The following is a 474,111-nucleotide window of genomic DNA, read 5'->3' on the forward strand; positions in this document are numbered from 1 at the left end:
TGCATCACAGGTTAACAGTCGCCAGGAGCTGAGCTCCTTTTGAGAGGTGAAGATGCCTCACTGGAAATCACTCCCTTTGGTCAGCAGCTCCGTGGAAGCTGGGACCAGGAAAAATAGTGCACAAGTCAGAAAGCAGAATTCTCCAGAATCTGAGTATGGGCTGGAGGTAACGGCAAGGTCAGGGTGAGGACCTGGTAGGGTCATGAACCCCTGAGCTACAGTCACCTCCTTACTGAGGGGGCTCGTGCCAGCCCATCTTAGGGGGCAGGGCCGTCTTGGGCTCCAGGGCCACCAAGTGAGCCTTCTCTGGCTGGAGTGGGGCATATGTCAGGACAGTAATTTACCCACCTGCTCGTCTTGGGTCACCACTGAGGTATCAGAGCCCTGGTGACTTCTAGCCTGAGGGATACAAGCCTCCCCCCACCCCTGCCCTTTCCCCATCTCATTCCCTTTTCTTCCTCAGTTCGTGTTTTCTCTCTTTTCTCACCTTTTCTGCTTTCTCTCTCCTCCCTTCTCCCCTCCCCTCTCTCCACCTTACCCTCCCTCACGCCTGCCTTCTCCCCCTCCATAACCTTTAAGACGTTTCTCCCACTCCTCCCTCCCCACCGCCTTTCTTGTCAGACAGTAGGAGCCTCGGAGGTGGTTGCCAGGATACTAGACTAAAACAGCGACAGAAATGCAAACCAGGACTTGTTTGAGTAGAAATAAGAAGGAAACACAAATTCAGATCAATAGATGTCAAGGCACTGATCTGCCAGGTACAGCCAGCCTTTCTGATCTGGGAAGGAAGGACCAACAGCTCTTTAAGGGAACTTAATGAACATGGTTCTCCCCTTGGGACAGAGAAGGGGATTGTAGCTGTACTTCTGCTGCTGTGCCAAGAAATCAGGAAAGAAGAAATAAATTGGGAGAGTCACTACCCCGAATTAAAGGGAAAAAGGCAAATGTCCTTCCAGAGCCAGGGATTCCACTTCAAAATCGATGTCCCAGACATGTGATAAAGATACCAGAGGCCTGTGACTTTGAACCTTTGGAGCATTTGGTACTCACGTTCCCTCGTAGCCTGAGACAAACAATAGACCAAGAAATCATTGTAAAATCAAACTCACTGCCTTTGCCAAGGAGCCATGCAAAGACACAGGCCGGCAGTTATGGATATGGCCACTAGGGGCGGTAGTGATTTCTGCAGATTTTCAGCAATGGACCAACATTCTCTCTCTCTCTCTCTCTCTCTCTCTCTCTCTCTCTCTCTCTCTCTCTCTCTCTCTATCTATCTATCTCTCTATCTCTCTATCTCTCTCTCTCTCTCTCTCTCTCTCTCTCTCTCTCTCTCTCATTCTCTCTCTCCCTCTCTCCCTCCCTCCCCCTCCCCCTTCTCTCATAGAGACAACACAGAGTCTAGGTCTTTATCAGAACAATAAAAATATTATTCAACTGCGATAAAATGTAAGATCTTCTTACCACACTTAGAATAAGATAGGGAAAATTACAAATATCTAGATCCAAGTTGTGTCTTTTCTCATATTAAGCTTCAGTCGGTTTCCAGGTTTCCAGTGTTGAGGTTGGTCCTTGGTGTGACATTAGGAAGACACAATGGCTTTCTGAGCCTCCTGGGTCCCCAGCTCAACATCTTACTTTTCTGTGTGGGGACTTCAAATTGATTATTTTAAAAGCCTCTAAACTATTCATTTGCTCTTTCAGACAGAATGAAGTAATTGCCCTTTTCAAACTCTTTCTGCTTGAGAACTTCCTATGCTAACTGTCTCTCTGGCTTCATTCCCCCACTCCCATTCAAAGACAAGAACTTTTCTTTCCACTTGAGGGCAAAACAGAATTCTTTTTTTTTTAATTGAAGTATAGTTGATTTACAGTGTGTTAATTTCTGGGGTACAGTGTAGTGATTCAGTTATACATATACATTCTTTTTATATTCTTTTTGATTATAGGTCATTAAGCTATTGAATATAGTCTCTGTGCTATATAGTAGGACCATGTTGTTTATTTATTTGTATGTCATGGTTTGTATCTGCTATTCCCAAACTCCAGTTTATCCCTTCCCCACTTACTCCCCTGGCAACCGTAAGTTTGTTTTCTATATCTGAATCTGTTTCTGTTTTGTAAATAAGTTCATTTGTATCATTTTTTTAGATTCCACATATAAGTGATATCATATGATATTTGTCTTTCTCTGTCTGACTTACTTCACTGAGTATGATAATCTCGAGGTCCATCCATGTTGCTGCAAATGGCATTATGGCTGAGTCATATTCCATTGTGTGTATTATATACACCACAGCTTCTTTATCCAGTCATCTGTTGGTGGACATTTAGGTTGCATCCATGTCTTGGCTATTGTACATAGTGCTGCTATGAACATTGAGGTGCATGTATCTTTTCGAATTAAGAGTTTTCTCCGGATATATGCCCCAAAGCTGAATTCTTGTATGCCATAATCCAAGAAAGGTTTTTTAAAATCTGGGTTTATATACCTGATTTCCTCATGCCAAATCCTTTGTGATTCTTCTAATTTTTTAATCAGGAGAGGGATCCCAGGCATTTAAATCCTTTCCTCTACCTTCCTCCCACTTTTCAAGTTCAGGATCACCATAGTGGAATGCAAAAATAAATTACTTATTAAAACTCTATTAGGCCCCTGTCCCTCAGGCCTGACATTTTGCATTTTTCTTCCTCTGACTGTTTAAAAGCTCATTTTCAAAACATTTGAATAAATGAGTTTTTAACCACAGCTTGAACAGTGAGTCTTCTTACAGGATTACAGTTTCTTGAGAACAGAATTGCTTAGAAGCCGATGGACAGTGCAAAAGGGCTCCTCTTCTGAGCCAGCTCATTTATTTGCTTGGGACAGTGAATGCTCTAATCACAACATATTTGGTTTCCTTTGTGATACTGGAATTCCTTGAGTGTCCTTGAACACATTCCAACCCCCCAAATATTAGTCATGCTGCTTGGTGCTCAAACAAATCCTGAAGTCGACACTCTAGAACACATCCTTTCCTATTTGCATGGAAATTAGATTTTTAAAACTTGAAAATTAAAACAAGTTTCATAGCCCGTGTCCACAAAGTGCCTCTCCCTCAGTCAGTGGACTGTAAACTTTGCTTCCAGGCTGTGGTTTTCAGTTCCATCAGCTTGAGGAGCTGAGCTGGCGCGCTTCCCTGTCGGTGGGGAACTTCTCCCTTGGTGCCAGCTTTGCTGTCTTTGGCTTTGCTTGGATCTGAACTGAAGCACCTCCATGTCTTTTACTTTGGTGCTTTTATTATATAGTAAAAAATTAAATCAACATTGATCTCAAGTCTGTAGATACCACATTGATTTTTTAAAATCAGAAGGTAGAAAAAAGCCCTCACTGTCTTTGGCAATGGATAGAAAAACTCATTGTCTCCAGGGTGGGCGCTAAGAAGATCATATCTCACAAGTCTGTCCTGTCTTATTAACTACTGAACATTTGGTTGATCAATTAATAGGTACCAGATGCTGAGGTTGGGGAGAAAAATATGATAGTGCTCTCGCTAGTGGGGAGAGAGACAGATGTGAAGAGATTTGAATAGAGAGCAAGTCCTGATATAATAAAAGCAGAGAATAAATGAGGTCTAGGAGGATGTGGGTGACTTGTTGAGGAAGTGAGGGAAGGCTTCCTGGAAGAGGTGGCATTTGAGAAGCACCTTGAATAAGGAGCAGTGTCCCCGCTGGAAGTCAAGCATACAGCATGTGGAAAGGGAGTTTGGGTCAGATTTATGAAGGTCTCCAAAGGCCTGGCCAAGAAGTCCAGCCTCCAGCCTCCTCATGTGCATTTGGAAGCGTTTACTGATTGGTTGGTTTATTCAGCTGTCTGAGTGGTTGGTCTCTGGATGCCAGTGGTGCCAGTGGTGCTCTGGGATCTTCCGTCGGCTCCTTCAGACCCACTAGGTACCTTTCTCTGTGCTTCCCTGGAGGCTGACCTGGGCAGACTGCATGAGTGGGCACCCATGCCCTCTGGGTGCTGGTTAGAGGTGGCAAATTAGAGGCAACAGCAAGAGACCAGAGGGTGAAGGGAGAGAGGGGTAAGGTTATTTATCACCCAGTCCCCTGCCTGTGGGGTTGCAGTGCTGAACCTCCCAGGCCACAGCTGCTGTCCGTCTGCCGTCTCCAGAGAGCTCCCAGGGTCAAGGAAACTGCTCCCTCTCCTTGGCCTCAGGCCTCGGCTGGCACTGACGCCCTGCTGGTACTCGTCCTGGGCACCACATCATCTTTGTTGCTCTCCTTACACTCTGCCCACACCTTTCTAAGTAGTCCTTTCATTAAGCTGACCTCAGTTACCCAGCTTGGTGTGGGTGCTGTCTGATTCCTCCCAGGACCGTGACTCCTAAAAATGGCAAATGAGGTCCCAGCTCCCATGCAGCTTATCATCCAGTCCTCTTGAACTTGTGTAAGTGGGAGAATGGCTGGACTGCATATTTATGTTTTTGAAAAATCACCTGGATGGCAGTGAGAAGAGAGATTGCAGTAGAGGAGAGGACCATGAGGGAAGGGGCTGTTGCTGTTGTCCTGGCCACAGGTGCAGGTGGCCCACCTCAGGGAGGGACAGACAGGGAGTGCCGGGGACGAAAGAGGGAGAAGGAAGAGTCAAGGGTGTGCTCACGTCCTGGCTGGGGCAACTGGGTAGATGTTCCAACCCTGAGCTGGGGAACCCAGGAGAAAGGGTTGATTGGCAAGGAGAAAAAAAATGAAGACTTGGGCTTTGAACATATTAAATGTATCTTGCCGGTGGGACATTACAGGGAGATGTGTCCAGCTGGCTCTTGGAATTGTGGGTTTGAGCTTGTGGGAGAGGTCAGGGTGGGATATACGGATCTGGGTGTCCTTGCAGTTGAGGGTTAGGTAAGAGCCAAGAGGGAACATGTTGAGTGAGCACACAGTAGGCCTGCAAGGGGCCTGTGGGGCTGCGGTACGTACAGAGCAGCTCAGCACTGACATAGGTGCCTGAAACGCCCCACCCCTCATCTCAGCCGGGGCACAGTTGGGGCCTTACACCACCCCCGCGTCTGGCAGTGCCATCGGATCTGTCCTTGCTGCCTCTGGTTTGCCAGGAATCCCAGGCTCTTCATTCTGCTGAAGGCGGAGCTGGGTAAGGAAGAGGCAAGATATTTAATGTGAGTCTGAATTAACTCCAGATGAATTTTGAAAATGGGATTAAAAAATAAAATCCCTGGTGTGCTTTGCTAACGCGGCTGAGATCACCCAGCTGATCTTTGACGGCCTTGCGGTCGGAGCTGACGTCCACTCCCCGCTGCCCCCCTCGCCCTGTCCCAGCGCTAAAGGAGCAAAGAACAGGGTGGGGCTGCCAGGACAGGCCAAGGGGAAGGGCAGGGGGCAGCCGGACGGGAGGTGGAAGGGTGAGGCCCTCCCTCTGCCTTTGTGCCCTGACGTCTTCAAATAAATGAATGAATCATTCAAGAAAAGCAATCAGTAAATCTACAAGGAAGAAGTGCCCGGGGGTAGTTACCAGGTGCAGCCCAGGAGCCCTGGGCTTTACGTATAATCCCGTTCCCCATCCCAGCAGCCCTTGACGGTGCACCTGTGAACCCCCCAGGGTGCAGACCAGGAGCGTCACTGGCCCTAAGTCACAGCCTACGTCACAGAGCTGGTGCAGACCTGCCCCAACCAGCTCTGGAGGCACAGTTATGTCCACTGCCCTCTGTACCCAGCTTCCTGAGGGGATTAAAAACAGACAGGACCCTGCAACCCCTCTACCAATCTTACGGTCTGGCTCACAAGACAAGACTGTAGAAAAGTGACAGGCCATCCAAGCCAGTAGGCCTACTTGCCATGTGGATGGAACTCTCGGACTCTCCTCTCAGGGGGCACCCATGACTGCCTGGTGGGGCTGGGCTTCACAGAGGGGCCCACGGGGTGGTGGCCTGGGGCTCTGCTCTCAGACGTCGCCCTGAGACTTGTGCAGTTGTCTTGAATCTCACCCTTCCAGCTCGGTCCCTCGACCTTGCCGCTGACGTCCCCGTCTGTCCTGGCTGCAACCATGGACTCCTTTCCCTTCTGACTCTGGTGCCTGTCATGGTGCTGCAGCTGGCTCACCGCCTCCTGGATCTGATTCTGGGTAGTGATAAGAGGCAGAAATCCTGGGCGGGTACTGATCAAGTATAAGGGGAAGGAGCACCCACGGGGAACAGAGAGCCAGAAGCACTGAACAAGGGCCTTTTACACACAGAGTGAAAAGACTTGCCACCTTGGACACTCTCAGTAATGGCTTTGGCATTCTGGTCTGTACCGTTCTCTCCTTCCTGAAAATCCGTGCGCACGCTCAGCCCGACTCACTGACACCGCCTGTAAGAACGCATCAGCATGCACCTCATCAGCCACAGTGCACACAAAACACAGAGAGCGGAGGGGTTTAAGTTACAGTCATACAGCTCTGAGCAGAGGAAGTGCGGGTGAATGGAGCAAAGACGTGGAAAAGAAAGAGGAGCGAGGGAGAAGAGACAGGCAGGGAGGGCAGGGGCCTGGGTGAAGCACAGCATGGATGGAGTGCTGGTCCTTGCAGGGTGGGAGTTTCTGGTCCATCCTACATTGTGCTAAAGATGGCACAGAGGAGGTGGCACCTGCTGGCCGCTTAATTGAGTGATGGCACCGGGAAAACAAAATGGACAGTTCACGCTTGGAGGAGACTAGAGAACATGGGAGGCGCTGAGAAATGCCACAGCACGCCTGATAGGGCTTGGCTTTTGTCAGTTTCAGAAGATCCTAGTGTTGGCTCTTCACCCTCAGTTCTTCCGGGGGAAGCTCCTTGGGGCCAGGTTCAAGTTTGTGCTTTTTGCCACAAGTATCGTCTTCTCTTTGGAGACATCCCTGCAGCAGGGGTGGCCAGCTTGGTTTTAGGAAAGTGTAGGCTGTTGGGAGAGCTTGTTTACTCCATCTGATGCATTTTCCAGACTGGGGACTTGCGGTCCTATTAGGGTCAGGGGCTGTCAGTGGCCTCTCCCACCCCCAGCCTTTGCTCAGCTGTAGTCCTGGTGCCCTTGAACTTAGAGACTCAGCTCATGCTGCCTTCCTTAGTCAGTCCAGGCCCTCAGCAGTGTGTATAGGGGAGGGAGGCGTTAGGAGGTCCCTCCCCACTGGTACGATGAAGCTGCTCTTCATCTAAGACGGGGGTCCGAGGGCAGCACCCCCAGTATCAGGTGAAGGACCCTCATTTCTCACACCCACCCCTTCTCTGTGGGCTCATCTATAAATACAAAGACAGCAAGTTGATTTAACTTCGTTTGGCAACTCTCATTGAGAAGGACTGAGAGACTTCCAGGGACCACTCTGTGATGGATTACTTACATCTGCCAGAGACACAGTCTGCAGAGGGGTGGCCTGCAGGCCACGGATTTGGCATCCCACTTAAGCCACATCCATTGCCTGCTAGACTCCAAGCATCACCGCAACCTGGGTTCACCTGCCCCAACAACAAAGGTGGCCCCCTCTGACACAGATGCCTGCTGTACCCAGCACCAAGTGTGGTCTGCCCACTGTCCCCTGCTGACCACCCACCTGGTCCCTCCCTTATGGCTGGGTTACTTTGCTCAGTCTCTGCTTCTGCCTGAGCCCAGCTTCCTGCTTGAGAGGAGTAAATCAGCAGATGTCCACAGAGCACTTGGCAGTGTCCACGCATAGTAGCTACTCCATAAGGTACTAATACATGTATTATATCACAACTGTCTGTCTTCCTTAATAAATGATAACTGAGTGTCTGCTACATTCAGGTGTTTTCTGTAGTTTATCCTACTTAATCCTCCTGACCTGGAAGGAAGGTACTACTATCATAGTTCCCATTTTACAGATAAAGAAACTGAGGCTAAAGAGATGAAATCGCCTGTTCAAGGTCAGATAACGTGTGATCTATGAACCTTTGGATGTTTGATCCAAAGCTCTGTCTCTTTTTAGTGTTTGCCGTGCGGGCTCTCTCCAAGTTGAACCCCCACCCCCACCCCCACCCCCACCCCAGTCAGAGAGTTTTTCCCTCTCAGCCCCCTACACAAAGGCTAAGGAGCTTCAGTACTGACACTGCTGGCTGTCAGCCTGCATTTCTCTATAGAACGTTGAGATGCCTCCTGGGTGTCCTTGTGCCGTTCTGGTAGGACAAAGTCATGGGCTCGTGCCCAGCAACCCTTTCCACTCCCTCAAACTCCCCAGTGTGTCCTGCTGATGGTGGAGCCTCGAGACAGTGGCTGGGGTGCCACAGGCATCCTCCATGCCTTCATCCTCCACCTTCCCTCCCTCACATCTCAGAGTCATACCTGGCCCTTTGCTGCCTGCATGCAGCCGCAGTTTCATGCCAATTTCTAAGCCAGTCCTAGCCAAGGCGAGAAATATACCAGCCGCCCTGGTACCAGTATCTAGCCCCTCCCCATAATTCTAAGCCCCAGGATAATCCCTGGGGGACAGGTGCTGTCGGTTCCCTTCTGGTACCCCGTCTGTGTGCTGATGGCCCCACTGTGGGGAACTGGTAGATAAAACCCCTGCTGGGATAGCACTGAGGCACGTTCTACATGTGCCCCCAGATGTCCCCAGCAGAACAGAGCTCTGGTTGCCTACGGTGGGGCACGTGCTTAATAACAGCTTTAGCCTCCCTCGTGCCCCACCTCCCTTACTGAAATTTCCTAGAATAACCTTCTAAACATACTGTTTGTGCTTGAACACTTGCCTCAAATCTGTTTCTGGGAAAACCAAACCAAGACACCCTCCACACCATTCCTAGAGTCTCCTGGCTGCCCCCCAGCTCAGGGGCCAGCTCCCCAGAAGACGTGCTGGGTCAGCCTCCTCTCCCTGCACTTCCTTTCTCACTTGTACCCACACCACCTTCAGGCCAGGGCTCTGGCTCTCAGCAGCATCCTGCCTATTGGGGCCTTAAATGTTGAGCATCGTCTGGGTTCCCTCCATTCTGCTCCATCTGTCCCAGTGGCGGCCATCTCCAGTGTCAACTAAGACCCTTGAATCTGCTCATACCATGTGGCCGGTGCAGCCACAATTTCAGAGTCAAGTCCTCACCCTTTCTCTCAGATGGGCCCTGCATAGTGCCCAGGGCAGAGGCACGACTGCTCGGTGGAAGGACAAATTTAGGAGGCAGAGAGACCTAAGCTCAGATCTCAGCACTGCCATTTAAAATTTCTCTACTTGAGCAAGTTCATCTTCTGAGGATCAGCATGTTTATCCTGAAATGACAGGTGCAGAGAAGGCTAACTGTCCTCCATGGTTTGTGCTTCCTCCTCCGTAGTGTAGAGCTGGAGTGGCTGCCCCACCAGGGACAGCATTTCTCAGGGCTCCTTGCACTTAGATGATGAGTTCTCACCAATGGAATATGAGTGGAAGGGATGTGTGTCACTTCCAGGCCAGTGTGGTTAAGAAGCAGCTGTATTTTCTCTACTGTCTCTTTCAGCTTCCTCCTAGATGCAGACATCTCAGCTTGGATCCCTGAATCATTATGTGGAACAAAGCTGCCTGCCCACAAGGAACACCAGCATTGGAGCATGTGAGCAAAAAAATATTTGTTAAGCTACTGAATTATGGGGTTCATTTGTTACAGCAGCTGGCATTGCACTAACCAATACATGATCATATCTCCATGTTGTAATGACCTAAAGACAGAATGCAGAGAACCTCTACTGTAATGAGCACTTACTCTGTGCTGGGCACTGTCCTTTACATGCGTGGTCTTATTGAATCCTCAGAACAGCCAGGTTATCCACATCTTGTCAGCAGAGAAACTCTAGAACAGAGAGGTGAATTGATGCAGCCAAGGTCACACAGCTAGGAAATGCTAGCTCTGACTCTAAAGCTGTTTCTTAACCATCTGGCTAAGCTGCCTCCATCCAGTGCCTGCCTCAAAGGAATGCTTCCTAAATGGGCACCATCTTTGTTAATCAGGCCAAGCAAAGTTTGGCCAGGGCCCCTGCCACCTGGAGGGAGGCTTTGTGTAAATGGGACAAAACACCGCCCCTCTAGTGGGGGACACAAGGCTGGGCTTGCAGCCTTACCAGAGCCCTCCTGGGACACAGCCTCACCCCGAACACTGACTCCCCAGAGTCACCACTACCCAGAGATGCCCTGCATGATTCCTCAATGGGACCCCTGGCATGTGAGGAGCCTGAAAGAAAACCAATGTCCCAGGTTTCCTGAGGTGAAGTCGTCCCCTCAGAGCCCTTCCCTGCAGCCATCAGTCCCCAGGAGACCCAGCAAGTGGCTTCCCCAATCCCCCTCCCCTTGCAGAGACCTCCCTAGGTCCCCGGGGACCGTGTCTCGGCCATTGGCCTCAGCCCAGCCTCCAGCGGGACTGTTTCTGGCCAGGCGGGTAATAGATTTCTGTCTCCTTTTTGAGGGCCTTTTGTGTGCCCTCAAACCCAGAGCCAAATGCTCCCCCTCCAAAAAAAAAAAAAAAAAAAAAAAAAAAAGGCGTGTTTCCAGCCTCCGTGTGAGGACACTTACAGGGCAAGGTTTTATTTATGTTAATTGCCCACCCCTCTTCCCGGCCCTGGTCTCACAAAGCTCCCTTGTGGGACACCAGTGAAGCATCTAATGTGTGGTATATATCGAGGCAAGGGTGCTGCCCTGCGTTTCCTGGCTTGTGATTTATGAGGTGGGGCTGGGCTCGCCTCCCTCCTTCCCACCCCGACCCTGCCTTGTCCAGAAGATACAGCCTAGAATTCTCTCTGATGGGGGTCCGGGATCTGGTGCCCTGCCACGCCAATCCAGGAACTTACTGAACCTCTGTTGGCCCCTGTTTCCACTTTATGACAGGGAAACTGAGGCACGGTTAGATAGCGTGATGTGGGCGCCAATTAGCAGAGCTTGGGCCAGCAGACATTGTCTTAACCAGGCCCAGTGTTTCTCACACCTCTACTCAGGGAGTTCTCTGGGAGCTGTGTAAAGATCCTGATTCAGTTATGTTTGGGGCCTGTGGTCCCTGAAGATCAACTTTAAAAGTCATCAGATTGTTGCTCAGGGATCACGTTGAAACATACAAAATCCCAGCTGACCTGAACCTGGACGCTGTCTTGAGTCTTCAAGGAATGGGGGCTGGGTGTCTTGCTTTCAATGAGGTCTGAGAAACTCCCAAATATGAAGGCCGAAAGGGACTATGAAATTCATATCATCCAGATTTCCAATTTTCCAAATGAGGAGATTGAGGCTTAGAGAGATGGGATCTTGGCCAAGGTGACACATTGGGGTGGTTGGGTCTCCTTCCGAGGACCAGAGGGGAGAGGGTGTGGGGGTCCTAGGTACCTGGAGGAGGTAGGAAGGAGCAGAAAGAGCACTTCATCAGCTTGGAAGCAGGTGGACTCGAAGACTCCAGACCCCGGGAGACGGGAGCTGGTGCCTGATCCCAGGCATTTCAGTCTCTGAAAACCCTTTCCCACTTTCTCCAGGTGGGGCAGAGTCCTGCTCTCTGGCTTGGTCAGCACTCGGCATCCACAGAGTTCTTTTGAAGGTTGTCTCAGGCCTCTGGGCAAGGGGACTGGGCTGTTCCAGAGGAAAAAGCCACAGCCTCCCTTCAACTGTGTAGACATAGCCTTGGTCTGCCTTTCCTCATGACCCATCCTGACAGCCTGGGGACCCCTGGGGCACCCGGTCTCTGAGCCCCCGTGCAGACTGCTTTGATGGTGGCTGCATGTGTATTTGTGTGCATTAAACAGGAACAAACCGTTGGAAGGGAAACAATTTACAATTAATGAAAGATGGTGTTTGATTTAGAATTTCCTTTCAAGTTTCAGAACTTTTGGTCCAATGTGAGCAGGCAGCTGTGACCTGACAGAGTAATGCTGGACTCAGAGCCAGACATCCAGGGGCTCACATCCCAGTCTGGCACATGGCCATGTGGTCCTGGGAATGCCATCCACCCTCCCCGGGCCTTGGCTTCTTTGTCTGTAAAATGTGGGTCACCATCTTGCTGTCACAGGTGGTTGGGAGCATGACATGAGATGCTGTGGGTCAAAGTTTTAGCACACCCTGAGTGCTGGGTAAATGATCGTTAAATATGAGACTTAAAGGCGGACACACAAACAATTTGCAGAGTGAGCCCTCTCACCCATCCACACAGAGATTCTGCAGACTGAGCACAGTCTTTTTGTAGAGGCGTACTTTAGCAGGCGTGGTTGTTCTTTCATTGTTGCCTAAAGGGGCAGGAATGTAGTTAGGTAAATATTTTTCAGGAAATAGATTTCTCTTAATGCTCTTTCTGGCCTCAGACATCTGTGAAAATGGAAGGAATGAACATAGAAATACCTTCTTGAAGGTTTTCCCCTTAATTTTTACTAAAATATTATAGGCTTACAGAAAAATGCACAGATCATACATGACCAGTTCCACAGATTTCTCTGGCTAATGACATCCATGAAGCCAGCACCAGCTCAAGAAGCTGCCAGAACCAGAGCCAGCATCCCAGAAGCCCCTGTTGCATCCTTCCCAGTTACTTCCCGTCCTCAGCAAGCATCACCCATCTCCTGAGTCCTGCTTTGGAACTTTGTAAGAACACAATCCTAGATTATGTAGTGTTTGTGTCTGGCTTCTTTCCTTCAGTGTTAAGTTGGTGAGATCCATCCAAACACTTCCAGCATGCATCCATCCCCAATCCTTGCAAACCCTTGTATTGTCTGGCATTGTAGCCGTTCTGGTGGGTGTGTAGAGGTGTCTCATTAATTTACCTTTCCATGTTCAGAAATGAGGTTGAGCCTCCTTACATATACTTGTTTGCCATTTGTACATTATCTCTGTAAAGCACCTAGTCAAGTCTCTTACCAAGGTGTCTAGCAGGCTAGCTGTCATCTTATTGGTTTGCAGGAGCTCTTTACATATTTTGGATACTCTCTAGGTTTTTAGGGCTATAGAAGACTTCCTACCTCTCACCCAGATGTTTCATCTTGAGTACTTTGAGACCTCTGGACTTGATGAAACCCATCAAAGTATGAGCATTGAAGAGACGTACCCCTCCCAGCTTGATGCCACCACATTCCCCTTCAGAGTGCAGGGTGCTCCTCTGCACATAGAGAAGCTGGAGAACTGAGTCTCTGGCCCATCTCACCTCCACCTCCCTCTGTGCCTCTTTTTCACTTTTTGGTACTCACCACCTAGGTTCCCTTCCCACAGGGCTTGTGTTCAGCTGGCAAGAAACAAATCACTGTTAGGGTGTCTTTTGACCAGGAGGCTCCATTTCCTTCAGTTGATAGATGGAGAGGAGGGTGGAGGGGGTGGACCTTGCACAGTGGCTAGGGTTTTCCCAACACCTGTCACTGTGCCTGAGATTCCACCATTAAAGCTTTTCCACCATTTAACCCCCAAAGACAGAAGCTAGTTACAACATGAGGAGACTATTTCAGGGTTTTAGCAGCAGGTTAAGGTGCCCCGGCAGATACCAGCTGAATACCAGCCATGCTCGTTGCTGAGCCCTGAGCAGGTGTGTGGTGCCAGGCTTATTCTTGTCTTAGCCTCACCCTGGCCTGGTTCAGGAAGGAACAGGCCCAGGTGACTCCTGCAGCTCACTTCCACCCCATAACACTACCCGTTAGATCCTCAGACCTGATGCCCAACACACGTCTGTGTTCTAAAGTCAGCAGGCTCACTATCCCACTCTGCTACGCTCCATCACAGGGTACTGCGGGAGGCCAGAAGGAATAACGCTTCAATGGAGGAATGACAGGCTTCATGACAGGTGACTGAGGAAGATGTTCTCACAGGGGGTCCAACCTAGGGGATCCAGATGCCTTAAGTGAACCAGTGAAAGGATGAGCTCCATGCTGTTCTTGGACATCTTTCCAGAGGGTGGATATACATTACTCTCTGTTGCCTAATTGTCCCCAGAGCAGGAAGCTGAAAGGTCTTGTGGAAGTTATTGCCTTGACATTTTGACTGAGCTATTTACCCTCCAGGTGGGTGACCCAGAGCCCATGTGTGTTGGGCAGAGACCAAAAATAACATCCACTGGTTTTAAAGCCATGTCCCCCAAAGCGTTTCCTTCTACACATCTAAGTTACAAAAGGATATTTTTAAAAGGTTAGGCATCTCCTCCAGCAAAGGCATTTTGTTGTCTTGCTTGAGCAAAAATGTCCTTAAAAAGCTTCCAATTGACCCTGCCAGCCTGAGCAGAAGAAAGGTTTCATCTACAAAGGTCTACATGAAGGTAAGACTTGAAACACTTTTAAATCAATTTTTAAATGAAATACGTGCTCAAGAGAAAAAAATTCAAACAATACTGGAGATCTGAATACTCAGCCTAATTTTTAGCACTTTATGGCAAGAACAAACATATGACCAGCATCATTTCCATGGGTGCATCAGTCAGCATTAGCTAAGTTATGTTGTGGTAACAAGTAGCCCAAAGATCTCAGCAGCTTATAATCACCAAGGTTTATGTCTTTCTTAAACTGCTTATGCCCTGGGAACTGGGTCTGTGTCATCTCTTCTTCACTCCAGGACCCAGGCTGACAGAGCAGCCCCTATCTGAGATGTTGCTCTCACAGTAAAAGGAAAAGAGAGAACTCCGTGGCACCAGGCAATGGCTCTTCAGCCTTCTGCCTATAAGAGGGATGTGTTACTTCCGCTCATGTTTCACCAGCCAGAGCAAGTCACATGGCCAAGCCAGAGGTCTGTGGAGAGAGATCAAGTATTTTGACTGATCACAGGCAAAGGTCGTAATGATCATCTTCTGATCCTGTAGACCCTTTGGCCTGTATAACGCTCTGTCCCCAGCACATCGGGACGCGTGTTCCGCAGAAGGCTGTTTTACTGATGTCAGTAGGTGTTGGGAGACAAAAGGGTTCCATGGCTAAATAAGTCTGGGAAACAGTGGGTTAAACAGGGGTCTTCCCCACAGGGACTCTCAGAACCTGCGGTAGAATGTGAATTGTTGGTTTTAAAGGAGAGTCATTTGCGCCTACCGCCTGCTCCCTCCTGGCCAGGGTTCCTAGCTTTGGCTGCACGTCAGAATCACCTGGGAAGCTTTAGAAGAAATCCTAATACCGAGGCCACACCCTAAACCATTGACCTAAGCATCTCTTAGGGTAAGATCCATCGTGGGTGCTTCTTAAAGCTCCCGTGGTGATTGCAAAGTCGGCCAAGTTTGGGGACCACTCCCGAGGTATAACAGATCTGGGAACTGGCCTTCCGTCAGCTTGATCCAGTATCCATCACTCAAGAGGGGCTAGCATTGGTTGGTAGCAGTTTCTTGCATCTGTGGAGCAGACAAGCTCTAGGCAGAACATTCAGGATGGTCCAGAGGGACCAGAGGAATCCGACAACCCCAAAGAGCCTGGTAATTTAATGCTGTGATGCTGGCAGACGCCTTCTACCATATAAGTGGTAGCGCAGGTGACTTGGTCTCCCTGGGGGGCACGTAGCAGTGCCAGAGGCCCGAGCGCCCACTGGGGACATGCTGGAGCATCACCAGATTTGTCTCTGAATTCACACAAAACAGGTCCGTTTCTGTGGCCTTTGCCTTTAAGGAAACTTTGAACTCTTTAATGACATCAGTGGCAATTTGGGTCAAATCTCAATCCATCCTGTTGGGACCCCTGCATGGTCCCAGATTTACTGGATCATAAGTAATAAGGCGCCTTTCCCTAGTGTTCCATGGACCCCATTAACCCCATAGAATAAGCTTGTCCAAAAGTGTGTAGGAGAATGGAGGAGCCCACTGAAGGAGACACCCTTCTCCTCTTGAACTGTGTCCCCTTGGTATTCCTCTCCAGCAGGAAGGATGAGGTGTTCGCCCCCAGGGGGATGCTAGTGACTAAATGCCCCCTGGTTTGAATGACCTTTTGGCTGAGCCCTGCTCTTGTTGAACAAGGGAGTATTAAAGATGCCTCAGCTCCCCACTGGGCTGCTCTCCCCAGTGCATGCAGAAACCCCAGGGCCAGTGGGAAGACAGAGAATGAATCTCTGAAGCATTTTGTGCTCAGATTCCTCTCATCAGGAGTCTTTAGAAGTGAGTCTGGAAACAGTGAGGAAGGGGTGAGTGTAGAAACTGCCGCAGCTGGATTCTGCCTCAGGTTCCACCGGGATGTGCCCCGTGGTGGGGCAGCTGAGTGTGTAACAGTTGGATCCCTCAGTAGCTCACGGTGCCTGGGCTGCAGAGTCAGGGTCAGGGTCACAACCATGCACATCCCCCCACCAGTCGTCATGTGCACAGTGTGGTCAGGAAGTCACCCACTGCTCCGTCTCTCTAGCCACCTGGAGGTCCCCAAGTCCAGGTGGGGGCTGGCTCAGCGGTGCATCTCCTGATCCAGCACAGTGCCTGGCACATAGTAGACGCTTAATAATGACAACACAATGCAAAAGCATCTCTAATCTCCAAGGACCCCTAGTGAACTCAAGGCTTCAGTTGCCATGTCTGTTTTGTAGGGCTCAACTCAGATAAACTCCGGGGGGGTAGGATGAGCTTTTAGATTCCTTTGACGTCCACATGAGACCCATCAGTGCAGGTTTAAAGATTAACAGCTTTACTGTGGCTGCAGAGGAAATAGAAAATTAAGGCCTATGTTTTGGGTTACAAAATGGAATTGGGTCCCTTTATGCCTCTCTGTGGAAGAGAGAAACATTTCCATCATCTCAATTTATAAAAAGAAATCGTAAGGCCAAGAAGAGATAAGTGGCATAATTTCAGAAACCCTCAATTTGGACTGTTTCTTAAATCCTCCAAGTCTGAAATTGCTGCACATGAACTTTTCTGCAAGCATTGCGTTTCCTGGGCCGGCTGTTTCTCAGAGAGATAATCGGGCAGGTTGAGGGGGCTGTAGTCTAGGGGGCTGGGACAGGGACAAGGACAGGAAGGCAAGAGTGGGAGCTGAGTGTGGTGGCAACTGTGAATGGCAGGCGAGGATAGAAAGCGTCTCCTAGGCCAAGATTTTAATATATGAGGATTATGTGGAGCCATCTTAAAAATGTAGCTGTCCTGTACCTTTCTCCCTCCCCAGCAAGATTCTTGTTCAGTAGCTGTGGGGTAGGGAGCTAGTCAGCGAGTGAATTTCGCAGGCAAGTGACATCGTAGTGTAGGAAGCCCAGCCACCTGGGTTTCCCAGCGCTGTCATCTGTGTCCTGCTGTAGCCTCCCACTGTGACCCCTTTAGCACACACCCGCCTGCCTTCTACCTGCTGTCTCTGCATCCCTTTCTTGAGGGCTCTCTCTTGCCCCAGAGCCACTCTGCCCTCACCACCAGCAGGCCAGAAGTGGCAGGGGAAAAAAACATCTCCAGGGAGTGGCCCTGAACCAGTGCTATAGGAAGTGGGTATAAATACCCCAGCTCCGTCATCCACCAGGCAGGAGAGCTTGGAGGTGAGTGTTCTACACTGTCTCCCAGAGGGTCTTAGCAGGCCTGAGCTCCAGTTGCCCTTGGGGGTCACTTGCTTAATGATACACCCTCTATTGGCTTTCTTCCCTGTCTCACTTCCTGCTCCCCAGCTGTGTTTCTGGGAATCACCTTCCAGTAAACTACTTGCCCTAAAACCCTTGTCTCAGGCTCTGCTTCTGGGAAGAACTCAAACCACACAGTCAGTGGAAGCTGTATGACCTCTGGCAAGTGGCCTGAACCCTCAGAGCCCAAGTTTCCTCACCTGTGAACTGGGCATAATGTTACCTGAGCCACAGGGCAGGTGTCACAAACAGGAGGCCTGGGGACTAGATGTGGCCTCCAAGTAGGTTTTATCTGGTCTCCAGGTGGTTTTAAAGTCATTTATTACAGAGTTCGTGCCATGCATTCCAGAGAAAATGTGTGATGTTCATATAAGGCACAAGGAATCATGTAAGAAACATCCACGTACCCACCTCCTAGCTTGAGAAACAGACCAACCCCAAACCTGCTGACCTCCTGCCCACTGCCCCCTCCCCCAGTCTGTGCTCCCAGCCCCCAAGGCGTCACAACTCTGATGAATTTTGTGCTTCTCATCCCCATGCTTTATACACAGTTTTACTTTAGGTGTAATTAACATACTGTTTAGTTTTGCATTTTTTACGAACTGGGATATTTCACATCAAAATCCAAATTTCCAACTCCCTGTAAGAACAATCAGAAGATCCAGCCAGGCTGGACCCACATTCCCTGAGTTGTTGGGGACTTACCAGGGTCCCCAACAGTTCCTGCAGCCCCTGCTGTCCACTGGACCCACATTCCCTGAGTTGTTGGGGACCTACCAGGGACCCACAGTTCCTGCAGCCCCTGCTGTCCGCTCCATGGACTGCACATTCTTTCGTTTACCTGCCCGTTGTTCCCTGTGGACATCTGAGCTGGTGAACTCTCATTGTGAGAACCTTTCCATTGGGATAACCCATGGGACGCCTTCTGCAGAGAGCCTGGCACAGAGCAGTGCTAAATGAAGTTGTTTCTTATCACTGTCAGTATCAAGACATCCTAGGAGTCAGCCGGGACCAGCTTCCTTGTCTTGAGGCTGATGGGGTGACGTGATGAGGCCAAGGGCACCTGTGTGGACAGAAGTGGGATCAGGACTCCACCCAGCACTGCGGCATGGGCAGGAGTGCCTGCAAATTCCCTGGGCCTCAAACTCGGGGTTGGGGTGTGGGCCAGGCTGACCTCCCCCTGGCCTCAGGTGTGCACCAGCAGACGTGCTGTGCCAACCCCAGCCCGGGCCCACCTGCCTGGGTTTGAAACAGCCCTCACTTTGAAACAAGAGGCATAGACAGGTCGGGGAGACCTGGGACCAATGGTTCGCATCTCAGCCTCCGAGATGAGTGGGAAAGGGATGCACCAGAGCCCTGCCTCTGGGAGCAGGTCTGCCCGCTCGCGGGCACGGAGGTGGGCGCTGAGGCCTGTGAATCATCGCCAGCGGATGGAGCTTTGTTTGCCTCACTGAGTCCCCAGACCAGGGGCCGGCCAGAGAGAGGGCTCTTTCCTGAGGGGCTGGACTTTCCCACAGGAACAAAGTGGGGCTTGTTAGCTGGGCATGAATCTTGGCGTGGGGCAGCCCGGGCTAGGCTCGGCGCTGCCAGGCGGCGGCTCAGCGATATCAGGCAAATTCCGCCTTCCCCACAGCTGGGGCTGACAGCAGGAAGCCCCAGGGAGGCTCTGAACAAAGGCAGAAAAATGGGCCACGTTTATTCATTCACTGACCAGCCCGGGCCTGGCTGGCCCACAGGGCCCTATCTCCATGGTGACGGGCAGCCTTCGGAGCTCCCGGTTGGCTCGTCCGTGACCACTGCCCCTTGGTTCCCGCACACCCCCAACACACAGGGACACAGCATCCCTTGGCACCCCCCAGTACAGCCTTGCTCCGTGGTGTCTAGGGGAGTGTGGGCCAAGACAAACGAGAATCAAGGGCTTGCAAACAGGAGGGAGCCTGTGTTGAGTTCTGAAAGCCAGACACATGGCCAGTCTTGGGTGAGCGGGGTGAAGGTGATGGCCCAGTTCCATACAATAGCCAAGCACCTCCTGTGTGCCCGGCCAGGGGACACACGCATCAAGCCAGCTCAGCTCGTCCTTGCCAGTCTCATCCTAATACAGTAAAAACAGAGGTCTGTTCGAGCCCAGAGAGCGAGCACTCCTTCTGCCTGGGGGAGGGGCTATCAGACAGGGGGGGCCTCCCAGAACTGTCATTGACATTGGGTCTTGAAGGATGCATAGGAGTTGGCCAAGCAGGGAGGGAAAGGGCACTCCAGGCAGAAGGACAGGTCCTGAGTCCTGAAAGTACGTGGTGTGATAGTAACTGAAAGTCTTTATTAACTGAAGTGAGGAAGGGATGTAGCTGGAAATTAGTCAGGAGTTGGGGTGGGATGGTGGGTGCATGTCTTAGGGCAGCAGGGCAATCTGCTCCCCAGTCACTGCCCAGAAGGGGCCCCTGGACGGACTCAGAGTGTGGATTCTGAGGGACACGCGTTAATGCAGTTCCAGTACTTAGCAGTTTGCAGAGCCCTTTCATAGACACACATCATCCTGTTTAGTCTTACAGCCACCCTGCTGGAGGGGGCCTGCAGATGAGAGGGGCCAGAACCCGAGCCAGGCAGTGGCCCAGCTAGGCTGGAAGCAGGGGCCTGAGTCTGACATCCACACTCTGCCCACTCTTCCTCACCTCCTTCTGAAGGGGAGTTGTCAGGGCACATAACCCAGGGGGGTGTTTGCAGCCCAGTAACGTTGGTGTGGGCCCTGAGATCCTGGGAGAGGGCCAGGACCCCGAGGGACAAGTGAATAATCAAGATCGCCCCCTTGTCTGTGCTCTGAAGTTCTTGAGCAATTGCAAAGAAAAGAACCATGTGTTTCTTTCCCAACACCATTTGGAGCTGGTACCAGAAGGATCTAGAAACCCCTGGGCAGGCATGGATTTCCATCCCAGGAAAACTTGGAGTTGTGGAATATGGTGGACATGCCAGGGAACAGGACAAAGAGCCCGTGTGTGACAGGTGACCAAGGCCACACTCTGCGTCTTTCGCAGGTCCCCTTGCTCTGCGTCTTGGGCCGAGGTCTCAGGTTGAGCCAGTGGGTGGGGACTATAGGGTTTAACTTGGGACCCAAATGCTAGCAGGAGAGGGGATGCCATGAGACACGGGGACACTGCCAGGCCCCATGGCCGGGGTGTCTTTAGGCTTCACACAACCCCGGGGGAGGATTGTGGTCTCCATTTTACAGGTGAGGAACCGGAGGCTCAGAGAGGCGGGGGCTCACCTGGGTGGTGCAGCTCTGGGCCCGCACAGGTGGCACCGAGCCCGCACTCTTCCCACGACCCCAGGCGGCCGTGTTATTGAGGGGTCTGCCCCCTGTGACCACGTCTTCTCACGCTCCCCAGCCCCTCCTGGCCAGACCCCTGGTGTCACTGACCTCCGCTCCGAGAAGGGGCTCCTCTCCTTCCCCATGGTTCCTGGTGTCCACGCCCATTTGCTGTCTTTGTGTCACTCTTTGTGAGTTGCCCTCGGTGCATCTGACTTTTGCCAACTTGACCTTGGCTCCCAGCTCCTTCTGCTCGTCAGGCTTTGGTGTTGATCTGAAATCTGACCTGAGTCTGCATACTGTGGGAAAAGGAGGAGGAATAGAAAAAGGAAGGAAGGAAGGAGGGAGAAAGGAAGAAAAGAGCTTGTGACATGAGCACCAAAAGCCTCCTGAGCCGAGACTGCACATCAGCCTCTTCCCAGAGTGGTGTTGGCTTTGGGCTAAAGAAGAAATGACAATAATGATACCTTACAATCATTTAGGACAAAAATGGCAAATAGAGAGCACAAGAGGGGCACGCCCCCGAATCTGACAGACATAGCTAAGCGATCACGGCACACTTTCTGGTCTGGCTTGGCCCGAGCTTCAGAATCCTTCTCAACACAGTGATCAGGCAGCCATGACCAAGCAGAGCTGACACGCTAGAGACCATGTGTTTGTCGTTCCTGGTCCATCCCTCTGCGCTCTCTGAACAATTGGCTCACATTTGAGCCTCATTTTTGCCCCATTTTCAGAGTAAGTGTAACTATCTTCATTTCACAGATGAGGAGACCGGGGCCCTAGTGACTTCCTCTGCAGCACACAGCAACTTAATGACAGAGCTAAGGATGAGAACCAAGGGATCTGGGCTCTTACTCTATTCAGGACGCATCAAGAAGTCCCAGTGCACGCAAAGCAGTGGCGTTTGAGTAGAATTTTCTTCCTTTTTCTTCCCCCCTGGAAACCCACCCAGTCCCATCTTCCACTGCTTTGGCGAGGGAATGAGTCCCTTGATGTCATCCAGAGATATGAGGCGTCGCTAAATCTGGCCGCTCCCCAAAGCACCCGGCCTTGCAGGCCTCCTGGAGCGTGGATGAACACTGTGGCGGAAAATGTGCTCTGACAGCCGCTGCGGAGGACAGGCAAGCGATGCTTGCACAGCTCCGCTGGACTGGCGGGAGCTGCTCGGGGACGCTCCCCAGGCTGGTGTCTGGGGCACCTTGAGAGCAATGAGAGCAGCTGAGGGTGGGTTCCTGGCCCCTGGCCGACTGCTGATTCTGGGGTGCGGGCACAGATGACCCAGCCTCCCTGACCTCGCACGTTTGTTCAGCTGCTGGACGGAGTGAAGCCTCATTCTTAGAGCCGAGCCCCTGCTGTGTACCCCACTCTCTCCTGTTTCTCTTTGACCCTCCTCTGCACCTCCATGCTCAGTGGGTGCCAGCCGACTATGAGAAGCCTGGATCCCTGCCCATCACCTGCTCCCCGGGGGCTGTGTCTTCCTGCTCACCTGCTGGGACACCCACTGGGCACCTTCTCCATGCTGCCTGCGTCCACCAGGGTGGGACTGTCTCACCTGCCCCCATTCCCCTGTCCAGGCTCGACTTCTTCCCCATCACCTGCAGATGGGTTCTTCCCCAGACACATCTGCCCTGTGCTGCCTGGTTGGCATGGTGATGCTTCTCTCCTGGGTACCTTGAGCTCTCTAGACACAAATCCATCTAAACTTTCCTCCATCTAGCTCTGCCCCAGAAATTGCCACTTTTGCAGTAGCAAACACCTGCAGTAACTGCCGGGTGAAGTGACAAGTGCTTATCTTGCACTGTCTCAGGCACTGACAGGTGTCTTTTTTATTCTGTGTCAGCCTCAGGTGAGCATGTCTGGCTTGTGATTTGAGAGACTTGGTTCATCCTTTCTTTCTTCTATGTTGACACCGTGCTAATGACACAAGTCACCACTTACCGTGTGCCTGCTCTGTGTCAAGCACGTGCTGGGGGACTTGCCTGCGTGGCTCACGGAATCTTTGCGATATTCTTACAAGAGAGGCAGTATGCGCTCCTGCTCTGCAGATGATCAAACTGAGCTTCAAGAGCGGAGGTCGCTTTGCTGCAGGTCACCTAGGCTATGAGTCGTAGAGTTGTGTCTAGAAGTCAGGATCATCTTACTCCAGAGACTGTGCCCGCCTGGGTGCACTGCCTTTCCAGCCAAAGAGGGGTAGCTTAAGGATATCTACCACCCAAAATGCTTGGAACTTTGTCTGAAAATAGAAGGAGGTAATACATGGGCCTGTCCTCAGAGAACTGATACTCTGCTTGGGGAAACAAAACAACTCACATTGCTAGCCAGTATTAACTGACATTTCATATCGGGAAAAACGACAAAGATGTTTCCTTTCACCTGTCATCGTTGGTTATCTGGTGGTGTCTACTTGAGTACTGCGTGGGATAGGCACCTAAAGCAGCCGTGGACTCAGTGGGAACTTTCAGCAATCAATTATTAATGTCTGTTTGGGGCACAGCAGCGGGTAGTAAAAGTACACGTGCCATGAGTTTCAGATCTCTGTATACAGTAGAAAACATGGGAGTTTCTGATAAGCTCCTAATTATGTGAAGTAGACCATAGAGGAAAGAGAGACTGGTGTCTCTGAGGAAGGGCTGCCTGGGGAAGGGAGGAGACGAGCTGTTTGGGGTCACTGTACCCCTGGGGTCCAAGGTGTCATCTGGGCCAGTTTAAATTTACTCAGATGTGATAAGAAGTTTGATTCTTCCCTATGCCTTGGTTCCCCTTCTTTAAAACAGTTACTCTTGTCAGACTAAGATCTAGAAGGCCCCTTCTGGCTCCAGTGTTCTGGAATAATGGTATCTCATAAGGGCAGAACGCTCTACAGCGCCAGCCTCCTCTCATATCCACAGGCTCATCTGTACTCACAATGATGTGAGTACCACGATGCAGCTGTTCTAAAATGGAGAAACTGAGGCCAGAGACCTTGTGTGCTTCTTCCCCCAGGTCTGCCCAGGTCTGCAGAATTGCCTGAACCCCTTTCTCCTAACTCCATTCTTCATCTGAAAGTATATTCATACTTTTCCAAATAAACAGGAAATGTTAGGTTACATTTAAAAGTTCCTCGGGTGATTCTTACGTTCAGCCAGGCTTGAGACCATCACTAAAATGTATTATGCCTGATTTCAGAGGAGGACGTAGAAGCTCGGAGAAGTTAAGCAACTTGCCCGAAGTCACACAGCCAGAAAACAGTGGAGAGTCCCATCCCGGGCATGCCAGGCAGGTGTAACCGTGTGTTTATCGTGGTCCAGGGACTCTCATATATCATCTCACTTCACACTCTCAGTAAGTTTATTCTTTAAAAAAACTGAGGAAACCAACCCAGAATGGTTAAATTACCAGCCCAAACTTGCAAAACAAACAGAAGGCAGCAAGTAATGGCTTCTATCTTGATTAGATTTAGGTGCACAAATGCGTGCATTGGTCAGGACTCATGCAATGGTTCACTTAAGATCTGTGCATTTTACTGTATGTTAATTTTGCCTTTAGAAGGGTGTAAACTCTAGTAGTGATTTAGAGCAGAGAGAGAAGAGAGATGTTTACAACTTACTTTGAAATGCGCAAAAAAGCAGGATGGCTGAATAGAGGGAGAAATAAGTGGATAGAGATGTGGTCAGATTGGTGAGTCTGTGGGTGTTCACTGTATAATTCTTTCAACTTTTCTGCGTGTTTGAAGGTTTTCATAATAAAATATCGTAGGGGCGAAGGCAGCTAGATAACTTGCACTAGACTGTGAGCTCAGTGAGGACAGGGATCTGTGCCTGGCTTGTGTCTGCTGAGTCCCCAGCACGCAGGTTAGTGGCATGAAGCAGGTTTTCAGTAAACACTGGTTGAATGGAAAGTGATAGGAGAATATCTAGCCTGTGTCTTTAACTCTTAAACTAAGCACTTACCTTAAAGAGAGGACTGGGTATCTGTGAAGCTAGAGGCAGGGAGGAGGAACACTGGGCAGAGTAGGGTGGGTGGGCATGATGGGGAGAGCTCTCGCCACTTTCTGTGCGTGAGAGCAGCACCCCATTCCTCTGGGAGCAGGAGTAAGGGCCCCAGCATTGCTGCACCAGGAGCTATGTTGCACGGGTGCATGCTGCCCTCGTGTGGTCAAGGTGAATATTGCACTAGTGTTGGAAGGGGCTCTGCCCCTTGAGCCCCACTGGGCGGTACTCAGGGGGCCACAGACACTGGAAAACCAGCGCTGGGTCCAGAGGGGCTGCATCTCTGGGTCTAGGGCCACTTGTTTGCATGCTCCCTATCAGTGAATGGTTCTCCCAGTGGGGGATGTGGATCTCCCAAGACCTGACTACCAGCCTGAGGTTTGGGAGAAGATGTGTACAGGGACCCCTACCTGATAACACTCTTCCATGGTCTGTCTGATTGGTCATCACACTAGCCCTGACAGTAGGTGGCATATGGCTCGGGGAGATCAAAGCCACACAGCAAGCTGGGGACAGGGAAACTGCCTCTAAGAATTCCAGAATATGACGAAGAGGACACTAGTCTTCCTCTGGTGGGATTTAGAGGACTCCAGCTCTGGAAAGCTGGCAAGGAGTCAGGGCAGTTTGAAAGAGTCCGGAACTCACATACACACCTGCAGCTCTTCAGCCGTCACTGAGGCACCGCAGGTGGGCGCTTCACCTGCCCCTTCCCTGCCCTGCTACGCCCAGCTGTGTGACCCTGGGGAGAGTTACTTAACCTCTCTGAGCCCTACCTCAGGGGATAATGATGTCCTCACCTTTCTGGGCTTTCATATAAGCAATTGACTGAATATAAGCAAAGCGCAGTGTGTGCCCAGGAATTCCACCCTCCCCGCACCCCTAGACTGCACCTTCCACAAGGGCAGGGATTGTGTCTGTTGTATCCACTCCTGCAGTGCCAGCACATGTGGAGTGGGTCCTTCCCAAAGAAGAGCAAGGTCAGAGTTAGGAGGTGGGTCTTTGCAATCAGATACCTGAGTCCGAGTCCTGGCGCTGCCTCTTTGGGCTAGGTGACTTGACAAGATACCTAGCCTAAGACTCAGTTTCTTCCTCTGCAAAATAGGTGTAGCCATTGCTTTATAGAGGGGTGCAATGAATGGGCTGGTGTGCACAAAGCACCTGGAATAGCGCCTGGCCAATTACACATAGTAAATGCCCAAGTAAATGCTGGCTAGTGGTCGAATGGTGCTAGGAGGAGTATTCGACGTTAGCTGTTGCTGCTGCGAGGAGTAATGGTAACAGTGCATCGGTCATACTAATTTCCCCTTCAAGTCTGCATCAGTATCAGCGCTAACCGGGCCCTGTCTGAATTCACATGTTGGGTGGAGGAAGAAGGGCAGTGATGGGAGTGCCCTCCTGGTCCCAGACGACCCTGGGCACCAGCACAAGGTCACCAGCCCTCAGTACTGATGGTTCCCAGGGAAGGGGAGCAGGCTGAGGACTTGCACTCTCCCCAGCCTGGGCCAGCCCACAACGGAGACACCGCCCTGCCTGACCTGGGCTGGGGGCTCAGGGCTGAGACACAGTGAGGGCCACTTTCTTCCTTGGGCAGATCAGTCTGGTCTCAGTGCTGGGTTCAGAGCCAGCCTGCAAGGCAGGAAGAGAGGGTGGTGTGAGCGTGGTCGGCTTTCAGACAGGGCCTCTGACTTCAGTGTCGGACTCACCAGGGGCCTGTGGGATTCAGGTCTGCTTCAGTAGGTCTAGGGGGGCCGGAGGCTCTGCATTTCTAACAAGCTCCCCAGTCTCCCAGATGCTGTTGGGTTAAGGCCACACTCTGAGCATCAAGATTTAAGGCTGACTCACTTTACAGGTATGGTGTGCGGGGGGATTGCAGCAGGGCTGGAATTGCCCTGCACTGTTTTGCTGGAGAAAGAGAGGTGCCAGCCCTGACCCCTGGTCAAAGCACACGGGGCACTGGTTTGTGACTCAGATCGAAGGCGAGTTTCAGGGTAGATTGCGTCAGCTTGTCAGCAGTGTTTGTTGATGACAGTGGCAGGTGGGGGGTGATGTGCACCTGGTCTCAGCGAGCCCCTCTGAGGACTCTGCCATCGGGGCTGGTTCCCTAGCAAGAGCATGCCTGCCCAGCCAGGGAGTGTGAGAAGCCCTGATCTCCACTCCATATTGAGCTTCCTCCTTCTGACATCTTCTGTGTAGACATCAGTGGTCCATGACCTGAGAGAAAAAGCGCATCTTGAACGATGTTACTCTTTCTGCGTGTTACTGGGCGTACTGTGAGGGTATTGGTGTTTGCATCAGTGGACATTGCAAAGCAGAGGGAGACTGCCCTCTGCTGAGGGCCTCAATAGAACAGAAGGTTCAGGAAGGAGGAATTTGTCCCTTTTTCTTTCCTCGCAGCTTGAGCTGGCGTCTCATTTAATCTCTTCTGCCCTCAGACTGGGAGTTACACCCCCGGCTCCCCTGTTCCCAGGCCTTCAGACTCGGACTGAACTGCACCCTGGCTTTCCTGGGGCTCCAGCTTGAGATGGCAGATTGTTAGGGCTTCTCGGCCTTAGTAATTACACCAGCCCATTCCTCGTGATAAATCTGTCTCTCTCTCACTCAGAGATATAGATAGATAGACATCCTAGATTTTATATATGTGTGTGTGCATATACATGCACATGTAGATGTGTGTGTGTGTGTATATATATCCTTTCTGTCTCTCTGTCCCATGGCTCTGTTTCTCTGGAGAATCTGACGAGCATACTACCCTACTCCCCAGGGCGAGACACCAACCTTGGAAGCCTTTCATCTTTTAGTTGCATTTTAAATGAGGGCACACAGAGAAGAGCAACACTCAACCCAAAGGAGAGATTTTCATCCACAAGGGTGGAATTTCTGACCTCGTCATGCCTAGGTGAGGGGACACTTGGGGACAGGAGACCACATTTTTATGCCTTTCATAACATGCACTGGGGATAAATCCCAATGCCAGACACTCAGAAGTGTCCTACAGGCCCCAGGAGAGGAGGAGTGATGGCTTTGCTTTGAGACGTGTCTCTCTCTTCTGGGGTCTGAAGCGGTCCCTGCCCACAGCTCTTGCTGCAGAACTGTGTGCTTGCTGTTTGTTGCCCTTGAGCATTTGCCCTCTCTAAGCTGTCCTGGGATCCTTGCGTCAGAGAGTTGGCGTTGGGATGCGGGTGTCTTGCGTCGCTGTAGTCAACTGGGCTTCAGAGCTTCTCCTGCACTCACTGCACAGGGATGAGGCCCAGAAGGGACTCAGCTTTATCCAGACCAGAACCAAATAAAATTTTGGATGGAGCAGGGGCTAACAAGTTGTCTAACCAATCAGGAGTTGATCCCTTTCCAGTGAGCTAGGAAAAGCACAATGACTGTTACTCATAGAAAGTAAGCCATTTGTGGGTTAAATAGCCTCCACTGTGGGCTTTCTGATGGGAAAAGAGGAAAAGCAAGAGAAAGTATGAAGAACTTCAGAGCGTAGAATCTTTGTGCACCACTGGTCTGGGACCATTAGATGGGGATACCTGCGGGAACCCCAAAGATCCAGTGCAGCCGTCTGAGAAGGAGTCATGGTCTAACAGGCCCCCGAATCTTTTGCACATCTTCTTCTCCTTCAGAATGTGAGGCATCGTCTCAGGGTGACTTTGGGTAGTTCATTTTCATTTCTCTGGGGCCTGATTGTCTCAATATGGGCCGAGTAAGGGACCAATAGTATACAGAATCAAGTACACACAGGATCCAGAAGTCGGCAAAGAGGTGGGGTGATGGGGTGATGTACTCAGATCTGAAGGAGGTCATTAACAGCCAGTTTCAGCTCCAAGGTTCCATTTTTCAGTGTCTGCATTCCTGGTTAGCACAAGGTCTCAGCCAGGGGGAAAAGGCTCCAATCCTCAGTCCTCAGAAGGGGACTGGGGGAAGGAGACTTCCGCTGCCCGGCCAGATTTGCTCAGTGAGAACCTCCCAGGCCCTGGTAGGCTTGGCGCTCTCCAAGGTCCTGACGTAGGTTCCCTGTGCTGGATGCCGGCTCCTCCGCTCAGGTTCCCGATGGCAGGACCCCGGCTCAGGGGCAGCTTTACCTCATCGCTCTGGAGCACATTTAGAAACCTAATTTTAATCGGCTTTAAAAAGGATTTTTAAAACCTGGTTTTACCTTTCCCGGCCATTGTTTTAAAGTGACTTATTAAACAAATGTTTTCAAGGTCTGGACGTTTTAAACTTTTTATTCTTAGATTGCATTTGTCCATCAAGTCACATACTCACCTTTCTTATCTGTCTCTTCCCCTTCTTGTCTTTCTTTTTCCCCCTCTTTCACCTCTCTTTTTCTCTCCCCTTTTCCTCTTTTCTCAGAATGAGTGTCCCCTTCCTCCAAGGGGAGAAAGAAACACATTCTCATTATCTCCTTGAAAAATGATCTTCAGTGACTTCACTTTCTTCACAGTCTGGATTTGAACTTGAATAATCCTGAAGTTCTCCAGACTAGAAAAACCTTATTTCTCCATATGCTGCCATGTTGTTAGAACATTTCCTGGCCTTTTGGGGCTGAAAGCTATGACTTGGGATGGCTTGACCCACTTCCTACACCAGATGTGAACCAACATGGAGGAATGTGGTTGCAACATCCATTCGTTCAACGAACCTGTGCTGAACCCCTGCCGTGTGCCTGGCACTAATCTAGATGCAGGAGCGGCAGCCGTGAACAGGACAGACACAAATCCCTGCCCTGAGGGAGCTGACATGTGTCACTCATGGGGCAGATGATGTGACATGCTGTAGGAGGGAAGCCCTCTCACTGCTTCAGAACCAAGAAGAAGGTACTCCCAAACATCCACAGTGACCTCGAAGGGCACCGGTCTTGGGTGCAGATTTGGATTCCCCTGCTGGTGGGTGAGAGAGGCACCAGGGCTGTGGCCTCCTCGTTAGAGGAAAGTGGGTGAAGTGACAGGTCCACAGGAAAAACCAAGGGGAGAATGTTTCTTTCTCCAAAATCCTTTGCTTGTTCCAGGCATCAGAGAAGTAAGGAGAAGGAGGAGCCAAGATTTGGGTAAAGAGGGAGAGGGTTTGAGGCCCCTGGGGCTTTCAAGGGGTGAGCTCTGAGCCAAATCACATATTTGCTTGAAGGCGAGTCAGTTCTTCCCCTTAAATCCACATCTTCTTAAAGCCCCAGCCTGCTAAAGATGTCTAAAATGGGTTCCAGACAGTCCTGCTGCTAGCTCTTGTGGCCATTCCCAGAGCCCACTCCTCGGCACTGTGTGTGTGGTTGGGAAATGATACGTGACTTTGGGAGGATCACAGGCCAAGAAGGCTTAGACCCACATGCTTTGGTCTAGGAATGCCAATTCTGAACATTTATCCTATGAAATAATTCCAAAATAGGGAAAATGCTATTATGAGGGGGGAAAGCATGTTTATGGCCGTGAGAACCAGAACAGTGAAAGGCCAAAAACACAATGAATGTCCCGTCGTGGGGTGAGGTGAGTTGTGGTGTATTAATTGAGTGGGATATGAAGTTTATGACTAAATGGTAACTATAAGGCCCTGACAGATCATGAATGTCAGAAATCTTCCAGGTCGACTGCTGCTCCTAGTGGTGAGGAAGCTGAGTTCTGTCTGGAGAGAGGAAGTGAGTGCTCTGAGATTGCGGGCAAGTCTGGAGAGGGGCGAGGACTAGCCTCAGGGAAGCTCACAGTCTAGCTCCCTTTCCATTCTTCCAGAATCTCCCAAAGGGAGGCTTACGCCTTGCTCAGAAAATGAGTTTGAATTGGGGGGACACAGGCAGGACATGGTGCCATGAATCCAGGGACATTAAATGCCTTTCAGTGATGCTGGGAGTGTCAGTGCAGCTCCAAGGCCTCCGTCCTGGTGGCTCCACTAGAAGGTGTGGGACTCCTGGGTCCTTTTTACTCCCAGCTTTACTGAGGTGTGATTGACAAGTAAAATTGTATATCTTTAACGTGTACTGCGCTTTAGTTTGATATACATATACATTGTGAAATGATGACAAGTTAATTAACAGATTGCCTGAGATACACTCTCTTAGCAAACTTCCAGGATGCAGAGCAGCACTGTTCACTGTAGCCCCTGGCTCTCTGACATTCCCTGACCTCTCTTTTCAAGAAATGCAAAGGGGGCTGGGGACATTTCAGCCCAGAGCCCCCAGCAGGTGACAGTCTCCGTCTAGAATTTAATCACATTGTTTTTGTTTTTACTTTATTTTTTCAATTGCATTCTAGTTATGGCTAGTCATACTGACTTCCTGTTTCTTGTAGCATTATAAGGTCTTTTTTAAAATAACTTTATTTAAATAAGTAGGTGAGTTTTTTTAAAAGACGGCTACTGAATCGAAGCATGTAAAGGGAATGTAAGGATGTGGCAAAAGCTGGGAGGTGGAACCAGAATTGAGGAAAATTCTAGAGGCCCTTCCCCCAGCCACCTCGCATCTAGAACATTCGTCAGAATATGCAGGGAGCAGCGACGTGAGAAAGAGGAACTCCAAATTGTATGTGCACATTGATAGCAATTATGGAAAAAAGTTCTGTGTCAGGGTGGTTGTGAAAAGAAAAACAAAGATGATTTATTAAAGAGGCCAGGGGAGGTTTTTGTTTTGTTTCATTTGTTTTAAAAGTAAAAGCTTGGACATGTTTGCAGGCTGGGGGTGGGGGGGATTTGGTAGAGAGGGTCACTTACTCATCCCTGCATTCTTTCATTCTGTACTATATACAGAGCACCTGCTGTGTGCCAGGCATCGTGAGAGATGCTGGAGGTACACCAGTGAACAAAAAGAGAAAAAGCCCCTGTTTTCAGGGTTTGTGTCCTAATGGGGGAGACAGCAGCAGATAGATAAACAAATACATTATGTGCCCAGTGATATTTTTTATGAGAAAAAATAAGGCAGGGAAATGAGATAGGGAGGAATGAGAGGTGGGATGACATCCTTTGGTGGTGGTCGGAGAAAGCCTTGCTGATGAGAGATGTTTGAATAAGCTCCCAGTGAAAAGAAAGTGAGCTGTGGGAGATCTGGAAGGAGAGTGCTGTAGGTGGAGGGGAAACCATGTGCAAAGGCCCTGGGGTAGGGTGTGTTTGAGTAACAGCAAAGTGTGGTTGGGGTGGAGTGATGGGGGTGAGCGGCAGGAGAGTCAGAGATCACGTGGGGCTTGGTGGGACGGTGTAAGGACTTTGACTCTGAGTGAAGTGGGATCCACTAATGGATTTGGAGCAGCAAAATGTCTATTTTTGAGTGACATTTTATGTGGAGAACCTTGAATATTGTGTTGAGAAAAGACTGCAGGAAGCAAGAGAGATGAGTGAGGAGGCTACCGCTAAGTCCAGACCAGAGTCTCAGTGGCTCAGACCAGAGAGGTTGTTGATATTTGTACATCAAATAAACAGTAACATGAGTGGTGATTAATAGTAAGGCAGGGGCTGCAGAAGGCAGGAAAGGATGAGACGAAGAGGACTGAAGAGAGGGACGTGAAGAATTCTAGAAAGGGGAGTGCAGTGGGCTCACCCATGGGGAAGGAGGAGATGCGGAGGCACAGAGATGTGGAGGAGGAGGTGAGGGAAAGTGAGGATGGGCAGGGCCTGGGGAACCTCCGGGAAGCTGCACCCAGAGTTTCCTGCAAATGACGGCGGAGGAGAGGAGATGCTCAAGCAGAAGGGGAACCCCTATTTCACTGTAAGCTCCAACAGATCATGTCCTTCCCTGCTAGGTTCAGCACTGACTGCTGAGCCCCCAGTGACGGGCCTGGCTGACAGTGGGCACCCGACCAATTTTTGAGTGAAGGAATGGATGAAATAGACAGAAGAAAGGTTGGATCGATGGGTGGATGGAGGGAAGGATGAATGGAAGATGGATGGAAGGGAGGACAGATGGATGGGGGGAAAGATGGGTGGAAAAGAGATGGAAAGAAGGATATATAGATAGAGAGGTGGAAGGACAATATGCTGGAATCGGAGTTTGAACACCTAGTTCAGTTACTTTAAAATGAAGGAATGGATGAAAGAGTTAAAAAGTTTAGAATTGTGCATTGGGGAATAATTAAAATGGATGAAAACCAATTTATAGGTCAAAGTTTCCTTGGAGGATTGGAATTAGAGCAGAAGGAGTTGGTATTCTGGGGGATGTCTTAACCAAGTTGTCTAGCCTGACAGGGCAGTTCTTTATTCATTATAGGATTGGGAAAATCGCACTATTCTTGGAGTTAAAGAATCTGGGCTCAAGTGAAGCAGTTGCTCCCCTTAGGCAGGTACAGAGCTCAGTGCTCAGTTCCCTGGGCTGGAGAGGCAGGTTGTTAGGCTCCCAGCCAAGAAGAGCTACACTTCAGGCTTGAGTAGAATCAAAGCTTTCAACATAAATTGAGTCATATGACATACAATCTGTTTCTCCCCTACACCTGAACTTATTTCTTCTGTAGCTCGTTGCTTCAAAATGCCCTAGGAAACTACGCTAATCTGATAAGCTAATTTACACTAAAGTGTTAGTGGCTACTGGGGAATCAGCCATTCCGCTATCTTCCACCACTTATAGGCATTGAAACTAGGACCCAAAGAGGGGGGAGTGACTTAGTCAACCTGGATACCAAGGGCATGGAGAGCTGTCTAGAGGTGACACTTGGGCTGAGTCTGAGGTAGAATAGGTGTTAGTGCAGGAGAAGAGAATCCCAGGCAGAGGGAACAGTATGAATGGAGGCATGGGGATATAGAGCTCTTCAAGCAGTGCTGATACATGGGGCAGGGATGAGGCTTGGAGAAAGATGAGACTGGAGAGGTGAGATGTACCCAGTCTCAGATGCCCTTGTGTGCTGAGCTAAGGAATTTGGAGTTGATCCTGTAGGCAGTGGGAAGCTCCTGAAGAATTTGGAGCCAATCCTGTTAGAGACAGTCAATTATAGTGGTTAAGAGCATGGACTCTGGAGCCAGACTGTCTGAGTTCAAGTGTTGCCTCTGACACTCATCAGTTGTGTGACCTTGGGCCAGTTACTTCACCTCTCTGTGTGTCAGTTCTCCATCTGTAAAACTGGCCCTTCCTCATAAAGGTTGTTGTGAAGATAGTAGGTGTTATGTAAGTGCTAAGAAGCATGACTAGCATATACTAAACCCTCTGTGTTTCTATGCTCTAAAAACCCAATGTTTTTAGCAATGTTTTTGTGTGACTAGAAGCAGGATTAGACTGCAAATAGGAAGACCATCTGTGGTAATTCAGTAATTGCCTGAAAGTCTGGTCCAGGCTGCTGCCTGTTTTTATAAATAAAGTTTTATTAGACCATGGCCACACCCACTTATTGACATACTGGCTCCTATTGCTTTCATGTTACAGCAGCAGAACTGAGTAGTTGCAGCAGAGACCACCTGGCTCTCAAAACTGAGGGTGTCCACAACCTGGCCCTTTACAGAGGAAGTTTGCTGACCCCTCAGGCCGGGGTGCAGTGCAGTTCTGGGGCAGTGTCATGCTTTTGTGCACCTCTAGCCACCTTCAAAAGGGACTGCCACCCTCTCTAGGCTCAGGACACCTCTGGCTCTGCATTTCCCAGCAGAGTATCCCAGAACAGATGGGCGAGTTGTTTAGATTCTCCCAACTCAATTTCCTCTCTGATTAGTACACTGCTTTATTGTTCTTTTGCAAATTAATACTTGCATCTTCAAAGCTGTAAAGGAAAAAAATATTGAGAGCAGCCCATGACCTTTCTGGAGGTTTTCAATTTCTTTCCTCTTCATTTTTAGCTTTCATTACCCCCAGGACAGCATCTAATTATTTCGTGAATAATCACGTCTCCCGGGCTCTGAGGAAATTTGAGAAGTTTGCTCCCTATTATGTCTTCCAAATTAGTTTCTCTTCAATTTTGGTGCAGTTTCTTTTGTCTTTTCATCTTGGTTCAGCCAAAAATAGTCTCTCAAATTGAGTGCTAAATTCTTCGGGATTTCATTCACTTCAATTAACTTTCCTCAGGGCTTTCTTTGGTCTTATAAATGAGGTCTTTGTTCGTTGAGATCTCAGTCCTAAGCCGCTGGACTGCCTTTTCATGCCAGCCTCGCCTCCAGTCTTCATCCTTGTGAAGGATGGGGGCCAGGGCTGGGTGAGGCGGGTGGGGAGACTGGAGGGAGGTGTAGAAAGAGGCAGGGAATCTGATGTGTCCAAACTCTGGTGCTTACAGGCTTATGATACTGGGCAAGTCGACCTTAGTTTTCCCATCTCCGAAATGGGGGAAGATGCCTGCTGCATCAACAAGAGGTATCAGTAACGGGAGCTGGGGAGCAGGTGTCGGGGGTTAATGATCCTTCGCTGTTGCTGAGCTCCTTTGGGGGTTACTGAGGTCAAGGCTGCTGTCAGTGATCAAGCCCTTAGCACCAGCTTCACTCACAGGAGAAATTCAGAAAGCAATCAACCATTCTTTATTAAAAGCATCTTATCACCTGTATATTAAAATGCTTTTCAGTTTACAGATTGCTTACATACCGAGCCAAGGCATCAACCCATTTTACAGATGAGGAAACTTAGCCCAGAGTGATTAAATAACTTGCCCAAGGTCACACAGCTAACCAGGGCAAGGTCACTTAAAACATTGAATCTCACTTTTTTTTTTTTTTTTGGCATATGCTCACTCTTTTCTTTGTTAGTTTTTTTAGTATCCAAGTGGGGAACATTGCCTTCTTAAGTATCCTTTTGATGGGTGTCTAATATTCCAGCTGTCAAAAGCCAGGATTGGCCCAGCCTGAGCTAGGCGTCTGGGCTCATGAGCCTCACTGCACATGAGGGTCCAGTCCAGTCCAAGCTGCTGGAGGCCAGGATCTGGGTCATGTTCTTCTGTCCCACGCCTCAGCTCACAGCACATGCTGGGCTTACTCCTAGGGCTCAGAGAACATGCAGTGAACGCCACACAAGAGCCTGGGTGTGAATCTTGGTTCTACCACTTTCTAGCTGGGTGGCCTTGGACAAGTCCTCTCACCCTTCAGAGCCTCAGTCTCTTCATCTTTCAAGTGGGGATAATGCGTATTCTGAAGATCGGCAGCAGGGTTCACATAAGAGAACATGAGAACGTATCTGGACCCGCGTCTGTGCTCAGTGAACCCCAGGGCTCCCCTCCTCTCCCTTTGCCTCTTCTCACTCTCACTTCCTCTCTCTTGTTGTCTGAAATTCCAGCATTAGAGCCTTTTTCCCTATCATTCTTTTTTGATCCATTGATCAGCACTTTTCCCAAGAGCAAGTGTTTAAAAACCAAGAGGAGGGGAGGCTGAGGATGGGGACAGGACCCTATGAAGGGAGAGAAAGGGCATAGGAACGAGCAGAGGTTCCAGAAGTCATGAGTCCCTCCACAAATCCACCGTGGACCAGCCTGGTGGTGGTGGTGGTGGTCGTTTTATCCCCCTTTCTCTTTTAAAAATATATAACTAGTTATAAAGTGCAACTGAAGAGGAGGTGTACACATGAAACTGTTTCCTGGTGGGCCTTTAAGAAAAAGCTTTTTTGAGAAAGCATCTTTTCCGCTAGGATTTGCATTGATGACCCAAAGAAGCCTGTAAGACCGGGAAGCCTCTGCAGCACCGTGGCTTAGAAGCTCAGGCCCCGGGGCCAGGACCTGAGCCCGAATCCCAGCTCTGCCTGGTCCTGGCTCTGTGACCCTGGACCAGTTCCTCCACCTCTCTGTGTCTCAGTTTCCTCATCTGTAAAGTGGGGGAAATGATGGCTCCTAGATCACCAGCCAGCATGAGGATTAACAAGATAATGTGTCTCAGAGTCCTAGGACGGTGCTGGGCAATGTAGTACTAATAATACAATAACAATTAAAATTAATTTAAAAAATAAATCTAATAAAATATAGAATATATGATTATACAGGAATATAGTAGTGAAATATATGTGTATTTCACATATATGTTTATCACTTTATAAACATAATAACATAAATATAAAAGAAGCCACGTAGTGTCCTTCCACCTCACCCAAATGCCCCTGAACAGTGAGGATCGACTCAGCAGAAAGTTGTTTTCAGGCTGTGTCAGTTTCTGTTAGAGCATCATCAGCACCTCCCCCGGGGCCTCCCCATCTCCACAGTGATCATTTTTAACGGGTGCCTGATACTTCATTGAGTCCCCTGCCTGCCGGCTGCTCTGGGTCCTCAGTCATTTCCTGCTGTGACTCACTCCATCCCCACGAGACCTTCTTGGCACCTGCTGGGCTTCCCTTCTGGAGTCTCAGGTCCCTCTGTTGACTTGTGAGCTGATTGAAGAATCAGGTGGGAGGACGATTTCTCAGGTGAGGAGGGCAAGTGGCAACCTTGGGTCACCACAGATCCCTAAAGGCCACTGTGGTCCCCAAATCCAGGCAGACCCAGGCTGGGGGACTCAGGGGAAAGGGCCGGGAGAGGCAGCTGCTCTGCCTGGCTGCTGTGGTGGCACCTCACAGCACTGGGTGGCAGGCTTGTCCTGCTTTTAAGGACACCAGTGTCCCCACAGTGTCCCTATAGTGGAGGAGACTCTGCTGGCCTGAGTACCGCCCCTCCTTCTCCCGTGCTCCTCTCCACTCCCCGAGTCCTTCCCTATCTCTGTGCTCCCCGGGGGTGCTCACGCCTCTCAGCGCCCAGGAGAGGCTGGAAACTGTAACAGCCCTCACCACGGAACAGGCACAGGGCTCACTCGGCTTTCTTGTGATTAATCTCATTTCCTTCTTGCCACCAGGCACATAGGCCAGGTGGGTTACCCATTTCACAGCAGAAGAGACTGAGGCCCAGAGAAGTCAGGGCACTTCCCCAGCCAGAGGGGAGACCCAAGTGTGGTTCCAGAGCCTGTGCCCACGGCCGTCAGAACCTCTCACCTGGGTCACTGCCCTCATTCACCAGCCTTGGCTCCAAGTGACTGAAGGTGGTCTGGGGCTGAATCATTGCCCAAGGGCGAGGTTTGCATGTCTTAAATATATTCAAAGGGACTGGATTTCAGTGTCATCATTTATTTCCCCAAATAACCCTTCCACCAGCATGGGGCCTGAGAGGCAGGATCCCATCCGATTCACAGATCCAGAGCTGACACCTGAGCCCCAGCTCTGCAGGTCGTCTCAGAAAGGGAGTTCTCAAAAGAGCCTCAGCGGCCTCTTGGAGGAAAGCGGATGCTCTCCTCCTGAGGGTCCACTTGGAAGCTGTGGGACCACTGTGGTTCGAGCACCTGCTGTGGGTCAGGGACTGTGATGGCACTTCTCCAACGTCCAGGTTGCCTTCCAGGCTGGGATCACTGCTCCATCTCACAGATGAGGACACTGAGGCAGGCGTGTATGTGCAGGGGCGGGCGGGGAGGACGGTGTCCTTCCAACCCCAGCCAGGCTGCTGTTACGGGTCTTGCTACTTGTGCCCACAGTTGCCTAAGCTTGAATCTGGGGTAAGTCCCAAGCCCTGGTCAAGTCATTCCGAGCTGTTTCACTTTGGTCTTTCTTCTCTGCCTCCCAGGAAGGCGTCCCTGTCCATGTTGTCCTGGCAGACCCTATACTCCTTCCTCTGTGTGCTAATTCCCGTCGTCTCTGTTGGGACCTCTTGGCATCTCCTTCCAACCTCCAATGAGGTTGTCCTGGTGTTACTTGAAGTTCCTGGCCCCACACTTGGCTTGGGGTGGAGAAATCCCACCCACTCTCTCTTGCCTGCCTCTTGGGAGCAGTGCTGGGCCCTGAGCTGCCCTCCTAGTCAAGATGCCCATGAGTTTGCTCTGCATGCCCATCACTCCAGGATGCTTTGGACCAGTGAGTGTCCTTCTGCTCTGAGAGTTCTGCCACCTCCCCTCCTGACCTGGCCGGAAGCTGACAGTTCACTAGCAGGTCTGTGACCTCCAGCCCCAGCCTCTGCTAACACCCCATCTCTTAACACCCATCTCTTGGCACCTCGTCTCTTGCGCTGGCCCTAGCCAAGCCCGTCCCCGCAGGGCAGGATCACAGCACCAGCCCAGCTCCATAAATCATGTGTGTGGGCCGTGAAAAGGTTTGGGGCCAGCCCATCCTGACCAGCCCTAGCCCCCAGACAGTCTCTACAAGCCCCCTCTCCACTCTGGAGGACTAAGGTTTTTCTCCAAGGCCTACCCTGAGGTCCACCTAGGGTCCAGCCTCTGCCCTCTGTCTCCATCTGGGGGGAGCCCCAGGGCCCGTGCAACAGCCATGTCATGCTGCCTGACCCCAAGACTTGACCTCCCACCTGCACTCTATCACCACGGGACTGGTCCTTCCTGGGAGCCACCCTACCTGCACCCAGCCACCCACTCATCCACGAACCTGGAGTCACACAGACTTGGGTTCTTGGCTCAGGTCCCCTGACCACTGTGTGACCCTGGGTAACTCAGCCTCCTCACTTAGCTGAGCCATTATCACATCAAAAAAGGGCCAGTAATTCCCACTTTGCAGCATGGGTGGGAGAACAAGTATAAAATCACCCAGCGTACCCATGGTCTCCTCCACTGGTGCTAGCATTCATGCATTCATTCATTCATCCATCCATCCATTCATTCACTGTTTAAGCATGAGCATCTCCCATGAGCCCAGCACTGGATACAGTGGTGAGCAAAGCCCACACCTGATTCTTGTGCCTCTGTGCTTCTCACACTCTAGGGAGAGAGATGTACAGTAATAGACACATAGCAGGTATGGAGGATGAGGATAATGACTAGTACAGGGTGCGGGCAGAGGGCTGGGAGGTGCTGTCTTAGTTGGGGGTATCTGGGAAGGTGGCATTTGAGCAGAGACCTGAATCACATGAATTGCTATGCAGCAATCTGGGGAAGAGGGAACTACTGTGCGAAGGCCCTGAGACGGGCCATGCCTGGTGCACTTGGGGGGCAGCGAGAGGGAGTCTTGTTTTATTCCAGGTATAGTGGGGGCCAGCGGAGGATGGGAGAGGACCGAGTGCTTGGTCTGTGCTGGAGTCAGCAACAGCTCCACCCACCACCGTGATGGCCTGGGAGGACAAGGGCCTCTGCCAGGCAGGGAGGGGAAGCCAGGCAAGCTCCTGAGGGTCCTAGACCCCCCAGGTCCCTGAGGTCCCCTGCAGCCTCCAGGCAATGCAGATTCCTGGCTGCTGGCCACATGGGAGAGCAAGGAAGAAGGCTGACAACAGGCAGGTCTCCAGCCTCGGATTTGGATCCTGGGGTGACTTGGTTTCAGTGAGGAAGGTGAAAGAGGAGAGGAAGAGGGAGGTAGAGGAGGAGGAGGGGGAGGAGCGGAGGGGAGAAGGCGGAGGAGGGGAGGGAAGCCCCAGCGCATCTGCTTTACTGGAACAAGACTTCAGATTCTATGCACCACTCACATGGCGGGGAAACAATGTCAGAACCCTTCTGGACCTGTCAGTACTAGACGCCCACTGGACCCGTCAGTACTAGACGCCCACAAGTTTAGGAGTTGGAAACCAAGTAGTTTTAGAAGAAAAAAAAAAAACTGTCCTAGTTCTGTAATTGGCTCCCAAGGCTCTGCTCAATGATTATTAAAATACTGACACGAAACCTCCAAGAGAAATTGCTCCGGGCCCTCTATTTATCATTGCGTCTGTGAGACAAGTAGAGGCCTTTCTGTGGCGTGTCAGCTGTGGTACGTTTCAAGGTCAGATAATTAACTTTATTAAGGAAAATTCAGATTTGCAAGGGAGTAGGGACTGAAATTCAAGTGTGGTCCACAGACCCTCCCCCTGCCCAAAGTACATGGAGAGGCTACAGGAGAGCCGTAAACATCCTGGAACTACAGCCGGAATTTTTCCGGGCCAGTGGGTTTCGCCACGTGCGGTCACAGCCACGGCCACACTTATGCAGATCCTCAGGCCTAGACCTGCTGAATCGCACACTCATGGCCTGGGGCCCAGGCACCTGTGTTTTAATGATGCACACCCCGGTTTGCTGCTGGCTAAGGCTCTGCAGCCAAGAGTGGGCCATTGGGAATCACATTGGCCAGGGTTCAAATCCCAGCACTGCCACTCAGTAGCCGTGTTAGCTTGGTCAGGTCTCTAACCTCTCTAAGCTTCTGTGCTCCCATCTATGAAATGAGATCATGAAAACCTTGGGACACTGGGGGAACTTCTAACCCAGCAGTGATGACAGGTTTGCAGTCCTCATCGAGTAAAAATCCTAATGATAATGATGATAATCATGTTTTTGAAGAGGTGAGGTGTGTGAATGGCAGTGTGGATCACAAAGACAACTCTGGAGGAGGGCCTGAACACCTGAGTGGCTTCAGGTAGCATCACCAGTGATGAGGGCTATGGCTCGAGTGGCAGCAGGGGGAGGCACAGCAGGGGGTGTGCAGGGGCCCTCAGAGAGGTCCAGTGGACAGGGCTTGCAAGCAATTCGATTCACACAACAGGTATTTCCTGAGCACCTACGATGTGCCCGGCCCTGTTCTGGACCCTGGGTGTGCAGATGGCAGAGCCTCTGCCTTCGTGGAGTTCATGGGTTTGCAGGAAATAAAGTCGGTGAGCAAGCAAGCAATGAATGCATGAGGATTTCAGAGCATGGTCAGTGCCACAAAGAAGGGTGAATAAGGAGGTGGGGCAGAGGCTGAATAGGGAGGTGGGACAGGCAGGGTGGTCAGAGCAAGTGACAGTGAGCTAGGACCTGAATGATGAGCCAGAGCCAGTCAGGAGAAGGTGCTGGGGGTGAGCAGAGGGCAGAGCCAGTGCACAGGGATGAGTGTGGTGTGTTAGAGGAACAAGAGGAAGGGCGGGAGCCTGGAGAGTGGACCCGAGGGTGTCCAGGGCCCCTCGGCTCTCGCCTCTCTGAGACTACACTCCTTTGTGAAGGGCCATGCTGAGGAACCTCTGATATAATGAATGCAATCAAGCTTGGCATGGGGCGGGCCCTGGGGAGTGTTCACCGCTGCCCCACGACAGCCAGGTCGATACCCACCCACCCTGGCATCGCAGCAGGAGTCCAGCCAGATCGCAAAACCAAAATCAGCTTGAGCATTGGAAAAAAAGTTCTCATGGCTTTAGACCCATATCAGGAGTTAAAACAGGGCAGTTTCCTTCAAGCAACAGCTGTTACTTGAGCCTCCACGGTCCAGTAGGTCCCCAGTGCATGTCCCATGATAAAGCGTGTGGTTCACCCCAGTCTCCTCTGTGAAGGGAGGAGCGGTCCAACGACGGTTTAGCATAACAAAATACAGGAACATGGAGTCAGGCCCCGGAACATGTGAGGTGATGGGATCAGAGCTGACCTTTGAGAAAAGGGGGGACCTTCCGTGGGTGTAGCAGCAGGGAGAGTAGGGAAGATGGGTGCAGACCACGTGGAGCTGGAGAGTCAGTGACTGAAAGGTGATGGGCAAGATTCCTTCCTTAACTTCACTCAGACTTAGTCTCCTTATCTGTAAAGTGGGAATAATCTTGGTCCCTACTGGGTAGTTGTGAGGGTTACATGACGTAATACTGTACAGTTCTGAACACAGTGCCTGAAACAAAGACTCACTAAATGGTAGCTGTTATTATTAGTATTAATATAAATATCACTGTCATTTTTATCAATACTATTACCAGCAGGAGAAGTTATGCCTCAAGGCTGCCTAGAGGGACTCACTGAGCCCTGATTCCTCTATGGCCAGGTGTAGGACGAGGGAGGGTAGCTCTTTGTCACCCAGGCCTAGATGGAGCCAGACGTCCGAGAGGAGAGGATAGTGAGCGTTGGAGAGCTCCCAGCTGGTGACAGTAGGGGGCAGAAGGGAGCTGAATTGTGGTCACTTCCTCCTAGAAGACTTCCCAGATTCTTTTGGGTACTCCCAGAGCCCTTTGTGCTTACCTTTAGCGGGCACAGATCTTGCTGTGGTGGAGTGATCTGTCCCTCCATCATACCGAGAGCTCTTTGATGTTAAGTCCTGGGAATGGCCCACGTTTGTACTTCCAGGGTCAAGGACAGCCACCTAGAGAGCAGTGATTGCCTGAATGAACGAATACATGAACAAACAAACAAAGTAAAGAATTAATGCCTAAACAGATGGGAGTAAATGGGCTGGCTGGTCCAAAGAGGAGTACATTTGGGGTGGCGGTGGTGAGGGCGTTAATCATATGCCTCTCCTTAAAGGATCTTGGCTTGAGGAAACTGCAGTTCTTTTCTTGGACACAAGGGGGCACCATCACTGCAAACCCACATGCGGAGGATGAAGGAATCGAACACTTCCCAGTAAAACTGACCTGATGCTGAAGTCAGGAGGGACCAGTCCTTCTAGGGTGCAGGTCAGCCTCCCTCAGACCTAAGCTGCTGGTTACAAGAGGACAAACTTGCTAATGATGACAGCTTAGCACACAGGTGGTAAGCTCTGCGTTGCTGCAGGTGTGCAAGTGAAGGCTGGCCTCCAGCCTGGGCCTCTGGAGTCAGCCCCAGGCCTTTCCCTGAGACAGCTGCAGCTGCTGGCCTCCCAATCCACCTTTAGCAGCTGCTGGCACTGCCCACTCCTCTGAGGTGGGAGGAATCCAGGAAGCCACCCTCCATGCCTGCCAGAGAGAAGCCTTTCTGCAGCTGTCCTTGGAGAGTGCCCCACCTCCTTCGCACAGGCGAGCACCTTCATTTGATAACAATCGAGGAAGGTTTCCCTGAAGGAGCTCTGTTTCTTTCCTCTTTTTTTCTTTTTTATGGGGGGAATCATTTCAAATTCACAGAAAATTGCAGCAGCAGTACAAAAGAGCTTTTCCCCCTCAAACCCCTTGAAAGTAAATGGCTAACATGATACCCTCTCACCCTCAATTACTTTGTATTTCTTACAAATAAGGACGTCGTCAACCTCACCACAAGCCCCCACGTCAGGAAATGAACATTAGTGCATTATAACACCTCATTCTCAGACCCCATTCGATCCTAACTACCCCAGTGATGTCCTTTATTAAATACCACAGAGGACCCAGCCCTGCCGCATGTGTGTCTGATCTTTAGTCTCCTTCGTTCCAGAACAGCAACTCAGTCTTCCTCGATGCTCTCGGAGATTACCCACCAGGCATGCAGTGGAATGTCCCTCAGTCTCAGTTTGGCTGCGCCTTCTTAGTGCTTGGATTCAGGATGCCCATTTTGGGGAAGGAATATACCAGAAGGGCTGTATTCTCACTGCATCTGTTCGGATAGCACACAATTTCTGTCTGCCCCATCACTGGCCACCTTCACTGCGATCACTTGATGAAGGTGGTGTCTGCCAGGTTTCTCCACAGTAAAGTTCCTTTTTTTCCCATTTGTCACCAAAAAGTGTTTTGTGAAAGAGGTACTTTGGAATTATGTGAATATTTCATTCCCCATCCAAATTTCACCCACTGACTTCAGCCTTTATTTGTGATTCTTGCCTGAATCAAGTACCAGTATGGAGATGGTTGCCAAATGGTGATTGTCTGATTCCACTATTTCTTCTAAATTTATCAGTTGGCAAACCAACCATAAGGAAAAGCTTTCTCCTCTCCTGTTTATTTGCTTATTTATGTGTGGACTCAGTATGGATTCATGGAGCCTCATTTTATTTAACCCATTGCTGTGGTTGTTTATTTTGCTGCTCACATTGCCCCAGATTTGGCCAGTGGGAGCTGCTTCACACTGGCTGCTGTGTCCTTTGGTGGTGCCCGTGGAATTCTTCGGACACTTCCCTACCTTCTGGCACAAGAGATTGCAGGCTCATGTTGTAATCCTGCCCCTGTTTTCCCTGCTTGGGAGGAACGTGAGTTTACTATCCTGCAGAGGGGCATTTTGCAAATTCTGTTGCTGTAACTTGCAAACCCTTACTGTGCAGGAGGTAAGGTACTAGACAGTGAAGTCAGACTGACCTGGGTTCATATCCCATCACTCACTAGCAGCATTTCCTTGGGTAAGTCACTCAACCCCATAGACCTTTCCTCATCTGTAAAATGGGTATAACTGTCCTTTTGCCTCACAGGGGAAGAAACGAGGGAGACCCATCCTAAACACGGGTGGCCACCTCTCGGAGCTCACTTTGCTGCTGCCACAGTTTTAACACACAGAGCACCAGCAGGCAGCCAGGGGCCTGGGAAATTGACAAGGGGATTCCTGGACCCTCTACAGAGGGCAGGGAGCTGAGTTAGAGACCCGAACTCAGCTGGGCTCACCAGTGGGACAACTTTACCTATCTGTGTAGCCTCTTCTTCCCTCCCAATGGGACTCCAACTGTCTTCCAACACCTTATCGCGGGGAAAGATGGACATTTGTAGGAACAAGACACAGGCAGTTGGGGTTTTGTGAGGGGGAGCCCTGTGAACTTAGAGATGCCCTGAGAAGCCCAGCTGCAGGGAACGCGCCTGGCATGCAGCAGGTGCTCAACGGTCGACAATCACTGCTATGCTCCTGCTCTTCAAATGGTTGAACGAGTTAGGCAAATGCTGTGCTCCGAGCGTTCTTGGAGATTCATAATGCAGATCGGGATAATACAGTTGCTGGTAACACAGACTTATATTTTGATTCTGGAAGATGGGGTCTGAGCCTTCCCTAGCTCTGCACTCTTGCCAATGCCAACAGCTCGGGGCTTGTCACAGAATAGAGCAGAGTAAATGCTAAATGGATCAGCATCCTTCCTCCAGCCTGACTCCCCACCCATGAAACATTGCTCCTCCTCATTTTCCCATTTTTACCCTGTGGATCTATCTTCCAGCCCCTCTGGCTCAAATTCCCTCCTTGCTCTATTCTGGCCTCCACCCTCTGCCTTTCGATCCCTCCTCTGTGGTCTCTCAAACACATCATGCCTCTCTTGCTGCCTCACTGTGGTCCAGGCCTCAATCACCCCTTGCCTAACTGGGTCTCTGTCTCCAGGCTGTGCCACCCCCATGTCTTCCAAGCCCAGCAGTGACTCTGTTGCCTGCTCCGTGCCAGCTCCTCGGCATGGCATTCAGCGCCCACGATCTTCCAGCCCGGTTGGGTGTCCTGTCTCCACTTAGAACCCAGGAATCCACATCTTAACCAGCCTGCCTCAGGAAATCCTGGGTCGCCATACAGTATGCATATCACCCCCTCAGTTCTCTTTAGAGTAGTATTTGCTTGGTAGATCCTCTCCTGTCCTTTCCCTTTAAACCAGTTTGTGTCTTTACATTCAAGTGCGCTGTGGTAGACCATGTCGCTGGGTCTTGCTTTTCTGTCTGGTCTGACAGATCTGCCTTCTCACTGGTGTGTTTATTTAAATTTTGTGCGACTGTTGATAATGACTGGGTTTAAATCTACCTCCTTGCTGTTTGCTTTCTATTTGTCATGCCTGATCTCTATTTTTCCCCCCTCTTTTTCTGTTTTTTCTTTCTTTTGGCCAATTGGCTATTTCTTTGGTTCTGTTTTATCTCCCTTGTTGGCTTATTAGCTACCCAGTTGTCGAGCAGGTGATTTAGGGTTTGCATATACATCTGTAACTGGTCACAGTCTACATCCAAGTATGCCTCCTGTCTTGGCGGGGAAGAACCATATGGCAGAAGACTTCATTTCCCACTCTTGGCCTTCGTGCTCCTGCCATCATGCATCTTATTCTCCTTATTTTATTAACCCCACAATAAATTATGATTTTGGCTTTAAACAGTTCATCATCTTTTAAAGAGATTTGAAAAGACTCTTACGACAAGGCTGGGTCCTGGAGCCACTTTGTGTTGGAAATCTTAGTAATAGTTTAGGGCTCCATAGAAGTCTTACCCCAAGAGAAAACTTAATGATTTCTACCTCAGGTCCATGCCCTTCAGATGACAGCATGGAGGCTGACTTGACCAAGACAGAGCAGGGGTGGGAAAAAATACACCCAGGGAACCAGAGGAAGGTGCTGCGGGGCCTGAGTCTGGAGCCTGTAGAGAGAGCTTCTCCTCCAGGGTCTACGGATGAGTCAGACCTAAATCAAGATCTGGGCTTGGAAGCATCACAACAATATGTGCAGATTTTGAAGAAAAATTACATGTACAGATGTTGAAGGAAAATTACCCCCCAAACTTTGAAGATAAATAGTGAAAATGTATCTATGGGGCTGTTTACATAACATTTTGGTTGTTTCCCATTAAACATGTTGTGACAATCTTTAAAAAATATATTTCTTATGAAGATGAAATATCAACCCAGAACTCTATACACAGTGAAAGTGTCTTTCAAAAACGAAAGAGAACAAACGACAAAGGTTGGTGAAGATGTGGGAAAACTGGAACCCTAAGATATTGCTGGTGAGACTGAAATGGTGCATTCTTACTAATATTTCTTACATCATTATAATTATTATATTATATTTCTTAGCCCATCTGTTTCCCATCTCCAGTACTTTCTCATTCCATTGTACGGATTCACATTTTTCCATCCGATTATAATTCCCCTTCTGCCTAAAGGAGTTCCTTTAACATTTCTTGAGGTGCTTGTGATGGAGTCTTGCAGTTTTTGTGTGTCTGAAAAGCTTTGTTTTTTAAAAAGAATAACTGCTCCATTGAAACATAATTTACATATAAAATTCACCCTTTTAAAACGTGCAATTCAGCATACAATCCAACAATCACCGCTATCTAATTTTAGAACATTTTTATCACCCCCAAAAGAAGTGCACACACATTTGCACTCACTCACTCACCCTTCATTCCTATCCTCCCCCTGGGCCTCAGGCAACAACCGATCTGCTTTCTTTCCGCTCTGGGTGCTTCCTATAATTGGAAACACCCAGTGTGTGGCATTTTTCACCTGACTTCTTTCACTTACGATGCCTATGAGGTCCACCCGTGTTATAGCATGAAGCAGCACTTCATTCTTTTTATGGCCAAATAATATTCCATCATGTGGAAATTCCGCATGTTGTTTACCTGTTCATCAACTGGATGAAGATTTGGGTCATTTTCACTCTTGGCTGTTAACAAATAATTCTTCAAGTATAAGTTTTTATGTGGAAATTTGTCTTCAGTTCTCCTGGGTACATACCCAAGAGTGGACTTTCTGGTTCATGTGGTAATGCTGTGTTTACCCTTTTGAGGAACTGCCAGACTGTCCCCAGCAGCTGCACCATTTCACAATCTCACCAGAAATATCTTAGGGTTCCAGTTTTTCCACATCTTCGCCAACTCTCATTGTCTGTTCTCCTTCATTTTTGAAAGACATTTTCACTATGTATAGAGTCCTAGGTTGACACTTTTCCCCCCAGTACTTTAAACACGTTGTTCCACTTTCTTCCAGCTTTTGTTGTCTCCAGGGAAAAGTTGATCTCCCCTTGCCCTGGTGTCTCTGAAAAGCAGTGTGTGCTCCCTCTCCAGCTGCTTGCAGGGTCTTCTCTTTGTCACTAGTTATAAGCAGTCTGATTAGGGTGTCGTTTTCTGTTTCTTGTGCTTGGGATGGATTGAGCTTCTTGAGTCTGTGGATTACGTTTTCATCAACATTTTAAAATGTTTGGCCATGATTTCTTAGAATATATATATATATTTTTTTTTCTGTCCCTCCAGCGACCTCTTTTTTCTCTCCTTTGGGGACTCCAGTTATAGCGAGGTTAGGCCCCTTGTTTCATAGCTCACAGATGCTTTATTCTCCCCCTTGCCCTCCTCTTTCTCTTCATCCTCCTCCTCCTCCTTCTCTCCCTCTGTTTCATTTGGGATAGTTCCTACTGCTGTTTTCCTCTGCTGGGTCTGACTTGCTGTTAATCCTCATCCATTTCCCAGACAGTCTACTTATAATCTCTAAATATTTGACTTGGGAGTTCTTATATCTTCCATCTCTCTCCTTTGCATGCCTACGCTTCGCTTTATCTTCTTGTACGTATAGACCATTTTAAAAATAGCTGTTTTAACGTTATTCTACCAGTTCTCTCACCTGCATCATTTCTGGATCCATTTCAGTTGAATGAGTTTTCTCCTCGTTACGGCACATGTTTTTCTGCTTCTTGGCGTGCCTGGTACTTTTTTTCAAAAAGTGATTGTGGATTTAATGTTGGGTGATGGATTCCTTTGATTTTTCTTTAAATATTTTTGAGCTTTGTTTTAAGATGCATTGAAGTTAGCAGGGAACAGACTGATACCTTTGAGGCTTGCCTTTAAGCTCTGCCATGTGGGAACAGAACATCTTTTAGGCTTACTTTGGCCCCGCCACCAAGGAAATAGCCTTCCGAGGGCTATGCTTGATGCCTTGTGTGTGAGGAGGTCTTCCCACTCTAGCTGGTGTGCAGACGAACTGTTCCAGATCCTGTGTGAGCTTGGGGGTTATTCTGTCCACTCCTTCTCCGTGGTTCCCTCCCAAGACTTGGGTAGCTTCCTCACTTGCATGTGCGGAGCGATACTCCATTTAAGAGTTGAGGGGAGCTTTCTAAACCTCTGCAGGGCCATCTCTTGCAGCATTCTGCTCTCTGGTACTCTGCCTTGGGGATTCTAGCCTCCCTGAGCTCTGCAGATTCTCCCTTCTGCCTCTGCCCCTCAAGGAGGCTCCCAGTCTCTGGACGGGTTCCGTCTCTCATTTCTGTGGCCTGGAAACTCTCACCAGGAAGTAAGCTGGGACGTCCTAGGGCTGTCCTCATCTGTCTCCCTTCCCTTGGGGATCTCTGTACTGCACTCCTGTTGTCCAATAAGTAAAAACTATTATTTCATATAATTTCATCTGTTTTTCTTTTTAGTTGTTTAAGGTGTATGTGTGTGTAAATCTGGTTCCTGTTACTCCATCATGGCCTGAAGCAAAAGTCCCTATTATTTGTTACTAAATCTTTATCAATTTGCTTAATGAAGCTCATCTCTCATTGTTTTAAAATTTTAACTTACTTCATTACTACTGAGGTTGAAGATCTTTTTTTTTCCAAGTTTGGACAAAGTGGCCGGGTTATACATGTTGTCTTTTAAACATGGGGCAGTATTTCCCAAACTTCCCTTATCATAAGAATCAGCTGGATGCTTTTTTAAAATGCAGAATTATGGCCTCCATCACAGGTCTGGGATGAGGCCCAGAAAACTGTAATTTACTGGCCCCATGTTATTTGGGTAACTGGGAGCTACAGCTCTTGTCTTTTAAGACCTGGTCTCCCTCAGTGCAGCCCACTAGCTGAAACCCATCTGGATACCTGTCGTCTTCTCGGGGGCAAGTGACCCTCATTTCTTTCCTCTTTCTCTAGTCACCTGCAGCATCTTCTTTGCCTGCTCTCTACTTTCTCCATGACCTTCAAACACCATCCTGCCATGGATACAGAGGAGCTCTTATGCAGGACCGTGGGGGGCAGGCATCTCACTCGTGGGCAGCGTGAGGTTATGAAACTCACTCAGTATCGAGCTCAGGGGGTGGCCAGAAATGTTCTTCCCTGAAGAAGGACTAGAAAATGAACATAGACAGACAACAATTATAAAAGAGACCCATGTGCTAAGTGCCAGATGAGCAGTAGGGATAGTAAGTGTCATGGGGAGTAATACAGGGAGTGAGGCCAAGAACTGAAGCATTCAAGGAGGTCTGCATGGAGGAGGAGTAACTTAAGCTGGGCATCAAAAAAGACGGTTGAATCCGGTGAAGCCATAACCAAAAGGAGAAAAGAAAAGGAAAGACTATACCATGCAGAAGGAATTGAGTGAGAAAAGCTACACAGGTGAAAATGGCCATGGCAAGTGTCCTGACTGTTACCATGTAATAGATCACCCCAAAATTCAGTGGCTTGAAATAATATCAATTAATTTATTCTCTCTCATGGTTTCTCTGAGTTAGAAAAATCAGGAAAACCTCAGCTAGATGGTTCTGGTTCGGGGGTCTCTCATATGGTTGCAGTGAGCGTGAGCCAGTGGTGCAGCTGGGGCATGAGGGGCTGGAGCAGCTAGAAGCTAGCCTCTCTCTTCACACCCCACCCCCTTCTCCCTCTCTCTCCCCTCTCTCTCCATTTACATAGCCTCAGGGCCTCTCCTGTGGTCTCTGCATGGGCTAGCTTGGCTTCCTCACAGCATGGCTGTCAGCTGGCTTACATAGCAGCTCAGGGCTCCAAAGTGAGCATCTAAAGAAACCCAGGCGGAAGCTGTATTGCCTTTCACAACCTAGCCTCATCTCTGCTGACCTCTGTTGGTCAAAACCATCAGAGAAGCCCATCTAGTTTGAAGGGGAGGGCACAAAACCCCCACCTCTCCATGGGAAGAATGTCTGCGTCACATAAGAAGAGCACATTGGGTGGGAGGTATTGGTGTGGTCCTCTTTGGAAAATGCAGACAGTCCGTCATGGTCAGTTTAAGAAGCATGCAGACCGTCTTGGTTGTAGCACGAGGTCTGTAATGGTTAAATGTTATGTGTCAACTTGACTGGGCTGAGGAATGCCCCGGTCACCCACAAAATGGGATTCTGATTGTGTCTGTGAGGGTGTTGCCAGAAGAGATTAGCATTTGAATTGGTGAACTGAGTAAAGCAGATGGTCTTCCCCAAAGTGGGTGGGCATCTCTTGTCCTTTGAGAGCCCATGAAGAACAAAAAGGCAGAGGAAGGGGGAATTCTCTCCATATATCAATATTCATATCTATTTATCTATCTCTCTGTCTCTCTCTCTATCCATCCATCCATCCATCCATCCATCCATCCATCCATCTGCTATTTCTCAGGAGAACCCTGACAAATATGTGGTCTACATGGCAGCTTGAGGAATGACGCTTGTAGAGATTGGGAGGGGTGAGCTTGTTGGGAGGGATGAATTTGGGCTTGGTCCAAAGGCAGAGGGGAACAGTGAAGGCTTATGAAACAGGAGTCAGCTTTGTGTGGCTTTGGGGGTGTAAAATTTGATGCTGCTTGGGGAAAGGATGAAGGGAAGAGAGCCATTTAGGGATGGCGACAGCATCATATCGTTGACTCAGCTTGTGAGCCTCTATGACCCCTGGATCTTTTTCTTCTGTGTCTGGGCTCATTCCCACTTTGGCATTGCTTTTCTGTCTTTACCAATGTGAAAGTCATTACTTTTCCATCTCCAAGAATTTGGTCCTTTTTTTTTTGGCAGGATCATGATTTTCCACTGGTCAGGAGCCCTCTGAGCATCCCCTTCCTTCCTCCCCGAGTCCTAGCAGCAACTCCTAATGCAGCAGCATCTGCAGTTTTGATGAGCTCACTCTAGGCCCCTTTGTCTGGGGCTAGAGCTGGTGGGTGCTGGCCCTCATCTCAGGAGGCCTCCTGTGCTCTGATGCCAGACTGTGAGCAGTCTCTTCCCTGCTGCTGGACTTGGTAAAATTACTTAACCTGCCTGTGACTCCATTTCTTCATCTGTGAATGGAGATTATAACAGCACCTACCTCAAGAGTTTGAGAAATTTAGCAAGATAAGCCATGAAAAGCACTCAGCTCAGAGCCCAGCCTTAGTGGCATTGTTACTAAGGTCGGGAGAGTGGCATCTCAGGCAAGATCACAAGTCTGAAGGCAGGAGAGAACAGGGCACCTGAGGAACAGCAGCAAGTTCATTGCTCCCGGGACAGGGGGTGGTGGGTGTCTGGGGACAGGTGAGACAGCATGTGTGAAGCACATGCTGCAGGGAGAGTGACCAGGCCTAACTTTCAGGGGCCAGGCCCTGGGCCGAGCACTCCACACAAATTATCTCGCTGATCTTGACAACCCTCTGGAAAGTGTACTGCTATTTTGACCTTCTGCAGATGGTTCAGAGAAGTGACAAGTTGAAAGTCACAATGCTTTTGTTACCACGGAGTCTGGCATCAAACGCATGTTAAGTCCAGGCACCAAGGAGGGGCCCACACTGTGTTTGTTGACTGAGTGAGTGAGTGACTGGACTGAATGAGTAAACCCAGCACAGATCTGGGGATCCTGGGTTAAACAGAAATGACTGTCCCATGGGACTTGCAGAACCGAGGCACAGCTACACATGTCACTGAGACCAGTGAGGCCATGTCCCCGCACCTGCAGGGCCCCGAAAGACCCAGCTACTCTTGTTCCTTCTTACCCCCTCGAAGGAGAACAAGTTTCAAAGGCCACCTCCATCCCCAGCTCCCTGTCCTGTCACCTCGTCATGGAAGGATGTGGAATCGGCTTGGCATGATCTGCTTCTCAAAGGCCACGTCGTGGCTGCAGGGTCACCTGAGGATGCAGTGACCTACATGGTGCCATTTCACAGCCTGGCCTTTGGCATCCACAGCCGCCCAGGGGGAGGCCGCCAAAGTGTAGGTTCCCAGACCCCATCCCAGACTCTGAGGGCGGCGTGCAGCAAGATCTAACAGTCTGTGGGTTGAAGATTGTCACGGTCTCCTCGGATGACTTTTAGGCGGGCTAACGTGTGAGAAACGGCATCACAAACCAGCAAGACAGCCGGCATTTCGGCGTGCAGCCTGCTTCTCACAGAGGCCCCGGCGTGTCGCGGCGATGGCTGCATTTGCTGGGACCCGACTGTGGGCCAGGCTCTGGGCTGAGCCCTCCCTTGGTGGCTGTCTCAGGGATCCACATGACCTGCTGGCACGATTCCCCTCATTTTACAGATAAGGATACTGAAGTACCTCGCCATCCAAGCAGGATATGTGGCTCAAAAATAAGACCTCATTAAACACAGGTGCTGAAGTCTGTTTGTGGCCTGGAGGAGGTAATTTGGTTGAGCTCACCTTTGCTGGGTTGTGAAATAGCCCAGCTTTTTCTTTTTCATCACCCAAGTCATTTACTCAAGAGAAAGGCCCCTGGAGGTTACTGGAATGAGCTGAGGGAGACAGTGTGAATCCCTGCTCCAAGGGAGGAATGTGAAGAATCGGAGAGCAGGTCCGGCAGAAAACTCCAGTGAGGAGCTGGGACAAGAACCCAGCAGGGCTGGCGTCCTGTGTCAGGGGAGGTGATTCTCTGACACCTCCAGGCACAGCCATCCTGCACCCAAGAAACAGAGTAATGCACTAAGCCTGTCTGTAAACACTGGATCTTTGCTTAGCTGCAAAGAATGAGCCCACTGGGTTGGGTCCAAGACCCGGAAACGCCTCCAGAAATCCTTGTCTGGCACCAGACAGTGTGTTAAGAAGGATGCATTGAGGGCTTCGGGCTATGGGTCCAGAGAGCTGAGCGTGACTCCCAGCTTGATCCCTTTGCTATGTGAGCATGCGTCAATGTTTGTCCCTCTCTGAGCCCGTGTTCCCTATATGATGTTGGGTTTGAACTGACTGTTCTCTAAGGCTCTTCTAGTTCTAGACTGAATTGTTAACCTCAGGGCCTGGCACAGAATAGGTGCTCAACAAATCCGCCGTGAATAAGTGAATTTGTCTTTATGCAAGGCTTCTCCTCTTCCTTTGCTGGAACCGAGGTTGGCACGGTGTTCGGCTCCTTCTGCCCACCCCTTCCCTGCAAACACAGACCCCAAGAGGGGTCAAGTGCTTTCTCTAGTGCCTGTGTGCAGCCTGTTTGACCCTCCATCCTCCAGGCCACGCCACCTTACTGCTCCACCCCCCGCCTGCCACCTGCAGCCTGTCCCTTCCAGTGCAGCCAGAGGGGTCTTCCCAGGACACAACCAGAACTAGCACATCCCTCCTCCCAAACCGCAGTCCTGCATTGCCTGCCCTTCGGTGCCTCTCCCCTGTGGCCCTGCATTTGGCCCTAAACCACCTTTCAGCCCAGTACCCACCATTCTCTCCAAAATGCAGTTTCATGGTTCACCTGGAGGAAGCTGGGAAGAGCAGGGTAGGATGAGGACTTGACTGCAGGCCCACAGCCCCAGTAGCTCCTGGCTCCATGGTAGACTGGTCCCCAAATACATGTCATGTGCATCAGCAGCCTTGCCGGTGATGCAGGACACGTCACAACGTTATAACCAACCCATGAACGGGGGGCAACGGGGCCGGTGCAGGGAATGCCATTGTTGAGCTGTTTTATGGCCAACCCAAAGAGGACGGTAGCACAGATTTGTGGGGAGAGCTCACCACTGTTTGTTGCGGCTGCTGCACTGACCAGCTGTGTGGCTGTGTGAGTCACTCAGCCTCTCTGGACCTCAGTGTCCTCATCTGCAAATGGGGCTGGTGCAACTCACCCCTCTCAGGGTTGCTGGGGGGATTGCCCAAGATAGCAAGTATGAAGGGTGCATTGTAAACTCGGAGTGCTTTGTGTGTGCTGGGTACTATTACTGGGCGTTACCACGGGGGACTGGCCCCCGTCCAGAGCCCACAATCTCTGAATCCTTCTACTTTCAGCTGTTCCCAGTAACGGCCTACGTGGTGAGACTAGTGCGTTTACGATTTTGGCTCCGAGGCAAACATTGATCTGGGGTGTGGTTTGTGAGGACGGATAAGTGGACACCCAGCCACTCTCCAAACTGGATCTCGGCCTTTAAATGATTAATGTATTCAGGCTGCAAATAGTACCTTATGTCCCAGGGCCTCCGGGATGCTTGGGAAAATATATGGCCCCCTCAGCACTTTGGAACACAAGGCCGAGGTCAAGATGTGGTTCTATCTGCTAAACTTAGGGTTGGGCGCTCCTTCATGTAAATGGGATGCTGCAGTGTTGGGGGCAGAGCCTGTCCGCTCCTCTCTTCAGAGGGGTTGGAGGTTTTGTTTTGTTCTTGGTAAACTGGAAAGAGGTTTGGGTTAGGAATTAAGAGGCGTGGACTTAGGTCTTCACAGTCTCCCCAACTGGTTGTGTCGAAACTTCTCCACGTATCGACTTCACACTTGCAGAATGGAGATGTCCATCTCGCCGAGGAAAAGCTCTTTGGGAACTAGGAAGCGGACACAGGGCAGGCACTTCTGGGTTTGGTGGTGTACCCTGTGCACTGAATAAAAATTGCTTGGGGCCATTGTATGCTCTGAGGCTCACAGAGGGGCACAGTGGGTTGTCAGTTAGCTCTGAGCTCATCTTTGTCCGTGAGCCCAGGGCAGCTGACTTTGGGCATCTGGGTCTCAAAGATGCTCCCTTTCCTCTCTTCATCACTTGGTACCCAGAATAGGCCTGGCACATAGCAGGTTTTCAGAAAAATGGTCGTTGGATAGATGAAGGCCCCCTGCAGTGTTGAAGACTGGATCAGCATCCACCCAGTCCCACAAGGAAAGTGCACTGGATGGAAACATCCGAAATAAGCTGCATCTTGCCTGGAGGTGACCCCTGCTCTCTGATCCTGGAGGGCAGGGTCATTGGTGTGGAATTACATTTTATTAATTTAAGGTAGATGCCTTGCCCTGGCTCCACCCACAGAAGCCTCCTTTAGAGCAAACAGTGCCTGGAAGGTCTTCACACGAGAACAGAGCTGACCGTTTGCACAGGCAGAAGCGCGTGATCTTCGCCACCTCCAGGGCTGCAACTGTCACCTCAGAATCTGGGAACAACCAGACCCTGCCTATGGGGCTTTCCCTTTTCTCTTCCTCTAGACCTGCTCACTGGCTTGTAAACTTTATAACCAGACCTGGGAGTGACCCGCATGGAGTTCTGCTCCCCAAACCATTGCAACAGTTAGGACTTTCCACAGGAAGTTTGAGCTGCTTTGTGTACCCCCCTGAGGGCCCGTCTCCCCTGCCGCCTCTTAGGTGTGACTCTGCTGTGTGCATACCGTTGACTGCTGCTGTGACCTCGGCACCTGTGCAGTGCTTGGCATGTGTGATATGTGGTCACTGCCCGATGGATTTTTTTTTTAAATTGAAGTACAGTCAGTTTACAATGTTGTGTCAATTTCTGGTGTACAGCATAAAGTTTCAGTCATACCTTTACATACATATATTCCTTTACATTTTTTTTCATTATAGGTTACTACTAGCTATTGAATATAGTTCCCTATGCAGTACAAACTTGTTATTAAGTTATTTTATATGTAGTAATTAGTATCTGCACACCTTGAACTCCCAATTTATCCCTTCCCACCCCTTTTCCCCGCTGGTAACCGTAAGTGTGTTTTCTATGCCTGTGAGTCTGTTTCTGTTTTATAAATAAGTTCATTTGTGTCATTTTTTAAGATTCCACATTTTTTAAGATTAAGTGATATCATGGTATTTTTCTTTCTCTTTCTGGCTTCCCTTACTTAGAATGACCATCTTCAGCTCCATCCATGTTGCTGCAAATGGCATTATTTTATTCTTTTTTATGGCTGAGTAGTACTCCATTTTATAAATATACCACATCTTTATCCAGTCATCTGTGGATGGACATTCAGGTTGTTTCCATGTCTTGGCTATTGTAAATAGTGCTGCTATGAACATTGGGGTGCTTGTGTCTTTTCGAATTAGAGCAACAGTTAGCTTCCTGAGGAAGCTCTAACTCTAATGCCCAGTGAATGTCTGTTACTTGGTTTACTTGGTGTATTAATTGGAGCAGACAAACCTCTGACATTGCAGTGGCTTAGTATTAAAAAGGTGTATTTCTTGCTCATGCAAAGTCTCTTCTCCATTTGGTGTCTCGAGAACCTCCTGGTTCCATCATCCCCACTGTGGCCCCACAAGTCTCCATGGCACAGAGGGAAGAGAATGGCGAGGGGTGCCGACTTTTCTCCATTTCAGCCCAGAAACGCACACATCCTTGTGGCTCAGGATCCATCCGCCAGGGCTGGCCATGCAGCCCAAAGTCAATGGCAGGGGGTGCTGGCAGATGAGGGGAGCCACTGGGTTATCTGGAGCCTCCTTACCCCTGCACCACCGCCAAGCCTACACCAGGAGATGGCCCTTTAGGATCCAACTCGGGCTTCCTGAGCAGCTGAGCGTGACTGGCATCAGCCAAGCTTTGCTGGCTTCTCCCTCTCACTCTCCTCCAGTGCTGTGGGGAGGGAGACATGACCAACTCCACTCAGCAGATGAGGAAACTGGGGCTCAGTGTGGTCAACCACTGGTCCAAGGTCACACAGCCACCAAGTGACAAAGCAGGACCCAAACCCAAGGTTATTTCTTCATTCCAACCCTAGTGCTCTCTCCAGCATGATCCAGATGTGGCCACAAATGGTCCAGGGGCTTCAAGGCAAAGAAAGGGTGAAACTGGAGACTCTGCAGGGACGATGGAGGGAGAGATGGGTGAAGGGTCAGACGCAGCCTGGCAGTGCCCAGCGGAAGACATGTGCTGCCACGTTTGCAGGGAATTGTTCAGGAAGGAAGCTCTGGACTGTGAAAAACAGCCGGTTTTACAATGAGAGGTGAAGAAAGGAGGTGCCTTATAAATGTGACTCAATTTATTGGACTCTCAAGAGAGCCATTTAGATTTTGCCTCGTGTTTGAGAAGTGAGGACCGTCTCTCCTTGCTCTCAGGTTGTTTTTGAAATGAACATTCCTTCTACCCCACAGAAAGCTTGTTAGTCAGAGTTCTCTTTTTTCTGCCAGCTATTTTGGTCTAGTTGGATGCCAGAGGGGATAATAAATACAATAGGAAACAAAAAAAAAAAAAAAAAAAAGAAAGAGAGAAAAGCAAATTTACTTTTGAACAAAGTACCTTCAACAAGTGGGTTCAGGCTTGTTGACAGGTCTTTGTCTGCTCTTGACAAACCTTTCAGAGGCTCTGTTCTGAAGACAGTGGCCACAATTTGGAGGAGTGGAGCCATGGGATTGGGGAAAGGATGCGTCATTGTCTCCTGGGAGAGCCCTGTCCATGGTCCCTATCAAATCCTCTCATCTGCTGCGAGTCCTAGTCGACAGCCACCCAACCCAGGCCTGTCTGAAGCCTGGGGAGACAGCTCTGTTAGGCAGCTCCCCTGCGTGACTCAAGGAAGACCGTTTGGCCACTGGGCAGCTCTGACCACGAGAACATTTGCCTTCCTACTTCCAGACTCCACATCTGCCTGCCTGGCCTACACGCCCCAGTTCTGCCCCATTCGTCTTTCCCGGGACAATCTACAGGGGCACCTGTTTTATCAAATTTCTCACTTCGTATATAAAAAGTAGGTCACTGATTTGTTTCGCAGAACCTGAAGCCTTGAATGTCAAGACTTTTCAGGTTGTGTTATATCAGGTCCTAGGTGGCAGCCATCGACCGGGAAGTGTGGAAACCCGGAAGACAGGACTTTGGTCCTGCGGCCACAAATGTGGCCTCAGCCTTCAAGAGTGTTGGTTGCAGAGGGGTGTGGAGTTGCAGAAGCTCTCCCAGAAGTGCATCTCTGTCACCCTGATCATGTCACAGGCTGCTTAAGCCCACCCTCCGCTCCCTGACACCTTCAGGATAGAATCCAGCCATCCTCATGGGGCTTCTGAGGTCTGTGGTTCTCTGGCCTGTACTGAGGGAAATGCCATTTCATCTCCCGTCACACAAGCTCCCTGCTTCATCCTCCAGATGCTGGGTTTCTTGAGTCACCTCCATGCACCACGATGTTGTCCCACCTCGCTGCCTTTGCTCCTCCTGTGCATACTGCCAGGCACACCCCTCCTCCCCTGTCATTCGAGGGCACATGCCCCGCGTAACTCCTGGTCACCTGAGATCAAACTCCAGCTCGCCTCCTCCCAGATGCCTCTCGGGCCATCCCTGGACTAAAATGAGCGTACTTTGTCCATCCTGCCTGGTTTCTCTCTCACAGGGGCCCCAGAGCTCTGATGGGCAGGAGGGAGGGCCACAGGTGAATGATGCAGTGAAGCCCAAGTGGTCCAGGGCCGTGTGTGTCTGTGGGAAAGGCTTCAGCACCCTCCACGTGACTCACATCTCAGAGTCCGTCATGCAAGTCCACAGAAATACAGGGTTTGGTCCCTGGCCACTGTCACGCTGGGCAGACTACAGTGTTCCATAGTCAACAGAAAGATGCCCGGATTGGGCAGAAAGTACAAGAAGAAAGCCAGCAGGATGGAGGCCCTCGTGATTTATTCTCTTCTGATTTGCTTTTCTGGAAAGAATAAAACAATGTTAGAGGGAAAACATGAAAGCAAGACAAAATACAAAACCGTTTTCATCCTCCGTCTTTTCTTCCTGTTCTCCACTTTTATACGTAGTTCTACGTGGGTAATCAGGGTGCTGGCAGACTTTGCATTTCCCTCCTAATGAGCTTTTCCCCGGGGTGAACGGGGAGGGGAGAGGGAACCGGTGGCAGCCCCTTTCCCAAGCCCTCCCCTCTAGTGCTTGGGCTCTGGCCCCCCTGCCAGGCCTCACCCCAGCTCCTCCTTTCTGTGCCTCACCCCGTCATCCCAATACCCCCACCAGTCTGGCTTTCTCCTGAGCAGGAGGAATTTGGCATGCTCAGTGTTTTACAAGGAAGAGGCCATATTGTGGCCCCACCAGCTAAGCACAATTTCCCTTCACCTACGGGCATTGAAACAGGCTCAAGGGGAGGCAGCTGGCCCACCAACCAGGCCTTCGCGACTCCCATGTTTCTGCTCCAGCCACTTACCTGGGACCTGGTGCCCCGGTTCTCACTCAGCAAACAGGGCTGACCACGTGGCTGACGTGCAGCCCCGTTAGGGCCCGGTTCTCAGGCTTGGTGGGTAGTGATGGGCCCTACACCAGAGTTCCTTCTCCTGAGAGCCAGGAGAGTCTCAGCTGAGAGCACAGATGGGACCCTTCTGCCGCGTACAGGCTGTGACCTGGCGAAGTGTCTCAGGCTCTCCAGGTCTCAGTTTCCCCATCTGTGAAATGGGATCTTGTGGGGATGAAATGAGTTGATAAAAGCAAACCACTTAAAACGGTGCCTGGCACATTACACGTGCTACCTAATTGCCACTTATTATCATCATTATTATTACTGTTTTGTTGTTGTTGTTGCTCTCTCTGACTGTGATGTGTCATTTTTAGGCGGAATATGCTCACCTCGCCCCCGTTGGGTTCTCTGCAACATTTTTTATTAGGGGGTTGGCATCTCACAAGTCACGGGGTTTCCTGATAGGTAACGTTTACTGTAGCCCTCCTGTGTGTCAAGCCCTTTGTATCCAACATAGCTGCTCCTGACAACCACCCTGCAAAACAGATATTTTTGCCTACAGTTTTCAGATGGGAAAACTGAGGATCAGGCTCGCACACTGGCCAGGGTCAGAGCCAGGACTCACACGGGGCGATTTGGTCCTGGGCCTCTCTGTCTGTCTCACCCCTGCGCTTTCACTGGTGGATGCGTCGCTCACTCTGGTCTCTCCTCCCTGGGGGCTCTTTCTGACGGGAGTGCGGTTCTCACTTTGATGGCCTGCCACCCTCTTCAGCAAGGAGCAGCAGCTTTGGGTGGGTCATGTGGACTTGGTTTTCCACATTGTCACTGCTGTTGGCTGTGAGAGGCTGGGAAGACCAGGACCCTGTCCCCGAGTCCTCAGCACTGGTCATTGTGATGGCCACATCACTCCTCGCCAGGTCTCTGGAAAGTTCTCTTGGGGAAGCTGGAGGTGAGAAGCTTTCTCACTTCCTTTTGCCTTCTTTGTTCATCACCAAATATTTTTTTGTGCCCTACTATGTGCCAGGCCCTAAGACAAGTGGTGTAGCAAGTGCAAAGGCCCTGCTGTGGGAGGGAGCTTGAGTGAGAGAGGAGGCCAGTGTGAATGGGGCCAGCTGAGGCTGGGGAAGGGGGAGATGAGCATGGAGAGGTGGGAGGGGCCCAGACCTCGGTGGCCTCCTCTGCCCTGTGAGGAATTGGGGTTATATTCTAAACGTGGAGGCCCTTGGTGATTCTGAGGCTATGAGACCCAGAGTGAGCTTCTCTGTGGCTCCACTCACATCTGCTCCACCCACCCCAGACCCCTCAATTCACATCCTCCCCACCCTCTTTGCTATTCAGGCTAGAACCACTAAGTCACCTTCAACTCTGCCCTCACCCTCACCACCTGTCATCTTATTCACATCCCCTTCTAGAAGTTTCTCAACCCCATTCCTTCTTTATGTTTGTTTGTTTGTTTGTTTTTATTACTGGTACTGCAACAGTAATGTTTTCTATTTGTCATCAAGAATCCAATTTCAAGGTATGTTTGTGGAGCAAGAGACTTTCTCTCCTATATATTTGAGCCCCTCAAGCACAAAGACACTACATGAAAAAGAAGAGGAAGAGAAGAGAACCCCATTCCTTCTTATCCAGCCCTGGGCCCTGCCTTGGGTCAGGGTCCGGGTCCCTCTTCTCTCTATAATCATGCTGTAGCCGTTCCCCTCCGACTGTCTCCAACCTCCATTTGCTCCCCTGGAATCCATCCTTCACAAACACCCCCAAACTAAAATCCACCTGTGTTATCCCCCACCTGCAAAACCTCCCGTGGTTCCCCACAGTTCCTGCTCTGCTGTCCGGCGCGCCAGTCCCCAGCCACAGGTGGCTACTTAGATGCGCCTTAACTAAAGTTAAGTAGCACTGAAAATGCACTTCCTCAGTCACGTGAGCCACACTCAAGTGCTCAGGAGCCCCACGTGGCCACCATATTTGGAACGCAAAGACACAGGAAGTTTCCCTCATCACCGGAAGTTCTGTTGGTCAGTGCTGGGCTTTATGAGATAAAATCCAAACTGCTTAGCATTAAGGCCTTAAACAGCGCAGCCCCAACTGTCCTGTCCCAGTTCATTTCCCACTAGCCCTTCCCGGGCGCACTCAGCACCAGCCCCATCGCACCACGCTACTGTTCCCAGTCACACTTGTGTTAGTGTCTGTGTACCCTTCTAGAGTTATGTGGACACATGCAAGTATGTGTGGTGTACGTGTGTGTGTGTGTGTGCGCGCGTGTGTGTGTGTCTATTTTCATGTTTTCCCTCTTTTATACAAAAGGTAGAAGACTAAGATTTCTTTGGGGGATGATGGAAATGCTGTAAAGTTTAGATTATGGTGATGGTTGCACAAACCTTAAATATACTAAAAGCCATTGAAATACCACTTTGAACAGATGAACCTTATGGTAAGCAAATTATATCTCAGTAAGCCCATTTTAAAAAAAAAAAAGGTAATGTGCTACATTAACTAATACAGACTGTTTTGCATCTTGCTTTTTTCAGTTTGCAGTTTAGCCTGGAGCTCTTTCCAATCACTGTATACAGAGCTCCCTCGTTCTTTAGACAGCTGCAGAACATTGCATTGTGTAAATGTCTCATTGTTATTTACTGTGGCTCTAGCTGGCAGACACCTGAGGTCATTCCAGCCCTTTGCTACTCTGGACAATGCTGTAGGAAGAACATGTTCCCTGTGTGGCCTGGTGTATCTGTAGCACAAATTTCTACATGGGGATTGCTGGGTCAAAGAGTAGCCATATTTGTCATTTTGACAGATATTGCAAATCTCCCTCCATTGTACTGATTTGGACTCCCATTAGCAATGTACCTCCTTCCTCAAACAGCTTATGTCGGACTTCTGAATGGTTTATCAGATCGATTTTAAATTACATTTTTCTTATGAGTGAGGTCCAGCAGCTTTTCATATGTTTAAGAGCCCTTTGGGTTTATTTTTGGGGGAATTTCCTATTCATGTTCTTTGTGCATTTATGTTATGTTGCTGGTCATCTTGATTTCTAGAAGCACTTTATATATTGTGGCAATTAACCCTTTGCCTGTGATATAAGATATACTCCCCCCCCCCAAGTTGTTATTTGCCTTTTGTAAATTTATTTATTTCCCACTTGGAAATGTGAAAGATTGTTTTTTTATCTTGTTAAATTTAACAATCTGATCTTTTCTGGCTTTCAGATTTTCATTGATAGAAAGACCTTACCCACTCCAGTGTTAAAGAAGTTTGCTCAGGGTTTATACTGCTGCTTTCTGGGCTCATGTTTTTGCTACTAAGTTAGAATTTTGATCCTCTCTTCTATTTGGCGTATGGTGTGGTATATTGATCTAATCCTTTTTTTTCCCAAATGACTACCCATTTGTCCCAATGCCATTTATTAATGAGTCTATTTGTACTGAGATGTGCCTTTACTGTACACCAACTTCCTGTATGGATTTGAGCCTATTTCTGGACTTTGTATTCTGTTCCATTGCTATGCCTGTCTCTTTCTGTTCCACTTTCGCACTGGTTTAATGACTGAGGTTTTACAGTACAAATCCAATTTAAATTGACCTCCTCCAAGATTTTTTCCAAGATATCCTTAAACAAATAGGATCTCCCTTCCCCTCTGCTGTGAATGCACGTGTGTCTTTGACCCCTGATAGACTGCAAGCTCCTTATAAACAGGGCCTTGTCCTCTATAACGCCAGTCCAAAGTCTTTGGGGTGGGGCCTGGCACAGGGCGGGCCACTGACACCCACGTTGATCCCTGTCATCATTGTGATAACCTTCAAGTGTACGGGGCTATAGTTTCATGGACATTTTTTTCCTGTTTGAAAATGAAGACACAATTTTTCTGTCTCCAGCCTTCTGGCATTTCTCCCAGAGTCCTCCAGGTGTCTCAGGACCTGCGCTGGTGGCTCTGCAGGGAACTGGGGCGTGTTTTCGGGACTGGATGCTCCTCTTTGGCCTGTGGATGCTCCAGAGCTCCTAGGGACTGGCGTCCCCTCTCCCCTTTTGGACTTCAAGCCTGTAGACCCAGCCTTTCTGTGTCCGATGGGAGGTTCCCTCTGTGGAGAGAGTGGGGCTGGAGTCCTGTTATTCTTTCTTCTGTCAATGTGACAAGAGAGCACTTGGCCCTGCTTTCGGAGTCCACTCCGCACTGAAGACTCTACAGTGGAAAAGCCTAGAGGTTAGAGATCCTTCTGCAAGTCTGGGCCTGTTCATGACTTTCAGCTCTTTTGAAATGTCAGGCCACTGGAAGGGCTGCCCAGCCTTTGGCAAACATTTCTGGAGCTTGTCCTCCATACCAGACCCTGTTCCAGGTATCAGGGACACAGCAATGGCTTCCATCTGTCCTCAGAGAGCTGCATTTTCAGTAGGGTGCCCGGACAGACAGCAAAACCCATAGCGTGGTGCTCAATATGACAGGGTCAGTGTGCCCTGGGGGAGCTTTCCGGGCCCCGGGTCCCTTTCCTGAGGCACAGGTTAGCACAATGTGGCATTTTCTGAAGGCGGGGGGGACTTTGAGCATGTCTAGTGTACCTCATCCCCACATTTTACCTGTGACAACACTGAGCCCCATGGAAGTGTCAGCACCCCAGGTCCCCAGCAAGTCAGCCTCAGACTATTTCTCTGGTCTTCCGCCCGCTTTACAGTTCTCTTCCTCTGCCTCCCTCCCAACCAAACCAGCTCCGCGCCAGTCCCCATAAACCTCCCAAACATCTCTGAATTATGCTTCCCACCACCCCCACTGCCACACAGAAGATCCAACCAGTATCATCTCTCACCAGGATCATATCAGTGCCTCCTCACTGCTTCCCCTCCTGTCCTCAGGGAAGTCAACAGGATCCTATCAAAATGTTGTTCTGATCAGGTCACCTTCTTGTATAGTAACTCTCAGTGTCTCCCTATTGCTTTTTTAAAAATTTCTTTAAATGTTTTATTGTATATTTACATGCAATTGCAAGAGATAGTAGAGGTCCTGAGCACCTTTTGGAACCCCATTTTCCCCCATGGCAGCGTCTTGAACCCCAGTTCCCTGTTGCTTTTAAGATAAAGATGGAGATTGTTATTCTAGTTTGGCCCTACAGTCAGAGAGCTCTTGTTTCAAATTCTGGCTTCACCACTGTCCAGGTGACCTTGGCAAGTTGTTTTGTCTTTCTGAACCTCAAGGTTTGGGGGTTTAAAATTTATAATAAAGGTACTCATCTCAAAAAGTTGCTTGAGGCTAAATGAGATAATACATATAAAGAGCTTAAAACAGAGGATGACATATTGGTTGGTACTCAATAAAAAGTAGAATGGCCTGGAATGATCTGGCCCCTGCCTACTTCTGCCTGCCCACAATCCCTCTTGCTCTCCCTGCTCCAGTCACACGTACCTTCTTTCTGATTCTTCCTCTTGTCCTGCACCTTCCCCACCTCAGGACCTTTGCACATGCTGCTCCCCTTTCCATAATGTTCCTTACCTCTGCACATTGTTAACTCTTTAGTCTTCAGCCCAAGTGTTCCTTCATCAGAGAAGCCTTTGTGGCTACACAAACCTGTTCACATAGCTTTTCTCATAGTGCTGTGTGTGTTTAATTTTCCCTTACAAGTACTGGCTTCAATATGTAAATATCTAATGATATTTGCTTGTACTTGTTATTGTTCTCCACTAGACTGAGTCCACAAAAGTCAAGATCGTGTTTGTATTGCAAACCAAAGTATCCCCGGCCCCTTGCAGAGGGTCTGGCATTGAGGAGGAACAATACATATTTCTTATCTGAGTCAGTGAGAAAATGGCAGGGGTGGGGAGCAGGGAGTGAAGGTGATGATGAGGATTATGGTGATGATTTTATCAGCAAACATTTATTGAATGGTTATTGGGTGCCTCGCAATATGCTCAAATGAATTCTCTCACTTAATTCACCCATAGTTAGATGAGTTCATAGTGTCCCCTTCTTTTTTTTTTAGATCCCACATATAAGTGATCTCATATGGTATTTTTCTTTCTCTTTCTGGCTTACTTCACTTAGAATGATGATCTTTAGGTGGATCCATGTTGCTGCAAATGGCATTATTTTATTCTTTTTATGGCAGAGTACTATTCCATTGTATCAATATACCACAGCTTCTTTTTCCAGTCATCGTTTAAAGTAAACTCCATTATTCTCTACCAGCTTGATTTTTTCCCTTGGCTTTTATCACTACCTGATATAGGTTTATATAGTATCTGACTTCCTCAGTAATGTAAACTTTACATGCTCAGAAATTTAGCTTGTTCCCTTCTGTGTCCCTACAGCCTAGAACAGTAACCACTGTATAGTTGGTGCTCAAAGAATATTTGTGGAATGAATGATCACAAGAAATGCATGAGGTAGATACAATTATTACTCTGCCCTCATCTTAAATATGAAGATTTAGAGGGTGGGAGAAGTTAAGGTGAAGACCAGAGGTGGGGCTTGAACCTGAGTCCTCCGACTGCAGAGCCCAAAACTTTAATTGTGGTGCTTCCCTGCTTTGGGTTCCCCAAAAACGGACCCTGAGACCAGGATTCAAGCTTCAGTAGCTCATTTGGGAGGTGATTCCAGGAAGTACCAGTAGGGGTGAGGGAAGTGAGGCAGGGAAAGGAAGAGGAGGAGGCCAGCAACATTTCATCACCCGGCAGTTTACCACCGGGACAGCCGGAGCTGACTCCCTCCGAGGTGGTCTGGGAGCAAGTGGAGACCAGCAGCTCAGAGTTACCCTGCCCAAGAGGCGCTGGGGCTGAAAAACTCACACCCGAGTTCCCATCAGCCACTAGTTGAGGGCTGCTCCCGGGGGAGTAACTCTCCAGCAGGTCTGCCCTGCCCCGCGCGTGGGCTGAGCTCCCACGGTCAGACAGAAGTTCTCAGCGAAGACTCCTGCATGTTTGCCAGGGGAGTGTAGTGGGGCATTGCCGGCACCTTTTCCCAATGCCACACAGACTCTCACCCTCAAAAGGTTGCTGTGTTTTCTCCAAAGATGACATTTAAAGACCACATATTTATAGGAGAGAAGCCTTCCTCCTCCCTCCCCCAGCTTGGCGGCTCTCCTCACCCACAGCCTCTTGCTCTCACTTCTCGAGGTCCTAATATCCTTCAAGATCTGGTTTAGATCACGTCCTGGGTCCAGGCTAGGGGAGCCTCCAGAGATGACTTGCTGCACCTCCCGACTCTGGAGGGCCTTGGCATAGCTGTGTGGGAAGGTCATCCCTTGTGGGGCCGCAGTCTGATCTGTGGGGGCCCTATTCTACCCCCCTTAGTCCCGCAGAACGATTGCGTCTGGTCCCTCTGCTACATCACAGACCTACACATGACCTGAAACCCCTCTCCCTCCCCAGCTTGCTTTGTGGTCCCTGACATGGCAGGGTTTCCTGCCCCACCTGCATTAGCTTTTCTAGCAGCCTCCCTGGCGTCTATTAAGCCCATCGTTAATCTGAATCCACAGAGCTCTCCATCCAACCCACGACTTCCATCTGAGCTCGGAGGAGTGCATCTTCAGAACCACAGCACAGATCAGGCTCCTGCTCTGTGTCGAATTTCACCTCGCTAAACACAGTCAGTCCCACGGAGGAATCAGACTTGTCCCGTGCTGGTCCATGTTCAGTCCAAGGTCATTCTCCTTCACAGACAGGTGGAGTTGAACGCATTTCCCTTATTTCTATCTTTCCTCCTTCTATCCCAAGGAGGGGCTCTGTGCCTCCCTTCTCGAACTATGGAACCAGCTACAATCACCAGGCTTTGCTTTCCTGAGCGTTTGGGCTTGGGCCTGTCCCCTTTTCTTAACCCCTTTCGCATTCCACCAGCACCTCATGGGGAAAAGGATTCGTACATATTCATCTCTGAATCCTGACACCAGGCAAGGACCTGGCTCACTGTCGGTGCACATGTTCAGATAAATGAGTGGATGAATCCTCAGCTGGGGGCCAAGCCCCTTCTCTGGCTGCCTGGCTGTTGTCCTTCCTGCTGCCACCCTGGCTCACCTGACACACCCACACGCCAGCCACACCAGACCCTAACCCCCATGTGCTCATGCCCCATCTCGCTCATCTGTCTCGGACATGCCCTTGCTCCTGCTCCCTCGACCTCTTAGAGAAATCCTCCTGGGGATGGAGAATACGCAGCCAGACCTCTTTCCAGACCAGTGCCTTCGCTGATCCGTGCCTTTGTTTGCTCAGCTGCAAAGTGGGCATAAGAAAACGACCTGAGGTCTGGCTCCCCAGCAGCAGAGCCTGGGGTTGGCATTCTTGTGCGTGGAGTCTATTAAGGGAGTGCTCTTGGGAGAAACCTGCCAGGGAAGGGCGGGGGGAGGACAGCGAAGGGGAAGGCACATGGCAAGGATGTGATTTCAGGCGAAGTCCACCCTCGGCCTTATCCCCTGGGAAGCCCTGGAGGGTGAATTGCACCATAGAGGTTGTTGCCACCTAGTGGTTCCCATCCGCCAAGGACAATACCCTCCGGAGAAGGTGCAGGTGTGAGAAGCCAGCCTCCAGAGAGCCAGGGGCTGGGCATACCTGCCAGGGAGAGGAAAGGGTGGAGCCTCAGTAGCACCTGCTAACATTACCTCCCTTATGACTTGCTGAGACGGCGAAATCAGTATATTTAACATACTAAGAATGGTAAATTGACACTTAACAGAATTCAGCTATTGTTTTCATCATTTGTCCTCTTGCTTCAAAACCCAGTAAAATTCCACCTCTGAAGTCTTCCTCACTGGCTGTCTTGAGAATTAATCATCCTTCCCCGGCTGCCTCAGCATGGGGTGTTTTTCCTTCTCATTTAAGTTTTAAAGCGGCACAAGTAAAACATGGGGGATTGTTAGTGTAAAAGACTCTAAGGGGGCCTGCGGTAAATGGGGTATCATAGAACGTTCTCCTCTCGGCCCTCCCGGAGGAAATCCCTGTTCAATCTCTTGGTGGCTCTTTGTGCCTCAAGTGTATCGACCTGCGTTGTATTTGGGGAGTTGTTCTCCTGGCTGCATTTAGAGACCCTTAATGGGAGGGATCCGGCTTGCCATTTCCTCTCCCTGCTGAATAAACGTTTGCTCAGCTCAGAGTCAGCCCGACCTTCTAGAGCACAGGACTGGGATGGGGCAGGATGCCTGATCCAGGTCTCCAGCCTCCTCTCCTCGGGGATTCTGACTCTGGAGCTGAGTCAGCCCAGGAATCTTTTTACAGATTCTGGTACCAAGTTTTCCAGGTTTGTGAGATAAAAAATCTGCCTGAGAGGATGTAGTTTTCAAGGTGGCTTCTATCTGAGGAACATCGATTTATTCAAACACCTCCTCCTTCTTGCTTGGTAGGCACTGTCATTTTGTGTGTGCGTCGAATGACTGTTACTGTGACTAAAATAGTGAGACATGGCCATTGTGGGGAATTGGAAAATAAAGTCATCTTTAATCTCATCCCATCAAAATCACTTTTGAGGGACTTCCTCAGGGTCCCGGGATCACACCGGCATGGCCAGTTTAGGGCTCTGCTGTTCCTGGCCCCTGCCTCTCTAACTGGCCAACGGGGACCGAGCTGCTTTCTCTTCTTATTACGGACTCAGAGGTGATGTGCTCACTGGCTCACCGAGCGCCAGTCACTTCCCCGTCTCTTCCTCCTTGTCCGGCAGAGGGAAGCGGCTGTTTCCCTCATGTGCTGCCAGTTCCATCTCTCAAGAAGTCTTCAAGTTGCAAGAGTCTGTCAGGGCCCTATTTTTAGTGGAGTGGGACTTCTCCTGGGTGTCCAGATTGCCGAAGCTCCCCCACTGCCAGATGCTCTTCTGCATTGTCACTGGAACCCCCGTGTCCTCCCTTCTCACATGCCAGTCACCTCACATCAGTTTGGCCACAGCTGAGTAATCCTCACCCCGCCCCTGCCCATCCTCAGAGGAGGAAACTGAGGCTCAGCGAGGAGAGGGGGCTTGCCTAAGTTCCCGGGTGCAGGAGGGGCAGACCCAGGCCTTCGGCTCTGGTTCCAATCCCAGTGCCTCACCTGACCCACCCCTATCCTGTCCACTCCACTCCCATGACCCTTTGTGCCTCTGAGATGGACATGACCACATTCTGCCGGAGAGAGGAGAAGAGGGGTTGTGCGTCTGTGTGTAAATAGATAACATTGATCTTTCTCCTGCTAACCCAGAGCTCATAAGCTGCCGGTCTGCTGGCCAAAAACCTGCCACCCCTACGTTCTGTCTGGTCCTCTCAGAGCCTTACATTTTTTTTAAGCTGTTGATGACATTTAAAGATCAAGAGTGTGCACATAAAAATCCAGATGTCCAGATTCTCTTGAAAAAGTAGAAAACTCACAGTGTAGGCTCATATCCCTGCCTGGCCACGGTCAGGTGGAGCTGAGTAGCAGCTGTACCCATTTAACGGGGCAGATGCCACAGTCCCCGCCCCTCCTTATTACTCCCCCAGTAGAGCCAGTGTCAGCTGCTGTTTGTCACCTCACATACATTGTTGCTTTTTCTTACTGGTAGTTTCCAGAGGTGAGAGCCATAAGTCAGAAGCAGCCCACCTCACTCAGTATTATCTGGCCCTTGTAGGCACTGGAGTTTACAATCTCTGCGGTCCTTCAAATTCCTCCCAAAGCATCCTTGCAAATCCCAGAGCCTTAGCACACAGTAGGTGCTCAAGAATAATGATAGGTACTGTTTGTTGCATGCTGACTTTGTGTGCTGTGGGATTTATAACCCTTTTAAGAGGTAAACTAACAGGCTTAGAGAGGTAGAAGGCATGCCCAAGGTCTCTGAGCTGGTAAGTTTTATCACTAGGACTTTTGTGGTGTCATTCGCTTTTGCAGGGAGTTGCCTCAACTTATTCAGCTTTTACACCTATTCTTTTTGCCTTTTAAATTTGCTGATTTCTGAAGGTTTCATAAAAGAAAGAGTAACTGAAGCTGAGCTTGACACTATGACTGGACAGAGAATGAGAGAGAGAGAAAGGCATTTCCATCAAAGGAGCAGAAGAGAGACACAGACACGGTTTAGTGCTAAATGTGCATCATGGAGGAGCACTGGGAACCAAGGTGTGAAGGGAGTGGAAGGGCACTTGAGGTCAGAGCTGGAAACCCGGAATGGCAGCCGAGGCTGTGGGACTTCTGAGAACACTAGGGAGCTATGGAAGATTTTAGAGCAGGAGCAGACATACTCCGTGTCTGGCTTCATGAAGGCTAGTGTGGTAGCTGGATGGAGGCAGAAAGGATGCAACTGTGAGAATCCGGATCAGAGATGTCAGGACCCTTCACAACACAGGGCAGAGAGCAGATTCCAGGGGGACTCTGGGGGCCCTATCAGTTAGGACTTGGTGATAAGAGAGGCTGGAGCTGGTCGTCTGGAGTCACCACAGTGTCATTAAGTGGGATGGGGAAGGTGGGAGGACATAAGGGTTGGTGGGGCATCCATGGGGAGATGTCCTCTGGGCACCTGAGGGAGAGGACAGGGCCACAGGAGGAGATGCAGTGTTGCCTGCCAAGCCAGGTGTGGAGCAGTGAGAATGGAGTGCTTGGAGCCAAGTAGAGCCTGCAGACACCTCCTCTCACACCTGCTGGACTTCTCTCTGGTCACTGGCCTCCCAGGCCCCCTCGCTTCCCTCTACGCCTGAGCCCCCAAGAGTGACTATCTTCTGCCGCATCCCAGGTAGCAGAGCCCAGGCCATGATGAATTTTGGCCCCAGGACTGGTAGCAAGATCCCAGCCATTCCTTGGAAGCAGGTTTCCAGACACCCAGAGCCCAGGGTCTCCCCATGTGCTACTCCTCATTCAACAAACCAAGGTTTGGGGTGGGGTGACCATGGTCAGGTCCTCCAAGCCCCCTGCCCCAAGGGAGCCCATCTTCTTCTCTCTTCCTGTGAAGAGAGCAGTGCATTTGGCTTTTTATAAAGCTAATAAATAAATAAGCAAGCGGGCATGACTAATTGATGGCATGGAGCAGACCAAGGCGCTGGGAGTCAGGTGGCCTGGCTTCCTGGTGGAGCTTGGCTCTTCAGTGACCTGGGGCCTGCGCCAAGGAGGGGAAGCCTGCTCTGAGGAAGTGCTTTCAGTGTGTGCCTGGGGTTTTCACCTTTCTCCTCAGGCAGGGCCTCTATCCTGGCCAGGCTGAAGGCTGGGGGCCAACAGGTGCCCCCACCCTACCCCTATCCTTTCTCAGTGTCTGAGTGCCCTCCAGTTAAACACCCAAGGATTGGTCCAGCCAGCCCCCTCCCTCAAAGCCAGGTCTCCCCATATACCCACTCCACACCTCAATTCATCCTACACTGTGACCCCAGCCACTGGTTCTAGGTGTGTTGCGAAGCGGGAAGGGGGGCGGTTGGGGAACCCCTACCCAAGGGGAGGGGTGGGGAGCGATGCCTCCAAGGGCCAGGCTGATGGAGGGGGGGTGCGGTGGTAAGGAGCTGGTGCTGGTGAAGGTACCTGAAGATGAAGACGGAGCCCCGGGAGAGGCTGGTGACCCCTCCCTGGGCCACCTAGCACGTGCGCATGGAGGAGGGCCAGGGCTGGATGGCGCGCTCTGGGTCCCGCAGGGCGCTCTCTGTGCGGAGTTTGGGGAGGGCCGAGGGGGGGCGCGCGGGGGAGGAGAGAGCGGGAGGGGAGGAAGGGAGGGAGGCGGGCAGAGCGCAGTGCAGCGGTGGCAGAGGCGACGGCGGAGGGAGGGAGGCAGGCGGGCGGCGGCAGGGCCGCGGGGCGAGGCGAGCGCGGGGCAGCCGCGGCAGAGGAGCCGCAGCCGCAGCGGGGCCGGGCCGTGCCGGGCGCGCATCAGTGGCGGCGGCAGCGGCGGCGGCGGCGGCAGCGGCAGCGGCAGCAGCATCTCGCTCGCGGAGCCGGCGCAGGTGAGGCAGGGGCGGCGGGCCCGGAGCTCTGGGCCTCTTCCCGTCTCCCTCGGTTTCTATCTCCCTCCCGGCCGGCTATCCCTTCCACAGGCGCTCGACCCCGGGGACCCATGCCGGGCCAGAGTCCGAGCCTGAGCGCGTCCTGGGTCCCCTCGCCCCACGGAGGCAGGCGCGTTGTCAGCGGTGACCTTGAGCGGGCACCAGGCGACGGGCGGGGCGGGCCGGGGTGGGCGCCTGCGGACCCGGCGCCTACGGGCGCTGGGAGGGGGCGCGCCGCGCGCCTGCCGCGCGCAAACTTTCCGGGGCTCGGAACACCCCTTAGCTGGGGGGTGTCCATGGCTCTAGAACCCCCAATTTCTTCCTTCCCAACTGGCTCTGACTTCTCCGCCTGGCTTCCCCCCACCCCGTATTGGGGGCCCCCCTTTCTCCAGGCCCTGACTCCTGCAGGCCAGGAAGGTGACCAGAGCTGTGGACATTGACCCAGGGCTGAGGGCTTTTTCCCTCAGGAGAGGCGGTTGCCAAGCTTCTAAGGGCCGAAGCGCTGCAGGACCCTCCGCCAGGTGCTCTCGGCATCTTTGGCCTCATCTTCTCCTGGTGCCCCTCACCCTGCCCACAGCCCTTCCCCAAGGGCAGGGGTCTCCCACCTGGTGACACAGGAACTCCAAAGGCCCACGCTCAGCTGGGATCCACAGCTTGATTTTTTAGCCCAGTGGCAAAGGGTCCTTGAGAAAGTGGGCTCGGTACCCTCTAGGCCCCCAAGGTGGCGCAATATGTTTCTGCACACCTTAACCCACCCAGAGCCTCCTCACCCTGGAGCCCTGTGGTCTCAAGAGGAAACTATGTCCTGGCCATCTGGTGTGTACTTGCATCCCAGAATGTTAGTCTTGGAAAAGGCAAGTGAGGCCCAGAGAGGCTGAGCCAACCTCAAGGTCACACAGCCAACCCACAGATGGAGCAAGAACAGGGCTTTTTTATAATGGTTTGGGGACGGATGGACTCCTGTTTAGTTCCCGTGCCTGGGGGATTTGGGCTCTGTCTCTTACTAGCTGTGTGACCTCTGACAATTCATTTCCCCTCTGACTCACTTTCCCCATGTGTAAAATGTGGGTCGCTACCTCATAGGCTGTTCTGATGGCTTGGTTAATGTTCTTAAAGTTCTTACTATCATGCCTAGTGTGTAGTCTGTTTCCAAAATTTTTTGGCTACCAACATGTGAAATTTCCCTTCGAGCCTGGAAGGGAAGAAATTCCCATCCTCTCCCTTCTGCATCTGGTACCTAGATTTAGGTGGGTTCTCCTTGTGGCCATGTGGGCTGCTGACGGGGGCAGCATCTGTTGGAAGCCTGAGCGCCCCTGCTCTGTATGGAATGTTCGGTGGTGGCAAGGGTCCCAACACCCTTAAACACCCTTTGGACCCACTGGTCCAGCTAACCTAGGCTGTGATTTCTTGCTGCTTCCATGGGGAGGCCAATCCCTAATTTCTAGCTGGGAAATGAAGACAGGGACCTGCTGCAGACCCAGGAAGAGCACCCCCCCCCATCTCATGGGAGAGCATCATTCTAACCTCCTCCATTTGACCAGCTCCTTTCCTTACCTCTGTGAGATGTAGTTCCTACTCTGGGAGGTATTATTGGCAACAGAAGAGTTGAAAGAGGGGACCTTATTCATTCATTCGTTCACTCACTCACTAAACCTTGATTCATGCCTTCTCTGAGTCAAGAGGTGCTTGGAAATACTGAGAAATCAGCCATATCTAGCAGCCATGAAGCTCTTATCAGGTGCCAGGCACCTGCTGGGCAATGGAGACACAGTCATTCATTTGACACATTTTTAATTAAGGACTTAAAATGTGCTAAACACTGTTTGATATGCCAGGGAGATACCGGTAAATAATATAGACCTGGCCCCAACCATCTGGGGTGACCATATAATTTGTCACCCAAACCGAGATACTTTTAAGAATGAGAGAGGACATGCTAAATAATGACACCAGGGCCACAGACATAGACCAGGACCATCCAGCCAAACTAGGATGTGTGGCCATCCTGTGACCTTGTATTCATACACCAGTATTCACAGAGAACTGTTAATATTTTTTGTGCTTGCTTTTTGCCAGGCTCTGTTAAGCACTTTCGAGTTATCATCTGACTTAATCCTCCCAGTGCTGTGGAGCTGGTGTTACCATCTGCCTGCAGCTGGCTAGTAGTGGTGCGGGGACCACCTCTGCTACTTAACTGCTGGGCTGCACTGCCTCCCCAGAGATGGGCAAGACCCAGGGTCTATGGGCACTCACTCTCTCTGAGAGAGGCTCACAGATGCTGTAATAGATGTGCTGTGGGGGCAGATAGAGGCACAGAGTCTGCCTGGAAAGTCAGAGGCAGCTCCCCAGAGGAGAGGACCTTTGAGCTGTACCTTGAAACATACGTTAGGCTTTTGATAGACCGTGTAGTTGTGGGGAGGGCATTCCAGGCCCAGGTGGCTAAGGCTTGGAGGGGTGAGGTATGTGGACTGTTTGGGGAGAGCACCCCAAAATAGATCTGGATCTGTGATGAGACAAGAGTTAGGTCTGAAACAGCAGAGCCAGCGAAAATTAAGTCCAAGTGTGGTGTGCAATGGCATTTTGGAAGGATGCTCTGAAGATGTGACTTTTCTGTGGGCAGGGAGCAGAGGGAGGATTTGCTGTACTGGATTTCCCTTTGACAAGGATTGTCTATACTGTGATCTGTACTATGGATTGCCTACTTGGTCGGGGAAATCATTTTGTTATATAGAATCCTTGCAGGAGAATTTTAGCAGCGTCTAGAGCAGCAAAAAGGTTTCACCAGGCAAGGTGATTGCCGACAAGAGAACTATTAACCTACTTAAGAGGGAGGGCTTTTAGTAGCACCATTGGCAAGTAAGTTAAATCTTTTCTATTTGTTAAACCACCTCCCAAAAACTCTTAACTCCCTCCCCTCCATGTCACCTCCATCACCGTATAAATCTGCGAGTAATAAGACTGTATTTCTGTAGTAATGTCTTATTTCTCAGACTCTTCACTAATTCAGACTGGCCTCCTTTCCTCTCCTCGCCGATGAGGTGGGACTAAGGCTCTATAGTATCTAAACATTTGAATCCATTGATAGAGAACAACAACAAAAAAGGGGGTCAACTACTGGGGCCTTGAGATTGGAAAATCATGCTAGAAAGATTTGAGAAGCCGAAGAGAACCTGATGGAAGGCAGGGAGGGAGGAAGGAGCAGGGCCAGCTTCACGGGAGTGTGACCTGTGTGGTGATGAGAGGGGCCCCACACTTGATTTCATGCTCTGCCGTCACCATATTGAAGTTCTTAATACTGTTTGAACAGGGGACCCCCCATTTTCATTTCACACTGGGTCTCACCAATTACGTAGCCATTCCTGGGATGGGGAGAGGAAGAGAGAGATGGGTGTTAGAAGGAAGTTGGGGAAATGACAGGGATGGGGAGAGAGAAAAAAAAAGGAACGTTTCTAAAACCCTTGCCATATGCCAGATCCTGTGTGACACTGTTTTCCATGTTTATCTGCTTTATTCTTCAGGGCTATCCTATGAAGTCACTGTTTTACCATGTAGATTTTATAGGATTTAGGTATGGTAAGGCCAGCAGATCAGGAGATGACGGCCATTGAAAAGGCTGTTTGTTACTCAGGGTTCTCAAGAGGAGGGGGCGCATCACGCCACAGGAGGCCACCTGGGGAAGCACTAGGGTTGGTCAGGATGCAGAGGGAGCAGGGGAAAACGTGGGCAGCAGCCTTTACTGTGGTTTCCAGAGGAAGGAACAGGTGAGGCAGAGATAACAGGTTCAGGACTGGCAAGTTAGAATAATTTCAGCGGGCTCTGGAGCATAGTGGCTGTCCCTAGTTGTCTGGTATCCCAGCGCTGGAGTGAATCAGGCAGGCCAAGTGCAAGAGCTCCAGAAAGGAGGTGGTAGGGAGGAGTGTGGGAGTATGGGAGTGTGGGAGACTGCCTTTGCTTTTTCTGCCCCTTCCCACCTGCCCTTACCCCAACAGGTCATAGAACTTTAGACCTAGGGTATCTCTTGAAGAGTATCTGAGAGAACGCTTTGATTTTGCAGGAAAAGTGAGAAGATAGGCCCAGAGAGGGAAAGCAACTTCTCCAGGATCACACAGCATTTTAAGGGATCTGAACTAGACCTAGAATTCATATCTCCTGACACTGGAACACTTGTTACTATTTGTTTCCTAGAGCAGAGTTATGACGAAGTCAGATCCACCAAACTGAACATGTTAGGGTCCGAGTTCTTGTCTCATTTAACATCATTTTCCCAGGGTGTCTGTGACATAGTAGGTGCTCCATACACCATGGTACCAGTTTCCTAGGGCTGCTGTAACAAATAAGCACAAACTGGGACACTTAAAGCAATAGAAATTTATTCTCTCACAGTTCTGGAGGCTAGTGGTCTGAAATCAAGGTGCCAGCAGGCCCACACTCCTTCAGAAACCTGTAGGGAAGGATCCTTCCTCACCTCCTCCTGGCTTCTGCCAGCAATCTCTGCTGTTCCTTAGCTTGTAACTGCGTTACTCCAGTTTCCGCCTCTGTCTTCCCACAGCTGCCTTCCCTCTGTGTCTGCATTTCCACATCTCTCTCTCCTTATAAGGACAGCAGTCCTATTAGAATAGGGCCCACCCTCATTGAGCGTGACCTCCTCTAAACTCGATCACATCTGCAAAGACCCTATTTCCAAATAAGGTCGCGTTCCCAGGTGGCTTGGTTAGGACTCCAGCGTATCTTCCAGGAGGACACAACTCAGTGTGCAACAACAATGAACCAGAGGGAGCGAATGTTTACGGTTTGGGTCAGGAAGGAGCTCCCCTCTCCCCCAAGATTAACCCCAGTTCTGAAGGATCGAAAATTCTTTAGAAGGAGCAAACAACAACTACAACTGTTCAATCCACATTAAGAGAGAAAATCAATCCATGTTCTGAGAGAAAACAGTCCAAGTGCACACAGTAGCACGTACCGCGGGAGCCAGCCCGCTTGCCTTAGAGTCCTGGCACCATCATGTTCTAAGTGTGTCTGTGTGATCTGGGTGCGTGAGTGGCTTCAGCTCTCTCCGTTTCCTCGTCTGTAAAGCAGGATACCAAAAGTGCCTGCCCCGTGGGTGCTTCCGTGAGGAATGACACAAATTAAGACGAGTCCTTCTTAGAGCAGTGCCTGGCACACAGCTGTTACTGCTACCACCATCATCATCTCGTAACTTACAGAGCACTTCTCCCATCTCCTTGTATCTTTCAGTCTTCTTCACAGCAAGCCTACGATATGGCTCGATAGATACCAGCTTCCTTTCCCCGTAAGGCGGTTACTGATTGATGAAGCCAGATTTCAAACCCAGTTTTCGGGTTTCCAGTTCCACGCTGGCCTCATTGCAGCTGGAAGCCCACTGGGATGAAGATGTAGCTGATGGATACTTTCTGGTTTCACGGGGCTGGGAGGTTGGAGAGCAGTGATGTGTCAGGCCCTGGTGGCGGAGGGGGATGTGTGGGGAAGGGGGTGATACCCAGAAAGGGGAAACAACCTCAGGAGCTGTGGCCCAGTTGTCACTGTGCTTCTCAGAAGGTGGGACAGACTGGGTCTTTTATTTTTAACTTTGCATCCTCAGGCCCTGGCACATAGTAGGTGCCTCCTAAATGGGTTGGATGAATGGATCTCTTATAAAACACAAAAGAGTCGCTGTCTCCTACCCCAAAACACAACGAGAACAACAACAAAAGCCTGGGATGAGGCCCCCTTGCCCGAGCGGTGTCTGCTGTCCACAGCAACCCACAGATGGGCCATCGACATGTGAGCAACTTCGAAAACCTGCTTTTGATGCTATTAGAGGAAATAAGCTGGGTGAGCAGTGAAGGGTGGGGGTGCAAAGGGTGTTCAGTACGTAGGTGGGATAGAAGAGGTGCAGGGTGTGATGAACTGGCACTGGAGAGAGAGTCCACGTTGAATGAATCTCCCAAACATCATTAGGAGTAGATAAGAACATGAGGCCGGGGGAGTTCTCTCCCAGCAGATCAGCACAAAGGACAACTAGCTGAACTCTGAAGTAAGTGCGTGTTTTTATCGGCACTGATTCACAATAGATTGTTCGGTAATATCACAGTAGTTAGGAGTGCCTAGGAACAAATTCTGGACAGACCTCTTACTAGCTGTGTGACTCTGGGCAAGTGGCTTGACTTCTCTGTGCCTCAGTTTCCTCATTAGTAAGAGAAGGAAAATAAAAGGAAGCATAGATTGTTTTAAGAATTAAGATTTGCAAAGTGTTTAGCAAAGAGCCTGAATCATAAATATCATCTCTCTCCTTTGCCCTCTTCTTCCTCCTCCCCCTCCTCTTCTCTCTTCTTTTTAATGTAGTAATCAGCTTAGTCATTAGAAACATCTCCAGCTCCGTACTTTCTAGGCACATGATAAACTGAACTTCCTTGCCTATTTTGACATTAGTTATAGCTGTGTGTCTTGCTTTGGCCAGTAACCTTTGAGAAGACGTAAGATGTGTTCTCTTTGGGTGGAAACTTTAATAACCAGCATGCTGTTAGACACTGTCCCCTTTTCCTCCCTTGGCAAGTGAGGCAAGGTGGAGATGCAGCCTCCCCCAGTTGGATTCCTGTGTAAGCATAAAACACAGCAGAGCCCTCAGCCAACCCATGATGGACATGTAGCATCAGTGAGAAGTGAGCCTTTGCTGTAAGTCATTGACACTTTGGGCTTATTTTTTACTACAGCATAACCTGGCCTGTCCTGACTGATTTGGGTAGGGAGTAAGTTAAAACAATCACAAGTTGTTTAGAGATCTTTTAAAGTCTTTTAATTCCTTCACTTGTAATGCCAAAAATTTCAGTGTTTGAAGGTACTGTGAATACAAGACAGGTGAGAACCACTGCCCTGTGAGGTGAAGGCCAGTCTGTCTAGCCCAGAACCTGTGGATCTGTGTTTCACCCCAGCCTCCTCTGCTTCTGTCCCAACATGTGCTCAGTGCTCTGCCTGTCAAGTCCACAGCACCCTTGAAATGGGCCACAGGCTTGCACATTTCCAGGCCTTTGCCCATGCTCTGCTAAGAATGGGCCATCCCCCAGGAAACCATGTCACTGGATGAGTGGCTGTGGTGGAGGGTGACAAGGGTGACAAGGGCTGGCAGGGAGAGGGGAGCATTGTGAGGCACAGAGGACCAGAATTAGGACTGAGAGTGAGTTTCCTGTTCAGTGTGAGAGAATTTTCTAGCTATCAGGGCTTGGCCTGCACAGTGGTGAACTCATCACCCTAGAAAGTCCCAGGTAGAGGTGGGATGTCACAGAGGGGGTTCCTGGTCAGCAGAACTAGCACAAACTTTCCAGTCCTGATGCATACAACTTTAGGTGAGATTGTCCAGGGAAGGGGACCTTGGCTGCAATTCTCTATGTCTTTTTCCCTTTTGAAAACAAAAGGAGCTTCTCCCCCACCCCTAGTTACAGACATGTCACGTAATGATTGTAGACCCGTCAAACGGTAACAAAAAGTGTAAACAGGAAAGTCAAACTCAATGAAATGCCATAGAACAGAGCTAATCTCCATTAGCATTTAGTCAAATGTCCTGCCAGACATTTCTCTATGATTGATTGGTAAATAGATAGATACTGTTTTCGCTTGTACCCTTCCCTCACTCAATAATAGAATATGGACATCTTAAATATCAGTAAATATACCTCTGCCTCATCTTTTATCAGTGGCTCTGCTATCATTTACCTAATGGATCCCTTTCTGATGGGCACTTCGGTTGTGTCCTGAGTTGTGCCATTATAGACAACACTGCGATGAACGTTCTTGTTCCTTGGACCCCTGGGCAGGTGTCCAGGCGTCTCCTGAGGACAAATTCCTAGAAGTAGAGTCGCTGAATCAGGCAGCGCTGTTTGGGATGAAAGAAGAGATGAGAGCCGTGGTACGATCAGGTCAAGAAATCATTTCTGGTAGAAGGGCAGCCTGTGGAGGGTCTGAAGGAGGAGAGAGCTGACAGCGAGATGGTGGCTGGGCGGGAAGTTTGGAGGGAGTGGAAGAGGGGGAGGGTGTGGAGGGAGCTGCTCTTAGAGGCCCCCAGCCCCTAGTTAGGGGTGAACCACTCCCCAGGCAAAGGCTAAATGTGATGCCAGTTAAGACTGATGTAGAGCCAGGTAGTTCCAAGCGTTTTTGTATGCACAGTCCCATTAGAGCCTCACCACCACCTTGTGAGGAAGCTCTCTGTCCCCATTTCACAGAGGAACAAAGTGAGGCCTGGAGAGGTTGTGGCAAAAGGAGCCCTGGTCTCCACTGGCAGTGTGTGGGGTCCTTCCCCCTCTAGACCTTTCCTCTGCACGCCCCGGGGTGCCCATGCCTCCCATCTTGGCGGAGGCCGTCTTGCCTGACCAGCCAGCTCATTCTCACTCTTGGAAAGGAAGACTGATTGTAGGTGACTTCTTTGTGAAGCTTTTCCTCACGGCCCCTCACCCACCCCACCCACCCCAGAAAGCAAGGCAGAGCTGCTCAGGGTTCAGAAAGGATGGCCTACAGGCCATCACCAGAGAGTTAACTATTTATGTGCACTGTTGGACCAGGGAGTCTGCTTTTGGCTTCAGTGAACTGGATTCCCCGACTCAGCTGACAAACAGACCCTTTCTAATCTCATGTGATCAAAAGCTCTGGAGTTGGTTAATTTAGCAGCTCATTCCATGCCATCGAAACCCACCATCTTTCTGTCCTTCTTCTCTGCCATCATCATTCTGAAGGTTACCCCTGCCCCAAGCATCCCTGCAGATGTCACAGCACCTGGCAGGACAAAAGGCAGAGGCATCTCTGTGTTTCTTTTATCTGGGAGAAATTCTTTCCCAGAAGCCCCCAGCCAACGTCCCCTTCTGTCTCATTAGCTGGAACTGGGTCACGTGGCCGTGACTAAACCAGTCACTGCCGAGGGAACGTGACTAAGGGCTTTAAAGGACCAGGACTGAGCCTTGCATCAGCTGGGGGCCCAGGTAGATGCCAACACAGTCAGGGCTCTGCCAGCCAGGAAGGGAGTGGCCACTGGGGACGCTGCCCCCAGGGTCTGCCCAACTGTGCACTCATACTGCTGGCTCCCGCGCTAGGCTGGAGCTGTGAGACGGCAGAGGATTGGGACTTACTCTCTCCTGTGTCCTCCAAGGACTAGCACAGGGCTTGGAATATGGTAGATGCTGAGAAAAATATTGGCTGAATGAATGAATGAAATGAATCAGTAGGTGTTTCTGGAGACTCCACCAAACCCCGAGATTTCAGGATTCTCTGTGCACCAGCAATGCCAGTGCTCTGCTGATCGGGGCAGAGGGTAGTTGAGGTATTTCAGAAAATATAGGGATGGCTTTGCCCTCAAAGACATTGCAATTTAGTTGTAGGGAAGACACTAGAACCTAAAAAAGGTGTAGAATTGGGGCCTGGACTCTGGCACTGACTGGACCTACCATGGAAAGTAAATGCCACCGTAGGTGTCAAGAGAAGTAGGACGCAGCCCATTAGGGACCAGATACTGTGCAGGGCAGAGGTGGGTGGTGGAGAAAAACACTCAGAGAGCAGATATGAGTGTGGTGGATCTGCAGCCATGAAAGCACCAACTAGGCCTGAAGGGGACTCATTCTTGAGGGCCTACTATGCGCTGGGTATCATGCTTGTACTTATTTTGTCTCATCTTTCCTGCATCTCTATGGAGTGGATAATTCTTTTTGTTTGTTTGTTTACTTAATTTGTTTATTTCTTTTTTTAAGTTGAGATACAGTCAGTTACAATGTGTTGATTTCTGGTGTACAGCACAGTGTCCCAGTCATGCATATACATACATATATTCATTTTCATATTCTTTTTCATTAAATGTTATTACAAGATATTGAATATAGTTCCCTGTGCTATACAGAAGAAATTTGTTTTAATCTATTTTTATATATAGTGGCTAACAGTTTGCAAATCTAAAACTCCCAAATGTATCCCTTCCCACTCCATTTTGCCTGGTAACCATAAGATTGTTTACTATGTCTGTGAGTCTGTTTCTATTTTGTAGATGAGTTCATTAGTGTCCTCTTTTTTCCTTTTTTTTTGAGATCCCACGTATGAGTTTATCATATGGTATTTTTCTTTCTCTTTCTGGCTTACTTCACTTAGAATGACCATCTCCAGGTCCATACATGTTGCTGCAAATGGCATTATTTTATTCTTTTTTATGGCTGAGTAGTATTCCATTGTATAAATATACCACAAGTTCTTTATCCAGTCATCTGTCGATGGACATTTAGGTTGTTTCCATGTCTTGACTACTGTATATAGTTCTGCTATGAACATTGGGGTGCATGTATCTTTTCGAATTAGTTTGGAGTGAATAATTCTATCCCCATTTTGCAGACAGGGAAGTTGAGGCTCAGAGGGTGAGGTTGCCTGTGCAGCATCAGAGTCAGGAAGTGTTGGAATTTGGCTGAGAAAGCAGATCTGTTCTGAAAAGCTGGCTCTGTTCTGCAAGGAGGCTGTGATGGCCTCTGAGGGCCCACTTAGGACCAGCAGGAGGTGGAGTGGATGGGAAAGAGGAGACTGGGAACTGACAAGAGGGCTTAGAGAAGCGCAGTGCAGTGCGGAGGCAGGCAGAACGTGCCAGTGGAAGAGGTGTTTGCTACAGTGTTTAGGTTGGGCCCGAGGAGCCACGGTCTTCAGCGGTAAGCCTGACTTCACATCCCCGATCTGCCAGTTAGTAGCTGCGACCTTGGCAGGACACTTCCCTTCTCCATAGCTCAGTTTCTCCATCTCTAAAATGATGATAACAGTTAAATGTGTGCCCAGTGCCTGGCATATAATGAGGATTTAATGAATGGTGCTGCTATGATTATCAGTACTATTGTTGCTATTGTTTTAGAATTTGGTGGGTAACCAGATCTAGATGTGATTCCCTTCGTGTGAGGGTCCTGGGTTCCAGTTCCACCTTGGTCACCACCTTCACACTTGACCTTGACTTCCTCCCCCCGAGGCTGGCTCTCCAGGCTTCACCCGCACACTAAGGAGGCTGGGTCAGCTGAATTCTTGCATCCTCCTCGTTCCAAACTCTGCGCTTGTGTGAGCTGGAAGGGGGAGGCTGCAGTGACAAAAGGGATCAGAACAGAGTGAGGGGGCATCGGGGATGCCTTTGGAAGCAGAGGAAGGAAAGGGCAGAGGTTGGAAGGAAGAGCAAAGAGGAGCCAGAGCAGGTGAGCAGCCAGCAAGGACCGAGCAGGTGTGCCCACCAGTTCCGCAATTTGGAGGTGGGCAGAGGGAAAGTGCTGAAACCGGCCGAGGCAGAAGCACGCTGAGAAGAGCTACGTCTGACACCTGCCCGCGTTGTAGGAGAACCAGAGAGAGAGAAAAATCAATCACAGCAATGCATGATGTTTAATACCTGGGGGCAGGGCTTTGAAGAGTGTGTGTTCAAAGACTGAAATTGAATTTCTCCAGAGTTTGCAGTAACACTGCAATTATGCCTGAGAACATGTCTATGAAATCCCCTCGAAATCTATTTTTGGGCACAAGGTTTTATAACCAGAGTCAGAAATTGAGTGGAAGTGTGTGGGAGGCTGACCCTGGCCAGTTTCCATGTTTGAGAGGAGGGGAAAGGGTATTTTTATCTGCAAACACCGTGTCTCCTAGGGTGAGATCAGGAAAGAGGCAGTTTCATCACTTTGGGTTTCTCACCCACTGTCATGTTAAGACAGGGACTGTCTTTGACAGAGCTGTTCAAGTTTCTTACTCAGAGTGGGTGGCCGGGGGCTGGGGATTGAGCGGGGGAACTCGTCTGGGAATTTGTAAATTGGAACAGAGATCCATGCATCTTAATTTGCCAGAGACTCCTTCACATCCATCTTGTGCAGTTGTCACCATGCCCAGGGAGCTTTGTCTGGCTGGAGATTTCTCTTGCACTGCTGTGTCAGTTAGCTGTTGCTATGTAACAAACTGCCCCAAACTCAGTGTCTTGAAGCCATCATTTTGCATTATTGCTGACGAATCGACAGGTCAGATGAATGATTCTTCTGGACCCAGCTGGGTCCCCTTGTATGTCTGTGACCTGCTGCAGGTCAGGTAGGCAGCTCTGCTGATACTTGCTGGCTACCTCATGTGTGTAGGGGTGGCTGGCTCCAGGCTGGCCTGGGACAGTCTCCCTGGGACAGTTCAGCTCTGCTCTATCTCCAGCAGTGTGCCTGGCTCTGTTCATGGCACAGTGGCAGGGCCATGAGGGACCGAGAGCAGAATCATGAAACGGGGCTCGAGACCTAGGCTCAAAATTGGCAGCATCACTTCTGGTGCACTGTGTTGGCCAAAGCAAGTCATGTGATCACCCCAAATTCAAGAATTGGGGAGATATGATGGCACCTCTTTGATGGCAAAGTCACGGTAGAAGACTCTGGGATCCAGGCAAGCCTGTAACTGGGGCTGTCAGTGCCCTCAGTCTGCACATATTCCAGCATCAGCATTGGCCTCTGGGAGAATCGTCCCTCTTTAGAGTCTCCCTGATGCCCAGGAGTCCCTTGCTGTGCAAAGAGTTTTCTGCAAGAGTCTTACCTGTGGAATCAGGAAAATATATACCCCAAATAATGTGAGATCAATTTTCATTCATGAGACTGGCAGAAATTAAAAAGTTTGGTGCTCTCCAGTGTTGGTGAGAATACGGGGGCAATAGGTGCTGTATACACTGCTGGTCAGCGTTTCCACGCCACAGACCATTTGAGGGGGCAATTCTGCTGTATCTCTTAGAATGAGAAGTACATGGAAGAGTTAAACCCAGTGTGGAATGACCATCTCGTGGGTGAACTGTTGATATACACAACCACCAGGGTGAACCTCAAGGAATGAAAAAGGCCAGTCCTGAAAGCTTACATTCCATGTGACCCCATCTAGGTAGCACTGGTGAAATGATGTAAATGGAGAGATGGAGGACAGTTAGTGGTTGTCAGGGGTTAGAGACTCAGAGAGGGGGTTGCGGAGAGGGGCATGTAGCATAAAGGGGAGGTGGGAGAGGGGTTTGCAGTGATGGTTCAGTTGAGTACCTTGGTGGCGGTGGTGTTTACCCGGAGGTACACATGTGATAAACCTGCAGAGAGCTGCACACACACGCACACACACACCTAAGCGATTGGTGCCGTCCAATAAGCCTGGTGGATTGTGGAAAGTCCATTTCCTGGTTTGGACATTGTACTTGATTTATGCAAAACCTTGACTTTGGGGGAAGCTAGGGGAGGGGATCTGGGTCTTCCCTGTGCATTTCCTTGCAACCCCTGGTGAATCTATAATTATATCCAAATAAAAAGGTAAACACAAATACACAAGCCCTCTGGCCTGATAAGTCCACACCGATGCTAGTGTCTGTGGCACAGCTGTGGTCCTGTGGCCCCGGGAGGCTAGTGCAGACAGTCACCAAGCACTGGATATGACCTGGAAACAACTTGAATGCATTCTCTCATCTAATGATCATTTATGGAGTGCCTACTATGTGCTGGGCACTACCCCAGTCTCTGGGGATAAAGCCATGAACAAAACAGTCCAAGCTCCTGCCCATGTGAGGTTCAGGTTCTAGTGATCATCCCAGGGGGCTGACCCAACCACAGAGCAGTCACACTGAGGAATTCCGTGTAACGGGGACAGAGAGGTGAGATCGAGCCAAGTCTCTGTGGGCTAATATGGTTCTATCTCCAGAACACATCACTGTGTGGCAAGAGCAGGAGACAGAATCAGGCAGACATTCGGTGTGATGCTTATTTAGAAAAGAACAAAGAAGCAGAGCCAAATAAAGGAAGGCTGGAGCTTTGACGTGCTCTTTGCCGGCTGTGGAGTGGGTGCCCCTCCCCAGAAGGGAAGGCCCACAGGGCCAGGGAGTCGTGGCTGTTTTGTCCTCGCTCCCCTGCTCTGGAGCAGGCCTGGCACGTAGGAAGCAGTCAGACAGCAGCTGAAGGAAAGAGTGAGTTGTCCCCATTTTACTGATTGGCCAATGGAAGCACCATTAGACTGGCTTGACCCCCCAAAGAGCTATGAAGTGTGGATCGAATACCCCTGGGCTGGAGGATACCACATACTTTTCTTTCACACATTTCCCACCCCAACCCCAAGAGGCTGTGACTGTCAGGTCTTAGGTCTTCCTTGTCTACACTGGCTGTTGGTTGTGGAATGAGGTCACACTTTGTCAGGCACACCTGCCGGCTTTAATCCTCCTCTCAATCCTGTTTTGCGGGGAATGGATAGTCACACATTTTCCACCTGATCTCAGGCCCCAGCCCCTCATGGAAGTTTTGAGGCACACAGTGACGGGTGGCTGGGAGCAGAACAATCAGTTGTGGGACACATGGATGTTCCCTGGAACCCACGTGAGTGCCCTGGGGGGTGGGGGGGTGCTCTTTTCTCTCTACTCCCCCCTCAGCCCATTAGCTAATCCACCACGTGTCCTGGGGCCCACGGGGGAGGCTCCTCTCAGATGAGGGGCCCTCTGCAGCCCGCTGCATCTCTTCGTGAGCCCCGTGTGTGGCTTTGCACAGAACACCAAACAGACTCTTGGGAACGCTTGCTGCATTGATGTGAGTTGAGATTTTTTTTAAAGGCAAGTGCTGAATTTTCAATCACAAGTAACACTTGTGCAGCACTTAGCTATTAAGGTAAGAGAAGAGAGCATGTTCATTTCCTTTAAACCGCATGAGAGCACATGTAGTGGAAAACTGAGCCGGCGAGGGCACGGAGGCTCAAAGCCGCTCGCTCGTCTGTTCATTCACCAAACATACCTGGTGGGCATAGTGTGAGCCATGGCGAGTCCTGAACCTGTGGTGTGACCCAGAGCCATCCACAGGATGAGGAAGCAATTTATCCTGTGTCGCCCGGGAACCTGCATCCTGGGGGTCACAGCACAGAAGTTTCTGGGACACCTTCCTGTCCCCATCATAGGACCACAAACCATCCTTCCAAATGCCGCCCCAGATCATGAAACATGAAGATGCTCTCGGGGTCACTGAGGGAATCATTTCAGACCCAGGGATCCCCCTGTGTGGGGGCATCCGTAGTTGAGATGGTGACCTTAACGTGTCCCCTCCTCCGTTTCCTGCTTGGTCCTCGTGAACATTCATCACCGGCTGCAGAAGAAGACTGTGAAGCCAGATGACTGGTCTGCAGCCGGTGAGCCTCGGCGCCCATAAAGTAGAAATTAATGAATGACGGCCGGGGAGAGAGGCAGGGAAGAGGACAGCAGCTATTTCAGGCTCAGTCTGCCAAAGCAGATCCTAATGCCTGCATCTGTGTATTAACTCTGCACTTTGAGCAGAAATCGAAATCACATTGGCTTGGGTTTCGTTTGCTCACCAACTCCAAACTCCTCAAGTTTGGACATCTTGTAAAAATATGCAGATTTTAAATGAATAAAAAGAAAACAGAGCTACTGTGAAGATCGATTTCCACTCTGTCTTTCTAACTTACTATGATTCACCAAATCTTCTCAGAGCCAGCCAGTAAAATATACTACGGTCAGAATGACCTGAGTTCAAACTTTGACTTTCCTACTTTGTCACATGACCTCTCTGGGCTTTAGTTTTCTCAACTATAAAGTCCGGGTTGAGAGGTAACATTGTTGGAAGATTAAGGGAGATACTCTCTGGGAAAGTTCCCAGCACCTCTAACCCCTACGTTGATGTTAGACCCATTATATATAAAAAAAAACCATCACCGCCCCTCCTCCCCTTTTACCTTGGATGAGTGTGGTCTCAGGGCACTGAGGTTTGGGTGTGAGCTGCTGTGTGATCCTGGGGATTTTAATATCTCTGGGTTCATCCGCTTGAGACATGAGAGGATGGAAAATCTCCATCCTTCTGCCTCAGCGTCCAGGTCTGGGGCAGAGGAATGGAAATATAACTTTCATTGGTTATCAGATGTTTGCTGAGCATCTTGTAAGTGCAGTCACAGGGAGACCGTGGGGACCTCCTGATGACTTCCGGGGCTGGGCCCATGCATCACGAAAATGGACCCCTGTTCGGTGTGGTTGTTCTCTGAAAAGTGGCAGTTCGTTTTCTTGGATAAACCTGGGTACTTCCCCTCCAGGTGTCTGTGTCAGGCTCTGCGTAGAGGACTGGGGTGGAGGACCAGGAGAAATACATATGAGTTGGATGCTAATAGCGCAGGCTGTTGGAGTGAAGCCCGAGGGCCTTACAGAGGTACTGTCTTGGCAGCGGGTCCAGAGAACCACAGCTGGAGCGGCCGAGGGACCCAGGCTTTGTCTGGGCCTCCCGGAGCTGCTGGGGCCCGTGGGGCCTGGGAACCAGCAAGGGGAGAGTGGTTTAACGTGGTGGCTCCAAGGGCCTGCCCCATGTCCTTGAAGCCAAGGATGCTTTCCTCTGTAGCATGACCCATGTGTGGTTATCTATGAATATCATCCTATGAACAGTCCTGTAATGTAGAGATTTCTCTGTCCCCATTTGGCAATTGAAACCTTAAGGCTCCAAGAAGCTAAGGACCCTTCCAGAAACCACACAGCCAGCAAGTGGCTCAGCCAGAATTCTCCTCTCCTCGCCCCAAGGCCTATGCTCTTTCCACTTTATTTTAAAAGAAATATTCCCATTTTCACTTGAAAGTGTCTGGTTAGGAAGAACTGGAGACCCGGAGTAGGCCTTCAGAAAGAGCCTTCCACGTGGGCAAACAATTCAGTAAAGACTCAGCAGACGCTTGTGGAGCCCCTGCTGCGTGTCAGCCACTGTGCTGGGTCCCTGGGACCCACCTGTGAGCAACGAGGTGCTCAGGAGGTGATGATGGATTGAGTTTTAAAAACTTGATTCAAAGGCTTTTCTAAAACGGATTTGGGCATCTTTTAATTCATAACCAGGTGAGAATTCTCAGACCATAACCTTTCCTGTAATTAAGTGAATGATTTTCCTCTAGGAGTCGATTTTGCCTCCCTTCTCTTTGTCTCTAAACCGCATTGCCGTGTGCAGGTGCAAAGCCACTTCCCTGTCTTTAGGGACCGTTCCGAGAAAAGTTTTATGCATCTGCCTCACGCAGTTTAATCATCCAGAGGTAGAGATTTCAGAGTTGCTTAACAGCTTGAGTGAGTGACTAGAGCAAGTGACAAACTTCAGAAGCCTCAGTTTGCTTATCTGTAAAATAGAGAGAGATTGAGATATGGAGATATATAAATAAATATATATATATTTATCTCCATCTATGTATCCATTCATCCATCCATTCACCTACTTTTTCATCCATCCATCTATCTTTCATCCATCCATCCATATATACATCCATTTGTCTATCCATCCATCCATCCGTCCATCCATATATTCATTCATCTGTCTATCTATCCATCATGCATCCATCCATCCACCCATCCATCTATCCATGTATCCATCACTTAGTCATACTGGCACATGTGAGAGCTCAGTAAGTGTCAGCTGTTCAGAGGGTGATGGTACCAGTCTCCACAGGAGTGGTGGCTCACCTTGTGGACTGGGTGTTGTACCTCCTGTGGATCTTAGAGAGGCCTCATTCAAGAAGCAGGGATATGTCCTCTTCTGTGTCAGTCCCCGATGATGAACTGTCACAGCTGTGTCTTGGCTCCCTCCCAGTCCCTTTTCTGCTTTGCCCTTTCAAAATGAAGACTCTCATTCTTTTGACATGAACATTATTTTTGCAGTTTGTCCCCAGAGCCTGTATCTGCTCTGCAGTGAGGACAGAGTCCTCTGTATGTGGGGGATGGGGGGGCTGGATTGGCGTGGATGGGCGGGGGTTCAGCCCCCTGTCTTAGTTTTGAGCTGTGTGATCTCTGGGACTGGCCTCTGCTCTCTCTGGGATGTTCTTCCTTCTCCCATTCACTCCACCCTCACTGAGAGCTCAGCCTACCACCGGGGGAAAGATGTGCAGCAAATACCTTCACAGCACGGCAGAGTGTGACAAGTAAGGCAGGGAACTAACATCCACTAGGCTCCCTCCATGTGCAAAGTACCTCATCTTAGTGATTTCCTGGTCCTTAGCAAGGTTCTCTGGTCCAAGGTAAATTAGACAACCAGGCAGGGGGAAGCTTTCCATAAAGCTAAGAGAAAAGGAGGCCCTTTTGTCTCAGGATTGCGACCTTCCTACTCTTTCTGTGTTAAAATGGACTTTCTTCTAAGATGCTGATGCTATGAGTTTTGGGTTTTTTTTTTTTATGTTTATATATGGCAACACTAGACTGATTTACCTAGTGTCTTTTGTTTGTTTGTTTGGGTGGGTAGGTGGTTGATTTTGTTTTGTTTTAAAATTTTACTGACCCAGGATATCCCTAAGTGTGGGAACCCCTGAGTTATCTTATTTGGGGAGGCGTTTGTTTATCTTATTTAATATTACTAACAATTCTCTGAGACAGACATGACTGTTCCCATTGCCCAGATGAGAAAATTGAGGTGCAAAGAGGGGGTTTCCCCGGGGTTCACAATGGCAAAGGCAAGTCTCAGACACAGTCTGACTCCTGCCAAAGCCCTCATTTGCCCCCCGCTCCCAGCCAGGGCCCCTCCAAGAGAAAATCAGGATGCTGAAGGGTGGCAGACCTACTAGAATCTGTTGAGACCTGCACCACACAAGTCAAGGACCTGCCCCTCATCTGCATCCACAGGGAGGCCCAAGGAGCCCCGTGAGCTGAGCAGTGCTAACTAAGGGGGAGATGGTCTTGGATCTGCAAATCTGATGTTCTCACACGGCTCAAAGTGGATCCCCTCTGCGAGTCGTGGACCTGCGCTCCTTCCCAGCCCCTCACACTAGTCATGGCGGCGGGAGCGTCCGCCTGGGTGGTCTCCACGTCAGGGCAGTGAAGGGAGAGGCCTTCTCGATGCCCTGCTTTGCCTTCTTAAGCTGTGGGCCCCACAAACCCCGTTCTGTGCTGTGTCTTCCTTCTCTCTGAACCACGTGTCCGTCCTCATCCACCCGGGGCCGCCATCTTGCCCATCCCATGTCCAGGAGAGGTTAATGGCCTGCGTTTTGGTGAGTAAGCCCTTTGCAGGTTTTGTGAAATGATGTTGCTGGTTTGGCTGTTCCTTTTGGCTCTCAGTGGCCTCGCCAGGGATCAGTTATGCCAGCATGGAGGTCTGTTTGCCTCAATTTTGCCCCCCTCTGAGAACGAATTTTCTTTCTCTAGTGGCCCTCTTGGTGGGCTCGGGTCATTTAGTGCAAAGCAACAGGGGCAAATCTGAACTAAGACAGACTCGAGCTAATTTCTGAACAAAACTTTTCTCCCTTCTGGTCTTGAACAGTAGGCATTTGAGGCAAAGGACCTACAGAAGAGTGTCGGGAAGTAAGACGTACTCTCAAGAGTAACGCTGTTGAGGACAGGTTCCCTTGAGGCGGGGACCACACCTTGGAATTGGGGTGTCCTTCCCACAGTGGCCACAGGGCCCTCTCTATGGCTGGAGCACCTCAGAGTGACTCTCATCCGGTGTCACTGACCAAACCTCGTCCTTTTCTAGGACTTCATGTCTGAGAAGCAGACACACCTTGTCTTCTGGGTAGACCCATCACCCCCATGGGGTAGACCAGTGTGCCCAGGCCTCTCCCACAGTTGGAGAAACGGTGGCTGGGAGAGGTAAACGGGAAAAACCATTCCTGGGGGGTACCTTCCTCCCAGGGGTGGCGGTGAGAATTTAATGAGTATGAGAAATGAGTAAAGATAGGGAATATATATGTGTGTATATATAAATCAGAACAAGTACTTGGCACAAAGGAAATATTCAATACATATTGGCCACTGATAATTATTAACATTATTCCTAAGGCTGCACAGCTAATGACTGGCCGATGTTTTGAATCCCAGGAACCATTTTGAGTCCCAGGAACCCTTTTCAGTGCCATTATGTTGTCACTTAATTCTTCGTTTTTGCACTGAGACCAAAAAGTCTGATTCGGGCACATTTCCTCTAAACTTATTGCCAGAGGATTCTAACCAGTGTTGGCCTGAAATGCCACCGGAAAGGCATCTTACGTCTGGGCCACTGTGTTACGAAAGCATTCAGAGCGTCTCTCGCCCGCTGAGCTGATGCACGTCAGAGGGCTTGACACTCGCACGTACCACGCGCTGAGCTCAGCATTTCACGTGGATTGTCTTGCTTAATCCTCACAGCAGTACTTTGGGAGAAACTACACTTGTTCCCATTTTATATATGAGGAGACTAGAGTGCACAGGGGTTAATTGTTTACCCAAGGCTGCCAGTAAGAGGCAGAACTGAGAACCCAAAGCCATGGTCTGTTTCCTAAGGGGTGTGTGTATTGGGAGGTTCCACAGAGAACCAACAACATAGGGGATGCCGGCCGTGGCCCGAGATGCTCAGTACTCCGTGTGCTTTCAGAAGACAGGGTTCCAGCCCCTCAGCCGTGCCTTCTCTCTGGGCCTCAGTCTCCCCCTCAGTACCATGCCCCACCCCACCCCAGTATTCCAGAATGAGAGGCTTTCCTGAATCGAGCTGAAGACCTTTTGTTCTCTGTTCAGTTTTTCTGTAGGGCATAGAAACCACTATTGAGGAAATGTTCTCCGTTTTCTTATCTGTGAAGTAGGGTTGGTGTGAAGATTCAGTGAGAATGCATCAAACCCTCAGAACAAAAGTGCCTGAGAACGGCTCACTTTTAAACTTTAAAAGACGGAGGTAGCTCTAGTCCATTGGGCCACGCGTCACAGATCCTCGTGGGGCTCCCAAGACCCAGTCCCTGTCCCCCACAAGCCTAGCATCTATTTGCAGAAACCATGAGTTTGATGTCTTGGTGCTTTTCGGTGGAGAACTGTATAAGCCTGACAGCCTTTTATCAGAGGGGCACCGGCCTCTCTCTGCTTGGACAGACTCAGTCTCCCATCCCGTGTGGCTCACATGGGGGCTACCACAAGGTCCCAAGTTAGTGAGAATCACAAAGGGCGGGGAGGAAGATGAGGGACCCAGGAAGGAGGCCGAGTCGGAATCAGCGTCTCACAGCTCAGCCCTGAGAGGAGAACAGGTAACTCACTAAAACAAAGTCAGCCCGGCTCCAAGGGGACCCATTTGATGGAAGGTAATCCTTTGGTATCTTAAGCTAAAAAATCCAAGATGTCATATTAAAAAGGAATTTTACTTTGGAAATGGGAAGCCTTTGAGTTGGTGCTTAAAGGACAAGTAAGTGAAGAAGGAACTAGAATTCCAAAATGTCAAAGATGTGTCCCTCACCAAGGTCCACACATAGGTCCCTCTAGCTGTCATGTATGTGTGTGCTCACGTGTGTGTGCGCACGTGCGTGCACTTGTGCACACGCCTACGGGAGGCTTCTGTCTGCATTAGGAAGAGGCGCCCCCTCGGGGCAGAAGCAGCCCCAGGGCAAGCAGACAGTGGGCTGGATGTAACCCCTGCTTGTCTTCTTAGCCAGCACTGCACAGAGGAGAGCGTGGCCACGCACCCACACTCTCAGGCAGGGGAGGAGACCTTTAGCTGAGGGCTGGTAGGCTCCCAGCGAAGTGGAGATACCACAGCTAGAGCCTCCACGGGAGGCGCGGCAGTCCTTGCTCCACGAGAGTCATTTCTGCAAAACCCACAGCTTCCCTCTGCTTGCTCAGCCGCCTCCTTGAAGTTAATCTGTTTTGCTCTGTGCCTCTTCACCACCTGTCTGGTCCCAGCAATCACACTTAATGCCCTGACTCCAGAGTACAGATTTTATCCCTTCAGTTGAGTACCTGCTTTCACTGGAAAACAAGCCCCGAGGCTTGCCATGTACAGAGCACCTCATCTGATGCGCAAATCAACCCTGAGGATTAGATAGTAGGGAATTAAGACACCCATCTTGCAGGTGAGGGAGTGGCTCTAGGACAGGAGCTTCCCAGAAACAGATGTCCTGGGTAGTCTGGATTTAGAGTTTGTCACCCAGTTTTGAGTGATTCTGCAGCTCAGGTTAGCTTTTTGTAAATTCCCTTAAAAGAGGCCGTTTACGATCTCTCAGGCTGAGCTCCCTTTCCCTGTCCCCTCTGGACCGGAACCCTCATCCCGACCGATTGTCTTCCACGATGAACTCCCAATTGTAGAAACTCGACTGTTGTCTTGGTTTTGCCATTGTCTCAAGTGAAATAGCCATCTAGTGGACAGTGATTGCTGTTGGAACTTGTTGCCATATACTCAACTAGCCTTTTTGCCAGTGTGGTCCCTGCTGTGGTCATCACTGCTACACACCTGCTCATAAGAGCCAAACCTGAAGCCGGACAGGTTGGACACTTCTCTTTAGAAACTGCCTTCAGAGCCTGGGTCCCATTGCCCCAAATACACTAAGATAATAAATCTTCATCCTAATTTCCATTTCGGCAGGTGGCATATCCGTGCCAGGCCCAGAGTGGGTACTAAATAGATCAACATCATTGTTGAATGAGGCAATTAATTGATGAATCCTTTGAGGCTGGTATTTAATGGAAATCTTTCAGTTGCCAGTGGCCAAATCACAACACGAATTAGTTTAAGCAAAAAAAAAAAAAAAAAAAAAAAAAAAAAAGAATGTACTGGCTCACACAACTGCAAAGTGCAGGTGTGAGGGCATCAGGCACAGCTGAATCCAGAGGCTCAAATCATATTACGAGGGCTCAGTTCTCCTTTACTCTCAGCTGAGCTTCCAATGTTGGCTTCATTCTCTGGCGTTCTTTCCTCATGGTAGACCAGATAGCCACCAGTAGTAGTTCTGAGCTGGCTGGCTTCTTCCAGCCAGTTCACAACCTTAGTCTTCTCCCCGCTTTATTCATAAAACAAATCTCATGGGTGGACTGGGATTGGCCCAGCTTAGGTCACATGCCTTCCCCATAGGCCAATCACTGTGGACAGAGAGAGGGGCTGCCCTGATTGGCCAGGGGAGGCACAGTGATTGACAGCTTCACCCAAGCCCCATGGGATGGGGAAAGAGCCATACTCTAACAGAGACTGAGGTTCAGCAGACAGCAGATGCTCACTGCAGGGGTGGATGTGGTTTCTGAAAAGGGCAAAATGTCAGTAGGACAGTCTAGTAAAGGTTATAAATCTAGTGATAAGGCTCTGGGTCACCATGAGAAATAGAGTAAGGAGACATATTTTCTTAGATGATTCGTCACCAGCCTTGAAAATTGTGTTTGCAGTGATGTTCTAAGTGGTAGCAGCCCAAAGGGAACAAATCTGACACTTCTCCTGGAGACTGCTTTGATGGGCAGAGAATCCAGTCTTGAGATTGGAATTCATATTATCCAACAGCCTCATCCCCCCACCCCTACTCCACATGGAGAAAGGGCAAAGCCACAAAGTCAGAAAAACTCATCTTTAACCAACACTGACACCCATTCCCATCTTCCCAGCCTATGGAGAAGTTTTCCATTGTCGTAGTTCAGTGGCAGTAACCTTCCTTACCTTTGCCACACAGAACTGGGTTCTGATCCCAGATTTACCCTTTAGCGGTTCAACTCCTCTCAGCCTCAGTTTTCTCACCTGTAAAATGGACCTAGCCATAGTCCCTGGCAGGGGCATTGTGAAGGTAAATGAGACCATGGAGGTGAAGTGCACAGCCAAGAGTTGATGGGCATAGGTCTGATCACTGTTAGTAACCACCTTCATCTTTTAGTATCAGATTCGATAGAGAGGGCTGATATGTGTACAGCACTTTACAGTCTATGGTCCAAAAACCACGTACACACATAGAACAGTCTGGTCTTCCATTCCAGGCCTCATCCCAGCTGCAAAGCTGCTTCCTGACAGGCCCCTGTGGTTGTCCTGCCAGAAGCCAGTGGGATCACGAGCTGACCCCTGATGCCTTCCCGCTTCAGTCCTTTAACCAGGCCCAGACTAGGTATGAAGAGTTCTGGAATTTCTTGTGTTTCTCTTGGATTTATTCACCTAAACCCCCACCTGGTCCTGCTTCTGCCCTGGTTGGAGGTCCTCATACTCAGAGTCCACAGGGATCCCCTCATCCCCAGGTCTGTCCTCTTCATGGACTTTCATGTACGTGGTTTCTCAGTCTTCCCAGAAAGCTCCCAGGTTTAGAATATGGATTTAAAATCAGGCTATACTTACTAAGCATTTCCCATGGCGCTTGGTACACACTTTACATCTACTGACTTATCTCACGGCCACCACAGCCCTCCAAGGTAAGTAGTGTTGTGATCTTCATTTTACAGGCGAAGGAACTGAGGTCCAGAGTAGTTAAGTAACTTACCTGAGGTCGCAGCCAGTTAATGGGGAAACTGAACTCAAGTCTGTCCAAAACCCATGTTCTTGGCCAGTATCTGACTTTTCACCTCTCTGATTCACATTTTCCATCTTAAGTTTTAGTCTTGGGGCCCTCCCTCCCTTCTGAGATAACACATGCACTTAAATGTGACTCAGTGCTCCAAATTTGCTGTCAGATGAAGGGCTAAGAGGATTTCAGACCTGCTGGTGGAAACAGATGGGAAGTCCTTCAGGGCAGACCTTAGTAAGGCATGGATGTAAACCCCATGCCCCTAGGATCCCTTTGCATCAGTCTCTGATTGTTACAGAATCAGTGTGGCTTGTTGAAAGAACAGGGAAGCTAAATGTGGAGTCCTAGTGAACTCCTACTCATCCCTCGACCCAGATCCAATGCCTCCTCCTCAAGGAAGCCCTCCCTAACTGCCACAGGTATCTCTAACCTACCCCACAATGCCAGTCATCCATTCATCTAACACAGGCTTTTTGCGTACCTACTTTGTGCCTGGAGATCGTGAGGTCTCTGTACTGAATGTCAAACTTTCTAAAACAGGGATCAGATTAGCAGAATGGTTAAATTTGCAGGGTTTGGAGCCAGACTGTGTGTTTGAATCCCGGTCCCTCTATTTACTAGCAGTATGACTTTGGACACATTGCTTAACCTGGATGAGCCTCAGTTTCCCCCTATGTTAAATGAGCCTAAAAATAGTGCCTGCCTCTGAGAGTGTGGTTGTAAAGATTAAGTGAATTAATAGTAGGTACCTAATAATTTTACTAGGTAGCAGGTGCTTAATAAATGTTACCAGTTGTAACTGAGACTGTTTCTCATACTTGGGTCTTGAGGAACAAGCGCAGTCCCTGTACCCAGCAGGTGCCTCTTGAATGTGTGAACAGGAGAGTGAGTGAGTGAGTGAGTTGGACACTTCACCCTTCTGCATGTGAACCCCCCCGTATGTGGAATAGCAAGCCGCCTCCCAGCTTGTTGAGGGGATTAGTGGGGGTGCCCGGGGCGTGACAGCGCCTTGGAAACGAGGAGGTGCCCTGCACACAGTGGAGAGATTGTAATCATGTTGGCTGTAGGGACAAATGGCCTGGGGCTGAGCCTCCAGCATGGGACCCAGCCTGGGAATGTGGCCAGTCAGGGAGGGCTGGGGGAGCTGTAGGAACCTGCTGCCTGGGACATCCCACCTGCAGGGGGTCAGCCTTGGACAAGTCCTGAGAGCACCCTCTGTTCTCCAGGGAACTTGTACTTGTCCTTGCATTTGGGGGATCAAAGTGGGACCTCAAAAGGCTGTTCTGCTGGTCACACCTGCATCTGATTGACAGATTGAGGATGCATTATTGTCCTCCCTTTCTGGATGAGAGCACTGAGGCATCAAGAGATGGATGGACTGTACAAGGTCACACTGCTAACAAGGGCTAGAGTGGGCCAATCCCGGCAAAGTCTGCCCCGAGCCCTGCAAGGGATGAGGGTAACATTAAGGGCTCAGTAAAGGGAGAAATCCCACAGGAACGGATCTCAGTTGCACTAGTCTGTGGCAACACCATACCAAACATGCTACTCGCCTGGGCCTCCAAAATCCTCAGAGACCACAGGCTCCTGCAGCAAGAGGAAACTGAGGCCAGCCCATGCAGCTCCCTCCCCCCTCCCCATTATACAGGCAGCAAAGTACAGCCCTAAGAGGGGCAGTGATCTCCCCTGGGGCCACAGGGCAAGTTGGTGGCTGGAAACGGATGTCTCTGGTACTGAGGAATCTTCAAGGTTTTTTCTTTTGTTTTTGTTTTGTTTTGTTTTTTTGAGATGTGTGTTGGGATCTAATAGAGGATAATGTAACCAAGACTAGTTGCTTATTCATTTATTCATTCAACTAATGCTTATTGCACACCAGGCCATGCTTAGCTGGGTCTCCTGCTTAGAGTCTCACAAAGCTGTACTCCAGGCTAGGGTGGGGATCTCCTCTGTGGCTCAGGGTCCTCTACCAAGCTCATGTGTTTGTTGGCAGAATTCATTTCCTTTCAGCTGTAGAACTCACTGGTTTCCCAAGGCCAGTGGGAGAGAGACTCCAGGTCTGTGACTTCCAGACCCTCTTCTAAAGGATTACCTGATTAAGTCAGGCCCACCCAGGATAAGCTTCATTTGGTTTAATTTAAAGTCAACTGATTAGTAATGTTTATTACATCTGTAAAGTCGCTTTGCTTTTGCTATGTAATGTACCATGACCACAGGAATGAGATCATCATATCCACAGGGCCTGCCCGCACTCAAGGGGAGGGAATTATTCAGGGTATGTACACCAGGGGTTGGGAATCTTGAGGACCATTTAGATTCTGCTTATCACAGGTTGGTCCTCTTATTATTGCCATTTAAACTCAGCACAGGGAATTGGCTAACCCAGGTCACACATCAAGCAGGAAGGTGGAGTTCCTGTCCCCAGACCTCCCAGCATGTGCTCTCTGGGGCACCATACCCTCCAGGCCCTTCGAGGAGAAAGGCCGTCTCCTCAGCTGGGCCTGGACTCCTAGAAGCCAGGCCCAGCCCCTTGGCCCTCAGGGTAGCCCAGCACACAGTCAGTGCTCAGCAGGCGTTTGCTTGCTGCAGGCAGCTTGCGTGTCCTTTCCTTTCCTGCCCCCAGGCTGCCCGCTGCTGGAGACTGCTGAGTACATCTCATTCCAAGACAGGAGTCCAGGAAACACAGGGGCTTTGCTACAGGATTTCATCTCACGGACGGTTTGGTGAGGATGCATACTCCAGTTCACTGAGGGATGCCCATCCAAGCTTATTAAACATTTTCATAGTTTCTTATTATAAAAGCAACACATAGTCATTTTAGCATAGAAAATACCAATAAGCAAAGTAACAATATAAATAATTTTCCAAGCACCAGAATCCTGTCCCGTGGGGAGGACCACCCCTAGCGCCTTCTTCAGCGGGCAGCATAGCCCTGTGGTTAGGAGCACAGAGCCTGGGCTTTAATTCTAGCTTCCCCAGTGCCACCTTGTGGCCTTGGACGAGTTATTTAACCCCTCTGTGCCTCAGTTTCCTCATCTATAAAATGGGTGTGTCCGCAGCACCTGCCTCATAAGGCTGTGGGTGGTGTAAATGGGATAACACATGAAAAGCCTTAGAACAGGGTCTGGCACACAGCACGTTTTATGTGACTGTTACTCATTGATATTGTCTTGATAAAAAATAGGATCCTATTTAACATACTACTTACAACTTTTTTTCGTATCACCTATCTTTCCTTGCCAATAAACATTCATCCATGACATAATTTTAAATGGCTTAAGTACCTTCCACATAATATATTTAAGTGAACCTCTCTTTTGGGCCTACATATGTTTTCATTCTTTAATTATTATAAATAGCGCCATAGGGCAGATCTGTGTACACATCCTTACGTTTTTTCCTGTGGAATGACTTTCTAGAAGTAAGGTCCATGGGCCAAAGGCCGTTCAGTTCCCTAAGGAAATCCCTGTGACCTCCTTCTGTGCACAGACACCGGGAGTCAAATTGACCTCTGGAGGCACTTTGCCACCAGTTGACTCCTCTCAGGAGTGTGCACGTGGTTCCGTCCCCCATGCCTCCACCCTGCCGCACAGGGAGTCTGTGTTTAAAGGTGAGCGAGGGCCGGCTCCCCACCTGGGGTCGATGGTGTTCCTGTGGGTGTGACAGCTGCTGCCATCAGCCATCTGCCAGTATCTTGCTCGTGGAGAGTCAGGCTAGACCACTAGGGTAGCCACAGGGCTCCCCAGGGCAATGTGTCACCCTGTCTCTGGCAGTGGAAGTGCCTGGGACCCACAAGGGGGAGCCAGCTGAGGACCAGTGACCATGGCTTGCTTCCCTCTCTACCTCCCTCCTTCCTTCTTTACCTGTCTCCTTCCTTTCCTCCTTCTTCACTGAACTTAGAAGGTGCCTGTGCTAAGTGTTCAATGGGCCATAAAAACAGAACAAATCTCTGCCCTCATGGAACAACAAAAAGAGATTGAAAATAGATAAATTTGTAAATACAGCGCTGCCATTTGTGGTCAGGGTCAGGAAGGGGAGGTCTGTGTGCTGTGGGAGAGTGGTCCAGGGAGGACCTCTCTGAGGAAGTGGCATTCACACCAAGGCCTGAAAGATGATCACAGAAATGAAGGGAGAAAGGGCATTCTAGGCAGAAAGCTCGGCACGTGCAAAGGCCCTGAAGTGGGAGCTGAAAGGAGGCCAGTGTGGCTGGAGTGCCCAGGTGAGGCGCTAGTGAGTGAAGAGGGAGGCAGTGGCGGATTGCCGGACCTTGCAGTTCTGAACAGCAAATCCGGAGTCTGCTAGGATGAGTGGCCCAGCTCAGGGTCAAGGCCAAGACATGAGTTGAGTAAAGTCTGTGTGAGTGAGTAGGCCGGGGCCAGATAAGAGGCATCACGGGTTATGCCTGGACTCCTGGCCATATTTGCAGCTCAACTTATGAGCAAGGAGGTGCCTGGTGAGGCCAGCTTAGAGGGCCAGGACAGCCTCAGACCCTCCAATTTGTTTTTCTGGCTGAAAACATATGTGGCCCAATTCACTGTTTGTTCCTATGGAAATAGTAAATCAATAATCATAAATGCTGTGAAGCACAGATCCATGTAGCGACAAGCCTGAATCTGGCAAAGAAGATGTCGAGAGAAAGGCAAACCCCAGAGGGAACTTGCTGGATGATCCCACTCGTGTGAAGGTCAAGAACAGGCAGAACTAATCTGTGAGGACAGAACTCACAGGGCAGGGAGGGGCTTCTGGGAGGCTGGTCATTCCTGCACTTTGACCCAGGGACTGGACATACAGGTGTGTTTAGTTTATGAATATGCAGTGCTGGTCCCGTCTCTGTATGTCTATGAGATTTCAATACAATGTTTACTACAACTAAATCCTCTTCCCTCACCATCCCCTGTGGAGTGTCCCTGCCTGGAATGTTTAATATGAATCTAATTGTGAGAAACAATGAGATGAATCCAAAGTAAGGGACTTCCCCCAAATATCAATATTGTAAGAAAGAAAAAGTCTGGAGAACTGTTCTACATTAAGGGAGACGAAAGTGACATGCCAACTAAACATAAGGCATGATCCTGGATGGAAAAAGTAGTTATAAAGACAGGGGACACCTGGGGAAACTTGAACGCTGACTGCAGATTGGATGTTACAGTGCCAAGGCTCCGGGGTGGGATGCTGCAGTTGTGGTTGTGTCGAAGGATGTATTTGTTCTTAGGAGATTCACGCTCAAGTACTTAGGATTGAAATGGACCAATGTCTGAATAAAAGAGAAAGGGAGGAAGATAAGGTGGAAAACAGAGCACGAGTGGGGTAAAACATTAACAATTGGTATCTGTAAGTGAAGGGTAGGTGAATGCGCATTGAACTATCCTTGCAAATCTTCTATAGGACTGAAATTTTCTTAAAAAATTTGGGAAATAAAATACAGAAAAAACACTACTTCCTATTTTTAAAAAAGAAAAAAAACTACCACTCATTAAGTTATGGCTGGTGTCCCTTGCCTGTTAGGCTTTTAATATGCATTGTATATAATCTCATGAGTCAGTTAGGTTTTTATACGTAATAAAAGATCTAACCAAATAACGGAAGTGGGTATTTATTGATCCACATAGGTGAACAATCCAGGGATATCTGCTTCAGGTCAGGTTTGATCCAGGACCTCGTCTTGCTTCCTCTGTTTCTCTACTCTGCTCCTTCTAGTTTGGCCTCATTTTTAGGCTCACTCTCCCCTCCTGAGCATTAGATGGCTGCCAGGACCTACCAGGAAGAGAATAAATTCCCCAAAGGGAGGAGAGGATGCTTGAACCACCTCCTCCACCCCCTGCCCAGTGATTTCACTCTTGCATGTAATCCATGAGACAGATGGTTTTACCCACTCTGTGTATCCCAAGACTCAAGAGAGGTTATGTGATTTCTCCAAGGTCTCACCACAAGGAAGGGAAAGCTGGGATTTGAACCTGAGTCTGCCTGTCCCCAAAGCAGGCAAAAAACTGGTTTATACAACCACTTTTCTTATTACAAAAAGTCTGGGGGAAACGGCAGAGCAAAGAGCACCTACATTCCATCCCAGCACCATCATTTTGTAAATTCTCTTCCAGTCTTTCTCCATCTCCAGCGGCTTTTTTTTTTTAAAAAAAAAAAAAGACACATGGAAATTAGATGTTGATATGAGGATCCCTGAAGGCCCCTGGGCTACCTGGACACCCTTCATGCAGGATCACTTAGGGTCGTGTTCCAGCCTAAATGTGAGGTTAACCCTTTCCAACGCAGGGGTCTAGATTTGCCTTTACTGTTGGGGAACCCGAGCACATTCATGCAACCAACACATACTTGGGAAACCAAAGCGATGGTGGTGGAATTGATGGGATGCCCTCCGGGTCCTGACTTGCTCATCTTAGCAATCACAGCATTCCTACGAGTGGACATTACAACCCCTATTTTCTAGAGGAAACTGAAGCACTGAAGGAGAAATGACCGGTCAGGTCACCATCCAGCGTGTAGCAGGGGCAGGAGCCAAGCCGTGCCCTGTAACAGCACTGCACATAGCAGCCTTGAATTTCCACCAGGCCTTCTCTGAATAATCCTAGGAGTGTCCTTTCCCCTCTGCAGAGAACCCTGGGGATTTCAGCATTGATTCCCCTGTGGGTTGTAAGAACTTGAATCAAAGGCCTCTCTGTTGTTAGAGAAAGCCCTCCAGCTTTGCTTCAGCCCAGGCACTTTCTGTCCAGGGCTAGGATCCATGCTAATAAAAACAAGTGTCATTTTACAGTGCTTTCTATAAATCTGTTAGTGACCTTTAATAAAAATTTATGACCCTAATAATCCTGTTCTGCACACCCTGGTCCTTGCGTCGCTCCCTGGCCAGGAATCTGCAAACCTTTAGAATTTAGAGACTGTGCCTGGGCCAGTGCCAGGGGTCCCGCTCCAAGTGATGGGAATGGCACGAGTAATGATTAATCCAAACCGCCCTGCACCGAGCACAAAGCTCTTTTCTTGACGCAAGCCACTGGGCTGGGAATCCTAGAAAGAGCAGGAACTGGAAGACACTGGGGGAGCCCATCAAGCTGGCTGTTAACCGAGCTTAGCCCCACCTGCCTGACCTTTCCCTCGCACCCTTCTCTTCCTCCACGTCATCGGAGCAAGGTGCCAAAAATAAAGTGTGCCCCGTATAGACCCAGCTGTTGTGGACAAAATCCAAGGGCTTCTTCTGAACCCATGAGTTGTCCACACTTTGTTTATGGGATTGGAGATGGAAGTGCCAGGAGGTCGGAAATGTTGGGATTGGCCTGGGCATTCAGCATCTTGTGTATGATTTAAGCAGTGGGGGCTTCTGATCTCGGAGGAAAGGTTGCAGGCTCCAAGCACCTTGTGGAATGTTTGTTTGGTTGTCACGTTGCATAAAACCCGACTGCCTTTGCTCTGAGGCTCTCTAACCGGCAAATTGGCACAAATAGTACGTTTGCGCAAACAGTACGATGTGCTTTACGGCCCCGCCCGCAGTGCATGCTGCACGGTCCCAGCAACTTTCTCCATCATTCAGGGTTTGTGGGGATGGTGCGTCGTGGGCACTTCAGGGAGATGTGTTTTCCTATAGGGAAGGGGCCCCGCCGAGGCCACCAGTGTCCTCCGGGCGCCTGTTAGCTAAGTGGGCGAAAGTCACCACCTCCTCCCCCTACACTTGGTGGCTTCAGAGGTACCTCTTTCAATGCAACCAAATTTTATGTGGCTTTTTCACCTTAAGCAACCACGTCACACTCCCATTAACCCTGTCACATATGCCCGTCAAACCTTTCTCACATAAACTACTACCAAGCAAATGCCCTCACTGATTTGTACTTAATTTTCTGAGTCCAGATGCCTGACTTTCATCTATCCTTGGATATCATTCTGTCTCCATCTGGCCTGGGGTTTCTGTCTTTGGGGATAATTTTGGCTCTCAATTCTTTTACCTTGTGAATTAGTCATCCCTCCCAGCTGGGCTGACCTCAGCCAACTCTCAAGAATTTATTGAGCACCTACAGAGGGTTCAGGGTCCGAGTTAGAGGATTAAAGTGTAACATACATCCCTGTCTCTTTACAAGCCTGCTTGTAAAATGAGGGCTCATCTCCAGGGCACAGAGGCGAAGGCAAACCAGGTTCAAGGTTGTGAGGCAGTCTCCAGAGGAGCTCTTGTTTGGGGAAAATCACCTTTCTTACAACTGCCTGGGAGCTTGTCAGACATATAGGCCCTGGGATCAACCCGCTCAGCTCAGAAACCGAGGGTCTGGGGGAGGCGCCCAGCCCCTTGTTTGTAACTCCCCAGGTGACACGGACACAAGCCCAAGTTACAATGGACAGTTTAATGGGCTGCAGGGGGTGAGCTCAGGACACAGGGATCAGGGAGGAGAGGGGAACACAAGGGGAGGGGAGGAGTGGGGAATAAAATGGTCTGTGGGCTACAGGTCAGAATGGGGTCCCAGACCCTGCTGGGTGGGGTGGAGGAGGCCAGCCACAGGCACGCCCCAGCCGCTCCCTGCTCAGAGAGTCCTGTAGTGTGTCTGCTGCCACCCCAGAGATGTGGCCCTGGGTTTGAAATGCCATTGGTGTCTTGCCTGGGGTCCAGAACTGAGTCCTCTTTTGGACAAGAAGAGAAAAGCATTTGGCAAACAGCTCGGCACCCTGGCTTCCCACAGGTCCCCCTCCCCAATTCTGAAAAGAGTTTACCTCCCCCTGTTGTATCTGAGCCTCTCAGTGGTTGGATATTTGCTTCCTGGGGCTGAATTTAGCATTCACCAGCAGTGTGAACCAAGACATTTTCTGGAGCGTATGAGGTCAGTTTCAAGTGATCTGGCGTATAGTATGTGATTTGATTGCTCAATATTAACATTGATTTTCCTGTTAGTATTAATAATCTTGGTAGAGCCCCAGCATTTCAGTCGTGAGCATGTGACAGTGAGAGCACGAATTAGGACTAGATCAGTCCAGGACTGAGTCCCAACTCTGCAGTTCTCAAGCTGTGTGATCACGGCTTCATCACTTAACCTTTCTGAACTCCCACCCAATGGCAAGAACAAGGAGACCTGTAGTTCAAGTTTTTCATGGGGATCCAATGCACAGAAGTGTGGAGTTGACCCTAAAGTGGAGGTACTAGTGGGCTCCTGTGAGCCCCAGAGTCACCTTCCTGCCTTTTCTCAGTGCTGCCACCTGTTGGCCCAAAGTCACATGCACCAGGAGGCCTGAAACCAGGGTGGGGCCCAGCAGCTACCAAGAGGGCCTGCGAGTTCCCCCACCCCTGCCCACCCCCACACTTTCTATCCTAGTTCAGCTATTTCTTTTTTAAAATGAAGCAGCAGCCCTTGATTTTGAAAATAGATCACTCAGAGTTCTCCTCCCTCTAATTAGGTTGTCTCACTTGTCTGTTTTGCATAGTGAAGAAGGCAGCTTGGAATTTACCCGGAGGACTGCAGAGTCCGGAGCTGAGGGTGTTCTGGCCACCAGTCATGTCTGCCTGTCTCTCCATCTTGCTCTTTCTGAATGTAGCTCCTGTTCAGAGAACACTGGATCTGGGATCCAAGGATTTGGGTTCAAACTGGGGCTTTAGCCAGGTCCCTCCCTCTCCTGACCTCATCCTATTATCTACAGAATGACGTCACCAGAAAGGTCTTGCTGAGCACAGGTTGCGGGCTGGGGTGGGGTAGGGGGCTCTTTGTGAAATCCAGGATCAGGAGATGAGGGAAGGTCCTTGGTCGGTGTTGACCAGGGTGAGCGTTCAGATGGCGGGGCACTTTGGTGGCACTTCCGGATGTGGAATACAGCCCAGGTTGACATGCTGAGGCCGAAAACTCAGAAACGCCATGCTTTACGCCGTCGTTTCCTGATGCCTTGTTTCTGGGGTATTTATACTAAGAAATACTGACCTCTGGAAACATCTGGGCCCCCCAACCCATGGAGATGTCTCAGAATCACCCACAGGGCATCGTGTTGTGGTGTCGGAGGACACGGACAGCTCTGAATTAGAGAGGCCCAGGCTGAAACCCCCGCTGCCAGCCAGCCGGGGGACCTGGGCCAGTGACATTGCCTCTCTGCCTCTGCTTCCTCATCTGCAAAATGGGGAGACTAACCCCTCTAGGTCCATGGCCAGGGACTTCTGGACGGTGTCCAGCAAGGTGTGGTGCCAGGAGGGACCATCTCTGAGATGGTCCTGCCCAGTCCCTTCATTTTCCAGGTGGGGAAACGGAGGCCCAGTGGGGAAAGGGTCAGCTCAAGGTCACACAGCCAGTCAGTGGCCAAGCTTGGTCTCCTGAATCTCCAGGGCTCCGTCTTGCTGGAGCCCCAGTGAGGGTGGAAACACTGCCTAGATCCTCACTGGAGTCTTAAGTGGGGGAGAAGTAGTCCTTGTTGCCTGGTAACCCCACTAAAGTGGGAAGCCTGGAAAACATCAGGTGGTGGAATTTTAAAGCTCAGAGAGCAGTGTGGGCAGAACTCCGTGTTCCCGAAGGGGCGAGACCCTCTCCTCCCGGCCGTCCATACCCACCAGACTCCAGAGAGAAGCGAATCTGGGGGTGGGGCCTGTGCCCCTCAGCCATACATGGGCTCTCCCCCAGGGCAGTGAGCTTCAGTTCACGCAGGGGCTGCACAAACTGGGAGGTGAGTGAGAGAAAGATGGCTGGAGGCTTGCCAGGCAGTTGGGGCTGGCCATCCATCTATTTGTTGCTCCTCTGGGCTTCCAGCTGGGCACCATGTAGGGTGCTGAGCAGACAGAGGAGACCGTCGGTCTGCCCAGAGTTCCTTCATCTGGGGGATGCAGATGTATACGTGGAAATTGCTAGCGAACAATAAGAGGCCACAAGGACTGTAAGCCAGTGAGAGCCGGGCCCCAGGGGCAATGGTCTGGGAGGGCTTCCTGGAAGAGGTGGCCATCAGAGAGCTCGATAGGATTTGGAGAGAAGGGGGAGGGCACCAGTTACTGGCTAGTAGCTCTGTGCAGATCCACACCAGGGTTCCAGGGAGGATGGGGGCAGTGTCATACAGAAAGACAGAGAGGGGCTCTGGGTTCAAGAGAGCAAGGTGCAAGTCCGGCATCAGACTCAAGTCTGCGCTTTTACCCGCGATTGGGAGGGTTGATCCCCCTGAACCTCTGGTTGCCTCTCTCAGTTGCAACCAAGTTTCTACTTTTAGGAGCAGCAGCTTAGGGGGCGTTAGGAGGAGGAGAGGGAATCTCTGACCCACCAAACCCCTCAGGCACTCCTGAGTGAGTGTCTTTGGGGAGCCAGGCCAGCAGCCATGGGCACAGTGCGCAGCAGGAGAGCTTCAGCACTGAACTGGATTCCATCCCTGCTCTGCCACCGGCTTCTTAAAACCAGAAGCAAGTCCTTCAGCATATATGACTTTTGCTTGCTCTCTCTGTGCAGCGGCTCTTGGGGGCTGTTTAGGAGGCTCTTGGAAGTTCCTTCCATCCTGAAGAGTCTCTTCTAGGTGTTCCCACAATGAGGACAGAAGCAGCGCCCTCCCCTGGTGGGTTCAGGCAGCCGTTGGTCTGTTCTTCCTTCCGTGTTGGATTTCTCTCTGCCGCCAGCTGTGGCACCTGCCTCTCCCCTTGCTGGGGTGGGTGGGACCCCCTAAGCAGGATGGGACCCCGTGCCTGTCATTCCTTCAGGAGCTTAAGACGTCAGGAGGGGTCGTGGAACGTAAATTTTAGGAAGAAATTCATCTTTGGTGGGTCCTCCATGCAAGCTCAGGAGTGGTTTCAGTCACGAGTTCCCACATCTTTGCTTTCATTCACGCGTCCAGGCAATATTTATTGAGGTCCTACTCTGTGCTAGGTACCGTGGCACACAACAACGAGCAAAAGCAGATGAGGTTCCTTCCCCGCCCAGCAGGGAGACAGACATCATTCTAGGAATCATACAGCTTTGTGTAAAGGCCTCTGTGTGGCAAGAGATACATGTGCCGTGAACAAGGCTATGGGAGGATGGTAGCAGGGCAGCCCGGGCAGTGTGGTCAGGGGAGGTCTCCCTGAAGAAGTGATGTGGAGTCAAGGCCTGCAGGATGGGGAACCGTTAGCCAGGCTAAGGGGAGAATGAAGAGACAGGTCAGCCTGTGCAAAGGGCTGGTGGCCTGAGCTCTAAGTGCGAGGAGGCGGCGGTACAGGCTGAGACGGGTGGGACCGGACCTGAGGTTGGCAGGCCCCTGTGGGATTTCTTCTTCATCCTCGATGTAGAGGGAAGTTTCGTGAGTGTTTGGAGCAGGGGAGCTGGGAAGGGGCTTAGGAGGTGACACAGACTGAGATGGGGAGACTGGAAGGAGACTAAAATCTGTGGGAAAAGATGAACCTTTTCTTCCTCCTCAAATTAAGCAAAGGCAACCTTCTCCATTTCCTTCTATTTTCAAGGCAGCTGGGAGATCACATACCTTTGCTCTCATGTTTCCAACGATCTTTTAAATCTTTCTTACCTCTGAGAAAAAGCAAATTAAAAATATGCCCAACAGACCCAGGGCCGAGGTTCACAAAAGAGTTTTGGTGAAATAGGATTAGTCCCTAAGTCCCAGCAAAGCTTGTGGGGTCATGCCAGGCGGAGGGGAGGTCTAGCCTGCCCGCAAGCCGAGTCCCATGACCAGGGAGCTGTGCCGAGGTGCCCTTGGGTGACGCCCCCTTGTCGCCGGACACTTGTCTTTCAGAAAGGGAGCTCCGGCCTTCATGAGTGAGTAACTCAACTGCCCTGGGGTTGGGGGCCAGGCTAGAGGGCTTTGCTCTGGGGGGCAGGGACATGCAGGGTGGGGGTCTCCTTGGGGACCCCAGAGGCTGCTCTGTTTGGAGGACAAATCAAGTCCTCACAGCCACGGGGCCCTGGAGGCTTCAGGGTCCGGGAGAGGTGATCTTCCCTCCAGAACACTGCCAGGGAGGTGACAGGTGCCCAGGATGAAAGGACGCAGGGTCCCGGCTCCAGAGTGAAACAGCTCAGGATTCAGACCCCCCTGGACCACTCCCTGTCTCCGGTACATCACTCAGCTCAACTGCCTTGGGCTTCCGTTTCCTCACCTGCAGCACAGGGGGTCATGCTCTTCCTGAGCTTTTGGAAGAGCAGTGATCAGTCACTGAGCCCCCTACAAGGGGGTCAGCACTGGTCTGGATCTGCAGCCAGAAGTCACACCCTTGCTTCCCCCTCCCTTACTTGTCTCCCCCGGGAGTGCTCCCTTTATAAATCACTCGTAGAGGAATCCTCCTCTTGGGGTCTGCAGTAAGTGTAACTGTTTCCTCGTTCTCCAGGTGAGGGGACTGGGGTTGAGGACATCTCAGCCACTTTCTCAGGTGTCGCACAGCCACGGTGGCTGAGCTGGGCCTCGGGCCAGCTGTGTCTGACTCCACAGCCCAGGTTTTTCCACTCTGCAGCCTGTGATAAGGGCTAACGCAGAGAGAGAGATCAGTTTCCAAAGGAGGCCAGAGGAAGGGGCCGCAAATTATCGTGTTTGGGCGTGAGGGCAGATGGTGTGTGCTGACACTGAGCAGCCCTTGAAAGCACAGGTGGGATTTTTCAGACAGAGATGGTGGGAATGGCATTGTAGGAGGAGGAACAGCATGTGCAAAGGCATGGAGGTGTAAAAATCACTGCTTGTTGGGGAAATTCATGTGCCCTCTTCTTCCAGCCTTATCGTTTCTCACCTCCTGACTGCCTCCCTGCTTCCATCCAAAGCCCCTCCAATCTGTTCTCCAAACAGAAGCAGCCAGAACTGTCTTTTTAAAATGTAAATTTGATCATGTCTCACTGAGCTTCCTCCAAAAATAAAACCTCCAGTGACTTCCTCTTCTACTTAAAAAAGAAAATCTAAGCATCTTTCCATGTCCAGCCAGCCCTGGGGATCCGGCCCAGCCAGCTTCTGTCCTCATCTCCTGCCCTGCCCCGCTTCACGCCCTCCAGCCACCTTGGCCGTTTCTGCTCTCCGAACACTGTAAGTTTGTTCCTGCTCCGGGGCCTTTGCACTTGCCGTGCTCTGTATTGGAGGAGGAGACTTTCTTCTTCCACTTCTTCCTGGGTCTGGCTTCATCTTGTCCTTGAGGTCTCAATATATGTCATTCCTTAGAGAGGTCACACCACAGCCCATTGCCCTGTTTGGATTCCTTCGTGATCCTTTTGCACCTCCAGTCTTCAGGCTAGTTTGGCGGTTTTCTTGTCTACTTTGCATCTCTTCACTGGAATGTGAGCTGTCTGAGGGCACAGACATTGTGTCTCTCACCTCTTTATCCCAAGTGCCTCTGGCAGGGTCTGGTGCATCGTGGATGCTCAGGTATAATTGCTGCATTTGGCTCGTCTTTGTGGAAGGAACAATGACCAAAGGGACCAGGCTAGGCGGTGAAAGGCTTTGAACATCAAAGGCATTTGGACATTATCCTCTGAATAATAAGGAGCTACCACCAGTTAAGGCCACTGCCTCCCCAGTTCCAGTACTGAAAGGATGGGAACAGAGAGGTGTTCTGGGATGCCCAGAGCCAGGCAGATCAGCTCCCAGTCCTGAAATGGGCTGGCTACTACTCCCTGTGCTCGGTGCCCGACCCCACCCTGTTTCAGGGTCGGGGGAACAAAAGAGAACTGATGGAGGGAAGTTGGCCCAGACCTGTGGAGAGGTGCGGCTGGCTCCCCTCCCACTAGAGCCCCCATCTCTTTGCTCCCAGGCACTGCCTCCCCATCTTTTTCCTCCTCAAACACCCTCTCCTCTACCACCCCTACTGCCTGTGAAATAAATCAGATGCCTTGTTCAAGTTTCTCCAGAAACTTTAACCCATCCTTGAGGACACTGCTGTGCAACTAAAAGCTTATTTTGTTTGGACTCATCGATTGATGGTTTGTTTTCCTCACCCTCAGATATATTTCCAAGAGGAAAAATGTTTTGTCCTTTCATGGCATTGGCTTGTAAAGAGTTGGAAAGGGTTATTAAGTGTACCAATTAATTGCAATTCAAGCATTGACAGAGAAGGAGTTGGCTTGTGAGCTGGACAGATTTTTAAATCAGGTTTTCTCAGTTTATCATGGGGAGCTTTTCTCCTGATACTCTTGAAAGCATATACTGAGTCAGGCTGTTTCAGAGGAAGGAAGGAAGGAGGGAACTTCTCTTGGTAAGAAGAAATATAGAGAATCGTTTCTAAAATGGCTAAGCGGGAAGGAGGGGGTACTGAGAGGACCACGTGGGCAGGTGACTCCAGAGAAATGAGGGAACACGGAACCATCCTCAGACTGTCCTGTGCATGAGAACCACCTGGGTCCCAGCACACTGCAGTGTGGGGTGCACCCCGAGGGCTTGCATTTCTAGTGCCTCCCAGGTAGTGCGGATGCTGCCGGTCCACGGACCACACTTTGAGTAGCAGGCTTTTACGGGACTAGAGTGCAGCAGCTGTGACCAAGTTGGATTCTTCTGGAGTACCTGGGCAGTTTGGAAAGTAGAGTTCATTTGTCCTAACCTTGGGGATTCTGATTGAGTGGGTCTGGGACGGGGCCTGAGAACCTGCATTTCTAACACACTCCCAGGGGAGACTGATGCTTGTGGCCCATGGACCACCATGATTGCACTCTTCTCTGGGGCCTGGACGTGTGTTGGGAATTCCGCCTTCATTAGCTTATTTACTGCTTACACAAACCCATTATTATTACTTATATTTTAAAGGCAATTAAACTAGAGCACATAGAGGTTAAGAGACTTCAGACTGAAGGTGGACCCAGAATTTAAACCCAGGCAACCTGCATCCGAGACACACCACATGGCTCTGGGCACCTGTTCCACCACCCTCCTGCTGGGAGCTTCCACCCCGGAGGACACAAGATGAGTGTGTGTTTTAGAGCATAGACTCCGTGGATTCTCTTCTCTTAGCTTTGGCCTGGGCTGGAATTCCTTCTTCCACGTTCTCTTCCTGGTAGTTTCCCACCCCCACCCTTGGGGAAGTCCGCATTCCCGACACATTCCCAGGCCCCAGAGAAGCGTACAGTCGCGGTGGGGTTGACGCTGTTGAGAGGACTCGCGGGAGGAATGACTCTTTGCACTGCCTAAAATAATCACAAAGGCCTCGCAGAGGGGAGACGCTGAAAGTGAAGTGCAGGATGAGCAGAGAGGGGAGAGGAGGGCCTTCCAGGAAGAGGGAGCAGTCGAGCCTTTGCTTCTGCAAAGGCCTAGAAGCAGGAGAGGAAATGACACAGCCAAGGCTGCTCTGTGAGGCTGGAGAGTGGAGTGAGGAGCAGGCCTTGGAGACAAGTGAGCTGAGTGGCCCTCTCTGAGCTGTAGCCTCATCTGAAATGTGAGGATGATAGTAGCGCATGCCCTAGCCTGGATACAGTGAGGATTATGCGAAACAGTAGCAGGAGGTCAGCATGCAAAGCTCAGTGATGGTTAGTTATCATTCTTGTTACTGATGCTGGGAAATATCCACTAATTTATAGCCAGGGATTCAGCCTTTAGCAGAATATTCTGGAAACTGCATTAGGAGCTGCCTTTTGGGTGAATTGAACAAACCACGCTGGGAGCCTGCAGACAGCGTTACCCTGTAGCCCCACCTTGTTTCTTCACCCAGCTCCGGCACCTTCCTTCCCCCATCCTGCACTGTCTCTGTCAGACTTGGCTAAGGATGCCTTTGGGCTCTTCAGAAAGCAGGTTTGCCCACAGCCGGTGAATATGGGCACTCTGAAGTCTTGAAAAGAATGTTTCCAGGAAGGGTTGATGGAATAAGGGTCACTGCTCCCGGCCTTCCACCCTCACTGCTCTAGGGCACACCAAGTGAAGGGAAATTGGCAGTGGCCTGTCACAGCCCCCACATGGGGCACGTGCCAGCCTGCTGCTCTGAGCGCCTGCCTTAGAAATACCCAGCAGGGGCCACTCCTTTTTTTAACTTTGATTTTTTTTTTTGTATTGCAGTAAAATGTACATAACATAAAATTTACCATTCTAGGTATACAGTTCAGTAGTGTTAAGTATTTTCATATTATTGTGCAACCATCACCACCATCTATCTCCAGAATTTTTTCATCTTCCCAAACTGGAACTCTGTCCTCATTGAACTGCTCCCCCAGCCCCTGGCACCCACCATTCCTCTTTATGTCTGTACCAGTCTGACAGCTCCAGGGATCTCATATAAGTGGATTGTACCATATTTGTCCTTTGTGACTGGCTTTTTCCATGTCTTCAAGGTTCATCTGTGTTGTCACATGTGTCAGAATTTCCTTCCTTTTTAAGGCTGAGTAATACTCCAGTATATGGATAGACCACACTTTGTTTATCCATTCGTCCATCGATAGACACTTGGGTTGTTTCTACCTTCGGCTGTTGTGACTAGTGCGCTATGAACATGGGTGTACACGTGTCTGTTTGAGTCCCTGCTTCCAGGCCTTTTGTGTGGATACCCACGCGTGGGGTTGCTGGAACATATGCTGTTGTACATTTAACTCTTGGAGGAATCTTCATACCATGTTCCATGGTGGCTGCACCAAGGGCCCTGCCTTTTGCCTCCTTCCTCCAAGTACTTACGCAGCCAAGACCTTTCTGGATTCAGGTCACCCTGGAACATCAGTATGTGGTGTTATAACAACACTTAAGTGCTGAGTTAAAGCTAAAATGTGGGTTTCTGTAGTGAATATCACCAGAAATGACACATGTCTGTGAGTTTCAACAGTATTCCCTTACAGCTCACCTCATGTCTGACTCTTAGAGGGGATGGACCATCATTTATTTCCTTAATGTAATTATGGATGTGTGATAGATTTCTCTGGAAATGATGGAAACCTTTCTGCTTGAGGGTGGCCCAGAGCCTCTGCCCCTTCAAAGGTCATCAGCCTTCAAAGGCCATTCACACCAGCCAGGACACGTCTGGGGCTGGAGTGGACGCAAGGAGGTCCATTTATTTATTAATGATGAAAAATAGCTCCGTCATCTGGATCAGAATATTCTCTCCTTGAAGCCCCAGGCTCCACAGAAAACCACATCAGTGTAGAAGGCTGTTGAATGATTTACCACAGAACCGCTCTTCCCCCGAACAGAAACCTGGAACTTACATGATCCATTCCTTCTCTCCTGGTTTAGAAGGCTATGTGGGCATCAGAAGATAGTCCCAAATTGAAGCAGGGGAGTGAGGTGGAAGGAGTGTAGGATGGCATTAAGCTAAAGGACTCTATCTCTCAATGGGAAGGGCTGGCCAGAAGGTTACAATCCTTGATGCTAGCTAACTCTACTGCCACCTTCATCCACCCAGCCAGCCACCCATCGATCTGTATATCAGTCCATCCAGTCATCCATCCAGTTCATCCCTGAGCTGAGGTCTGAGCATGAATAGGAGTTAACTAGTCTAATATGGCAAGTGCTCCAAGCTGAGGGAATAATAACACGTGCAGTGGGCCTGTGGTGGGAGGGAGGTTGTCAGCCACTAGGGTTGGATCAGGGAGATGAGCAAGAGGATGACACAGGATAAGGCTGCAGGGATGAGCAGGGGCCAGACCACGCAGGTGTGTGGGAGACCACAGGGAGTTTTAACTATACCAGTGGTATCCAACCAAACTTTCTGTGATGGAAATGTTCTACACCCGTGGGTTCAATATAATAGCCACTAGCCACATGTCACTCCCGAGCACTTGAAATGTGGCTAGTGTGACTAAGGACCAGAACTTTTGTTTTTATTTCATTTTAATTAGTTCAAGTGGTCATATGTGACTTATGACTCCTGCTTTGGAGCACACAAGTCTATACCCTAAAAACAGTGGGAGGCACATGGAGGGTCTTAGCAAGGGGTGAATCAACATGATCGCAGGCGTCAGGGGCTGCTTAGTGGAGAATGGATTGGGAAGAGGAGGGGAGGACGCGGGGACACCCAGTCAGGAGGCTTCTGCAGTGGTTCAGGGACGAGGACTGGTCTCCCAGGCTGGGGGTGGGTTGAGGTGAAGGCGAAGAGAAGTGAAGAGATTTGGGGAAGACCAAGGATGGAAAATCAGCGGGACGTGGTGCTGAAGGAGATGTGGGTGATTTGGAAACTGAGGCATCAGGATAACCCGCTGGTCTCTAGTGGGATGGAGAACGGTGCTTTCTCTAGGACAGGAACCCCAGGAGGAAGACCAGATTTAGGGAGTTTGAGGGTCCTGAATTCCGCATGGGTCACAGAGCACAGGTGGGTTTTGAGTTGTTCAAGAGGAGGTGTCGCTGGGAGCTGGTGCTCTGAGGAGAAGTGTGGGTCGGAGATGGAGGGTGGGGAGTCATTCGTGAGTGGGCAGAAATTGAGGCATGGGTGTGTGTGGGAGAGGGGAAGGCACAGACCCCGGCCCAAGGGCCCCAGCTGCAATGCTGGGTGCAGGAAGTTGTGTCTGCAGAGTGACAGAGAGGTCATGGCCAGAGTTTCCAAAAGAGAGCTCTCCATCTGCTGCCCATCCCCCCAGCAGGGTCCCCCCTCCCATCCCATGTGGACAGACCTGGGGACCCTTTTCCTCTCCTTCCTCCCCACTTCCCCACAGCAGCTGTGGTCACTTGGTGGAGGGAGCGGAACCACTCATCCTCTTCCCCATGGAACTCTGTTCCTTGGCCTCTGTGACAGCAAGTGTGGAACCTAGATGATTGGGGGAGAGAGAGGAGAACAGAATACAGCTAAACAAAGCAGAGAGGTTAGGACCGTTCAGATTTCTCAGTTGGATGTGAGGGCACTTTCCCATCCAGCCCAGCCTGACTCCCACCGCTCACCTTCCTCCCTCCCAGACTGACCTACCCAAGGACCTGAGTGCACCCCTCCCCTCCAGGGTCACTGTTATGAGCCCATTTCCCCCACCAGTATCACCTTCTCCTTGTCTTCCCCTGTGGAAACCCTCCCCATGGGCTGGACACAACTCAAATCCCTCTTTCCTCACAGTCCGTCTCCTTCCCAAATCCTTGCATGGTGGAAGGGGCTGCCCACACTCACCCTTCCCCACATCGGCCCCACCACGAGCCATGCGCCGAAGCCCCACCGCTCTGCTGAATCACAGCCTCATATAACGTCCCTTTGTAGTCCGTCATTCACCTGGCAATTAATCACATCCTGCTGTGTCCCATCTCTGATGCTGTTGATTTGCAGGGCGCTCCGTGTCTTGTATTGTTATGTAACTCCCCACGTGCTGGCTCTTCAACCTGAATTAAGTTCCGGTGGGTGCGGGGGGTGGGGTGGTCAGGGGTGCCTTATCTGTCTCCGCATCCTCCAAAGCTCTTAGCCGAGTGGCTCACACGGGAGATGCTCAGTAAGTGCGTGATGATGGATGGGCTTGTTGTTGATTTTCCTCCAGCCCAATCCTTTATGCTGCTGTCAGAAAAATCCTTCTCAAGGATTGTTCTCATTACGTAACACATCTGGCTCCCTCGGTCGCATCTGCCAGCATTATGGAGTGTTTGCTGGGTGGGTGGTACTGGGTGGGGAATTTGGGGGTGAAGAAGAGGCAAGTGAAGAAACACTGTAGGGCCCCCCATGGGCATGACATGCGCAGGAAGTGATTAGATGCAGAGGCATATATGGAATTAAGGGGTGAAAGGAGGAACCATGAGGACCAGGGAAAGTCAGGGTGTCCTACTGAGCTCTGATCATCGAGGCTGACTTGGGGAGGTGCGGGGGCTGGAGCTGGTCTCTTGGATGGGGACGTTTGAGACAGGAAGAGAAGAAGAGATTCCTGCCAAGGGGAGTTTGAGGAGCAGAGTGACAGCTGCTAGGACCATCACAGCAGCATCTGTGTCCGCTCAGGCGTCCCCAGGACACGTGAGAAGGTCAGAAGCCCATGTGATCTGCAAAACCTAGGGGTCTGTAGATTTCAAGAGGGTCACCAATGTCCCCGAATAGGCAGTTCACCCAGCTCATAAATACAAACTTGCACAATGACACCAGCCAGAACCCTCTTGCCACCTGTTTGCTGTCCTATCTCCTGGCAGTTTGCCCCCACTCCAGTCACTGCGGCCACCCTCAGCCCCTGATAACACTGTGGCATCTGAATCCAGAGAGGCAGAAGGGTGGGCTTTGGGTTCTTGTCTCTGGGGAGGGTGGTGCTGGGGCCCCCAGTCTCCTATGATTGACAGCATCTGCCAAGCAACCTAGACTAGGCTCTGTGCTTCAATGTCTTTGCAACAGGGCCCCTGCCAGGGGTCAGATGCATCCTCCCGGGTTCAGTGGGGCCCCATCAAGGTCCTGTGAGCACCACGATGCTGCAAACACAGGAGAGCGAGCCTCCTGGCCCCCGCTTTGACTCCATTCTAGTCACATAAGGAGGCTATGAAATTTTCTAGGATGAAAGGAGACCTAGACTGTCGCCCCCACAGGAAGCAGCTGCAGATGAAAGAGAGATGGGGACTGTCATCCACGTTTCTGGGCACCATCCTGGGCGATGTCAGAGGAGATAAATGCAAACCCAGTCTGCAGGCCTTTCTCATGCCTGTCTCCACGGTGGCCTCTTTCTTTCCTTTTCTGGGGGTGTAATTTCAGACTGCAAGGCTAGTATAAAGCACTCACACGCTTTTGCTCACAAGCACCTGTTATTCACCTCCTCCTCATTTGCTGTGTGTGTGCCTGCGCACACACGTGTACATCTTCTGAGCGAGTTGCACACCTCCTTAGCTGTCACCTCGGATCATTTCAGTGTGTGTACTTCTTAAGAACAAAAAGCCAGTACAGTTTGCAGCATCTGGAAACTTTGCACTAATCCAATGCCACTGCTTAATCCGCTGTCCATAGTCACATATCAGCTGCCTGGGTGATGCCCTTTAAAGCTGTTTGCCCTGACTTCCTTGGAGCACATCCCTCTCCTTTTCTTATTTTTAACTTTTCATTTGGAAATACTTTCAAGAGCACAGAATAGTTGAAGGACACTACAGAGAACACCTGGATGTCGTACTAGGGTCACCTGCTGCTGCTTTCCCTATGGTACACGGGTTATCTCCACCTGCCCATCTACGCACATAGCATTTCCCCCTAAACTCCTTGAGAGTAACTTGTGAGCAACATATCCCTTTACCCCTAAACACTTCAGTGTGTGTTCTCTTCCCTGACCACAGTACAGCTGTGCTCTGTAAGATTCACACTGATGTCATATTTTTTATTGAGATGACATTCACATAACATAAAAGTAACCATTTTAAAGTGAGCGATTTACTGTTTTCCACAGTAAACTGCATTCCCACCAGCAGTGTAGGAGGGTTCCCTTTTCTCTACAGCCTCTCCAGCATTTGTCATTTGTGGATTTTTGAATGATGGCCATTCTGACTGGTGTGAGGTGATACCTCATCATAGTTTTGATTTGTATTTCTCTGATAATTGGAGATAATTGAGCATTTTTTCATGTGCCTATTGATCATTTGTATGTCTTCATTGGAGAATTGCTTAAAGATGTGGTATATTTATACAATGGAATACTACTCAGCCATAAAAACCGACAACATAATGCCATTTGCAGCAACATGGATGCTCCTGGAGAATGTCATTCTAAGTGAAGTAAGCCAGAAAGAGAAAGAAAAATACCATATGAGATCGCTCATATGTGGAATCTAAAAAACAAACAAACAAACAAAGCATAAATACAAAACAGAAATAGACTCATAGACATAGAATACAAACTTGTGGTTGCCAAGGGGGCAGAGGGTGGGAAGGGATAGATGGGATTTCAAAATTGTTGAAAAGATAAACAAGTTTATACTGTGTAGCACAGGGAAATATACACAAGATCTTATGGTAGCTCACAGAGAAAAAAATGTGACAATGAATATATGTATGTTTATGTATAACTGAAAAATTGTGCTGAACACTGGAATTTGACACAACATTGTAAAATGATTATAAATCAATAAAAAATGTTAAAAAAATAAATTAAGAGAGGGAATGGAAAAAAAATAAAAAATAAAATGAGCGATTTAGTGGCATTTAGTACATCACAACATTGTACAACCACCACCTCTATCTAGTTCCAAAACATTTTTATTATTTTGATTGTTTATATCAAAACAGAATGACCCATTAAGCAGTTTCTCCTTGTTCCTCAACTCCCTCCAGCCCCTGGTAACCTTCAGTCTGTGTTCTGTCTCTGCAGATTCCTCTATTCTGTGCACGTCAGTGGGATCATACAATATGTAGCCTTTCGTGTCTGGCTTCTTTCACTTAGTATAATGACTTCCAGGTTCATCCATGTTGTAGCATTGATCAGAACTCCATTCCTTTTAATGGCTGAATAATATGCCACCGTGTTGATAGACTGCATTTTGTTTATCTCTCCATCTGTTGACGGACATTTGGGCCCTTTCCACCTTTTCACTGCTGTGAACAGAGCTGCTATAAATATATGTATAAGTATATTTGTTTGACTACCTGTTTTCACTTCTTTGAGGCATATGCCTAGTGGTGGAATTGTTTGTTTTGATTACCTGGGGAAAGTATTATTTAATTTCTCCACTGTATCCTCACTATTTTATCCCGAGTCTGTGGGGAGACACTTGAAGGCCACACCTCCTGCTTTTCCAGTTTCCCCTGGACTTAGCATCCGCTGATAATTTTTGCCTGATCCATTCTTTACTGTGATGGTTGCCGAATGCTGAGTTTGCAACCCCAGCCCCCTCTCTGCATTTACCAGGTGGCCCAGGCATCCTACTCTAAGCAAGAGTGCTCCTGTCTCTCCACTGATTCATTGATTTACCAATTTTTCTATATAAATTCATGAATTTGTTTTTCACCCCAATGTCTTATAACTCATTACCGTGTTTAATTATTGTAGTGCTGAAATCATCCCAGAATTGGCTGATGGGAGCCCTGCAAGCTGGTGTTTGTATCCTCATGACATGCCTTCACCTATGTTTTGTTCTTGGTTTTTGGTGTGTGTGTGTGTGTGTGTGTGTGCGTGTGTGTGTGTGTGTGTGTGTGTGTGTAGGTTCCTCCTTAACTATTCTGGCATGACCAGGTGTTCGTCCTGGCTTATCCTGAAGCTGTCCTACCCCAGCCCTGCAGTCAGCCGTCTCTCCCAGGCCCTATGGTTCCTGCTAGAGGAAGATGGCATTGGAGAGCAAGGTCTGGGCACCAGGTGAGCACACACCTTGGCCAGGCCTCATCAATGCAGGGGCGGGGGAGGACCAGGCTCGGGTGTTGGGGGCCAGAGCTGCCTCCCTGTCTTGCCCCGGTGCTGCGGGATCCTCTGCGGTCACAAGTGTGAAATACACAGCCCGCCACGGCAAGGACGCAAAACAGAATGACCTCAGGTGCTCTTTCACGCTGCATCTCTTTTTAGCTAAATTTCTGTGCACAGCAGCGATTATTTCCATAGGAGCGGGCCTACTGGATCATAAAAAAGCATGTGTTCTTTAAACATAGAAACTAATTCTTTTGATGATTATTTCCATAGGAGCGGGCCTACTGGATCATAAAAAAGCATGTGTTCTTTAAACATAGAAACTAATTCTTTTGATGATTATTTCCATAGGAGCGGGCCTACTGGATCATAAAAAAGCATGTGTTCTTTAAACATAGAAACTAATTCTTTTGATGATATGTGAGCACAGGGCTCTGCTGTGTTTTGCACAGGCTGGACACTGTGTGTGCACACCGTGTGTGTGTTCTCAAAGGTGAAAATGTAGTTACCTGCTTACTGTTCTGTTTAGTCCAGGAGACTGTAGGCTCCTTGAGAGCAGTGTCTATGTCTGTTTTATGCAAAACAGTGCCTGGCACGTGACTGAAACTCCATAACTGTTGAGTGAATACTTCTAGCCAAGTAGAGCTCCCATGTATGGAACACGTACAACATGCCACATGCCATTCAAAGTGCTTGACATGAATTAACTCTTTTAATCTTTTCAGTGACTCTACTATATCTTCCCCATTCTACTGATGAGGAAACTGAGGCTCAGAGAGGCTGAGTGCTTTGGCCAAGTTCACACATCCAGGAAATGGCAAAGCTAGATCTAGATCCACCCCCAGGCAATCTGGCTCAAACTCCATGCTCTTAATACAATAGTACACTGTGGGATGGATGGATGGATGGCTGGCTGGAGGGACGGAGGGACGGAGGGAGGGAGGGAGGAATGGAGGGATGGATGGGTAAATGAATGTGTGGCTGGGTGGATGGGTGGGTGGATGGATGGATGGATGAATAGATGAATCAATCAGACATAGTGGCTCATCCATTTCTCTCCTGCTGTCTGTGACCCAGCTTCTCACCCAGAGTGTCTCCACGCCTCCCCTTCCTGCTCCCTTGGAACTTGCTCCCTTTCGCAGTGTCTCCTGGAGCTGTGGCTGCATTTGCAGTTACAGCTGAGCAATGATAGACACAGAGAGGATTTTTGGTGTAGACCAAAGGTCACCAAGTGGCAACTTAAGGGCCAGATCTGTTTGGTCCACAGAGCATTAAAACAAAACAAAGTTTGGTATTTAAAAATAGGGGAGTTACCATGAATTTTGATTTCTACTTTCTTTTAAGAAAAATAGGAAGATTGGGGAACCTGGCCCTTCATACGTGCTGGGACACTCTGAGCTGGGCTAGAATTAGCTAACTGTGACATGGGACTTGAGGCTCACTGTTTGCTGCTGCCTTCACACATCCCTCCTCACTCATCACCTGCGTGGCCCTGTGGGGTTTACAGACCCTGGCTAAGACACTGCCCCTGGTCGGCCAGTCCCAGGTGAGATTCGCTTTCTTGGCTGCAGCGTTGCCCTTTGACTCTGTCGAGTGAATAGTTGTCTACAGAAGGGATGTTGCCCCATCTTCCACCTGCACCCTGCTGTAATGGTCCTGCTCCGTTTCTGTGTGTTTCCTTCCATTCAGTTGAGATCCCAAGGTTGTTAGTTGCCCTGAGTTCAGTTGACAGTCTGAGGTTGCCACTCACCCCAAGGGTTCCCTAATCTTCCCTGCCTTGAGTCATACCCCGCCTCTGTTGGTCATTCTCATCCAGATCAGTGATCACCGTGCTGCAGGTGCAGGGCCAGGTCATAAGCCATCAGAGACACCCCTCTGGTTAATACTTCCAAATTCGTTTGGCCGTCCAGAGACTACGAATCCCTCTGTTGTACTGTGACCTGGTCCTCCTTTCTCCAGCATTTCCTCGAAAGCATTAGGAGACAGCAAGCCCCTGCACTGCTCTTGTTTCTTTGCACAGAGAGCCCAGGGAGAGAAGGCAGGAGGCAGGAGTGTTCTAGGTGGGAACTGGGGACCCAGTTCAATGGCCCACCCGTGGTGAGTGCTCAGTTATCTGCTAACTGTTTACTGTTATCATCGTGCTAATTTCTAGCTGTCACCTTTTTTATCTGGGTGCCTTAGAAGGTGTCCTGGACTCGTAAGCAGAAAAGTCTCAGTGTGCATCCTGACTCTTAATTACTGAGATATATATGGCCTTGGGAAAATCCATTCCTCTCTCTGAGCATCAGTTTCCTCATCCGTGAAATGGGGTTAATAACAGTAAACCCTGAGGAGACTGTTGACTAGTGGGTGTTTTTTTTCCAAGGAGATGCTCAGTGGTGCAAGAGCTTCCACAGGCTCTTCGCTGCCCGGTGAGCAAGATGGAGACCCCTCTTCACCCCCAAAGTTGTACATCTGGACAGGGCAAAGCTGCTTCTCTGCCCCCGTTTGTTCCCATGTAAGCATCAGTGACAAATACCGCAGTCAGGAAGTTTCTATCCTTTCCATCTGCAGGTTGAGAGGAGGACGTGAAGTGGGGGTTTCTGCCAGCCCCCCAGTCAGCATAGCTTTTTCCATTCCTCTGTCTATGGCTGTACTCTTTTAATTTTTTTGACCTGGCTTCATTTGCTTAATTACTTTAACATTCCTCCATGTTGTAGCATATGTTAATGCTTCAATTCCTTTTATTTCAGTGGAGCAGGAATATACCACAGTTCAGTATCCGTATACCTATAAATAGGCATTTGGGTCATTTCCACTTTTGGAATGTCATAAATAATCCTGTTATGACCATTCCTGTAAGAGTCATGTATGGACATACATATTTTCATTTCTCCTCAATAAATACTTAAGAATAGAATGGCTAGATCATCTTATATGTGTATAATAAACTTGTTAAGAAACTGCTGGACTGTTTTCCAAAGTGGAAAACATTTCATGCTCCCCCCAGCAGTTTACGAGAGTTCCAGTTACGTCACATTCTCAGCATCACTCGGTGCCGTCCGTCTTTGACTTCAGCTATTCCAATACTTGGGTCGTGGTACTCATTGTGGTTTTAATTTGCATTTCTTTCATGACTAAGGACATTGCACATCTTTCCACATATTTGTTTGTCAAATGTATATCTTCTCTGGTAAATACCTGTGCAGATCTTTCTCCCATTTTGTATTGGGTTGTTTGTTTTCTTACTGTTTGGTTTTGAGAGTTCTTTATATCTTCTGGATACATGTCTTTGATCAGACACATGGTTTGCAGATACTTTCTCTGAGTCTATGACTTGAATTTTCTTTTTCTTAGCAGCATCTCTCAAAGAGCAGAAGCTGTAAGTTCTCATGAGATCCGGTCATCAATTTACTCTTTTAAGGATGGTGCTTCTGGTGGTGCATCTAAGAAATATTTGCCTAGATCTTTGCCAAAGATTGCGAAAGTTTTCTCTATTTTGTGTCCCTTGTTCTTTCAATTATTAAGAGAGGAGTATTGAAATCTCCGACTGTGTTTGTGAATTTGTCTGTTTTTCCTTGCATTTGCATCAGGTTTTGCTTCATATATATTAAGCTCTCCTACTAAGAGCTAAACGTTTAGGATTGCTATGTCATCTTGATGAATTGACTCCTTTGTCATTGTGAAATGACCTTCTTTATCTTTACTGATGTTGTTGGCTCTGAAATCCACTTTGTCTGATATTAATACAGCCACTCCAGCTTTTAACTAGTGTTAGCATAGTATATCTTTTTTCCATCTGTTTGCCTTTAACTTATTTCTGTCTTTATGTTGAAGTGCATTTCTTGTAGGCAGCATAGAGTTGTGTCTTGATTTTTGATCCAATTAGACATTCTTTGCCTTTTAACTGGGGGAGCTTAGACCACTTACATTTATTAAGATCATAGATATGGTTAACTTTGAACCTCTCATCTTGTTTTTTCATCCTCTCTGTTCTTTGGGTCCCTTTTTCTTCTTGATCTGCTGTATTTTGGATTGATTGAATATCCTTATAATTCTTTCTCAATTTCCTTTGTTATTTTATTAGCTCTAGTTCTTTGTTTTGTTATTTTAGTGGTGTCTTTAGTATTTGCAGACTAGATCTTCCGCTCATCACAGTCTGTCTTCAAGTGTATCACTTCACATATAGTATGCCTTAGAATAGCATGCTTTCATTTCCCTCCCCCCCGACCTTTGTACTATTGTCGTTGTATATTTTACTTTTGTGTATACAGCTGACCCTTAACACAGGTTTGAACTTTGTAGGTCCACTTATAAGTGGATTTTTTCAATGAATATGCACTGCAGTACTACATGATCCAGAGCTGGCTGGTTGAATCCATGGATGCAGAACTGTGGATGTGCAGGGCCAACTATAGAATTACACATGGACTTTTTATGTCGCAGGGATCAGTACCCCTAACCCTCACATTGTTCAAGGGGCAAGTGTATTATCCACACCACACAACTTTAGTATTTTTGTTTAATGTCAATATCTTTTTCAAGATTTTGAATAAATTTTAAAATTTTATATATTTGCCTATGTAGTTACCATTTCCAACGGTCTTCATTCTTTGTAGGGGTCTATAGTCCCATCTGTTGCCACTTTCCTTCTGTCTGAAAGACATCCTTTAACATTTCTGGGCGTATGACTCTGCTGGTGATGAATTCTTTCAGACTTTGTGTGTCTGAAAATGTCTTTACTTTGCCTTTGTTTTTGAAAGACATTTTTGCTGACAGACTTACAGTTCTTTTCTTTCCATATTTTAAAGCTATTACCCCACTGTCTTCTCACGTGCATTGTTTCCAGTGAGAAGTCTGTCATTGTTATCTTTGCTTCTCCATATATTATGCACCTATTTTTTTTTATGGCTACTTTTAAGATTTTCTCTTTATACTTGTTTTGAGAACTTTGATTTTGATGGATCTTGATATCATTTTCTTTATGTTTATTGTGCTTGGGATCCTTTGGGCTTCCAGAGTGTGTGTGTTTATATTTTTTGTCAAGTTGGGCTTCCAGAGTGTGTGTGTTTATATTTTTTGTCAAGTGTTGGAAATTTTTCAGCTATTATTTCTTCAATTATTTTTTTTTTTGCATTCTCTCCACTTTCTCCTCTCCTTTGAGGACTCCAGTTGCATAAATATTAGGCCACTTAAAGTTCTCCCACAGCTCACTGATACTCTGTTCTGTTTTTTTCTCCTCTCTTCTCATTGTGTTTTGTTTCTGTTTCTATCACTGTCTTCAAGTTCATTCATCTTCCCTGCCACACTGTCTAATCTGCTGTTGATCTCATCCAGTGTCTTTTTCATTTCACACGTAGTTTTCGTCTCCTGCAGTTAGACCTGTGTCTTTTTTGTATCTTCCTTGTCTCTACCTACCTTTTGGAACATATGAGATTCAGTTATAGTAACCATTACTGCATCACTATCTGCTCATTCTAATATCTGAGTCAGTTCTGGGTCACTTTTGATTGCCTTATCTTCTCATTATGATTGTAACTTCCTGCTTCTTTGCATACCTGATAACTTTTGTTGGGTTCCAGACACTGCACCTTACCCTATTGGGTGCTAGATGTTTTTGTATCCGTATCAATATCCTTGAGCTTTGCCTGAAATGCAGTTAAGCTACTTGGAAGCAGTTTGATCCTTTTGCGTCTTGCTTTGAATAGTCGCTTGATGGAACCAGAGTAGTGCTCAGTTTAGAGCTAATTATTGCCCCTTTCTGAGTGCTTGACTCAATGTCCCATGAATCCTGAGGGTTGCTAGTCTGGCTGGTGGCCACAGGCACTACTCCCAGCCCTGCCTGAGTGCCAGGCCTTGTTCTCTGGAGTCATTTTGGGTGGTTCTTTCCTGGCCTTAGGTAGTTTCCTCACACACAGGCCAGATCAGGACTCAGCCGCATACTGGAGGGGGACCCTCTGTGATCTCTAGCTGTCTCTCTCTGCACTGCTCTTGTCTCTCCAGTGCTCTGTCCTGAACCCTAAGCTTCATCTTCTCAACTCAAGGAGTCCCTTGGGTTCGCCCTCCTGAGCCATGGCCTGGAAACCTCTCCAGGCAGTAAGCTGGGTCAATCACTGGGCTCACTTCTTATTTCCTATCTTTTGCTTTTCACTGACCACCATAGTCTGATGTCCACTTGCAACCAAATTATTGTTTTGTATGTTTCTCCCACTTTTCATTCTTCACAGGCATGAGGGTAACCTGATCTATGAGTCCCTTTTGGCTGGAGGTGAAAGTCCCCTGAGCACTTTAACTCAGGGAAGCAGTGGACCAGCTTCGCCTTTTAGGACAACCCCTGTTTCTACAGGTTCTTCCTAATCTCCTGGGGTCTTAGACATCTGGGCCCAGCTGCCTGAATGAGCTCATTTTCCTGGCCTCCTCCAGCCCAGAAGGGTGGTGTGGGCAGGAAGCTGGCCCTTCAGGACCAGCCCCAGGCATCTCCTGGGAAGTGGCCCAGCCTCCCCTGCTGTCACCTCCCCTTCCTGTCTCTGGGTCCCTGGCACTCAGAGGCAGAGAATGTTTGGGTGAATGAGGCAGCTCGGTACTGTGTTGGCAAGAACGGGGCAGCTGGTGGCAGAAGAGCACTCGTGAACCACGGGCAGCAGAATTCACCTTTACGTTGGAACAACACTTCTGCGTCAGGCTTGGCCACAGCCTGCTCCCATGGAGTCAGCATGCCCAGGATTCTACCCCCATTTTAGAGACGGTCACCCAGGTATTAAGTGGCGTGGTTTGTGTCTCTGGGCACTTGTGCAAGTTTAGGGGCCCAGGGCATCAAGCTGGGTGGCCCTGACGGGTCCTTCACCCCTGCCCATGACCCAGGAGGCCCAGCCGGAGAGTCTGAGAGTGACCCTCAGAGCTGCCGCCACAGCCTTGCTCGCCGGCAGGAAGCTCTTTGAGCTGAGGCTGGGGAGCGCTCAGTGAAACAGCCCCCAGGGCACCATTTGCGGAGGCTGGTCTTGCCTGGTCAGGGCAAAGCTGGCAGGGATCAATGAGGACGACCGAGAGGGTGCCATCCTTGTCAGCGAACAGCAGGGCTTTACAGAAGGATGCCTCTGGGGGCTGTGTTGTCACTGTGTGCAAATGCTACCTAGGATGAGCCAGTGGAATTTTCCACTAAGGCCAAATCATGGCAGACGGTGCTAGGCAGCAGCCTCCAACCTGTCTGTCCCTGCGTCCCGAGTGCTCTGAACACTGGAGAGGACAGCAGGGTGGAGGGCCGGGGAGGATGGAGGTGGGGTGGGCTTCAGAGTCTCAGGACTCGGGACAAGGGTACGATGGAGAAACATCACCCCTGTACACACCTGGGAACCAGAAAATTGTATTGCCCGGTGTCCTCAGGGTGTCATTGGTGGAGGGAAGGAGTATCTGTGTGGCTTTTAGAGCTGCTTCCTGATTACCTGCCCTGTAACACTCCTAACTCCTGAAACTCTAAATCAGAGCCTCCAGACGGGTGGTCTTCAGGCTAATTCTGTGCACACGTGTTTAATTCTGTGTACACTGCATCATCCCACGTGCTGTTTTAAGCTGGAATTCGATGCTCAAATCCCCAAATTAAGGAGATGTCGTGGAAAAACCTAGATTTCCACATTCTCTTGAAAATGTAGATGCTCAGGCACCCCTGAGCTGAGTGGAGGCCTCTCCAGGCCTCATAGTCCTCCCTGCTCCCTGCGGCGTCCTGCCCCCCGGGGTCAGTGAGCGCTCACCAAGCCCTGTGGGCATTCCGTGGTGGTCCTGCGAGTGTTGAAAGGCCCTGTCCCCTGTCGGGGAGGGCCTGTCTCCCTCTAGTTGCCACACTGAGGAAGTCATCCCCGCATCCTTTGTAACAGCCTCAAGCTGAGTGACACACTAGTGTCTCCCTGACACTCCCGACTCAGACCTCGGAGCCTCCCAACAAAAAGCCCTGACTCCACCCACGTGTGATGGGGCCTCCCCAGCAAACCTGCCTCCCTCCCCGAGAAAGTGCTCTGAAGCTCATTCCCAGGAAACGCGGAGCGGTTTGCATGTTGGCAGAGGGCAGAGTCTGACCCTGAAGCCATGACATGCTCCTGTGGATTCTGGGTGCCCGGAGACCCACAGGGAGGTACTTGGGGGGCAAGGGCCCTTCTGGGTGACCAGACAGCTGGACATGGGGTCAAGTGCAAAAGGTAGTCATGGGCTCCTCTCCCTTGGCGAGGACAGGCTCTCCCCCGGAGGCAGGGAGTGACCCAAGTCGCCTGTGCTAGGCTCTTTCAGCCCCCGAAGCCCACAGCTGGAGGCTCCCAAAGGGATGTGTGCTTTATATTTTTTATGTCACTGAGACTCCCAAACACACGTTTCGTCAGGGCCTCAGAGAGAACGTTCTGGGGCTCTTTTGGCATTAGGAAGACTGTTCAGGTGGTTGCAGTTGGGTACTGGCTTGGTGCGCCTGTAAGAGGCCATGGAAGGTGCACTTCTGGAGAGGAGGAGTGGCTTGGGCCACCCCTGGTGACATCTCCCAGGCTGAGTTGGTTGGGGCCCCAGAGGGGTCACCTTGGGATATGACGCTATAGCAGATACTGAAACCATGGAAACCAGGGTCTCACCATGCAGCCACCAATGCCAGCTAAGAGGGAGTTGGCTGTCAGTAAGTCACATGGCCTCAGTTGCCTTGTGCATCAAGAAGGAGCATTTTGCCTGTAGGTAACAGAATATATAACTAGAAGTACTAAAGTCGTAAGTCCCTGAAAGTGGAATGTCTCTAGGCTGAGTCAGTAAGGAGCCAAGTGCTATCCCGTTGTGTCAGCCTCGTGGCTACAGAATGGCTGCCACTTCTTCAAGCCTCACCTCCTCACAGGGAAGCATCCAAAGATAGGAAGAAAGGGGGCAGGGAAGAAGGGTTCTCCTTGTGTTTCTCTCTTTCACCTGAGTCAGAGGGCACCTTTAATTAGGAGGGAGTCTAAAAGAGTGGGTGCCAGGCATTCCTTCCTCTGCCAGGTCTTGGCAGCATGGGGGAGGAGGAGAAAGTCTATTGCATGGGCAACTGAGGTTGCCCTGCCCCATCTGTAGGATGGAGGCTGGACTGAGGCTCCTGACAGATGCTCAGGAATATACAGTTGTCTAAGCTTTGCTGCTCAGGGGTATCATTTCAGAAAGTGCTGGAATATTAAAGGTCAACGTAGTCCACATCCCTTGGCAGGTTTCCAGTTTTCCTTGCCCACCTGGTGGCCCCTGTGAAGGACCAGTGCTTCAATATTGTGCCCTGTCTTCATTAAAACTCTCATCTCCCTATCTTACCATCAGGGGAGAAGCCGTTTGATTTGAACAGATTCATGCTAAAGTGTTAGTGACTGATAGGCCTTAGTCTTGGTCCACGTACATTAACAAATGAGAGCTTGTTAACCTCAAAGAATGAATCCTCTGGGCAAGAAAAAGATGTTGTTTCTGGGAAGGGGTGGGAAAACTACCAAGGAGGAAATCATATCCTCTGTGATTCTATCACTGGGTGGAAAAAACTTTTAGAAAGTGAGGATAGGGTAGGAGAAATAGCATTTACGAAGCACATGATTGTGTTAAGTTGTTTACGTCTCACAATTACCCTATAAGATAATGATTAAGATTCCCACTTTATAGAGGTGGCTAGAGAAGATCAGAGAGGTTAAGTCATTCATCCAAGATCACACAGCCAGGAAGTGGCAGAGTAAGGATCCAACCCCAGACCCATACTGCTCGGGGCCACTGGTCCCACCCAGCCTCTGCTCTCCTTGTCTTTTATCATCTTCATTTCGAGGGAGCCCTGACTCACCCACGGTCTCCACAGTCTCCGAGGGCCCAGTCAGAAGTCACACAAAGATGTTGTTCCCTGCATTTGAATACCCAGGCCTCAAGGCAGTGCTGTGCCCTCCAGCCAGTCAGCGCCTGGGGCAGGAACAGCAGGGGAGGGAGTCGGGGGAGTGGAAGTGAGCAGCTGGTCCACTGGGCTGTCACAGCACAGGCACTTAGTGACACTGAGTGGGGACCAAGCCAGGACATCAGTGTCCAAGCCTTTGCAGGGCCTTCTCACTCGAGCCACCTGCAGGGGACCTGGCAGAGCTGACACATCCTCTTCAGAGGTGAAAAGAGAGGCCCAGGAGAAAGGCAGGGGCCCATCCATGCCTCGTGTCCCTACATGGCAGGGCCAGAGCTCCAGGCCAGGCCCCCCACCCCGTTCAGGGCACGTTCCACAGTCAGCTCTGTCTCAGAGTGTTTCATCAGAAATTGATGATGCACATGCTCTGTGTCGGGCCCTGGAGTAACCAGGCTGAATGAGGCAAGGTCCCTGTTCCCACTCAGCCTCAGCGATGACAGCTAATGTGAAGGGGCACTCTTGTGCTTACAGGACCCACAGAGGGTATTGACCCGTGGGTTGCAAACTCACATGTCCCCAGGGCCAGACTGATGCCAGGCTGCATGAAGGCAGTGAGGGTCTGGGGGAGGTAAGCAGTGAGGAGTGGTGGGAACTGCAGTGCCTCTGAGGAGACAGTCACCCTCGGTGCCATCCAGTGGGTCACCTGGTGGCTGGTGAGATCCAAAGAGCCAGATATTCCCATTTTAAAGAAAATCCAGAAATCTGCACTTTTATATGTAAGTTTCCTAGTTTTTAGAACTCTCTCCATGCCAACAACAAAAAATCACCTCTAGACTGGATACAGCGTTTGACCGCTGCCCACTGCTCATGAGGCACAGAGAAGGAAAGGACTTTCCTGAGGTGACACAGCAAGATAGTGGCTGAGCCAGGCCTTGAACCCGAGTCTCCTGATTCAAGCAAAGTCCCTTCACAGTCCCTTCTCTCTTCTGGATGTGTGACAATGTTTTAGCTTTGGCACAAATGACTTAGGGTGGGAAATATAGCCCTCCTGAAACTTCCATAAGAAACACATTGGGAAATTGGCAGCAGGTCGTGTTAAATCTTCTGGCACCTTCCGAAGAGTGGTTTGCAATTTTAATCCTGAAGTTGTTCTGCTCCTTCCTGCTCAGAATGCAGGGGACGCAAGCCCTCCCCTTTAAGGAGGCAGGTCCCGTTGTTCATGGGGTGTGTGGAGCCTGGGGCTCTCCTCTGGGGGCAGGAGTGGGGTCTACTCCGCACAGTCTGTCCCACTGTGTCCACAGCAGCCCCTTGGCAAAGACCTTCTCTCCTGAAGCCTGGCCCTCCAGGAGCCCGCGTCAGTTAGCAGGAGCCTGGGCCCCATTGATTAGATGGGAGGCAGAGCGATGAACAGCACAGGTCTTTTTGCTGGATTTGAATCCTGGTTCTGCCACTTGACTTATCAGTTGTGTGACCTCAGTCAAGTCACTTCACCTCTCTGAGCCTCAGGAGTCCTCATCCATAAATGGGTTAATAAGATTTACATGCAGAGTTGTAGTATGACTCTGTTCCTACCATAGGTTCCTATAGGTAGGGAAGGATGGACCCTTGTCGCTTGGCTATTAATAGTCATGTTAATTACAACAAATAAACATGGACTTCAACTGAATTAGAACAGAAAATTTGGGGTAACAGCAGATTTGACAAATGTTTTCCCCTCCTTATTTATACCTCAGTTAATCTTAATTTCAATAAATATTTATCTAGCATTTACTATGCTAAGCACTTTACAAATACTGACTCATTTAATCCTTGCAACCCCTCTCTGAGGCAGACAATACAGTAGAGGTTTCCAGATGAGGAAATGGAGACCCAGAGAGACTAAGTAACTTGCTCCAGGAGAGGCAGCGGGCGGGTGGCGGGCCTGGGCTGCAAAACCAATCCATGTGGCGTAGGGTCTATGCACACAACCATGTACTCCCCTTTTTCTGCTTTGTTGCTTCTGAAACACAATTTCCAATTTGGAATCGACCATCTCAGGGAAAGAAATGGTTCTTTCCATACCTGAGGAAGTGGTTGAAAGACTGTGCCTTGGGATATAAAAGACATAGGATCAAATCCTCGCTCTGCCTCCTCCCTGGCAGGGTGACATTGGGCACGTGATCCCCCTCCACCCCCGAGCCTCGATTTCCCCAACTCTAAACTGGGCTAATATCACCACTCACCTCTCAGGTGGAGGGAAGTAGAGTCAGCCATGGATGTGAAAGTACTTTATAAAGTCTTAAATGCGGTATTTGGGGCTTGGGGGAGTTAAATCATCAGGATTATAAAGCTGATTTTCACCAAAAAGTGTCCAGCCCTTAAGCATTGCCCTTCCTTGTCTGTGGGGATCTGATGAAACCAGCATGCAAAACACAGCACCTCCCCCTACCATGGCACGTGGTGATCCTGTCCTGGGGGCCGGTGTGACCCTCTGGCTTGTCCTCAGTCCTGCCTGGACTCTTTGCTCTAGGGTTCAGGTGTGTTTACAATCCAACACTGAGAGGCTCAGCCCTCCCTCAACGCACAGCATCCATATCCACGCAGGTCATAAGAGGATTTCTGCCTTTGCGTTGCTTGGCAATATTTTGTTTAAATGAATTTGTGCCAGGGATTAATATAGTCTGTGAGCGGAACTGCTTACTTGGCAGGAAGGGGAAAGTGAACTGGGTTTTAAGAAACCTGATGTGAAAACAGCTCTTAGGATGAGGGGGAGCAGATGAAGCTTAGGGCTGCAGAACTGGACTCCAGAGGAAGCATCCCTAGTTTCCATGCCTGCTAGGCCACTTCCCACCTGCAACCAGAGCGCTCAGTCTCCTCTAAAAGGTAACTGTCACTGGGTGGTGAGGCTGCACGATGCCTGGCAGCTAGCACGTGCTCAGCAAATGAAGGGTCAGCCCCGTAAGAGCAGGCTCCACGCTCCCAGCGCCTGGAGGGCACACAGTGGATCCTCGTGCTTCACAGATTCCATGTTCCTTATTAAATTTGCCTAGTAACTAAACAGTATTTGTAACCCCCCAAATCAATACTCGTGGTGCTTTTGCCGTCATTTGCAGATATGAGTGGAGCAGCGAGAATTCTGAGTCACCCAATGTGCAAGTTCCTAGCTGAGGCTGAACGGGGGGGATGTGGTTCCGCCTTCTTATTTCAGCTCTCTTGGGTCGACAAGTGTGCTTCCTTACGGTCTCCTGGGTGCCACGTGTTAAACTTTTTTGGGCTTTTTGTTGGTGATTTTGCTGTTTTAAATGACCCCCAAGTGCAGTCCTGAAATGCTGTCTAGGGTTCCCAAGCTGAGAAAGCTGTGTGATGTGTCTTACGGAGAAAACAGCCACGTCAGGTGAGCTTCATTCAGGCGTGCGTTACAGTGCCATGGGCCGTGAGTTCAGTGTTAATGAGTCAACAGTAGGTACCAAATAAGGTGTCTTCGTACAGAAACATACATAAAACAAGGTTATGTATTGATCAGTTGATGAAAATGTTGTCAGTTGAGGCTCACAGGAGCCTAACCGTGTATTTCCTCTCGGAGCCGCAGTTCAGTTTTCACTAACTCAGCATGGGCGGATATTTTACAGAACGTAACTACTGCTACTAACAAGAATCAACTACATAGCAGTCGCTGTTATCATCATTATGGCTTTTGCTCTTCAAGTGGGAGTCAGGAAAGAGGCTGGGTTTCGAGTTCTCCCAACTTGATAGCAACTGTGGGGATCAAATACGATAAAGGCTGTGAAAGGTGGTTGTAAACTGTAACGTCTGTGGCTAGGCATTGTAAATGGCATCACCTTAACTATCACATAGAAATCCTGCTCCAGGGAAGTCATCCTGCACTGAGGGCTCTGGCGAGGGCCTGCCTTGGTCCATGGGGCTGAGATTGAGCTTTAGGGCCTTAAGAGACCACACTGAAACGGGACAGGCAGAGTCCTACTGGACCTCACAGGTGTCACTTCCCTGCATATTAGTCCTTTGCCAGAGGACTGTTCCTGGCTGATGCCCATTCTGCGAACACCTTGCCTGGGCAGAAGCATAGCTCTTGCCTGGACAGTGGCATGGCTGCCTCACTGCTCTCAGCCTCCCTTCTAGGGTCCCCTACCTCCTTTCTCCACATCACAGTGACTGGACTCCTCACCCTCCCGCTTTATGCCCTTTAATGGCTTCCCATTTTTCCCAGGAAAAACCCCAAAGCCCTGCCCATGACCCATGAGTCTCTGGGTGGGCAGGCCCCTGCCCACATCCTCGGCTTCATTTGATACCACATTGCCCTTCGCTTTCTGCTCCATCCACACTGGCTTCCTCCAGTTTCCTTGAATACAACATGCTGTGCCCCTCCTGCCACAGGGCCTTTGCACTTGCTAAACTTCTCTCCCTATCCTCATTACCCACTCCCCTACCTCCAATACCTTTACATGCTCACAGCCTGTACATCCTTTGGGTCTCAGCTCAAGTTCCTTCCCTGAGTGGGGACAGAGGGGGCCCTGTGACATAGCCCCCCCTCCACCCCACTTTCCCCTTTATAGAACCTGTCTCAGTGACATTTTACATTCATTGGAGTGACCATTTGGTAAATGATCGTCTCCCCCATCCCCTCCCCCAGACTTCAGACTCCATGAGATCAGACACCAGGGCTACCTTAGCTCACCACTGAGTGTCCAGAGCACAGAAGAGGGCCTGACACATCTGGATGCCCAATAAACACTTAGTACATGAGCGGACATCCATCCTTATGCTGCCCACTGGGGAAGGTCCTGCTGGACACGACTCAAGCTCTCCCCTGCAGTTCTGGAAGGATGACGAGCTAACATGTGGAGCACAGCCATGTACAGGGACTATCTTCTTTGGTTCTCACTACCATCCAGTGAAGTGGAAAGCTAATAGGTACCTGTATCGGAAGAAAATGATGACGAGGCTCAGGGAGACAGGGAGAACTGGCCCAGGCACACAGCTAAGAAGGGGTAAGGGCAGGATTTGCACCCAGGCCTGGCTGACTCAGGAGCCTGTGCTCTGAGCCTCTCCCTCCCGCCCCTCCTTGTCTTCCCACCTGTGGTTTGTCCATACCCTGAGTATGACAGTTTTATATGTGAAGGGCTGCATCACTTAGGGGATCGAGGACTTGACCTCATGTCACTAGCCTTTCTGATGTTTTCTTCTTTTATTCCCTGGTTCCAAAGGCAGAGCATGATGGAGCCTGTTGCTGGTCTGTCCTTGGGGCTGCTTGCTGGGCTGGCTGCCCTCAGCACATTTGCAGAAAGGTGCTCACCTCTTAGAGAAGCCGAGTCTGATGGATGGAGTCAGCACCTGCTGGCAGCACTGGACATGCTTGTGCAGGCTTTGGCCTCTGATAAGCCTTGTGGGGACAGGCAGTCACAGGATGCTGAGATAGTGAGGCTTATTTGACTCACCGCCCTCCCCCAGACTTATTTTACACGTGAGGAAAGTGAGGCCCAGGAAAAGAAGGGAACTTATCTAAGATCATAGAGTAAGTTTCAAAAACAAAATGAGAAGCTGGGGCTATGGGCACCCTGAGCGGTGTCATTCATGTTTGCCTCAAGGTCTCACTGGTAAAATGAGGACAGAGGAAAGTTCTTTGCCTCTACCAGTCTATCATGGTACCTGAAACTTAACCATTAATTCTTTTGCCTTAGAGAGATTTCTGCTAATTCTCTGACAGAGTGAAAATACCCTTGGATGGGTGAAGTGGGGAGGGACAGCCTAAGTCATCAATCAAAAAGGTTATCTATGTCTCCATCCATCCCCTTCTCTCTCCATCTACACCTTCATCTATCCACTTATCTGTCTCTCCAGCTATCCATCCACCAACCCATCCATCCATCTACCCAACCACCCACCCACTCACCCCTCCACCCATCTGTCCACCCATCCATCCCTTTTACCAGATTCTCACTAAACACCAGTTCTGTGACTAGCTCAGTGGGATAGAGGGATGAATATGGCTCAGGTCCAGCCTCTGCAGAGCTCCCAGCACCCCGGAGGCAGCAGGTCTATGAGGCCATATTTCCCCTGCACGATGAGGCCCACACTAAGGGAGATGTTCCTGCTTGGCTTCACAAGGAAGAGATGGCCAAACAGAAAGACCCTGACCCTGAGTTCATCTCAGCCCTTGCTACTGACTGGCTGTGTGTGCTTGGGGAAGCCATGCCCCTCTGGGCTCAGTGTGCTCATCTGCGATGTGGGTAGGTTGGACTAGATGAGTTTCCCAGACTCCAGTCATTCCCATATGTCCTCCTCACCTATAGACAAGATCACCTGTACTAAAAAGTACTTCTGGTCTTTCTTCAAATAAGTTGACTTTTCTTTTTAACCAAAATATGTTTTGGAATCAAACCTCATTGCTACCATAAATGGAAAAAAATGGTAACAGCTGTCATAAATAGAAAGTAACCATAAAAATACTTTAAAAAAAAGGCAAACTGCTAGCGGTGTTAAATTCGAGGTAGATGTCCCTTTCCACCAGTGGCAGCCTGCTCTCCTGGTTAAGGCAGAACTTAGTGAGGGGTTGAGGAGGAGTTAAGAGGTGAGATAGGACTACACGGAGACTCGCCCCTCAGAGTGGGTTCCCTGCGCTGCGTCTGGATATCATGAGGTGGTGGCAGGGGAGGGGTCACCCCCGGAGGGTCCCCTGAGTGTGAGCCCAGAAGCTCTGCCCTGGAGGGAGCACCAGGCTGGGCGCTGTCCTGGCCCCTCTCTCCTGCACCCTCTGCATGTGCCCGGGCCTAGCCCCTGCCGAGAACTCACACCTCCCCTGCAAGCCTCCCAGAAGCCAAGGGTCAGGAAGGCGTGAGCCGGATTCTGTAACTCGAACCGGGTGGTATCTGCTTCAAATCCTGGTGGAGGAGAGAAACTAATATGGAAATCTGAAGCCATCCCATCCGGGAGCTCGGTGGCATCGGGTGCTGCCCGGAGAGGACCCAGACCCGTTCTAATGTTACCTTCAGCCACAAGACTCCTCCTCCCTGCCTCCACCCCCACCTCCAACCCTTGACCCAGGGTCCCCAAAGCCCACGACTGTGCAGGGCCCCTAGGACATGGCCTTCCTGAATCTCTCTGTGGCGTGATCAGTTATGATCAGAAAAAGGTCTCTTAGATTCTCCGAGGCTTGAAGTGGCCTCACTCTTCTCACCCCTGGCAGGCAAGGGCCTGCTGGAGCAGGGAGACCGAGTGTGGGGTGTGCTGGGCCCTGATGGCTCCCCGCGTGACCTCGCCCCTGACGTTCTGGGGCTGCAGCAACTGAATTCAAGGTTATTATTTACTTGAAAAAATGTTCCATTTTGGATTCAGATTTCAGAAAGATATTTGAAATGCTGAACTTGCTGCCAGCTTTGTGGAAGACACAGAAAAGCCCACTTTCTCACCTGGCCTTGGCTCCAGCCTGGGGCTTTTGGGGAAGGGCTGATCTTGGTACCACCCAGCCCCCACCCCCAGATCTGAATTGCCAAACCAGAAAAGCCCAGAAGGGGAAAAAATGTTAAAAACATAGCGTTGGGCTTTGCCTTAGAAAGTGATTTTTCTCTCTAGTTAATAGTTGTAGTCTTTTGTACAGGTTTTGAAATTCATTCATTCATTCCACCAGGCTGGTGTTTGACTGACAGGCACCTGTAGGTTATTTACAGCTGACATCCCTCTTGGCACATGCCCCTTGTGAAATATTTTACACATCTCCCCCATATTCGCACGTGTTTACTGAGCACATACTGTGTGTTTCAGACACTGAGCTTGTCAAGCCCAGGGACATACCAGTGTCCAGACACTGTCCCTCCCTCAGGAGCTTGTGGTCCACTGCAGGAGGAGACACACCCACGATCACAGGGCAGGGACTGCTGTGACGCAGAGCCAGACACGGCGCCTGCCGTGGGAGCTGGAGGAGGGCACACTCACATCTCTGCCAGAAATGCAGCAGAGACATTTTGGGAAAATTACCCAGAGGGTGAAATTCCACACCTCAGACTCTTACTGAATTCCCTTGTTGACAGAGCAGAAAGGTTCCTGAGAGATCTTTGAGGCCAGCGTTCTCAAGGTGGGTTCTGAGGAATGCTAGTTTTGTGGGCACTCACAGACATTACTCCAAAAAAGCTTCAAAAGTCAAGTTAGTTTGGGAAATACTGGGTCAAGCAGAATTAAGCGGGTTCCTGTGTTACAGCGCTTCGGAGCCTGACGTGTTGATTGCCCTGTGAAACCTGCGGGACCAGCAGCGGCTACAGCATGAAACGTGGTGCACTGTTATGGGGGGGGAGCCTCTCAAAAGGCTGGTGCCCCACGAGCTTACTCTGGGGAGTATAATCCAGTCCAGCCCGCTGGTTCACAGATAAGGAAACTGAGGCCCAGAGAGTGGCTGGCACTTGGCCAGCGTCTCACAGGGAGCAGGGGGCTGAGCTGAAACTAGAGCCCAGGGCTCCTCCCCTGAAAGCGGGACGCTTAAGGTTTGTGGTTTGGGCCTTGGCTGTTAGTGGCATGTGAGGAGAATGGAATCCATTCCACTCCTGAAGAAATCCTGGGACGGTTCTTAGAGGAGGTAGGATGTGTGCTGGAAAGTCTGGGGCTCCTGGGAGCCAGTGATTCGTGACTTTATTGGCTAAACAGTGGTATCACTGAGAGCCAGGTACACACTAGAACCTCATGGATGCCCAGCTTGCTGAGAGGGCACCTCAGGATGGGGACGTCCTCGCACCTGAGGAGATTAGTCCCTGAACTCACAAAGGAGGGCAAGCACTTAGAGGTGAGGCTCCTCTTCTGGGGAGCCTTCCCTGATTGCTACCACTGAATCGAAGTGATCCCCCAGCCCTGAGTTCTCACTCCGGGTGTTCTGTAGTGTCATTTTACCCTTATTTCATCTTCCTTGTGAGTTTTGTTTTTAGCCAGTGTGGGATTTCCACTAGTTTACAAGCGATTTAAGAGCAGAGCTGGTGGCTTCTTCTTCCCTGTATGGTTAACGTTCGTGAAGACCTCACTGGGTGCCAGGCTCAGCCCTCCATGTTTTCCCTGCATCCTCTCATTTTACCTTCATCACTGCCCTCTCCAGGGGCTGTTTCTATTCCCATTTTATTGAGTAGAAAACTGAGGCACAGGAGTTTAGAGGGACTTGCTTGAGAACAAGGGCCAGTAAATGATGAAGCAGAGATTTGAACCCAGGCCTTCATCTCTTTTTACAGGTAGGCTTGTGAAATTGGATGGAATTGAGTCGTGGATAATCCCACAAGCATCCTTTTCTCCTGGGGCAGGGACCTGAAGCCTGGGGGCTGGGTCCCCACTCAGCGACCGTGCTCCAAGCTTAGCCCCGTCTCAGCTCGCTCACTGTAAGGGGATCCAGGGTGCGAGGTGCTGTCACCTGCAATTTAGAAGGGCGAGAGTCACAGACTGACAGCTGGCTTGGCCTTCAGGCCCCCACAGCCCCCACCCTTGTGCCCGGACTTGCCCCAGGCCTTCTGGAGTCCTAGTCTCACTCACCCCCATGTCATTCCAGAGCTGTCCATGCTGCGGGTCTGCCGGTTTCCCTGCCAATTACTCTTCATCCTAGCTTTTCAGCTTTATTTATGGACTGAGAAAGTTGGACCCAGGGTTCATAGCTGTTGTCAGTGTGGATAAAATGTTAACAGTGGTGACACCCAAGCATCACCCTCCCTGCAGTCCTGGCTGGGCCAGGGGCCGGGGTCTCCTTTCTTCCATAATTAAAAATTCACCAGTGAAGACAGATCGCTCATCAGTCTTTCATCCCAGCAGTCCCCATCGGAGAAGACAGGGCACCGCTGATGAGGCTGGCCTGGCTGCCCCCGGCCTGGGCCTTTGCCACTGTGTGCATGAGCTCAGGGCCTTGGGTGGGGAGCAGGTGGGCCCAGCCGAGCCTGGGGAGACCCCTTGAACATCACCGAAGGGTACCAGGCGTCGCAGATTCTGCTTTCTGCCTCATATGGGCTGAGACATCAGGGAGAGACCCACAGAGGATCAGAAAATAAGTGTGCAGAACAAAACAGTCAGGAGGCAGCTAAATAGCCACGTAGCTAGTCCTATCCAGTTAAAACTATGGGATTTACACACTTGAAAGTTGCTGAGAGCAGGTCTTCAATGTTCTCACCACAAAAAAGAAGTGGTAATTATGCGACGTGATGCAGGTACTGCTAATGCTACAGTGGTAATCACTTTGCAATATGTAAATGTGTCAGATAACATACGCTGTAAACTTATGTAATGTTATATGTCAATTATATCTCAAAAAAGCTGGAAAAAGGATGTAGATCATCCATGTCCTAACAAGTAGAAACATTTCATTCAAAACCACCCCAACAACAATAAAACACCCCACGGGATAGTATGTGTGAGGACCTCATCATGGAGCCAGCTTGGAGGAGGCGTCCTCGTCGGCAGTGCTAGTTATTATTATTGCCGTCGAGGTTGTTGCCCCTGCTCCAGGACTCACCTGCCGTGCTGGTCTCAGCCATGTTAGATAACTCCTCTGGGACTCAGCGTCCTCCTCTGTAGCACGGCAATCATTACAGTACCTTCCTCCTAGATTTGGGGTGAGGAGCGGATGAAACAAGACCCCTTAATGTTGGTGCTAATTAGTAAAATCATTATTGAAGAGACTGAACACTGACCCCCATCTCCTGATGCAGCTGGGCCCTCCTGTGTCCCAGGCAGAGGCAGGGACAGCCTGGCAGGCCAACAAAACACTGGCTGTGCTGCTTTCTGGCTGTGTGGCCTTTGCAAGCCTCCCCTTCTCCCGGCCTCAGCCTCCCCTTCTCCCGGCCTCAGTTTCCCCTTCTCCTGGCCTCAGTTTCCCCATCTCTATAGCGCAGGTGCTGGGGCCTGTGAGCTCCCGGGTCACTTCCTGCTGTGGGTTCCAGGAAACCCTGCACCTGGCCGCCTCTTGCGGGCTCGTGTTTTTCCTAGAAGAGATTTGGGGGTGGGGGCGCTCTGCTGGGTGCTTTCCACCGTGACTCCTCTGTATCGGCCCTAGGCCTCTGGATTCCCTGCAGCTCTGCTCCCCCATCTCTGTGAACTCTGAGCTGGGCTGTCTTTCCAGGAAGGGGATAGCCTGGCTCCGTAGTGAGAAGGATTGGACGGTGTCCAGTGGAAGGGAGCAGGCAGGGGTGGCAAGGGGAGCTCAGGGCCCCAGCGATGGGGCTCCAGGTGCTGGGGGAGGGGCAGAAAACTCAGACTCAGGCCAGGTAAGCAGAACAGAAGCTCTGGGAAGATGGTGCCAACTAATAGTTGGTGGGGGTGGAACCGAGCTTCTGACATCTTGAAGGACCTGGTTAGCCTTGGCTTAGGGCCTGAGGGGTGTGGATCCCGTGGGGCAACAGGGCCCAGGAGGCAGGGCCACTGCGCTGGATGACTGCCACACATCCCTGGAGACCCACTGTCCGCCCTTCCCCCCTGCCCTGTGGTGAGGCGGGACCTGTAGGGCTGCATCCTGCACTCCCTCCCATTCTGGCTTCCTATTGGCTTTGGCCAGTGGGGAGCTCTGGCAGGACATGGAGTGAGGCAGGGGAGAGATGTTGGGGTATTTAGTCTCCCAGCTCTCTCCCTGGGGATCTCCCTGGGCTGGCTACATGCCTTGCCCACAGGTGACAGCTCCTATCAAGGATCATCCCACACAGCCTGCTCTGCACCTGGGTCTGGAAACTATTTCCCCACCTCGCCCCCCAACCCACTTCCACATGAGGGGTGTTGGCAACAGAACCGCTCCTACTGGGGCTGGGAAACGGCACCACTCCTGCCCACACCTTTGCCAAGAGGTCCTTTATTAAACCCTCAGGACCCTGCCTAATTGAGTCCCCCAGAGCCGCAGAGCAGGGATATTGCAAGAAGACCCTGGAGAGGGGGTGGCAGGGTCCCCGACCCAAACGTGGCCTGGAGTCTTTCTCGATCTTCTCACCCTGGATCACTCCAAGGGACGGACCTGGCATTCTCCCCCTAGAATTCTCAGTTTCTGTGTCTGGAGCAGAGAAGGGAAGGGTCGGGGAGGGAGCCTGGGCTGCGCAGGTCATGCGATGCCAGTGCAGGGCTGCTCGCTCCAGTGCCCTGTTCGGGCAGACGGGTGGGGTTGGGGAGCATCTGTGGGCCTAGGGGAGCAGCCCCACGCAGCTCCAGCCCATCACTGTCCTATTTGCATGGGGCCCAGAGGTACAGCCCTCCCCAGAGGAGTCAGAAAGCCAGACTTTTATGTACAATCCCTCGGTTTCTGAATACTAGGAGCAGTTCAAATATTCAATTTTAAACAAATATTCAATTTCAAACAGCCAGATCTGGATCCCTGGCCACCAGTTTGTGACCCAGAAAATACAAGCCCCTCTAACCTGCCTTTCTGATCTTTGCTCATAGGTTTCCCGCACCCGGAGCGTGGACCGAGAGCAGCCCAGGAGACAGGTAAGGGTGAGACCAAGATCCCTGGTTCACGAAGGGAGGCTCAGAATTCCCACCTGCACCTCAGCGCCGTTAGTTGACCCCAATTAGGAAACACTTGGTTTTCAAACCACCTGTCTGTACTGTCAACCACCCGCTACCGCTACCGCCCCAGCCTCCCTAACCCCCTCCCAACACAGAAGCGCTCAGCAGCCACTCCCAAAACCCTGTGGACCTGTGGGCAGCGAGGGAAGAAGAAGCAGCAAAAAACAAATCTGAAACGGCAGTTTGGACTCATTTCCTGTGTGTGTGACTTTCCCCCTTGCCAGCCCCCCACGGAGTCTGTGTGTTACCCACTTTACTTTGGGGCGGTGTTCTAGCAAAATAGAGGGGCGTTTGGATTAGTCAATGTCCTTTTGAGATAAAGAGCCACGTTCCTGTGTGGGTTACATGGCTGTCATTTCGGTCATTCACACTTCAGTATCTTTCAATGCCGTCAGGTTATTTTTCAGTTATTATCTCACTGAGGACAGCCACACTGAGGGGTATTACTGACTTGGGGGTCTGCGAAGGGGAAGCCCTGTGCAGAGGGCCCTGGCCCAGCCTGAGTGGGGCCTGGGGCGGAGGGAGGACTGTCCTGGGAGCTACTTGCCTGTCCATCCTTTTACGAGCATTTGGAGACACAGACTCTTTGACTGGGGGACTGCCTGGGAGTTCTGCCAACGGCCTGGGCTGCTCCCTCCCTACTGACCTAGGAGAAATAGAGGGATCTGGGAAACTGTCCTCTCATGGGGTAGCTGTGTGCGGAGCTGGCTCTGTCCCTGGAATCAGCAGCTGCCCCAGGGCGTTTGATAGGAGAGAGCCTTCTCCACCCAGCGCCCCTCCCCGCAGGCCTGTCACAGCACCTACGTGGCCACCATCTGCGTCACTCCTCGGGAAAGGATGAGGAAGCTTTGAAAGCTTTTTTCCAAATGTCATCTGTAGGTTAGTTGCGAGGGAAATAGCAATTTGGATATTCTGTGTTTTCCAAGTTTTGTGTAATAAGCCTGTGTTCCGTTTTTGCTGTCTGGAGTGGTCCAGTTACCCGTGGGCACTCGTGTCCATTGTAGAAATTCTCTGACCAGACTAGCCCCAGTGGATAGCAGGGTTTGGGGAGCTGGGACAGGTAAGTTTTGATGGAGAAGTAAAAGGTCATAGTGGGGAAGGATTAAAGATCTGTCAGCAGTGAGCACAGCCTCCTGCTCTGTTGTGCTGTGGTCATGAGCTAGGGAGCCGGATCATGACTGTTTCCAAAAATAATGTGGACTTGCTTGTTCCTTCTGTTAAGGTGCTTCTCACGTCAGAACACAGTCGTCCCTTCCTCTCCCCTCTCAGCCCCTCCCAGACCAGGGCCCTGTCCTCTGCATTTCCAGGCCTCAGCAAGGCATGAATGTGTGTGGGAACTGGTATTTGTTGAGTCACTGCCATCTGCAGGGATGGGGCTAAGGGTGCTGTGGGAATCCCTCATCTCAGTTCCTCGTGAGGACAAGATGCAATGTTCATCCCCATTCCACAGGTGAGGAGACTGAGGCTCAGAAGTGAAGTGACTCGCCCAAAGTCACACAGCCCAGGTCCGTGTGACTTCAAAGACCTTGTTTTTCCACCACAATTCTGCAAAAGCAACATCACTTTTTTTAAAGGTTGAAAAATACAGAGAACAGTTTATTCACAATTTCACCTTCTTGTTGCCACAGGCATTTGGAGGTTTTTGTTTGTTTGTTTAGCCTTCCTGCTTTTATCTGTATACTCATTTGCTTTGATACATTACTGCATTTTCTTCTAGGCTGTCACACCACTGCAGCAGTTCTGATAAAGTCAATGCAACAATAAAAATTGTGATCTAGACTGGCAAATGGCCAGGTGGGTATGTTGGCCATCACCTGGTGGGGGTCAGGTGGGCCTTACAGGCTCATGCACCCTGGGACACACTGTGCCTTCTCCCATCTCTGCACACCTAGTGCCTGACACCCGGTGCTGGGAGTGGGTCTGGAGCTGTCCTGCCCAGCTGCTTATGCCTGAGTCGAGACCATCTTCCACAGACCCTGCCAGTGTGGCATAATAGTAGAGCTTTTGGTCTTTGGAGCCAGGCAACAAAGAATTCGAGTCCTGACTGCTTCATTTTCTAGCTGTGCACAACCTTGAGGAAGTGCGTGACTCCGTCTCTCTGTGCCTCAGTTACCTCATCTGTAAAATGGGTACCCACTCCGCAGAGTGTTATAAATAATCCAGGACAACTCCTCCCCTTCCCTTCTGAAGTAACCAAGCTCTCCCCTGAAGGACAGTTTCCTCGTAGCCAGGGATGGATGTCACTTTCTTGTCTTTATGGCCAGGTAACCTAGATTTTTCTCTGCCTTTTCTTTTTTTCCTTTTGCTTTTTTATTTTCAAGCGGTCTGAAACTACAACATAAACTCTTGGGAGCTTTTTAATATGTGTGGCCAGAAGTTGTTACACCCCCAAAAGTCATATAACCTATTAGAAAGTTTTAAGAATTTTAAAAATTTTCCACGTTCAAAATGTGAGTAACCAATCACTTCTAGGAAATTTGCCTTGAGGAAATAGCCCAAGGTGTGCACCAAGGCTTATCTATAGGGATGTTTATCACAGCATTGTTTACATTAGTTTCAAAATAGAAACAGCAGGGGAAGGGGGGAGCCCATCCCAGCACGTGCAGACCATGGAGGATTCTGGGCAGCCGTGGAATATGACATTTGAGATGAAATTTTAATAACATAGGAGAAAATGGTCATATTTAAGTGTTAAGAGAAAAGGCAATTTGCCAAAATTAATCCTAACTGCATTTTAAAAAAAAAAATAGGTGGAAGAGAACACAAATAAGCAAGGCAGAAAGAGAGAAGAGGGGGAGAGAGGAGACTGGAGAAACAGATACCGAGTACCGAGCAGGGGAGGAGGACAGGTGACTGAATTCTTCTGGGCGCCTTTTGGAATTTTCTCAATTTCCCACCATGGCGTGTTCTCTGTTTATAATCATAAAGAGTAGTGACAGTTTAGAAAAACTTATCTGCCCCCACCAAAGTGTGTGTGTGTGTGTGTGTGTGTGTGTGTGTATACATTTTGCCGGTCAGCTGTATGAGAGGAATTATGTTGGCACTTTTCATTCTAAATGGCTCTTTTTCTCAAAACATCTTTTTATTATTATTTTTACCCAAAGCCCGTGTTGCTGTCGTGTGGTCTTCCTCCCGTCCCTGGAACTGTGGTTCTTTGGCGGGCTGTGTTAGTCTTCTGGGGCTGCCGTAACACCCCATCGACTGCGTGGCTTAAACAGACATTCATGTTCTCACTGTCCTAGAGGCTGGAAGTCCGAGATCAAGGTATCAGCAGGGTTGATTTCTTCAGAGACCTCTCTTCTTGGCGTGTAGACAGCCGTCTTCTCTCTGCGTCCGTACATGGTCTTCCCTCTGGGTTGTCTGTGTTCTAATCTCCCCTTCTTATAAGGGGGAAACAGATAATAAAATAGTAATTATAATGGGATGAATACTGTGAAGCCTAGTCTGCTATGAGAGCCTAATGGTGGGGGAAGGGGGATGGAATCAAGGTGGGCTTCCTTGAGGAAGTGCTTGTTTAAAGTGAAAATTGGAGGATGTGTGAGAATGCATTTACTACATAGATATTAGATGATGGACCAAGATGAAGGTGAGGGAAAAGGGAAACCCAAATAAGGGGGAAAGGTATTCCTGCAAAGAAGTACACCGTGCAAAGGTCCTGCGGTGAACGAGAAATGTTGGAAACACAGGAGCTGAGCATCACTGGAATGCAGAGAGCAAGCAGGGTGGCTGGTAAGGTGAAAGGTCAGAGGTGAAGGCAGGAGGACATCGTAAGGCCACTTTTGTCAGGAGGGTTTGGACTTTAGCCTAAGAATATTAAGAAGCTACTGGAGGGTTATAGTCAGGGAGTGATGGGAACAGATTTGTGTTTTTAAAAGACTGGTCTGGCTGCTGGTATGGAGTGAATAGATGGCTGAGGGCAGGAGGTGGGCCAGTTGGGAGGCTGATGCAGTTGTCTTGGTGAGAAATGCTAGTAGCCTGGACTTGATGGTGGCTGAGGGTGATGAGAAGTGAACAGAAGAGGATGACAGTCAGGATGTGAACAGAAAGAGGGACAGTCACGGGTGACTCCAGGCTTGGAGTTTAGGCAAGAGCAGAAAGTAGGACGTTCACAGAGATATTTGTGGGTGCCTTGGCCAAACTCTCACCCCACACTGAGCTCCTGCAGTTCAACTGCCAGCCTCTCAGGGGGATTCTGACTCACAGTGACCCCAGCAGAGATGGCAGGACCTCAAGGTCCAGGGAGATGGAAAGACCACCTGCCTGAGGCCCCATGTCAGGGCCCAGGACTGTGCCCAGGGGTTCAGAGTTGCTGAATGGACAGTTGATTGAGAAAACTTGGCCCCAAGATGCACAACAGCTTGGTTTAGCATTCTCCTCTGATTCAGCAGAGTCTTTTCCCTCAGCATCTTTCCTGGGAGTAAAACTTAGCCATCGTTCCTAGAGATCCCCTTGGTACTGACATTTTCTTGCCTCAGTGTCCTGGCACTCTCGACCTGCGGGGTGTTAGCACAGGAGTGAACTAAGTAACATCCAGTGGGCCTGGTTCCATCTGCCTCTCACGGGACTCTCACAGTGACTCTGGGACACAGGCCAGGGGCTGTTATTAGCATCCGCCCCATTCTACAGATAGTAAAACTGAGGCTCAGGGAAAGGACGTCACTTGCCCAAAGTCACACAGTTTGGAAATAGGAGAAACAAGACTAAAACCCTCATTAGGAGATTCCAAGTTCAATGAATTTTTCTCACTTGTCTTTTTGGTCTTTTAACTCTCAGTAACTTTTGAAATAAAAGACCCAGCACATTCACCTTCCGAGCATCTGTTTGTTACCTACTAACAAAACATTCTTTTTCTTTCACTCAGACTGTTTGAACTATACAACCCTATTGTGGTTCCTTCCACATCCATGTAAACGAATCTTTTATAACAATCACCTGCAAGGAAAAAATTCGATGAGACACCACGTCATTGATATGATGACACCTCCCCAGCGTCTGCCCCGTTTTCTTGGTGGTGCCTATTCATTCGTTCATTGGACGCTTATTTATGGAACCAAATGCTGGGAAGACAGCAGCAAACAAAACAAATGTGGCCCCTGTCCTCAAGAGCTGCCATTCCACAAAGGGAGTTGGGCAGGAAGCAGCTAAACAAATAGCCATCTCTGACGCCGTCTGGGCTGCGGGGGAAGAATGAAGCCCGTGAGAGGAGAGAGAGGCGGGGAGGGGCAGGGAGCGGCTGTTTACACACAGCGGTCAGGGAAGGCCTCTCTGAGGAGGTGACCTTTCAGACCGAATGCAAAAAATGAGAAGAACATTCCAGGTAAAGGGAAAAGCCCCAAGGCAGGCCGAAGCTTGTCTAGGGAGCAAGGAGAAGCCAGGATAGCCAAAAGGACAGAGCAGGGGAGCACGTGGTGGCAACTGAGCTCAGAGAGGGAGGTGACAGACTATGAGGACTCCGCCTTACCTTCAGACCCGGTAGGGTCACGCAGACAAGGTTGCGAGCAGGGACGTGTGGCCAACTTAAAAGAGCCAAGCAGGGCAGGAGGCAAGGACAGAAGCAGGGAGGCCAAGGAGGAGGCAGCGACAGTGATTCAGGTGAGAGATGACAGTGGCTAGACTGGGTGGGTGGCTGTGGGGATGGGTGGCTGTGGAGATGGGGAGAAGCAGCCGCGTTCTGAACAGCTGTGAAGATTGAGCTGCTCGGACCCACTCTTCTAAAGGATGTGGGGAAAGAGGGAAGGAGAGGAATCTGGGGTGACTCCTCGGGGGTGTATTCTGACAGCGCTGGGGTGCTGACAGTCAAAGCTGGCATTAACCACCCAGAGTTCACACAGACCCCACGAGATGAAGTACAAGGTTGCCAACAAGACCGTCCACCCCTCAGAGGCCAGCCACAAGTGGTGTCCCCAGGCTACCATGCTTCTGATGGGCTGGCTGCTAACTTGGGGGTTCCTACAACCCCTCTGATTTAATAACTCACTAGAATGGCTCACGGAACTTGGGAAACTGCTAAACTCACAGTTACAGTTTAATTATAAAGGATACAGATCAGGACCAGCCAAATGAAGAGACACATTGCATAAGGTCTGGCAGGGTCCACCAGGGCATGTCTCCCTGCCCAGCACATGGACTGTTAGCTAACCAGGAAGCTCCACCGAGCCCCCGCGCCCAGAGTTCTTGTTGGGGTTTTATTATGCGAGCGCAGGAAACCGAACCATGAGTAGCTACATCTCCATCCCTGCCCTTCCTGCAGGCGGGACTGACTCAAAGCCCCAACCCTCTGCTCCCATGGGTGATCTTTCTGGTGACCAGCCCCCCGCTTTGACTCTCCTGGGGGCTCCACGCTGCCTTCCAGAAACCCTGACTCCTGGACCCCGTTGGCCGGTTCTTGGCTTTGGGTGGTATTTCGCAGCTTTTTGGACCTTCCTTACTTAGTTCTCGGTGTCTCCACGCACCTTTGGGAGATCTGAGGGAGGGGCAGTTATGGTTAGGAGGGAGAAATCACGCCTCGAGGGCAGCAGCCAAGTGCAGAGCCAGGACCTTTGTGCGCTCTTTCACTGAAGCTGTGTGAAGTCTTGAGGCTCAGAGAGGCTGAAGGGCTTCCCTAGATGACCCAGCTGACAAGCAGGGGAACGGGATGGGAAGCTGGGTCCACAGGACCCTGCGCCTGGGTCTGGAGCCCGCCTGCTGATGCCCAGCGTGCATGCCCTCAGTTGGGGAACCCCTTGCCTCAAATCCTAGAAGAGCCCCAAGGTCTTGGAAAGGCCCCCAAATTGGACCACTCCAACCATAGCCAAAGGAAATGAGAGGCTTCAGGAGTCCAGAGGTCAGAACCGACTGATCAGGAATCAGCTGGAAGGAAGGCTCATGCCCTTTGATTGCCAGGAATGGAATAGTGGCCAAAAATATGATAGAGAGAGAGAGAGACAAGAAGAATAAAAGGGGTGTGGGGAGCAGCAAAGGAACCAGGAAGGGTGGTCAAGGAGGGTTGACTGGGTCACAGGTTTTTCCGTAACTGTGATACATCCTTTGGGAATGTGTGGTGACATCAGAAGCAGCAGAGGGCAGTGGGCAGCACACAGCAAAGGCAGGGAGCTCTGTTGATTGCAGGGTAATTAGCACGGCCTGTTGATTGCAGGGTAATTAGCACGGCGGGGTCATTCAGTCTCAGGCCAAGCAGCCCGCTGACCCCAGAACAGACCAAAGGCACCACAGTGTCCCAGCTCTGAGTCATCAGAAGACGCTTAAATTACGAGTGAGGTCTGCTGCACATTACGTTATGAGTTTTATGCCTGTTCCCATTCAAACAAACCCAGAAACCTGGTAGGCAAGGGAGTTGGCTCTTACAGGGTTAACCTTCAGTTATCTGGAACCCCCTTCGCCACCCCTCCCCTTGCACAGACTGTCAGGGGCCTTCGACCACCTGTCCAGTGTCACTTCTGTATTGGCGAATGGTGTACTCTCCAGCCCCCACCGATGGCCCATTGTTAGATGTTTTTCTTTAATGTTCTGTTTCTTTTCACACACACTTGCAAAGCTCTCAGCTTCAGCCAGGCGCGCCGAGGAGTCTTGTAGTAGCAGGACTGATCGATGCTGGAGGCTCCTTGCGGCTGCCAGAGCCGCAGTCCTGGGTGGGGGTGGCTGCGGGCTCTACAGCAGTGGCCGCTCACCTCCGCTGCCAGCCACCAGAGCTCAGACAGCTCCGTGCCCTGCAGACCCCTCCAGCCCGGACCCCAGGAGACCAGGGCACGGGAGAGGCCCATGCCTCCTGCAGCGCTGGCCTGGGACTTGCTGGGAAGGGTAAGTGAGGGGCGGCAAGTACCATGGACTCACGGAGGCTGGGAGGGAGCCATGGGCTCTGGGACTTCCAGAAAACAAAGCTGAGCAGGCTGTTGCAGTGGAGATTGAAGGAGGAAACAGCTTGAGGACCCATTTCTGGTGATTCTATGAAGCAGCAGCAGGATTTGGCTCTGCCCACATTCAAGGTGGCCTGAAATTCTGGGGAAGTCAGGTTGCTATTGGCTCATGCCCAAAGCAAAGCAGTTACAGGACTTCCCTGAAGGACCTTAACTCCTTCCCTCATTCTTCGCCAGGTCCTAACTGAGGGCCAGGTACATGCCAAGCCCCCTGCTGGGCACCAGGGCATTCAAGGAGGACAAGATTGAGGCCTCTGCTCAGGAGTGCCCCTAGTTTCGCCAGGGGGATGACTCCTTAAATAACTGTAATATCAAGTGACACATGATAAGAAAGGGCCTATCCAGGGGAGGAAGAGGCCAACTGGACTTCAGGGTGCTAGAGAAGCTTTTACAGGGGAGGGGCCACTTGGATTGGGTCCTAAAGGATAAGTAGGAGTTCTTCAGGGGACAAAAGACAGCCAAGATGTTACGAGTGACTGCAAAGAGGTTTGAACATACAAAAATGTAATAGCACACAGCTCAGCAGGCCTGAGCAGAGGCTACAGAAAGTGAGCAGAAAAGGTTGACAGGGCCACATCACGAAAGGCCTCAAATGCCAGGTGAAGGGGTCTAGACTTGGTCCCACAGGCAGGTGAGGGATCCTAAAGATTTTAAAACAGTGGTGGGATGTGGTCAGTTTTGCATCTGAGAAACTCTGGCTACAGTGTGGACAGGGTGAGGACGGACACAGGAAGACCCTCAAGGACAAAAGTGTGTCCTCAAAACTCATGAAGGCCAGTGCTCTAGACCAAGGCTGTGGGGTTGGGAGGTGAGGAACAGGGGGCAGCTCTGATTTTTTTTTCTGAGTTTGAGTGACATGACGGGGTGGAGGGTCAACTGTAAGTGCAAAGGGGGAGTATGGGATGATTTCAGAGTGGACCGTGGGGACTGGATGGGCGATGGGGCTTCTCGATTAGAGGGGATGACAGAGGAGGAGCCGGGGGGCAAGGGCGCAGGAAGGACGAGTTACAAGCTTGAATGTGGCCATGCTGAGCTAGAGGTATGATGATGTGATGAAGGACAGTCCTCTAAGGTGCTGTCACCCGCAGGCACCCTCAGTCCCTTATCCCTGGGGGCTCCGTCATAAAACCTCTGGAGAAGCTGAGCCAAAGCCAGATTTATGACCCACACACCGTCCAGATTCCTGGTTCTCCACCCATGATCACTGAATTGTGATATCAGCCATCAGTCAAGCACTGAGAATTATTCTGCACCTACTGTGTGCTTAGCCTGATCTTCACTGTGTGGGAGTAAATAATCCCAGGCATGTGTAGGAAAGAAGGGTGCTGCGTCCCCACTGGGGCAATTTTCCAAATATGGACGAGGTGCTGCTGAGCAGATTGGTGGTGCAGAGCCCAGGCTGGAAATTGGGCCCGGGGCCCTGGAGGGGGTGGCAGAGAAGCAGAGGGAGGGGGAGGCCGGCTGATGGAGCACTGCCCTGGCCCACCACTGACCCCTCCTGGGAGTCCAGGGATCCCGCTTAGCTTTGGGAAAGACCCTGGGGTTAGGTGAAATAGAAACAGAGATTAGGGAATAGAAATAAAGAATAGGAGAAATCACAGAAACAGGAAATAGAGATTGTTTCTGAGGTGGGAGGCCCCCGTGCTGGAGGTCTAGGGGTGCCTGGCTTTGCGAGGGATCCCCGGGTCTGAGTCACCTGGGCAGACATCGCCACTGCGTTGGGCTCTGTGCTGGGCTCTCCCCCGTCCTGGCGTAGTCCGTCGTCACACACGGGGGTCAGAGACCTGAAGCAGCTGGCCGGTGTCACGCAGCCAGTACGTGGCAGAGCTGGGTTTCTGTTCAAGCCTGGCAGACCTGGGTGCTGGGCTTCCCCTCCCCCTCCCCCGGCCACATGTCAGCGGCGCACCTTGGTCTCTGGGTGAAGTTGAGAAAGATAGAACATTTGCAAACAGTGTAAGATTCATCTCAGAATTACCAAATTGAGTGTTTTTTTAAAACATAGACTGGGAGCAGCAGAGAGGTGTGTGTGTGTGTATCAGTGTGTGTGTGTATAGACACACTTTATCATGTGTATATTACTGAGCACCTACTACGTACCAGATCCTGGGGATACAGCCGTGACCGAGGCACACTTTGTCCAGGCTCTTGGGGAGTCACGGGTGGGTGTGTTCAGACACACAAACACACACACACACACACGTGTGCACGCTTTAGTGTTCTAAACCTGTGTCTCAGGAATCAACACGCTGGCCTTGCACAGATCCACACAGATACGTGCCCCAGGGCTCACACTCCCCACATGCTCACCGCCACACACACACAGATCCACCCACAGGGATGAACCTCCAGCCGGGAGGCCCATCCTATTTCACCGTAAAGACAGGACCTGAATCCAGCTCTCGTCCCCACCCCGCCCATCAGGCAGGGACCAGGCTCACGGAGTTGATGCTGCAGGTGCAGGGTGGCCCGTGGACTCTGCTGAGAGTTACCGCCGCCCTCTATTAAACACGGCCCTGGACGCTTGGTGTGCCTTGTCTCCTTTCACGTTTACTCCAGCCCCGGAGGCAAGTCCAGTTACTCCCCTGTCTTCTAGGTGAGGAAACCGAGGCTCAGAGAGATGGGCCGTCTCACTCAGGGTCTCACGCAGCCCACGAGTGGCAGAGCACAGACTTGAACCCTAAACTCCTTGGAAACAGCACCCCAAAGCTGGTGATGCTCGAGATGCCCCTGATGCCTGGATCCTCTGGGGTGGCCGAGCCCTCAGACTTCTCTTGTAACTTCCTGACAAGCTGAGACCTTCCAGAACATGGGGCACTTTTCTCCTGATGCCCCACGTCTAGTTCCCAGAGCTGATGTCCAGTTTCCTCGCAGCCTGGCCAGTGAGTTGTAAGATGGGAAGAAAGAAAGCCTTAGAGCCTAACAGAGCGTCAAGGAGGCTGCCGCTCAGCGGTGGTGAACGGGCTACTTTGCAGCCAGACGCCCCACCCCACTCCAGCCTCAGTGTCTCCAGCCATTAAACGAGAATGTAATAGTACCTGACATGGGATTCTGTTCAGTGTTAAATGAGATCGCACACGTCAAATGCTTAACCCAGAGCCTGGCACCCAGGTTGGTACTGCTGTTTCGTTATTCTTGGCATCTGTTCATCCACCCCTGGATGACTTCCTGTGGGCCTGTTTGGTGGCGGAGTGAGTGTGTCATGCTCTAGCCATATGGGGCAGGCTTACATTCTAGTGGGAGAGATGGAAGTATAATAAATAAAAGTAGTTTGGTGCGAGAGATGCTGGGAAGGAGGTCTGAACAGGGTACTGTGGGGGCACAGAAGGCTGTGGTACATTATGTGAAGAAGCAAGGAGGGCCCTGGAGTGGAGCCTCCTAAAAGCGGGATATTTTCCCATCGGACAGGGTGAGAAAGGGCATTCCAGGAGGAGCGACCAGTAGAGGCAAAAGTTCAGGACAAGAATAGTCAGATGTACTGGAGAAAATGTACATGAGCCAGGAGGAGCAGGTTCTGATATCCACAGGGCCCAGGCACGTGAGCTAGGTGAGAGAAGCAGGCTAAGGGTGAGACAATATGGAGTGGTGGGGACTGTGGCCAACTCGAAGGTACTTGACAGCTCTAAAAGGGAAGTGGGACTCAGCTCCAGGCAGTTGTTGCTGTGAAGGAAAGCTGGCCCCATGTTGCCAGGTCTTCCAAGTTGTTGAGAGATGCCAGGAACCTAGGTTTTTATGTGAAATCTCCTGACTTTGAAATACTGAGCCCCACTGAGGAAATCAAACAAAATATACCCGGGGGCCGCCACATTGTAGCCTCTGGTGTAGATCCTGACAGTGGGGTGGGTTGTGGGCAGTGGCACTAGAGGAAGTGAACCTGTGGGTTCTATACTCCGCTTTGTGCCGGCAGGCCTGTGTCTGCACCGTGGCCATGACCTGGCACATAAGCAGTGCCTACTCAACGCTTGTTCTGCAGATGAGTCAGGGAATTTGGACTTTATCTGGAAGGTTTGGGGAGACTGAGGTTTGGAGCAGAAGAATAAAATGATGGAACTGGTATTTTATGGCCATGACTCCACCTGCCACAGGAGGCTGGCTTAGCGCGGGAAGACAGGAGGCAGAGAGGTGGGCCAGGATGCTTAACAGGGCCCCAGGCAGAGGTAGTGGTGGCTAGGGCCAAGGCTGTGGGGTGAGAGGACAGAAGGGGTCCTAGAGGAGTCGACTCTATGCAGATATCAACTTGGAAAGGGCAAGAGAGGGAACAGCAGAGCACCCCAGCCCCCTGACCCATGGTGGGGGTAGGGGGGGCTCAGGCAGGAACCTGTGGGAGAAGTGTATGGGGGCAGTGGAGGAGGGGAGATGAGCCTGGTTTGAGCCATGTGAAGTTTCGATGCCCTTGGGACCCCCAAGAGGTGTGCCACCTGACCAAACCTGCAGCCCTCAAGGGAGGAGGGCTGGAGACTCAAAATTACACCCCCATCCGGATCTCACCCTCTCTCCAAGGGGCCCTGGGATCTCTGTTCTCTTTGTGGTTGCTCTGTGGTCTGCGAGTTGACAAGTGTTTTTCTTGGGCGTTGGTTTGTGTTTTGTTCCTAGAAAGGCTGAAGAGGGAGAAAGCAGGTTGGTGCTTAAGGCCAGAACAAAGCGCTGGGAATCCATCAGCCCTGGTGGTGTCTCCCCACCCCCCAGCCCCATGATGTGGGCAGGGGTTGGAGCGGGGGTGGACAGGTAGAGAGCCCCCTGGGGCAGCCAGGCCCCACAGCCCCCACAGGAGGAAATCTCACGCCCCGGAGCAGTCTGTGAGCTCTGCTCTCCTGAACTCTGGCAAGGAGGACAGTGCTTTACCTGCTTTTGAGAGAAGAAAAGGATTTGCTAAGCAGATTGATGCTTTAACAAGCACACTTAGGAGAGCGGGCTTTTAGCAGCAGCATTTGCATGCCAACAATGAGTGCACAAATTATAAATGACTTCTTATCTATTTTTAAAGCAGTTTTAAGTCTTCTCATCTGCTGTCAAGTGTGTCACCGAGCCTACCAAGGACATTCAGAGCAAGGCTGCGCTCCTTTTGAAAAGAAACTCTTCTGTCCTATCTGAGAACGAACATTTATTGAGCAAGCTGTGTGGTGTGGTAGAGGCACCAGCTCACCTAAGCCTCCCATGGGTCCCCAGAGGGGTGGCGTTGTCACTTCTGCCAGAGGAAAGGAGGCTCGGCTGATGGGAGGTGAGCTGCAGGTGCAGGTGGGCTCAGCTGCGAGGGCAGTCACCCAGGGCTGCTGCCTGCCGGGTCTGAGTTCTTTTTGCTACATCTCAGGGTGCTCTCTCCCTAATTCAAGTTTCTGTCCCTCGATCAGAGCAAGGATGGGCTGAAATGGAGCCTCTAGGGGTTTGGAGAGCCGGGGTAGAGGGCAAAGGATGGAGAGAAGGAACTGAGACGTCAAGGAAAGGAGGAGGCCCAGCTCAGAGTGGAGAGAAATGAAACAGGAAGGAGGAGGAGGGAGACTCCGAGGGCTGGTACCAGGCGTGGCCTGGTTCACATCCCAGCGTTGCCATGCGCTTCCCCGGGGCCAGTCCTTTCCCCTCTCTGGGCCTCAGGTGACCCATCAGCAGAGGGTAGTTTGTCCTCCAGATCACCTTTCTGCAACCTGGGTCATTTGTGTCCTTCACAGGGTTCACCATCTGCACTGTTATCAACTTACTCTTTTTTTTTCTTCTTTTTTTAGCATTTAGCATGAAAGATATATTTTGCCAGGTTTTTTGTTTATTTTTTTAATTGAAGTATAGTCGATTTACAGTGTTGTGTTAATTTCTAGTGTACAGCACAGTGATTCAGTTACACATATCTATATATTCCTCTTCAGATTCTTTTTCATTATAGGCCATGACAAGATATTGAATATAGGTCCCTGTGCTCTACAGTAGGACCTTCAACAAGGTCCAGCTTATTCTTGCTTTTGTCAGTTCCCCACTTTTACTTGATTGCATTGTTTTAGAGATAAATTTTATTATGCATCTTCAATGGAATAGAATATCACTTGTCATATGCAGAAGCTAACCATCAAAATGAATACCAAGAAATGAAAAACAGTAATGGGATTAAATTCTACCCAGCTGTGTGGCCTGAGGTCCTCTCCCTCCCTCCCTCCATCTCTCTCTCTCTCTCTCTCTTTCTCTGTTAGAAGAGACGGAGCTCATCAGGTGCCAGGGGTGGGCATTAAAGACCCATCGGCTCCCTCTCTCCCCATCGAGGAAACCAACAGGCATGAAAGGGGGCTGGAAACCTGTTTCCCCATGTGGGGCAGTGTTTTGTGCCTCCTGAAATCGGCTCTGTGGACGCCAGGTCAGGGGTCAGGCTCTGCAGAAAGCCGGGCAAGAAGTCTCGTTGCAACCTTCCCGCACTGACAGATTCTGGGAGAGTCTGGGCTGGAGAAGCCACAAGAGGAGCTCAGAAGAGGGCAGGAAGTGGGTGGGTCCCAAGACGGGCCCCACTCTCTGTGACGGGGAGGTGGGCGTGTTTCCCGGGCTTTCTCCCTTTTGACAAGGCTGGGGAGGGGCAGAGGGGGCTCTGAGGGGCTTCACCCCAGGACTCCCTCTGCCTCCTGGGGAGAGCTGCTGGAGCCTCAGATTCTTCCTCTGCTGGTGGGGAGGACGTCTTGAGGACCCTGGAGTTTGCACTCAGTCACCTTCAGGGTGGGGCAGCCTATAATCCCCCTAATCCCGTGTTAATGAATTTATGTGCCTGGGCGCTGGCTCCACGGGGGGGGGGGGGGGGGGGGACTAGGCAAGCTCCTCTCCCTCCCTGGGAGGCTGGAGGGGACCCAGGGGTTGCTTCTGATGGGTTTGAGTCATCTGTCCCCGTCGACCCTTAGCTACAGGCAGCCTCCATCTGGGCTCTGCCCGGGCTCTGGGGTTGTGGGTACCCTACCTCGGCCTTCCCTGCTACCGTGTGCGTGCTCATGCTGGTCTCCAAGGGGACCTTCCCTCCTCAGTGTTGCCCAGCTCCTGGCCTTAAAGAGGATTGAGGTGGGGGTGAAAGAGGGAGATGCATTCTGAACAACCAAGAGCAGACAGAGAACAGAGACTGGGAGAATCTTCGAGATCTTCTGGTTCATTGTTACTCCACAGCTAGGGGTGCAGATTATGAGTTCCATTTTACAGATGAGGAAACTGAGGCCCAGGGAGGGGAAGGTCTGATAGATTATCTGGGGCCGAGCCAAGGCAGATCCCCAGACTCCTGACTCCGGCCCAGGCCTCTCTCGCTGGATTCCTCCTCCTCTCTGCAGGGCCGGTGAGCTGCTTCAGAGTTTGCCCCAGGGACCCACCAGGTGGGTGTCCCGGTTGTGTGGGCCTTCAGCTCAGGGTTTGAGCCAACTAGACTCATATCTGTGCCAAGTCCAAATGTTCCAGGAACGTCTTTGCTCACACTCGCCTCTGATGGTGGCCCCTAGGGACACCTTCCCCTATTCTGCCTGGAAATTGTGGCCACTTCCCCTGCCCTTTGATGAGCTTAACACGCCAAGTTTCCTGCGTCTTCAGAGACTCTGAAACGATCTCACCTGGGCAAGTTGGCAAGGCCAGCAGGCTCCCAGCACACGGGAGGGGACCCTCTCCTCCAGGGTGCCCTCCCTGCTTGCACCACAATCTTCCGTTTCAGAACAGCTGGGTTTTGCAGCTCAGAGTGTGTTCAGGTCTTGGAATCTGGGAGTCTTATTGCAGGATGGGGGTCTTTAACTGCTGGAAGATACCCTGCAGCTGCAGAGCCGGCCCCTCTCCCAGGATTCTTAGTCTTTCCACCCCTAACACTTCATCTGGTCTCTACCTGACCTTCCTCTGTTTTCCATGGTCAACCCCCCGGCCCCCTATTCCAGCTCATCCTCCCAGGCTGCCTCCCCTTTGCAGGGAGGGAAAATGTTGGCTTCCTAGTGAGCGATCTGCAGGTGCCCCCGGAGAGTCAGTCACATGCAGGCCGCTCAGAGTCCCCTCCAAGCCAGAGCCAAGCTGGGCAGGGGCTGGGCTGGGGGCAGGGAGAGGAGAACCAGAGCACCCACCCATCTGGTGTTTGAAACTAGAGGCTTGTAAGTGGAGCCATAGCCGATGCCAGCGTTGCCACCGAGCCAGTTCCCACCGTGAAAGGGCCTTTTGTTTTACCCTCGATTCCTGGGTAAGCGGTGATTCCATTTTAATTAAATACTCAGCAGTCGGGGTTGAGCAAGCTGCCAGAGCCCTCCCTCTGCTGGGGGCCCAGGGGGAGCGACTCAGGAGAGGTGGGGGTGCCCACCCTGGCCAGAAAACAGTGAGCAGGAGGTGAGCAGACAGCCTTGGGCAGGTAGTTACATGTGAGTCAGCAGCTAGTTAATATTCAGTGCAGAGGAACCAGGGCCTCTGTGGGCATCCAGTTAGTGGCTCCTTCAGGGTCACACTTGGGAAATTAAACCCAAGGGCAGAAGAAAGACATTTTCTGATTTTACATAGGCCCAGTAGGGGCTCAGAAAGGAGCTGATGGAGAGCCGTGCTAGGCGGCAGCCTGTCTACCCCTACTTGCTGCAGCCCCTCTGCTCTCTGATAACCATCTTCTGTGCCTGCCACATGCTGGTTTCCTGCCCAGGGACAGTCCAGTGTTCAGCAGGACAGCCCAGACTAAACTCTGAATCCAGAGGTCTGTGGGAAAACCCAGCCCGAGTTACCCATCCCACTCTCCCCTTGATCTGTATACTCACTGCTCAAATACTGCCTCCTCCTCCAAGAAGCCCTCCAGAAGCTGGGTTATCCCCTACTCCTCCCCGTAGTCCCTGTTACCTGTGACTCTAAAACCATCTATTTATTTAAATTCTTGTGCATTGGCTGTCTCTCCCCTGTAGAATGTAATCTGCACGAGGACAAGGGATATGTCTAGTTTGTTTGCTCAGTGCCTGGCCCAGATCTGTACTCAGTCATGGTGGAGTGAACCAACTCAGGAAAAATCTGGGGGCAAAGACTCCACTTAAAAACATGACACAATTTCAAAAGTGTCAAGGTGCATTGTGACCGCTCTGATTCTGGGGCTCACCCAATCAGCAGAGGATCCCTGAGGCCCTGTTCTGCTCTGTACCAGTCCTCATGCTGGGCTGTGTTGGGGGTACGGAGATGAAACCAGCACCCTGTCTGCCCTTACGGGGCTCTCAGTCCAGGGGAAGACAGACACAAAATCATAGTTCAGTGGGATATGGCTATAATGGAGGGCCGGAGGGAGTCCAGACAGATGAAGGGAGGCTTCCTGGAGGAGGAGACAGTCAAGGAGGATGAGAAGAGTCTAGATGGGAGAGAGGAGGGTGAAGTGCCTGGAAGGGCGAAGCCAATTCTGGGAAACAATGGTGAGAAATGGTAAAGCCTAGGGTTGGAGAGTGGGTGAAGATCTGTCTCTAAGGGGCTTTAAATGATGCACACAGACTTTGTCCCAGAGGCAGTAGGGAGCCGTGGAAAGTTATTCACCAGGAGCAGGGCAGTGGCAGAGCTGTGTGTTACGAGCATTCCTCCAGCAGCAGCTCCAAGTGTGACCTGAAGCCCCAGAGGATCTGGGGCCTGCCTTTGCTTCCACTGGGGAAGTGGAAGAGGATCCCTGGCACTGGGCCCCTCTCTGAGGATGATTATTAGAGCAGACCTCTGCAGACGGCCTGGCAGTAAAATGAAGGGCAGGGGGGATCACTTACCTGTTATGAGATATGCTTTCCTCTGAAGGGGATAAACATCTTCCTAGATTAGCGGCCAAGAGGGCAGATGCTGCGTCAGTGCACCGGGTGTGTTCTCCAGGCCTGGGATTCCAGGTCATCACCCTTGCTTGATTCATTCTTGGCACTTGGAAATTCTCTTGGTCAAATGCATGTTGTGCGGTCAATCAACAAACACATTTGGTGTAGACCCAGGTTTCTGTTTGTTTGCTTGCTTGCTTGTTTACTTTATTCAACCACAGATCCTCCTGGAGGGTAGGTGGGTTGGGGAGCTGCACGGGCAAAGGCCCAGAGGTAAGAATAAGTTTGGAATTAGTTGAAAGGAGGCTATGGATCATTCATTTTAAACCCTTGTAGCCTTAGGGTGAAATTCTCCTTTTCTCAGGAGAGTGAACAGTTGAGAGGCCTAGAAACTGCATTTCTTTGTGTTCGCTCCCCATCTTTGTCATTTAAGAACATAAAGTTTGTGGCATTAGGCTAAGTGCTTAACATCTTGTAATCTTTATATCAACCCATGAAAGTAAGAACTGTAATTACCTCCATTTCACAGGTGAGTTAAGCTAAGGCTCAGAGAGGGTAAGTCACTTGCTCAAAGTCACACAGTTTGGAAGCAGAGTAACTGGTTTTAAATCCAGGAGCTCTGGCCCACAAGCCCTGTTTTTAGTACTTTTCATAACTCTGCAGCTAGTTGAGCTCACCCCAAATCATGCTCAATTTATCTCTTTGTGAGGCCTTTCTGAAACACATCTCAAAGGATCTTGTCCCTCTCCTGAATCCCAGGGAGACCTGTACATTCTGAGGAGTCTCCTTTGCTGGTGGTCTTTTCATTTCTCTTCCCCTGACATCTGCCTTCACGAAGAGCTGTGATGTCTGAACCCCTCCCCCAAGGAGCCCAGCCTGGAGTCTAATCTGAGGTCCTGTTCTAATCCTCCCCCTCCTAATTATGTGATAGTCACTGTTTTCAAGTCCTTTTCCCATCTGATTCTTGCCACCTCCTTCTGAGGGTTGGTACCTTGAGAGCCATTTGACAGAGGAGGTGACCAGGGCTCGAAGACGTGAGGACAATGGCAATAATAAAAATTGCAGCAGCTAAAATGTATGCAGAGCTTACTTACAGACAATAGGTTCTGTTACTCTTGTAGCCTCAGCACTTGGGGACACTGAGGCGCTGGGTTCTAGAGTAACTTATCCAAGGTCACACCTAGCGAGAGGTAGAACCGAGGTTCAAACCCAGGAAGTCTGGCTCCAGAACCTGCCCTCTGAACCACTTCACTCAGCTGCCACACAGCTGGCCGGTGGGGAGAGGGACAGAGGACTTCATAAATATTTGGGGATGACTTGATTGCTCATTACTGACCCCTCCTTCAGCTCCATGGTGGCATCCTCTTTCTTTCCTTCTCAACCTAGGGTTTCTGACTGTCCTGCCACCATGGAGTCCCACATGCTACGGAACTGGTTTTAAGTGCTGTTGGTCCCTGAGAGGATGTGCTCCTGTGTGTGTGTGTTCATGCTTGTGTGTGTGTGTGTGCGTGTGTCCATGCCTGCAGTGTGCCACGTGCTGGTTTGCTGAGATTCCTTGTAGACTGTGCCTGGGGAAGACGCATGCACCGGCGCTCTCTCTGACTCCCTGCAGCCTCCTTCGTTTGGGGATGAAGGCTTTCTTGACTGTGTATTTCTCCCATCCCTGCTGCTGCCGGCAGCTGACTGTCGAGTTTTCATCTTAAGGGACAGAGAGAAGTGGCCCTTCAGAATGATTTGCGCCTTCTTTGGGAAACTCCAGTTTTCTTTTGAAACTAAGCCACAAAAGAGCAGCAGCCAAGAAATTCAGTCCTGCCTGGGAATGTGTTTTTCTTCTTTGAAAAACGGATGGGCTCTTTTGACTACCAGAGTCCCTCTTACCCATCATAAAGTGAGAGCCTCTCACTCTACAACTGTGATATGGGGCATGCTCAATTTTAAAAAAAAATTAAGAACTTGTCTTTAAAGCCTTTGCACATCCTTCAAGGTAATCAGAGGCACATTGGAGACCTGCAAAATCTAAATCTGTGGTCACTGTGTGAAATAAATGGTGAAGTTTATTCAGCAGACAGTTCTTGGGTGTCTACACTGCGTGACACTGGCGTTATGGTGATATTCAGATTCACATAGTCCCTGCCCTCATGGAACTTCTATACAGGAGAGAAAGATAATACACTAATGAATCAAGTCTTTGGTTTGGAATAGTAGTGAGTGCCTGGAAGGATGTGGCACAAGGTGATGTGATACAGTGGCAAGAGGCCACCTAGCTCAGGTAGCCAGGGAAGCCCTCTCTGAAGAGGGGACCTTTCAGCTAAGAGCAAAGTCATGAGCAGGCAGTGATGCAAAGATCTGAGGAAAATGCATTTCAGGCAGAGTGTACAGAGAATGTAAAAGCACCAAGTTGGGAATGAGCTTGGTGAGTTCAAGGAGTGGCAAGGAAGAGGACAACGGTGGGAGACGATGTCACAGAGCTGGAGAGAGGCCAGTTCATGTAGAACGTGGTCAGCCGTGCAGAGAGCTTGATTTTGTTCTATTAAGTAGTCCACACTTCTACTAATTAACAAATGATGTTTCAGTCCAGGAAAGGTGATAGAGTATGGTCATGCTTACTGTTTTGTTCTCAAGACAAAATTTTCAAGCATTAGGTAAACATAATTTTGATGAAGACAATATCCTTAATGGTAGGTGACAGGGTCTTTTTAAATTAGTCATGGCAACTTGGTGTAATGATCACAGGTTTAAAGTTTCACTCTGAGATTTCCTAGTTGTGTGACCTTGGAGAGGTCATCTACTATTTCTGAGCCTCTGGTTCCTTATCTGCACAGAGGGGTTATATTTGAGTCACATGGCTGTTGTAAAACTGAATAGTGATAATGCCACAAAAAACAAGTGTTTTATAAACCACCAGGTGATATGCAGCTAGAAACGTGTATGATTCCACTGAGAACTCCCAGCTATGTCATCCCTCAGTGATAAGGAACTTGGAGTGCACCTAGGGGAGCAGATGCCCACTAAAGATATTTTTTAAAAGGTCTCGGAACACCTAAACCCTGGAAGAGTAGGGGAAGATATCCAAGAAGAGTGAGTAACACCCCACCTCATGCCCTGCGGACCTCCAGCACTTTTCCTTCCCCAAAGGCCCCAGACACCTGACAGTGCCCTGTGACTAAAGGAAGATTGGGGTGGGAGGGATCTGCGGGCCTGTGAGAGCCTTGGAGTGCACGGAGGTCAGCATCCTGGAGCCAATTAGCAAGGGGACCCTTGGAGCTCTCCAGGGTCCTGACCAGCTGGTGCTCCCATGGTATTGCAGTCACCTTAGAAGACAGCTCTGACACCAATTGCATTGTCTTAGAAATGGACTGTGGTTACGGCATCTGGACCAAGAATAAGTATCTGGGGAAAGAACCACATTTGGGATCAGGCAGACCTGGATTAAAATCTCTAGGGATGGTGATGGCTTCAGTTTAGAGAAAACTAGCTGCTCATCAGGAATGACTCTGAACTTGAGAAGAGTACAGTTTAAAATCATCACGGCTAAAAAAGTGTTGTTGTTTTTTTAAATTTAAAATTTAAAAATTTTTAAAAAATCTCTAACCAGCTGATGACCTTAACCAGTTAAACCTCCATTTCCTCACCTATAAAATGAGAGTGGTGATTCCTGTTTCTTCTTGGCTGTGTGAGCTAATGAGTTAAAGCATTAAAAGAACCGAATGCAATGCCAGGCAAATATAGGTGCTTGTTAAATAGGTGCCCGCCTCTCTAGGCAGTGAACTCTCAGAGAAGCCTGTTCTAAGCCAGAGGATTGGTCTCAGGTCCCTCAGACCTCATACAGATTCCAGCTCTGCTTCCTGCTGACAGTGTGAGTGACTAAGCCACTCACCTGCTAAATGGGGCTAATCCTGCATACATAATAGGGTCTAAGAGCTAGAATTTAATAAGTACCAAGCAAAGACTTGTGGACTTGGACTGAATTTTTAGGTGACCTTCCTTTCCTTTTTAAAATAGAATTTAATTTGAAGTCCATCTCTAACCTGATATCAGGTTTATGATGTTTCTCTGAACCCCATTAGAAGGTGCAGACTTTAAATAGAAGCAAATGATCATATTCTAGTGTGACAGGGCAAAATGAAGTGAAAACTGACTTGTGTTTAAATTGAGGAGATATAACCACTGTGGCGAACCATCACTCTTAGGTAGAATCTACGGCACATGGCCATCAGTTACATGGTTGTGACCCCAAGAAAAGGATCTGTTTTCAGAAAGGACAGAGCCCTTGGGATGTAGGGGGGAAAAAAAGTTCATGAGTTTTGTTACTAAGGTTTCCATATTCACAGGGGAATAAAGCTGTGGGTCTTTGAGTGCCTGAAACTTATCCAACAGAAAAGCACAAAGCTGGGATGGGCAGAGTGCCTCTGGGAGGGGGAAAAAACGCATGGGTGTGGGATTCACCTAGGCTTGACTTCAAATGTCTGCCCCGTCACTTAGCTGGGCAACTTCATGTTTGACTTTTGATTTTGGAGAATTTCAAACATATCAAAAAAAAAAAAAAATAGAAGAGTATGGCAAAGCCCAATGTACTCATTACCCAGCGGTGATAATTATCAGCCATTGATTTATCTTGTCTCATCTTTCCGCCATCCATTTCCACCCCCCCCCCCCACTGCTATCATAGTGAAGTAAATCAGCTGAGTGGCAGTTAAATATTCACCTCACTGAGCTTAGTTTCCTAAGCTGTAAATCAGGGCTGTTAGTGACATTAGAAGCACAGCGTGGCTGGAAAGATGAAGAAAGAGGAAGATGAAGCCCTGATGTGGCTGTTCTTGGTGTCTCTGAGTTCCTCTTCTTCTCAGCCTCCCATGTGGTTGAGCCTTGGATCAATGCAGGCTTAGCCCTCAGGTTCCTTCTCTGATCTGTCTTCTGCTCAAATTTGACCTCTCCATGCAGACCCACCCTCAGGAACTCGGCCTCCATCATTCTAGTTGCCCCACACCTTTGGGAATTGAAGTCGCCCCTCAGTTGTTCTGACCTGCCCTGATCCAGGGCTGATGAAGATGCCGTGGAATTGGAAGTCAGGAAACACGGATTTCTATCATACTAGTCAAATGGCTTTAACCAGCTCAGACCTCAGCTTCCTCATCTGGGATAGTACTGCCTTCATGTTAGAAAGTGCTCTGCAACATTTAAGCTACAAAGACTTTCCAGTGCCTGACACTCTGCTGTTCTCAGAGTAAGTGTTGTAGAAAGGGACTGGATTGTAGGCATTGAGGAAAACAGAGACATGGAGTAAGAGGAGAAGCCTGAAATCAAGAGAGGGTGTGTTTTTAAGATGGAGACAGTACAGTAAGGTTAAAACCTGATAGGAATGATCCAGTAGAGAAAGAACAAGAGGATGATTTTAGGGAGAGGGGAGAAGGGGTACCGACGACGGCAGGTGAGCTCTCATGTGAGGCTTCACTGTCAGCAGCCTCGGGCACAGAGGCCTTGGGGGTCGGCTGGTATGTTTGAACCTTATCCTGAAATCAATGAGGCCATTGAAGAGCTTTGAGCAGGGGAGGTGGCATGGTGACGCCCGCTGTGCGGAGGGCAGATTGGTGAGGGCAAGACTGCTAAGGACACCCACTGAGGACGGCTGGGGAATATTCAAGGGAAGAGGGCTGTATCTGCTCCTCCCTGAATCCCAGTGCCTGGCACATCCTTGGGATTCAGTTAAATAAATATTCATGGAAGGAACAATTTGCAGTGCTTCTGGGACATCAGCCGGGGAAATTCACGCATGGTGGGAGGCACAGGTGCTCTTCTCAGAAGGATGGGTTGACTTGGGGTCACCAGCACTGTAGATACTTCAGCTGTGGGAGGGAGAGGATTGCTCAGATAAAGTATATGTAGACCAGGAGCTATAAACTCACATGCCTGTAAGAACTACACAGGTTATATAAATAGGGGAAGAGGGACAGATGTAATGCAGTGGAGGGTGTTGGAGATGGTGGCAAACTGGGGGCGATGCCCCTTTAAAGAGCTCAGTAGCTTCTCAGCCCCTCTCACTGCTGCCCCAACAAATCAGTTCTGCCGTAATTTTCAAGAGGTTCCTAAAGTCTAGATTTTTATGTGAACTCACCCAATCTTTAAACCAGACTGATGCAATACAAATATAATTCAAACCACATAGGTAATTTTAAATTTTCTGGTAGCCACGTTAAAAGAAGTGAAAAATGAAACAGGCGAAATTGATGGTGATGAAATATTCTATTTAACCAAGTATATCCAAAGTATTCTTTCAACATGTAATCAATATGGGGAAAAAAGAGAGATTTTATATCCTTTTTTTTTTTCATACTAAGTCTTTGAAAATCTGGTAGTATTTTACTTAAAGCACAGCTCAAGTAGGACTCAGGAGCCCCATATGGGTCACAGCTACCACCTTGGACAGCATAACTTTAAACAGTGGCTCTAATTTTTTTTCAAAACACAGTGAAGGTCAAAAAGAAGGTGGCTCCAAGCCTCAGTGCCCAGCTTGTGGGTTCTGGAGTGGAGTACCTTGCCCAGAGCCCCATCAGGTCCCCTGCTCTGGCACTCCTGCACTGAGCCTGGCTGACATCCCTCCTGCCTCCCCTCCCCATGCTGAGCTGTCTGCTGAGGACAGTCACCAGGGATAAGGAGGCACTTTGAAGCCTTCAGCAGGAGGTCCTTCTTGCCTGGTGTCACCAGTCCACAGCTTGTGAAGTGTGGGGACCAGGAGGGCGGGAGTCCAGGAGCTGAGCCTTCGTGTCAGCAGATGTGGCCAGCTGGGCTTTGAAACCCTGTCCCCAGTTCCTGAGTATAAGGCATGTGTACAGGTGCATGTGCTTCAGAACTTTTCCCGATGCCAGGATTGTGAGCACAGCTGCCCCTCCCTCAACTTCATGGACTTCAACTGGGGATAGGGGAGCATTGGGGCGCCATGTAGGAGAACCTAGAGAACCCATTGCTCACATGGCCCTGGGCGGCTGCCAAGGGAAGTCGCAGGCTAGTGATGGGACAGAGTAAATCCAAGAGCATCTGCCTCCCTCTCCACCTTGGGGTGGAAAATGTTGGGCTGCCAGGCAGGAAGAAGTGAGGACCTACCAGCCCTGAGCAGTCCAGGGAGGGAAAGCTTGGTCCAGGGGGTGGTCCTGGCGCCTTCAGCAAGCCAACATCATTCTACTAAAAGGCTTTTCCCCCTAATTTTAAAAATCAAGGTATAATTTTCATACAGTAAAATTCCCCTATTTTCACATACATTTCTGTGAGTTTTGCAAATGCATACAGCTGTGTAACCACCACTCTGGTGAAGGGATAGAGCACTCCCATCACCCCTAAAACTCCCTGTCCCTGTGTAGTCAGCCTCTTCCCCTCCCCCGAGTCCCCAGCAGCCACTGCTCTGTGGATTTGCCTTTTCCTTAACGGCCGATCGAGGGAATCATACAGGACGCGACCCCTGAGCCTGGCTTCTTCCACTCAGCACAGTGTGTGTGCGGTTCTGCTGCACGTGTCAGCAGTGTGTTTCTCTCCATCGCTGAGTAATGTTCCGCTGTCAGGACATGCCGGGGCTGGTGAGTCCAGTCGCTCGGCTGTCCACTGAGAGGCATTAGGGCTGCTTTCAGATTTGGGGAATTATAAGTAAAACCATTTTATTTTTGTGTCAGCATAAGTTTTTGTTCCTCCTGGGTAGATACCTAGAAGTGGGATTGCTGGATTGTGTGATAGGTTTATGTTTAATTTCGTAAGAAACCGTCCATCTCTTTTTCCAAATGGGCATCCTGTTTTGCATGCCCACCAGCAGTAGATGAGAGCTCTGGTTTCTCCACATCCTCACTAGCACTCGGTGTGGTTGTCCTTGTTTGTTTGTTTGTTTTCAGCCATTTCCGTAAGTGTTGGGGGCATGACTAAGTACCTCCAAAGTGCTAGGCACTGAGCTGCATGCTTGATGCGCAATATCTCATCGAGTGCTGGTTTGGAAACTGAGGGCCAGAGGAGCCTCTGACATCCCTCAGGACAAGGGCTGGCCTGGAGTGCAGAAACTGCACTATCTGTTCCAAAGCCCAGCCAACCTGAGAGGTTCTGCCCTGATGTGGGGACAGTCTCGACACGTGCTCACACCACAGGAAAACCAGGTTCAGCCCCAGACTCACTCTCCCTCTGCTCTCTCACGACAGTCACTTAGCCTGTCTGCCTCTTTTAATGGTTTGTAGGCCCCCTGAGAGGTGTGCCCTGGTCTCTATGTATCTCCAGGCTTGGGACAGACCCAACAAGAGAGCGAGGCAGCAGCATCTGAGCTCCTGCTGCAAGGCTGACTCCCGCGCTGGTCCCCACAGAATCTCAATCCTTCCCTGGACTTCAGCAGCCTCTCTAGGCCTCTCTCAGCCGCTAGAGAGGGAGCTACTGGGAAGACAGGGCTGGAGTTGGGAGGACCAGGCCAGGTGTGGACAGCTCAGCCAGCTGAACCCTCACGGGGGGCCCATCCTGACCTGTACCAGCCCCTCAGGTCCTCCCAAGGACTGGCGTCTCAGAACTAGGCCCACGTCCCACTTCAGGTCTGTGGGCTTTTCTCCCTCCTGGCTACCCCTACTCATGCCCAGGAGAGGAGTCAGGATCTGGGAAACTTGCTACTGTCTCACAGTTCTTCCTAATATTAATACACAGGCTCACGAGGCATTGTGGCCAGGGGCAAGGCAACTCTCTGGGAATCCAGCTGGACTTGACATGTAAGGGGGGAGGTTGTGTCCTGTTGGGTCTGTTTCTTCTCTTCTTCTTCTTCTTTTTTTTTTACATTTTTTTTTATTGAGTAATAGTCATTTTACAATGTTGTGTCAAATTCTAGTGTAGGGCACAATTTTTCAGTTATACATGAACATATATATATTAATTGTCACTGTTTCTTCTCTTCTTAACAGTAATTTCCTGTTGCTTAACCTCTCTGAGACTTACTTTGTAAAAATGGGCAGAAAAAGCATCTCTCACTCCAAAAATTGTGGTAGGGGTTCAGAGAGAAAGCCGGTGAATCACTCAGCAGGGGCACCCCAGAGTAAGTGCTCAGGCAGAGCTCAGCGAGAGAAGTTCACACATAGCATCTTTCTCCCTGGGGCCTCTGTCTTGCTGAGTCTCACCATGGCCCTCGGAAAATCAGAAAATGGTACCAAAATTGGCTTAGGATATTCATTCTAGGAGGTGTCCAGACTCACCTTCTCTGGGCCACAGTTTCCACATCTGTGAAACGGGAAGGTTGAATGGAACGGTCTCAGAGAGCCCTCCTGCTCTAGGAACCTTCCCCTTCCAGGTTCCTTTCTTGGTTCTTCTGTAGTGCGGGGAGTGAGCAGGTGGAGTGAGGAGGCACTGGGTTTAGTGCCCAATAGTGCCCATTGTAGCCAAGAGACAGGTGGTTCGAGATCCTTCCCTCCAGAAACCAGTGACAGTGCTGGCAGTGGGTAGGCTGGGCAGGACTGGGCGCCCTGCCCTTCTTGGCTCTGACTTGGAATCAGAGTCCGGTACACAGCCTAAGTGTCCAGCAGAGGGGATTGCAGGTGTGAACTGTGGAACAGACAGCTATCAGAAGTGGGTCTGGGGACTTTGAAATAAGGTCACAAATGTTGATGAGTGACAACCATTAGGCACTCAAGGCAAGGAACAATATAATCCTTTTCAAATACCTGTCTCCTCCTCTAGACCAGCAGCAGGTCTCAGTGGGGTGATTTTTGCCCACCTTACCACCCCCACCCTCAATGGTAATGTCTAGAGACATTTTTGATTGTCATGACCAGGGAGGGGCCGCTGGCAACCAGTGGATTGAGGCCAAGGCACATGGCCACCCCCACAACAAAGAATTATGTAGCCCAAATGGATGAGAAACTGCCCTAGTCCAGGGTCTCATAAGGGCCCAGTGCCCCGCACAGCACCTGACCTGCAGTGAACCTGCAATATGTCACTTTTGGATAAATGAATTTGTGAAAAGACACATTTGTACCTATGGATAAATAAAATCTAGCAGAACTCATAGACATAGAAAACAAACTTGGGAGGGGGAAAGGCTGGGAAGGGATAAATTGGGAGTTCGAGATTTGCAGATACTAACTTCTATACATAAAATAGATAAACAACAAGTTCATACTGTATAGCACAGGGAACTGTATTCAATATCTTACAGTAACCTATAATGAAAAGGAATACGAAAACGAGTATGTGTTTGTATGCCTAAAACGTTATGGTGGACACCAGAAATTGACACAGCATTGTAAACTGACCGTACTTCAATAAAAAATACATTTAAGAATGTTTTTTAATTTTAAAGAAAGGGAAAAAAATCTAGCAGAGAACACTGCTAAATGTAGTAGTCGCATGGCAGGATGACAGAAGAGTCCTATTTTCCCGCTTTGCTCATCTGTATTTTTAAAAAAATTCCCATGTGGATTTATATCACTTATCTAATGAAAACTTTATTCAAGGAGGAAAAACCAGGGTAATGTTAGGAAGGCATAAAATGTGTACTGAATCTACAAAGTAATTAAATTCACTTATTCATTTAAACACTATTTATTGATCCCTTGACGTATGCCAGGCATGGTTCTAGGCACCTGGGACACAAGAGTGAAAACAAACCAATAAAATTGCCCTCCTGGAGATTATGTTCTAGCAGAAGGAAAGAATAAAGGACTAAAGACATAAATATGTGATATTTGTGATACAGCAGAAGAGCTGGCGGTGCCAAGTGCTGTGAGGAAGACAAGAGCAGGGCAGGGAGAGGGTGTAGTGAGGAGCTGATGGGAGGAGACCTCCCTGAGGAGGTGACTTTTGAATAGGGAGCAGGACATGCAAAGTGGACCAAGTGTGGATGTCGTGTGTGTTTCCAGCACAGACATGCACACCCTTCTCTGGAAGGTCTTCGTCAAGCTTTGAGAAATGGCAGGAATTCTTATTTTGGAAATGCAGTCCATCAAGTTGTCCCCTCTGACGCCACTGAGGAGGGGCCGATGGCAGTCTCTCAGCAGTGCCTTCCTCTGAGAAGGACTGGAAGGAGGCACAGGTACTTAAAGGCCAGACCTTGAAGGATGGGAAAGAGGTTCTCCCCAGGAACCACAGCGGTTCTTTTCCTATCACTTGCCAGCCATGTGACCTTGGGCAGGTTGCTTAAGCTCTCTGAGCCTCAACTTTCTCGTCTGTAAGATGGCTACAAGCACACCCACCACCACTGGGTGAGGGAACCTCAGATGAGATGATATGAGGGAAGCTCTGCAGTAGGTCCTGGCACACAAAGGTGCTGTAGGTGTGTCCTTCCTCCCTCCCCTCTTCTGTTCTCAGCATTCTTCTCTCGTTCTTGCCGGTGACTTGAGTGAAGGGGCCCCAGGTTGCAGATGTGAGGAAAATGAAGTCTCCAATTACACTCTTTCAATAATGGCAACATGCAGACATAACTGAGCAAAAGTGACGATGTCGTGGTTTTGATCAGAAGCATACGAGGGCCACTGTTTGTCTTCTCTCCATGAGTCTGGCTAATAAACATGACCGCTAAGGGGAAAGTGCCACGGAGGAGGAGACAGTCTGGGCAAAGGCACTGAGTGAGTCAGTAAGCCAGCAGGTGTTTTCTGAGTACCTGCTATTTTCCAGACACCGTCCTAGATGCTGGAGGCACCCCAGCAAACTAAACAGAGAGGATGGAGAGTGTGTGTTCCCACAGAGCTTACACTCCAGTGGCAGGAAAGGGGCAGTAAACATGTAAACAAATAGAGAAGCTAGTTTTGAGGTCATCACAGGACAGAGAGCTGTGGTAGAAAGTGATGGGGAGGCAGCATCTGGCAAGGCAGTGAGGGAGGGGCCTCTATGAGGAAGAACATTGGGGCTGGATCTGAATTATGGGCGGGAGGCAGGTGCACATCTGGGGAAAGCATTCCAGGCAGAGGGAAGAGCAAGTGCAAAGGCCCTGAGGCAGGAGCAGACCTACGTGTTGGTGAGATGGAAGGAAGGTGGGTTAGAGAGTGACTGAGGAGGAGAGGCAAAGAAAAAGCGGACCATATAGGGTCCTGCAGGCCACAGAACGGAGTTTGCACTGGGTTCTAATTACCAGGCAAACCACTGGAGAGATTTGAGCAGGGGAGTGACATGATCTGATCTGTGCTCTGAAAAGACCTGTTCAGCTGCTCTGGCTGCGACCACCAGGTGTGACTGAAGGCTGGAGTAAGCTGGGTTAGACAGTGGTGGCTTGGACCTGGGTGTGGCGGGGAAGAGGTGGGAAGTCTCAGATTTGGGATATATTTGGAGATAGCACCATTAGGACTTGCCAGGGAACTGGACACAAGGGCTGAGGGAAAGAGAAGAGTCAAGGATGGCTTCCTGTGTTTCTCCTGAGCTACTGGGAAGACAGTGACTATTTGCCAAGGTGGGGAGCCCAGGGGAGAAGGATTGGTGGGGTGGGCTCATGTGGGGATGCCTGTTAGATATCCTACCTGTGAGGACAAGTAGGTGGGTGGAGTGTGTGTCTGGAATCAGAGGTGAGTGCTGGGAAGTGATGGAATGGAAAGTTAGAGCCTTAGGATTGCCTGGGAGTGGAAACTAATGAATAAGGAGTCAGGGCAGGATGTTCAGGGAAAGTAGCCTCTGGGAGCCGTGGTTGTGAGGACATCACATGAATATTAGCCAGGAGCGAAACACCCTCTTGTCTCTGCAGGGAGTGGCCAGCTTGCCTCTATACCGCTTTTCGGGACTGATCCGTGCTTCTCTAGCTCTCTTGTACTCACAGGTCCTACTGGGTACAGAAGTGCCCATGTGTGTCAGGAAGCCCTAAAGAAATCCGAAGGTTACTTGGAGAGCCCCCAGGGTTGTGTTTGGACACCTGTAGGCTGTGTCAGAACAACCGAAGGGTCTCAAGTGAAAGCCTTGTCTGTATGCAAACCTCCGGGCCCAGCGGATAAGCTGGACTCTAAGACCCTCCTGCCTTGTGGGGCCTCCTCCTCCCATCAGACTAGCGCAGGCCACCCAGTACCTCTGCCCAGGCCTCCTGCGGGGGCTTTGTCTGGGTCTCCATGTCGTGGGCGTCCAGTCCTGCCACCGCATCTCAGCTGCCCTTCTCAGAGCCCGTCACACTCCAGCACTTCACTCTTCTGTTACTTCTCAGATCACCCCCCTCGGCCCTCAACACTCGCCCCGCGGATCTTACAGGACTGACTCCTCCTCCTCATTCCATTCTCACCTCAAATGTCACCACCTTAGAGAAGCCCCCCCTGACTACCCAAGACCCTCACCCCTACCATGCACACAGAAGCCTCATTTTCCTATTTGATTTTCTCCAGTGCATACGTAATTCCCTGGAATGACCACATTGGCTTGTTTATTCATCTCCACGTTCTGTCTGTCTCCCCACTGAAGTGTGAGCCCGGGACTGAGGACCCACCCCTATGTCCACAGGGTAGCAAGTGTCCCTATGTGTTTGCTGAATGAAAGATGTGGAATCTCTGTCTAAGAACCCCCAGTCCGGAGGGGAGCAGACAGACTGACAGGTGTCAACTTGGGCTCTTGATCAATGACCCGCAAAGTCTCTTTCCTACTCTCAGTCCCAGATGCCCGTAGCAGCCTCTGCAGCGATGCTGGCCAGCACCCCTCCTCAGAGCCCAGATCCCAGAGAAAAGAGTGACCCCAAAACTAAGAATTTATCCCTAGACCTGCTTGCCACACAATCCTGCTTTGGAATGGGGAAGGTATTTTTAAATGTTCTTGCAAGTGCCAAAGTGTGTCTTGTTAAAAATAAGGTTTGTGTTCATTGAAATGCCGTTCAGGCTCACCATTCTGTGGCGGTGTTTAAATTAACCACATCATGCACCGAGCGAATTCCAAACAGCCGGTGAATCATTTGGGGCAAAGAAGTTGGGAGCTGATATTTGCTGAAGTTGGATCTTATTTGTGTTCTGTATTTACCTAGCAAACCCTTCTATAGCATTTACTCTGGACCAAGCACTGTTCCATGTGTTTTGCAAATATCAGTGCCTTGACCCTTCCCACCAGCCCAAGGTGGTCCCCATTTTACAGTTGAGGAAGTCAAGGCATGGAGTTAAATCGCTTGTGCCCTTAGAGGGGTTTTCGCCAACATTTGGGCCACAGGGAAAACCCTGCTTATAACCTGCCTTTGTGTCCTTTTTAGGAAATTTGGAATCCTTGCAATGCCTAGGTAAGGAATTTCCTGCAGTATTTCTCTTCTTCTCCTGTGGACTTGGCAGCCTTTTGGGGCCCTGCAGACAAATCGCCCAAAGCATCATCATCTCAAGAGTGTCCTTCTGTGATTCCCCATCACCTCGGCTTTAGGCCAGCCTTCCCCGGCTGGCTCACGCCCCTGCCTTGTCCCGGTTAGCTGGCCCGCCCTTCCGAATTTCCTTCGTGTGCTCTTCCAGATCTCTGCCCTCCCCGCATCCAGCTAAGTGTCCTCTCCCTGAGTGACTCAGCTCACATTCCGCTGCTTCCAAGAGTCTTCTGGGCTGCTGTGGCCCCATTTACCCTCATCTACAGAACTTTTCTTGTGCCGGTGAATTCTACTTGCAGCTTGCAAGCTAGACCCGCTGTGTTTGTCCTGTGTTTGTAATTAGACTGTTCCTGGAATCTAGGACACTGGTGGATTCAAATCCCAGCTCTGCTGCCCCCAGGATACATGACCTTGGGCAAGTCCATTCATCTCTGAGCCTAGGTCTCCACATCCATAAAATGGACATAGCAGTGGTTTCCAAGTTACAATGGGGCTGTTGTGAAATGTGACAGAATCATGCACGTAAAACCTCATAGTCTGCACAGTCTGTGTCAGAGGTCAGCAAACTTTCTGCAAAGAGCCAGATAATAGATATTTTAGGCTTTGCAGGTTGATTTCTGCCGCAGCTTTTCAGCTCTGCTCTCGCTGTGTGTAAACCACCACAGAGCAATGAGGGTGGCTTTGTTAAAAAAAAAACTTTATTTACAAAATTACAATAAGAGATGGTGGCCAGATTGGACCTGCAGACTGGAGTTTGCCGACGTCTGGTGTATGGAGCAGCCTTTTTATGATTATCTCTGAAATGCTGTAAAGCTCTCACGTCCCCCCAGGCATGGACGTCTCTGCGGAGAGCAAGGCAGGGGAACAGGAAGGGAAAGGCCAGAAAGAGGAGCTATGGACAGGGGTGAGGCCCAAAGCCCCCGAGGCAGGGGTAAAAGGGAGGAGGCTTGGTGTGCAGGGGCAGTGTGGGAGGGGCTGGCGGTGTCAGTTTGGGGCAGGCCAGGCTGACCTTGAATGCCACACACACTCTTGGCATCACCAATTCCCTTGTGTAACAAGGACTTACTGAGCACCTACTATGTGCCACCCACTGTGCACAGTGATGAGGCCACAGGACAGGGAGACACACAGAAACCCCTGCTGGTGAAAGAGCTTAGGTTCCTGCGGAGGAGGGAAAATGAGGCCCAGAGAGGTTAAGGGCTCCCTGAGGTTGCGTAGCTGGGAAGCATCCTTTGGTTTGCAGGGTGTTCCAAGGTGACTGTTGCTGCGGTGGGGTGAGCACAGGATTCGGGGTCACACGGACCTGGACTTGGGTTACCCTGTGCTGCCATCCAGCTCCGTCACCTTTGTGACTGTCATCTGAGGCCTGTGACCCTACTTCCCACCGTTGACACAGGATGGTTGGGACCTTGGACCATCCTTGCTGTGAAAGCCCTTGGGTCGTGGTTCTGTAAGTGTCCTGGGCCTCGCTGTGCCCAGGGTGCCCAGAACTCCCGCGTGCCTTCGTTGAGATTAATGGATTGACTTGTATCACGTTTTTGGAAGGGGCTAGTCAGGGGCTGCACTTTGGGGCAGACTCTCTGGGTCCTGCAGTGAAGGGCAGACACCACCACGCCCCTGCCCCCTGCCAGCCGGCAGCAGACTCCTTTCTGGGCACCTTCACAGCATTAGCCCCATGAGCTCTGAGCCCCTCCCTGTTCGCACTTTTACGGAGCAGGAGACCACAGCCCGAGGGCATGAGAGGAGCCACCCCTGCTCGCCTGTGACTATGCACAGGCATTGTGGACTGAGAATCCGCTGGGACCGGCACACTCTCTTCTTTCCTCTTATTCTCAGAACACGCCTGTGACGTGCGAACCACCCCTCCCATCTCTTTCACGTGCGCCCCTCTCTTTCTCTCATTGAGTAAAAGTTCACAGTAAAATAAGCAGCTTGGAAGTGCACAGCTGGATGCACTTTTACCTCTGTTTCTACCAGACACAACCACTGCTTTGACTTTTATCACCGTGGACTGATTCTGCCTACTCTTGAAGCTCATGTCGTAGAATTACATGGAACGTTCTCCTTGAGTCTGGCTTCTTTCACCAGCAGGTCTGTGAGACTCCTCATATTATCATGGGCATCCGGGCTGCCTTCTTTTTCAGTGCTGTGTAGTATTCCCCTGTGTGACTCCCTCACATGCTGTTCACCTGTTCTCCTGTGGGTGACCATGGCGGGTGTTTCCAGTTTCAGGCTGTTATGAATTAGGTCTCTATGAATATTCATGTCAAGTCTTCATGTGGACATATATTTTCAGGTTTAGGTTTCCTAGAAACTGTCAAAACTTTACCCAGAATGGCCATTCCACTTCCTATTCCCACCAGCAATGTACGAATGTTCCTGTTGCTCCACCTCCTCCTCAATGCTTGGAACATCACGTCATTTTTCATTTTAGCCATTCTGGTGGGCGTGTCATCCTACTCACTTCATGGAAGCAGAAACTGAGGCTCACACCTGCTGAGCACTTTGCCCTGGACCACACAGCTCTTGATGTCAGTGCAGAAACAGGCTCTGGGAGATTCCAGGACTGTGTCATAGCCAGAGTTCAAGGCACAGAGCTCAGGACAGAGTTCAGGACAGGGTCTGAACGGAAGAGGTGCTTGTATAAGTGTTTTCTAAATGTGAAATGGATGGTTGAAAACCAGGACGCTCATCAGTGGCAGTGATAGGCCGAGCCAGTGCTCTCCCCGGTGGCACAGCACCTTGGGGGCACGCCAGCCTCCCTGGGGGAGAGCCCCGGCTCCCTGGTAACCCTGCTCTTCCCAGCCACGCTGCTGGGAACGCGTCCCCTTGAGCTTGCCAGGAAAGACTGTTCTTTTGCAAGCTGGCAGGACACAGTCTACATTCTGGAGCCCAGGGCTCTCTTGGAGTCCCCATCCCAGGGGCTCTGCTGTCCCCAGAGTCACTGATTGTTCCTCTCAGGAAAACAGCCTGTTCCAAGGTCAGGAAATTAATGAGGATGCCAGGGCTGCCGGAGACTCCTGGTCGGCCCTGGCCCAGGCTTGGGTTTCTAGAGCCCTGAATTCCCGGGCATGTGCCTTGGAAGCTATGGCTGAGGCCTGGGACACCAAGGCCCGAGATCCTAGACCAGCTCTGCTACTGTCTTGCTGGGTGACATTGGGAAAGTCACCTTCCCTCTCTGAGCCCCTGTCACCGTGCATAAAATGGAATGACTGAGAAGTCAGGGCAGCTGGGCTGGCATCAGGGGCTTGAAGGCCTCTCAGTATTTCCTGTGGCAACTGGGTGGCTTTGTCACACTTGAGGAATCACCCAGCCTGGTGCTTCTCAAGTTCTAACGTACATGATTCTCCCAGGGATCATGTGAAATGCAGGTTCTGACCCATCAGTTCTGGCCGGAGATCCTGGTTTTCTCTCAAGTTTGAGAGAAGTACTGTTGATGCTTCTAGTTTGAGGACCACACTTTGGGTAGCAGGAACCCCAGCATCCCACCCCCAATCCATGTGTTTCTTTAAATCACTTTTTTTTAAACTTAGATTTCTCCTAACCAGTAACATAAATGAACAACTGGTCTGAGGTACCAGGCAGATCTTTTGCCAAACATACAACAAAATGGACACATTAACTATTGACATAAATATGATCCACCCCGGGTTATACCAAGCTCATATCATGGGCCAGTGCTTCATATGGACTTGGGCCCTTTAAATAATCAGTCTGGTTGAACTTGGCCTGGGTAGTGAGGTGAAGTTCAGCTGGGAGCCCTTGCGCCCAGGAGGAAGACATGTATAAAACGGCAGCAAAACGGCCCTGCCTTTTCTCAGGTTCCATGTCTGTCCAGTCATGGAGGTCAGCACAGGGCCTTAGGCACGTCTGGAGGCTGACACAGTTGGGAGACCCGGCCATGAGACTTCGCTCTGCCAGCAGCGAGCTGGAGGGCCTGGGCACAGCCTCAACTTCCTCCTTTGGAGAATGAGCACATGAACAGCCGTAGGGTGAAGAGCCATCGTGTGCAGAGAGAACCAGGCAGTCCACGTGAAGGGCTTGCTAAGTGCTGACGTGTGCCTTACGGATAAGGGATGATTTAACATTTTTCTACCTTGTTGGAAACCAAACACGTGGGGATCTATAGGGCCCAGACTTTGGACTGTTTCCAGAAGTCAGATTCTCCCTAAGTAATCAGCTCTCCTCAAGGTTATCCTAGAAGGCTGCAGATTTGGGCAAAACCCACCGCCTCTGGGATTCTATACAGATGCCCCACCACAGACACAGAGCCCCGATGTAAGTTTCCTGCATCCCTGCTCCCTTCACAGACCCCCATGTCCCCATCTGAGACCTTCCTCTCCCGAGGCCATTCCCTGGGCTTGCACATCTCCGGGTCTGCTCCCGCAGGCCCTCCTCCATCCAGCAGAGAAGTTTCTTCCCTTCTTCTCTCCACTTTCAGGCCCCCGCCTCCACTACCCCATAGCCACGTACGTGCTCTGTTCTCTCTCTGAGTTCTCAATATGCATATATACACCCGTCTTCACTCTGATCTGCACTCATCACTTGTCCATGTGGTATGAGTGTGTATGTGTGTGTGCGTGTCTGGTGGCTCTGGTGCCTGCTAACTGGAAAGCTAGTCCTCCCTGACACTCAGTGCTTTCCCCAGTGATGTCTTAGGGTCATTGTCTCATTTAAGCCCTATATGCCTCAGTTTTCTCATCTACAAAATGGGCATAACATAAGCCCCATAGGGGCTTCCCACCTTCCCGAGATAAACCCCCTGCCCAGCAATTGTGGACTGTGGTTCAGACAGTTTTTCCTGGTGATAGAGCCTGGGTAGGGGGTGGGGGAACATCACCCCACTCCCAGGGAGCACAGACTGTACTGTGACCCCAAGCACGGAGCAGTCAGGAGGGGTTGGCCTCACCAAGGATTGAGAAATGCTGTTGTTTCATCAGAGGCCTGGTAGACTTGAGGGGCCTGGGCATGTCCCAGCCCTGCAGGCTCCAAGAGGCAGGCCCCGGAGGCAGGTCAGTAGCCCCTTGTGAATTGGCAGTGGGAGCTGTTCCCACTGCACACCCTGCAAGGGACAGACAAGCCAAGTGTCCCACCCTCACCTCCTCCCCCCGGTCTCCCTCACCCACACGTCCTCCCCTGGCCCTCCCAAGTCTCCCACTCCCTCCCCACCCTGCAGAGACCCACTTATTCTTTTTAAGTGAATATTGTAAGCTCTACCAGGTTCCTTACACTCATAACCTAATTTAATCTTAAAAATATCCTGCAAAGTAGATATTATTTCTAAATATCTCTTCTCCATGTTATTCAAGAATATAGGTATAATGAAACCTAAGGAACAGTTAGAAATCAGAGATGAGGAAAGATAAGAAAATAATAGTCATGCAAAATATCACACTCATTTGTCAAACAGGAACCGAGGCTCACACACATCCACAAAATGACTCATTTAAGGTCACTCCGTTGGTGAGTCCCAGAGCTGAGATTTGGATTGGGTCTGGCTGTTTCTATGATCCCACGCTGCCTCAATCTCAAGCTACTTTTCTAAAAGATTTTCAATATAGAAACCAACAATATAGAACGTTTTTTAAATAGAAGGAAAACTATGGCCACTATTATATTTTGTATTCCCTTCTGGCCTTTTTCTTATTCTATTATTATACAGAAAAGATTATGAAGTACAGCCAATTTTATATTGCACTGGTTTTACTCTGGCTCATTTCTCAGTGTTCTCATCTGGAAAGTGGGGTGATAATGGAGCCGACCCCGAGAGCTTGGGGCGAAGGAGAGAGGATATCCTACAGGCAGAGCATGGGGCCCAGCTCTGGGGAGTCAGTGCTCAGGCAAAGCAAGCGTGCACATTACGACTGATTCTAACTGGCCCCACCTCGTCCTAGAATGTCGAGTCCATCTACTGTGATTTCTGTGTTGCTGGACAACAAGGGGGCTGATACATTTTTTGTTTTAAGTGACACAGCAATGAGCTAGATTGTGGCCTCACATTACTTTACGTGACTGCCTCCAGCATCCAGTGGAATGGACTCTACACAGAGGCAGAGGAAGAGAAGGGTGAGTGCTTTTTTGGCCACCAGTGGTGTACCTAGTATTGGGCCCAATACATTGACCCTTGTCTCCCTTCATTCTCCCAAGTCTGAGATTTATTATTCCCATTTTACAGACAAGGAAAACTGAGGCTCACACAGGAAAAAAAACAAAGAAAATAACTAGCTCTCTATTATCTAAGACTCTTGATTAATTACAGCATCACTTTTCTTATATGACACTTTAAAAAGAAAGCAAACACACACACACACACACTCCTTTAAAACTTTTAAAAGAAAACAAACTCCACATGCCTGCTGGCATCCGTTTGGGGGTAAATCTAGGAGTAGTTCACCCCCGCCTTCTTCCCTAGCCCTGGCTGGACAGGACCTGGGGGCTGGGAGGGGGCTCAGTTATAAAAGCCCAGAGTCCAAGAAAGACAAAATTCCTGTGCGGCTTCTGGCCCCTAAGACAGGAAGGTAACCAGTGTGTGTGTTGGGGGCTGGGCAGCGGGGACGCGAGCAGGCCAGCATGGGTGTGGGCCTGGGATTTGGGAACCCTGGCTGTCCTTCCACCTCTGCCCCCTCTCTGTGTGACCTCAGGTGAGCCCGTTTGCCTCTCTGGGCCTTGGTTCCCCACTTGCCAGGAAGCCTCAAAGGGACCTTCCAGCCCTGACATGTGGTGGTTTTTAACAATGAGTGTATACAAAGTATTTTCAGCTGTTTTCCTTAAGATCCTCAATTAAGAACATAGAAGAAAGTGGGATGAGGGGGTCAGAGAGCTTTCACCTGGATTCCCTCCACCTGCGCCTTGTGGGCTGTGTTTTGCACTAAACAAGAAGGAATCCCATGCAAAGGAAAGGGGTCTGGCCCCTGCTCCATGCTTCTGAGGTTCTTTCTAAGGCCCAGATCCCAGTTACTGGGGTCTGGCCTCTGCTCCGCACACGAGGCCCCCTCTTCCTCCCAGGGCACAGTGGGAACCGGGCTCGTGCTCAGCTCCAAGTCGGCGGGGAGAAGAGCCGGCGTTTCCCTGCGTGGAGCTGGCCTTCTCACACAGGGAGGAGGTGCTCTGTCATGCCCCTTTCCCAGCTCAGCCACCGGGTTCAGCAGGGCCAGCACTTGCCAGGCCCCAGGACATCCTGAATCTGGGCATTCTGGCTCCAGAGCCCGTGCCCTTGGCCATCTGGCTGCGTGCATGAGACTCAGAGGAGGGGCTGCAGTGCTGCCTGGGGCAAGGGGAAGCCTGCCCAGAGATGGAGCATTTGAGCAGGAGGGCCCTTAGTGGGCGTCCACCAGGACCTGGAGGGAAGGAAGTCTCAGAGAGCGGGGGTGATCCGATGCGTGGGTGGAAAGTGTGTTGAAGGCACTGCTGAGGTTGGGGGTGGTGTTAAAGGCCACATTAGAAGGAGGAGATGGAGGGAAAGTCAATAGATGGATAGGCTGATACAGGGAAAACCCTGGAGTTTGCTCTGAGATGCCCGCAGCCTGGCAGGTCCCTCAGGCAGAGGAATGGATGGTTCTGCTCTAGGGAAGCTCACCAGCCCCCACAGAAACACCTACAGACATTGCCGTGTTTGGGGCCTCCCGGTACATAGCCCACCCTAAACTAATCATCCCCACCCCAGAGTTCTCAGTCAGCCGTTGGTGCTTCTCCCCTAAGAGGAAATAGACATCCAGGCTCAGCAGGCATCTGAAGGAGCAGGGACCGAAACAGGGAGAAAAGAACCTCAGAGAAAGTAGAGACGATACAGGAAGCAGAAGATAGTAGCCCGAAAGCCCTGAAGTTAACATCTCGGAGAGGTGAGACACCACACCTGGGAACCAGAGAGGCAGTGGAAGGACCACTGGGAGAACAAAAAGAACTCTTGGAAACCAACTTTTAAAGTCGCAGGAACGAATATTTCAATAGGATGTGTAATGGGGAGAAACAGGCAGAATGTGGCTACTGAATGGCTGTTCGGAAGGACTGGTAGGAGAGAGGAAGAGGCTCCTGGATTTGAGCAAATCGGGCTGGGCAGGGCCCATGTTTGCTGAGCTGGCAGCTCATGGAGGAAGAGCAGGTTGTGGGAGGCCGATGATGGATTGATTGCAGGTGACTTGGGTTGGAGGGAGATCTATCAGCGAAGAAGCAGGGGGTTGGAACCCAGTGAGAGGAAGCTGTTGCTCTCGGAGTTCAGTGCTTAGTGCCTCACAGGACATCTCTACCTCAGCCAGCTCTTTTCAAAGGGAACCCCCCAACCCAGCCTCTGAGATGCTTGTTAACATGAGGCTTCCCAGGTTTGCCAGGGCAAAACCTGGAGGTGAGAATATGCATTTCAACAAGCTCCCTGGGAGCCTGATACAGACTCAAGTGTGAGGCCCGCTGGTCTCAGGATGGGGAGGCAGACAGGAACCCAGGGAAGAAAGAGAAGTTAGGATGAAGGGAGTGAACAGGAAATAGAGGTAGGTCTAAACCCAGGAGGACAGTCCTGTGGTGCTTTCTGCCATCCTGGTGCGGTAAAATTATTACTAATTTCAAAATAGCAACAGCTCTTCAGTATTCAGTAGCAAAATCATGGATTCAGGAAGCAATTAACATAGATATTCAATCAATTATTCATCGCCTTACTAATATGTAGCAGTAATCAAGTTGGCTTTTTAATATGTATTTTTTTCTTTTAATTAACCCTGTCTAAAACTGGAGTAAAGATCCCATGCCGAAATATATTTGGCTTAATTAAAAAAAGGAGGGGGTGGGAAACATTTTATCTCCTTATCACGTGTCAAAGGAACCCGCAGGCAGGAATTGCTTTGGGCCCTGGTTGACGTCTTGGACACGTGGTTTGAGATGCACCAGGAATCCCCAACTCCTGTCTGCAGGTGCCTGAGATTCCACAGTCAGTGGTTAGATGAAGCCTTCTTGTGTCCCCGTCTGTGGCAGAAGAGAAAGCCCACTAAACTAGGAGTCAGGAGACCCAGCTTCCAATTTTAGATCTGCCACCAGGTTACTGAGTGACCTTGGTGTTGCCTCTCTGAGCCTCAGCTTCTCCCAACGAGGGGACTAAAGTTAGACTCTGCTGACCAGTCTTCTAGCTCTGACTTCATTCTCCTTATTATATTACCACTGCAAATGGCTGTTAGTATGAATGAGTTCATGCCCCTTCCTTTGGGAAGTGAGCAGAGAGACCAGGCATTATCACTCCAGAGTCGTTCCCTGGGGGCTTAATTGATCACCCCTTGCAGGGTGGTTGGAGTATGTAGTTTCATCTCACACCTCCTCCTGCCTTTTAATAATTGCTAACATTCATTAGGAACTCCCTATGTAACATCAAACTTACCATTTTAACCATGTTTAAGTGTACAGTTCAGTGGCCTTAAGTATATAGTTAGCCTTGGGTATCTGTGGGAGACTGGTTCCAGGACCTGCCGTGGATACCAGAAGCCACAGTCAGCCCTCCTTACCTGTGGTTCTGCATCCATGGATTCAGACAACCACTGATTATAAACATAATACTATACTCATTGAAAGAAATCTGTGTATAAGTGAACCCACACAGTTCAAACTCAGTGTTGTTCAGGGGTCAACTGTATCCACATTGCTGTACAACCATCACTACCATCCATCTCCAGAGATTTTTATCTTCCCAAAAACAAACTTAACTAACAGTTTTGGGTGGATTATTTTCACTGAATCCTCACTACAGTTCTGATAGTGTCTGTTATTATCCCCGTCTATCAGTTAAGCATGGCCAGCGTAATGCTGTGTAACAAACAACCCCAAAACCTCAGCCAGATACAAGGGTATAAGCACTTCTTGACCTCACAAGTCTGCAGGTGGACTGGGGGTTGGCTGATCTAGGCTGGCTCCACTTGTCTCTGAGCCTCTCTCTGGAGCTAGCAAACTCATTAAGGGAATGTTCTTCTCATGTGATGGCAGAGGCACAAGGGGGCAGATGGAAACCTGCAGTACCTTTTAAAGTCTAGATTCCAACTGGTACCCCTCAGTCCATTGGCCAAAGCAAGTCACGTGGCCAAGTGCAAAACCTGGTGCCAGGAAACTGGCTGCACTCCTTGAATGGAAGTAACTGGAAAGTCACTCAGTGAGAGGCATGAATCCAGGGAAGCTCAAGAATGAGGGCCAATTATACAACCTTCCATAGCTCCACTGTAGAGATTACTAATTCCTACCTCACAGGTCATTTAAAGAATCAGCCAGGATGCCTGGGAAGTCATGCAGGACACTGCTGGGTGCAGAGGAGAAGCCCGACAGTGCTCACTTCCTTTAGGTAAGGATTCATCCCAGGTGCACTTATGTAAGGGCGCCCCCGCCATGGTGGTTTCAGCTTTCTTCAACAGCTTACTTTTCACTTGGTCTACTCTATCCAAAGCTTTTCGCTTGGCATCCAGTGCTTTGGGAGCTGAGCTTGAACACCCTGGCCAAGCTTCCCTGGCTCTTCTCACCTTCCAAGCCGGCAGCTCTTGCTAGACTGTTTGCTGCATACCTATGTCTGTGCTTTTGTTCATGCGGACTTCTTCATGGAAACCACCGGGCTTGTGCGTCCGGGTCAGGGCCCCCTCCTGCAGGCCATCTGTCATTGGGGACTCCAGGTGGAGAACTGCTCTCTTGGCCTCAGGCGGGACAGCTGGCTTTTACAGCCCCTGGTCACCTGCCCCACCCCAAGCATTCCTGCTGAAGGTTCTGCCCCTGGAGCCACTGGCCAGTCCTCTCTCCCAGAAGCAAGGGCCTTCCCCGGCTTCTACTCATCTCATGGCTCTGGGAAGGCATTGACCTCCTGGGCACCAAGTCAGTCTTGGGAGTATCTCCTCCTCTTCACCTGGGTAATCACAGCACAGAATTTCCAGACACGTCCCCTCTCGACCCCTGGAGTTTCAGGCTGAGCTCTTGGGGCATCTGAACCGTGGAGAAATTTCTCTCTTTTCATCTGAGGCCTGAGATAGATGAAAAGAATGAAGTAGGCCATCTCACTGACCCAGAATTTTATATTTAAATCCAGCTTTGCATATGTGCTTCAGTAATGACAGTGAGAATTTATCTTCATTAAGGACCAGGGAGCAGGGTGGGCTCAGATGGGCAAAGTGAGCCTCTCTGGGCACAGCAGAGGGAGGGGCCTTTCAGGCCTGGGTGAAGGTGGTGGGGTGTTGAGGGGGCTGGGAAGTCGTGGGAAAAGCGATCTGTCCTTGGAGGGGCAGGAAGCCCGTGGCTCTTGGCCGGTGGAGCATCAGGCTGGGCTCCAGCAGGGCCAGCCTGTGCCAGTTCATGCTCAACATGCCAGAGGGTTTCCATGTAACTCTCTCCACCAAGAAGCAGCCTTTGTGTTCCATACTTTTGACCAGAGAGAGTGTAGTCTTCCTTCTTCCCCTTGCCTTAATTATGGGGAAATACCAGTTGGGATAGTTGACAAGGATTTCATTGTTTCAGGTGCAACAGCTAGGACCTGTTCCAGGCTGCTAGGAAGACACTGATTTCTTAAAATCACAAACAATGGACCAAGCAGACCCCATGGCTAGGCAGAGTGAGTGATCACCTTAGTGATGTGACCTGAGGGGTGCCAGGAAGCTTCCCCTATTGCAAATCCCACCCACTCACCAGATTGCTGCTGCCTGCAATTCTACCGTCAGCACTTGAGTTATCAAATCATAAAATGTCAGGTTGTAATTAGCCTTGGAACCTGTCCAGTTCAATGTCCTGGCTCAAGGTGCTCCCGGAGGGTACCTGAACAGGCCCCTTATTTTAGAGTAAATCCCTGGCAGAGCAGGATTCGAGTCCAAGGGGTGAGACTCTCCATCCAGTGCAAAATTCCTGACACTGGTGTATCTCACTTTGCTGTGCATCTCAATTGCCCAGGGATTTTTGTTAAAAATGCACATTCTGGGTCAGTAGGTCTGGGATGTGGCCTGAAATTCTGCATTTCTGACAAGCTTCCTCATTCAATCCTGGGAGGGATTTTTTTATCCCCAAGGAAGGGGGGCATTGGCCAAGGAATGCAGGCTGCCTCTAGACGATGGAAAACGCAAGAAAACAGATTCTCCCCTGGAGCCACCAGGGAAGAGTGTGGTCCTGCCGCCACTTTGATTTTAGCCCAGTGAGCCCTGTGTTGGAATTCTGACCCATAGAATTGTGAGATAATGCATTTGTGTTGTTTGAAGCCACTACACTTATGGTAATTTGTTATGACAGCAACAGGGGGAAAAATGCAGAATTTGGTGCCCAGAGTGGGTTGTGGCTATGAAACTGGGCAGAGGGCAGAGGCTGGAAGAATTTTAAGATATATGGTAGAAAACAAAACAAAACATAGTTTTCCTTGACCATACTGTAGAAACATGGTTATTAACAACTTGATTAGTGATGACTCATAGGAAATGGGGATCTTACTATTGGAAACCGGAAGAAAGGGGAACCTTGTTATAAAGGGACAGAAAGCTTAGGAGTTATGTGGAAAACAGAACTTGTAAATGGTGAACTTGGATATTAGCTGAGATTTCCAAGCAAAGTGTTGAAGGTATGGCCTGCCAGTATCTTCCTGCTGCTTAGAGAAATATGTGAGCAGAAAGAGATAAATTTCAGAGAAGAATTTTTAAACAAAAACGAAGCAGGGCTTGATAATTGCCTATCTTACTGAGAAAAGTAAGCCAAAATTAAGAGGTTCACTGTCAGGAAATCGTGCTCTGGAGAAAAGGCTCAGTGTGCAGCTGTACAGCTTTCTGCTAACACCTTAGAAAGATCAAAAGTTCAAAGTATTCAGCCACACAAAAGGCTCTTTGAGATTAAGAGCATGAGCCACAGATCCCCTCTATCAAACCCAGGAGTATCTCAGAAGCTTAAGGATGTGTTTCTTCAGCCATCTCAGCAAATGCCAAAAATAAATAAGGGATTTTCTAGGAAAGGCATGTGGCTTCTCTTGCCTAATGGAGTGACACACACAGGAGACCCACAGGGTTCTTAAGGATGTTACACCAGCAGAAGCACTGTCAGATTGGACTGAAAGAGAACATGAAATGAAAGTAGGCTGTAAGATGCCCAAAATTCTACTGACAAGACACCGGCTGATAAACTACTTCATCTGCAAACATGCTACCTTTTATGAGAAAGGAAGGATGACGCAGAGGATGGAGAGGCAAGCCCATATGGAATAGCCTCAAGCCACAGAAGATTATTTCTAGACCTTGAGGCATAATGGAATTTGCCTGGCTGGATTTCAAAATTGTGTTGGACCATGGACTCTTTTTTCCCCTCCATTTTTGAGCAGGAGTGTCTATAACTGTTACGCTCTGTCTATCTATCATCATATTTAGGAAACAAATAACTTTTTCCTTTAGAGAAATTATGCTCCAGGATGGATCATACCCAGTGGTATGATCACACCCCAATTTACATGATTTAGCTGATGACATTTGAGACTTTGAAGCTGATGAGCTTCAGATGAGATTTTGAACTTCAGATTTGCTGCTACAAGGGGATGAGAATTTGGGGGACCTTGGGATGGAGTGAATGTATTTTGCAAGTGGGATAGATATGAATCTTAGTGGGCCACAGGGCATCCTGTCATAGGATAATGGCCCCAAATTCACACCCTAATCCCCAGCACCTGTGACTATGTTACCTTACATGGAAAAAGGTTGTGATTAAGGTTCAGGAACTTGAGGTGGGGAGAGTAACCTGCATTATCCAGGTGGGCCCAATCTAATCATATGAGTTCTTAAAAGTAGAGAACCTTTCCTACCTGTGCGCAGAGAGATCCCTGACGATGGAAAGAAGGTCAGAGAGTCATGACGTTTGCTGGCTTTGAAGATGGAGGAAGAGGGTGTTGGTCAGAGAATTACATTCTGCCTCTAGAAGCTGGAAAAGGCAAAGAGACAGATTCTCCCCTAGAACCCTCAGAGTGAACACAGCCCTGCGAACACCTTGATTTTAGCCCCATGAGGCCCCTGTTGGAATTCTGACCTATGAAATTGTAAGATGATCAATTTGCATTGTTTGAAGCCACTAAATTTGTGATGATTTATTAGGGCAGCAATAGAAAACTAAGCAACTTGCCCACAGCGGCACAGCTCATGTAGAGATGCTGCCAGTACCTGGATCCTTCTGGTCCCCATGCTTCTGTTCTTGACCTGATAGTGAACTTCTTCCTGGTGGAAGTTAGCACTGACCTCTTTCTATGGGGCCTCTTGTTTTCATTATAAATGCCCCTGAGCAAGTAACCCGCGAAGTGCTGGATCTGCCTGGATTTTAGACTGAAAACCACAGAGACTGGCCCTGGGTAATTTTGGCAGAGAAGGAATTTATTTAAAGCACACTGGGCCTTGCAGGAAAGCCTCACAGCAAAGGCTGGGAGCCAGGCTCAGGGCTGCATGACCAGTATGGAGGCCCCACACCGCACAGTGGAACCAGCATGGAGAAGACCCGCTTCCAAGTTCACTGCCTCTATGCTCCCTACCTCCCATGCCAGGTCTGGGGTGGCTGTGTCTGGACAGTGGAGCCCAGGTCTCATGCCTGACCCTCTGCAGGAAAGGAGGTGGGGAAGCCAGTCACTGGCATTTTCAGCTTCTTGAGTGGGAGGGTGGCTCTGAGTCACAAGGTGGGAAATTCTCCAAATTCAGGAGAGGGCTTGGGCACCAGGAGGCCAAAGTAAATGACAGGTGTTCCAGGGACAATGTGATGGGTTAGGCTGGATTTTAAACACAAGTCCTATGTTCAAAATAAACCATAAAAAGCACACCCCCTCAGAAGCCACTATTCAGCTTCCCAATTTTATTTCCTCTCTTTCTGCTCCTGGAAATTCCCCAGAGTCTGTTGGCCAACCAGGTGTCCCAGCCTGTGCTTGTAAGACAGAGGCAGCAGGTAGAGGCAGCCCTGGGGGATGTGAAGAGGGGTGTGTGCTGTGAGCCCCAACAGCAGGACGCTTCGCTTCTTGGGTCTTGCCTCCTCCACCATCACCCCAGCGGGCTGAGCCCGAGCTCCTTCCAGCTCAGACACTCCCCCAGGCTCTGAATGGCTCAACCTAATCCTTTTCCTTGAACTCACTCTCACCATTTAAACATCATCCTTAGCTTCGTTATCAGGAATACTATCCCAGAGGTCAGAGTTTACATTCTAGTCATATTTTTTCTGGTTCATTCAAGTCATTCATAACTACCAAAATAAGAAGAACTGAGTGGCGGGGCAGCATCTAAATGCATTGGTAGCACTCTTTGGGAGAGGAAATAGTCGAGTCCTGTTGCTACCCCTTCCTCCCTGGGAGCCCCGGGCGAATCACTTTACCTCTCCAAGCTTCTGTCTCCTCACCTGCGAAATAGGCTGTGTTCTTCCAAGGAGGATGTGTGTGAGGAGTGGAGCCAGTTAGACTGTATCACCTGGAGAACAGGACAGTGCCTTGCACAGAGTAGGTGCTCCATCAAGGGCGGCTGTTGTTTTCACGGTTGTCACTTTGTCATCGTTAACTCTTGGGTGGAGCGTGGGCTCTAGAGCCACATAAGGGTTGGACGCCTGGTTCTGACATCCCTGGAATGTGAGCTCAAAAACTCATGTCGCCTCTATGAGCCTGAGTCTCCTCACCTGGAAAAAAAGGACGCCGACACCACGTTGGGGACTTAACCAGAGCTCAGTCGAAACCAGAGCTCAGTCGAAACGGGCAGGCTCTGCAAACAGCCACACTGTGGTTACTTCTGGCCTGGTGGTTGTTTCCTGTTGATGGCAAATCTCTATCTTTTTTAAACCTGACACTGGTCTGTTGGTAGGTTTTGCCTGTCTGTTGTTCAAAGGAAAATGAGGCGGGGAGAATGGAAAACTGCTTGCCTGCATTCTGAAAAGCAGGGACCATGCAAATGGAAAGAGATGGTTTTAGGGTCGGAACACATTCCAAGCATCATTGGAGCAGCTAGTAGGGGTATTGCCTGATCTTATTGGGGAAGTCACGTGCGACACTCTCACCAAAAAGGAGGCGATGTCTCCCCAGGCCTCTCTCCCAGAAGGATGTTTCTGAAGCAGTGGGAGCCAAAAATAGCAGGCGGTAAACTGATTGTTCGACAGTCAGAGTTGAGGTGTGAGAAGCAATCTTCCCTGAGTTCCAGCCACCTGAACTGTGGCTCTATAGATCTTGGAAACTTTAGGTTTTTCTCTGGCCCTTACATTCAGGAGGTTTTTCTTTCTTTGAATATCAGGTCTGTGGATTTTCACACCACAGGCCACCCAACCCCTGATCCCGCCAGGGGCCTGAAATCTCCTGGACCTATGAGCCTTAGGAGCGTGGGTGGGGGAAGGTGGGAGCAGGCTGGCTTAGCTGCAGGATCATGGGTCCAGGAAAGTGCCCACCACCCTCCCCAGCCTCCCCTTCGAGGGATGAGCAGAGGCAAAGGGCTGCCTTTCATTCAGCACAGCTCTGCACCTGCTGCTGGCAGGGCCTGCAGCTTCAGGGACGCGGCCTGGGCCTTGGCCCCCTAGAAGGAACCAGCCCACCTTCCCTGGTTCTCCTTACTCTCCTGAGAGACAGAGCCTGTCCGCAGCAAAGGGCCTCTTCCCCCAGCCTTTTGCTCACTTTGGAGGAGGGCAGGGCTAATTTTTGGAGTTCGCCAAATGGGAGATGTTGTCTTAGCCCTTCTCCAAAGACTGTCCGGGCTGCCTCCTTCACACAGTGCACTCCCTTTCCATTGACCCTCCAGGACAGTAGGACCACTCACTGACGCTCCATGTGAGCTCTATAGCCACTCACTCATCCTCTGAGCACTGCTAGGTGCTGCGGAACAAACACAGTCCTGGCCTGCGGAGGGTTCCCACCTGTCCTTGTTTCCACATCCAGTCCCCAAGCCCAGCTCATGTTCCTCACGTTCATCATCATCATAAATAGAAATAACAGGGGTGGTCGAGCTAACACTTGCTGAGAACTTGCTGTGGCCGGAGCAGCTCTGTAAAGCACTTTGCGTGAGTTTTCTCATGAAAATCTCACAACTCGCTAGTGAAGCAGCCCCTGTTATCATCTCCGTTTTACAGAGGAGGAAACTGAGACTCAAAGAAGTCATACGTCTTGCCCAAGGCCGCATAGCTGGTAAGTGGGGCCATCAGACGGCCAAGAGCCCGGCTGGCGAGCCCTTTCCCACCTCTGTGCCTCTCCTGTCGGCATGAACAAAGTCAGGATTAGCAAATGCAGGTCTCCTTTGGCATCTTCCTAACACAGGAGACGTCATTATTCTGATTGAGTGCTTCCAGAAACTGAGGCTCAGAGAGGCCGGGGGAATTCCCTCAGGTCACCCAGCTGAGACTTGAGTTCCAGGACTTCCGGTTGCAAAACTCCTTTTGCCGTAACACATGGCCCCTTAATTCCAAAAGGGCATTTTGTCCTTCAGTGGGCTTTGATCAGCTCTGGTCAGCATGAAGTCTCGTAGGTTGCGGAATATGCCTGGAGTCCCTGGCCTTATCAGACTCTGGCTCTGAGGAGGGCCTGGCATCAGAAGAATCAGCCCTGGAAGGAAGTGGCTCAGTCTGGCTATCAGTGGGGAGAATGGGAAGCATGCTGCGTTGTGACAGTGGCTGAGGGCTGCTGGCATTTATGGGCAAGGATCAGGGGTGTTACAGGTCCTGTGGTGCACGTGGACCTGTCCCAAGTCTGACAGTGGTCAGTGTCTCGTAGGACGTTGATGTTGGTGAGGGTCCTCTATTCGTATCTAAGCCCAGAACCTAACTCTGTGTTACACGCTGACACTTGATAAAATATCATGGAATTTCCAGCAGTGAAACTACCAAGTGAATCAAGGGAAATCTGTATTTCTTTTTGTTCAGAACTTCACCAACGATTGTCCCCAGTCTAAAACTCAGAACCAGCAACGTCACCCATGGTTTTTGAGATGCTGATAAACAGCCGTATCTGGGTTAGTAGCTGTCACACTTCCGATGATTCAATGTCTACATAAGAATTTATTTATTTAGCCTTCACTTCAGAATGCCAAGCATAAAGAGTTGACAACACTCAGTTGAACGGTGTCATCTCTTCCACACCGTTCATCCCCAGTAAGATCCATCGTCTACGGCTTCATTGCGTCTTCTGGCATCGTCACAGCCAGTCGTTGTGGTGTGAATGTGTGCGTTGTGTTATAGATGACTTTCCTTTCACCTCTGTATGAGAGTTGGGTATTATAAGCCTCTTGAATTATGCGTATTGCTAGGTTGTATTAGCTGTGAATTTACTTTCTAGATAGTGAAAAGGGTATTGGATCAGATGGGGTCTAGAACCACTGGCGTAGTGGATGCTGCCCTGGTTAGCTGGGACCTCAGATACAAGCAGGACCATTAGCACTTACCCCAGGCCTCCAAAGTCATCTGTTTAACTCGGTTCTCCCACTGGACTAGCAGGTGAACAGTAGGTGTTGACAGATAATGGGTGATGGGCACATGGATGGACAGACAAGTGGGTGAATAGATGGATGGGTGGGCAGGTGGGTGCACAGATGGAGAGACAAGTGGATGGGTGGATGGGGTAGGTGGACAGACAGGTGAGTGGGTGGGTGGATGGATGGATGGATAATAGGGGTTGGTGGACAGATGGGTAGACAGATGGGTGGGTGAGTGCACAGTCAGGTGATGAACAGATGGCCTGATGGGTGGACAGATGCAGTGGCTGGACAGACACAGATGGATGGGTGGATAGACAGATCGGAAGGTGGGTAGGTGGACAGACAGGTAAGTGGGTGGTTAGATGGAAGGATGGATGGATGAAATGAGGGAAGGTGGAAGATGAGGCACAGAGAGGTTTACTCACTTTCCCAAAGTCACACCGCTAGTCAGTAGGATTGGAACCCAGGCAGTCTGACTCCAGAGCCCATTCTCTTAATCACTACATTGCATTGGATGAAGTAACTTGCCAAAGTCACCAGTTAGGAATAAGTGAAACCAAGATTTGAACCCAGGTCTGTCTGCCTCATTACTACCCCCAGGGGCTGAAGACTGGAGAAGAACACTGGGGTCAGTGAATGCTGTGGGAGCCTGGACCTAGTCCTCGGGCAACCAGGGAGCTGGCAAAGGGTTTTGTGTAAGCCTGGCCATCACAACATCACAACATCACTTCTGAGTTTAGAAAGACAATTCTTCTGGCAACATAGTGGCCAGGTTTTAGGGGAGTCTACCCATCAGGAGGCTGTTGTCAATGAGGAGTTGAGCCAGGGATACAGCTGAGGGGGCAGAGAAGGAAGAATGAATTCAGGAGGCTTCCAGAATTCAAGTTGTCAGGACCTTGGTGACTAAACCCATGTGAGAGATGAGAACCATTGGAAATCATAGAGGTCCATATGACCTTGAACATAGTCACTTCCCCTTCCTGAATCTTGCCTGCTGCATTGAATGTATTAGTTAGGGCAGTAAAGGCTGTGCTGCTGTAACAAAAAGACCCCCATATACTGTGGCTTAACCAAGCTAGAAGCATTCTTCTAGTGTAACAGGTGGCTGCTCCAGCCTGACTTAGAGGCTCTGCTCCACAAAGTCACACACTGACCCAGGTTCCCTCCCTTTCGTTGCTCTCATCTGCACGGTTGAGGCTGGGTCCCAGGCATATCACATTCCAGCTCACAATGAGGGGGACCAGGTGGAGGAAACATGCCCAAATGTCTTAAGTTAAGGTCTAGAAGTGACACACATGGTTTCCACTCTGTGCCACTCGAGGATTTGGTTGCATGGCTACCCCTAGCTGCATGGGAGGCTGAGATGTGTAGTCTATCTGAGCAGCCATGTGCCCAGCCAAATCACCATTACTCTGGGAGGAGAGGAAAACGACTTTGGGAGGACAATGGGAAATCTATCACATCTGGGAAATGTTGGGATCCGGTTATCACTGGGACAAAATGAGATAATGTTCATGACCGGCATGAGGTGGAAGTTTGGCAGTGGTAGGTGTCATGACCATTATTCTTAGAGGCACGTGAAGGAACAGCAGGGCACTCCCAGAGCAACAAAGGTCTGGCCGCAAATCAGCATATGGTGAAGGAGATCAGAGATGGCCAGAAGCAGTTTCAAAATGGAAAGCTTTTGTGCCAGAATCTGGGTGGGATAGGGTCCGGGAGGGAATGTTTTAGGGGAAGAGGGAAGCAAGGCCAGCCGAGGCCAGGGTTGAGCAGAAGGTAGAAAGATGTTGTCATGGCACAGCCCCCAACTGGGGAGCAGGGGAGGAGGAGCTGTTGGCCTCACAGTCTACCAGTGGAGTCAGCTGAGTCCAGGTGTGGACATGGAGGTGTGGGAGGCCAACTGGGACAAGGAAAACCCCTCCAGGTACTTCAAACAGAGGGAGTTTAATGCAGGCAATTGGTTGCCTGGCAACAGACAACCTGAAGTCACATAAAGGACAGGGGCCAACCCAGGGATTAGCAGCAGCAGAAAATTAGTGCCACCCCCATGGGTCTTATTAATCAGCCCTCAAGGGTTTGGTCAGCATGAGTCTCTCTCTTCCTGATAGGCAGATCCACTGGGCCCTAGCTATCAGGGTGGAGATTCCAAGCGAGAGAAATGAGGCTAGACCCAGAAGGGAGATCTGGCTGTATCTTTGCTACCTCCTTCTCACCAGGGTTTGGGGGAAATTTCCAGAGTGGCAGCCCTATGGGAACACACTCCATGCGGGGCTTGCATGTGTGTGGACACAACCTCACGTGATTTCCCATAACGGCTGCTCATGCCCCTTTATCCATTCCTGCCCTCCATCTGCCCCTGCCTCTCCATATCTCCTATGTCTGGAAGACAGAAGAGACCAGCCTCCAAGTATCTGAAGGGTCACCTTGGTCAGAAGTTTGGGCTCGTTTGCTGTGGCTCCCATGAATGGAACTGGGCTCCACAGGTGGAAGTTTAAGTGTCAGCAGACTTGGTTCTAAACTTGGCTCTACTACTTAGGAGCTGTGTGTCCTTGAACAAGTTGCTTAGCCTCTCTGAGCAGCAGTTTCCTCTTCTGCAAAATGAGGGTGCTAATCCTGCCCTTGGACAATTGCTTGCAGGGATTAAATGAAATAATCATGGAAAGGTGGCTGACATAGTGGCCTGATTTTTCTTGTTCATTATTCTTATTAATGATACCAGGTTCCAGCGAGGCAAGTTGCAGTGTTAGGAAAAGATTTCCAACAGTCTGAGAAGTTGCCTGAGTAGATGGTGAGCTCCCTTTTACAAAAGGTAGGCAAGTGAAAGCCTGACAATTGCTTGCCAGGATCCAGAAACCCCCTGGAGGCAGGGAAGGGTTGCCCTGGATGCCCTCAGAAGTCCCTGCCAGCCCTGAAAAGCAGTGACTGATGTATTTCCTGCACCATTTCAAGGTCCGTTTGGGGGCTGCCCAGGTTCTGGGTGGCTCTGATTCTCAGACTTTACAAGTTCAACCCCAAACCAGCAATGCCTGGCTCTCTCCCCTATAAGAGTAGAAGGGGAAAAGCCATATAAAATCAGGATCAGAGTGGTTCCATGGTGGCTTGATTGGATTATTAAATTATTAGGACATAGTGTAGAATAGTGGTTAGGAGTCCAGGTCCTGAGTTCAGGCAAAAACAGGACTTAGTCCTGACTCAGCCATTGCTGAGATGTTGACCTTCCAAAAATGATTTCACCTCTCTAGCGTAGTGTCCCCATCTGGAAAGTGGTGATGACAGTGTCTTCTTCAGGGTTGATGTGAGAATTAGATGAAATAATACATGTAAAGTTCTTAGCTCAATGTTGAACCACAGCCAACACTCAGTATAAAGTACTCATATCCTTGTTACCCTAACAATTAAAAAAAAGAAAAGAAACAAAAGCTTTGTGTCAGCCTGCAGCAAAATTGAAGAGAAATGATCTAGGGAATCAGAAAATAATGGTAGGAAAATAAGAGTAAACCATGGGGAGGTTAATTCACAGCATATGCCTTATATTTGGCTTCAAGTCTCCTAGAAGCCAAAACAAAGAGGGAAACCAGATGTGTTATGTATACATACATAACTACAACCATACCTAAGGCAGCAACTATCATATTCATTCTAGAACATATAGGTGAATATTCCATAATTTATTTACTTAATCTCTATCGATGGGCATTTAGATTGTTTCCAATTTTACTCTATCATAAACAATGTTACAATGAATATCCTAGTACCCACATATTTAACTGACTCTTGTGTATTTACCCAAGACGGGCTGTCAATTCAATGACCAAGCTGAGGCCCAGACCTCCCTAGTCTTCATGCAGGGAAGGTCCTGAGAAGAGATTAGAGACTGGAGATTGACCAGGGCAAGTGGGGAAAGGGGCCAGGGCAAGAGGTGATTCAGGGAATTCATCATTGCCTGGCAAGTCTTCCCTTCTTCCCCAAGGCCCAGTGAGAGAGACTCTGCAGACCAGGAAGGGAGAACGAGGCAGGATCCCCACCCCAGGGGGGCAGCTCATCATGAGGCCATAGCAGAGATGAGAGTGAGACTAGCAGCTCACTCTCCCACCCACGCAAGGCTCACGCCTAACTCTGCAGCCACGCCAATTCCTCTCTGTCCCCTGTCATACCACCTTGTCTCTGCCCCTGCTGTCCCTCCAGCATGGAACACCCTCTCATTAGTTCTGGTCCCTGGTAATCGTCTCAAGATGCAGCTCAAGTGACCTCCCTTCCATCACAGCTTTTGTCCCCACCCCACGGTACTCAAGAGCATCACAGTACTTCCCAAGGTGTAGTGCCATGACTGTTTACATGCTGGGGAACTCACCCACCCACCCCCACCCTGTGAGTTCTGAGTTCCCTAGAAGCAGGGATGCTGTCTTTGTTGAATCCCTCATGGAAGCATGTTCGAGAAATGAACAAAGGACGCAGCTTTTGTGTGAGACGTAAGAGCATCTCCTGCTCTTGAAGATGCAGGAGAGCCTAGCAGTTAAGTTCAGCAATTTTAGAGTCAGAAAGGGTTCAAATTGTGGCTCTGCCTCTTGCTCTGTGACCTTGGGCAAGTCACTTCACCTCTCTGAGCCTAGGCTTCTTCATCTGTAAAATGGGGATAATAGTTCTAGCTGACCTGTTCCGATCCTTGTGCTGGGCATTGCGGATATTTGGAAATGTCAGGGGACACTGGGGAGTTAGCCATTGTGATGCCAACAACACTTAGCACCATGAAAGGCAGCTGCTGCCACGCCCCGCTCTGGCTAGGTGTTCAGAGATCAGCTGACTTCTCTCCATCGCTCGTTCAGACTATTAGTCTGCCTGACTGTGTACCAGGTCCTTCTCCATCCCAGGAAGTGCTATAAGAGACACGTACAGACACTATGTGAGCACAATGGAAGTAGCTTCTGATTCGGGTTGGGAAGGAGCATTCTGCAGCCCAGACCCTGATGATCAGAGGGTTTGCCGGAAAGAAAGCACGGTATGAGTGGTGTAGCCAGTATGTACAAAGGCCCTGAGGTGGGACTGGGTCTTGTGCACTGGGGACACTGAGGGAAGGCCAGGGTGACTGGAGCCCACAGAGCAGGAGACAGTGCTGTGAGGAGGCTGGGCGAGGCCAGCAGGACATATGTGGAGTTTGGACATCATTTTAACTGCAGGCAAGCCATTAAAGAATCAAAGCTTCATGTGATAGGTCCAGCTTCCGGAAGACCCTTCTGTTGGAGAGTGGACTGATTATGGGGCAAGAATGGAGGTTAGAGACCAGGTCGAAGGTACTACATTCATTCAGGCCAGCAGTGACGGTGGACAGATGTGGTTGGTGACAATGTAGGGAGAGGGTGTAAGAGGTACTGGATGTGGAATCTATAAGCTGGAGCAGAGGAGGAGGAGAGAAGGATGGGGCTCAGCCAGGCCCATGGGCATTTGAGGTGCTTCTCAGCTATAAGGTCTGGCTCTCAGAAGAGGGGCCAGCCATGGGGAGGTGCCTTTGTTTTCGCAACGCATCAGAAAGAGAGCCTCAGCCAGGCAGCACAGGTGGTCAGCCCCTGTCTTGAGCACCTGCCAGACCTCGACCCTCCTGGGAGGGCAGGTCTTGGCTGCCCACAGCCGTGTCAGAAGCTTAGAGCATTCCCACTGTGGGGCTCCCCTTCCCAAGGCTCCCCATCCAGGTTTGCTCGTGACACCTCATTATAAAGGGCGTCCACCACACCGTGGTTTTCCCTGGTTTGTTCAGAAGCCTAGCTGCTGCCTCTGAGTTGCTCCCTTCTCATGATCCTTGGAGTTTCTGCTTCTTTTTGTGAAAATTTTATTGCCTGCTAGATTTGAAAGGGCCTGGACCAGCTGTTCAGGTTTGGGAAGTCAGAGTTAAGTGCACCAAATGATCAAAGGCTGAGAGGGCAGCGTGGCTTTTTATCAGCAGCGCCTTTAAACCAGAGCAACTTTACTCCCCCTCAAAATGGAAACCAAATCGCTCAGCACGGAAACTTGAAAGGAGGAGTATGAAGCAATCCCCAGCATTTGAACTGCCTGCTGTATCTTTAAATCATTTCGCTTTGGAAATGGAATAGCCAGGACTCCTGAGCTCCTCATGAGGGAAACTGCGTGGGGTGGGGGGAGGAGAGAGCTACAGTGGTGGGCTTCGTGCCTTCTTGAAGGTTCCCCCACATCAAACCCAGGATGAATCTGGAGAAGCTGATAAGGTCTGCAAATTATCTCCAAGCTCCCACTTACCACCCCCCCCACCCCCATTTCTGAGCTCAGGACCAGAAGTCAGAAAACCTGGATGCAAACCCAGCTTCATTCTGTCCACACCCTAGATCTGCTTACCTGTAAAATGGGCTGATAATGTCCCTGTCCACCTCACAGGTTTTTGAGAGGCCTCCATTAAGATGCAAAGTGTGAGGCTGCTTTGTAAGCAAAATAGTCTCCCCTGCCTTCCCCTGTGGTTACCATGGTTCTGCTTATTACCCCTTCCAGGGACGCTTGCATTTCAAAAGCTAAGGAACTTAGAGAAGCAGGCAGAGTTTCTCAGGGAAGAAAAGAATTTCTAAAATGTTGGAAAACAAATTAGTGTTTGAAGGGCAGGGATAGCAGGTGTGAAGTTACCTTGAGAGCCGTGAGGTATAAAAATAGCTGAGTAGGTGACAGGAGCAGCTGGCCTCACTCCTGGAGGCTGCAGGGCCACCTTCTGTCACTCCTCTCATCTCTCCTATCCTCTCCTCCCCTCTCCTGCATTCCTTTCCTCCCCTTTCTGTCTCCCCTCACCCTTTTTTTTTTCACACTGGTTTTTAAAAATTTTCCGTCTTAACCATTTTAAGTGTACAGTTCAGTGGTGTTAAGAATATTCACATTGTTGTGCAATAGATCTCTAGAGCTTTTTCATCTTGCAGAACTGAAACTCTACCCATTAAACACTAATTCTCCCTTCCCTCACTCATCTCTCTCCTTTTTTTCTTCTGAGTTCTCTCTTTTTTGTTCCAAGAAAGTTATAAGCTATGGACGTCAAGAACCTTTCTGTTGAAAGTTACTCAAACTGGCTTATGCCCCCAAAAAGAATTTGGCTTGAGTAACTGAGAAGCCCTAGGCTAACAGGCTTCAAGTACAGCTGGATCCAGGGGCTCAGACAGTATCACCAGAATTTATTCTCTCCCTCTCTCTCCATCTCTCAGTTCTGCCTCCCCCTGTTCTGGCTGTGCCCTCAGGCAGTCTCTCCTTGCGTCATGGTAAAGGTGGCCCCCAGCAGCTTCAGGTTTACATCCTACCGGCTCAGTCACCCCAGCGAAAGAGAGAGGTGTGCTCCTCTTGACAACCCCGCAGTGGAGGTACTGTTGGACAGAGGTTTAACTGGCCCAGAATCACGCAGGCAAGGCCAGGACTGGAGCCCAGGTGTGTCTGATGGTGTGGCTTGAGCCCTAAACACGAAAACCTGGGTGCCACAGGGACACCGGAAACCCAGCACAGAGAGGACAGCATGACCTTGCACCTTGGGGGTCAAGGAAGGCTGCCTGGAGGAGGGGGCATTTGAGCTGGACCCTGATGGACCCGTAAGGGTCCTGCTAAGCAAAGCGGACGAAGAGAAGCATTCAGGCGTCCATCCTGTGGACACTGAATGCCTTCCGTGTGTCGGGCAGATATAATGTCTTTCTGGCAATGAGGCTCTTGAATTCCAAAGGCTTTAGAGCCAGCAGAATTGGGAGCCCCAGGGCAGGCCTGGGGCTGAGAGAAAGGGTGGAGCAGGCATTGGGCACCGACTGCTTGCCAGGTGTGGCGCCCGCTTCGTCCTCTCACGTCGTGTTCTCACCTGTTGATGCAGAGGGTGCTGCCAATTTTCAGATGAGGAAATTGAGGCTCCAAGGTTGTGGGCTGTGAGTGCTGGCTCCAGGCCACTTGTGTTCGGGGGTGGTACACAGGAAGAGAGTGCCTCCTGCCTACCACGAAATGGGCCACTGGCCTGCCTCTGGCCCAGAGGGGGTTGGCAGCCCAGGGTCCCATGAGGCCAATTGGTATTGAACTGGCAAAGAAGTGGTCTGGAAGACCCAGCCCCCTCAGCGGACAGTCTCAGTGGCCGTAGGGAGGCCTGACCACACCCGGGGGTCTCCATCGTTATCTGTGTCACTTGCCTTGTGACCCTGAGCAAACCGCTTCATTTCTCTGGGCCTCTTGTTTCCTTAACTCCAAGGAGCTAAGTGATCTCCAAGGCCTCCCGTCTGGCTCAGACCTTCAGATTTCTAATCCTGGTGCGTTAGTTTTCTGTCACTGCTACAATGAATTCCTACAAACTGAGTAGTTGAAAGTTTAGCAGCTAACAGCTCTCTGGAGCAGGAGTCTGGTGCAGAGCCATGGAGCTCAAGTCGAGGCAGGACTGCGCTCCCTTCTGGAGCCTCTCTTGGAGAATCCGATTCCCTGCCTTTTCCAGCTTCTAGAGGCTCCACGTTTCTTAGGGGCCCTTTGTCCATCTTCAGGTCAGCGGACGAGCGACCTTGATGCCATCTGCAACCTTCGTTCCCCTTTGCCACATAACCTAACAAGTCACCGGCTCAGGGATTAGGACTCGGGGGTCTTTGCATGTCGCTGTTCTACCCCCTACACCTGGCAAACAAGGCATCTGGGAGAGGCTTTGGGCAAAGCAGCTGTTTCTTCTCTCCGGACCTCAGCTTCCTATATTTTGAAATGGGCTGATCATTATGCCCCTCCCCGCCCCCCACACACAGCTGCTTTGGGAACCAGCTGATATGCTGTGTTCAGGTGGATGAGAGAGGGTCAGGCGCTGTACGTGGGTTAGTTCTCTGTTGCTGGGGTGTTCCTGCCGCTGGGAACGTCAGCTGACGACTCTTAGTGGGTACCCAGCCTTCCTGTGCTCTGCTCTGAAAGGCGGCAGCCCCCATGCCCTACCCCAGAAAATAACCGTGGTTCTTGTCCACTGCTCCTGCTTGTTAAAATCTCTCGCTTCTTTTCACAGAACCCCAGGGGCCCCCGGGGACTTGGGAGTTGGGGAATGTCACTCAAGGATGCCTATTGAGCGCTGAACAATAGCCCTCATGAGGTCATATGGCCGCTTAGCAACTGCTCGGGCCCTTAGTAACCAGCCCAGAAGTGTTGATATTTACCCAGCAGAAACCTTGGGCTCTGTGGGTAACACCCAAGTCCTCCCAGAGAGCTGCAGGCCCTTAAAAGCAAGCTCTACCCACTCATAGCTTCTGTCTGGGCTCTTTCTAGAGCAGGCCTGTGAGGTTCCACCCAGCTCTCTGCCTCCCACTGGGACTCAGTTTCCCTCGCAATGTGGAGATCAGATGAAATGATCAACAAGTACGGTTACCATATGTCTCGGTTGGCCCAGAACAGTCCCGGCTTATCACGACTATTAAAAGCATCCTTTTCATTCTCAAGAGTGTCCCCAACTGGAAGATCGATTTTCTGATCTCTCTAAGTCCACCTTCAGCCCTTGAATCTCTTTTTCTTCCCCTCCACCCTCGTCCCTGTCCAGCATTATTCCTGAGTGGTTCAGCCAGTATTTTTCAAGGATTCTTTCTGTGCCATGCCTCGAGCTGGGAGCTGGGGAAATCAAGGCCAACCAGATATGAGCCCTGCTCTTGGGAGCTTCCAGTCCAGGGAAGAACGCCACTTAAGCACTCTTCCGAAATCTAGGATTGAATCCAGAACCTTGTCGTTCTCAGCCTCACTTGCACTCTCCCCACTAAGCTATTTTAGTAAATAATAATACTCCTTAGTATTCGGGTGGCATTTTGCAGTTTCTGAAGCATTTCCCTTCTGTTACCTCACTTAACCCTGACATCATCGGAGAGTGTGATGTCACATTTCCATCGCACAGACGAGAAGCTGGCGGCCAGGGGTCATGGAGGGCGGTGGGCAAGACAGTGAGTGGCCTGGGAAGCAATCCACCTCCTCACCTGGGAAATAGGAATCTTAGCCCTTGCTGCCTAGAACTGTCCTGAAAAGCAAATGACACATGTAGAAAGGCTTAAAAAATGGCAGCTGCTGAAAATGAGGGCCTCCACCCTGAGCTGTCGTGGCCCCAGCAGTTGCATTTCCAGAACATTCTCCTATTCCTTTTCTGCCCTCAGATGCTAGTTTGGTGGGTGTCCTGGAGCTTTTCAGAGCATCAGAAACAGTTTGTTGGGCTCCCAGTTCTGCCTCAGGGCCACGGGGTGACCTGCCTCCAGCCTCCAGCCTCAGTTTCCTCATTTGTGAAATGGGCAGAAGAACAGGTTGTTCGGAGGATGGGATAAAGCAAAGCACCAAAAAGCCTCAGTAGGGGGCCCGGCACACAGGCAGTGCTCAAAAACGGGAGCTTTTGCTCCTGGTGTTAAGTTTTGCTTTCCTGATGTTAAGGGTTGGAGGAGTCTTTGATCCCACGAGGTGGGATTCACCCCCTACCCTGGGATCCTGGGAGGGCTCATGCTTGAGGCTGGCTGCTTCCAGCCACGTTGGCAGTGAAGGGGTTCGGCTGATGAAAGCTGTTGCCTTGCACCCCACTCACCTTGCGGGAGGGGATGGGGCCTCTCTTCCCCCTTTCTTTACAGAGCTGCTCCACAGGGGCAAATCTGTCAGATTCCATGGTGATGCCTGAGTGCTTTCCCGCCCACGCCCCTTGCCGGTGCTCTGAGTCACCACCCAGCACCGAGGCGAGGCGAGGCGGAGGCCGTGGAAGGGTGTTCCCTCTCGGGCTGCAGAAATGCTGCACCGGATTGCTCCAGAAAGCCAAAACCAGGCCCCACGATAAGCACCGCTACTCTCCTTATGCAACTTTTGACATTGTTCAAAAGCAATGCGAATGTTCCTTCACTTCCATTTGCTGAAGGCCCTAGAGAGCCAGCCCAGCCCTGCCCTCGTGCACGGCTCCCTGCAGCCCAGGCAGAGGCCAGTGTCCCCACTTTACAGATGGGGAAACTGAGCCGTGCCTGAGCCTGCATGGCTAGGATGCTCGCAGCCCCGGCTCTCTGCAGCAGCCCTCCAAACTCTCCCTCTGCGGCCGGAGTCCTTAGTTAGCTTTTGGAACCAGAGACAGAGCAAAACAGGTAACTATGATAACATTTTCTTCTTTTTCAAATGAAATGTAATTGTGAGCAATTATGTCTGGTGGCTGTGCTGGAAGTTTGAACTCTGATTTCTGATAACAAAAAAGAAATCTATTTCTAAATATAAGTTCACTTAAAATAGAAGCATGTTTGAGGGGAAATGTTTCTTTATTCGAAACTTCGTAGTGCAGAGCTGGACCCGTGGAGGATACACGTGGTAATTGAGTATTAAAGAGGACAGACGTGGTATTGGGGACCGTATTTTGCACATAGCAGCCATGGTGATCACAGATCCCCATCTGAGCTACTGAGGCTGGCGCTTTTGCCCTGTCTACGCTGTGCCGCGGTATCTGGGCATCCATTCACCTCCGCCTTACCTGGTCCTAAAACCACACCACCTGCTTCCCTGTGGGCTGCATCTTTCCTCTTTCCCCACTGAATTCACTAATTGTTCTTCCATCAGGTACTCGACTCTCTGTCCTGTGAGCTAATTAGCTTAGCTCAGGAGGCCGTGTGTTGAGGGGAGGGGGAGTAGAAAATAATTTGCGTAGTCATTCCGGTGATTCTGCACATCAGCTGCCTCTGGCCAGACTCCTCTAGAGGAAACACTCTGCTGTCTTGCTCTAGTCAGAGGGAAATAGGCATCAATGAGAGTGGAGGGGGCAGAAAAGGTCCTCCGGCGTTCCCAGCTACCTCAGCCCTGTCGGAGCCTTAAACTTGCTTGACTCAGGTCGAGAAAATCCAGACTGCCCTTTCAGCCAAAGGAGCAGCAGGCTGAGTCATATCCTGCCAGTAGCCTGGCCTGATTGGAGGTTATGCTCTGCTCTACATCAGGTCTTGGCTGCTCTGCCTAACAGCTTCCTTCTCTCCCGGAGCAACTGTGAATGTTTCCCCTTCCTTTTTGCACCGTGACCTCATCCAGCATGGATTTCCTACTATTTAAAACTCTTCTGCAACTTTTTCGGTAGACTTTGGGGGTGACGTTGATCCTCACCATTATCAGAAGGGTGTGTGATGTCGCTGCCCAGGCAGCCTGGATTCCTGGAATGGTCACATTGAGTCTGGACAGGGTTTCTTTAAAATGAATTTCTGTATCTCTGAACCTGTATTCTGATTGACTTTCCTTGGAGCATTTAGAATGCATCCTTCTGGAAGGGAGAAGTATCTCAGATTGCACCAGATCTTAAAAAAAAAAAAAGAAAGAAAGAAAGAAAAAGAAAAGGAAACACAGAGAAAAGTGTGCTTTCTGAAAACAAACAAAACAAAATTCGATTTATAGTGTTAGGATCTAATTTATTTCTGTGTTAAATAGAAAAAAAAGGAAAACACAAAGATATTGTTATATAGTTAAATTAATCCTGAGATGACTGAGAAGAAAAGCATTAGTCTGCAGCAAGGTAGAATGCCCTAAGTTCCAACTCATTCTTCAGTAACATGTCTTGTCACATTTCTACTATTTGCTCAGCTTCTAATTCTCAGAAAAATGTCTTATCAACTTCCTTTTGAAATAAATATTTACTGCTCTCATATTGTTCTCAACTCTTCAGTTGCTCTTTCTGCTGAGACTTCAGAGGCTCTATTCTCTGTGTCTAGCCAGCCACAAGACTCCTTTGGACTGAGTCCCCAAGACCTATCTTGCAATAGAATTCATTGTTATGGTTTCCTTGGGGCTCCTCATAGAATGTGACCACACGGCAGGATATTAGAGATCATATGGAATTTGGAGTCAGACCAACCGTTTACTGCTATGTGGCCTTGAGCAGGCAACTTAACCTTTCTGAGTCATATAGTTCCTTCCCCTTAATTTCAGCATCACTGAACAGGACCAAGTGCCCCTCCTCATGCACCCTAGCCCTTGTGCTGGCCTTTGTTCACCACACTGAGCTATATGTTTCCCTTGTCTACCTCCTCAATCCCTCCTGGGTCCTGAGAGCTCCCTGGGAGCAGAGTCTTGTCATCTCTGTGTCCTTGTGCCCAGCACAGGGCCTGGCAAGAAGCAGAGGGCAGGGGTTTCGGATGAGTGGGAAAAAAGGAAGGAAGGGAGGGAGAGAGAAAGGAAGAGTAGGAGAAATGCAGACTTCAAACTCCTGTGGCTCATAGTTATTTATTTTAATAACAGACTGTCCTAAGTGATAAGACATGCTAAAAACGATAGTATTGCTGTCACATGTCACCTCCCAGTTTTCAGCACTGATTTCACCTTTATCTTACAGTTAACCCATACTGAGCACTTATTTATACATGTGAGCCTGTTTGCTCTCCCAGCAGCCTGTGTGGTAGGCACCACCATGATCCTCCACTTGACAGGCAACAAAGCAAAGTTCAGGAGAGGCTGAATCACTTGCCCACATCATACAGCTGGCATATGGTTGGAACCTGGATTTGAGTCCAGGTCCCCAAGATTCCAGACCTGGTGCATTTAACCAATATACCCTTAGCACCCAGTTCAGGGCTTGGAAAGCAGTTGATTTCAATAAAGAGTCTTTGAATGAATGTGTGAGTGAGTGAGTGAATGAATGTTCTTCCCTAGCCATTCTCTCACTAGACTTTTAATCTTACTCTTAGTTCTTCCTTCCTGGCATATGTAATGATTAAAACAAAACATCAGAGGCTAAGTGGGCCTGGGTTCAGATCTGAGCTTCCCATGTCATCCTGGGAAAGTTACTCCTCTCTGAGTATCAGCTTCCTTCCCATCAAAATGGGAATAATATCAGTGCCTTTCACCTCAGGCTGGTTTTCCCAGAAGCGGACCACGAGACAGTGATTCAAGTGCAAATAATTTATTTGGGAGGCACAGGAATGCAAGTAGAAGAATGGGAAAGTGAGACAGAAAAGGGCAAGTTATCAGTATAGGCAGCTGGGGCTCAGGTGAACTCTGAAAGCCAACATAGAACCGCAACTCATGGTTTCCCCACCCAAGGAGCAAAGGAGCTGGGTATTTATACACCAACTCCCAGCTCCCATCAGTCATTGGACGAGGGCTGCCAGGGTGTGAGGAATGGCATTACTTCTCTAGAATTTGTGAATTCTTTGCCCACTAGAACCTGCCTCATCACTTCACAGAGAGAGACCCCTCCCAAGGCACATAGCTGAGCGGGCAGGACCAAGACTGAATTCCTCATCCAGTGCTCCTCCCAGCTGCCTTTGAAGTGAGCATCACACAGGTGGTGGGCGTTGGGCAAACCCTCCACCTAGGATGCCCAGGGATTATTTTTACAACACAGCCAACATGTTTAGCAAATGCCTCAACTGAGACATTTCCTGGGTGGAAAGTCCCTCCCACTTTTGGCACAAGATGATTTTGCCTCACAAGGGGCTTCCCTGGACAGGTAACTGGAAAGTCCATGCCTGAAGCTTCCTTGATGGGAACAAGGATCTGTCCTCTCTGCCACAGGCCAGCTGTGTGGCCTTGGACTGTTCCCTCACCCTCTCTGATCCTGTTTCCTCATCTGTAAAATGGGGACTGTGGATGGAATAAGGGCACTTTGGAAGATATGAGCTGCCTGCGTCTTATGGGTAGAGGAGTGTTATTATCATTGTTGATGTGGTTGTTAGAAAGAATGGTGTGACCTTGGGCCAGCCAGTTCCTCTTTCTAAGAGTCCTCTCTCCTCCCCACTGGCTGTTGTTGCCCCCAAAGAACCAGAAATGTGAAAGCAGCCCTCCGAGACCTGCAGTCATAGAACATGACCTTGTCAGGCCTGGAAAGAATCATATATTCCGACCCCTTGTAGTGGGGAAAGTGAAGCTCAGAGCAGGGGAGAGGACTTGCCCAAGGCCACCCAGCCTCAGTGGCAGTCAGCGTTGACCTAGGGATGCTGACTCACCGCCCACAGCTCTTCCACACCATCTGCCCAATACTGTGCCTGCCACAGCCCCCTTGCCCCCTACCCTGCCCCCAAGCCCCTCTCCCCTCCCCAGCCCCCAGCCAGGGAAGCTCGCTGTTTACTTCCAGCTGTAGGAGCACTCCCTCTCTGCAGCGAGTCAACACTCCTGCCTCGGAGCTGGTGCATGGCAGATGGCACAGCAGAACTGAGCCTCGGTTTGTTTTTGACTCAAAGAGGACATGGCGCTCACTGGTGGGGCAGCAGGTCTGGCATATGGGGCAGCAAAATCCATGGGCTTTGGGAACTGCACAGCCTGGGTTTGCATCCTGGCCTGGCCACCTTTAGCTGTGCACCCTCAGATACGCGTTGTTCCCTCTAAGAGCCTCCACCGCCCCATTTGTAAGTGGAGCAGAGAGGCCCATAGGCAATCCCTCATCAGGTTCACAGGCAGGTGGCTCATTGCAGGAGAGGAAGCACATGTGGTGGGGGGACTTTGGGGGCTGATTTCTATCTCTGGAGAGGGGAAGTGACAGGAAAGTGCAGGCCTCAGGAGGGAGAAGTCCCTGGCAGGCCACAAGTCGGGGCCTGGAGTAGAGCTGTCCCGGGTGCGGCCCCATGTAGCAGCTGAGTGGCCCCAGCTGGGCAGATTGGCTGGTGGCTGGGGCAGAGCCAGGCAAAGCCTGGGGACCCAGCCCCTGCTGCTGTTCCCAGTAGGTAACCCTGGACAGAGGAACTGGGTAGAGTGGGCTCAGGGAAGGAGGGTCGGATTGAGGTGGGCAAGGGGCACACTGAGAGCTTCTTGGGTCTTCAGTGGGGAGGCTGAAGGCTGGAAGGGAGAGGTTGTGTGAGGCCTCCTTCCCTCCCTCTCCTGCCCCCTGGTGGAGTCAGGCTGATGGGGGCTTCTCAGACACTAAACTCTAGCCTCTGGGACAGTCGGGTAATCATTTGAGGGGAGGGGGCTGGGAGAGGGGCAAGTCAGTCTTCCTGATGGATGTACCATGTGCAAGCATGTTTTCCCACATGCATGTTCACTATAGAAAACAGGGAAATAGAGACATTTTATAGAAGAACCAAAACTTTAACCCCACCAGTGTTGATGTTTGCAGAACACTGTGTTTTTCAACATTACCGTATCTTTTTTTCCTATGCTATGAACATAATAAGTTTCTTGTTGGAGGTCATAAAAACTGAGATCCTATTTTATTTCAGTTCCCTAGTCTGCATTTTTCACTTCAGGTTATTAAGACATTTTCCTGGGTCATTAAACATTATTTGAACACATGGTTTTTGATAGATGTGTAATATTCTATCCTATGGCTTCTCAGTAATTTACGTAGCTAATCTCCTAGATTATAAATTTAGATTGCGTCCAAGTTATTGCCATGACTTCAAAAGAAACACACCGTGATCAACATCTATATGACTGGAACATTCCAATTATTTCCGTTAGAAAATAAGTTCTTAAGAAGCAAAATTACTGAGTCAGAGACTGAACTGACTTTTCCTTTCTTATGTTTTTTAATATTATATTTGGTACATGCAAAAGCAATTATATAGTGTATATGTTAGTTTAATAATTCAACGTATATCATGGACTTAGAATGTCACAAAGAATTTGCACACTGTGACGTGAGTGTCTCCATCCCTGCCTTTTCCAGAAGAAATGACCATCCTCTGTTTATCACTTCCTTGCTTTTTTTCCCCTATAGACTGATTTTTTTTTTTAGAGTAGTTTTAGGTTCACAGCAAAATGAAATGTAAAGTGCAAAGAATTCCCATATACTTAAAAAAAATTTTTTTATCTCACATGTAAATGCTTATGCCATGTATTGTTTAGTTTTGCTTTTGCTTTCGTTCTTTAAAATTGCACTGCCCAGTGTGTAACCTCCTGAGTCTTGCTTCTTCTGGGCAACATTATGTTTCTCAGACTCATACACGTGGTGGCTGTGGCTGGAGTTGGTGCATTTTCATTGCTGTGTAATATTCCCTGGTGTGACAATATCTCAGTCCATTGATTTGTTCCCCTTCTGGTGGACATGTGGATTGTTTCCAGAGCAGCTCTTGCAATCAGTATTGATGTGAACATTTTTGGCCATGGTGCCATCACATAGAAAAGAACACAGGAGGTTAAAACAGATTTGGGAGGGGATAGAATCCAGAGCTGAGGTGTCTGCATGCCATGAACTGATTTGGTTTGGGAGGAGAGCTACACAGAACATCGTGTGGGCTTGCCTGAGCTAGAATGTGCCATTTCTTGTTTCTCAAGCTCAGCGCCAAGGTCTGTGTCCTGGGCTTGGGAGCAAGAGAAGAACCCTTTCTCCTGCTCACCTTCAAGGTGGCAGAAGCGTGGTTTGCCTCCTTGAAGCATGCTCCCACCTCTTAGCCTTGGTGCTATTAACTCTGAGCATCCCTAATGTGTATCTCTGATGTATACCTCTGATGGTATCTAAGAGGGTATGAGGTGGTGTGAAATAGCCCATCACCTGGTGAGAACACTGATCCGTTCTCAGTTCTCTTTCAGTCTTCTAGGTCACCCCAAGGCAAAGATTCTGTCTGGAACTAGTGTATCTTTAATTATGGCCCCTTCCCCCATCTGCACACTGGCTAAACTCTAGACAGAGAGCAAGCCAACTTTGGGCTCAGGATCTCAGGCAGGCAATAGGTTCCACTAAACATCAGAACATCCTGTTATATTTCTCTGTTGTGACTGATCATCTTTTATTTGTGGTGAGTGGCACTGGTTTTCCATTGATGGTAGTGATAACACTTTTAAAATACATGTGTTTAAGTTTTAATCAAGCAATCTATTAAGAAAAAAAAGAGATTGATTAAAGGATAGATAAGAATCATTTTGACAGCCATATTCGGAAACACTGATCTCAGTCAGCCATTCTCAAACTTTCTGTCTCGGGACCCTTTACATCCTTAAACATAATTGAGGACCCTAGAGAGTTATGCTTTTGTAAATACTATCTCTCCATAATTACAATATTTGAAGTCAAAACTGGCATTTTAATGATACTTGTGTGTTAATTCTTTTTAAAATAACAATAATAAACCTATCATGGTAACATACTTTATGAAAAATAACTATATTTTCCCAAACAAAAGAAATAGAAGAGTAATGTTGTTTTATATTTTTTGCAAGTCTCTTTAATGGCTTAATTGAAGACAGCTGGATTCTCATCTGCTTCTGCATTCAATCTGTTGCCATATGATGTTTTGGTTACTGAATATGAAGAAATTCCAGCCTCACAGAGATATGTTGTGGGAAAAGGGAGGAGGATTTTAACAGCCTTTCAGACAATTGTATATATTCTTCTTTGATACTACACCCAAACTCAACAAGCGATAGAGTACTAGTTTACTAGGGCTGTTATCGAACCAAACTTGGGTCCACTCATCTGCACGCAGGAAAGCCAATCTGTTGACACTGGGTTGTGGTGAAGGAATGTACAGCATTTATTGTAAGGCACCCACCATAGGAACAAGCAAGAATGGGCAGCTCACGTTCAAATCACCCAAACTCCTCAATGGCTTTCAGGGAAGGGTTTTTAAAGGCAACATTAGGGGTGAAGGCTGGCAGGTACCTGATCAGTTTGTGGACGTTCTTCTGATTGGTTGGTGGTGAGGTAATAGGGTGATGTTTCAGGAGGTGACATCATCAACCTCCTGTTTGCAAGTGGCCTGGGGTCTATGTGCTGGTAGTCAGCATGCAGTTAACTTCTTCTGTCTGGAGGGGGTTTTAGTATCTGCAAAACAACTCAAGGATATAGCTCGGGATACTATGTATAGCCCTTGAGGAAGAACTAAAGGTCTTTGACTTTGTTTTATGACTGAACAATTATTATTTTGTCTTTGTGTGACAGTTTTCCTTTGTTTCTGCATTTTCTCACTTCTCTGATTATTTGCTCTTTGGAAATTGGGGAAAGCCTATGAGGCTAAAACTTTTTTTCACAAACAAGAGGTGGGAGAACCTAGTGGGGAGGGGGGTTTCTGTCCCCAGGAAGGCCCTGCAGGGTCCTGCATGGTTACAGGGCTGCCATAACAAAATACCACACACTGAATGGCTTAAACATCAGGACTGTATTTTCTCATAGTTATGGTGGCTTGAAGTCCAAGATCAAGACACACTGGCCTCTTTCTTTAGCTTGCAGATGGCTTTCTTCTCACCGTTTCCTCACAGGGTCCTTCTTCTGTGTATACATCCCTGGTGTCTCTCTGTGCATCCAAATTCCCTCTTCTTAGAAAGACACTAATCAGATTGGCCTCATTTTAACTTATCACCTCTTTGAAGGCCCTATCTCCAAATTCAGTAACATTCTGAGTTACTGGGAAGTTAAGACTTCAACATATGAACTCTGAGAGGGACACTGTTCAGCCTAGAACAGATAGCATCTTAAAAATTGGTTGCAGTGAAGAATCTGAAGCCATGTCAATGAACTTTTCATATTGTCCATTATAATCCTTTTTTTTTCTTACACTTTGATGAATCTTTTACCCATGCATGGTTTTGTAACATCCTGCATTGGTCATTTAGAAAATATTGGCTTACTGAGTTATGCAGATCTTTCAAACAATTGCATGTTTCCTGATACCATACCAAAAAAAAAAGTTACGTTTGTTATCTTACCATGACCTCATCAGAAACACTTCTAAGTATTGGGAAGCTGTCAAGCTCATGATGACACACACGAGTTTTCCAAAATTCTCATTTTCGCTTTGAAAGCTCAAACGATATCACTGGCAACCGATACTGTCAATTGTTTCATTGAAATGATAGGCTCACTTTGTTCATTTTTGAGAAAATGTCTGCCAAACACCCAAGTCGGAGTAACCATCGTGTGTCTGTCAGTTGGGCTTTTATGTAAAAATGGCGTTTGGTGAAAACAGGCCAGTTCAGCTCGCAACTCCATCACTCACACGAGAGCTCGGCCTCCAACACGCATCATACCTGAGTGTACAGCAGACATGCTTCATGTATATACTTCCCATTCTGTGTTCTCCAGTGTCCAGATTTAATTAAGTTAATCATCTTAACTGCTTCATCCGGGACATTCCTAAGTGAAACTGGCATTTTTTTACTGCCCACATGCGGTGATAAAGAATACGACGATGACAAGTACAATTTGGTGCTCCCTCCTTGATTCGTGTGAGAGCATCAGTAGTTTTACTCACTCCTGCTTTTGCACCAGCAGTGCAAACATCAACACAGTGAAGATGGTAAATGACACCTAAGTGTTACTAGGAAGACAGTTTTGACCTCCCAGTCCTGCTAGAAGTATCTTGGGAACCCTCAAAGGCATTGGACACAGATTAAAAATAGAAGATCTGGGGCCTCAAAAATGACTTTGGTGCCAGAGTCACAAGACCTTTGTGTGATTCTGGCTCTACAAGTGTGCAACTAAGCAGCCACTTATGAGTGGATAAGTCATTGCCCTCTGGAAGCCAGATACTTTACACACAATGAGTGGTGGGTGCCTCCTGCCTCTCAGAGCTGGGGAGGGAAAGGAATAAGGCACAGACTTGAGAGCCACTCATAAATGGTAATGTACATCCCAGGCAGGAAGAACCAGCCTGAACTTTCACATCCTGGCTTAAGCCATTTTTAATGGGCAGCACTGCCCAGATCCCTGTACTCCCCTAAAGAGACCTGAGAAGCTTTGACTTGGAGACCCTGAAATAGATTCCCAAATGGACTTCTAGTTTTAATAAATTGGCACCTTTGGGGCTCTGCTCCAAGTGATCCATTACCACATCTGTAGCTCTGAAATGAAAAGGTCTCCTGAAAGCCCAGAGTTCCTCTTGTCCCTTACTGGACAGGTAGGCATTCACCTGGGTCAGGTAGAAGCTGGAAGCCCATGGGAAATGACAGGTATCTTAGAAAATCTGATTTAATTAGCAGTGTTAAGAAGATTGAGGTGATTCTGGAAAACTCTAGGGAGCTGGAAAGCACTTGTTAAGAGGGCTTCAGGTGGGCTCCTGCTTCTGGGAAGATGGAGTAGAGGTGCTGGTCCCTAGGTGCTTCTGAGAATCCTAGATATTCTATGTAAAATAAATACAAGAAAATTCTAAAAGATAGAAGACAGACCTGCTTCTGGGGACCTGGTAACCCAAGAAACAGCATAGTAGTGAGTTCCTGGGGTTTGTTTTTGGCCTCTTATATCTAAGAGTTGAAGCTGAAGAAGCCAGAGATGAGGAAATGCCAATGGGCAGGGAAAAGAGCCCCCTCAAAAAACCTACCCTTTCTAGCTGAAGACGCAGGCAAGGGATAGCCTAGCAGAACACATTTAGGCAAAAACTGCTCTACTGTAACCAAACACCATAGATAATGCTGTGGCTTCACCCCCACCAGCAAACATCCAATAGGGGGACTAGACTTCCACCTTCATCAGACTATAATGAAACATCCCCAGTCCCCCACCAGGGTGGTGTCCAAGAAGGCCAAGTAGGAATCCAAGACCTTCATTCCCTACTAGGTGATAACAAGACCTCACCACAGTCCCTGCTGTCCTTGTTGTGGAGAGACCACACTGGGAGCAGTAACAACATACTCCTACCCCCTCCCAGCCAGGGAGGTATTAGTTGGGGCCTAATGGGGAGCTGGATTTCCCAGCTACCCCCCTTTCTTTGCTGGAGTAGTGTCAGTGGAAGCCAGCTGAAACTTAAAACTTTAAATGAGACCCAGAGTCTCATAACATTATATCCCAAATGCCCAAGTTTCAACTGAAATTCACCTATAACAAGAACTATGAAAGTCTCAAACTGAATGAAAAAAAGACAAACAATAGAAGCCAACATGAAGATGACAGAGATGTTGGAATTATCTGACAAAGATTTTAAAGCAACCATCATAAAAATGCCCCAAGGAACAGCTATGAACACACTTGAAACAAACAAACAAAAAAATAGAGTGTGTCAGCAAAGAAATGTAAGCATAGAGAAGAACCAAATGGAAATTTTAGAACTGAAAAATATGGTAACTGACATTTAAAAGAAAAACTCAGTGAATGTGCTTAACTGCAGACTGGAGGGGACAGAGGAAATAATCACTGAACTGGAATATAGGACAATAGAAATTACCCAATCTGAATAATCAAGAGAAAATAGACTCAAGATAAATAAATAAACACAGCCTTAGGGACCTGTGGTACCATAACAAAAGATTTAATGTTTATGTCATTGGACCCCTGGAAGGAGATGAGAAAGAGAGTGGAACTGAAAAAGTACTGGAAGAAATAATGGCTGAAAACTTCCCAAATTTAGCAAATAACATAAACCTACAGATTCATGAAGCTGAGCAAAACTCCAAAATGATAAACCCAACAAAATCCACACCAAGATACAAAATATACTTCTGAAAACTAAAAACGAAACAAAAAGTTTGAAAGCAGTGAGAGAGAAACAATACCTTGTCTATAAGGGGGAAATAATTCACATGACAATGGATTCTTCATCAGGAACCATGGAGGCCAGAAGGAAAGTGGCACAACATTTTTCAAATGCTGAAAGAAAAGAACTGTCAACTCAGAATCTTATATCCAGCAAAAATATCCTTCAAGAATGAAGGGGACGTCAAGCATTCTCAATTGAAGGAGAACTGAGAGAATTTGTTGCCAGAATACCTACCCTAAAAGAAGGTTTCCAAACATAAAGGAAACAATAAAAATGAATCTCGGAACATTAGGAAGGGAAAAAGAATATAGTAAGCAAAAATATGGGTACATACAATAGGCTTTCTCTTCTTGAGTTTTCTAAATTATATTTGATGACTGAAGCAAAAATTGTAAGACTTTCTGATATGGTTTTAAGCATATGTAGAAAGAACAAATAGCACACAAAAATTAAAATTAGACAAACTTTAACAGATCAATAATTACATTAAATGTAAATGGTTTAAATACACCAATTAAAACACAAATATTGACAGAATGGTTTGAAAAACATGACCTGTCTATATGTTGTTTACAAGAAACTCACTTCAAATATAATGATACAGGCAGGCTAAAAGTAAAAAGATAAAAAAAATATGTATTATACCAATGTTAATCAAAAGAAAATAGGAGTAGCTATATTAGTATTAGATAAAATAGACTTAAGAGCAAAGAAAATTACCAGAGTTAGAGAGGAATATTATATAACAACAAAAGGGTCAGTCCACCCAGAAGGCATAGCTATCCTAACTGTATATGCACCAAACAACAGAGCTGTAAAATATGTGAAGGAGAAACTGACCACAATTGCACTTGGAGACTTTAACATCCCTTTTGCAGTAATTGGTAGAGCAATTAGACAGAATATCAGAGCAAGGATACAGAAGAACTCAACAACACCATCAACCAACAGGATCATATCAAACTTATAGAAGAGTAGCAAAATATATATTCTTTTGAAGTGTCCACAGAACATACACCATGATAGACCATATCTTGGGACATAAAAGAAACCTCAGCAGGGGGAAGGTTTAGATAAGTGGTAGAGTGCATGCCCAGCATGCACAAGGCCCTGGGCTCATTCCCCAGGACCTCCATTAATAAATAAATAAATAAATAAATAAATAAATAAATAAATAAATAAATAAATAAATAATTTTTTAAATAAATAAATAAATAAATAAATAAATAAATAAATAAACAAACCTAATTACTTCCCCCTGACAACAACAACGACAAATTTTTTTAAAAAAAGAAACCTCAGCAAAATTGGAATTTAAATCATACAGAATGTGGTCTCCAACTACAATAAAATCAAACAAGGAATCATTAACAGAAAGATAACAGAAAAATCTCTAACCACTTGGAAACCAAATAATACACATCAAAATAATCCATGAGTCAATGATAAAGTCTAAATGGAAATTTTTTAAAAATATACTGAATTAAAATAAAAATATGACATATCAAAATGTGACATACCTAAAGCACTGTTGAGAGGGAAATTTATAGTACTAAATGCATAATTAGCAAAGAGAAAAGCCTCAAATCAATAATCTAAGCTCTCATCTTGATGAACTAGAAAAGAAAAAGTCAAATAAACCCAAATCAAGCAGGGGGATGGAAATAATAAAGATACTAGCAGAAATCAATAAAATTGAAAACAGAAAATGAATAGAGAAAAATCAATGAAATAAAGTGCCAACATCCTTGCCTTATTCCTAGTTTTAGGAGAAAGGCTTTGAAAATATCAACATCGACAAAACTTTAGCAAGACTAACAGGGAGAGAGAAAAAGAGAGACAATTACCAAAATTAGAAATGAAATGGGATGTCACTGTAGACGGTGCAAATATACAGTTGGATGGTAAGGGAATTCTATGAATAACTCTGCACACATAAATTTGACAACCTAAATGAAATGGACAAATTCATTTAAAAAATGCAAACTACTACCATTCACCCAACATAAAATAGGTAATTTGAACAGCACTATAATTATTGAAGAATTTGAATTTTGAATTTTAAATTCCCTAAAACGATATTCCCAAACCAGACAGTTTCACTGGAGAATTTTACCAAATGCTTAAAAAATTAATACCAATTCTACATGATGTCTTCCAGTAAATGGAAGAGGAGGGAACAATTTCCAATTCATTTAATGAAGCTAGAATGACCCTGATATCAAAACCAGAGAAAGACAGTACAAAAAAAAAATCTACAGATCAATATCTGTCATCAATATAGATGTGAAAATCTTTAGTGAATCATTAACAAATAAAGTTCACCAGTGTATAAAAGCAATTATGCAACATGACCAATTAGGGGTTATCCTGGGATTGCAAGATTGGTTCAACATTTAAAAATCAATTAATATAATCCACCATGTTAGTAGCCTAAAGAAAAAAATCACATAATGTATCCATTAATGCAGGAGAAGCATTTGATAAAATTCAATTCACATTCATGGTATAATGGTCAGAAACATAGGAATGAAGGGGGGAAGTCACTCAACTTCATAAAGAACATCTACAAAAACTACATCTAATATTTTACTTGATGATTAAAGATTGAATGTTTCTCCTAAAACTGGAAATAAGGCAAGGATGTTGGCTCCCACTACTTATATTCAAATAGTGCTGGAAGTTCTAGCCAATGCAATAAGACAAGGGGAAAAAAAGGAATACAGATTGGAAAGGAAGAAATAAAACTGTCCTTATTTGCAGATAGCTTCATTGTCTACATAAAAAGATCCCAAAGACTCTATCAAAGAAAAAGAAAAAACCTCCTAGAACTAATAAGTGATTTGGGGGGAGGTCATAAGATACAAGATAAACACACAAATATCTGTTGTATTTCTGTAGACTAGCAATGAACATGTGGGCACCATAATTGAAAATACAATGCCACTTACAATCACTCAAAAAATGAAATACTTAGGTATAAATTTAACAAAACATGTACAAATTTGTATGATGAAAACTACAAAAAAAACTGATGAAGGAAATCAAGGAAGATCTAAATAAGTGAAGCAATGTATATGTTCATGGATTGGAAGATTCAACATAGTAAAGACGTCAATTCTCTTCAGCTCCTACCATGATCCCAGCAAAATTTTTGTAGATGTAGAAAAGATTATTCTAACATTTATATGGAACAGCAAAAGAGCTAGAATAGCTGAGTCTTGAAAAAGAAGAATAAAGTAAGAAGAGTCAATCTACCTGATTTCAAGATGTATTATATGGAAATTAAGACTTTATGGTATCAACAGAGAGAAGACATATAGATCAATGGGGTGGAATAATGGATCCAGAAATAGACCCACACAAATAAGCCCAAATGATTTTTGACAAAGATACAAAATCAGTTCAATGAAGGAAAGATAATAACCTTTTTAGTAAATGGTGCTGGAGCAATCGGACAACCACAGGGAGAAAGCAAACGAATGAAAAAAAAAAATTCTACCCAAGTCTCACACCTTATACAAAAATTAGCTAAAAATGGACCATGGTTTTAAATATGAAATGTAAAATTATGAAACTTTTATAGAAAAAAAAATACAAGAGGAAAATCCCCAGGATCTAGGGCAAGGCAAAGAGTTCTTAAATTTGACACCAAAGTGTGATCCATGCAGGAAAAAAAATGGTAAATTGAATTTCACCAAAACTAAAAGCTCATTGATCATCCAAAAAAGGAAAACAAAAACAAAAAAACCAACTCTGATAAAATGATGAAGACAAGCTATATAGACTGAGAGAAAATATTTGCAAACCACAAAAATCGGACAAAGTACTTGTATCTAATATGTATAAAAAAGTCTCAAAACTCAACCATAAAAAGCAAATCAAACAATCCAATTAGAAAGTGGACAAAGTCATGAAGAGATTTTCAGAGGCTATTCAGATGGCAAATAAGCACACGAAAAGATGTTCAACATCATTAGCCATTAAAGACAGGCAGATTAAAACCACAGTGAGATTTTACTACATACCTGTCAGAATGGCTAAAATAAAAAATGGCAACAACAAATGCTAACAAAGATGCAGAGAAACTAGATATGTTACAAGTGGAAATGTAGAATGGTAAAGCCACTCTAGAAAACAGTTCTCTCCAGAGCACATGCCTGTGAGCATTCTGCCTCACCCCTCTGCCCTTGCAGGCCACACCAGCCAGCAGACAGAGGACAGGGAAGTCCCACTCTGACAACCGGCCAGAGAGCAGACTAGCTCCCCTGAGACGGGGCTGGGGAGGGGAAGCCCACCCAGGCAAATCTTGATGGAGAAAGCGGGGAAAGGGCCCCCATGCAGCCAGGCACACCTGCTTCTCTCCCACCTCCACCTCCACCTCCATCCAACCTTGACTCTAGTCCAGTGCCAGCACATAGGGGGCACTCCACACCACTGTTCCTTCCTGCTCTTCCCTGACTTGAGTCCCCATGGGGTCCCCCACCCCTAACCAATACCATCTCCCATTTTCCAGAGCTGAACCTCATCACCCAGTCCCCAGAGCTAGCAAGACATGGGCCCCATTTTCCAAACCCTGACGCCTTTCATTTAACCAGGAGATGTGGAGGGATGAGTTGGACACTGGGATCTTGCCGGAGCTGGAGGTGGGGTAGATCTAGGAAGAGAGTACTGTTGCAGGGGGTGCTGATGGAGGGTCTGCTGAGCAGGAAAGCAGTGTTTGACAGAAGCCACCCTGGAGAGGATGTGTGAATTATTTGTGCACCGTTGCATAGGTTTGGGGAAATGTCCCCACATCTCTTTGCATTTGAATAGGGAATGTGGCTGGAAAGTGGAGAGAGAAGATGGCATCACTGCACATTGAACTGAGACTAGTCTCAGTTCCCTCATCTGTAAAATGGGGCAGCAGCAGCATCTCCCCCTTGTCAAGGCCAAGCAAAAATAATCCATGTGAAGTACTTAGCAGAGTAGCTGGAGTAGCTGGAACGTAGTAGGTGCTCAGTAAGTGCTGGTTGAATGAACAGACACCTTGTTGCCTACTGCATGTTAGTTAAATGGGGCAGCCCTCTCTCTGGGATCAAAATGCCACTCAGCCTTCCACAGCCAGCCCATATGGCAGCTCTGTGAGATTTCTCTGGCTCCCAGCTGGGATTACCGCATCTTCCTCTGTTCTCCCAAAGCCCCTTCTTTGGATCTCTGTTATTGCCTTTCCTGAACCATCTTGCATTATATATCCACGCACCTCAAAGTCCATGCCTGCTCCCCCAAGCCCACCCCTGTCAGGGACCAGAACTTACACTGCTCATCTTTCAGCATCAGACCCAACTTACCTTCGGAAAGAACAGCCTCTGAGCCGAAGCTCAGAGTCAGGATCTCATTTGATCTTCCCAAAAGATGTTATCAGCCCTTTCACAGAGGAGAACACTGAGACCCAGGGATAAGTAACTTCCCAGCCAGGAGCTGGGAGAGCCAGGGTGCAACTTGGGGATTCTGAGCTCACTTCCTATCACCCCGCCCTACAGGCAGGTAGTGAGGAAGATGAACAACGCCAGACCCAACTTGGGGAGGGAGCAGGCCAACAGGCAGGCAGACTGGCCACGTGCCTCTGTCCTCAGCCCTCAGACATCACCCAGATCTCTTTGCTTTGCTTAAGTTTTGTTTCTTGCCCAAGCACTTTGGGACTAACCAGATTGTTTCCAAACACATTACATAATGATGCACATATTTATTTAATGCCATCTCTTGAATATTAAACAATCGATAATTCGAAACAGAAACATGAGTGTTTAAACCCAGCAGCTTTTGACAGGCATGGGTGGGGAAGGCAGTTGAGGAGAGCCATCTTAGGAGTCATCTGGGGGAAAAGAATGTGACACCTCCCCTCTCCTCCTCCAGAGATGAGTTGAAAGGCTTCCTAGGCCCATGGTTGGCAAATACATCGTGGAATTTTCATTGTTGGGGTTCAGTCTCTTTCATTATGTAATAACAAAGATGCATTAGCTCTTCCCTAAAGGATGCTTGGAACCAGGGTTTGGCTACCTGTCTATTTGTTTAGGAGTGCTTATTGAGCATCCGCTGTGTACAGTCTCTGTGACACTTTGATTCACCCTTGGGGTGCTCTCAAGAATGAAATAAATGAGCCCCGATCCCCATACAGTTGACCAAATAAAGAAGATGGCTTCAGGGCATGACAGGCACTGTGAAGAGGACAAAACAGGGCAGCAGGGTGGGGAGGGGCGGGCAGTCACTTAGGAGGGGGCTTCTGACCAGAGGTCCCAATGGTAGGAGCAGCTATCTATGCAGAGGTCCGGGGGAGTAGGGGAGGCAGTCCAGGCAGATGGAGGTGGGGGCCAAGAGCAAGTGGCCTGGGTGGGACTGAGGAAGAGTAAGGAGGGCGGTTGGCTGGGGAGGGGTGAGCGAGGGCCCCACATAGGCTGTGCAGGCAGAGGGATACGCCCCCGGGGGCCAGGTCTAGAGGCCCCCTATGAGAAGCTTGAATTGCAGTCTACATGCGGTGCCAAAGCTGTCGGAGGATTCTAGCAATCTGATGAATATTTGGAAAATGTCCGTCTGCAGCTGGATGAGGACTAGCGGGTGGCAGGCATGCCGGGAAGGCCTGGAGTCCTGGGAGTGGGCAGGGAGAATCCAAGGAAGGCACAAGAGGGGCTGCCCAGGCCCCAAATGCTAGTGGATCCGTCCAAGGTGATGGTGAGTTCCTCCCAGGACAGCTGTGGAGGACCTGGCCTGACCTGGCCGGAATCACAGTCACTCTGATATTGATGATAATAGTATCTAGGATTTACTAAACACTTGCTATGAGCCAGGCATTGGGCTGAGCCCCTTATCCTCACCACCAGCCTGTGAAATATGTCCTTTCATTACCTCCATTTCACAGAAGAGGGAACCAAGGCACAGAGTGGTTAAGTGAAATGCCCAGGGTCACTCAGCAAAGCTGAGGTTTAAACTGAGTCCGTCTGACTCCACACGTGTGGCCCTCGATCCACATTGGCTGAATGAATTAGTAACAGTAACAGTGGCAGCAGTAACAATAGCAGTCCCTGAACACAGTGCTGGCTGCATGCCAGGCCCCGTTCTAAGTTCTTTTAGAGATACTGATCATGTAGTCTTCACAACAGTCTGTGAGGCAGGCACAGCCATTATCCTCATTTTACAGAAGAAGAAACTGAAGCACAAGAGTTTACCCTAGCTGGGATTTGAACCCGAGAGTTCTGGCTCCAGAGCCCAGGTTTTTAGCAAAATGCAGTGGAAATTGAGGGAAGCGGAGAACCTGCAGTCCAGCTGGGCTCTATCTGCATCTCCAAGTCTGGGGCCAGGCTTGGGCTGGGCCCGAGGCCTGGGCTTGTGGGCGGGGCAGGCCCTCCAGGAGCCTTGGGAGACCACAAAGGGCTGGACTGTTTCCCCGGAGCCTTCTGGCTCCTCAGTGGCCAAAGCAGAAGGGCCTCCTGGAGCCTGACCCGCCCACAGCTGCCAAAGTGAGCCAAGGCAGCAGAGAAATCAGCTCCTTGACAGCAGAATGGAGCAGTCCCACCACCCTCTCTGCCGGCATCCGGAGAGAAGAGGACCGAGAGAGAGTCATCAAGTCAGAGGACATCCATGAGAAATGTTTATTCCAAGTCTAGCAGTAAAAACACCCGAAACATTCCCAGTGGAAACCTCTTTTAAGTAAAAACAACAGGCATCCTTCTTTATGTATAAATCAGACTGGCAGAATTTCCACATCGGAGCAATGTATCAGACTGTCATGACTAACACCAGGTTACAAAGCAACTCATTTTTCCATCAAAGGTGGACAGTAATTCCCAGTGGAAGGGCCGTGCTGGGGTGGTGGGCAGAGGTGGGGGGCCATGCATGCGAAAGTGCTTTGTGAGAGGTGAAAACACACACATGAGGGCTTTTAAAGTATTTGCAGGTTCATAAACACCTCATCTTTTCTTTCCATCCTGTTTTCCTCAGTGAGAGAACAGAGAAAAACGTAGGCCCACCCCTTGGCCACATGGCCCCAGAGTCTCAAATACAGGGGATGGAGCAGAGAGGCTGGGTCAATGCACCCCAAACCCCTTTTCTGTCTGGGGAGGCGGGCAGCGCAGCGGACACCACCTGGCTGCCTGGCTCTTCTGCTGGTTTCAGGTCCTGGTCCAGGTGCAATCTTTGTCAAGCCATTTAAGTGCTCTGCCACCTCAGTTTTATATTATTTAAAATGGGAGTGAGAAACCCTCCCTTCTGAGGATGTTGGAAGGATTAAATGGGAGAGGACATCTCGAGGCCTGGGGTGTCACAGCTGCTCAGTGGGTCTCTGTGCTCCTGGTGAGCCCAGCGCCTCACATGTGAGGACCCCAGACCCCTTTCCACTGGAACTACATCCGTTTCTCTCATACGTACCAACACAGGGAACTGACAGTTTGCCATCTGGGTTAGTTTGCTGGTGCTGCTGTGACAAAGCACCACGAGCCGGGTGGCTTAAATTAACAGACATTAAGTGTCTCAGGTCTAGAGGCTGGAAGTGCAGCGTCAAGGTGTCGGCAGGGTCGGTTCCTTCTGAGGGCCGTGAGGGTGACTGTTCGCTGCCTCTCCTGCAGCGTCTGGTGGTTTGGAGGCCGTCTTTGGTGATTCTTAGCTTGTGGGTGCGTTATCCTGTCCCCGCCTTCACATCACCTTCCCTCTGTGCTCATCGGTCTCTGTGTCCAAATTTCCCCTTTTGTGAGGACACCAGTCCTATTGCATCTGAGCTCCCCCGAATAATCTTATCTTAACTTGCTTGCCTCTGGCAAGACCCTGTGTCCAAATAAGGTCACATCCTCAGGTCGTGGGAGTTAGGACTCCAACTTCCCTCCTGAGGGGACACAAACACACCATCATAATTGTTTGAAGCTGCTTCTGAATGGGCTCCAAGTTCATTCACGACATTTCTCAAGTAAACGCAAGGAATATTTTATATCATTTTCTAGAATAACAAAATCCTCAAAAATCACTGACTCCTTAGCTTCTGGATGATTCTTCCATGAACGCTTGGCCTTAACAAACCCCAGCCTAGGTCTCTCAGCCATTCTCTTCAGTGAAGACAGAGTGGGTTTGGAACCAAGCGCTTCATCAGCCCTGACTGTAACTGCTTTTTTTTTTTTTTAATATTAATTAATTAATTTATTTTCTTAATGGAGGTACCGGGGATTGGACCCAGGACCTTGTGGATGCTAAGCACGTGCTCTACCACTGAGCTATACCCCCCCTACTACTGGTAACTTTTTAATATCTTGATGGTTACCTCCAGGGACGGGGACCTCACTACCTATTGCGTGGCAAAGAGCAGAGATGGCATCCAGTTCATGTACCTCATGCTCGGGCACTTTATGCATAAATAACCCCAGGGTTCCTCACTCAGGGCATTGTGACTCTTACTTTAGACACAGTGTTAACCACATGAGTTATCTGATTTCTTAAGCTTGAGAATGGAAGACCCCGCTAAAGTTTCACCTACCCTGGAACTGTCCCCAACAGAACTTCCACCCCTGTGACAATTAATCATTCACCTGCTTAGTCCCTGCAGCTCTTCAGATATGCCTCTGTTGTAGAAGGTATCATGTTGTGTTTTATTTCGGTGTTCATTTCACCTCTCCCACTAGACACTAAACTTCCCAGGAGTGGGGCAGTGGAAGGAGCTTGACTGGGCCTTAGACTCAAATAGGTCTGACTTTCATGCCCTATCTCCTCCTTGCTGTGTGACCCAAAGGAAGTGATTGAACCTCTCTGAGCACAGGGATCAACATCAGAGTCTTCAGAATCCTCTCTGCAGATTCTAATCTTCTTATCCCTGAGCAAAGTCTAAGTCTTCCTATCTCTGTATCCCTAGTCCCGGACACACAGTAGGTGCACATGTTGAGTAAATAAAGTACAAGGAGGCTGCAGGGTGGGGTAAGTTACAAGGTTGCAGGGAGGGAGTCTGCTGCTGGAAGAGGGTGCAGCACTGAAGCCAAGAGACAAAACAGTCAGGAAGATAAGATGCACAGACCTGACCCATGCAGCTGCCTGGGGCTACTCAGTGGAGGGACAGCAGAGGGAAACACACGCACGTCACCACCAAGGAGCCACACCGTGGGGACTGCCAGCGCCGTGGTCCCCAAACCTGCTTTGTTCAACAGGAAAGTATTCATCTGGTACCTGTGTGGCTTCAACTGTATTTTAAAGAGGAAAGGCTGGGAAGTGACACAAGTCGCTGGGCTGACTAATAATATGTTTGTGACATAGATGTTCTGCTGTTTATCAAATAGGAGCCGTTGTGATTAGCAAAATATCAATTCACTTAAAAGCGGGGAAAAAAACAGTCAAGAGCGAGTTCCTTACACCTGAAATGTTTAAAATAAAACAAACGTAGGCATGCAGAGGGGAAGATTACAGGAGCTGGGAAACCATTCGTGTGGAAGGGCTCCTTCTCCAGAGATGTTTTGAAAGACTGTTGCTCTGCTCGACAGGAAATATCCATATTTCCTTCCTGTTCTCTGTAAATGGACAGAAGGGAATCGGGCACATTATAAGGGAACAAGCAAGGAGTGTCATGGGGCCACGAGGCAGGATGAGTGGGGGACTCTGTCACCTTTTTCCCCTTCAGTCTAGAGAGGCTTCCTGGAGGAGGAGAGATCCACCCCACCCCGCCCCCGGCCTGGCCTCTCCCCATCGCTCACACTCATGTGGCCCGCTTCGTTGGAAGCCTCTGCGCCTGGGTCTGGCCAAATGCACACGTGGTGGCCGCCCCTTCCTCACATTCCCAGGGCCACTCTACACCAGCCAGTTGTACAGGGAGTCCTCAGGACAAGAGGACTTCCAGGTAACCAGGACTGGAGCCAGGGCACTGCAGATAGGATCAGAAGCCTCAAGTGAACAGTGGCCCAGGAGGAAGCCAGGGCCATAGTGAAGTGTCCACCACCCACACTGCCTTTGGCAGAGGCGCTGTTTTGCCCAAGCACAGGCACTGTGGAGGCCAGCCGTGCTCCCCCACCCCTCCCCACCCTCGCCTCCCCCAGTTGGTCCCAGGGTCTGGTAGCTGGATGGGGCACTGTGGCCACCTCTCAGGGTGTAGGCACAGGCCGCAGACTCCTGCGGTGGCTGTCGGTGCTGAAGCCTAGAGGTCAGACTGGGGCTCTGTGTCTGTGGCCTGGGACACAGAGGGGACCCTGGGGGATTCGCCACCATCTCCAGCCCAGGTATGGGTGGATGGGGGGCTTCACTGGCACTGCCCACAGCCCTGGACTGGCTGGGCCCCTCAGGGACCTGGGTCTCCAGGGCAGGAGGTTGATGAGATGAAAACGACTCAGCATAAGGCCTGGGTTGAGAGGGAGGCTGGAGGGCCAGGCCAGCCCTTTGGAAGTAGATGGGGAGCCCCGGGGGTACAGTCACTGGCCTCATTCAGGTCTCTGGGCACCCTGCGACACATACAAGAGTGTAAAGTAACTCAGGTTCAAAGCCAGGCCCCTGGGTGACTTTGCACATTTACCTCCATCTCTCTACGCCTCAGTTTCCCACCCTGTAAAATGGAGGGTGGTGATAATGACCCTATTTCAAAAGGCTGTGGTGAGGACCAAATAAGATGACAGATGCAGCCCCTTAGAGAGATGCAAACTTACCAGCTGGAAGCCTTAGACAAGCTCTCGACCCTCAAGCCCCATTTTTTTCATATGTGAAGTGGAGATAATTATAGGACCTACTTCATGGGATGCTTGTGAGGATGAAATCACACTGCTCACAAGAAAGGCTTGTCCTCTTGCTCATGTCGGAGCCCCTGCCACCACCACCACCACCACCACATCATCACCATCATCTCCATCATCACCACTCTTACTCTCTACTGTTCTTGCTGTTGTTGTTGTTGATGTTGTTATGAGGAAAGGGAGACTCAGAGAGGGAAAGGGACAGGCCAGCAGTCACACAGCAAGTCAGACAGCAAGACAGGATCCAGCCCTGACCTCCTGACCCCCAGCTCCTGTTCTTTCCACTCCCTCACCAGCTCATGAGCCCTCAGTCTTCCTCGCCCCTCAACACATCCTTCCCAGAGCCTGGTTTCCCCTTGCAAGAAGTCATCTCACTCCAAAGCATCTGAGAACCTGTCTCCCACTGGCCCCATTGCTTCTGGGCACAGATTTGGAGGCACCACACAGGGGAAGCTGACATTCCTCAAGAGGCTGGGCCAGCTGAGAGCTGGGGGAGGTTACCTTCTCCCCATGATTTCCACAGTACCCCTCCAAAAGCCTGCAGCTTCCCCACCGTCCCCAAGGGTCCATGGCCAGGGGGACCTGGGGGGTGGGGGCAGGATGCAGATGTCTGGGGACTGCAAAACTCCTTGTTCCCAAGAGGCTTCTTAGGAAGGGAAGAATTGGGACCCCAACTTCCAGCAAAGTTTCCTTGAATGTTGGGGACAGGTCTAGGGTCATCCTCAGGGGTCTCCTGGTTCCTTAGCAGATATGGGCCACTTCTGCAGACTTGTCCCTGTCTCTTCCACCTTCTGGCCATCAGAGTTCAGGCCTGCCCTGGCAGGGAGGGACAGGGACACAAGAGGAGGCTGAGGAGAGAGAGAAGGGGAAGGACAGAATTTGCTTTAAAGAGAAAGGAGAGTAATGTACTTGTTTTAATAATATAAATATTACATGAGCAATAATAATTATGCGCCAGGCACTGTGCTAAGAACTTTATATATGTTATTTCTAAAATATAGAATTTTTATATAGAATTTCTAAAATATAAATCTAAAACTGATTACAGCTTTATCAGGTGGAAAATATCATTATACCTATTTTGCAGATGAGTAAACAGAAGAGGCTTATTTATACACCCTGTGGTGATGCCAAGCAGATGAACTAAAGAAGGATAGACTCTGGGTGGGATGGTAGGGAGTGCTGGGGACTGCGGTAAATTGAAGAGTCATTCAATTGTTTTTTTTTTTTAATTGAGGAATGGTATACATACATTAAAGTGGACAAACAGCAATAATCCTAAATGTACCATCTGATGATTTTTACATATATTTACACCACCCAGATTAAAATAGGTGTAGGATATTTCTAGTACCCCAAACATTCCTTCTGAAGCATACAAATTTAAGTTTTTTAAAAAAAATTCTGCAAAACTATCACAGCCAAGAGACACCCAAGGAAACATGATGACTAAATACAGTGTGGGGTCCTGGATGGGATCCTAGAACGGAAAAAGGACTTGAGGTGAAAACTCAAGAAATGTGAGCCAAGTATGGACTTTTGTTAATATTAGCGTACCAGTATTGATTCATTAGTTGTGAAAAGTGCACCGTCCTCATGAAAGCTGTTAATTAAGCCTCACGTAAGTTAAGGGAAACTGGATGTGGAGTAGGTGGGATTCTCTGTACTATTCTCAGCAATTTTTTTTATATAAAACTAAAACTGTTCTAAAACAAAAAGTTTATTTTTAAGAAAAAGCACTCTTGAGATATTTAAGCAAAATATGTCCACAGGCTGTTTCTGGCCTTTGACCTCCAGCGGCCCGATGCCCTCATTTTACAGATTGGGAAACCGGGGCCCCCCTGAAAGGAGAAGCCCCTTGTCCAGGGCCCCCCAGTAGGTCAGTGGCAGAGCCAGGACCGAAAGTCTGGTCAGTGCTCCAGCTATAAAGGATGGGGTTGAGGGTGGGGATTCAAGTCTGCCAGGGTCTCCCTGGATTTGAGTGCCTGGCTGAGGACCGGCCCTGCAGAAAGCTGCCAGGTGCCACCAGCTTCCCTCCACTGCTTCCTCCTGAGCTCAAGGCTGTCAGTTGGAAACCAGTTCTCCCACTGGCCTCAGCCCCAGAGGGAGTGGTCATGGACAGTTCCTGTTGTGGGAGCAGGATGTCACCTTTCCACCCCAGCCAGCCTCCACGCACCTCATAGGTGTCTCCATGGCCAGCACGGGGTCTGAGTTGAGTGTTGGATGGATGGGTGAGTGAAGAAATGAAGGAGGGAAGGAATGAATGGCCAGGGTGGGCGGTCGGGAGAGGGTGGGGGAAATAAAGGCTGTCAAGAGGGCAGACTCTGCAGCCAGATGGCCCAGGTCTAAGCCTGGCCCTGCTGCTCCCGGCCACGTGACAAGTCACTTAACCCCTCTGCGCCTCAATTGCCTGTTCTTAAAGTGGAGATAACAGTGGAACCTGTACCTTACAGGAGTGTTAAGAGGATTAAAGGAGATGACTGACATACAAGAGAGGGAAGTAATAAATATAAAAGAGAGAAGGAGCACTGGGGGAGGGTTGAGGATTTCGTTTTCATACCGCGACACGGAGACCAGGACGAAACCACAGGACCAGCCACTGACCCAGAACAGGGGTTGGTAGCTTCACACAGTGGTCAGAGCGCAGACTCGGGAGCCGGTTGCCAGGAGTGAGACCCCAAGGCCACCACCTGCTAGCCATGTGGCCTCGGGCAAGTGAGCTCACCCCTGTGTGCTCTGCTGTCCGCATCTGTGAAACGGGTGTGATAGCTGTGGCAGTCGCCTCAGGGGGCTGTGATGAGCGTTAAGTAGTGGATTGGTATGTGTGTAGCCCTCAGGACCATACCTGGTGTTTAAAACCACCCCGGGCATGTAATGAGTATTTGTTAAATAACTGGGAGAGGTTTTACACCAGAAGCCCACTCCCTTCTCTGGAGGGGCCCTGACTCTCCGGAGAGATGGAGGCCCAGGCGTTGTAAATTCTCTTCCCTCCTGAATCCAGGCAAGAAACTGCCCTTGATGAAGCCAGTCAGGGATAGGAATGCCCTGCTGATCAGCTGCAAGTCTCTGTGGCCTCACCCAGTCAACCCGGGGAGAGCAGCCCTTCCCATATTTTAAGAGAAGCCAGAAATTTGAATTCTTACGCACAGTTCCCCAATTTTTAAACATTGGCACTTAGTTCAATTTTATTTTAAGCTCTGAGCAAAACAAACACATTTATTTTAAGCTGGCTGCTCTCCCAAGCCGTTGGTTTGAGACTTCCATGCCGGTCTAGCCCTGCCAGTTTGCTTTCTTTTATTTTTTTCATGCATTTGAGAGAAAAGGAAACTGAGGCACAGAGAGAAAGGCTTAAACCAGTGTGTCTGACTACTTGGTAGAGGCAACAAGCTGGCTCCTGGGTCCCCTCTCCTGGCTGCGAGGGACACGGGGTCACCGGGTGATCAACCAGGCTTTGCAGCTGGTGAGGGAAGCAGACTTAAGAGGGGGTGGTTTTCCCCTGGGCCTGGGGTCTTCCAGGAGCATATGTGAAATACGATGTTTGCTAACCAGGCACCATCTGCGCCATGCGTCTGGGGGCAGATTGTATGAATCAGAGTTTCCCCCACTTCTAAAGCCATAGCAAAGGTTAGGGATGTTGGGAGCCCCAGCTTCACTCCTGGCCCTGGCCCAGCTGGTGGGAGGCCAGGATTCCAAGGAGTGCTTTACCCTCAGGCTTTGAGAAGGAGCTAGCAGTAATCTCTATGTTAAAGAAAATCCCTAAGTGAGAGCTAAGTGCGTTGAGGACAAGGGGGAAGCATGTCCTGGACAGAAGTCTTGAAGGGGTATGTTTTTTTTCTACAGGAGGGTTAATTTACAGGCCTGTCATACCCTGAACTCGAGTAGTTTTTTCTTTTCTATGGAAAGATTGCTCTTTGGTTCCTACTTACCGTCTGCACCTCTGTTTCCTCATCTGTGAAATGGAGATAAGCACTGTACTAACCTCCTGCAGCTTGTTATGAGGATGGAAGTAGGTAAGACGCATAGAGGATTAAGCAAGAAAAACAACCAGGTTGTCATTGTCAGCTGCAGCCCACCTGCCCATCTGCTCAGGTGGTGGCTTGAGAAGCTGTCACTCTTGCCCTTTCTTCACCTTGACCGTCTCTGTGTCTGCGATCTTGGCTTTGTCTGGAGGGTGAAATGCACCTACCAGCTGTGGATTGCCTCTCTTGGGGCAGCATCTGTGTTAGACCTTTCCTCCTACCTTCTCTTCCTTAACCCTCAGAGCAACCCTGGGAAGCCAACACCATCATCAACTTTGCAGATGAAGAACCTGAGACTCTGGGAGGAAATATGACTTATCCAAGGTCACCCCCAGGTGAGGTCCTGACCTTGAGCAAGCCCTGTTACCTTCCTGAGCCTCCAGCTTCCGCATCTGTAAAAGAAGGTTCAGGACACCCATCCCAGGGCTGCTGTGAGGATCTGTGAGGTAATGTCTTGGAAAGTGCATTGTCAGCTGCAAATTCCAGCCAAATGGACAGCATCAATGTGAGTCCGGCAAAGGCCTGATCCAGTTCGGGGTTCAGTGCATTTTGGCAGCAAGAGCTCCGGAGGAAAGTTATTTCAAGTGTCTTTTTCTTGGGTGGTTTCCAAAATGCATCTCCTCTCTCCAGCTAACAAGTGCAAAGCTGGCTTCAGCAGGGGCTGTGCTCAGCGCAAGTAACTTCCAGTGGAATGACCTGGGAGGCAGAGGGCAGTGGGAATGGTGGCCTCAAGGAAGACAGTCTTGTGGAGAAGCTCAGGCTATGAAGTCAGCAAGAACTCCGATCAAATCCTGGCTCTTCCACTTATTTGCTGGGTGACCTTGAGCCCGCTAGTTAACCTCTCTGAGCCTCACACAGAAAATTGTTATGCTGAGGGGGCTGAAAGCACAGCATGAGGAACCACAACCATTCACTGAGACTAGTACCAGGTCCCAGACTTGGGGAGCAGACCTTGCAGAGAGTGGAGGGTGGGACAGAAACCATACATGGACCGGGAGGGGAAGGGTCAGCTGGTGGACCTGGGAAGGGAAGATGCGTAAAGTAGGACTTAGCAGTGCAAATACAGTGGGAAGGAACGCCGGCCAAGTCGGGCTTAGCGGTGCACAGACAGTGGACCATGGGTGGCTGGAGGGCAGGCACGGTGTACACCTCGTCCTGGTGGCCTGGCTCACAACCAGTGCACAGACTACATTTGATTTTTAATGGTGGCACTCGGGGTTGAATCCAGGATCTCGTGCATGTTAAGCACCCGCTCTACCACTGAGCTATCCCCTCCCACCACAGGCTACATTTCAAAACCTGAATTCAGCACTCATTGTCCTTTCTGCCTCAAACCCATCCATTTAATCCTCCTTGTCTTTCAGTCTCCAACCCCACCACCCCATCTCTGTGAAATGTGGAAGAATGCAGGCTCCAGTATTGGGCAGACTGAGGTTCAGATCCAGCTCTGCCCTTTCTGGCTGAGTAGGCTTGGGCGAATCACCTCCCCTCTCTGACCCTCAGTATCCTCTTCTGTAAATGGGCTAATACTGCCCCTCCCCCCAGCAGAGTTCCCGCAGGAGATGCTGGTTATAAAAGCACCTCACATGGTCCCTGACACACAGTAGACACTCTGACAGTGGCAGCCGTGAATGCTGTTCCTTACAAGTGTAGCCCATGGCTTCTCTGTTCACACACAGACTGAATTCCCTAAGGTGTTCACGATTTGTCTTTACATCTCAGATGACAGAAGCACTGAGCTGTGTACATGTATGAAGACTGAGTGTCACCCCTGTTCCCACAGTCTCTCTATGCAGTTTCCACCCTGCTCCTGTGTGGAGTAGATGTGTGGGTTCAACAACAGCCACAAACCCCCTCAAACGTGGCATCAGAAGGCAAAGCCCTTGGGATCAAGGAACAAATCGCCCTCAGGGACTGAAACACCCATCATAATGGCTAACACCATCAACTGGCGGTGGGGATGTGGAAGTTTATTCGTGCCTGTGGGAGTTCCCAGGCTGAAAGTTCATGAATGAAGGGCTTTCTGTCCTGGACCCCGCATCTCAGTCTCAGGATGACCTGTAAACTGCACTGTGGCTCCGCGGACCGTGTATGGGTGCTTCTCTCCTCCAGGTCAGGCTGTGTTCCCGAAAGGTGGCGCTGGCTCTGCTTCCCTGCAGCAGGAACCACCACCCAAGGTGGGCCTGAGGGGGCTGGGCCCAGACAGGGGTACCCTACCCATTCAGGATGTGTATGCCTCAAGCCCAAAGCTGGCGAGGGTCTCCGGCCATAGCTTGTCCATGTCTGGCTCACGCCCGCTTACCCTACCCGCAGGGCAGACCCTGTTCCAGGAGCCCTCTCCTCAGACCTGGGACCAGGGTTCGCCCTGTTATAAGCTGGGAAATCCTGCTTTAACGCCCGGCACTGTTGGAGGCACTCCATGGCCATATGCAGGGGCCTCAGAGAGATCATCTGCAGCCCCTCAGCCTCACTGCCACCCCCGGGCCCTGGTGATGTGTTGCCTGCAGAAGTCACGCATTTTGGTGCAACGTAAACCCCTCGGCCCACCCTTGGCCCCTCTGGCCCGTCTCTTTCTCTGCGTTACTTAGGATTTCTGTCCACCCACCTCCCAGGGGCAGCAAGGGGTTCATCTAGCCTCTGTAACCTGTAAGACTGGGCATCTAAGCTCAAAGCCACCCCAACCCCCCTTACTGCCTGCTCCGCTGGCTCCCACACCCGGCCTCTCCCTCCGGGCCCCTGAGCTAATTACAGGCTTCCCTAAATCATTCTAAGGAAAGCTAATTAAATCAGGGTCGGCCATCAATTTTCTGGCTAAGGATTGGTGGCCCGACCCCTCTCTTCCATTCCGGGATTCTGAAACCATGGCTTGTAGCTTCATTTGAGTTGGGGAACAGGGTTTATCTCTTAGGGCTGATCTTAGGAAAAGCAGCAAGACAGGACTTCCCCCCAAACCCCGCTGCCCCTCTGCCCCAAGTCAGGGTGACCAGGCTGGGGGCCTGAAAGACTGGTGTGCAGCCGGATCTGTGCAGCTAGGGGACGGTGCGGAGACAGAGCAGGGGACGGCATCTCGCATGAACGTATGAAGTGGCCAGTGTGGGCGGGGGCTGAGCCGGTGTCTGTTGAATGAGGGAGTGACTACAAAGCGCCAGGCCCAGGGCCGTTACGGGGGAAACACCGGATGATATTAGTTCGCTTGCTCTTCTAGGAATCCCCGTTTGTAACTACAAACGTTCATGGGACTGAGTTCCTAAGGAGGCTGAGTTCCTAAAACCTTTCTGTGACTGCATTTATGGCACATCTTTCTGGCTTTGAAATGCGAGGGTGAGAGAAGTCAGAGGTGGGTGCTGGCCGCGGGGGTGGGAGACGATGGCTCCCCTCCCACGGTCTGTGCTTCCCTTTCCTGGGCCTCGGGGTCCCCCTGTAAGGAAGGGCGCCTTGATGCAAGTCTCACCTGTGGCTCTGTCCGTTCCTGCTTTGTTCCCTCATTGTGTCCTCCTAACCTCCTCTCAGGGGCTGATGTCCAGGACCAGCATGTTGTTCGCTTGATGGCAGACAGGGAGTGACATGCTCAACTCATTAAGGAGACCCTAAAGGCGGACCCACTCTGTGTGCCAAGTTTGGCAGAGCCCTCAGGACACAGGCTGTGGTGTCTGGTTTGAATCCCAGCTAGCTGTATGACCTTGGGCAAGTTACCTAACCTTCTGTGCCTCAGTTTCTTCCTCTGCAAAATGGGCATGATGATAATAGTATGTCCCTCCTGGAGTTGTTGTAAGATTTGAATGAGCTCATACATGCCAACTGCTCAGAACAGGGCCTGGTACGTAGTTGGCACTCCGTAAGCATTAACCATCGCTTATATTTCAGAAGTAAGATCTCACTGAATCCTCACCAGAACCCAGCCTGGCCAGTATGATGGCTCCCATTTTACAGATGAGGTTTGGGGAGGAGAAACCACTTGGCCCCGGTCACCCAGGGTGAAATCCCAGCCATGCTGTCCTCTTTCACAGAGGAGGGTCTGTCCGCACCTGCCAGGACAGGCAGGGCTGGGGCAGCACAGAGCTGGCGAAAGAAGGGCCGGGCCTCCCTCAGAGGCGTGAGCCGCGTCCGGAGGTGGCTATAAATATGGGAGGCGAGGGGCTTTCTAACTAGGCCAGGAATGTGTGTTAGTCATTGAGGTCAGACGGGCCGCAGTGGCTCTTGGCTGGGAAAAAGGTGTATCCAGGAGTGAGCTCTCCTGGAGGGCTGAGCCGAGGAGGCGGGGGAGGAGGGGGACCAGCAGTGCCCAGCCAGAGGGCATGCTGGCACCCAGCCTTTGTCACTGCACGGAGGGGACCTCCAGGAATGTCTTTCCTACCCCTTGTGATCACAGAGAAACCCTTCTGTAACCCAGATCTGATTGGCCACCCCAAACCCACCCACTGGCCCAGGCCACAGCCGTGGTTTACAAAGGGCAGACCCCAATCTGTGTGGCTGGGAAGGGAACACTTACTTTAATGTGTTAGGGGAAATCTGCAACTGGCAGAGCAAATCCATGATCTTGTGGCTGTGAACGCTTAAGATAATGCTAAGAAGGTGTATATGTTTTTTAAAAGGGAGCTGATTTAAAGAAAAATGTGACGCATGTGCTATACTTGTGGAACTGGCAAGCATCCTTACTGAGGCCTGGGGGCTTCTGGCCCCCAGGCGAAGTGCTTATCCCCTCGCAGTGGGGTTCCGGTGGCCTTCTGCCCCGCCCTCCCCAAACATCCCAGATACTTGCTCTCCACCCCATCGCCACCCTCACTGTGCCCACTGCCTAGAATGCCTTTCCCGTCCACCTTTCCTGGCAAGGACCAAGAGAAATAAGCTCCTCCCTGTAGCCTCCTCCCGGCTGCCCTAGGCCCCTGTCCATCCATGACCACTCCCCCGCTGTGTGAGAGTCACCACAGCTGAGTCCATTGCTCCCTTGGTGATGGGGAAAGCAAGCTGGGGGTGTTTCTGTCCTCCTTCCTGCTTTGCCCAGCTGAGTATCCGGCACATGCCTGGCATGTTGTCAGCACCCCACAAACACTCCTGATTATTTACATCATCAACACGATTGTCATCATCAGGGGCCAATGGATGTTCATTCGGTGAGTCCACAGTGGTGCAGGGTGGAGGGGAGGGAAATAAGAATAGGGCGTCTTTGCATTTAGACTCAGGAGAAAGTTCTCCGTGCCTACTTCTGCACCGCTCTCGTTTCGAATATGGGGAGACTGAGACCCATGCTGCACCCCTGGAACCAGGGCCCCACCTACTGTTGTTCCCGCACTATCTCCCTCCCCAGGCTGGGGGGGAGAGGTGACTGAGGCCAGGACTCACCTGCCCAGGGAGACCTCCCGGGCTTCCCTCACCTCCTCGGTGCAAGCTAGCGAGACCCGGGGAGGGACTCCAGGGGCTGAGGCCGCAGGTGAATTCTCACTTCACTGAGGCAGTGAACCGAATGCCTCATTCTTTGTCGATTCCTTGTCGATATGTAGGAGCAGGCGTGACCTTTGTCATTTGTTATTTTTAGCCGAGCAGGCAAGGAATGGTAAAAACCTGTCCGGGAGCTGACTATAAATAACATGCCTGTGGCGTTTTTCTCTTTAACACATTTAAAAATCATGATCTAAACAAGCGTTGCCCTTCAAAGAGAATAAGAGCGTTAGCACGATGCTTCACAGGCGGAGCCCATCTCACCGCCACTGAGGCTGGGGATCCCCACGCAGGTCGCCAGGGCAGACGCCTTTCTCGCCCCCAGCCTGCAGATGAGGAAATAAGGATGAGATCGGCGGCAGAGCCTTTGGCACGGGGCTTGACGCTTGGCGAGGGCCCGGTTTATATCACCGTCCTTACAGAGGAGTCCCCAAGAGGCCAAATAGCCTGCCCAGGGCCACGGGGAGAAAGGGCCAGGACCAGGACCACCTCGGGGCCCCCTGTCTCCAAATGCAGTAGTTCAGTGGCTGCTAGCGGGCCTCACGGGGCTGGAGGAAGAAGAGGTGGATGTGGAAAGATCAGAGGAGTGGAAGCTGAGCATCATGGAACCTTTGAAATGGGACTTTGAGTGAGGAGGTGGTGCCTGGGGTGCCGGAGGCTGACAAGAGGGCTGACAGGACTCAGAAAAGGGGGTGAGGGAGAGAGAAGAGAATTGGCCAGCAGTCTTTGAGGGCAGGTGCCACGCCAGGCTCACCTCATATGACACTGAAATCCTTTGGGCAGAATGGCTTTCCTCAGCCAGCACCGTGGAGGAGAGTAAGAGAAAGTCCCAAGAGTCAGCTCCCAATGCTGGGTGGGCGAGGGCTGCCGGGCAGGGAGGAGCAGATGGAGGAAAACCAGGGCAGAAAGGGGTCCCGAGACCCGGAAGGCAACGAACTCCAGGTAGCAGTGTTGCGCTCCTGCCCGGGGCTCACAGATGCGCTTGTGCCAACGTGAGCTGGCCGCACACGTGACCAGCTCTCACAAGCCAGTCTGAACAACTCCAGAGCACTCAGAGCAAAACCGCTGCAGTGCCGGCCCCCAGGGGAGGGATACGTGTGTCCTGCTTGCTTCAGGGGAGGAGAGGAGGGCCTTGTGGGCCATGTTAAGCTACCACTAATTGTGAGTGTTAACATACGACAGGCAAAGCGTTTTACATGCTATATCTCAGTTAATTTTCCGCAGGATCCTCTGAACTAGACGTTATCTCTTTCTTACTGATAAAGAAACTGAGGCTCAGAGAGGTAAAGTGAATTGCCCAAGGTCACACAGCCAGTGAGTAATGGAGCCTGGTTTTGAACCCAGGAGTGTGAGAGCTCAGAGCCCACACCCCAGCTAGACACCCTCCCCAGCTCCAGCCAGGGTAGTTCTGGGACCTGAGTTGGGGCTAGGTTTTCAGAGAGGGGTTCATGGGTGGATTCCTCTGTGGGGCTGGCAGCTGAGGGTCCTGACCAAGTCCCGGAGGAGAGGGTTACCACCGCTGGGGGAGGTGCTGAGAGATGAGACACCCCAACACAGGCAGGGCACAGAGCAGGAGCACGACCTACCCCCAAACAGGGCAGAGGCACCCCTTGATATCCACAGGGCTCCCCAAACCCTCCCTTCCTCCTTCCCTTCTTTGAGGCTGAGTAGCCTCTTCCAAAGCCATGCCCTGGGAGGCAGGCATCAGGTATGAACTCAGTTAATGCTGGAGAAGTGAACCAATGCTGTCTCCAGATTCTCTCATTTTTTTTTAAATCAAAGACCATATTTCCTACAACTTAAAAGTGTTGTCACCTTGCAGAAAAGAGATGGAGAAGCCAGACTTTGCTGCACACCTACTGTGTGCCACATGCATTCAGTTTGTCACTCATTCAGGCCTCTCAACACTCTCATCATTGCAGGGGTTACAATTCCCATTTCACAGATGTAGAAACTGAGGTTCAGGTTGGCCAAATATGAGCTCAAGGCCACCCAATAGTAAGTGGCAGAGCTGGGGTTCAATCCCATATCTGTTTGATCCCTAAGTCCCCGCTCTACTCTGCTCTACTGTGCCGTGTCCCCCAGAAAGAAAGAACACCTGGTATCTGAGAAGCTGCTTACAGTTTGTCCACACTCATCCATCCTCCCAGCCACAGCTGCTGTGTCCCCAGCTCAGAGTCTGCCCCAATCTTGGTACTTTGAAGGAACACATTACCTGTTGAAGGTGGGAGTTCCTGTGGTGCAGCTAGACCCTGGCCCATGCCTGTGGAATTCTATGTTGCGGCACGCGCTCACCACTGGCTTTATGTTCCAACTCATTTAATCCTTCAACCCCTTCTCAGGTTCCTCTCATTCCCAGGATAAGGATGGGAATCTGTAATATGGTCTGCAAGGCCTCCACCCTCTCCTGCTTCTTGCCCACTCTTCCCCTCTAAGTCATTCAGGCCACCTTTCAACTCCTGAAGAATTGCTAAACCCTTTCCAGCCTCAGGGCCTTTGCACATGCCATTCTCTTTGCCGGGAACACCACCCCCTCAGGGAAGTCTTCTTCAACTCCCCGTTGGCTCCTATTAGAGACATTCCTGCTAAATGTGCTCATGGCCTCTGCCCCTTTATCACACATCCCTTTGCACGTTTACGTTGGTTTGTGTGTTTGCTTCGTTTCACATCTGTCTCTAAACAGATAGCACAGGCTTCTCTGCTCACTCTGTATCCTCACACCCAGCACAGAACCTGACAAATAGTGGACGTCAGTGGCTATTTGGTGAACAAAGGAGCCAAAGGAGAAGCAGGAAGCAGATGGGGCCACTTCTCTTTTGCAGTTGAGGAGCCTGAGGCCAGAGAGTTTGAGGGATTTGCCCAGAGTCACACAGCCCATCGGGGGAGCAGGATGTGAGCTAGTCCGTCCTCAGGCTACAGCTTCCAAGCTCTTTGCACCCACCCCACTTCCTCACCGCCTTAGGGTGCAGTGGGGGTGCTGAGGCAGCTGAGCCCCTTCATGTCCCGGCATGGGGGGCTTGAATGACAGGTCAAGGGCTTCGGTTCCGCTGAGAGCCCTGGCTGCCAAGAAACCTCATTAAGCCCGCTGCCCCACTGCAAGCCTTCCAGGGAAGATCTGAGCTCGATCTCTGGCTCCAGCTGTGTAAGTCTGGGCTTGTTGCCTCCACTCTCCAGACCTCAGTTTCCTCATCAGTAAAACGGGAGCGATGCTCCGCACACGCAGGTTGACTGTGTATAACTAGCATTAGCATGCAGAAAAGTGCTCAGCAGAGACAGCTGATGTGGGCCCTGCAGCTTCCCTCTCATTCTGATGACCTGCAGACCGCAGGCCTGGCCACCTTCACGCCCGAACTTCTGTCTGGTTACAACCCCAGCCATGTCCGACTCTGCAGCCAGTCAGCAGGCGGGCCTCTCAGCTTGTAGCATCTCGTTGTCACGCCTCTGCCCTTGTCCTCTCTGGGACGTCCGCTTTCCCTGCTGGGTCCCTACAGCCTCCTCAGCAAGGCAACGTTCAGAGAGATCACAAGCTACAGGGCAGATGGTGCTAGGTTTGAATGCTCAGTCCTATGCCACACAGCTGTGTGCCCCTAAGCAAGCCACTCACCCTCTCTGGGCTTGTTCCTCTTCTCTAAATTGAGGACTGAGAACACTAAATTCTCTTGGAGTGGTGATGAGGAATAAATGACAGCTCTTGTGTTAAGTGCCTGGCATATAGTAGGCACTCAGCTAAAGATGGATTTTCTTCTCCCTTCTCCTGGCATTCCTGGATCCACTGTCCTCACTCCCTCTGTTTCCTCCTTTCTCCTCCTCTTCTTCCTCCAGGGAGTTAGCCTTTGGCAGGAGTGAAAATAAACATACGTACACACAAATATTAAATAGGGACCCCAGCACAGCACTACACATTCAGTGAGGGCTCAATAAATATTGCTGACTGAATTATCCAAAGAAATGAATTACTAATGGTGAAATGTCAGGCTAGAGGTAGCTGGAAGGCTACTCCCTGGATTCTCAACTCACCTTGAGTCCCCTTCTGGGCTCAGGCATCCTGGTCCCAGTTGAGACATCTTTGGACAGAGGTATCTGAGCGAAGTTGGGGGTCTTCCTTTCCCCTTCCCAAGGTGGGCCTGCAGAGGAAGCCCCATTCACTGACAGGTTCAGGAAATAGCAACTCTTAAACTGGAACCTCTGAGCAAGCCCAAAGAATATTTCTAGAGCCACAGAGATGAAATTATCAATTCAGAATCACCAGAGGAATTGCATTTTCATTCAATAAACCTGTATTCATCAGTTCAATCAATATTTATGGAGGCTCTGTTCCCAGTACTAGGGGTACAACAGGCAAATGAGACCCATTCCCTATCCGCAAGGAGCTCCCCAGCCTGATGGACAAGACAGATGCACATAAAAATTTCATTGCAACAACTCTTCTTGTGGGGCTCGGACGATGGAGGGGAAATCAGGGAAGGCTTTGCGGAGGAGAGATTGCTGGAGTTGAGTTTGAAGGATGAGTAGGAGTTCTCTTGGCAGAGAAGTGGGGAGGCATTCCTGACAGAGGAGACGGTGGACACACAGACACAGAGGTATAGCGATGCAACTATGTGTTTCAGGAGCAGGGGAAGCCTGATGTAGGGAAAGCGGACAGAGGATAATGGGAGGGGCCTGGAATAGTCATCCAGGCCTCATGAGCCGTGGTATGGAATTTGGTGAGGGGTCACGATTAACGGATGGGAGTGGGCTGTGTGTATGTGTGTGTGCGTTAACTACGTAGCGTTAACCTGAAGGCCTAGCATGGATGAGGCCGTGTTTCCCAGGCCTGGAAAAGGCATTCTCCCTCAGGGAGTCCTCCCAGAGTAGGCTCTGTGTTCTGCCAGGTGGGAAAGTGCCAGCTCCCTAATTGGCCCCTATTCCTGGCCTCTGGCCTCACAGAGGGGTGACGCCATCACCATCCCCCGGCACCTGACCCACCTGCTGGGAGGCTGGGGTAGGCCCTCCAGGCTGAGGTTTTCTGACCTGTGGGAAACCCAAGTCCCATGTGCTCCCTGGTCCCAGATTCACGCCCATCTCCCACAGGGTCTCTGGGCTAAGCGTGGAGCCTCACAAAGTCCTGGTTTCAAGCCCCGGTTCCCCTACTCACACTGACATTGGGCAACATCGTTTCACCTCTCTGTACCTCAGTTTCCTCATCTGTAAAATGGGGGTAAAAATAGGACCCACCTCTCAGGATTTTGTGAAGTTCACACCATATGAGACCCACGGGAGGATGTCGATGTGAGTGGCAGCTGGAGTTAACTAGAGGTCAGGCTTGCACCCTCCTTGCTGAGAGAGCAAGACCCAGTGGGAGGAGCTGGGAACTGGGGACTTGGGTTCGAGTATCAGCAGGGCTGCCTGGGCCTTCAGACCCCTAGAGACCAGCCTGGCCCAGACTCCACCAGTGATATCTGAGAACCATCCTATGCCAGTGGGATGAAGGCCTGAAAGAACCCACTCCCTCAAGACTTCCCAGGGGCCTTTGGAAGAAGCTCACTCCCTGTGTTTTTTCTATGAATAACAGCTGCCATTCTCCTTTGGCTTACAACCCTGCCAAGTAGGTATTATTATCCCCATTTTGCAGATGAGAAAACTGGGGCTCAGAGAGGGTGAGTTATTTGCCCACGGTCACACAGTTGTAAATGAAGAAGCCAAGGTTTGAACCCAGGTTGGTCTGGCCAGCCCAAGATCAGGTTGTCTTGAAGGAGATTTGGACCTTGGTGGGAGTGGGTGTGGGATGCCAAGGTGGTAGAGGGAAGACTTGGGACCAGCCAGGCCAGCTGTTCCCCTAGACATTCTAAGGCCCTTCAAATTCATGGGCCTAGGAGAGCCTGAGTCATGTGCCTCTGACTTGGGTGCCTGTAGGCAAGGACAGAGGGGAAGGAGGGCCTAATGCTTGATTGTGACAGATCTGGGTTCAAATCTTGGCTCTGGCCCACTGACTCTGTAACTCCTAAGCAAGTCTCTTGAAATCTCCAGGGCTCAATTTTCTCTTATGTAAAATGGGAAGAAGCCCAATCTTTCCGTGAGTGATTTGTGGCAGTCAGACAAGGCAAGGATGTCAGTGGCCTTTGGAAATAGCTTGTCATCCCTTGAGGGGCTCAGCCAGCAGCTCTTTGTGATAGCAGCTGACCCAAGAGCTGCCCAGAACCCCTGCCCAGGCTGGGCAAGGTGAGGACAGGTGTAGCCTCATTCATGCTTTCCCTCAAAGGAGAAAGCTGCAGAGAGCCTGTATCTCCTAGGGAGGACATAGCTGACCTCAGATTGCATCCTGTTCCACCTCCCTCAGACCTGTCTGGACCTTCCTCCTCAGTCTCCCTGATGCAAACTGCCTCCATCAGACTGGGCCAAGCTCCCCATCCTCATCCCTCAGCTGACTGACCCTCTCCACTCCCTCTCTCTCTGGCCCCGGGACCTGCCCCTCGGGGGAGGAAACTGGCCAAATAAACACTGAAAATCCGACTGGACCGGCTCACCCCTCACCCCTGCCCTATTTCTTACACCTCACCCTCACCCTGACTCTCAAGCTGTGTCCATCATAAGCCAAATCATGCTGGAGGCAGAAGCTCTGGGTAGTCCTCCTGGCTGCCCTCCTGCCCCTGTCCCCCCTTCCCTATGGGTGACCCTGACCTGTCATTTCCAGCCTTCCTGGAGCTGTGACACTAGTGCCATTGTTTGTCTGATTTCACAACACCTCTCCGTGTCCAGTACCTCCTGCTGCCTAACATCCTGGAAGGACAGGCCAGACACCCCAGGTGTGTCTGTTGCAGGAAGGAGAGGCAAAGGGGACAGGGCAGGGCAGGAGACCAATGTCTGCAGCCAGATTCAGCCCTCCAGGATGGCCTTGGCAAGCCACTCACATCCGTTTCTTGACGCCTCAGTTTTGCTCAACTATAGAGTGGGAGAATTGGATAGGCATCTTTCTAGTCTTAGCCTTTGATAACTCAGAATCACACAGAGGCAGATTCATTCAGCCCTTTACTGTGGCACCTACTACATGCTGGGAGCTGGGGGGTGGGCCTCTGAAGACAGAGCTGATGTGATCACAGCCCAAGGAGGGAGACAGATGTGAAACCATCACAGTACATTGTGACCAGAGCTAGGCCAGATTCATGAACTAATTCCATTGCTGGAATCAGGAAGACTGTCCAAGGAAGGGGCACTTGAGCAGGACTTTGAAAGATGAATAGGAGTTCATGGGCCTCACAGAAGGAAAAACTCTCAAACTATGCTGTTTAATATTTGGGCTGCCTCAGAAGTCAGGAAACATCCTGTAGTTGGGGTGTAGATGCAGAGGCGGAAATATACGAAGCTGGAAATGCTGGGAAGATGGGAGCTTCCAGGTGCCGGTTCTAGTTTTAGATCCTGACTTAGAGCACAGAATCCATGACTCCTGAGAGTCTGGTGTCTGCTGGTGAAGGCCCACCCCACCCCAAACAGGCCAGGGAACAGGCAGGACTCAGGACTTCTGAGTGGATGAGTGTCGGGACATCCAGGCAGCCTGTGCGGTGCCAGACTTACCACCCAGGGAACCCTGGGCTCAGAGTCCTCAGGCTTGAGTCACAGGTTTGGTTTACCCCTTTCTGACTGAGGGACCCTGTCCCGGCCGCTGCCTACTTCTGATTCCTCATCTGTAACATGGGTGCTTACGGCAGCCACTCCAGCGGGACTTGTGAGAATCAGGCGATTTACTGTATTGCAGGGGGCATTTGAGAACTAAAGTGTCCTGGACATGGAAAGGATTATTATTGCTGAGATGCTGGCTCATAACTGGCCCCTTGTGGGGCTGTTTGTTTTGTAAGCACAGGGAAAGCGGTTTGTCCCCAGTAATGCCACGGTAATTATGGTGGGATTCCTGGCCCAGACACAGTTGCTCCAACCAGATGTGAGCTGTAGCGGGCCTTTCCCCTCGCCAGGCCTGCGCTCACCCTCACCCCAGCTCTCTCAGACACTTTCACTTGGCCCCACGTTGGGGAGGCAGAGGCTGCCCCTCTGCCCTGGGGAAAGGGATACCCCTGGCCTGCCCCCCCCCCAGAAATAGTCTTAGAAGTCTAACTGGAGGTGTCCCCCAACTGCACCCCATGAGGGGCCGAGGTGGGAGCTCCCTGTCCCAGCCTATTGGTGGAGGACAAGAGCCTCCTGAGAGGTATCCTGGGCTACTCCAACTGAACACAGCCAGGTGCCTTCCCTGCCTGCCCCAGTGGAGCCCAGGGCCACCCGGCGCTCAGCACCCCGAGCTCTCGGCCGCCTCCGTGCATCTCACTCTTCCTGGCCCAGGGGAAGAATGGGACCACTTGGTGGGGTTAGGGGGCTGAGGAGCAAGGGGGTATCAGCGTGGCCCCGTCGACAGGTGCCCTGCCACTGGTGCTTCCAGCTCTCTTTTTCCCGCGGCCCCTCTGCCCCGCCGGGTTCTGATTTTGGTGCAGTGCAGACTTTCAGCTTAACGAGACAAATTGATATTCTGTGCCAGCCCAGGGATGGAGCAGCAGCTCGGGACGCTTGGGCGGGCAGCTCAAAAATGGGCAGGGGGTTGGAGGCAGTGGAAGGAGGCAGCTTCAGTCTGGAGCTGCCTCCCAAGGCCACCCCGAGCCCCAACCCTGCCACCACACTTACCCCTCCATGCTGACAGGTGCCCTGAGACACTGTCCTGAAGGTCCTTCCACCTTCAATACCCTCCTGCCAAGCAGGGCACCCCTCCTGGAGGGGGCAGGGCAGTGGAGCAGGAGGCTTCTGAATCAGAGAGAAGCCCCTTCACCCACTGTGACCTCTTACCCTTGCTCCTAAGGCTGTCTTCCCACCAGTCTGGATTTAAAGGGGCAGCAGGTCTGCCAGAGATGAGGCAGGAGGAAACAGGCAGCTGGCTGGGGGAATTCCACTCCTGCAGACTCCCTGTTGGGGGTCCCTGGTGTCCTCTGGACATCATCAGCCCCCCAACTCATCACAGACCTCCCTGCAGATTCTGCAGATGCATGAGACATATGCGACACCCTTATCAGTGTGCACCTGTGAGCAGAGAAATGGCCCATTGAAGGGGTCTACTGCAGACCTGCAGCCCCCAGGCAGGTGGAGGGGGCGCAGGGTCAGGCAACGGGGCTTCAAGGGTTGTGTTTAGATGGCAGCAGGAAGTTCACTGCGGGCTGGGCTCTGTTGGTCCTGCAGTCACAGATGTGTTTAGTCTGTGTTGAGTCCATTGCTCCCCATGTGACCTTTGCCCTGCCAAGTCTGGGGTTGTTCTGATCAAAAGGAGGGGGCACCAGAGCTCCAGCCCAGCTCAACAGGGAAAATAATGGGTGGGGGGATGACTTAAGACCATTTGAGCAAAATCCTCCCCCCTCTCTCACTCCCCCGCACCTCCGCCACTCAAAGGACCCCCTTCCCTCAGGTTCAGCCTCACCGTGCCCTTGACATTCCCTCCTACTTCAGGGTAGCAGGCATATTTCCTGGGACTCTGCCAGCTTCAGTTCCTCATGATCCCACGGGAGGAATTAAAACCGCAAACAACACCGTGGTGGTTCAGTCCACGCACACCCACCCCCCACTCTCCTCCCCCAGTCCCCCCACCACAACGAGCCCTCCCCGCGTCCCTGCCTCATCCTCCTGCCCCCTCCCCCAGCCTCTGGCAGCAGCGGCAGGGGCGGCCTCTGCCTCCCCTGAGATCGCATTTTGCCGGCGAGATGCTCTCCTAGAAGCCGGCGCCGGCGCCTCCGCCCCCCCTCCCGCCCCCCCACCTGCTCGGGCAGGATGGTACAGTCTGCAGAGGGACCCGGGCACGCTGGCTGGGCTCAGCCGCGGCACCAGCTGCCGCACCGCGATTACGGGGCTGCCCGCCTGGAAATCGTGCCGGATTGGTGGTGATTTTCGTAGCCAAGTAAGTACCGGCGTCCCCCAGCATGAGAAAATAAAAAATAAAAAGCGCCCCACTCCGCTCTCCCCTTCCTCCCTCACCCATTTTATTTTGTTTCATTTCATTTGGTTTTTTTCAGTGCTGATGGTGGTGGCGGTGGCAGCGTGGAGGGGGGGTGGGAGCAAGACTTGTTTATCTGACAGCAGCTGAGGCTGCATTGGGAGCCTCCGGTGAGGGAGACACTAGTGTGAGGAGGGTCCCTGTGTTGAGGGGGAGGGCTGAGGCGCTGGGGACTCGGGCAGGGGGGCCTCGGACAGGCGGATGCCGGGGATCTCAGGTAGATTCCGACAGCCTCTGGACAGCAAATGCCTCTGATGGATGTTACGCAAGGGCCAACAAGCCGGTAGTGGGGGCAAGGTTCTTTTCCTTCTGAGCTTCGTCCCAGGGAGATGCAGAGGACCAGAGGGTGCCCCCTGCTCACTGCAGCCAGGGTCCCAGGAAGGAAGTAGAGGGAGGCCCCTATGGAGGGTCCCCTTGGTGGGGTTGGCTGCTGTGTTCAAGACCACGGGGTCAGGCCAGCCAGGGTGTGTGGTGGCAGGGTCACTGGGTCCCTGAGATGGCCAGGAGAGGGGCAGGAGTGGGATGGCCTGGCCGTTTTGCAGCAGTCATGCCGGATGGTGGAGTTGGCCCTTTCACCCCAAAGCCCAGTTCCTCGGCCAGCCTCCTGTGGCCTCTGGCTGAGCTCTAGTCACCTGGGGCTCCTCCCTGGCCCTGGCAGGGTCAAGACTGGGAAATCCAGTGGGGGGCCTCTGCACTCCCCAAGAGTGAGCTGCTGTGGGTAGCCACCCTTTCTGGCTCAGTGGCCATTCCACACCACGACTGTCCTCTGCTTACCCAGGTTGTGTGGGGAGGGGTCTTTGTGGCTGGCCTGCCCCAGTCAGGCAAGGGATCCCGGGGTCTGGGGACTCCCACACAGAGGCCCAGCCTGGCTCGACCTTCAGAAGGATAAATGAGCAGGCAGGCTCCATCAGCAGAGGGTCTTGGTGTGACGCTGAGCCCCCCTTGCCCGGCACAGAACAGGCTCCCCTCCTTGCCTGCATTGCTCTCCAAATCGCTGGGAGGAGGCAGAGCTGATGTTTGGGACATTTCCAAGAGCGGCGGGCGCCATCCAGAGAAATTCTCCTTTGACGTGTGCAGTAGGAGGGTGCTTGAAGCACAGGCCTCGGGGGCCTCCGCCTCTTAACTTCCTTGTAGGAGCAGTGGTGGGGAGGGGGCTGTGGCTCTGAGGGAACCCTGCTGGGGGGGTGTCCAGGAAAGCGGCTGATGGCCTGTATTATTTAGCCACCTTCCTGCCCCTAGTCCCTTCTCATCAGGGCATGTACACATCCACAGATTTGCACAGCTGCACGTATACAAATAGAGGACACATAGTGGTGCTCTGTATATTTTCAAATCATATACACGCATGTAGTGTGCCCATGCCCACAGTTACACCCCAGCACATGTAAATACAGCTCCCTTCGCTGAATAACACCTGCTCACCTGCAAAATACAGCGTGCACACAATTGCAGCTTGCATGCACATCCACACACACACACACACACACACACCTGTGAATGCAGCATGCTCCCATATGCATGTAGCACCTACATAGGAATGTAGTAGGTTGCACATGGGTGGATCGGCCTGCAGGCCGCCGTGATGCCCTGCAGCATCTGCAAGCGTGGCATGTGCCTGTGTGAGGGCTGGCCCATGTGAAAGTGATGAGCACACACATGTGGTGTCCTGAATGCCATCTGCATGCCCATCCATGCACTGGCAGGCACACAGCCTGCTGGAACACACCCACAGGTGAATGTAGGTTGCACATGTACAAAGATGGCCCAGGTACCCAGATGTAGGACCTCTGCAGGTGCTGCATGTACACACCTGCCCCTCAGCCTCCAGGCATCCTCCTTGGAAGCAGAGGTGCCTCGGTGGGCACTGGGGAGAGGTTTGCCTCTCAGGGGACTGCCTGTGGGGACAGAGGGACACCTGCTCCTGAGTGGCCACCACAGCCCCACACAGGCCTGAGGGGAGGGCCAGCCCCTATTCCCAGGGAGCAGTGATTGGGCTCAGCAAGGCCATCTTGGGTTATTGATGTTCTGCAGAGAAGGCTGCCTGCAGTTGAAAAGGAAACAAGAGAGGGGGCAGGAGGGGCTACTGCCCATGGCCCCAACCACCAGGAGCCTGGACCAGCCCCACCATTCCTATTCTCTGGTACCAGAAAACCAGCACACTGGTGTGGGGTCTCTCAGAGCTGGGCCAGGATGCCAGGGATGCCTCCAGCAGCCTTCAAAGTCCTCTCCAGACCAAAGGTCAGAAAAGCTCTCCGTGGCCTACTCTGTGGAGAGACTGAAGCACTGGGCCCCTCCCTCTGTTCCCCCCCCAGCCCCCTCCCCCCTTTCTCCTTGCCCTGCACAGGGGTGGGTCAAGGGAGATAATAATAAGCCTGCTAGCCTTCACTGAGCTAATTATCCTGCGTGCTTTGCTTCAGAGGGACCTCTCATAGCCTTGTTATTCTCGTTCTTCAGATGAGGAAGCTACATAGAGAAGTGAAGGCACTTACCCAAGGTCACACAGCTGGAACATGGCAGAGGTGGGGTGGAAGCCAGGCTGTCAGGCTCCCTGCCTGGTCATCCTGGGCGAGGCCAGCTCCAATTTGGGGTGCTGACATCTTGAGCACCAAGAGGGCAAATACTAAGTTTTTTGGGTGAGGATACAGGAAAGGGTGGATGAAGGCAGAGCCCTCAGCAGGCAGGTGTGGCCCTGTCCCAGGCAGTCAGATGGCTCTGCTGCCCCGTTAGCCCATGGAATCAGCGGCACCTGGAAAGGCAGAGCAGACACGTGGAGTCTAAAGTTCCCTGCCCAGACCCAAGTAGAAGAGGCAAACTGATGCCCAGCCAGAGGAAGGGACTTGTCCAAGGTCACACTGTGCTCTGTAAAGGGTGAGGAGCCTTGGCAAATCCTCAGGTCCCAGGCATGAAGCAGCAGAGGCCTGCTTGGGCCCCTGGTTCTCCCCAGATGTTTGAGTCCAAGTTAAAGGGATGAGCCCGCCAGGCCCAAGCTCTGCTCCTGGCCGGCTGTGTGACCTTGGACAAGTCGCTTTGTCTTTCTGTACCTCATTGTCCTCAGTGTGACCAGGGCAGGCCTGTCCCGACCCTGCCTTAGCCCGCAGCCGGCCGAGGGCCTGGAGTCCTGTACAGGGCTGTGCACAGAGCTGTGATTGGTGTCGGGGCTGGGAGCCAGAGCAGGTGAGCACCTTGCTGCTGCCATTGGCCAAGGTCAAGAGGGGAAACCTCTAGGCTGGGGAGTCTCAAGCCTGAATGGACCTAAAGAATCACCAGGAGGGGGCAGATTGGTTCCCCTCAATAAGTCCGGAGATCCTAGGTGCTGCCTTTTTGAGAGAGCCCAGGGTTCTCATCCCTCTGGCCCTTTGCCCCAGGGAGCCGAGAAGAATGAGAAGGGGCCGGGGAGCTCACAGGCGCTCAGGGCTGGGGGTGACCTGGGCATCACGCTGCTCCCCTGCTCCTGCTATCTCTGAGGAAACTGAGGGTTCCTAACAAGTCGGTGGTAGAGGGAGACTGAAACTTGGGTCTCCAGCCATCCAGTCCCCCATCCCACCCCCAGCCGCTGGCTTCAGCCTGCACAGATAAATCAGGCCCTTTTGGGAACGGGGCAACCCTCAAATTTAAAACTGTCTTCTTAGCAGTGTGGCTGGGAGGAGGGCTCCAAAGAGACTCACGGGGCTTGGTCTTGAATCCTGGCGATGCGTCTCCCAGCCCTCTGACAGCGGGGGACCTGGCTCTGTCGTAAACCTCAATCTTCCCTTCTCTAGAAGGGGGATAGATTTCAAGCAGAGCTGGGGGGAAGATTTTAAATAATGTGCGTGAAACAGCTGGCACATAGTAGGTGCAGGATCAAGGCTGGCGCCCTGGGGGACCCTGAGATACACATGGGCTTCTCCTGGCCTCTTTTAGCTCCCAAGGGGCTGCAGTGGGTCTGACTGGGGCACAGGTTCTGGGTGCCATGTGTGCACACACGCTGTGGGGGGGGGGGTGGACAGGCCCCCTTCCCCAGCCCTGCCGGGAACACAGTGCAGTGTGGGAGGCCAGAGTGGGTCTCTTGCCCAGAATCTGGGCACCCCTGCATCTCCTGCCCTCTGTAAAATTAGAACATTGAACCTGCGGTAATTCATTCCTCCCTCCTAGTAGGTGTCTCAAACAAAATATTTAGGGAGAATGTCCCCCCTGGATGGAGACACTTGGATGTTTGGCTTTACCCGTCATGAAGAGCTGGTAGTAGATGATGGTTTTCACCCTGTGTTCCAGGTGGTTGAGTGGAGCCTCAGTTCACCCATCTGTAAAATGGATGACAGTGGTACCCACTTCTCAGTGGGGAGGGGCAAGCGGAAGAAGTAACAGAGTGAGTCCTCGGTTGAGGGTGTGGCCTGTATTTATGGCTTAGTGAATGGAAGTTGTGGAGATTGAGAATCAGAGGTATGAGTTCAAAACTTCCTGCTGCTGCTTAAGAGTGGCCTTGGGTCAGCCACCTTGCCTCTTCAAGTCTTGATTTTTGAGCTGTAAAATGGCACAATGCCCACTTCGTAGGACTGCTGTGTGACAGTAGTTTTTTTAAAAAGGTGATGCTTTCAGTATCTCCTGAGAACCTACCGTGTACTGAGGGTTTCACCCTGGTCTCCAACCTTGGGAGCGTCATACACAATCCAGGAAACCTCTGCAGGGTCAGGTACAGGGCAAGATGTCCAGATCTGATGGGGCCAAGGGGAGGGACACCAGGGCTGGGCTCCCCAAAGCTGCAGAGGCCTCTGGATATGGGGGAGATGGCCTTGGTCTAAAGGTCAGGTGGTCTGGTTTCTGGAGCCCCCTCGGTCCCTGGCAAGTGACCTTGGGCAAGTTGTGTCAGTGCCCTGGTCCCATGCTCTCCTCTTGAGAGAGAGGGCAGTGATCCTGCCCCTTCCTGTCCTCGGTGAGAGCAGATTCTCCTGCCATCTGGCCCTTCAGATGAGGGATCTGAGCCCCTGCAAGTCGGGGGTGTTAACAACTGCAGTAGCAGTTACAGCAGCTGCTTGTTTCTTGTGGTCACATAACAAATGACCATAAACTGGGTGGCTTAAAACAGCAGGCATTTGTTTGCTCACAGTTCTGGAGGCCAGAAGTCTGAAATCAAGATATTGGCAGGGCTGGTTCCTTCTGGAGGCCCTGAGGGAGAGTCCATCCCCTGCCTCTCTCCCAGCTTATGGGGGTGCCAGCCATCCTCAGAGTTCCCTGGCTTGTAGCCGTGTCACCCCAGGCTCCACTCCTTTTTCACATCACCCTGAGTGTCTGTGTCCTCTCCTCTCTTCGTCAGGACACCAGCCGTTGGATGTAGGGCCCACCCTACATGCAGGATGATTTCATCTTGAGATCTTTAACTAGTTACATATACAAAGACCCTATTTCCAAATAAGGCCACATTTTGAGCTGCTAGTTAGACATGACTTTGGGGAAGACACATTACAGTCAGTAATGTGATCAGCCTCCGTCCCTGCAGGTATGGAACCCACAGATGTGGAGGGCCAATTGTAAGGGACCTGAGCTTGATCACCCTTGGATTTTGGTATCTGCAGAGGATGTCTTGGGATGACTGTATTTATTGAGTATTTACTGCTAGTAAGTCCTTTGCATAGTGCCTCATTTTTTCACCCATTTTGCCGACAAAGAAACCAAGGCCTTGGGAGTTAAGAAGTGCCCAAGTCACATAGCAAGTGAGGGACAGAGCTAGGATTGAACCCAGACCTCTGGTGCTGTTTCTCCTTTCTACCTGTCTGGAGCTCCACGGGGGCTGCCCGTAGCCAGAGACCCACGGGGCAGGGACTCCAGCCAGCCTGTGTTCACCCGGGGCCTGTGGGGGCTCCTGGGCCCTGGGGAGAAGAGCTGAGGATGGGCAGGGGCCTGAGGGTGTGAGTGAGCCCTGTAGGCCCCAGGAGACCAACATGGGGCAGAGAGTTGAGAGCCTACAGTCCCTTCTCATCTGCCACTTACTCTCTGTGAACCTCAGTGTCCTCATCTGGAGAATGGGGACAGCAACACCCACCTGGAGGGGTAACTGCCAAGGTCTAGAATGCTGATCATAATAGTCATTCCTAATAGCTAAAATGTATCCTCAAGCACTTTACAAATATGTTTTTAATTTACTGTGTGGGAGGGTAACTGCTTATGCCAAGCCGCATCCTAATAAGTGGCTCTACCATGAAGTAGCTGTGTGTGGTTGAACTACGGACCTAACCTCAGTTTACTTCTCCATTAAATGGGGCTAATATTAGTACCCACCTTTCCAGTTGTGAGAGGCAAATGGGACTCAAGTAAAATGCCTAGCCTGGGGTTATATTCCAGTTGAAGGGTCAGAGGATGTTTCCTCATCTGTAAGATGGGAATGATATAGTGTTATTACTATACTGTTACTTACATGAGGATTCAGTAAAGTGACGCAGAGGATGCACTTAGCTCTGGGCCTGTCCAGAGATCAGTATTAAAGTGGCCTCCTCTTGTGGCATCAGAACCACTTGAATGTAAATCCTAATGCCAGTGTTTGTTGCTGTGTGACCTTGAATTGGTAGCTTTGCCTCTCTGAGCTACACATCCTGATGTGTAAACTGTGGTTGAAGAAACCTGCTGCACAAGATAGCGTGTGTGATGTGATGAATAGAAAACTGTCACGAGTGGAGCCCCAATCATGTCAGACATTTGAAAGATGTTGAATTTTGTCCTGCTTCTGGGGAAAGGCCCTCAGAGGACTTCCTTAAAGATGTCCTTAGATGGGGCAAATCCTAGTCCAGGGTGGGGTGGATTTGATTTTGATTTCCACAGATCCAGAGAAGTCATGCTGTGGTGGAGCATCCTGTGGGACAGTGCTATGAATGGATGACTCCGTTTTGGACCCAAGAGCTTCCAAGGAAGGAAGGAAGCAGGTCTCTCCAGGGCTCTCATGCCATCATGAGGGAAGTTGTTTATAAAGTGGTGGTGTTCTCCACGCTGGCTTAGGCTACTCCACCCGTCTGTGCCTGGCCATCCAGGGGCCAAGTTGCAGGGACACGAGGAGTGTTGTCCAGAGGAGCCCGTTCCAGCCTGGCTCCTGATACCCCTGCCTCGCTGGGCTGGAGTCCCAGCTGCAGTGGGGCTCAGGAGCTGTCAAGGCCATGGAGGGGTGGGGGATCCTTGGGAAGCTGTTTGGGAAGCAAGGAGCTTTGAGATTCAGCTGACTGAGTCTTCTCTGCGTCCTAATGTGTGCAGGGGCCGGGCGCACGTGGCCTGATTGAGCAGTGATGTAGACAGTGGTCAGGACCAAGTCTGGGTCCAGCCAGCCCAGCATCACATCTGAGGCCTAGGCGCTGAGCAGCTGTATGTCCTTCGTCTCTGGATCTCAGTTCCCTCAGCTGTAAAATGGGGACAATAGTTGTGCCTACCTTGTAGGGTATTGTGATTAAAGCCGAATTACGTGGATTCCCAGATACACATTTTGACATCTCTGAAACAGAGGTAACTGTTACAACTGGTGGCCTCTCACAGTAGAACCAGCCATTCCTTTTTCTCTCTTAAATATACATAGTGATGCATCTGATAGGGGATTTATCTTAGATTCCATGAAATGTGGTAGTAAGATAAAACTTGTAAAGACCTAGGGCCACCAGGCAGGTGGGAACAAACCAGTCTCCCACCTGCCTCCCCAGTTCAGTCATGGTGGGATCTTAAGCATTTCTGTGCATGTTATAGGAGCCTTCATTTCCTCTTCTGAAATGATGGGCATGAGAATCCTGGCCTCCTAGAACTTTTGTGAGAAGTCAGCAAGTTCATGTGTGTATCACATGCCCAGCACAGTACCTGTATGCAGTAGGTGCTTGATAATTGGCAGTTCAAAGTCAAACACAGTAGTGTAGAGAGGAATTTAAGGCACAGACTTTAGGATTTCAGCTCCTGCTCCATTACTTCCTTGCTGTGTGACCTTGTGCCAGTTTCTTAACTTCTCTGTGCCTTAGTCCCACTATCTGTAAAATGGAGATAACAGAAGTATCCAATTCCTAGGACTGCTGTGAGAATTAAATAAAATTAAAGTGCCTAGGGCAGTGCTTGACAGCAGTGTAAGCAATTATTATTTAATGAACTTCTAATGAGTCTCTTCTGGTTCAATAAATAGTTGCTGAAATGGACACTGGGCTCAAAAAAAATAATAAGAATACAGGCAGCACTCGTTTTACAGATGGGGCAGCTGAGACCCAGGATGCAAGTTGGTTTGCCCAAGGTCATACAGCTGGCTCTCCCCAGAGGTGGAACCTGACCCCAGCATCCAGGCACTGGCCTGGTGTTGCCTCCGTGCCTGTGGGAGTCCAGGACTCTGTGACTCTTATGGAGAAGGGGGTTCTGGCCAGTGGCGGGACGGTTTCTAGAAGATGCAGCCGGATGCAGTTCCGCTGGGTTGGGACTCTCATCAGAAGTGGCTTCCTCCTTCCTTCACATTTCTGCCTGTTCACTGCAGTACGGGGGAAGGGGGTGAGCGGGGCTGAGCCAGGGCTGTGCCCAAGGTCAGCAGAGCCTGCCAACCACCCTACAAGTCTACCTGCCAGCACTTCCTGGCCTCCAAGTGCCTTCTCAGTGGCTGCTGCAAGGTTGACACAGCAAAACTCCCTCCTGGAGAAGGCAAAAGCCCCAGCTGGCCAGCTGGTCCAGCCACTGGGCAGTGCCAGGGCCACGGAATGGATTGGGGTGGGAGAGGGGAAGCAGAGATCTGGGTGCAGCTCAGCCTTGACAAACCACCCAGGTGACCTTGGACTTGTCACAGTCCCTCCCTGGGCACCAGTTTCCCAGTGATAGGGCTGGACCCCTGGAATCGACCGCATCCTGCTCTTCATTCTCATCCCAAAAGGCACCCGGGTAACCATCCTTGAAACAAGGACTTTGGGGCCAGACGGGCCCCCTGGAACTTTAAATGTCTAAGATTCAAAGTTTCCCAGACATTGCTGATAGTCAAGGTCATGGGGAAGGGACAGGGTTGGAGGGAAGGACCTCGTGGTTGTGTGCATGCACATCCGTGTGGATCTTGGGTGGGGGCCCTGGGAGCAAGCCTGAGATGGCAGCAGCTCCTGTTCATCTCGGGATGAGTCCTCAGTGGAGAGGGCAGGCAGAAGGTGTAACAGCCCAGCAGCTGGGGTGCGGGTGCTGCAGGCCAGTGAGGGGCCCCGGGCGGGGCCCCGGCAGCATCCGCGCTGTCGTGTGTATTTGCAAAGCAGACGTTGCTGAGAACCAGCCTCTTCCTAGCAACTATCTGAAGGCAAGAGATTAAGAGCCCTTTAGGCCACTTCTAAATTTATCAACTTACATGACTCACTTCAGATTAAAATGAGGCCCTTCCCCTCATCCCACCCCCAGCCAATTTTGGGTTTCCAAGCTCTGAAGATCTTGAAAGGGGAAGAGAATGTAAATCAATAAAACCAATATTGGCTGAGCACTGAGCATGTGCCCGGCCACGTGCCAGGCCATGCACAGCCCCAGGTAGAAGGTGGCAGGTGACAGCAGACACCCAGCGGCGGGGCTTGACCATGAGAAATCCCATGCCCGAGGCTTGGCCTCACCAGCCACAGTCTTTGGCCCTCACCAGGCCTCAGTTCCCTCATCTATAAAATGCGACCAGTGTAGGGAGGAGTCCGTGACTGTAGCCACCCCACGTGCAGGCAGTTCTTACAGAATTAACAGTGGCTCTTTCTGGATGTTTCTCTGCCCTCTCAGAGGCCAGAGCCTGCCCAGACATCCTCAGAGGAAGGGAATTCTAACAGCTTCCCTCACCCTAGGACCTCAAAAAGCTTCTCCAGGGAGTCTGTGAAATACAGAATCAGAAGCCTGCAGTGGGACCGTGGCAGCTAAAGGCAGATGCTGGTGCTGAATGGTGGCCTCCCCGAGCCTCACTACACCCTCCGAGGTGACCGGGAATAACAATAACATCGTGGCTGACCGGGGCTTCCGTGCTAGGCGCTCTCTGCGCATGCGTTGCTCCACCCTTCACGGCTGCGACTGGACCCCTCTACAGGGGGGGACACCAGGTCTGGGGGAGGTGCAGCGGCTCAGGCCAGCTCTCCCAACTGGGAAGGGCCCCACGGGGAGGAAGCCATCCCCTTGTCATCCTGTTTTGTGCATTGGGCTCAAGGGGAGACCAAGATCCAGAGCAGAGTCGCCCACGGTTGCCCAGTGAGAGTCCAGGAGGCCAGGACTCAGTCCATGGTACCGGCCGCCACCCCAAAAGCTCGTATGCCACCCTAGCCCTCCAGGAGAAAGGGCGAGGCCTTGGGCCAGACGTCAAGCCAGGAACAAGGCCGTTCACACCTGGCCGATGTGCCCAACACAACTGCACAGGGGAAGTTCAGGAGACCCCGAAAGCTGACATCTCGGCAACGACAGGGCTGGACCCCTGGAACTGACCACATTGTACTCTTCATTCTCACCCCAAAAGACGCCTGGGTAACCCTCGTAGGGTTGGAGCCACCCTGGGTTCACATTTGCAGAGAGGGGTGACTGCATTTCTTAAGCGCCCACCAGGCACTGTTGAGGGAACTGTAATTCAAATCCCAGCCCTGCCACTGATAAGCTGTGTCCCCTCGGGTAAGTTGTTGTTCTTCTCTGAGTCTCAGTTTTCTCGCCTCTAAAATGGGGCCGTTGTGGAGATCACATAAGACATGAGTCAAAAGCTCTGTGCACCCCCGTCTGATGCCTAAGAGCTAACATGGTTATCACCCTGGCTAGTGGCTCAGTTCTCCTGCATGTCCTGTGGAGAAGACATTCTCATCCTTACTTTTCAGGTGGGGAACAGGGTCCCTCAGAGAGGTCCAAGGACTTGTTCCTGGTCACGTGGGTCAGCAATACAGCCATAAGTGGGAGCTCACTCTCAGTTCACATGCTTTGAGGGGCTTGTTGGTGTATTCTTGAGGCCTCAAAAGACAGCCAGGAGCACTGTCCAGAGAGGGTTTCCTCTGCCAGGGAACCCAAATCCCAGAATGTAGGATTGTGGGGTCCTAGATGAAGGAGCCAACTAAGGGCAGTGGTTAAGAGAGGACCCCGGAGTCCGAGAACCTAGGCTTGATTCCCAGCCCCAATGCTTCCTAGCTGTGTGACCCTGAGCAAGTGACTTAACCTCTCTGTGCCCCAGTCACCTAACCTGTAAAATGGGAGTAAATCATACTACCAACTTCATACAGTTCTTGTACTGATTAAATGAGTGAATAGGTGTAAAACGCTTAGCATGGTGCCAAACACTTAGGAAGCTCTATAAAATACCAGCTATTCATTATTCTTAAGCATAGAATCAGAACGCGAGTGGGAGCCAGGCCCTACCCTTCACCCTCTCTCGCTGAGTTTTGGCCCAGCCTCTTCCATGGCCCCCCATGACCGCCAGGGGGACCTTCTCAGAATGTCCGTCTGGCCGGCCACTCTATGGTCAAGGCCTTCAGAGCTCCACATTGCCAAGCAGACGGAGCTCAGGCTCCTTGGGCCCCATTCAGTGCTTCCGTGATTTATCCCCCACCCCACCTACCCTTCCAGCATCTTCCTCCGGCTTCATCTTCATGCCACTTCTTCCTCATCAGTTAGTTATTTCTTCTACTCAGTTGTCAGGAATCTAGTCATTCAGTACAAATCGGAGTTCACGCTGTTTACACTGACCCTTTCCCTCGACTCTGAGCCTTTGCGCAGGCTGGGCCCATCCCCCAACACCCTTCAGCCATCCTTCAAACCCCACCTGAGGGCCTCCTTCTGCAGGAAGACTTCCTGCCTCTCCCTTTATTGTAAGTTCCCAGGTGGCAAACCCTAGACCTCTGGAGTCATGCCCCAGCTGATAAGTCTCATTTGTTTTCATTTTTGTGTTTTTCAGAGGTTTCCTTAGAACATGGTTGAATAAACACACGTTGAATAAGTGAAAGGATGATCTTTCTTACTGGTCCCCCATATCCTCTCTTGCTCCCCACAAATCATCTGTTCTCCCAAAGTAACCAGGTGGATCCTTCTAACAGTATAAATCAGATTGTGCTGCTTTCTGATTAAAACTCTACAGGTTTTATCCCGCGTGCTGCACAGGATAAAACCCAGACTCCTTCCATGGCCTATAAGTCCCTCATCAGAACTCTCCTTTACTCATCTCCTCTAATCACTTGTCTTCTTTCCATTCATCAAACTCATCAGCCTCTTTCCTGCCTCAGGGCCTTTGCACATGCTGTTTCCCCATCTAGACTACTTCTTCCCCTTCTCTTTATAGTATACGTTCCTTCTCATAGTTCCGCATTGAAGCCCTCCCTGATCTATTTTAAAGTGTTTTCCCTGTCACAATGCTTGCTTTTTAATAGCATTTATCACAATTAACATTCTTTCAGTATTTATTCTCTTGTTTGTTGTCTGTCTCCCCTTCTAGACAACCAGCTCCTCGAGGACAGGGAAGCATATCTGTCCCATTCACTGTTATATTCAAGGGCCGAGGACAGGGGGAGGGTTTCTGTTCTGTGCAGCTGTGAAACGGAAAGCAGTGTCCTCTCTCAGCGTCACACTTGACCCTGTATCTACAAGACAGGGAGAAACTTTTGTGGGGGATTCCCAGGAACCTCATGCTCAGCCCACCTGCCTTTAGTAGGCATCCCAGGAAGCGGGGAGAAAGGGAGAAGTGGGCGAGGGGTGCGGCCTTATATGAAACAGATGCAATCCATAGCCTCCTGCCGCTTACATTCTAGCTGGAAAGAAGGTAGTAAACAGACAGCTGGGTCTGAAAATGGTCTGCCGCCAGGTAGGAGCAACAGTGCAGGGCAGAAACAGTGGAGGAAGATGCACAGCAGAGGATGGTGAGAGAGGAAGAGCCCTCACTGTCCCGTTCTCTGGGCAGTGGGGCTTTGTGGCATTGTTTGTGCCTCCACTGTCTACTTTTGAGCTTGAAGAGCCGTTAATGATGGGTTTGGGGGCCAAGCCTCAATAATGGGAAATTTCTGCTTATTAGACCCGCCTGGACTGAGCTTTGGAATATGCGTGCCTAATGCTTATCTGTCCCCCTCCCAATACATAGACCCCCCAGCCTTGTTCCCAGCAGGGCACATGGAGCTGCCAATTACTATGTCCCTAACCCATGAGATGTCCAGAAGAGAAACCAGGCGGCAACTGCTTGGCAAACCTATTTCCTTTTTTTAAACTGCGTCGTTTGAGTTACAAAAATAAAGCCATGCTTATTGAAACAGACAGAATGATACAGAAGGTTCTATAGCAAGACGACTAATTTCCCTCTTTCTACATCCCACGTTTACCTGATGTAACCACTGTTGGCACCCTGTGTGATGGATCCTGGGATGCACGTTTTCCCCTGTTTTCACAGCCCTGGGGAAGGGATGTGTGTTGCAGCTGACAGCACGTTGTAGTTTTGTTGTTATTGTTGTTGCTGCTGTTAAGTGCGCTTGAGTTACAGTGTTGTGTTAGTTTCAGGTATACAACGTAATCTGGGGAAAAAAAAACCTGAATCATGTTATAGTTTTTTATTGGAAGCGCTTTTTCTTTCTTCGTGGTATGTGAAATTGTGGGGCAACTTACAATTTGACTTTGGTTTAACGAAATCTGGCAATTTGCTCTTTCTCTTCCTTGCTTGCATTTTTCACTTACTGGTAGATGTAAGTGCAGAAGGATTTTGTTTCTTTCCTTTGAAATCATTTTATCCATACCCGTGGCTTTATTATGTCCCTTAGGGTACTGGGGCCATCCTGGTGGTTCGGCAGTCTTTGAGAGGCATCGAGCCTAGTGCAGATAACAAGGGCTTAGGAGCTGCCAGCTGTGCCATTTACCAGCTGTGGTGTGCCCTCTCTGGGCCCCCATTAGTGCTTTAACGCGCCAGCACACGTGCAGTGCCCAGCACAGGCTGGCGCTGAGTACGTGCCCAGGGCTGGGGCTCCCCCCCTTCCCCCGAAATGTGGATGGCATGGATTAGCAGCACCCTCACCGCAACCGTGTAGCTCTGAGACGCAGAGGAGAGCCAGGGAGTTCAGATAAGAAGGTTGGAGGCAAAAGGTCAGCTAAAAAAAGCCACATGCAAACAGGGACGGGAGGTGAAGTCAGAAAACAGGCACAAAGGTCAAAAGAAAAAAACGAAGGGCATTAACTGCAAACCTGAAAAGATGCTTCTCTCACCCCCAAAGCAAATAAGACACATTTTTAAAAAATCAGCCGAAACAAGTAGAGGTTTCTTAGTGAGTAGAAAGCCACAGAGAGGCCGGGGTGATCCACCCACCCCCCAGCCCAGCCCACACTAATGGCAGGTCCAGCACCAGGAGGCCTGCGGTGACCAGATGCATCTACGGGACAGGGACCCTTGGCTTCTTCCCTGCGCCAGTTTCTCCATCCGGATGCCAGCAACTAACACGTATTTAGACACTGCTCTAAGTGCTTTGTGGAACTTATTTAATACAATGTCCCTCTGGCAGTTATCCCCATTTTACAGATGAGGGAGTAAGGCTCTGCAACGTACAGGGACTGTCCGAGGGCACCCAGCCAGCAGGCTGGCCCCAGAGCCCCCAGCTGAACCGTGACGACAGTGGCCTTGCGGTCCTGGAGTGCCTGGTCTAGCAGGGACACCAGTCATTGCAAACCCATGTGCTAAAAGCCCGGCTAGGGGAAGCCGCAGGGATACAGGGCCCAGAGGAGGCCACCCATCGTTGGAACTGTCAGGGAACAACCCAGAGGGCCTCACGCGGCTGCAGCCAAGTGGAAGGATAAATAAGAGCCAGCCAGCTGGAAGGAAGGTAGGAGGTGGGAAGGGTGCCCCAGGCAAAGGCACAGCCTAAGCGGGCGGAGGCCACCAGCAGCAGCCGGAGCAGAAGGCACCAGGCGGGGGTGGTGAGCACTCAGCGGAGAGGTAGCAGGGCCAAGCCAAGGGCAGTGGGCTGAACGGTTTAAGCTGGCGAGTGATATGACCAGACTGGGCCATTTGGAAGAATCTGTGGCGCTAGAGAGGATAATGCGTTGGAGAGACGAGACTGGAGACCCCTGAGGAGGAGGCTGGACAGGCCTCCTGGTGAATAAAGGCAGAGGGGGCAGGTTCTCAGGGCAGGGGGACAGGCTAAGCCGATGGGGCTTTGGGACTGATGGGGGCAGCCAGGGGCCGGCCACAGTGAGTCCTCGCTGATGTTGGGGTCATTGGGGCCGTTTAGAAAGGGGTGGAGATGGTGAGAAGGAAGAAGTTGGGGAGAACCTAGGAATCTGTTTAATGAGAGTCCAGAGGGATGATTACAAGCAGACATAGTCATCGGATGACGACAGACCACTGACAAAACACAGGTGAAAATCCTTCATAAAGTAGAAATGACTACCCACACCTAGAGGTGAGGGCATTCAGTCCACAGATGTCAGTGGAGGGCCTACTGTGCGCCAGGCACTGGGGAAACCACACTGAGCACAGCGGACCTGCTGGCTGCCTCGTGGTTTGCATTCAAGGGAGTGGAGACAGACAGCAAACAAAGATGCAAGTGGGTGACGTGTCAGGGAGTGGTCCATGGATGGAGAAAAATAAGGCAGAGGAAGGACGATGAAGAGGGCTGCTTCAAGTTGGGGGTCAGGGGAGGCCTAACTGAGAATGTGCCATTTGGGCAGAGACCCGAGGGATCCCTGAGGCTGTCTATGGAAGAGCAAGCAGCCAATACAAAGACCCTGAGATGGGTATGTGCTCAACGTGTTCAACAGACAGTGAAGAAGCTAGTGGGGTGGAGCGGAGTGAACAAGGAGGAGGGGAAGGGATGAGGTCGGAGAGGTAATGGGATAGGGGTAGGGGGTGGGTACAGATCATCTAGGGCCTCGTGGGCCATTACAGGGACTTGAGCTTTTCCTTGAAGAGTGACAGGAACCACAGGAGGGTTCTGAACAGAAGAGGACTTGATTCGTCTCTGGCTGTGTATGGAGAACAGATTGTGTGTCGGGGGTGGGATGAGGTGAGAGGCAGGGAGGCCAGGGAAGAGGCTGCCCCACTGAGCATGGGGAGAGAAGACAGCGGCTTGGCCCAGGGTCGGGACCGTGGCTGTAGTCAGAAGTGATCACATTTTGGGTATGTTTTGAAGGTAGGGCAGACAGGATTTGTAGACAGATATGTGGTGAGATAATTTTATTATGGAAGTAAAGATCTGGGTTGACCCCAGCACCTAGCATGTTGTCTAGAACCTGGTAACCACTCAGTAAATGATGGAAGAAAAGATGAATCTGTGGATGGATGGATGGGCAGAGAAATGGAGAGAGGGAGGGAGGAGATTGGTGGGTGGGTGGGTGGTTGGAGGAACAGAGGGAGGGATGGATGGATGGGAAGGCAGATGGATAGATGCGTGGGTAGAGTAGGGGGGATGATGAATGAATGGATACAGGGAGGCAGGGAGAGAGGAGAGTAGGCAAGTTCTGAATGCCAGCCTAAGAAATCCAAACTTTTTCATAGACAGTGGGAACCACTGCAGGTTCTTAAGCATGGGCATGACAGATTTGAGTATTGTTGGAGGCACTGTCAGCTGGCGGCACTGGGAAGTGACTAGCACCATGTCCCAAGCTGGTAACCTCTGTGGACACTGATGGCCCATGCTTTCTGTTTCCTGCTGTCCAAACCCTTACCCTCATTCACTTATTCATTACCAAGTGTTCCATGAGCACTTACTGTGAACTGAGGCCACTGGGGATCCAGTGAGAATGAATCAGACAGTCTCTGCCCACAGGACACATTTTCGTCCTCCATGGGGCACAGAACCAGAGACAGGACGCAGGTTACTCTTGGGGCTCGGGGGCCCACCAGCTTCATCCTGGGGCGTGATGGGTTGCCCTCTGCCCTTTCAGAGAGCTTGACTTTCTGCAGCCCCAGTGGGGAAACCTCAAGTAAGCCAAGCAAGAGCTTACGACTGGTCTGGGAGCCCTGGTGACCCCGGCATTCTCCTTCTGGCACAAGGTTTTCTTGTTTGGGGTTTCCGTTCTTTGGTATCATCTGAGGATTTATTTTGGTCATGTGTGTGTGCACACTTGCCTGGGAGGAGAGGCTGGGCTCCATGGTGGGCCTTGATGTGTAAGGGGGTTTCCTGCATTAGGAGGAGAGGTGAGGAGAGAGGTGATGCTTTGGGTTACTGCCCCCAGTTCTGCCGGGAGTTAGGGCTTTGGGGGCACTTGGCAGGACAGGGTCAGAGCTGTAATGAGCAAAGACTAGCCTGGAGGGTGAGTGAAGGAAGAGCTGGGAGTGGGGCAGCCTGGGCACAGCAGTAAGGAGTCTCTGAGGCAGGAGAGGGGACTGGCTGCAGCCAATGGGTGTGGAGAGCTCAGAAGGCCACAGAGACTCCCTGAGCTGGCAGTGGTGGGATGGCTTTGGAGGTGATGGCAGGCGAGATGCTGAGGACAGGGCATTCCCACGATTGTCACTTTTATGCAGACCCCTCCACAGAAGGCTACTGGGGAAGCTGTGTGCCCGTGGGAGAGGTAGATTGTGGCTGGGCAGTGAGGAGGCTGCCTGTTAATTCACCTGTGAGCCCGCACCCTCCAGGACCTGCAGGTCCTCTTCTCCCTCCCAGGCCCTTAAACATCCTCAAGAGTTCCCAGGGCTCAGTTTCTATGCACCCTTCCTGTCCTCAGTCCCCCGAATTCAGGAGACCCAAAGTCAGAGCCTGCACACATCACCTATGCTTCAGACCTCCTTTCACACGAGGTGAGCTGGGCTCAGAGAGGTCTAGTAACTACTCAAGGTCACACAGCAAATGGGTGGCAGAGAAAATGGACTCTGGGCTTTTGACTTGCTCCTAGGGGAGCAACTGCTTTGTTCTTCCACACTTCCCTCCAAGACAGGAAAAGCTCCCCATTTTCCTTGATCCCTGGGCCTCTGGTACCCAACTCTGTGCCGGGGGCTGATGCCCATGCACTGGCCCCCAGCCCTTCTGTGGGCAGCTCCAGCGTCTGCTGGGACTGCAGTGACCCAGTCCAGCAGTTTGATTTTGGAAGTTTTTTTCAGGGAGGTGTTTGGAGGGTGGCCAGCAGGTCTTTTCCACCACCATGGAAATTTCCAACAACGAAATTATTAAAACCTCCCATGGCCCTTCTCCTGCCCCACTTTGTTATGAAAAACAGCTCCTTGGTGGCCAAGCAGGGGGAGAGCAGCTGAGATCCCAGAATGAAACCTGCAGAGAACAATTCCCCAGCGAGAGACTCCCAAGTAGATCACTGATAGGACCCAGGGGATCCTGGTTTGGAATCCGGGCAGCCTCTCAGGAAGGGATTTCCAGCTGCTCTGGGCCAGGAGCCAAGACAGCCGCTGCAGCCCAGGACTTCCTCCTGCTCGGTGCTGGGGTGATGTCGGTACATCATCGTCACTCAGTGAATGTTGATTGGCTGTTAGATGTGTGCGTGGGTAGGTGGACAGGAGGAAGGAAAGGAGGAGGGAAACATATTGGTAAGACAGGCTCCGGTAGGAATCATCCAGGCCATGCAACCTTGGTCAACCCCTTCACTCCTGTGCAGTCCAACTTCCTGAAAAATGCACACAATCATAGGCTGAAATGAGAACTAATGCGTGGGAAGTGCCTGGCTCAGTGAACAGTGGAGATTTGGAGCATCATCTCCATCATCTCCCTCACCAGCAAGAAGAGGTAGAATAGACAACAGTGAGGCTGGGACCAACCCTCACTTCATCTCCGAGAATCCCCCTTATGAGCTGTGTGGCATGGGTGAAGGTGTTCATCTCTCTGGGCTTCAGTTTCCTCGTCCATGAAATGGGCATAAGAACGAGCAGCTGTCGCAAGGTTGTTTATAGGGATCAGACAAGAGATAAATGGCCCAGGGAAGCACTGCCTCCTCTTTTGTTCCCATGGTTCTGATGGCAGGTGGGGGTGGCAGGGGGAGCAGCAGGTCTGGGATGGCAGAGAGAGGTCTTTCCCTTAACTGCGGTGAGAAGGGTGTTTTCGTCTAGGCCCCTGTGAGTGGGCAGGAAACAGGCTTTCTCCAGCTCAGTGACCGGGGCGAGGCCCAGCTGAGCAGGCAGCTGTGATTGACAAGCCCCCAGGGATACCTGGAGCCCCGGGGGTGCACCATTCAGGACCCCCGGCCACCACACTGTGGGGTTCTAGCCCCTGAGCTGCCGGCTCTCCCTCTCTTTCACCACCAACCTGGCCGAGAACAAGCCGCCCTTGGATGAGTTCTCACCCACCTGAGTGGGGCGAGGTGGAGGGTGAGCTGCTCTGGGCCTGGATGTGGCTGTTTAGGTGACAGGGGCTGAGGGTGAGTTGGTGTGAGCAGAGCAGGCTATAACTGGGAGGCACGCAGGGGCTTGATTAAGGGCTTGATTCCTCGGACCCAGCTGAGCGGGATTCCAGTCCTGCCCTACCAGCTGTGTGGCCTGGACACACTGCCCCCACCTCAAGCTCCTGACCTGTAAACTAGGGATAAAAAAGCCCAGCTCCCAGGGCAGGCCACGAGGACAACAGGAAGCAGTGTGCACAGATACTGCGTGGCACCGCCTGGCCCAGGGCCGGCACCCATCTACCTGCTCAGCTGTGCATTGAACACCTCCCACATGCCAGCGCTGGTCTGGGCAGTGAGGTTTGACAGTAAACAAACAAGGCAGTCCAGGGTGGTCACGTTGCCCTGGTTGACCCAGGACATTCCGGTTTTAGTCATCAAAGTCCCACATCCCATCCCCCAGTCTCAAGCAAATCCGAATATCTGGTCATCCTAACACAATCCCTATCCTCATGGAGTTTAAAGTTTAACGGAGGGAGACAGACAATAAGTAAACATACAACGTTCATGGTAGTTGAAAGTGTTATTTTAAAAAATAACCCAGAGAAAGGGAGTAGGGGATGATGATGAGACATTTTGTTTTTGGGGTTTTTTTTTGATGAGGTGGGCAGAGCAGGCTTCTCTAAGGAGGGGACATTTGAGCAGGAACCTGAAGAGGTTAGGAAGTGAGACATATAGACATCTGGGGAAAGAGCACTCGAGGCAGAGGGAACAGCGTAGGCAAAGCCCTGAGGCGAGAGTGTGCTGACATGTCGGAGGAACAGGAAAGGAGGTGGGGTGGGGTGAGGAGGGTTGGCCAGTTGAATTAACTGGGGTTACTTTCAGAAGCAAGTAATATAGACGTCAACTAAGTTAGCTTAAGAAAAAAAGAGATATGTTGGCTTCAGGTGTGGCTGTATCCTGGTGCTCAAATGAGTTTCTTCATTCCTCAGCTTTGCTTGCGTCTGTGTTTCGTTCATTCTCAGGAAGGTCCCAGCAGCCCCAGGCAGATGCCCTGTGCATCTGTAACTGCAACATAAAGAGATGCTCTGTTGTAAGGTCCAGACATGGCAAGTGGGATGGGCTGAGGGGAGCGTGTGGAAGATAAAGCTGTGGGAGAGGAAGCGGGAGGGCTGGCAGAACCAGAAGACCTGGGCCCAGCCTTGTAGACCCTGGATTTTGGACTTTGTTCATTTAAAAAAAAAAATTTTATTGAAGTACAGTTGGTTTACAATGTTAATTTCTGGTGTACAGCTTAGTGATTCAGTTATACCTATATATATATATTCCTTTTCATATTCTTTTTCATTATAGGCTATTACAAGATATTGAATAAATGCTATACAGTAGGACTTTGTTGTTTATCTGTCTTATATATAGTGATTAGTATTGCAAATCCCAAACTCCCAATTTATCCCTTAGACTCAGTTCTAAGTGTAGTAGAAGCCATAGAAGGTTTTAAACAGGGAAATTATGTGATCCAGGTTATGTTTTAGGAATGTCAGCCTGCTGCTGTGTGACGAACAGGTTTTAGGAGCAAGATGTTAGCAGGGAAATCAATGAGGAGGCTAGTGTGATGGCCCAGGTGAGCCTTGATGATGGAAGTAGAGATGGAGAGAAGGGGATGGACTTGAGAAGGACTAACGAGAAAGCATGGACCGAGCCTAGGGCCCAGGTCAGAGTAGGGTCTCTGGCAAGAACTTGGCAGAGTCTTAGCCCTGAAAAAACAGGGCTGTGGGAGGGAGCTCTGTGCCAGGGACAAGGGAGGAGCCAGTCCCTAGAGTTGGGGCCTGTTTGCCCAGAAGGCAGGAGCCCTCTGAGCTGGAGGCCTGGGATCTTTGACTCCCCTCCCAGATAGGGGCCCAATGAGCCCAAAGCCTAGAGCCTGTAGGGGGCCTACATGGCCCCAACTGTGAGGAAAGGACAGTTGAGAGGGCAGGGAGCAGAAGCAGGAGGCCCAGAATTGAGGAAGCCTCCTACTTGAGACATAGCCGTTCCTCCAGTGCTGAGTCCAGGGTGGACCAATATCCCCGTGAGCAACATCAGGGTCCAGGGTGGGTCCTAGAGCTTCTCAGGACTTGCTCTGGACTTCACTTGGTGCCTAGGGCGGCTAAGGGGTCTCCCCACCCACTAGGAAAACTGATTCAAGTCACATGCAAGGGAAGAACTGCCCAGAGTCTAGGCTTGTAGGAGACAGTGGACTCATACTGGGGTCATCCACCTCTGACCCACCAAACTGGGCTAAATCTTGGGTAACCTCCAAACTTTACCCAAAAAATGTCCATGCAGATGAGCCATGAGCATTTTACGGAGGTTCCTGCTCTAAGCAGTCTTCAGGTATGGCTAGATCCCGGTGTAGCTGAGTTAAACTTCCCAGGACATCACCTAGGGGAGCTCTCAAAGACTGTGTGCTTCAAAAGGAACTTGAGTCTCCATGTTCCATTCTAGGGATATGTCCATGCCCAAATCTGATGGCCAATGAAGAGAAGACTGTAACACAGAGAGCCTAGGAGAATTTGGCTATATCTGGGAGTATGGCTGGGCTCAAGGTCATCTGTTTGGGTCCTGTTTGGGTCTCAGCACTTTCACATACATCATGTCTTCTAATACGACAGTCCTACAGGGGAATGTTGTTATCCCCACTGTATAAATGAGGAATCAGATTGAGAAAGGGCCTGCATGGCATTTGTCACGTAAGTTCCTAGAAAAGCTGGAATTGACAGAAAGTCATTCCTTGCCCTTTGGAGATCATGAAGGCCCTAGCTTCCCACTTGGGGAAGAACCTTGTAAAGCAAAGGAAATCGATCTTTTCACTCCATGCATACATCCTCTCTCCTTTCCTCCCTTCCTTCCTGCATTTTTTCTTTCCTTCCTCTCTATTTACAGATGACCTACTATGTACTAGACACTGTGCTAGGCCCTAGGAATGTGTGGTTGTGATTAAAAACCAGACCCAAGCCCTGCCCTCAGCAGTCTAGTGTTGAACATTAATCCAGCAGTCACAAACATACATGTAAAATCCGACCATGATGAGCGCAGCAACAGAGAGTATATAGTCGGTGAGTCAGGGAAGGTCTCCCTGAGGAGGTGAGATTTAGCCAGGAGTAGGAGGATGAGTTGGACTTTGCTAGGTGCTGAGGGGGAGGGAACAGCATTAACATTGCAGGCAGAGGGAACAGAACAAAGACCTGGTGGAGAGAGTGAGCAGAGTGGCTAGGGGCAGAGAGAGTGAGGAGAATGGGGTATTGGGTGGGCCATCCAGGGCTCTGAAGATCACATTGAGGAGTTCTGTCTTTATCCTAAGAACGAGATGGGGAGGATGTGTTGTAATCAGAGTTGCTTTTCCGAGAGGAAGCAGAGAGGCCAGTTGAGAAGCTCCTGCAGTCATCCAAGAGATGAGAAACCTTAGAACAGGGGATGTGGAGATGAAGAAAAGTGAGTGGTCTCAAGGAAACGTAGGAAAGAGCAAAATTGACAGGACTTGGATGATGAAGAGGAAGGTAACAGGGGTGACTTGTGTTCTGAGCTGTCCACCAGGAGAGAAGATGAGGCCTTTCACGGGGACAGTGAACCCCAGAAGAGAAGGAGGTGCCGGCAGTATAGTTTAAGGGTTGGATTTCAGGTATGTTAAGTTGAACTCACACCTCAGGCCATACACAACTCAAACTGAGGGAGAAGATCTTTTGGTGGTTATTTCTTAGAGAACAAAAGCACGAGCAACAGAAGAAAAAATAGATGAACTGGACTTCATCAAACTTAAAAAGTTTTGTGCAACAATGGGTACTGTCAACAGACTGAAAAAATAATCCATAGAATGGAAGAAAGTACCTGCTAATCCAATATCTGACAAGGTTTAATGTCCAGAGTAGAGAGAGGACTCCTACAACTCAACCAAAAAAAGCCAAACAACCCCGCTCAAAAATGGGCGAAGGAAACAGACATTTCTCCAAAGACAATATGCAAATTGAAAGATGTTCAACATTGCTAATCATTAGGGAAACGCAAATCAAAACCACAGTGAGGTTCCACTTCACAGCCATTACAATGGCTACAATAAAAAACAAAACAAAACAAGCGTTGGCAAAGATGTGGAGAAGCTGAGACACTTCTGCTCTGTTGGTAGAAATGTAAAATGGTACAACTGCTGCAGGAAAGTGTATGGCGGCTCTTCAAAAAATTAAACAGAATTACCATATGATCCAGGAATTCCACTTCTGGGTATATCCCCAGAAGAGTTGAAAACAGGGACTCAAACAGATATTTGCACGTCCATGTTCATTGTGGCATTATTCATGAAAGCCAAGTGTCCATCAACAGAAGAACAGATAAACAAAATATTGTCTATACACACAAGGGAATATTATTCAGCCTTAAAAAGGAAGGAAAGTCTGACACACGCTACAACATGAGTGAACCTTGAAGACATTATGCTAAGTGAAATAAGCCAGACAGAAGAGACTGTGATTCCATGTACACAAGGTCCCCAAAGTAGTCAGAATCATAAAGACAGAAAGTAGAATGGTGATTCCAGGGCCTGGAGGAGGGGGAACAGGTATTTTGTTTAATGGGGACAGAGTTTCAGTTTGGGAAAATGAAAAAGTTCTGGAGGTGGATGGGGGTGATGGTTGCACAACAATGTGAATGTGCTTAACGCCACTGAACTGAACACTTAAAAATGGTTAAAATGGTAAATTTTATGTTATGTGGATTTAACCACAATAAGAAGGAAAATAGATGAGAAAAATTAACTTGAGATGACTCATAGATCTGAGTGTAAAACTGCAGCTATAAAGCTCCTAGAAGAAGACAAAGAACATCTTCACCACCTAGGAATAAGAAATAACTTTTCAGAGAAGATTCACAAAAGCATTTATCAGAAAAGAAGATACTGACAAGTTGGACTTGAGATCTGTTGGGGATGAGATGCGGGGACAGCCAGGTAGAGAGGCCAGGTAGGAAGCTGGTGTCTGTCGCTCGTGATGAGGCCTGGGCTGGAGGAACCACATTTGAGGCCCCTGCAGTCAGCTGATATTTCAGGCTACAGCCTGCCTTTGGGGCCTCCAGGGGGTCACCCACCGTATGACCCACCAGACTAGAATAAGTGACTTTGGGCCACTTGTGGGATGGGTCTGGTTGTGGATGTCCGAGCAGGTGAGCCCCTAAGCATTTCCCCAAGGTACCTGCTCTGAGTGATATCTCATGGGGGTGTGGCTTATATCCTCCGTCTACTTCTCTGGCCGAATTCGGGGTGAGTCTGTGATGAGAGCTTTCTGTACTGCACTGTTGACTTCACTCCTATCCCCGGGGCTAATGGAAGAGTCAGATGAAATCTAATTTTCTCTAAACTAGAGGCTGATCAATTAAGGTTACAGGAACTTGCTGTCTGGAAGAATTAGCTTTGCATTTTGCTTGGGAAAGACCAGCATCCGAGTTCTTTCTCCTCCACCATGCTGGCATGGAGGGGAGCTGGTTCCTACAGGATCCCAAGCCACAGGACCGCAGGAGAGCTGTAGAGTGAGTGACTTTCAAGTGGCCTTGGTCCCAGCCTTGAACCTTGCTCTTTGTAGCATCCCCTGGCCTCTGGGTTTCCTGGCTCTGCCACCTTGGTACTGTGTCTACACAGCATTCGTTGGAAAACATGGAGTTGACTTGGTCCCACTAGTAGTGATTCTAGGTCTTTATGGGACAACAGAGGGGTCGGGGACTGCCTTGAGAAGCTGATGAAAGAAGCCATAGGCTTCCTCCTCAGAAAAGTGGCAATCTACCCAGACCCTTACGGAGGAACTTTGCACAGACTTCAGCTAAAGACAGCCTGATCTGGGGCTCCCTGTAATGATGCCAAGGCCACCCAAATGCTTTTCTGCTTCACCCTCTGGTTATCTTCTGGGAGAGATGGAATTTATGCCAGTTCGCTGATGGAAAAACTTGAGATTCAGAAGAGTAACCCTAGCTGCCTGCCTGATCTCAAAAGGAGTAACTGGGCCTGTGCAGTAGGACTTCCCAAACGCTTTCTCTTCCTGCACAGTTGGGAGTCCCCTCCCCATCCTCCCAGCCACAGCTTCTCTGATTGGGAGGAGGTGGTGTACAGTAGTCAGTGGTGGGAGGCCATGACTCTCAGAGGGTGAAGCTTTTGTCTGAATTACCTTTGAGTTCCCAGCTCCAACCCAAGGCCTCTGTGAATGACAAGTAAGAGGACAGACACATGGGGCATCGCAGAGGGAGGGGCCTTTGGCTTCGGGGACAGAAGTCCCCTTTGGCATCAGCTCTGTGCATTCTAGCTCTGCGATCTGGGCCTCTCTGAGCCTCAGTTTCCCTGAGGGAAAATGGGAGCATGAACACTCCTCTAACAGCACTGATAGGATAAGGAAAGGAGACAGCTGTGTGGCAGGCACTGTGCTCGTGTCACAGCCATTGTCACACATCACTTCCCCCAAAGCCTAAGCATGCACATGTAAATATCCCCATCTTGCAGATGAAGAAACTGAGGCCCAGAGCAAAGCAGTGACCTGCCCGAGGCTGTGCAGAAGTAGCAGAGCTGTAATCAGAGTCCAGGTCTAGGTAACCCCAGTCCATACCCTTGAACAAACACGTGGTGCCTGACACCTACTAGGTGCTCATTAAATGGCCAAGTTACCTGTCCCCAGTCACCCAGCTAGAGAGGCTTTCTGCACGAGCCTGCGGGTGGGAACATCAGACATGACACAGAACAAAAGTAACCCCGGAGGGTGCAGGAGCTTTGTCGTGACCCCTGCAGACCCAGTGCCCTTCTCCCAATGTCTCTTTGATTTCCTGCACAATGAAGTCTCCAGTCATGAGCTGGGGCAGTCATAAGGGAAGATGAACTTGATTTCTCTTTGTTCCCTACTTTTGTGTTTTCATCTTTTTCCCCTCCTGCTGCAACAGGGCAGGTGGGAGGCCTGGCACATGCCCTGTGGCCGCCCCTGATTCTCACGCCCCCCTCCCCTTCTCCCTCTGTGCACCTTCCTTCTGCTGAGTCTGTTCAGAGCGCCAGCAGACGTGATTCAGTCCACATTCTCAGCCCACCCCAGCTCAGATAGCATGTTTCTGACTCGTGGGTGACACGGGGATGGACGCTGAGTTCACGAGGCTCACCCTAAGCCTCGGGCGTGCTGGGCCCAGGTCGTGGAGGTGAACCGGCCCCCTCCTCCAAGGAGCTGCCAGAAATACAGTGATTGTGTAGTATGTCCAGAGGCCATAGAAACACAGAGACGGGACTGCAAAGTCTGACTGGGAGGTTAGAGGGAGCTCTAGAAAAGCAAGAGTTCGAATTAGCCTTTGCCCATAGGAGGGCATGTCAGGTAGGGGGAGCTGCCTGGGCTAAAGCCTGGGGTGTGCAGCTTGACAGGATGTTTATTAGGTTTGGAAGGAAGGATACAAGGGAGGGACCTAAGGACATGAGACTGGAGAAGTAGGAGGACCTTGTGTCGAGCTCCAGATTTTGAACCTTGTTCTGAGGGCAGTAGGGAGCCACTGAAGGCTTTTGAGCAGGGAAGTCACCCATCAGGGCAGCCAGCAGGCTATAGGGCTCCATCCTCCTTCTCTCCTTGACCGCCAAGTGCTGGGGGCTCGGCTCTGAGCCTCTTCCCTTCTCTCACCGCGCCCTCTCCCTTGGTGATCTCACCTTGTCCCGTAGCTTTAAATACCATCTTTAAGCTTCTGATTCTCATATTTATATCTTTAGCCGGAGTCTCTCTTCTGCACTCCCAACTCATCATCCAACTGGCCGCTTGGCATCTCTACTTGGACATCTCACAAGCATCTCAAAGCAAACAAGTCCAAAACAGGATTCTTAACCGTGCCCACCCACCCCTCTAAATCCCTCTCCTTCCCCAACTCCCTGTCCCAGGAAATGGCACCACTGTCCACCCTCTTGCTGGAGGCAGAGCCCTTATCAGCCATGCTCCTCCGCCTCCCTGTCCTCAGCTCATCTTCTTGGTTCCACTTCCTCTCTCCCACCTGCCCACGCCACTGCCGCCCCTGCAGCCAGCGCCCCATCCCCACCTCCTGGATGACGCAGTAGCCACTCTCTTCCTCCCCGCTCTCTTTTCCTGTCACCCCAACAGTGTATCCTCCAATGGATGATGAAGCTCAGACACAAACAAGCAAGCAAACTATGTTAATCTGCCACCTAAAATTATTTAGAGGCATCCCTCCGCACCTGAAATAAAATCCGAATTCTTCACCATGGCTTGGAAGCCTCATACAGTTTGCCCCCGGCCCTTCTCTGAGCTTGCCTCGTCCCTCTGCCTCACTCTCAAGTCCCGGTCATGTTTTGGGTTATAAAAAGCACGCCCTGCCCCTTCCCACCCCAGGATCTTCGCCTGTGCTGTTCCCTCTGCCTGCCACAGACTGGCCCCAGCTCTTTGCATGTCTGCTCGGCAAAATCTGTCCCCTAGCAGTCAGTCACTATGCCTTACTCTCTTCATAGCTTTTTTCACAGCCTACCTTTCCCAACAGAAGTAAGCACAGTGTGCCTGGCACACAGTAGGTGCTCATTAAATAACTGTTGAGTGAATAAATCAGAAAAAGCCAAAGCAGAAGGCGGCCTGAAGCAGGAGATCAGGGGAGGGAGGATGAGATCTGAAGGGACCATGGAAGGACAAATAGGGGAAAGGAACCAGCACCAGGCGGGATGTTTGGATCTGGGCACTGGGGAGCCATGGAAGGGTTTTGAGCAGAGTCATGAGAGTGGAAGTGATCGTTAGAGCCAGGGAGGCTGAATGCCCGGCAGTCATGTGACTGAGCTCTGACATCAGGCTGCCTTGGGCCAGACCTTGGTTCAACAACTTCCCAGCAGTGAAACCGCAGGGAAACCACTTAACCTCTCTGAGCCTTGATTCCTCCTTTGTAAAAGGGACCTGCTCCTGAAGCCTCCACAGAGGGCTGCCAAGAGACTAAACCAGATGGCGCAGGTAAAGTTCTTGCTTGGTGAACTTGAAGCTCTCAGTCCGATGGGGGGAACAGGTAGATTCTGGCTGTGGTTCCCCAGAACGAGCACTGGACCGAATGTACAAGTTAGGCCCTGTGCAAGCAGAGAATTTAATCTAGAGGGTCAGGGAAGGCCTCTCAGGAGAAATGACATTGGATTTTGGGGAGACAATTTCCTTGAGAGAATATTTTGAGTCAGCAGCCACTGGCCCGTGAACAAGGGAGGAGGGGGTGTGTTCCTGCTGCTCAGCTCCTAAAATAACCCTGGTCCGAGGGCGGACAGCCCAGCAAGCCCCAGGAGCCGCCACCATGCCTTTCCTGGCTGGGTTCCGGCGCCCTTGGAGCAGTCCTTGCCCTGCCCTGTGCCCCCAGGTGGAGGAGGGTTGCCCAGGCCGGAGCCCGGCTCCGGGCCAAGGTGGCGGGGCGGTGTGTGCAGGCTGTGCAGCCCAGGCCCTCTCTCCTCCCACATACAGTCTGCTGAGCTGCCCCACGAGACCCGGTCATATTTGTATTTCGGCTTCTGAACCAGCGGCCTGACCACCAGGGCAGAGAGGACGCGGCGCTCTGTCCTCCCCTCTCCCTCCTCTCTGTGTCTCTGCTTCAGTCCCTCTGGCTGTGTGTCTGTCTGTTTCCCTCTCTCTGTCTCCCTCTGTCTCTGCCTCTCGTCCTCCCTCCTTCTGTCCACCTCCCTCCCCTCTCCTTCCTCTCTCTCCCTCCCTCTCTCTACTTCTCACTTTATCTCTTTTGGAGTCAGCCTCTGTTTCTCTCCCCCTCCTCCACCTCCTTTCTTCCCCAGTCCCTCCCACCCCAGCTTCTCAAGTTCCTCTGTGCCTTACAGCTTCTCTTTCTCCCCTTTCTTTCCCTTCACCCCTGCCCCCTCCTCCCCCTCCAGTGGGAGGCATCCTGGAACTCACACGTGCAGGCACACATATGCGCTCTGAGCCCCTTTAAGACCAGAACGCAGGATCCAACCCCTCCGCCCAGCCTCCCATACTGGCTGAGCCTGGCCCAGGACACAGGGATGAGGGCAGGATCATCCAGAGTGGTGGATGTTGAGGCTAGTGGAGGCGGTGGGGAAGGGGTCCTATCCTCCCCAACTTCCCTCAGCACCCTGCTCAGAGCTGGAGGCCCAGAGGGTGAGGGAGTGGGGTGGAGGTTCCTGAGCTGTTTCCTCCCCTCTGTGCAGCTGCTGGGCTTCCCGGCCCTTGGGCTGCCAGTCAAGTCATTGGGCCCATTCAGCAGAATTATAAATAGCAGCTTCTGCCCGGCCTGGCCCACAGAGCAACCACGGCTGCCACAGGGCCCCCAGGTCCCCTGTCATCCGCCCCTCCAGCCATCCCTCTGAGGCACGGCCTGCCCCTGCCCTCGGCTGCCAGCAGGTCCCCAGGTCAGTATCCGATGTGCTGTCTCCATGGCAACCTGCATGTCCCCGTCCAGCCCAGGCTCAGGTTGCGGGAGGTGAGGGTATGGGCGACCGAGGGACAGGTCTAGTGGCCTGGAATCAAAGGTCACTGCTCTATGCTGGGGCTTGCCGGCTCTCTTGGGGGCTGGGAAGTGGGGTCCTGTACCTGGAAATCTTGCCCTGCTGGGGGTGGTCGGGCAGGGATGCCTGACGCTGGGAGGCCTGGCAGAGGGACACTGCCCCAGGCCTCTGTCAGTGAACTGAGCAAAGTGGGTCAGCCTGAGAATTGAAGCCAGAGAGATGTGGGTTCAAATCCTATATCCCCACCTACTACTTAGGTCACCTGGCGACCACCACTTAACCCTCTGAGCTCAGCATCCTCAACACTGAGACAGAAAGAGTGAGACACCTCCCCCTCCAGGGCTGCTGCAGAGATGAGAGGCCACCAGCTGTGCCACGGGCCCTTAGTCCTTACCCATCCTCTCCTTAGTCCCTGAGGGCGGTACCAGCCGGGGTGAAGCTTGCGGATTTCAGAGTCACGCTGGCCTGGGTTCCTATCTGACCTCTGTCATGCACCAGCTCGATGCTTTCAAGTAGGCTGCACAGTCTCTCTGTGCCTCAGTGTCCCCATCTATAAAGTGGGCATGAAAACAACATCTACACCTCACTGTCATTTTGAGGATGAGTTGGGCTGCTGTGGGAGGAGCCACTGGCACAGTGCCTGGCACATAGCCAGTGCCCTGCATGTGGCAGCTACACTTGCCATCACTTCCTGAACCGTTATTTCTCTTCCAGCCTCTCAGCGGTGACCCCACGTTCATCGCTAACTCACTAGTCACTTCAGGTGACTCCCTTTCCCTCCCAGACCTCAGTCTCTCCATTGGCAAGATGACCCGAGGGCCACCCAGGCCCTGCCCAGAGAGACTTGTGTATCTCTAGCAGCCCCGTCGGGCTGGGCTGGATCTATTATTATTAACTGATGCTCTCATCCAGGCCCTGTCCTCGGCCCCCGAAACCTGAGCCGCATGGTTACCTGGCAACCAAGGCGCGAGCTGGGGAGGCTTGGGTGTCCGGGTGTCCAGCGGCAGCCGCCTGCCTGCAGGCTGGAGCCCCGTCACTGTGGTCACCTTGTGGCCGGGGAGCGAGAGGGCTCAGGGCTGGGTCCCTCGGCTGGGCCAGCCCAGGAAGGGCCTCCTGCTCCTCCTATACCTGCCCAGGGCCAGCCTGTCTCAGAGCCCACTTTCTCAGGGTACGAGGGGCCATTGGCCTGGGATATTTTTATAAGTGGAGCACGTGGTCGGGCTCAGAGGGGGAGAAATCAGAGCTTCCTCGCACTGCTAACTGATACGGTGGCTGTCACTGTCACCCTCTTCTTAGAAGCCTGCAGTCCAAGTTTGCCCAAAAGCACAGACACTTCCCTGACCCTCTGTTAGCGCTGCCCTCGGGAGGCCTGATGTTGCTCCCTGGAGGAGTCAGGGCACTTTGCGTGGTCACATTTAACCAATCACATCACCCTTATGTTTACTTGGCCTCCCTGCATGACCTCCCGTCCGTTTTCATTCAGTCACCCACCAAACATTTCACTCAGCATCCATCACAGCTCTGCCGTGTTCTGCCTGAGTGACCTTGGGCAAGTTACGTAACCTCTCTTTGCCTCGTTTTTCTTTTCTGCAAAATGGGATAATAAGAATACCTGCCTCAGAGTTGTGATGTGGATCAAATGAGATGATGCGTATAAAGTGCTTGGCACATAGAAAATGCTGCGAAGATGTTAGCTTAGCATGATTGCTTATATTAAATTTATAACATGCAAGCCCTGTGCCACCCTGGGAGGTAACGACAGAGCTTTCTGAGAACAGAAAGTTGTGTCCGGTTCCTCTCCACCCACGTGGCAGCCCACAGGTCCAGGTGCATGGTGGGCCCACAGCAAAAGTTTGCCAAATGAGTGAAAGTGAGAAATGAAGTGGTTGCCCTGGAATCCATTGCTGCTCCGGGAACTGATTGCTGAGACATTGGCTTTGAGCATCTTTTACATCTGGGTACTTCTTAGAATCTATTACAGCTGCATCATCCATGCAGTTACCTAAATGGGTTTGAAATCTCTTTGTGGATTTGCAATCTCTGCCCTGTGTTTGGGGTGGAGGGTGGGGCAATGTAGCTGCATGGGTCATTGAGGTGGACTTGAACTGCAGGGCAGACAGCTAGCGGAGGGACGGGGACTGGGCACTCTCGGGAACCTGAGAGTGAGCACCGCCTTGCATTTTGCGCCTGGGGGCCTCCCTTGCCTTGCCTCGTCTCAGCACCGCGTCTGAAGGACCGTGTCAAGGAACTTGCTTGCCTTCTTTGAGTCTCAGCCTCCTCATCTTTAAAATGGGCACCTCGCTCCCTCAGTCCCAGGCTCACAGGAGAGACAGAGATGGCCATACTGTGAATAACCCCCTTCCAGCCACAGTCCTTATTTATAAGATAGTGATGTTATCCATGGCAAAGTGCTGGGCTGGTGGCCATGCCTCCCCAGGCTTGTCATTCGTCAGCAAAGCCACGTTGGGTGGCTGCCAGCCCTCTGGCCCAGGGGCCGTTTCTAACAGCAGGTGATGCGGCCAGGCTGACGGCTCCAGGATTTCACCCTTGACTTCTTCCAAACGCAGGAAGGGGCTGCCATCTGCTTCCCGCCCCTCACACCCAGCCTGCCAGGGCAGCCAAAGCCCCAGCCTCACACCTGTCAGCCGAGTAGCAGACAAGAATCCCACTGGGGATTTCCTTATGGATGCTGAAGTTGGCAAAAGTCTGGGGCTCCCTCCCAGCCCTCAGCCTACCTGGACACCAGGCGCTGTTCCTCCACTTCAAGCGGGAGGGCAGGGCCGACCCTGGCTTTCGCTCTCTCCCCTAGAACAACACATTTCACCCCACTGGTGTCCCCACCATGGGGGACTGGTTCTGGGCCTGGAAATCTGATGAGGGTCGAGGTCAAGATTACAGCCTTGGGACTCAGACCCTAATGCAGACCATCATGTGACCTTAGCCAGTCACCCCACTGTCTGAACCTCAGTTTCCTCATCTGTAAAATTAGAGTATTGGTCTCAGGTGCTAGTGTGGGACTGAGTGAGATCATGCATATAACAAGCTTAATACAGGGAGGAGCCCTTGGCAGTAATAAGCCTTAGCTGCTCTTATGATTATTTTTATTAGTTACTGCTACTCCAATGCCATGATCACAGTGGGCACCTCCCTGCCAGAAATGTGATCTCATTTCCTCTCGTTCAGCAATAGTGTCCATCCTTCCTAGAGGCCAGTGCTGGGTACGCAGTAGGTGTTCAATACGTGCTCTCTGCCTTTGTATTCAAAAGCAAGTAGTTGTTGAAGAAGTGGATGATCCCATGACCCAGGCAATCTTGCTGTCTCTCAGTTTCTGAGCTCAACCCATGGGTTCCTACAGTCACTCAGCAAGCTTCTGTTAGGTACCAGCTGTCTGTCAGGTGCACTGGGGACCCGGAGATGGATAGACAGTCCCCTGCCCTCGATGGAGTGAATGGTCAAGCCCCATGGATGGATCAGTGGACTCTGCCTGGAGAGTGGAGTCAGCATGGGGTTCACTGAGGAGGGGCCCTCTGAGCTGGGCCCTGCAGGCTGAATAGGAGTCTACCAGTCAGAGAAGCAAATGGAAGGGAACAGCTTGGGGTAAGGCATGACAGATTGTTCACAAGGCAGCTCTGAGTTGATTTTTAATTTTTTTAAACAGAAAATTTTGTCCCCATGGATGTCTCAGCATCCAGAAGATAACTCCAGCCAACCCAAGGGCAAACACATGCCTGCTGGAGTAGAGATGCCAGGAGCCAGAGAGGTCTCCTGCCCCGGGTCCCATCCAGTGTCCAAGACGTAGTACAAGCCAATGTGTGAGGGTCTCTTAGAAGCCATCTGGTCCGACCTCCTCATTTTAGAGATGGAGGAACTGAGGTCCAAAGAGGGACCAACTAAAGGTAGACCTCTAAGCCAGGAGGGCCCAAGGCCTAGACACCCGTCTCTAGGGGTGACCAGCCCTGGAGTTGCATGTTCTGTGCAGAATCCGGGGCCCCCAGGTTGACCCCTGAAGACATCGCTCTGCCGAACCCAGCTCAGGCCCCTGCATCTTTCTCACCTTCGCTTCTGCACTCGTGAAATGGGAGTGACCGTGGGTTCTTTGTGAGGCTACAAAGCATTATGACCACTCATATAACATGCTGTTCTGTCATCGCTCTCACTTTGTTTAGGGCGAGCCCTACTGGCAGAGTTCCCTGAGAGATGTAGTCATCTGGTGGCGTGGTATGGGTTCAGGGTTTCAGGGCCACCCTGCGGACAGCCTCAGGAATAGTGACGAGGTGTCTGCTGCAGGTTGGCCTTCTGTTCTGTTCTGGAGCCTTTAGGGGTACCCCCTCTGGCCACCCACCCCTCTCCCAAACTGGGAGACTGAGGTAGTCTCAAGATAGTAATAAAGCTCTTTGCCATGACCCTTGGCTCCCTAAGATCCCCTTCCAGACACTGTGTAGAGTCTTTTTTCCAAATATGTGCACTTCTGCACATCTCAGAACACCCCCTGCTCAGACATGTCCAGGAGGATTATGCACACCCTTGTGCAAACATGCACGTGCTCCCCCGTTCCCTGACACACCTGTACATGTATGCAGGATTGCACAGCCATGCACACACTCTTCCCTGGCACACGCACATCTCTGCATCCATGGTCATGAACTTTCAGTGGAGGAGAGAGCAGGGTTATTCTGTGTGAGTCACAGAACACCCATTAACTGTAAAACAATAAAAAATAGTTAGCAAAGAGAAAATTTCAACTCAGCCCAAAGAACTTAGTAACCACCAGTGTTGACATAGATTATCATGGAAAGAGGGAGTGAGTCCCCCGTCAAGGGAGGCATGCAAGCAAAAACAGGTGCTATGAAGAGGCTTGGGCATCACAGGGATTTTGACCTCTGAGGTCCTGTCTCGTCTCTGGATTCAAGTAAGCCTGGGGAATCAGGGCCTCTTCTGGATTTCCATCAAGCTTTAAAAATAACAATGCCCCTTTGGTGGTCTCTGCTCTGGGGAGGGGCTTCCTGGGATACCCCTGCAGTAACAGACATGGTGGACAAGGACCAGCTCCAAGCAGGCCTGATGTCATTGAGGTCTGTGTCAGCTACTAAAGAGGCATGTGCCGAAGCCTCCCAAACCTGGCATCCCTTTCATGTTGTACCTGACCCTGGAGAGGGAAAGAGAGGTGGTGGCTCTGGCCTTGTTGGTCAACTGTAGCAAGGAGTCTGGTTTAGCAGAAAGCCCTGATTTAGCAGGAGGTGTCAGGGACTGAAATAGATAGAGAGGCAGAGAGCGGGTGAGGTGGGCTGGAGAAAGAGCCCGTGACTTAGAGTTGTGCGAGGTCTGAGCGTAGGTTCTGACTGCATCTGAAACCGCAAGCCTAAACTCCTGGGTTACACCCCACAGAGAGCAGGCCCTAGTGGCAACATAACATGAGGCCTGGAATCTAGGTGACATCGGTCCCCCCTCCATGGGGTCACTGTACCCCTCCTCTTCAGGGAGACCCCCCAGAGCCATTGGGAGCCTCAGGAGAGAAAGGAAGGGCAGCCGTGGCTGGAGCAGGACCTTTGAGAGCAGAATAATGGTGATGAGGGGCTGAACCATGCCCCATGGAGGAGGAGGAGAGCAGACTGCGGGGCTGGGACGGCAGAGGGGGCAGAGGCTTTGGGGGCCGTTGTGGGAGATCTGCTGGATGTGATAACCCCAGGGTCCAAGGACTGGGGGCTCCTGGGGCCTTGGAAGCACTTTGGCTTTTGAGCTCTTAAATTTTCTGGCAGGACTTGAACTTCCTTGAGAAGCTGCAGGGGTCAGGCTGGGGTTCAGGGCTGGTTCTTAGCAAGGAATGGGAAGGGTGTATCTTCAGGGGGTCCCTTAGGCCTCCCTGGCCAGCTCTCAGGATTGGAGAATGGACTGGAACTCAAGGAAAACCCTGTCCCAGGATGAAGGGGAGACACATCCCGGAGCATCCCAGGAAGATGAAAGTTCTGGCAAAGGGCTTGAGCCTGAATCTAGCTCTGCTAGACCTACTCTGTGGCCCTGGGCCAGTACCTTCCACTCAGGGCCTCCAATTCCCCATCTAGAAATCACTGTCATTCCAGTTGATTCTGTGTCTCCTTCTGGCCAAGCTCTGGGCAACTCACATCAGCTTCCCAGCCCCACTGTGAGGGATAATTACGGTCTCCATTTTAGAGATGCGGCAGCTGAGGCCAGAGGGCTGCCTAGATTTACCCTCAGTGATGGCAGGTTGAGGGTTCTAACCCAGATCTTTCTGACTCAGCCTCAAAGGAGTTCTGACCCTGCTAGGATATGAGTCAAATGAAAAGTGGTTTAAGAATCCATAGAGGGAAGAGGAAGCTTCTGGGAGTGGAAGGAAATTCTCAAGAGAAGATGGCACTAGGGATTATGGATATGGGGCCAAGACACAAGGTAAAAGGCAACAGGCGAGGAAGAGCGAGTGTTCAGGTGGGAACCCCAGCCACGCAACGTGTGAAGGAGGAGCTGCTGGGGCAGCCATGAGGATGGGGAAAGAGAGGAGCCGGGCTCCGCACACCCGCCGTGGACTCTTTACATTCACTGTAGAGACAGAGCTAGGCAGCAGGTCCATGGCTCTGCACAGCTTCAGCAAGGCTGAAGTCCCCTGGGCCTGTGTCCCCCGGGAGGCTGCATTCGCATCTGTCCCTGTGCAGATGGCTGGTGAGCGCAGCTAGCAGCCCCTACCCCCACCCGCACCCCCTTCTGTCGCCGGGACTGGCTGCGCCGGGGAGCGTGGTGCGGCATTATTTTTAGAAGTGGCACCATCTGTTCAAGGTGCCGGGCGGATTCTGTTTGTCTCCGCAGTGGCCGGGACAGCCATGCCAAGTCAGGAGAAGAGCTGCCGAGCTGGCCGGCTGGGACGGTCACTAATCAGCAGGCTGGCCTGCTGGGTGCAGGAGCCAAAGAGATTCTGCGGGCCCAGGAGGTGTGGAATTCTGGGGTCTGGGGTCTGGGGTCTGGGGCTGCCAGTCGGGCAGCTCTGGGGCCAGGCCAGTCAACGCAGAGGACAGGCTCAGTGTGGGAGTGTCCTGTGCTCCCAGCACCCCCGCCTGGTCGCTGGGCCTGGGCCCGGGCCTGCCTCCTGACAGATTCTAAGTGTTCTGCCTTAACCTAATCCTTGTCCTCCAGCTTTGTGTGGAGAATGGAGAAGAGGTTGGGGGAGAACGGTGTGATGGCCAGACCACAAGGATCCTCTGTGGGAGGCAACACTGGGTGTGGCAGAAGGTGCGGGCCTGACCAGTGTGGTTCAGAAGGGCTGGGACATCTCCCTGCTAGACCCCAAGTGCTTCAGTGTGTCCCACTGCCTTAGCCACCACCCTCTTGGGCTTCTGAGTCATCGCAGGAGGGGCTTAGGCAGGGATTCTGATGGCAGATTGCCTGGGTTCAGATCCATCAGTTTATATGAACCTGGGCAACCTCCTTAACCTGGCAAAGCCTCCGTTTGCTTATCTGTGAAATGGGATGCTGGAGCAGCTGCTTCCTAAGATTCAGGAGCAGGTTTGCCAACTTACACCGCCTGGCTGCATTCAGCATCAGCTCTTCCTGCCACCCAGCTGACCAGTTTCCATTTTCCAAATGCAGACTGCATCCCAAGATCTGTTGTCCTCAGTGTGTCCTCACTATGTCCTCACTATGTCCTCATAGTGACATTGCTTTCTCAGTTGTGAAGCCAGCATTTGTGGAGGCCAGTCCTGTGCTGGGGGCTAGGGAGGCCCTGATCTCAATGAGTTCACCATCTAGTGGGGGAGGCAGGCTGGCAAAACCCACTCCAAGACTGAGGGTGGCGGGTATGAAGCCGAGGAATGAGCCACATGTGATGGGCCAGCAGTGGGAAGGGGGTTGAAATGCGTAGCAGAACAATTGGAGAGAACTTCACAGAGAAGTTGACACTAGGGCTGGCTGGGCCTTAGAGAGGAAGTTTTGATTAAAGGCAAAGTGGATGTAGACAATCTCAGACAGAGGCAACAGTGTCTGCAGAGGGTAGGAGGCAGGAGCATGCATTAGTTATTCAAGAAACACAGGAGTTCACTTACACCAGAGCCCAGGGAGGTGGGCTCCTGCCAGTCATGCAGGATCCTGGATGCAGCGGTCATGAATACGTATTTTTTTAAACAGGCACCAGTAGCCAGTGACAGGTTTTAATAAAGAGAGTGGCTCAAATCTGAGAGGTTTTAGAGTCAGACAGGTCCCAGTTCCCCTCCTGGCTCTACCGCTCCTTAGCTCTGTGACCTGGGCGCCATGTTATTCCACCTCTCTGAGTCTGTTTCCTCATCTGTAAAATAGGGAGAAGAATGCCTACGTCATGGGGTTATTGTGAGATAAGATGTTTTCAGAGCCTAACACAGCTCCTGACAAGTGGAAGACACTCAGTAAATGGAAGTCACTGTCAGCATCACTTTGGGGACAGTGAAGCGGGTGGGTAATAAGGAGCCTTTGAGTGGTTTTGGATGAGGAAACTGAACTAAATCAGCTCAGGATGGCAAGGAAGAGGATAAAGTCTGAGCTCTTACCCCACTGCTCCCTGGGTCTGGGCACCTGATTGAACCTAAGGAGGAAACAGAATCAAGGGTGACCCTGATAGTCCAACTCCGGGAATCTGTGAGGGTACATTGGATGTCATAACTGACACAGAGATCACAGAAAGATGAGGATTTGGGGGGGAAATCTAAGAGCCAGGAGGACCTTCAAAGGGGACATTTGGTAGTCACAGGAAGGTTGGTTCTAGAGCTTAGGAGAAAGGGCAGAGAAGAAATGTCAGTTGGGGAACCACTCATGTTAGGGTGCAAGTCGATGCCAGATGGGTGGCATTGCCAGCAAGGGCTGAGGCATTAAGAGGGTCAAGGACTGTGGGAAAAACCTACAGTTGGCCCAAAACAGAGAAGCCATTCAGACCTCTGGGCAAAACTGATCAGGGAAGCCATTGAAGAGTGGGAAGAAGGGAAGGGGGTCATCAGGCTTGGGCAAGGGTATGAAGACAGAAGGGCCCTGGAGCAGCTGGTGGGAGTCATTCCCAGAGGACACCTAGGGCCTGGTCTGGCAAAAAGTGGCATTTGGAAGAGCAGAGACAGGGAGCTGGAGGTGATTTTCAGCCATAGGCTGGGCTACAGGAGCAGGGCAGGATTCTGGAACCCAGAACCAGCAGAATGTTGGCTACAAGAGGAAGAAAGCTGAAGGAGGGGCTGGAAATGGAGCCCCAGAGATCTAGGGCAGTGGTTCTGCTTGTTTAAAATTCCCATCCCAACCACCAGAGATTGACTCATCTCTTCAGGCTTGGAGCTGGGGGATTCAACCAGCACCCAGGTGATGCCAACATGGGTGGCCCTTGGAGAGCCCCACTTTGAGCAGCCCTGCTCTGTGGTCCTGAGCTCCACCCAGAGAAGCCTTTATCAAGAGAGAAAGGAGAGGAAACCTTGGCCATGGAAGGCAGCTCCTGCTCTCAGTTCCTTCTCTCAGTTCCTCCTCTGGCTTCCTTGCCTTCTGATTCACCACCTTCAGGTTTGAGGCTGAGTCAGTGCCCTGACAGAGGTCACTAGCTTTCCACCAAGGAAACTCTGGGGGAGATAACCTGGGCTGGGGCATGGAAGGCAGTAAATGCACTGTCACCAAACCAGGGGCAGCTCTGCTTGAACCCAGAAGACTTACCACAGCAGTGAGATATTAAGTCTGAAAAACTCTTCCACATATACAAATACCCACCCCTGCCACTGCCTGCATCAGTCTGACTCCCCTCCTCCTTTGAATACAGGAGTTCTGTTTTTCTGCCTTTCCCCTCCTTCCATGTAATTCTATTTCCTGGCCTCTGTGTTCTGAGACCACATAGAATGACTTTTCCTAAGCCTAAGCTTCCTGCTTCTCTGATCTGAACCTCAAAGAACTCACTATTCAAAAGTAATCTCCCAACTTAAACTCATCCCTTGGCACCTCTGTGGGTGAATTTACCTTCCCCATTCCATGGAGAAAAGAATTTAATAAACTCAGCCCTACTGAGATACCACCACTTAAATATGGTCCCAGCAGGAACCAGAGGGTAAGGACCATGCACAATGCAAAAGAATGGATTACTAACAGTGGGACTTCTGGCATTGGTGACAGATGGCACTGATGGGCCAAGGTGGATCTTCCATGTATGCACATAAGTGGCCCCAAGTGACCTTTTGCCTTGTGTCATTTTGTTGGCTCAGGCCTGCTCATTGGAACACCCCCACTGCCTGACAACCTGGCTTTGAGGGGCAGCACCAAACATCTCAGGTCAGCTCCCCATGTCCATTCAAAGACCTAATGGAAAATGCCCTGTGCCCTGCCTACCCCATTCACACCCAGCTCCTCAGGCTTCCCCGCCCTGGGCCCCATCAGTCAGCACTGCTATCCTGGATAGCTCTAGGGGGCACTTATAGCTCTTTGCTCTACATCAGCACCATAGAACATGGACAGCTCCTTGGCACACGGTCCTTAAACCCACCCCAGATCCCCAGTCAGCACTGTGGCCTTGGACAGCTCCCAGTGGAGACAGTTCCCCAGTGCCTGCTTCTTTGTCCTCCCCAGGGGGACTGTCAGTCAGCACCACAATCCCATGGACAGGGCTCACTCGCAGCCTCTGCTAGTCAGCCTGCGGGGGAGAGAGAGGGGGCCTGTGGTTATCAGGTTCCCTGACCTCAGCTACCCAATCCCTCCCCAGCACCCACCTCCATCCATCCATCCACACTTCATCCCCAGAGACTGCTCCCTGGCCTCCACGGTCAGAGGTGAAGCCTGAGGACTCACCAAGAAGCCAGTGAACTGTTATGTATGGTCAGAGCCTGACACTGCAGAATCCTGTGCTTCATTATGGAAACCAGAAAAAAGGGAAGGAGCCTGGTCAGGTGGAAAGAGGGATGTGAGTGAGCCCTTAAGAGTATCTGTGTGCGTGTTTGAGAGCTGGCTCTGCCACGCCGCTAACCAAGGACCTTACACCGTCACTGCACTCTCTTTTTCTGTTTTCTCCTCTGTAATATGAGAGTGCAGTGGTACTTGTGTAATAGGGTTGTTGTGAAGGATTAAATGAGATAACAAACATAAAGTGCATAGAATGGGACTTGGCACATAGTAGGTATGATCCAAGTGTGCTGTTATTGTTTTTCGTCCTTCCTTCAGGCCCTTGCTTGTAATCCATGGGGACAAAGCTGGAGGTGAGAGAGAAGGAGGCAGATGAAGACAGGAAGGGACAGTGTCACTGTAGCCAATTAGGATCTGGAGGCTGGGGCATACAGGGAAGTCAATGCTTCTGTAGGGAGAGTTGGGCGAGGGGAGAGGTAAGACTGGGGAGGTGGCCAAGATATTTGGCTGAAACCAGAGAACACTGTCCAGAGCAACTGGTCCATCTTAGGCAGAGCCACTGTCCCCAGCCTTCTTACTGCATGTACCCTCTCTTGGAGGCCAAGGTGAAGTCTTTCCCAGCACTTTTCTGCCTCACCTAGGCTTTCTTGCCTCTACCTGTTGATGACTTTACTGTTTTTGCTTCATCAGAAAACTCTCACGGGATTTTTTTTTAAGGGAAGATTTCTAAACAAGAAGCACACAAAGGGTGCAAATCTTGGAAGGCAGACGCTGCCATGCAGAGGCCCAAGGTGAAGGCAGTGGCTGTGAAAGGCAGCAGGTGAATTCTCACCAGCTTGTGACCCCCAGGCTCTAAGGCATTTCTCCTTCCTTCGGCCTGCAGCCCAGCAGGACTTGGCTTGCGCCTAAGACGGTGTTCCTGCTGGAGGCCACAGGGCAGCAAGGAGGCTCAGGGAAGCATGTGTGTCCCAAGAAGCAAATATCAGGTGATGGGAGGGTCCTTGAGGATGCCGCTAAAATGTCCCTTTAACACTATCTGTCCAATCCCCCCACCTCACTTTATAGAAAAGAAAACTGAGGCACAGGGAAGAAAGCACTGGTCCAAGGCCACACTGTGAGCTGGTGAAAGGCAATGGACACAGAATAAGCACAGAGGCTTTTGACTCAAGCAGGCATATTTAAACTATGCCAGGTCCCATCTGTATGGCATTGGTTATCTGTGACTCTCTGAGCCCCAGCTTTCTTGCCTGTAAATTAGGGACAGTGATACCGCACAGCCCATGGAAGCAGGTGCTAAGCAATCCATATTAATGGTAATGGTCAAGCCCAGGTGGGGACCTAGCAGATCTGACTCCCAGGCAAATGCCATTTGGATTACATCCTCCCAAAATCTGAAGCAAAAGTTGTGCAGGAATCATTCAACTCAGTCTGCAGATCCTGACCGTGGAGGGTAGGGGGATGCTCTTTGTGACAAGTGAGCAGACCTTACTTAGATAGCAAGAAGAAGGGTCTGTGCACTTCCCTTGCTCTCCCCAGAATCCTAGTGCCTGGGGCAGCACCTGAGATGCAGCGTTTTAGGTTTATTGGGTAGGTGGATGGATGGATGGATGGATGAATGGGTATACGAGGCACCTAGAGGACCAGAAATGTGGGGGGTTTCCTCCCATCTAACATTGGAAACTCCTGTGGAGAACAGGGAGCAGTGGAGAGAGTTGACCCTGGTGGGCAGTCAAGGGCTGGACCTACTCTCCCTCAAGCCACGCAGGAGGGTGAGAATCTATGTGAGAAGCCCCGAGTCCCTAACAGCCCAGCCCAGCCCATGGTCCTGCTTCTGCCATCTGTGCCTTTGAGGCTGATGCGTGGCTGTTTCTGTGGGATTTTTGTTTTTTTTTCAGATTTTCCTTTTCTGGTTAACAGGATAGGAGTGTTCTAAAAATAGCACTAAACTCACTTCTGAGGTATTCATTTTCAATTCCCTTTACCCGTTCTCTCTCCTTGACTGTGAGAATTCAAAGCCGAGATTGTCATTGTCAGCTTTGATGCCACACACATACACACATCATGGGATTGCACACTCAGAGGCTGGCATGGGCAGACACATCTCTGGCTCCCTCACACTCACACACACTGATGCTGACAGACTCCAGTAGACCTGCAAGGCACACCTTGTCCTTCAGGCCACCCACACTGAACACATGTCTGCTGACACACCACAGGGACCCTCTGGCACAAAGACACTTACAGGCCCACCCCTACGCTGGCCTTTTCACACTCCTGACTCAGGTGTTCCCCTTACTACAGAGCAGCCATGCTGACCATCCACCATAACACACTCACATGCACATGGTTGCTGCAGAGCCTTCAGGCTCTGTCCTTCTCACACACATGCACACACACATTCACGTGCAAGGGAAGACATCCCCTCCTGCAGAGCAGGGCAGCTGAGGCAATGGCTGTGGCTCTCTGACTCTCTGGGTGATGCTGAGGGAGGAGCAGGTGTCCCTCTGCACCCTGTCGCCTGGCTGAGTTCACCAGTTCCCCTGGGTCAGCAGGAACTGAGGAGGAGGGCTCCTTCCTGTGGCTGGGGCTGGGCGCAAGTGGCGGGGGTGGCGGGGGAGGCTACAGAAAGGCCAGAATTTGCATCCAGGAGAGGAAAGAAAATGTCCTGCCTGAGGGAGTTCGTCAGGACCAGAGCAGAGGAGAGACTAACCTGTAGGCTGTGCCAATAAGCTGGGACCCTCCCCAGCCTTCCGGGCGGTGCGGGGGGCCTTGTGGGAATGGCATAGTCTACCTGAGTTCCATGTTACGGACAACGGCGTAGGGGACAGTCTGTTTCAGCAGAGGATAGAGGAAGGGGGTGAGTTAAGTTATCATCATGAGAACAGTCACCATTTAACAAGTCTTGGTCTCTGCCAGGAACTGGGCTAGGCTCTGTCTCAGTTAGTGCTCAGAAACCCAGTGAGAGAGGCTGCGGGGCTGGTGGCATTTGGGAGCAGGAGGCCAGGGCAGAGGGAGGGGTTAAGAGCTTCGCCCCAGTCACAGAGCCAGCAAGTGGCAGCATCAGGCCCCATCATCGGGGACCTCCAGATGGGGCCTTGTCCCCACATCTGTCACTGGTGCCAGGGACGCTTCAAAGGCTGACTTTATAAATACATATTAAGGTGGCATTTAAATTCAGCACATCTGAAAACAGAACGATTCGACAGCCAAAAGTTATTTTTAGCACATAATTCGTTTGCGCTGTCCCAGCTACCATCCTAGGATTTGAAAAGCTGTTAGTTTGGGGTTTGGGTTTATTTATTTTTTTAAATACTTCCTTCGAAAGATAGATTCCTTTTTTGTTACATTAACTCCAAAAAAAATTGCTCCTTTCCCTGCCAGCATCTCTCCTGGCAAAGACTTTTTATTAAGGTGCCCCTAACCTATTCTTGAGTCATTGAAATGTAGCAATCTAGAGTCATTTAAATGCTAATAAGATGAAACCGAAATGCATAAATCCAATATTGTCAGAATGTTCTCCTGGATTCCCAAGGGGCTGGTGCATCAGAGCCTGAAGGGACCCCAGAGAATACTAGTCCAATCTCTTGTGTTGGAAACTGAGGCCTGGGGAGGAAAGGGGCTTAGTCAAGGTCACACAGCAGGAGCTTGGAAAACATGGAGGGGCTTTTCAGTGGGCTGTGGCCCCAGTTGGCTGTGTGACCTCTAGTGTGTCACTCAACCTCTCTGGGCCCAGGACTAGCTATCAGCTCTGCCCAGGCCCATGTCTTAGCTTCGGTTGCTATCACAGAACACCATAGACTGGGTGGCTTAAACAGCAGAAATTTATTTCTCACAGTGCTGGAGGCTGGGAAGTCCAGGATCAAGGTATTGGCAGATTCAGTTCCTGGTGAGAGCCCACTTCCTGGCTTACCGTTGGCCACCTTCTCATTGGCCTCACGTGGCCAAGAAAGACCGTCTCTCTCATGTCTCTTTTTATAAGAACACTGGTCCCACTCATGAGAGCTGCACCCTCATGACCTAATTATCTCCCAGTACCATCAGACTGGGGATCAGGGCTTCAACATATGAATTTGGGACGGGGGACACATTGGGTCCACAGCAGCCTGTGTGCCCATTAACTAGGACGGCACTGACTGTCAGCACAGCACTGAGAGCTGGCTGCCAATGAACCTCATCGCAAGCTTGCAGGAGGTAGATGGGTAGGAGGGGACTTGGGGGAGTCACAGAAACCAGCACTGCAGAGTGCCTGCTGCAGGCCATGTGCCACACCGAGACCCACACACCAGGGTCTCAGTGGGTCCGTACAGCAGCCTGGAAGACCAGTGGGTCCGCTTCATTCTGCAGATGGGGCCTAGCAAGGTTAGGTGACTTCTCCAAAGTCACGTAGCACATTTAGTCTCTCAGCGTAGAATGATGGTTCATGTCACGTTTGTGCAAGGCAGCAAAGGTGTCGGAGTCTGGTGGGCTGTGGCTGAGGGGACAGCTGCCTGCCCTAGCCTCACGCTCATGCCTCATTATGACGAAGGGAAACCGGGAAGCGGAGGACAGGGGATGCATCTCAAAGAAAAAAATATACGTCCTGATTCTGATCTCTTTCTTGACACCTAGTAAACCTGTAAGGTAGGCGAGGTAGGAGTCTCCAGCCCATTTTACAGATGAGGGGCATGAGGTGCAGGACCTCTCTAAAGTCACACCTCCCATGGACGGATACCCCAAGGGCTGATCCAGGTATCCATTCATTCACCAGGCATTGATTGGCAGCCTTCTGGATGCCAGGCACTGTACTAGTAGAAAATAGACATGGCTACTGGCCACACAGAAACCCCGGCTTCTGGGAAGGGAGACAGCTAAGCGGGCCCAAGCACTCAAGTGTGAAGTGTGGTATAACACAGAGGTATCTGGGAGTCAGGAGCATTTACACAGCCCTGGGTGGCCAGGGAAGCCTTCCAAGGACGCTGAAGCTGAGCCGGACAGACCGTCGTCAGTGCAGTGAAGGCCCGGGTGGAGGCTGCTCTGTTAAAGATGTCAGGCGGTTCTGGAGGATTCAGGCAGCTGATGGATTCTACCCAAACTACCAGGTCTTCAGCTCTGTCAGTCTGTCCGAAGATCATTTTTATGGCGTCATTGAGTGCTTCTGTGCTGGTGAGCATCATGACCTCAAATCAGGCAAGTTCCACAGTTGGATCAAGTGAGCTCTGCAACCTTGAAGGACAAGCCAAGACACCCAGAACATGAGTGGCCTCATGCACACACCCGTGAGGTGCAGGAGCAGGGGGTGGGCGGGGTGGGGGCGACAAGCCACATCAGAGGAGGTCTCTGCAGTGGGAAATCTTAAAGAAGGAAATTTAACATCAATTACCTCCCCATGGAGTTCTGATTTTTAACCAATTTTCAACTGATTTTGTTCTCCCAGAGATTCATCCTTCCATTCATGTTCACATGGGTCTCTTCCTGTACATGTAACTACAGTCCACCCAACCTTTTACTAACAGACAGTTGTATATTTCAGTTTCTTTCACTCATCATTTGGTTTAAGTCTTGCTTAACCTGCAGGGGAAAAAATTCTCTGGGACTCCCTGTCGTGGCAAGCCCATCATGTTATAGAGGTCGTTCATTTAATTGTCTCTCTCCCCTCGCTGTCAGCTTTTGGAGGGCAGGGGTCATGTCTGGATTATTCAGTACCTGGCACAAAGTAGGTGCCCACAACACAATGAATGGATGGCTGGATGGATGATGGATGGCTGGATGGATGATGGATGGATGGATGGATGGATGGATGGATGGATGGATGGATGGGTGGATGAACAGATGGGTAGATGGATGGATAGATGGTTGAAGATCGTTGTTCCTCTTAACATAATAGTCATTAAAATCACCAGAAGTCCATTAACTCATGTCTCCTATTGTCATCGCAGATATAATTACTGCTAACTCTTCTCATAGCTCGTGCTGTCAGAGATGTAATTATCGGTGCCTATAAGCCACGCCGCAGGTAGCAAGGGGACAGACAGAAAACAGCACCTCGGGGCTACAGAGTCTCTTGTGGTTTGCAAAGCACTTTCATTCACATCTGGTACTTCCTTTAAGCATCCTAAGAACCCCGGGAGGGAGATTCACCTGGAAAGGCAGCAAAGCATCCTGATTAAGAGTATGTCTCTGGATCCAGACTGCCTGAGTTCAAATCCCAGCTCTGCCACTAGCTAACTCTGTGGCCTTGGACAAGTTACTGCACCTCTCTTGGCCTCAGTTTCTTCAGTTTCTATGGGAATACCAAGCCTGTCTCATAAAGTGGTTATATGGACTGGTCCTAATCACAGTAATGGGTGCTCACCAGGTGCTTGGCTTGGTCCTAAGTATTTGACACAAAATAATTCATCTAAGCCTCGTAATACCTGCAAGGCAGATAGCGTTACTCCCCCTCCCTTTTTTGAAGATAATGAAACCAAAGTTAATTTGCCTCCTATTCTGCTGAGAGGTGGCAGAACTTGAACCCAGAGACTGTGTCTTCTGAAGCCCCTCCAGCTAACCTCCGCAGCATCTCTGCACACAGGCCTGCCTGGTCCTGCCGCACCTGCTCCTCTCACAGATATACCATTAGGGGTCAAAGTTCATGGGCTCTGGCCCGATGATCAAGGACCATCCCACACTTTCCTTGGTGTCTCGTGTCTCTTGCTCGTGTCTCTGCTTGAGGCATCAGGTCCATTTTAAATTCTACTCTATACAATAGCGGTTGGTCCCAGTGTGAAAATACGGCTTCCTGCTGCGTCCTTGATTGAAAGTGCCCTCCTGTGTGGCATGACGGGCTTCTTCTGTGGCTCCAGCACCCCCGACCCGAGCTGGGAAGCCCCGTACCCCAGGTGGAAACACGCTGGATTTTAATAGGGTTCATAATTAGTTCCCAGTAAACTGGGAGGTCGTAGGGGGACCGGGGAGAATGACTATTATTTTACAGACGAGGAAACTGAGCTTCGGAAAAGTGAAGGGACTTGCCCAGGGTCCCACAGCCAGGATTTGGGATCGCTCAAATTTGAACCCGGATCACTCTGGTTCCAGGCCCTGTGTTGTTCACTGCCCTCAGGCACAGTCCTCCCACCAGCCTCTGCTCTTCGAAGACAAAGGAGGGAGCGCCCCCTAGTGGGAGGGGAAAGAGCGATAGGCTGGGAGTCAGGAGACCAGCCCATCTCCACTCTTGCTCTGGGCAAGTTCCTTTCCCTCTCTGAGCTTCATGTTCCTCACTGGGAAAACGAGGTTAATCGTAAATTATCTCCAGCTCTAAAATTCTGTGCAAGAGGGAAAGATTGTGTAGGAGAGAGATGGGGAAGGGGAGAGGGGACAGAGGAGGAGATGAGGCTGGAGCGGGGGGTCAGTCCCATCTTCCTGCCCGACCCCCCTGTTCCCTCTCACTGTCCTGGACCTAGGATGGCCAGCTGTCCGCGGCTGCTGGGCGGGGCCAGTCCCCGTGCCAGACCCAGCCGAGCTCAGCAGAGGCCCTTTGTCACCCAACGCTTGCCGGGACTTGGCCACCGGTGTTGGGTATCTGGGTGGATTGGGTTTTCTCCTGGCAGCCCCACAGATACCACACTCCTGCAAGGGAGGCCGGGCGGGCAGGGAGAAACCGGTGCTCCCTCCTCCTCCCAGGCTCCCGAGGAACGTGGCAGCCGCTGTCCGTGGTGCTGGACCCAGGTGAGGGCTCTGTGACCCCCAGCATGCTAAGGGCCAGTGACGTCCTGGTGAATATTCTGAGCTGGATCCTCTGGCCAGGCCGAGGGCCTTGATTAATGTGGTTGCAAGCTGCGGGCAGAGGTGGACTGCTTTCTCCATCCCTATATTTATGAGACCCAAGTGGGAGAACAGTGGGTATCAGCAGATGTAGGAAACGTGGACAGGGAAAGCATCTCTGCCCAGAACCTGGGAGTAATGTACTTGGGGGGAGGGGAGTATGCCCCAGATTGTGTGCTCATGGCATGTGTGTAAACAGGGCTGTGAGCATGGGTGTTTTTGAGGGGGTGAGGTGGGCATGTTAAGATGATGCCTTTAAATGTGAACTACATGTGACAGTGTGCATGGTGGGGACGGGGTGTCCACCAGGTGTGTGTGAAGGGACCCACGAGTTGGTGTATGTGTGGCAGTGGTGTAGGCCTTAAAAGTAGGTTAGGTATTGCACCCTGAGCTGTGTGTGCACACCAGGGCTCGTGTCAAGAAGTCAGTGTGTTCCATAATGCAGTGGACGATTAGGTGGTTAGCATGTGTCATGATGGTGCAGCAGGCTGTGCCTGGAGGGTGGTGTATCATGGTGTGTCCCGTGGGTGTCAGGACATTTGGGTTTACACTGTGTGCCAGTGGATGAGGATGTATTGTGTGTGTGTGTGTGTAGTGGGTGTTGCTTGGGGTGGTGTGTGTTTGTGTAGCACCTGCAGGCTGGGCCTTCCTGCGTCCCTGTCCCATGAGGCCTCCAGCTCCTGACCCTCGTCACCACTCTGTGCTTGCCCCCACAGGAGCCACCGCCCCTGACCATGTAGATGCCAGCTCTGGGGAGCAGCATGGGCCCCACTGAATGGAGACTCCTGGGTCTACAGCCCTGAGCCCCTCCGGCCCCTGGACCTCGCCCCACGCCCGGGGACACCCCTTGGAGCCCAGCACCACTGTCGCCAGCCCACCTCAGCCACCCCCGGGGGTCAGCCACCAGGAGCCACAGCCGTCCAGTGAGGTTGTGCTGAGGACAGCCACACAGAGCCATCGCCTGACAGCCTCTTGTCCACTGGTGACCCTCGGGCACACCCCGAGCAGGGACTGCAGCAAACATGGGTGACATGACCAACAGCGACTTTTACTCCAAAAACCAAAGAAATGAGTCGAGCCATGGGGGCGAGTTTGGGTGCACAATGGAGGAGCTGCGCTCCCTCATGGAGCTGCGGGGCACGGAGGCCGTGGTCAAAATCAAGGAGACCTATGGGGACACTGACGCCATCTGCCGGCGCCTCAAAACCTCATCTGTCGAAGGTAGGTGCAGGAGGCTCAAACAGGGTTTGGATGCAGAGGTCAGTCAGCTCCTGGTCTCCCTTCGCCAGGCACCAGGAATCCCCTCGTCTGAGCTCGAGCGTGGAACCAATGCAGCTAATTCCAGCCCCCTGACCCCTGCTGCTGGGCCAGGTCCTGTCTGACTCAAATCTAGGCTCTGATTGGGGTTGCTGGGTCTCTGGGGTGGCTGTAGAGCTGCTAGGAAGACAGAGCAGGTGGGCAGATGGGCCGTCACGGGAGAGGCGACAGATACCCATGTGTGTCTTGTGCTGGAGATGGGTGTGGGGCTTTCTTACACCTGTAGGCCTGGGATCCCCACAGAGGGGACGTTTCAGGTTCCTGGGGGCTCCTCTGGAGGGGACCAAAGCCAGGTCATCTGCTCCAAGGCAGAAAAGAAAGAAACCAGCCCAGTTTGGGCACCAGATTTTGGGTCCACATCCCCATGGTTACCTTCCCCTCACCGTGAAGGAGAAGAGTTCCCTGCATAAACCCCAAAGGCATGGGTATGAGTCACTCCCAGTCCTGCAACTTTGTGCAAAGAGGCTGCACTGGGCCTCAATTTCTTCCTCTGGAAAATGGGGTCAATGCCTACCTCACAGTGCCTAGTAGAAGCCTGAGCATTCAGTAGGTGCTCAATATGTGGCAGCCATTATTATTCTAAAGGGAATGGGTGACAATTCCTCCCCCAGGTATAGACCACAACCTGGGAGGCAGGCAGCATCTGAAGTCTAATCCGCACTGACAGATAAGAAATCTGAGGCCAGGGAGCCCTCCCACACCACCTGCTAACTCCAGTCCCTGTGCCCGGGACCCCGCTGGGCATTAGCCCTGAGCACATTCCTGCGGTGGCTGCTTGTGGAGCTGCTCAGGGGGCCAGGCGGTCCATCTAGTGGTTGCTGTGCGGATGCCCGCTACACCCGGTGCCCCACCCGGTGTGGGGCCCTCCTCTCCTGGGTCAGGCTGGTCCTTCTTCCCAGATTGGCCGCTGTCTCTGATGTTTTGCCCACATGCTGAGTCTGGGCCAAAGTTTAGAAACACCTTTTTCTTTCTTGGTGGTGTTGGTTTTGTTTGGTTGGGGGAGGGTGGAGAGAGAGGAAGCATCCTTTCTTCCCTGTGTGATTCTAGCTCAGGGCTTGAGAAGAGCCATGTGTGACCCTTGGAGTGGGCTTGGCCTGGGCACTCCTGGGCCCCAGCTTCATGTGGCAGAACGGCCCACGCTCACCTCCACCATCAGGTTGGTATACCTGGCCTGCTGGGTGGCAGAGTTGTCCCAGTGGTCTTTGCCTTTTGAATGGGACCAGGAGATTCTCTTGAGTCAGGAATTCTTAAGTGTCTTTGGACCTCAGACTCTGTGGAGGCTCCCCAGAAAAACAGCCAACAACATGCAACAGAGTGGCCCACAGCATACCCACACTGTAAGCAGGTTCACAGAGCCCCTTGAAGCCAGACCTTGGACCCCAGGTTACGAAATCTGCCCTCCCCTCCAGCCTCTCAAGTTCTTGGACCTGGGAAATTGAGCAGCTCTCAGCCAAGTTCCAGCGCTGCCACTACCAGTTGGTTCATTGTGTCCCCCATCTGTACTGCTGGGGACAGCGTGTGTGTGTGCCTGAGGGCAGGAATCCCATGCTGCTCCTCTGTGAGCATCCAGCACCCTGCCTGGGGCCTGGCACAGAGCCTGGATAACTGCCCTGTGAAACCCGGAGCTGTGGTCACTGAGTCCCCAGCCCGTAGGGAGCAGCTCTCAGATGGCTAAGCAGCCAAAACAGCGGATAATCCAGACCGAGTGCAGCAAGGGCCCCAGGGATCCGGAGAAGGGAGACAGGTGGGCAGGGAAAGTCAGGGAAGGCTTCCTGGAGGAGAAGGAGGTGTTTGAACTTGGCTGTGGAGGAAAGAGAAGGCAAAGCATGTGACGTGGCACAGAACAGAATTTCTTAGAAGCAATTCCCAGATGACTGGTGTGCTGCAAGAAGTTAGGCATTAATTGTAAAAGAAGGGAGACTTCTCATCTATAAAATGGAAAAGATAGTAACAGCTTTGACTGTTGCTCTGCTGCCTCTCAGCTGTGTGCCTTTGAGGCTTTTGTCTGATTTCTCTGGGCCTTGGCTTCCTAATATTTCATCAAATGAGGTCTCTGCTGGGAAAGGTCCCTGAGAAGGAGGAAAGCCCGTGGCAGGATTCACCGGAGCCCCTGCTGCACTGATCCCCACATGGATCTCCCAGGTGCAGGTGGAGCTGGACGAGGTTTGGGGAAGGACAGAGGAGCCTAATGCTACAGACCCCAGACTTGGACGACTTGGCTTCAAATTCCAGCTCTGCCATTTAACAGCTGTGGGATTCTGGGCAAGTTACTCAGCCTCTCTGCACCTTAGTTTCCTCGCCTGTAAAACAGGATAATAGTAGTGCTACCTCATAGGGTTGTGGCAAGGATAAAGTGAAGTAGCTTAGCGCAACGCCTACAGGGCACGCGGATAGCCCTGTGTGTTAGGATTCAGCCCCAGAGCTACACACCTCCGTTTCCCCATCAGTAAAATGGGTTTTGAACACTGAGTGGATCAGGCCAAGTGCCCAGCATGTGGTCATCAAGCAGTGTCCACACTTGTTTCCCGTGTGATTATCGCTACTCTGGAAGCAGCAATCACATTTTCCAGAATGGGTGGAATCAGACTCTTCCAGGACACTGATCGGCATCATGGTGGTGCTACACGTTTTACTAGGCTGTTCTGCATTTTAATCACCCGTGTCCCAGGAAGCAGGTGTTGGTACCCATTTCACAGACAGGAAGCATGAGGGCTCAATGTCACCACCATAGCTCACATCAGAGACTCTGAATACAGCTCCGTCCAACACCACGGCCAGGTGTACCCTCAGCCCCGAGCCACTTCGTGCCCTGAAACAGTTCTGTGAAGATGCCCTCTGTCTGCCGAGAGCCTGAGGAAGGTGGGGCCACCAGGGAACTTACCTTTTTCTCTCTCCTGCTCAGCATTTGTCCCACCCTGTTTGGCCCTCTTCTGACTTAGAGAAATGTCTAGCCTCCAGCCCCAGCCCCCAGCTTAAAAGCCACGTGGTCTGGGGCTGTGCCCACTCTAGACAGGGGCTCAAGTTGGCCCTTCCCGACACCCCCAGTCTTCACCTGCTGACGGGACCAGGGAGCAGCCTGAGTCAGCCCCAGGAGGCTGCCCCGGGCCCCGCATAAATTAGCCTTCCCGTTCACATCCAGCTAGTTTTAGGCAAAAGGATCTCCCCAAATGATAGAGGGGGTTTGAAGCCATAGAAGGGAGCTCCCACTCAGGGCACAGGCTGCCCACACAGGCCATGAGCTCAGCTCCCACGGCCTGGCAGTGTTGGACCTCCCACCCAGTCAGGTGGCCTCTGCCCCGTCCTGAACACGAGTCCTTCCTCTCCCACTGCCAGTTCTGTTCCATCCTGGTAATGCCCTTCCCTTTGCGCCCCCTACTGCCCTCTGCCTTCCACACCCATCCAGCCTAGGGCAGTGGAGTCCCTGAGATGCAGGTTTGAATCCTGACTGGATTTGAATCCTACTGTTCAAGGAACACTGGAGGGCTGGGGTTCAATGAATCCTCTCTGAACCTCAGTTGTCCTATCTGTGAAATGGGGTTAACAACATTACCTACATCACACTAAGTTGTGCGGATTAAATCAGACCATCCAGATGAAGGGCTCAGTGTGGCGTGTGGCAGCCCCTAGACACTTACAAAATGATGTTCATCATCTTGTTATTATTATTATACTCAAATATCTGTTTTAAAAAAAAAAAAACATGCTCGGTGGGGAGTGTAATGGCTCAGTGGTGGAGCGCATGCTTAGCATGCACGAGGCCCTGGGTTCAATCCCCAGTGCCTCCATTAAAAAAAAAAAAAGAAAACTCTGGCCCCATCCTTGTGCAAGAATTAGGCAATGAAATAAGACAGTGCCCAATAAGAGTCAATGTGCTATCCAAGGAGGCTTTGCAGGGAGGGTGGCTTTGCATTGAATCTGGAAAAATGGGTCGTGGAAGTGGGGGTGGCCTGTGAGCCCTGAAGCAGGAGCTGTTTGTCATTCTCCACTGTGTCCCCAAAACCTGCCATAGTGCCTAGGGGCTCAAAAATACTGGCAGAACGAAGGGAAGGAGGGAGAAGAGGCAGAGGCGGCTCTGTGCCCCTCTTCGTGTGGAATGGAAAGCGGCAGCCTTGGGACAGGATGCAGGACACCCTGTGTCACCCACGGAACACTGGGCTTCTGTTCCAGGAGCCTGGAGCTGCACTGTCCTGAGCGGCTCGTCCCTTGTGGCTCCTGTCCTTCCCGTCCTGACCCCGCACTGCCAGCTGTCAGCAGCGGGTCCCGAGAGGTCCTGTCGGGTGCTCCCTGCACTGCATATTTCATGGTGGGGGACAAAGGGGACAAAGAAGACAGGGCAGCAGCAGGGTGGGGTGGGAACTGGATACATCGGCGTGTTGTGAAACGTAACCTCCAGTTAATTTTGTATGACTCCTACAGCCTGCCCAGTGGACAGGCGGAGCAGACCGGCTGCTGGTGGACAGGGGAGCAGATCGTGGGGGATGCTGCCCCGTGTGGCAGGAACACGGCAATAAACAAGACACCCCACGGACCAGCAGGGCCCCTGCCACGCACAGAGCCACCACCGGCTGGGCACGGGGAAGGGCCTGAAGGCAGTGGGGGGGGTCTCCTGTTTGTCACTGTGACGCTGTTTCTCCTTGTGCTCCGTCTCCCCTAGGATCTCCAGGGCCCTAAGGAGTCGACAGGGAAACAGGCAGCCACACATGCAGCGCAGTGTCCCAGGTGGGGTGCATCTGGGGCCACTCGGACACAGGGTCCACATGGGGAATTCAACACCTGACCAGAGATGAGCATGAATGCCTCCCCCTGGGTCTTCGTGTGATGCATAGGCTCCGTTTTAAGGCCCAGGACTGTCAGGCGCGAGGCCTGGAGGAGCAAAGCTCATCAAAGGATTCAAGAGGCTGAGGAATCCTAGCCACCTTCTCAAATACTGTGCGGGGTGGAGGAGGGGCAGGCATGAAGCCTAGGGAGGTGCTCTGGCCTCACCTCTGTCAGTGAGTAGGCCCATGACCCCAGGCAAGATACTCAGACTCTCACGACCTCAGTTTTCTCACCTGTAAGATGGAAATTGCGCTATTTCACTCTCTGCCATTTGAGGTAGTGAGTTGAAAGTGCTTTGAAGGTTTTCTACCAAAGAATCATCACCTCCCAGTATTTACTGAGTATTTCTATACTGGGTTTTATCTGATAGAAGACCATCTCAAACTGGCTTATGTGAAAGAAAGGGATTTTCTGGCTTGTGCAGCTGAAAAGTCCAGGGATTGTTCGTGCCTCAGGCATGGCTGGATCCAGGACCTCCCATACTGAGGAGGCTTTGTCTGTCCCTCTCCTGCTGTCTTCTGCCTCTACTGTCCTCTGTGTTGGCTTCACTCGCAGGCAGGCAAAGGCACCTCTTTTTCAGGGTCCCCCCCTTAAGTATCAGAACCGAATCTCACTGGGTCACCTGGGATTGAACCAACCCCTGTGGCTGGAGGATGTAATAGACTGAAGTCAGACACCGAGGGGTGTAGGTCAGTCTCCCAGGTCACATGGGGATTGGGGGAAGGAAGGGGAATGGACGTACAAACCACACCTGCTTGTGGGTCTGCGGCATGGAGGCCCTTACTGTGTGTGGCGGAGATGTGGGGGAAGGGCAGGCACGCACCATGCCCTTGACGATGGGGAGAATGGTTAGAATTCAGGAGGCAGCCAAGTAGTGAGGACAGGATTCAGGAGCATCAAATACGGAGTGATATTGATGGAGCCAAACCACCACACTGCTAATAATTACACCAGGGAAACAGGCAGAAGCTGGGCACGTCCAGCCAGGTCAAGGAGGTCTACGACTAGTGTCCCAGCAGTGAGGGGGCCAACTCTGTGTCATGGTCAAATCCTGGCTCCATGCTTATCCAGCTGTGGAACCTTGGGCCCATCATCTAACCCCTCTGTGCCTTAGTTTCCTCATCTGTGACTTGGGATGATAGCAGTGCCTCTCAGAGGGCAGAGTCAAGTGCTGAGGGCCTGGCACATGGCAGGTGCTGTCTCAGTGTCAGCTGGGGACTCTGTGGCTTTAAGGGACAAGTTGGGTTTTAAATTAGTGGAGAAGAGAGAGGCAGTTTATCTGGGCAGCTAAGGGGCTTAAGCAACACGTGTGAGTCTATGGGTTTTTAAAAAATGAGCCTGTGTTTGATTTGCAGTGCTTCTGTGGCCTTCCCCAACCCCCAACACCACCAGGGAAAATAAATCCCTGAGAAGCGCAGCTTTCTGTGAAAGGCCAATGAGTCACGTGTGGACAGTTTCCAGAATACCACCGCACAGCTTTCTGAATCATCAATATAAACCCACGTGTTGATTAATAACGTGCTCGCCGTCTTCCTAGGCCGGGGCAGCAGAGCTGTGCTAGGCAGACAGTTCTGCAGGCCTGGGGGAGGCAGGGAGAGCGCAGAACAGTTAGAGAAAGGGCCCGGAGGGCTCCCAGGTAGGCTCCAGTGGGACGGAGGGACCACACGTTCCTTGAGCGGTGCTGCTTGACCTGACCGGTGCTTCATTATCACTCACCCAGAGGGGGCATGGAGGGTATGCATGGTGGCGGGAGCATCTCAGCTGGGCCTCTCACTAAGCAGACCCGCTATCCAAAAAGCCTGCATCCCAAAGCCACCTAATGGCTGAATTTACTATGTGCAGACTCATCAGGGTCAGGCCCTGCCAACGAGTTCTTCCATGGGGTCCTCACGGCAGCCCTGTGTGCAGGAAACCAAGGCTTGGAGAGAAAGGTGCCCCTGATTCTTCCTCTGAAGGCACCTTCACTTTGCAGAGTGAATATACTCTAAACATTAAGTGCCTACTGTGTGCTTAGAAAGGAGAAGAAATGGGAAGGGCCTTGACTTGGAGTTCCAGCTCCACCATTGGGGCCCTTGGGCAACTCCCTCCCTCCCTCCCTCTGAGCCACAGTTTCCTCTTCTGTAAATGGTATGATGAAAATACCCACCTCCCAGAATCAGTGGATACAGGTGTTCGGTGATTCCCCCTACTTCTGTCATGTCAAGCCGAGGTATAAGCTGACACACATTCATGTGCTGAACAAATGTGTGTTGTGCACCTACTGTATGCATGTGTGGACCACATTGCTCTCTGGGGTCCGTGCTCTCCTCAGGCAGGGTATGTGTGTGTGTGTATGTGTGTGTGTGTGATGTGGCTATACAGGGAACAGATGGGAAGCCAGGATGGGGCAGCCTTCTAGGACATTCCCTCTTGGGTCCAGGGATGGAGGAGCCCCTTCCTGACCCCCTTCTGCTCCGGAGCTCCCTAAAGATTCCCGGGAAAGGGAGGTGGAGAGCTGAGTTGTAAAGTACCTCTGCCCTGAAGACAGAGCCGGTGCTGCTGTGGTTGGGCTTCCAGCTGGGATCCCAGCTCCAGCTGTGGCTCTAGTTGCAGCTGGGATCCCAGCTCCAGCTGTGGTGCCAGGTACAGCTGTGACCCCAGAGACTCATTAACACGTATCGAGTGCTCACAGAGGGCCAGCCTCTGTGCGGAGGCTCCATGGCGTTTCCTTGTTTAATCTGCACAAACACCTGGGAACCAGGAGCTGTCTGTATCCCCAGATTTCTGATGAGGAAGTCAAGGCTCAGGGCACCACCGCAAGGGCTGGTACCCAGACAGGCTGGCTCCCGAACGTGCTCACACAACCTCCTATCTACTGCCTCCTGTTGACAAAAAAAAAAACAAAAAACAAAAAAAACAAAAAACTCTACAGCAGGACGGAATGTGCTTACAGGCAAAGGACAGGGCAGTCCCGGCTGGACTTAAGACAGAGTTGGGAGACGCTTCCTCTGAGGAGTTGTGCACGCAGCTGTGGGGAAGAGAGCTTCTTAATGAGGGAAGCGGCCTGAGCAAAGGCCCTGGGGTGAGAGCTGGGATGTGCCTGGGGAAAAGTGAGGGGTTCATTGTGCCTGGAGCCCAGGATGTATCTCAAAGGACAGAGGACTCCAGCCCACAGACTATGGACTGATTTTTGTAGCCTGGGTTTTAGCTGGTTTGTCAGGCAGTGTGTGCGGGCTGTGAGCCTGAGTGACTGTGTTTGCATTTGTTTATGCTGTGCTGTCCACATGAGTGTGAAATGGGCCATGAGCTCCATGAGGGCGAGGCCTGGGCAAGGCTCCTCTCCAGGGGCCTGGGGAGCCAACGAGCTTGATGAAGGCAGGGACACTGGTTTGGGGAAGGTGGTTCTCATATTGGGTTCCCTGGGGTTCCACAGAGGTGCCCCAGGGGACAGGGAGATGCTGAATAGGTGGGGCACTGCCTTTCCTGCCCCACTGTGTACCAGAGCAACTCCTTTTTTTTTTTTTATCTGTTTTGCATGGTGAAGAATGCGGTGAAATTTTAAAAAAACAGAGAGTCTCTTTAAAAATTTGAAAATCTCAAACACTACAGAAAGGTACTAAACTATAGTGTCTAAAACTCAAGTTCTGTAAATTCTCAGTGCCTTCGTTTTTGCATCTGTAAAATGGCGTGGGCAGTAAGTACCCAGCTCCCAGGGCCCATACCCTTCTCCAAATTAAATGAGAAATCACACGCAGAGAGCCCGGCCCACAGTGGGGCCTCAGGAGAGGTTCATCTTGCAGCCGCCCCACACTGACCATGGCCAATAAAAGGGTGGGTCTAGTAGTCTCGGAGGCTCCTGCAGGCTCGGACATTCTAGAATTTTGAGACTCCCTGCCTCAGAACCTCCCCACCACCCACAGCAGTGCAGACATCAGGCTGGCCAAAGGGTGACTAACTCAGAGCCAGCTCCCAGGTCCCCCTTCCCTTGTAAGATGACAACTTCAGATCCTTGGGATGTGGCTGAGGCTCTGCCGTCGCCCTGGCAGGGGCAGTGCCCTTGGCCCCTCACTCCAAGCCCTACCCTGCTCCCCCACCAGGTGACGTTGGAGCCCCGCCCACACTGCCTTCCCAAGGCCCGTGGACATTCGCAGGCAATTGGTCTCCGGCTCCCAGAAGCCCAGAGCCCTGGACACCAGTCTCTGATTACTTTGCCTCCCTGAGTCTCTGTTTCCTCATCTGTCTAGTGGGCTGAGGGATGAGAGATACTGCTCTGTAACTGCAGGCTGGACCGTTTCTAGTATGGGAGCGACCTCCGTTGTCCACTCAGCCTGGGTCCCTCAAAGCTCAAGAGAGATGAAGCAGGCTGTCCCTCCAGGCCCGCCTGTCACACGAGAGGCCCCAGCAGGGCAGGTGAGTTACTTACACAGGCCCGCCCCACCCCACAATGATTATCTTACTCCTCCTGGCGCAATCTAGGCCCTGCTGTGGTTTCAGACCCGCAGTTATTTATAGTCAGTGGAAATTAGCACCTCGGCAGATGGTTCCCTCATACCCACAAGCCAGCCTCAGCCTCCACCCTAAATGAGGCCCCCTAGAAATCTCCGTGGTCCCAGCAAACGGTCCCAGGGACTATTTCTGAGTAGAGAAGACCCTGCTCTTTCTGCAGGATGGCTTTGGACAAGACACCAGGGAGCTGAGAGGCAGAAGCAATGCCCATCACACAGTGGGTTTTAGGAGGCAGTGAGGCAGCCTAAGTGTTAAGCAGCAGGCGTCCTGGGTATGAGCCCAGCTGTGCCACTTACTTACTAGCTGTGTTGTGCCAAGCAAATGACTTCACCTCTCAGAACCTGTTTACTCATCTGGCAAATAGTACTTATTCGTGATCTGTTGTTAGGAATAAATGAGCTGATGTGGGAAAGAACACACAGCTTAGTGCAGGAAGCAGCAGGGAACAGAAACTGCCATTACTGTTATTAGTATTATCACTATCATCATCATTATTTACATATTATAGCTTTAAAATGCTGAGGCCCAGAGAGGGAGAGATCTTACCCAAGCTCACACAGCCATCTGGCACAAAACCAAATGAGAACTCAAATCTCCCAACCCACAGTCCCAGCTTGTTTAACCACACCCCTGTGTGATTTCTTTTTAAGTAATTCCTAAATGCCTAACATTAGGAGAGCAATTAAGCCCCCTTCAGCTTCTCCATGTGCCTGATAGAACGTTGTGGAAAGCTGTTAGAATAGGAAGGAACGTGGCTGAGGCTTGTGAAATAATGGGATGTGAAAAAAGCAGGGTTTAGCACACATGTGGCAACAACTCCAGAAGAACAGAGGCAAGGAAAAAAGGCTGAAAGGAAACATAGAGAAAGTGCCGATGTTGGGGTTAGGGGTGAGATTAGGGGTGATGGTTTTTCTCTCGGTTTCTCTTTCCGCGTTGGTGGGATGTCGTTCTCAGATGGCTGGGCTCAGGCACGCTGGTTGTAAGCAGCAGAAGCCATCAGCGCAGCGTAATGCAAATCCAAGGACAGAATGGGAGTGGTCTCCCCAAGTCAGAGCAAAGGCTGGAAAACAAAGCTTGGTTTTCCAGAAGGAAGTGGGGACATGCAGGAGTGAGTGGCAGGACTGACAGGACAGATGCCCCTTCGGGGAATGAGGGGTGGAGAAAATCCGCTCCCAGTATTTTGGGTCCTCGTATCTCAGGATTCCAGGCAGTGCTGTGCTGACAAACACTTAACACGCAGCTCTCTGGGTTGGGAGGGAGTCCTCATTTGTAGCGTGTGCTGATTTCTGTGGTGTAGATGCTCCTACCCTGTCACCAACACGATGGCATTAATTGCAGAGTTGGGACAGGATGCACAGTAGCACCACGTTACATGGTGTTTCCGCCATGCAGATTCAGGGGTTCTAGCAAGAAAACAGAGCATAGTGACATACAGTGAAATAATTAGTAAGGGATGAGTATGGGGTATTTATTGCCTTTTTAAATAGAATTTATATAAATTGTAACTTTGTATTATTTAATCCTAATAATGGCTACCTTTAACAACCAGCTCATAAAAATACCTGAAAATTTAACAGTCAGGTCTCACAAGCAGATGTGAGCTGACTCCTGTGCATTGCTGATTCCCAGGTCCAAGGAGAGAGTGTGCCACTGGCCTGGCTTGGTCACATGCCCACCCCTGGGCCAGGAAGGCAAGGGTTGGGGGGTCTTGACTGACAGCCACTGAGACTCCTCCCAGTGGGGGGACACCTAATTTCTCAGAAGGAAAAAAGAATGCCACTGGATGGCCAAGACCCAACACCTGCTTCTGTTTTGCTTTTGATAATTTCTCTAAGTTGTATTTTTTCTCTTATGATAGCTTATTTATTCTTTTATTTAAAATGTTATTGCTTTAAATCCTAATGTCTTTAAAGAGAATCCAGGGCTTAATCTTGAGAACAGTGAACCGAAGGGCACAGCCAGGAGAGGTACAGGGGCTCAGAGCAGCCACAGCCCCCCTCACACCCACCCAGGCCAGCCCCCACCTGCTCCAGGGAGGGAGGTAAAGGAACTAAACCCTCTGCCACACGGCTTGTGTCCACCCTAGAGATTCTCCCAAGAGGACACAGATACCCCATGGGGAGAGTATCTTAGGGCAGAGTCTTCTCAAATAGCCCTGTGGGCACATGAGGGTGAGTGGGGACCCTCGGGGGTCTGCAGTGGCCCACATACGAGGGAAGTACCCCTGAAGGCTTTGGCCTAAGCTCAGAATTGCTGGCAGAGTGGGCTTCCTAAGTCTCATGAGTCTGTGATGTACCGGGAGCACCACTGACCTTCCAAGAAGATGCTGGATCTCTCTTGTGGCCACATGTCCCCAGCTCATGGCCACAGACAGCCAAGGTGAAGAACCAGACCCCCACCCCAGAGCCTGAGCTTCTCCGCTGCCCCTTAATGGGGGTCATCCAGTGACCAGCAGAAGGCTGAGCATGGGGCAGGCCCAGAGATCCAATGTAGAAGGGAACCCGTGGAGAGATGCGTCCTCCAATAACAGCCACGTTGGCAACGGCCTTGCACCCAGCAGCACACCTAGTTGCCAGCGTTATCCCCATTTTGCAGTTGAGGAAACTGAGGCACAGCAGAGCTGACTGACTTGCCCAAGGCACACAGCTGTGGGAGTAAAGCCCGGGCCTGGATGAGGACACATCCTCGTCCTATTAACCATCTGTCAACGGTGGGGAGTGTCCTTAGGACTCTGTACTCCCCGCAGAGTGGCACCAGGACTCTGGCTCAGAAGCCTGGGTGTTTTAAGTGACTCTAAGACACACTGGAGCTCAGGCCCAAATATGAGAGAGAGAGAGAGGCTGGGCTGGGGGACAGACAGACACCTGATCTGCCAATGGGGCAGCCAAGAACTTGATCCTGATTCCCGGGTCTCACTTATCTGCCTCCTACTGGTCAGCAAGGTTCTCAGGGTCCCCAGGCTTGGGCCTCATGGGCTATAAAAGATGAGCCCAGAATCCCAGAGCCGGAGGTTGAGAGCTATCAGCCCTGGAACCGTTTGGCAGGGCCTGGACATGGAGCACCACTGAGGGTCCGATGTTGGCTCCTCTGCTCACTTGCTGTGTGACATCTGGTGCATCACCTGCCCTCTCTGTATTTCAGTGTCCCATCTGAAAAGTGAATTTAGCTATGCCTACCACAGGATTGTTAGGAAGATTAACTGAGAATAATGGATATATAAGCCCCTTCCTTTTTCAGCCTCTCCCCCTCCAAGCTCTTCTCCCCACAGTGGCCAAAGTCAACTTAAACATGAGTCAGATGTGCTCAAAACCAGTGCCTCCCACAGCTCTTGGCATCTAAACCCCTCACTGTGGCCTGCAGGCCTGGCGTGATCCAGCCACTCCCTGTGGCAGGGTCCTCAAGGACAGGCAGCTGGGCCCACAGAAGATCAGAGTGTCCAGCCCATAGAAACCCACAGCTTCCTTTAAAACTACAGAACTTGCCTCCCCATTAATGCCACTTGGGATTCCAGAACAAATTAAAGATTGTAAGTGAAAGTAAATGATAATAATTATAATGTTGAGACTATAAATCCTCTGCTCCTTACTGTCCCCCACTGAATTTTGACACATCCTCTGGTGAGATACATCATCCCCTAGCAGAAAATCACTGCATTCCTGTATTAATTCATCTGTCCTTTAATGAAGCATTTATTGAGCACCTACTTAATGCTAAATGTTGTCCCAGGTGCTGGGGATATAGCAGTGAACAAAGATCCCACCCTCGCAAAGCTTACAGGAGTCCAGCAAAAAATACAGAAACAAATAAATGAACAAGAGAATATCAGGTGGATGAGGGCTCTGAGGGTGACGAGGGGGAGGGGCAGCTTAGATGGGCAGTCAAGGAGGGCTTCCCTGCAGAGGTGACATTTAACCTGAGGCTCAGCTGATACGCTGACTGTCTGAGAATTGCTTTCCATGATTGACTGAGGGTGAGTTCTGGTGGGGCTCCTGCTCCCCAGTGTTTTTGGATCCCCTCTGTCCTTTTCTTGGGCTCCGCTGGGCACTCTTCCAGGCCCTACAACCTTCATGATCTCTCCTTATGTCATGGCTGTCCTGGGAGACGAGCATTTTCAACCTCCCATTTTATACTAAAGAGAGTAAGATTCAGAGAGGACTTGAGTGGGGTTACACAGTGTGTGGGTGACTGTTAGGACTTGTCTTTGGGTCTCTTCACTTTCCCAGTCCTGCACCACTTCCCCTACCTCTGTCCTTGCTGGGATGTGTTTGGGGAAATCACAATGTCAGAAAAAGAGCCTCCTCGTCTGTTAGAAGCTGGAGCTATGAGCTGGGAGAGAACCACTCCCAAGAAACCATGAGTATTCCGTGAGAAAAAGTGGTCACTACACCGTGCTCATCCCAGAGAAAAAGTGGAAAATCCTAGGCAAGCCCCAGTGCAGAGAAAAAACAAAATCCCTGCAGAGGCAAACTATAGAATGCTGAGGGTAGCTTTGTAAATTACCAGAATTTGGTTTAACTCCTAAAAGGATAAATCATTTTCCTTCCACTTGAGAGGGAGAATCTAACCCTGGCCAAAGCCGCCAGCAATGTCTCCACCACCTCCCTACGAGAACCCCAGGCCGCCTTCCCCACGTTCCTGCTATTTCTATACGTAAAAAGTATGTCCCTTTCAGCCCCACCTGGAGGTCCAGTCCCAGAGGAAGGTGCCAGCCCAGGAAGGGCTATGATCTGACTAATAGAGACGCACATCCTGCAGCCCCCTCGCCAGCCTCAAGGACGTGTGAGCTGGCGGGAAGCTGCCAGCATCCTCTTGAAGTCCTGGGAGATCTAATTACCCCGACAAGGAGAAATTTTTGAGCAAGTGAACACTGGGGATTGGAATCATCCGTTTTTTGACGGCTGCAGTTAATGTGAGGCCCAGCTGCAAAACTATCCCTCTGATGTTCTGACAACCGGCTCCCGGGACAGCCGACTGTTTGATCGGGAACTGCCAGCTTTTCTGTCGCCCCCCGAAGGTTTCCTAAGTTGTCCTAACAATTACCGTCTCCAGGAGCCAGCCGCATTTCAGGCCTGGGCACAGTAATGAAGAAAGTACAGCCACAGTGTGGGAGGCCGATGGAGACCACCCTTAGGCTGCGGTGAGTCCCAGGACTGAAGTTGAATTCTGAGCACTGCAGTGGGGTGAGGGGTGGGAGGACTTGCCCTTTAGGTTTGGTATCTCTTTTCAGTATTATCACCATTTTACAAATGAGGAACCCGAGGCGCAGTGTGCCACGGTCATTTGTCAACAGGTTACAGAGGTGACATCCAGACCCAGGCCTGCCCGGCCCAAGCCCCAACTCTTTAAGTGTTTCCCAGATGCCCTCAGATCTTTTTCCTCTCCCTGTTTCATTTCAGAGCTTCTTGCGACACATCCTGCCAGCTCTGTCCTGAAGTTCTGTCCCTGAAAAGTGCCAAGAATGATGAGTTAATGCTAGCCTGTTTCTCAGTTAGTGGATATTTTTACCTTTTGCTATAAATATCTCAGAAAGAATTGCCTCCAGTAGCTGCAGGACCAAGCAGGGCAGGGTTTAAGGGTGTTGGCCAACCCCCTTTACAGAAAAGCCTGAAGTGAAACAAAAGAGAGAAGGCTTACAAGCGCCTACTAAGCGCCAGGCATCAGGAGAGCGCTTTCATTTGCTGATTTATTCATGCAGGAGATGTTTCTTGAGCAGTTACTACGTGCTCCACATAGTTCTAGGCCCCAGGGGACAGACACTGCAGTGAACGAAACAGAAAATGTCACTGCCTCTGTGGGGTTTGCATTCAAGTGTAGGTGGCAAGAAAACCCCAAGTAAATGGAGTCATGACTGAGATCGTCCATCGTAACCAGGATTCTGGAGGAAATAAGCAAGGGCCTGGGGAGGAATAACAGAGCTCCTGGGACCAGGAGGCAGAGAGGACCTGGGGAATGAAAGGGAGGCTGCCGCGTGGAGTGAGGGGGCAGTGTGGGCAGAGGCTCGGAGGTGGGGCCTGAGGAGGAGGGCTGAGAACAGGAGAGGGTCACGCTGCATTATCTCGTGCATTCTTGCCAGGCCCTGCAGAGCCCATACCAAATCCTCACCCCAGCAGGTGAGGAGAGACAGAGGCACTGAGAGGGGATATGACTCAGCCAGTGAGGAGGTGACAGGGCCACCTTTTGAACCCAGACCTGGGTGAGGGGTCCCTGCCTCTCTCTGCCAGCCAGGGCTCTGCATGGCCGGAAGCTCAGCCCTAGTCTCCTAGCACAGTGCCCTGCCCCCAAAGTTCTAGGTGCTTTGTTTGTTCCTTCTGGTTTTGTTGCTGGGCCTCAGGCTGAACAGAACTCAATGGAGTGTGATTTGAGGGTTCATCGGGAACATTTTGTTTCCCCTATAATTGCAAGCTGAGGCAGAGATGTGCGTTGCTGGTTGCTAGGCAACCAGGTGTGACCCAGTGAGTGGTGGGGGCGATGATTCTTCCTCGACAGAAGTGGCAGATCCACCCACCCTCCCCTCTCCATAACCCCCCAAGATCCAGACCTTCCCAGCCAGGCAGGAGAACCCCAGGGACTCATGATGAGGGGGACAAAATACAAAGTAGGTGCAAGCAGGAGTCCAGGGTCCAGGCCCAAAGGAAAAGTAAAGAGAAGGACCTATTGCAACATGTAGGGGAGGCCCTTTATGACCATAATAGCGGCCCAGACCGTTACCATGTGCCAAACACTGTTCTAAGCACATGAGCAAACATTAACTCATTGTGTCTTCACAACAAGCCTATGAGGAAGGTACTATCAAAATCCTCATTTTAAAGACGAGGAAACTAAGGCAGCTGGGGGTTAACATCCCCAGCCTGTAAGTGGCAGAGGCAGGTAGTCTGGCCCCGAGCCCAGCACCAAAGCAAATGGGTGGGTGGCCTGTCAGAGAGATCAGATTGGGGGTCAGTGAGGAGAAACAGAACTCACGAGAGATTTACTCAGAAACTGGAGTTGAGTCAATCCAACTCTTAATGGGGCCCTCCTGTGTGCCGGACAGTTTGCCTTCTATAGAGATGAGGTAAAGAACTCAAGCTGGTGGAAAAGAAGTGGGGGAAGATGGACCCAAGCAGCCATCAGGCTGTTTACCAGGGAGTGGTGGGTAGTGTGAGAGAGAAGAGGAAGATGCCAGGAGAGGTTGGCATCGAGGCAGATCCCAAAGGAGAGGAGGCAGACCCAGGCCTGGAAAAGGAGCCAGAGGTGGAAGGAGAGGTATTTCAGGTGGCATTTTATCACCTAGGATTAGAATTCATTTTTTCAGGCATCTGTCTCCATCCCAGACTGTGAGTTCCTTAGAGCAAACATGGGCATTAAGGGAATGAACTTGGGTACCTGGGTAACCTGGGTAACCTGAGTAGGGTTGTGAATTTCACAAAATGTGGACTGGACTGATCCACCCCAGGAAAACAGGACTGTGTCAGCCCCTGCAGGATTTGAAGATGGGGGGGAAGTATTTATCTTTGTGTCCCTAGGAGACAATACGTATCTGACATTTGGGGTGCAGCGATCACAGAATGTTTATTTAACAAATCTGTGAACAAATAAGAAAGGGGAATAAAAGAATGAATGAATGAGAGAGTGAGAGAGATTGGTCTTAACTGTTGAACACAGGATGCTGGACCCTATTTGTTGAGCATTTAGAACCACTGCATGTTCAGAGGAGGGAAATAAAAGTCCAATGGGCACTTAAGGGAGATTGGAGCAGCACTCCCTGTGGGTCACAGTGTGGTGGTTCTGGGAGGGGAATCCACGAAGAAGCCATTGCAGGAGTAGCCAAGTGAGAGATGCTAGGGTCCCGATATTAGATGGTGATCTCAAGACAGAAGAAGAAAGGTCAAATCCAAGAAATTCCAAGGAGGCTGGTCAGTACAGTCCAAAGGAGGGATAGATTTGAAGGAAACGAAGAGGTTAATCATAGATGTCCCGAGTTGGAGATGTAAATAAAACAACCGGGTGGGGCTACCTTGTGGGCCCCTTGAATTCTCAGCCCAGAGACCGAAAGAGAAAGGGGGTAGGATGAGAGACACAGCAAATACCTAAAGCACCAGCTCCTACTTTCTGAACCCACATCTGTGGCAGACATCACTCATCAATCCCCATGCTCAGAATCCTCAAGCTCAACTCCAGGTAGCCCCTGCTGATCAATCACAGGTGACTTGCAAGATGAAACTTATCTGTTGCCCTGGCCTGGGGGTGGTAGGGGGAGCCTTCAGACTGGGCCACTCTCTGAAAGCCAGGGGAGAAGAGGGAAGAGGGCACTGAAGGAGCAGAGGTGGGAGCAGTGAGGCCTAGAAATTAAGGTCTGGTGTGAACCACCGGAGGTCCAGTTCAGAACTATGTACTTTTCCCTGTGTAAGCCTTCAAACTCTCTCTTAAAAGACTTTAAAGGCTGACAGATTTTAAACACTTAAACTCTTTAAGAGTTTTCTTTATAAAGGACCTCTTTTTTTAAGCAAAATCACCCAGCCAATATTATTCATTCATTCCAATTAGTGAAAAAGTATCCGTTCTTATGAAGAATAATATTCTGAGGGTCCAGTTTGATAACTTTCCTGAAAAGCCCAACTATTCTCAGCTGCCTTCAGTTCTGTGATTTGGTGACGACTCTAAGGAGCATGCTCTTCTCCTCCTGCGGGCTCTGTAGCCTGCCAGCCATTCGGGCCACACCTGTTTAGTGAGCACCTACTGTGTGCTGGGCTCTGTTTGAGGTAGCAGGACTGTCTCCACCAGGGAGCTCACAGTCGGGCAAACTAGGACAAGAGCTGGCCTCAGAGCCGTCTGTGGTTTCACCAGTGACCAGGCCCAGCAACCTCCCCTCCTCCACAGTCAGCTTAACAGCTGGGGAGAGAGAGAGTTCTGCCATGTTCCAGTTACCAAGAAAGCATCACAGTCAGCCTTCCAGCGTCCCTGCTCTTGCCAGGTTGATAGCAAGGGCATGGCTGGTCAGCAGAGAAACATCCCTTCTCCTCCTGCGGAGGGTGGACTCACCTCCCAGCAGGACTGGCACCACAGGGTTGGCCCAGGGTCCTGTGGGCCCTCAGGTGTCATGGGAACCAGGTTCCTAAAAGCAGAGACATGCAACCTCTCGAGTGCTGAGAGTGAGCAAGACTTCCAAAACAGCTTGCTGAAGGGAGCACGCTCTCCCCCAGACAAAGCACTTCTAAAGAAAACACTTCAGAGAGAATGTGGCAGGTTGGTTTCTAGAGAGAGACTTCCATGGGTTTTCCCACAAGTCAGTAGGTGGATGTGGCGATGACAGTGGCTGCTCCAGTTGGGGTCACTGGGTGCATTTTCCTGGCGGTCACTGCACTCTCGTATGAGCATGAGCCTCAGTCAGTCTACCGTCTTTATCAGGCCCGATGCTGAGCCCACCACCACACCTGCCCCCTGAACGAGGGGAGTAGCCGGCTTCCTGCTGGACAGGAAGTGCCCGGCACCTGAAACAGAAGCCCTGCTGACCCTTCTCAGTTGCAGGAGCAGCAACAAGAGGCGGCCTTTGTCAAGTTCTTGGAGAGACACATAGAACATTTAAATTACAAAAAAACACCCAGCAGTGTGCAGTGAAGCACCAGCACCAGGGGTAGTTTCGTGGTGCAGGTGCTTAGCTGTTCCCAAAAAAGCCTGTGTCGCAGAGCAGCAGGAACGTGGGATCTTGGCATCTCGAGACCTGGATCCTAGTCCTGGTGATGCCACTGATGGCTGCAGGCATTCAGACAAGTCACGTCACCTCCTGAGCCTCAGCGTCCTTCTCTGTGGAGTTGAACAAGGCTGCTGGCCGTATGTAGTTGATGTCCTTTAACCGATACATTTAGGGAATAATCATCAATGCTCACTCTATGCCAAGCCCTGGGTGCTCTACATAACCCTCTCCTCAGCCCTCTGGGGTCTGCAGGGTCTCCCCCATTTTATAGCCCAAGAGGCCCAGAGAAGATGAGTAATTTTCCCCAGGTCACACAGCTCTGGAAAGTGGTATGGCTGGAGCCACAGTTAGTCATTGGATGCTGTGACCACACAGTTCAAAGCCCAGAGGATCAAAATTAAAGGCATGCCTGTCTTGCTCCCAAAAGATGTTGAGGCAGGATGTGGCATCAGCACTACCCAGTTAAGTCTCCACATGGGTGTAGAAAAGCCAGGGCGGCTGGGAACTGACATTTCTGCCCACCGGTGTGTGACTGGTGCTGGGTTGGAAGGCTGGTGCAGGGAGGTGCACAGTTACAGTTGAATGAATGAGTGAATGAGTGAATGAATGAATGAATGAGGCCACACATGCACTATTTCAGAACAGGACTCAAGCCAGCTTCCCAGGTGTGTAAAATAGGATGATGATAGTATCTCCCGCAAGGAGCCTCTTCAAGGATGAAACGACTTCGTACGTGTGAGCGCAGTTAGCATAGAACCTGGCACCCAGTAAGCACTGAGTGTCGCCGGTGATGGCTGTGAGGACGAGCGGTTTAACCAGAGGGTTGCATGTATGTGTCGTGAGTGAGCTTCATAGCTGTTGCCCCAGATGTCGTCACAGCCAGGGAGACCCCTCCTCCCTCCCTTCCATGCTCCCTCCCTCCCCCCTCCCTTTCTCTTCCCCTCCCTCTGTCTATCCTCCGTCCAAAAGCACATGGTGTTTACTGTGTGCCAGCCACAACCAAGAACACAAAATAAAGAGACAGCCCTGGCCTTTCAGAAGCTCAAAATTAAGTAATCCCAGGAGTCAGTTAAAATATCACTTAGTAACTTCCAAGAGAGATGAGGCCGCATAGAGGGGCCATTAGACAAGAGTGGGGCCGGTCAGAGGTGGCTTCCTGAGGACGGTCCCCAAAGGAGGAGGACCAGAAGGGCAGCCGGGCAGGTGAACAGCCAGACAGAGAGAAAGCTGGCACACGGGAGGCAGCGCGAGAAGGGATAAGAGGTTTGCCACCAAAGTGACAGCACTGATGGGGCGCCCCGTACCCGGCCCCACACAGTGCGGCTCACCCCCTCCCTCGTCTGCAGCCCCTCCGCTGGGTTTGGGGCCACAGGCTGACCCAGCAGCCTTAGAAGGCCCCTCATGAAAGCTTAATGGCTTCATGAATGAATGATATGGTTACAAGACAAGTGTGCAGGAGGATCTCGGAATTTTTGAGCAAGAAGGACTCTTAGAGGGCTAATCCAGGCCCCTCAGTGGAGAAGCAGCAGAGGCTCGCGAGGTCACAGGGCCAGTGATGGGAGAAAGACCAAGACGGGGCGCCAGACCCCAAGAGATTTCTCATACGCTCAGTTCCCACCCACCTGCCTTGGTTTGGGCTCCCCAGAAGCTGAGTGTGAATCAAGGATGAGGTGCAGGTGGTGGGTTTGGGAATCATCTCAGGAAGGAGAGATCCAGGAGAGGAAAGCAGGGAGGAGAGAAATGCCGGTACGAGGTGTGCTGGTGAGCAGGTTACTGCCGCAGGCACCTGAGGCTCTGTCCCCCCGGACCCCTGCCTGGAGCACGGGGACGCGTCTCTGGATTGTCCTTTCCTGGTGCAGGGCTGGAGCATCTCTCCTGACTCTCAGCTTCTGCTGAGTGTGGTCTGGGTAATTCCAGGCACTTCTGGGCCCCCTGCTTGGGGGCATCTGGTGAACCCCCAGCTGCAGGAAAAGCCCTGAAGCAGAAGACAGATTCGGTGGGCACGTGGAGGGTGTGGCCAGTGTGCTTGGGAGCTGCCCACCACAGCTGCAGCTTGGAGTCACTGAGGACTGAGGGGTGTAGCCCCGGGCACAAAAACGAATGTCATAGCTCCTTGGGAGGTAATAATCGTACCAATAATGGTTTCTACTCATTGAGGTATTTCCCTGCACCAAGCCCCATACCGAGTGCTTTATGGATTACCTGAACAGGTACCAGTTATCCCCCTTGTACCAATGATGAAACCAAGGTCCAGGACGACTTATGTAACTTGTTTAAGGTTATATGGCTAGAAAGTGACAAAGTCAGGATTAAAACTCAGGTCTATCTGCTCTACAGACCTCCTTAAGCCTCCAGCCATACAGCCTCCCAGGTGATCAAAACCTGCCAGGTGACCCAGGTGCAAAGATCATGTTAGGGTGCAAGGCTCTGAAACATTCCTCTGGAAGGAGGGAGGGTGCTGCCATAGATGGTCCAGAGTGCAGTCCCGGTGCTCTCGAGGATTTGCCATGGGTGAAAGTCACTTTCTCTGCTTTCTGTGCCTCAGTTTCCTCATCCATAAAATGGGGCAATTCATAATGCCTTTCCAGCCTCCCTCATGAGGATGATTCAGCCTGGTTGGAAGAGCTTGCACTGGTTCTTTATGATGAGGAGACCCAGGTTCACGTCCTGGGGGGGCATGATGCAGTGACTCAGGCTTAGACTTTAGACCCAGACAAATTTGGAGCTAACCTCCAGAGGATAGGTTTCTTTCCCTGTGCCTCATTTACCCCATCTGCCAAGTGGGGAGAACAAAATGATGTCACAGGGGAACCATGAGTGTAGTGCCATCGCTGTTTTGAGGTTTAGGTGTGCGGACTTGAGTCATTCCCTGAACCTCTGTGAACCACGGTTTCCTCATCTGCAACACAGACCTCTTAAAACACACTCTGCAGAGTCTTATGGCCCAAATGTGGTCATGGATGTGGACATAGTTCCTAAAACAACTTTCACAAGGGAGTTACTATCCGCTTTCTGGGCCCTTCGTGGGTTTTCTGATTTGCTTCATAACTGTCACACCACCATCCTCCTTCCCCACACCCCTCCCTCCTCCCAACACCCCAGGATTCTTTCAATGAGGGAGAATGCATTTCTAAGAGATACATCCCGGTCCTTCCACAAATATCCCTTTTGGAAGAGTGAGAGAAGCTACTGTCATAGAGATGAAGGCCTCTCCTTCCTGCATTTATGTCAGATATCGGAGCTCACCAATGATTTCCCCAGGAAATTCAGGTCCCTAACTGGAAAGTGTGAGGGATGCCCCAAGGTGAGGCTGAGGCTGGAGATGTATGTTTCCCCAATAAGTCCTTTTGTGGGTGTCTGGCTGGAGGCTCCTCCATCCCTCCTGTCAGCAAGGACAGAGGAGGCCACAGCCTTGGACGCAGGAGGAGGCCCTGAGTTTTTCCTCTGCCCCCACCCCCACCTTCAGCCTGAAAATACTTCACAGCAGACATGGCTTTGGAGTTAAGCACTGAGCCCTCCTCAGCTCCTTTCTTCCTGTGCATGTGTTTATGGAACAGCTACTGTGTATCAGACCAAGACAGACGCAGTCCCTGCCCTCATGGTGCTTAGAGTCAGCAGGCAGGTCCAACACTAAGAAAAACCAATTACATGATTAGTTGTTAAAATAACTTAAATGAAAGGAATGTTCAGTGAGCTATGAAAACATTCAAAAAGGGGTCCAACCTGGGGGGAAGAGAGACAGGTTCAGCCCAGTTAAGTGTAAATGGGGGAAAGAGCATTCCAGGCAGAGGGAACAGCATGTGCAAAGGCCCTGTGGCAGGAGAGCATTTGTGTTGAAGCCACACTAAAGAGGCTGGTGGCGCTGGAGAATAATGGTGGGGAAGGGGAAGGTAAGACTTCAGAAGAAAGCAGGAGCCACACTACACAGGGCCTTCCAGATCTTGGCCAGGAGAATGGCTTTTCTTGGAGCATCTTCAGCAAGGGCCTGACATTCACACAGTGCGCTTCACACTTTTAAAACATCCCTCTGACCACTAAGTGGAGAACAGCTTGAGGGTGGCAGCAAGGAGATGGCTACTGAGGTCATCCTGGGCTAAGTGCAGGAGGTGAAGAGGAGTGGTCAAATCTGAGTTAAGTAGTCAAGTATTTCTTTGGGTGGAAGTACACACGGGTAGTAAGTGATGAAGCCAAGGTTTTAACCCCGGAATATTTGTCCCCAAGTTCACGTCCAGAGATTTGCAGAAGTAAACCTGTAATATTTCCAGTACATATTGATTCCCCCTTTAAATTAAACTTCGAGTCATTCAAGTAAAACATGAATATATTCTCCTGGTTAAATCAAAGTATTTCAGGCAAAGCTAGCATCCCAACCACTGCAACCAATCAAAGTGCCCTTTTCCTCCCTAGACGTTCCACCATCATGGGCTTGGAGCAGATCCTTACAGACCTTTTGCTACACATTTACATATATATGTACCCATAGAAAATACAAACTATGGTTTTGTTGAGTTTTCTGTTTTACATAAATGGAATCAAACTATACACATTGCACTGCAACTTGCTTTTTTCACTCAGTTTGTCTTGGAGAGCCTTCTATATTAGTACATATAAATGGATCGAATCTTTTTTACACTGCTGCATTGTATTTTATGGACAGGGTGCACCACAGTTGATTTAGCCCACTCACTTTCCAAAGATGGAAATGCACGTTTCTATAAATGTTGTTGCTTTTGAAGGGCTTTGGGTTGTTTTTTTTTTTCCTTTCAAAATATAAGACTTTTATTTATGCTAATGGAGGAACCCACACCACAGTGACAACACAAATATTTAGCAACACCCAGCCTGATGACTAAATTTTCCCGTTTTCCTCAGGTGCTTGGCATCCCCGGGAGCTCACTCTTGTCTATTGCCAAGTCTCTGTTTATAGCTAAATGCTGTCTTGAAAACAAGGGGAATGGTGGAGTTGTCGGCTTTTCGGTCCTGAAAAAGGCATCCTGGCACGATGTGGAAAGAGTACAGCTGTGGGGCCTCAAAGACCTGTCATCTGGGTTCAAATCCCAGCTTTAGCCTTTGTGACCCTGAGCAAGTCACTTGACCTCTCTGAGCCTCAGCTTTTCCATCGATGAAACAGAGAGTTTCTCATCTCCATCTTATAGAATGGCCAGGAGAAGTGAAGGCAAGGCAGCTGGGTAAAGTGAAGATTACCTAAGAGCACATACGTGTGCATTTAGTGGCCCTCTGTTTGCAGCCCCAGCAGAGTAGAGGGAATGGGGAGAGGGGTGGCCCTGCATCACTAAGGGGGCCGCTCAAGGTCATAGAACAATGAAAAGACATAAATACTCCACCACTGCGGGCAATGCCGTGTGGGGGTGGCGTTTGAGTTCAAAGGGATTTCTGCCCGGGTTCTGGGCACCTACTTCCGTGTTGACCCTCCTTTCATCTTCACCCCTGCAGACAGAGCAGAGGGTGGTCCCTTTGCCCCAATTTGCAGATGAAGAAACTGAGATTCCAGTTTTGGAACTTGCCCCCTGCTCAAGTTCTCAGTAAGTGGCAGGATTGAGACTGGAACTTGGTCCCTCTGCTTCTAAAAGCAGCCCTGAGGCTTCAGGCAGCCACTCTGCAGAGCGCCCCCTTCTGGAATGTGATGCGATGTGATGATATCTTGGATGTCTCCGTTCAACCATCAGGACCCCTTGGAAGGAGAAGAGAAAAATGGTTTTTCTGGCCTCCCTTTTTCCAAGGGGATGAGATAAAGGCTCTCGGAGGTCACCTCAGGACAGTCTGAATCAAATGTCTTCAATGGCATTGACAGAGAGAGAATACGAAATGTCCCTAATTTTGTACGTGCGATAAGGCTCAGTTTTTCAAAGCTCACTCACTGCTCATTTGAAGAGGTGAGAGCCCCCTCCCTCGGTGTAGAGGGCCTGGGCCAGGAGTCAGGAGCTCACCCTTGGTTCTGCAGCCAAATTGCTGTTTCTGGGCCATGTGACTTCCCCATCTCTGAACCTCAGTGTTCCCACCTGTCAAATGGGAGGGTGAGACCGGTTACAGGACTTGTCCTGCTCCAACAATAGGGGAGCCCAGGGGAGGGCACTGGGGGGCTTTAGGGTAGGGTTGCCAGATTTAACAAAGAAAAATACAGAATATCTGTTAAATTTGAATTCCAGATAAAAAATTTTTATTAGTATGTCCCCAGTATTATAGGGAACATAACTTATACTAAAAAATTATTTGCTGTTTATCTGAAATTCAAATTTAACTGGGACTCTTGTATTTTATCTGGCAACCCTATTCAGGGCCTTCACCTCCCATTCTTTGATACAGATTATTGATATATTCACAGCTTCTAGATAAGCCCCTGGCTTTCAAGCAGATCCCCACCACCCACTCCCACCCTCCCCCCAATACCCACGTCCCTGCCCACATAGAAATTCTGAAGCCATGAGCTGAGAGGTGTCATGAATCTAAAAATTCCTGCAGTGGAGATAGGGTGGTAGCTCAGCCAGACTTGAGGGAAAAAGACAAAAGGGGGACTTAGTGCAGAAATTTATGTCCACGTGTGTCTCGGTGGCTAGAGGGACACAGTGTCTGTGGGTGCTCACAAGCGGCTGGCCCTGTGCTGTGCCACACCCACATGGGCGCAGTGGCACTGCATCCATGTGTTCCCGAGAAACCAGCCGGGGCGGTGGCCATGCGCATTCATGCCAGCATCAAACGCCTCGCCCACAGCCGTGTGCCACATCTGCCTGTGCCTGTGTGGCTGGATGCCGGGTCTGTGTGTGAGCCCATGAACCAGTAAACACTGCCTCCACGTCATCACCTGTAATTATTAGAGACCCTGGATCCTCGGGAAACTCTGCCTGGGCCCATGATGTATCAGAGAGACGCCTCTGCCCCTCGGGGACCATCCACACTGTGATGTGATCCTAAGTTCCAGGCACTGTCCAGCCTGCAGTGCATGCTGCATAATAGCCATCAAATCTGCTCTGAACTTACAGCAACTGCCCAGACAGGTGCTGGTGCAGACCACAGGGATGCCCACAGCATGTGCGGTTTTCCCAAAGAGGCGTTGTTGAGCTCAGGTTTGCTAAGTGGCTCTTACAGGTGGCACATGGCCACCCACATGTTCAGGGGCCTCTGGGAGGCCTGAGCATCCACAGCACGCCTGGTCCCCAGTGAGGCAGGTGAGGGGGTGAGGTTTCCTGAGGGTCTGCTGTGCACAGGCACAAGTAGCCGCTTGTAGGGTAGGGTGGAGTCCGCGTCCAGAAGATAGTGGTAGCCAAGGGTGGGTCTCACTCAGCGTTTGACCTAGCCACCCAGGGCCAAAACCTGGCACTGAAGAGATGTCTGATCAATGGGTTAGTGAATGACAGATGTTATCAGGGAAGGAGAAGAGGATGGATTGCTCTTACTGAGTAAATCAAGGGAGGCTTTCAGGAAGAAGCTTTCTGAGGAGTACGAAGTACAACTAAGTTAGGAGCTAATGCCCTGGGGGTAGCTCAATAATGTATCAAGCCCCCAGCACGTGCAGACGCCGGCCCACGCACCCTACATGTGCATCCCCTGCACAGTGGGCTGTGAGGCAGGTGCCATCATTAACCCCAAGCTGCACATGAGGAAACTAAGGCCCAGAGCGGGGAAGTCACCTGCCTGAGGTCCCAGCTGGGAAGTAGCTTCAGGCAAGGCTCATGCTTAGATCCTTCCTCCTGTTCATTGTTTTGTCTTGAACATCGTGAATTCCTAAAAACATCCCAGCCGTGGTTGTGAGCTGCCCGCTCTGCCTAGCCTGTGACAGGCTTCCAGCATGTGGACCCCCCCTCCCACCCGACATACAGCCTCATGCCACACACCTGCGTGTGCCCACACCTGACAACAAATAATTCCTGTGCAACCGAAGTCCCCGCACTCTGCATGCGGCTCTCTCCTTTTACGTAATTAATAGAACACAAATTCTGACTCCAGTAGACTTTGGCCACGCGCTGGGGTATTTTTCACTGTGAAGATCCACTTATCTCGCCTCTGCAGTTGATAGAGAGCTCCGGATATGTCTCACCAGGCTCACTGCAGCCTCAGGGTTATTTTGCTCCCATTTTATTGATGAGAAAACTGAGTTCCCAGGAGATGAAACAACCGGTCCAAGTTCATCCACAAACCTGACTCCTCGCCCAGTGCTCAGTTCTCTGCCTCTTGTACAAAAAGAAACTCATATTTGAAAACATGCAGCCCTACACAGCATGTGACATCAATTCCCTGGCATGTGTGTTTCTGAATTTTCAGGGCCTCACTGGCTGTGTCCAGTGATATTTGACACAGTATTTTAATTTTTCATCTACTAAATGGCGAGATGCCCTTTAATCTTAATTGAATCTCCGACACCATTTATCTCTCACACCAGCCTGGGTTGTTTCTGCTCCCAAAATAGGCATGTTCTTTTTCAGCCAGAAGGCGAGCAGACTATGAGTTTCCACTCCTGGGAAGGGCGTGAAGGTGGGGCTGGACCAGGAGGGCTGTCCCACCTGTAGGTCTTCAAAACTGCTGTCTTTGGATATAAGGCATCAGAGTCACTGGTCCCTGGCCTTCAGCCAGGCCCATCCTTCATGTCACGTGTGGGGAAACTGAGACCTAGAGAGAAGTAGCTGATCTGCAATCACATGGCCCTTCTGTTCTGCCCGCCCTCACCTTGACTGCCCTCCTCTTCATCTTGTTGAAATCCCATCCGTCCAAAGTCTTCCTCCTCCAGGAGGTCGTGATTAATTACCCCCACCACCTAAGACTGGATGACATAGCCCAATATCCTGACCTGGTGACCCTTATATGAGACAGCCAGCCCCAGCCCGTGAGGTGGGCCCACGTTTTACAGAAGGGGAAACTGAGGCACTGAGCCATGAAATCACTCACCCAGAGTCACTCAGAGCTGGGATTTGAACCCATGGCATCTGACTCCAAGCGCTGCCTGAGTTCTGGGTGAGCAAGACATCACGGCCGCCATCTGCTGTCTCAGCCGCCCCATGAATCCCTCTGCCTGAGGTTCCCATCTTGGGTTTATATCCTGGGGTGTTTTTGGTGGTGAAAACTGCCTCGCAGTTTCCACCATGGGATTGACTCTTGCAAAACACACAAGCATTTTTATTTCATGAGCTATTATTCCAGGGGAAAAGGTGGGAGGTGGGCTTTCAGAAGCCTGTGGGGAGCAGGGCAGGGCCTGGTGCTGGGCAGGGAGCAGCTCAGGAGAGGGGAGGAAGGGACAGAGAAGCTGTTCTGTTCTAACCCTTCATTCCTGCAGCCCCATTCCCCTTTCCCAACCTATAGCCTCGGGGATCTCAAATTAGCCATCTAGGACCAAATCCAGCTTATGGATATATTGTATTTGGCCTAGAATGTTTTTAATGGAGTAATTTTACATCAAACTCCAGATGTCCAGCTTCTCTTAGAAAACTGGAGAATATGCCACACTGGGCCACATTCCCCCACAGAAGCTGAGAAATGCCTGCCCCCTTGGGAAGGGCTGAGATTCTTCACTTTGCCCCAGTCCCCACCACCCCCTGTTGCCTCCCACTTACCTACTCTACTCATTCACAAAACCTGCCTGGCCCCGCACCTATTCAGATTTGCAACCTCTGCCCTGTGCTCTGTCCCAAGACCCAATGTTAAGCCTGTGAATCCCCAGATGACAGAACCCCTAAGCCATGACCAGACCCCCTGACCTGGCGAACACCCACATTTTCAACTGGTCACACTGTAGATTCCAGAATGTTCAAATCACAGACCCTCAGGAGATTCTGAGACTCCCCTCTCTTTGACTCAGTAGGAGGGGCCTGGGAGGTGGGCTGGCCCCATCCTCGCCAAGATTCTTCTTAGGGAAGGCTTTATTTACTCCAGACCTTATGAGGAGCCCCAAAACGTGAACAGACCCAGCAGGACCACTTCAGGGCCTGTAGCCCTTGAAAACCTTGGGATGGTCAGGGCCCACTAATTCTATTGAACTCTCCTATTGTCAAGATGGGGAAACTGAGGCTCATAGAAAGGAATTGGCTGGCCAAGTTACAGCAGACTGCTCTAACAGGCCAGTGTGACTGTGCCTCACCCCCTCCTCACAGGCCCACCACCCTCTTGAATTCTCCCTTCTTACCTTCATCAAAACTCACTCCCAGGGAAAAACCTGAAACTCATACACACCATGGTGTCCAGGACTAATGATGGCTTCCCCCTCTCAGGGAAGCTAAAAGAACTGGAGCTTTTAGTTAAAGGAAGGAATCCCAAATGGACGAACTTCAGACTTTGGCTGTGGGTAGAATTGGACAAAGGAAGAACCTCCTCACAGCCCCTGAATCACACTGTATCATGCCTGCCTGCTCTGTATACGGAGATCCTAGATGCCACCCCAGCACAGGAGGGTGGGGGCAACATTTCCATGTGCTTAGAACAGGGCTGGCCTGGGTTCTCAGGTCCCAGGAGCTGGGTCTTTTGAAGGCCTCAGTCTCCCCATCTATGAAATGGGCATAAGCCCGCTCGGGCTTCCTCACTCTCACCGCACAGGCAGGACACCAAATCTCCACGCTTACCCGCACTGGCAGGCATGGTGGGGGTGGGGTCTCCTTGGGATTGGGCCGTCCTCAGGCTCTCCCGCAGGGTCTCACCCAGTCTGGCTCCTGGATGCTATAGATGTACGTCTCGCTGTCAGTATCAGAAAAGGCGCAGCACCTAGAACCCAGATGGGGCATGCCCATCTCCCTGCACCCCTGAACCATAGACTGTGGGACTCCCAGGACCACTGAGCTCCTGCATCCATGAGCACAAGTCTCTTCCAGTTACCGAGTGCAAACTCGTTCCACTCTCCTCACAACAGGCCAATAAATCAGGAGTTAAGGTGTTGAGGCAAGGAATGACGACTTTATTCAGAAAGCTGGCAGACTGAGAAGATGGAGGACTAATGTCCAAAGAAAACCATCGCCCTCGAGTTAGAATTCAGGTTTCTTTTATCCTCAAAGAGGGCAGAGGAGGTGGCTGGTTGTTGCAAGCTCCTTGGTGCAGATCAGACCCTGGAGGGGACGTGCTGAGGCTTTGTTTTCGCAGCTGTCGGTAGGCCTGGTCTTGATGTTCCTGTAAACTTGCAGTGAGGCAAATGGTATTCTCTATTCTGCAACCTTTCATCTCCATGTGAACGGAAAGGTGTTATATATGCTTAAAGGCCAGAGAGCCTTGAGAATGGGCGCTCCTGTATATTTCAGGCTGTCGGCAGCATTCTTAACTCAAGCAATAGAATACAAAGCTTAAAGTAAAAGAAACAGATCTAATGTGGAGTCAGATTTGTTCTTCCTTATTACATTCCCTTCTCAGGACTCTCCCCGGTACCCAGTACCTGCACTGGGCCCCGCAGTGGAGGCTGGAGAAACACAGGCTGAATGAATGAATGGATGGATGGATGGATGAGCAAATGAATGACAGACTATTGGACTTCTAGAACCTGTGATGTGATAGGTTATCTACGGTGTGATATTAGCCCGTGCGGCCCCCACAACTGTAACAGCAGAATGTTCCAGTCCTCCAGCCCCAGCACACTGTGGTGCTGTTCGGGAGATGCTCTGGGCTGAAGTGAGCACTGGGCACCAGGTTCTGGGTTGGAGGCTGCCAGTCTCCTGCTTTTTTTTCCCCCTCTCCTCTCTTCTCTCCACCCTTCGCCGCATGGCCACCCCTTAGGATGATTCCCAGAACCTGTGTGTCTCTCCTGGGTCCCACGGTCCAACCTCTCTGCCCTCTGTCCACAGGTTTACCAGGCACTGCTCCAGACCTGGAAAAGAGAAAGCAGATTTTTGGGCAAAATTTTATACCTCCAAAGAAGCCAAAAACCTTCCTGCAGCTCGTGTGGGAGGCGCTGCAAGACGTGACGCTGATCATCCTAGAAATCGCGGCCATCATCTCCCTGGGGCTTTCCTTCTACCACCCGCCTGGCGAGAGCAATGAAGGTAAGACAGGGGTCCTGGGACCCCCCGCCCCCGGCCTACAACGTGCATGCCGGGCTACACCAGAGGGTGCTGGGGGCTTGGGCCATGGCTCCCTCCAGGGGAGGAAACTAAGGCCCAAGGGGCAGAGCCTCACCCACAGCCAACGGGTGGCTGAGCCGGACCTGGGCTGAGAGCACCCAACCCCGGTTTTCCCATGTGTGAAATGCAGGGATAGGGCCAACAATGGTCATATTAGAGAGAGCATTTACTGGGCACTTACAGTGTGCCAACTCTGGGCTGAGGTGCCATCCTCCTGACAACCCCATGAGGTAGGGGCCATGATTATGTCCATTTTAAAGACGAGGAAACTAAGGCACAGAGAAGTGCGTTAACATGCTCAAGGTCACCCAGCTAAGAAAGAGTCCCCAGGTTATGCAGTGGGGCGTGTCAAAAACACCGCTGCCTGGGCCTGCCTCCTCAGAGGTTCTGGTTCTGCCAGATGGAGCCCAGGTGAGGGTGACCCCAAATTTCTGTCCAAACTGCTCTCGGAGGGCTTCCCACTCTCACATCTGAGGACAGACCCCCTGAATCTCTCCCCCACGGGCTGCACCCATGCTCTGACCTGACAGTACGTCAGCCCTGTTCACCGAGGTCCCTCTCATGTTCCCTGCCCTCTGGATGCTCCAGCCTCTGAGGGGCCCTGTTTCAGCACCAATGCTGGGCTCCCCCTCAGGGTCCCGAAGTCACTCACTGCTCCAGGCCTGCAACTATGAAAAAGTCTCTGGTGACTTCAGAGCTCGGTGCACATGATATTCTAGAACAGGGATTGCAAAGCTCGGTCCACCGGCCAAATTGGGCTCCCTTCCTGTTTTTATATGGCCCGTGAGTTAAGACTGGTTTTTACATTTTTAAGTAGTTGAAAGAAAATCAGAAAAATACAATTTTGTGACGTGTGACTATTATATGAAAATTTGTGTTTCATCATCTAAAAATGCAGTCTCTTTGGGAAACCCGCATTTCTTTCCATGCTGTCTGGGGCTGCCTTCCTACCACAGTCGCAGGGTTGTGCCACTGTTCCAAAGACAGCAAGACCCACAAAGCCTAAAACATTCACTTTCAGGCCTTTTACAGAAAAGGTTTGCCAGCCTCTGTCCTAGAGGATCCGGAAGGGATGTTGTTTGTTTGGGAGGGGGGGCGGGAGATAGTAATTAGGTTTATTTATTTGTTTATCTTAACGGAAGTACTGAGGATTGGACTCAGGACCCCGTGCACGCTAAGCGTGCGCTCTACCACTCAGCTATATCCTCCCCCAAGGAAGGGAAGTCTTGCCTCAAGAAAAATGTCTCCCCTCCCCAGCTACCCACCTCTCTCTGAGTGTAGAAGGAGAATAAAGTGAGTGAAGACAGAGTTCCTGAAGTGAGTCCACCCCTCCCTGGGTTAGAATTCTGGCTCCGTCGCTTCCCAGCTGTGTGCCCTTAAGCGAGTCACTTTCCTTCTCTGAGCCTCAAGAAACTCATCTGCAAAACAGGGCAAGGGACCTCACGTTGGAGGGTTATCACGAGGAGGTGGTGAAGGGGTACATGGACAGTCCAGCACACAGAGGGCACCTGGAGGTGCTGGACTCCATGGGTGCAGCCGCCCTGGGTGTCCTTTCCTCTGTCCCTACCTGGGATCTTACCCATCATGCCTTGCGGGAGAAGGACTCTCCTTCCCTGCCCCTCCCTTCCCCTTTCACGTCCCCATCCCGGGCTTGGTTCAGTGCAAGGCGCACCCTTGCGGGCTGATGCTGAATCCACTCTCCCTAAGAGGGATCCCGAAATCTGTCCTGGGTTCTGACTGGGGACCCTGCTATGTGGGCAGAGGAAGGACTGTCCAACTCACCCAGGGAGGGTTCTGGAGCAAACCTACTCTTCCTAATGGGAAACCTCAGCCTCCACTCAGCCTTTCATTCCAGAAACCGAACATCTGCCAAGCATTAGGGCTTCACTAGCTCAGTGATGAATGATGATCCTTTATGACGACAAAGTCTCTTAAACCTATGTCATTCTACACATATACACATAGATAGGTAGATAGACAGACAGACAGACAGACAGATAGGCAGGCAGATATATACACACACATACCATGGGATATGTGGGATCACATAAGATGCATCATTTTGTTGTTAGATTTTTATAATCTGATTTTCATTAGTAGGATATTAAAAACACTTTTCTTTTTATTAATGATGATTAGACATTTCCTAATGAATGTGCTGTGTAAATAGATAATCCTACTAGGGTCACTGCAAATAAAAAGTGAAGAACATATAAGAAATAACCCTTAGGGACTCATTTTCCCAAATGAGGAGGCAGTCTCCGAGGTTCCTTCAACAGCTGTTGTCCCTCCCAGTCCCAAGCCTGTTTCCTGAGAAACAGGATAACCACGTCTATCAGGCCAACTCCCTCAATTTTATACATAATATTACTAGTTGATTTCTTTTATCTGCATGACCTTTTTCCAAAGAGGGTTTCAAGACATCAGAAGACCCATCTCACAAGATGAGGTCAAACAGAAAGCCAGACAGAAAAGGAATGGAAGCAAATAAATTTGTTACCAAGATTGAGATATAAGTTTGAGTTTGAACTTCCTGGCAGCCAAGGCAGAAAGGGAATTAGGATGATTTGCACAGCTCAAGTTATCAACAAGGAGGAAGGGTAGTTGTTTAGGAAGAGCATGTCCCCTGACAGTGAATTCTGGGGTGAACTTTGACATAGGACGTTTTAAGGGCTACATAGAAGGCAGCCTTCTTTGCAGAAGTTTTATAGAAAATGTAGAAGAGGTACATGGCTTCTTGCATAAGCCTTGAACAAAGCTAAGGGTGCAACATAAAAGCATAATAAGAAGGGTAATTCGTACTATTTTTAGAGCCAGCACTAGCTGGGAGCTTTTAGCGTAAAAGTTCGTTTGATCCTCACTTGACCCTCATAACAGCCCTGTGGGCAGGTACTGTTACTACCCAGGAAACCGAGGCCCTGTGATGGTAAATGACTTGCTGGGACAGGCTCTAGGAAGCGGCAGAACCGTGACTCAGACCAAGGTGTTCTGGCGTCCGAGCCCTCGCTCCTGTCCCTCGGCTACATTTCCTCAGAGAGGGACTGGGTTGAGTCATTGCCACCAGCATAAGTAACCTCAGGTGACCCAACTTAGTGCAAGATTAGAATTCAGAGGGCAGGTGGTAGAGGACGTGTGGTGGGAGCATAGATCAGGCTCCCGGCAGACAGATGCCTGGGATCATCTCTGTCTTAGAGAGGTGGGAACTGAGGCCCAGAGAGGGGAAAGATTTCCCTAAGGTCACATAGCTCGCAGGCAGTAGGGCTGGATGTTAAACACAAGTATTCTGGTTCTCTCCCCTGCCCCTCCTTTCTTCCAGCTGAGACACTAGCTCAGGCCCCACTTTGGGATGGTGAGGGCAGCTATGCACACTCGGGTCCCAGAGAGTAGAGATCCTGCACTTTGTGATTCTACTTACTCCTCCCCAACACCCAGGCCTCGGCCTGAGCTCTGAGCTCTCTACCTTCCATGTTGCCAGGACCACCCCCTGCCAAGTCAGACTCACTTCATCATTTAGGTATAAAGCAATGCTGATGGACTAACAAGCGCCAGACTGCCTTGCAGAACACATAGTCCTTCCCTGTTTGCTTTCTTGGCTCAGAGACCTCTAGACACTTTTTGGAGGTCACACAGCACGTTTGTGGGAGCTCTGGGATTGGCATACCCTGTGCTCCCAACTTCCTGCACATGACAGCTCCCCTAGAGTGACAGACACATAGACATGCCAGAGTGACAGGCACACAGTAGGTGCTTAGAAAACGTTTGTGGCTTGACCAGTTATGAAAGTTCTTATTCGATGCCAGACCCTGGTAACCACTTAGAAAGTATTTTCCCCATTTCACTGATGAGCAAGTAGAGGGAAACCCAGAGAGGCCAAGCGGGTTCTCCAAGGTCACACATACAGTAAGCAGCCACACCCTAGAAATCCTGGGTCCAAGGAGGGCAGCTGCAGGTTCCCCAGGCCCTATGGTCACAACCTGCAGATCCTGTCCCTGCTCCAGTGCAAGGGGGCCCCAGAGGAGACCTAGCAGGGCCTCCCCACACTCCTCTTCCTTCCCCTTCCTTGTCTCTTTCCCCTAACTGCACCAGCCCAGCAGGGGTTGTTGTCAGGGTCTAGTGTTCCTGGTGGCTGAAGCAATCTGCACCCCTACTTTCTGGCCATTCCAAGGCACCATGTCATCATCAGACAGCTCTCAAAAGGAGATCAAAGCTAACGGGCTTTTGCTGGCCAAGTGAGGATTCCTTGGTATCAAATCAGCAAGGGCAGCAGGCAGGGCTGGGAGTCAAGGGAACAGGGTGCAGACCCGCTCAGCTACCATGCCCTTGGCTCCCAGAAGCCCGTCCAAGGAGAGTAGCTTGTGAAAAGGAGGAGAGGACCAGTGTTTATCATGTGCTCACCATCTGCCAGGCCCTCACTAAGCCCTTGGCTCACAAAGTCCCTAGAGTCGTCCCACTTTATAGCTATCCAAACCAAGGCTCAGAGAGGCCAAGTCACTTATCCAAAATCACACAGTAGAGCCTGAATTTGAAGCTAGGTCCTTCCAATTCCAGAACCCAAAGGCTTTCCATTGTCCAAGACTGTCTCTAAATGTCCTTAATGTTCTAGGAACTAACGGGGTGCCTGCTGATGAAGCACACAACAGGGAAAGAACAGCATTCACACTAAAAGAGCACGTAGCAAGGGCACGGTTTAACAAAAGTCCTGTAAGGTGAAGCACTGGGCTCTGTATCTTGAATCACTCCCCTAAAGTCCAAGAGAACGCATCTCCATGTACTGAGCTTCTGTTTAGCAAGGATTTCGCCTGTGTTTCCCAGTTTTGGGGGTTTCACTGGTGTCATTTGCAGTACAAAGGGGCACCCTAGTTCCCCTCCTCCTGTCTTCACGTGGTTCTGAAGTCCAGTTCAGAGGACCCCCCTCTGAAATGTGGGGCTCGAGGCTCCATTCAGGCTGCCTGTGAAACACAGGTGCAATAACGACGTCACACGCTGGCCAGGAAGCCGCAGCTTTCTCTGGGCATTTGCTGTGTGCCCACTGTGATGGCTGCTTTACAGAAAGGCTCCCCTAGTCCTCTCAAGCACCTAGGAGGAAGCACCTGTCACTCTCCCCATTTTGCCCGTGAGAAAACCGGGGCACAGTGATTAAGTAGGTAGCTCCGGGCACTCAGCGGGGATTTGAACTCAAGGCTGGCCCAATGTCACTTATCATTACCATGATCATGATTATCATCACCACTGGAGGCTGGTCCAGTTAAGCAGTTTAAAATTATTGGAAAAGTCTGAAGTTCCCAAAGAAAAGAAAAGTGGCTTTGAGAACCCCGTATGGTGGTGTACTTGTTTATTAGCCGCATGGAAAGATGCTTCAGCAAAAGATTAGAACTTCCTAGCGACACATGTCACCGACCTGCAGTGACTCTATATTGTCCTGAGCTTGGGCCCACCAGTGAAGCCTTGACCTTCCCAGGAGCTGGGAGCTGGAAAACCTTCCCTGGTGCCACTGTACCTCTGGTCATGTTGCTTTCGAGCCCCGGTTTCCCAGAGAGTCCTGCTGGGAATTCTTGAAACTACTGATCTCTCTTTCTTGGGCCTGAATTAGACTTCTAGACAGTCATCCATGAGTCTTTGGCAACATCTTCTACTTTCCCAGTGAGGCCAGCATGTGGCAAAGGGGGCCGCTGGGCTGGGGGGCAGTGGGCAGGCCAGTCCAGTGTCAGATTCCAGGTCTGGATTCAAACTCCAGATCTGCTGTGTAACCTTGGGTGAGTTGCCATCCCTCTCTGAACTGCTTCTCTTCTCTCAGCCAGCTTGAGGATCCTTGCAAATGGCCCAATCCCCTGCCCGGCCTCAGTAGAAGGGGGCCACTCAGAGTTTTTCTGGGAGTAGATCGTCAGGCACTGCTCATGGTCACTGTTCATGGAGAAGGTCATTTTCCACTCCCCCACCTCCCACCCAGTGGAAGAAAGGGCCTCTGCTAGTCTGGCTGTGGCTCTTACCTCTCTGGGCCTCAGTTTTCTCACCTGTTAATGGGGATAATACCTCTCACACAGAATGTGTGGAGCCACTGTGTGGGCAGCACTGCCTTAAAGTCTGAAGTCTTTGCATCAAATGTGTCTGGTGTTTCTTTCTTTCTCTTTTTTCTTTTTTACATGGTAGATCTGTGCAGGCCTCAAGCAATGTAGGGGTCCAGACCCTGAGGTTCAGTGGTGTGAGGGTGTGAGGGTGTGGGGTGGAGGGTCACTGTAGGTCAGACAAGTGGCTCAGTGTGTCAGTGTAGTTGGCACTCAAATCCAACAAAGGCTGAGTAAGAACCTCCTGTGTGCTAAGCACTGGCTGGGGCTTTTATCTTCCTCTTCTTGAGCCTGGAAGGAGTTCTCAGTGACCCCCACTCTGCAGATGAGGACACCGCAGCTCAGGGAGGGCAGTGACTTACCCAGGATCATAGAGGAGGAACATGGGATTCAGACCAGCTTGCTGGAGGGCAGGTCCAGTGCTGTGGCTCCCAAACCAGCCTAGAGACCTGCCTCGCAGTTTCTGGAAGAACGAAGGAAAGGACATCGGCAAAAGTGCATTTTAGACCCGAAAGCACGTGCACTACTGATTGCCATGAGGCCCCTTCCGCCTGGCTGACCCACCCCGCCTGCTTTTCCTTCTGCTCCCTACAGGATGTGCCACGGCCCAGGGCGGGGCAGAGGATGAAGGGGAGGCGGAGGCGGGCTGGATCGAGGGGGCCGCCATACTCCTCTCGGTCATCTGTGTGGTCCTGGTCACAGCCTTCAATGACTGGAGCAAAGAGAAACAGTTCCGGGGCCTGCAGAGCCGCATCGAGCAGGAGCAGAAGTTCACCGTGGTCCGGGCTGGCCAGGTTGTCCAGATCCCTGTGGCTGAGATCGTGGTTGGGGACATCGCCCAGGTCAAATATGGTAAGTGTCCCAACCACAGAGCCACATGCTAGACCTGGAGTCTGGGCAGAGGTGGGGCGGGCCAGGCAGACCCAGAAAGACTGGCCCAAGGCAAGGAGTTGGTCCCTGAAGTCTGACCCCAAGCCAAGATGTCTTCTGAGTTCCTTGGAGAGGGAGAAGGCTCCTTTCTGGAGGTAGAATTCCAGAATCCATTTAAATCAGAAATGGCAAATACGTTGCACGAGTACCTCCACTCTCCAAATGTCTACCCATAGCAGACATTACTAATCAATCTCAGCTCAAAGCCTAGATGCATCCTCAGTAGCCTTCTCAACACAGTACTCTAAGGACCACTAACACTCAGAATGGATTTATGAGATGAAATCCATTTCCCATCTCTGATTTGGCTGTTGAAAGATGGTTATTGGGCTAGAGAAGGTGTTAGAGGGAGTGGCCATGGGTGAGCGAACATTCTAGACCCATGATGCTGTCATGGAGAAAGTGGGCAGGCTTGCGCCAAAGGGAGTTTAGATGAGATATTCCCTAGGTAAGTCAAGGCAGAAAATGGGAGAAAGCTTAGAGGGTCCCTCCTCACTCAGCCGCAGGGGGTCTTGGTTTCCTCTGATAATATGCCTGTCTTGGGGTCTTCTCAGCCTAGTCAAGACAGATGAGTCCCTTCTAAAAGAATTTCCCCAAACCGTAGTTGAGACCCAAGAAGAATTAATCACTGAGAAAACTGGGCCCCAAATCCATGCCATGCCAAGAGAAGCACTTTATAAACTGCAGGACATGCCCACTCGAGCTAGGTTGGTTGTGGGACCTATTGGCCTATGACGGGGACCGTCTTGGTTCCTACATCCTGGGAGCTCTAAGCAGCCAGTTCCCAAGGGCAAACCTTCCCTTGTAATCATGTCTTGAAGGGAATGTTGCAGCCTCTACAGCCACCTGAGACCCTGCCGACTGACCCCTCGCCCTTCCTCCCACCAGGCGACCTCCTCCCTGCCGATGGCCTCTTCATCCAGGGCAATGACCTCAAGATTGATGAGAGCTCCCTGACAGGGGAGTCTGACCAGGTGCGCAAGTCTGTGGACAAGGACCCCATGCTGCTGTCAGGTGAGCTGCGGCCCAACAGTGGGCTCACTCCCATTCCTGGGTCCTGCCCCCATGCCAGGGTGGCGCCCATGTCTCCTTCATGAGGCTGGAAGGGCTCTGAGACTTTGGTCCTTGCCTCTGGCCCCAGACGAGAACACCTTCCCTTTTCCCCAGGAAATGTACATTGAGCCATCTGTGCACTCAGCTCCAGACCCTCAGGCTCGCACAGTGCATAAAATTGACAATAATTCCTGCCCCCGTGAAACTTACCTTCTAGAGAGCTGGTTTTCTGAGAGGTCAAACAATGAAGCCCGTTCTCATTATGAACGAAAAAGAATCAGTCAGGTGACAATTGTTTTAGACACTTATGTGTGCCAGGCACTGATCTGGGGGCTAGGGCAAATGAGGCCCCAGCCTTGAGGGGATTATAGTATAGTGAGGAGAGACAGACAATGTGAAATCCCAGAGGCTGATAGCTGAATGACAAAAATAAAGGAGAGCAATGTACTGTAGTTGGTTGGGGAGGTGGGAGAGGCCACGTGTGAGCTGAGGTGTGAATGATAAGGAGATGGACTTGCAACTTTCCAGGGGAAGAGTACACCAGGCAGTGGGAATAGCAAGTGCAAAGGCCCTGAGGCAGGACTGTGAGCAAATTGGAGGGGTCAGAGATCAGGACTTTTGTGCCATGGTCAGGAGTTTGTGAATTTTCTGAGTGTGATGAGGATTCTCTGGAATGGTGTTAAGCGGTAAGCTGATCATGTTTACATTTTTTAGATCTTAGTCTGGCTGCTGCAGGGGACAAGAAAAGAGGGGAGACCCTGCAGAGGTAAGGCACCAGCCAGGTGAAATACACACACACAGGGACATCAGAAAGGCCTTATTGTCCAGCAGTGCTCAGCAAACGTCCTCGAGCATTCCCAGTAGAGGGACAGCAAGTGCAAAGGCCTGGGGGTCTGACCGAGTGATCATAGAAAGCCTCAAATGCTCTCTTGGAACTTAGAACTTAGTGAGAGCTCAGTAAATGGCCATTGCCCTTTGGCCCTGGTTCTGACTTCTGGGCTGAAGTGGTTGTCAGCGAGGCGAGCATGCTCAGGAGAAGTGATCAGGTGGGTCGTCGGGATCGCTGGAAATTGAGGGAAGGCGCTAGGCCTGAGTAGATTAGGGATGAAGTTTCCAGACAGTTTGGAGAAGGAGAAAAGGGATATTTCCCTGGAAGAAGGCTGGGGAGAGAAAATGTTCAGAATCACTGACCCAAAGCATCACCAACCAGCCAAGGAGGTGGGCACAGGTGCAGAGACCCTGGAAAACAGTGACAGGATGGCGATGGATGGGAAGTCAGCCGACCAGCCCAAGTCAAACCAACTGCTCTAGTCTCGACCTGTGCATCTGGCTGGAAGCCCAAGCAAATGGAGTGGACCCTGGGCCTCTGGATGTCAGGACACAGGGGCCGAGGTCTCCCGTGGTGTCTCTGTGGGCAAAGTGGAGAAAGACGTGCTGGGGCCAGGGGGTTTCGGCCAGTTTGTGCTGACTCTTGGCTTACTGGCAATCTGGTGGAAGGTTCCTAGCAGCCTTCCCTGGACCTCCGTCCTTTTGCAGTGTGGAAAATGTGCCCATCGAGTTCACAGAGACCACAAGCCCAGGGAAGGTGGCAATAAGAAAGCAAGAATCAGAACCCACAAAGATGGCCAGAGTGAGTGCAGGGTGAACTAGACAGAAGAAAGTGTGACTTGACCATGATCTGTGGTGCTAACATTCAGAAACACAATTGCACAGGGTTCCAGAGGTCAGTGGCTTAGCCCAGGCTCCTGGGGGAAAGACAGTGAGAAAAGGGCATAATCAGCCCCATGGAAAGCAATCTAATTGGAAAGAGAAGAATTCTGTAACAGTCAACCATCTAGGACAAAAGAAGCTGCCTGTATGGAAGTGAGTTCCCCGTCACTGATTGTATGTGAGCAGGGTGGACAGGCTGTGGGTGGGGGCATTGTCAAGTAGGCCTAGGCACTCCCCGCCATGAGAGTCACAGGTTCACCACACCCATCCTCCCCCTGTACCTCTGCTGCAGACCCACCTATTTCCTTCCCTCTGCCCTGCCTCTGCTGAGGCCAATTCCTCCTCCCAGACAGCCTTCTCTTTCCCTCATGCACATTTAACTCCTGCCCATTTACTCAGGCCCCACCTCCTCCATGAAGTCTTCCCTGACCACCCCTGCCGTTTGGCTGGCAACCCCACACTTACCCCCATGTTAGCCTGTGACATCACTGTGCCTGGCCCATGCGGGCACAGCCTCATCATGCTGATGGAGTTGTGCACTGTGCAAACTATGTCAAATAAAATAAAGGGCAAAACCCATCCCCAGTCCTGCCACGCAAAGAGATCTAACAGGTCTCACTTTTATGGGCCCCTCCCATCCTTGGCTGGTCCAAGGAGGTGGGAGCCTGAGCCTGAGGCTGTCAGGAGGTCAGCCCAGCCCCACCCCAGGCCCTGAACATCTTAGGGCTCAGATGCTGTTTCTGTCAGAGTGAGGAGAGAGGCTGCACTGTGTTATGGAAGAAGCGGGAGTTGGGCTGGGCTGAGCCGGATCCGGGCTCTGGAATGAATGCGCTGTGTGGCCTCAGGCAAGTCGCTTCACTTCTCTGAGCCATGGTTTACCTGTGAGGACAGTAGCAAAGTCCTGGTGTAGGATGTGGGTGAGGCCCCTACTTAGCACAGTGCTGCCGGAGGGATGCCCCCAACAGGCTGGTTCCCTTCCCTGCTCTTCAGTTGGAGCCTGGACTCGGGAGGGAAATAGGCCTGGATTCAAATCCCAGCTCCGCCCTCCATTGGCTCAGAGACCCTGGACAAACTTCTTATCCTTTCTGAGCCTCCATTTCCTCCCTTGTAAAATGGGAGAGTAACCTCAGCTCATGGGTTGAAGTGTCCATTCTCCCCTCTCCCTTCATCTCGAATGTGTCCCCTTTCCCCTCTCTGAACTAGACCCGATTCTCCACCATCCGACTCCTCCCCACCTTCAGCCTGCATGAGCCTGCCTCCTCCAGGGGGTCCCCCTCGATTGCTGTCTTCCCCAGTGCTCTGAACGCTGCGTCACTGCCAGTGGACACTCGTTTCTGCACATGACCAGACACCTAGGACCCTTTCCCTGCACCGGAGGCCTTACTGGGCCTTCCAGTCAGATGACCCTCTGGACGCACAGAGGGACCAGGCTGCGGGCACCTGCAGGGTCCTCATGGTAGTTCAGAAACCCCTGCGTGGCATCTGGCCCACGGCCTCTGCTTGGAGGTAGGCAAAGAACGCTTGGTTCTGGGTTAGGTGGCCCAGCCGTGCCTGGCCTGTGACCCTGGACAGGTCCCTTCCTCTCTGAGCCTCCATGTTCGAGTCTCCCACAGTGCTGTTGTGGGGACCACATGCATGGATGGATATGTCTGTCCTTTGCAAATGGCACAGGTGTGAGATGCTGGGTGGTATGGAACAAACATGGCCTTTGGAGGTAGCACCCCTGGGTCCCTGCCCTGCATCGGCTCCCGCTGTGACCTCTGCCCCTCAGGACCTCAGTCTCCCAGTCTGGTAAATAGGGGAAGACCAGCCTTCCGAAAGACTCTGATGTCTCCAGTGCTTGGGGCACAGAGGAAATCCTAAAGGCCTAGAGCTTGTCCCCAGGACGGGCAGGCAGACACAGGCCCATGTCTGCGGTGTCTTCAGCCTAGCCAGAGAGAAATGTGCAGGACTCGCAGGCCCCACATCCCCAGGGCCGGGCAGGGGGAGCTGGGTGCCAAACCAAGCGCTCAGCTGCTTCTGCTGCGGACGTGCCACCAGGGCGGCTGCAATGTCCACTTTGCAAGGGAAACCAGAAATTCAGATTTTCACATGCAATCTCCCAATGTTTAAGTGTTGGCAAGAAATTCCAGTTTCTTAAAAGCCTGTGTGGGTCAAGCAACATACGGGAGGGCCCTGGAGTGCAAACCCTTTTCTTAGTATTCTAAGGTAATTTCTAACTTTTAGGAAAGTTGCAAGAATAGTGCACTGAACGTCCGAATGCCCCCGCCTCTGATTCAGCTGTTGTAGCCGCCATCCCGCCTTTGCTCTCGGGGGCCTCAGTCTCCCCACCGCCAGGCAGACGGGATGGCCCTCAGCCCCTTCCTGCTTCAGCTGTGTCTCGCAAGAAGAGGTATTCTTGTGCGTAACCACAGCACAGCTACCAATTCAGGAAACTCAGCACTGATGCAGTCCTGTTCCCCGACATAGTGTCCACGTTCACATGTGCCGACTGGCCCCGCAGCATCCTCCAGGCTGGGGCCCAGTGCAGGATGCTGTGTGGCGTTTAAATGTCCCACCTTGTCAGCCTCCTTTGCTTTTCCTAGAAGGTCAGTGGTTTTTAACCCTCCTGGGTCATGAACAGCCACAGGAGTTCTCCAGAAGCAACAATCCTTTTTATGAGAAATAAATACCCCCAGCTTGTCACTTTGCAGCCCTTTGGGAGATTCGCGGATCCCTAGAGAATTCTGGCCTTGTCTTGATTTGCAGCTTGGGGAAACTGAGGCCCACACACATGCTCGTCTCTGAGGACCCTGCGACTTTATCATCCAGCAGCATGGCCTGTTTGAAGCATCTCATACTAAATTCCGTGGGAAAACCAGCAACTTGGCACCGTCAGTATGGCCATGGAAGGGCAGGGGCCAGTGGGCAGGGGTGAGGGCGGTCCATAAAGGCAGCAGGGCCTGGCTCCAGGAGGCCCAGTGGCTCGGCCCCCTGTGGGACCCCACCCTCCTCCATCACCCCTGGAGCCAGAGCATGAACAGCGTGAGGTCACCCGGGACATCAACACACCCTCTTGGGCCTGCTGCCCACCCAGCCCACCAAGCAGAAGGCCAGGCATGGGAAGCCCGACCTGCTGCCTCTGCCACTGCCACCTGGGAGCCTAGGACTTCACCGTGACGCAGGAAAGCCCAGTCCGCCGCTCGGCCCATGCTCTCTCCATTACACTACCCTGCCTCTTCTCCACGAGAGGCAGTGAGGTGTAGTGGATAGAGCATGGGTTCCAGTCCCGGCTCCACCGCTCATAGCTGTGTGACCCTGGGCCATCGCTCAACCTCTCTGAGCCAGAGAGGCCGCAGGTGGGCAGAGGGGCTTGGGGTTGTGCCTGCGCCAAAACCTACACACAGGGCTGTTGTGAGGGGGATGGGCTGGCAGGTGCTGAAACGCTTTGCCAGCTGTCTAGTGCTCCGAGTGCGTTGGCTTGCTTGGTGCTTGTGCCGGAAGCAGGTAACAATCCCCAGAAATGGCCTCCATCCCCTCCGCACATCCCTACCCCAACGAAAAGACCTTTTAGAAAGTCTGACCTCTCCCCTTTCCCTGTCCAAAGAGAGGCTTGGGAAGTCAAAACCGGGAGAGTGAGGAGCCCTGGGTTCGAGCCCTGCCCTGTGCCTCACGCCCTGTGCAACCTCAGTCAGCCATTTGCTCCCTCTGGACTCAGAAGCTTTATTTTGTAAAACTTGACTCCTCTAGCTCTGCCTTCGGGGGCTCAGTGCACCCCACTTGCCACTGCATGAGGTTTTGGCCCCAAGATGCCTGCCATCTGGACCAGGCCTGGAGCAAGTCTGAGGCAGAGATGGGCTTTGAGCGTGCAGTGGGGAAGGTTCTAGTCCACCCTCAGATCACCTTCACGGGGAAGGAGTGGAGGTTCAGGTGCGGCAGGACAGGCCATCCATTGGTGCGAATAACAGTGCTCCTGGGGCCAAGCTCCTCTCTGCTTTGTGGATGGATGGATGGATAGACAGACAGATGGACAGACGGGAGCTGGATGCTGACACAGCTCCCAGCACTCTCCTGCCTCCCTCTTGCTCCTTGGGGCCTTGTCCCCAGACAGCTCTGCCTCTGACTTTGTGCACAAGCCTTCCCGGCAAGAAGGAGAGAACGGGAGACTGGAGCCAACCCCCTCCCCGGCTCTGCCCTCACAGGCTGAATGCAGAGGTGACTTCTCTGCTTCCTGTCTGGGAGAGCTGAGTGACGATGATGATCTCACCCAGGGATAGTGGCCACCAAGTGGGAAGAGCCGCTCAGATAGCGCAGGGCACATGGGGACCCTCCACGAATGTTAGTTCTCAGCTTCCCTCCCCCAGAATACTTCCAGTGGCTCCCTGCTGGGCACCGTACAGAGACCCACCCCTGCGGCCCTCCGCTCAGGCTGCTTCTCCCTTCACAAGCCCTGAGCGTCAGCCCAGCCCCTCCGCGGCCGTCACACTGTCCAGCCTCCCCGCCGGTGTCTGCGCTGCGCCTCCCGCTGGCCCACGCGGCTCCTGGGCCTCTGCTGTCTTGTGTTGCTGCTGACCTGTGTGCCTGTCTGCTCCCATCAGTCCCAGCCAGACAGTGAGCTCCTGGAGGGCAGGGACCACAGGGGCCCCTCGGACCCCAGAGCACGGCCCAGAGGTAGACTCCGCCACATCGTGGTCCAGGCAGGGAACGCTACGTGGTCAGTCTATCTGCTCAGGCCTCTGCTGGCCCATCCAAACCGAGATCCAAACTCCCTGAGATGCTGCCTTTTAATGGAGGTGCCCCCCCCCCCGACCCAGGAGTAACCGTGGTCTCCCTGAGACCTGAAGTGCTTAGACTTCATTGCTGAGAGGTGCTGACATAAGCCAGTCCTCCCCATTTTACAGAAGATGAAACTGAGGTCCGGTGAGGAGAGGGCTGGCCTCAGGTCACATAGCAAATCAGAAGCAGACAGCAGACTGACCCCCCTGTCCCGTCCTCCCCAGCCCAGGGCTCTCTGTGGACCACATCCCCCTCCCCTGATGCCTGTGTATTATCAGGGACCCCATGGAGCCTTGGAGGAGGTGGGGGCTACCGGATGGTACCCAAGGGACTATGGACATGGGGGCCCAGTGCACGGCCCAGGGGAAGGGGGTGCCATACCCAAAGGGGTCTCGCCTCTGTCCCACCCAGAGACCCATGGCTTGTGTGCCTGGTTCCACGGCTGGCCACAGCCTTGGGGGTTAAGCACTTCCCTCTGCAGGGGGTCCTGGGGCTGGCATGTGACAGTCTGGGGTTGGGGGCACTGTGCAACCTCAGTCAGCTCTCTGCTCTCTCTGGGCTCAGAAGCTTCATCTTGTCAAACTCTAGCTCTGCCACGGGGAGCTCAGTGCACCCCACTTGCTGGCCTGCTCTGTCCCTCCTCTGGCAGGAGGGGCAGCCAGGCTCTGAGGTCCTGGCAGGGGAGAGGGACAGCCCAGTGAGGTGTGGGAGGAGGGCTAGGTTAGATGAATTTGACCCTTTGTAAAACCATAAAGATGGCTTAGTGAGGGTGTGTGGATTCTCCATGATACACCTAACACAGCCCCACCATGGAAAATCCAAAAAAGAGCCAGCAATGGCCGCAGTGCTGGGTTCCAGCTACAAGCCTCTGCAGCGGGAGGCGGGGAGGAGACTCATGCTCAGAACCTGACCCCAAGGGGCTCACAGTCTAGTGGGGAAGCCAAGCCTGGAAGCACCCCCAGGGGAAACTGCAGGGGGAGGTGCAGAGGAGAGAGGTGAGGTCCTTTTGTGGCAATCAGGGGAGTGAATGCCCCTAAGAGGAGAGGCATTTGTCCTGAGTCTTAAAGAGGAGATTTTGGACAAGAGGTGAGGGAAGGGCATTCATAACTGTGTGAGCAAAGTGGGGAATGGGCCTAGGGACGGGAGCTGGACAGAAAGACCCAGTGAGCTGTGCTGCTTCCAGGGCAGAGGGCCCAGGGCAGGAATCAGTGGTCAAGGGCCGGAAGAAGGGTGAGGTCTGATCCAGGGTGGTGACCGAGGCGTTTGGACTCTGGGGAGCTATGGAGGGTGTCTGAGCTGGGGGACAGTGGTCAGAGCCAGGTTGGGCGTGCTGCTGGGGTACCGAGAGAGGGAGGACCAGAGAGGGAGGTTGATGTCCCCAGCTCCTCCAGCTCATCTAATGCTGGGGGCTGGAGGACCCTCCCCACCCCAGGCTCATCGAGGCTGGGTGGGGGTCATGCTATGCCTTCACCTTGTGTCCCCGTGTCCCCGTGTTGTATCCAGAGGCCACCTCCCTGGCTTCCTCCTCCTTCCTCCCTCTTCCTCCCTCTTCCCCTGCCTCCCAGTGCAAAGCCGCCAGCTCCCTGCTGTGATGGGAGTGATTAGATTAGAAGGTGATTTGGGGTCTGATTATCTTGCGTGGAAATTGGCCCCCTGTGTCTTTTTCCATCCCGCCCAGGGCTGGGGAGGTGGGGAGCAGCTTCTCCATTGCCACCCAGGCAGAGCGAACTTTTTCACGAATATGTTTGAGAACAGAGAGTGAGGCCTTGTTTCCTGGGGAAGAGCAGGATGTGACAAATAGGACAAGGACCTGGTGACCCTGGGTAGGCCACTTGTCCCAGAGCCTCAGTTTCCTCCTCTGTAAACCACGGGCCAGTGTGAGGACTAATGAGATGACGGCATGTGAAGAACTGAGCATGATGCCTGGTAGGTGTCTTACAGAAGGTAGCAACGGTTACTGCCACTGCCGTCTACACCCTGTGAACGCAGGGAAGTGGGTTCATCCCTCGCCTTTAAAGGTCTACAGTGACCTCACCCCACTGAGGTGAGGTCTCTGGACCTCAGTTTCCTTATCTAATGCTGCTGATAGCTAACAACCCCTTCTGCTAGCCCCCACATGAGCTGAGCCAGTGCACAAGAAAGCACTTTGTCAGCAAGTTGTTATAATTCCCATAGCCCCATAATTGGGCCAGGTTCTCCCAGTTTGTGCCCCTTGTGGGGTGGGTGGACTCCAAGGTCTGCCTGTGATAGAAAAAACACCAGGCCTGGGCTGCTCGGACTGGAGTCAGTGTCCGAGCTCACTCTGTGGTCCCCACTGTTCCCTACCCGGGGATGAAAGAGCCTGGGAACAGGCAAGGAGTCAGCTGAAGAACTCACCGTCTGAGAGCCTGGGTGCTGGTCCAGCTCACCAGGCTTCATGCCCCTTATGGGAGCCTTCACGACTTGCTTTACCCATCATGGATGGACAGGCTGACCTTTTCTTGCCTCAGAGGAACTTACTGGAGAGTATCTATCTGTCTCTAAAGCACTTCAAGATCCTGGAGGCCAAGAGGCTGAAACCCCACACACATACAGGCCCATGTCCACACACACATGCACACACACAATCTCAAGCTCTCAGATCCTGGCAGGAAAGGGAAGGGGTAGGAGAAACCTCTTGAAAAGTGAAAATAGGTCCCTCTGCTCTAAGGAAGGAGCTTCGAGCCTTGACTCAGAACCTCTTGCTCTTGCTTTAGATACAGTTGTAACGGGTTGGCTCACCTAGGCTTCAAGTCTGAAGCAAATGGGAAGACTGGGAGCAGGACATTGGTGGCAAGTTGGCCTGAAAGTGGGAAGAAAATGGCAGTCGATCTCGAGGGGAAAGAAGGAAAAACTCTAAACAGCAAAAGGAGCTCAAGAAGCCAGTCATCGGGCCGCTTAGCGTTGGGGGTCAGTGGCCGTGGCCACCTGTCGAGTGCACCGAGCATGGTTCTTCCTGCACAGCCCGGGGACAGCCTGAGACCCTGCACCGAGCGGGACTGGATTCTTTCCTCTCTGCTGAAGGATGAGCTATGTACTGTGTTATTGAGAGCTTTCTAGCCAGAGCCTTAAAAATGAAAACTGGAAACATCAGGCACCTGACAAGCCAAACTTTACTTATCTAGGTCCTTTACTAAGCAGAGCGTCCTCTTGTCAAATAAGAGCTGACACAAAAATCCCAAAGATGAGTAAAAGTGGGGCCACTCTGACCAAAGACCCCCGCCTCACCCTCCGTGGCCCCCTGCCGGCCCCCTGAAAGAATTCCAAGACCTTTTAGAATCCAGTTTGAAAGTCTAAGTTTCAGGAAAATTCTTCACTTTTCTGGCACCGTGAACCCCTTGGAAATCCTGAGATCATCATGGACCACCCCTATTCAGAATGATGTTCTGTAATGCATAGAACAAAATACATTGAATCACAAAGGAAGCCAATTATACTGAAATAGTTAAAGTGATAAAAGAAAATCAGTGGGTGATACAGTAACATGTGTGCTTCCTTATTAGCACACTGAGTAAGAAGATCTAGCGGTCAGTGCCATACCCGCCTTCTTTATACAAGAAGGAAGGATAAGCGTCAGTGGTGTCTGCAGCAGCTATAAAGTGATATAAAAAAATCTGTGATTTTTGCAACGTGCGCAATGGTGTGGGCACCACTGACACTCCTGGGTTTTGTTGCTTACGTTCTTAATGTGGGGAAATGCTAACTTTCAGTTCTATGTTTGTGAAAATAAAGATGTCATTGCTTTCCTGTCCAGGTTCCCAGAGCCCTGATTTCTGTCCCCCAATCTTTGGAAAGGAGGTGGTCCCCATTTTAAACAATCCTGTTCAGGGCTTAGTTGGCACTTTTTTGCCAGTTGCAAAATTAAGCAGAATGAGGTCTGGTTCTAGTTATATCAATAAGGAAAAGAGAGAGTGGTCCCTGCTTGGCACGTGAGGCTGCAAGAGGAGTGGGGGAGGAGAGAGGAGGGAGGAAGGCACCCGCCAGGACTGGGTGGAGGTGGTGGGCCTGGGCTGTCTGGGGCCCTGAGAACTGAGGTTCAGCAGTGTTTAAGCCCCAGGCCCATCACAGCACTGTCCCAAGGTGAAATCATCTTTAAAGTACTCTTTGAACCTTAACCACAGGCAATGCCCAAGGACCTCAGCAGGCAACTTGCCGGAAGCTGGCTGGGACCGGGTTTCTTCCACTCCTTGGGGGCAGGGGCTTGGGCCATGCGGTGGTAACTTAGCTTTCATCCCCTTCCCCAGGGACCCACGTGATGGAGGGCTCTGGACGGATGGTGGTGACCGCCGTGGGCGTGAACTCTCAGACCGGCATTATCTTTACCCTGCTGGGGGCCGGTGGTGAGGAGGAAGAGAAGAAAGACAAGAAAGGTAAGCCCAACCCCGTCGCGTACCAGGAAAAGAGCTCTTAAGGCCACAATTTCTGTTGATTCATTCACTCAACAAAATAGTTATTGAGTGCCTTTTATGTCCACACCCTGTGCCAACAGCCGCCTCCTGCATCCTCGAGGCCCTGCTTGGGCCAGGAGGCTCTGTCTGTTCCATCTCCAGGGTCTTGTCCCAGTCTCTGTCCTGTCCAGTCATGTCATGGGGGCTCCCCCTTCCCCCAAGGCCAGGCCAAGGGTGCCGAGCCTTTTGCCGAGTCTCCAGCCTCAAATGTGACCATCATCATCCCTGATACCAAATAGAAATCCCCCCCTGCCGGGTGTATTTGTCCACTATTCTCAACTCCACTGAGCAGAACTGCTCACTCGCCCAATGTAGACTCTCCCCAGTCGTGGGCAGAGGGGCTCCTGGAGAAGGTGGTCAAATGCATGTCTCCAAGTCAACTGCTGTGAGTCTCCTTCCAGTGCCCCTGGAGCTGCCGCCTCAGCAGGGTTCTGGCTTATCCTCCCCCAGGAAACAAGATTCCTCACTCCTTGGGCTCCCGTTGGTGCAGCAGGTGGGCCGCCTCTCAGCAGGGGAGGGATGGTCAGAAGACACAAGACCAAATCCCAGCACTTGAGGCCCAAATCCAAGGCCAGGCCTCTGGCCCAGCACAGCCAGTTCCTTCCCTGACACTCACACTTGGTCTTGGGGGCAGCTCCCTCTTACATCTTCAGTCTTTTGTCTTGTCTCCTTCCCCAAGCTCCAGAGGAGGGTCCCCAACACCCAGACCTCCTGGAGTCCAGGAGAAGGAGATGAGATAGTAGATGGCCCCTCCTTCCCTTTGACGGGCGGCCCTGCCACCTCCAGCTCTCAGAGTTCAACCAGGCACAGAGCCCAGGTCGTGATATAAGATTCTTTGTTCCCAGGGGCAAAACCTCTTTCCTAATGGGGTCCCCCTAAGATTACAGCTGCCCCACCAGCAGGAACAGTGGTGCGAAGCTGAGATCTGGGAGAGCTGAGGTTCAAACTGAGGGCAAAGTCTTGGCCAAGGGGCCCAGAGCATGTCAGGTCAGCATCCACGCAATGATGTAGAAGCTGTGGCCAGCTGTAGCCCCAGGTGTGGGCAGTCGGACAGGATGCAGCAGCTCTGCTCACTTCCTTGGCCTCCCTGGGGCCTGGGTAAGAGACAGAAGCACCTAGAAGCTCCCTCAGGCCAGACTGATGTTTTCAAAAAGGCAGTACAAAAAGAGGCCTCTTCTGTCCCCAAAGCAAAGGCCCAGGTCCCTTGCTAAACATTTACCTGCACCCCAGCGAGATGGGGGCCTCGGTGTAGAGGGAAGAGGTGAGATGTGGAGGGGATGCGGCAGAGGAGGATGGGGGGCCCAGCCTCTCAGGCCCCCAGGAGAAGCACGGGACCTTCTCAACACTTCCATCCCATCACCTCCACCAGGGACGTTGCTTAAAGCCTGCCCCCTGGGGGTCCCCGCTTCAGGATGATCCCGGGCGTGCCCAGGTGTGCACGGGTGTTCACATGGGCGTGTGTGCGGGTGCGCGTGTGTGTGTGTGCGTGTGTGTGTGTGCGCGCACACAGAGGCGGCTGCATGTGCTTCTCCTCATTAACGTGTCTCAACAATCATCACACAGGTGTGAAGAAGGGGGATGGCCTTCAGCTACCAGGTACAGTAAGACACCCCTCAGGGTCGATGGGGTTTCTAGAAATAGTAGCAGCCATGGACCCCTGAGCCCCGGCCCTCGACCCCCAGCACACAGCTAGAGGGGCTACCTGACAGCTGCAGGCCCTGCCCCGCCCCGCCAGCCCTCCACTGTACCCCCATGGGACAGGCCAGCCCCCCAACCCGGCCTCCCTGCCCTGCCCGTGCTTCCAGTGCAGTGGGCAGCACCGCCGTCTCCATGCACCCTCAGCCCCATGGCACACCCCGTGACCCTCAGCCCTGCTCCCTGCCTGCACCCCACAGGGCCCGTCCCAGCTTCCCCTCCCTACACGGCACGGCACCTCACCCCACGGTCCCTGCCCTCTCTTTTCCCCACCCCAAGACAGAACACGAGGGAATTGGACCATCTCGTGTCATTTTTTAATTTCTCAGTTAAGGAAAACTCACTGGTACCTCCTCTGCCTCATGCACAAAATGCAACAGGCTTGATGCATCCTTTTAAATAGTGGGACATCTCACATGGGGTCACCAAGGCAACCTTTTGAGTGCCAGTCAGGGCAGGAGGAGTTGGCCACGGGCAGTGACCTGAGTCGAGGGCATGAGTCCTAAGTCACTGCCGAGGACGGATGTTCTTTGAGGACACAGCAACCGTCACAGCAAACACTCATTCAGAATGGCTGGTGCCCACACTGCTCACCACTTGGTGGACGTTTTGAATCGACTCCTGGCTACGGGCCCCTCTGGCTCTGACGGGCAGCCAGACCCCCCTCCTCATTGAACCCTCTCTGACAAGGACCCTCCTGATGGGTTGGGTCAGCGGGGTGCCTTGGTCCAGACCTCACCACCGACAGTGCCATCCCCCCAAGCACATTGATCATCCTCCATATTTTATTTCAAAGACCCTCCATGTCTTGAGTTTTTTTCCCCCTGATTTCTTTGACATCTCTATGGGAACATTTCACCCCCGACCCCCAAATTTGAGTTCCTCGATTTCCAACGGAGCTTTCTTTTTTTAAAGAATATAGTCATGTTATCTCCCACAAGTTGCTTCATGTCTTGACTGTTGTTGCTTTTCTCCATTGTGACACACTGCATTTTCCATCCCTCCCACCCCCGCAGCGGCCGATGGTGCGGCAGGTTCAAATGCTGCAGATAGTGCAAATGCCAGCCTAGTCAATGGTATGTCTCCCATGGCGAGCTCTCGGTCTGGGTTGGATGGGCGTCTCCCCCCACCCCCAACTCTGGGCTTGCCTCTCCCTGTTCTGGACAGCACAGATCTTGGATGTGCATGGGCAGCTCTGGGACCATCATCCTTTCACACGGGTCAGGTGCTTAAGAGAGAAGCCACCACCAGGGAACCAGCTCCACTCCCACTCGCGGCTGCCCCAATGGCGCGGGCTGCTGTTGGTCCCTTGACCCCCAGAGGAGCCCAGAAGAGGGACATGACCTTGGCTTCAGACTTGGCCCCCACGAAGCAGTGTCCCACCCAGTGTGGCCCTCTCCTAAGCACGTTCCTGGCCCTGGCTTTGGGAAGAAGGCCTGGGGGTCAGGACCTGGGCTGAAGCTGGCGTCTGGGTCCCCAGTGAAAGCTTCAGTCCTCCACTGGACAATTCCCTCGAGGCAGGGGGACCCAGGCCGGGGCTTAGCTCCTGGGCCCCATCAGTAGCATGGCTGAGCCACTGGTAGACATTCTTCCTCTTCTCTTTCACGGAGCAAACGGGCCGGGGGTTCACTTGGGCTCGGGTCTAGTTCTGTCCCTCGGATGTGGACTGGTGTTTCTTGCTGTTGCCTGTGCTGGAGCATTTGTCCTGAGTTTCTGCATTCTTACTGGCCCCCTCGGGCATGGGCAGTGGGGACAGGGGGATGCCACTGCGCCTGGGGTCTGCATCTTAACCTCCTTACACACAGGCAGGAAGGAATTCCATTCACTTGTCTCCAAGCCTTTAGAAGATTTCTTATCTCTGTACCCTCCCATCTTCAGCTCTGTTTACTCAGATACATCCCCCTCCCCATATTGGTTAACATATAGTCACCCAGTCGTCTCCTGAACTGCTGAGAGCTGCTGGGGCTCCGTCATGAAACCATTGCCCCGGAGAAGTGGAGGAAAGGGAATGCTTTCCTCCAGCATCACGCATCCTGGGCACCAGGCTGCGCGTTTCTCATCCATTGTATCATTTACTCCTCACCACTCCTGGGACACATAGAGTTCAGATCCCACCTCATCCTCCCATCCCCTGCCCAGACCTCTGGCTGAGCCACCCGGATTCAAAGTGACCAAAGATGGAAGCACCTAGTAGACGTCAGGGGCTGGGCAAGACTCCTCTGTGAGCAGCACCTTGCCAAGAAGGCTAATTCGGGTGTGGGTCTATTTCAGGCCCAGGAGGACAAAGGAGGACAACTTGAGGTGTGGGTGGTGTCACGTGCGGGAGAGGCAGCAGGGATACCAGAGAGACCGGACGCAGGCAAACCCACCTGACAGGGCGGAAGGAAACAGGAAGTGGCGTCCTCTTTCTCCCAGGACGATGAGCCTGCTGGGCTCAGGAACATGTCGCCTGCATCCAGGCTGGCCAGTCCCAGAAAAAGGACAGCCTCACTTCCAACTGTAGCAGAAAGCTCCAAGTATCCCAAGAAAACCTGCAGGAAAAGATGGGGAACCATCATTTCTTAACCACTGACTGTGTGCCAGGCACTTTGCAGGCATCTCATTTAATCCTCACAGAAACCCTGTGATTCAGAGTTTACTGTCCCCACTTTAAAGATGAGGAAACCGAGGCTCAGGGAGATGGTCACAAAACTAGCAAGTAGCAGAGCTAGGATTTGGACCCCAGAGAGCCCCAGATGAGTCCCTTGCTTCTGAGAAACCAGACCATCCACACCAAGCAAAGCACCCCCAGAACACAGCTCCCTTCCTCAAACATAGGCATTGTTGATTGTTTTTATCTGGCCACGTGGTCACTGTGGAAATAAAAGAGGAAATTGCTAGCTTGGCTAATGGGCACACCCGGGCTATCGCATCTGGTAGTTGCAATGCAGATAAAGGCCCCATGTGCTGTCTGGCACCAACCGCTGAGGCCCAGTCCTCCGGTGCACTTCAGCCCAGTTAGTAAAATTATTTTTAAAAATAAAAATGTTGTAGTTCATTCCTCTTGGCTCTGAAAAGCCCTTTTCGGTTTTGTTTTCTAATCCGGTAGAAAGAATTTTACAGTAGAACAGCAGGGACCTTTCTCTTTAATCCCTAGGGTGGGTCATGGACCTTTGGCCGTGAGAGGCAGCAGGAACAGCACTGCACTGCCCTAGAGAGATGGTGTGGGGCTAGGATCCAGGAAAGCTCCTCTCCCCTCTGGATCACCTGTAACATGGATATGGTGGTGGGGATGAGACTAACGCAGTCACAGGACTGCCGTCAGGATGCTCTATAAGTGACGGCTGCCTCTGAACCTCCTTGGGCCCCAGTCTCCTAATCTGTAAAACAAGAGTGATGAAAAGCCCTCCCGCCCTGCCTTGCAGGGTATCAGGAGACTGACAAGAGCTGAGACACTTGCAAACTGCAGAAGGGCGAGTGGTTATCCCTCAGGCAACTCATAGGTGCTCCGGGAGGTGAATGTTGCATCCCCATGCGATGGAGGGGGGTGTGAGGCTGGGAGAGGTAAAGCCATACAGCTGTTTGGTGTCGAAACTTCGGCTTCAGAAGCCCAGTCCCACCAGTGCTGCCTCAACGCCCCTCCCCTGGGCTCAGGGGGCTGAGGGGTGGCAGCATTCTTCCCGAAGGGGCAGAAACGTGCATGCACTTTGGGGCCAGCTCTCCATTCAGGGGTCTGCTGACCCCTGGCAGAGACCTCGCTGTGTCTGCCTCCCTGAGCCGCCGTTACTCATCTGTAAATGAGTGTGCTGCTGGTGCACCCTGGGTAGAGGTGTGGAGGGGAGGAGGTCACGTAGGTGCCTGGAACACGAGCAGTGAGAGTCTCCTTCACAGCAAACGTCTGAGGGTGGCCCACCTCCTCAGAGTCCTCCTGAGGTGGTGGGCCCATGGGCAAAGCTCTGCATGAGCCCAGGGGACAGGAGGGCGCCCCCATCCCCTCAGTGCCAGCAGGTGAAGGCAGGTGTCTAGCTACCAGGTAGCAGCCACCAGTGCCTCCCACCCTGCAATCCAGCCCACATACCTTGAGCCGAGACTAGGGAGGCGGCCTCCCAGGTGGCCCTCATTAGGGAGTGGGGAGCCCCAGACTCCAGCCCTTTTCCCAGCCAGAGAGCATCAGGCCCTGATACACAGGGCTCGGGGGCACCCAGGAGACCCCACCAACCCGACTTCACCCGTCTGCGACGGCCCAAGCTGGTCAACCCGGAATAAAGAGCATGCGCCCCGATGGCAAGAAGAGGCCAGCAGCTTCCTCTTGGGAGCCAGGGCACTGCCACCACGCCTCTGGGCACGGGGTTGGGGGGCACCTCAGAGCCCACCGCTGGGGAGCCCCTGCCCACCCTTTGCCTGGATCACCCCCAGTGAGGCTGCACGGGGAGGTGTCCATGCAGGGGCTTCACGCCCTTTCATAAGGAGAAGGAGAAAGTGAAATCGTCCTCCTGGTGCCAGAAACTAAGAAACACAGTGGCCAGACTCCTCCCCGTTCTAGAATCTCTCCTGTCTCTCCCTCTCTCTCCCTCTCTCTCCCTCTCTCTCTCTCTCTCTCTCTCCCTCTCTCTCTCCCTCTCTCTCCCTCTCTTTCTCTCTCTCTGTGTCATAGTTCTCTTTGCCTCCTCTCAGACTGCAAAAGGCACCAACCAAATTACTCCCTGGGGACATGAGAACTCCCACCCCTTCTGTTGCCTGCCAGGGACTGTGGTCCCTTTTACCCTCAAAGACTGCCATGTAATCTGTAAGACGCTCAGGGCCAAAAGAATCCCCACAGAAGCGCTCTCTCTGTGCCCCCAGAGAATCAAGAGCGACCCTGCAGCCACTGCGGGTTTGCTCTGGTCTCGGGAACATCCCCAGCGTCCCCGGACAGAGGGGCAGAGCTGGCTCGGCCCTCCCTCCACCTGACATGAATGTCCGTGGCCCTGTTGCGTCTTCATGGTGACCGACGTGTGTTGTCTGTTCTCTGTTGTCTGTTAAAATTCTTTGTCGTGTAGGTAAAATGCAGGATGGCAATGTGGACGCCAGCCAGAGCAAAGGTAACCCTTTTGTATTAACCTGTGGTCCCTGCAGCCCCTCCCCTCTGGGTCTGAGGGCCACACCAAAGGCAGACGTCCCTTCCGGCGGGTGCCTGACATCTTTGGGGGGGTAGCTGTGATGCCAGACCAAAGGGAGGCATCACCGGCTAAGGACATGTCACCTACAAGCCAGCTTCTCCCCAGCCTTTGAGCCAGGTGGCCCGTTTAGCTGAAGACTTGCAGCTGATTCTTTGAGATCTTTATGGGGCTAAGGGGTCGGGCCCCAGGCTCATCCATCAGTCCTGTGCTGAGGAAGTGGACGGAGACTCTCTTTTTTACTTTTTCAGCCCCCTGTTTTCCCCTTCTACCTGGTCACTACTTAATATCCCAGCAACACGGCCCAAGGACCAACTGGGAAAAGTCCAAATGAATGTGGGCAAAGCCAAGGGGCCATTTGCAGAAGGGCCTGTGGGCTTGTTCAGGCCCAGAGGAGACCCCAGCCAGCTCCTGCTGGATATCTAGGGTGGAGCTGTGTCACTCTCTGCTGTGTCCTGGATTCCAGGTCCAAGGCAGCCAGTGGCCCTGGGACCAGGGTCTCCAGTGGGAAGAGGCTAATCCCCCACTGCAGAGCTTCTGTGCTGGCCATGCAGGGGACCAGGTGGGGGAGTGAGGGCCTTTCCATGCTCCCCTGGGCAGGTGGGTGGGTGCCAACATCCCCACCCTGCAGGCTAACCTGTGTGTGTGCGTGTCTGTGTGTGTGTCTGTGTCTGTGTGTGTGTGTGTGTGTGTGTTTGTGTGTGTGTGTGTGTGTGTGATCTGCCCCGCGCAGCCAAACAGCAGGACGGGGCGGCCGCCATGGAGATGCAGCCACTCAAGAGTGCCGAGGGGGGCGATGCCGACGACAAAAAGAAGGCCAACATGCACAAGAAGGAGAAGTCAGTGCTGCAGGGCAAGCTCACCAAGCTGGCGGTGCAGATCGGCAAGGCCGGTGAGCAACGGCTGGTGCAAGGGGGAGCGGGGCACAGGGGGGCCCACAGGCAGGGCCCTGGTCCAAGCTGGGCCTCCGTTACTTCATCTGCCAAGTGAGGGTTTACACGAGACCCACCTTCTCTACCATAGCAACCGGCCTGAGTATTCACACAGTACGCGCTCAGCTGGCACTTAGGGAGGCAGAAGAGTAAAGCTAAAAGCTCGGGCTCGGGGGCAGCCTGCCTGTGTCCTCGTCCAGCTACGGCTGAGAGCCTGTGCACGTAACTTTGCCTAGCTCAGAGCTTCCGCCTCCCGGTCTGTGGACTTGGAATCCTGAGTCCCTACTTCACAGGTTGCTTTGAGGATTAAAGGAGGTCATTTACACCTACAGATGCCTGGCACTTGGCAGGTGTGGTGGCTGGACAGAGGGCGGATCCTGTAAGGCCTGAAGTCTGCAGTGCAGGCTTGCTCCTGAGGACAGTGGGAGCCCTGGCAGAGGTTTGAGCAGCGGAGGGCAGGGATGGAGTTGAGCTCTATCACGGCCGCCTGCCCCAGCTGCCATGCAAAGGTCAGATTGAAGAGGTTGAGGGCAGTGCCAGGAGCCCAGTGAGAAGCCCCTTGTTGGAGCCCCCGCACAAGCCGGGTCTCCCACCTGAGTTGGTAGCTGCAGGTGATAACTGATGGTGACCCCTGTGGCCCGTGAAGCCAAGCCCAGCTGCAGGGTGAGCCCTGCCTGCCTGACATGGCCCTGGCCCCCCCTCCCGGGTAAGGACGTGGCAAACGCGAAGGCCTCCCCATCTGGCTGCCTGCTCCTCCGTGACTGTCTCCCGGCTCTAATTATAGGCACTACAGCATGGAGAAGAGAGGCAAGTTACAGGCTTGGCTGTCTATATTTAAACTCAGGGGCCTGCTGGGAGCTTGGCTTCCCGCCCCTGCGACTGTCAGACAGGGATCCAGCCGGCTCTGCGGCTCTGCAGCTGGAGGTGGGGGCTGGGGAGCGACGAGCCCAGGGATTTCCTCCATCCCTGCACGTGGCAGTGGAGGGCAGGGAGCAAAGTGATGAGGGCAACCCCTGGCCTTTGAAGCCCTCTTGCATGTCCCTTCCCCACCTCAGCCCTGCCCAGCATGGAGTTCAGAGTTGAGCACTTCTGGGTTCACATCCCACCTCTGCTTCTCTCATGGGCTGAATTCCTTGAAAGCAGAACCTGAAAGGGTGGGCACAGGATTTGGGGAAGGGTGAGACCTCTAAAGGGTAAGGGGTGCAACAGGGCCCAGGAAGAAGCCAGATACAGCCAAGGTTTCCAGAGAAATCCCATTCTCCGCCTGATCCTTCCGGGAGCCCTGGAGCATGAGGACCTCTGCAGGGGCTGGGCTTCTGGACCCTCACATCGGCCATTGGATACTGGCCATCAGATTGGGGTGGGTGGACTCCCAGGCGCTTTCTGACAAGGAGATGCCAGTTGCCCAAGCGACCTCCTCCTCTGGCCGAGGCTGCAGGTGTGGGTAGTCTCAGCGGCACCTGCACAGCACGTGCAGCAGATGAGGGTGGACGGGCACACCAAGCCGGCAAGAGGGGTCCCAGGGGTATCGTGGCAGGTAGCCACCTGCAGGTGCTTCCCTGGCCTGTGGCCTCGGGCAAGTCACTTACCCTCACTGAGCCTCAATTTCCTCATCCAAGAAAGGACCCCCTGCTGTTTCCTCTGCCTGGAACACTCTATTGTCTCTCTGCTTAAATATTACCTCCTCCAGGAAATCTTCCCTGACCACCCTAGCTGAAGTAGCTACTGGGCCTACCATTCCATGTCGCTTTTTTTTTTTCTTTTTCTCATCCTTTTTAGTTTTATTGAGATATAATTTATGTACAAAAAATTGCAAACATTTAATGGACAAGTTTCAACGTATGCATACGCCCATGATACCAATTACCACAACCAAGGTACTAAACATATCCACCACCTCCAAGAATGTCCTTGTGTTCTTTCATGGTGTTTTTGTTTTTAGTTTTTTGGGTTAAGAACACTTAAGACCCCCTTAAGCAATCCTGAAGTGCATGATACCACATCGTTAACTGTCAGCACTATGATGTACAGCAGAGCTCTAGAATTTTCCCCTTCTAGTCTCTGCTTCTATGAGTTTGACTCTTACAGATTCCTCATCTAAGTCCTTCTGTGTCTGGCTCATTTCACTTAGCATAATGTCCTGCAGATCCATTCACGTTGTTGGAAATGGCAGAACTTCCTTTTTAAGGCTGAATAATATTTCAGTCAATAGTATCAACCACACTTTCTTTATCCACTCATCTGTCAATGGACATTTGGGATGTTTTCTTATCTTCAGCCTGTGTCACTTTCTGTCACATCTCCCTGGAGTTTTTCTTCACAGCGTTATCCGTATCCAAATTATCCTGTTGATGTGTGTTGAGTTTATTCACATGATCGCTCAGCACCTACTACATGTTAGACACTGTACCAGGCAATTTACATGTGTTAATTGCATTAACTCCTTACAAAACCACATGAAACAAACATGCATCCCCATCATACAGAAGAGGAAACTGAGGCTCCGTGAGGATCCAGCCCCAGGCCACAAAGCACATGTGGCAGAGCTGGGATGTGAGCCACAGCCTGCCTGACCCCAGAGCCCTTTTAGCCGAGGGTTGGGGTCCACAGTGCACTTCCCAGGGACGCTCACCCCCAGGACACCCCCTGAGCAGGCCTCCTCCACCCCGTGTCACAGGCCTGGTGATGTCGGCCATCACCGTGATCATCCTGGTGCTCTACTTCACCGTGGACACCTTCGTGGTCAACAAGAAGCCGTGGCTCCCTGAGTGCACACCCGTCTACGTGCAGTACTTCGTCAAGTTCTTCATCATTGGCGTGACGGTGCTGGTGGTCGCCGTGCCCGAGGGGCTCCCTCTGGCTGTCACCATCTCGCTGGCCTACTCAGTGAAGGTGAGGAGGGGAGAGCGGGGCCGGCCAGCCGATGCAGCTGAGATTGGCTGCCCCAGCTCAGGGGCATCCATGGGGTGGCTGGTGGGGCCAGAGCTGGGGCTGAGAGAAGAACTAAGTAGAAGGCAGTGGGCACATTGGAAGCTCGGACAGAGGATGCGTGCAGGAGCCTGAAACACACATGCCTTCAGGACAGCCATGCCCTGGCCCAAGGGACAGCCACTATTCAGCCCAGCCACTATTCAGCCCAGCCGAGGGTCACCTGGTGGCGATGAGGCCCCGTGTTGCCAGGTCTTCACATTTTTTTTTTTTCAGAAAAGCCAGAAATGAGGATTTAATATAAACTCTCCTGATTTTTAAGCACTGATGATCCACTCAACTTTAAACAATAAATTAAAATGCAGACATCACCGTACAGGCCCAAACCCATCCCTGTCCCATCAAAGGCAAGTGGGTGTCTAGCCCTCGCACTCGTGGGCCCCACAGTCGCCGAAGTACTTGTTTGACTGATCTCAGTGTTTGCTCCCTAAAGTTTGAAAGAGAGAAGCCTAAAATAAAAAAGGTGTCTGGCTATAGGAAAACCCCTCCTCTCAGAAGAAGACCTACAAGTAGGAGGCTTTGAAAGCAGTTCAGCGAAGGGCCCACAGGCTCATGAATGCCTTGGGGCTGGGGGCTGCTTCTCAGTGGCACCCTGACGGCAGAGCCCCACCACCTCCTGCTCCCAGGCCCAGGGCCATCCGTGGAGCCCAAACACTGGGGTGAGGGGGCTGGTGTCTCGTGGGCGCTGGGCGCTGACCTTCTTGGGGACACTTCAAGTCCAGCTCACCCCCAGGTCCTCACACCCTGCGCTCATCCTCTTCCCTTGGCCCCGTGGCTTCCCCCCTTCAAAGGGCAGGGCCCTGCGCTCCTGTTTCTCAGGGCCCCGATGCCAGGATGTCCCTGTGAGGGCAGAGGCCTGGGCACGTTTATAAACAAGGCATTTGCTTTGAGGCATTGGCACAGCCGCCAGAGGGCACAGTGAGCGTCAGTTTCCAAGCTGGAATTTGGGCTGGGCTTGCCGATGTAATTTCACACAGAAAAAAGATCTCAGGACAGGCAGGTGCCAGAAAGTGGCAGCTCTGTGTGAAAGATACCGCCCTTATCATCTCCTTGTTCTGGGGTTCTTGAGGAAACTCCATCCCACAAACCAAAGCCCAAACCGGTCACAATATAATGCTGGTCGGGGGCCCGGGGGCTGGAGATGGAGACCCTCACACAGCCATGAGTCGGGACCCCCCTACCAGAGCCAACCAGCTGAGCTCGAGGTCTCCTTAAAAGTCACCCAGAGTTGGTTTGGGGGGACCACGCCTTCTGCACCTTAGCTTAGGCCTCTACACCTTCTACAGTTTGTATCTCTGGCACCTGTGCCTTCAGCCGCCTTAGGTAGTATTACTTACACAGTCACTTGATAAACTCAGTACAGCACCCCGACCCAGGAGGGGCAAACTCTCCCCTCTCTGAGCCTGGACCTACCCTTCGGGAGCTGCCACCAAAAAGGCAGAGGTGACCACTTAGATCAGCACTGTCCAGTAAAGAGATGACATGAGCCACATGTGTGATTTTATATTTCCTAGTAGCCATGTTAAAAAGAGGACGTAGGAAAAACAGTTAAAATTAAAACAATTAAAATTAACTGTAATAATGCAATTTACTTAACCCAACATGCCTGAATTAGTATCAAGCCAACGTGTAATAGGTAACACTACACCAACTGTCAGTGAGATGCTTTACACACCTCTTTTCACAATGTCTTCAAAATCAGACGTGGGCTTCACACTAACAGCACATTTCACGTCAGACCTGCCCTGCTTCCAGCGTTCAGTAGCCTGATGTAACGACCGTCCTGAGCAGTTCAGGCCTGCACATTCTTTTTTTGTTTTAATTGAAGTAAAGTCTGTTACAATGTATCAATCTCTGGTGTGCAGCACAGTGTCCCAGTCATGCATATACATACATATATTCATTCTCATATTCTTTTTCATTAAAGGTTATTACAAGATATTGAACATAGTTCCCTGTGTTATGCAGAATAAACTTGGGTTTTTTTTAATTTATTTTTATATATAGTGGCTAACATTTGTAAATCTCAAACTCCCAAATTTATCCCTTCCCACCCCCTTTCCCCGGTAACCATAAGATTGTTTACTATGTGTGCGAGTCTGTTTCTGCTTTGCAGATGAGTTCATAGTGTCCTTTTTTCTTTTTCTTTTTCTTTTTTTTTAGATTCCATATATGAGTGATATCATATGGTGTTTTTCATTTTTCTTTCTCTTTCTGGCCAGGCCTATACATTCTTAAGCCCAAAAGACAAACTCTTGTCAGAGAATACAGATGGGCAGAGTCCTGATGGTGTCACTTACATGGGTTCTTGGACTCTAACCAATAGAAATTGATAAAAGGCCAGATGAGAAATTCAGACAAGGCTTTACTGGGACTCGTTCTCCAGCACAAGGGGGCCAAACAAGTAACGGGTGCCCTTGTTCACGCCCTGAGTGGGAACGAGCTGGTTCCTTAAACGGGGTGAGGGTGGGGACAGACCAGTGCGTCAGGCTGGAAGGGTGGCTTAGGTGGTCCGCCCAACCCTTGGTGGTGCTGTGTGCAGGGATCATGTGCAGTCAGTCCCTGCTCTTGCTCCTGGCACTTCAGGAATAGCAGGTGTGTTTTGGCCTTTTTCTGTTCATACTTTGCCCCAGCTGCAAATATACGCAGTTATTTTTAGTCCCTTATAATTTCCTTATATTCTGTTGCTGGAGGAGACGTTTCTCCAGGTGCAAGCACTCCAGAAAAGGGCCCCACGTCCCACGTCCCAGCCTATCTCAATGGAGTGATCCAGGCTGTGAGGTCAAAGAGCTGGGTTCACATCTCAGCTTTAACCCTCACTAGCTGTGTCATTTAGGTCAAGCCACTTTGCCTGGGCTTTTTGGATTGCCAGAATGTGAAACCTTCAGGGATTCTTGTAACATCAGACAAGAAGTGCAGAAGAACTTTGCAAACCGTAAAGTGTGTTGCAGGCTCAAATTGCTGATGCCCATGGGTTCAACATACACTTCGTTGTGACTGTTACCACAGGTTATAAGAGAAACTGCAGTAGAGTATAATTCTCCCATTACTCGTTTTTTTGGCAACATGAGCTGCTATTAAAATTATTCTAATTGCACTCCTTTATAACCTTTGTTATAAAGAGTTTCTTTATAATATCAGATTCCTAAGCACAGACTAGAAGTGTATCTGATTCAGCCTCTGGTGACTTTTCATATCCATCCTGGCCAGAAAGGGTCACTATGTCAAGAGGACCTGCATTAAGAGTGGTGGTTCCCTAAGAATCACTTTATTTTCATTACTTGCTTGAGAACCTGGAGGAAGCTAGCAGCATGGAGCTAGAAAGAAAGGGAGGTGAATACAAGAAAATTAATAATACATAGAGTGGGATTCCCTCTTTGTTATAAACTTAAAAAGAAAGGACGCTGGTATGTAAGATGTGTCAGTGCTGGGTGGTAGAATGATGGCTGATCTGTTTTCTTTTTTGTGCATCTATATTTAAAAGAAATTTGTGGCTTTTATTATGCAAGTTATGGTACCTATTCATTGTAGAGAAATAGAATCTGCCGATTTTTACAAGAAAGCAATAACAACCTCCTATAATTCTACCACCCAGAAATAATGACACTAATATTTTTATTTTTTTTCCAGATATTGTCCTATGTGTGTTAACACATATATATCCTAAATTTATTTACTTTTGGCGAAACCACAGTGACAATGAAAACCATTTAAAGATGGTACATTCGGAAAAAAAAAATAACTAAATAAGGAATTTATTTCTCTTAGGGTATAAAAGAAAAATATTTGAAGTAATCAGAGAGGACCCACCTTCATTTATCATCCTTTTCCCTATTTTTTCCATAAAGAATACAGATGACTTCTGCATCCAAATTAATAAAGTCAATTAATCAAATCTTTTAAATGGTTCAAATAATTTTTTTTAAAAAGTCAAAGGGCTGCACATACAGAAGGAGCCCAGAGACCAGAGACCACAGCACCAAGATCCTATGAGCGAAGCAAAGGGGCAGCCAACAGCTGCTCTGCCTCACTGACCATGTGTTTACACAGTGCCCTTTGTCCCCCAGCTCCCAGCTCCCTCTCCTCACTGTCGCTCTCTCACCTGCCCCTTCCGCCAGAAAATGATGAAGGACAACAACCTGGTCCGCCACCTGGACGCCTGCGAGACCATGGGCAATGCCACGGCCATCTGCTCGGACAAGACAGGCACGCTCACCACCAACCGCATGACAGTGGTGCAGGCCTACGTGGGCGACGTCCACTACAAGGAGATCCCCGACCCCAGCTCCATCAATGCCAAGACCATGGAGCTGCTGGTCAATGCCATCGCCATCAACAGCGCCTACACCACCAAGATTCTGGTAAGTGGTGCAGCCTCCGCCAGAGGGGACGCCGTCCGGTGGGGCGACACGGCAGCACTGGCAGGTGGAGCAGTGTGAGGCACAGGTTTAAATCCTGCTGGTGTATTTTGGGGTGGTCAAATCAAAAGCAACCTGTTTCTGTTTGACTTAACTCTGATGTTTGCATGACCCGAAGAAAAAAGATTGTTGTTAATTGTGTTTTTTAGATGCTGCATTGCCCTCCCAACAACAACAAAAACTTACTGTTAGCTTTTGCTATGTAACTACTCCAAAACATAGTGGCTCAAAACCAACCTGTGTTTAGCTCACAATTCTGTGAGTCAGGAGTTCAGGCTGGGCTCAGCTGGGGACGCCGTTCCCTTGCGCATCTGCGGTGGCTCACGTGGACAGCTCTGCTGATCTCGGCAGGACTGTAGGCTGATCTGGGATGACCTCAGTTGGGGTGGGTCATCTCTGCTCTATGTGGTCCCACCTCCGCCAGCAGGCTGGTCTGGGCTGTTCACATTGTCATTTTGCCGCATCCTATTGGCCAACACAAGTTCAGAGGCCTGCCCTGATTCAAGGAGTAGGGAAACACAGTCCATCTCTAATGGGAAGAACTGCAAAGTCACATTGCGAAGGGCATGAATTCAGAGAGGGGACTGATTGTGGCCATTTACACAGTCTACCACCAATGACATTGTTTTAATAGTAATGATATTACTAGTTTTGATCAGAAAAACTCATGTTCCTGTCTCAGTGAGCTGCCTAGACTCATTCTGCTGGAATCCCTGTTTGATTTAGAAGCACGGGTTGCCTTTTTTTTTTTTTTTTTTTTTTTTGGTAATTAACCAGCATTTGAATGAAGAGAAATACAGACTTGCCCATCCCGAGGTCCGTTGGCTCCCAGATGTAGGGCATTTCTGCAGTGCGAGCATCTGAGTGAGCAGCTGACCTTTTCTGCTCACCTTGCCAGTGTGCCCCAGTCCTGACCTCTTCCTTCTGCCCCTGAGCCAGCCCAAACCTTCAGGCTCAGACTGGGTTGCGGGAGCCACCAGCAGCTTTATCAAATCTGGGAGAAGAGCATGAGTCAGCAGCGAGCAGCAGAGGGTGGGTAGGGGATGCGGAGGGGTGGTTCCTGCCTCCAGACACTGGCGCTTCAACCCCATCACCCCAGAGCTGCAGGCTGAGGAGGCAGCAGTGACAGAAGGAGAAAGTAGGTCGGGAGAACGTGTGCAGATGGGCTGATAGAGAACGCTGGTGGGGGATGCCAGAAATGACGACGTTTTCGTCTTCTTCCTACCCCCACCCCCACCCCACCCCCCACCTCCTAGCCCCGATTTGGGAACCAAGAGAGATCAGTGATGCTTTACGCTGTTCCCCAGGCCTTCCTAAAAATAACTGAGATGCTGTTAATGATCTCGTCCTGCAGATATGGCAGAGACGGCGGTGGGGCGATTCCCAGAGCAGGCTTGGAGTGATGGGAGCGGGCGTGTGGGCAGAGCCCTGCAAGATGGTCTTGAATTGAGATGTGTATTATGCAATTACAGTGAAAAGGAGTTTTGGGATCTGCCAGGAGGGCTGCGAAACATCTCTGCAGCGATAAGTCTCAATTAGGCAGTGTTTCAGAGGACCAGTGGCAAAGCCAAAATCTCACTTCTAGATGTAGTTGGCTGAGGCTGTGTTCAGGGTGGCTTAAAGGACTGGGATGCATCAGTCCATCTGGGGAGAAAGTGTAGCTGCCAAGACTGGAACAGCTCAGGGACTTTGGAACCGGGATCCTTGGTTTGTAATCAGGCCAAGTCACTTACCAATGTCCTTCAATGCTTTGCACCCTGGCATCCTAGGACCCCTGTGCCTCTCTTTCTGTGTCTTCTCTGAAAGAACCTTGGCCACATGGTTCTCCTTGCTGGGGGTGATCAGTGTGGAAGAGACAGCAGAGACCCCTGGTATGACTGGGTGGTGGTTAAAGTTCACACTCCAGAGCCACATAGCCTGCATTCAAATTCTTCACTAGCTGTGTGACTGTAAACAAGTTACTTAACCTCTCTGTGCCTCAGTTTCCTGGGGGAAATAATAGGGTTTTTATGAGAATGAAATGAGTTAGTAAGTGGAAAGTGCTTAGCACAGTGCCTGGTACATATTGAGCATCCAGTGTGATTAGTGTTGTTGTTATTCAGCAGTAAGATCACCCAGTGAAAGGAGATTCCATTTGTAGTCAGAGGCTAATCAATGGCTGAACAGACCGCAGAGGCATCAGGGGTCCAGAGGGAAAGGGTCTTGCCCAAAGTTACACAACCAGTTGGTGGCAAGCCAACTTACAGATACCCTAAAGGCAGCTAGCTATTGAGTAGGGTGTCCAGATTAGGTTCTTGATCATTAAAACCAATCCTGCAGCATCGTTAGCAATGGGTGGCCTCAGGAAGAAAGGCCTGGGGTGCAGAGGGTCAGATTCACAGCCAGGACTGCCAACCATATTGGGAGAAGGGGCTTCCAGGGATGGCCCATCTAGGCCCAGAGGAATCCCGAGAAGAGTCAGGGGCTGCTCGGCAGAGGGTGGAAGTCCAGCCAGCCTCCAGACCAGGCTCAGAAATCTAGACGGCAGAACATCCTCACCATGCAAGAGGAGGTGGCCGGGAAAGGCACGCACTGTCCACGCACTGCCCATCAGTTGTGGCTGGGAAGCGAGCCTGGCCTGGGAAACAGCTCCTGGGCATGGCTGTTTCTCCCCCCAGCCGTGAGGGCAATTCTTCCGTGTCGTCTCACTGTCTGATGCAGGCTGTGGGCTCTTCGGGAGTGTGAAACAGCTGAGTTATCTCTGCTCCCCTGGCATAGGCTCTTGGGAAGTACTGGGTGGGTGGGTGGGTGAGGTAAGTGAATTGACTAGGGAATAAATGTATAGATATGTAATCAGTGAGATGAGGACCAGGTAGGAAGGGGGATGCATAATGGGTGCAGGATGGATGGATGGATGGTAGATGTATAAGTGGATGAGTAGACGGATGGATGACTATGTGGCTGGTGGATGGATAAATATGAAGTGACAAGAGGCTCAGGACAGCGCTCTCTCTCTGTTCTACTTTCTTATTCTTGTGGCAGCAAGAAGTAGGAGTTGGCCCTGGTCCCAGTCCCATGGCCAGTACCAGTGTTCTCTTGGTACCTCCAGCCTGCTGAGCTCTCCTTTGGAACTACCCTCAGCTCTCTGGTCTGCACTGATCCAGAGACTTCTGAATTAGCTCTATTTCTAAAAGATTTAAAAAAAAAAAAAAAAAAGAAACTAGATGAGTAGTTGCAAGGGTAGGTTATGTGGGTGTAATCTACATGCATTCCCAGATCTTAGGGACCACCTGGTCCAACCCCGTCACTTTATTCTGAGGCCCAGAAAGTAGGTGACATCACATCTCCCGTTCATAGAAAAGGACACTGAAGCTGGGAGGAGTTAAAGAATGTGCCCAGAGTCCCAGAGTGGATGAGAGGCTGAGCCAGGATTCGAATCCAGGTCTTTCCAGTCCAGAGCTTGCACTCCATGCCCAACTCCTCTGGCTGCACCTTTGCCTTGAGGCAGTTCCAGGGCTGCAGTGAAGATCAGATGAACAGATGAATGTGTGGCTCCCAGTACAGTGCTTGACATGCAGCAAGTGTTCAGTCCATATCAATTATTACTCTTATTACCTCTATTATTATTTCTGAGCCTTACCCTGTGTAGTTTGCTTTGCCAGTCCCTGTCTTGCTTGACCCTGCACATGCCTTCCAGGTAATCAAGGCAAATACAACCATTCTTATCCTGCAGCTAAAAAAATGGAGCTGCAGAAATATCAAGTAACCTGCCCAGGGTTGCTTCTGACACCAGGTGGCAGAGTTGAGCCCAGAGAATTCTGGAGGAGTTTTAACAAGCTGGGGAGGGGGCAGGGTCATTCCAGGCAGGACCACAGCCCAGCCAAGACCCAGAGACCTCTCGGGAGATGTGGCCGTCTGTGGCCTAGGCATTTCTTGGGGCCAGAATGATGGCACCTTCCCAGGGTGAGGCTGGGAAGGCTGAGGGGGAGTTAGGTGGCAGCAGATAAGCCTTTAACAGGCTTTCTCCTCACAGTGCTCAGAGCCTCCCAGGCACGGGTGGACAGTCGTGTGAGGGCCAGGGCTGCCAGCAGGGAGGCCAAGAAAAGTGACCCAGGAGGGCCCTCACAGAGGGCCCAGTCCCTTCTGAGGATGGCAGAGCTTTCTTCTTCCCACTCCTATTTCTAACCATTGGGAGCTAAACTTGCTCTCTGAGGGAAGCTACGTGAGTCATCTTTTAGTCAGAAATTGCTTCCCTGCCTCAGAAATCCTGGCACCTTCAGATGTGCTTTGTCACCTCCAACTCTGAACGTCAAGGCTTCTACTAGCTTCTTCTCATCACCTGCTGCTTCTCGGGGCCCAGCTGAGCTTTAAGATGGAAATAGCTCCTTCCTCAGACTTCAGAGGCGCTGCGCTTTCTGGGGAAGACATCCTCCTTTTCCACCCACGTTTATTCTGTGCATTGAAACCACCCAGGCGGACTTTAATTTTATATTATATGAGACCGCCTTTGAAGTAGGTTGACACTACGATTAACATTTGAATTATTAGACTGAAGATGGGCACTCGTGGAGCCAAATTGTTGGAAGTTTATGGGGTATTTCTGAAAACATAAACTGTTGAAAGAAAAACAAATCTCCTTGGCATCCCTGAAGTGGTTCTGGAGGAAGAAGCAGGATTTTCCTGGCAGGTTGGTTTTCCTAAATAAATAACCCAAACTTCACCTAGTTAGAAACAGTCCTAGTCTTCAGCCTACCCCATCACCAAACTGGGGTGCCTCCTTACCCCAGGAAGCCCCAGTAACCCCCAAGACGCAGGAAGGGTGTGCTTGATTGTATTTCTCACACGTCCTAGAACTAGAGCTCCTAGGTGACGGAGGCGGTGGGGAGGTGACTCTAGGAAACAGAGAGAGTCAGCCCTTGACCTCACACCTCCTGGCTCTAAACCCAGGTGCGGCTGAATATTCAAGTGAGCCTCAAACCCCTCCCTGAGTCAAGCCAGCTCTGCAAGAGGCTCTGGCCAAGACAGGGGTTCCAGAAGGCACAGGAGGCCCTGAAAGTAACTTAGCAGGGCATTAAGATGGGGAGATGGGGTGGCCCTTCGTTCGGGCACGTGAAGTCGCAGGGGCCTTTGTGTTGGATTCAACAGCTCATTTGGTTTTGGTTTTTTTACAAACACCATTCCTGGGAGAAGAGTTTAAAGCAAATAACCCTGGATGGGGAATTCCGATTTTTAACGGAACTGTTAATCCCTGATTCCATCTTCTCACCACCCCCACACACACATCCACACACCACACACACCACACACATTGCACACACTGCACACACATGCCACAAACACAGCACATACACACCACACACAACACATGTGCATGTACACACATACCACGCGCACATGCACACATACACACTGCGTGCACACGTAGGCATGGTGCACTGGTGAGCTTGGAAAGGTCCCCAGGGCATCCTCAGGGAGTCTGCTTTCCAACAGTGTGTCTTCCCACAGCGTTTCAGCCTGTCCCAGCTGTCGCCCTGGACCCACACATGGACCTCATGCCTTTACAACCTCTGTGGCAGGTCCGTGGCTCACTGGCATGGCTCTGCCCCCTCCTGCCCTCAGGTGGCCTAGCACCTGAGAGGCTCCTGGGGTGGCAGGCCTTCTGATGACAATTCTGGAGGCCACGATTCTGACAAAATCCCATCCCATCTGGCCTCCCATTGGCAGCGCTCCACGCACAAAAACACCAAAATTATTCATTTATTCATTCAGCAAATATTCATTGGTTACCCCACAGCGGGAAGTGGAGATAAGCCAGACAGCCACAGCTCTCCCCGACGTGGACTCTAAATCAGTCACCCACCAGTTACCTCGTTAACCGATGATCTCGAATGCTGGTGAAGAGAGGCAGGGCTCCTGGGAGGGCGTGTGCCCTGGGCTCAGAGCCCAGAAGGGCTGAGGTCAAATCCTAGCTCGGCCACTTACGAGTGGTGTGGCCTCGCCGCTCCGGGCCCCTCCGTGCACCTGGGACTAATCACAGGCCGCCTCCTAGGGAGCTGCAGGGATACAAGTGAGGACGCCCGTGAAGAGCTCCGTAAAGGGTGAGCAGAGTCCGCATTCAAACTCTGGTCGTTGCGGCATCTGCTGAGGCTGGCTGGTGGTCCATCCAAGCCTCGGGGAGGCTGCTCTGCCGGTGCCTGTTCTGGTCCTTGAGGGGTGAGGGGGCGTGGCCTAGGCCATCAGAGACAGCTAGTGAGCAAAAAGTCTTTTTCTAACATGCTCTTTCAAATATCACCCTATGGCAATTGGTGCAAGTTACCAGGCTGTGGTTGGATTATTTGGGGTGGGAGGCAAGAAGGAGGGTTTTTTTTTTTAATTGTGGTATAATATACATAACTTAAAATTTACCATCTTAACCATCTTAAGTGTATGGTTCAGTGGCATTAAGTACACTGACATTGGACACCATCCGTATCCAGAACTTTCCACCTTCCCAACTGAACCTCTATTCTGTTATACACTAACTCCCCACCACCACTGCCCTCAGCCCCTGGTACCCACCCTTCTACTTTCTTGAATTGGACTACTCTTGGGACCTCATATAAGAAGAATCACACAGTATCCATCCTTTTGTGTCCGGCTTATTTCACTTAGCATAGCAACCTCAAGGTTTATCCATATTGTAGAACGTGTCAGAATTTCCTTCCTTTTTAAGGCTGAATAATATTCCATTGTATGTGTAGACCACATTTTGCTCATCTATTCATCTGTGATGGACACTTGGGTTGCTTCCACATTTTGGTTACTGTGAAAAATGCTACTGTGGCCATGGGTGTACAAATATCTTCTCAGGTCCCTGCTTTGAATTCTTTTGAGTAAAAACCCAGAAGTGGAATTGCTGGATCATATGGTAATTCTATGTTTTAATTTTTTGGGGAAACTCCAGATTGTTCTCCACAGTGGTTGCACCATTTTACATTCCCACTGACGGTGCACAGTGGTGCCAGTTTCTCCACATCTTCGCTATGTTTTCTGTTCTGTTTTCTTATAATAGGCCATCCTCATGGGGGTGAGATGGTACTTGCTAGCCACATTTTTTTAATCTCATTTTTGTATGTGTTATTTATAACTTGGAGCTCTTTGGGTCATCATTCCTTGGTCTTAGCTCTAGTCACTCCCAAGCATCCCAAAACAGGAGCATGAATTGCCCTCTCCAAGTTACGCCCATGGCTGCACCCAGCAGTCCCAAAGGGCTCAATGCCCATGCAGGGATATGTGCTGGATAGAGCTCTGCATTGGGGAATCAGGGGGCTTGGGGGCAGCCCCAGACCTGCCCCTCTGCAGGTCTGTGACCAGGAGCAAGTCACTTTTCCTACAGGCTTGCTTCCTGTCCCTCAAAACCAATGCCTTATTAACTCTCCTACGGAATGAGAGCCCTGGAGATCAAAGGCTCTTTGAAAGCCTACAGTAATAGCGAAACCTGTGGGTTTGTAAAGATTTTTAAAAAGCCAAAAGAAAAAAAGAGGCAGGTCCCTACTTCTTAGTAGTACACGTAGGCAGTTTCAGAGCTCAAGTTCACGGAAACAAATTGAATTACGGAGGAGGCAGCTCTGCCATTTGCAACTGTGGATGGTTTGAAATCCTTTTAGAGGAAAATTAAAATATTCACAGAGGGTAATAAAGTGCCAGGGGTTTTGCAGGCATAACTGCTCAGCTCTCTGGGGCAAATAAGTAATTAGGCATTTTTATTTCAGTCCTCCGGGTTTGTCATTAGTAGAGAGGGAAAAACCGTGGTGGAAGATTCATAAAACTCTAGAAATCACCAGAAAGTTAATTATAAAATTGAAAAAAAAAACATGCTAAGTAAATAAATATATAAATTTTAAAAGCACAACATAACTGTATGCTACAGAGACTAAGGGGAGTGCTTAGAATTTCTTTTCCCAAACTGTAGAAAGGGGAAGCTGTCAGATTCCTCTGCTTCCAGATCGAATCCCACCGAAGAGCTTGGTGTGGAGCAGGGAGGGCGTTCTGAGCCTTGGCCCACGGCCCCCGGGTCCCCGCTGAGGGATCTGCCCCACTGCCTGCTCTACCATCCTTCACTGTCATCCACCTAAAGGGGCAGGCTGATTTTTCTCTCAGCTAGAGATCATCTGCTCCCGCCTCTCCATCTTATAGATGGGGAAACTGAGGATGAGAGCTTAGGGTCTAAGGCTGTGAATGCCTGAGTCAATGCCCATGACCCCCCAGGGCTTGGGTCGGCTCCCTGAGCCCAAGCCCTAACTGTGGAAGGGGAAGTCGGCCAGTGACATGCCTGATTGCCATCCCGTCCCCTCCACAACCAGTCCAGCATCTTCTAGAGTTCTTCTTCTTGCCTGGGCTGCTCTTTTGAACAATACGAGGGAGGCTGAGGGTGTGGATCCTGAGAGTTCCTGTACAAGTCCGGTCTGAGACCCAGGAAGAGCCACTCATGGGGATGAGGTGGGGCTGGACACTGAATGCTCAGAGTTATTTATTCCTCTTCAGCGTCTCTCTAGGGTGTGAGTTTATCCGTGGTGACTTTCACCACTCCCAAAGGCACCTCCACCTGAGTGGCTGCACATTAATTTTATACAAGTGGTGTGGGGGGGGGCATATGCATGTGTGGGAGGCATGCCTATAGGAGGTGAGTTCACCTGCCAGCATGAACTTCCCACTGCCACCTGCTAATCCCACTGTGAGTGCCCTGTGGAGACGTCTTGTTCTTACCTTTTAACCTGAGCCTCCCTCTGCCCCAGACTGGTCTGCACTGAGCCATCCAGAAAACAATGAGTAAATGCCTACTGTGTGCTGGGCTCTGTGCTGCCCTGGGAACCCAGGGAGGGAAAGAATACAACGACTCTTTTACTCTGGGGGAGACAGACCCACCAAGCAATTTTCAAAGACAAGGAAATATCTGTGCTGATCCTTAAAGGGCGAGGAGGAGTTTGCCTGGCAGGGATGGAGGAAGGACCAGCAGGGGCGAAGGCAGAGGCATGGAACAGCCTGTGTTCAGGCAGCCGCACGAGGGCGTGAGAAGCACAGGGGATGTATGTGGTGGTGGTTTCCCTGAGGCTCAGGGCCGGGGCTGTGGTGTCCACGCAGCCCAGTTAAAATGGAACAAACCAGCTCCGTGAATGGGGATAGCTCTCAAAAATTGAATGTTACACGAGTGAAGCAAGTTACAGAAACATGTACACAGCCTTCTTGCATGACATTTTCAACACACAAAACAGCACTGCACATACGTACAGGAGGTCAATCTACAAGAAATCACCAATGGTTGACCACAGTGATGTGCAAAAATAACCATTGCATTTGGTTCAACCTAAACTGAAATCACAAGGGACATTGCATCCAAAGCGTAGAATAATACCCAACCGTGAAAAGGAACACACTATCGATGAATGCAACAGCTTGCCTGCCTCTCCAGGTGATTATGCTGAGTGAGGAGAAGCCAATCTCCAGAAGTTACAGACTGCATGGTTCCATTTATATAACACACTCGAAATGACAGAATTATGGAGCTGGAGAACAGATCCCTGGTTGCCGGGGGCAGGGAGGGGGAAGGGAGGGAGGTGACCGCAGTCATACAAGGGCAGCGCAGGACGTGTTGTCATGAACTGTTGTGCATCCTGATGGTAGTGGTCACGGGAATCCACGTGGGATGCCATTGCTCAGAGCCCCCCACACACACACACAGGGGAGCATGTAAAACTGGTCAAACCTGAATACGGCCAGTTGGCTTGTGTCACTGTCAACATCTTGGTTGTGATATTGTGCTCCAGCCATACAGAAGAGAGCACTGGGGGAAACCAGACGAAGGATGTGTGTCCTCTCCCCGTGTTATTTCTTACTGCCTGTTACTCTAGAACTATCTCAGAATTAGAAGTTAAAACACACACAGGATAAGGATTAATGCCATATTTAAGATGGAGTTTCTTTCTGTGACAGGGATGGATTAGGCAGACGAGGAGGGGTACAGAGGGGGATTTGACTCTGTTAGGTTTTACTTCTTAAAAAAAGAAAAATCTGCAGCAAACATGGTATAATGCTGAGGGTCTACAGAGCTGGACAGTCTGTGCACTTTTTTTTTTTTAAATTCTATCACGGGTTCATGTTTGAAATAGTTTGTAATTTTCAGAAAGCCAGCCTTGCTTCATTGCCCTCATCCAGAGCCGGGACTGGGTCTGGGATGCCGAGGCCGGAGGCTGCAGGGGGTGGGGTGGCGGGGCTGGCCCACCCACCCCCGCAGACCCGCAGGCACCCGGCAGGGCAGCCCGGTGAGCCGCCCACCTCTCTCCGCAGCCCCCGGAGAAGGAGGGCGCGCTGCCCCGGCAGGTGGGCAACAAGACGGAGTGTGGCCTCCTGGGCTTCGTGCTGGACCTGAAGCAGGACTACGAGCCTGTGCGCAGCCAGATGCCGGAGGAGAAGCTGTACAAGGTGTATACCTTCAACTCGGTGCGCAAGTCCATGAGCACCGTCATCAAGATGCCGGACGAGAGCTTCCGCATGTACAGCAAGGGCGCTTCTGAGATCATGCTCAAGAAGTAAGGGGCCAGGGAGCCGGGGGCCCGCGGGGGGCGTGCAGGAAGGGCGTCCCCCAGCAAGACCACCTGTGTGTTTCCTCGCCCTGTGCTGCAACTTCTCTTTCCTCTTAAATTTTCCTGCCAGCAGGGAGTCCTCCCTCTTCCCCTCCCTAGATCACTGGATCTCAGGAAGTTCTACCCATTATCCATCCCTGTTAGATCTCCCTGGTTCCCCTTCCCTTAGCATGGACTTGGTTGTCTCTATTTTCGTTGTTAGCCAGAAGCAAGGTACGCCCCCTCTCTGGGCCCCAGTTTCCCCATTGGTACCTTGAGGGGACTCAACCCTGGTCACACTCTGGAATCACCCCAGGCAGCTTTTTAAAAAAACCCGTTGTTTCCTGGGCTCACCCCCAGACAAACTGAATTAGAACCTCTGGTGTGAGGCTTGCGGGTGGGAGTTTGTTCAGTGCTCTCCCAAGCCGTCCTGATATGCCGGCTGAGTCAGGAACCGCTAGCCTGGGTTTTACGCCCTTTGAAAACCATTTTAGCTGCGGAACTGTTTTTTCCAGATGAAATCTATTAAATATGAAACAGATCAAAGGAGATCTGGTCTTACGGAATTGGAGGGGGCATACTGCAACAAGGCCGCCTGATTTCTTTTTGGCTCAGCCTGATTTCATCACTGCCTGGGGCCCAGAGGGCAGGACCATCCCTGAAGCATTATGGTAGATGGACTGGACGGGCCCTAGGTGACCGACCACAGCCAGCAGGGCATCACTGGGAGGTGGGGGTGAGCTCTGAGCCCGTCAGAGGGCGGGCCCTTGAGCGCTTGGCTGGACCTTACCCAACCCCCTCACCCCTCCCGCAGGTGCTGCAAAATCCTCAACGGAGCTGGTGAGCCCCGGGTCTTCCGGCCCCGCGACCGGGACGAGATGGTAAAGAAGGTGATTGAGCCCATGGCCTGCGACGGGCTTCGCACCATCTGCGTGGCCTACCGCGACTTCCCCAGCAGCCCCGAGCCCGACTGGGACAACGAGAATGACATCCTCAATGACCTCACCTGCATCTGCGTGGTGGGCATTGAGGACCCCGTGCGGCCCGAGGTAGGTGCCCAGCCATGGAGCTCAGGGGAGGGGGCGAGGTGGGCCATGCAGCCCACTGGGTGACCTGGCGAAGGTCACCCCACCCCTCTGAGCCTCAGTTTCCCTGCAAGACCCCAAGGTCTTCTCTGTACCTTCTTCTAAACATTCAGACTCTAAAGACCAGCGTAGCCACACTTGTCTGCTCCAGACATGTCCCAGAACCCACGGCCTGCCAGGCAGCGTTGCTCTGCCTACCCAACCACCCAGAGACCTTCCCTCTGGGCCCCCAGGGACAAGCGTGGGGGCTTCCCTGCCCTAGAAGCCTCTTGCCCCACAGGAGCCAGGATCTCCTGTAACAAATCCATAGGCCCAGATTCCAGGGTGCCTGCAGTGGAGACACCCAGTAACAGAGGTCACTGCATTCAAGAAGGCCCCAAGCCTGGGTGTGTGTCCCCATCAGCATTTGGAGCTCTCCCCAACCAGATCTAGTTTACCTATTAATTTACCCTAGTGAATCAGCCAGCAGTCTTCCTTTATCAGGTTTCCAGGGGAACAGAGCTAGAAAGTTAACCAAAGGTCAAATTCTCAAGCAGAAGGGAAGGGGGGTGGCAGCACCCCCTCCCCATAAGAATCAAGTGAAGCGATGTAATGAGCACACCTAGGGAATTTCATTCTCCTTCAGCTGAATCTGCATCTGGGGGAAGGCTGAGAATTCAGTGCTGGGGATCTGCAGGACTGAGGGAGGATAGGACGGGCGTGGTGTCGGGCTGCCCAGGCTGGAAGGAGGTGGTAGGAAGAGGAGAGAGCTGTCCTGAATCTCCAAAACGCTGCAGTGGGGGCTCACTGTAGGGGCAGAGAGGGAGAGCCGGGGAGTGGAGGCAAGGCACAGGAGGGACCAGCCTCCACGTCCTTGAAGACTGCTGGGTCCAGGTCAGCCTTGGCTGTGGAAATCTGGTGATGCTGCCCCTTGGGGCCACCTTCCTCCACCAAGGGCAACTCTCATGTTCCCCACTTACGCTGACACCATTCTCTGGGGGCCTCGGGCCATTCTCTGCTCCTCTTGGAGTCTCCATGTCCCCGTCTTTCAAGTGAAAGTGTGTAGGTTAAGATGCTCCCCAAATCCTGACCCTGATGTTAGAAGATTCTGCCTTCCAAAGACCAAGTGGAATTTGAAGATCACAGACGTGGACTTTCACATTTAGGCAGTAGGGAGAGGGGTCAAGAGTGTGGGCTTGGGCATCGGATAGACCTGGGATCCTGAGTCCCAGCATTACCGGCTGTGTGACCTTGGTCCAGTTACATAACCTCTCTGAGCCTCCATTTCCTCATCTGAAGACTGAGGGTAATAATAGTATTTTACACACGCAAGCTTGCACGCCTCTTCACTCCCACCCAGAGCCTAAAACAGCAAAGGCAATTAACACGCCCGGTGCTTGGCACCAGAGCCCATACACGTGTTCCTGCAGACAGCACCTCTCCCAGGATACACAAGCTGTTTATCAGCCTCCCTGTGCAACACCCGCTCGTTACCAGCTGCTAACGGGTTGGGGCTTTGCTGTGATGTGTTATCTCCTTACAGGCGACGGAGATACTCAGTGTGCGAGGCTGGCCTGCGGCTCCCCTGTCCTTCGCATCCCCAGAGCCCTCTCAAGCCCCTACGCTCAAGCTCCTGCCTCATCACCCGGAGGTGGGGTGGGAGGGGGTGTCGGAAATACACATTTTTGGGCCATGACCCCCAATAATAAGAAATGTATTTTATGTCATGACTCAGCAAACACACACACTTAACCAAGATAACTCTCACAAAGTAATGTGATGTGCTTATTTTCTGTTCTCTTCTGTTTCTTCCTTTCTGTTTTTTTAAACGCTGGTCACCACCCATGAAACTGATTTCACAATCCACTAGAGGGGCATGACTTGAACTGCTGATCTAGTCCAAACACCCTCCCACACTCCCTATTTGCAGAAGAAAACACAGAGGCCCAAACAGGGGCAGTGAGGTTCCCAAAGTCTCGCTGTAAGTGGCTGAGCAAATCCAGGTTAGAAAAGATTTTCTGCCTTCCTATCTGGGACCTCCTCCTGGGTACCACAAGAATGAGAGGGCAAGTTGCTGTAAGTCAAGGAGGGTGAGGAGAGGAGAGAGGGCCTGAGAGGGCTGAGCTAGGTCTCTGATGACACTAAGATCATCTGAGGAGCTGGCTTCGGGCACAGTCTCTGGGAGTGGGGTGCTGTCACCCAGCAGGGCTGGAAGCACGTTCATCCGACATCGGAGAAAGGGGACCTGGAGCCCAGCCCCAGCTCTGCCGCTAACAAGCCACTTCTCGTCTCTGTGCCTCAGTCCTCCTCATCTGTAAAATGGGCGACTGGCCCCAGTGCCTCCCAGGTCCTGTACAGGTCTGATGTTCTGAGCCAGCTGACTGGGAGGCTTACCCTCATGCCTTTCTTTGCTTCCATCGGTCAGCAGTCCTTGTTGGTGACCTCCTCTCTCCCCTTGGCTCAGCCCTGGGACGTAGATTTGGGGGGTGTAACTGTGTTGGAGGGCAGGGGCTCACTGGAGTGACACCGTAGTCAAGAGACGTGGGCTCTGATCCCGCCTGTGCCGCTCCCTTACAGAAGACCTCAGGTGCAGCGCCACCACGGGCCTCAGTTTCCCCATCTGAACAATGGGAAAGTTGGACGTTCACAAGTAAGGGGCACAGCATGGGTGACCGGTGACACCACCTGAAAGTATTAAAGCTCTGGCCTGTGGATTCGGCATCTCCCAGTGGGACGGGGGTGGATGCAGGGCCGGAGGAGACTGGCAGGTATGGGTTGTAGTTTGTTTGTTTTAGCCCAGGTGATGTATGCACGTGGAGCCAAATTCAGACAGTACAGTAGCACAGACAGGGTGAGGTACACCGCCCCGGGACACCCCTAGGCCTTGGTTCCCACCTCAGAGCTTCTCAGGTGAACTTTGGGGAGCGTCTCTGCTACAGTAAGTGTGTCTGTGCCAAGTTCCCAGGACACCTGTGAGGCCGGCTGGCGTGAAACCCCAGCCTGGACCACCTCAGGTCCTACAAGCCTGGTCCGATGTGTTTGCAGCTGCCACGGGAAAGCAAACCCTGCCTCCCTCAGTTTCCCCATCTCTCAGCAGGGGAGAAGCTCACGTTGCCTTCCTCCCTTGAGAAGACAAAGGACAGAACAGATAAAACTAGGTTTGCCAACCCCTCCCTGGCCCCCTAAAACACTTCTGTGGTACGTTTTCCGGGGCTGATGGAAGCCAATGAGGACAGAGCTGGCAGGAGAGTCGCGGCCTGGGATTTGCCAGGTTACCCGGGGCTGTTTGGAGCCCTTGGAGTCACCGACAACTGTTGTCACCAGAAACAACAGATGTTGAAAAGCCTTTATTTAATGAAAACAGGAAGCTCCCATTTCCTGGCTGGTTTTCCTCAGCGAGAAATATCTAGGATAATTTTAGCGAAAGAAGGGTGGGTTTTTTTTCACAGCTATTTTATCCATGTGGAAAGCACATTTCAGCCAGATCAGTGCTTCTGGGGCTTGAGGCTTCATCCTCTCCACATCCTCACTGCCCAGAAGAGTTAGAGGTTTTGTAGCTGTTCCACAGATAAATGAGTGAAGCGATCAAAGGGAGGCTGAGTAGCTGCAGGAGGTGTCCCGCTGGGCTGGAGGGACCAGGCATGGATGGCTTCCTGAGCCGAGAGTGCTTCCCATGCGAGATGGGAAAGATTGGTGACACACAGAGATTCAGGGGAGAGGGCATCCCGGGCAGAGGGGACAGCACAGGCAAGGCCAGGAGGTGGGAAAGGATGCCATGTGTTTGGGATTAGTGAAAACCTTAGTTGGGTTTATGAGAGAAAAGGCTGGAAAGGAGCGTGGAGCTAAATTGTAAAAGGTTTGTGTGTCCCCGTCCAAATCCATCCACCCAGGTCAGGCTTTGACGGACTTAAGTGCGCAGATGTTTCACGATGACCCAGCTGACTGAGCACCTACCTGGGCCAGACCCCTGCCAGGGCTCCTAGCGGCCGGCAGCCCCGCCCTCCAGACCCACAGCCTAGAGAAGCATCTGGTGGGTGGACTCGTAGATGCATGGCTCACGGGAGCATAAAGCTGGACAGGACTGAAGCTCGAGGACGTCCAGTTAGAGGGCACTGCCCAGAAAGGAAGTGGAGAGTCTCCCAGTGGCCGGTGGAGACTCCTCAGGCGTTTCCGGGTCTGCCTCAAATGCCCCCACATTCAAGGCAGGTCACAGGACCCTAAAGACACCTGGCCCAGGAGTTGTGGCGGGGGGGCACCCACCTATCCCACCACCCATACACCTGCTCGTCCCCGTGCTTCAGATGCCTGCGGCACCCCACCCCCACGCGTCTGCATCTGCACCCTCCCCTGCATCCCTGCACCCGCCCTGGAGCAGAAAGAGCAAACAAGGGAGTCTCCCTCATACCTTCAACACCAGCATGTGCTGGCCCTGAGCTTGGTGTCCTTTGCCCTTGTCACACAGTTCTCCACCCTCCATGAGAGGCAGAAGCTATCGTCCCATTTTATAGATGAGAAAACCAAGGCTTAGATGAGAGCCTGGGGCACAGCCCAGCCCAGCCTTTTGGTCCCTGAGCCCTCTCTCCCCGAGGCAGAGATGCTTCCACTGCACAGAGAAAAGTGTAGGGCCATAAAAATTAGCCGCCTCCTTTTTTCCCAAGCCAGCTTGTTCCAGGGAAGCCCAGAGGATGGGGATTCCAAGCAGGCAGATTTCAGCTCCCTGAGACAGTTTTGAAAGCAGAAGTCTTTCTAAAACATGATACCCATCCCCTCATTCCCAGCTCAGAACTTGCCAGGGCTCCCAGGCTTGAAGGAGCAAGGCTCTGGTCCCCATGCCTTTGAACCTCAAGCCCCTCTCCAGCCCCATGGCCACTGGCCCCCACCTCACATCCTCCCGGGGCCTCAGCTCTCCAGATCACCTGCAGCACTGTCTGCAGCGCCCTCCCCTTCTCTGCCCATGCACCTCCTGGGACAGTTCTTTGTAGCCAGGACCACAATGAAGTGGTCATGTTGGCAGCCCCAGCATGGGCACAGTGCCAGGCATCAAAGCCTCAGTTAGTGTTGGCTAAACAGAAACAGCTCAAACACCCCCTCCTCCAGGAAGCTCTCACAGATTTCCCCTCCCCATGCACTTCCTTCTAAAGTAACAATGCTCTCCTCTGTGCTCTCAGAGCCCTTTGTACAGATCTTTAACAAAGACCCTGTGCAAGAGAATAGATCTGACTCAGAGTAACTATTCTCTTATCTAAAAAAAGAACAGTTATGTACAAGGATACAATAGGCTTGTTCTACCGTAGAACAGTCAGTCTGAGAGGCGATGAGCACCCTGTCATCAGAGGCATGCAAGCAGAGGCTCTCTGACCATCTGTCAGGGATGCCTGGGAGGAGATCTAGGCAATGAGCAGAAGATCAGGGTCATGACCTACAGTCCCAACTCCAAGACCTCAAGCATCTTTGAAACAAGCATAACCTAAATTACTCCTTTCAGGGCAGGAGCCAGATGAGGTGTGTGCTCCAGAAAGAATAGCGACTCTTTCCTATCCTCTGGGGTGGGAGACAGCAGGGGCCACAGCCGGGTTACGGCCATTGTGAGGACATCGACTGATTATGTAAACGGGATCTTGGACGGTCCACATTCCCGCTCCCTCCGGCTCTGCAGAAAGAGGTCACATTTGGTTGTGTGAGCAGCCGCTGTGGCACGAGGCAGAGGCCTTGCTCTCACATGGCCCCAAGCCCTGAGTGGGCACCGGGAAGCTCCTCCCCAGACCCTGGAAATACACCCAGAGGAGGCCCGTGGTCAGCTGGCCCCACTCCAGCCCTTCAACGACAGGGAGACCACTACCTGCCACCACAGAGCTGGCCTCCTGGAGTCCTCTGGGAGCCAGAGAGGCCTCCCTACCCTGACCTGGACCCTGCCTCTCCCCGGCACTTGTTTCTCGCTCCACCGCAGGATGGCCGTGCTCGGGAGGAAGGACTTTCTCTACAAGCGGCGGGGGGGGGGAGGCCCTGAAAGGCAGCGGCACACAGGCTGGACTTTGGGCAGGTGGCTGGTGGCCAGGGGAGGGGCAAGATGGACGAGGGGCAGGTCCAGAGGCGGGGAGACTGGGCGGCGACCCCTGCTTGAGCTGGTGGTGCTTGGGGCTCAAGGAGCTGCAGCTGGTGTGGGCAGGGGGTGGACAGAGGTGAGATATTTTCAAGGTCAGTCCTTGTTCTTAAAGCTCCTGAGTGCAGAAAGGGGACTAGCGGGCAGAAGCTGTCCACAGTCAGGCTTTGGACGAACGTTCTCTTTGTATTCATTTGCCAGGGCAGCTGTAACAGAGTGCCACAAACAGCAGGATTGTATTGTCCTGCGGTTCTGAAAGCTGGAGGGCTAACATCGGGATGTCTGCAGGGCTGGTTCCTTCTGAGGGCTGTGAGGGCAGCTCTGTCCCAGGTCTCTCCCCCAGCTTCCGGTGGTGTGCTGGCCATCTTTGGTGGTCCTTGGCCTGTAGACACATCACCACGATCTCTGCCTTCATCTTCCTGCGATGTTCTCCCTGTGTGCGTGTGTCTGTCCAAATTTCCCCTCTTTATGAGGTCACCAGTCACAATGGATGCAGGCCCACCCTAATGGCCTCATCTTATCTTGATTACCTCTACAGAGACCCTGTCTCCAAGATAGGGCACATTCCGAGGTACAGAGAGTGAAGATTTCAATGTATCTTTCTGGGGGAACACAATTCAACCCATAGCATCTTCTAACTCTCTCAGCTATGGCTTGTCAGAGTAAGGGTGGAGGTGAGCTCCCAGACACCAGCATGTGCAAGAGGAGGGGGGTTGGACTTCTGTCCCCTTAAGTCTGAGATTCTAAAGTACTTTGGTCTTTTAGTACTGGATTTTCTGCCCTTGACATGTCCTTTTCCACTGAAGGATGTTTTGCAGCAAATATCGCCTTAATGTTTTGTTATTTGTCACTGCCCATGGGTAAGAATCACCTGTTCAGTTGATTTCTGCTGTGTGTAAAAGGCCACAACAGCTCCAGGTTGGCTTTTGCATCCTAACTGCTGGGCAAATCCCCAGCTCCACATAGGTAGAGGCGAGGCTGGGGGGGGAGGGGGGGCAGGGCGGGAGTGGCTGGCTGGCTTCTGACTGGCTCAGTCTGCTCTGGCCTAATTGGCCCAGACCTCTGTCCATCATTACAGAGAGGGCAGTAGGCAGTAAGAACTGTCACAGGGAAACATCATGTTTTACACGAAGCCTAATCATTTGCATTTATTCTAAGCAAGTGTCACATTATGTAAATAAAATGCCCTCAAATTCAATGTCCTTCCCCACCTAAAAAAAAAAAAAACCTGAAAATACATGAACATATTTATCATTATTGCAGGAAATGTGCATGTGGAGAAAGCAGGGACAAGATCCTGTGCAGTAGTGGAGTGTTCTGTACTCCTGTCTGGGACCATATCTGAGAGAGTATTTATTGGGGTTTTTCTCAAAGTCCTTACCTAGGTCAGGATAGCCAATGGTTTTGTCTTAGGATGGACTGCCATGACTGATGGTAGTGGCTGCCTGGGACTGTGAGACCACATCAGGGTTTAATCAGAGGTTGCTGTAATTGATTAACAATGCCTGCTATGAGCACAGGAAGGGAGGAGATGGTTTGTGTGCCATGAGTATCTCCTGGTCAGCAAGGCCCCTTACAGTGGCACTGCCTGTGAGCAGGGCTCACTCGGGAATCCGTGAGGGCAGGGAGGGCCTGCCCAAGGTGATGCCTACTCCATGGCTCCTGCCTTCCTGCCCAGGTCCCGGAAGCCATCCGCAAGTGCCAGCGAGCAGGCATCACGGTCCGCATGGTCACGGGTGACAATATCAACACAGCCCGGGCCATTGCCATCAAGTGTGGCATCATCCATCCTGGGGAGGACTTCCTCTGCCTCGAGGGCAAAGAGTTCAACCGGAGAATCCGCAATGAGAAAGGGGAGGTACGTGGCCCAGTGCAAAGGGTCCGCATTGGGCTGGGCTTAGAAGGGGGCTGGGAGGCACGGGCATGCATGATGGTGCAGACGCCAGCCCGTGTGCCACTAAGAGCCCAGTGACTCTAGGCAAGTCCTCTCCCTTCTCTGGGCCTCAGTTTCTCTCCCCGACCCCACCGACCCGCCCCTCCCCCATCCCTCTCCAGATTGAGCAGGAGCGAATCGACAAGATCTGGCCAAAGCTGCGGGTGCTGGCTCGCTCCTCCCCCACGGACAAGCATACTCTGGTCAAAGGTAAGACCTGAACGGGCACGCTCAGCTCTGAGGCCCGGGCACCAGACCTCCCGGGCCTTCCTGTCCTGGTGCCTTCAGCTTCTTTCCAGGACAGAAGGGGCTCCTGCCTGGGGCTCCCCACACCAAGGGATGCCCTTGTCTCATCTTCTTTGCAGACCCGGGAGGCCTTGTAAAAGTGAGATGAGGGAGGAGGTGGTGAACCTTCTCCCAGGGCCCCACCTCCCATAGGAAGCAATGGGATTGCCTATCCAGGGGCCAGAACTCCTGGCCTGGGGGCTGAACGGCGCCCGCAGACATGTTTATTTGGGTGGTATGTCTTTTTTCAACGTTCAGTTTGAATGACTGCATACAGATCCTGCCTACTCCCATTTGATGCCATCTTCACCACTATTGTCTGACACTCAGCCACCTTCTTTTACTTATGTTCTCAGTCTGGCCCCAGGACTTGTGAATTTGAGACCCTTTGTCTGCCTGATTTCTGTGGCTGCCAACAATAGGTGTAGCCAAGACCCCAGGGACAGGCTATCCTGGGAACAGCAGCCTGAGAAATGAGGCCAAAAGCCAGCATCCTTCTTCCCTGACTCCCTTCAGAGGGAGGGCACACCCCTTGCTGAGCCCACCTAGCTGACCCGATGCTGGGCACTTTTTAGAGTCATACAGGCCTGGGTTCAAGTCCTGGCTCTGCCACCGACCTGCCTTGTGACCTTGGGCAGGTCCCCAGCCCCAGGAGTCAACTTTCCTGTCCTCATATGCCAAGTGGACAGAGACTGGGTATTGTGAGGCATTGGAGCAGCTACCTGGAGCAGCTGGAAGCCTGCCAGAGCACAAGCCCTGGAGCTGGGCCTTGGAGGGGCTGGAATTTTGACAGCTGAGAGCTGTAGGAGGGAGAGGGGTGTTGGGGGTACAGCGCCCCAAATCAGGGAACTCATTCCCTCATCCCAGAGGCTGCTGCTGTGTGCCAAGGTTAGGACACGTATGTGGGAGCTAGAGATGTGATTAGGGTGGGCAAGGGTCCTCAGGGTGTCACCAAGGCTTCCCAGGGAAAGTGGCCTCCAAGCTGGGACTCTAGGTGGGTGACAGGACAGCTTGCCCAGGGAACAGCTTCTGCACAGACAGGGGCAAGCAGCCAGCCCCGTGGGACCAGGAGCGGTTCCCATGGCAGAAGCACAGACTAAGGGGCGAGAGAAGAGTCCAGAGATTGGGCAGGGCCTGACCACGGAGGACTACGTGGGCAGGGCTAAGAATGTGGCGTCATCCTGGGGCCGCGTGGGGGGGCAGCAAAAGCACGACTCTCAGCTGGTCCTGGGGGTGGGTTCAGACTCAAGAGGAGAGAAAGCTGTGGGAGGTGCTGTGAAGATTGGAGGGGGAGCCCGGGGTTAGCGAGATGGGTGTGGAGATGCTAGTGTGGCAGGGATCGAGGCCAAGAGGAGTGAAAGGGTCCCAGTAGAATTTCGGAGCCGGCATCCGCGGGCCGAATGATGCACCCAATATGAGGAACAGGACAGGGGTGTGTCAGGGTTGGCAATCAAATCTCTGTCCTGCCATGGACACCTCTGCTTGGGGCCCCACAAACTCCAGACGCACCCAGTGACAACTTCTTTCACCCACCCTCTTCCACTGCCCCAGCTCAGTGACGGGGGCCACGTGTCATCTGTTCATTCTATTTTTTGCTAAAGATTTTATTAAGGATGAAAGTCTGGGTGCGACTGGCCCTCCCCAGGAGAAGGTGCTGGGGGAGCCGATGGTAGGTCCCCGGCCAAACCCTGGCACTCCTGGAGTACAGGCAGAGGGGAGGGGAGTCTGGCCAGGGTGGCTGCTGGTGTGACCACAGGCTACAGAGACAGAGAGGATGCTGGAGAGGTGACAGGCCCAGAGCATGGAGGGCTGAAGCTAGCTAGCTCTGGGCCCCCACATCCCCTGCAGGTGCTGGGAGCTGTGGGCAAGCCTGGGGCTGGGCAGGGGTCAGAGAGGTGGCTGTGCTCAGCCTGGGGCCCTCCAGAGGAGCGGGGCTGACTGGGGCTGCCCCTGCACCACTGAGAGTCCCAGGGCCCTGAGCACGTGCCTGCCCCGCCCACAGGCATCATCGACAGCACACACACGGAGCAGCGGCAGGTGGTGGCCGTGACGGGAGACGGCACCAACGATGGGCCTGCGCTCAAGAAGGCTGACGTGGGCTTCGCCATGGTAGGAGCTCTCTGGGGGCCTGGGGCAGCATCTGGCAGGAGCTCGCAGGCAGGGGGTTTCAGGGACATGGGCCACAGCTTCAAGCCAGTGGCACAGCCCCCCAGTGCACACCCAGCCCTCCCTCTGTCCACCTGATGTGCCCAGGGCTCTTGAGGCTCAGCCTGGCCCCTGCGTTTTCCTGGAAGGGTAGAGGGGGCTTCCTGCAGTGATGGGTCTGAGGGAGGGAGAGGGACGGAGTGGAGGGGCCAGAGAGAGGCTTCCTGAAGGCGGAGGGTTGGCCTGAGGGCTGATTCTGTGAGGAGCAGGGGTGTAGTGTGCGTGTGTGTGCACATGCGCGTGTCCCGTAAGGTCTGGCGGTGCTGGTGGTGGGTGTGTGCGTATGCGGGGGGTTGTGTAGGGGTGAGGACAGTGTCGCTAGAGCTGCTCGCCTTTCCGGTCGCCCCACCCAGGCTCCTGTCCCCATCCCCACAGGGCATCGCAGGCACAGACGTGGCCAAGGAGGCCTCCGACATCATCTTGACGGACGACAACTTCAGCAGCATCGTCAAGGCGGTGATGTGGGGCCGCAACGTCTATGACAGCATCTCCAAGTTCCTGCAGTTCCAGCTGACGGTCAACGTGGTGGCTGTGATCGTGGCCTTCACGGGCGCCTGCATCACGCAGGTGGGTCCTCCTGGGTGGGGTGGGGCAGAGCAGGCTGAAGCCTGGGGTGGGCGGACACCCATGTAGGGCATTCCATTTTGCCGCACCTCCACGTGGAGGGCCAGGACTGGCATCACAGAGCTCAGGGCAGGTGCCAGCCCCACTGAGTACAGGAAAGGAGGCTCAGAGAGTTGGTGGATTTTGCCTAAGGTCACCCAGCAGTTGATGTCAGGCCTCACCTCCACATCTGCCCGACCCAGCCACAGGTCAGGAGAGGTGATCCGGGAGGCAGGAGAGATGATCCTAGAGGGAAGGCAGGGTCCCTGGCCACATAAAGGGCCAGAGAGAGAGGCAGGGGCAGGACAGGAGGCCAGCTGGGGTCAAGGAGCTGGCAGGGCCCTGGGAGCCTCACTCTGGCGTGGAGCGTGTGGGGAAAGGCCCCTCTGCCTGGGTTCCCAAGGCGGGGTGGAGGCAGCAGGGGGGAGTCGGGACTCCGTCACAGGGAGAGGCAGGAGTGTGTCCAGCCTCCACATCTGGGCCTCTAGCAGCCCCATGTCCTGAGCCCTGCGGAGCTGACCAGCAGGCCCCAGAATCGGCAGCCTCCCTCAGTGCCGCCTCGCCCACCCCATGAGGCAGGAACTGTGATGATCCCCATTTCACAGAGGCAGACACTGAGGCTCAGCTCAGCACATGGGCCAGCCAGGCACCTGCCATCACCTCCTGCGTCTCCCCAGGGCTGACCAGCCTGGCCCCTCCCAGCACCCATGTGGGCAGACAAGCTCCTGCCCACAGGAGCCCCCAGAGGCCCGGAGGCAGCCCTGCCCTGAAGAGCTGTGTGGTCCTGGGAATGCTGCTCCCATCTGCTGTGTTCTGAGCCCCTGGGGAGGCACGTGGGAGAGCCCAGCACCCCAGCCCTGAGAGTCCTGGGGGAGGGGCCATCCCTTCTGCTCACGGGGCCTTCTTTCCTGGTCGGTGGCCAAGAGGCTCCATCTAGTGGTGGCTTGGGGAGACACTCCGATCACAGCCTCACACCAGGCTTCTTGGAGACCAGGTGATGCCAGAAGGGGAGACAGGGGATCAGAGAGGATTATCTCGCCTGAGGTCTAGGATTGAGTTGGTAGCAGGGCTATGAAGGCCTTGGTGGGGAGCTAGGGGCCCTGACCCCACAGGGCATGTAATCAGAGACCGATGGGTAGGAAGACACTGAGGGAGCAGGGAGTGTGACGGAGCCAGGCAGAGGTGGGAGGGATGGCCTGGAGGAGGGACTGTGATAAACAGCTAGGAGTTGGGTGAGTGTATAAGGTGTAGGCCAAGTGGCCTCAGGAGCCACACTGAGAGGACAGAGGGACAAGGAATAGCTCAGTCCAGGCTGTTGGGTGTATAGGGTCTGTGGGCTTCGTGGAGGAGGTGTTCCACAGGGGAACGAGGCTAAAGCCACAGGAAGAGGTCTGGGCTGGAGGGAGGGTGATGTGGGGGAGAGGTGGGCACCTGCAGCTGGGGGCACAGATGTAGAGAGGAGGGCAAGGCTGAGGAAGGGGTCGCAGGGAGCACAGATTGAAAAGGCAGGGGAAGAGGAACCCTGAGGCAGCTGGAGAAGGAATGTTTAGAGGGGAGGATGACCAGGAGAAGGGTCAGGGGTGCAGGGGGAGGCAGTAGCCAGACACTATGGTGAGGTCAGTGATATGAGACTGGAAAAGGATCCTTGATTTGTGACAAGGAAGGTGCTGATAACCTTGGAGAAGGGCATTTTGGAGGCATGGAGAGGCCAGACTCTGGCTAGCAAGGACACAGAATTTGGGGGTTCAAGGGAGAAGGGGGACACATGGATTCAGCAGCTTCAGGCAGCACAGACCACATGATACAATGGTGCATGGAACAGTATGAATATGGGATCCCAGTCTCAGCCAGAGAGAGATGTGGAAGGATCCACACCAGCATGTGGATGGTGGGAGACCATAAGTGGTGAGATCCTTGGTGAGTTTTAGCTTCTTCTGTTCCTTACATGCCCAAGTTTTCAACGAGGAAAATACATTATTTTTTGAGTCACAGATACACACGGTAATTGCTTAAAGTAAAGATAAGAGATAAAGAGAAATTGAGTGGTATTTTAAAAAAAGGGACGGGGCCCAGGCATTGTTTGTGGGATAAGAGAGATCTGAGCCATTGATGATTGAGGGGAAAGAGGCAGGGGGAAGCAGAGGAAAAGGGGTCTGTGCTGGAGACATTTGGGTGGGGGGGTGTCTTGACCTTAGCCTAGAGAAGAAACGCAGCCACAGGGGCTGGAGGGGAGGAGGGAAGATGGTAGAGAGGGGGCTAAATTTATGGGGATGGGGATCGAGCAGGGAACTGGTGCCCATCAGGCCTGGGGCTCAAGAAGACAGGGCTGAAGTGGGCAGATGTGAGCTGTTCTCCAGGAAAGGCCTAGCAAACCTGCTCCGTGCCTGCTCAGGAACCCAGGGGGCCAGCCAGCCGAGGGAGACCCACAGACAGAGCCGGCCCCAGGGCTCCAGCAGGAAGCTGGGCACCCCAAGGATGAGCCCCACGCCAGGCACTTCAGAGCAGCCTGTGGGCCAGCCTCCCCAGTGACAGCCCTCTCCACCTGCTGTCCCCAGGACTCCCCTCTGAAGGCCGTGCAGATGCTCTGGGTGAACCTCATCATGGACACGTTCGCCTCGCTGGCACTGGCCACCGAGCCGCCCACCGAGACCCTACTGCTGAGGAAGCCGTATGGCCGCAACAAGCCCCTCATCTCGCGGACCATGATGAAGAACATCCTGGGCCACGCTGTCTACCAGCTCACCCTCATCTTCACCCTGCTCTTTGTTGGTGAGTCCCCCACAATGGCCCAGACCCAGCGCCTGGGATTCATAGCCATCGGCCTGTTTGCTAACGAGGGAATGGAAGCCCAGAGAAGTGAAGTGAGTTGCTCAAGATCACACAGCAAATCTTGGGCAGAGCCAGGCCCAAAGTCAGGGCTTTTTTCGCTGATACAGCTCCGGACACTGCACACACTGTGCAAGGCGGGGCCTCACGCCAGCCCCACAGGAGCCTGAGGTTCTAGGGGAGTGATGGCCCCTTCTCTGACCCTTGCCTGGTAGACGGAGTCTCACCAAGGCTTCCTTGGGACAGAGCTACGTGCCTGCCCACCTGCCAGCTGTTTCCACAACACTTTTATTTAGGCTGCCTCGTTTAGGTCTTCCAGCCACTCCATGAGGTAGGCACCTGTGCCACCAACCCCCGTGACAGTGAGGGACCCCAGCACAGAGAAGGAAGGTGACTTGCCTGAGGGCATGCAGCCCATCTGGTAAGGCACCTGGACCAAGAGCCAGGTCTGGCTGGGATTAAGACTGGCCTGGCTTCCACGGTGCTTCAGAAATGGTCCAGGCAAAGTCTACCGCCAGCACACGGAGAGACCAGAGGTGGGCAGGGTCTGGCCCATGTCACACAGCAAGTTGGGGCCCACTTGGAGCTTCCAGCCTGGGCAGGCTCCCTCCACATGAGCCTCACTGAAGCATTTGCCCTCAAAGTCCAGAGCACAGATGGGGGTGGGGTGTGATCCCGTTCCTCAAAGGGCAGTCCTCTTCCTTTGTGTTGGCAGGACAGTCGTAAAGGCGATCATGAAAAGCCTTAGAGGATGCTACGGGAATACAAAAGTAGGAGAGCCTCGCAGAGAAAGCTGTCAGGCGGGGAGCAGAGGGGAGGGTGGGCTCCTGGTTTCCTTGCTGGCTTCCCCACTCGAGCGCCTACTCCTGGTGGTCCTGGATTCAGCTAGACGTCTCACACTCAGAAAACCCCACCAGCCCTCATGGCACCAGCTCACACAGCTATCAGGCCTGCCGTTGGCAGATGTCCACACAGCAACCCGAGGGCTCTGTCCCCGCCACCACGTGACAGCTCCTGTGTAAGAGAACGAGGCCACCTGAGCGGGTCCAGAGCCAGCCTGCCTGGAAGCCCCAGCCTCCACATAGGAACTGGTATCTCTTGTAAGAGCCCCACAGGCTTCCAGAGGTCTCAGTGAGGACATGCGCAGTTACAAGCAGCAGCACCTTCAGGGGAACCCAAAGCCATGGCCTCCCATTGTGTATTCTGAGTTCACACCCAATCCTCCAGGTCCAGACGAGTCTGCCAACCAGGGGTCGCTTTTTATAATCCATGTTGCCTGGTAACCAGCTGGCATTCCACCTTTATCAGATTGCCACAGAAAAAGAGGAAGAAAGTTCACCCAAGGCCTTTCTCCCCTAGAGGAGAAAAGGTTTGTCACCCCTTCACTTACACCCAACAGCGCAGGCCCACCTGCCCCGCAGTGTCCAGAGAGCATCTCCTGCGTCTGGCTGACCCACCCGGTGGCTCAGAAGCCCCCATGCAGGGCCGGGCGTCCCCAACCCCGGCCCTCAGCCTGCTCCCACCCTCTCGCTTGGCAGGTGAGAAGATGTTCCAGATCGACAGCGGGAGGAACGCGCCCCTGCACTCGCCGCCCTCCGAGCACTACACCATCATCTTCAACACGTTCGTCATGATGCAGCTCTTCAACGAGATCAACGCCCGCAAGATCCACGGCGAGCGCAACGTCTTCGACGGCATCTTCCGGAACCCCATCTTCTGCACCATCGTGCTGGGCACCTTCGCCATCCAGGTAGCCAGGCCCCCAACCTAACCTGGCTGGGGTGGGGAGGGGTGGGCATTAGGCAGCCGGAGCAGCCCCAGTAGCGCCCTGAGAGCCCAGACCCTCCGAGCTGGCCCCTGATGGCCTGTTTCTCTGTGTCTCTCTCTCTGCGCCCTTTGACCTCCAGATAGTGATCGTGCAGTTTGGAGGGAAGCCGTTCAGCTGCTCTCCGCTGCAGCTGGACCAATGGATGTGGTGCATATTCATCGGGCTAGGAGAGCTTGTCTGGGGCCAGGTAAGTGCTGGGTGGGTTGCAGGAGGTGTCTTTCAGCAGAGGAAGGGAAGCAGCACTGGACAAGGGTCCAGGAGCCCCAGGAATGGGTCCTGGCTCCGCCACGGATTAGCTGACTGGCCCCAGACAAGGTCCCCCCCACCTCTGGGGATCAGAGCAATGGGAGTCGGCCCAGGTCTCAGATGCGGATCATTTGGGTATAAATACTGTGATTTTTGCTCATGTCTATGCACTGCTGATCCCATTGTTTACTTGATATTTTCTTTTAGTCATATCTGTTTTTTTTAACTGAAATTTATTTCAAAAGGCAATTTATATTACTAGCATGATTGGAAAATAACTATCGCTTGCCATAAACAGAAGCTAACAAACAAACAAAAAGTAACAAGAATGACATTATTAACCTAGATGTGGTGACCAGCCAAGGCTCAGAGCCTGAAGCCAGCTTGTTATAAAAGGTATAGTAGGTGGTGTGGCACCAAACAGAGATTCCTGTTCCTTCAGAGAGCCAGAGGGAATGTAAGTTGGCGAGCCCTTCCCCATCACAGTGCTGTGTCTGCAGCCACCTGTGACCCTCCCTGGCTTGGAGGGACCCCAGGCTGGATCCTCCCAAGGGGCCCTTCCAGCTCTGACCCTGGAACATTCTCCCCCCCATTCCCTTCCCTACTTGGGCCCAAGCTCCAGGCACACACACCTGCACACATGCACACATACCATCATGGAACTCACAGCTTGCAGCTCAAAGGTGCCTGACCAGGACATGGTGCTCAGAGCTGGATCCAGGCAGTGGGGGCCCAGCAGGCCTAGGGTACTGGTTTTGCCTTCAAGCTGTTCCCAGGCTAGAGTGGGAAATTCCAGTGGCAGAAATTAACTAGAAGGTGAAGAAAGTTTAATTTTACTCAAAAGGATCTTCTTTAAACTTTGGAGCTTCTTAGGAAGCTGGACTAGACTGGACTCAGCAACCCCATTCCCTGGGCATCGTTGGGGCCTGACCATCTTTGTCCCACTGGGGCCCGCTCCCTCAGGGAGCCCTCGGCATCTGGGTGAGCAGACTCCTGACACCTCATGACGATGCCAGTGGGCAATGCCCACCGTTAAAACCTCGAGCCAGGTGTCCAGGCAGCCCCTGTCTGTCCTGACAGGAAATGTAAGGGGCCTCTGACCTCTACCACCTCAGGCCTCTCAGGCCCCAGCCCCATGGACAAGCCCTTTTGGAGGAAGAGTAAGAATGAAGGCACGTCCCCGTCCATAATGCCTTCCCTTCTGGGAGAGCAGCCATGCCAGGAGTCCCAGGATTGACTGCCCCCAGGGCACTCAAGCCCTGGGCCCATTACCCAGGGTTGGGCACCCCGGGACCCAATGACCTCAGGAAGAATGAGCTGGAGACCTGAAGCCTAGGCTGCGAGCACCAGCAACTTAGACACACCATCTCACTTAATACTCAAACTCTGAGAGCTGCCCCCAGCTTCCCACGTAGGAAAACCAGAGCTCAGAGAGGTTAAATGACTTGCCCAAGGTCACACGACCAGTAAGGTGCTGGGAATTCAAAGTCACATGTGTCCAGCTCCCAAGGTTGCCCAGGATATCCTCTTGATTCTGGATGAGTGAGTGAAGTGAAAGCAGATTAAAAAGAAATTTAAAGATTGAGTTGAGGATTGCGTGAGATGAGTTAAGGGGTGAGCTGAATGTAACTAGTTAAGGGGATAAGAAAGCGGGGAGGCAGCAGCCCACTGAGGGCCAGCCCCCATCCCCTGACGGCTGGGCCCCCCGCAGGTCATCGCCACCATCCCAACCAGCAGGCTCAAGTTCCTCAAGGAGGCAGGGAGGCTCACGCAGAAGGAGGAGATCCCGGAGGAGGAGCTCAACGAGGACGTGGAGGAGATAGACCACGCCGAGCGGGAGCTGCGGCGGGGCCAGATCCTGTGGTTCCGAGGCCTGAATCGGATCCAGACCCAGGTACAGGAGGCTCCTGGGGCTGGGCTCGCCCCTGGTGGGGTGGGTGGTGATGGAGATGAGCAAGGGGGCGTCCGGACCTGCTCTCACCATCTCACCAGCCTCCCGTGCACCCACGTTCCCCGCACACACTCTGCAGGGCTGCTGAAGAAAGAGCAGCCCCCTCAGGAATGTTCTACCTCCCCTTCCACCTGGAGAGGGATCAGACTGAGGTCACACTCACCGTGGGCTTCCAGGGTTGGGGGTGCCCCTCAGGAGGGGAGGGGGTGACCCTGAGGGCCGAAATGAGTGAGGAGCTCCCATCAGAGTTGCTGGGGGTGGTATCTGGATCAGGGCTGCAGGCAGCCACCAGAAGGGTCAGGCAAGGCTAGAGACTGGTCCCTTGAGGCCAGGATGGCAGCTTCAGTCCATGGTGGGCCCCCTATTCTCCAGGCCAGGTGGTCAGCCCTGAGGTGGGGGTTCCTCCGCACATGCGCACACATCTTCTCCCTCCACAGACACTCCCTCAGCCTCCATGGGGCATTAAGGCAGCTCTGGGGAGCGAAGCTCATCCCCTCCACCACCACACACACGTGCACACCAAGGACATATACACAAAGCACACGTGTGGGGTGTGTATCCAGTCAGAAGCAGGTTTCTTCCCCAGAACAGAGACTGCGTGGCCCCCATGTGACCCATGGCCTGACCGTGTGGCCCCGACACACAGCTCTCCCTGGGCCGGGGCTGCAGTTTTCAGTGTGCTTTCACAGCCAGGTGGGATGAGGAACACAGGACCAAGCAACCAAGAGAGGGTCTGTCTCCTGCCCAGACGGAGAGCAGTGCTGGCAGGTTCATGGCCACCCCACCCCCATCACTCTGGGAAGCGTTTCCAGGCCCCACCTCAGAGCTGCGGTCCTGCGTGGCCTACCCCTGCCTTTCCATCCAGCATAACAAAAACAGATCACCTGGGCTGCCTCGCACCCACAGGACGCTGTCCCAAACAGCATCTCATTGCCTGCCCCAAGTGGTAGGTATGTCCCCCTAGTTTTAAGGGGGACTGAAGTTCAGGAGACAGCCTTTTCTGAGAGCTGGGTCGGGGAGCAGGTGGCAGACCCAGGGCCGCCTGACAGACAGCAGCCTGGGCTCTGGAACGCTGGTGGCCAGCCCTCCTGGCAGCCCGACCTGACCCTTCCTTCCCACGAGGGCCTGGCGACTCTCAGTGCGCACAGCCCTGGTCACCAACCCAGCCACAGAGCCTTTCAGGATGACACCGGGACTGTAGTTTCTTGAGTGGGCACAAGTCCTATCCAGCCTGACTCGTACAGACCACTAAGTGGGCCAGTGCTTTGCCACTCACAGCAACCCTGCCAGGTAGGTGGCACTGCCCCTTCTGAAGGACCAAAAACTGCCTCTGAGCAGTGACTTGCCCAAGATCACCTCGCTCTTAAGTGGCAGAGCCGGGGTCTGGGCCAAGGACAGTCCACTACAGAGTCCCCACCACACCACTCTGGCTTCACGCCTGGTCCCGGGGGCTGAGCACCCCCTCTGCCTCCAAGCACCCCCAACCCCAGCCCTGCCCATTAGCCCCCAGGCCACTAGAGCAGGACCAAAGCCGGGCCCCTGCGTTCCCCGCCCCCACCCTGGGAGACCAGGCGCCCGAGCCGAGCAGGGTCCTGGGAGCCCTGCAGCGTGTCTGTATCGTCGTTCTGGTGTATGTGGCGTGTCGTCCCTGTGGCTGCGGCTGTCCTCGTGGCGTCGCGCCTGTCCGTCGTGTGGCTGTCATGTCCGTTCTCCTCGCAACTTGTCTCGCTCTCTCCTCCGTTGCAGATTGAAGTAGTCAATACTTTCAAGAGCGGGGCCTCCTTTCAGGGCGCCCTGCGGAGACAGTCCTCCGTCACCAGCCAGAGCCAGGACGTAGCCAATCTCTCTAGCCCTAGTCGCGTGTCGTTGTCCAATGCTCTTTCCTCTCCGACCAGCCTTCCTCCTGCTGCAGCTGGGCGTGAGTGTGAACCCTTACCACCTCGGGTGCCACGCTGCCAGCGCCGGGCGGGCAGGCGGGCAGGGGCCGGGGTGCCAAGGACTCGGGGGGGCAGCTGGCTGTGGTGAGGCCCATGGGGCTGAGGGGCCCAAACCATCGAGGAGGGTCCCCAGTGGTCAGCAGATCACAGCCAGGCATGGGGTGGCAGTCCTTTGGCGGGCCAGGGTCGGCTGGGGTCAGCATCAGGGGTTATAAGCAGGCAGTTGGGATCACAAGGGTCACAAGTGGTCAGAAAGTGTAGGTCAGTCATAGGATCACTGTCGGTCAGAGAGGCTTTAGTGATCGAATGTCACAGTCCACGACTGGTCACAGTGGCCAAAGGGGAGCAATCAGCTGGGGGGCACGAGTGTCCCAATCAGTCTAGGGTCATCCTCAGTCAGGAAAAGCCTGGCTCACGAGGGCCAGGGTCAGAGCTGGCCAGGAGGTCCCAGTCTTGTAGTCGAAGTCAAGCAAAGGGTGACTGTGGGTCAAGGAAGAAAAGGCTCTCAAGGGTCACAGCCAACCCCAGTGAGGTCCAACCAGGAAGAGTCACATAGGTCAGAGGTTACAGTCGGTCAGGGAGACCAGGCCCCCAAGGAGATCCCAGCCCAGAGGCCCAGAGGCCCTGAGCCCTGTGGTTCAGGCCCTTGGCCCTCTCCCCTTGTATATCCGCTGCCTTACATGTGCTTTCCCTGCAGCGGGGCTTGGAGCACACTGAAGGCCTGAGCCCTTCCTGGAAGGGACAAGGCTCCTGACACATTGAACTTGACCTCAGGTAGAGAACAATGGGGCTCACATCTTGGCTGGCTACCAGCAGGCCCAAGGGACCTGGTCTGACCCACAGCTTCCCACCTTCCTCTTCTGAGGGGCAGCCTGGGACCCTGACCCCCTCCATCATCTCCCTCCCTCCCTCCGGCTTCTGACCCAGGTCTTTCATCTCTGGCCTTGTCTAGATCTTTCTGCACACCCATGGCTTCAGGCCCTAGAGGGAACGAGAAGTCCCTGCTTACCACCTGCCTCCCTTCCCTGGTCTCCACAGGGAGCCCCAGTCTGGTCCATCAGATTGTCTGTTCCCTCAGCCAGCCCTCGGGCTTCTTTGATGAGGCATAGACCCCAGGTCTCATCTCTTGATAGTTTATCAGGCCCCTCAACCCCGTCCTAAGCACAGAACCCCCAAACACAGCCTCTGCCACTGAGTAGGAGAGGACCACATGCTGGTTTGGGAACCATGCCGTCCGAGACCTCGGGCGCTGTTGGTGGCCTCTGCTCACATCCCACGACCTTTCCATGGGTGCAGCAAGATGACAGGAAGGATGAAGAAAAGGGGAGAAGCCCCTGTGCTGACTCATCAGCACGAAAACACAGCAATGGGGAGGCCGGACGGGCCAAGGTGGAGTAGGGCCGGACTTGAGCAGGTGGTGTCTGAGTCACGTTCCCATTAGGCACTGTCACCGGGAAATCACTGCCAGGCTTTCCCGGGACAGAGGACACTCTGTTCCCACCCTCTCCCTCTTCTTGCCCAAGAGCCCTGGCCTCAGAGGGAGGTCCTCACCTGCGTCAGCCGAGCTCTGTCCTGGCTCACGCTGCCTCCTGTGCTGGGGGCTGGAGAGCCACCTGAGGAAGAACCCTTTCCCCTAGTTCCCGCCACCCTCCTGACGCCTCGTGCGTCCCTGTGGCCCTCTGACTGCCAGACGGTGGCCTCCAGGTCTCAGCTGGTTCTTTCTTGAAGTGAGGCCCTTCGCACTGGCCAGGACAGGGCTCTCAGCACACCCGGGCACCACGCAGCGTCTCCTTCGGCTCTGCCCGCATCTTAACCCTCGTGGTCTAGAAGAAAGGGCACAGTCATCTCGAATCTTGGCAGTTTCGTGCTCACCTTTTCTGTCGTTTATACACCTGTTCAGTAAGGCCAGTCCTGGGACAACTGGTTCTCAACACTTTTCCTTGAGAGAACTGCCCGTTTCTGCCTGCCCTTCACTTCTGTCTCTCAGCCAGTCTCCTTCCAGGCCAGATGAATCCCTTTGTCCCCTGGTGACCTACCTGTGGAAAAGCCTTTGAGAAGGAGCTTGTAGGCCTTGCCCACCACCTGGGATTCTCTCAGAGGACCCACAGGGGCCGGTCAAGTGTGACTCCTCCTCGCAAGCAGCGTCCTGCCTCTCCCCTAGGCGTCAGGCCTCGCTAGGAATCCCACGTCCCCACCCACCACTGTAGACTCCAGCCTGTTATTCTGGTCTCTTCTGGGGCCCTTTCTTGGGTGTGAGGGTTTCAAAAAGAGCCTGACCATCCCCCTGCTTGAGGGTACTGGTTCCAAAAGGGATCACAACCTCTGTGGTTTCAACACACACATTTTGGTCAACACAGTCACGATGTGAAGCCTAAATAAACAGCCCCTAGTTCCTCCTCTGTGAGAATAGTTTCTATAACCATGTCCCCTCCTCTGGTCCCAGGACTCCGAGGGCCTTCCAGATGCCATGCAGGTCCCCTCCAGAAGCCAGAGGCTTTCTTCCCACAGGGTGTGAAGCAAGTGGCCGGGGAGTAAAGAGAAGGGTCCCCCAGTTGGGTGCATGGAGAGGTGGGCACCCCTCCACCTCCTCCGAGCAGAACCTTCTTCCCAGGGACTATCCAGCAGAGCAGGGTGGCTGTGTGCATGCTGAGTCAAAAATACCTGGGGTCTCTGTGCCCTGGAAGGAGCCAAACCACTGTCCCTGGGTTATCAAAGGTGACCACAGTGGCCTGGGGCAGGGCAGCGTGTGCAGGGCTGACTTCTGACTCACCCCCCCAGCACATTACACATCCCTCCCCCAGCACCACTGTAAGATAGAGGGCCACAAGCAAACAGATGCATGAGGGGACAGGACAGGCCAGTCAGAATGACATCCAGAATGTCTGGGAGGGAACTCCGGTTCACTCTTGCTTTCCTCTTCTGGCTTACTCAAAAGCGAGTTTTTTTCCCCCAGAAACTTAATGGCTCACCCCTCATGCCTTACACCTGAGCCTCACCTAACATTTTTTCCAAAGCCCTGGAAAACATTTCCCACATTCTTCACTTCACATACACCTCACAACTGAAATATGAAGAGAGGATCTGCCAGTACCTCCATTGAGTGGAGAAAGAGATTGAGGCTCAGAGATGTGGACTGATGTGGCCAAGATCACACAGCATGTAAGTGACAAGAGGGCTGACTCCAGAGTCCTCATTTTTCCCACCACCCACACCACTTCCCAGACAAGCCCACAGACCTGGAGCCCACAGAGGTTGAATTTCCATGGTGGAACCAGTGCCCACGGCCACAGCCTCATCCAGTGAAAAGGAGCCAGTCCTCTGGGGTCTAGACGGCCAGGGAAGCTGTTTCTCTGCTTGAGTCTTCAGCCTGGCAGGAACCGGGGAGAAGGTGCCTGCCCATCCGTGATCAAGGACAAAACTAGCATCCGGCTCTCAGATCCAGGGCCGAGCTACACAGCCCCCGTCTCTTATCCCTCAAATTCCTAACCTGTCTCAAGCCACCGTTGTATTTAGCAAGTTTGTAGCAGGCTCCGTGTTCCTGAGTGAAGGTCCTGCTCCTTCAAACCCACCAGGCCCAGAGCATCAAACTCCTAACCGGGACCAGCCACCTTCTGGACGCCAGACCGGCCAGAGAGGGCGCCTCCCACCCCTTCTTCCCTTCACACTCCTGGTTCTGAGGACTGCTAGGGCGAGGCGTTGGCATCTCTTAGGGGGAGAAATGAAGGAGGAGGGACGGAAGGGAAGCTGGACCCCCTTGTTAGCGTTTTGGTAACTAACTTAGTGCAACCTTGGGTTGGCGAGAAGATGGCTTGCTTCTGGGGGGGTGCCCAGACCTCTCCGCTGTCTGAATATTCCATGTGTTTGTTTCCCTAGAGGGCTAGAGAACCCTGGACACAGAGTTCAGCAAGAGAGAGTGAAATTAAAAGAGGTTGTGAGTCTTTAACCTTGAGCCTGAAATGAATGTGAATCAATCCCAGACTCTTGGCTTCCTTGAAGCCGGGTAAACATTCGAGTATGTCGAACCCGCCCCAGACTGGGGCTCATGCATTTCCTCAGAGCCCTCCGCACGGGGCTCCCTGCCCTCTCTGTGCCGATGAAACCAAAACGCCTGAAGTCCCCTAGACAGAGTCCCTTCCTCTCTTCCCCCTCAACCCACGCCCAGTGCGGCTTATGCCAGAAAGGCCCATCGCCAGGGTAGGCAGGGAGGGGAGATGGAAGAGCTTTTTTTCTTCCCATCCTTTTTTCCATTTCAGCCGCGAGAGAACCGAAGTGGAGACTTGAGATGGCCGTGGCGGGGTGTCCCGAAAAGTCTTGTCCCCACAGTCTTGTCCAGAGCAGTTCATTCTTTCTGTTGTCTCCATTCCAGGGGGAGGGCGAGGGGCCTGCATCTCATTGTGTGTCGTCCCCTCCCTCCGCGTTGTCAGTCACATGACAGGGTCCTGCCACCATCCCTCCTCCTCCACCAGGCGCTCCCGGCTGGCATCTTACTGCAGTCCAGCCCCAGAACACCCTGGGTTATCAGATAATTATCATCCCCACTTCACAGTTAGGAAAGCCGAGGCTGCAGTATCTTGTTTGTTGTTATTTTCACTTAATCGGGGGTATAATGGCCCACGTATCAGGAGATCAGAATACTGAATAATCTCTACAGGGCCACAGATAGAGAATCTAGGGAGAAAGAAATCTCAAAGCAGCCAAGTGGCCCTCACGGAGTGCCAGCCCTAATGTGTGGCGTCTGGCTGGCCCTTGTTTGGCACCTGATGCCTCTTAATTAACACAGGATTCCTACAGGCAGGGTTCCCTGGAGCCCCCAGCCCCCAGCACATAAGGAGGAGAAGGGACAGAGATGCTTTTGAGAAGACAAGGGAAAGTCAGAACTAGTGAGTGCTGACTGACAGCAAAGGAGAGAAACTTAACAACAACAAAATTGAACCAGTGGGGTCTTACACAAGACCAAAAAGGATTACAGACAAACCTCAATTCTTCTCTGTGTTCTCTCAGTTACAAGGCAGAAGAACCTATGAGGTGCTTTAGAAAGGCTCTTCTCTGAAATAGTCAGGTAAACCCTGAACAGTGACACTTGAAACCATCAGGCACAGACAGCGTGACAATTCATTCCCATGGCCAAGGCTTTCCCCAATGGCCCCCACCAGCGAGCTAGCCCCGGGTTTAGCTGAGGGCGCCACCAATCCTGGGACCGCAAGAGCCTCCCACAGCCGCCTTGTCGGTCCTCTGTCCCCCACAGGCCTGTGACAGGGGCAGCCACGGCTCTGCAGGGAAAGCCCAAGCTGGCCGGCCAAGGCTCTGCCCCTTGGAGGCATCAATTGATGCTGCCTTGTTTTCCCTGCCGCTGGCTCTGCTCTGAGTTGGGGCTGGTAAGGGAGGAGGAGGCGCATTTGTCCCCAGTCCCCTTGGCCCCCTGAGCTGGCAGGCATAGCTCCCCTTACCAGGAGTCCAGAGAAGAGACACCGCTCTTCAAAGTGAGGGTCCTGTCCCTCCACACCCTGTGAGGTGGGACAGGGGACGGCAGCCGGGTGGTGTGGCTCGTCCGCAGTCAAGGCACCAGAAGTGGCAGAGCCAGGACTCAGATGCAGGTCTTCCTGACTTCAGCTCCAGGGCTCTCTGTCCACTAGCCTAGAAGCCTCAGTGTCCAACAGCTTTCCATTCTTCAGGGAACCCAGTTTCTAACTGAGACACAGAAAATCAAAGAACTGGCTGCTTTGTGGCTCATTTCCATACCCCCTTAGAATCCTACCCAGGGGCTGGGTTTGGCCATCTGATTCTGGCCTCATTTTTTTTTTTTTTTTTTTTTGGTTTTGTGTTTTCAAAGCACAAAGAAAGAAAGACAATACCCCAGGAAATAAGGGACCCCAAAGCCAACTCCAATGACTGGCCAGGGCTTTGAGTCTATACTCGAGTGTTTACCTCCCAAATGCATGAAGGGAAGAAACGTTGGGTACAAGCGACCTCCATTCACATCGTCCAGGCTTCCAAGTGTAGCCGTGTGTCTGTCTGTGTGTGCCATGTGGTTCCCACACCCCCACCCAACCCCCGTAGCATGCTCCCACCCCCGAATGTCATCAGCTGCCGGCTCCTTCGTGCTTTCTGGCCGCCTCTGCTCTGCACCCCAGAAAGCCCCGAGTTGGCTTTGGTTTGCTTTGCCGCTTTGGTTTGATGTTCCCCCTCTCTGTCTGGCCCTCGTGTGTCTTCTCTCATCCTGCCTCATCCAACTGTCTCTCCTGGGTGTCCTTTTTTGTTTGTAACACGTTCGTTATCTGTTCCATGTTGTGTGGTTTCTTAACTGCGTGTGGTTTTCTTAAGATGAATTTCTTACCAATAACCTCTCCTCCCTACTTTATTCCCCCCCAGCCCCCCTCCCTTTGTGCATGGTTGAACTTCTGCTTTAAAGTTAACAAGGCTCACTTTCTCACTAGGTCTGGGTGCCCGCTGGAGTGAACTAAGCTTACTCTAACCACTGTTTCCCATCGTCTCTCTGATGGGGCTTCCTTCCTCCTGTCCTAATACTGTAGTTCTGACCCAAACCTAAGCAATTTTAAAAACCTCACGGATGCGCATAACCTGAGCCCCCTTTTCCATCTTTCCCTCTCCTGTCCATGCTCCTAACACCCAGCGACTGTGGATTCCAGCCACCTGCTGTGTCCTAACCCCTCTCCCACCCGCTCTGAGCCCCCCCCAGTGCTTGGCTGCCGGCTCCCCAGAAGGGCAGTGCTGCTCACCCCTGCCCTTCCCTTGCAGATCCGCGTCGTGAAGGCGTTCCGTAGCTCTCTCTATGAAGGTCTAGAAAAGCCTGAGTCTCGAACCTCCATCCATAATTTCATGGCTCATCCTGAATTCCGGATCGAAGATTCCCAGCCCCACATCCCCCTCATTGACGACACCGACCTGGAAGAGGATGCCGCGCTCAAGCAGAACTCCAGCCCGCCGTCCTCGCTCAACAAGAACAACAGCGCCATCGACAGCGGGATCAACCTGACGACCGACACAAGCAAATCAGCTACCTCTTCAAGTCCAGGGAGCCCCATCCACAGCCTGGAGACGTCGCTTTAGCTGAGGCCCCCGCCGCCGCCCCCCTCCCGGGCCCCGCCCACCCAGGCACCCGACTCACCACGCAGCAGCGAGCAACACGGAAACCAAATAACTGGCGAGAAAACCGTTTCCACCCAACAGACCCTTTTTCTGGCTGCGATGCTGTTTGAACTCTTTTTCACTTTGAGGCAAGGGCGGGATCTCCTCCTGGGTGGGGGGGGGGGGGTGGGGCGCTTAAGGGAGTGAGCGGTTTTCCCAGAACAAGCCCGTCCTGGCTCCGCCCGACCCGGACCAGCCATGCTCCCGCCCGGCGCCAGTCCCCTGCATGAATGTACCGCACACTTCCGGTCCTCCCCTAGTTTGTTTTTTGGGGGGGGTTGGGGAGGGGTGGTTTTTGTTTGTTTGTTTGTTTTCTTAGGCGGGAACTGCAAACAGACTCTTCTGAGACTATCTATCCAATCCACTGGTCTGTGAGTTTTTGAAATGCTTGCGCAGCATGGTCTCAGTTGTATAGGTTAATTTAACAACTTTTTGAAATTGCAGAGCTTAACTCGCCTAGTCAATTTGCACCAATGGAACCGAAGAACTTCAGACACTCACAAGGTTATATCCATTTCTTTGTATCTATATCAACGTATACTTCTCCAAGACTGTATACGTCCATATAGATAGGTAGAGATATATATATATATAAATATATATACATGGATATATAAAGTTTCTTTGCCGGCATGTTGCCTTGTTTCCGCTTAAATTGCTCTATTTTAACTTATTTATGTCCTAAAAGAAGAATGTAATTTGTTTACAAACCTGTAGATAGCGTCTTTGGCTATTTGTACGGTTTAAGGACACTGGTGGCTGAGATGCTAGAAAACACAGCTCAGCCCGACAGACACCTCCCTGGATTGCATCCTTGATGTTTTATGATAGCCATGCTCTGATTTTTGCCTGCTCTTTCCGTTCGATAACGTCACTACCGCGGGAGGCTCAGGCAGAAGCCAGATGTCAGCGAGTATCCATCCATGAGGGGTCCAACAGCATGCTCCGTAGACAAAGGGAGAGGAGGAGAGAAGGCTTCCGGGCTCCAAGCACTAACAGCCAGCCCGGCCCCAGGACGACGGGGTCCGCAAAGCCCGGGGTGAAGACTTTTCTCTCAATGAAACTCACTTGAGTTTACTAAGAGCATTTCACAAAGAGGTTCTCTCTGGCGCTGCCGGTACAGAGATTGAGGTAGTGTTGCAATATTATAAATGCTATTGTGTTGATTTTCTTTTTCAGTTAGTAATTTAGGGGCTTATTTCCTTATGAATTGCAGCATATGAGCTGTGGGCATAGGGGATGAGGTTCATTCTGGTGTGCTGCTTTTATTTTTATGTTTGAAGAACAGCCTTTTTCTCTGCACTATTTAGATCCGAACGAACCTTATGATGTGTATATTGAGATGTATTCAGTGTGATTTTTTTAAACCAAATTGTCTTCCTGTAGTCGCAATACATACTGTAGCCTTTTAACAGCAAGTCTTGCTTTCCCAGACAGAAAGCCATTCTGAAACCCTGCAGTATCACAGGTGAGAAAAGGTGGTTATCTTCCCCCAAGACAATAACAGCACTAGTAACCCCACTTAATAAGAGCTTATTTAATTGTATGTCAGCCTCTTAACTGCTCAGCACTTTGTGGGTATCAGCTTTTTTCATAAAAGAACTTTTGTATTTAATACAAAGTTTGCTTTGAGACTTTTCAGCATACGACCTTTTTCCATAAACTTGTACAGTGCAAAAGACATTTTGAATACCATGATCAATGACGTCCCATGCTTCAAGGAAAACCAAACACTTCCCGCCTCGCTTGCGAAATGCATCCTTCATTCTCCTCCTTTCCGCAGTTGCTGGGTCAGCCCGGGCCCTTCCCTTCTGCAGGCCCAGAGAATTCTTCCACACACAAGATGAGAGCCACTCGGGAAAAGAGCCATAGTCACCTGGGAGGGTCTGCGTCTGGACGGCTGTGGAGAAACCCGAGGGTTTGGGATTCCAAGTCAGCCCATCCCACTTGGCAAAACCTTCCTGGAAGGAGGACCTTCTTTGCGCAAGAGCATCTCCTGAATGTCGTGAAGAAATATCTCTGAATGTATGTACCCATCAGAGGAAACGGCATCCCCCGAGGGGTGACCAGCCCTCAGATACGTTTCTTGGATTCCAGTACCGACACCACCAATACCACCCACTGCTCTCCTGCGAGAAAGAAAAGATCAGCTCACGTCAAACACGGGGCAGCCTTGGCACGTGGTGGTTTTTGTAGTTTCCTCTTTTGCGGTTTTCCATCTCCCCCTTTCTTCCAGCCTTGTGTCCATGACCTCATCCCATGACACCAGGAGAGCTCCACTTGCACATGACGCTCCCTGTTCATTTGGAGCCAGGATGCAAGGACGCCAGGAAGCCGGGAGGGGTCTCCCTGAGCGGGGCTCAGCTCGGGAGGATGGGGAGCAACAGAAGCTACCGAGAACGCCCAACGTCCGTGTTGGCCTTCTCTGGTCAGGAGTGCTGGATGTTCACACATGTACACGCACACACCCTCGCCCTCACACATGCACACAGACGTCCACACACACAGGAAATGAGTGGTTTGTCAGCACTCACTGTAGTACATACAGCTTGCACTCTGCGTCCTATATCTAGCAGCATGGGGTACGTTTGGCAGTTCACCCCAGTAGGGGGTAGATAATTTATGACCATTCATCTGTTTTTATGAATTTTTTTATCTAGACGATAACTGTAAATAAAGAACTCACCATCTCTGTTCATTTACTACTATGCAATGGTTATGCTTTCAATGGCTGACTCTTCTTACTCCCACAGTGTGGTTCTGAAATGTGTGGTTTCGAAAAAGCAAAAACCAACATCAAACAGAACATAGGAACTAGATACTCCATAATGTATACTTTTCCCTGGTTTGGGACTGCACCATCCCCTTAGCTTCTGGTCTGCCCTCTAGACAAGGGCTCCAGGAGAAGGGAGCAGGCTCGGTTCTGAGGTCTAAACTCACCAGTCTGTCTCCCCCTCAGAACAGAAGAGGGAAGAGCAGGAGGCCCATTCAATAAGTCCACCCATCTTTGGAGGTGGACAGGGAGGAAAGTTTCCTTCCCTAACTCAGAAGCAGCCTCGGTTGCTCCCACCAGCTCCCCCACCGTGGCCTCTTTGCCCCCTGGTCCCAACAAGGGACAGGAAGGAGGGGCCCCTGCTTCTGAGACCAGAGCAATGGCTGTGACCACGCTGGGGCAAGGACTCTGGACCTGCCTCAGCCTGGGTATCCCAGTTATTGAAGACCTGCTTTTCCCCAACCATGCTGAAATTCCCCTTTACCACATCCTGACAGCTTTGAGAGACTCGGGTCTATTTCTGGAATTTCTCCTCTGTTCCCTTATCTGGGCATTTCATCTGGCACCAGCCATATAGTTTCATTATTGTCACTTTTATATAATTGTTTTATTATGTGATGGGATACATACCCTTTGCTCTTTTTCTTTCTTCCTTTTTTTAAATTTTTTTAACCAAATCTCCCAGTTATTCTCCCACATCTGTTCTTCCAAGTTAACTTAAAATTTTTCCAAGTCCTCCACCCCCCTGCCCTGCTCTCATCTCAAATATTGGGCCCTGTCATTCTAGGTGCAACCATCTTCCGGCCATTGTAAGCAGTGTCTACGCCAGATCACTAAATAGAGTGTCCTCTAAGGAGAGACAGAAGGGGCGTCCTGAATCTTGAGGGGAGCCTGATATTCCTCCCATCAACTCAACTGTCCCCTGAGCCAGGCTGTCATCAGAGAGGCCACCGCCACCCCCCACCCAGTCTCAGTGTGGGACCCAAAGTTACCCACCTCAGCTGTGGCAGGCTGGACCCTCCATCTGCCCAGGTCCAGGCAAGAAAGAGAGGTCTCTCCCAGACCCGGCGCCAAGAAAATGTGTGGCCCAGTTGCTAGTTCTCCTCGTGGAGCAGCATTTAATCCTGTCTCCCTTGCCTGAGCTATTTTTAGGGGTAGGGGGTCATCTCCCGCTCTTTAGTCAAAGTTTGCAGCTGTTGTGTGATAGGTCCTTTGGGATGCAGCCATTTCTTGCCTGGACTTTCTCACCACTCTGATGCCCCCCCCCCAACTCATTCTCATTCTATTTACAGGAGGCTGTCAACCACATGCACTGTGGCATGCCTCCCACCCAAAATTCTCTCCTTAGTGTCTGAGATCCCACCATTAGGAGATGGGGTCGGGGGGTGGGGGGGCAGGTTGCATTTCTCTGAAGGCTTTCGGGTCTTCCAGACCCAAGGCCTAAATCAAACAACAGCAGAAAAAAAACCCAGGTCTTTCCCAAGTTTCAGAGCAAGCGCTCCTGATTTTGATGGAAAGGTCTTATTCACCCATGTGGTGGGAGGAGGGTCCCTGGCCCTGTGCATCAGCCATCACCCCCTCCACCAAAAACAAGGTATTTAAGGCTGCTGTGGGACCGCCCTTCTCAGCCCCCAAGTCTGTTTTGTAATGCCTGTGGTGCTCTCCCTCCGGACCTTTCCTCTCGGGGGGGTTGGTTGCCACACTTTGCTAACTCTTGTGTGCACATATTTTATAACAGAGTAGCGAGGAAATGGTGCCGCCTCCAGCTTCCACAAGCTGCCCGGGCTCTGGGGGGCTCTGGGACAATCAGGGCTGGGAAGTGACTGTGCTCTTATTGTACACCTTATTTCTCTGTATCTCTGGCTTGTGCTCTTTGTAATTAATGGGATTTGTCTGCCTTTTCAACACTATACTGAGCAATAACAATAAATGCACACGTGGAAATGCAGACACGGTACACATCACCAGGCCTTTTTCCGCAGGACAGCTGGGCCCCTGCCCTCCATGAATTTGAACTCAGAGGGAAAACGAGTGACTGGGCGGGAAAGGCACTTTGCCCAAGGGTGCACAGCTCAGGGGCAGTCTCTCTCCTTCCACCAAGTCACACTTTTTAACTGTTCACCATTTGAGGGAGGCACGTTCAGCCTGCTATGAGTCTTTAACCTTCCATGAGGAACAGCTGACAATCCCAGAGGGCAAGACTTTGGGGGAAGAGGCCTCAGGAGGATGAAGAGGAGGAGATTCAGGGTCAGAGGATCTGGGAGGTCGAGGTACAAATTAGGGGTGGCTAAAAATAGCTTGATATGGGGTCTGGGATTAACCGGAGGGAGGTGATGGGAGATACGGACAAAGGATGTAGGTAGCACCCACTACTGGGGTGGGGGGGGGTGGGCAGAGAGGAGCCTGGCACACTCAGAGTCTGAACTTCACAATCTTCTGCTGAGGATAAGCAGAGAACAAGCATGTGTCCCAGACCGAGAGATGGTCCCATGTTGGTCCAGAGGTTGAGGGTCGCGCACACACACGCACACTCACACACTAAAATCCAGCTCTTCTCAGGATAAACTGACCCCCGGATCAAGCATCAAAGGCCCAGCCAGCATCCAAACCCAAACCCAGTTTCACATCCCAACACCAACCTTCCAGAGGAGGTATTATTACGATTCCTACTTAACAGAAGAGGAGACAGCGCTCCGAGAGGTGAAGGGTGTGCCCACCTAGGAAGTAGGAGATACGATAATGGTATCTAGAGGTCTTGATGCCAGAATCGGCACTCAAAACCTTTCAGTTCCCCAGGAAATACTTTAATGAATAAGATACAGTTGCACTGTTTGTCCCAAATCCCCAGTCTCTCCAACTCCAATATGCCTACATCAGGGAATTCCTTTAATAACAACTATGCCCTGTGCATTGCATTTGTATTATATCTAATGTTTCATTGTTCCCCTTTTCTACTCGAGGAAAGTGAGGTTCAGAAAGCAGTGATATGATTTGATCACCCAGAGAATCAGCAGCACATCTACAGATTCAAGACGAGGGCCTGGCCCTTGAAGGACAGAAGGCCCAAGGGCCCCTCCCTCTTTGTTCCCTGCAAGATTTTCACCATAAGCACCAGCCCCTCACACCCCTGCAATATTTTTCCACTAGAAGGAAATTACCCATCTTGAAAGCTGGGGTTGGAGTAGAAGGATGGGTTGCTGCCCGGTGGCCCAGCCCTGAGTTCTGTAAGCCCCTACTCCCCTGAGCCCCTCTCCAAAGCGCCTTGGTCTGGGTCTGTCACATTCTCTGAGCCTTAACATCATCCCTCCAGCAGTGACCATCTCCTGCTAGGACTCTTCCCTCCAGTTTCAAGAGGACACTGAGGGATTCTGACTCACCCAAGGGGAGCCTAGGCTCCACCCTAGGTCATTCAACTCCTTAAAGCCAAGAGGCGCCCAAGGGCTGCCAGACCATGTGTAGTTGGGGGGAGCCCCCAGGCTCTGTTCAGCTGTACAGCATTCTCCCTGTGCCAGTAGGAGGCCAGGGACCTAAGGATTGGGGGAAACTGGGAGTTGGATCTTGGGTTCTGGCTGCAGGAGCCTGGCTGAGATTCCCACCTTGCCTGGGGAGTGTACCTGGTGGGCCAGACTCACAGGATCCCAGAGCTGTGAGGAAGGGGCAGTTTGGAGGCAGGGGTCCTCTGGCTTAGAGAGGGAAGGTGAGAAGCTCAGCCTCTGGTAGGGGGTTATTCCCTGCCCTTCTCTGCCCCTGGTCCTAGCCTTGGGTCCTTAGGAGATACTAACAACAAAGAAGTACTAGGACCAGACTACTCTCTACTCCTCAAAACTAATCAACTACAATGTTCATCATAAGACCAGTCGCACCCAGAACCGCAGAGAAGTGGGTGAAGGTGCAGTTATATATGAATCCTTTTTTTTTTTTTTTTTTTTTTTCCGTGTATGGATCACAAGAAAAGGGAACGCTTGGTCAGGACAGAAGATAGGCTGGAGCTTCAGATTCCAAAAATCCCCGGATCGGGGTCGCTGTGGAAACGAGAGTCCCACCCGCCTTGGTCTCGCGTTCCGCGCGGAGAAGGGGAGGGGCCGTGGGAGGGCTTGGAACCGCCCCCTGAAAGGCGCGGAACCCTTGCGCGAGCGGAGCGCGCTGCTGCCCGGAGGCTCCTTGCTGGGACTCGCCGGCCTGCCAAGCCCGGCGCCGGAAGTGAGCTGTTCGGAGTCGCCGGGACCTGCCACGTCCGAGGCCTGGCGCTGCCGCCGCCGCCGCCGCCGCCGCCGCCGCCGCCGCCGCCGCCGCCGCCGCCGCCGCCGCCGCCGCCGCCGCCGCCGCCGCCGCCGCAACCATGGTGAGTTTAGGGCTGGGGTCGCCGAGCAGGGTCGCCGCCCTCCCGGGTTCCTTGCCGCGCTGACGTTCAAGCCTCGGGTCGGGGCCGTTCAGCTCTCCCGTACTACTTCGGGTTGTGGGGGTGGGCTCTGGCCCTGCGGGTTCGGACCTTTCGGAAGGAGAGGCCGGGGGAGGCCGCGGAACCTTCCGGAACTCTGAGGGCCGCGCCGCTACCGCGTCTCCTGCTCCTTCCTTACCTTCTCTTCCCTCAACGATTGAAAACAAAACCAACAACACCGTAGTAGCCACTGTATACTGAACCCTTACTTAGTTCGAGCATTGTTCCTAATCTCAGCCTGCTACCAGCCCCGTGAAGTCGGTGCTGTTATTATCGACCTATATAGGAGGCAGCTGGAGGTTCACAGAGGTGAATCCAACTGCCCAGCGAGCAAGTGGCGGAGCTGAGATTCAAACCCTCAATCATTCCCTTCTCCAACCTCCCCCTCCCCCGGCAGAAATGTTTGTGGAACAGTTGACTGGCCCAGGGCCCCGAGGTATGACGGACTCCTGGGGAAACTGATGTAAGGATGAGCTGAATGCCACTCTGAGACAGGGGCTCGGGATTTTAAACTCCTGTGGTATCCACAGTGTACGTTCAGTCCTCACTTACTCATCCAGTGAATGACCGCCCATGAGAACTAATGGTTGGAAGCATCTAGCCTGAGCCTAGCGCGGAGTGGGGTTCAGTAAATCAGTGCTCTCAGAAGGATGGGTGGGCCTGGGGTTTTGAGGGAACCTGGGTGAACCCAGAAGTCAGGACACTTGGTTTGGTTCTTGCTCTGCAGGGGACTGGGTTTTAAATCACTTGGGGGAGGGTTGACATCTGCTGCTTCAGCTGCTGAATAGAGGTGGGATCAAACTGGGGCTTGACACTCAGTTCTTTCTACATGAGTTTTTAACTCATTAACTGATTCTGAAGAGCTGAATTGTTTTGAGGACTGTCTCTTACTACTTAACAAACACCGGGCAGCTTGAAGTGCTCAGGAGGAAGGACTTTTTTAAAACGAGTTTTAAAAAACAGAACAGGCACTTGTTCAGAAGCATGGCTGCCCAGTTCTGATTGATGGATGAGAGTGATTCAAAATGAATATTGAGGGAGAGGGTATAGCTCAGTGGTATAGTGCGTGCTTAGCATTCACAAGGTCCTGGGTTCAATCCCCAGCACCTCCATTAAGTAAATAAATAAACCTAATCCCCCTGCCTCCAAAAATTAATGCTGGTTATCTCCAAGGTCCTTTGGTGACCTAGTATGAAACTCAGTAAGCTTTCTTCCTGACTCTACTTAGCCCTCAGCCATTGATTTAGGGAATTGGATGTAACAACTACCCTATGTCATCAAGTGGAAAGCTTTGTGAGCTGGGAGTTAGCAGGTGGGGCTCTTTTCACAGCTCCAGCTTTAACTCACTCTGTGACTTGAGCAAGCGCTTTCTCTCTGGGCTCCTTCATTTCCTTAGCCTGTCAGGTGACTCTGATTAACTCTGCCCTTCGCCCTTCCCAGCGCGCACGTGAGAGCACTTTGTAACGCTGACAGCTTGGCACTCACAGGAGATGCTTCTCTTTATCTTCCTTAGTTGCCTTTGCAGCCCTCGGGGGCCCACTTTGTAGGGAGTCTAGACTTTGATGAGAGAGCCTGTGCTTCCTTCGTACATACCTTTTGAACTGCTTTGCAGCCATCCTCTTCCAGTGTCCACCTTTCTGAAAAGTCAAGTCCTATTTCTACCTGCAGGGCTTGTGCTGGGAAAAGATGAAATGGGGGAAATGGTAAGAAATTAGTTCCAATCTGAAACCTCCTTTTCAGTCCCTTTTCTATCCCAAGAGTTTTGAGAGAATAGTGGCTGAGCAAAGTAAAACTGTCCTTTTTTGTTCATTTATTTATTCAGCAGATGGTCACTGAGTTCCTTCTGGTTGCAAAGCACTGTGCTGGGTGATTTGAAAGGATTCAGCACTCCAGGCAGCTCACCTTCTGGTTGGGAGCAGAAACAGCTGAAAGTGTTGTAGATATTCGGTGTTGAAGATATTCAGAGGAGTTCAGCCAGTTGGGGAATCTGGGAATCTTCAAGAAGGCGAGGGGCAGTGGGGCGGAGGTGGTGTGGCATAATTTGAGCTGGACCTCAAAGAAGGCGTAGGAAGGTGATGACCGTGGCAGCTGTGTTCCAGCCCTACAAACTGGGATCTGTCACAGGTAGTGGACCGGGAAGCAGCCTCAGAGAAAGTTGAATCAATTCTCAGAGTCTTAGGTATTAACCCTGTTATGCAAACAACTGCCTGGAACATCAGAGGCCCTGTCATCTAAGACGAGGACCCCAGCCGTAGCTCCCCCAGGGTCCCTTTCACCCTCAGAGGTAGCCAGGACTGCTCACCATCCCCGACTCTTTGCTCATCTTATTCCCTCTGCTTGGACTGTATGTTTTTTCCCTGTGCCATCTGGCAATTCCTCATCATTTGAGCCCCCGTTCATGTCCACCACCACCAGCCCCTCAGGCTGCTGTAGCACATGTAAACTATCGTTAATGTATTAATCTTGCCGTGTTAGGGTTGCTTACATGCAGGCTTCTCAGGGGTGAGATGGACCTCTTACTCCTGTCTATATCTCTAGTCCCCTGGCACATGCTTGGCAAAACGACGGCTTCTTAGAGTGAACGTTTACTGGATGAATGAATGAATGAATGAACAGTTGTGGGCAAGAACTTTAGAAATGATCGGTGGATTTAACGAGATGATTGCATTCTAACTGCCATCAGTTCATTTACCAACAATATGTTTGGTTCTAGGTGTCAGTAATTAACACAGTGGATACTTCACATGAGGACATGATTGTAAGTATTCCTTTAGCCCTTCCTTGTGGGCTGGGAATAGGGCATGTCTGTTGACCATTCATAAATCCAGTGAGGCTTTGCAGCCTTTACCAGTCAGGCTGTAGCCTCAGGGGTATGGTCAGTCTCCCAGCAATACCCTCTGAGTTGGCAGGGCTGGGGCAGTCTGGTCACTCTCTGGCAGGAGAAACCTGGGAACAGTTTGTAGCTCAAGGCCCTCAGTCTTCTGGCCAAAAAGGTAACCTGCTATGGAATGGGTTGGGAGTGGGTGCAGAGGTTTGAAATAGTCTTCCAGCCTGTGTTCCTCTTGCTGCCACTTCTTAGCCCCATTGGGAAGGGGGTTAAAAGAAGAAAAAGTAGGAAGATGACTCAATACAAAGACAGAGCCAGGCAGGACCACCACAGACAGCAGGCCAGACTTCTTTGAACCAGAAGTCATTAATTCAGGGTGTTTCTTGAGAGGCAAACACAGGGATTAGTATAAGAGGACAGGGCTTGGGAGAAGGTCCAGAGGTTAAAGTCTCCAGCAGCAAAGATGCAGAATCTGCCTCCTGCAGGGCCAGGGGGTCCAGCAGCCTTTGAACAAGACCCAGGTCAGTCAGCCTGTAGCATTTCATCCCAGGCGTCCTGCCTTCAGTCTGCCCACCAGCGGTTGCTTCTGGGCTTCTGAGAGGTTGCCTGGTCTTGAAACTGTAAGAACACACCTTTTTGGAGACAGCCTGGCACCTTGTGTAAGAAGATCCAATCTGGGACCCCCATCTAAGTTGCCTGTGCCAGCCTTGATTCCTCATAGCTAAAATGGGAAAGATCATGCCACCTATCTGTGTGGGTTCATCTTGAGGAACAGATGAGACAAAGTAGTAATGACTAACGTCTGCGTGCTCACTGAGCATCACACCCCACGCTAAACACTGTTCATTCCGTGTCTCACTTAACCTTCATAACAACCCTTGAAGCAGACACCATCATTCGCTCCATTTAAAGATAAGGAAACTAAGGTTCAAGGGGGTTAGGAAATTTTTCCAAGGTTGCACAGCAGATAGCTTAAGGAGATAGGACTTAAATCTCTTAGGTTCTATGCCCTGCTTCCTCCCGAAGTGTGTGATCACACTGTGCAGGAACAGTGCTTCAGAAATAGACTTGCAGCCAAGATATGTCTTAACACCTGCCCTGCCTGCCTCCAAGAAGCCAAGACCTGGAAGAGTGGAGGGGATTGACTTCCCAAGAAGAATCAGGGTGCTTTCCTTGGGTAGGGAGGTGAGGAAGGAATGTTGAAACAGGGAATGATTGTTTCCCTGTGAAAGGAGGTAATTCCTCCTGTTGGCAGCGAGAGTGACAGCTAATAGCTCCTGAAACCCCCAGGGTGCGACAGCTGAGGAAAGCGGCACCTGTTGAAATAGGCAGGGCCAGCAAGCAGGAGGGGCTAGTAAGTTCAGTGAGGCAGCAGGCAGAGTGGCTCAGAGGAGCCATCGCCCCGATAGGTGGAGCTGTGGGCAGGGCCCAGCCCTGGGTCTGGGTTGCCAGGCAGCACTGATGAAGTCAGTTCATCAGTGATGAGACCAGCAACATTTAAGGCATGGGCGGAGAGTCTGGGGTACTGGGCACACGAAGGAAAAGGTCAAGTAGAAACCTGGGAACCAAGGCCCAAAAGCGTCCACGGCTGTGGGTGGAGGAAGGAGCCCAAATGTCTGGGTGGAGCCCAGTGTCCAGGCCAGATGTGCACCACAGGGGCCCTGACTGGGGCCTACAGGCAGTCATACCTGCTTCTTGGGGTGAACGTTCTTGGGGTCAGCTTTAGCCCTGGGTTCTGGGGGCCGAGCTGACATCCCTAGTAGCCCACGGAGCCTCAGAACCCAGTGCGGCCTGAGGAAGGAGGAAGAAGAGGGAAGCTAGGCAAGCTGCTTTTCTCCCATTCCCACCCTATAGGACAGGATTGGAAGGACTTCCCCTGTGATGTAAAGAAAAGCAGCTGGGTGTGGTTTTTCTTGTCCCTTTCAGAAAGATATGGCCTGTCAGAGAAGTGACAATGTTGACATGCTAGCTTCCTGCCTGGTAGTGATGATTCTTTGAGAGTCAACTAATTTCAGGTAGATTCTGGTCCAAACTAGACTCTGTCCTGGTGCCTGCCCCACCCCAACCCCACCCCGGGCTCAGCCTGCAGGCTTCCCGAGCTACCCTCTCTTTGCAGCATGATGCCCAGATGGACTACTACGGCACCCGCCTGGCAACCTGCTCGTCCGACAGGTCCGTGAAAATCTTTGACGTTCGCAATGGAGGCCAGATCCTCATCGCCGACCTCAGGGGGTGAGTGCAGCCAACCCTGGGCAAGGTCTCAGAGAGTTTGGGCTTGAACACGGCAGGGAAGGCTGAGAGCCCAGATCAGAGCAGCCCGCAGTGCGGTTAGCGGAGCAGACACCTGGCCCCAGCCAGCCTGCTGCCCTCAGCAGGCGTCCCAGGCTGGTGGAGTTGGGAGCGCATCCCGGCTTTCCCGCCCAGATGTCACTGAAAGCCCTTGAGCAGGAGAGTCACTTTCCCTTTGGAGCCTTCACCCGCTCACCCTCAAAACAGGCTGATGCTGTCCCCTGCCCCCAGGTAGAGCCCATTCCCAGCAAGCTCTCAGTAGTTACTGCTATTTTTAAAAGTGGGGAACTGCCTTTTTTTTATTTTAACAAATTGAGCCCACATGATCTAAAGTGACTCAAGCATGGTAATGTCAGCATGTGACAGTAACTGTATAAATCCCGTAATTCTGCCTGTCTGCCCATGGCAGGTACTCAGTGAACATTTGTGGCTGTTTGATTTACCTTTCCCCCTGCTGAGTTTCTTGAGGTCCTCGCTCTCAATTTTAGGGCGTCACACTAACGCTTTCCCTCAGTTCATTACCTCAAATAGGTAGGGGTTCTTAACCTGGGTCCCAGGGATCTCCTAGGGTTCTGTGGGTAGAATTCAGGGGGCAGTGAATTGGGAAAGGGGAAAAATCAGGGCTTTATTTTCAGTGACTGATACTTAGTATTTCCTTCAATTACGGGTAAAGGCCAGGAGCCGCAGTAGTAGTCATAGTGCCAGTCACTTTGTTTCCAGTAGAAGTCACAGCTCTTTTTATGTCACATGACAGTTGTCGCTTTCTCAGAACAGCATTTATGCTCATCACTGCTTTGAAATTAGAATGGTTATTAGACTTACCGCTGGAGTTTGTTACTTATGTGTTAAAAAAGAAGCAGATGTATCACTATATCATAAATTATCTTTAATGTTTTGATAACTGTCTTTCAATGGAGTTGAGTTTCCTTTGTAATCCTAGCTCTATGGATTTTACCCATTATTCTGAGAAGGGACCATAACCGTCACCAGACTGCACAGGAGAGATTGTGAGTCCCTGACAAGTTCGCACTTGGTACACGTTTGTCAGCTGAATTAAAGAAGACACAGCCAAGTCAGTAGCCATTTGGGAAGACAGGCCTAGAAATTCCCCTCCCCCTGAGTGTCAGGAGTCGAGTGACTGGGAGTCAAATGCCACAGGGTAAGGACCAGCTGCCAGCACTGGCGGAGGCCGTCCTGTCTCTGTCACTCGGTCCTTTTGCTCTGTGTTTTTCTTCTGCCTAAAGGACATAAAATACTAGGGGGTGAAAAATTCACACACTCATTCTTTTTTCCCTCGGTTAAAACTATACTAGTTGTAGGACATTTGAGTCTACCGAGTTTCATTAGCAGCTCCTTTGTAGAGATGGAGATGGGCTGTTGTCCCAGCTGGAGGCTGTCTGCAGCCCCGGGGTGAGGGAGTGAGCCAGGAGCAGCACTCAGAGCCCACAGGCATTGAGCATTGAGTTTTTCCCTTTTCTTGTACCAAGCACTGCTCTGAGCTCTTTGTGTGAGTTATCACAGACATTTCCCTCATGACCTGTGTAAAAAGAAGTAAGAGACAAAGCCAAAGAGAGGCTGTGACCCTGGCCTAAAGTCAGGCAGCTAGGGGATGGTCACCTCTGTGCCACCTCTTGTGTGCTGGTGCCCCCTGCCGCACCCGGCAGCTGCAGGACAGCCCCAGTACAGAGCCCGGCACAGGGTACTGCTCACACAGTACTCACCAGGTGAATGTATAAAGCCGGGAAGAGAAGAGAGAGGCGTGACATGCCTTTTGAAGAAGTTAAGAGAGTGGTGGAAAGTATCAAAATGAAACGGTTCCTGCCTCCACAAGAGGCTGACCACCTGGGAAGATGAATAGTGATTCACTCTGCAGACACAGCGTGAGCCCTTGCAGGTGTAAACCCTGGACCGATCAGGGACTGCTGATGACAGCAGATGTAAGTGGTGCTGGCTGAAGTCTGGAGCAGGGAAGGGTTCCGCCCAGTCGGGACAGAGGGGCTGACTCGCTTTCAGCCTCAGGGTCCTCACTGCCCAGTGAAGGCCCCTTTTGGAGTGACATTCTACAGCTCCCTTTCTGAAATTCTTAGACAGTTCTGTCTTGAGAAGCCATTCACTTCTGACCCTCTCGCCTTGCAGTCATGAGGGTCCTGTGTGGCAGGTGGCCTGGGCCCACCCCATGTACGGCAACATCCTGGCGTCCTGCTCCTACGACCGGAAGGTCATTATCTGGAAAGAGGAAAATGGCACCTGGGAGAAGACGCACGAGCACACGGGACACGACTCCTCAGGTACACTGAGCGTGGCACGCTGGGGAGGCCTCTGTCCTGGCTAGCGCCTGGCCGTCCCCGGGGGTGCTCCTCACCTGTCCTTTGGGCTTTGGTTGCTTTTCTGCTGGTCTGTCCACAGTGGAGGTGATGCCCTGAGACCTACAGCCAATCCAAAGTAAATGAGAAAAGCAAAGGCAACACAGTGAGGGTTTTTTTTTTTAAGGTTTATTCATTTTAAGTACTGATCTTTATTCTCAGATTATAAGATAGGCTTTAGTGAATGAACTGATGATATTAGTAGGTGTTGGGTTTTTAAAATCTGCTTAATTAACAAAATTACAACTTCCCCAAGGGATCCCTGAAATTTTTTTTTTCTAAGAAATTTCGTGAAACAGTAAGTCTGGGAAATGAAAGTCAGCTCGCTGTGCCTCTCTCCCCCTGCAGTAAACTCTGTGTGCTGGGCCCCCCATGACTACGGCCTGATCCTGGCCTGTGGGAGCTCGGATGGCGCCATCTCCCTGCTCACCTACACCGGGCTGGGCCAGTGGGAAGTGAAGAAGATCAACAATGCTCACACTGTAAGTCCAGGCCCCACCCTTGTGCAGAGGGGAGCTCTGTGGCCTTGCCAGATGTCCCCTCTGGACTCCTTAGAGAGTGGCAGGAGCCGTGTCGCTGCTGTGTGGTGAGCCATTAGAGGGGGCTACTGGTCTGACATGCTTGGGAGAGCAGCTTTGAGCCTCTTTGCTCTGAAGCCAGACAGAGGCTGCATCCAAGGAGGCCGGGCTGCACCAGCCTCATTCGGCCCAGGGTAGGTTGGCACTGGTCCCTCCATGTCAGGGAGGGCCAGCGCACTGGCAGGGTGGTGGCAGCAGCCTGCCTACTTATCACTCTTGCTATGGGCACCTCAAGTTGACATGACCTGCAGTGGTCATTGGGATCCCCTGGAACTGAGTGGTATTATAACAGTATCATAGGAATTTAATTCTCTGTACTTCTTGTCATTGGACATTAAGGTTGAAACAGTCAAGAAAGCACTTTGTGGATGTGGGAGGATTGTTCAGTGGTAGCATGCATGAGGTCCTGGGTTCAATCCCCAGTACCTTCATTAAAAAGAAAGAACGGAAGAAAGAGGAAGGAAGGAAGGAAGGAAGGAAAGAAAAAAGAAAAGAAAAGAAAAGAGAAGAAAAGAAAAAAAAAGAAAAAAGAAAGCACTGTGGACAGTGGGGGGGAAACTCACATTTCTGAGCCTCTCTGTTGTGTGTCACGTAATCCTCACAAGCGTTTGTGAATGAAAGAAGGAACTGACAGATGTACAGATTTGCAGGGTCAGCAGTCCTGTTCTCATTTTATGATTAGGCAGGTGAGGCTCAGAAAAAGTAAGTGATTTAGAGAAGGCACTGTGCTGGGGTTAGGACCCTGGAATCCATGTGCCTTCTGTCTACACAGCAGTCCAGCTCTGATGGCCCCAACACTTCTGAAGGCTACCCTGATAGAAATTAGGAGCCCCCCGTATGACCCTGGCCTTCAGCAGTTCTCAACTTCGGGGGACCCACAGCCTGCCCAGCCTTCAAGGCCCCAGGAGCCTGTCTTAGGGTCTGGTTACTTGGGACCCTGTGACGCTCTTGCCGTGTTGTGGCTATTGTACGTAGTGCTGCTGTGACCATGGGGTTGCAGGTGTCTTTGAATTAAGGTTCCCTCCGGAGATATGCCCAGGAGTGGGATTGTTGGGTCATATGATAAATCTGTTTTTAGTCTTTTGAGGAAATCTCCATACTGTTTTCCATAATGGCTGCACCAAACTACGTTCCCATCAATAGTGTAGGAGGGTTCCCTTTTCTCCACAGCCTCTCCAGCATTTATTGTTCATGGACTTTTGAATGATGGCGATTTTGACTGATTTGAGGTGATACCTCATTGTAGTTTTGATTTGCATTTCTCTGATAATTAGTGATACGGAGCATTTTTTCATGTGCCAATTGGACATTTGTATGTCTTCATTGGAGAATTGCTTGTTTAGGTCTTCTGCCCATTTTTGGATTGGATTTGGGTTTTTTTGTTGTTGTTAAGTTGCATGAGTTGTTTAAATATTCTGGAAATTAAGCCCCTGTCAGTCTCATCTTTTGCAAATATTTTCTCCCATTCCATAGGTTGTTGTTTTATTTTGCTTATGGTTTCCTTTGCTGTGCCAAAGCTTAAAAGTTTAATTATGTACCATTTGTTTATTTTTGCTTTTATTTCTATTGCCTGGGTAGACTGCTCTAAGAGAACATTGCTAAGATTTATGTCACAGAATATTTTGCCTATGTTTTCTTCTAAGAGGTTGGTTGGTTTTTAATTGAAGTACAGTCATATTGTGTACTTGATAATGTGTAATTGATAATGTGTCAATTTCTGGTGTACAGCACAATGTTCAGTCATGCATTTACATACATATATTCATTTTCATTTTTTTCATTAAAGGTTATTATAAGATATGGAATATAGTTCCCTGTGCTATACAGAAGAAATTTTTTAATCTATTTTTATATATAGTGACTAACATTTGTAAATCTCAAACTCCCAAATTTATCCCTTTCCACCCCCTTTCCCCAGTAACCATAAGATTGTTTACTATGCCTGTGGTCTGTTTTGTAGATGAGTTCATAGTATCCTTTTTCTTTTTTTTTTTTTGTTAGATTCCACGTATGAGTGATATCATGACATTTCTCTTTGTCTTTTTGGCTTACTTCACTTAGAATGACAATCTCTAGGTCCATCCATGTTGCTGCAAATGGCATTATTTTATTCTTTTTATGGCTGAGTAGTATTCCATTGTATAAATATACCACAACTTCTTTGTCCAATCATCTGTTGATGGACATTTAGGTTGCTTCCATGTCTTGGTTATTGTAAATAGTTTTGCATGATGGCCATTCTGACTGGTTTTGATTCGCATTTCTCTGATAATTAGCGATACTGAGCATTTTTTCAGGTGCCTATTGTCCATTTGTATGTCTTCACTGGAGAATTGCTTGTTTAGGTCTTCTGCCCATTTTTGGATTGGGTTATATGTTTTTTTGTTATTAAGTTGTATGAGCTGTTTATATATTCTGGAAATTAAGCCTTTGTCAGTCCCATTATTTTCAAGTATTTTCTCCCATTCCGTAGGTTGTCATTTTATTTTGCTTATGGTTTCCTTTGCTGTGCAAAAGCTTATGAGTTTAGTTAGGTCCCATTTGTTTATTTTTGCTTTTATTTCTATTGCCTGAGTAGACTACCCTTGGAGAACATTGCTAAGATTTATGTCACAGAATCTTTTGCTCATGTTTTCTTCTAGGAGATTTATCGTGTCTTGTCTTATGTTTAAATCTTTAAGCCATTTTGAGTTTATTTTTGTCTATGGTGTGAGGGAGTGTGCTAGCTTCATTGATTTACTTGTGGCTGTCCAGTTCTCCCAACACTACTTGCTGAAAAGACTGTCTTTTCTCCATTGTATAGTCTCACCTCCTTTGTCAAAGATTAACTGACTATAGGTCTGTGGATTTATTTCTTGGTTCTCTATTCTATTCCATTGATCCATATGTCTGTTTTTATGCCAATACCATGCTGTTTTGATTACCGTAGCTCTGTATTATTGTCTGAAGTCTGGGAGAGTTATTCCTTCAGTTTCATTCTTTTTCATTGGTATTGCTTTGGCAGTTCTGGGTCTTTTGTGATTCCATATAAATTTTAGTAGTTATTTGTCCTGGTTCTTTGAAAAATGTTATGGATAATTTGATAGGGATTGCATTAAATCTGTAGATTGCCTTGGGAATTATGGCCATTTTAACAGTATTGATTCTTCCAATCTAAGAGCATGTGATATCTTTCCATTTCTTTAAGCCATCTTTAATTTCCTTAATCAGTGTTTTGTACTTCTCCACATAAAAGTCTTTCATCTCCTTGGTCAGCTTTATTCCTAAGTATTCTATTTTTTTGGATGCAATTGTAAAAGGGATTGTTTCTTTACACTTCTTTTCTGATTTCATTGTTAGTGTAAAGAAATGCAACTGATTTCTGTATGTTAATCCTGTATCCTGCTACCTTGCCGAATTCTTTCATCAGCTCTAGTAGTTTTTGTGTGGAGCCTTTAGGGTTTTCTATATATAGTATGTCATCCACATATAGTGAGAATTTTACCTCTTTTCTTTCAATTTGGGTCCTTTTTATTTCTTTTTCTTGTCTAATTGCTATGGCTAGGACTTCCAATACTATGTTGAATAGAAGTGGACATCCTTGTTCCAGATTTTAGTGAGAAGGCTTTCAATTTTTCACCATTGAGTATTAGGCTGGCTGTAGGTTTGTCATAAATAGCTTTTATTATGTTGAAATATGTTCCCTGTGTACCTACTTTGGTTAGAGTTTTTATCATAAATGGGTGTTGAATTTTATCAGATGGTTTTTCTACATCTATTGGGATGATTATGTGATTTTTGTCCTTTCTCTTGTTGATGTAGTGTGTCACGTTGATTGATTTGCATATGCTGAACCATCCTTGTGTCCCTGGGATGAACCCAACATGATCATGGTGTGTGATCTTTTTTACGTGTTGTTGGATTCTGTTTGCTAATATTTTGTTGAGGATTTTTGCATCTATGTTCATCAATGATATAGGCCTGTAGCTTTCTTTTTTGGTAGTGTCTTTGTCTGGCTTTGGTATCAGTCATGGTGGCTTCATAGAATGAGTTTGGGAGTACTCCCTCCTCTTCAGTCTTTTGGAAGAGTTTGAGAAGGGTCAGTATGAGCTCTTATTTATATGTCTGATAGAATTCCCCAGTGAAGCCATGTGGCCCTGGATGTTTGTTTGCAGGGAGGTTTTTTATTGCTGATTCTATTTCATTTCTAGTGATTGATCTGTTCAAATGATCTGTTTCTTCTTGATTCAGTTTTGGTGGACTGTATGTTTCTAGAAGCTTGTCCATTTCTTCTAAGTTGTCCAGTTTATTGCCATATAGTTGTTCATAGTATTCTCTTAAGATTTTTTGTATTTCTGTGGTATTGGTTGTAATTTCTCCATTTTCATTTCTTAATTTGTTTATTTGTGTCCTCTCTCTTTTCTTCTTGGTGAACCAGGTTTGTCAATTTTGTTTACTCTTTCAAAAAACCAGCACTTGATTGATTTTTTTCCTATTGTTTTTTAAATCTTTATTGTATTTATTTCCCCCTTGATCATTATTATTTCTTTCCTTCTTCTGACTTTAGGTGTTTGTTTTTTGTTTTTTTTTTCTTTCAGCACTTTGAGATATGTTTGTATCTTGACTGCAGTGATGGTTGTACAGGGTATACCTATGTCAAAGTTCATCAAATTGTGCACTTTACGTGCTGTTAAGTCAATTCGATCTCAAAGCTGTGTTTAACATCTGGAGTATAAAGAATGCAAACTGTTACCAGTATGCAAGAACTCAAGGACTGTTGTTTCCATAAGCCTTTCCCGAGGTATCTACTAGAGAATATGCTTTAGACAACAAAAATGAGTAGAAAGACATCCATATAAATATATAGTTAATTATAAAGAACTAAGATTGAATGAGGTCCTGGCCATGTGCTTGGCTAAAGTACAACTGTTAAAAATGGTGTGCAGCACAAGCAGCTGGAGAACTAGACTTTTTAGTGTTGGTACCATTCACACAAAAACACCCCCCAAAACAAACAAACACTGTGGGGGAGAGTGGGGGGAGCATTGAAAACACTTTTTTTTTAATGTTTTTAGTAATCATATTGACGTTATTCTGAGGCTGTTCTATGTGTGAAATGAGATTAAATATTTATGTAGCAGTGAGCATCCCTAGCACCAGAAAGACATGTGAAATACAGTTTCTCATTAAAAGAAACCAGAGGTCTTGAGGAAATGGCTGATTCCTGATCTCAGGCAAGAAAGGTACAAGATGAGCCTGGAACATCTTGTCATTCCAGATCCAGATAGAGAAGAAACGACCGGTGACATACTTGGACGTACTCGTCAAAGGAGCCAGCTTGAACAGGCTCGTGCTGCCGAAGATGGGCAGCTTGAGTGTAAAACATTAGAATAATTGCAATGAACTGAACCCAAAACATAGCTTAAATCCATGAATTTATCCTGATATTTAAAAGAGAATCAGTCATCTTTGGAGAATGACAGAGAACTAGTTCAGAAAGAGTCAAGCATTTACCCTGCCTTTTCTATCAGATCTGTACCCCTGGGAAACCAAATGCTAATGAGTGGAATTGCCCCTACCTAGAATATTCCATGGAATAAGTGACAAAGAAATAAATAGAATGACAGTATCACCATTTTGTAATGCCCCATGAATTAAGAGATGCATAAATTAAGGACAGGCGTTAATAACATAGAAAGACAGTCTGACATCCTGTGCCTCCTGGTGAAGGAATACAAGACCACTGTAGTCTTGGCAAAAGGAACACCCCTGGATCTGAGCCAGTTTTGGACCCAGCTGACAGTTTTCAGGAATTTAGAGGAACATGTTGAACTGAGTATGCAAAAACAAAAGCCAGCCTGAGATGACCTTCAACAGGAAAATGAGAAGCTAAAAAAAGATCACAGGAGAAATCTGTAAGTTAGAAGATGCAAGAGGCATCCAAAAAATGTTAACACTGCTCACAATAGCTGTCATCAAAAAGTGTACAAATAAATACTAGAGAGGGTGTGGGGAAAAGGGAACTGTCCTGAACTGTTGGTGGGAATGTAGAATGGTGCAGCCACTATGGAAAACAGTATGGAGGTTCCTTAAAAAACTAAAAATAGAGCTACCATATGATCCAGCAATCCCACTCCTGGGCATATCAGAAAAAGACAAAAACTAATCTGAAAAGATAAATGTACCCTAGTGTTCATAGCAGCACTATTTATAGTAGCCAAGACCTGAAAGCAACCTAAGTGTCCATCATGTGTGTGTATATATGTATATACATATACAATGGAATATTACTTAGCCATGAAAAAGAAAAATACTGCCATTTGCAGCAATATGGATAGGCCTAGACTCACTACTAAGCGAAATAAGTCAGAAAGACAAATATTATATTGATGTCACTTACATGTGGAATCTAAAAAATACAAATTTACCTATATACAAAACAGAAACAGATTTACAGACATAGAAAGCAAACTTATAGCTACCAAGGGGAAAGGGAGGGGAGGGAGTGAGTATGGGATTAACAGGTACACACTACTATATATAAAATACATAAACAAGGATTTACTGTATAGCAGGGAACTCTATTCAGTATCTTGTAATAATCTATAATGGAAAGAATCTGAAAAAGAACATATAGATATATAACTGAATCACTTTGCTGTACACTTGAGACTAATGAAATATTGTAAATCAACTGTAGTTCAATAAAAAAGAGAATATTGCACTTTTTAAAAATATTTAAATGGCTAGACTAAACTAGTGGCTAGGGATACACATTTGGGTGACAAAGCTAAAAGAGATTAGAAATCAGAATAATGGGTAGTTACAGGGGGAAAGAGGGGCTGTGATTCAGGTAGGACACAGATGACAGGGCTTCTTGGGTAAATGGTAGTTTCATTTCTTGACCTGGTAGTGATTACAAGAATGCTTTAGAATAATTCATTAAGCCATATATTTATTTATTTTGTGTGGTTTTCTGAATCTGCCTTGTCTTCATATTTGTGTGGTTTTCTGAATCTGCCTTGTCTTCATATGTTTGGAAATTGTTCTGTTTCATAAATTCCTGAGACTCCTTCTTAATTCCTGCTTTAAATGCGTGTTTCTGAAAAAATACAAGCACTGTTAAGAATCCTTGAAGAGAGTTATGGGTGGCTAATCCTTAATTTATCAGAACATCTGTAATAATCCAGTCCTGAGAACTGGAGAGGAAATGAACACCAGCCTTGGGTCTGCAGAGGCAGGGTCCTTTTGCCAGGCAAAAAGACAGAGTCACCGCAAGTCTCCCTCCTTACAGATTGGCTGCAATGCTGTTAGCTGGGCCCCTGCCGTCATTCCTGGAAGCCTCATAGACCAGCCATCTGGGCAGAAGCCCAACTACATCAAGAAGTTTGCCTCAGGCGGCTGTGACAACCTCATCAAACTGTGGAAGTGAGTGGGGTTGGCGAGCGTCTCCTCAAGGGGACGCTTCTTACCTTCCACCGTACCTACCAGGACTCAGCCTCAGTTCACCAGAAACACAGTCACCTTCTTTCCCGTCTGCCCGTAGAGTCAGTCTGTCAGAGGACATCCTTAAAAAAATCTTGCCCTTCTCTCAGGCACTTTTACTCCACCTGATTCCCAGCTACTGGAGCCTACTTGCTGGCTGTGGAGGAACAGAGCATTTCCTGGAGGGCTTCTTTATAGCTGGTGAACTGATTAAAACTCTGTAGGCTCAACAAATGGAATAGCTTCTCTGCCCCGTGGAACCCCGGGGTGGGGAGGAGTGGAGGTGTGGGAGTGGGCTGCTGCCTGCTGGGTTCTCCCTCCCATCTCCCCTGTTAGGGAGGAGGAGGACGGCCAGTGGAAGGAAGAGCAGAAGTTGGAAGCACACAGTGACTGGGTTCGAGACGTGGCCTGGGCCCCCTCCATCGGCCTGCCTACCAGCACCATCGCCAGCTGCTCCCAGGTCAGCTCAAGCCCGTGCAAGCGTCCGTGTCAGTTAACCTCAGGAAGCCCCATCAGCCCTACAGTCTCCTAGGGGAAGTCCCTGAGGGGTGAGGGCAGGAGATGGCCCCTTTAGACCAGGGCCAGTAGGAGAGCGCCTGGAGCCTGGTCATCATGCGGTGGAGTCTTGGTCAGAAGCCACAGTGGCTTTCTTCTAAGCCAAGAGCAGGACCCCGTCCTGATCCTTTCATGGGTAGGGAATGGAGGGGCCCAGTGTCATTTTGAGAGTGTTCCCAAGCAAGGACCAGGAGCAGTGGCAGATCCTAAGACCCTGGGCTCATCTCCCTACTCACTCTTCCCAGACTGCATGTGACAAGCCTTTATTACATGCTGCTACCACGCAGGGTGAGAGTTAAGCCAGGCCTTCTACGTCATTTGAGATTTGAGCCTGTTCTGCTTAGTCCTGAATTTGAGAGTTTTTTTGTTGTTTTGTTTTGCTTTGTCCCTTCTCTTTCTCTGAGCATGGTTTTTATTTATTTTTTGAGCCTGGTTTTTAGACAGCTATACCCATTCAGTTGAGAAAGTTCAGAAGGAGCCAGAGGGAGCCAAAACCAGGAAGCAACTTGGCAGATGTGATGAAAGCCCCAGAGAAAATTTGAGAATTAGCAATTAGCAGTGCACAGGCCATATCTGAAACCAGTATGAGGACAGGAACCTGAGAGACACCTGAGCAATTTGAAGTGTGTTCCTGGGGCAGACGGATAAAAGCACAGGTGCCAGGCTACAAGTTGGTTGTCAAAGCTACAGACACCCTGGAGGCCCTTGGCTGTGCTTTGCCCTGAATCTCCCACCCTGTTCTGGCGCGGGTCCAGTATGGCTTCAGATGGGGAGGCTGTCATAGGTGCAGGATTGCTCCCCCCATCTCCTGACTCTAGCTTGTCTTTTCCCAGGATGGTCGAGTGTTCATTTGGACCTGTGACGATGCCTCGGGCAATACATGGTCCCCCAAACTGCTGCACAAGTTCAATGATGTTGTATGGCACGTGAGCTGGTCCATCACAGCCAACATCCTGGCCGTCTCAGGCGGAGACAATAAGGTACCTACACCGTATTTTCATGACCTGTCACACAGGGCCCTGTTTGGTCTTCACTTTGCCCACCAGAGAGCGCTGTTGAACCTGCCATCTGATGGCAGCTTGGGAGGAACCTGAATGAAGAGTGTTTTGAGTATGTCTCATATTTTCATCTTTAACTCTTAACATCGCCAGCCCTGAGGGGTGGTGTCCCTCTGGTACAGATGGGAGAGAGGCTCACAGAGGCAATTTGACTTGCATACAGGTCACAAAGCTGTTTGGTGGCAGAGCCAACAATCAGGCCCAAGGTAAATCGAAAGCCTCTGCCCATCATCCTGACCATTTGACAAGCTCATATCCAAGGTAACGTTTAGCTAGCTCTGGCCTAAAAGCAAGCAGCTGAGGAAAAGAATTCATAAACAAAAGCTAAAAGATTAGGGGTAGGGAGTTGTCCAAAACACCTAAGAAGCATATTTTTAAAAATCAGTGCAATTCATGAGTACTTACTGTACACCCACTGTGTACCTCGTCCTGCTGTGCTGTGAGCCACACAAAGGAAGGGACGTGGAACCCAAGTGTCCACTGGAAAACCTGGTAGAACAAAGACTAGCCCTGGGCAGGATCACAGCAGAACAACGTACTCGAAAAATCATGACGCTGCATTTGAGACCTGCCTTATAAAGCTGGGGACCTTCTGCCTTAGAGGGGAAGTCAGCTGGGCAGATAGCAATGGCTTATTTCTCCTTCTTGTCTACAGGCAGCTTTTCTTAATTGTGGTAAAATACATACAACCAAGGTTACCATCTTATCCACTTTTAAGTGTACAGGTTAGTGGTCTTAACTGTATTCACACTGTTGTGCAGCCATCACTGTCATCAATCCAGAACTCTCCATCCCAGACTGAAATTCTGCACTCAGTAAACCGCCCCTCCCCCGGCCCCCAGCCACCTCCCATTTTGCTTTCCCTCTCTGTGAATGGACTATTCTAGGTCCCTTGTGTGAGTAGGATTATACAGTATTTGTCTTTCTGTGGCTTATTTCACTTAGCGTAGTGTCTTCATCTGTGTTGTGGCATTTGTCACAGTTTCTTCCTTTTTAAGGCTAACACTCCATTGTGCCACATTTTATATATCCATTCTCTGTTGATGGACACTGGGGTGCATCTACCTTTTGATTGTTGTGAATAATGCTGCTGTGCATGTGAATGTCCAAGACCCTCTGCAGACAGCTTTTACCCAGAATATATCCCTTTCGTGTTCAGTGGTCCCAGAAAGATCTAGCAGATCCTATCTGAAAGCCATAGAATTTGAGCTGGAATAAATCTCAAAGGACAGCTAATCCAACCCTATTTCTAGTGCGTGCCAATGTCAGGACTAGAACCCAGGTTTGGCGGCACCCAGGACAGGCCAGTGTGCCCCAACTGGCTTCAGTGGTGTTTACAAGGCAGCAGGCAGGCACCTGGTTGTACATTCCATGTTTCGGGGTCTGCTGTCTTTATGCTTCCTACTCTTCCTTGTAAGCCTGTTTCCTACGAAGCTCCGCTCTCTTGCTGTCTCCGTAGCATTCCTTTTGCTGAAGGACCTCGTGTGTTTTCACTCCAGAGCATTCTGTACAGTGCATGTTTAGTGAATGAAGTCTATCCCTAAGGCAGAAGTTCTTAAAATAACTTTTTAATCAAATTAACACATGTACATAGCTTAGGTAGTTTTTATTAGGTTGATTTTTTTATAATGCAATCTAATTTTCCCTCTCCAGGGACAAACCTTTTCAACTCTTAGCTGTTTCTTCTGCTGTTTACTTCAGTGTAGAAATAACATACTTGTTAATTTGTTGTCTTCATCTGCCACAGTTCTCAAACGTTAGCATTGGTAAACTAGTTAAAACAAACTACCCCTAGAGCTTCCGAATCAGTGAATCTGGGCTGGGACCCAACAATTTGCATTTTTAGCAAGTTCCCAGGCACTCTGGTTTGGGGGCCACACTTTGAGAACCACTACTCTCTACCCCACATCCTCTCTCTGAAGCTGTGTCATCTTGGTTCAACAGCATCATGTTTACATTATTACTTTTGTTATTTCATGTTACATCACTACTCACAGCATTGCCTGTTGGCTGCTATTGTTTATATGTTTTGGGGGGGAGGGTGTTTTTTTTATTACAGTTCGACTGCATTTACACATTATATTGCATGTAAATACACATATATAGTACACTGTACTTTTTTTAGTTTACATATATGTACTAATTATTGTTTTTAATAAAAGATTAGATCTTTAGCTTTTAAACTTACATAATTATCAAAGAAATAAAGCCAACTACAAAATAAGAATCAACAGAATGCAGTAATCCAATCATAAAGGAGAGGCAAATGTGCTTACACATATTCAGGAAATCAAAATAATAGTTCATTTGTGTCCTTATTTACAATTTTTTCGATTCCTCATATAAATAATGTCATATGGCATTTTTCTTTATATGCTTTTTTTAAAACTGGTTTTTTCCAGTTTTATTGAGATGCAATTGACACACCTGTGTAAGTTTCAAGTGTACAGCGTAATGGTTTGACTTGCGTATACTGTGAAATGATTACCACTATAAATTCAGTCAGCATCCATCCTCTCATAGATAACAATAGGAGAATGCCAAAAAAGAAAAAACTTTTATTTTCCTTGTGATGTTAACTCTTAGGATCTACTTGCGACAGTTTTCATATGTCCCAGAGCAGTGTTACATGTATAGTCATGCTAGACATGACGTCCCTAGTACTTAGTTATCATGCAGCTGGAAGTTCATGTGTTTGGACCATCTTCCTCCTATTTCCCCTCCCCCTACATCCTGCCTCTGGGAACCACAAATCTCATCCCTTTTCCCATGAGCTTGGGTTTTTGTTTTTAGATTGCACCTACAAGGAGATCATACATTTTTTTTCTGTCTGACTTACTTCACTTCGCATATTATATCCATCTGTGTTGTCACGAATGGCAGGATTTCCTTGGTTTTTGTGACAGAATAATAGCCTGTTGTATATATACGTACACCATAACTTCTTTGTCCAGTCATCTGTGGATGGACACTTAGGTTGTTTCCATGTCTTGGCTGCTGTAAGTGCTGTTACGAACATGGGGGTGCAGATACCTTTTCAAGTTAGTGTTTTCATTTTCTTTGGATATTTACTCAGAAGTGGAATTGCTGGATCACATGGTACTTCTGTTTTTAATTTTTTAATGATCCCTCCATACTGTTTTCTGTAGTGACTGCCAGTTTACAGTCCCACCAGCAGTGCCCAAGGCTTCCCTTTTCTCCGCATTCTCGCCGGCATTTGTTACCTCCTGTTTGGTTTATAACAGCCATTCTAAGAAGCATGTGGTGATACCTCCTTGTGGTTTTGATTTTGTTCCCCTAATGACTAGTGCTGTTGCATGTTTACATGTATCTCTTGGCCTTTCATGTATCGTCTTTGGAGAAGTGTCTTCTCAGGTCTTTTTTAATTGGATTGTTTGGTTCTTTTGCTGTTGAGTTGTGTTAAGTTCTCTGTATAATGTGGATATTAACCCCTGTCAGACATGTGGCTTGCAAATGTTTTTTCCGATTCTATAGGTTGACTTTTCACTTTGTTGGTCATTTCTTTTGCTATGCAGAAACTTTTTAGTTTGATGTACTCCAGCTTGTTTTTTGATTTTTTGCTTATGCATTAGGTGTCATATCCAAAGTATCATTGCCAAGACCCAAGTCAAGGAGCTGCTTCCCTATATTTTCTTAGGATTTTTATGGTGTAAGGTCTTATGATTAAGTCTTTAACCCATTTCTAGCTAATTTTTGTGAGTGGTGTAATATAGGGGTCTAGTTTCATTCTTTTACATGTGAGTATCCAGTTTTCCCAGTGCTGTATATTGAAGGGACTGTCTTTCCTCCAGTGGTCAGATATTAGTTGATTGTATACACATGGGTTTATTTCTGAGCTTTTAGTTCTGCTTTATTGATGTATTGGTTTTTATGCCAGTACCATACTATTTTGATTACTATAGATTTACAGTTTGGCTTGAAATTAGGAAGTGTGATGCCTCCCACTTTTTCTTTCTTGGGTTGCGCTGGCTATTTGGGGTCTTCGGTGGCTCCATATGAGTTTTAGGATTGTTTTTATACTACTGTTTAAAAAAAATGCCTTTGGAATCTTGATAGGGATTGCAGTGAACCTACAGATAAATAGCTTTTGATGGTATGCACACTTTACCAGTGTTCTTCTGGGCCATAAACATGGGAAACCTTTCCATTTATTTGTTTCATCTTCCCTTTTTTCATGAATGTTTTGTATTGAGACTAGAGCACTTTCACCTCCTTCATTAAGTATATTCCGAAGTATCTGTTGTTTTTGATGCTGTTGTAAATGGGATTGTTTTGTTTTTCAGATAATTTGTTGTTAGTGTACAGAAATGCTGTTTTTGGTATGTAAATTTTGTATCCTGCAGTGTTACTAAATACTTTGATCTGAAGGTTTTCAGTGGCATCTTGAGGATTTTCTGTATATAGTCATACCGTCTACAAGCAGTGTCAGTTTTACTTCTTCCTAATTCGGATGCCTTTTCTTTCTTTCTTGCCTGACTGCTCTGACAAGGACTTCCAGTACTGTGTCCAGTAGGAGGTGAGAGTGGGCACCCTTGTATTATTTCCTGACTTTAGAGGAAAAGTTTTCAACCTTTCACCATTGAGTATGATGCTGGGAGGGCTTTCCATCTGTGGCGTTTGTTGTGTAGTGTGCATTCCTCCTGTACCTAATTTGTTGAGTGTTTATCATGAACAGATATTGCATTTTGTCACATTTTTTTCTGTGCCTGATGATGATCATGGGATTTTTCTTTCTGTCATTCTATTAAATATGTCACATTAATTTGCATATGTTGAACCATCTTTGCATCCCTGGAATAAATCCCACTTGATCATGGTGAATGATCCTTTTAATGTGCTGCTGAACTTAGTTTGCTAACATTTGATGGATAATTTCAGCATCTATATTTATCAGGGATGTTGGTCTGTAGTTTTCTGGTACCATCATTTTCTGGCTTTGGTATCAGGGTGATGCTGGCCTCATAAAATGAGTTTAAGTGTTTCCTCCTCTTAAGTTTTTTTTAAAGAATTTGAGAATTTATTGGCATTAAATTTTCTTTAAAAGTTTGGTAAAATTAACCAGTGAACCCTTTTCTGGTCCTGGGCTTTTTCTTGGTTGGGAGATTTTTGATTACTGATTCAATCTATTTACTAGTAATTGATCTACTCAGATTTTCTGATTCACTCTTGGTAGCTTGTATGTTGGGAATTTTCCATTTTTTTTCTAGGTTGTCCATTTCTAGGCATGGATTATTCATAGTAGTATCTTATAATTCTTTGATAGCAGTTGAAATGTATCTTTTTTCATTTATAATTTTGTTGATTAGGGTCCTCTTTTTTTTTTTTTTTTTTTTTTTTTTTTGCCTGATTAGTCTGTAAAAGTTGGTTAATTTTGTTTTCCTTTTTGGAGAATTTTTAGTTTGGCTAATTCTTTTGTTTTCCTGTTCTCCATTTATTTCTGCTCTAAACTTTATTTTCTTCCTTCTGCTAACTTTGAGCTCAGTTTGTTCTTTTCTAGTTCCTTAAGGCTAAAGTTAGGTTGTTTATTTGGGAATGTCCTTTTTTTGGTGTGTGTATATATATTTTTATTGAAGTATAGTCAGTTTAAAATGTGTCAATTTCTGCTGTACAGCACAATACTTCAGTCATATAGGAACATACATATATTCGTTTTTATATTCTTTTTCACCATGTTACTGCAAAATATTAAATATAGTTCCCTGTGCTATACAGTATAAACTTGTTTATCCATTTTATATATAGTAGTTAGCATCTGCAAATCTCAAACTCCCAGTTTATCCCTTCCCATACCTCGCCCCCATAACCATAAGTTTGTTTTCTGTCTGTGAGTGTTTCTGTTTTGTAAATAAGTTCCTTTGTCTTTTTTTATATATGTATATTCCACCTATAAGTGATACTATATGGTATTTTTCTTTCTGTTTCTGACTTACTTCACTTAGAATGACCATCTCCGGGTCCATCCATGTTGCTGCAAATGGCATGTTATTTTTTATGGCTGAGTAGTGTTCTATTGTATAAATATACCACAACTTCTTTATCTAGTCATCTGTCGGTGGACATTTAGGTTGTTTCCATGTTGTGGCTATTGTATAGATTGCTGCTATGAACATGGGGGTGCATGTGTCTTTTTGAATTAAAGTTCCCTTTGGATATATGCCCAGGAGTAGGATTGCTGGATCATATGGTAAGTCTATTTTCAGTCTTTTGAGGAATCTCCATACTGTTTTTCATAATGGCTGCCCCTGACTGCATTTCTACCAGCAGTGTAGGAGGGGTTCCCTTTTCTCCACAGCCTCTCCGGCATTTATTGTTCATGGACTTTTGAATGATGGCCATTCTGACTGGTGTGAGGTGATACCTCGTTGTAGTTTTGATTTGCATTTCTCTGATAATCAGTGATATTGAGCATTTTTTTTTCATGTGCCTATTGGCCATTTGTATGTCTTCATTGGAGAATTGCTTGTTTAGGTCTTCGGCCCATTTTTGGATTGGGTTGTTTTCTTTGTTATTAAGTTGCATAAGCTGTTTATATATTCTGGAAATTAAGCCCTTGTCAGTCTCATCTTTTGCAAATATTTTCTCCCATTCTGTGGGTTGTGTTTTTGTTTTGCTTATGGTTTCCTTTGCTGTGCCAAAGCTTATAAGTTTAATATTGCTAAAATGGTCATACTACCCAAAGCAATCTACAGATTTAATGTGCTCTCTATCAAATTATCTAGGACATTTTCCATAGATCTAGAACAAATAATCCTGAAATTTATAGGGAATCACAAAAGACCCAGAATTGCCAAATCATTACTGAAGAAAAAGAATGAAGCTGGAGGAATAACCCTCTCAGACTTCAGACAATATACTACAGAGCTACAGTCATCAAAACAGCATGGTATTGGTATAAAAACAGACATGGATCAATGGAACAGAATAGAGAGCCCAGAAATAAATCCACAGACCTGTGGTCAATTAATCTTCGACAAAGGAGTCGAGATTATACAATGGAGAAAAGACAGTCTCTTCAGCAAGTGGTGTGGGGAAAACTAGACAGCAGCATGTAAATCAGCGAAGTTAGAACACTCCCTCACTCCATACACAAAAATAAACTCAAAATGGCTTAAAGACTTAAATATAAGACATGATAAATCTTCTAGGAGAAAACATGAGCAAAACATTCTGACATAAATCTTAGCAATGCTCTCTAAGGGCAGTCTACCCAGGCAATAGAAATAAAGCAAAAATAAACAAATGGGACCTAATTAAACTTAAGCTTTTGCACAGCAAAGGGATCTTCCTTTTCAATGTAGGCGTTGATTGCTGTGAACTTCCCTCTTCAAACTTTTGCTGCTGCCCATGAGTTTTGGTATGTTGTGTTTCCATTTTCATTTGTCTCGAGATACTTTATTTTCCTTTAATTTCTCCTTTGATCCACCAGTTGTTCAGGAGAATGCTGTTTAATTTCCATGTATTCATGAAGTTCCTGGTTTTCCTCGTTAACTGATTTCTAGTTCCATACTGACGTCTATTTTGGAGTGAGGCCATAACTCAGTGTGCCACCAGCTGGATAGGGCGGCTGGCTTGGTTCCCTGCACAAGTGAGGCTGGAGCATGGGCTTCACAGTGGCCTGGATTCCCAGGTCCCACTTACTAGACAGTTGGGACTGGGGCTCATGTTGGGCCTGGGGCCCACGTTGGGACTGGGGCCGTGAGCCAGCTCCCGGCCCTGGCAATGCGGCAGGATGGGACACAGGGCACGCAGGCTTGCTGACTGGGGAGCTGAACAGGCACCAGTGTGTCCTGGATTCCAGGTCAGGTGACGCCATGGGTTTTGCTCTGCAGACAGAGCAGACAGGCTGTGCTCTCTGGTCCAGCACTGCCATGAGCGGGGCTGCTGCTGGCTCCGCAGCTTCCCTGGTTGGGCGTCGGAAGGCTGGCTTCAGTAGTACGTGCTGCTGTGAAGCAGTTCCCCTTCCTGGGAGAAGCAGCTCGGTGGCTGCTACGGCATTGTCTGGGCGTTGACTCAGGCGCACCTGTGCCCCACATGCCTTGTTGGGACAGAGTCCCTGGCTTCGCTCTGGGGACATCAGCTCTGCCCACCTGCCAGGGAGCTGCTGGCTCACACAGCTTCCAGGCGTTCTCAGCGGCCTGTCAGGTGGGGCTGGGGTCCAGCAGCGCCGCTCCAGGAGGTCTGGGAGGGCCCACACTTCAGGCAACTCCCCAGTTTTTCCCTGCGCCCCCATCCCAGACCAGGGTTTGGGGGAGGAGTGGTCCACGGCAGGTGGAGCTGTGACTCAGCAGTTGTGCTGGGTCACGGCCGACCTTGTTTGGGGACCCAAATGAGGCAGACATGCACCAGTTCCCGGGTCGGATCGCATCCCTGACTCAGGGCTGCAGGGACGGAGGCTGCAGGGTGGGCTCTGCAGTGGGGAGCTCAGGCTCCTGAGGCCTGGTTGGGGGAGGCCCCACCCTCTTGCCAAGCTGGGCCTGGGGCCACCTCTGGACTCCTTACCCCTGGAGGAGCCCGCCCTCATGGGAGGCGGCCCTCCTGCCTGGGGCTGCGCTTCCGCTGCTGGTGGTCTGTCTCCAGGGCGGGGACGCTTCGGCCTCGCTGCCGTGGTGTAGGATTTGCTCTGTGGTGTCTCGTGCGTGCCAAGTTCACTTCTTCTTTTGAGGGAAAGTGAAACCAGGAACAACCTGTGTCACCATCTTCCTGACATCACTCTCCCTCCTCCTCCTCTCTCCGTGTGGATTTGATGGAATATCAGTGAGGGGACCAAGTTAAGGGCTCTGTTTACCTCCAAGGCTGGGAGCTGTGGCTCTTGCTGGAGACCTTGGCCCTCCTGCACAAACCCAGGGAGAGGCACGTGGAGGGCGGGCACATCCCTGTAACAGGCTGTGTGTGCTGGCTTGCAGGTGACCCTGTGGAAGGAGTCGGTCGACGGGCAGTGGGTGTGCATCAGTGATGTCAACAAGGGCCAGGGGTCCGTGTCCACCGCAGTCACAGAGGGTCAGCAGAACGAGCAGTGACGAGACAGGCGGGCCTGGCTCTCCAGCTGCCGCCTCTGGGGCTGCCCCTTCCTGGGCCAACGACCAAATAGCCGGGAAGAAGGCGACCCCTCTCCTCAGATCACTTCCCTGGGAGCCGGGACAAACCAGCCGGATTGGTCATCTGCCTTAACGTGACGATGTGGTTTGTAATTTACTGTCCAGCTGAACGCCGTCATGTTCTGAGGGGGAAAAACTACAAATGACCTTCAAATCTATTATTTTAAAATATTTTGGTCATTTTTTATGTACCTTTTAGGTTCAGGCATTATGGTTTATGGTGGGGCAGGGGTATTGTTTCCAGAGTATAAATAAACTCATATTGCTTATAATTCTTCCTGTATTATCCTAACCCCTCCCTCCAAAGCTCATTTTAACTCTTGTTGGTCAGTGTCCTAGAACAGCATTCACCAAGACCCAGGTCCTTGTGGGCCTGGCTGAGCCCCACCCCTAGAGCTGTCTGTCACCACGAAGAGTCCTTGTGACTAGGTTTATGCTGAAGGCACCACCCTCGGCCGTCAGACACGGAACGGTAGCCGCAGTCCCACTGCTCACCGTGAGCGCACGTCCTCCACTGAGACCAGCAGTGCGCCCTACACATCGCCTCGGCCCAAGAAGGTGGGCGCAGCTCACCTGGTTTCTTGCCCCGTCAGTGGAAGGAGGGGCCTGTGGTGGAGAGCGCCGCTCTGGTCCTCACCGACTCCGGACAAGGGCCCCTCTCAGCAGAGGCCCTGGGCCCCAGGCCTGAAGCAGCAGTCACTACAGCCGCTGCCATTCACCGAGACCCACGTGCATGCCCTTCACACGTGCAGCGGCACCGCAAACCTCTACAGGCGCCTGCCCCGACGTACAGGTGAGAGGACTGTCAACACGTGCGCAGGCTGTCCGCCGCCGCGGGCCGCAGCCAGCGCCAGCCGCCTGCTCTGTCTCGGCTCGGAACTCCGTGCTCTCCCAGGTGGGCTCTGGGCGGGAGTGTGGGGCTCGGCAGCTGTCACCAAGGGCTAGGGCTCACTCAGATGAGAAGTCAGGCCTCACTGCACGAGGCTGTGTGCACAGGTACGAGTGGACTCTTGGCCTTCATTTTTCAGCAGCAAAACCCCTGTTTTGAAATAAATCTTAGATCATAACATAAAAAATGGAAAAAAGTGGAACTACTTTGGTTGAAATGAGGACGGAGAGGCCAGGGCTTGGCCCACTCAGCCTCCCAGGTCATTCTGCAAAGTCCAAGCCTTCAAAGAACAATATGAAAACTGCTGCTGCTTTCCTTCCATTTTTCAGATGCAAAAAGAAAGGCCTAAGAAAGCACCTTTGCACACACTTCACAGTGGACACAAACTACACTGAATTCTAGTTAGCTCAACCTTCCTGCCTTCCACAACAAGCTCTGTGTGCCCGAGGGCAGGCCTGGTTTTCCCTACAGTCCCTGCTACCATTAACAAATGAGTGATGAGAAGGGACTGGTCCCATGTCACACAGTGGGTTAGTGGCAGGACACTGGGCTCCTGGCCATAGGCTCTGTTTGTAGGTTACCCCACCAGGATGAGTCAAAACCATCTGGAAGTAAAGAAAATTATCTCTATCGACAGTTTATGCTTAGGATGCTAACATGCTAGCCATTCCTGGGGTCTGGGAGATACCCCAGACTTGTTACAACAAAATAGGCCAATCAAGTGGAACTACCATGTTGTACAGTCTTCCCCGGGCAGTTGCCAAGCCCAAATGAGATGAATGTAAGGGTAATTTAAAAGACAGACAGAGTTCTGGTTAGGGCACGATGGCAGTAACAGCCACATGGGCTTTCCATCCTTTCACAAAAACAAAGCAATGAGCATAGTAAAAGAAGGCCCCAGACAACATGAGGGTGGCTCCTAACCTTGAATGTCAAGGTGTAGGGCCAGACTGGTCACAGCCATGATACCTACTGAGATCAGCACAGGGAGGAAAAGTTTTTATGGGCCTTGGGGTCAGTTACCCCAAGAATTACCATCAAATATGCATCAATTCTGAATAAAAACTCAGCAAGCCAGTGTGAGAACTGTCAAAACTTGAAGACTCACATGCTCTCATTCAAAAGTGAATTCAAGTCGTGTTCTCTCTCTTGCCTTCCGAGATGGCCCGCGCTCTTGTCTGTGGAGTGTGTGTCTACTATTATTTTAAACACCCCCACAAACTGCCCCCTGTACATTTCTCATTATAAATCTACTGTTACTCAAAAAAATAAAAGTCAATTCAAAAAAGACCAAGGGGGAGATTTCCACTCCCACACATGAAGGACTAACAAACAGCTCTAAACTCCCCCCACACCATAAACAGAAAGTCACACAAAATACACGAAACCACTGCTTCAGACGTACGGCAGCGTGTCAATGAAGGTAAACAAGGGGGGGGCGCCACAACTGCCCCAGCTCTCTGTCTAGAGGCAGTTTCCAGGAAGGGGCAGGGAGACACCGTCCAGAGTCTAGTGGCCTCACTGAGTTAAAGAGATACGAGTTCAGAAGGGCTAAGCTAGGGAAGAGGGAGCTGCTCAGCCAGCCAGCTCCTGGGATCTGCACGTGGGTCTCCTAGAGCTTTGACCAAGTACTAACCTGCATCCATGGAGGGTGAAAGTCTCACGTCCAGAAAGCAGTCGATCAGACAGTCCCTGGAACTCACAGAGCAGCAGCAGCTCATGCTCCCACGACCCAGAGTATAACAGCCTCATAGCACACAGAGCAGTGCGCTGAGGCCTAAGGGAGATCGTGGCTAAATGGTACATCTTACATTAGGTCTGGAGTAAAGTCTGCTCTGGACCTTAAAAGCAAGCCTTGAAATGATCAAGCCAATCCACAAATAATCTCACTTTGTGCCAGATCAAAGCCCAGCACATTTTAAAGGAGTAACACCAAAATTCTGCATTTGACAGGATAGAATTCACGTCCATCACCCAATCCAAAATTACCAGCTATGCAAAGAAGCAGGAACAAAAACTAGACTCAGAAATGAGACCATGCAATTATCAGATGGCTGCCTTTTAAAAACAGCAATTATAAATATGCTCACAAATGTAAAGGAAAATGAAAATAAGACAAAGGGGAGGTATAAGAAAGTTGCAAACCGAGCTTCTAGAAATGAACAATTTCTGAAGAGAAAAATACACAGGCTGAGAATAAAAGCACGTTAGACACTGGAGTAGGAAAGGGGTCTGAAGACAGCAATAGAGACCATGCAAACCGAAGCAGAGAAAGACGAGATTAAAAAGCCCAGGCGACTGTGGCCACCGCATCAAGTAGTCTCAAGTCATGTGTCAGCTGGAGTCCAGAGGAGACAAACAGCCAACATTTTTCCAAATTAGGTTAAAACTATAACCTTACAGGTCCTAGGAAATCAAAAAACCCTAAGCAGGAGAAAAACACACAATAAGACTATTTTTTTTTTTTAATTATAAAAGCGGCCAGAGAAAGAGACATTATATACAGAGGAACAAATATAAGAATGGCAGCCAAATTCTCACCAGAAATGCTGCAGACCTTCAGAGGATGAACGTCTTCGAAGCGCTGGAACTAAAAACCCATCTGCTTGGAATTCTATGCCCAGTAAAAATATCTTTTTTAAAAAGGTGAAATAAAGACTGTTTCAAATAAAAACTGAAGGAACGAATCACCAGCAGAGCTGCAATACAGGAGATGTCAAAGGACGTTTTTCAGGCAGAAGGGAAATAATACCAGATGAAAATCTGAATCTGCACCAGGAACAGTAAATACCTGGGTAAATGTAAGACTTTTCATTCCTTTAGTCTCCCTAAAAATACTAACTACCCAGAGTGCACTGTGGGACCTACACAGAAATAAAATGTGTGGCATCAGTAACACAAGTAATGGAAGTGGGGACACCAAAGTATTCTCACAAGGATCTCACAGTACGTACGAAGGGGCAGCTCTATTCAGGGTACACTGTAAGTGGTGAACTTGTGTCGATAAATCCTAGGTCCACCACTAAAAGAATAAAGCAGAGAACATAGCTAATAAGCCAAAAGCGATTAACATGACACCATAAAAAGCCACAAATGGGCATGAGAAGGGGATGGCGGAGGAACAAAGAACAGATGGTCAAACAGAAAACAGATGGTAGATTTAAACCAAACTATATAGGTGGTGAAAATAAACGGTCTCAACGCTCCAAATAAAAGGCCTCTGGTTAAAAGAGATTACCAGAATAGATTAAAAAAAAGAAAGGCCCAAAAACTATGCTGTTTATATGAAACCGACTTTAAACATAAACATGCAGATAGATTAAAACAATGGAGATGATTTAGAAAAAAGATATATATATACACACCAATCAAAAGAAAGCTACAGTGTCTACTTAATACGAGATAAAGCTGACTCCAGAACAAGTATCAGAGAAAACAGATTTCACAACAAGAAGTATTTATAAGGGATAAAAAGGGACAACAAAAAAAGGGTCAGTTCATCAAGAAGGCAGCCATCCTAAATGTGTGTGCACCTAAAACAGCTTCAAAATAGGAGAAACAAAAACTGACAGAACTGAAGTCATCTCAGTTCCAGCTGGAGATCTCAACACTCCTCTGTCAGTAACAGAGCAAGCAGACACCTAAAGAACAGCAAGGTCAGAGAACAGTAAACAAAACCAGCGACCAGTGTGTCCTAACCAGCGTTCCTGGGACGTCCCACCCCACGGCACCTGGATGCATTCTTTTCAAGTACATCGGGAACACTCATCCAGACCGACTAACTGCTGGACCCTAAACAAACTAACAGATCTTACAGAATTAAAGTCATACAGGACATATTCTCTGACTATAATGGAAGTAAACTAGAAATCAATAGAATATTGGGAAAATCCTTAAATATTTGAAAATGTAAGCAATATGTACACATCTAACACGGGTCAAAGGAAAAGAATCACCATAAAATGAGTTACCTACGGGGGAAAGAAGAGTGGGGGTCAGGACTGGAAGATGCAGCCTCTGCACGTGCCTGGTCGCATACCATTGACCTTGGAGCCGTGTGATGTTTATTAACAAAGGGGGGAAGATCTCTAAAACTGAAAAAACACACGGATGTCATTTTAGTTTATATACCCAGCCCATGGCATAACCACACAGAGAAAATAAATGTTCAGGTGTTTTGATGGTACATCCCTAATAGGCTGCATTTAGTAGTTTTAGGGGCAGTAGTAATTGCAGTAATCTTATTTTGAAAGTATATTGATACTGTAAGATAGAGCAAGATAAAGGTCATTTTGTTGATTAGAAACCAAAATCATTAGTCCTAAAGGAAAAGTAAGTATAAAACCCAAGAAGTAAAAACTCTGTGATCTTAAATTTTATTTGGAAATAACAGTATGAACTCATGACCTATTTTTCTCCTTCTAAAAAGTATGTTTTTCTAATCTCTACACTGGAAAGGCCTAGAAGCAGTAATAGTGGTTAGCACCCAGATTGTGGTCTCTAAAAACTATCTCCCACTGAAAGAAACTGAGACTTCTTAGAAAAATGGCAGATTGAGGTCAGAAGCAGGAAGGACACCCCCAAAATGGGCCCAGGATTTCTTAATGGGAAAGAAAACAAAGAAACTGTTTAAAATGATAGGGTTGTGCCAAAAGCACACAGGAATCAACTCATCAAATACGCATCAAAAAGAATAGTGACTATAATTGATTGAAACACTTACATTTTAAAAAATCCATGAGTCTATTATGGGGAAAAATTGGAGGAGGTTCCTAAGACATGGACCTTATTTTGAAAATCAGTAAGTACAAAAACAAAAAAAGTGTGTTTCTTGCCTTTCCTATACAAACTATATGTCAAAGTGATAACATAATTGCTGATGGAAAAAAAATGCTAGTAAATGTGAAAAGGAACAATAGAAAAGAAAAACAGTTGAATCTGAATGAAATTCCATCCCTAGGTCTAACTACCACTTTCCAGAAAGCAGGGAGAGAAGGGACCAAGTTAAACCATCCCACAAGGTGGCAAATTGTAACCTTTTTAAAAAATAAATGACGGGAGGAAAAAGGCGGTGCAGGTAAGGGGGCTGTTGGAGACTAAGAGTGTGTTGTATCTGTTAAAGCAATCCTGAAGCTTTTAAGGCTGAAATTACATGATTGCTGGGGTTTTCTTTTAAAATATTCCCCCAAAAGGGAGAAGAGTCGGGGACAAATACATGAAGCAAGACGAAACTGGCGATGGATGCTTGGAGACTCACTGCATTACTCTCTGCTTTCTGTGTTTGAAATTTTCCAGAATAACAAGTTCAAACAGAGTTTGTCTTACATATGGCCAGATTTCCTGCTGAAAACATTAAAGTCAGAAAGGAATTGCCTGAGCTACTTGTTAAAATACAGATTCTGGGGCCCTACTCCAGACTTAGCAGATCAGAACCTAAAGATGAGGCATAAAAAAGTCTGCTTTCTTACAGCTTCCTCCGTGAATCCGCCACAGCCCAGCCCAAGTGTGCCCCCAGCAGACTCGCTGAGATTAGATGACCCTCCAGACCTCACCCTGAGATCTTGTGGCTCTCAGCCATCCCGAGGCCCCAGCTGCGCTACCTGCAGCCTGAGAACAGCTTCGGCGCAGTGGTGGAGACGGGCGTCAAGGAGTAGGCTCCGGGGAAGGGAAATTATGCCTGGAGACCGTAACTCGAGGGGAAGGCGGGCTCAGGAGACCTTTCCAGGCCTAGACCAGGGCCTGTCTGAGCGTTGAGGGCAGAAGCTGCTGGAGAGAAAGACTGAAGAGAGGAAAAAGACAAGTATCTGCCAGAGAAAAGGGAAGCCCCAGTGGGAGAGGCTTGGTTTGGAGCATGAGGGGTGAGAGCGTGACTAAGGTTATGCAAGTTTTAAGAGTAACACCTGTGATTACCTAGAACTCATCCAGTGCAGCAGCCATGAGCCGCGTGGAGCTACTGAGCACTTGAAATGTGGCTAGTCTGATTTGAAATATGCTGTAAAAATACAATCCACACTGGATTTTGAAGATTTAGTAAAAAGAAAACCAGTGCCAAATATCTAAATCATTTTTATATTGATTACATGTCAAACTGATTAACACTTTGGAGATGTTAATTTAAATAAAGTATATTATTAAAATTGATTTCACCTGTTTCTTTTTGCATTTTCTAATGTGACTCCTAAGGAATTTTAAATTACTGGCTGGCATGGTATTTCTATTGCCCGATGCTGTTCTATAAGTTATGGAAGCCAGAACTAGGAGAAAACCTCACCAAAAAGCCTTATCTCAAAAGCAACAAAAAACCCTCTTTCTATGACCCCAGAACCTGCCTCATTCAGACCAAGGTGTAGCCAAATTGACGAACAAAGTGCTTGCTAAGCCAACTAATGATCAGTACAATAAAATCACAGTGGGAAGTGTACACAGTCTGTCCTCAGACACCACTGACATACAGCAATTAACTCAGTGATGATGCATCCCTGTCTGGTCACTAAGGCAGGCCCTCGAGGCCCTGCTGTGGGAAGGAAAGCACCACCCAGCAAGCGACCTGGAGGACGGTTCCGAGAAGGACACAGACGGAGGTGCCAGATGGCCTTAGATCTATTATCCACACTTGAGGTGGCAGTCAGTCCTTTCCTGAGCCACACAGTCCTCCTCCAAGGGCCTTTTGGTTGGTTCAGATCTGAGTGCGTTTCCCACCCCGAGTCTGCACCCCCTTCCACAGCTGCGGGTGGGCAGTGAGGTACTTTCTGGACGTCGCCTCCCCCTCCCTCCGGGGTTCTGACATCCTTCAGCCCTTCCCTCCTTCCCCAGCCAGTCTGGACTCTGTGGTATGTGCTTCGGGTGGTTTCCAGCCCGCAGGCGACCTTTCTGTTCCCCGAAGATAACACAGAGCGTGGGTGTTTGCCTGCGGCTGGTGTATCTAAGGCCGACGCTGGCAGCCCCCGCCCCCAGGGGGTGTGGAGGGGGGCGTCATGTCTCAGCAGGTGCCTGGTCACCATAGTTGGGGATTTTTTTGGGGTGGGTGAGGGCACGCTCTGAAAAAGCTGCCGGTCTTCTCTAACGGCTTCTCCACCTTCAGCCCTGCCGTGCCCCGAGGCCAACAGGCCTAAGTTCAGGGGGTGACAAGGGTGAAGGCCCCCAAGTGACACGCTCACACTCCGCTGGGACTGAAGGAGGGAGTCCAGCCCCTTCAGCACGCCGGTGCTGTTTTCCAGCAGAAGGTACTCGGTCCAGCCCCTCCCGGGCCCCCACTGTCCCTACAGCCTCAACCAGGGCCCAGTGCCCAGTGCCCGCTGCAGTCGGTCTAAGTCAAGGGCTCGCTGGACGACCAGCGGTCTCCTGGCTCCCCTGCCCCAGTCCCATCGGGCCCCTGGGAGCCCACGTTCGCTGCGGGAGCAGGACGGTGTAACCGAGGAAGCTCTGTACTGCCGGTCAGGAACCTGGATGGGCGTCCCAGCGCTGCCAGACAGACGGGTGGCTTTGGGGAAAGCGTGGCCCTTTCGGGGTTCAGTTTTCCCCCAGTGAAATACGGGATGCAGACTGCCGGGTCTGCAAGGTCTCGCTCATCGCTTCTGTGCTCAAGAGCCCGCAGCGGCCTCCCCGCTCCAGAGAAACCCCTAGTGCCAGCAACTTCCAAACCGGTGCTGAACCTAACCCAGCGCCACTTTCTAGGCCTTCCCTTATGATCTGCCCCCTGCCACTGCCACCCTCCTCAAGCCCCAAGTCTTCTCCCTGTGGCCCCAGACATCTTACACCCACGCCTGCTGTTCACTTACGCTCCTGCTGCTCTGCCTGCAGGGGTGCCCTCCCTGCCAAGCCCGGCTCCGCCTCCGCTGCCTAGTTCATGCAGCCCCCACAGACCGCTCACTCAGCCTAGGAGCCACCACCTGGGCACCCAGTGCGATGAAGCACTCCAGGCAGGAACGGACCCCCGCACGCTGTGAGCTAAGTCCTCGTGGCAGGACACGTATGAAGGATCAGAAAGCAGCTGTAAAGGATTTCACACCCGTCACCTCATTTAGTCCTCAAAGCCACCCTCAGAGGCAGCCCTGAGCAGGGGGACCTCAGTGATCTGCCTGAGGCCCATCTGTGACCTGTGCAGCCCCAGGTCACAGCTCCCCTGCCTCCAGGTCCACTCTGCTCCCTCTCAGGACCTGGTCGTGTTAAGATCAAGCTGAGCTCCTGAGATGGAGGGAGCAGGGGAGTTTCAGAAAAGGGAGTGAGCCGAGGCCACAGAGCCACGAAGCTGGGCAGACCCTGGGCCACTCTCCTCCCTGCCACCCAAACCGGGGCCGGGCACACCCGGGGACAGGAGGAGCAGATGTGCCGCACCCACCAACGCAGCGTCTCTCAGTGCATTTGACCTCCATTGTTGATTTCTACCCAGAGGACATGAACAGTTTCAGTTCCCAAGGAATGTAAGTCAGCCCCCGGAAGCTGGGTTGCCCTGAGATGGGGCTGAAAACAAACACAAGCTGCCTATATAAGGACCAGGCGGCCACTGGGCGCCACCTCTGCCGCGAATCCCAGGTAGGCACTTTCCCGACTCTCGTGTGCGGGTCTGACTGTGGGTTTAACTCGTCGGGACCACTGGGCATCCACAGGCCCATCTGAACCAGGGGAGGTTGCACGCCCTGGGGCCACCTGGCTGCTCAGAGGGGGATCTCAGGAGCCGCCTCAGCGCCCCCAGGTCTCCTGGGACCTTGCCAGCTTAGCCTTATTGTCCCTCCTTGAGAAACTCAGCACAAGGTCCTCGAGGCCTAGGACAAACGACACGGGGGTCTGTCGCACTGCCAAGCATCCGCCCCGCCCGAGCAGCCTTGGTAAAGAGCACACACACCCTCCACCACGCCTGCCGCAGGGAGACGGGCAGAGGGAGCCCCTCTGGCGGGGTGTTAAGAGCCATTCTCCTCAGCAGTCGCGTTCCCAGGTCGGGGTCCCCACACCCTGTCTGCTGGGCTCTGATGCACAGGGAAGGTCGGGGATGCTGCCCGGAGCCCCTCTCCCCTCCAGGCTCGACTGTCCCCCCAGCTGCGGCCATGCCCTCCCCGGGGACCATCTGTGGCCTGCTGCTCCTCAGCGTGATCTGGGTGGACGTGGCCATGGCAGGCTCCAGCTTCCTGAGCCCTGAACGCCAGAGAGCGCAGGTGAGCCGTCTCCCCACAGGCGCCCTGTGATTCTAACTGGGGTGTCTCCTCCTAGCCCTGCCACGAGCTGTGTCACCCAGCTGTGGCTCCAGCTCTCCGGGCTTCAGCCTCCTCCCCGAGCACAAAGGACGACCCTGGGTCTGAGCGTAGGCCCACACCTCGCACTGTTTCTAGCAGGACGGCGGGGCTTAGGGCCCTAAGAGAACATTCCCTCTTCCCAGCAGAGAAAGGAGTCCAAGAAACCATCAGCCAAACTGCAGCCCCGGGCCCTGGAGGGCTGGCTCGGCCCGGAAGACGGAAGACAGGCGGGAGGCGGAGAGGACGAGCTGGAGACCCGGGTGGGTCCCTCTGCAGCTGGCGCTCTCCCAGTGTGGGGGTGAGGGCGGGCGGCGGCGAGACAGCTACCAGCAGGGACCCACTTACCAGCTACTTAAGAAACGCAGAATAGCATAGAAATAGTTGACTGCCCCACAGTCTCCAAGGTCTTTGCGCGTCAACAGGCAAACACCTAAATCACTTTGCCGCCACAGAACAAGCCCGAGCAGCAGAGGGGAGCGGGGCACCAGCAGACGCCACCTGGCAGTCTCACCAGGAAAGTTCCGATTTCAGAAGGGAGCCAGCAAATATGGTGCCAAAAGCCGACACCTAAGAGGAAAGGGCTGGTCACAGACCAAACGTGTTTCCCTGCAGAAGACTTTCTGGTTGATTCAGGGGCCCCTCCGCCCTTACCTGGACCAATGAGCTGCCGCGGGCCCGGCTCTCAGCAAACCCCATCTGTAGACGAGGGGCCGTCAGGCTTGCTTGGGCTCTGATGCACCTGGCACGGGGCGAGGGGAAAGGTGAGCGATAAACGGAGGACTGGGAGAGAGAGGGCGTGAAGGCGTCCGAGGGGTTACCTGTGTGACCTTCCAGCCAGGCTGGCGGCCCTCCAGGAATGGTTCTGACGAGCGTTAAGACAGACACCTCCGTGCAGAGACAGCAGGAATCCCCGGTGGTGTTCCCGCCCACCACTGTGCTGCTGCGACTGCACCACGACTTCACACCCTTCCTCCATCTCACCCCATCTCTCCCACCCGCTGCGAGATCAGCAGGGCTGGCCTTAGTGCTGCTCTTGCACACAAGAACAGAGGTTCAGGCAGCTGAGCTCACTTGCCTGAGGGGCCACAGCCCACATGGGGGCAGAGGTGGGACCCAGTCTGAGGACTCCAGTCCCCAAGCCTGTCTCCCTGTCATCGGTGTGGCAGAGAGAGAAGGCGACCCGGGGAGTGCCTCTCACTGTCCCCTCCACCCCGCCCCGGCCTCTTTCCACCTGTCCCCCAGCCTCTGCTCCCACAAGGGGTCAACTCCCCAATCCACGCCCTCTGACCCTCGCCAGGCGCTTCCTGCGCCTCGTGTGAGACCCCACCCGCCGCATTCCCACTCAATGGTCTGCAGATCCTTAGACTAAAGCCAAGGAACTTTCCTGGTGAGACTGCCAGGTCCTGTGGGGCTGGATGCACCCCAGCCAGAGGAGCCCCAATTTAGCCCAGATGGGGAAGAGGTTTGGTGGCTGACTCACGGCTGGAACATTCCAGCTTCCACAGAGGAAACGGCAGGCACTGCCTCCGCTGAACAAAGTCTGAAGTGTCCAGAGGGCCTGGGCACCAGAGCCGGTATGGAGCCTGTGACACTGGCCAGGCTCCCCCAGCTCCCGCCCTGGGGCTCCGCCTCGCTCATCGCAGGGTCCCCACTCCCTCCAAACCTTTTCCTCAAATGGAGTTTCAGAGATGGAAGGCTTTTGAGACCAAGTCCCACTCCCACCCCCACCCCCCCCATCCATTCCCCACTGACCGGGTGAGATGCTGAGGCCACAGCGTCCTTTACAAGTCACCCGAAGCCACTCTCCCATCCAACAGCCGCCATACCTCCTGTCAGTTGCCCTGACATGGTGCTGGTGTGACTCCTGAGAAGTCTGCTGCCGTGAGCCGACCACCCGCAGGAGCCACAGGGGTGGAAGGAAAATGAGTCTTTACTGAAGGGAGGGAGCGGAGGGGCCTCAGTTCCCCTGTCAGTCATGTCGTTTCCACTCACTCCACCTTCACGGTGCAGACGAGGGGGAGGTAAACTTTAAAAAGGGAACCAACAGTGACCTGTTGTTTTAAGAACATCTCTGAGCATCTCTGCTCGTCTGTGAAATACGAGTTACAGTGGCTCCTGCCTGGAAGGAAAGGCCTAACCCAGGGCGAGGGCTGCAGCCAGGCGGTGCAGCAACAGCCCCTGGGCTAGAAGAGGTCCCAGGGCTGAGTATGCAGCCCAGCCCTCGCCACCACCTCCTCCTGTGGCCCCAGTCAAGTCCTTTAACCTCTCGGGGCCTCTGCTGCTGTATCTGAAAGCGGGGCTGAGACCTCCAGTCTGGAGGGCAGAGGGCAGGAGGACCAATGGCCGAGGGCTCCCCTCCAGCCCCAAGATCTCTTCACCAAGTCATCTGTAATCTCAGTGACCAGCGCAACCAGGAACCCGGGCAGTCACTGAGTGAACAGAGGGAAAGACAGACTCCACTCGCCAGGAGAGAAGCAATGATGTGGCCGCAAACAGAGCTCCTTCCTGTTTACCCAGAACTCTGAGCTCCAATAAATCATCTCATAGGCTGCTGAGAAAGCAGGAGGAATGAGGCGCCCTCCCTGTAGAAGGGAAGAGACAGAGCACAGAAAGAAGAGCAAACTTGGCTCGGAGTGTCTTTCTAAGAAAAGGTCAGCTTCCTGTCTGACTGTCCACAGAACAAGCCAAGGCCGGTGCTGACAGGGGACGACCACCTGGGACGGGAGGAAGGGGGGCAGAGGCCGTCCCCCAGGCTAGTGCTGTGTACACCAGGCAGACCCACTGCCCCCAGATCGCCCTGCCTGGGCCTGAAACCCTACCACTGGCGACTCAACCTCAGGCCTTCCAAAGCTCTAAGGAGCAGGGAAACGTCATCTGGGGAGCCCCACAGCTTTTGTCAGTAAGCTGCTCAGGGGTGAGGAAAGAGGGCACAGGTGAGTCTCCTAAAGATGGTGAGGGCGGGAAGACCAGGCCTGGGAAGCAGGGTAGCCCGGCTGAGCTGCCCCTCGGTGGTGCCTGCTGGGCCCCAGGCCCTCCCTCTCCTGAGGGCCCGGGGCCACCGCGGGGATGGAGGAGCGGGAGGGTAGGGGGCGTGACCTCTGACGATTCCTGGGTCCTCCTCCTAGTTCAACGCCCCCTCTGATGTTGGGATCAAGCTGTCAGGGGCTCACTCCCACCAGCACGGCCAGACCCTGGGGAAGTTTCTGCAGGACATCCTCTGGGAAGAGGCCAACGGTAAGTCCTTAGAACTCAGTGCTACAGTCGTGTTCAGAACATGCTCTGCAGCCAGTTAAGCGAAGGCTTTGGTGCCCTCGTCCTCAATCTCCTCTTGCCTCGTGATAAGAAACCACCCAGCTTTTCCTGACTGAGGAGGCAGCCACCTGCCTGTGGAGGCACCACCATCTGCAACATTCCCCACCGATGTCAGTGCCCCACCACCCCCCCCCCGCGGGCCGGGGGCCGGCACTCACCCCAGGGTGCAGACAAGGAAACCAGGACTCGGAGCTTTTAGGGGACATGCCCAAGGCACACACACTCCGAGGCCGGTGCTTTATTACAACACACCACCTCCAACGTCTGTCTCCCTGAGGAAAAAGCCACCTTTGATGGCACCGGCAGGACAGCAGACACAGAACTTTGACTTGACCTCTTGCTTTCCAGAGGCCCCGGCCAATGAGTGACTGTCCCTGAGTCCAGCCGCCTCTCTGTTCCCCTCTTGCTCTCAGAAGCGCTCACCTGGCCTCCAGAACGCTCCCTCGACCACTCCCAGCTCTGAGGGGTACCAGCCCAGGAGGTGAATAAACACTCAAACTGGACGCTGCCTGTTTGAAATGTTTATTTCACCAAAGATGAAAATTTCACATTTCACTGAAAAACAAAAAGCAAAACCAAACCCCACAATTCTTGGTCTATGGTCCATGGGAAGAGAAATGGAAGAGGTAGCAGGTATCTGTTCTTAGAAAACTGAATCCGACCAACTCATACAAGCAGACAAGACTATTGGGGGACAAATGGCAGGAGGAAGTGGGGGGGAGGGGGAAAGGAGAAGGGGGACAGGAAGGGAGGGGTGAGAGGGAGAAGAAAGAGAAAGTTCCTTTAACTATCAGAGCTTCTGAGTGCAGAGCTGCATCGAGAGCTTACTATCAGGAGGACTGTGTGAACAGGACACTTGAGGCGGCGTCACAGCCAGTGCCCACCGAGTTGACATTCAGGATCAGAACGCGGGTTGGGGAGGGTATAGCTCAGTGGTAGAGCACGTGCTTAGCATGCCTGAGGTCCTGGGTTCAAGCCCCAGTACATCCACTTTAAAAATTAATAAACCGAATTTCCTCCCCACCAAAAACAAGCAAATAAGAAAACCAAGGGAAATGTGAAAGTGTGAGTCTGAAGCTGGACATAAATGGGGCGCTAACCACAGCTAGACACGGCTGCCCTAACTCCTTCCCTGCCCCATCCTCTACGGAGAAGACCTGGCAAAGCAGAAGCCACCTCCTGCAGCCAAGGCTGGCCATGGCCTTGGTGAGTTCATTGATTTGGGACACCAGGTTGATGTCCAAAAACACTTCCAACTCTAGTTCACAGCCGCAGTGAGCCTTGATCCTGAAGTCCCACAGCTTAATTTCAGTGAAGACATGGACCAGTCTTCCTGGGAGGGACGTCACTGGTCGGTCGTCTCCTCACTAGGGTGAGCGTGTGACCCGATTTGAGAGCTGGTGGTGATGGATGGGTGATCGAAGGGGAGAAGCCCTGCCACCTGCCCAGCTGTCAGAAACACACAGGACGGCCTGTGCAGAGCTGGCGTTAACATCCACACTCTGGGCACACCCTCATCACTGAGGGATCTCTCTAGGAGCCAAGGATCTTTGAGTAAAATTCTGGCCCGCTGGCAATCAAGGTGCGGCCCTACGGCACTAACCGCTGATCAGACGTGGCAACCACCATCCCTCACTGAGGAGCCGCACGTGGTCAATGACGTCACCACGATCAGGGAACCGCTGAGAATGCAGAGTCTTGGGCCCCATCCCCACCCCAGATCAGGATCTGCATTTTCACAAGCCCCCCAGGCACCTATCAAGTGGCTTAGAGGCAAGAGGACCCTACTCAGGCAGCTCAGCCCACCGCAGAGCCAGACAGCCCGACCTGGCTCAGAACAGGTGTCGACTCCTGTCACCCGGCCAGGGGGCCCTCGACACAACTGAGTGCACATAAAAAAGTGTCCTGTCTCCTCCTCCACTTCCCTCACCCACCGCTCTTGAAGTGCCAGCTGCTGTCAACTCCATGCCCGTCCACTGGGCAGCCAGCACACACACTTCCATCTCAGGGGACCACACACACCTGACTGACTACACGGTGGCTTGGTGCACTGAGCCCTTGCTTCTGAAAGCATCTGCCTCTAAGTGATAATGACAGTTTGAAAGGAGTGATCCCCACTAGAGGGATCTAAGGTACTGGAGAGCAGGTGGACTCAGTGGAAGAACGACAGAGGATGCACAAGTCACCCGCAGGACCCCAGCCTCCGCGCTCGGATGCGGAGACCCACCCGCTGTCCTGGGGCTTGGCCACACCCCAGCTCTGTGGCTTTGCGCGGGCGCAACCCTGACCGTCGCTAACCATGCCCACAGCCCTCTCCTCAGTAGCAGGGGACGCTCCACGGCCTCAGCTGGCCAAAGTAGCCCAAGAAGCCAGCTCCTGGCCTGGTGAGAAGCAGCCACAGATCGGGCTCAGGGCAGGTGGGTGCCAGGTCCTGGGGGGAATGCGGGGCACCTGACGATCCCCCCACACGGACAAGAACGTATTTTGTTTCTCAAGGCACACACAAGCCTTCTCTCCCTCATGCCTAGGTCCTTCATTCCAGGAACAGGTGTTAGGCACCCACTCTGGACCGGGCTCTCTCCCTGGGGCCAGGTAGCGCAGTGTGGGCGAAAGCTATGGGCTTCAGACTCAGACCCGAACGTCAATACCCGCTGTCTGGTCTGGACCAACCTCCCCCGGTTACTGTCAAGACTGACACAAGGACACCTGCACGTAGCAGGCATTCAGTTACCCTAACAGCCACCACTTACCGCATCTCTGCTGTGCAGCAGGCGCTGTGCTAAATGCTTACAAGAAATTCATGTAACGTCCACTAATTTTCATAGCAAACCCACTGAAGAGGGAGAAGACTGAACCTCAGAGAAACTGACCTCCCAAGGTCACAGAGCAAACACGTTTCCAGCTCATCCAGAGCTGGGGGCTTGGGCCCGTGCTCCCAGGTTCGACTGGCTGTCAACAAAGTCACCCCCTCGCCCTGCTGCCCTCACTCCTCCCCACCCCCGATCCTCCACAGAGAAGCCCTGGCAACGCAGATGCCAGCCTCGGGTCCAGGAGATTCTTTTCGTTTCTGTGTTTCATTTTCCCTCCTAATAAGTGGTGTCAACCTGGAGTGGGGTGAAGACAATTTCAAGTCAACAACTGGCAGAAATAAAACTGGTCACAGGGAACAGGGGACACACTGGCGAAAATGCAGCCTTTCAAACCTGGTCCCACGTCAGCCCTCTCAGACCTGCCCCTGCACGCGTCACCTCCTGACACCACTAACTTCCGGGTCTCTGAAGTGGGTATATTCACCCCTGGGGTGAGCAAGGCATTGGCTACAAGAAAAAATCCTCCTTACAAAATACTTTTGTGTTTTATAACATACCCAGTACATCAGTATAGTAGCACGTGTATTTAACTTCTTACGCACTTGCAGGAATGTGCTCAGTTCTCTTAGGACGGTGTGCAAACAGAAGGGGCGAGACCCACGCTTAGCTGCCTTTCTTGTCCGAAGTCACTTCCAAACATCGCTGACGAGTGTTTACAGTGAGCACGGGGGCTGCCCGGCCACCGACCGCCAGCTCTGCCACCTTGGGCACTTCGTTCAAGCCCTGTCACTCGAGTGTCCGTTTGTCCTGATTTTACAGAAATGACTGACGCAAAAATGAAAGCACTCTCAGGAAATGATTAGTATTGGCCCCAAACTTAATATAGAAAGATGGAAAACCCCGGAATCACCACGAGCAGATTTCCAGCCACAAAGAGACTATCACTGGGTGGACACAGCCGCTGCGTGTTCAGCCGGGATGCAGCCGAGACAGAGCGAGGAGTGTGCTAGAAAGCCAGACCAATGACTGTGTCTCCAAGAGGAGGCATCAACAGATTTCAGATGTGTTCAGCGTTCTTGGAACGGACAGAGGTTTACTTTCGGCTTGAGCACTTGGGTTCAAGGACACCTTAGGGCAGAACCGGAGGGCTGACTGCAAACAATGAAACAGAATTTCCTCCAAAGTTTACCCAGAAGCATCCAAGTTCACAGTCCAAAGCCCACAGTACAACCGACCATCGACAACTCCCCCGCGTACTCAACTCTTCTTCCTCCCACTGCACTGCTCAGGGGGAAAAAAAAAGAGGAGTCTGTACTTTTCACAGCTAAGCAGCAGCGATATATGTGAGTGTTCCCAGGCGATAAAGTGGGAGTTAATTCTCAAGGCAGCAGAACTTTAAGACGGTACCAGGGATTCTTGGTACCAGGGATTCTTGGTTCCAGTTTAATTTTGCAGAGGCACGTGTATATGCGAGAATGCGTCCAGACCTCTGGATTCTCAGGTTACAAAGCTGGCCAAACAACTGACTTCACCACCGTTATCACTCCGAGGAACATAAACAAACATGGAGAGCACAGGAGTTGGCTGAAGAGCCATCGACTTTATTTTCAGAAAGAGATGGCCAAAGGCGGCGAGGGGGCCGAGATACAGAGGCATTCCAGCAACACAGCAAGAACGATCACATCAGCCATCCAAAAGCCGGACCAAAACGCCAGCCCGCCGGCACGCCCGCACAGGCAGCGCTTCACTGTGTCACAGAAATGAAGATCCTAAGTCCTAGGGGTGAAAGTACATAGCACCTTGTGCTTTACCTTGGCAGGGAGACTGCAATGGCTCAGAGACGTCCACTGAGTTATCGCGCTTAATCCTCAGACACGGGCCTGGTTGGTTTCCCGTGGAGGCAGTCATGACTTACAGGCCTTGTCGTGAAGGAGATGGATTAGCTGCAGTTCATTTGGGGGACACAAAGCACTCTGAAATACTTAGTCCTCCAAATCTTCCAAGCAGAACAAGGCCCCGGATTCCCCAAATGTGAGGCGCAGAAGACACACAGCGGATCCGTGGAAGGTGGACGGTGAATCAAGGCCTACTTCCCAGGCCAGCAACTTGGGTACCAGGGCAAGAGGGAAATACCAGATAGGAAGCTTACGAGGTTCAAAAGCACCTTCCAAAAATACCTGCCACAAACACCGAGAGAAATCCAGACTAAGTGATGGATCTTATGATTTAAACTACTGGCCTCCAAGAAACCGAGAAGGGACTCAGGGTGGCCTGTCTCACTGAGGAAGATTGGAATAAAGGATCCTTTTGTCCAAAGTGCAGAGTGTCCTCACATTTAACCCTTGACGTCACAACCCTCCAGGGCCTGTAATGATTATACCTTCACAAGGCACCAGCAGGGAGCAGAGCACAGCTTGGAACTTGAGATGACCTGGCTGCACAAAAGTCCAAGGAGGGGCTCTCACTTCCACCACAGAGAAGGGACAGAGCAGAGGCCAAGGAGAGCCCCAGGAGGGGGAGTTAGACACCAGGCCCACATGCTCCGCAAAGGCAACAGAACAGGGCTGGGCGGCGCCAGCAGAGATTTGGAGAATTAAACTGGTTTACTTCTCCACCTGGGTGGGGCACACAAGGGGCTGTTAACGTGAGATGAAACAGGAGTTATTTTTGGTCCAATGTTCCAGGAGAAGGGGGCAAAGTGGAGTAAAGGGCAGCTGGGACCCCCGACAGCAGACCAGCAGGTGGCTTCTGCTGCAAACTGGGCCCTTTCCATCTAACACAACCGAGCTGCATCCCTGAGGGCACCTGTCAGTGGGAGCACCTTCCTTAGGTTCTTCTTCCTCAAGTCCCCCCATCTGTCCACATCTCCCCAGGCCAGGACTCGTCCTGGACACTGAGCGCCCCTCTGCCCGCTCTGATCAATGGCAGCAGAACCAGCGAGACCAGCAGCCGAGGTCCTTCTGCCTGAGCCGACATGGAGCTGACGGGCAACAGTGAAAGCCAAACCGAAGAGTCGTCCAGGAAAGGAGGGGCTGCCTGCACCGGCTGCAGGAGAGTTAAGCTCCACGACAGTCTCCGGCAAAGCCCCCCCGAGAATTCCCACCTGGGAGTTCGTTTTTAGCGTGGAGAACCAGGAACCCAGTTACACGCCCACAGGTGCTGAGACGAGGAGGAGTGTGGTTACGCACAGGCTGCCGAGGACGGGGACTGGCGGGCACGCTCGCTGCGCCCTCCCGTCAGCCTCTCCCCCTCCACCGAAGCCCCGGGGCCCCGGGCCGGGAGGCCAGCCCGCACCCTCACCAGCACCACTGTGCGCCTGCCGCCCACCCGCCCCCCCCAACAGCCGGAAGCAGGAGCCTTCGAACGGGTTTCAGGAAACATCCTGTCCAGGTTTCCTCCATTCCAATGGGCTCTCAAACACATCCTCGAGCTGGGACACACACAGTTCACACGGCCTTTCTGCCGTCAGGCCGCTGGTCGTCTGGAGGGCGGCGAAGAGAAAAGGAAGAAGGTCAAACTCAGCTTCACTTGAGACAGATGAGGCTACGTGCTCACCTACGTTTACATTCTCTACATGAAGAATCAGAGAAAAAGCCATTTGGGGCCTGATGTTTAGAAAATATGTAACGTGACTTTTATCACCTTTTCTGGGAGACTCCTGACGGCACCCCATTGGCTTAAAGGCTGTAGAGGCGACAGGTGTTCTCACGCAGGGTGGCCAAGGTGCGGGCCAGCGGCAGGTCTTTGACCCTGGCGATCTCCCGGACCGTATGCAGGGCCAGGCCCGGGTGGGCATACTGGCAAAGGCTCCTGGGAACCTGGAAGACACCAAGCATTCAGAACGTCGCTGTGCCTTCCATGCACAGCCGTCACAGCGCCCTCCCGGCCCTTCCCCAGCAGGATCTCTCCGGAGCTGTGTCGAGACCCCTTTACCTGCAGGTGCAGGGAGAGTCCCAGTCAGGGGGGCTCTGGGTGAGCAGGGTCCCACGCTTCCTTGGACCACCCTCTACAGGGTGGGGCTTTGCACTGCCTGGAAGAGAGTGGTTACCCTTCAGCTTCTCAGCCCCCTAGACTTTGGTTCTGTAAAGCAACAGAGAGGAGACATCTACACAGCCAAGGGTGGGACCTGAAAAGTTCCTGCGGCTCTGGTCCTGCCGACCTTGCACGGGGGACCGCCCACCTCCCGCCCTCTCCCAGCAGTGCCTCCACGCAGCTCCAAGACACCCTCACCTGTCGAGGCAGAAAGTAGGGTGCATCGGTTTCCACGATGATCCTCTCCAGCGGGATCTGCTTCAGAGCTTCCCGGGCCTCCCAGGCAGAGGAGTAAGTCAGGACGGCCGTGAAGCCCACGGACATGTTGGGGAAGTGCTCCAACAGGGGCTCGATGACCGGGTAGCTGCCGGTGAAGCAATGCCTGCAGGAGGGGAATCCAGATCAGGGCTCTCTCATCAGCCCTCGGCAGAAGCCCCGCCTCCCTCTTTACACCTCCTTTAAATTATTTTCTGTGGCTCAGCTCTCAGAAGTGGAAAGACTGCGTCCAAGGGAGCAAGTCCACAGGAAACACAGTCAGAAGCAGAGTTACAAACTGTAGCCCCTCTGGATTACAAACACAGTATCAAGTTTTATCCATGTAATCAAATGAATTGGAAGGAAACAAAAAATTAAAATATTGGGGAGTGGGCCCATAGGTGCACATTCTTCTCTTAATCCGATATCTGTCTATGTTCTTAGTACAACACACACTGGCCCACAGGCCGAGTGCTTGTGCTTCATCTCGCCTCTGGTGTGGGCATCCCCTCAGAGGCGTCACTCTCTCTGCCTGGGCATCCAAAAGGCACTGGTCTGGAGGCCGAAAGCCCCACCCCCTTCAGCCACCTGTCACCACCTGGCCTGGGTTCTAGACTCTGTTTTTTCAGTTAACTCATCTCACCCATCTTGAAAGAGCCAGCCGACATCATCTCCTGACCCCCTCTAGCCAGAATCAGCTAATGGCCCCTCCGCTGGCTCCCACAGCACCTTCTGCCCACCCCACCCCGCCAGCCCTGCACTCTCTGCAGATGTCACCAGCTGACTATCTCCCACAGCTCCTCCAGGGCACCCCAAGCCAAGCCAATGCCCAGGGCAGGCACATGGTGGGAGGTCAGTGAGTTTACCAAACTAAAGAACCCCTCGATACCATTTAGATAAAATACACCCTAGATTTTGGTGGGAGGAATGAGCTTTCAAATTCAAGAAAGCAAAGAAAAAATTTTCTCAGGTGCCCTGGAATGTTCTCTGTGCACTAAGTCACTGGAACCCACAGCAGCCTCTTCCAGGATCAACAGCTCTCACTTCTGAGAACCAAGCCTCTGTTCCAGCCTGGTACTGGAGTAGGGGCTACAAAAGCCCCCTCCTTGCCCATTGGTGATTTAGGGGACCAGCTCAAACCATTTAAGTTGCCGTTTTATAAATAAAAAATGATCAAACAGCAGAAATCGCCTGATTCAACCTGACAGTTAACCCTTAGGAAAGACCCTACATAAAGATGTACTATTATCAACGGTCTCCTCACTGAGTTTGTTTTGCCCACTAACGCCCTGGACAGAGGGAACTGCCCACTGCATTTGCCCGCTGAAGTTCCAGCCCTCTCACCTGTGAATCTTGTAGTCTGGAGGCACGAACTTTTTCATGATTTTCAGCAGATCTTCGTCAGCTTCTCGGCAGTGGATCACCAAGGGCTTCCTTAGGGACACGGCCAGCTGCAGCTGCCTCTCAAACACCTGGAGAAGACAGAGCAACATCCGCGGGTTAGGACCACCAGTTCGGATGCCTGACGCCTCCAGAACCGCCAGTCCAGTGGGCAACCGCCACTGTCTCCAAGTCTTTATTTTTGAACTACATAGTGCATGGTAATAGCTAACACCGAGTGCTTACCAGGTAGTGTTATTATTCGGGTGTATTATAACCTGTAATCCTCAAAAGCACCCTAAGATAGGTACTGCCGTTGGCCCATCATGCAAACAAACTGAGGGTTCTCACGAGGCCAAGCAACTTGCAGCCGTAAGCTGGAGCACCACGATTCAAGTCTGAACGCAGGCTTTCCACGCGGCAACCACTACGCAGTGCTTATTTGGGATCACAGGGGCGGGCGGGGCTCAGGAACATCAATACAAGGGAAATGTCCCTCCCTTCACTGCCCTCACCTCTAATCCCACTTCCCAAGAGGCAGTCAGTCACCTTGCACACCTTTTCCTTTGCAAAAAGTTGCTATATATATACATACATATATGCACAATGCCCAGCTCTCAGAAGATGCTCCAGTATTTGTGGAAAGAATAAATACTACACCTGTTTTCTTCAACTTGCTTTCTTTACTTAACCAAAATCAGATCTCCTAGGTGAATACCTACAGATATATTACTTTTTCCCCTAAACTCTAGCCACTTTCAAAACTTTAAGTAAAATACACATGTTGCTATTAATTTTATTGAAAAAAGCAGGGCTAGAACTAATTCTTTCCCCAAACAAGTTCAGGTTTAGAAAAAAGCACAAAAATACAAATTCATTACAAACAAAATACCTCATCGTAAACTTAGTATTTCCATGAATAGTTTTCTTCAATTGTGGAGTATAATTCGTGTTTGATTTTTTTTATATTAATTAATTAATTTTTTATCAAAGTACAGACAATTACAGTGTGTCAATTTCGGCTGCACAGGACAATGTCCCAGTCATGCTGTGTTTGAATTTTTAACACTAAGATGCTTTCAGTAACTTGAGTCAGGTGACATTCACTTGAGAATGACATTTCCAAGTCCAACACTTGTGCCACCTCCTTTCACAATACTGGCACTGAGCCAATACCAAGTCTGACATAACTCACGTTAGACCTGTGTTTTCAACTAAAAGAAAGTGGCCCTAGGTTACCAACAGGACAGAATGCTTGCTGAGGACTTTAAAGATGAGCTAGTTCCACTATCTACAGCTGGCTGGACCCCCTCCCCAACACAACTGCCCTCCGTGAACCCCTCCAGAGGCAAGAGGCTCTAATTTCAACATTTAATTCCTGCTTCTAAAAAATTATTCCTCGAGAAATTAAACTATTATAGCCTTGGAGTGGAATAGTACACAGTTGTTTAAAAGCCTATTTTTCAAAGCATATTTAATGAAGCAGGAACATTTTCACAATGGAAAAAACATTTAAAACTATTATTTTTTTTTTTAATTTCCTAAATTCTTTTTTAAGAAGCATGTACGCACAACACACGTGTCCTTGATTCTCTGACAGGTGCTTGTAAGACATGCTACCAATTGTCCCTTGCAATTCTCTAGGGGACAACAGCACTAAAAATACGAATTTCAAAACACATCTGAATTTCACAAATGTTCAGATGGAAGAATTGTTGGGACGCAGGAACTGTGGCTGGGTTGGAGCATCTGTCCTCCCCAGGAAGCCAGCTGAAAAATAACAGGGGTCAACGAAGCACAGTGGGAAGGCAAAGTATTATGACGCAAACAGTCACCATCTTGGATGGAATGGGAAGTTATCTTCTTTACACATTTTTGTATTTTCCAAATATTCTCCAAAGGGCATACTTAACTTTCAAATCAGAATAAAAATATCTTGTTTAATTAAACAAAAATGTGTTGCTTCCCAAGAAGGAACAATAGCTTTGACGTCGAATCATTAGCTGGAAGAAGTCCCAGCGTGCCTGTCCCCCTCCCTCTCACGTAATAAAGCTGGAAGGTAAGAAACAGCTTGTGAAGCATTTCACAAATGCCATCTACATGGTCTGGGTAAGAATCCAATTTTTAGAGATGCTAAATTCTTCAGTTCCAAAAGCAGAGAAACCCTTACTGGTAGGTTTCGACAACTGAAAGAGGAACTTAAAACTGTAAGCAAGCTAGAGAGGACGTTACCTTGTGCTGCTCTGGGACAGGCGTGGTGCACTTATGAGAGTAATCCAAACCCATTTCCCCAAATGCCACAGCTTTGGGGTGCCTTAAGGCTTGCAGAAGATTTCTTTCTTGACTCTCATTGTAGTAACGTGCAAAATGGGGGTGACAGCCAAAGGCCCCCCACACCAGATCCTCTTTCAACAGGTCCTCCCACAGGCAATCTGTCAGTGTCCGAGGATCACAGAAGTCAGAGATGCAGCCCTGAAACTCCTTAGGGAAGGAGCTGCTGTAAATTTTCCTGAACTTTGTGAAGGTCCCTTTGAAAGACAGCTTGGAATAGAGCATGTCCAAGTGACAGTGGGTGTCGATGAAACCCTCTAGCCTGGGCTCCCTACGGCTCCTGGGCAGGGAGCTGGATGCGTGTCCTCCACACGGACGTGGTGGTGCATCCTCCCGGAATGTTCTTTTCTCCTTCACCTCTTCTTCTTCTGAACTTCTGGAGAAACGGGATGAACGAGAATCCCAGGATCTGCCTTCCTTGGCGGCCTCCGGGCCTCTGCAGGTGTTCTGGGAGCTCACTGTCGAGCTGGGGGAAGAGCCCCGGCCTCCCTTCCCCGCCTGGGCCGTGTCTCCGCTGCCACTGCCCACGGAGGGGTAGCTGGAGGTCTGTGGGCTGCTGGTCCAGCAGCTGGTGTAGTCACACCAGGGGCTACTGTACAAGTGGGCAGGGTACATGACGTAGTCGGTGGGGAAGGCAGAAGGCGCTGGAGCTGCTGACAGTTTCGGGGAGACGGGCTCCTCCTGAGAGAACCTGACTGTGGAAATCTCATCCACGTCAGACCAGTCGCTTCCCGAAGAGCTGCGCTCCATCACCACCTCCCTTTCTTTAGGCTGCAGGAAAGGAAAGCAACGAAAGGTTAGCCTTCTTCCTGAGGGAAGACAGCCTCCCAAACTGCAGAACAGAAGCCCTGGCTGTTTTTCTGGCCACGGTGATGGCTTTGCCTTGGCTCCTTAGCTCACTTTGTCACCTGGTTTCCTTATTATTTCCAGAGAGCAAGCCAGGTTCCAGCTAGGAACCGTCACGTCAGCTTCAGAGAATAAACTGGTGACCGTGGTCTCAACTTGCCACCCCCAGAAGGGATGCTATGCCTGCATTCGCTTTCTGAACGCTCCCCCTTGGGAAAAATTCTCTAGAACTCACTGGGTGTCAGGGTTTTAGAGAAAAGCACTGCCCAACATCCCATCTGCAACATGTCTCTACACATTCAAAATGCAAACCCACACAGCTGCAGAGGTTTTAAGATGTGCCTGCAAATTCTTGACATTTCTCTCCATTGAAAGGTGGGGTTTGTGACCCCCTCCCCTTGAACCTGGGCAACTGGTACGGTAACTGTACAACAGGATTACAGACAAGACGCCATGCTGCTGCCAGGGCTAGGTCAGGATGGCCTTGCCGTCTCCCCGGTTCTCTCTGCTTACTCCTCTGTGGGAGGCCGACCGTCAGGGCACCCTTGACCAAGCTAGAGAGGTCACAGGCAGATGCCATCATCAACTGCCCGACGTGTTCACACGCGGGTGCACATCTTGGTGGACCAGCCGTGCTGGGCTCTCAGAATGCAGCCCCACCAATACCTAAATGGAGCCACATGACAGAACCCCTCCAACACTCACCCGCTACCAACAAAGACCTGCCCAGTCTAGATCTTTCTCAATTCCTGACTCACAAAATTGAGAGCAAAATAAATCAGTTATTTTATGCCACTAGGGAGCAATAGTAACTAAACAACAATACGTTGCATTAAATCAATTTAGCCCTGCTAGAACATAAGTTACAAAGTCAGGAACTTTTACTTTCTCCATTGGTATCTCCTGAACATCCCGAACAGTGTCTGGCATACAGTAAGTGCTCATACTGTATTTGAATTAATTTGTAGACTAAATCGTGCAATGATTTCTGAACTTAGCTTCACATCAGAACCACTAGGCGGGTTTTTTAAAAACAAAGCTTTTTAAAGGCCCACCCTAACCTGACACTGATAGGTCCAGAATGGCGCCTAAGAATCTGTACTTAATTCTCATGTCATTTTGATATAGATCAGGTTTGAGAAATACAGTAAACGGACTTCAACTCATGCAAAAACAATTGGACTTAAGTGCCCTTGTTTCCTCTCGTTCATGAAGCCACCTGTATCCACCAGCACCAGAGGACCTGAGCAAGGGGCCTTACAAAGCTCCTTCAATAATTTTATAAACACAGTTCATCTGATAGAACAAATAATTCACTAAGAGCGAGCACTGATTACCTCCTTAAAATGGAACAAAAGATTTGCTTCTACTGTCTAGACTAATTTTCCACACCTTTATTTACAAGTCTAAAAGGAAACAAACTGGTACAAAAATTGTAATGAATTATAAATTTCCCATTTGACACATTCCTGCTTTAGATTTCTTCCTGCTATTCCCTTCTTGAATAACAGAAGTATTCAAGCAGTAATATTTTCTAAAGGTAAGATATTTTAAATTGCAGCACATTTAAATTTTAATGGGGGGGGTACAGATCAAGTGGTAGAGGGCACGCTTAGCATACACAAGGTCCTGAGTTCAATCCCCAGAACCCTCCCCAGAAATAAACCTAATTACCTCCCCCCAAAAAATTAAAATTAAAACTAAAAATAAAAAACAAAAAAATTTTAATCTAAACTTCTGAAGCTGAGTGATGGGAACTTGAGGGATTCACTACACTAGTCTGTTTACTTTGAGTATGTTTAAAATTCCCTGTAAGTTTTTTAGAAGGTAATTTCTAAGGGAGAACAATCTTTCACACTATCTTGCTTATGGAAATTTCCACCAACCTGGACAATAAGACACTGCAGTCTTGCCTGAGCTTGACAAGTTTTTTCTCCGCTGAATTTTCAGTGAGATATACTGGGGTCATTACTCTCCTTCTGTGTATGTGCGCCTGAAAGTTAAAATGTCTTTCACACACACTAACACATAATTAACATCTTTGCAATTCAGCTCTTCAAAATATATTTTGCCATTTTTCAGTAACAAAAGTTAACCTGACTAAAATCACCCAAAAAAAACTGCCCAAATAGAAGGTAAGATTTTTCTCCCCAAAATGTTGGCTCCTTTTCTGAGGGGTCATTTTATATTCAAATCCTTACAAAGTCTCTTGTATTACAAGATGTACTTTTTTTATCTGAAGATGACAAATGATCACAAATAAATCTCAGTCAAGCTAATTTGAGCTGCTTATAGAGGTTCCCTAACCTCAGTATTTTAAAAAAGGAGGTGAGGGGAAGCAAGGAAATCTGAGAGACTTAATCATTATTCCTGGAGGTATGACCTCAAAGTTCTGTGTTCGATGTCATTTTTAAAACTTTTAAAGATCGCTTTTAGTTTTTTTTAAACATTACTTTTAAAAAGCAAAATCTAAGTGGTTATACATTAAGTTTCACTGGAAAAATTGAGAAACTTACAAAGTGGTATCCAAGTGCAAGAGTAAGGCAACACAGGACCAGGCTGGAAAGCTATGTTTTACTAAATAATTTTTATGTTTTTTTTAAACCATGGAAATATATTTCCTAAAAAAAATCTAGAGATGGTTACACTGTGGCAATCCCAAAAAAACACCTCCAAAAGATGAATGCAAACTCCCTGAATGCAATGGGAACAGCTATCTGCAATTTGGGAGAAAATGTCTAGGGACAGAACAAGACAGATTCAAAACGTGCTCCATCCACCAGTGAGATCTCAGCTGCAGGAAATACTACACATCAAATGACTTTTTTTTTTTTCTTTTACAACAAATAAATGACAACACAGAGTGGGAGAGGGGAGGGGGAAACTACAGAGACTAAGAGACAACACACGTAGAAATTGAGACATTGCTCTTTCTCGGATCCTGTTTCAAACAAACCAAAAACAATCACAAAACAGGAAAATCTAATCAGACTGGATGGCTGATGCTATCAAGCCGTGTGTGTGTGTGTGTGTGTGTGTGTGTGTGTGTGTGCGTGCGTGCGTGCGTGCGTGCGCGCCTGTGTGTGCGCGGCAGAGGGAGAGAGAATATAGTACTTACGTTTGTTTTTTTCCCTAATTTTAGAGATACACACTGAAATATTTATGGATGAAATGATAATGGCAGCTGGGATTTGCTTTGCAATAATTCATGGAGAGAAAAGGGATACAAAGATAAAACAAGGCAAGACTGGCCGTGAGTTAATAATTGTTGAAGACAAGTGATAAGTATGTTGGTAATTTTCATACTTTAAATATTCCATAAGAAACAGTTTACATAAAAATAATAAAGCTAAAATAAAATTCCAACTCAGATAGAGGGGTAGAGATGTCCACTGGGTGCTTCACAAACTTCTCCATCATTCGGGTTATTTGTTAAAACAAATTACCAATTCCCAGGTCCCATCTCAGATTCTGAGTCAGATTTGCTCATTCTTATCATCAGAGAAGTTCAGGAAATCACATTACATGACTCCAAAAGTAACTCCAGTGACAACAAAGACCACGTCAGAGACATGTGAAAAGGTTTAATAAAATTATTTAATGAAATGTGAGAGTGGGAAAAAAAAAATGGCAGAGTGAGGAAAACAGTGACTCAAAAAATGCACTTGTACCTAGAAATATGACAAACAGACTTACAATAATATCATCTAAGTTCTTGCAATGAAAGCCAGGAAAAAGTCACATTAGCCAGGAAAAAATTTTTGGATTTCCTTTTTGGGAAAATGGGAGATTACCTATATTCAAGACTTCCTTAGGTTCAAGCCCGTATGGTAAAATTTAAAGCTATCTTTACTGAGAGCCTACTATACACTAGGCACTGAGCAAAGTATTTTCATGTTTAATTCAGAGGTCAGCAAACTGTGGCCCAAAAGCCAAATCTAACGCACTGCCTGCTGGTGTAAATAAAGCTTTTCTGGATCACAGGCCCATTCACTTAAATACCACCTAAAGCTGATTTCACGCTATTACAGCAGAGGCCATATTAAGCCCCCAAAGCCTAAAATATTTACTATCTGACCCTTTACAGAAAAAGTCTGCTGATCCCTGTGTTACTCTGTGGTAACATTTAAAGAACTGTGTCTTTTTATACAGAGGAAGAAACTAGGCTCAGAGAGGTTATGTGACTTTCTCATGACTGCAGTTCAAGTGGCAGAGCCAGGATCTGAGCCCAAACTGTCCGACTCATACACCCATGTGCTTCCCTAACACCTTACAGTGCCTCCAAATACACACCCAACAGTGTCCAGTCTGACAAACAGGAGTCTGGGTATCTAAGTTTGGAAAGTTTATCCATACAGTGGAATTCTAAGCAGCCAAAGAACGATCTATGTTAGACAGGAAACACAGACGTTCTATATCTGGTGGGAAAAGATGGTTACAAAATTTACTGTTCTTGGGATTTCCAACTAAACACAGTATATGTGGGTTTTGTCCTTCCTGCTATAAAAACTCTGAAAACTACAGGCAATGGACTTGAAAAGGCATAAACATTCACAGAGAAAGCATACAGACTAAATAGCAAAGCAAATTTAAAAATCAGATGCTAGAAAGCAAATAGATGGATGGTCAGTTACTGGATAAGCAGATCACAGATGGCCACAACCTAGGCCTGTGGTGAGAAAAACCCAGAAACATGCTGAATCACAATATAGGACCCCAGACAGACTCAGGAATTGGAGGTACCAGACCTCTCAAAACAAAGGTGAAGTTGGAGATGAAAATAGGAGAATCAGTGAAGTTAGAGCCCCAGATCCCTGCTCCCATCCTGTACAGGTGGCTCTGCTCCTTCCCCACCGAGAAAAAGACTAAGGTTCACACCTGGAAAAGTTAAACCAAGGAGCCTATGGAATAATCGTGGACAACGGACACATGTCTGCAGGTGAGGGACCATCACATAAGGCACGTCCCTCAACCTGACTCCTACAACACGAGCTGCCAGGTGTGCTCCTGGGCAGAGGACCGGAGGATTTCTCCCCATAGTCACCAAGCAGCCTGAGGACAGAGCTATAGATCCAACCGAGAGCCCACGAGGTTATCACACTATGCTGAAGTCAGTAGTTCACAAGCCCATCCATGCACTCAGGACTTCCAATTGGCTTTTTAATGCTTTATCCTTAAAATATGAACAGAGAGCCAAAACTTCTGAGGAAAGCCCTACCACAAAAGACAGAAACCAAAAAAATTTTTTTAAATCAGAAGGAAACTCAGAAAAAGCAGTATAGAAAACATCTTCAAAACAAACTAATCAATATTCTCAGAGAAACAAGAGAAGGTACCGTAACCTCAAAACAAGAACAGGATGTTCCAAGAAAGGAATACTCAAAACACTAAGCCAGTGTTCTTAGATATCAAGTATGTCGAAAATTCTTAAAGTATGAATTATATACATTCACCTTAATTATTCATAAAGAAAGCAGAGATGAAAAGAGATAGGAGAAAAAAGAATCTTAAGGAAACAATTAAAGGGAGTACACTTTAAAAAGGGGGGCACAGGGACATTACTTATTTTGACAACATTGAGAAGGACTTTATGGAACTAGCAGTTTGGGGATGAAGCAGTCATAGGTACAGAGAAAAGTAAAGGGAAAAACAAGGTGATGAACTTGAAAGAAAAACTTCTAAGAAAGGAAACGTAATCAGAGTATACATAACTCAGCCAGGAATGTGGTGATAATAAATTAATAGATTTAGCTAAAAATTGTATTATGACCCAGGGAACTGCAGGAAGGGAGAGAGAATCCATTTCTGAGCCTGGATGCTGTCAAAGTGTAGAGAACTAAATTCTCATCTTTCTGAGTAAGAACTCAAGATACCTCAATTTTTAAAAAATAAACAATGCAAAATTACTTAGAAATACAGAGATAAGTACTGGAGCAAAGAGCTCTTTAAAAGAGATGAAACGAGCTACCTCTGAGGAGCAGCAGTGAAGGACGGGCAGGGATGGGCAGGACAAAGGAATGCTTTTTCTTCTAAATCATAAGCAGTGTTTTTTAAAAATGTTAGTTTCCCTCCAGTATCATTCAGTATCACTCTCTTTTTATAGAAATAGAAGTGTATCTGGGTGGAAGTCTTCCCAGATGGAAGTTAATTTTCCAGACTTTCTTGCAGGTGTTGACCAGGTTTCTTGATTCTTGTAACATATAAGCAGAAACCAAGTGGACAACTTCTGGGCCAAGCTTTTAAAGGGAGGGTATAGCACACGGAACTATGTTCAATATCTTGAATAAACTTTAATGAAGAAGAATATGAAAATGAATATATGTATGTATATGTATGACTGGACATTATGCTGACATACTATAACCGACTATACTTCAACTTAAAAAAAGGGAGGTAGGAAAAAAATTAAAAATAAATTAATTAATAAGTTAATTAATTTTAAAAAGGGAGGCGGGGAGGGAATGTCCCTTGCTCCTCTCTCCTTCCTCCTAGCTGGAACGTCAACGTGACGTGCTGAGTCCTGTCCCAGGAGCTGTCTCACACAAGATGGAAACTGGGTTGAGGGGCAGCAGAGAGTCAAGACAGAGGCACCTGGGCCCCTGAAACTGTGGAGCCATACTCCTTAAGGAAAACATCTGTTTTCTTTAAGTTAGTTATTTTGATCTTTGTTACACAGGCAAACCTGTATCTTAACAAACATATAAATCCTAAAAAAAGATAGCACTGAACTGGTGTTTCCAAGTAAGTCCGAAAGGTACATTAGAAGAGAACCACCAATTTGTCTCCTGGAGCCCCGGGTAAGTCAAGTACTGTGCTGAGTGAATAAAAGACCAAATGCATTTAACAGAACTAGAAACTCCATGCTTGGCCCGCGTGGCCTCAGCTGGACTCACCTTTGGGCTGTTCAAATGCGAGTGAAAGTCATCCAAAACCTCCAGGGCTGGAGATCGCTGCTCAGTGACCATCCTTCGGTCGCCAAGGGGCTCCTCGCCAGGCTTCCCCGGAGGGTCTATCACCACTCTCCTGTCGCGGAGGCCGCTCTTCTCGCGCACAGCCTTCTCCTCCTCTGCTCTGACCTCTGGGGTGGGCTCCTTCTCTTCCTGCGGAGCAGACACACTGACACTCCTGGCTGGTCCCTCTCGGCGGCCAGGACGCTCTGCTGTGCTGGGTTTTGCCCGAGTGGCAGCCTCTCCCTTCCTTTTTGGCATCGACTTTCCCAGGATGCCCTGGATGGCCTTCAGGTAGATCATTGTAGAGCCCTGGTCTCCAAGTCGGTCCCGCTTCCTTCTCTGGACCTTGTTTGGCTCCTCTATGGTATCATTTTGACCCTCAGCTTCAGCTGCAAATTCAGAGTCCATGGAGTTACGAGAACTATCTTTGGAATCAACCTGGGAAAAAAAAAATCAGAGCTTAGGAAAGGGTGATTTCATAGATCAAGCACTTAGCAATGAGACATCCGTGGAGAAGTCATCCCAGTCCTCAGCACCGTTAGCCTGAACAATTTCAGCGGCTCCCAGCCTGCTCCCTCCCATCCTTTCTCTACAGTGTGCCAACAGGAGTTCTAAAACCTGGCAACGTCACACCTCTGCTTATAACCCTTAAACGGCTCTGCATCTGCCTGAGCATGACCCCGGAAGCCCTCCCAGGGTGGCTTAACCTAACCCAGCCTTCCTTCCAGCATCATCTCCTGCCTTTCTCCACACACGCAGGCATCCCGGGAATGAGAAAAATGATGGTGAAGGTGGAAAGGAGGGCCCTCAGGAGCAAGCAGTGTCCCAAGCATCAGACCAGCATTTCCTGACCCTTTCTGGATACACTTTGTTCCTGTTGCCTGAAATGTCCTTTCCTACTCCTTGTCCATTAGGAGAATTCAAAAGACACCTCTTCCATGCGGACTTTCCCAATGGTTAGTCACTTATTCCTCTGGCCCCCACTACTTCCAATATCCTGTTACAACACTTCCTGAACAGCACTGGGATGAATGATTTTCTAGTCTTCCAACCACTTCCTTCTCTGCACCTCCAGTCCCGGCACAGACTTCCACCCAAGACTGGACACCTGAGTGAAGGTTCAGGACTTGGGACCACACGTGAAAGCTGTGTCTCTCGAGAGCTAAGATGCATAATGGTTTCTCAAGTCTGGGCCACGTGACCTTGCAGAGAGCTCCTCGAGGGAACAAGGGTCTTGCCCTCTTCATCTCCCCACTACTCACATCAACACTGGGCCAGGACTGAGCAGGGCACACAGAGGGCAGCAGTGGAAAGAACACTGGCTTTGAAGTCAGACTGATCTGGGATCATATCACAGCTCTGCTGCAAACAAGCTGTGTGGCCTTGCTCAAGTCATTTACCCTTTCTGAGTCTCACTTTCCCAGTGCCCACACATAGCACATGCTCAAATGTGTGTTAACTGATGTCTAAGTACCTGTCAACTGATATGTAAAGGTAACACGGCCTGCTTCACCAGAAGGAGAATTATGTGAGAGTCGACAGCTCAAACACTGAGACTCATACTTGATAAGGCTTAGCACATCCTAAAAGCTCGAATTTTCCCTTCTGCTCCTTTCCTAAATTGAATTAGAAATTTAGATACATCATATTAAAGACTAAATATGAGGTAGGTGAAGGTCTCATAACAGACACATTTAACACTTCTCTGAGGAAGATCATCAGCTGTCGTTAGAACCTGAGGAAAACCTCGCGAACAATTGTCCTGGGGGTAATAAGGCACAAACAATGAGAGGCTGGCTGGCAGGACTCTCTGGTGATTCCAGAACACCCAGTCTAGCTATGGTCTGAATGTGTTCCCCACAGAGCTCGTATGTTGAAGTCTGACCCCAAGGTGACACTATTAGGTGGGTCCCTCTGGGAAGTGATTAGGTCATGAAAATGGATCCCTTATTGATGGGACTAGTGCCCTAGGGAAGAGACCAAGAGAGTTTCCTTGCCCCCTTCTGCCATGTGAGGACACAAAAGTAGTCTGCAACCCAGCAGAGGGCCCTCATCTGACTGAGGTGGCACCCTGATCTCAGACTTCCAGCCTCTAGAAATAAATTTCTGTTGTTGATAAGCAACCCAGTCTGTGGCATTTTGTTACAGCTGCCAGAATGAACCAAAACATCTTGCCCTCTGAATATTCCATAACCTGGCACAGAGGCCTCGGTGCTCAGGTGAAGGTCGGGAGCACACAAAGCTAAGTGTGTACCCCTCAAAGTTTACAGAGCAAATGCAGAAGAGCAGGTGGATGGGTGGGCGGAAGGTAGGTGAGTGGTGAGGTGACCTTGGAAGGAGCTGGGGGACAACAGGACGTTTCTGTGTGTGCCCCTCAGCAGTGCCCACTGCAGAACTTTGGACTTAACTAGACAAACAAGTTTACAAGTGGCAGCAGAAAAGAGGGGAAGAGGTGCAGATACAGGGGAAGGTAAGAGGCATTCTGCAACTCATCAAGATGAGTGAAGTACTGTACCTTGTTTTCAAACTAACACTCTCTAGGGAGACCCCTTAGCAGTGCTAGAGAAGGACAGCTGGGACTGATCATATCAATATCCTCATATTCCACCCTCACTCAACATGAGTGGTCTTCCAAAACTGCAAAAATCTGCCTGCCCTCTCTAGAGAACCCTGTATAAACTCCCTAATGGCTTAGAATGAAATCCAAATTCCCTTGGCTCAAAACATCCTACTGCAATCTGCCCCCTAACTAGCTGTCCAGCCTCCTTTCTGGGCTCTTTGCTTCACTGAACCACATTGTGAGGCAGTCTTGTGGCTTCTTCAGTCCTCTTGCCAGACTGTGTGCTCCTTAGAAGCCATCCCATGGCTCCACCATCCAAAAGAGTGCTTGGCACACAACCCTCAAGTGCTTACCACTGGGAGCAAGGCACAGGCAGAGCCCCAAGACTTGCAGGACCAGATTACTCATCACTCCACCGCTAACCATTAAATTGATTTTGACAAAGCAAGGCCCTTCAGGCCTAAATGAGAGTAAGATGGGTCTGTGATTGGATTAGGAACAGAGGCCACGCCCTCAACTCTCAAGTTCCTGCTCTACAGGACAGCCGGGGGCAGGAATGCAGCGCACCTGAAGACTAATCAAGGTTCATTTCCCATGCCTGCTCTCCTGCTCTCCATAGTGAAGTTACATTTAACCAACTGATTATTTTCCGATGGACCCAAATTCACTGAAACTGCATCCAGGCAGACTGATGACAAGATTAGATTAGCCTCAGATTTACCTGATTGACATTTGAGTCATATTCTGTATTCCTATGTCAAAGACAAAGCTTTTCAACTCATCATTAAATTAAAAAAAAAATCCACGTGCCCAAACAAGAGTTCTGTGTCCCCACTGAAAACACCTGGAGCACTTTACCTAAGCACAACAGCCTTCAAGTGAGGATACACAGCTTCACACAGCCTCACTTCTCAGTTCCACATAAGAAATCACTGAGCAAAGGCTTAAGGACAAACCATTTTCCTTAAGGTCGGTTTTTATTGCTTTTGGAAAGTAACTTTACCTAGGGGCAGCCCATGTCACCAAAGACTTTTCCCCCACATACAGAACTCTTCACCTCTGAGGGCCCAGACCTCCAAAACCTAGAAAGCAAAGTCTGGAGAATACCAGGCTACTAGAACATTGCCCGCCGAGCACAAAGTAGGCCCTCAATAAATATTTATTCAAAACCTGGGGGGAGGATATAGCTCAGTGGTAGAGTGCCTGCTTAGCAAACTCGAGGTCCTGGGTTCAATAAACAAACAAATATCTGTTCAAAACCTGACTGAATTGGTGGGTGACGCTCACACAGCAACATAAACTAGGGCTCCTCTCCTGTCCCTAACCAGGAAAGAGCAAGAGACCTGAACATTTCCAAACTCGCGTTCAAATTTCTCGCGCGCGCACACACACACGCTGAGAAAATTTAATCCTTAAAAAAAGAAAAGACAAAATGAGTGAAAGAAATGCACTTTCTCGGTGAAGACCTCCTCAGTCTGCTCCCAAGTATTATGAAACACTCCTGTGTGTTCCCACTGGGAAATTAAAAAGTTTAAACTCCAAGACAAACCCTACCCCACCATGCGAAACACCAACGTGCTGGAAACCGTAACTCCGATGAAAAGCCACACAGAGAACCAAATGCTTACTCTTGGCTCTGTGGTTCAAAGAACAGGCCACAATCCCTTAAATTTACAATCAAAATACATACACCTGTGTCCGTGCAGCACGCCATCCAGCCTGCTCTGCAAAGAGCGAGCCTCCTTCCTGATTGCGGGTTACAAGCACCTGACGATTATTTAAACCCCTGGAAGCTCCGCCCACACCCCCAGGATAATTAGCTCAGGGCGGCAGGAAGGCGCAAGAATTTTAAAGTAGTTCCAAGTGGTGCCAAGTTTGAAAACTACCTCTCCACGGAACTTCTAGGCCATCCCCTGGCGTCGTCTGGTTTGCGCGTAGACTTCTAGGAAGACCCCACGGATCTTAAGAGACATAGTCTTTTTCTTTTTAGTATCCTTCCACCAAAATTCCCACCCAAACATCTCAGGCCAAGCGGAAGGGGCTTCACTGTTTGCAAGGCGTTGGAGCCACTCACCTTAAGGCTGCAGGCTTCCTCCTCTAGAGAAGCCATTTCTTCTAGAGAGGGTTTGCCAGGGTGCAGAGGGGATCCCCCTGACGAAAGGAAGCCCCGTGAGCTCCGAATTAGGCCTCTTTTGGAGGCGGCCCCACCCACACCTGGGCCAGAGGAATGGGAGGAGGAGGAGGAGGAACTTCTGCGGCGGGATGAGCCCCAGGACAACCTCGGCGTGCAGGCCACATCGTCCTCCTTCTGGGCTTTCATGCGCTTGGGGCTGCTGGCCCCTCCCGAACGCGATGCAGAGCTATGAGCTGGCCGGCTGGAGGGGGCCACATCACTGGACTCCCGGGGGCAGGTGCGCTTGCGGGAACTCCGCTCCGAAGTGCTGTTCCAGTGGTACTTGACCTTGCGCCGCTCCGACGCCATGGGCACCTGCAAGGTAGAGAGGGGGGCCTGGAGTCCACTACCACCCCTGCTAGCTGCCCCTCCTCAGACTCTCGCTATCCCGGGACCTCCTGGGGGAGGGCAAGCCAGTAGGTCAGAGCCAGGGGCTGCCATCACTGACCTTTTCCCCTTCTTTCCACTGCCCATCACAGTTCTCAAGGTTCCAGAGATGCCAAAGCGCTTCGAGTGTTGGCGATTCCAAAGCGCTTCGGAGAAGTCCAGAAGATCGCAGGATTTACCAAAGGCTTCGTTCGATTCGGTTTCCAAGCCCACAACGTGCTTCCGCGATCACCAAGCGCTTCAGTTTGCACAGCGCTACTTCGGAGATGTCAAAGCGCTTCCGGGACTACAACGCGCTCGGAGTTTGCAGTACAAAGCCCAGAGATGTCAGAGCGCTTCCAAGGGCTACAGGGCGCTGTTAGGTCCACACCTGGAGGCCAGACCCGCAGCCCGTGGGCGGGCGCGCGGCCCGAAGGCCTGGAAAGCCGAGCGCGGGCCGCAGAGCAGGGCCGGACCCAGCGCGCTGCCCGCCCTGCCCCCGCGGCCCCGCCGACTAGCCCCGGGCCGGAAGGGGGCGAGCCACCCCTCCTGAGGAGCAGGCGGCGTCCCGGTCCTCCTCCTCAGGATACCCCAGGGCCCGCCCGCCACGCCTTCCGTCTCCGCTGCCGCGGGCCAGACGTCGGCCCCGCAGCCCGCGCGGCCCTGACGCCCTGCCCTGGCCACCCGCTCGCCGCCCGCCCCAGCCTGGCGGAGCCGGCCCTACCACCTCCCGAACTCGCACCACACTGGCCCCCGCTGTGCCCGCCTCCCGGAACGAGCCCTGCGGCCTGCAGCCCGGCGTGCGGCAGAGGCGGGTCCTGCGCCGAACGGAGGGCGCCCATTGCTCAAATCGGAGAGGGGCGGGACTTCGAGCAAGACTGAGCTCGCCTGTTGGTCAGAAGGCTTGGAGGCGTGAGCCTGCGCCTTACAAAGCTCGTCCATTGGTCGGAAGCTAGTCCGGGCGGAGCCACTCACGTGGGCTCGAAGAGCGCGAAGCGGGGGCAGGGCAGTTCCTCAGGTCAGCCCAGGGTGGGGTTTGCAGGCGCCGATGGACCCGGGTTCCCGAGGGCAGCTCCTTGCCGCTCAGCGCTGTCCCCCTTAGCCGGACGCCTTCAGATCCGAATGCACTCATCGAACCTGTACCAGTATCATCACTCTATTAACAGAGCAGGAAACTGTGGCTCAGAGACCCAATTGACAAGCCCAGAAAGTGTCAGAATTGGAACTAGAAGTTAGAAGCCACGGTAGTGGGGAGAGGGGGTGAAGACTACACAAAAATGTAAAATATCTTCCCGGTAAAAGAAATACCACATTTGAAAGACAAGGTGCAAACTTGGAAAAATATTTGCAACACATGACAAAGGGCTGATGTCCTCATTATATAAAACTCTGGCAATAAGATAATTCAGGGGGCAAAGGAAATGAATCAATGAACAGAAAAAAATCACCAAAGACTCTTCAACGTATGAAAAATTGGCTCCATTCCAATCATTTAAAAAGTACAAAATTTATGTTTTCACCCATTAGATTAGCAATTATCAAAAAGCGTGATAATACTCTTTGTAGCTGAGGATGTGGGGAAAGGCACTCCATAGATCACCGATTCACCGTAAATTGGTGTAACCTCTTTGGAAGGCAGCACTGTCAGTTGTAGCAAGGATGAAAACAGTATCCTGCAAGTGAAGCTAGTTAGGTACATTACAAAATTCCATGCAATGGAATACCAGGCAAAAAGAATGAAGTGATCCAAAAGTATTGTTGAGTAAGAGTGGCCAAGAAAGACGTCTAAAAAAAAAAAAGTGAATGAAATACCCTGTGTGTAGCAAAGAATCATAATAAATGAGAGAGAAGTGAAGCCTCAAGATAAAAAATTTTTAAACGCCTAGGAGTAACCACTATGTATTTGTGTTTCTAACAACTCTATTGAAATATAATTTACATACCACAAAGTTCACTGATATATATAATTCTACAGTTTTTTTAGAGTTGTGCAACCATCACCATAATCTAATTTTAGAACGTTTCATCACTCTAAAAATCTTGTGATCATTACCACTCCCCTCCCCAACACCCCCAGCCCTTCCCCTTCCTCCTGTGCAGACACATACACAACTTGTAGTTTGTGTTTCGATGGATTTGCCTATTCTGAACATTTCATTAAAAAATGGAATTATACAGTGTATGATTGGCTTCTCTTACTTGGCATTATCTTTTCAAGGTTCATCCATGTTGTAGCATGTATCAGTACTTCATTTTTATGGCTAAATAATATTCCATGGTATGGCTATAGCACATTCTTTTCACCTGTTCATCTGTTAAAGGACATTTGGGTTGTTTCTACCTTTTGGCTATTATAAATATTACTGCTATGAACATGTTTTCATTTCTTTTAGGTGGATATCTAGGAGTGGAATTGCTGGGTCACACAGAAACTATGTTTAACCTTTTGAGGAATCTGCCAACTGTTTTCCAAAGTGGCTCACCATTTTACAATCCCACCAGCAATGTATTCCAATTCCTCCACTTCCTTGTCAACACTTGTTGTTGTCTATCATTTTTATTCCAGCCATCTGAGCAGGTGTGAATGGTTATTTCATTGTGGTTTTGATTTTCATTTCCCTCATGACTAATAAAATTGAGCAAAAAAGATTTCTTTTTGAATGTTTTTATCATCCCTGGAAGAATACCCCAAATTAATAACAGTGGTTGCCACTGGGGAGAGGAAACAAGAGACTAAGTTCCCAGTAGGGAATCCCCCATGTAACCTTTTGTACTGTTTGGGGTTTTTTTTGTTTTTGTTTTTGTTTTTTGTCATGTGCATTTGTTAACTTAAAAAAAGTCAGGCCTTCCCTCTGGGGATTCATGGAAAGACATCATAGTGCTCACGAATCCCTGGAATTCAGCTACAGAATTCTCTATGTATGAATTTACAGCTTACTGATGGAAAAAGGCCCAAAGTTTTCATAGATTCTCAAAAGTGGTTCACTGATCTCTTCAGAAATATATGAAGCCCTGGTCTGGAAATTCCACTATGTCTGGATAACATAACCCTCCTGGAATTAGTGCTGTACTGCTCAAAAAGCCCTGGAAACATACTGCTCATAATTTTAAGGTGCTGACCACATGCCAGGTCCTTTTTGGGGCACTTAACACGGACTCTAGTTGAATCCTCACAGCCACCAGTGCTTAAGACGCTGGTGTCAGTACAGATCACCGTCCACCGGGGCTGGAGCCGACCCGGCTTTGTTACATATCAGTCCAAAACTGACCTTGCTGGGGGGCTGCTGAATGCTTCCACCAGGCAGAATCTGCCCCTTGTCCTGACAACAAA

The 474,111-nt window shown here is 50.7% G+C and overlaps 4 protein-coding genes and 2 long non-coding RNA genes across 29 annotated transcripts; 3 read left to right on the top strand and 3 right to left on the bottom strand.

The window, feature by feature from the left end:
- Nucleotides 1–72,387: 72,387 nt before the first annotated feature.
- On the top strand, nt 72,388–402,886 carry ATP2B2 (ATPase plasma membrane Ca2+ transporting 2). Of its 5 annotated transcripts, XM_074344350.1 has the most exons (25): nt 72,388–72,586; nt 143,003–143,047; nt 295,729–296,233; nt 327,068–327,265; nt 334,000–334,257; nt 335,224–335,349; nt 346,116–346,241; nt 347,883–347,915; nt 349,031–349,090; nt 353,033–353,074; nt 353,883–354,041; nt 356,759–356,973; nt 361,188–361,430; nt 371,790–372,031; nt 372,879–373,113; nt 380,907–381,086; nt 381,284–381,371; nt 383,449–383,555; nt 384,027–384,218; nt 386,810–387,023; nt 388,619–388,830; nt 388,988–389,095; nt 390,866–391,048; nt 392,852–392,965; nt 399,799–402,886. In XM_074344350.1, exons 3-25 carry the CDS (start codon nt 296,035–296,037, stop codon nt 400,108–400,110), a joined length of 3,846 nt encoding a protein of 1,281 aa, XP_074200451.1. In that variant the 5' UTR covers nt 72,388–72,586; nt 143,003–143,047; nt 295,729–296,034; the 3' UTR covers nt 400,111–402,886. The 5 variants fall into 5 exon arrangements, with proteins under 5 accessions (XP_074200451.1, XP_074200448.1, XP_074200450.1 ...); XM_074344347.1 differs by lacking the exon at nt 392,852–392,965; XM_074344349.1 differs by lacking the exons at nt 72,388–72,586; nt 143,003–143,047; nt 392,852–392,965 and adding an exon at nt 148,599–148,720.
- Nucleotides 266,515–277,568, bottom strand: LOC141573759 (uncharacterized). Its single transcript, XR_012499835.1, has 3 exons — nt 277,362–277,568; nt 276,804–276,959; nt 266,515–267,006 (listed from the first exon to the last, which is right to left on the bottom strand). It is a non-coding gene; the product is annotated as an uncharacterized LOC141573759 (long non-coding RNA).
- LOC123616291 (uncharacterized) lies at nt 387,224–405,213 on the bottom strand. Of its 13 annotated transcripts, none has more exons than XR_012499831.1 (5): nt 403,958–405,213; nt 400,169–400,296; nt 390,925–400,032; nt 389,807–390,688; nt 388,618–388,856 (listed from the first exon to the last, which is right to left on the bottom strand). It is a non-coding gene; the product is annotated as an uncharacterized LOC123616291 (long non-coding RNA). The 13 variants fall into 13 exon arrangements; XR_012499830.1 differs by having other exon boundaries at nt 389,807–389,963; nt 390,604–400,032; XR_012499833.1 differs by having other exon boundaries at nt 389,807–392,899; nt 394,594–400,032; nt 403,958–405,211.
- Nucleotides 405,214–407,255: 2,042 nt separating this feature from the next.
- SEC13 (SEC13 homolog, nuclear pore and COPII coat complex component) lies at nt 407,256–440,679 on the top strand. 4 transcript variants are annotated; one of them, XM_074344353.1, is made up of 10 exons: nt 407,256–407,303; nt 410,113–410,157; nt 412,343–412,458; nt 414,652–414,803; nt 415,227–415,360; nt 422,730–422,863; nt 423,257–423,380; nt 424,309–424,455; nt 433,458–434,544; nt 439,731–440,679. In XM_074344353.1, the coding sequence occupies exons 1-9, from the start codon at nt 407,301–407,303 to the stop codon at nt 433,569–433,571; spliced, it is 969 nt and encodes a 322-aa protein (XP_074200454.1). In that variant the 5' UTR covers nt 407,256–407,300; the 3' UTR covers nt 433,572–434,544; nt 439,731–440,679. The 4 variants fall into 4 exon arrangements, with proteins under 4 accessions (XP_074200454.1, XP_074200456.1, XP_074200453.1 ...); XM_074344355.1 differs by having other exon boundaries at nt 440,009–440,679; XM_074344352.1 differs by having other exon boundaries at nt 433,458–434,442.
- On the bottom strand, nt 426,125–471,588 carry TATDN2 (TatD DNase domain containing 2). Of its 3 annotated transcripts, none has more exons than XM_045515319.2 (8): nt 470,863–471,587; nt 470,316–470,729; nt 465,625–466,119; nt 457,787–458,656; nt 455,519–455,646; nt 454,118–454,301; nt 453,530–453,705; nt 426,125–434,688 (listed from the first exon to the last, which is right to left on the bottom strand). In XM_045515319.2, the coding sequence occupies exons 2-7, from the start codon at nt 470,721–470,723 to the stop codon at nt 453,565–453,567; spliced, it is 2,226 nt and encodes a 741-aa protein (XP_045371275.2). In that variant the 5' UTR covers nt 470,724–470,729; nt 470,863–471,587; the 3' UTR covers nt 426,125–434,688; nt 453,530–453,564. The 3 variants fall into 3 exon arrangements, 2 of the variants coding, with proteins under 2 accessions (XP_045371275.2, XP_010951341.2); XM_010953039.3 differs by lacking the exon at nt 426,125–434,688 and adding an exon at nt 451,468–453,368 and having other exon boundaries at nt 470,863–471,585; XR_006724274.2 differs by lacking the exon at nt 426,125–434,688 and adding an exon at nt 453,821–453,917 and having other exon boundaries at nt 453,570–453,705; nt 470,863–471,588.
- On the top strand, nt 442,656–447,580 carry GHRL (ghrelin and obestatin prepropeptide). 3 transcript variants are annotated; one of them, XM_010953043.3, is made up of 5 exons: nt 442,665–443,070; nt 443,554–443,687; nt 443,912–444,025; nt 446,891–446,999; nt 447,426–447,580. In XM_010953043.3, the coding sequence occupies exons 2-5, from the start codon at nt 443,580–443,582 to the stop codon at nt 447,443–447,445; spliced, it is 351 nt and encodes a 116-aa protein (XP_010951345.3). In that variant the 5' UTR covers nt 442,665–443,070; nt 443,554–443,579; the 3' UTR covers nt 447,446–447,580. The 3 variants fall into 3 exon arrangements, with proteins under 3 accessions (XP_074200457.1, XP_010951345.3, XP_010951344.3); XM_010953042.3 differs by having other exon boundaries at nt 442,678–443,070; nt 443,909–444,025; XM_074344356.1 differs by lacking the exon at nt 443,912–444,025 and having other exon boundaries at nt 442,656–443,070.
- Nucleotides 471,589–474,111: the final 2,523 nt, after the last annotated feature.

Source organism: Camelus bactrianus, chromosome 17 (assembly GCF_048773025.1).
Source record: "Camelus bactrianus isolate YW-2024 breed Bactrian camel chromosome 17, ASM4877302v1, whole genome shotgun sequence".
Lineage (NCBI taxonomy): Eukaryota > Metazoa > Chordata > Mammalia > Artiodactyla > Camelidae > Camelus > Camelus bactrianus.

Coding starts and splice junctions, on each gene's coding strand:
- ATP2B2 (XM_074344350.1), top strand. CDS start 296,035: ATGGGTGACATGACCAACAGCGACTTTTACTCCAAAAACCAAAGAAAT. Junction 327,266..333,999: donor GCCTGGCGAGAGCAATGAAG/GTAAGACAGGGG, acceptor TGCTCCCTACAG/GATGTGCCACGGCCCAGGGC. Junction 346,242..347,882: donor AGAGAAGAAAGACAAGAAAG/GTAAGCCCAACC, acceptor ATCATCACACAG/GTGTGAAGAAGGGGGATGGC.
- TATDN2 (XM_045515319.2), bottom strand. CDS start 470,723: ATGGCGTCGGAGCGGCGCAAGGTCAAGTACCACTGGAACAGCACTTCG. Junction 454,302..455,518: donor CCAGACTACAAGATTCACAG/GTGAGAGGGCTG, acceptor CCCCTCCTGCAG/GCATTGCTTCACCGGCAGCT. Junction 453,706..454,117: donor CCTACTTTCTGCCTCGACAG/GTGAGGGTGTCT, acceptor GGTGTCTTCCAG/GTTCCCAGGAGCCTTTGCCA.
- SEC13 (XM_074344353.1), top strand. Junction 412,459..414,651: donor CTCATCGCCGACCTCAGGGG/GTGAGTGCAGCC, acceptor CTCGCCTTGCAG/TCATGAGGGTCCTGTGTGGC. Junction 414,804..415,226: donor CACGGGACACGACTCCTCAG/GTACACTGAGCG, acceptor CTCCCCCTGCAG/TAAACTCTGTGTGCTGGGCC.
- GHRL (XM_010953042.3), top strand. CDS start 443,580: ATGCCCTCCCCGGGGACCATCTGTGGCCTGCTGCTCCTCAGCGTGATC. Junction 443,688..443,908: donor CTGAACGCCAGAGAGCGCAG/GTGAGCCGTCTC, acceptor CCCTCTTCCCAG/CAGAGAAAGGAGTCCAAGAA. Junction 444,026..446,890: donor AGGACGAGCTGGAGACCCGG/GTGGGTCCCTCT, acceptor TCCTCCTCCTAG/TTCAACGCCCCCTCTGATGT.